At 45.0% G+C, this 576,716-nt stretch overlaps 1 protein-coding gene and 3 long non-coding RNA genes across 8 annotated transcripts; 2 read left to right on the forward strand and 2 right to left on the reverse strand.

Moving 5' to 3' along the window:
* Window positions 1-25,379: 25,379 nt before the first annotated feature.
* On the reverse strand, window positions 25,380-42,384 carry LOC311605295. The gene is made up of 3 exons (XR_014781885.1): window positions 42,335-42,384; window positions 37,726-37,784; window positions 25,380-25,572 (listed from the first exon to the last, which is right to left on the reverse strand). It is a non-coding gene; the product is annotated as an uncharacterized lncRNA (long non-coding RNA).
* Window positions 42,385-54,186: 11,802 nt separating this feature from the next.
* On the reverse strand, window positions 54,187-378,285 carry NTRK2 (neurotrophic receptor tyrosine kinase 2). 5 transcript variants are annotated; one of them, XM_084794542.1, is made up of 18 exons: window positions 378,009-378,285; window positions 375,933-376,478; window positions 347,577-347,651; window positions 347,394-347,465; window positions 343,267-343,335; window positions 339,637-339,791; window positions 325,469-325,605; window positions 324,401-324,533; window positions 323,201-323,506; window positions 310,906-310,941; window positions 308,172-308,269; window positions 305,981-306,080; window positions 200,333-200,521; window positions 136,957-137,087; window positions 121,628-121,800; window positions 115,227-115,461; window positions 61,327-61,485; window positions 54,187-59,843 (listed from the first exon to the last, which is right to left on the reverse strand). In XM_084794542.1, exons 2-18 carry the CDS (start codon window positions 376,142-376,144, stop codon window positions 59,658-59,660), a joined length of 2,466 nt encoding a protein of 821 aa, XP_084650668.1. In that variant the 5' UTR covers window positions 376,145-376,478; window positions 378,009-378,285; the 3' UTR covers window positions 54,187-59,657. The 5 variants fall into 5 exon arrangements, with proteins under 5 accessions (XP_084650668.1, XP_084650669.1, XP_084650667.1 ...); XM_084794543.1 differs by lacking the exon at window positions 378,009-378,285 and adding an exon at window positions 377,377-377,934; XM_084794541.1 differs by lacking the exon at window positions 378,009-378,285 and adding an exon at window positions 376,870-377,181.
* LOC311604580 lies at window positions 181,381-185,087 on the forward strand. The gene is made up of 3 exons (XR_014781567.1): window positions 181,381-182,024; window positions 182,546-182,740; window positions 185,017-185,087. It is a non-coding gene; the product is annotated as an uncharacterized lncRNA (long non-coding RNA).
* A 126,314-nt stretch (window positions 378,286-504,599) lies between the features above and the next one.
* LOC311605664 lies at window positions 504,600-554,043 on the forward strand. The gene is made up of 3 exons (XR_014782055.1): window positions 504,600-504,714; window positions 539,084-539,192; window positions 553,228-554,043. It is a non-coding gene; the product is annotated as an uncharacterized lncRNA (long non-coding RNA).
* Window positions 554,044-576,716: the final 22,673 nt, after the last annotated feature.

Here is a 576,716-nt window from a genome sequence, read left to right on the forward strand (position 1 = left end):
AGATGTTTGCAAGCAAACAATAGTAAAATTTGTTTTTAGCTGACATTTGTCACACGACACACTAAAGAGGGATTCTTTCAGAGGAAGCAATAAAGAATAGAAAAAGAAAATATACATAAATATTAACTAAACAAGACAAAGCATATTGTATGAAATTGCCAAGGAATAAATAAACACATTATATAAGAAAGACAAGGTAGCAGTCCTCATGTGATATAGTTATAGTCAAGGGTACAATGATCACATTTTAAAAGAATAGGAAGTAATTTTTAGGTAGACAAAATTATTTTACATCACTAGGTGAAAACTAGTATCTCAGAAAAAAATAATTAATGTAATTTATGTCTCATCTATAGGATGACAATTTAAACAAAAAGAAAATATAAGCATCCCTAACAGCTTTAGAGGAAAAATGCTTTTTAATCCAAGAGAAGTAAAAGGAATCATGAAATAACAACAGAGGAACAAATTTTAAGAATAAATTAGAAGCTATAAACTCCAATATACTCACAATTAAAACAAGTGAAAATGTACTAAGTAAAAGTCTCAGGTTATCAGATGGAATAAAACTAAAAAAGCATTCATATTCTGCCCAAATGCGAAAATGCATGAGATGATATTTGAGCACGTGTTCAGTCACCAATTGGAAAATAAACACTGAGCCCCACTAACCTCAGATCAAGTGGGATCGAGTCCAGAAACATTCCCTCAGTGTAAAGCCCATTACTTCCTAGGGATAGACATGCCCATCGTCTTGGGAGGGGGGCATCCCAGGGCTGTAAGTGTGTAAGTTTGAGCAGGAAGGCATCTGTGTGTAAAGGAAAGTGGAACCACTTTAACAGAGACAGACAGTTGGAGAACTGGCGACCACACAACAGAAAACCCCACCAGTGTGCTACCAGGACACAGCCACTGTGCAAAGAAATCTGGGCAAGAAACAGCAGGGTACATTTCGTTCTCAAGTTGAGTAGGATTTTCACCAAAGTTTCCATGAAAAGAATAAATATACAAAGTCCTAAAATGTGCGACTGGAAGCTTCCAGTACAAAGAGGTGGGAAAAGGGGTAATGAAGAAACTAAAGGGAGGAAGTGATGAGATAAGAAATCAATGACTTGGGCTGTGACAATAAAGATATAACATAAGCAATGAAGAAACCAGGGGAGCCCAAGATGGGTCTCAGAACAGATGACAAAGACCCACAACCCACTAGTGACATGATGAAAGAAAAAAAACGAAATTGCGTTAACACAAATAAAATGGCACTGGTATATGTGCTACAGAAATTAAAATGCTCCCACGAGCACACTAATGACAATTTCACTCCAAGAAATGAGAGGATTTGGCTGCAGTGGACAAATTCCTTAAAAATCACAACTTGCCAGATCTGGACCCAAGAAGTAGAAAAATCTAAATAAATTTTATTTCTTAGACAAATTGAACACTTCCTTTTCAGAAAAACAACTTTGGGTCCAGATGTCTTCACTGGTGAATCTCCCCAAGCGTTTAAGGACGAAATGATGTGGGCCTCACAATGCGGAAAGATGGAGCACGCCCAAGCTGGTTCTCGGAGGAGGATGGCTGCATTCTGGTGCCAGAACCTGGCAAGAATACTGTGAGAAAGAGTATTACACGCCAATTTCTCTCACGCACATTGTATAAGAATCCTGAAACACTTGCAAACCAATTGATGCATAATGTTCAGAAAGTCGGGGCAATTCACCACATTAGCAGAAGTGGAAGGAGTTACAACATTTATTTGTTGAAAAGAATAAAGCAGAACGTCGAGCAGCCATCATGAAAAATTCCTCCTAGCGAGCTAGAAATGGAGGAGTGTTTCTTAGTCTGAAAGGGGCTTCCTTGGAATCTTACAGTAAATACCACATTTAACAGTAAAATATGAAAAACTTCCCCTCTGGGACTATTATTCAGTGGAAACTGCATAATGGGTAGGAAAATTAAGTAAAGGCCTTAAAGGGTCAGAAAATTAAAAAAATACCCTCATTACTTGAAGAGATGAATGTGTACAAAAAAAAAAGCTCAAAAGAATTTTCAAGCAATTAAAATTGACAATAGAATTTAGTGATGTGTCTAACAAGTATGATGGTTTAAAATTTATTTTATTTCAATACCAGAAATAAGTAGAATATTAAACTATAGCATCTGGGTACATTTAAAATTAATACTTGTATTTTGTGAAACAAAATAAAAAACGAGATAAAAATTATAAAAGCTAATATTAGATGCATTTCAAGGTGGTACCAAGGTCTTCAATGATGCAGGGACACCATGTCACACAGCGCCAATTCACTGTTGGACATCAGCCGCCCTCTTGATGCTAAACAACCCTGAGAGGGCCATTCACAGTAGTGAGGGAAGCAAACTGACAGGCAAAGAAAGGCAACCTGTCAAGCTCCCCAAGAGCTAACCCTGTCCCCTCCAAAGACAAAGATGGGAACATTTTATCATTTTTATGTCTTTTTAATTTTGTTTTTAAGTCTTGACATTCCTTAACATGTGCGTATGTGTCCCTAAGTGAATGCGAGTACTCGGGGGATATGTTAAAATGCCTTTTAAGTGGGTCTGAGGACCTAAAGTGTCCATTTACCTTCTGAATACCCATTTAGATAGCATTTTGAGGTCTGTTAAATGCTTTATAAATCCTTAAAATGTTATTTGCTTATATAAAACAACATCCACTCACAGAGATAGCTTCATTGGGTTATAAAATTTGACATCAAACACAGAAATACTACTAACATTTCTTTTCAAAATAAGCCTTAAATTATTTATTTTATTTACTTTAATAGCCATGGGTTAAAGAAATTAGGGGTACCTAAAAATGCTTTATGTTAAGATGCCTCTGAGGATGTATATTATAAATACATTGTGGGCTAATTTATATGCATTAAAAATATTCTTAATACATAAATGTTAAATGTGAGATATTTTTATATAGGTTATAATATATATCATATATATAAACATACATGTGTATGATAGACAGATTTGTCAAATAAATTTCTGTTGCATAGAAGACAAGCTTCCCCTGCATACAATAAAAATAACTACATTATTAGATGATATATAATTATAACTAATATCATACTTTAAGATGAATTTTAACATAGTTACAGCATTAAAGAGTAAAAACCATTGTCTGCTAAATGTGAGCTCCTTTTAAAGTCTTATCTTGTTCAATTTAAACTAAAAGGAAATAAGTTATTTAAAAACCAAGCTATTGGTTCCTACTCAACCTCATCAACAATCATGTTAGATTCTGTGTCTTTAAGATTAAGGGTCTTTTTTTTTTTTACAAGATGTGCAAAGATAAAGATGAGCAGAGATTGAGAGAATGTTCAACCAATGTCTGGCCCAACCTGAGACCCTCCCCATGGGAGAGAGCCAACCCCTGACACTACTAAGGGTACTCTGCTATGCTTAGAGATGGAAGCCTAGCATTGGCTGTCCTCTGAGAGGCTCTACCCAGCAGCATATAAAAACAGATGCTAAGACTCACAGCGAAACATTGGATAGAAAGCAGGGAGCCTTGTGGAAGAGTCGGGCTGGGGAAGGATAGAAGGACCTGGAGGTAACGGGAGCTCCACAAGATCAACAGAGCCAACTAACCAGACCCCAGAGGGGCTTGCAGAGACTGAAGCACCAACCAAGGACCATGCATCGACTAGACCTTGGCCCTCTACACAGATGTAGCCAATGGGCAGCTTAGTCTTCATGTGGGTCCCCTAGTAAGGGGAGCAGGGGCTGTCTCTGATATGGACTTTGTTGCCTCCTTTTTGATCACTTCTTCCTAGCTGGGCTACCTTGCTTGGCCACAGAGGAAGAGGATGTACTCGGTCCTGATGCTACCTGATGTACTGGGGTGGGTTGGAGGGGGTTCCTTTCTTCTGAGTAGTAGAGGAGGGAGTAGAGGGGGAAGAGGGAGGGAGAGTAGGCCTGGGAGGAGAGGATGGAGGGGGGACTACGATCAGGATGTAAAGTGAATTAAAGAAGATTAAGGGTCTATTACTTGATGTGAAAAGTCATAGCTTTAAAAACAAGAATTTTTTGTTTTTTTTTTGTTTTTGTTTTTTTGTTTGTTTGGTTTTTTTTTCCTCCTTTATTAATTTATTCTTGTTACATCTCAATGGTTACCCCATCCCTTGCATCCTCCCATTCTTCCCTCCCTCCCATTTTGCCCTTATTCCCCTCCCCTATGACTGTTCCTGAGGGGGATTACCTCCCCCTGTATATGTTCATAGGGTATCAAGTCTCTTCTAAAAACAAGAATTTTCAATTAAGTGTTTCTGATGCTACTGAATGTGATCCAACCAACAGTCTAATATAAAAATAACAAATGATATAAACATTGTTTACATTGGATTATTGGTTGTCTTGTTAGTGTTTTGTTTTTGTTTTTGTTTTGCCGTGAGAGACATCATGGCCATAGCAACTCTTATAAAGGAAACATGTATTCGAGGCTGGCTTACAGTTCCAAATCTTAGTCCATTGTTATCATGGTGGGAAGCATGGCAACACAGAGTCAGACGTGGTGTTGGAGAGCTAGTTGAGAGTTCTACATCTGGATGTGCAAGCAGAAGGCGGGGGGGGGGCGGGGGGGAGAGGTCAGGCGGGGGACTGGACTCTGGACTTGGCTTCAGTATCTGAAACACCAGTGTCCACCCCCAGTGACTCACCTCCTCCAACAAGGCCACACCTCCTAGCCCTTGTCTAATAGAGCCACTCTTTAGGTACCAAGCATTCACATTGATGAGCCTATGGTTTGTATGTGGGGGGAGGCATTTCATTCAAAGCACCACACTAGTAAATGGTCATATTAATGAAAACTTTCAAAGTAGCCCAACTACTTTTAGGAATTTATACAAAATTAAAAATAATAAATACATTATATATTACATATATATAGATTTGCATAATATACACATAACATCTTGACTATTTCTTCAAAAAACTGAAAACAAAACACCTTAGTGGTATTATAAACTAAAAAGTATGTGTATGTGTATATTATATATTTGGTTAATTATTACCTCAGCTCTGATTCTTTCAGTAATTAAAAAAAATCCCCATTGCTTATAAAAGTAAATGACCCTGAGGACATGCTGGGTCCTGGTCCAGGATGCGAGCTCCCCTTGTGGATGATTACCTTGGCTAGGGAGCTGGTCCTCTGTGCCCTGCCATTCTTAAAATACGAAGATTGAGACAGTGACTTAATTCCCTGCTTTTATTTTTCCTGAAGCAAAGAACATGCTTTTAAAAACAAAGAATGCATGCTTTTTCATAATAATTTCATAAGTTTCTACTAAGTATGTCAGGCTTTTAATTAAGGACTGAGTCTTAAATTGCATTTATGTAATAACCTACCTCTGTGGAGTTTTATCTAACCACTATGTGACAGGCAAAATTTGAAGGAGGATTTGTTCTTCAATGCTGGCCTTCTGGGTGTCAACAGTCACATTTGGAGACCTATGCTTATGTGGGCATGGGGTCAGAAGACAAATGTCCTGGGCACAGGAGAAAAGATGCATCAGCCACCATCACGGCCAAGCAAACACAGAGAGACCACATATGAAGCGTGTGGTTGCAGTGCACCGAGGAAATGGCGGCCTTTGTAATAAATAATGCTGTGTCAACTGAACATCCACATGGAAAAACATGATTCCTGACTTCTCTTTCACCCCAGACACAAAAATCGATTCCAGATGAAACCGAACAGTGAGGCAGTGCAGCTTTGGAATTGCCTTTCTGAGTACAGCCAAGCAGAAGCAGCGGCCACAGTGGAAAAACGGAGCACAGAGCAACACAAGCTCTTCTCCGTGAAAGAAGCTGTTAAGGAAGTGAAAGGGCCAACCACAGAGTGCAAGCACATGGAGTGATGAGAGATTCATGCGTATGAAACCTGGATTTTATATATTTAATCCACTGTATGTGTTTTTACACGTACATGTAACCTTTTGTAATTTATGACATTAATCGGTAAAAATATCAACAGAAGGAAGGGTAAATGTTTTAACAGACGCACAGGAAGACTGCCAAGTGGGGAACAGATACATGGAAGGTGTGTAACTTGGTCATCAGGGAATCAAAAACACACTGCCTTCTTCCGCAGAGTTCAGAGTGGTTAAGGACCACAGCATCAGGCAAGGACTGTTGGGAGCAGTTGTCATCTCTCACTGTTGGGTAAACAAGTGAGAAAACTGGACTCTTGTGCTGAGTGTAAACACATACAGACATGGGGTGAGTGCAGTCACGTGCCGCACATCAGACATGTGTCCTGAAAATGCGTCACTAGGCTCGTCTGTCATAGCAGCAACATAATCCTTCCAGGCTACAGAGTGGCACCACACATGACAGCAATGAGTCCCGAGAATTTGTATTTCTAACCATGGGAGGGGTACCAGTGAAAAAGTGCTTGCTGACAGTCCTCCTCAGCATCATTTTATTCTCAGAGGCTTAGGCTGCCGTGGCCACAGTCCCACGTTTAGGATTAAGACCAATAGAAGTCACTGCACACATAACTTATACAAGGATGTTCACAGATACACAACAGTACCTCAGTATTGGAACCACCCAGCTGTCTATCAGAAAGATTGGCTGACCTGGTTAGGAAGTGAAGAAAAACTGGCAAGAACCTTACGATTAGGATTCCCAGGAGTCTGAGAGTCAGGAGGGAGACCAGATGTCTCTTCATGACAGTTACTGTCAACCAGGCATATTGTCCTGTACCACGTCGACTGACAACATTCCATGCCTACATGAAAGCACAGAACAGGACTGGATAAGGCTGAGGAAAATACTGAGATGACTGGATTTCTCCAGAATAACTTAAATTAGACCTTTCTTTAAAAAAAAAAACAAAACCCAACAACGTTTGCTCTTAATCTTCACAGAAAGTGTTAACATAGTGTTTCGCTCAAACTAAGGCACCAGCCAAGGACAATAGAGGCGGTAAACCTTAAACCCCTACCCAGATCTAGCCAATGGACGGAACACTCTCCACAGTAGAGTGGAGAGTGGGATATTACTTTCTCACATACTCTGGTGCCTCACCTTTGACCATGTCCCCTGGAGGGGGAGACCTGATGGCACTCAGAGGAAGGACAGCAGGTTACCAAGAGGAGACTTGATACCCTATGAACATATAGAGGGGGAGGTAATCCCCCTCAGGAACAGTCATAGGGGAGGGGAATAAGGGGAAAATGGGAGGGAGGGAAGAACGGGAGGATACAAGGGAGGGGATAACCATTGAGATGTAACAAGAATAAATTAATAAAAACAAAAAACAAAAAAACAAAAAAAATGTACCTTTGTAAGCATGTGTAAGTGGAGGTAGCAAGGACTGATTGTGCGTAGTCACCACTGGAGCCCTTCCTCTTGCTTAAAGGAACCTCCATTCCCCTTAATTAGGAACTTGCAGTTCTGCCCATCCTGCTTTCAGCTGCAGGAATCTGGCTACTTTAGATGCCTCATGGTTTTACTGGCATGCATTTTCTGGGTCATATGTCCGTTCTATTCTTAAGCCTTTAAGGAACTACCATACTATGCCCTGTAGTGGCTGCAGCGTGTCATATGGAACATTCTAGGTTAAGCTTTTAAGTGAACAACAACAACAAAAAAAACCTTAAGACAGAAGATAGTTGTAGGGAAACAAGGGAAAAATCAAAGGTATTTTGCACACCTGTGTTTGTCAGCTGAAAACTCGTGTACCTGCTGCAGTAGCTGGGATCATGGATTTTGCTTTCTACCTCCTAAAGTTTGTTTTCAGTGTTCCACCTCTTGTTGTTTTTTTTTTCCATTCTGCAAAATGCTTAAAAATGTGATTTTAAAATTTTTGCCTCCTGTGTCTAAGCAGGGTAAAAACAAGCCTTCCTTTACTTTATGAGCCAAGAGACCATAGGTATGCACCAAGCTTTTGAGTCGTCCCATGCTCCTTGGCATTATGAGGGCCGGGGGCGGGGGGGAGTGTTGCAGCTGCCTGCTCTCTCTTTCTCTCTGTCTCTCTCTGTGTCTCTGTCTCTGTCTCTGTCTCTGTCTCTCAGCTTTCTGTTTCAGTCACTTTTCTTGCTGCAGGTGAAACAATACCTGATCAGAAGTGGCTTATGGAAGGAAGGGCTTGTTTTGGCTTTAGGTTTGAGGAGGCTGTCGTGGCAGGGAAGAGCAGATTGGCAGGAGCAGGCGGCAGCTGGTCACATTGCATCTACCTCCAGGACACAGAGTGACAGCTGTTCACACTCGCCTCACTTTCTTCTTCTTATTCAGTCCAGAACCCTGGAGACCCAGAGAATGGTATCACCCACACTTAGGGGGACATTCCCAACTTGATGGGCCTATTTTGGAAAGTCCCCTTCAGAAGCTTCTAGAGGCCTGTCTTCTGGGTGCTGATGTGTCTGTGGTGGGAGCCCTTATGGGTACATTAACATCTGATGTGAGTTCTCACTTTTAAAGTATTGGATCAGTTCCTGTGAGGGTAGGTTGTGAGAAAGCAAACATAATCACCGCATAGCATGGAACAGTACTAAAATTCAGTGAAAAAACAAACATCCCCCCCCTCAAACCCTCAAGTAAGAGGAAATACCCAGGCTCATGTCTCTGAGTACAATTAGAAAATTGCATTCCTGCGTTGAAGACTTGCATGGTACATGAACTGTTACTGTAGCCTGAAAATTTCGTTTTATAGACAAGAAAGCTGGTATTACATTATCTGAATTGCCACAGAATTAAACTAGACCCAAGTCTGTATGGCAGGATGGTGGCTGCAGGGCCACATGCCCCACCACAGCCACAGCCACACTGTGGTTTCCACGGCAGCCACGAAGGACACAGCTCATTTCCTTCTGTGGATTTGCCCTGAATTCAGAGTTTCTGGGAGCCTGCTGTGTTCTGCATTGGCCCACATGCAGGCCAGGTGAAATAAATTAGCCCATAGAGTTTTCTGTCATCTCTCCCTATAGGCAACAGACTCATCCATCAGACTTGGGAGTCTAATTCTGAAATCATTTTTTCCCCAATCTGCTGCCACCGCCAGATTGTTCATTTGAAAAAAAAAATGATGTTCTTTCCAGCTGCCTGTTTATGATTATCAGATGGCCCTTCTATGAAATTCCGCGTGTGCACATGGCTTTCCTCCACAAGCTTCCAAGGAAGTAGGCCAAGCAGAGATGGCTGTCCTAGGGATAGACATTCCGTGACCATGCAAACAGGGACGGGCTCCTCAGACCTGAGGATAGGACTGGTCATGTGACCCAACACTAGTCAGCAAGGGGGAAACAAGGGGACATTGAGGAAGGCCTGGGCCTACTACTACAGGTGTCTGTGGTACTCTGCCTTAGGCAAGTTACAAATTGATGCCACCGCCCAGAAGATAACTAGATTCAGCCTGTGGGTGCAGCAGGGAGGGGACAAGTGACATTTGTTTAAACGTAGATTTCACTACTTACGGCAATTTTAGATACAAAACAACCCTTTTTCCAACTCACAGAGAGATACGTCTGCCTCTACCTCTTGGGTGCTGGGCTTAAAGATATATGCCACCAGGCCTGCCCAATAGAAATTTTAAGAGGGAATTTAGCACCCCAATTCTGAGTTGATGTTCTTTTTTCATACCAGAAAGGTAGAAGCAGGAGAGATGTGTCCCAGGCCACTGTCAACTGGGCAGTGACATTTTCCTACTTGCTCGTACCCCACACCGTGACAGGATCTAGGGAGACAGTCACCCTGGTGTCCCTTTACTCTGCACGCAGTGCGAAGTGGGGATTGGCAGAACTGTAGTCTGTGGGTCAGTTCTGCACTGGGCCCTGGAGAATGAAGAATGGTTTTCACATTTTTAAAGGGAAGTTTGAAGTTGCACTCCTATAATCCAACATTCATGAGACAGAGGCAGAGGCAGAGGCAGAGGCAGAGGCAGAGGCAGAGGCAGAGGCAGAGGCAGAGGCAGAGGCAGAGGCAGAGGCAGAGGCAGAGGCAGAGGCAGAGGCAGAGGCAGAAGAATAGCAAGTTTAAGGCCAGCCAAAGTTTACACAAGTAAGACACCCTCTAAGCAAAACAAAAACAAAAAGAAGCCAACAAACAAAGCCCCTCAAACACTCACATACACCAAATCCAAACCTCATCACAACTAAAATCTAATGGACATCACATGTGGCTTATGCATTCAGTTCCTTTAAAAAGAACTTTCTGGCCTAGTGTGGAGGACCAGGCTGTCTGGGTGACTCTGAGGGCCGTTACAGCAGGCATGCCATTGAATGTCTGTCCTCTTATGGGACTGACTTGCTGGCTCCCAGCATTGGCTTCCTCAAGACACTGAGAGGACCAGACGTCTGTCTCTCGAGTTGCCTTTGAGCCCATGGGAGTCTGCTCTACAGCATGGCCCTTGTGGAAACTAAGACTATTTTAGTATGCAAGATGGGTCTTAAAAATACACCATGGACTCAGGGGACGGTTTTTCCTTTAAGAAAAATCATTTCTAAAATGTGAAGTACCAAGTTGGCACACATGATTTTTAAAGAAGAAATAACACAATTGAAGGAGTCTTCTTTACTCTGGGGCGTCAGTTCAACAGACCAACTATGAGGCATATCCACCATGGCACCCCTGCCTGTGTGTACCTTACACTTGTCATAAGTGGGAGGCAATTACCCTGTACCCTTGGTTTTTACTTTCTTAATTTTATTAACTTTATACTAGGTTGAGATCTTTTCATATCAAAAATTAAAAGCCTAGGCTCTTTTTTAATAGCAACAACGTAATTAGTGGAGTGAATGGAACATATTCGAATCAATTATTCCCTACTGTTTGTCTATTAAAATAGTGCACATTCCCAAGACACAGCCTTTCCCACAAGTAAATGCAATGGATAGGACATGTGGTTGTAGATTGCTGAGAAAAGTGCAGCATGGATTCCTAGTAACGACAAAGGACAATCCCTCCCAGAATCCCGTGCTAGCCCACTCACGTTCCTCCCAGCTTCTGCCTTTGCACTAACCCTCACCACAACCCATTTTGTAGGTGGAAATAGCATGGTGTTGTTGTTTCAGTTACAGTTAAAATTGTCAATGAAACCAAGCGCCTTTCATATCTTCCTGGCTATTGAGGGGCCGTTTGGCTTAGTGATTAAATAGTGTTGCCTTCTGAAGACTGAGTCCTGTGGCTCAGGCCCTAGGTCTACAGCTCACTGGCTCCACTATTTGAGGCAACAATATATGTGACTTCTTTAAGGATCAGCCTCCATGTCGATAAGAGGGAAGATGATAATTAATAGCTCCCCTATAAGGCTGTTGGGAGGGCGAGGAACACAAAGCTCTTAAATTAGAAAACTGTGAAATACCTAGGAATTATCTCTTATACCTATTTTTTACAGGATTTTCAAATTTACACTTTTGTTCATTGAGGTTTTGAATTTCTCTATTTAGCATCTCTCCTACCTCCCCCATACACTCTAGAACACAGGGTCTGTAAGATGGATTTACAAGCTTTATTTGGCCATTGTGCTCCAGACCAAGGACTGGAAAGGAGGCCAATGCGTGATGGAAAGATTCCAATCTCTTGAGGGAATTCATAAACCATTGTATTATTTTATGTCTGGATAATTAGTTCCTTTGAGTGTCCATATATGTTGAAACTATTTTTCCACGATGTCTTATTTCTTTGATTTTGTTTCTTTAAAATCTATTAATAATACTATTAACTAGCAGCTAAGAGCATTGGCTGTTCTTCCAGAGTCCTGGGTTAAATTCTCAGCACCCACATGGAGGCTCATAACTATCTGTTAACTCCAGTTTCAGGAGTTTTCATCTTCTGGCCTTGAAGGACTAGGCACACATAGCACACAGACATACATACATGCAAGACATCTACACACATACAATACTTTAAATTTAAAACTCATTTGTACTTGGTTTATTGAAAATAGATTTTTTGTGACAATAATATAATATTTTTATGTCTTATTTCCCCCTCCCCTTTCTTTATCTTTCCTTTTCCCTGTGTACTGAACCGAGGGCCTGCGCATGCTGGTCAAGCACTGTGCCACTGACCTATTTTCTTTTCTTTTTCTTCTGACTCCGGGTCTCACCCGGTGGACAAGGCTACACTTGACTTGGCTGTAGGCTCCAGGGAGACAGGCTCTGAACTTATGATTATTTCTCTTGCTAGACCTGGTTGCTGAGGTTACAGTCTCTGCCACTGGGTGTGGCTTGCTGTGGGTCTGAGGACATTTAAGGTGTCCATCCATTGCATGCTGGTTGGCCCGTGGCTTTGTAGGACAAGTGCTCTGAGCTTTAGTTCATAATCCGCAAGAAGAATGGGCTCTCAGACTTTGATATCATAACCTTTACAAGCTGTTTTTGAGGGAGAATTTTCTATGATGGGATGGATGTGGCTACTCTGGAACCCGTGGTATATATGGGTAAAGCAGAACCAAATGTTTAGAGAGAGAAGTTGGAAATTCAAGGCATGAATATTACTTTCTTCACATGAATTCTAGGACTGGCTTAAGGAGATTATCTAATTAGGACATCTTGCTTTTAAGATAGGCACACTTCTTCTTTGATACAGCTATGCAAATCATGAGCTTCCTTGTCCCCTGAAAATGCAGTGAGGGGGCGGGACCCCAGGCGTACCAAGAGTTCCTAGAAATCTATAGTTACCTTCTTTTCCCTGACTCTTTGACTTTGTATTGTTGAACATTTCTTTGACTTTCAAGGACTTCAGTGGAAAATGGTCTCAAGAGAGCCCAGCTGGCCTGGACCTCACCATATAGTCCAAGCCGAACTAGAGCTTTGGGGTGTTCCCCTGTTTCAGTGCTATAGGCATGAGTCAGAGGCCAGGGGGAACACAGTGAGATGTCTAGTCTTCTGTCATAGAGTGCAGAGCTCAACAGCAACACAGAGGGCTGTGGAAACCAAGACGGTCAGGAAAGAGAACACTCTCAAGTGTGGACGTGGTCCAGAGAGCTGGAAAATGTAGTGCTGTCGTGCTTGGCAGGGGGAGCAGTGAGATGTGGAGGCCATTTACACAATATCCACCTTTCCCCACACAGAGAGCCTGTGCTTTGAGTCTGCTCTGTCTCTTACATGAGAGGAATCTCCATGGTTTTTAGCCAAGTGGAGATATATATATATATATATATATATATATATATATATATATATATATATATATATATACATATATATATATATATGTGTGTGTGTGTGTATGTATATATATATATATATATATATATATATATGTATGCAAATTGTATGTGTGGTTTTTGGTTTTTTGGGGGGCGAGTAGGGTTTCTCTGTGTAGTCCTGGCTGTCCTGGAACTCTCTCTGTAGGCCAGGCTGGCCTGAACTCACCTCCATTTACTTCTCCAGTGCTGGGACAAGGGTGTGACCACCACCACTGGGCTTATCAGTTAATCCTGATGCTTCCCTCTCCAGGCCCTAGTCTCCTGCCATGACAGTCTCCCAAGCAGTAGGATTACAGCTGTGTGCACTCCCAGCTTCACTTTTCTTAAACCCCCTCTCCTGAATTGGCCTAAGATCTTCCAGTCTTTCTCTGTTACGACAACAAGCACCCTGTTTTCTCTCTGTTGGAACTTCCCAGCAAGAGCAAGGGAGGGTCACCTTAGTCCCCGTATAAAATTCCAACAGTGACAAGCATAGACTCTCCCCAGCTTGTCATACTCCTAGCATGTATTAATGGGTCTCAGGTAGCCCCCCACTTGTACACACTTCTAGCCTTGCTTCTTGTATTACTTTTCTGCTGCCGTGATAAAAAAAAAAAAAAGACATCATGGAAACTTCAGGAAGAAAGCATTTACTTTGGCTGACATTTATTTCCAAAGGAAGGTCAGTCCATAAGGGGGGGGTCAGGAGGTACAGTAGGAAGATCTTGACACTGAGGACTCACATCTCAAACTAAGAGAGTAAAGCAGAGAAAGCAAGTGGAAATGGCGCCAGTCTTTAAACTTCACCTCTCCCGAAGGTTTCCTCCAACAAGGCAACGTCATGTAAATCCCCAGACAGTACCAAGGCATCAAGTGCTCAAATACACATGTCCACGGGGGATGTCGCAGTTGGAGTCACCAGTTCTCTACTGTAAAGCAACTTTGCCAACACCACAGACAAGTGTACAGCAATAGCTGATGCTCTTTAGTGCGTGAGGGATCGTGCTGCTTGCCGGTCGTGAACAGATTAGATAAGAGGGCACCAGACTAGAATGGCCAGTGAGGCTGGCGGGCCCCTAAATGACTGGAGTCCCAATATCGGGTCTAGCTTAGCAGATGAAAGGTCAGGCAGAGAGGGACCGCCTCACAGCCCAGTTTGCACCAGAGGAGTCCACCTGGAATTGTAATGTCCTAAAGGATGGGCAGAGACTATAACATAGCATCCAGCATCTGGCCACTCCCAGCAACTGCATCTTAGATGCTCAGCCAACGGACACATGGATACCCAGACTGGGAGGATATCAATGCTTTGTGCCAGCAGGGTGTAGATATCACCACTGAGCGTGAATGTTGCCTATGAGACAGGTGACTGTGTTCTCTTTTCACCATTATGATAAAAATACTTGAGAAAAACCAACGTGTGGAGAGAAAGGTTGTCTTTGGCTTGAGGCTTCGTGGATTCTAGCCTAGGATCAGACCGCCCACTGCTTTAACTTCTGGCAGAGGTGCTAGGTGCCAATGGCGAGGAACACATGGAAAAGTCAACTGTGTTCGCCTTATGGCTGGCAAACCTAAGACAAAGAGCCAGGCTGTCACGATCCTCAGGAAGGGCTACCACAGATTGAAGCAGGCTCAGCAACTCCCAGCCCATGGACTAGTCCTGCTTCTACTCAGCATAAATGAAGTTACACTGGCCCACATGACACTGGAACACACCCCCCACCCTGCACACATCACCTCTCCTGCCTGGAGCTGCTATAGCAGAGTAGAGTCACAGCAACAGAGACCGTGTGACAACAGAGACCATCGACCCATCCATTGGCAAAAGTTTGTCCACCCAAGCCTTAGCCTAGAACAATAGATTTCTGAGAACAGGTTTTTGTCTGCTTTGTTCAGATGATATTCTCAGCAACCACGACAGTCCCTGGCAGGCGGCAAGGATCTGAACATTGTTATTAATGAGTGGATGAAATGAATGAATGAATGAATTCCGGAATATTAAGAATCTGCTTTTTTTTTTTTTCAGGTTCTTTCCAGGAACAAACAAACAGACAGGATTGATCACGGAGACTGGAATTGGGTCTCTCAGAGTTTTACAGAGAGTTAAATTCACAGAGAACATGGGAGAACCTGAGGTTGTCTGGTGGGCAGAGTGGGGCTGCACACATCCTGACTGCTTTATCTGAAAAAAAAAAAAAAACCAAACCCAAAAACAGTGGGTCTCTATTTCGAGAAACGAAGTCTAATTTTAAATGTGCAGAATTAGCAAAGTACCCTGATAGCTTTCACTAGTGAATTCCACTGGTTAATCACACTTAGATTCTTAGCACTTCTATCCCCAGAGCCCACCATGCCGACTTGCTCAGTGGATGCAGAGTCTCACCAACCAATGCCAGTCTTTAAAAAGAGAAGATGAACTGAATTTGCTGTGGTTTCTTTGTTGCAGGGGCGAAAGGACAAGAGCTTCAGCAGGCCGTCCTCTGGACGTGCTCAGGTTTCTGCTAAGTTTTCAGACCTGGCCCCTGGGAGGAGGTCGGTGTTAAGTGACATTCCTTCTGCCTTCACCAGAGTTTCTAAGATAAGGAATAAAACGTTTCATCTGCAGGCTTATGGGTGCATGGATGCTCTGAGAATTAGACAAGCCTAGCAATGTGCTGCTGAGGGCCAGCTCAGTCAGAAGCATGCACTCTGGGAATCTTGATAGATAGGCATGCATGGGAAGGCCAGCGAGCCCCTGGCCCCCTCCCCTAGAGTACTTCCTTCTCAGGGAAGAAGAGACGTTGTCTTATGATTCACAGATCTTCAAAGCCTGAAGGTAGCCACCTCTTGCCGTAAGTTAGGGAGAATGCTGAGCAGAGCAGAGCAGAGCCACTGCTGAGACTGAAGAACAGATACTGATGTGTCACCTTTCTGGACCCTGAGAGACTGGAATCTTGGCTCCCTAGTGTCACGGAAGGCCTGTCCTCCTAGGTCACACCTGCAACTTCTCATTGTGTATTCCAGTGGTGGGATCCTAGCATTTGAACCCCCATTACAGTGCTAGTCTCAAACACCAGCCCCCCCCCCAACTCAAGCTCACTCCCAAAGCATCTACATTTAGATACTGTCGTCTTGGACATGAGTCATCAGTGTGTGAATCCTGATGGACAAACGCATTCAACTCACAGCATCTCTCCTTCCTCATTATTATTAATAACCGGCACACACGCCTTCCCAGATTGTCTGGTTGCTTGGAAACACCCTTTCTGATTGGCACTTTCAGGGGTTTTAAAGGAAGGTTCTGATGTTGGCAGCAATCAGGTGGCCACCAGCCCCATGTGGCCACCATTATGTCCTCAGTTTGCCCCACTCACAGAATCAAGTGAAGTAGGAGATAGACACCATAGTTACCTGAAGCCAGTGTGATCTGGGGGGAGAGTGGGAAGGGAGAGAGAGACAGTGTGTGAACTGGGGGGAGAGAGTGTGAACTGGGGGGAGAGAGTGTGAACTAGGGGAAGAGAGTGTGAACTGAGGGAAGAGAGTGTGATCTGGGGGGAGACAGTGTGATGTGGGGGGAGAGAGTGTGAACTGTGGGAAAAGAGCAAAGAAGTGGAACGAGGTCAGCAACCCAACCCTCTGCATCTTGATATGGTTTGTTCCCAAGGCATCAAAGTTTTTGGCCATTCTGTAAGTGACATGAAACTGAGCAGCATCTGTTAGGAATGTGCCCCGAATCCTCAGCAATCGAAGAGGCCCAGAGAGGCAGTATGGCCTTCTGCTCTTCAGTGAGCTTTTCTGTCTCCTGCTTCAGGGGGCCTTCCTGTTATACATTTGTACACACACTGTATGTATACACTTTGGCTATTCCATGTCTATGCACCCTAAGCTTTTACATGGGTGGGTGACGCACTGCTCTAAGGCTCTTAACCATACCACTGAAAGAAAAGCAGGGTCTGAGGGCTCCACCAGTACATGCAAAAGCAGTTGAATATGGCAAGGGGTAACTTACAGAGACCGTTAACTCGGAAACCTGCTGTGTCACTGAAGAGCCTACCTCAACACTGGTGATGACTCAGGAAAGCGGCATCTCTGGAAATCTCTGCACAGCAGGCAAGCAGCTCAACTGTCTGAAAAACCTCTTCTCCCTGCGTCTCAGCTGCATTCTCCACTCCCAGTAGCTAGTCACTCCATTTTCTACTTCTGAGGAGGGGCCTTAGAGACTCCTCCACGTTTCTGTGACCTTTTATCTCCCTATCCAATCTATGAGCCTCTCCCTCCCTCCTGGAAGGGACCATACAACATCAAATTAATGCTCAAGTCATCTGTTGTAGTGTGTGGACAGGGGCATTTGGGAAACAATAAGGATAAGCTGAGGGCACGTGGTAGACATGCAAGCCAATAACTCACACACACACACACAAAGCAGAAACAAATCTTTAAAAATACGATTTTGTACGACATGAAATGTCCAGTGATTTGCAGAGTTTGGAAACAAGGAAGGGGATTGCTTTTGACAAACTACATTGTCTGTTTACATCACGGTCTTTGGAAATCTCGTGCATTATGCAATGGTAAAATCTCACTCAGAACATGAGATAGCATCCCCCGCCCCCATGGTGACACCGGTGGCTTTATAAGGAAGGGTAGAGAAACCAGAGCTAAACACACATGCCCTGTCTTACTGCACATGCCTCTACCACTAGGACGAGGCAAGTGGCCTTTACTGCCTCCATGGACTTCCTCTAAGATTGTAAGCCAGAGGCTACTGCAAAAAAGTTGGCTTTTAATGCACAGACTGAGGGCTTTCCCCTGGCATTTAGTCCTCTGATTTAACTTTAGGTGTGTGTGTGCCTTGGATAACATCTGAACTCTGGTGCACACTGAGCCAACTGTTGTTAGGAACAGTGTTGGTACACTTAAATAATGATGCTGGGCACTCTGTTTTCAAAAGGGTCAAGTATTGCAATGAGTGAGATTTGGCCATTTAATAATGCATAGGACTTTCAAATATGATGATGTAAGCAGACAATGGCATTTGTCAACTTAAAAATTTATCAACTAATCAAATAGTTTCCTTCCTTGTCTCCAAACTTTACAAATCACTGGACATCTCAGATGGAGCAAATTCATTGTTTTTTAAAGGATGTGTTTATTTTTTATTTTATGTATATGAATTGTTTGCCTGCATGTGTGTATGTATGCCACATGTGTGCCTAGTGTCTACAGAGGCCAGAGAGGCCACTGGGTCTGGAGTTGGAGTTATAACCATTCTGAGCCAACCACTTGGGTGCTGTGAACTTACCCTAGATCTTGTGTAAAAGCAGCCAGTTCCATTAACTACTGGGCCATCTCTCCAGCCCACAAAACCATTGTTTAAAAGCAGTTCTGCTTCCCAGTGAGTAAACCAGGGTGGAGGAGGCAGGTGGCCTGGGTCTTGTGAAGACTCGTGCAGAAATCTGGTTTTGCTTGCTACCTCACTTAATGAGTTTTCTTTTATTACTTTAAAATTTTTTTTCATAGAATATATTTTGGTAACATTCTTTCCCCTCCCTAAACTCATCCCAGTCCATCCCCACCTCCCTTCCCTCCCAACTTTGTGTTCTTTGTAGCTCTCATAAAATTACTGGCATCTCGTCTCAAGGACTTTGCCACTGCCAGCTCCTTGAGTGTCCTCTTACTTGCTTTCTGCTGTCTTCAGGGAAGACTTCCAGGGGATGAAACTGCATCTCCACTTCCTAGACTTTGCACATGGAAAGTCAGAGCTGCTGATCCCACGTATGTTATTGATGAAATAAGTAGTATTCCTTGCAAGCTTTGCCAAAAGGAAATTAAAGACTGACAGTCTATTAGGTCAGGAGTGAGGATGGCAGGGGGTGTCGTATGTTAGCACAGACAAGAATTATAGTTTATCAACAATCTGTTGGAAATCTGATTAATGGTATTTGATAGTGAGTAGCAGATAGCAGCTGATTAAATGTGTGTTTTTAAATGACCCCAGAAGCTCTCAAGACGATCAGACTTATAGGGCGTGTTTTGGTGAAATTTCTGGATTTTAAACACACACACACACACACACACACACACACACACACGCACAAATAAATATATAATAAGATATATTTTTAAATTCAGATGACAGATATTCTGGTCACTCTTTGTTTTGCTAAACTAGGATTCAAAATAATGGGACATATTGATTTCCAGATTGTCGGCATGTCATCTGATCAGTGAGGAGTTAAAAGAGGAAGGAGGGTATAGCTTGTCTCTGCTACTTTGTGGGCTCTTCTATTTCCTACCCTTTATCTTCCTGGTTTCACCCCATCACTAGATAGGAGAAAAAGAGAGATGGGGGGAGGAGAGCCCTGAATCTAATCTTGTTTCTTTTTTGAGTACAACTACTAACAACTTCCCCCACCCCAGAGAACTGCTAATGAGAGAGAGAGAGAGAGAGGGAGGGAGGGAGGGAGAGAGAGAGAGAGAGAGAGAGAGAGAGAGAGAGAGAGAGAGAGAGAGAGAGACCCTGAATCTAATTTCTTTCTTTTTGTTTCTTATTTGAGCACAACTACTAACAAACTGCAACCAACTCCACTGAATGACTAACAACCACCAACTCCACTTATCAGGGCTCTAGCATTTTTGTGCCCTCTGAAAAGTTCCCAGAATTCCAAACATCACATAATTGCAAAACAACAACAACAACAAAACTATCTGCAGCTGACACAAACCATGCCTCTGCTGGAGTACAAAACAAATCATAGTCAGCTATGGATAGCCTAATGTAACCCAATATCCCCCTATCTGGGATTAAAATGAAAATATATTCTTGTAATATTTCTGTATTTTTTAAAAAAGAAATTGAAATTCCAGAATTCTCTCTACAAGAGAGTTATCTGGCTTGGCATGCAGATTTCTACCTTCTATGTCCTCCTTGTAACTTCCTCTATCTCTTTCCTGTTTCTTATTACCAAAGTGAACCTAGAATTATTTTTGACAGTCACTGGCACATACTGAAGCCTTGCTTCAGGTTTTATAGATGACAGGACTCTTCAAAATGGTGGGCGTTTGCATGTAGACCTGAGATATGAATGTGTGTGTTCCTTATTGGTTCCTAATAGTTGTTAATATATATATATATATATATATATATATATATATATGTGTGTGTGTGTGTGTGTGTGTGTGTGTGTGTGTGTGTGTGTGTTTCTCATCGCTTCTCTCTTAACGGGGCTATCACACAAATAATTGAGGCTCCTTTATATTATTTTAACAAGCTTCACAGCATAAGATCTGAGTAGTTATTACACTATTATTAATTCACCCTCTAAGCTAATTTGGTTCCCTCCCAATGTACATCCCAGAGATACTTGCCCTGTAGCTTTCCTGCTCTGGCCTTCTCTCCTGGTGTCCCCTGGACAACATGCCATCCCCTGTGTGCCTTAGCCTTTGGGTACCATTATCATCTGGCATCAAAGACATGGACCAACAATACGGCCATCCACAAAGGAATTCTGGAGAAAATTAGCTTTTAGAAAACGATACATTAGGCAACCTGAAGGGACCAGAGGCCACCAAAGCTGTTGTTCATGTTGTCTGTTTCCTGTAGTGGTCTTTTCTGGGAACACCCCTGCAGCTGGGTCTGGAGCCCCTGTCCTGTCCGAGGCTGAGCTCAAGTCCGACGTTCTCCTTTTCATCTCCTCCGACTCACCCCGTGGTACCTATTTCTAGTGATGAAACTGGAAATCAAGCTTTAAGCTTTAAAAACCCGGTTCTTCTGGCGTAACCCAATCCGGCCTGAGTGTCTACCTTCTAAACACTGCTTTACCGATCCATACTGCTTTCATCTTTTTGGTCTTTCTTGCTATGAAGAGTCTGAAAGAGCTGGCAGGCCTTGGGCGTGCCCCTGCGTCTCTCCTGGCCACGCCCACTCTCTTCCCCTTGCTGCCAAGTGCCCCCCCCCCCCCCCCCCCCCCCCCCCCCCCCCGCCTCTGCGCTTCAGTGTTCTGATATTGTCAGGCTGTCCTGTACTCCGAGGCCTTTCCACTTGCTAGAACTCTGCTGAGGACACACTTTCTTCGTCCCCTCCTCTGGGCGACTTGCCCAGCACCTCCGGATGGTCAGACTTCGTGTTGCCACTTACCACCACAGCACAGTTTTCTATCAAATCGGTCAACAACACACTCGGAATGGTACTGGATCTTACTGTTTGATTGTGTGTGTTGTGTGCATGTGTGCAAGTACACACCCACGTGTGCATCTGTGGAGGCCAGGGGTCAGTGTCAAGTCTGTCTCTCTCTGGCACTGTTCACCTGTGTTTATTGTTGTTGTGGTTTGGTTTTTAGATGGGGTCTTTCAATGAAATTGTTGCTGTCTGAGTGCCTAGACTGCCTGTGGGGTGAACTTCTCTGGGAGCCTGGTTTCTCCAGTTCGCAGTGCTGGGATTATATGCACGGGCTGCTATGCAAGACTGTTCACATGCATGCTGGGATCTGAACTCCAACTCTCACGTTTGCGCAGCAAGCACTTTATGTAAACAGATCTGTAAAATACAGGTTTTTTTTTTCACTTTTTCCTTCTAATATTTTTGTAAGCTCGTGGTACCTGCCTGGGAGGTCAAAGTGACAACTTCCAAGCCAGAGTGAAAGTGTTCTTCCTGCCCTCTACCCTTTGTGTCCCATCAGGCAGTTCGGCAATAGACAACAAAGTACCCTAAACAAAGTACCCTAAACAATTGTTTCAAACTGTTTAGTTGTGGGGGAACGGGGCCTCAAACTTCTCCTGATAGACAACACAACAGGAAGCCTAAGCCTCAGGGAGCAAGGGCCAGGCCACAACAGGTAAGGAAGACAGCAGCTTGGAGGAGGTGGGGCTGATTAGGTCATGTGACTGAGCAGCCCTGTTGCGGGTGGTCTCAGGTAAGTGTGAGAAAGGGCAGTTACTGAGAGAAGAGTGTAGGAGTTTTCACTGCAGTGACATTGAGGGGTTCCTTGCACCCAGGCCACTTTTTGTCTCCTGTGGGAGGAGAGTTTTAGGGCATGCATTTCCGTGAGACTGTGCCTCTAGGAGGGAGGGCAGGAGAAAGCCCTGGCCAAGCTCAGCTCTTCTGGGGCTAATCTATTCGCTGTGTTTTAGTACCGGCTTGCCGCCTTGCATGCCCATACCCGCAAGCAATCTGGGACAGTGTTTGCTCTGCATGAAGCAGCCGCCACATGAGGAAAGTTGGGTGTTCTCGGCTCTTCTGGAAAACGGTGGAACTGAGGCTTGTTAGTAATTCTTAGCTCCAGCTAACCTCAGAAGGATCTTGGATTCCGGATCTGACCAGCATTTAAAAGGGGGTGTTTGTCTTTGGCTGAGTCAAGGGGGGGGGGCGGGGGCGTGTTCTATTGCCCAGCATCCCAGGGCTCCTTCCCTTTCTGATTCCTGCTATGGCTTCCGCTGCCTGGCCCCTTGGACTGTGACCAAGTCACCCATGGACAGAATCATTTTCCGCTAGTAAACCTGCTTTGCTATTGTGTAAGGCTTTCCAGTTACAACACGACATCCCCTGCATTATCACCACAAAAACAATGACCTCAAAGTGTATTCTGAGACACCCTGTGACAGGAGAGTGAGCCAAGACCGTAGGAACCTGTAATAGTCTTATGGGAGAGGCTATCTTCTGGTGCCTGGGGCAGCAAGTCCTGGCTTCAGATTCAGATTTCTCAGCACATGTATCGAGATGGTTTGGGTAGCTCAACAAAATAAAGGGCTCCCTGCAGCTATGGGCCTGCCTCACATCCTCCATGATCTCATAAAGAGTCAGCCTAGCCTCGTCCTGTTGGGCTTCACTGACTAAATGGTATGTGACTACCCGTCCTCACTGTAAATCCACGTCTCTCTCTCTAGCTTACATCGCCAGAACAAACATGGAAACCCCATTCTGTGTGTCTGGGTCTTTCTGCAGATTACTCTTTTATTTATTAAGCTCACTGGTTGAGATGTGTACGCAGACAGGCAAGGAACCCGAGAGTTGTGTTTTAAAATCTCAGTCGTGAAGGCTGGATGGATGGCTCAGTGGCTAAGAATGCGGCTGCTCTTGTGGCCCTTGCAGGGGACCTGAGTTCAGTTCCTAGAAACGACAGAGTAGCTGACCACCATCCAAAACTCAGTTCCAGGGGATCTGATGCCTTCTTCTGACCTTAGCAGGTACTAGGTATACATGTGGTGCCACACATATACATACATGAGAGCCACTCTGTCTCCGTTACTTTTCTGTTGCTGTGCTAAGGCACCATGACCAAGGCAAGTTGTAAAAGAAAGCATTGAGTTGGGCTGACAGTTTAAGAGGGCAAGTCCATGATGGGGGAGCCCAGGCGTGGCAGCAGGAGCAGCTGAGAGCCCACATCCTGACACACAAATAGGTAACAGGAAAAGCCCTCACCCAGTGACACACTTCCTTCCACAAGGCCACATCTCATAGTCCCTCCCAAACAGTTCCACCAACCGGAGATCAAATATTCAAATATATGAGCCCATGGCGGGGGGGGGGGCATTCGCATTGAGACCATCGTACACTCATACACACAAAATACAAAGAATAAGCCTAAGGAAACAGCTACATTTCAGCCACCTGTAGCATTTCTTTGAAAACCATCGGGGCTGCTCTCTGCCTGTGTCTTGAACCTGTTCCTGTCTGATGAGAGACCTCATTGCAATCTTCACAGCTAAATGCATCCAGGCCCTGGGCGCTCAGGAAAAGTAGGATTTCAGAGTCTGTCCATGAGAACAGCGCCTGCCCACCGCACAGGGCTGCTGCCTGACTTCTTTTCTCTCTTCCCAGCTTTCCCAGATGCCTGGGATAATCTAAGCTCCCCCAGGAGCTGACAGGGAAAATGGAGGCTTTTGGTGGAGAGGTGTAAGGAATTGGAGTCCTGTTGCCAGCTTCCCAGTATAAGTGTGAGCATATGTAAAATACTCTAATGAAGTTCCATCCATTTTAATTTTTCTTTTGCTTTTATTTTCCCCTATCTACTTTCCAACACCTTCCCTATATCACCCCACTTCCAATCCTTGCATCTTTTTCTCCCCTTTTCCAAAGACAGAAAGAACCACAGGGGTGGGGTAGGGAGTGGGGAGAGAAATGGAAAAGTTTGTAATGTAAACATAATGGCCCTTATTGGTACCCATAGTCCTCGAGGTGGGAACAGGCCCCAGCCTTCCAAACGAGTCCTTCGTTTAACTTGGTTAGTCATAAACTGACTTTTCTGAACTCCTGAGGGAACTAATACTTCATGTTAGCTTTCTTTTATCATAAAACCTCATCAGATTTGCACAGTAATTGGGAAGAACAAACAAACAAGCAAAGCCCCAGTATGAGATAAAGGGTCTTTATAGACGCGTCTATGGAGAACTGGTGTGCTGAGCAAGTGAGAGCTTAAACAAGGGGCACATTGGACCTACTCTGAGAAACAAATATTGAAATAACCGTGGTATGTGAACAGTCCATGTGCCTGCACACTACTTCCCAAACATCTGACATTCATCGAGGAAGCTCAAAGCCAGCCGTATCTTGAATTGCGTATACGGCTTCATGAATGCTCTCTTGCGCTCTCTCTCTCTCTCTCTCTCTCTCTCTCTCTCTCTCTCTCTCTCTCTCTCACTTAAACAGACAGATATAGACATATACATGCTCAAGAATGGATAGGTTAGCAAGTGTACAAGAAAAAGGGGCTTCTTTTTGACATAACCATACATGTGTCTTATGGTGCTCTGACACAGTCATCCCCTGGACCACCTGGGGATGTGGTTGTCCTGTGGTTGTCCTGATTGCAGAGACTGCTTAGAAGAACACACGTTACAGTTTTTTCATTCCTTCATGAGTCAAGGGGTGGGGTGGGCGTGAGAAGTTTGGAGTCTTCCGACTTCCATGTCTTTTTTTTTTTTTTTTTTTTTTTTTTTGGTTTTTTCGAGACAGGGTTTCTCTGTGTAGCCTTGGCCATCCTGGACTCACTTTGTAGACCAGGCTGGCCTCGAACTCACAGCGATCCGCCTGCCTCTGTCTCCCGAGTGCTGGGATTAAAGGCGTGCGCCACCACGCCCGGCTCCATGTCTTTTTGTTAAGCATACCTTCACTGTTGAATGGCTACAGGCACACCTGAACTTTCAAAAAAAAATTGATAAACAAGAAAAGCGTTACAAGAATGAAACCAACAGCCAGTTGCTTGGGTATCTTTGTATTTACAAGCGTGTCCATCTGCTTTTCTGCTTCTGCACACCCAGGAGCAGGTGTAGGTGTTCACTGTACAACAACAAAGAGCACTGGCCTCTGGCCTCCTCCTAGACTGCCTGCCAGGGTTGCCTTGCATGGGACGTGGAGGCAGCATTTCCTAGGGGTCCTCATGTAGAGTGAACGCTGAGAACTGCACACCAGCATGGCACTGAGACTTCTGTAAAAAAAAAAAATCCTGCTGTTCAGACATCGCAGAAACCCAGAACCGAGCAAATGCAGAGAGTGAGCGACTGGGGTGTGGAACATCAGCTGGTAGGTCCATAACCCAAGCCCTGCATCTAAGGGCAAGGGGAGGCAGAAGACAGTGTCTCCTACAAAGGACAAGGGGGTTGACTTGTGAGATCCTAACACTAGGGTTGGCTGAACAAGACCTGAGCAATACAGTACCAGTCAACATGCCGGTGTAGATGGGAAAATTTCATAAGGTCTTGCCCTTCGAAAAGAGCTTCAGATAATCAGTGTTGCAGAGAGAGAGAGAGAGAGAGAGAGAGAGAGAGAGAGAGAGAGAGAGAGAGAGAGAGAGAGAGAGAGAGAGAATATGAATCAAACTTCTCTTCCAGGGACAAGGAGGCCTGACAGGTTATCCAATCTCAGAGCGTCACACTGAAACATGTGTACAAAAGAGGGACACTAAATCAGCTCAGTAGGTTTCGTTTGTTTGTTTTCTGTGTGTGACAGTAATTCTCACAGAAGAGGAGGTCATGCACTTGAGAGGGCATGAGAAGGACATGGGAGGAAGCTGTAGGGGGCAGAAGGGACAGACAAGAATGATGAAAATACAGTCTCATGTACGCAAATCTCAAAAAATAAAAATAAAAAAGACATGCTGCTGTGGAAGCCAATACAAGAGAAGCTAAGAATAGGTTCTGTGGCCTTATATAGCTTGCTCTTCACTCACGGTTGGGTTGACAGACACATCTTTTGGGCCTGCAACTGGCAAAATGCTTCCAGAATGTCTTAACTCAGGGCAGTTTCTAATGCCCGTCGAGAACATTTATTAAGCAGATAGAGAGTGCAGAAAGGTCTCGATCCTCACATTTCTGTCTTAACATTCACTGCAGGACACAGGCAACATGGGGATGGTGAGGGCAGGCACAGAGGTCTGTGGGAAGCTGGGGTCGGTTTGCATGGAGCTCCAAGGAATCTTCCTGAAGCATACAAATCTGAAGCACACATTTAAGAGTCCAGAGTTGTTACATCTTGATGTTTTCATTCCACGTGTTTGGCAGCTCAACTGAGGATCGTGCTACAAAAAATGATCCCAGTACCCAACGAGCTGCTGTCTGGAAACATCTGTAAGTCTTACCAAGATGCTTTGGGAATAAAGGGGAATAGAGACGGGCTCTCGAAAGGCTGAGTTGGGATGACATATCCCATGGCTGACAAGAGATGCCCCTTGGAGACAAATCAGCAAATGGGGGTCTTGGAGGCTTAGTGACTATGAGATAGGCTCCTTATCATCATCATGGTGTACCGTCATTGCTTGTCACCCGTGTATCCCAAGGACAAAAGACGTGGGCATGCTGACCAGCATCTAGAGAAACAGTGCACTGGGCGTTCACAGACCCTTCCCATCACAAACATCTGCAGGGGATTTCCAGTGTGAACAGAACCGGAAAGATGCTGTTTGCTCTGTCATTACTCACCCTCGAGCACGCCCCTCACACAGCATTGCACAGAGCAACAGTTGCCTTCCAGTTTGTGGTGGAGGAGCAGACAAGGCAGCACAGTCAGGCTCAGGTGGGCTGTGGTACAGGCCAAGCAGGCCGAGCATGTCAGGAAGGCTTTGCTGGGGTAGAGTGGCCATCAGAAGCATGCTCCAGGACAGCCACATGCACGCAAGGCTTAGTAAGAATCCCACTCTCTCTATCCCAGGGACACCATGCGGTCCCCAGACAGGGCTTGATCTCTTACATTTGTCAGTTAGCTGTGTTCTTGGTGACGTAAGGAAACCCTGAGTAATGTGCTGCCTGAGAACATATGTGCATTTCCTCTGAGCAGACGCTCTAGACATTAACTTGTACAGACAAGGAAAGAATTTGTCACCAGCCATGCTCAACAAATATTTATGAAGGAAACTGGGTCTCCATCCCCTTTGTCGGGTCCCGGCCGGCTGGAAAAATCGAATCAGGGTTCACCTGAAAGAGGGAGTGGGGATTGAAAGTAGGATACAGAGACATGAGAAATAATGAATCAAGTCAGGAAATTTCTGATCAAGATTCACTTTAATGCTGACTAGTAGGAACATATATAGAGCAAAGTAAATAGGATCTATTCTAATCTCACTGACCCTAGCCCCCAACAAGAATACAATAGCCTAGATCGCTCCTTGTAGAACTTCCTAGTTCTCTGTAAGAACTTTCTTGATCCTCTGGGTGGTTCCAAGTTGGGACTTCCCTACTTCTTTCAAAGGTAAATAATCCAAGGATAGCCTAGACCGCAAGACCTCGGGAGGCAAAGGTCAGCAACTTGAAGGTCACGGTATACAGCCTAAGCACAGGACTTCTAACATGGCAGAATTTGGCATGGCTTCTTCCCATACCCCTTTTCCTTCCCTCTCTTCCTCTATCTTTCTTCTCTATTTAACTGATTGGTCTTTGGACTTTTTCTCATTGGTGATGGACTGTTTGCATCACGCTTTGTGTTTTCTGCCAGTAAAGGCCAGGCCAATGTTTACTGCTTATATTGAACCTTCTCTTTCATGTTTAAAAAACATGTGGGATAAAATTAGTGCGTCCAGAAGACTGAAGAATTGTTCAGTGGCTCGTTCCCTTACTTAGCTCCTTTGAAGAAAAAACTTGGTGCTAACAGGGGAGTGTCTAAGACATCGGCTGATGTTGCCTCTCCTGAGAGTTCAGATGCTCTCACATCTGGAGAGAAACCAGAGCATGCCTGAGCAAGCCATAGGTCTGAAACATAGAGTTAAGGACAAATTGATATGATCCAGGTGGTTCTGAGATGCTTAGTGCAAGGCTTGTAAAAGAGAGGGGATAGAGAAACTAAGACAGCCGGCTGGAGAGACAGCTTACTGGTTGCCCTCTGCTTTTGCAGAAGACCTAAGTTTGGTCCCCATCACTCATGCAGGTTGCTCCTGTAACTCTAGCTCCATGGTTTCTGGCTCTCCATGGACATGTGTGCATGTGTTCCCCTGCACATGCATTTACTCACACCGACAGATAAACATACAAATAAAATAAGTTTGAGGCACACTTGGGCTACAAAGAAGGCCTTTTCTCAAAGGAAATCGAAAAGAAATAGTCAAACTCATGCAATCAAAGAGTGTTGGTGTGCCTGAAAAAAATGAGTCTGCATCCAGGAATCAGAAGCTCCTCCAGCCCCATGCCTATTCTATCCAGCCGCCTGTGGATGCCAATGGGCCTCGCTTGAGCAACAGTGGGCCACCCATTAACCCTTACCCTTCCTCTCATGAGGATGTAAAATGTGTTTAGGGGAAGGAAGACACATCTGCTTAGCCTAGTGCAAGCCCATAGCACCAATATCATGGGTTCCCAGCTTAACAGATTGGCAGGTATGCATTTCACCTGGGCTGAGAAATAAGCAACTTATGCTTCATTGTGTACAGTCACCAGAGGCTTTCAAAAGTGAGGTAGTACTTAATGCCTTGGGAGCAATGCTAGGGACTTATAAGAAGATCCAATAAATATCCGCCCTCCCCAAGATATTTGCTTCAGAAAGATTGCAATAGAAATGTATCTCTGCTAGATATCATCCTGTGAAAAGTCCAACCTAGGCACTGATCCATGAGAATACTTGTGAAAGGAGGAAATTGGAGAGAGATAAAGGCTTTCCTGAGATCAATTCCAAACAATGTGGGGATTTTTAACAGGAGTGGGAGGAGGCATAGAGACATATGAAGTGAGGTGTGCCAGGGCCTCGGGGCTGAGTTCTCTCTGTGATTAGGGGAGACAACAAGGGTGTGGTGCTGGGCCAAAGAGCACCTTGGCCTGAGGTGCTGTGGCATGCCACTGCCATGTCAGCAACCGCTACAGATTCTTGGACCTGAAAGAGAACGGGTATGGTCCTTAAAATGGAGCATAGGGTTGAGTCACCAAGGCCTCTCAAAACCTTTTCCATCTCAAGCAGCCAAGTTAGTCTCTCTTCGTGGTAAACATCAGATAGGCAAGCATGCTTCTGAGATGATGATCCAAAGAGCGCAAAACAACTCAGAGCGTGTGCAAGGAAGAGTAGGCATTACTGAACGACGGCTGCCATCTGAGAGAAAGCCAGCTGAGCAGCCGGTCCTCACTGAAGCTGAGTGGAAGGCATTACTTCAGAGGACAGGACGAAAATCCACTGAGAGCATGCCTGAACACCAAGATAAGATTCTTCACGTCACGCCTTTTTAAGATGCCATCTTCATCTTATTCCATACATAAAATGACACACATAAGTTCTTATGTATCTATGAATGTGTTGTGATAATGGTGTATCTGTGGAATCCTGCACTTCTAACTATGGCTTCTGCTATCTTGTGAGTTTTAAGAAAATAAATCTTACAAAACTCAAGCTGTTGTGCTGTTAGTTAGGGTCACTACTGCTTGGGACCAAAAGCAGCTTGGGGAGAAAAAGGGTTATTTGGCTTACACTTCCACATCATTGTACATCACTGAAGGAAGTCAGGGCAGGAACTCACTCAGGGCAGGAACCTGGAGGCAGGAGCTGAGGCAGAGGCCATGGAGGAGGCTGCTTACTGGCTTGCTTAGCCTGCTTTCTGATAGCACCCAGGACCACCAGCCCAGAGGTGGTCCCACCTACCATGGCCTGAGACCTCCCACAGCAATCACTATTTAAGAAAATGTCCCCACTGGCTGCCTACAGCCTGATCTTATTGAAGTATTTTCTCAATTGAGGTCCCTCTAATGAGTCTAGCTTGTGTCAAGTTGACATAAAACTAGCCAAGACAGCTGACCCCTTGTTAACTTGACACACAAATACATCACCATTAACCCACAACCTTTCTTTTTTTTTTGCTCGTCCCCCAAATCACACAGTAATAAGAAAAAAAAAAAAGCAAAAAACAAAACTGAGCCAAAACATGTGGCCTGATAGTGCAGCCCAGATGTGCCATCTGTGGTCTTTGTTTTAGAGGGACTGAAAGTGGGAATGTGAATGAGTCACCATGGCATTTTCCAGAATGTTCCACAATCTTGCTAAGGCAGAAATATCATAGCCTTTGCGTGGATAGTTCAGATAAATACTCAGAGCACCCTGCCCTAGATCTTTCTGAATGAACCTACCATGGGCATAGATTCCTGCTGGCTCTGAACATTTCTGATAGCTCTATCATCCCCGTGTTTAGGTTCCTGTAGGTAACACAAGAGTAGAAACTCAACAAATGTGATTGGAAAGAACACTAGGACTTGAGTTTTGATCTTAGCCATTCTGAAGGGTGTAAGATGGAGTCTCAGAGCTGTTTTGATTTGCATTTTGCCAATGACTGAGGACCTTGAGCATTTCTTTAAGTGCTTCTCAGCCATTAGAGATTTCTCTGCTGAGAATTCTCTGTTTAACTCTGTACCTCTGGATCATTTGGTTTGGTGGTGGCTAAATTCTTGAGTTCTTTATATATTTTGGATATTAGCCATCTGCCTGTTGTAGGGTTGGTGAAGATCTTCTTCCAGTCTGCAGGTTTCTGTTTTCTTCTATTGACAGTGTCCTTTGCCTTACGGAAGCTTTTAAGTTTTACAAGTTACCATTTATTAATTGTTGGTCTTAGTGCCTGAGCTGTTGGTGTTCTGTTCAGGAAGTTGTCTCCTGCACCAATGAGTTCAAGGCTGATCCCCATTTTCTCTTCTAATAGATTTAGTACACCGGATGTTATGTTGAGGTGTTTGATCCATTTTGATGAGTTTTGTGCAGGGTGATAAATATGGATGTATTTGCAGTTTTCTGAATACATACATCCAGTTAGACCAGCACCATTTGTTTAAGATGCTTTCTTTTTTTTCTATTGTATGGATTTGAATTCTTAGTCAAAAATCAGGTGTCCGTAGGTATGTTGGCTTATTTCTGTGTCTTTAATTCCATTCCATTGATCAACGCATCTGTTTTTATGCCAATACCATGTGGTTTGTATTACTATTATTCTGTAGTACAGCATAAAATCAGGGATGGTGATTCCTCCAGAAGTTGTTGTTGTTGGTTTTTTGTTTTTTACAGAATATTTTTAGCTGTGCTGGCAAGGATGTGGAACATGGTGGGGGGCACTTCTCCATTGCTGGTGGGAGTGTAAACTTGTACAGCCACTTTGGAAATCAATCTGGCAGTTTCTCAGAAAATTTGGAATATTTCTACCTCAAGAACCAGCTGTACCACTCCTGGACATATACCCAAAAGATGCTCTACCATACAAGGATACTTGTTCATCTATGTTCATAGCAGATTTATTCATAATAGCCAGACACTAGAAACAAGCCAGATGTCCCTCAACTGAAGAATGGATAGAGAAAATGTGGTACATTTACACAGTGGAATACTACTCAGCTATTGAAAACAAAGACATTATGCAATTTTCAGGCAAATGGATAGAACTAGAAAAGATCATCCTGTGAGAAGTAATCCAGACCCATAAATACACATATGGTATGTACTCACTTATAATTGGATATTAGTCATAAAGTACAGAATAACCATGCTACAACTCATGACCTATCTCTGACTCTGTTGCCTGCCTTTGGATCCCTTTCCTCTAGCTGGGCTACTTTGTCTAACCTCAATGGGAGAAGATGCTCTTAGTCCTCTTTGGTGCTTGAGGTGCCAGGGTGAGTTGGTACCCATTAGGGAGCTCCTCTTCTCTGAGAAAAAGAAGAAGGGGGTGGAGGAAGGCCCGTAAGGGCAGGGCTGCAAGGAGAGGAGGGAGAGGGGCAGGGATCAGGCTGTAAAGTGACTAAATAATAGAATTTTACAGAAAAAAAGAGAAAGAGTGAGGAAGCCCTGGGAATTCAGGGCTCCAAGCTGAGATGAATCTTTCATACTTGACTGTGTACTCTGAGACAAATTACTTCACTACTTTGAGCCTTGGGAAGTGTAAGTTCAGAACAGAGAGGAGGAAAGGTTTTGAGGTTTCCTTTAAATCTTAGTTGAGAAAAAGGAGCCTTAGGATAATATTTAATAATACCCTTCATTCCTGGGGCATACAAGTAGGGAAGTTTGTCTAACACCATTATTCCCACCACCTTTCTGAGACACCAAGCATCATTTCTGTTCCTCTCTGTCACTTGTACACCCTCTACACTGTCTCTATTTCCACCTTTCCCCCTCAGAAGTAAGCTGTGTTTTGAGTGTAGTGTTCATTCCTCTCTGGGTTTCTTTATATTTCAATTACGTACATTTGAACCCCAGAGAAATATGTTATACTTTTGGATGATGCTGCGAGTTGAGTGAGAAGTGTCCCCCATGGGCCCTGCCATTTGGATTCTTGGTCCCTGATTGGTGGAGCTGTTTCATGGGGATTTTAGAACACAGAACCTTGCTGGAGGAAGTACATCACAGGAGTAGAGAGTCTTCAGGGTCCATAGCTTCACCTCAGGTCTAGTTCTGTCTCTTAGCTTCCTGTGTGTGGTTGGGATGTGATCTCTCAAGTACCTGCTCCAGCTGCAATGACTCTCCATTATTACAACCCCCCTCTCTGGACCCATCAGCCCAAAGAAATCTTCTTTCTAAGTTGCCTTGGTTATGGTGTTTATCACAGCAGCAGAGAGAAACAAATGATATACACATGAAATTATACACACACACACACACACACACACACACACACACACACACTGCATCCCCCGTGCATACATATACACACACCACACACATATACACATATACATCTACCTATACATACTTGTGCATACACACACACACCATACCACACACATGCACACACACCACACATACATACACATATACCACACATATATATACACACACACCACATACACATACACACAGAGATACACACAGATGCACACAGATATACACACAATTACACAAATACACTCACATATAATGAAAATTCTGGTCTATGTATATTCTTTTCAAATGATAGTTTTGCACAAAATCATTTACAAGACAATCATTTATATTGTTCAATACTTTTATAAAAGAAAACATTAACACATGGAAATTCTCTAGTTACTAACCTTTTATGTTGTTTTCTGTTGTTGTTGTTTTTTGTTTGTTTGTTTGTTTTAGTATGAGATAAACACTTTTGTACATGTGAGGTGCTACAGTTGGACCTGAAATGTTCCTGAAAGGCTTAAGTGTTTGAAGTCTGGTCTCTACCCTACTGTGAGGTGGTGCAATATTTGAAAGGTGGCTTAATTAGAGATTTCAGGGTATTAGGGGTATGTTCTGGAAGAGGATTTTGAGACTCTAGTCTTTGTCTTTTTCTCTCTTTCAGTTCCTGGCCATGAAATGAAGGGCTTTGCTCTGCCACACTCTGCCACCATAATGCCTTGACTCACCTTAGGCCCCAAAACAATGATACCAAGCCATCACGAACTAAAACCACATCTTTATAAGTTTACTTTTCTTGGCTATGGAAAACAATAACAGAAAGCTATTGGAAGAAGGTCCAACTGTGTTTTCAAATGCTTAGTTCAGTGCTGTGAGATCTGGTTATTGCCTTGCCATGGGCATTGCTATGAATGTTGAACTATCTCCTGTAACCATGTGATGACAAGGAATGTTCCCCAATTATCCCTGATAGACTCAAAAAAGATGCTGGAGCCCATTGCTAGGTAGAAGAGAGGGAGGCAGAGTTTTAGGTTCCTGGGCTTGGCTTTGGGAGATTAAGAGGAGAGAAGGAGAAAGCAGCAGAGCAGAGGAGGGGAGAAAGCCAGGGAGAGAGAGAGAAAGAGAGAGAGAGAGAGAGAGAGAGAGAGAGAGAGAGAGAGAGAGAGAGAGAGAGAGAGAGAGAGAAGTCGTAAGGCAAGATTGCAGTGAGCACATGACTGAAAGGACAGACTGATGGAGCAGAAGCTACCCCTGGAGGCATCAGATTGGCAAGTGATTGGGTTTTATGTGGGTTTTAAATGTACTAGGATTAGAGTAGCTCTGAATCTGCCCAGCATAGTGCTTACAGCTTAATAGTAAGCCATGGTCTTTCTGTGTCAGTCATTGGTGAACCAGCTGGTTAAAGAAAACTGTTGCTGTAATAATTTACTGCATTATTTAGTGAAGAAAGAATAATTCATCTTTCTACAACAGAAAGCTGACTAATAAAATAACTTGACATATAAAGTACATCCTTGGAAATGTGCACATTTAAGTGGAATTTATGAATCTCAAGGTACACATGTGTTCAACTTCTTCACAAAATTTCTACCCCCATTGTTCTCCAAAGTGTTTATGCCCATTTATATTTCCACCAAAATGGTATGAAATATATGAAATAAAAAGCAAAGACCTTGCTAAGACTTTTTCTGAGTATGAGCATGTTCTAGGAAAATAGGCCTTTCTATAGGGTGACTCTGATGGGAAATGAAAAATGATTAATTTGATTAGTTTGTTCCAAAGATACATTTGGACCCATACTATGCCCTGAACAGTGGAAAGGAGCAAGGACCAAACAATGTGTCACTCTCACTCATTAAAAAAAGTATCTGAAGCCAAATCTATTCAATGCAAAAAGGATAGCATCTTCAACAAATGATGCTGGTCTAACTGGATGCCTACATGTAGAAAAATGCAATTAGACCCATATTTGTCACCATGCACAAAACTCAAATCAAAGTGGATTAAAGACCTCAACATAAAACTAGAGACATTAAATAGATTAGAGAAAAAAGTGGTGAAGAGCCTGGAACACATTGGCACTGGAGACAACTTCCTGAACAGCCCAGGCCTTATGGTCAACTATTAACAAATGGGACCTCATGAGGCTGAGAAGCTTCTGTAAGGCAGGGTACACTGTCAGCAGAACAAAGTGACAGTCTACAGATTGGGAAAAAGATCTTCACAAACCCTACATCTGACAAAGGTCTAATTTCCAAAATATATATAGAACTTAAGAAATTAAACACCACCAAACCAAATAACCCAATTAAGAAATGGGGCTCACAACCAAACATTGAATTCTTAACAGAGGAATATCGAATGGCTGAGAAACACTTAAAGAAATGCTCAATGTCCTTAGTCATCAGAGAAATGCAAATCAAAATGACACTGAGATTCCATCTTACACTCATCAGAATGGCTAAGATCAAAAATTCAAGTGACACCACACGTGTGGAGAAAAAGGAACACTCCTTCATTGCTAGTGGGAATGCAAACTGGTACAACTACTTTGGAAATTTATCTGGCTCTATCTCAGAAAACTGAGAATAGGGCTTCCTCAAGACCCAGCTATTCCACTCCTTGGAATATACCCAGAAGATGCTCCAGCACACAACAAGGACATATGCTCAACCAAGTTCATAGCAGCCTTATTCATAATAGCCAGAACATGGAAACAGCTAAGTATCCCTCAGTAGAAGAATGGATAAAGAAACTGTGGTACACTTACACTATGGAATACTACTCAGCTATTAAAAACAAGGAATTCCTGAAATTCGTGGACAAATGGATTGAACTAGAAATGATCATAATGAGTGAGTTAACCCAGAAGCAGAAAGAGTCAAATGGTATATACTCACTTATATCTGGACATTAGCCCAAGGGGCATGTCCCATGAAAGTCTTCACTTACCAGGAAAGTGGGACAGAGGGAAGACATCCTATTGGGACTTTAGGTGAGAGAAGCATGGGAGAATGGGGAAATAGAAGGATCCAGAGGGTTCTAGAAACCTACAAGAAGAGCATTATGGCGGGCGGATCTGGGCTCAGGGGTCCTGCTCAAACTATGACACCAGCCAAGGACAATACGTGCAGTAAACTTCGAACCCCTACCCAGATCTAGCCAATGAACAGGACATTCTCCACAGTTGAGTGGAGAGTGGGGACTGACTTTCACATGAACTCTGGTGCCCCATATTTGACCACATCCCCTAGATGGGGAGGCTTGGTGGCACTCAGAGAAAGAATAGCAGGCTACCATAAAGAGGCTTGATATTCTATGAGCATATATGGGGGAGGAGGTCCCCCCTCAGTCACAGTCATAGGGGAGGGGAGTAAGGGGAAAGTGGGAGGGAGGGAGGAATGGGAGGATACAAGGGATGGGCTAACAATTTAGATGTAATATGAATAAATTAACAAAATATTTTTAAAAAGTATCTGAGCCTCAATGAAGTGTGTCCTTTGGGCAGGAAATTAACCTCCCCTTATTCTTGCTAAATTACTACAATAATTTGAAACAGACGCTACAATCCCATTTTACAAATGAGGAAATTAAGGTTCAGAAAGTATATATCAATGAGAGTCCGGTGGAAGCAGATACGATGGCACATGTCCTGCCCTCCTTGCTTAGACCACCTCCTCTGACTCAGATCACCTCTGCACGGGCAGGAGCTGCCGTGTGATGGAAGCAAACTGGAACGTAGGGTGACTTTAAAATGAATAGCTGCATGGCTAACCTTCAGATGAGAAATGGAGACACCCCCCCCCACTCCCGCTAAAGAGGAAGTTGTTTCTCACTGCTTTCCTATCTGGAAAGATTCGAAGACTCTTGGAGGGAGTCCTCATGGCTACTCCCCCACTCTATTTCTGTGTTCAGGTGACTTGTGATTTATTATGGGCTGCAGGAGGCTATTTCGTCTGTGAGAGACACTGCGCACTTCTACCCCTGAGCTATGTAGCTGTGCAGGTGCTGCCTCACAGTGGGTTCTGAAGAACTGGAATCTCGAGTGTTCTCTCCATCACAACATCTTGAACGTATTTTCTCCTTGACAGCTCCATATTCTAATCCCAAAAGGAAGTTTTTAGTACTTGGGATATGCAATATGTCTTTGTCCTCTCAGCAAGGTGTACAATTAATTCCTTATGTTCACAAGTAAAAATGGTGGAGCAGCAGACAGTATCACTGGGATTCCCCAGAACTTCCAGGAACCCAATAAGCCTGTTTATATTTTCATTTGCAAAAACAATCATTGCACACTCCTGCCTGTAAAAGAATGAGTGAATACATGGAGTTTCCTTCTATTGTTTGTGCCAAGTGAGTGTAAGTAAAGTCATCAAGTCATCTGGTCAACCTTCTGTAGTCATTTGCTATATCTATAAGTAAACTATAATAAAGAGATAGCCACAGAAATAAGGATCTAGGGACAAGTTTAAGGGTTAAAAATTGTAATTCATTAAAAGAAAACTAAATAGGGAAAGGAAATTCAGCATCCCACCACCCTCCCACCCCACAGTCCACCTACCTGTGTGGCTGTCATCTGCAATGCTGCTGACTTCATATGGTGACAGGTATTTCTCATGCCTGCACATGCCAGGGAGAAGAGACAAAGATGGAGGCAGGTTCTTCAGGTTTGCCTTTTCAGAAAGTGTACCTCTACCTCTTAGAGGCCAAGTAATTTCCTCAGAGCTTAATGGTGGATAAGCAGCTGGAATCCAAGACGCAGGGCTGTACTGTGCTGAGTCCCTGCTTCTACAACTCTCCTGTTATGGACTCCTAAGCTGATTCTTGAGGTCAACCCTGATTTTTTGTAAGCTTTTTAAAAATAATAATCAATTTCCCCAGCTGCCCAGATATTTTCAATGCCAAATAGGAAGTGAACATTTTTCTTAGACCTTACTTTGTTTAATGAAAGAAGATGGAAGTTAATTAATGACTCTGATGTACACGGTCATGTGTTGGTTTTCAAGGGTCTCTTTACTGAAAGAATCCCTCCCCCTACCTTCCAGGAACATGGTGGGGAAAATCTCAGCAGCACCTTTGAGTGGTCTCTTATGATGCCAGTTGCTTGGACAACTCACTTCTTTGGCTGGCACACTATGATAAGCACTTGTGGATACATTATATTGGTATAAAATTAGTGGCAGCGTAAGAGCTTGGCTACGTCAAAGTGTCTGTGGGGCATAGCGAACCTATTGGGCTACTGTGCTCTCCCTTTTGTCTGTATTACTTCTTCACTTTCTCTTTCTCAGATGTTTGCCTAAGACACGCCCCAAGAATTGTCCTTCATGCTAATCTCTATCACAGTCGCTACCAAGAAAAGCAGGCGCTATCCTAAATAGCTCCATCATCAATGTGACACAGCTCGGAGCCCCTGAGAAAGGAATTGGCCTGTGGGATGCCTGTGGGAGAGTGTCTTATTGTTAATTGATGTAAGAAGGATTAGCCCACTCTGGGCGGCACCATTCCTAGGGCAGGGAGTCTTGGAGTGGATGAGAAAGCTGGCTAAACCCAAGCCTGTGAGCCACACACAAGCAGCATTCCTTTATTGATTATGCTGAGCTCCCATCCTGACTTTTTTTTTAGTGATGGACTGTGACCTGGAAGTGAAAACCAAATAAGTCTTTCCCTCCTCTAAGTTGCTTTTGGCTGAGATTAAACTAGAAGAGGTGCTGAGAGGGAGCCTGAGCTCAGTCACACACTCTCTTTCTTGTTCATAATAAAGGTCATAACTAGTGATAGCAGGTGCTTGTGTAACTCTTGGCACAAGGCAACTAGAAAACAGTTTAACATTTCATGGATGATGAATTCGGGCGGCATTACCTGGTAATGCTTATGGGGATTCTTACAAATGTGATTAAAAAAAAATGAACCATAAGATTATGTATCTCATTGGCTATTGATAAGCTAAGGCTCTGGGAAAAGATAAGAAGAAGCCAAGAAAGCATCGACCTCTAACTGAATGCTTAGTGTGTGAATGAAAGCACTTTCTTACTGCTTTACAGAGAGATCCTGTGTCCTGGTGGTGTGATGTGGTCGGGAGATGAGACGCATACCAGTTCCACACTGTAAGCCTTAGCCGCAAGTTTCCTCTCAAAGAGATAGAAGAAACGGTAGGAGGGCAGGGCTTCAGACAGCAGGGGAGTGAGCCTGAGTGGGCGCAGGAGGAACAGGCCTTTACCTGAAGCGAGTCAGAAGACACAGGTAACAGCCCAAGGCACGCCCATGGGGCAAGACAACTGGGAAAGCCACAAGACTTGTATTTCAATGATGCGATTAAAGTATCAAAGATGAATCTAAAGAGTGATACCCCATCACAAGTCAGAATCTATCGGTTTTCGAAACAAATCACCACGGACCAAGCCTATACTCAGAGGTAGAGATTATTCTACGAAAGTGAAGATACGAGCCACCCTGGGGACCCATCAGTGTTTTTGGGGGGACATTTCATATCGAACCAAGTTCAGGTTATTTCACTCATGTACTCAGTTCTCAACATCATCAGGAGATAGGAACTACCGTGGTGTGAATGAGGCAACGTCAACATAAATGATAACACAGTTGCTATGCCACCTTGATTGACCATGAGGTATTTATAACTCTCTCTCCAACAAGCCCATAAAACTCAGCAACTTTATTATCTATGTTTTATAATGGAATGAGTTATCAGCTGCTCTTGGCAATGTAAAATCATAAATAATTTCAATTCGAAGCATATTTCTGTGATGCAACTGTTAATGGAATTCTTAAGAGTACGTTGTAGGCTGTGACAACATCAAGATCCACTTCTGACAAATTATTTTGAAATACAAATTTCTGTACATCTAGAGTAAGTTTCTAAATCATTTTCTGAAAAAAATTTAACTCTTTACATAAAGCATTTTTTGTTTGTCTTCACTTAATTTTAAGCATAAATTTACAAATGGCATTTTAATGCTTCCTCTGACACTTGCTGCAATTTTGGGAGTTTATACAAGAAACTAAAATGACTTCCTAGCTTGTGTATAATTCAAAATGACTGCTTTGTATTCTGTTGCTACATTTTCAATGACAAGAAGATATTCATTTAAAAGCTTCTTTTCTTGTTAATAATTGGCTTATTAGAAGGTTCATGTAAAATATTAATTTTTCTTCTGAATCTAATGATATCATTTAATAAGCTTACTTCCATTTCAGCATATATATGCACATATATAATATAATATACATTAATTCCCCTAGTCTTTTGAAATCTGAGAACCAGAGATTATAAATCCTTTAAAATTTCTAATAACTTTCCTATATGCTTTGCTCATGATTTAATGATGTACTATCTATTAGGCGTAGCACTCTCCTGACCTGACTCTCACCATAGCTAACATTTGTGCTGAAGATAAACAGATAGATTCTAGTGACTGTCTTTAAGTTTGCTTCCTACCAAGCATGGCTTCCATGATGACTGTTATGCTTCCTCTGTTTTGGCTCAGGCCACCCTGTCAGGGTCAGTAGGGGACAGGGTCCCTGCCTGCATCACCTGTGCTTGTGTTTACCTGACATCCAGGGGGAACTCCTTAGCACTCATGGTGCCCACTGCCTGCTGTGTGAGAACCGAGATCCACCTTGTCATCTCCTCTGTTCTCGGTTATCCTGCATCAACTCACTGGACATATATCCACACAGGCAGAGATACAACATAGCAAAATCAAGAATTTCAAGACCATACCAATAAAGCTGTAGGTCCTACACACAGGACCCCTTCTGCACTGGTATGTCATGATGCCCATGGGAAAGGGAGTTTTGGTGGGCAGTGTGCACTACTTGCTTTCACATTGTCAGCTACAGACAGGGCAGGGACAGCAGGGGAGTGTTTCTTTTCAGCAGCTCCCCGCCGACAAATCTGACCATGATGCTATCTGATGGGGGAGTGTGTGTATACAGTGCAGCTTTTGTGCCATGCATCAGGACCAACAGTCGATTTAGAAGAACTAAGGGGCCACCCTGACTCACTTTGGGTGAGAGTGGAGTCTGTGAGACTAAAGAGAGCAAAGGACTGTTTACAAGAGCTGCAGTCGGATGCGCACAGTGACTACACATGTGTGCTAGATCTGAGCAATCAGGTAAATGGAGGACGGCTTAGTGAGAACTTTCAGGAAAGTAAAGGAAAGAAGGAGAAGAATAGGAAGCATTCCAAGTGGAACAGATTGAAGTTGGAGACATCAGTCTTAACTCATGTTTGGCTTAATATAGAAACAGATGGATATATACAACGATATTTATAAGTGTGTGTATGTGTGCATGCGTGTGTGTGTGTGTGTGTGTGTGTGTGTGTGCGTGCGCATGAGCATTCCTGATCTGTCAAGTGAGAGAACCTAAGCCACCAATGCATTCATACGTCGTAACCTTGAAGTTGTTTTTTTTAATGCCGTTCTTCCATAAAAGGAATCCACCTGTAATCCCAGCACTCTGGGAGGCAGAGGCAGGCGGATTGCTGTGAGTTCAAAGCCAACCTGATCTACAGAGCAAGCCTAGGACAGCCAAGGCTCCACAGAGAAACCCTGCCTCAAGAAACAAAACAAAAACACTCAAACAAAACAGCAATGACAACAGGAAAAAGAATCAAGCCTTCTTAGAGAAATGAGTAGTCTTAGAACTAAGACAGGAAGTGGAAAAGCTAGGCCAGGACATCTGTGGAGAGTGGAATACAGAATGTTCTTTAACAAATGAACAAAACATCACAGCCTGGAGAGAGACATGATGACAGGTGTGAGCCAGGATCGCTGTGACAGAGAAAATGCTCCTCCCACCACTGGGGAAACATCATCGCCTGTCTTTTAGGTATGCTCTCTCTTTGCTCATATTTAGCTAGTACCTCACATCAAACCCCACTGTAGGGCAGGTTGTAAGAAAGAACACTTCAGAACAGTTCTCTGGAGATCTGTGGCTTTACCACATTAACTTTCTCTAGCAAATCCACCCAGGATCTTGGCCTCTTAATCACACAGCAACTCGAGTTCCCCTCGGATGTAAACACTTCGTTTCTGGGTTGTCGAATTGTTTTCCTTTAATTAAACCAAGGGGGGAGGGGTCGTTATTTTCAGCTCTGCACAAATTACTGCTCAGTAGAAACTGAATAATGTATTGTAAGTAGTACTTACTCTATTTATTAGACAGTCTATTGATGTGTGTTGGCCTTGTTCTATTTCAGAGGCACTGTCATGGTAACTGGTCTCCTGACAAAGGCCTGTGTCAGAGCAGAACTTGAACATATGGAACTTTAGATAACTGACAAATTAAAGAGCTAACCTCACATACAATTTAAGGGACCTGCTCTATGTTAGATTAAATTTATCCATGAAATTGCAAAGCCCTGAGAGGCAGCTCCCGGGATTAGCTGCGCATAGCTAGCTGGTCCTCATCAAAGCTGTAGAGAGAGGCCCTCCGTGACCTCCCTGCTCCTGGTCCACACCTGTGGCTCTGCTTTTTGTGTCATTTTGGCCTTTGGGTCAAGATCACAGAACAAGTTGCTGTTCAGCTTCCAGAGAGCCAGAGTGGCTCTGCATGACTGACTTCCAGTATACAGATAGGACCTCATCCCAGCTCTGCCCAAAACCTAGCTGAGAGGCATTTCTGGACTGGAGTTCTTTCTCTCAGTGGAAGACTGGGTGCTCTTGAGTACCTTGAGCTCTAACCTTGGCTCCCTTGAATCTGCGGCCACAGAGGAAGCAGAGAATGGAACAACTCACAGCCTCCTCTGCAGAGCTAATGGACCTGAATGGACCCTACAGAAAGCTCCCACGATGTGTTGATGTTGTGTAGTTAAGTCTATAAGGACCCAGAGCCAGAGAAGGAGCCAACAAGAGCAAAACCATCTTTCCTGAGATTTCCTTTGTGTTTTACTTTTTAAAATCCTCATTGCTTTCACTTAGTTACCCAGCTTTGAAGAGTAATTATTGAGCACAGAATTGACCAGGGTCCCCTCTGCCATCCTCGTCTCTTCCCCCACCCTCTGTTCTTGAAATCTCTTAGCCTGTCCACCCTGGCTTAGCTTCATTCCCCCATTCTCAGGAGGGTGAAGGAGCTCAAATGTCATGGATGGATTGGGCTCCACTATATTTTCTGCCTTTCAGGGATGGATTAAAAACTGTCCTCACTTCCCAGGCCATTTGTACCCATTGCTTAAATCTTCCTCCAACTCGACGCAGATTGTTTGTCAACTCTCGGGAGCTTCTTCCTGTGACTGACTGGTAAGGACTGTCTGGCTAAGGTCCATGTTAGAAACCATGGGACCCAGACAGAGGACTGATGGGGAAGGCTGACAGGATGGTAATTTGTAAGGTTCTGGTCCAAGAAAGAGAAAACCAGGAAACAGAAGTCAGAAAGAGTACATAGGGGATGCCCCTGTTTATCATTGAAATGGCCTTTTTTTGTTTAGTGGGAGTGCAATCTGGAGATTAACAAGGAATCCCAGCCCCTGTCCTTAGCCACACATTTTCACGCCCACATTTAAGGGGTTTCTATAAACTCAGGGCAGTCTTGGTGCCTCTTCTGATTTCCTCTTTGGTCCAGCAGCAGAGCACATCGTCCCACCTGGTAGCCCTTGGCATGCCCATGGCATTTTAATCCTCGCCATAGCCACTTGCTCCCTTTCACTTCCGCACCCAGGACCAGTGGGGCTGGGGCCCCTGCGAATGTAACAGCAGCCATAGATTCTGGATTTCAGCAGATACAGCCTTCTTTAGTTCTGTCACCCCTTATGGCAGTCAAACATCTCTCCCTAATCCAACTTCTATATCCATCCCCCAAATTGTGCCTCTACCACCCGCCTTTCTACTCCACAGCCTTCTGTTTTGGGATCTTAAATAATTCCAGTCAGTCAGCCCATCATGCCAGCTCTCACTTTCTTCCCTCATTTAATCAGTTCTTACGTGAGGCTGTCAAATATTTCTTCTCGCCAATGACGCATTTGCCGGGGCATGGGGTGGGCTGAAGATTTTGGAGGCATGGGGACAGCAGGTGTGGAGCTGTATGTGCTACAGAGAGTATTTAGAACCAATGGCAGACCAAGTCATCCCACACCTGACCCTAGAAGGTAGGGTTCCTGACTTGGAAATAATAAAAACGAAAGAAAGGAATGCTTGAATGTTCACATCTGGGCTGTGGATACATTTTGTCAAGAGAGAACAGGGTGGAGGGAGTGGGATGTGGTCTGACAGTTTCTAATACAAGACTGGAGGAAGATCAGGACAGGGGTTCTGTATTTTTAGGGGTGACAGAACACTTCCGGCCTTTGGAGGCTTGATATGTTAATTATAGGACCTGTGGATGTCAGCAGAAATCTTTTAAAAGAATAACTTGAATGCCTAAATTCCCCAAAGACTACAGAGACCGTTTTAGAAATGGCAGTCAAAGACAACAAAAGTGAAATGCGCAAATGCCTTCTACGCACAGTGGTGCTGGGCAACCAGCTCCTGGTGCTGCCTCCCTCTCAATGCTGTTGCTAGGAAACCAAAGGGCTACACTTCCATCATCTCCATACTTGCTAGGAGATTGAGTAATTGGTGTCTGGATGTGAGTGTACTGTTCCAAAAATATCTCTTTAAAAAGACATGAGAGGGATGCAGAGCCAGTGGGTAGGATGACGGAGGGTAGGGTAGCCTGTGTCCCTGAAAGGGCAGAGGGTGTCTGATGACCACACCTGAAGGCTAAGGAGGAGGTGGGGGTCCACTCTAGGGGTAGAAGTGGGAAGTTGCTTACAGCTTTCCTAGATTTGCTATCTGCCGTGTTATTTAGAACTGATTTCTTGAGTGCAACCTAGAAATATGTGGGAACAACTGAAATTCTAGAGGGAGGACACCGTGGATTGTAATTTTACCCTTACTATTTAAAACAGTAAGGCGAAGAGAAATTTGAAATTTTATTCTATAGATTTTAAGGTATAAATCCATACCCATATTAGTGCTTAATTACATGTGTGAACCCTTTTGTGTGGGAGAAGGAATAAACTATAAAATAGTAGTACATTCCTGTGCGCTCTCTCTCTCTCTCTCTCTCTCTCTCTCTCTCTCTCTCTCTCTCTCTCTTTCTCTCTCTCTCTCAGTAAAAGTGGTTGCTTCATCTGCCGGGACCCAGTAAGATATGCTATTGGGGCTACCAGCTGTAAGAAGTTATCTGGAGTGAGGAAATTGGAGGGTGAATCTGAACCTGCTTCTAGCAGCTGCTTATTTCTTCCTGACCCAGACACATGGTCAGTGTCCCTCCTAGTCATGTCTCAGTTTCCTCATGTGCAACACGACAACGCTTGGCTAGAACTCCAGGTCACACTCCCAATTTTCATATTTTGGGTTTGATGACTAGTCTACCTTTCCCCATAGCCAAGGGGGCAACGCAGTGTCACTTCTTTGTGAGTATATCCACTTTCCTCTCTTAATAAGAAAAAAAATTCAGTCTGTGGCTACATTTTACCTGTTTTCAACTATCCATCCCAGGAATGCCTGCTGGGAGCCTTGAAGAATAGATTGGGAAATGAAGAAAGTAACTCTGGAATTGTATTATTTTTCTTGCTTTTCACACTTGTCATAAATATATATATATATATATAATACGTCCAGAAATCAAACTTGAATCATCGCCCTTTCCTTCTGGATGAAGGGGGCCTGTGAAAGCATTTGGGACTTGTGAACCCTGTACCCCAATGTCACACACGAAAACTGCTAATCTGACGCCTTTCCCACTGGCCACATGCTTTTGTGGTCTAGAAATCCATCAAGAATCCTGAAGCTTACTGCCTGGCTCCAGATCTGCACTGCAAGGTTACGACCTTATACGCCAAGCAGGGAAAGAGCGGGGCAGGCAGCCAGGAGCCCTCCTGAGACACTCAGAAGGAAAACGCCACAATACATGGAAATGCACTTTACGGGAACGTGGCGAGTTCGCACAGAACGTACTGCATCTTTCCACTGTGTGCCTGAGAAAGCTATTCATTTATTCAGCAAGTATTTTTTTTTTTTGAGGCACTGCTGCTGCCAGCTCCTCATTAGGTATTCATGCCCCTCATTAGTTATTCATTCATTCTCCTCATTAGGTATTCAGTCACATGGCCAAGACACATGGTCAGTGTCCCTCCTCATTCATCCTATGCGCACAGTTCCAAGGAACAATGCCACTTATTCCCACACAGAACCACAGGCTCGAAGCTTCCCTCCTCTAAATGCTCTGCATTCTCAGAGGTTAAATCTTTACCCACTGTGAAGAATCCTCTCAAATCACTCCCACGAGTGTGTCTGTCTTATTTTGTTCTTGAACACCCCCAGTGACACAAGCCTCAGACACTTTATTTCCTGTGATAATGAATGCCGGTGTCTAATCATCGTGCAAGCAGATGTTCCTTAGGAAAAACAAATAAAAAATAAAGCTATCTTTGGGTTGGCAAACGCCCCACCTTCACCCTTGGCTGACTAGGCAAATAAGCAAGGCGTTCACCTTCTCCTCCCATCACTCCCCTTGGAGATGCTGAGGCCAGCTATCCCACAGAACACCCACGTTCCCTTATTTTACTTATTTTTCACAGTATGAAAGGAAATTTTCAGATGGACTTCAGAGGGTGGGGGAAGGTAAAATGGCTGTACAAAACTATTTGCTATGCTGACACACTAGTGTGTAAGAGGACGCACACTTCACTATTAACCTTTCTGGTCCTTTAAAAAGTTACTTTCCCTTGGTGCTTAAAAAGAGGCTAAAGCTTTGAGAACAGGTGAGGAAAACTAGCTGGATAACTGAAGAGCAGTCTGGGGGCTGCGGGTTGGGCATTGACCGCTCTCGCGGAGCCACAGGACCTGTTCCTTTTCTTCCCTTTCTTCTGAGTATTTGGCAAGTATTCTGGAGTGTTCAGTAGCGGCCTGGATGTGGGGGGAACAGTACAAGAGAGCCATAAAGAAGTGCCAAGTAGTGGTGAATAAGAGTTATTCTGTGCACTCCCAGGAGGTCTGAGACCATGGGCAACAGTTGGAGGAGGCAGCTGTTGCTACAGCACCAGGAAGTCCTCGCTAAAGACACTGCAAAATGCAAATGGACTGGCAGGTGGAGGGGAGAGCTGTTCAAATAAATGTCCTCTAGTTAGAGCTTGATCCCACTGCAGGGATGACCTCAGGATCGTCCTCCTCCACGTAGCAAACCTATAAACACTTCACAGTGGTGTCACAGACCCCAAAGACTCCTTCTGGTCCACATTCACCTTCTACGTTATTGCCAGCCCAGAGTCAGAAAGGCCACTATTCGTCTCATAAAACAGTTAGGTCCCCAAACTAAGGAAGCATTTAATAACTTTATTAAATACTTTTAAAAAGTCATTTATAGAAAAGCTCCTCTCCAAGACATCATCTCAAAGATGCCAAGGAACTATTTGCATCTGGACAACAATTTTCTCATTTCTATTTGTTATGGAGGGAGGGGGCCCTACAAGAAATGTTTAATATTTTATATCCGGATGCAGTAATTTCTTTTAAAAGAGGAGCAATGGTTGTATCTCAATTGATTTAAAAACTAAAACTTACAATTGTCATTCATAAACTTTTGGATGGATTCACTGGGGTCTCCACGCTGAGCCAGAAAGGGAAATGACTCCATTGACATGAGGTCATCTGAAGTCATCGATGGGGTCTTGCTTCATGGCTTCCAAGTGTTGATTAGTACACTTGAATCTGAATGGGGAACCAGTGTCGGTAACATAGCTGAGAAGTGGGGACTCTAACTTAACAGGAAGACCATCCTGGCCTGCACCCTGTTTCTGAAACACCATCACAGCCCTTCCCTGGTTTGCAAGGTTGATACTTCAAGCTCTTAGCATTCAACCAGCCATCCACTAGCATGAAAGTGTGAGTCAGGAGGCATCCTAAACACAGGATTAAAGTCACCGGAGTGTCTGCTCAACCCTACATGAAGATTAAAGACAATTAATTGCTGCCGAAACACACACACACACACACACACACAACGCTAAATGGTCTTGAGGGCTGTTGTTGTTGTTGTTGTGGTGATGGTGGTGGTGGTGTGTGTGTGCGTGCACGTGTGTGTATGTATCACAATAATAATTAAAGAAGAAGACGTTATGATTCCGAGAGGGAATGGGGGTGCAAGGAAGAATTGAAGCAAGGAGAGAGAGGGATATAAATGATATAAATTCAGTATTCATGTGTGAAATTCTCAAAAGTAAAAGAAAAATAAATAAAAAGAAAGTATTGCAAAAATTTAAAGTTGAAAAATCATATGAAACAGAAGACTGGTCAGTGAAGCTGAGTGTTGAAATCACCTACTGCCATTATACCTGGGGCTTTCTGTTCCTGTGTCCACTGCTGTGTTTGTGTTATAACACTTTATGTGCTAACATTTGCTATATGTATGCTTAGCTGCACTTGTTTTCTCCTTTAATTAGCTTGATATGTTGACTTCTTGTCTTTAATTTTTGATCAGTCAGCTTCTGTGCTTGTAAAGTTTATTTCTGGTAGACAACAAGTATTTGTATCTTGTTTTTAATCTTACCAGTAGGTCTGTGTTTTTTATTTTTTAAGATTTATTTCTTTTTATTTATGTGTGTATACATGTGTCTCCGTGTTTATATTCCATCTGTGTGTTGGTGCACAAGGAGGCATTTCTGGAAGAAATAAACTAGAAAAATCCTTGAGTGCTAAATGTATTAACGTGTGGAAGTGGACATGGTGAGGACAGTTCTGAAAGTTTTCAGAGTGATACTTTCTTAACTCATAGACCATGGCAGAAAATAGTCATTTTAATATATTTTGTTCATTTGTTGAGATAGGTATCCTTATGTAGCTCAGGATAGCCTCAAGTTGATGATACTTCCTCTCAGCTCCACAAACTCTGGGATTACAAGCATATACCTCACTTGGCTTTAACTTTATTATAAATTAAACATAAAGTCCCTCTGAAGAGGAAAATGAGAATAACAGAACTCAAGGTCTATTTTCTTAAATTCTTCTATAAAATTGAGGGGAAGCATACAACTTATAAGTTTACACTAAGAAAGCCAATATTTAAATAACAGAATTTCCAGAAAATAAATCAACAAAATGCCTTAAAAAATCTCCAAACTTAACAACAGCAACAACAACAAATGTTAACAAATGGAAAGAGCTAATTGAATGTACCCTCACAATAAATAAATACTGTGAAACTATGTCATAGCCATAAAACTTTAGACTATTAAGGGTGAAGAGAAAGAAACTTCCAGAAAGGAAGGAATGAAGGAAGGGAAAGAAAGAGAAACAAAAAGAGAAAGGGAAATAAGGAAGTGATCACCCGAGACTGTACTTCACTGGAGTAGCTACACTGGAGTCTCAAAGTCAATCCAATTGTTCCTTAAAAAATTCCAAGGGAATTCCAAACTAGTATTGGATATTCAGTCAAATTGCCAAGTAAGTTTGAGGATTATTATTAAAATATTATACAGGCAAGAAAAATAATTACAGTTTACTATGTACTCCAGATAAGAATATGATTTTCTTTGTCCAAAATAATGTAAAAAGATGACTAAGGGTCTAGCTGCATCTTCTAGCAGATAATTCATTGAATTAAAGGGAAAGGGCTGGAAATGGATTCTCGAGTTTTGGTATATGATCGGGTATATTCCTGACCATAAGGAACCTGATAGTCACTGTCTCTAATTTCCCTGAAAGAAGTCAACTTTAGGAGAATGACAGTAGGGCTTCTGATTGTGGCCAAAGCTCCAGTGGCTTGTGATGGACACTTAGCTAAAGGCCCTTCTGGTATTCCTTTGCTTCAGTGATGCTCAGGACGTTGGTTACTAAGGGAGAGGAGGTACCACAACAACTCTTACAGTTGAGTTTTCTCCATTAGACTTGGAATCAGGTGGAACCTGGCTGAAACAAAATAAACAAAGTGGCATTTTGTGTGCTGGGGTAAACAACCACGGGCTCAGATCAGCAACAAATAAAGGCTATCATTGTCTTTATGGAGGTTGCCATGTTCCCTGCTTAATTGTCTTTTTAAAAGTCAGCATGTAGACCCCTCTGGGCCCTGATCCGCCCTCCACGATGTTCTTCTAGTAGGTTTCTAGGACCCTCTGGATCCTTCTATTTCTCCATCTCCTACATTTCTCTTACCTAGAGTCCCAGTAGGATGTCTTCATATCTATCCCAATCTCCTGGTAAGTAAAGACTTTCGTGGGACATGCCTTTTGGGCTAGTGCCCAATTATAAGTGAGTATATACCATGTGAGTCTTTCTGCTTCTGGGTTAATTCACTCTATATGATCATTTCTAGTCCCATCCATTTGTCCACAAATTTCGGGATTTCCTTGTTTTTAATAGCTGAGTAGCATTCGATAGTGTAAATGTACCACAGTTTCTTTATCCATTCTTCAACTGAGGGACATTTTGGCTGTTTCCAGGTTCTGGCTATCATGAATAGGGCTGCTATGAACATGGTTGAGCATATATCCTTGTTGTGTGGAGAAGCATTTTCTGGGTATATTCCAAGGAGTGGAATAGCTGGGTCTTAAGGAAGCCCTATTCCCAGTTTTCTGAGAAAGCATCACCATTACACTAACCAAGCACAATACAAGTAGTAAACATCGAACCCCTATTCAGACCTAGCCAATGGACAGGACATTCTCCACAGCTATGTGCACAGCTGGGACTGACTCTGATATGAACTCTGGTGCCCCATATTTGTCCACCTCCCCTTGGTGGGGAGGCCTGGTGGCACTCAAAGAAAGAATAAGCAGGTTACCAAGATGAGACATGTTAGCCTATGACCGTATAGTGGAGAAGGAGGTCCCCCTCAGTCATAGACCTAGGGGAGGGGAATAGGGTGAAAGAGGGAGGGAGGGAGGAACAGAAGGATACAAGTGATGGGATAACAATTGAGTTGTAATCTGAATAAGCTAATTAAATAAAAAAAGAAAATAAAAAGAAAAAAGTCGGCATGTAAGTGTGACCTATATACATATGTTAAACCTGGCCTATTCCCTAGCAGAGAGCAACATAAAAAAACTGTGTAAGAAATGATGGTAGGGTTTAAGTGGTGTTTAATTTCTAAAAAAATCAATATGAGGAGGTCTGTTAATTAGTGTAAAGGTCATTAGGTTGTTTTACTTTGTTTTCCCTTGTTCTAGAGAGTCATGCCTGACTCTGACGATCAGAGATAGAGCTTCTGTATGGACATTATTATTTTCACTTGGGGGAGGCAGAAGATTGGGACAAGACCAACTGTCTAATGCTCAGACTGCAGCTCTCAGTGGTGAGAGCTCCCTGGGCTTTGTTATCTCCTGGTGTGAGTGGAGTCAGGGCTGGTCCTGCAAACAGCACATCATCACTTCCTGTTTTGACTCTGCATTCTATACAAGGTCAAGGAGGGAAAGTTCCTGGTCGACATAGGGGGCATAGTCTGCATAGCAAATCACGGTCGTTTGAAGTAATTTTCTCCGAACTGTGTTTTCACTATGAACCTCCACCTATAGATAGGGGAGACGAGTGATAACCTTGGACCATGCACAGTTCTAGCCACAGGAAAGAGCCAACTAGAGATCTTGCAGAAAAAGCTGTCTCACACCCCATTCTAATATCACCCTGTCTTTTGCTCCAGAACTCCATGCTAGAGAGTTCCCTTTACCTGTAAAGTTATCCTTTGCCAAACTGATGGGTGACCAATGACAGACACAGGTCTTAGGAAAGCACAACTTCCCAAAATTCCTCTCGTCTCCTTGAACCCTACCTGACCCTTGGCTCTGTCTGCCAATATGCCCATTCCTACACACTTAGGGCCTTAAAAATATTTCTCTCCAGGCTTTGAGGGCCCAGGATCCCATACCGTGAGCTCTGAGTTAACACTGTGGCTTCTGACCCTAGCTGAAAAGCCTTCCTTATCCCAGCCAGCCACTACATTTCTGTCTACTGCCTGGAGCTGTGAGACTCTGGAGTCAGTATAGGACATAATTCAGTACAGTACAGTACAGTACAGTAAGACATAATTCATGGGTTCAGTTTCTTACAACTTACCTTCTTGGCCAGTTTTAAATTCTTGGTGCTGGAGATTCCCGTGTCTATAGGCTGACACCTTAGCCCCTAGGACGGGTAGAAGCACGTGCCAGCTGGGTGTTGAAGACTCGGTTTCTGTCCCATGATGCTAATGGGGTAGTGTAACTTTTAGGAGGTATGGTGAGGTGTAAGCACACCCTGGGTGTGGGGTGTGCTCTGGAAGGAGATATTAAGACCTAGGTGGCTTCCTCTTCCTCTTTGTCCTCCCCTTCCTCCTCCTCCTCCTCTTCCTCCCTCTCTTCTTCTTTTCTTTTCTCTGTCTGTCCCCCCTTTTTCTTCCTTTTTCCTCTTTAGCTACCATGAGGCAAACAGAACTTGTTTGCCATGCTCTCCTGTCACCACCGGCTCAGAGCAGCACAGCCATAGGACCACAGACTGAAACTGTGAGCCAAAGCAAACCTTCCCTCGTGTGGTGATTATCTCAGATACATTGTCACAACAACAGAAAGCTTGTTGACATATCCACAACAGCCTGGACAAATCTTAAATGCAGTTTCATATATGCTTATGAAAGTAGAACCCAGCAAAGAAGACACATGAAAAAAAAAAAAAGATATACTTCACTAGGGAAGTAGAAATTGGTGTGATGTGGCCAGTGAGCATCAGAAGCAACCAGTCTGGAACGGTAAGGAACAGGTTCTCCCAGGAACCTTTGCAGGTAGCACATCTTTGCCAACCCCTTTCACCTGCAGACTTCTGGCGCCTAACACTTCAAGTAAATAAACTTTTGTCATCTTAAAGTAGCTTGTTTGCTTTGGTTTGTCACAGTAGCCATGAGAAAGGATGACATAGACCTAATACTCTGTACATGGTGACCGTTCTTTCAAATAGGTAACTTATGCTAAGAACCAGTGTGCTGATTTACTGTAACTAAGAGTATTTCAGCAGTGATGTCCATGCTGAAGAAGTTAGGTGTCTTAGGGGTGCAGGAAAGGGTATTTGGGAGAAGAAAGGCTTGATGGGATTAACATACAAGCGAGTCAAGGTTCTAGGACACATGACTTCAGGTTTTAGGTTTTCATAGGTATCATTGTAATTGCAGCAAGGATAGAAATAGGAAATGTGGTACAGTGTAGTTAGGACTTCCATGCCGAATTATGGCCGATCAAGGTATCAGTGACTACATTTTCTTACTTAATCCACGTTCCTTGGGTGAGATACATAATCCTGTTTGAAAGTTTGATCCGTATGCAGCTCTGAACTTCACAAGTCTTTACTCAGTTTTAATTCAGCAGTATTTCGTTAACCTACAGAAACTAGCGTCCTCTGGCTGAGGGGGAGGATGCAATAGACGACGTTTAAGGGTGTTCAGTGTCAGGTACCCACAGCTAAACTCCTTCTTCTGGAACCTATGGCAGGCGAGCCATTCGCATGCCTCCTAGAGTGCCAGGAGAAGAGGCCAGACACTGAAAAGGGTGACTGTGAAGCCCTAGGGAACACTTCCACTTCTGGTCACCCAGTTTCCCAGGGACACCCCAACTTTAGGTTGCGACAACACACAGAAGATTGTTTGCACCTATTCTTTAGGCTTATATAGATTTATCTTCTCTTTCTGTTCAGTTCAGTGTAGTTGCCGCTAGCCTACCACGACTGTTTAAGTGTAAATAAATTGAAATTAAATAAGTTCTGTTTTCTGTTCTAGCCACAGTTGAAGACCTGTTAGCCACATGTGGCTGCAGAATCCCGTGCTGCACAGTGGAGATGGAAATGTTATACGATGTCAGGGTGTGAAGTAATAGGCAGCAGCTTTCTGGGTATATACGGTATAAGTGAAAAGTTCAGATCTCCCTCTCAGAGGCCACTTGCACTCGCTGCCTTCATGCAATCAATGAACACTGCAGGCAACCCGTGTCTTTATCTGAAGATGCACACATTTTTAAAAAGTGTGCCATGCCTTGCAGATATTCTATATAACTTTAAAAAGTAAACATTGTCACTCCTAGCCCCTCCTGTGGAGGACGTTATTTATTGTAAGACATCGTTTTTATTAAATACACCGTAGTACAAGAGACATTCCATGTCAGGTTGAGAGAAGCTGGTCACATGATTTACAAACAAACTTTTTTTTTTTAACACTGTATTCAGGTGTCACTTTGAAATCAGCCAAGATGCAGTGAGTCTCAGTAAAGCACTGGACCTCAAAACAGATTGCAAAAACAAGTAAGAACCAGTAAGAATCGTCACAGAGACATCACATTAAAAGGGAAATAAACCAACTGAAAAGATAGAGTTCTGAATACCAGGTCACCGTTGAAGGGGAAATACATCCGCAGAGAGACGTTGAAATGAATGTGTGTATGGCCCGGGTATATACAAACATCTGTCGGATGCTTAAGCAAATGTACGCATCCACATCTCTAGGCAGATGTATAAGGAACCTGGGGAGAAATATTTCACCATAATATGTTCATTCCTTAAGGGAGTACATATTTAAAATTCACATTTAATTCAAATACCTTGTATTGAAAATATTTCCAGCTGTTGTGTACATTTTAAGCAACAGTAAGCTATACGAGCTATAAGATAGAGACTTCACCACCAAATTTTGTTTCTCCGTCTTCCATGTTCTTTCCTTCTTGCTCAAACATATAGCTATGAGGAACTTATGATACTTCGCCTAGCATAGTGAACATTCCATCAGTCTCCAGTCGGGATCGTTTTTGCTAACTCTCAGACCAAAGAAATAAAATAAACATGGACCTGGCCCAGAACGCGTAGGCTACAAAATGGCATCCCCATCTTTCCCATCTCATCTCCTGAGACGCACGGCGAGATGGCAGCATAGTTGCTTGGAGGTGGTTGTGAGATTCACAGTGTTTTACTTGCAACACATTTACATGTATGTAAAATTTTTTTTTTTGCTTCATGTTTGTGATGAATGGACAAAAATAAACACACAAATAAACAAAGGCAAAGAGAAAGAAGAGCAGGCTGCAACAGCTAACAATAGTCGAGACCCTTGGACTTTAGCAGCAGTGGTTGAGTCCCTGGCAACAGGAAACTACGCCTTCCTGCACTACTACTGTTTTAGCTATGACCCCTCCCACCCAGCTCTTTACAATGACACTTGTAACTCACGTGCGAACTGTCACGACCTGAGTCTCCACATTCCAGCTATACGCCGTGAAGAACTGGCTTTGACTGCAAACGTGGACATCTGGGGATTTGGGTCATTAGCCGTTCTTCTCATGGGATTTCCTTCAACCATGATACAGGGCCAAACTGAAGGTTAAGTTTGGAAATAGAAGCCCTCTGATGGGGGGAAGGGATGGGGAAGCAGAGCCATGAGGGTACCTGGGTCAGCGCTGCCATTTTAGAAATTAGACATGACTTAATGCCGGGTATTGCTGGCAGTCCCATTTGCAAAAGGAGAGGCTTAAGAAAAGTCTGCCCTTGACCAGGGACCCCACTGCCTAGTCCTTGAGAAGGCCATCACTCCACACCATGGCTCCGGCTTGGCATGTGGATGAGGAGGAGTGACTTCAAGCTGCCCGTCTCCTCATGGATTTGGATGTTTTGTCATCAGCCTTCAAGACACTTGCCTCCCAACAACAGTGCAGCTTGCATCTAGATGCTTAGTCTGAGCCCAATACAAATGTGCAAATAAAAACTCAAATTCTCCCTCCCAGGACTGGTACATAAGGAGGCCATTTGTCTACAGTTTTCCTTTGCCAAGAGCCAAAGAACAGACTCAATGTAGAGGATGGCTTTCAGTCAGTTGTTTCAGGGAAAATGTGACTTTCAGCACATCTTCCAATCCAAGAACTGCACAGAGTTGAAAGTGTGGCGCAGTCCTTATCCACATAGGGAATGGAAATACAAGCTGCCACACAACATTGGAAAGTTTTGGTTATTTAGCAAATTTTAAGCAAATTATTCATATTGCACCCTACTTATAATTTTTCTATTACCATGTGCCTATATGTTTATACATAAACACACAAACACACTACATTTGTGCATTTGTATATGTATAAATCAAGTGTTTATAACATATATTATATATATATATAAGTACATGAAAACACCACAAGCGGAGCTGATGTGAGCGTGAGTTCCTATAGAACTCTTGATAGCAGTGTTAGAAGCGTTTACTAAATGGGGTTGATGGTGACATCGGCACGGGAGTCAGCAGAAGCCAGGAGCAGAGGCACATGATGTAACATCTCATCTGCTTGCACTGCATGCTTCCTGTGGTTCCAGCCTCCCATCTGGCCTCACAGACATGCTACCATGGTTTCTTTCCCGGATGTCATGCTTGGATGTTTGCATGTCTAGTGGGTAGATGTAGGCGAAGCCCATGTTTGCCCTCTGAGCTTCTGAATCTCTGTACACACACACACACACACACACACACACACACACACACACACACACACAAAATATGAATAATTTGCCAACACATGCAAAAAAGTGCTCAGAATCCATCAAGCAGTTAAGAACTGGAATGGAGGTCAGGCTGGGTTCAGGGTCGAGAGCTTGGTTTGCTAACGCCATTTTTGTCCTATTTGGAGAGGGGTACATTTTAGAACAAGAGTGTTTCTTTTCTAAAAATTAGCATACTGCAAGAAAGGGGATGACGATATCTTAAGATGCCCTTGGCTCATCCAACTACTATAAAAGCAATCAAATGCTCTTTAGTGCTCTGAAATCGGCACATATTCTTGAGACAGCAGAGGGACTAATAAGAATAAGAATAATTAATAACAACAATAATAGGTATAAATAACTATAAAAATTTGCACTTGCATAGACACTTTCATTTTAAGACCTCCAGGGACTTGTCAAAAATTATAAGGAATTTTCCTCTCTCTCTCTCTCTCTCTCTCTCTCTCTCTCTCTCTCTCTCTCTCTCTCTCTCTCTCTCTTTCTCTCTCTGCTTTTTTTCCTGCTGAGGGAAACACAAAATTGGAATGGAATGCTCCCATGTTTTCATTATAGACCTTTGATATAAACCTGTGCAGCCTCTTTTACCTCAGCCTCCTATAGCACCATCTCTTTTGCTCTCTGCTAAGCAACTTGCATCTTTTTCTCCCAGGGCAACTGGTCAGACTCGGTTAACAGACCTCTGCAAGTTCCTAGGTCATGGCTGATGGAATCTGGAAAAGCATGCCCAGACCTGCCCTTGCTTCACTGCCACCTCGCAGCTCCACAGTGTTTTGACAGTACCATGGGTCCTTTAATGACATATACTAGACTGTATATATCACAGAGATATGGCTTTCATTATATTATTATAGGGATTCTGGAGGGGTTTGTTTTAATGAACAGAAAAAAAAGGATAAATACCTCCTATTTCTCATGAGCCACTGCAACAGAAAGTACCAGAGCATCTGCCTCAGGCAGCTCCTGACTGGAGTGGACCCCACTGGATGGCCTCCTGTTCTGTTAATTGACACAGAGTTTTTTAAAATTTATGTATTTATTTATTTTTATTTTGAGAGCCGGCTTTCAAAGTTTGTACTAGAAAACACAGTGCTCCAGAAATTAATGGGCATGAATGAAGCCTACCCAGAGCTCTTGCACCTTCAGAAGTAAATACCAAATGAAATGCTCTAAGGTGAATTACGTCATCCCTTTCAATCCGGCTCAAGTTATAAAGATGTCAAGTTTATCAAACTTCCCCTCACGGAGGGGACAGAGAAACGGAAACACTGTTTGCCCTCAGTCTACCTGACCACCCAAAGAACTGTAAATTTCTACATAAATCTACCCTCTCTTTTAGTAAAACCAACGACCATGCCCAGATGCACATCTCCAGGCTCAGGCTGGGCACCACCTCCCATTAGCCATACAGTGTCAATTTTTATTTTCTGCTTTAACTTTTTAATGGAGTACAGATAACAAAACAGCATACTGACAGTGAGTTACATTGGACAAAACCACCCTCCCAAACAGCCCAAAGCAGGAGACTTGACCTGCGCACGCACACACACTGAGGGTGAGCTCAGGGGGTGTCCCAAGAGAGCACTCCTTTCTCTCCGGGATGAAGTGTGTCTGTCCTGTTGTCCAGCGGGTTTGAGGTGGGTGAAAACCTCCAGCCGTCAGCACACCTGTCCCATAAACCCATTGCCAACTGTAGAATGCTTTAGGCTGCTGTCTGGTTACTTTCCCTAAGCCACATGAGTTAGACCTTTCCTGGAGCTACGCTGCCTACTGGCCACCATAGCTGGAACAGTAGTTTCTGCACATAGGTATTAGTTGACGAAGACCATGCACAATTTTGTTCGCACAGTTAAAAGACAGGTGAGAGTGGAGGGTTGGGGCTGGAGGGAATTGCTGTAGAGAAAGTTCAGGATAAGAGAAATTTGCCTCCAAATGGAGAATGTCTCCTGTCTTTAGCAAGGACTCAGATTTTTTCCAACTGACCCTGGAATAATATCTGAGTGAGAGTCTACTCCTTTTTGATTGAACTTGACAAAAGCTTGGTAGATAACACTGGAGGAAACACATCACCCCTACTACCATGCCCGACCACAGTGTCTGTGTGATGTGCTGTCTGGGTCCCATGGAAGCCATCTTTTCTTTCCGTTGCAGGCCAGTATCTGTGACTGACTGGAAGCTCTGTCCATGATGCAGAGTTCAACGTCCTCCTTCCTCCTCAGAACGGTCCTCAGGGGATTGAGCCAAACATGTTTCTCCCAGTCAAGGGTTTCTGGGTTTTCCTAAGCAGGGCTGACCCCAGCTGACCCCATTGCTTGTCTCTGGTTCGCTCATGCTGCGGTTTAATGTAGTACTTCTTTCTCTCTCTGGTTTTTATTTCCCACAGATAAAGTGTTCCCAGATTGTACACAGCTTTTCCTTCTCACACTCAGGCTAAAGCCATCAGAAAACAATAAGAATAGCAATAAATAAATAAATAAATAAATAAATAAATAAATAGAAGTGAATCCATGGAAACGCCCCATGTCTGTACATCGGAAGTGACGATTTAAGTCAGATGTTTGATTTCCCTTTTTTTCATCCACACCAAAGGCAGGAATACAACAAGGCATTGTTAGTTGTGGTGGGCAAACTGGAGTGTCTGCTGATATAACAAATTACGTTTGTTAAGGCCTTTGTCTATGTACAGTTAACAGGAATACAGAAGCCAGATTGATCAAGGAGGAGGCTGAGGACTGTGAAGCTGGGAAGACCAAAAAAAAAAAAAAAAAAAAAAAAGGAGAAAAGGCAAAAGAAAGAAACAAACCAGAGAAGATGGAAAGAGAGAAAGAGACAATGCCAAAAGCGAGTTAATACTGTCTGTGGATGGAGAAGTGCGCACTGCTCCCCCCTGCCCTCCGAAAGCTGCTCCTTGTCCTGTCAGAGCGACAGACAGCAAGGTTGCGACATCAGCGGCAGTTAGGAGGTTCATCGTGTCGGCCAGTCTGAGGAATGCATTGGGAGGGACGATCTGGGGAGAAGGGTCCTAGCCTAGGATGTCCAGGTAGACCGGAGATGCCTTGGCCAAGTTCTGCAGGAGGGTATGAATGCCTTTGATGTTCTTTCTCATGTGTGGCTCCCGCTGCCAGCATCCCAACATTAGCTCGTACACCTCCTGGGGGCAAGTGCGAGGCCGCTGCAGGACTCGGCCCTGGGTGATGCATTCTATCACCTGGAGAGGAGACCAGAGGCAGGGTTAGCAGGAGAAGCGAAGCGCCAAGCATGTAGAAATGTCAGTGCAGGAAGAGCAAGGAAGGGCCTCTCCTTTCTTTAACTTCTTAAAAAGTCAAGCCAAATCACTGTGCTTATTTCTGGAAAGCAGCATGCAAACTTGGGTTTATACATGTACAGTGTGCTCCGATTGGCTCAGGACAATTGGCATGTGTGTCCATGTGCCTGCATGGTCACTCTAGCACACCACTTTCCTCTGAACCCCCACGCCAATCTTCCCCCCAAGGATTTCCAGTGAGAGAGACTGGGGGGAATTCTTAGGACCTGCTATGTAGCCCAGGTTGGCCTTGAACTCAGGGTCCTCTTGCCTCAGCCTCAAAGGAAGCTCTTTCACAGGTTTCTCACAAGGAAGAGAGCCACCATGACGTCACAAAACTGGTAAAGGCACAGTTTATTCAAAAAGCGTTATCTAAATTCCACGCAGAAAGTCTTATGTGTTTCGGGTTATACTATCTGGGGATGGAACCTGAATTAGCTTTGTGTAAGGTTCTGACTGACAGGGACCCCCTTGCAGCAGAACTCATTAGGTTCCCTGATATCAGAGCTGAATTAAAAGACAGTCATGGATGTGAGAGACACGGGAGTCGTCTGACTGAGGTGCAGCACCTCAGCACAGACACGCTGCTGGCTCCCTGCACCCATGGGTTCCTGCTTGCACCCAAACAACAGCCGATTGAAAATGTATGGGGAAACGGCAACCATACCAAGCCCATGCAGACTTCTTTCTTGTCATTACTCCCTACATACACTGCACGATCGCTATTCGCAATGTATTTGTGTGAACTGTCACTGTAGGCAAGGCTGGAGACAACCCACAGCAAAGGAGACACCCAGGTCACTTGCAAAAACTACATTATTCTGTATTAGGAATTTGAGTGTTCTATATTTTGGTCTCTAGGGGCATTCTTGGTACCAGTTCCCATGGATTTCAACAGGTAACTATTTGCAAAGGATTTAGGATAGACAAACAAATGCATCAAATGTTCTAACAAAATCTGAAAAGGGGAAGTGCATTGTAGCTTCCCAGGAACAGTGCATGGACCCTTTCCAGACCAAGGGGCACGGGTGGCTAAAGCCCTTCCCAGAGCGAGGGCTAAGGCTGCTCCTAATATGTTGGATTAGGTGTAAAAAACTATTCCTCAACTCTGTCATTAGAGGATGCAAGGTTGGGTCAGCCAACAGCAGCGCCTCTTTTCCCCCAAAAAATCAGTAAAGCGAGGCTGTGAGATTCTGAGACACAGCAGGCTCTCTGGGAAAAGCTGCCGACTCAAGCAAAGCCACATATAGCTTATATATTCTATATATCCTGGTTTCCAGCTCAGGAGCCCTCAGACCATGGCTGCATCTTAAATTTCAGCTCTGGTGGTGGTGGCGGCAGTGGCGGTAGGGGCGGCAGGCAGGATCTCCCCACAACCTTTGCATACCTCGTTGTTTGACAGCTGATACCAGGGCTGCTTGCCATAGGTGAAGATCTCCCACAACACCACTCCCAGGCTCCAGACGTCACTCTCAGTGGTGAATTTCCTGTACATGATGCTCTCTGGTGGCATCCAGCGGATGGGCAACATGGTGTGGCCACCGACCTGGCGGAGAGGGCATGAACAAGGAGCATCAGTCATCCGGCACAAGTGCGGAAAGTTGCTGTTGGAGAGATGATTTTTTTCCAGGAGCATATGTTTTCTCCATCACCTCAGGTAATGGAGTCAGAGGGCAGCGGAGAGAAGAGGGCCACCTTGGATTTACAAAAGCACTCGTGTACTTTCTGTCGGGAGGACTGACCCGTCTATTAAGAAACATGATCATTTTGACCAAGATAACAAGCAAAGTGCTCTGCATCCCTGCCTAGTGAGTAGCACCCAAGACGGAAGGTACTGTTCCCATTTTATTGACAACCAGCCAAAGGGCATGAGCTACGCTTTGGACTCAGAGCTTTAGATGCTCCTCTATGCTCGAGTGATGCCACCTAGATTATTAACAGCAACAATTCAATGCATTTTTAAAAGAAAAATACCCAGTTTAGTGAAAACACAAGCCTTGGCAGCATCAGGAGACAGCATTGGTGTAGTCATGGAGACTAAATTGACACAGTAGACTTGTGTGTGGTTTTCTACGTCATGAAGGGAAAAAAAATGTCATTTCAGGTTGTCTGGTTTTCAAAACATGATCTGATTCCTGTGCAGTAGGCGTGTGGCATAAGGCTCTCATTTTTCATCCTGGCAATGCTCTGGCACTACCAAGGCCATAGGACACACTGGCACCCTACAGCCTGAAGACGCCTGGGAAGAGATTTCTGGGATTGGACACACCTTGACCTCCCTCTTGCTCCAGGCTGGCTCTTCCCTGTTCCATGGTACCTTGGCCCCACAAATACCCATCCAGTTAAACCTTCCTCTCCATTCTCAGAACACTGACAAAGAGAATCTGCTAAAGTATAGGGAGGGCCTAACATTTTCCATTGCTCACATGGACTTGTGGCCAAGGGTAAAGGATGCCCCAGGCAAAGGATACCACGCAAAGCGAAGATGGCTCCATGGATAGCAGAGGCTGGCTCTGACTGTACCCAAGTCAGGTATACATCCCCTCTGGCCATTTTCCAGAAAGGTGTGAGAAAACTGGCACATGCATTTCCCAGAACTTCCCCACATCCTGTGGCAGTGCTGTCTCCTTGATGCTCCCCGAGGGAGCACTGGGAAAACTCTCCACAGTTTACAGCCATCTTCCCCTCCACCACCTGCTTTCATGAATTTACACAGTGCTTCACTGACCTGCAGACAATGAGATTGCATTGCCAGTTAGCATTTGCCCAAGGTAACACCTTGAACATGGGACAGACAAGTCTAAGGTCTTGCTGTCCCCACTGACTCTCTTTATCCACACAGGACACATTCACTGCGGACCTACTAAGCTCCTAAATACAGTACAGCTCTAGGATGGCTCACACACACACACACACACACACACACACACACACACACACACACACACACACACACACACACACAAAGCACAACCATTCCAGTCCTTATTCTTGCCTTATCTATTGCAACTTTTCAAAGCATTCCTATCCCATAGTTTATTCTGGCAAGTGGCAAGAGTACAGCTGGTTCCATTGCGTGTCTTGTCCTTGTTACTCCTTCTTACAAAACCCAAATCTCCAGGGGTTAAAGCGAGATTTACACTGTCTCCTAAGAGTACAAGCTGCCTCCGGGTTCTTGGGCCACACATTATCAGCCTGAAGCTTGGCCCTTCTTGGAGGCTCAAATTGTAGAGCATATTCAAGCATGTTCAAATGAGAATAATTTAACTTTTCTAGTTTATTAAAGCAATGAGTATATATTTGTGGAATAGACAACTTCTAGAACCAGATGCCTGTAAACTTTGGGGTGTACTATCCTCTGAAGACGCCAAGCTTTCCTTTCTGCTTGAGTATCCAAGCAGTGTGCTGTGTTCCCCACCAATCTGTGATCAGAGACTCTGGACTCTAAATGCACTCTTGACGATTTCCAACATAGATAATATTGACCAGTAGTGACACTGGTCTGTGCCCTGGGTGAATTGTGGCTAAGGATGAGTACGCCCCCAAGCATACATTTGTCTAATCCCTTTACAATCTCAATGCCTAAGTGCTCCTGAGGCATTGGCTCTTTGCTGATGTGTTGTTGGTCTCTTCCTTGAATAAGGCATCAGGCATTCTGTATCCATTGCGGGAGGAATCAACACACGGGATCCCCATATGCTTCAGCAGGCGGTGAGCTCACAGCTACATTGATTACAGCCCCAAGTGGACCAGAGACTGTTTCGATTTGCTAGTGGCCAAAGGAAAAAAAAAAGCTCTTGTTTCCTGACACTCGTGTCTTGATTTACACATTTTCCCATCAGGTCATTTATTTTCTGCTTGAGATCTCTGGGACAGATTTTTTTTTCTCTCTTTTTTTTTTCTTTATTTCTTTCCAGGATTTCTTTGGGGGATTTCACATATGTTTTGTAAAGAATGCTTTCTTTCTTCTCTTTTCAAATGTATGAGTGATGGGATAATCTAGCAAGAGTTCATCAGGATTCGCAAGTTTAGGCCCATTTAGAACAAATCTACACAGCCCTTTGTGGCTATTTCCTCAGGATTTTCAGGCTTGCCATAAGAATAGACCCATTAAAGGAACAGTCACAGTGGTAGCAAATTACTGTCACACTTTTGTTATAGACACTCTATGGCTTTCAGGCCATATAGAACTACACTCTACTCGCAACAGAGTACAAGGAGACGTTTGTTCTGTGCTGTACTGCTTGGCAACCATCCCTCACATCCTCACTTAAATATTTGTGAGATTGAATGCAATTCCCAAGTATGACCCTGGGAGTTTTTGCCCCTGCTTGCCCTCTGGCCAGTGGTGCTGGGGGATGCTCCAAGAGCCAGGTTGGGGCAAGCTGAGTCTTCACTTTGGCAGGATGATGGAACAAATGGGGACATGGAAATCCATCTAGCAGCAGGGCTCACTGAGGCCTGTGATTTAGAAACCATTTCTAGTTCCTGGTGTGTCACGAACAACCATCCTGGGCTGGTTCCTGGTGTTCTGCTTGGCTAAATACATAGGGTTAGGGTGTCCCGGGGCTATGCCCAGTGTAACATGCTAAGGTTCTGTGACTCCACACCACTGCTTTGCATTGCTAATCATGTATTCCTAGGGAGTATGTCATCCCCCCTCTCACTTCTCCAGTGTGTCTGACAGCTAATCTCTGGAGAAGACACCGGCTTGCTTGCTCACAGCCACATACAATCTGATCTGACTTTCTCCTCATGGGTTTCTCAATGGTCCAACATATGTTCTATGTACAGCCAGAAAGCTGAGTCATGGATCCTCCCCTGGGGAAAACCCAGTCATGCTTCTTGCAAGGTTGGATCTCCCTGCAATCCAGGTTCCTTTAAAGGCAGGTCTGTGCTCCATGGCTTTGAGGAAGCCCCCTTTGCCTGGCTCCTTGGCTGTTGGATGCCCTTGTGATGCTATGAGAACACATCAGATGGTGCCATCTGCTAAGGCAGTACCTTCCCGGGGGAAGCACAGTGAATACCGTTGGACTGTGTCTAGCTGATGGGGTTGGTGGTGAGCAAAGGGTGTTTTGGTTTTTTTGTTTGTTTGGTTTTTTTGCAAGTGGTGCTGCTTTTGCAGAAACCTTCACAGTATGCTGTTTAAGAGGATTGGTATTTGCCACTCTCTGCCCCACCTACAGTGCCTTCTCTTTAAATGAGACCAAACAGACCCTTACAGTAGATGCAGGAAAAGTCTCTTTTATTTGTTGCTTGATACAAAGAAGAAGAAAAAGGAGGAGGGGGAGGAAGTGGAGTGGTTGGGTTGGAGAGATTGCTCAGTGGTTAAGAACTCATACTGCTCTTGCATGAGACATAAGTCAGTTCTCAGCACCCACGTTGCTGCCTGTGACCCAGATCCAGAGGCACTGATGTCTCTGACCTCTGGGGGGACAACCGCACTCATGTGTATGTGCACATAGGCATGCATGTGTGATCACATACACACGCAATTAAAACAAATCTTTTAAAAAAGAATTAATTAATGAGATTCTTAACTTGTTAAAATAAAACCAGAACCACAGGTCAGCAGGTAGGGGCTCTCTAAGAAATCCTGTTCCTCAGAGCAATGACCTCAGAGTGTGGGGCTGCTCTTGTCTCAGAGTTGGGAGCACTACACCAGAAAGGAGGCCTAGGGGGAATTTCTTGGTTCAAAATTGTGGGAGTGCTGATCTTAACCTGGTCACTGGGTCCTCACTTCTTCTAAGGCTGGAAAAAAAGGAGAGAGACTACAGAAGGCAGTGAAACCGTGAATAATAGAGAACTTACTATTAAGGCTGCTAATCTCTTCAGCATGGCTAAACCAACCACGTTAATGAGAACAATGTCTGAGGCCCGAGTACTAAATAAAATAGAGCAAGCCGAGAACATGGGTTCCATTCTTAAAACACACCAAGAAAAGCATGGTACCTCATGATTTTGATAGTGATTTACATGGAATATCTGATCAAAATAAAAATTACAGCTATGTTTTGGACCTTGAAAAAGTATTTCAAGAAAAGAAACTCTGGAAAAATAATGAAAGTAAAGCTCTTTTGAATAAGAATAAATTATTTTCACCACTTTAAAATCACAATGGCATATCCAATAACTACAACTAGTTTTTAAACATATTTATTTTTCCCTTATGTATATTGGATGCTTTGCTTCCACGTATGACTGTGTACTGTGTGCATGAAGTACCTGTGGAAGCCAGGAGAGGGTGGCAGACCCCCTAAGACAGGATTTACAGATGGTTGTGAGCTGCCTTGTGGGTGCTGGGATCCATACTCAAGACCTCTACAAGAGCAACAAATGTACCTGGCAGTTGGGCCATCTCTCCAGCCTCCATAACTTACTTTTTACCTAAACAATTTGTAGTATATATATATAGTCTGCAGTCATTGGGTTGTAAATTATAAGAAGGTCTGTGTGGCTAAACAATTTCTTTCTCTCCATTTGGAAACTAAGATTTGATGAAATTAAAGAAGTTTCTGGTAAAGTAGAAATATAAACTGCTGACCAAAAGCCCTGAAGACTACTCCATGTCTCTTCTTCATTTTGATAACCCAGGCTCCTTTTCAGTCTTTGCTTGCTTTGTGTACACACACACACACACACACACACACACACACACACACACACACACACACAAAGCATCTTTACCCGTGACAGTAGTTAGTGAGGAATGCACAGCCCGTTTCCCAGAGACACTGGGAAAGAGAGGAAGTGACGCCATTGCCTGTTCCCTTCGCTTCTGTTGGCTTCTCCCACAGTGCAGCGCCACCCCCTCTGTTCATATGTGCCCTTTCCTCTCTTCTCTGCGGCCACTATTCTCAGGAACGTGCTAGCTGTCAGCCAGTCCAGGGCTGATTTCGATCCCTGGCATCTCTCCTAAGATCTCTCTGGTGTGAACCCAGCTCAACTAACCAGGATTGTACTGCGTCTCCCCCAGCTTGGCCCATCTTTCCTGACATTCTCAGCCCTACAATCCAGTTCCCTGATAGACTGTTCTGTGTTTAATGGAGGCTCACAGGGAGGCAAGTTCAGACCAAAGCCAATGCTGAGCTTTGCTCTGGAACCACAGCTGTGTGGAGACAAGCTGTGCTGACCTGGGACCTTCTAAACTTGACCAACAAAGACCAATGATGCCTGGGGGGCCACTTTCAGCTCGTGGTATTTATTCAGCGAGTGAGTGATAACTTGTTTGGAAGCCAGACATTTGACTGCCTCATAAACAAGCTGGCCAAAGGGCAAACTCCATTAAGAGATGATTGCCTGCCAAAGGCTTTTGGTTGCATTAAATATTGAAGGGGCTCCTGGACCTCCAGATCATGGCTGCGCATGATTGCTCTGCTCCGGCAATCTCCCCCGATCTGTTCCTTAAAAATTCATGAAAGCTGTAAACTTTAAGCAACAGCTGGGCCCCATTTGCTCACCATGGATGGCATCTGTAGTAGAAGGTTGAACACAGGAGAGCGAAGCAACGATGACAAGGTCTTCCCCTGAGAAAGAGCCTGAGAGGAACCCTGTGGTTGGACTGTGGGCTGTGACCACATCCAGGAGCATGGGGGTCTGACACGAAGCATGATCTGGGGCTCCCACGGGGCTGGCATTGAACGGAGGAATACTAGCTGCCAGGAGAGAAACTCAGCCCTTGAAGTGAAGCTGCCCTGGGCATCCAGGAGAAGTTGTGGTGCCAGTGTGGCCACCCTACCATCTCCTGTACACCTAAGACCGATTATGGCCAATCCTAAAACCATTGCTATGTAAATTCTCTAACTATCCATGCTTGCTTCTTCACGGTTCCAGAAACAATCTGTTCATAGTGTAGCGGCTTCAAGGCCAAATTCCGTTGTTGGATTAGTCGAAGAGAGGATGTCTTCAGCCTTCTTGCTAACAGTAGTGCTTTACAAACGCCTTCTCACAACTAAGTCATCTCTGTCCTGTCAGAATGAGGCAGGTTGGCGCATGGGTTGAAAGCCAGCACAAGCTGTCGCTGCTGTCCTCTGACACTCAAGTGCTGATGAGGCACATTCAATACGACTCCCACGAAAGATTTGTACAGACGGCAAACTGAGTCTAGCAGTGTCTCCTCACCAGTGCTTCCCCTCAGAGTGCACTCCGGTCCAGAGGAACCTAGCAACTCTGAGAACCAGAACTGGACAATTATGACTCGGCATCTAAATCTGTGGCCTCTCATAAGGTTATCACGGCCCAAGCGGAGGCCTGGGCTGCTGAGCCTTCTGACCCAGCTGATCTTGCTGACTCCGCTGACCCTGCTGACCTTGCTGACCCTGCTGCCATTTCAGATTGAGATCAGATCATTCCCAGTGCAGATGCTAGGCCAGGCTCTGTCCCAAGTTCCTTCATGGAAGCTCATGGAGAGTGGGAAGACCCTGGGATGTCCTAATGAGATAGGAAAAAGGCCCAATAGCTGCTTGGGCATCACATTACCTCAGATAGCCCATGTTCTAGGGCTGACCAGTGTGCTGTGGGCTCTGCTCTGTATATGGTCTACAGAACCCAAAATTCTTGGTCTGAGTCAATGCTGCGCTCTTGTTTTGCACTTTGTTTTGATGAGAAGCAGTATGCCTTCCTCTGCCAGGGTGTACAGCTAGAGTTACGAGGATGGCAAGGGATCACTTTTGGATGTGGAAACAAGAATTCTTCATTTTATGAAAAATGAAATCAAGGGCTGGAAAGATGGCTCTGTGGTTAGGAGAACTTGCTGCTCTTCCATAGGACCCAGCACCTACACTGAGGCTCACAACCATGGGTAACTCCAGTTCTAGGGGATCTGATGTCCCTTTCTGGCCTCTGTGGTCACTGCACACATGTGCACTCAGCATACATTTGAGCAAACATTCTTACACACACAATAAAATCTTTTTAAAGAAAGATAAAGTGAAATAAATTGGCAACAATGTGCTTTCTCCTTCTGGTGCTCTTCCTCCCTAACAATTCAATAAGCTCTGATGGGAAGCTTCCCAAGCACTTAAGTGGAAAGGTGCCCAGCTCCTGACCTGGCTGTTTGTGGTGACTGCTCTGTTCATGTATCACACAGCAAAAGGATGATATATGCCCCCTACAGTATACACTGCCATAAGATGCTATATGCCCTACAGTATACACTCTATTAAGAAGCTATATATGTCACTATAATATACACAGGCACAAGATGCTATATATGTTGCTACAGTATACACACCCACAAGATGCTATATATATGCCCTTACAGTATACACTGCCATAAGATGCTATATATATGCCCTTACAGTATACACACCCACAAGATGCTATATATATGCCCTTACAGTATACACACCCACAAGATGCTATATATATGCCCTTACAGTATACACTGCCATAAGATACTATATATGCCCTACAGGAAACATTTCATTAAGCTTCATATTTAAATGTTCAATGTTACTAAACTTTTTGCTTCATGAGCACCATGGTTTCCAACCCAAATGACCAAATGATATTTAGCACAGCCCCCTTTCATGGTGACAAGCCACAGGGATGGACATGGTGCTAAGGAAGGTAGCAAAGCTGCAGAGAAGCACACCTGTGGCATTCTCTATATTAAAGTTACTGCATTGTGCTGGTTAGGTGACAAATTTCAATGTGAAATGTAGCTGTGGAAATAATCCAGATAGGGTGACATCTTAGTTAGGCCATCTATTGCCGTGACAAAACACCATGACCAAAAGCATCTCAGGGGGAGAATTGATTATTTTATCTTTTAGTTTGTAGCTCATCATCCATGGAGGTCAAGGTGGGCACTCCAGGCAGAATCCTGAAACATCAGCTCAAGAGGCCATGGCAGAATGTTGCTTCCTGGTTTGCTCCGTGTAGCATGCTCAGCCTGCTTTCTTATAGAACCAGGACCACCGGCCTGCCCAGGGCAGGGGGGCATCACCCATAGTAATCTGAGCCCTTCCTATCAAACATTAAGAAACGCCACTCAGGCTTGCCCACAGATCAATTTTATGGAGTCATTCTCTCAATTGAGGTTCTCCTCTCTCAGTGACAAAACTTTATCATCACAGATGGCATTCTAGGTAACTACAGGGCAAGAGATAGCAATGACTGTTAACAGAATGGAAATAGAAAGAAGAAGGAGAAAGCGGAAGGCTTTTCCACGTGAGATGCACTCCTCAGGGTAACAGACAAGTTTACTGTGATAAACACATCACAGGCAGTGAGTGCAGAAACTGCCACCATTAACCCAAGCGTTAGCTAATGCTGAAGAGCCAACCAGAATCTACCTTCTGTCAGGAAACCACTAGCCCCAATAAAATGGAATACCCTTTCCTTTTAGCCAGGGAAGTCCAATTTGATGTGGAGGCCGAGCCATGACCACATGAGCCCAACTGTAACAGGGGAGCTGTCTCCAGGGAACTCCGATGTCAATGTGGCTTGGCTGTGGTCCTCCCATGCTACATCCATACATAGAATGCATAGAGATAATGGTGCTCAGTACAAGAGCTCATGATGATCATGAGAACTAAGTTTATAACTCAGCCACTAAATGCCTGATGTGTGTGGTGTGTGTGTGGTGTGTGTGTGTGTGTGTGTGTGTGTGTGTGTGTGTATGTGTGTGTGTGTGTGTGTGTGTGTGTGTGTGTGTGATGCTCTGTGCTGAAGACATGAGCTACATCTAAAACGCACTTTTCTGTATCTCTCTAGATGTACCCAAAGATCAAGTATATCGGTAAAAGGACATATGTTACAAACCCAGATTTTTCTATGCCTGAAAACAGGCCTCAGCTTCTGGCAAATAGTTTTTCTGTCCATAGCAGCACCTAGACACTTTCTATGGAAAAGCTATGTGGCATAGCCCTCCACTCACCAGGGTGACCCACTACTGGGGAAGAAAAACAAGGAGGAGAAAGCTTATGTGTGGTGTGGGATTTTAAAACCCTTATATTTTATTTTTTAACACTTTGTGTAATCATTGCATTAAACTTCATAGTACATCATGAAAAACAGTGTTTCGTCCTTAGGTCCCAATTAAAACTGATGCTTGAGATGTGGGTGCCATATTTATCCTTTGTCTTTCTGATAGACTATCTGTGCCCAGACTCTCATGACTCTTTCTGCAGAAACACTCACCAGAAGAGAGCAGGCAGGTGCTGTGGTCCTCAGAACGATTTCCTGTCCTGCGGCAGCCACTGGCTAGGTACTGTAACTTGGATCTTAAATGACTGGCAAAGGCCTGTATGTCCCAAGCTTGGTCTTCAACCTGGGATGCTCCTGGGAGGCAGTGGCCTAAAGGAGCCTTTAGGAGGTGGGGCATAGTGGAAGAAAGGTCACTAGGTGTGTGCCTTAATCTACCATAAGGTAATCAGGTTATCTTTACCATGTTTTCCCACCATGATGTACCAGCATACCACAGACTCCAAGCCTTGGGACCAAGGGACCATGGACCAAAGCCTCTAAATGGTTATTATGAGCCAAAATCAAACCCTTCCTCATTCTAAGCTGTCTACCTCATGTGTCTGCATATGAGAGGAAAATACAATTAACCCACAAGGTGAATTACTTGAGGTCTTGCGGTATGTTCACTGCGTTTAGAAAGGAACAACCCTGTAAGCCCACATCAAGCTGTAACTCCCTGCTAGGGGGCGCTCTAAATGGGGGTTAGTTCCCTTGGAGTATTGGTCAGGACCAAGGCAAGGGACTCACCTAGGGAACAGCTTTGGCATAAACAGCAAACTCTCAACACCTAAACTGGAAAAGTTCACACACACACACACACACACACACACACACACACACACACACACTACACTATAAAGTATTAATTGAGGTTGAACATCAACATTTATGAAATAGCTAATATTCTGTATAATCTTTTAAATAATTTGCATACAAAACAAAATTTCCATGTATGGAATTTTCCATTTGGCATGTCATGTCATCACTTAAAAGTTTTGGATTTCCCACAAGCCAAAAATTCCAGCATGAAGGGAGGAGATGGAAATGAAGTCTGTCTCTAGCTGAGGAGCAACTGGCAACTGACAGCTGCTGGGAGAGCCAGTTTCTTTAAGAGTGTGGTCCTCAGTAGGTCCGATGCACTTGCAATGAATGGCCATATACCTAAGAGGAGATGGGCAGCTCAAATTAGGCTTGGTGGGTCTAATACTGAGAGAGACAGAGTGAGAGCAAGTGAGAGGGAGCAAGTGAGTGAGAGAAAGACACACACACATACATACACCACACACACACACACACACACACACACACACACACACACACACAGAGAGAGAGAGAGAGAGAGAGAGACAGAGAGACAGAGACAGAGACACAGAGAGACAGAGAGATAGAGATCGAGACACACAGAGAGCACACAATTTGTATGTAGTATGTAGGGATGGATCTGGGAGGATGACTAAAACATATTGTATGAAATTCTCAAAGAACTAATAAAAAATTAGGAAGAAGGTTTTTATCTTAGATTAGGATGTCCAACCAGTATGCATACAAAGCTTGCAGCATCTGGGTAGTATTTAAGGCAAACTACTTAATATTAAGGAATTTCCAACGAACACCGAGTCTGTGATCTAGTGGACTCACCATGAACAAAGGAGAGGAACCAACACATGGAAACCCAAAATGGCAGCCATTATCAAAAAACCAAGAGGGCAAGGGAAGACAGATGTTTTTTTTATTTCACTAGCTTTCCCTTTCACTCTTTCATTTCTGCCTCTCTGCATTCCATTCCTAAATCCACCACATCACGTGACTAGCTATGCAAGCCAGGGAAAGCCATCATCTGCACATCTGAGCCCTTCTCTGGCCCAGCACTGTCTACAGTCGTATCACTATCCCACACCCATAGCTTGTGCTTTCCTTGGGGAGACATGGCGAGCTCTGGGAGGCAAGGAAGGTTGACTATATGGCTACCCTCTCTCCCACCCCTGAAAAGAAGAAGGGCTGTAGGGGAAGCCTGTTGCTGTGGAGCCCCCTTCCCCCATTAGCACATGGGTATCTCCTGCTGCCCAGAGGGTTCAGATGCAGCTCTGCTCCTCTCCAGCACTGGGTCATGTTACCATTAGTCCTACCATGCTCCCTGCCATTCCAACAGTGCACTAAACCTCTGAATTGTGAGCTAGCCCCAGGGAAATGCTGCCCTTCTAAGAGTTGTCCCAGTCCTGGCATCTGTTCACAAGAATAAAACCCCAAGGAAGACAGTATCGTTTCATTTCTCAGAACTCAGTCTCCTATAAGGCTTTCTTCTGTGAGTTGTGCCGATGCTGCTCCAGATTGGGAGGCTCTCCCTGCACCTCGCCTCCTCTTTCCTGGTTATTTCATCCCAATACCCCGCCAGGCATGTGATCATAGCTCTATCGAGGCTGTCATCTCACCTCCAATACATTCTGAGCTGACTTTGGAGAAGAAACTCGCCCTTTCTGCATCTGATGGGAAGCAAGAACAGCTGGGTGCTGGGGTCCTTGGAGACCAGCTGGTGCCTTTCCAAGTGCCCCCTCATTCCCTGTTCTTATTTCTTCCTCATTTCCTCTGACCACTTTGCCTTAGCTTCCCCCTCCCAAGGTCTCCACGCTCTGCCGTCGTCATACATTGCCTCTGCTGAGTCTTCTATTTAGATCACTGGCATTTAGGATGCTATATTTGCTTGTTAGAGTCTACTTGAATCCATTTACAAAAATAACTTTCATGAAACATATAAAGGTCTTTCAGCACAAGTAGCTCATCTCTGAACATAGACTCAGGGATATAGTTCTTTCCGGCCCTAAATTTGTCTTTGAAGGTGGAGACAAGAACACTCTCAGAATATCAGGCTTGACAGATGCAGCAAGCCACGGCAAATCACCCCAGAACTGTGGGTCAAAGCACTGGTGATCCTCGATTTAAAATCTAAAAACATGCAGCAGTTGAGTAATCTTTTTCCTTTTTCATTGGAGATCTGTCCCCTGTTTATCCAAAGATTAAACTGCACACACACACACACACACACACACACACACACACACACACACACACACTTTGGATTTCTGTGTCTTTCTCTCTTCTTCATACCGTTAAAAACTGGCTCACTGGGACTAACCCCTTGCTCAAGTGGAAACCCTAGAAGCTATCACTACATTTTTATTTTAATTATTTAGTTTATAGATGTTTTGCCGCCATGTATATTTCAGTGCAGCACATGTGTGCCCTGGGCCTTCAGAGGTCAGAAGGGGGCATTACATGCCCTGTATGTGGAATTGTGAGATACCATGTGGGGTCTGAGAATCAAACTCAAGTCTCTTGGAAGAGCAACTAGCTCTCTTAACTTCTGAGCCAACTTTCTAGCTACATTATTATTTTTTGTCCAAAAATAATATTATATATCCAGAGACCAAGAGCACAAGGAGAGAGTTGGATAAAAATCATCAGAACATCCTTAGAACGGCCCAGCTACAGGGCAGCCTGGAGAGAGCTGACAGCCCTTGCTAACCTTCAGATGTAACAGCCAAAAGCCAGGCTCCTAGAGTGACTGATCTCCAAGGGAGTCTTTGCCATGGCCAGCCAGACCATCATCTTAGATATAAGTCCAAGTTCAGCTTAAACTCCTTTCCTCCTGGCCTGGCCTGGTCTTGACAGTGTCCTGTGAAGATAGCCCAGCCCTACCTCAGAAACTGTTCCTGGACATCTGGTCCAAGCAAGAGGGTCAGATTTTTGGTGATTCTGCTGTCCCGGGAAGAATGGCTTGTTGACTGGCACCCCTCTCAGCTCTCAGAACTCAGGATTATGGAAGAATTTTGACATGAATAGCATCGTGCCCTTCCTGCTTAACCATGCAGATGAAGGCAGCTGTGGCATCCAGTGGGTCCTACAGCTCCAAAGTCTTCTACTAAAGCTCAGGGCCCTTTTAATTAGTTCTCTAGATTTAGATGTTGGCGCCTTGGCCTGGTTGGGGTGGGTGTGAGAAGAGCCTCATGTATCTAAGCTTAGAAATGAGTACAGCACCGGCCTGCTGAGTCACACTCCCATCCTTACAATAGTACACACAGCCCCTGCCATCACCTGGAATCCTATACTCTTATTTTTGGGGGTGTTCTTGGGAAGGAGGAAGAAGAGAAATGGAGCCAGCCATTGGTCTTTTGTAGAAATATTCCTGAAGAGAGGTGATTCATGTCTCATTCTTTCTAATCCCCAATACAAACCTGAAACCACACAAGGGACTCCAAGAAAATCCCTTAAAACGCCAGAAGTGTCCTCTGAAAGGGGTGTCTGGAGGGACCTCACACAGCTGAGCTGTCCCAGTTCCCCAGGGAACACAAGACCAAGGAGATAAGAGTGAAGATGAGAAGAGAGGCGTTGCATTAGAGAGTAAACAAAAAGGGTGTGAGAACAGAAGGCGGTGGGGAACAGGGAGAAAAGCAGTGTCCCACAGTCAGACACGGCTGGACTCTCTGGTGCGTCTGCTAACGGACTCTCTTCTTTCTGTGGCTGTTTCAAGGATGGCGAGCCCATAGTTGGCCACACGAAGAGTCACGTGGGGCCTGTGCATGCTCAGTGCAACAGGCTTGGAGGGTGGTACTCGCACAGCAGAACAGATTAAGGAAGGGTATGAGCTAAACTGGGGGTGATTAAGTAATAATGGATTGGAAAGTGAGGGTGGGGCCAGGAGGCACAGGCTGAAGGGAGCATGACAGAGCCCTCACACCTAAGCATCCCCCTCCTCCGTCTTTCCCCGTGCATAATTTCAGACTGTCTCCAAAACCATTCACCTGTGTGATCTTCTCTAGGCCCTGGTGCATGGGCCAGGGGCATATGCACACACAGGTCCCCGAGCATACTTCATACCTCTCACTGGGTGGCCTGGAACCTTCCTTGGCCTTTTAAATGTCTTCTTCTTTTTTAAAAAATATTTATTTATTATTATGTAAACAGTGTTCTGCCTGCATGCATACCTGTAGGCCAGAAGAAGGAATCAGATCACATTATAGATGGCTGTGAGCCACCATGTTGTTGCTGGGAATTGAACTCAGGACCTTTGGAAGAGCAGGCAGCTCTCTTAACCACTGAGCCATATCTCCTCGTCTTCAAAGTCAACTGAACCGCACCAGTTTGACTTAGAAATTCAGTGACCTCGTCCTCAAACAGTGGAATCATTAAGCAGCAGGAGGCATGAACATGGGCATAAATTATTACTGACTGTCCCCAGCAAACACTGTCATCTCGGATCAAGTATTCCATATTTCTTCCCAGAGTAGGGCTGTGAGGAAGAGTGGAGCACGTGGGTACCAGATGGTGCACAGAGTACCAGCCTTCAAGCCAAGTTGAGGTAGGGCTCCATGCTGACCACCCCGCTCCACTTTATGCCTGCTTTCACTCTTGGTCACCTGCTCTGGGGGTGCCTGGTCTGTGTGAGGAACCCCAGTTCATACTTCAACGCTCACAGCTCTGTAGCATCTCCTCAGAACCCCTCTTGTGGTCCCGGGAATCCATTGCACTCTTACAAGACCACTCGAGTCCTGGGATACCAGACCTGAGTTTAAACAATGTTCAGTGCCTGGGTCCCTACTGCTCTTGGCAGAATTTCAATGGAACTATTTTAACTTCTTGACATCTCAGCCTGGACTAGAGTTAGCTTTAAGCCCACTTCAACCCAGTGCTAACCCCCTTGGCACTGTCTGTACAGGATGGACAAGCACAGATCCAAGGTTAAAAGGCCAGTGGTTTTCAAACTTTACACCTAGCCTATGTGGCTGCCATGCCCTGTCTGTGACCCCTACAGCAGCCAATCAGATTGTGATAGTGCTTGACCCTCCATTGGCTTTCCATGAGTCCTCCATGGGTAGGTTGACTCACTAGGTTGTCCTACTGCTACCCTGAACATGAACAGACCCACGTGACTCTTCATGTTGCCAACTATGGGATCACCATCTTTGAAATAGCTACAGAAAGAAGAGAGTCGGTCAACAGAAGCACCAGAGAATCCAGCCATGTCTCACTGTGGGACACTGTTGTGACATATGACAAACAATGGCAGCAGCTTGTTTTTTCTCCCTATCTCCCTCTGATCTGTTCTCACACTCTTTTTGTTTAATCTTTAATGCAATGCCGTGGTATGGTCATACCGTTAAAGGGCTCTGGCACTCTGGCTCCACCTTGCAAAATGGGCTCATGGCACCAGCCTGTCCATCTCCTGGGATTCACACAGCATGCATAGACTCTGAGGTTCAACATGCGGTAAGCTTTCTTCAGTCATATGCTGTAAGAAGACAGGCACAGCAGGGAACTTTTGATGGGAAAGCTAAAAAGGATGTGCCAAGAACACTTGTGCCCCAGACACCAGTGCCAAGAACACTTGTGCCCCAGACACCAGTGCCCTGGACACCTGTGCCCTGGACACCTGTGCCCTGGACACTTGTTCCCTGTCTGGAATTCACTGTTTCCCAGGAAAGACTTGAATCTTGCTTTCCCACATCCCTCTCATGAAAGACCTTCAGCTTTGCTTTTTAAAAGACTCATTTTTGGTTGTTGTATGTGTGGTGTTTTGCCTGAATGCATGTCTGTGTCCCACACATGTACAGTGCCTGCAGAGACCAGCAGAAGGTGTCAGAATCTCTGGTGGAGTTACTGATGGCTGTGACCTGCCAGGTAGGTGCTGGGAACTGAACCCTTCTGCTCTGCTAGAGTGGTGGATGCTCAGCCGCTGTGGTGTCTTCCTAGCTGCAGCCTTGATCTTGTAAGCTTGCCTATGGGAGACAATGATGGCAGTCCTGCACTGCTCAGAGCGACACCTCCCAGGCTGAGCAAGCACATTCAGAGGGCGTCATCGCTGGCAGTAACAAGAAGAGGCTTATAGCCTTAGGAATGGAGTTTCCTGAGTTAATATTTCATGCTAAATCTATTCCCTCTTTTGACATCTTTATGACCTGTGTACATCAGTCTCATATGTTCGTAATAATGTTCAAATTGAAAGGGTATGATGATCACTTCACAGTTAAAAACAGTGCTCTTTGTTAAGTCAATTTAAGCATCTTGTTACATTTGGGGCTTGTGGCCAATCAGATATATATTTCTTTTAAAGTTCTCTCTTCCTTACTTTTCCAGGATTGTTCTACTTGGAAAGACTAGAAAGAATCTCTTGGCTTTAACTGAGGATCTCAAGGGTTCTTTCCATATGTTTCTTGTCCTCTGTTAAAGACTGATTACCTTTGGACAAGTGGGTGTGAGACAGTGAGTTTAAAACTTGGAGTCTGGAATTATTATCCTCAATTTGAGCCTTGCCTGGAGTTTCTGTTTCATTGTCTAGACGAACGTGGTATGTCTGAGAGCTCGAATTGTGGCCAACATGTGTTCTGGGCCACACACTGGCTTCTTATAGGCATTTGAGTTCATTCTTATAGCAAGCCCGCAAGCTAAATACACTAATAGCTATTACTCAGATTAAGAAACTGGGACTTGAAGGTGGTGAGAGAGATGGGGAGGAGGGAAAGATGCTTCCCTCCCTTCCCTCTCCACTCATAGCAGGTGGCAAAGCTGACACCCAGCTCATGAGAGTGGGAGAACTGGCCATATCCCCCACTGGCTGCAAAACTTGGGAGAGCAGGTCCTGAACCTCACCTGAGTTGACTCTTGTTGCGGGAGATGCTGGTAAGCCAACCCAAGGGTGTCAGAGTGGGAGAGCCTGGCCCAGGGCTTTGAATTGGCCCACCCTAACAACACCTACCACAATCGATGAACAGCTGGAGTGCATGGAGAACCCAGTCCTACAGATCCAAAACTACAGGATCTCCATGACACAGGCCAGTACCTGGATATCGGGAAGGAGTCCCAGGGAGGTTCCAGTAATGATAGAGCAGCAGAAGCCAGGGGCCCCATACCAGACCAACACGTCACTGCAATGAGCAATTGCAAACAAAGAAATGGGGACAGAAGGGTATACTGTGGGACACACTGTGATACACTACAGCTTCCACACGAGATTTTTTTTTCTTTGTTGGAGGCAGGGAGGTTTCAAGGGTGGAAGGGCGGGTACAAGGGGAGGAGGAACCAAGTAGGATTGGGATACATGATGCGAAATTCACAAAGAACCAAGAAAGAGTTGGAAAGAAAGGGATAAATAAAGAAGGAGGGAAGGGATGGATGGATGGATGGATGGATGGATGGATGAAGGGAGGCAGGAAAACAGGAAGACACTGTGACTTGGGGAGGATCTCTGGCTTGACCCATGGGGGCAGAACCCGCTGAGCAGCCCCTTAGCCCCAGGTCAGAATTCACCCCAATTTGCAAGAATTATCATAATTCTTTAGATCCCATTCAGGGACTACCAAAGCCATGTGCTGGATGTTAGGTAGGGTCAGATCACACACAGTCCGGTAGTCTTGTAGTCTGCTCATCAGGAAAACAAAGCAAGGGATGGAGAGGACTCTCCTGGTTTTACTGACACCCTTCCTGTTCAGAGGTGCGTATGTCTCTAGCCATCTTTCCTGGGGTGCTGTCTTGGACAGACAGTGCTCTCTGAAGTGCACCTTGACAGGAGACCCAGCCTTGTAGAACTTAAATTCAGGAAAGGATCTAGAGAATCATACTGCTTTTTTTTTTCAGAAGCTTTTCAGTCTCTAACAACTCACATGAAGCATTTGCTTCACTCTGCTGTTTCGCCTCAGCAAGGACAAAGTCACATCTCTGACACAAGGCTGTACCATCTCTGTCACTCGGGGTCCTACACACTGAAGCATGCCATGTGCCCTGCAAAGGGGTTCTCTGCAGACCCATCCTTACTGTGCATTACTGGTTTGCCTGGGTCTAATTTAGGCCCCAGCACACACTGGGTCGAGACTCTTTCCTTCCACTCTTTCCTTCTCCTCAGTGTTCAGCAGATTTTGTTCACTCAACAAATGTTAAATGCCAGTAGCCAGTGATAACTAACACCTCCCTCTAAATAAAGCTCTGCTTTGAGACAGCATATACATGGCCATTCTGACTTCATCTTTTATTTAGGGAACAGGGAGGGGGAGCCATACCCCAGCACAGATTCTGTCAGCAGTAGTTGAGTTTCAAAGCCTGAAACTGGGTCACGGTAACAGGATGCAGAAACAGAATGCTAAAGAGCTGTACAGCACTGCAGCAATTGCGATGGTGAGAAAAGGGAGAGTGTTTCCGGAAATTTCCAGAACCTATGACCACTGGGCCCACTTGGGCTGCTCAGGCTGAGAGCTGGGCTCTATTGGGATACCCCCAGCCCCCACTCTATGAAGGTGGTACTTCCTTCCTGTGGGACTCAGAGGTGAAATCAGAGGCAACAGAGCAAGGTTTGAGTGCTCACTCCTTCACTTACTGTGTGCACATACATTCGGTCTAGTCTTGCTATATATAAGGAAGTAATGGCAAACATCGCCCTCACCTTAGAGCTGTGTGTGGAGAGATAACTGTCTTACAAATGCCATTTCACAAACGTATTTTGCTAGTTACAGAATTCTTCTGAAATCATTAGAACAGCACTGGATAGGAGAGACACCCATAAGCACAGGCAAGATGAACTGACGAGAAGGGTGAGTTCAAGTCTGCCAAGCACAGTCCAACCTCCAGACCCCAAGCCAGAAGGAGAGAATCAAGCCTTGAAAGTTGCCTGTCACAGCATGCACATACATCATATACACACACCAACAACAGATACGATAAAAACTAAAAGAAATGGGAGAGACGTTAGACAACTGAACAGGCACCAGCCAACAAAGCATGGGTAGGGTTGGTCCCTGGAGGTGCCAGTCATTGTGGGGATAACACATTAGTAGTCGAAGGAAGTGGATCCATAACATTAGTAATTACCAGCATGTGGAGAGATATTTTAATTCTTACAGACAACATTTTAGATGTAGTGGAATGATCTGTTCTGGGAGGGAAGATTGGCTAAAGGATTGGGGTTGGGGGTGATAGTCAAACAACGAAGAATAAGTAAGGATTAATTAAGTAAAAAGAGGAGGAAAATCATTCCAGGCTGACCGCAGCATGTGCAAAGGCCCTGTGGCAGGTGGCAGGTGGCAGGTGGGAGGTGGCAGTGCATTGGAGATGTTTATGGAGTACAACTAAGTTTGTGAGAAGTAACTGGAGATAGAACTGGGCTTGATGACCAGAACAAGGACAGTTTTTCATGCCATTTTCATTTCTCTTTTTTTTTTTCAAGTAATGTGGGGTCTCTTAAGATTTTTTAGCTAGAAGCAACTACATTTTAGAAAGAACATTTTGGTTACTGTGTGTGGGGGGGAGACTGCAACGGGATGGGCTGAAAGCTGCTGCCACCATCTTGGGACTCAGAGAGGGAACTGGTGGGGAGTTGGAAGAGGGTTTGCTATTTGTTGATCTGGGAGATGCGGGGGTCATTCACTGAGTTAGGAAACACTCAAGAAACCTGGGGTGCATGCTGTTGGAAGCCAAGAAAGGCTCTTGAAGGAGACAGTGATCTTGTTGAGAGGGAGGGAGGGGATCTTTGCACTGTCTCAGATGAAACTTGGGCATCTAAGAGAAGCCTGGTCCAAAGGTGGACATCTCTGTGTCACCTTTGTAGCAGTGGTCACTAGACTGTGGACTGTGGATGTGAGAGTCGCAAGGGGAACAGTGGGATTAGGTGGGGCTTGGAGGAAACTAAGGTTGTGAGTAGGTTTGATGAACATAAGCAAAGTAAGAAAGTGTCAAATGAGAGCCAGATTAAAATACTCAGTGGCCTGATCTCCAGAGATCTCAGTGGGAGCTGGGTGAGAACCACTGTGCGATTTTTCTTTAATTTTTACTTTAAACAAATTATAGCTGCACAGGCAATTGCAGTAGGATCCAGAGAGGCCCTGCGTTCCCTCCAGATTAAGGTGACAACATGTTAACCTACACATGATCATTGCAGGCTTTGCTCCAATAACCAAGTGACAGTCACTCTGGTGGAGCCATAGAGCCTGAAGTCCAGTCAGTGCAGGTCTGGCACAGGGTAGATGCAAGAGGGGCTGTGGAGACAGTAAACGTTTACTGCGCTCTGCTCTGAGCCAGGCACTGGGCAGGGTGGTGCCATGGGAAAGGCCTTCACCTCTACAAGAGAGAGGGAATCTGAGAATAAATAAGCTGAAATCTCTGGAAACAGCAGCATCAAAGAGGCCAGAGGAGGCTGGGGACTGGGGACCCCAGCAGCATGGTCACCACTGACATCCAATTAACCCCAGTAGCAGGAAAGGCACACTCCTGTAGTAACAGCAGCATACGGAGACCCTCTCTCAGGGCAGATTTGGGGGGCGTTTGTCACCCCAGTGCGATCGATATATATATATAATCTACTGCACCAGAGCACAAAACGCATGGCAGTTTCAGTTCCATTCTCAAGAATTCCTTTCCCCACTCAACTTTAGAAGCTCTCATCACACTGCAGGGAGGGGCTTTGGGTGAGACAGTCCTAGCATGCCCATCTCATAGATGGAGCTGCTGACTCCAGGGTCTCTGGGCTCGAGTTCTGATATTCCCTGCTGCCTCGGCTGTCCTGCTTACTGAATTGGCCTGGATCCCCAGATGCAGTCTTCATTGGGGTCATGGAAATCCACCTCATCAGTGCCTGGGAAGTTTGGTCAGTTTCTTCTTTCCAAGTACCAGGCACCCAACCATATACCGGGACATGATGCATTTTTGTCATTTGCTGAAGTTGGTAGATGATAAATAATGCTAAAAATAATTACCTATGTGAGACCCTGAAGGACGCATCTCGCTGCTGCTTCATGTCCCAATTCCTCACCACTGGGGTTATTTGGTGAGGTTTTGTTTTCAAGATGGGGAACAGCAAAGGACAGGCGCTCAGTGTGTGGTGAGAGGCGGCACAGGAGCTAGAACCTGGCTGTGCTGGGCTGTGATAGGCCTCCTGAAGAGAGATACATCCAGACAGGTGCACTGCACAGAGTGCTGCCCTGGGCTCTGGCGGGTCTCACTGGCAGGGATGTGAGGAACACAGCTGCTCTCCAGTGAGGGAATCTGTGAGGGGCTCTGGTGCTGCATGCTAATTGGCAGACTTTAATGACTTTTCATCTTCCCTCTTCCCCCTCCTCCTGAACAATCCCCTCATTCTGGCTCTGGGCAGAGGAGGCCCGCTGCCATGGCAACCAAGCCTTCCAAAGCCAGGAAAACTCACCATAGAGATGCAGGGAGGAAATTTTCACTGTTGAATTTCCAAAAGGACTGAAAGGGATGGGGGAAAATAAAAGAGCCGGTCTTGGGAGTGATGTGATTGAAAACAACGCTTTTGTGGCTGAAGACACAGATGTATAATGAAATATGCAAGGATTCATAAGCCTACATATGTGGGATGTGGCAGGAGGCCTGGGGCCTTTCATCCACGTGTGTGCAGGTCCACAGCACTGTGCCCAGAGGGACCCAGCACAAAATACTGAACATGTCTGTGATGATGTCCTCTTATTAAGATTTGACCTATGTACTTAAGAACAATGACAGAGACTGAGTATGCCTTGAGAAAAATGTTAACTTGGTCACCAAGGCCATCTGATTACTGTGGCTGCAGTACTCAAAAATCACATGTGAGACAGTGGTGCCTCCTTTGAAGGGGTGGGGTGTGTAAATCCAGTGCACACAATGTGTGCGATTCCCTGCTGCACAGCTTCACTGCTGCCCTGCTGCTCTGCTGCCCTGCTGGCCTGCTTCACTGCTGCACTGGTTCACTGCTGCTCTGCTGCTCTGTTGCACTGCTGCACTGCTGCACTGCTGCTCTGCTGCACTGCTCGGTGGAGAGGGCAGGACTCATCCAGTTGTGCTTGTTGGCTAGTCTGATGAAGTCAACCTGCCACAGTGCAACTCAGGAAGTTTTGATGCTGCCATGAGAAAGATGCCAACAGTACTCAGGGTACTTGTAACAGGGCACAGCTGTAATAGACAGTGGGGGTCTGCTGATCCCCTCTAATTCCAGGGAGTCCCACGGTATTCTCCTCCACCTACACTTCAGTTCATTTCTCTCCTTCAGACCCTTTCTCTCCCTATTTCTAAAGGAGTCTGAGCTTTTGTGCCATGAGCTCATGGCATCTTTTCTGAACTGCCTGGTGTTAAGTAGCTGGTGCTCAGAATGTCAAAGGGGTGTTTGGTTCTTAAAACCAAAGCAAACACACACACATGCACACACACACAAATGCTCTCTTTGGGACCAGTGAGGGAGTCTGTAAAGGCAGGCCACAATGCCCCTGACAGTCCTCTTCACTCAGAGCCGTGGACATCCACCACAGGCCTTTATCTGCCCTTGACAGCTCCCAAAAACAAGCCAGAGCTGGCAGATCCCTTACACCCCAAGTCAGGGAACTCTAAGAGCCAGAGAGTGCTTGGAGGAAGGACCCAAGCACACAAAACAGAAGCAATTGGTTTTCAGAGGGTGCAGGCCATGCAGATAAAAGCCTCACTTGTTCCTATTGAATAAGAAACAAAACAATGTCACGGTCACCTTTTCCTCCCTGGTGTCATTTTTCACACAAAGCTTGGTGACATGCTTGACTCCCAAAGCCTGGCTCACCATGTGACATCTACCGATGCTTCCATTTGCTGCTTTTCAACAGTAGCCATTGAAGAGGCCTGGCTACAGGCAGCGTACAGCTCAGCAGTTGCCTTGCCTTCGCTTAGGAGCCATTGGAGATAATGGCCCTCCTTACATTTGCACATGACTTCCTGATGCCAGTGCACTTTGTTGCATCCAGTCTTGGGACCAGCCTGACAGCTTGTGGATACGGTTGTTACCTAAGCCTTGGCAAATGGCAGAAACTCAAGCCACACCACCCGGTCGCCATTAACAATAACTGTAACTAGCACAATCTCGATACAAGGGCCCAAGATGGCCTGGGCTTGGGGAACTGCTCAAGAGATAAAAGACCATACCCTTCAAAGAAGGTGCTTTGATCACATGTGAAATCTAGATTTTTTTTTAAGTGCATGAGTGTAGAAGGAAGACAGTGAGGATGAAGGTCAGAGAAGGGCAAGTGATGGGGACTAGTTATGATTAGTGCACTTTATGAACATGTCCAGAAAAGTCACAATGAAACCAATTATTTTATATGATTAATATATATTAATTTAAAACCCCCAAAGAATAAAAGTAACAAATAAATAAACATATATAATGACAAAAAAGAAAAAAACTGAAAGTTGAGGCAACTTATACAAATGGGGGGGGGAAGTCTTTGGTTTCAAAGAAGTCTGTAGAAAAGAAGACATTTTAAAAACTGATGGCTTAAAGAGGCAGAAACCAACAACGTGACAAAGAGTTAAGAGTCTAATACCCGAGCTGCTCTTTTAAAAACTAAGAAAATTAGAGCACATGCGTTCTGCTCTGGCTAGAAGGCTCCGAAACTCACAAGCTGGAAACTTATTCCTCAGCACAGCGGCTAAGGGCAGAATCTTTAAGGGGGATTGCATGGCAAGGATTTAACCCTCATAAACCCATCTGTGCTGCTGCCATTATGTTTGTGGGGGGTGGGGAAGGTTCTTGACCCTCTGTTTTCCCAGTTCCTCACCCAGCCTCTTGCTAAGACCTTTGGCCATGGTTTGATGCAGCAAGAAAAGCCCTGGTCAGGTGTTGATATGGGACTCAGGGCAGAGCTGTGAGAATCAGGCTTCTTCTCTTTGTAGATAACTCAGTCGAGGCTGTTGTAATTATAACACAAACCAGCTGAAGCCGTAGGCCAAAGCTCTTCGTGACTGACCAGGGAGCTAAGATATGGTCTGTGCCAATCAACCAGTCTTGCAAAAAATGTAACCAACCACAGCTTTAGATAGTTTACTACTGACTATTACTTATATAACTCATTTAATTGAGAAGACCGCTTGCCGAGATTGCATTTTCCATGTAAAATTATTTTGAGGTATCCTTTCATGTGTGTTATGGGAATACTGAAGATGGAAAATATTACAGTCGATCCAAGTACAACATTCTATAAGCATTAAACAGGCATTTACAAAGATAAGGAAGAACGAATGAAGAACAAATGGCAAGGATTTTGAGATTGTAACAAATTGGGGACTACAAATACAATTTTGAGAAGTGTTATTAAGCATTTAGTCTCTCAACCACACTCTATGAAACCAAGAGGGGCTGAGTGGGCGGGTCCAGTGAGGGGAGGGGCTGAGTGGGCGGGTCCAGCGAGGGGAGAGGCTGAGTGGGCGGGTCCAGTGAGGGGAGGGGCTGAGTGGGCGGGTTGGCTGTGGAAATTTCAGTCTTACTACACTGGTTTTGCTGTGATTTCCCTGAGGTTACTTTAGTGATTTATGCTGGTTTGGTGCTGTAAAGCCAGGAAGCCTTGATTGAGTCACCTGTGTTCTGATAGAATTTGCATTTAGAACATGATGTCACGCCTATTCTGGCTCCCTCAGCACCACGATTCTCTGCAGTATAATAATTTCTAAATCCAGTGTCCCAGTTTATATCACAGTTATTTGTCATCTTATGCCAGTCAGCCAACTTCTCCCAGCCATCTCAGCCCTGTGGGATTTGGGGCTGTGTCAGAAAAGATGCCTCCAGGGCCAACTCTACCTGCTGTGCTGGGCATCTGTGGACATTACTAAATGCTTGCTTTCCAATCCTTTGCCTGGAATGGTCATGTTTAACAGTTTCCTTGGCTATTGAAACATTGTATTTTTAAGGGAAGTTCTTTAAGTTTCCTTTGAACAATTCAAAAGAGCTTCAGGAAGTCCCTGAAACTTATCAGAATCCCTAGGCCCCTCCTTACCAAAGTCAGCTCTCAAAGTCGAGGGGTCCCCTTCAGGCAAAGGAGGCTGAGCTGCAAAGACTCTCAGGCCAGACCAGCTGCCTGAAAGAAGCAGACACCAGCAGAGCTGTCTGGAGGAGGTTTAGACTGGAGTCACCTGGAAAGGACACTCTCCACCCTGTTGAGCCGCCTTCAGACTGTGCAGTGTGCTCAAGGTTTCCCATGCTGGAGTGGGCCTTGACCACACAACTGTCTATGAGTCATTTCTGCTCCTGTAAGTAACCACTCACCAGTGGTCCTGTAAGTAACCCCAATAAAACTCATTGGTTCACCAAGTTGGATTTGGGTGGAATCCAGTCGTATTTCTCTGCTTTGGTCTGTCATGGGTTCACTATTTGAAGAGTGTGTGTGTGTGTGTGTGTGTGTGTGTGTGTGTGTGTGTGTGTGTGTGTGTTGTATCTCCCAGGGAAAAGTCCACACAGCACATGGGAGGAGGCCAGCATCACCCTCGTGATAACTCCTCTTCCCACATTAAGAGCACCCCTTCCTTCAGGACTTTGGATGACCCTCTAGGCATGCACATAGCTGCAGAATTATTTTCTCTAAATCCACCTCCAATGGATCAAAACCCCAATTCAAAATTGTGTGCGATTTCCCTTGTGCAGGACTACCAAAACTTGATGAGAATTGATCAAATCTTTAGGAGTGAGTCTTGTAGATGGCAAGGAGGGGGCGTGGAGCCTATCAAGCTTATAGATTAAGATCCAAGGTGAGCCTGATTTACACCTTTATTCTTCTTCCCCTAATACCCCAGACTTTACATGACTCTGCCTTAACTACTTAGATAAACATTTATGACTTCACACCTTCTAGATTTCTGTGAATGAAGCCCTTGGCTTTGCTCACACTGTTTTGGCTTCTGTGCTCCACCCACCTGCTCTGCCTCTGCATGCTTCTCTCAGTCTTGTCAGTTCCCAAATATCCTGGAAGACACATCAAGCTTCTGTGTCACACGGCACAAAAAGTCCCAACTTTTGAGATCATGTGGCAGCCATATTGGCTTCTAGTTTATGTGTCCCTGGCAAGCCCTAGAGGATGAATAAGCCCTGACTGGATGATGGGTGATAAATAAAGTGACAACCACTTTAAGAAAGTGATTATAACATTTCAGAGTTTCAGTTAGCAATTCACGACTTTGAAGTATATGCATATACACACATGTAAACACCCAACGGCATTAACATTAACGAACAGCATTAATTATATGTAGGTCAGCATTTTAAAGAATAGACAACAAAAGTTCAAGGATTTCATTGGTAAGATTCTTTCTGTGAGAATAAATTTGAATTTTGTATCATGTGCTTTGTCAATATGAGTTAGCATACTAAGTTGACCAATCATGAAGAAACTGTTTCAGGAGGATGCTGGATGTTGACCATCCATGTGGACCATCCGCTAACTGGTGTGTCTACTCAGAAAAGAAACCATTTCACTTGGGGTGACTGGGTCCTCATCTTAATGCTTCACTGCTCTTTGATTTCTCAAATGTGGATGTGGAGCTTTGCAAGGTTTCTATGAGCTTAGGAGGAACATCTAAGAAGGGGCAGAGAGAGGAAAGAAAGGAGTTTAGGTAACAGAAGCAAGCATTGCTTTTCTGCTTTCGTTGAGGGCTGCATTTTCCTACCTTGGAAAGGTAAGTGGGGTTCCTTGCATCTGTATTTATAATGCTGTCTTGGGACCCCTGTGTCACCTGTATGTAGCAAGATCATTTCTTCATCCATTCAAAGCCCCCAGTGAACTTAAGCCCAGTGCTCAGCATAAAACTGAAATAATACCCTTTTAGTGGCTTATTAATTAAACGAATAAGAGCATCCATTTGAGTCTTAATCACTCACTTTTTCAGATATAAAGATATCAAATAAATAATTACCATTTACAAGATAGAGAGAGCATGATTCTCCTCCACCAATCTCATCAGAAGCAGACCACACTAGTGGGGTTCTAGTTCATGCAGAAAATGGCCTGTGACCCAACCCCCACCCTTTGAATGTTGGTCGGCTTTGATATAAAGGGTACTTTTGCCTGTTTATTTAGGTATTGTAAGGGGCCCCCAAGCAGGTACAAGGCCATTCTTCTGCTCCCCTCTTCCTCTCTGTAGAATGCTTCTGCCCGCCTTTTCCAACGACACATCAAATGACCACTCAAGATCCAAGTGAGCACCATCTGCCCATGGGGGAGATGCCTGGGATGTTCTGAGATTATAATGTGACACAAAGTTCCAGCCACAAGAGAAGCAATTTCTCTAGAAATCTCTTGTGGCGCAGTGAAATGAGAGCTTCGGAACTGCGGTTTGTATTAGGTTGGAAGGTTTTTCTCAACAGATTGTCACCCCTGGCTTTCAAGTGCTTGCCAGATAGTGACTATGGTTTAACCTGCTCAGGTCTCCCAGGCCGCGCCATTTTCATGCGGTGAACTGGCTCTAGAGAGCACAGAGGGTGCGCCTGTGCACTCAGAGCTCCAGCTGCAAAGAAAGGACCTGCTCCTTAGAAATTCAGGGTCCTGGAGCCCAGCACCTCCAAGTCTTTCTTGCTTTAGTCCATATGCTCTCCCGCTTCCTTCTCTGTCCTGCTCTGCCCTTTCTGGCCTTATCATTGGTCCCTACAACTGCAGAAGGAAACCATGGGAAACTCTTGCCTTTACTGCTTAGTAGTTAAAGGTGCTTCTTGGCAGTGTGTCTAATTGCTCTTACACTGAGCATTGGTGTCTACTGAACTAATGGAAATTGCCGTTGCCAATATGGATGCTGGCCATGGCAGCACTGCCATGTAAATCAATCTCAAGTCAGGGTTAGCTGATTCAAGAAGGGTAGAGGTTGATCTTCAGAAAGACACCACAACCAAGCTTTTTATGTCAACCTAGGACACAAGGGTGACTCACAAGTTAGTATCCCCTTTAGTAACCCTTTGGCCAATAGCCATTAACCCTTTTGGAAGGAGGACAGTCAAGACATCAGGCTGTACTATGAAACTGATGCCTTGAAGCTCATGCTGAACACATTCTCTCCCTCGGCAGTACAGCCCAAAGCTGCAGTCCTGGGCTAGATTTTGAAAGTTGTGCTTGCTGTAAAGTGCTCTGAGAGCTTTTTGTCCTCAGCAAAAGCTTAGTAAATGTCATGTCAACCACATTCGCCTGCTGATCATACCTTCCTCAAGCAGGGAAGTAAATTGCCAGACCTCAGAAAGGGCAATTTTAGTCAGTTTCCATTACGGAAAAGGGCCACGTAAATAATGTCAAAGGATTGGTTAATGTCTGAGCACTGCTCTAGCTCTGATTTCCCTAAATAAACATAATATGTTAACAAAAGAATTCATCACTTCTGCAAACGCCCTTCAAAGGATAGAACTGTGGTTCATTCTTTGTCTTTCTGTCTCTCTTCTGTCTCTCTCTATCTCTCTTGGTCTCTGTCTCTCTGTGTGTCTGTCTATCTGTCTGGTGTGTGTGTGTGTGTGTGTGTGTGTGTGTGTGTCCATCCTTCTGTCCCTCCCTCCCTCCATCCCTTCTTCTCCCCTCTCAAGAAGACACAGTCTTGTCTTAGTAACTTAGCCAAAGACACTTCTGTAGTGGGAAGGCATCATTGTCCTCAGATGTAATTGCAACAACTTACTCTTTACTGTTTGATATACTACCACTGTTTGAAAATTTGTAATGTTCTTTCATCTTATCTCCTGCTGAAGATACAGAAGGAATTAAAAAACAAACAAAGTCAATAAAGAAGCTTAGGACTTTTCTTTTGATAATGTGAAAAGCTTATAGCAAAGACCAGTCAAGCATTAACTCCCAGGAGCAACTCTTTCTAGCTTATAGCAGGCACTCCTTCATAAATGATGAACAACTCTTCAAAATCTGAGAAAATCTTGTAAATATATTGGTCACAGACAGGAGAGGCTCCCAGATTGCTATCCCAAGAGCAAGAACAGTGGCTTTGAGGCCACCAGAATTATCTTGTTTTCTGTAAACTCTAAGGTAGCCCACAAACTTACTAAATCAGAAAGTGTTGGGGTGGAGCCCAGCAGTCTGTTTTAGAGAAGCTGCCAAGCAACTCTGTATGTAAAATTTGACAACCACTGCCCTAGAACACTCAAGGATGCTTGATGTTTCACTTCATCCTCACAACAACCCACAACAGGCAATGGTACAGTTACAGTGTGTGTGTGTGTGTGTGTGTGTGTGTGTGTGTGTGTGTGTGTGTGGTGTACGGGGTACCTAGGGCTTCTTGTATGCAGCCCTACAATTTCAGAGGTGATGAGACCAAGGCCCTGGAAAGAAGAGGCAACATTGCGAGGATAATGTGGTCAGTTTAAGAAACTGAAACCCAACGCTGTGTTGGCCGAGTCTAGAGATCTGATTCCCAAGCCTCTCAACAAATGTGAGTACCAGAAATGATTTCTTTTCAGAAGGGCTGACCTAGGCTTTCTACCCAAGTAAAGCTTCTTTCTCTGTGCAATGGACCTTTCCATGAGAGACGGCAGCTGCCCCAACCCTCTCATCCTGTACTTTAGAGGGTGCTAATGTAGCCAGGGTGCACACCCTTCTGAGAGTGGAAATCTGAGCTTCTGGGGCGTTCATCTGAACAGCGAGTTTCGTGGACTCAGGCCTTGTGGCAGAGGCACTGTTTACTCCAATTGAGTGACACTTGTTCCGTAAGGGATCCTAGAGCAGCTGACCTCAATCTGCAGAAGTAGAGGGGACTCAAGGATTCAGCGAGCTGTTTATAGTCAAAGAAACAAGAGTTAAAGTGATTGTGAAGCCTTGGGTGCCAGAAAAGCTCAAGACAAAAGTGCCAGCAGCTGTCTTTCCAGATCTTTGTCCTCCAGATCTCTGCGGGCTGCCAAGTGCTGCGGATCGGCCTGGGACCAGCAGTAGCCTCGGTGGAAGCTGCAGCCTACTTCCCTGGAGGCTGCTTCCTCCAGTCTTACCTTGGGATTATTGAATATTCAGGTTACCAAGGGAACAGAACTGATATGAACTCAAGAGTGCAATTTGGTGTCAGATGCTATTAAGGGATACCTTGGTGCAACTATTGAAAACTGGGAGTGGGGACATGTAAGGAGGCGCTTCCTCATTCAGCTCACACACCTGCAAAAGGGGCTTGGTGCATGAAGCATCTTTCCTCACTCCCCTGTCGCCTCACAAAACAGAAGACTATGGAGGAAGAAGGGGGAATGAAACAAACCCCATGCCACCATCCACTTTGATCATGACTCCATCTTATTCACACACCTTCTTCTGGACCGAGGATTGACCCAGGTTATAGCATATCTGTGAAATAATGTCTAATCCCAAGCAGTAGCTGCTTCTTTTTAAAGGAAATGCCCCCACAAAGGTCAGAGGCATGACTGTAACTGCACATATGTATGTTGGATGAGGTGTGCCCCACATTTGGCTTGCTCATTCCACACTGGTTTATAGGTAGTAAATGACAGCGGGTCAGCAAGCCTGGATTAAGATCTTGCTACGGAGAGGATAAAGTAGACCTCAGGCAAATCTTTACCATTGCAGTGATGGACTTAGCAAGATGAAGAGAGCAGCCCTGGGTTGCCCTGGGTTCCAGATACCTCCAGATACAATCAGATACTTGCAGAGGCCACAAGAAAGCTAGGGGAGGGTCTGGGCCCGGGAGTCTGGAGATGTGGGTGCAGCCACAGCTCCTGAGCATGTGTGTATATGCGCAGTCATCAGGAGCACTGGTCATTTAGAGCTGAGGTCGCCGAGAGGGCTGTCTGTTCAACTCTGCTTTGCTAATCCAGAGTCGTTAAGAGTCACCCAAATAGCAGGCCCTGAACCTCTGTGGATGTGGCAACACACAGGTTTCATAAATTCAACCTGGATGAAAGGCCAGCAACTCAGTTCTCCTCCCAAATCTCTCTCGCTGGTGCAGCCTTGAGCCATTCTTCTGGGAGTGTACAATACACAGTTCCATCCAGCAAGATGGAAAACGAGAGGCCATGTAAGTATTAAGAGGCTGTACACAATTTACTTTTTCATTAAGCAGAATGCACTCCACTTAAACTCAGCCAATCAAGTAGGCTAATAATTTGTCTTTCAACAAAATTAGCCACTTTCTTGGGTAAGCTATTTTAGTTATTTTCTGCACAGACTTAACTTTAGAATAATTAATAAACACTCAGAAACTATCACTATAAGTAATTCAAAGCATAGTCATTTCAAGTAATTTCTCCCTTGAACTCCTTTCATCTTGTAGATATAGTGACCAATATAAAATGTTATTTATTAGAATAATTCTTCACTTAAGGGGAGAAAAGACATGAAATTATCATTTTTCTCAACTATTTTAAGAAAATGAAAAAACTATCAGGTACCAGTTACTATAAAATTTGAACTGTAGGTTATAGAAACTATATTTTGCTCTGAAAATAAAATGGGAGATGACAGTTAGGAAAATCATTTCCCTAATTATGTGTACATATATGAACAAAAACCTACCCTCTATAAATCTATCTCCATATAGTCTAAGCATTATTGACTTATAAAAAATTCTAACGTCAATAGTTAGGTAGGTACATTCCTACAGTCTCAGCCCTTAGGGGTCTAAGGCAGGATCATGAGTTCAAGGCCAGCCTGGGATACTTACTGCAACTTTGACTCAAAAGAATAAAGGAAAAAAAAAAGATAGTAAAAACACATAAAAGAAAGTGTGACTAAAAGGGCAAAGTCTAGGTGCCAAGACTGAGATGTGGTGTTTTCACCCTTTATTCCTGTCAGGCCCTTTCAGATGTGCTCACATGGCCATGAAGGCATCTCTGCACAGCTGTGAGCAGCCGGCATGGGTGACTGGAGTGATCATTTTGGACTGTGTGCCCATAAGTCCTGCTCTCACCAACCAGCTTCATCTATTTCTTACTTCGAGGTTCACACTCAGTGTTTGAACCCGGATGCATCATTCTGAACTCACTATCCAAGCCCCACCTGGGACACCTCAAGCAGAGACCTCTGCCCTAGGCTGGGATAATGGTTGAGTCCCACTCATGGAAAAGCCTTGAAGCTGGGCAAAGAATAAGAGCTCTACACCAACCCCTGCCCCACCTCCACTGCCATCTAGACATCTAATGACAAAGAACATTCAGACCAGTGATGTGCTACTTCACCAGGTGGGATGAGGATATTTGTTATTAAAATAAAATGATGATTCATTGTACTGAGGGAAAAGTTATCAGGCAGGGCCAGGCACAAAACCTGAGTGATGGTTGTGAGTGTGATGATAGGGACAGAGTGTGTGTGCATGTGCCGTGCATGTGCAAAGGCAAAGCAGTAAGCCTTTGATACTCACCAGTTGTGCATTTGAAGATTTTTTTTTCCTACTTCATAAAACTGCCTTGTAACCTTCAAATCAATAGTCACCATCCTTTTCCAGGCATTCACAGCCGTTCACAGGACAATTAAAGTTTGGATTGCCTGCCGCATGCATTCTACTGAAGCTCAGAGACGCCCAGAAACAGTGAGGCTCTTCTCTGCTTTCCACTGTAAGTGTTCCTTTCAAGAACTACTTAGCACCATCCACTCTGTATTATTTCAGATCCTATTAGTGACTTTGCTGTTTTATATGGTCTCCAGGGAGAAGTACTAGTTCCTAAGGCCAAGAAGGCTGGGGTAGACCTTATGGAGAAAGTATGTGCATCAAATCTACTTTGTTCTGATGTGATCTGTGCTCTGCCTGTTGGCCCTGAGTTCAGTGTTCATGATCTGCAACCCAGAGGTGGTCCTTGTGTTAGGTCATAGCAAACTCGTTATCTGTAAATACATAATGCATTCAACGTCCCCAACCTTCATGACAGCCTAGTACAGTAATGTGGGTAATTTCTTCCAGTGGGCACATGGCTGATTGAGAAACGACAGCTCTCTGCCAATGCCCAGCATCCTATGAGGACTGGACTTGGTATCTCCAGCCTGGGAAAAGACCCAGTTCAAAATGTGAAATGATACGGTTTCTACTAAGTGAATATTCCTTTTGCACCAACCACTGTAAAGTTGAAAAATTATGTTCAGCTATCATAAATTAAAGACAAGCTTATATTAAATAAAAAGCTTTTAAACAGAAGGACCACAAATTTGTTACACTTGGAGATTAGTTGACAAAAACGTGGAGACCAGGGTTGACAGTTTAGACTGCACTTAACCCAGATGGAATTTCAGATTTGCTACCTCCATTTTCAGTGACTGTGTGGAACTCAGGTGCTGTGAATAACAAGAGCCCTTTGTTTATGCATATGCATGTGCCAGCGTTCACATGTGCCTGTATTTACATCAATAGTTACACATACACTTATGAGAAAATAACTCGTACAAATACACAGATCTGCAATCACATGGGTTTAGGGATGATTTAATTTCCCTCTTTGAGTCTCAGAGTGTTTTTACAAGATTACTTTTACCATGAAAACATTTAAGGTGGACAAAAGCCAAGGCAACCTCGTGGGTTGATAACAGTCCTCTGGATACGCGTAGAGTGTTTTGGAAACCACTGGCTTTAATTCTTCTTTTTACAAAGCTTGGCCAGCATGCGTCCTTCATGGCTATTCCCTAGACAAGTCAACTGACATCTCAATGTTTTAGTTGGATCTAAGAAGAAGTTAGGATAACATCAGGCCTTGCACAAATGTGTCAATTAAAATGCTGCAATCAGTTTTCCAGAGAGATGGTCTCCTTAGGCTCCTGCAACTGCAGCCTTTCAGAGTATTGACTTTGAGCTGAGTTATATTCAGATCAGATTCATATCTGAAGCTGTAACTCCCTGTGTGACCGCATGGCCGATGGCCCATCTAAAGACTATGGATGGATGAGGTCATAGGGTAGAACTCGATCCAATACAGCTCTTTCCAAAAGAGATGACAGTATGTAGTCTGTGTGGGGACACAATAAAGTGGCCATCATCAGTAAGTCATGAAGATAACCCTCAACTGTATTGGCAACCTGATCTTGACCCTCCAGACTGCGACAAGGGACACTTCTGCAGTTTAAGCCACCCAGCTCATGGTATTTTGTTATGGCAATCTGAGCTAATACAATTGGTTCAGTCAATTTATCCCCTGGCTGCCTACTTGTACCTGTCCTTGTACCATCCTCAGACCAAGGAGGAAGAGGGTCCTGCTCCTTGTACCTTTCCTTAAACCCTGCTACACCCTAGCAGGAATCTTTTATCCAAATGTGTTTCTATCACACAACTTCATTGCACTACCTGTCTACTAAGCCACTGACAGGATACAACAAAAATGAGACTTGTTTTTTTTAAAGAGCATTTTAAAAGCCTGATAATGCAAGACCTTGTTGCACTCACAGAAACATAGATTGCCAAGACTCAGAACGGACCAGTTATGATGTCACCCTCTCACGGTCATCGTCCTAACAAGTGGAATTAGAATGGCTGTCACATTGCTGGCTTCATTTGGCTCTGTTGACACCATGGCCACTTCAGTAAGGTGAAATCCCTTTCTGTCTGCTCAGGACAAAACCTATCAATATTATGTTTTCTTTCCGTACTCCAAGGAGCTGGCCTCTGCCATGTCTGATTCGACTTTATTTTTGTCGTGTCTTTTCTCCCATCTTGATTCCATTCGCTGAAAAGTCTTCATTGGGGTCAGGGAAAAATGGGCAAGGTGTGTGTGTGTGTGTGTGTGTGTGTGTGTGTGTGTGTGTGTGTGTGCTTGTTTAGAAATAATGGGTTGCCTAGCAACCCATCTTCATTATTCCAAGGACAAGAGCCAATTTGCATTTTGGGAAAGAAGAAGGAGAGAAGCTTCACTCCTTCCCAGCGCTGGGCTGGGAGGATTTAGTTGACCACTCCTCAGTGGTGCCTGCCTTCCTCTGAGAACTGCCCCTGGGTGGCCAGTCTTTGCACGCAGCCCTCTGCATGCTTCCTTGGGAGGGGCGCCCTCTTTCAAGGTGCTCTCAAAGTGCCTGGAGCAGTGACTGGCTCCTGGCACTGCCAAGATGCAGCCCCAAGCAGCTGGAGGACTGAGTTCAGGACATCCTGGTCTCATTCAAAGGAGTGTTTCTTTCCCACACTGTTCTCTCCCTTTGTAGTGTTCTTTCCTGGACATGTGCCACACCCCGGCCATGTCCAGGCCCGCTTCCCTTAACCCCCAAGCTCCTGGTGGGTTCTCAAGCCTGCTTTGGGAAAGCCCAAGCCAGTAGGCACATGACAAAGGCAAAAGACGGAACCTCTACTTTGGTATTCATAGCTGGCTTACAAAACATGGAGGCCAGAGGAAGAGAGGGTGTTTTCTAAGTCTAGTGGGACACTCAAGGGGGGGATGATGTGTGGGAAAATCACCACCACCCCAAACCACCAAACTCTGCCCTCAAACACCTTCCCTTCCATCCCTCAGTTTCCATGCTGCTGTGATAGAGGGTCGACACTTTAAGTAAGAGTTGTGGAAAGTAGAAAGATTATATGTAGCCCGAATGCTTCTAAGTGGTTAAAAAAAGGGGGGGTGCGGGGGGGAAAGGGAAGAAGAGAAAGAGGATGATGTGGTGGAGCAGGAAGAGAAGGAGAAGAGAAGTAAGAGGAGAAAAGGAGAAGGGAGAGGTAATTCTTGAGCTTTCAGTGGACAGGAGATTGAATGTAAATTACAGCCGCTAAGACAGAGCACACCAGCACTGTTTAGCTAACTTTGAACACTGCCAAGGAACAAGAAGACACGCACCCTCTGGTCTATGGTTTAGTAGACAGCAGTGTCACAATGGAGGACCTGCTGAGCGTCGGCAACTCCGATCTGCATGTGACAGCAGAAGTGGCTGTCGTTAGAGAGGGGTGGTTGAGACACCTTGTCATGCCTTTGTTGAGTTCTATCCTTCCATGTATGTGCATGGGCACCTAAAATAAAGTAATCCCCGAACGCCTGGCTAATGACTAAATACGTTTCTTTGGCTGATGCGGGGATGTGTTCTGATAGGAAAAGATGGAAGATAAGAAACACCGTGTAACATCCTCTTACGTGTGTGGCTGGAGACAAAGTGAATCTGGAAGAGAAACTCGGAATCATGCGTGGGGCTTGCTCATGCACAGGAGGCAAAGACCTGAGGGGCTAGCACTGTTAGTGAGCAAGACTCTGCCTTCTGCTGGGCACACTTCGCAGCTTCCCCTCCTCTCTCTTCTCTTTCTCCCGCCCCCCCCCCGAACCCCGTCCTTCCCTCCCTCCCCCTCTCTACCAGCTTTGTAAAATTTCTAAATTCTCTAAGAATTGATCTCAAGTCTTTTCTGTGAAGAGAAGAGGTTGTGTGTTTGTGTTGTGTGTGTGTGTGTGTGTGTGTGTGTGTGTGTGTGTTTGCATTGAATTAGTGGAACCAAGATTAGCTTGGAATTGTAGATCCAAATGTATCAATTGCACAAACACTGTGTGCGTTTTGTCAATAAGGTCTCTTGAAATGGAGTCCCAGAGAGGCCCCTGGTTTCCCAGGTCAGCTGGGTGGCACTTAGTGCTTAGAAATCATGATGTACCACACTTGGTGTTTGCATTACCACAGGAGGTTGACCTTATTGAGGATGGGAAGGCTGGGCTTGTTAGCAAGCCCACTTTGGTTTTTTATTTGAAATGGTTTTTTTGGGTGGGGGCTGTTTGGAAATGATGAGCCTGGAATGCAACATCAGGGTTGACACAGACCACCTGTCTCAATTCCTTCAGTGTTGCTGGGACAAGCTGCATGGTAGGAGATGGTCAATGCTAGGAGATTGTTTTGGTTAACAGTCACATTTCAAAGGGTCTTAGTCTATCTTGGCAAGGAAGGCATAGAGCACCACTTATGGTGGTGGCTGCTCGTGTGCACACACCAGTCGGCAAAGGCCATAGATGAATCCAGAGGCCTTTACCGAGTGATCGGTTTTGCCATCAAAAGAGCATCCTAAGCTCGGGACTGAGCACTCAGAATGCTTATCCCTGCATGGGACACTTCAGAGCCACCTGGAACAGGGGCACATGCCCATATCTTTCTTGTGTGTTTCTGAAGGAGAATGTGAGGTCTTTCAGTTAGGAGTGAGCAACAAAGAAAGACCACCATGGTCAAATGCAATTTAGGATGAAGGATGCCTCTATGGTTAAGTCGGAGAGTTTTGCTATGAGCTTGGAGACTAGAGCATCGTCACCTGGTGAAAGGCTGAAACAAGTGTTACCTTGACTACCATTTGCTCATTTCCTATAGTCCTTGCACTTCAGGATTCATAGCCACTTGCAGCTCAAAGCAGTCAAAACTAGGGCATTCTCTTCTCTGGGATGCGGACAGAGCACTGGGCGTGGTCCTTGAACTACTTAAGCACTCAGGTCATAAACTAGTGAGATGCCAACACTGTTTAGAGCAGCCCAGGCGGCTGGAGGCCCCGAGGGAGTTTGGTAAGTCTGAAAGAAGCATGAGGAATGTGCAGCCATGGCTCCGTGCAGAGCAAGTTGGGACCACAAAATCTATCCAACGTCCCTGTTCCCAAAAGAGCAGCAGCTGGTATCACTGTTCTGTTTGTGCTGACATAAGTTTAAAGAAATGAGAATATGGCAGATAATTTTAATGATCAGAATGAAACTCACAGAACTGTGTGGCTACGAGAGTTTAAAAATCTAAGTCACAAATGATGCCCTCAATTAAAGAAAATAAAAAGCACATCGTAACAATGTAAGCTTGTTTTAAATATTCACATTGGTAGTAGTTATACATTATGAAATGAGATCAGGAAAATGTAGTAAGGTCTTCCTGTGTTGGCATTATATATTGCACATCCTGGTCTGGTGGTTTTCATTGTATGGTTTCCTTGATATTAATGGCTGCAGAACACACACAAGCAGATGTCCCTGGGGCTACCTGCTTACAGCAGCGATCACTGGGTCTCTTCACAGTCTCTAGGCTCCTGGGACATAGTCCATGGAGCATGGACCCCTTTCTACACCAGCCTATGCCACTTAGTGATAGGGCTCCTCCATCCCTGAGTCAGCCCACGGAGCTCTCACTCCCAGGCAATTCCTCTTTCTTTTGTGTGGAATCTGCCAGGCAGGGGAAGACGGCGCTACAACTGCAGTTCAGCACACTGGAATCGCAGCCCTCCCTGTGGCAGAAGTCAGCCTTTGTGTTCCCCTGCAGACTTTCCTTGTACGCAGCACCCCTGTTCTCCTCAGCCCTCTCGCCTCTGCCTGGTTCCAACCTTGCTGGTCACACTCCTTGGAGTATTTACTTGCTTGTTAAAGACACTTTTGAAACTGCAAAAAGGCTTAAAATTCTCCTTAAATTTAACATATTCTCAAGTGGATTCCTGGTCTCCTCCCAGCCCAGCCCAGGACCAGGCTACAGAATGTACACCACTGCCTTCATAGAGGGTAAGATCTAGTTCATGCTTTTGAAGTCCTCATCTGCTTTCTCCTTTCCATATCCAGCCTGCCCTCCAGGGCCTGCAGCTTTGCCATCCCAAACAGCTCTGCTCTGTCTCTACTACTGCCACAGCATGAGTCTCCAGTCCTTTCCAAAGTGCTAAGGACCTGAGCCCCGTTCTTTATTACCAAAAATCTAGCATATTCTACTACATGTGGTAGTACATGTGGCTTATCCTGTGACAGCTTCTTTTTGTGATGTGTGTTTCATACTCAGACAAATTGTTATGACTCACAGTAGCTGACAAAAGTAAGCACGTGATGATAGTTCAAGGCCGACCTCAAAGAGCAAGAACGTGAAGTGTGTTTTCAGTTGAGCTGGTGAGATGGCTCAGCAGTTAAGAGCAGCAGTTGCTCTTGCAGAGGACCAGGGTTCAGTTTCCAGCACGCAGGTGGTTGCTCACAGCTGTTCCAGGGCATCTGATGCCCTCTTCTGGCTTCCACAGGCACTACATACATGCGGCGCACATACATGCATGCACACAAACACATATGCACTTAAATAAAAAGAAATATATCTTAAAAATCGTTTTTTGAAATGTGTGTTTGTAGTGGTGGTGGCTGCGGTTGCCAGGAAGGCCATGCTGTAAGAAGCAAGAAGCAGCAGGCAGTTTAGTTCTTTAACGTTGCTGAAAACCTCCCTCATAGCACTGTAGCCAGAGAGAACAAACCAATATTACATAAGAGTAGGTGCAAAGCCATGGTGGGGTGCTAGAGCATAGACACTGGGGACGCATAGGGAAGCTAAATATGGTTAGCCAAGAACGCTTCTGGAATCTTCGGAAAGGACCGAAGTCAGTGCTCCTACTCCTGAGAGCCCACCCTCCAATGGGAGCAGTTTAGCTGAAGAGAGCTACATTCTAACCCTGAGGCTGGAGCCCAGTTCCAGGTCCCCTGCTGCTCACCAATGACAGAGTCCTGAGAAAGTGCACACATTCACACGTTGTATTTCCCATGGTGCCCTCACGACAGCATGAGGCAGTGGGCTTAACAGACTTTAGCAAGGTGGGAAGTAAGGGTCAGGAAAGTTGATCCAATGAGTCAAAGCCACATCATGCTGTGTATACACAGCAGAGGGGTGCAGAGCCCGGGTCTTTGGGTGATGGCTCCTGTATAGGATTTAAAAATGACCCAAGTCACCTTGCTATGACCTTGAAGGGCAGAGCTGAGAATATAGGAAGTAACCCTTTTCGGGTGTGGGGTCACCTCAACAGGTGCCAGGACACCTTGCAGGCGGAGGCGACTTCCTCTCTCTGAATATTATTTCCTTCATCTGCATCATCAAATCATGAGTGGAGGAGGGGGCTACACATCTGTAATTCCAGCCCTCAGATGCTGAGGCAAGAGACTGAAGAACCTGAAGGCCAGCTTGGCTACATGGCAAGACTCTCTCAAAATTCAAAACCACCAAAACAAAAAACAGGTGGTTGAGATGGCTCCCTTTCAAGCTGAGATATTAAAGTGGAATGGGAGCTCTTCCTTCCAAGATCCAGAATCAGCTCTGAGACACTAAAAAGAGTCTTCCCGGGGCACAACTGTTTATTACAATGAAGTCAACTGAGTTTTCCAGAGAGAGCCTGCTTACACGCTGGAAGAGAGCTGTGAAGAATTTAGGCATCCGCTGAAGGAGGTCAAAGGACACCCGCTGGCAGCAGGCTTAGCTGGCTGGGGTTTCTCCTTACCCTTCCACACAGGGCATCCATCCCTCAAAATCCATTCAAAACAGGAAGGTTCCGGGGCTGTGTGCAAAGGCGCGCAGGAGGCCCCATCCTCCGCAGCAGCACCCGGCGGCTGTATCCCGTCACCAGCAACATGTGAATGAACCAAATTATCTCCAGAGCTCAGGGCGTGGGCCACATAGCCAGGCTCCACCGTCAAAGGATCCAGCCAGCGTCATGTTCTCCGCCCCCTTATGAGAAGGCTGGTGCTGTCGTAGGGTGCTGAGGGAGGCAGCCAGCCTGGAAGTGCCGTGTAAGGAAGAAACTGTTCCGTTTCGGTGTTCGGCTTCTAAAATAGCTGCTAATAAAAAGCCTTCGTACTGTGACACTTCAATACAGACACCCACAAGGATACCTTGACAGGCTGTTTCACTCCTCACAAGCCTTTTCTTGCGCAAGGCCCCACCAGTCACCCACACAGACAAACCCTGCAGAGACAGAGACGGCCAGCAGGGGTCTGCCTAGACCGCTGGGCAGGGAGCTCAGGCCCTGCTGCTTTCTCTCTATTGGAAGCATCTGCATCCTTTTCAACCCACAGTTAAAGGTGTGTCTCACTACACTCAGGATGTCTAGGACAATGCCTACCTAGACAATGAGCCAAGCACACTATGACAGGGGTGTGTGGTGGCGGTGGCGGCGGCGGTGGCGGCGGCGGTGGTGGTGGGGTTCAAGTGATATTCATTCACAAACTGATCACAAATAGATTAGGGGTTTACTGAAAATCAGCACTGTTCAAAAAAGAAAATCTGATAGACGGCAGGGTGTGGTTGAATGGTACTGACTAAAATCCAAAGACCTTTCTCATTAGAAGCCCCAAAACCGAGTGATGACTGTAATGCCATCTCTGCCAGGAAAATAACAGATCACATTTGAGAGAATGTTTAACAGCACGTAGCCTTTCCCCGCCCATGTGGTACTGGTTGGTGCATGCTAGGCTACTGCTCCACAAAGCTATAGCCCTAGTGTTTTGTTTTGTTTTTTTAATTCTTATTTTGAGGCAGGTTCTCATTAAGTTGTGTGGCTAGAGCTGACCTCCCCGGGGTAGCCCAGGCAGGCCTTGACCTTCCAATCCTCCCACTTTGGTTTTCCAAGTAGCAGAGATTAGAAGCCTGTGACGCAGGGCCTGGCTTCCCTGGCCAACTTCTGAAGCCTGATAATTAATTGCACAGTTACTATTTAAGTCAAGGTTCAGGAGGAGTTTTTCAAAAGAAACAAAGAAACAAATTGCCAGGTATTTCATGAGTGGTCAAGGTTGAAAGTTTATCTGTGGGAAGGACCAGGTAAGGTGTGTGTGTGTGTGTGTGTGTGTGTGTGTGTGTGCGCGCGCGCGCGCGCGAGTGCATACATGGGTGCATGTGTGTCTGTCTGTCTGTCCCTCTTCATGTTCTCATCCATGTGGCGGCCAGGGGTCAATTTTAAGTGTTGTGCTTCAAGCACACAGCCCACTCTTTGCTGTTGCTGTTTGGCTGGCGAGGGCTCTCTGGCTTCCCAGTCCGTGCTTTATGTCCAGCTCTCTCTTCTTTTTTTTCTTTAAACGTGGAATCTGGGGATCAGAGTCCACTCCTCATACCTATCTGACAAGCCCTTCAACAACTGTGCTGTCCCTCGGCTTCTAATAAATATTTTATTGGAGCCCAATGTACTCATGCCTTTGTCTAAAAAGGGAAAAACTCCTCAGTCTGTCTATACATGCCTCTGCTAAGCTGTGCTCACCGAAGGATCGCCCGCGTGTAGAGCTACTGTCACACGGCACAGGGTAAATTCTGGCGTTTCAATGTTGTCACCTGTATCCAGCGCTAGGATTGGCTGTTGTGATTGTCTCTGGTGATTTCATAGCTTCTGACAGGTGGACAGATAGAGCAAGGGTGGCTTTGAAATTACCACTAGAGGACCAGTGTTTACAAGCCTTGGGAGAACAGCAGGGCCGACTCATCAAACGGCGGGACTCCACAGCTTCCAGCCAGTGTGTGTGTGCAGTGGGCAGCATCCATGGCCAGTGCGCATGTGCAGTGGGCAGCATCCGTGACTTGAAAGGATATGGAACGCTGTCTTCTGAAAGCTCCGTTTAGTGTGACCAGCAAGAAGCTGGTACATACATGACACTGTGCAAGACACTTGGGGAGCCTGACATCAGAAAATGTGTGCTGCACACACATAGCCTTTGGAATGAAGTCTGGGTCACCGCTCCAGCCATAGGAAACTGTCTTTAAGATTCCTAACAACCCTGCCTGAGTGCTTCCTCCCTTCACAGTGCAGGTCAAGCCCAATCTGTTTCCCTGTAGAATTTTATGGATCTCCTCCCTCCCCTCCCCAAATTCAACTTTCACTCTACAGTATGCATTTCATTGATTAGTATCAGTCGGAACTTTCATGTGTTTTCTCCCAAGGAGATTTTCTTTAGGGTACAGAACATGTCTTGAAGAAGCACGGTTACCAAGTGTCTAGGAAATACTATCTCAAATTAATCCAGCCAGCCATCTGCCCAAAGGTTCCCAGGCCTAAGCATAGAGCAGAAACCGAGAGACTGTGAGAGACTCAGGGAGTACTAGCGATATTTCTGCCCACACAGTTTCCCAAAGCCTCCTTGAACCAGTTCACATTTAACCCTGAGAAATTTCTCAGAGTAACAAAGAAGCAGAGATAATTCCCCCTGTTCACTACTTGCTGGAGATGGAGACAATCTCTCCTACTTAAGTAATAAGCCTGTGTAGGCAGAAAAAAAACTTTAATTGTGAAAGTATTATGTAAATGCAAGTTATTTAATTAAAAAGGAGGGGGAAAGCCTTCACAGGAAGTGGCTGTTTTAAGAAAAGATGAGAGAACTTGTTTCTCTTTACTGCGGATTGTAAGTAGCTCACTGAGGAGCCTTGAGATGACGCATCCATCATAGAGAGGTGGTGACTAGCCTTCTGCTTCGAGGAAAGGTGAAGTAAGAGAGAGGAGCCCTCCTCACCCAAAGCAACCAAAATATAAACCGTTTCCAGGGGACTCGATAAATATGCTGATGGCTGGTGCTCTTGGGAGATTAGCAGACACAGGGAGCCAAGCCAAGCAACTGCTCGGGTCCACTTCATTGAAAGTTCCACGCCTTGGTTAATCTTGACCATCAACTTGATTGTACTGGGGGCTGCCAAGGAGAACGGTGGAGCAGGACTGTGGGTGTGCCTGTGGGGACTTAGATGAGAGACTAGCTAAGGCCAGAAGGTCGGCTCTGAATGTGAGCCGTATCTTTCTGAAGGCTTGAGTCTTGGGGTCCTCGATGAAATAAAGGGGAGGGAAGGAAAACCAGACTATTTCCCCCCCCCCACCTCTCTCTCTGTCTCTTTGCTTCTCTCTGTCTCTCTGTCTTTCTCTCACTCCCACTCTTTCCTTGCATTGATTTCTGTCATGCTGTGCGCCGGTGTGTCACGAGCTCCCCACCAAGATGGCCTGAAGTCTCTGAAGCACGGAGCTGCACAAGAAAACACAACCCATAACTGGAGAAGGATTGCCACATGACCGGAGGCCACGGCACCAGGTGCTCACGGTGGGGGTGGGGGGGGGAACACAAGGAGAAGCGCTGGCTCCCATGAGGCAGGGTGGAGACTCCACGTCTCCCAGAGCCTGCGGTAGGCCCTAAAGCTTCCAATGTTCTAGCCTTGCCCAGGAAATTTCAAAAAATCAACACATTAAAATATAAAACTCATCCCCATGAAATGTAGCTGCGTTCCTGAACAAAGGTCAGAAATATTTATGGAAACACAAGACCACTGAGCATTCAGTGAGGAAAAGTCACGATGGCTGGCCTCCCATCTAAAATGAGGAAGAGACAGAGCTCACGTTGAGTCTCAGGAGGAAACACCCAAAATACTCACTCTGCCTCTGTCTCCTATCATAAGATGCTAGAGATGTGGGTGAGACAAGAGAGGCTCCTGTTGAACTCTTAGAAAGGCAGCTAGGAAGGATGCGAGAGTGATGGGGACAAAAATCAGACCCTGCAGGAGAGTCTACGGAGAAGGCAGACGCAGCAGCAGAAACCTTCCGAAGCAGAGCGAGCAGGCAAAGCCAGGTACAAGTGGTGCTCAGTTCATCATGGCGCCAGGGAGGAGCACCAGAAGTGTCTGACCAGACACAGACTCAAGCGGATGAGAACCTTAAGGCTTAAAATCCAAGAAGTCAGGGATGAAGGACCAGGAGGCACATCACTGTCAAACTGTCCGAGGCTGGGGGAATTCTAGACTTCAGAGGAAAAGCTTCTGCAAGAAGAACCAAAGACTCCCAGGACTTCTGTCTTAACCTATGGGGCTACTAACTACTTGGAAGTATTTCTCCCTCAAACATTTCCAAGGCGAGAACTCCTGGCAAAGAAGGAAACAGGGGCTATCGAAGATCATAAGGTCAGGTGACAGTTTTCTTACATCACAGTCACTCATTTTTGCCCCCCCCCCTTTCCTCAATTTCAGATCCCAATTTTTGTTTGTTTGTTTGTTTGTTTGTTTGTTTTGCAAGTGAGCTGAACCCTTCATTTTAACCTGCCTCTGGACAACAGGATGTCAAATAAAAATCTTAAAGTGAGGTGTTTGGGGGAAGATTATTTCTGGAGGTCACAGGTTTATGCCTTCTTATAAGGCCCCCAACTTCCTCCTCAGGCCTCACCTTTGATGTTTGCAGTCACAGTAGCCAACTAGAGGCAAGGAGGCAGGGAGGCAGGGAGGCAGGGAGGCAGGGAGGCAGGGAGGCAGCCCCCTACCTGCTTTGCCACCAGTATAAACAAACTGATGTCTTTGGTCAAATAAATTTATTTTGTTTGTTTGGTGGGTTTTTGTTGTTGTTGTTGTGTGTGTTTTTTTTTTTTTTTTTTTTTTTTTTTTGGTTTTTCAAGGCAGGGTTTCTCTCTGTAGCCTTGGCTATCCTGGATTCACTTTGTAGACCAGACTGGCCTCAAACTCACAGTGATCTGCCTGCCTCTGCCTCCTGAGTGCTGGGATTAAAGGCCTGAACCACCCCTGATCACAAGGTTAGAAACTGGAGATGTGAACCTTTGTCTTAAGGTTGTAATACTGATGTTCCTTCCTTTACAGCCTCGCTGGCTCTTGCTGTTAGCTCATACTAGTATGGACTAGGTGATGTTATGTAGATCACCACACAGAGGGCTGAGGCCTCATTGCTTCAGACATGGAGTGCAGGAATAGAAAACACCTCCCAGGACTCATCAGAGACCTCCGACCTGTCCAAGAACCTGGGAGAAACCTACTGTACCTGCATCTCTCCTACCTAGGAGCATGCTTCATATTGGAACACAGTATCTCTGGGAGGCGTTCCTTCCATATGGAAAATGACCTGTGACCATTGATCTTGCTCACTGAAGCTAACTATTTGTCAGCTCATAGACAAAATTTAAGAGATGTTATCAGGCAGAACAAGGAGCTAGAGGTGGGGACGTCGGCCTTTGCTGGGAGGCTGTTTTCATAAACGCAAGGATGTAGTGAGAATTTTGGTTTCTTAAAAAAAAAAAGTTATGTTATGTGAACATGTTTTTGTTTTGATCCTAGGTGTGGGATATAAGGATGCTTCAGTTTGTCCACAGCCACTAACTATGATTGTGTTGTGCCTTGGGAGGGGCATAATTTTTGCCAGCTCCAAATAGTTTAACTCTGGAGAGAATATAAGTAGGAGAGCCCTGAGAGGACCTGTGGTGGCTGCTGCTCCCACTGCTGCCTGGTCCCTGCTGATGCATTTGCTATTGCTGGTTTGTTGTTTGGAGGTGTTCTGACAACAAAGATTGGACTTCCCCCAAGGAACTCAATACCCCTGATTAGTAGGAAGTAATCTAAAGAGGTCTGCACCCCCTTTTCCCTTCTAACCTTTTTTTCTCTCCTACCTAGTGTTGGTGGGGGGCAGTTGAAAGGGATTGTGGTGGAAAGATGGTAGATATAAGAACCTAATAAAGGAGACAAAAAAAAGTACACCCACACAAGGATATATCAGAATATATCTCCTGGTGTAGACACTCCCATTGGTCTTTTTGAGCTCAAAAGATGAGTGTAAAGCTATAGGTATGACCAACAGACACTTACGGAATTTGGTAGCAGCCCAAATACCATTAGGGGCATGGCAAAGGAATCTATGCTCCTTGGCTACACCCACGATGCCTACCCTGTCATCTTTCCTTATATTGTATTGCATGTCTCCTTCATCCTTTTCCTGCTTGAAGCCTTCTAGACAATAGAACTACTGGGGACTTATATCTTAAATCCCAGGTTGAAGGCTTCTCTGTGAACTCCACTCTGATTTTCCAAATCTCCTTCCCTGGGGTCCCCAGGGCACATGTCCAGTGCGGAACTTGTCTCATTGGGATGGGATATCCAAGAAGAGCCCATGTATCTTCTCCCTGGGCTCCTGTTGCAGTCATTGTACTGCGTAATACTTGTTTCTTAAATGTGTGTTGAACAAATAATGATTATTGAATAAACAAATGAGTGGATGGATGAATGAACGAGAGGACTCTTGTTCTTACCCCCACTAAAGTTCAAAATTGTAAGTAAAAGGTTCTCAGGAAAGCTTAGATTCAAACTAAACCAACTTAAGAAACTTGAAATAATTTATGCAAATCTCCTTTAATACAGAATTAGCCTGAACTCAGTGTTCTGATCTCTCTCTCTGGCAGACAGTTCCTCCGAACTATGTGCTAAGTGTTGAGAGAACAGAGTGAAGATGATTTCAAAGAATAGACAATATCTTATTTTTTTCTGAAGCCACTTTAAGAAAAAGAGCCAACCAGAAGGATCTATAATTGTTCATGTGAGAGTCAGGAGTCATTGTGTAAGTCTTTTATAGTGGCAAAGAAAATAGGGAGGTGACACATACACACGAGAGCTGATGGCACAAAGGACATCTTGCTCTCAGGGAGGTATTGAGTTTTCCCTTGAAATGAACATTGGGCTTGGTTCCAAGTGTTCTGGATGTATGTCTATACAGGAAGTCATTCTATGACGGAGCTCCCTGGAAGCAGTCTGAGAAGGGGCATCTCACATCCCCAGTTTCACCTCCCGAGGTCAGCAGTCTTGGCATCCAAGCCACCCAAATCTGAGCCAGGCAAACACAAACCCAACTCACTGACAGAGTTAAAGTGACACGGTCCTCCCAATGTTTATCTTCTTCGACAATGGGACCCCGCACTGAGCCAGTCTGTACACACAGCCAGAGGCAGAAGACCTGCTCTCTGCCCCTTCATATTAGGAGAGAGAAGTATATAGGAATTAATGTTGGTGGTGCCAGGTACTCTGGGTTGTAGTACCTATTTGTATGAACCAATGAGGGAATCACAGATTTGCAAGCAACTGCCCTGTTTGTGGAAAGCAAGAGAGGAGGAAAATTTACCTCTTGAGCTGCCTCTCTCAGAGAGGGAATAGTGTTCGTGCACCACACAATAAGAAACTAAGAACATCTTAAGAATGAATTTATCAACCTACCTACCTATTCTTCTATCTAAAAATGTTTGCCTTAGGTAAGAATATTCCTCAAACCCTTTTTTTAAGGAACCAAGGTATAATAGCTAACCAAGTTTTAAAAACATTTGAAGACTTTATTTTATGTGTATTTTTCCTGTGTGTATGTATATGTATTGTATGCATGCCTGGTGCCTACAGAGGCCAGGATAAGGCAACGAATCTCCTGAAACAGGAGTTAGGATTGAGCATTTCCACACTGGAGGGAACCACACCAGGATCCGCTGCAAGAGGAGCAACTACTCTTAACCTTAACCACTAGCCACTTCTCCAGCCCATCTTGATTAGGTTTTTCATCTGCTTGTTCATTTCTTAAGTTATCTAGGCTCTTCCTCCATGCTGTGTCAGGTCTAGTTCATTAGCCTTTTCACTCCATCATGGGCAAATAAGGTGGAAAGACCCCAAACTGGTTCACTGGTTGGCTGTACGCTGGATGGCCACTTGCTGTATCAGCTGGGGTTTTTAGCACAGCATATTGCCCCCTTCTATTAGACAGTGGACTGCTGCTGAGCATCCAGTAGTGATTTCTTAGTTTGTTGTTGATAACAGCTTGACATGTGGGGTTCTGAACAAGGCCTTGTTTAGATAATTTACACCCATTTACCTCCTTAAGTCTGGTCCAAGAATAGTGGTATTTACAATGAACTGATCAGTTACCACTTTAAATGCCCACCACAAATCAACTCACTTATTCTTCCCTTTATTTTCTCACTATTAAGTAGAGCTGGATTAAAGAACAGGATTTCTCGTCACTTCTACATAAAGCTTAAAGCCCAAGGCAGAACACTCTTTAAAAGCTACGATCTCAGATGTTTGGGCCTCTCAAGTTACCAGCAGATTATGTTAATTTTACACTCAAGTTAGACCCAAACATAGAAAACTACCAAAGTGCAAATTAAAAAAAAAAAAAAAGAATTCAATGAATTCACAGTGGCAGAGTAATGACCAAGCAGGGTGATGTCCTAGCACAACGTGACACAAATCTGCTTCTCAACATCCCTGAATGTCGGGCTTTGCCAGTGGAGAGGAGGAACAAAAAAAGCAAAATAGAAGGCTGGTGCAGAGAGGCTGCTAATTAGAACAATCTAGAAAACAAAAATGCTAGAGTAATTTTGGGCCCGCCATGCAGGGCTAGTTTAGATGCAAACTCGGTGTTCTGATTTCTCTCTTCATTGGGAGGGTGTAATTAACTCAGCTGCAACCGGCTTAAGGCTCGGGCTTCCTGGTGCTGCCAGCTCCCTCGTGACCAGGAACAGCTGCCACCAGCTACTCCCATCAGCACAGATCTAGGGCCACCTCATAAAGCTGTGCACTGGCCACCCTACAAGGCCATGACCTGGCCACCCTACACGGCTGTGTCCTGGCCACCCAACAATTATCTGCACTTCCATCCTATAATGCTGTACATTGGCCACCCCACATAGGCATGCACTAGCCACCCCAAAATGCTGTGCACTCCCACCCCACAACTCCACAAGGCTGCGCACCGGTCACTGTGAGCAGAAGATTTGGGCACTTAATAGGGTTAGATCTTTTTCAAAGATGAGTGATCTGTTACTTCCCAAGCTAGTCAGTCTATTCCCAGGTTTTCCATTTTTTCCCATGGAAGATAACCCAGGTATGGCAGTTTAAGTGAGAAATGCCCCCTATAGGCTCATGAATTTGAACATTCCAGTTGGTGGCTCTGTCTGGGGGAGGATATGGGACTTTTAGGATGGGGGATATTGAGGAAAGAATTACGTCACTGGGGCCAGGCTATGAGACTTCGCAGCCCCCCCCACTTCCGGTTTGCTCTCTCTGCTTCCTGTGTGTGCAGGTAAGATATGGTCATTCATCTTCCAGCTCCGGCTACCATTCTTGCTGCCAGGAACCATGAGGCAACATAAGCTCTTCCTCTTCTAAATGGATTTTGGTCATTGTATTTTATCACAGCAACAGAAAAGTAACTAGCACAGTAGGGTTACCCAGCCTTCTCCCTGGCTATTATGGCCGAAAGGGTTTCTGACATTGGTGAGGACTCAAATGAGGTATGGGCTGTTACAGCAGATAGGAAGAAAATGATGAGAAAACACCTGTGGGAGATTCTGGGGAAAGAGAAACATCAGCCAGAGGCAGTGGCAGGGCATCCTGGGGGACACCAGGAGACACTGATGGTGGGACAAAGCTGAAGCTTATAAACGGGTGCACTCTGTGTGGAGGTAAGGGCATGTGGTGCCTCAGGAGGATGTGCTCTGGCGTCCACCTGAAAAAACCAAGTGGTGATTCTTCTTTACCCATTCGGCAGACTCAACAGGCGTTATATGCATTACTATTTTGATAAGCAAAAAAATATTCCCCAAGCCAGTTTTTTGGTGATGCTTTCATGAAGCCAAAAGGTGAGCTAACATTTTGAAACATTAGAAAGGGCTAAATGCAACACCTAACTCACTTCCCAAGCTTCCTCACCCCCGCCCCCATCCTGTCTTCCATTGTTACTTACCTCTTTCTCCTGCCTGCTCATTTCTACCTATGGCAATGGGAAGCTAGTGCCTCTTCCCTGTTTTGTGTGAGTCAAACAACAGTCCTACAACAGTCCAATATTTGCAACTACAGTTGAGTAGTAGCCACGAGTAAGGGGGATGGAGTTAGTGACGTTTTATAGATATATTATTATTTTTAAATGTGTGTGTGTGTGTGTGTATGTCACATGCCTGTAGATGACCTTGACAGCAAGAGAAGGCTTAGATCCCCTGTTGTTGGAGTTACAGGTGGTTGTGAGCTGTCAGATCAAACCTGGGTCTACTACAAGAGCTGTAAGTGCTCTTAGCCACTGAGCCACACCCACAGCCTCCAATCTTCTGAAACATAGTCATAACCGGGAACATTTAATACATGAAGAACTGGGAATAACAAGTTCCTCTAGTCAACATGGCAGGAAGTACTTTTTAATAGGTTTATCATTACTTTTAAGTATATGTGCATGTGTGTGCACCTGTGTGAGATCATGTACAACACACGCATGTAGGTGCCCTTGAAGGCAGAAGAATGAATTTCCCTAGCATTGGGTCTGATGTCCCAAGTGGAGGGTTTTCTTAGCAAATGACAGTAAAAGATGGTGGGCCACAAATGCCACTGTTTAAATAATTCATACATGTTCAAGATTAATTTATATATGTCATGGCAGCTACTATTTTATTATTTTTTCAAGTTTTCTTTTATTAAAAGTTCACAAGGCTTTTGGATTTCAAGTCTACTTATAATGTTGCATCTTAAACCACTACATAATTCTTAAGCTATACCCTCCACATCTCACACTGTGCACACAGCAGCAGTCACCCTTTGATAGTTTAGCCCTCAAGCCCTTGGAAACCCAATCCTCTTGTCCCTAGATTTTCTCTTTTTAGACATTCCTGGTAAACACAGTAACATCATACTGGCCTTTTGTGCCTGGCTTCCTTCTATTAATATCATTTTTTTCTTAAAATTTTAAGCCTTATTTTGTTTAGTTTATGTGTATGAATGTTTTGTCCGTATGTATGTATATGTGTGTGTGTGCATGTGTATGTGCATGTATGTGTGCATGCGCGCATGTGTGTGTGTGTGTGTGTGTGTGTGTGTGTGTGTGTGTGGTGCCTGCAGACGTCAGAAGAAGACATCATATCCCCTCGAGCTGGAGTTATAGTTTGGTGTGAGACACTGGGTGTGTGCTGAGAACCAAACCCAGGTCCTGAGCAAGAGCAGCAAGTGCTATTAATCACTGCCTCATCTATCTCATCAGACCCTTAATATGATGTTTTAAAATGTTATCTGTGTTGTGCCACAGCTGGATCTTGTTCCTTTTTATTGCTGAATAACGTTCTGCTGACTCACCACGTTGTTTTTTATTCATTTAACAGTCGATTGATACGTAAGTTGTTTGTTCTCTTTAGACATTATAAATAACTCTCCTAGCAGCTTGTGCATAAACAGAACTTCAGTTCTTTCTGGTGTGTTCCCAGGAGTAGAGTTGCTGGGTTATATTGTGGCTTTATGTTGAAATGTTAAACAATTGCTAAGCTGGATTCCAAAGCACCTGCACAGTTTTGTTTTCCCATGAGCAATGGATGAGAATTTTAATTTCACCACATCCTTGCCAGCACACACTACTGTCTGTCCATCTTTATTACAGCATCCCGGTGGTGTGAGGTGACATCTAATTGTCTTTTTCCTTTGCAGTCCCCTAATGACTGCGATGCTCAACATCTCTCTGTGCGCTTCTCGACCCTTTCATATCATCTTTCTAACAACATCTGTTCAAATATTTTGCTTAGTTTTGAACTGAGTGGCTGATCCTTTTACTATTGAGATTTTCAATATCTGTTCTCTGAATTATCTTCCTAGAGATGCTGCTGAGAAGGCTGGTTTTCACCTACTTCAGTCCTGGCACCGGGATGAAATACACCCTTATTATTTGCATAATAATTAAATCAAAACATTTATTGACTTCTTTCTTTGTTCTAAGTCCTTTACAACCTTTATTTAAAAAAAAAAGTTGTTGCTTAGACCATGTGTCTCTTCTTCACAAACTTATGAAGACCAGCAAAGCCTCATCTCAGAGAGGCACCCACTTGTTTTTCTGAAACTGGGAGATACTCGTTCCCACCTTGGAAATAAACTTAATAAAGCAGAAATGTCTACAAAATACCATCTGTATGTCGCATGCCTGGAAAAGCCAACTAGTTACAGACTTGAGGCCAGTGCTCCCTCCAAGGTCTGCTTTAGAACCTGAGATGAAGACTTCTCATGTCTCCTGCAAACACCAAGAGACCCCAACCTGACTTCTGTTCACTCTCCACACACTAGATGTGAGCAGTGTGCATGAACACCATGAAGGAAAACCCACCACAAAACAGCTGCCTGAAGAGCATGGAGCAAGGTGTAGGTTCATTTCTTTAAACCAAGGGTAGCACAGGTGGCAGCAGGAAAGAACATCAGATATGAACTGAGAACGCTCATCGGCAACACAAATAATCGTGAGCTGCGCAAAGGCCAAGAGTGACGCTGCCCCCACCAGCCCTACCCTGCTCAGGAAGGGGCAGGCGACACAAACCACAAACGAATGAAGATTTCGAGGCCATGCTAAAAAGCTCTTGTCCACCGTGACCTCTGGGTATCCAGAAATGTCGCCATTCATCACGTCCAAGTTCCAAGACCTCCTGGCATACTCGGAGTGTGCCAGCCACAAGTAGCCAGGGGACGTGAAGCACTGTGGGTAAGCCTGCCCTGTTGTGACGGAACTTTTCTAGAACAGGCTAGCAGAGCCCCTCCCACTGCACCCATGTGAACGAATGCCCTGCTACTCTCATCCAGTGTGCTTCTGTGAGGGAGCTGCCAAGGTTCTCCAGGACGATGATTTGTATAAACAAATTCATACATGTTCAATCCTCAACCTGTCTACCTATCATTTCCTGGCATCAAACGGAAGTTCCCGGTTAAATCCTTGATCCTTGTGCCCTCAAGCAACACCTGGGAAAGCTGGTGCATTTTCTCCTGGCGGTGTGACACAGCAGTCTGAAAAAAAGGTTTGCCCTAACGCGTATATGCGGGTCATATACATGCCATAGGTCATGACTGTGCCCCAAGCAGCACTTTAAAGACATGACAGAAAATGGGACCAATGGGGTGGGTTTTAATCCAGTCTGGCTGGTGTCTGAATTGGAAGAGGAGATTTAGAAGTGAGCTCTCCCATTAAAGCTCAATCCTGTAAAACTAAGTAAAAGTAAAGATAGTGGAGGGCACGGAAAGATGACAGCCACCTGAGTTCTGATGAGGAAGCCTGGGAGGAAGTCACACCCACTCCACCATGATCTAGGACTCCAGTACATGGAGTCAACTTCCATGAACCCGTGATAACTTTCACGCACAAGCCCACGCATATGAATACGCGGGGCTTCCCCGACTAAGAGGGGCTCCTTGGTGGGACACTACTCACCCTATAGTAGTCTGTGCTGTACACGTCCCGGGACATGCCGAAGTCCCCAATTTTCACCAGCAGGTTCTCTCCCACCAGGCAGTTCCGGGTGGCCAGGTCACGGTGCACAAAGTGCTGGGACGCCAGGTAGACCATGCCCGCCGCAATTTGTTGCGCGATGTGCAGCATCTGCGACTGTGTCAGCTCAGTAGGCGGGTTCCCCTCTGCCATCAGCACCGCGTCGGGCCCATGTGCCCTGTGGGAGAACACAAGGGGCTGGAGCCTCAGCTGGAAGACAGGAGGGGCCCTTAGTCTCCTCCACTCAGCTGCCGGTGCTAGAGGACACTGGCTGACTTGAGTGAAGAAGAGGCCAAGATTTTCCATTCCACCCACGGCTTTATCTCCACAGCCAAGAGAGCACCCGGTAGCTTCATGCCTCTGGAGTGGAATCCCAGGGCTGAAGTGGGCTGGAATGGTGAGCCCCTGCACCAACACATCAACAGGCTTGTGTTTCAGGGAATTCGGAACTCTTTTAACATCAGACATCGCCCCAAACTCTGAGAAGCATATCCTGACTGAGATGAAGGAAAAGCGCTTCGCCGAGGTTGGCTCCGCTAGCGATATACGGGGTCCTAACATTGCTGGGGTCCCATCCCTCCTCCAAGCAGTGCCTCGGCCATTCATCTCCACAAGCCTACAGCAATGACGTCAGTGATCCTTGTGTCCTGATAGGGCGCTACAAGAAGTAATGAAAAGTATGCCCTTAAGCTCTGTGTGGCTTGGGCAAAGCGTCCAGCCACCCCAAGGGAGAGTAAGAAGGAAGGGGTCTCCGTCTAGAACTTGGAAACACTTGCAACAAAGATGGAGAGAGTTTTCCATACATTTTAAAGCGGTGCCTTCATCTGTGGGTTCCAGAACTGCATATGAGTGTTTGAAAGTGAGAAAGCCGGGATTAGCCAACATTTTTAGCCTGGATCATGCCTTGCATGAGCTGTTCCAGCCTCGTAACCCTTTCTCCATCTAGGCGGCAGCCTGCGGGGACTCTGACTTTCTTAGCATTTCTAAAACATGCTGTCACCAAGCCTTTCACTCCTGCTCTCTCTGGGAGCAAGCACTGGCAGAGGTGTGGGGCGTGTCCCAGTCCACCACTATCTAGCACGCTGATCTGGGGAAGTCTTTGAACCCCACTAATCTGCAATTTCCTCATTAGTCAGAGGCACAAGGGGGATATTATTGCCATTCGCTCCCCCTCTGCCTCTGAATGACTAGATTTACCCATTCCCTGGGGGAGGAACTTCAGGTATCATAGCAGACAAGTCTTACACACATTTCACCTCTCCTCAAAGCCCAGGCCCTTTTGTGACACCCAGGAACAGCCCTGGAAAGGTACCCGGATGTTACAAGACAAAACACAGCACAGAAGCCAAAGCTCCTTGGACCATCAGAAATGTATCTGAACCCAGTCCTGACACAAGAGAATTATATAACCTTCTGGTCTGTTTCCTTATTCTATAAACCAGCTCCTAGGAGCACCGTCCTACAAGCACTGGCAGAAGGTAGACTTGAGACTGCTTCTCATGTTTGGGGAGTTGTTTTTTGTAGCGTGAGTGGAGGGGAGCTTTGAAAAGAAAACTGGGTCTAAAATGGAGCTATCGAGAGGTGAGGGAAATAGTATCATTCCTTTTCTTGACGATGCCAAAGTTCCTTCCCTCCTCACAGAAGACTGACTCCTCCTCACAGAGAGCTCGGCCTCAGGAAAAGGACCCAGAAATACACAAAACCTAACAGGGACTATAAAAGGCTGAGAGAAACTTCAGGTGTTCAAGGAATGGATAAAGGAAGGCAATGCCAGCCACAGCCTGTGCAGCTACAGAAAACTGGCCTCCTGCATCTGCAGGAAGACTCGCTTCCAGGGTGAAGGAAGTGTCCAAACCTCTCCTGAAAAAATGCACCTTTGCAAACTTCCTGCACCAGCCTTGTAAGTCACAAGCAAAAGAAAGCTGGTGGCCCTGACACCAAATCTCTTCCCAGCCCGGTGCATGGGGGAGGCTCTTGCACTCTTAAATAGCCATTTTCCTGCCTGCTTCTGAGAACACAAGGGGGCTTTTTCCTGACAGAAGCCCCAGCACATTTTCTTGGAGTGGATGCCCCTTAATAAAGGGAGGACAGGTGAGTCAGTCTCCTGGAGCCCAGGTCCTCCTGCAGCTCTTGAAAATAGACTCCTGAGTTCAATTCCCAGCAACCACATGGTGGCTCATAATCATCTATGATGAAATCTGGTGCCTTCTTCTGGTGTGCAGGCATACATGCAGGCAGAACACTGTAATAAATAAATAAATCTTAAAAGGAAAGAAAGAAAGAAAAGAAAAGAAAGGAAAAGAAAAGAAAGACACACGTTGTTTCTTCCAGGAGGAGCTCCCTAAAGAGTGGCAACCCCTTCCCAGTGCTCTGGTTCACAGCATCTCCTGATCTGCTGGTCTCCACACGGCTTGCAGCCGGCAGCCCGCCACCCTGAGCTGGCTCTGTGATTCACACCTCTCTCCTCATGACAGGCTTACATGTGCAGTGATAGGGATAAGACCTGGGGCTTGTACAGACAAGGCAAGCACCTTACGATTGAGTTACATTCCAGCCTCCTTCTGACTTTTTAAATTAAAGCGAATTTGTCTGTTAAATTTACTATAAAAATGGACTGGCATATAATAGTTCTATACATGTCTGGGATATAGTGTGGTAGTTGGTGCACATGTATAATGTATAAGATAAGATTAGACCAAAGTAACTGACATACACATTGCATAGGTATTTATCTTTCCTTGCATTAATAGCACATCTCAGCTATAGCTGCAGCTATTTTAAAATGTGTAATTAATTGTTGCCAACCATTGTTACCCAACGCTTGTCAGTAAGACTTGTCCATCTCATATGGTGGCTCCCCTGTTCATCCTTAGACCATAGCCTCTGAGGGTGTTATCAGCCACTTTCTCAGGAAGAGAAGAGGGAGGGTCCAGAGGGCACAGGTTAGAGTATCTGCTGTATGACTTGGCTTCTTTAACTCTGGCACAAGAGTGGTTATAATAATAGTGAGTTTATTTATCTTCAAACTTAAAAAGTTTTTTGGTTTTCATAAATTAACACATCTATAGGCTTAGAAATTCTGAATAAGTGTTATCTGTTACAACTTGAAGATTACTCATCTTTCTCCGCACTACAAGGGAACATTGGAGAGATTCTAGAGGGAAAAATTGTGAAACTCTTGAAATGAAATTTTTTCCTTCTCATTTTCCACTTCACCTAATGAAAGGCCCGGCTGCTCTGTGCTTGGTATATGCTATTTTACATTAATAAAAAGGTTACAGACATAAGGCATCTGGCCTTATCAGGCACTGCCAAGATGCTTGGGGATCTGTCATGGCGGCCGCGGGCCAGGTCTCCTCCCAGGAAGAGGACAGCCTGTACTTGCAATGCATCACTGCACCTGAGTCTGCTCTTTGGCAACCACACTGTTCCAGTGTTTAGTAGACTCTGGAATCAAGCTGGCTGAGTTTCTAAGCTCTCCACACCCCGTGTAGGATGCCAAGGGAGGGCTTCAGAAGGCAATGGGGAAGCTAGGGTGTGGCTGACAGAATTAGAAAATCAAAGGATAAGGAGCAACACACACAGTCATGTACACACACACACACACACACACACACACACACACACACATACATTCACACCCACCCAAACTTGAATACACACACTTATACATACACACTTACACTCAAGCACACATGCATACACATATTCACTGTGCTCATATCCACACACAGCCACACCCACACATTCTCACATTTACATACACACATTCATGCACATAATCATACACTAATAAAAACATACACACATACACTCCCACACACCCTCATATTCACACACAGAGCACACATGCACTAACACACAGCCACACACATGTACTTACTCTTACATACACCCACTCACACCCATAATACACACACACACACACACACACACACACACAGGTACACTCATTCATAGAACATACACATTCACACACATACACTCAGTCACACCCATACACACACATACACACACATACACATGAGTCTAAACATGCAGATGTGGATAACTGCATCCAGACAACTGCATGTGGGTTTATTTTGTTACAGTGCGTAGGAAGGGCCACTTTTGGATTGGAGAGGAAGGATGACAGCATTTTTCATAGGAACAACAGGCCTCAAAGCAAGTATTTTTTTCCTCTTTTTAGTTTATCTCTGACAATACAAAGTATAGAATCCACCATTAGCCCCTGTCTTTGACCAATGAAAACTTTGCTAACACATGATAGTGGGTTAGGATTGTCATTTACTACCTCGCATTTCCCATGCACCCTGATCTCACCTGGCACCCCTCCTACACATGTGACTGTGGGGAAAGCAGAAGTCCATGCCGGGCAGGAACTGGACGGTATGTGCAACAAAGACAGTGGCCACGGGAATGGTCTGGCCACCTGCAGAGCCAGTTCTGACAACAGAGGAGCACTGTCCCCCTGAGCCACTCCTACTGTGACATACTGACCACTAAGCCTGCAGTGGGAACCTTCCAGTGAAGCTATCTGGGGCTGACTTCCGTCTGAGGCTCTGGGGAGCAGCCTGGGCCATGAGAGAAGGTCACAAGACTCTGTGTGACCACTACTCAAAAGGTGACACTCACTGAGATGTGGGGTCCCTGAACCAAAATAAAGAGGAAAACATGGCAGAAATACTGGGTTGTGGGAACCAAAGCTACTGACAACATCCCCTCTTAACGCGTTTTTGGGATGTGTGTTATGTTGCCCAATCAGGCAGGGGAAATGAGGCCAGGAAGAGAAGTAATCAGTGTGGTGTTCTCGCCTTTTGTTTCTCCCAAGTTATAATTCTCTATTAAAATACATGGAACGTGCAGGCTAATATTCCAAATGTGCCAGCTGATGTTTAAAGAAAGGAACGCATAGAAAGAACTGTAAGGGGCTTGGGTCCTGGGCTGGGCAGGCTGAAGACCCACTCGGGAACCACACGCCCCTGGTGCGAGAGGGAGGAGACCCCATGTTCTCCTGTCAATGCTGGGACACGTGTTGCTTCACCCTGATGACCTTACACGTAGGATCCATTTCTATCCCCATCTCTGCCTGGTGAGAATGAAGATGTTGTCCATATCACGTGATATCTACAAGACTCATTATCTGCTTCTCTCTAGGCAGTCACAGGATGGGCACATCCACCAGGGTGACAAACAGCCTAAAGTCATGCTATGAAACTCATTTCTTCTTGTGACCCTGTTACTGACTGAGTTGGTCACCAGCAGAATTTTTCTGTTTGCCCGTTGTACCTGCCATGCAAACCCATGCTAGCTCATTATAAACTCAATCCCCCCCACCCCCGCCTCTCTCTCTCTCTGTCTCTGTCTCTGTCTCTGTCTCTGTCTCTGTCTCTGTCTCTCTCTCTCTCTCTCTCTCTCTCTCTCTCTCTCTGTCACACACACACACACACACACACACACACACACACACACACACACACATGCACACTTCATAGCTGAGTACCTGTTTCATGCCTCTGCGAGGTGAAACCCTGCTACCAAGGCATCTCCTCAAAAGCCACTCTTAATCCCTTGTGTTGTGTACTTAATAACACACTTACAGAACAGACCTGCCTTTCCTGGTGGCTCATGCTTACTCTGAGGTGCCTCTCACTCTGTCTCCTCCATCCACTGTCTAATCCACGTGGCATTGGCACCCTGTTTCTCTTCTAGGGACTCTGCTGACACCCACACTGCACAAGGGGACATTGTTAGCAATAGCCACATTCAAAAGTCCTCACTGGTTCCATCCAATGTTGTCCAATCCTTTTCCCTTAAACTCTTTGGTCTTTGGGCTCTGTGCAACCGGTTCTAGATCCAAGAGCTCTTGAAGTCCGGTCAGCTCCACACTGTACTTTGGGAGCCTCAACTCCTTGAAGCTGTTTCCTGTTTCTCCTCTTCCCTGCCTCCTGCCACTATCAGGCATCCCAGATGCTTCATTCTGACCCCACTACACCATCCATGGCGTTGCCTTGGAACCTTAGCTCTTCCTGTTTCTGTAGCCTTGGGTAATGCCTGTCTTTTGTCCCCTTGGCACACTTTTCCACATAAGACCCTCTCACATAGCATTACATGTAGTGAATGCTCAATGGATGCAGGATGGTTGGCTCTTTAGCTACACTTCAGGCAGTGCGATCAGGCAGGGAAAAAGAAAAAAATTTGTCCTTCCCTCCCCTGTTGTGTGTGGGTGCAGCTATCACCAACGATCCCTCCACAGAAAGGCCTGGGCTTCCCTCCCTCCCTCATTTGTTTCGCGGAGAGGTGACATCCCACCCTCTCCTCAGGCCCAGGTTGGCTCCACTCACCTCAGGAATTTGTTGAGGTCCCCGTGTTTCATATACTCAAACACCATGATGAGCGGGTCGCCCTCCACACAGACACCATAGAACTTGACAATGTGTTCGTGCTGCAGGTTCGTCAGCAGCTCGGCTTCACGGTGAAAGTCCTTACGGGCATTGTCGCTGGCGTCCTTCAGGGTCTGTTAGAGCGGGGACATCAAAGAGGAGGCATTCCACCAGTGAGACCCAGGAATTCTACAAGGGATGACCATGCGTCTACTTTGTTACACAAAATGTCAGGAAACGTCCTGATTACTGAGGAAGCAGTGCCTGTGTTTGTGAGGCTGCATCCTCATGGGCGTGCAAAGGTCTGTAGCGTTCTCGGCACTCTTCTAGATGCTTCTTGTTGAGTTTCCAGGGGAGCTTATCTTACGGGTGGGTTTCAAGCTTCTTACCCCTGTCACTTCATGGTGCCTACTGAGATTTTTTATGGTGCTATGCACACCTCACTCTACTCAGGTAACCCTTAAAAAAGGTTAAAAAATTTTTTTTCATCTATGTAAGATGTATGTGCATGGGGTGATAAGTGTGTGTGTCTATGTGTGTGTTTCTGTCTGTGTGTGTTCCTGTGTGTTCCTGTGTGTGTGTGTGTGTGTGTGTGTGTGTGTGTGTGTGTGTGTGTGTAGGTACCCACAGAGGCTAGAGGTGCTGGACCCTGTGGAGCCAAAGTTACAGGTATGTCTGTGTCCATGTCCGTGTGTCTGTGTGTATGTGTGTCTCTATGTGTGTGTGTGTGTGTCTGTGCATGTGTAGGTACTCAAAGAGGCTAGAGGTGCTGGACTCTGTGGACCCAGAATTACAGTTATGTCTGTGTCCATATGTATGTCTGTGTGTGTGTGTATGTATGCATGTATGTATGTGTGCATCTGTGTGTGTGTGTGTAGGTACTCACAGAAGCTAGAGGTGCTGGACCCTGTGGAGCCAGAGTTACAGTTATGTCTGTGTCCATGTGTATGTCTCTATGTGTGTGTGTGTGTGTGTGTGTGTATGTGCCCACAGAGGCTATAGGTGCTGGACCTTGTGTAGCCGGAGTTATAGGTGTGGAGCCAGAGTTACAGTTATGTCTGTGTTCATGTGTATGTCTCTATGTGTGTGTGTGTGTATGTGTGTGTGTGTGTGTGTGTGTGTGTGTGTGTGTGTGTGTGTGTATGTGTGTGTGTGTGTGCCCACAGAGGCTATAGGTGCTGGACCTTGTGTAGCCGGAGTTATAGGTAGTTGTTAGGTACCTGATGTGGCTGCTGGGACCTGAACTTGCATCCTCTGCAAGGGCACTTCACCATCTTAACCACTGAGCTGTCTCTCCATCCTCTATTTATATGACTCTTTAAATAATAAAACCCAAAGAGATCTCACAGAAGGAAGAGCACAGTGAAGCTTGGTAGACTCAAACTCCCGCTGCAACCAGGATTATGTTTTCAGTCTCGTGTGATGTGGGATCCTGCTGTTAAGGTAACAGTCTGGTGTTTCTGGATAGCATCTGAGCTCTGTATAAGATGACAGACTCCCCCTTCTCAGCTAGGTTACCTCTCTGCCTGATCTGTGAAACCCCAGGACCTCTAAGGAGGGTCCCATAGCCCCCAGAGAGATTACACACCAAACTCTTTGCTGATAAGAAACTAGTTCAGCAAGCACCTAGGGATTCCTGGAAACACTCACCCTAAGCTAACGAGATGCCTTTGTTTTCAACCAATGACCTTTAACTGTATCTGGAGGATTCTCCCCCCATCCATAGGATAATTAAGTGCTGCTTTCCCTCCTATGATAGGGCTGTCTTGCTACAGCTAGATTAAGTATCCCTGGCACCTCTAGTCCCAGTGAATCACATCATTCACCCTCGAAACCCCTCCCACTGCCCAAAGTTTATAATGTCCCTGATTCATGAAGTAAATGCTTGCTTGCTCTCTCACTCTACCTCCACCATGACCGCCTGCCACTCATCATTTATTCTGGGGAAGGAAGGGCCCCCTGAAGAATTGCTTCTGAACACCCCCAATGTGGCTGCCCAGCCACTGAGAGCTTCTGGACCCTCCCTCGCTCCCTCCCTGATTGGCTGTCAGTCAGAAAGCCTCCTGCCTGGCCACCATGAGCTTCCACTGTTCACTGGCATGCAGAAATGCCTGGACAGCTATTGACCTGCATCCATCAGGACCTGCCTTCCTATTGGGTTCGGACTTTCGTCCACACCCCTGCCATTAACAGAACAGCTGAACTGAAGGGCTGTTAACACTGAGGTATCATCACAGGCTTTTGGAATGTTCCATTGCCATCAGGTACCAGCAGTCTCATTTTTTTAAAGATAACTATAACGCCCAGTGGGGAACTCATTTCTATCTCCCCCAGTAAGACTGGGAGCCTTGCCTAACACACGGGCCTCACCCTGAGCACTCTCATCATCCTAAGAGAAACCACTGATCCTGGGGCTTCCTTTGTTCCCACCGGAAGCTAACGGTGCCTGGACCAGTCTTCGGGAGAAACACACATGTCTGCTTCTTCCCAGCAGCCCAGCGGCCAGTACGGTACCCTAAAGCTTTCTCCAGCCTATTCCCCACACACTGAGAAACGTCCTGTCCCTTCCTCTGCAAAATGGCCAGTCATAGAACCAAGATGCAGGTGCTCAAAAACACACCAGCAGGGCTTCCCTGAGTAGAGCTGAGACGCGCAGAGCCTCAGGAAGCTCAACATCATGAAGACGTGGCAGAGCCACCTGACAGTTGTGGGGCCCTGCAGTGAGAAGCGCAGAGCCTGTAGGATAGGCTCCATGGTGTCCCAGCCACGCTCCTTTTAGTCAGTGTCATATATGTATACCCTGTGTTGTCAAATACTGTCATTAAGCCAAGGCTGTGGCAGAATCAAAGGGCTACCGAGCTGGCCTTGGTAGCACGTACAGTTAGGCAAGCACAGAAGACAAGTATGGAGAATTACAAGTTCAAGGCTAGTGTGCATCACAGCTTGCCTGGCACACATGACACCGTGGCCTTGACTCCCAGAATCTAAGAGAAAAAGTGAACACTGACCCTAATCTCAACCCTAATCTTCATTATGAACAAGCATGTAGAAATGACACCTGTATAACTAGCTATAAATCTAGCACGCTGGGTGAACCAGCCTCCCCGTGTCCCTTGGCACTGCTCCCCTGAGGCGTACAGTTCCAGTCCGGCCGTGTGTAATGTCTGCAGCTTTTCAGATAACAATGGATCCTGGCACCCCGCCCCTGCACAGATCTTCCCCGGTGCCTGCAACGCTATCTTGGGTGTGGCGACTGGCCTAGGAAGTTGAACAATGCTCTGCCCCAGCGGTGTCCACATTCTGATGCCCAGAATTTATGAATGCTACTATCTATAGTATAGGGGATTCTGCCGATGACTAAAGCAAGGATCTCCATATGTGAGAATGAGCCTGGGTTGCCCAGCTCCAAACCAAAGCCCTTGTAAGATAGAAAGACAGGAAGACAAAATGTCATAGACTGTGCTACCAGAGAGACTTCGAAGATGGAAGAAAAGACCATGTACGGCTTAAAAATCTGTGGGGGTAGGAGGAACACAAACTACTTCTGACTTAGAACTCCATAGAGGAACCAGTTCCATCCACATCTTTGGGTGAGAAAAACTCATTTCAGACCATTAACTGCCCAAACGGTGGAGAGATAATTTGTATGTTTTAAGGCACCGAGCGACAGCAGTCATAGGAAGCTGACACACCTCCCTGACACTAACAGTCCTTCACCTCTGATTACTTCTCTCTGCTGTCACTTCTCAATAGAAGCCTCATTTAGCTACACGGGTAACCTGTAGGGTGCTGAGTGGAGCCCCCGAGTCAGTTAGTCAGCTGCTGGATGCGAGGAGCTCTAGAGCACAGCGTCACAGTGAGCCCCTCGCTCTTGAAGCAAGGGTGCTGCTGCGCATCACTGAGTCCATCACAGGCTGAGTTTTCAATATGCTGCTTACATTCAAGGGCCACAGTTCACATGAGGGAGCACCATGGAGGGGAAGGCGGGCTCCTCAGGTCTTCTCAAGGAAGCAGCTGCAGAGGGAGGCAGGGCTGCCAGCTGCCATGTCCGCAGAGCTGGCCGCTTCCCTAACTATAGCTCTTTCCCAGCACTTAATGTTCTCTACCGAGCTATGACCTGACTCAAGGAGAAGGAAATCACAGGTGTCGCTTCCATTAGGCCAGAGGCAGTGGCTTCTTAGGGGAAATTGTGAAGTGGCCCTTCACTGTCCCCAGAGGCACCACGGGCTGTGCCTGGAAATGGGAGCCGATTTGGACCGTGGCGTGCTCAGAGAGCCCAGAAATCTCTGATGGTCATTGCCATGGAAACAGCACACTTCTTCACATAATAACCAAATGAACAGTGGCAGACAACTAGGGTGTGGGTCTCTGCTTCCTTGAATCAGGAGAAACTGAGCTTGCCGCATCCCCTCTGCCTCCCAGAGTCAGTCTACCTGAGTCCAGACTAAATGACTTTGTCTTTCTGTCACACAAGCAGGTGTCATCACTGCCAGGTCCTTTCCTTGATCACAAAGAGAATACGCCGACCCTCGCATTCTCTGCCTCCACCTTACATTTGTGTTTGGGGTATCCTGTCTGTCCACCCTACACCTCTGACAGTGGGTGTGCCCCGTTCCCACCATTTATCACTGGCTGCTTAACAGTGTAAAGCAACCAGGGAGCCCTGAGTTCCAAGATCTGCCCTAAGTAGAGGTTACGGAGTGTGGAACACAAGAGAAAGGCAAGTAGACATCGGGAAAGGTGCCACGTTGGCTCAAATAAGGACTTGAAGGGAAGAGCCAAGAGGAACAGGCAGGTGATAAAACTTGCTTTTCACTAGGGCTGCATGATGTACTCAGCCACATATCTGCCCTCCTTCTAACAGTGCCCTAGTGGTGACCAAGTGGCCAGAACTGAGAATCCCAGGTTCAAATCCTAGCCACCACCCTGATCCCCTCTGAATCCTGTTGTATTCTCCTGTGGAGGAAGGGTAACACCATCTACTCTTTAGCGGTGCTGGGAGGACAGTGAGGGAGCTTGGGTTGCTCCCTCGGACCTTTTGTCTAAAAGGACATTGCTGTGACTTGAATCTGAAATCAGGTCTCCTGTGTTCAGTGTTCTTATACAGGGGTCCACAAAAGGTGAAAGCTGCATGGATGGGGTATTGGTACACACTCAGGGAGGAGAATAGCACTAGTCCTAGGGAGGTCATCTAAACGGCTAAGTGCCAGGAAACATCAGGCTGTGTGTGGCCATATAGTGCTTGGCCCTTAAGCTCTTCCCAAGGCCTTATATTTTTATTCAGAGACTGCTAGGGTTTACGGGGAAGGTTATGTCTAAAGCCTTGTGTTCATGACATGCCTAAAAAGGAGGATGATCTTTTTAGGTCTTTGTCATAGGGCATAGACAAACCCTACAGAAAAGCTTTCTGAGCAAGCTCTAATTGTGTCCTATTGACTCAAGAAGGACAGAAGACACAGAGAAATGCAGAGAGAGACAAAGAAATAGAGATTCACAGGGGAGGAGAGAAAGGAAGGAAGGAGAAGAAAGAAAGAAAGAGGGGGAAAGGGAGGAAAGGAGAGAGAAGAGAGGAGGAGAGGAGAGGCGAGGGGAGGGGAGGGGAGGAGAGAAGAGGGCAAGAAGGACAGAATCTTCTTTGGGAAAGAAGCAACCTGAAGACTTTAATAAGTACCCCACACCTCCATGCTCCTACTGGGGACTCTTATTGCGATGCCAGAAACTTCAGTCACATTTTTGGAATCAAAAGCAATTTTACTATTCATGGGCCAAACGCATCCTGCAAACCTGGCATCCCCCCTGTGTGCCCATCCATTTTTGCATGGTGGGCCCTTTTTAAAAATTATGATTCAATTCTATTTTAAGAGATTTTGGAAAATGTGTTGGTAACAACTTGGGCAAAATCCTGAATTTGGCACTAAAAGGATAGAATTTTTGTAAGGACAAAATCAGGGCCAGACAGCAATCAGAAGCTAGAAAATTCTGCCCTGTCCCTGTTTATAAATATCATCTCTGTTTCGGTACCATATCTGATTGTCATTTTACTCAATTACAGGAGGCTTGGCTGGTAGCAGAGCTTCTGTCAACAAGAGTCCAGGAGAGGGGGCCGGCTCAGCCTTTGGGGTTCTCTCTACTTCACCCTCATTCTTTCAGTCATGCGTTCCTATCCCCTTGCTCTTGTCTGCCTTGCTCTTGTCTGCCTTGCAGTGTTGCTTCTTCTTCTTGGTGTTTTTGTTTTGTTTTGCTTGGGGGGGTTGTTTGTTTGTTTTGTTTTGTTTATTTTTTGTTTTTTGTTTTTTTGTGGTTTTTTGGGTACACTAAGGCTGGGGTCATCTCTGTCTGACTCCAGCAAGAGGCTTCATTCAGGGCTGAGGCAAGACTCTACCTGACGTGTATACAGATTAGAGCCGAGAGAGTGGCACAGCAGGCAAAGTATTTTCACACAGAAACGTGAAGCCAGTGAAGTGAAATACAAGTGAAGGGTAAAGGAGGAGACGAAAACTCATTTTAAATGACGAAGCAAAAACCTTTAAACCAATGAGAAGTTAGTTAGAGAGTAGGCAGGCCTATCTGAGACATGGGTACCACAGTATGCCTCGCCAGACTAAATGATGGTGTACTTCAAGGTATAGGTGGCTTAAGAAAAAACAAGATAAAACAGACCCTTTAACAACACAGATCACAAATTCTTCTCAGACTTGAGAGATCACAGAAAACAGCATGTTTTTGGGAAAGACAGGATATGGGAGAGACTATTATTCTCAGTGCCCCGTTACAATGCTTGAAACACAGGAGAGATAAGGCCATGCCCACGATGAACAAGCAGAGGTCATGGGATGTTCGGTTAATGTGCTAAAGGTCCTTGGGTCAAGATCTATTGTTAACAGAAAGCCTTCGCTCTCCCAGTGTCTTCTAGCCCAGCCTTATCTAAAACAGCAGACAATAGCATCATGCCACTAATTGCCACTTTAAATGATGTGATTCCAAATTGTGATGTGCTTTAGTTGAAAACAAACACAGAATTTTGGAAACTTGACACAAATAAAATCTGAAAGATCTTGTTGATATTTCATCTTAATATGCTGATATGATGTTATATGTTGAATTAATAAACTATACTAATATAATAAGATTAATCTTTTTATTTTTACTTTTCTAATGTGTGTGTTTGTGTGTGTGTAAATTCAAGTTATGACACAGATTTATTTGTGGCTCATATTATCCTGCTAGAATTGTACTGGTTTACAAAGCCACGTCTGCAGCCTATTGAGAGGTTACCCAATGTCTTGGGAACATAAGAAGGTATTTATGAGGTGTAAAGTTGAAATGAAATTAAGGCAGACACCTTTCTTGTAGGGTTGTCGCAGCTAACAGCAAATCAAACGTTCAAGTCTTGGCCATGATTTAAAATGAACACACACACACACACACACACACACACACACACACACACAAACAAAACAAAACAAAATAAACCAAAAACAAACAAAAAAGCAAAACAGGTCTTCTCTAAAAAGAAGGGTAAAGGAAGCTTCCATCAAATTCACATGCAGGGACCCATAGAGATGTATATTTTAATGAACTCAGAGAAATAAAGAGCTCATACAAATAAAATCTTAGCAATATCAGAGAGTAGCAGGTAGGTCTCAGACATTTGTAGGAATAAGAAGCCAAATAATTATACAAGGGTGATAACGTTCACTATAAAATGTACTCCCTGTACTAAAAGCCAACACATACGTCAACCCTATTGACTATCTGTAACTGGCCTCTGTCTGAACTAATGTGTCAAGTGGCAGCCTCAAACACAAGAGTCATGGCCAGCTTGTTGATTGTTGCTGCCATTACCTTCAGAGCGACACTGTAACTGCAGCTCTGACATGACAAACAGGCATAGAGTAGCTTTCAACTCACATACTTTAAAAGACTTAGTAATCTGGGGGATAAAATTGGTGTTTGCCTGGCACATCAAGTTGCATAATAGGAAATGTTGACCTATGAAGACAGGAAAGCAAGCTTAGGGACAGTCATAGGAAAGAAACAAGCATCAATTGGAAGATAAAATCAAACGTTGAGTGCAGTATGGTCAACTCAATGTGTGTACAGGCTCTGAGAACACTAGTGTGTCACTGTTGAGTCAGGTCCCCAGACATGAAGGAGCCAGTGGCTCAGCATGGACCCTGGATTGCCTGTGAGTTAGTCTGCTATGTAGTGGTAAATTAAAAGGACACTTGCCTATTTCAATTAATACATCCAAAAGATACAGCAAGGTGAAGTGAATCTTCAAGCTGTATTTGATGCTGGAAGTGTACTCTTTAGTAAAAGATACCTGGAACCCTTCTCTCTCTCTCTCTCTCTCTCTCTCTCTCTCTCTCTCTCTCTCTCTCTCTCTCTCTCTCCCCCTCCCTCCCTCCCTCCCACCCCTCTCTCATGCATGCATGTGTGTGTGAAGTTGGAATTTAATGTTCTTTATGCCACGGCCCAAGTTTGATTCCCAATTAAAATGAAGTGTCCTGTTTTGATTTTTAATGTCACTGAGAATATACGAATAAACTAGAGATCACTCAGAAAACAGCAACAGGACAAAACTAGGTCTAATCAATGGGTTAGAAATGGAAGTTTCTGGGAAATGCATCTTAGTGGATCTATCGAGCAACTGGAGGAGCACAGAAGGGCTCTTACAATGAAACCCTGCTCTGTATCTTATGACTGCATAGGATCATATATGTATACACATACTCTCTCTCTCTCTCTCTCTCTCTCTCTCTCTCTCTCTCTCTCTCTCTCTCTCTTGAAAGTGCAATAGAGGACTACTGAGTAATGTCTGGACAACAAAGATGATCAAGCTTTCAGTGTCATTAAAAGTAATGTGGTTTCTGTTGCAAGAGTCTAGTGAAGGACAGGCAAACAGTGTTCTCTCCAGCCTGAGTCCTGTTAAAACACAGGCGATCGTTAAGGAAACATTGACAAATGTCCTTAAATGCAATAGTTCATCAATTTCTACCTTGTGGCGACAAGGATTTCACATGTCCGTGTAAATGGAATGGGTAGAAAAGGACTCCAGGGAGAGAGAGGGGAGGACGGGAGTCAGGGTGCGCAGGATGGTGAGGTGACTGTGGCAAGGAGGGAGGCAGAGAAGGAGGGAGGTCCTGGAATTGAGTTTGCTAGGGCAGAAAATGGTGTCTATGGACTCTCTGTGTTCTCTCACTTATGAACCTTTCTATGGCTTCAGGATGGAAGCGAATAGCCTTAGTCTCTCTCTTTCTCCAATTATTTATACATATTCAGAGACAGGTAACCCTAGCTGCTTCCTTTCCTGAAAGTGACATTCTTGGTACCCACGGCCACCTTAGATGACTGAACTGTAGGTAGGTGCTGTGGCATCTGTAGATGACTGACTGGGACAACTGACCCCATATTACTCTTCCCAAGAAATCCTAGAGGCAACGTACACAGTTGGTGTGTTTCTATCAGTCGAACATCAATGAGCAACTGAGACAAGCAAACTCAGTGTGTCACTAGAAGCCGAGAGGGGTCATGGTGTCTCCTCCTGACAAGCTAAAGAAAGATAGTCACAAGGGCTTCCCTGGATCCTGAGCAAGCTCAGGGATCCCAAATGGCCCAGTCACAGTAAAGAATGACTTTCACTTCCTGTTTGAGATGACCATCTTTTGTGTTTTGCCCAGCAGAGCTTTTATCTTTTTAAGACTGTAGTCCAGTATCTCTGATATTTTCACAGCTAAATGCATTTTCTCATGTTCAGTCTATGTGCACTGTAAGGCTGGCTTCATGGCCCACTTCCATAGATGAGTGTGACTTGTCCCTTCATTATGACATAACTCAAGGCAAGCCAATAAAAAGATCAGTCTTCGCTACAGCATTGAAGAGAACCTGACTGAAAAATGAAATCAGTGTTAAAGAAAGCAAGCCAAGAGAGGAGATGGAGGCATGATGAGGTGCCAATTGACTTTCTGAAGCCAGCAGTGCCTAAAGCCAGGTTAATGACAGCGGCAAGGCTTTCTAGCTGTGTGGCCTTCTTAAGTCAGTCTGACTTGGGTTCAGCGATCCTTGCTCTCTTTTCAGGAAAGTCAGTTGTGAGGTATAAGGTTTGCGCTCATTTCCCTGAATGCAAAACTCTCTTGGGAATCCAATTTTTCTACCCTTATGATTTCTTGATATTAAACTCTTATTTGTATAGATAAGAAAGTGCTTCCCGTCCTTGCATACAAAAATCTACTCCTCTGTGCTTGCTTAGAAGTGGTAGTACCTTGAGTTTTCTCAGTTGGCTTGCCAGAATGCACATGAAATTTAATGAAAATGTGGTCACAATGAACACAGAGGTGGGCTTGAGTCCTAGTCTGATATTAAATGACCTCAGGCAAGCTGTCTGACTTTGGGTGGGTTGCTAAATCTCTGGACTTCTGGGTTTTTCCTTGTTAGTTTGTTTTTCTTTTCTTTTTAATTATTTTACTTAGATTTGCTTGTTTTTATTTTATGTGTGCAGTGCCTTGGAGCCCAGACCAGGGTGTTGTATCCCCTGAGACTGGAGTTACAGATGATTGTGAGATGCCGTGTAGGTGCTGGGGTTGGAGGTCAGGGCCGCTGTTCTTAAGCGCTGAGCCACTTTTCAAGTCCTCTGGTTTCTGGTTTATTTTTAAATGTTAACTAAAAAACATTAATAACTGTGATATATATCTATGTAACCATTCACTCCTCCCTTTTCTTTCATGTGGAGACAGGGTCTCATGCATCCCACTTGGTTTCCAAATCCCTGGGCAGCTGAAGGTGACCTTCAGTGCTGGGTCTTTTTGTTGCGCCCATCTGTCAAGTGCTGGCACTGTAAGTGTGAGCCACCATGCCTAGCTTGTTCAACAATTTCTAAAACAGTTTCTCAGTATAGTAGAGCATTAATACTACATATCATCTTTATAGTTTCTTTTAGCTGTGACTATCCGTGTTTCCGTGAAGCCGCTTTGTTGTCAACACTAGTGCATCAGATGTCTATTATTTCCATTGTCTGTGCCGGTCCCCTCACCGACTACCATCTCCTCATTCATTCAATAAGCATTTCTCTTTTGTATCAGACTACCTATTAGGCAATGTGCTAAAAGTCACGACTCCCCCTGCCCCCAGGGAGTATGACTGACATCCTAAAAGAGGTCACGATGTGCAATGTCACTCATTAAGTAAACATACTAATACATAATTTAAAAACCTTGACGGTGCTGTACGGACCAATTAAAGATGCCTTGACAGCCTCTAGAGTCTGATCTGGTTGGGGGACAGGAAAAGAATACCCTTCAAAAGAGACAACTAGACCTGAAACATATCAGCCGATGTCGCCTGCGCTGAGAGGCTGGGTGAGGACTAGACACTGTGGCAGGTATTGTGCTGCGCGTGGGTGACAAGATAGTTTGTAAGTTAGCTCTTGGGGGGAGAAAACCACCATTATATCCTCTGTGGGAAAGAAGGAATTCAGAAACTTTAAAAATGAAAAAAACTTAAATCTGCTCTCAGCAAACCGTCTGTTGAATCCAGCCAGTACACCTCTGGCTCTGCTAAGACTTCAGCTGTGCCCTGTCTTGGACTCTTAGCACATTGAGAGAGTCGCCTGACTGCCTGGGTCTCAGATTTCTCATCCATAAAACACGAGGCTGGGGTTTTATTCCTATGGTTTTAGAAGTCTCTCTCATAGTCAGCATTCCTTGTTTCTAGAAATAAACCGGAGTTAGTCAGGGAGGGACATAGCTCCTACAGAACCGGCTTGCGGCGTTATTTGAAAATCCAACAATCAGCTTGCATTCATAGTACAAAAAAAATGTTGTAGGAAGGGTAGTTATTGAAATGCATGTTGGATGGAGCCAAAAATAGCTAAGGCATCGACAGTTAATGCAGGGAAAGTGCGATAGAGCGTTCCCTTGGCAACTGAGTAACTCAAACGTAAAGTACCTGGGTTTGATCAAAGACTGATGTCTTCACTTCTCTCCTTGCTATGGGATTTTTTTTCTTTTTAATTTAGTGTAAAGGAATAAATGGTTGACAAATCCAATTCACTGAAAAAAAAAGAAGGTCATCCAAAAAAAAATCAAGAAAAGGGCAATTCAGCTGAATCCAAATATACAGATCCTCCAGCGGTATATCAGCCTGTGTGTCCTTGAAGACACACACATGGCCTGGAACACTGGATCCTTCAACCCACTAAATTATCTGAGAGCATCAACACCAGAATTCACCTGAATCTGACATCTGCCAATCTGCACAGAACGCTTTGGATTTCAAACCAGAGTCAGCTCTTTCCAGAAAAGGAGAAAGGACAATGTCTGCAGTTTCTTAGCAAGCATAGTCAATGCTGCAGGGGTTGCTAGGCAACCGCAGAAAGGCTGTCAAACATCCCTGGGTGCATCCAATGGAGTAGGAACAACCCAAGCTACTCCAGAGAGGTGAGAGACTATGCAGTCCTGGCAGATGTGTTCAGTTTAGCATTGCTTAAAAACTGAAATGCAAAACATAAATCATTTTGCTATGGTCAGAGTGGAATGCTGGACGTTTTACTCCAAGATTAGATTGGTCCTGGATACCTTCTTCCAAAGCCCTGCAAGTGAGCCTGCCCAGGCTGCAGAGAGGCTGTGTGCAAAGTCTGTTACAGTTATTCTGACCTGACTCACCCTGGAGCTCACGAAGGTACAATCTCTGAACTCCAGAGAGCTGACATGGTCCCTGGCTGAAGCTGGATCTGGAGTGAGTAAACCTGTGATTTAACAAACATTCATTCTCAAGGTCGTTGCTAGGTAACACCTTAATCCTCAAGGTCATTGCTTGGTAATGCCTTAGGCCTGTGGTCCATGAGGTAAGAGTGAAATTTAAATCTACAGTTTCTTTGTTCTTCTTATTTGAGATGACAATTTCATTTTAAATCCAAGAAAATCAGCAGAGAGAAGTCAGGATTTGACAAAGGGTCAAATATCCCCCACACACATAGACACACATGAGAAGCAGCACTGTTTAATGAGCAAACATTTATTTCAGATTATTAATTTGCAGAAATATACTTGGCAAAACCAGAAGGGACACGAGGAATGAATGTTAGGTCCGAGTCAAAGAATTTGAGCTCTAATTGGGGCTTAATCAAGAGGAGAGTCTGACTGACAGTGCTAAAGAGAGAGAGAAAGACCCACAGCAAAGTATGCTGTGAACAGAGAAGCAGAAAGATAAATGGTGTTCTAATGCCCGGCCGAGACTGGGCAGGGGTGGGCCAAGACCTCAGTAAGCATCATTACTGTCCACTCATCCCTCACTGTTGGTAGACTAGGCCAGCCACTTTTAGTGCTTGCTCAAAGTGGATCTGAATGTACAAGCTGCAAATATCCTGAATTTAGCCATACAGTACCTGTTCCATAAGGGCAGTGTAAGAGTACAGAAAAGCCAGCACAGGGCAGGGATCAGAGGCTACAGCTACTGAAAACATTGTTGGCTGCCCACATATCTGGCCAAGGCTTCTTCGCCATTTCCATACAGTCATCTGGAACACCCTGGTCGTCCAGGATTTTCATATACTTATGGAGTCACATGCACACACCAGTGTGAAGTGAACTCAGAGGCTGAAGCCTTGACTAATTAGGCTTTCTGACTGGCTTCCAAATAGTGTGTAAGATGTGCACCCAACATGGATCTTGGTCTTCATTTTGTTGGACTGATACAAATGGTCTGACTAGGTGTAGACATCCCTGTGATTTTTTTTCCAGCTTGAACAGATGTTCATATGTAAAATTGCAAAAGTGGCAACACCAGAGATAAAGAAGACTGAAGAAAAAGCATAAACTAGAGATAAGACACTGCCAAATGTCCTGAATGTGATGCTCTGGGAAAAAAAATAGGGAAACTTCATCAACAGATGGAAGAAAAGAAGTAAGAACAAGAGTGGGAATTGATCCCTCCAGTGGGGATTGGTCCTAGCTGCAGCAGCATCTAACCTGGCCTCGGGGCTCTTTAGGAGAAGCCTGTTCTCCCTCTTCTCTCTCAAGCTCCCGTCCCTTCCCCTGTGTTGGAGAGGTAATGTGTATTTGACAGCTGATAGTTCCTAGACCCATTGGTCCTTTAGTCATTGGAACCTATAGCTCGAAAGGGTTTTCCGGGAGCTTATGAGGATCCTGTCACTGTGCACAGGGCTTTTTAAATTTTCAGATTATGAAGGGAAAAAATATGCAGTTTTTAAAAAATCTGGAATAACTTTTTAAAAACTGACTGTTTTTTTTTTTAGAATGAGTGACTTTAAGAATAGTTTTATTCTCTTAGCTATTCATGTGTATATACTATAATAAACCTGGTCTTACAGTAGAATACACACTGGACTTCTTAAAGGAATAAAATGTTGCCTTGGTTATGATGCCTAGATAAATATGATTCATGCAAATGGTCCCTGTTTAGCAGAAACATAATTCTACAACAACGATAACTCAACCATCTAATCTAAGAGGTTAAATTTTATTATATTAGCCACATCCACATTCATTTGCTACTTAACTCATTTTACAATTGTATGACCTTTTAAATGTTTGATATCCATTTATCAAAATACCTTGGCAAGTTTTCAAAAAAATTATAATGCATGTTTCAAAGATCTACCCAAGTTCATCCTGGTAATTTTCTTAAGCGCTACAAAGCTCAGTAGCAAATTATTCCTTGTTGTTGTTTATCTTGTTGGAGAACAGGACTCATTTTAGTTGGAGGGAACATGACTATGCTGAAGAACGTTCAGGTCTTTTATTTTGTAGAAACCCTACATTCACTGTGATGGTGAGATCTATGGTCGACGTCATCCAACTCTCGGTGAGGCCATATCTATGTTGTAAAACTATCCTGTGGATTCAGAAAGTCTAGAAGGGACAGTTTGGATGGGACAGAGAAAAACTCAGTGCATCGAAATCAACATCTCTTCCTTCTAGAATCTAGCAAATGCAACACGCCCCAGGGAGTGGAGTCACCAGGTGCCAGACTCTGAAGAGAGAAGCTCGCACTGTAGCTTAGCTCACTGAATTCTGTTCGTTCCCATTGGCCTGGATCTAAAATTTGGTTAGTGTAACTTTAAAGGATAGCCCGGAGCTTGTCGTGGCCTGCAAATTAGAGGATTGTCGGAGAGAAGCACTTCTGACGGACAGTTAAGTGTGCCCTCAATGTCCTTCTGACACTCGTTTAGGCAGAAGAATCTAAACATGTGCCCCCCTGAAGACACAAGGTACCTCCTGGATTGGACCAGCCCCCCACAAACAAGGAGATATGCTAGAATGCTCTCTTACCTTCACGGCCACCAGGATCTTGTCCTGCTCTGGACAGAGGTTATAGCACTCTGCTAGGAAAACTTTCCCGAAGGCTCCTTCACCGAGCTCCCTCTTCAGAACGATGTTGTGTCTCTTGATGTGCTGAACAACTGCAAAGCAAAGTCGCCGGTCACTCAAGAGAGTCCATAAGATTTACCACATAGTTTGATAGGGCCATTCCCATCCTCTGCCATTTTACAGTGCTCTGTGGAGGAACTGCACTGTGTGCTGCATACGGTGGGCTCATATACATATATACATACATACGCATACAATTGCACATACACATATGTATACATACACAACTCCTTTGTAGATGCAGCAGCTTTTCATAAAATTTGAGTGGTGATCAAAGCGTTAAAGGATATGATGGGAATTACCCTCCCTGATAATTCATGTAGCTTTGATCTCCATGAGCCTTGGGGATCCCTGAGCAACACTGTTTATGAATAAAAAGCATGTTGACATCCTATGCTCTAGTATGCTGGACTCCAGAGGTGGGGACTGCTCTGAAGAGTCAAAGGTGATTCCTACCACCCACAGACTACCCAGTTTAAATCTGGGATTTAACTCCCTGGCCGCCACATACTCATTGGGAGCTAAGTTGCGACTTAATTCACTTCGCATTCCAATAAAATCCAGGCAAGAGTTTAACTTGTTTTTGGTTTTCTGTGGGTACTTTTTCTTTTTTGGCATTTAATTACGCATGAATATTTCTTTTTTCCAAACTGGAAAGGTAGTTTAAGCCATGGTTGATTTCATCATCTTTAAAACTACAGGTAAGAACAGTTTTCCCACATTGAAACTGGAAGCAGAAGATAGATCTTTTATTTATGAAATTGGGCTGTTGGCATTTTTTGACTCATTGGTGATTTGGGCCATAGATTATCTGAAAACGTCCTTGGCCACCATATTACCATCAAACATAGTAAAATTCTCCTTTCTGCCTCAGGTCACCAATTTTGTGATGGTACTTCTGGCAGGGCCTGAGGATAGTCTACCTACTAAGTTGATGTTGGATAAATACGACTGAAAGCTCTTATTTCACAGGTTTGATGGTACTCTGTAAGCTAACTGAAGCAATCCTACCAAGCACATAAGCAACAAAGCAGCCCTGTTCTCTGAAAATTCAGGAACTGCGAAAACAAACCAAAAATCACAACAAAACCACAGCCTGAAGTTTCCACACAATAGAGCTAGTAAGAAATTATTACAATCTTCCTCCATGAAAACACCAGGGAATACTGTGATTTGCTTCAGTTTCTGTTTCTCTTGGACAAGCCATGAAGCCCCGCCCATCACGCCTGTCACACAACAGTGCTTTCAAACCCTTCAAGTTCCCATGCAATCTTGGATCAGTCTCTGCAACTGCACAAGCCCCCAAAGCAGGCCGGCTTTGTAGCCTTCTGAGGGAAGGGCCACACCCAGCCCTGACCTCTCCCTCACATCTTTGTTACCCTTCTCCTGCCCAAGCCCCAGCTGTTCTGACACTTCTCTTAGGGATTCTCCAGCCTGTACCCTCCCTGCCCTGTATTCTCCCATCACCCAGCCAAACACCCACCTCACATTTTCTCTCTCAGTCTCTTGGGTTTCCTGCCGCCTTCCTTCTCAGAGCTCAGGTAACAGAGAGTCCCAGGGACTTACCTGAACTCCACACACACCTGTTGTCAGCTCTTTGGGTTTGGGGAGTGAAGAGGCAACAGGCATAAGGGGACCTGGCTTGCCTGTTGGCAAGACTCTAATCTGAATGTTCCTGGGAGAGAGATCTCCTCAGAGAGGGAAGTGCTTCACCTGGGTTCCATTCTCCTTTCACCCTATTCTCTTAAAGGGCACCATAATCATTTGGTGTACTTCCTTTAAAATATCCGAGGGGGGCTAGCCCAAGGACTCCACAGTGAAGAAGAAAGTCTCGCCTGATTTCTTCCTCTAAATCAGTTACCCCAAGCTTTAAACTTTGGAAATGAACAAAATCTTTGCAAATTCAAGATTAAAAATTAAATTAGGATCAGCGAGATGCCCTCAGAGGCTAACAACAAGCCGCACAAGCTGAATCAAGCCCTGCACGCCACACGATGGAAGGAGAGACCTAGCTTCCTCAATGTTGATCCCTGACCTATGCACAGACACACACACACACACACACACACACACACACACACACACACACACACACACAGAGAGAGAGAGAGAGAGAGAGAGAGAGAGAGAAGTAAATAAATAAATAAATGTAAAAATATAAATGATTAGGATTCTCAGCTCTACATAAATTGCTTCCTCTGTTTGAAGAAATACTCAAGACAACAGCTGGCTTTGCAAAAGTTTTATGGAAAAAAGTTTTCTTTGAAATGTATCCTATTACTGGGCCTCCACTCTCCTGCCCCCAAGGAGAAATCATTGAGGGAATTATCCAGACTGGAAATGTGGTGTCCTTGGTCATTTGCCTCATAAGCAGAAGAAAGGAGCTGGTTGTCAGCATTATGTTCCAGTCATATGATCATCAATGAAAATAATGCAATTGGGCCACAAAGTGATTGTCCCACCTTGAGTTGTCGCTTGCCTCAGAACATTTAAACTCAATTCTTGCTATAGATTTCCCTCCAGAAGTAAAAATATTATACACATACAAAGGCAATAAAGTATCAGTTCATGTCCATATCCATTATTACTGAATCTAAAACTAATAAAGATATAAATAACTATAGCTCTGTCCACTTAAGGTCTCAAGGAGGAAATGTGTCTTTCCATTTCCAGGATAATGACATTTCACAGAAGCCTTGGCCCCATGGGCACAGCCTGCCCAGCACAAGGACCTTAAAGTGAGCACTATTGAGTGCCCTGCTTAAGCCAAGGACTGAGTGATTTACCAACCTTCCTTCCGTCCCCTCTCTTTCTCTGTCCCTGTCTGTCTGTCTGTCTGTCTGTCTGTCTGTCTGTCTGTCTCTCTCTGTCTCTCTGTCTGTCTGTCTGTCTGTCTGTTTCTCACCCTCTCTCTCCCTCCCTCCCTCCCTCCCTCCCCCCCCCTCTCTCTCTCGTGTTTATAATTTTGAGGAGGAAGATGCCAAACAGGAGTGGGGGCTTGTATTAGGGCACTTATCCCTCCTATTTCTGCAGTCCTAGGTGCCGGTCTGCCCAGCAGTGGCATTTGTAGACTCCTTTGTGACAAGAGGCAGACTTTACCACCGTCAAAACCACCCCCTACTGACACTGAAGTAAACTAGACATCTCACTGCGACTACTCTCTCTACTCCACATACTTTAGACCTCCGTTCTGATCATCTATAAGTCTGAACGTCTCAAAATGAACAATTTTATTTTTTTAGAAAATTGCCAAAACGCACAAAACATGAAAGTGAAAAATATAATATACAGTCATATGAATGACCATAATTATGCTATCTCAGTGTGTGGCAGAATATGGAATCAGGCTAATGCACACAATTTTTGGAAGTTTGTGTGAAGCATGACAACGGTGTTTTAGATTTTCATCTGCATATTTATTCTGGTACAAATTGGTACTAAATTGAAAGTAAATATCTAAGGTCACAGACACAAAGCACCTAGACAACAAAAGACTAAATATTCGCACATTATTCTATTGCTGAAACAGGACATGTACCAATACTGAGCCATCCTCAAGGAGTTTTTAACAAAACTAAAAACCCCAATGAGCATTACCATCAATTAATTTTCATAAGCCGCAGTTAGGTCAAAAGCCACATCTATTTTACAGATGACGTCACAATTAATTGTGGTCATCAAGAATGCACTTGCTCATGCTTTTCCAAGCACAGCTCCCACTGAAAAGAGGGAAGGGGCGCCCACCACATGCTGACTACTATGATGGGCCAGGTGATGTATGGAGACCCAGGAGGGTCATCTTCAGGACAGTCTGTGAGGGCATTCTTACTCTACTTCCACATTAAACAAAAAGAAAGAGCCCTGACAAGCTAAGAAACTCATCCAAGATCCAAGTTAAGAGCCGGGAGGTTTGAACTCGTTTCACCAGGACCCTTACTGTCTTCAATCTTCCCATTAAGAACAACCTTGAAAGAAATAGCACGAGCTTTGAGTTGCCTTCTTGCAGAACCACAGGCCTCTTTTTGTCAATTTAACTCAGCAGGCTGTTATTAAACACCTACTAGAGGTGCCTGACATTTCCCTAGCATCAAGGAAAGGGGTGGGTATATTTTATTGCTTACAAAATACCCATAATACATAACACAAAATTCACCCTTGTCTCCGAGGAGCCCACAGGCCATGTGTATGCATGGCTATGGTGCCATCCACTTATATCTTTGCTTTGTTCACAAAAATACTTTATGTGTTGAATTAGGCCTGAGGAAAGACAAAACTCAGGGAGCAAACACTGTAAGGTGAAACAGGATCAAAAGCTAAGACCGGGTGCTAAACAAAATGAAGCCTGACATTTCTGAGGGCCCACGTGGCGAGTCAGCTGAAGGCAAAACTTGACTCCAACTTTCATGGCTGAAGAAGACCAAAGACCAGCATAATTATAAACGTTTAGGCTTGATAAAGTAATAAGCATGGACACTCCTTCTTGTGAAGTAAAATTCTTATGACAGTCAGTTTTCAAAGGAATAAGCCAAGGTGATTTTATAAGGGATTATCCGATGGCCGAAGCCCCTGACTTTGTCTGCAGGGTAAGTAGTGCAGTTCCCCTAAGAAGAGCCCTCATGCAAGAGATCAATGGAGAAAAATGAACATTTGGATATGGAAAGAAGCTCAATGGTTAGGGGCACTTACTTCCCTTTCAGAGGACCCTGGTTCAAATCCCAGCTCTCACATGGCAGCTCACAACCATCTTTAATACCAGTTCCTATAAATCTAACACCCTTTTTTGGCCTTCTCAGGCATGTACGTGGTGAACATACATACATACATATATACATGAAAAACACTCATATATTTTTTAAAAAATAAAAAAATTAAATAAAGTAAATATACAACACAAAAGTCACCCTTGGCCTGAGCTTTGTGCAGGGAATCCACATGACCTCAACAGTATAGTCAATTAAGCACGAGCCTGTGGGTACACACAAGAAAGCTTTAGGCACGAAGTTGACAAATGGTTGTGATTTCCCTGAACCCACTGATGAGCTTAGATCACACTGCGGGATCAAATTCTTACATAAATAAGTAAGAACATGAGCATGTGGAAATAAGCAAGTTACTGAGAAGAGAAAATAGTGGTAGAAACAGCATGCAAGTGGAGGAAGGAAGAGGATGGTAGGAAGGAGGAAGAGGCAAGCCTGGGTGTGTTGAAGAAGTCATGACTGCTCATGCCGCCCCTCAAGAAGCAGCAGGTGCTACGGTACAAGAGGAGAGTAGACAGGGGCGTGGAGCACCCAAATAGCTCCCAAAGCCTCGGACGGACTCACACTAAGAAACAAGAACTTGACGATAAATGACTTCATTGTGCTGTGCCTTCATTTCCTCTTCAAATGATTGATTTGGGGCTAAGTGGCATCTTGGGATTTCTCCAGGACATGCATTCAACAATCAATCTATGATTTATGATTATCTATCAATCCATCAGTAATATATCTAGCATGTATCTATCTGTCTATCTATCTATCTATCTATCTATCTATCTATCTATCTATCTTACACACACACACACACACACACACACACACACACGTCATCTATCCATCTACCTACCTACCTATCCATCCATCCATCCACCATTTCACTATGCCTCCATCATCTCAGGCCTGTGGAGCTAAAGCAAGCCTTTGAACATAGGGAAGAAGCAATGTGCACACCATTAACAAGCTATTGTGGAGGCAGGGGAGCTCACTAGGGAGCTCTGCAGAGCTCACTACCCTGAGGTTGGGGAAAGGCTGAGGTGGCTCTATTACCTATCGTTCCTTGCTAGGTCCTTTGTCCTTCATGGGCACAGAGCTCAGCTGTGTGGGCCGTCATCGACTCTGTTCTCCACCCATCCCAAAGGGAGCAGAGGATGTCACCAAGAATTAATTCTCAAAGAATGTGATGAAAGACAAAGACAGAGGAGACCCAAGTGTATTCATCAGAAGTAGGAGATGGGCTATGGGTAATGCACAGCAGAGAAGAAGGCAGACAAGCCAAGATGGAGTAGTGAAGACGGAGATGTGCAGACTGCTCTATGAGGGTTTGGGGTAGCAGAGGGCAGGATCAGAGGCAGACAGATCAATCCAGAGGTGTCATGGTGATGCCAGGGGTGGGAGCCAGGAGGGATCTTAAGGTTTAAGGTGTGTGCAAGAAGGGTGAGAAATTAAGTGGACACCAAAACAAAAAGAAAAGATAAAAGGACAGAAGAGAAGGGATGAAACAGTTGTGGAAGATAACGGGCGCTTCCCAGAACAGGTGCAGGGAGTATGGGAGAGAAGCTTACTGAAAATAGAGGTTTTTGAGTGAACCACCCTCTGAGGGATTCTGCCTTGAGTTCCACTACATAAGGAGCAGGCATGGAGGAGTGAACAGAAAGTCAGGGCTCCCAAAGCTCATTAAACACAAGCCACCTCAATTCCTTGAGCCAAACATTACATCAGGTGCAGTAAAAGGCAACACAGACTCTTGAAATGGTTTAACCTTCCAGAGAGGGCATCTGGCATCTGGCTGGATGCAACACTCACCACCAGCCGCAAAGCACCTTTCATCCCAGACCCAATGCCAGCATGCTGGAGGAGGGCAGAGTGGCAGCGGTGGAGGGGGCTGCATTTCATGGAACCGGAGCATCCCAGCAGGTGAAGTAATGGAGTCATTTGAAGTTAAATGCAGTTTCTTGGCAGAAATAGGCAAGGGTGGGGGAGAGCCCCAGAAGTCTTTCAAGCTGTTAGACTGAAAGGAACACCACACTTCAAAATACACAGACGGTACATCCTTCGCTTTGACATCACCGAACAGCCAAAATTATATCTGTTCCACACACTGGCATGTGGCAGAATTGGATTGATTTGCCCTGACAGCTCTCCCTGCTGGGACAATACTTGTCAGTCAGCCCCGGCAATGTTTGTATTTTCAAAAATCATTATGCAGAGTGATCGTACAGAATGCTGGCAGGTAGGCCAGACAGTCTTCTCTGCATAGCCCTCCGACTCTGTATCCTGGAACTCTGAAGTGCTTCCTGCTCTCAAGGCTCCCAAACCTTCTGTGACACCCTGCTCACTGCTTCCTCCTAGGCTGCACACACCAGCCTCCATTTGTGACTTTGCACTGCCGTCTGTTTTGCTTCTAGCTCCCTCCACTCCCGTGCCTCCGAAAGCTTTCTGATTAGCTTTTGCGAAAGAGTGGTCCTTTGCCAAAGTACCTACAGGAGGATTATGGGGAATGTTTTAACTCTACCACATGATCAGTTGAGAGCAACCCAGTGAACAGTGTACTGCGATGCAAATATTCTAGCATCTTCTCCGTGTGCACACACTGCAGTGAAGGTAAGGAGCTAAGCAAGCTGTACTCCCTGTCACACACCTCACATTTCAGAATGTGGTGGGTGGAGGAGGGACAGCAAAATGCTGTGTAACTGGGTGTTCAGGAAAGACTTCGTGGGTTCCCAGAGCTGACTTTGAGCCATCAGATTGGAACCCTCATGATGAAAGGCCTAACCACAGTAGAAAGGGACAAACACTTCGCTTAAAAACAGAGAAACCATGGGATTCCCCAGGCCTTTCCTATGCTGTTCTCTCTCACCGTTGGCTCTGCAACAACTTCACAAGAAGGTAGCTAAACGGTGCTCATACCCAGTGACACATGGCCAATTTCTGAAATATGGATGGTCACTGATATTCAGATGTATCCTGGGTGTCTCCTAGCTCAGTATGGCCAGTTTTCTGTTCAGTTAACACGTGAAGCAGCAGAGTTGATTAACAGCTCTTTAACATGCTTACGTGATGACTTGGGTTTGAAGATGTCACATCCTTGAAAGAGTTTGACAAAACTTCCAGAATCTTTCAACCCAACATCCTTCCTGGGTCCTGCCATTCACCATTTAAGCATCTGTGTAAACAGGACAGTGGTCAAAGCTGTGGAAGATTAAAGAGCAAGGAAGAGGAAAGGGCTTGAGTAGCATTTGATGTTCACCAACAGTGTGCTGGGCACTGTAATAAACAATGTCATTTACATTATCACGTTTAAACCTCCTGAGTAACCTGGGGAGAAACTCCCGTCTCCATTTGTAGTACACCATTGGTAGTAAAGGGATGGGGAAGACTGTCAGTTAACTTGGCTGAGGCCACACCTGGAAAGTGAGCAAAGATGCTAGGTTTGGCTTCAAAGTCCAAGCAAACACGTTCTGCCTCTCACAGACTATAATTCTTTTCTTCAGTGAATACACTTTAATTGGGAAATGACTAGAACACAAATAACAGGTATAAAAGACAAAGCGTGTCATGACAGATGTAAAAAAAAAAAAAATACAGGGTTAAGAGTTTTCGGAGGCTTGAAAAAAGGCCTTTCAGTACATGGTTGAGGGTGAGCGGATGCATCAGCCGGGTACTCTATTGTAAGCTGTGCAGGATTGAAGTATTTGTCAAAAAGAAGTGCACTGTTGGCTGTAACAAATTATGACATTTCCAGAATGCCAGGACGGGGCTGACTTGATCACATGCTGGACTTTTCATGTGCAGAGCTGAAAACTATTTAGGTCAAAACAAATGAAATTTCCATCCACGCAGGCCAAAGCAGACAGATATTCGTTATTTGATCTTCCTCAGCTGAATCTATCACAATGTCTTCTTTTCTAAATGGAACTTCTGAATTTAAAGTAATATGTGCTCACAGCAACAAATTAAACCAAAGGGCCTGGGTGAAAACCACTAGAGACTTCCACACGTTTCCCTGATTTTGATCTCACTGACCTGGCAACCACCGAAAACCAATTTGATTATTGTTTCCTGGGGGGGGGGGTCTTCTCCTTGGCTCTAATTGGTCTTCTTGTGCTTGGCTTTCATCTCCCAGTGCAAGGCGCTCCCTACTTCCCTTCCGCACACCCCTGAGTCTGCTCACACTCTTCTTGCCTCCTCCCCACACCGGAGAGCTGTGCTGCTTTTAGTTCTTGCAATGACTTTCCCACTCTCTATTCTGACCAGGCCTGAGGTGCTTCTGTATATGACGGAGATGTCATCGTCTCTATGTTCACTTCATCCCAACAGCTGCCATTTCCTTGTTTCACCTTTACTGTATCTTTGCCAGAATTGTCACAACGGTATCCTAATTATAATATGATACAACAGTGTCCCACGATTCTAAAAGGCAAACTTTTACCCTCTCCCTTGACTTTCTCTTTCAAGATCCCAGTGTCAGGTGATCTCAAGTCCTACTTAAACTTGAGAATTAAAAGTTGGATGATTTAACAATCATAAAAACAAACAAACAGAAAGTAGGATGATTGATGTAGCTTTTTGTGCTCTGACGTCAGTTATGGAGCCTCTGTGACCCGAATTGAGTCATTGCATGTGGATAGGCCTTGCTTTAGAATGGGCAAATTTACACAACTAAACTAAAGACTAAAGAGAATGATCTTCCGAGGCTCTGAGGTGCATTAAGCATGCATCACTTAGAACAATCTGAGAGAGGGAAGCCATTTCCCCCCAAGAATAAATATTGTCTGTGGTTAAACCCCTCCAGTTATACTCACTGCTGTCAATCCAGTCGCTCCATGTCCCACCAAGCCTGACAAGCCCATGTGGACCTCCAGATTCTGAGCTGAGCACATTCCATGCACATAGTGCCTTGTTTCAAGAAGTGAGGAGATCCACTTGCCTCGACAGCATGGCAGGGTCACAAATAAACAGTCACACTCTGCTAATCAACCCGAACCTCCTTGTCTTCACCCTGTTTCTAAGTTAGTGCTGATGGAAGCTTCCATAGAAGGTGGAATGCTCTCTGAGTTCAGACAGGCTCCGGGCCTGAAGGCCTTAATCAGTCCACTCATTCAGTAAGTAAAGACAGAAAGGCACCAAAGGTTCCGAAGCTAAGAGGTCTCAAGATGCAACTGGCCGCCTTTAATCTGAACCGTTTTCATTGTACTCTGATCCTTCTCACTAGGAAGAAACATTTAGTAAGCAAACACAGTGATGCACAACTTAGATGTGTGAAAGTGAAAGAGAGTGAGCGAGAAAATGGCTCTATGAACTCAGTGGAACATTCTAGAGTCTATTCTGAGGAGGAAAAGCACCTTGCCTCTGCAGGCGGCATAGTTATTCCTGTGGTCCCTTGCCCATTCACACCATCTACCTCATTTTTAAAAGATTTATTTATTTTTATTTTAATGTATATGGATGCTTTGCTTATATGTACATTTATGTACAACATTTGTGCAGTGTCCACAGGGGCAGGGAGAAGGGATCAGATCCCCTAGAACTGGAGTGACAGACAGTGACTAGACACCATGTGGGTGCTGGGAGTCAAACCTCTGTCTCCTACAAGAGTAGCAAGTGCTCTTACCCACTGAACCATCTCCCCACATATCCTCTATCATGATGAAGTGCAAAGCTCTGAGTGTAAACTGCTGTGAGAAATCCTGAGTGATAAAGGCACTTTCTCTCATTTTATTGTTGACAATTTCATATTTAAATACGGTGTTTTGATAAAGCCCCTTTACCTATATCCTCTCTTTTAACTCCTCCCTTAGCCTGATACTGCCATTCTTTTCCACATACATGCTTGGTTGCTATTTCTTTAAAACACTTGGCAGTGCCAGTGTGTGTGCGGGAACAGGGACACTGAGTCCACTTGGCACTGCCAGTGTGTGTGCGGGCACAGGGACACTGAGTCCACTTGGCACTGCCAGTGTGTGTGCGGGCACAGGGACACTGAGTCCACTTGGCACTGCCAGTGTGTGTGCGGACACAGGGACACTGAGTCCACTTGGCACTGCCAGTGTGTGTGCGGGCACAGGGACACTGAGTCCACTTGGCACTGCCAGTGTATGTGCAGGCACAGGGACACTGAGTCTACTTGACACTGCCAGTGTATGTGCAGGCACAGGGACACTGAGTCTACTTGACAGTCCCAGTGTGTGTAGGCACAGGGACACTGAGTCCACTTGGCACTGCCAGTGTGCACATGGGCACAGGGACACTCAGACCACTTGGCAGTGCCAGTGTGTGTGCAGGCACAGGGACACTGAGTCCACTTGACAGTCCCAGTGTGTGTGGGCACAGGGACTGAGTCCACTTGGCACTGCCAGTATGCACATGGGCACAGGACACTGAGACCACTTGGCAGTGCCAGTGCATGTAACAGGCACAGGAACAGCCACTGTTTCTGAGCCAGTATGGTACCCAGGTGCTTTCTTGTGTCTCTCACGATAAGTGCTATTGTCCTCTGGAAAGCCTCAGAGCTATGCAGTCAGCTTCACAAATTCCACTCAGAAGGATGAAGATTAAAAAGTAAAGTGAACAGCTAAGACAGAAAGGTCTCAGCACACAGGTTCAGCAAAGAGCATAAGTCTATCCACAGGGCTCTGGGTACTTGTTGGGGATTCTGTAGAGAGTCAAACCAACTACCTCCTACTAGTTCCTTAGTTTGTGACAGAAACTCTGTCCTCCTGTGAGCATTCTTCTGAAGGGAGCAGTTCAGCCCGGAGATTAAGATTCTGACCTTTCATTTTAGTGTGAATTTAGGACTGAGGTGGCTTAAAGCATTGAAATTCTATCAACTAGGGTGAACAGAGGAAGGATTGAGGGAACTCACTCAACAGCAAGCTACTGTTGAAGTGTTCCGGACGGCTGAAGCAGAAATCATTAGCTGAAGGCTGTGGCTCCACAGTCTCAGTGCTGCACCTCGGAAGACAGTGGGCTTCACCCTGGTGAGGCAAGCATGTGTGTTCGCCCCCGAGTCAAAACTGGGAGTGAGCCCGAGGCGGGCGTCTGTTCCAGGGGGTGAGACTCCTCTGCAGATTTCAAAGCACGCTGCCACAGGGTTCCCGTGCTGCTGTGTGAAACATGGGTGAGGAATGTCACGTTCCGATGGTCTGGGAGGAGAGTGAGATGGAGACACACTGACTCGCCAGTGTTGTGGATCCTGAAGCGGCTGTGTGTATGGTGGGGCCAGCCAGAACAGCGGTGTGGAAAGGAAGAGTATGGGAAGAGGTTAAACAAAGGAGGAATGGCAGACAGGGCTCTGCACCTCCCCATCTTCAGTCTAGCAGGGGACCAAACAGCGCATCATTTATCCCAGTCACACAGTGGGCCTCAACCCTGCTGGGGTCCTACACAAAAAAGCATTTTCTGACACGGGCTCCCACCCAGAAGTTTGTCGGCCAACCAATTGTACAGTCTTCTGCCACAAATGACCTTTTAGCTGCTAATTGACTGACATGTTACTGACCCTGTATGATTGTAAATTAGCTAGTGTTCTACTCCTTGACAGCAAGGTTCACCCCCCCACTTCTAAAGGAAGGTTGCTGAGAAGCAGCCTGTCATATTATGCTGGCAGTAGCCTCATGTATCCTGTGCCCAGCTTGGCTGTTGACCACATTAGGAGGCTACACTGTGGGAGGATGCCTTCCTCAGAGTATGTTCCTGTCATTACTGCGACACCATGTGCTCCTAAGGTGTGCCTCCAGTAGGGTTGTGCATGTGAGGCAACAGAAAGGGGGGGTAAGAACCATGGGGGGGCATCCTTAGGGCAGGCCCCAGGCCCAGGTGGTGATAGGAAAGTGAAGAATGAACAAGATGGAAACCTCAGGCCATTCATAACCATCAGCTGACCGCAGGGCTCTCGGTACTGTACTTTTGTGTTTGCCCCCTCTGATTTCTTTCCTGCCCCTGAAACTCTGCAAGCTCATGGGGTGCTAGAGAGAACAAACCGTATTCTAAATAAAAAGCACTCAGAACAATGAGATGTTCCATAAGTGTTATATGGCATGACCACTGCTATTGAGCAATTTGGCACTCAAGATTCTACAGTGCCTTATGGATACATTTTATTGGTTCCATTTAATGTTAAATATCACAGACAAGCCACAATAATAACAGGGCCTTCTGTTCTTGGAGCACTTCAAAGCTCATAAAGAACTCTCCCATGCTATTTTATTTGAACAGTAAAACAACTCTGTGAAGCACGCTGTGAAAAATCTCCAGAGCTCCACTTTACAGCTGAGGAAATGGAGGTTTAAAGAGGTCACGGGCTCATCTCTACCACCATAGCTCGACCTCCAGCCTGGCTGGAGAGTTCAGTGTTCAATGTCCTTTACATGAAAGTGGCATGGTAGATAATTCTGGAGATCAAGATCAGGATCGCAAAACAATCAAAACATTCTTTCTGGAGACAAAACATTGAGCTCCTGGTGCGGGGATCACACCAAGTGTGTGCCTCCTGGAGGGATGTCAACTCAAGGAAGAAATCACCTATCCGGATGGTAAGTGCTAAAAAGATTCTGTGAATAAAAAAGCACCTTGGCTGGGGTGTGATAGCACTAATTTTAAGAGGTGGAAGTCCCTATGTGGTGGGGCAAAGTATGGCAAAGTGTGTGGTCACACAGCTGAGAAAGAACAGATTCCAGGGAGAGCCACATCCGCATTAGCAGTAATGATTGCATCACACAGGTAAATGAGAGCTATCAAAGGCTTGTGCGTGACCAGGGGGAGTTTGCGTTGGTAGCAACGAGCACGAGGTGTTTAATGAAAGCAATGACAGGCAGGGTAAGTAGCAGAGACATGGCTGCATTAGCAAGAGCATAGTTACAATGTTCTAGATTACCATGGTAGCAAGGAAGACACGGGGGCTCTATAAATCCTGCGAGCCATATTAATCAATAATAGCCTGAGCAAAATAATGACTGGTTCAGCCATGATATGTCACATAACGTCCAGAAACAAATCACTTTTTTACAACAATTTCCTTTCCACCACGCTGCCAAATGGGACGACGCAGAGTTATCAAAGAGTTTGTTACATTTCACATAAGTTTAATATCAAAGATCCTTATTTCGTCCCTTCATTTTCTGTCTAAGAAGACGTCTCAGAAGTAAAAGCATGGTAAGCCATGTTTGCATAAATACCTGTGCAAGTAATTATGAACTGTGACAAAGTAATCCCTGTCCCAGAAGTCAGAGGTTATCATGCAGCGCCCTTCTCTGGAGCCATGCCAGCTTCTTGAGGTGCCGGCCGGGCGGTGGAGGAGGGTGCCACGGTCGGAGTGGACTCTGGCCTATGTCAGTGTGTGTGGAAGAGAGCCTTGGAAGGTAGCATTCCCTGAAATGATGAGGGTGGACTCCCGTGATAGCATTAGTAATGTTAGTTTTTAAATGGGAAAGAGATCAAAACTGGCCACACTCTGTCTGGAGAGCAGGGGAACTCCTGAGTGAAGATGTGCTGTTGCCATGGGCATGGCCCTGTCAAGAACTCCAATGCCTCAGCCCCAGGGGGGAAGGGCAAAGCTTTCCCCAGGTGCAGCTCAGAGGGATAGCAAAGGCTTCTTCTAATTCAAGTGCAGATGTTGACAATGTGTGCAAAGATGTCCTCCATAGCCTTCTCCCCCTGGATGTTCATGACCTGAAGACTGTTCCCCTACAGAGATGGCTGCCACAGACATTAGTAAAGCCTGCCTCCTGTTTAGCTGTGTTCATAATCTGCCTCCTGTTCTCTGCATGTGATAACCCACTTCCATGTTCACCTGTATGCAAACACCCTATTTTCCTGTTCAATCATATATAATAAGCACCCTGCATCTCTGGGGTGCTGTGGCATCTCCATCTGAGAGCCCAGCACACCATCCCAGCTTTTCTGTGCATGTGTCTGTTATGTCTTCAGTCCCTCACAGCCCCTCTCTTGGTCGATCCCTGAAAAAATACAAGGACGTGAATTGCCCTTGCCAGGTGGTATTGCAGCAAGAGGCCCTCAGTAGGTGAAAAGGCGTAGGTGCTAATACGTGCTGCACAGCCTCTGTAGCCATGGTTCTTGATGCTGCCTTTCCAGTCCCCATTGTTTGCCACTGTCCCAAAGCAAAAGGCTAATCCCTGAGCTAGTCACTGCCTTTAGCATGACCAGTGGGCTTGTCATGATCATACCAGGACTGTTTCTATACCTTCAGTTTTTGTAATTTGTTTTAACTTGGGATTTTAATTAAGGCCCACTTCCCCTCCCCCCTTTTAATTTCAACAGCTGAGCTGTACTTTCAACTGGCTCTTTGGCATGTGGGCATCACACCCACCCACAACCACAACTACATCCCCCCCCCACACACACCCTACCCACCTCACTTGACTTTGGCATGTGGGCATCACACACACATACAGACACACACAGATACACAGATACACACACAGACATACACAGACACACAGACAGATACACACACACACCACCCCCACCTAACTTGACTTTGGCATGTGGGCATCACACACACACACACACACACACACACACACACACACACACTTCACTTGACTTTGGCATTTGGGCATCACTCACACACAGACAGACAGACAGACAGACAGACAGACAGACACACACACACACACACACACACACACACACACACACATACACACCACCCCCACCTGACTTGACTTTGGCATGTGGGCATCACACACAGACCAGACACCTCACACATAGTACTAATAGCTGCTTGCCAGTCGGTGAAGTCCTATCACCCTGTGACAGGGATGTGTGAAACCACTGCATGGCAGGAAGTGGCCAGAGGCATGCACCACGCAATGAATGCAGCCAGGATTCTCCCTCCCAGGGTCTACTATTTAGTTGGCTCATAAAACAGAGGTGAGGGCAAACTTCACTGGGTGCAGAACCCTGTTGATGAAAAGCCCTGCCTGTTGATTACCATCGAATGTGATAACATCCGCATGGGACTGTCACTCATGGATTTATCTGCTGTCATCAAAGTCTGATAGAAAACCTTCCTCACAATCCCAGAATCAGAACTCCCTAGGCAAAGACACCAGAACCAGAGACGTTGGGAGCCATGAGGACTGTGGATAAGATGGGTCCTTGTCATAGTGTCCCCAGGGCATCACACATCTCCCTTAGCCACTCTGTTATGGTGCTCCATGCCAGGTGACTTGCTCTGGAGCCAAGAAGCTGCCTACCACATTGGCTTTGCCACTGCCCGTGTGTAGAACCGTCACTCCATCCGAATGACATCTATCCAAGACACGGGCAACTCAGAAATGGTGAGGAAGCCAAGTCCTTGAACACTTGATGAAATTTCTTAGGGATTTAGGGTCTAAGGAAAGAAATTCTGAACCAGGGATGCCGATTCGGGACCAAATGCATGTGTATGATTCCTAAAGATGTCTGCTGACCCACATGACGTCATCGCCCTAATACTTCTATGGCAAACCAAGCAGAGCAAACAGCGGCTGTGAGCATTTAAGTAAGAAATGTTCCATGCCTGTCTGAAGAGCCATTGTCCATTGATGGCTGTGGAGGGAGGGAGCCTCAGTTTTCTTCATGGCTTCTGTGCCTGAGAGGCTGGCTATGCTCCTTTAGATGGTTCTACACCCATGCGCACATAGCTAGTACTGTGAGGACTCAGTGGGTTTCAGAAAAGAGCATAGGGGTGGGGAAGGAGAAGTGATGAGGAAATAGGGAGGAACTGGATGGAGGAGAATGGGCACGGATTTGATCAAACATGTCATACGCATGCGTGGAATCATTAAACATACAAAAGTTAATGAAAAATAAGTAACAAAGAAAAAGAATGTGAAGGTGGAAGAAAAACTACAGGACCCTGAGGTAGCTGCTGATTGGGAGGTAATTAGCTGGACCAGGAGAAGGGAGAGTGACGGACTCCACACATACAGGAGCTGGCAGCCCTAACTAATTAGCAACAATTAATTTTATGGTAGGAGCAAGAACACATGTATCATGTTCTATAAACGCTTAATAGATGTCACCATAAATCACTCCCATCTCTCCCCTGAAACTCAACTTGCAAGCAGGATGACTCTAAATCTTCCAGAATTAACAAAATAGATGAGCTAGGACTTGATTTTCGTTATTAAATGAACACCCTCCAGCCCCTTCACCACTTGACCAGTCACTAAAGTCGGCTGTTGTATCTCAGGTCAGCCACATTCACAGTCTGAATCTAGTGTCCTGTGTATCTGGAATGAGCTCCTAGCCTGAGCCATACACCGTCCATCAACTGGTAGAACATCTTGGCATTGAGTGATTGGGGGATTGATTAGTGATGTCTGCTGGGCACTGGGGTGTTCCTTTCTGTTGATCTGTTTTCTTCAGTTCCTTGGGCAGCATCTTAGTTCTCTTCTGAGACGAACCCACATGAAGCTTAGCCATGCCCTGCTGGCCTGGCCTCATCTTGAAATAATTTTACCTTCTCTCGTACTTCCCAGGCTTTCAGCAGGCTGCTACATTTGTGAGATCAGAGTTAACTGTAACTAGGGTTAGCTGTGCCCTCAGTCCTTCCCTTTGCTACTGCCCAGCAGTTAGACCAGCACTTATAATAAAGATAGACATGACCAGGTCACTGACTGCAGACTAAGAGATTTCTAATGATACACACGGCCTACTAACTTCCTAAGGTCAGTTGCTGATGCTGCTTACTCTTTGCCTCCTTCCATTCACCTATGGGCTGTCAATCCTGCTGTTGCAAATCCACTCACCTCCTGCATCACCATATATGTCCTGCTTAGCAGAACATGTCTCCACTGATTTGGGATAAACATGATGCCAATTAAAAAGTAAGGAAAACAGCTCTGGTTCCAGGTGATCAGAGAAATCCAAGGAGGAAGCCCAATGGCAGGAGGCTCATCTATGGTCCCTGGCAGTCAGAGAAGGGCAAGGTAGAAAGCAGGGCTTCTATAGTCCCAGAGAGTAACAAGTATGTCCCATCCTCACAGTGGCCATAGTTACAAGGCAAGGAGCCTAGACTCCGTATGCACCCTCTTCCCTCCTGGGATAACAATGGAGGAAGCCAAGTGGAGGCTCATCCTTTTTGCCATCACCTCAAGGCAATGAGACCACCTGCTCTTCCCTACACTACATTGTTAAGGAAGCTATTGAGAGAGAAATAATAGGGCATCCCTATCCCTCCCAATAAGGGGCCCACTGGGGACCCACGACTGCTATGTAAATCCACTCAATGAAGAGTGTTCAGTGAAAATAAGACTGGAGAGAGCTTGGGTGTCCACCCAACCTGGCAGATCCCTGATGCTGCTACCTTCTTTCCAGATGACCCCAGAAGGAGCTGGGGTGAAGTCAAGGAAACATTGAGCCTCATTCAAAAGACCCAAATGCCCAGTTCTCATGCAATGAAAACCCAGAATAATCTCAAACTAAATTGTAAAAAAGCTAGCAGATATCCAACCAGAATGGCAGCTGTGTCAGAGTGGTGTGACAAGGGTCTGAAGGCAGACAGAATGAGCCAGCAAAAAGCTGCAAATGCACAGAAAGAAGTGGGGACAGGGAAGTCGCAGCCAACAGGGGAAATCAAAAGTAGAGCCAGGTTCAAGTTTTAGAAATAAAAAGTACAGTCATAAAATTTAAAACTGATAAATAGATAGGGCTAAAGTATTGGGGGCAGGGATAAAATAAGATTAAAAAATACCCAATCTGAATAATAAAAAGAAACCATACTGTAATGAAACTTGGAGAACTATTGTATTCTTACAAAATATTTAACAATAATAGCAATGTGCCCCTCAGGCAGGAGGCAGGGGAAGAGAAAGGTCAATGGCTGGAAAAGTGGCTAAAGGAAGAACTGTTAAGATTTCATTTATCAGACAAAGCATGAAAATCTGAGGTGTAAACTCCAAGAAAGAGGAACCCAACATAATGATCAAACTTCTGAATACAGACACACACACAAAAGCTAAAAATCAGGAAATGGTTGGTGGTTAAAAGTGCTCACCATGCAGGTGTGAGGACCTATGTTTGAACATGCAAATTCATGTAAAAGCCGGACACATAGCATGAACATCCATATGCCAGCACAGCATGAACAACATCTGTTTGCCAGGGCAGCATGAACAACATCTGTGTGTCAGTGCAGCATGAACAACATCTGTGCTGCCAGTGCAGCATGAACAACATCTGTGTGCCAGCGCAACATGAACAACATCTGTATGCCAGGCACTCTTGCAGGAAGACGGGCAGCAGAGTCAGGAGATTCCCTGGAATCTTATGGACTAGTTAGTCTGCTTTCCACAGTGGCAAACAATAGAGGAAGACCCTATTCCAAACAAGGTGAGAGGTAAGAACCAACACTAAAGGTTATCCTCTGACTTCCACATGGACACACACACACACACACACACACACACACACACACACACACACACACACACCTAAAGAATGATGAGAGAGAAATACTTTAGTAATAAAAGAAAAGCTATGTAAATGATACCATCTTTCTCATAAGAAACCATGGGGACCAGAATAGGGCAACACAATCTCATTTGTGTGATGAAAGTAAAGAACTATTCTGCTTGGCTTATTTTTATGCCTATGAACATTTGCCTGTACATATGCACATGCAACATGTGTGTGCAACATCCATGGAGGCCAAAAAATGGTATTGGATCCCATGGAACTGGAGCCATGCGGGTGCTGAGAACCAAGCCCAGGTCTTCTGTGAGAGCAAGCAGCTCCTAACTGCTGAGCCATCCCTGCAGCTCCAGAGACGTGCTCCCATCCCATAGGAGTGCCCCTCAGAAACAAGGCAAGAAGGGAATAGCAACAACACATTTTTCTTCTTAAGTTTTCTGGCTCTGTTGGCAGCTGAAGCAAGAAGTATACATTGTTGGCTGGGGTTTTAAATGTATGTAGAATAAATATTTAAGACAATTACAGTATAACTGGGAAAAAGAAAACAAATGAAGTAACATTTCTATATTTTATTTAAGCCAGGAAGATGCTAAAGCTAGCATACAGTGATGCTGTGTCTATATTAGACACCCAAAGCAGCCAATTGAAAAAATATGGATAATTCCCATAAATTTTTTAAATGTTTTATAAACCCAGAAGAAAAAAACTAAGGAAAGAGGAACAACCACAAACAGAAAACAAAGGCAAAATGGCAGGCTAACACACCAACAGCTAGGCTAAATAGAATGATCTCAACACAATGCGTAAAAGATGGAAATTGACATGTGGCATGCTAGCTACAAACTCACTTCATACATGGCAATAAATTGGAAAGAAAGGAGTGGAAGATGTACCACAGACACGATAATCAGACAGCAAACAAAGATAATTAACAGAGAGGGAGAGGGATATTAAAAGTGATAAGCGAGTAAATTCACCAAAAGACATAACAAAGCTGAATGATTGCCAATAAAAGAGCTGGCCGTGAGTAAGGGAAACGGTGGTGATGGGAAACACAGGCCCAGTTAAGTCTGAAGCCTTCCATGCCTGCCTTTCAGTGGTTGAGTAAGAAGTCAAAAAAGGCATCACCCAAGGATCATGCATGAACTGGACCTAGGCCCCCTACAAAGACGTAGGCAATGAACAGCTCAGCTTCGTGTGGGTCCTCTAGTGACGGGAGCAGGGCCTGTCTCTGACATGGACTCTGTTGCCAGGTGTTTGATCCCTTCCCCCTGGTGGGGCTGCCTTACCAGGCCACAGGGAAAGAGGACAGGCTCAGTCCTGTACGATTTGATGAGCTGGAGTGGATTGGAAGTGGAGCGCCTCCTCCACTTTTTTTTGAGAAATAGGGAAGGGGGAGAAGGAGGGAGGGAGGGGCTGGGAGGTGAGGAGGGATGGACTATGACCAGGATGTAAAGTAAATAAATTAATCAATTTTTAAAAAAAGATATAGAAGAAATTGAAAATGTGACTGTATTATAAGGATTTACAGAGACGTGAGTAACACTTACCAGGGTACTGCCCTCACCATCACAGCACACAGTCTCCCTATGCGCTCACGGAACACAAAGGTGATACCCTGAACCATCACACAAGGGACAGCAAATCTACATAAACTAAAAGTTCATAGAGTGTGTTCTCTGGCCACAATGAAAATAGAAATCACAACAGAATGACAAGAGGAAAAGTCTTTAAATGTATGGGAATTAGAAGACTATTTGAAATAGCCCGTGGGTCAGAAGAGGAGGCATTCCTAATGCCAAGCTCACCCCTAGCCAAGGAGCTTGGCAATCAGCAGCTGCTGAGGAGAATCAGAGAGGACGGCTGTGTGCCCGCGGATGCCCTGCATTCACCCACAGCCCGGCAGCAGTCAGTGGACTCTGAGTCTTAAAAACACTGCATGATGATGTTGGGAGAATTAAGGTCAAAGAGGGTATAGAAGGACTTGGAAAGAAGAGAGAGGTGGGGATTGATCAAAATACACTGCATTCATGTATAAACCTTTTAAACACTAATTTTTAGAAACGAAAGACAGAAACACTAAAAATACATTATAGCGAATGAAAATGAAAGCATGACAATTTGTGAGGCACAGAAACAGCAATAATAAGAAAACTGACAACAGTAAACTGCCAGATTGAGAAGAAAGCCTCTCCTGCACTTCTCAATCTGTCTAGCTCCTATTCAGATGGGTGAGGGCCCGCTGGACCTCAGATACTGGACCCCCACCTTTCCCTGATCATCCAGCTCCTAGTGCTGGCTAGTAAGGGGTCGCTGGCTTCTTACTGACTCCCCAACACACTTCCATAGCTTTCCTAGTTTCTGATGCAGATAGATAAGCAACAGCCAGACCATCACCCCAGGCCCACACTGCAAACAACTAACCTCAAATGTACAAATGTCAATGCAAAAACAGAAACAGCATGAAAACCCAAGACAGCGTGTTTCCTCCAAAGATTACTAATACCATAGAAGCAGAAATGACCTGGAAGAATGTCAAGATAAAGGATCCAAAGTGATTATAATCATGTGCAAACAACTCAAAAAAGACAAATAGAAAAAACAGAGATCCAAGTGAAATATGGAGGTCAATAGTAGATATAAAAATTGAGTTCAAACTTAAATGATGTTGAAAATGAAAAACTCAATAAGCAAAAAAAAAAAAAAAAAGCCTCAATGAAAAGCTTCACAAATAGAAGGAATAAAATGGAAAACAGAAGAGAGGGTCAGGCCTGGAAGACAAAGTATAGGAAATAGATTACTCAGTAAAGGTCATTGAGAAATGTATTTAAATTCATGAAGGGAATATGAGAGAGCTTTAGGACATTCCCCCAAAAGACCCAGCTTTCAAAATGTCAAAATGTGAGCATAGAAGATGATCATACTACAGGCACAAAACATATCTTCAATAAAATCATAAAAAATTCCAACAGCAAAAGAAAGAAATGTTTATCCAGGTACAAAAGGCACACAAAGTTCTGCATAGAAATGACCAAATAAAAGTAAACTCGTTGTGGCATAGCATAGTTAAAATGTTAAAATTATAGAATAAAGAAAGGTTTAGAATGTTGCAAGAGAAAAAGACCAAGTTACTTCAAAAGGTGGCCCCATCAAAATAATGCCTGTTTGACAGAGTCTCTCTCTTTTTTTTTTTTTTTTTTTTTTTTTTTTTTTTTTTGGTTTTTCGAGACAGGGTCTCTCTGTGTTAGCCTTAGCTGTCCTGAACTCATTTTGTAGACCAGGCTGACCTCGAACTCACAATGATCCACCTGCCTCTGCCTCCCGAGTGCTAGGACTAAAGGCGTGCGCCACCACGCCCGGCTCTTAAAGCCAAATGTCCTGGAAAAATGTATTCCAAGTTCTATAAAAGCATAACTATGAGCTGAGCTTATTATGACCAGGAAAACTATCCATTAAGACTGAAGCTGAAATGAAAACTTTTCATAATACAACCCAACTGAAAGAACTTATGCCCACTAAGATATTCCTACAGAGGATACTGAAAGAAATGCTTCAGTCTGAAGAGGAAAACATACCCAAGCAATCACTAGGAGGAAAGAAAGGAATACCAGAATAATTGACCAAAAGATGTCAAAGAAAACATCACAAAACAAATAAAATGAAAGGAATTAATACTCATTGTGCCATAATAACTCTTAATATTAATGGCATCAATTTCCCAATAAAATAATGCAAACTAGCAGGCTGGATAAGAAAAACAGGATCCTTTATTTTGCTGCTTCTAAGAAACACACGTTACTGTCAGTGATAGATGCCACCTTAGAGTAAAAAGAATGGAAAAAGATATTCCAATCAAAGGCTCTTTTAAAAAAGTAGATGGACCTGGGCAGTGTGGCACATGCCTTTAATCCCAGTACTCATGAGGCAGAGGCAGGAAGATCTCTGAGTTCAAGCCCAGCCTGGTCTACAGAGTGAGTTCCAGGACAACCAAGGCTGCACAGAGAAACCCTGTCTCCAAAAACATTAATTAATTAAAGCAGATGTATCTATTTTATTATCTGGCAAAATAGACATTAAACCAGAATTAGACAGAGGAGATAAGGAAGATTATCAAAGATTAACCTATGCTTTTAAACACATACACAACAATGTAGGGACACCCAATTATACAAAACAACTAGACATTAAACAACAGATTAACCCACTAAAGCAATAGTGGAGACTTTGATCCCCTACTGTCACCAACAGTCATGTCATCTAGACAAAAGCTAAACCAAAAAAGACACTGGAAGCAAATGATGTGTAAACCAAATGGACCTAACGTGACTATAAAACATTTCACCAAAATACTAACGAATATAGATTCTTCTCTGCATCCCATACAGCCTTCTCCAAAATTGATGTCATTTTAGGACATAAAGTGACTCTAAGCTATTAATTGAAATAACAATGCATTCTATTGGATCACAGAGAAATAATTAAAAGCAAAAGATATTAAAATCAATAGAAACTGTAGACATTACAAACACTGATGAAAACCAGGCAAGCATTTCCAGGAAAGTCAGGAAGAAGACAGAGTATTCACTATCTCCACTCCTGCTCCGTACAAGGTTTAAAGTCTTAGCTAGGAAAAAACATAAGAAAAGGAGGTAATGGAGATACAAACAGAAAAAGGAAGAAGTCAAAGTTTCTTTATTTGCAGATGATATGATTCTATGCATTAAAGACCTTAAAGATCCCACCAGAAAATTGTAGCTGATAAACACAATCAGCAAAGTAAAAGCATATAAAATTACACAAATAAATCAGAAGTTTATTATATTACAACAACAAATATATTGAAAAAGAAATCAGTAAAACAATCTCATTCACATTTGCTTCAAAAAAATATTGGAATAAATTTAATAACAACAACAACAAAAAAAAAAAACAAAAGAAAGAAAGAAAGAAAGAAAAAGAAACAAAGAAAGAAACTTGTTCAACGAAAACTATAAGAAACTAAAGAAAGAAGTTGAAAAAGATAGAAAGGCCTGCCATGCTCATGGACTGGTAGGATTATTACTGTGAAAATGTTTGTCTTATCAAATGTAATCTACATATTCAATGTAATTCTTACCAAAATTCTAATGCAACAGAATTAAAAAAATAATCACTCCAAAAGTATGAAACCACAAAAGATCCAGTATAGAAAAAATGATCCAGAATCATAAAAACATTGTGAAAGGTTACCATCTCTTATTTGAAGTTATACTGCAGAGCAGTAGTAATAAAAAAAAAAAGCATGGTACTGGTGTCAAAAGAGATACATTAGTAGGTCAATAGAATAGAACTGAAGATTCTAATATCACTCAACATTCTGCAGCCACCAGAATTTTTATAAGGGTTTCAATAATACACATTGGGGAAAAGACAGCATCTTCAACAAATGGTGCTGGTTAGACTGAATGTAGAAAAATGAAGCTCACCCTGCCCAAAACTCAACAGGACCTCAACAGAGACTCAATAGCCTGAATAGAGAAGAAAGTAGAGATTGCTTTTCAACTCATTGTCACAGAAAATAACTCTCTGAAATGGACCCTAGTAGTTCGGATATTAGTACCAACAATTAGTAAATTGAACCTCATGAAACTAAAATCTTTAATACACCAAAGGATACTATCATCCAAGTGATAGAACAGCCTACAGAAAGGGAAAAAAATTATCATCTATATGTCTGATAGAAGGGTTGGTGTATAGAACACGCAAAGAATTTTGAAACTAAACCCCACCTAAACAAGCAAACTGATTTTTTTTTAATGGGGCAGGGAATTAAACAGACAGTTCTCAAAACATAAACTACAAATGCCTGAGAAAAAAATTTTAAGATGTTCAATATCCTCAGCCATTATGGAAATGCAAATTAAAACAGCTATAATATTCCATGCTACCATAGTCAGAATGGCTAAGACTAAGAAAACAAGTGGCAACGAAGTTGGTGTGGGTGTGGAGAAGGGAAATATTTGTTCACTGCTGGTGGGAGTAAAAATGGGTGCAGCCACTGTGGAAATCAGGACAGAAGTCCCTCCCTCATAAAGCTACAACTAGCTCTACCACGGGGACACTCTATAGCACTCCTGGGCACACCCTCATAGAGCTCTGCATCTACTGCAGAAATACCTGCTCCTCCGTGTTCACTGCCACTCTGCCTACAATATGCCCCACATAGAAACAGCCTATGTGTCTGTCAACTGAAGAATGAATGATGAATGATACACACACACACACACACAGTGGAAAATGACTCATCTGTAGAGAAAATGATGTTATGAAATTATCAGGCAAATGAATGAGTGCCGTCATTCTGCACAAGGTAAGCCAGACCCAGAAAAACAAACACTACGTGCTCTCTCTCTCTCATATACAAATGCCACATTTCAATCTTTGCACAGGTGTGTTTAAACTGGTGTACCTGCAGAAATAAGGAAACTAGTAAGGGTCCACTGGAGGATGTCTAAGGAGGGGGCTAGAACCCAGGTGGAATAAAGAGGAAAGGGGGAGTAATGGGAGAAGGGTTAAATGGGATGGTCAGTGGAAGGGTCCAGTGGAGGAAGGAGTTGGGGTGCAGAATGTGGACAAGTAACACTAAAAGCTTTTCAAAATTCCACATGAAACCTACCACTGTAGAAGCATCCTGAAATGTAGACCCGAATGTAGACCGGACACAGACATAGATGAAAAGAAACTAAATGGGGTTACCCTATAAAGGGGGAACAATTATCCCCCAATACCATACACTATCAAATGAGAAGCCCAGAACTTCTTTTCAAGTTGGTGGTCAGTGGGTTACCATAGGCTCCCAAATATTGTAGGCAATTAAGAACTTAACAGTAAGACCCTATCACTGAAGATGCCACATACTTGAGCCATAGGACTTTGAGAAGTCAAGCTGATGTTGACCTGGAAACTTCATTTCTACTGGCTAGTTTCCATGGTGTCGGGAGGTGCTACGCATGCTACTGGGGGGTGGGGGTCGGGGGTGGAAATCAACAGTGTTAGCAAATTGTAAACTCTGCTAGCTAGAGTAACAAGTGGCCTTGCAAGGAATGCCCAATGCTGTAACCGTGGCACCATGCTATGGGAATAACCAAGTACTTTCCAGTTAAATTTAAAACCAATTTAGTCGGGTATGGTGGTCGCGCATGCCTTTAGTCCCAGCACTTGGGAGGCAGAGGCAGGGAGATCACTGTGAGTTCAAGGCCAGCCAAGTTTACAAAGGAGTCTAGGACAGCCAAGGCTACACAGTGAAACCCTGTCTCGAAAAATCAATCAATCAATCAATCAATCAATCAATCAAACCTATTCCACACTATAGAACTCATATCTGGTACTGCTAATTGAATCAAAAACTCATGGCTGGATAGGTCATAGGCTCTAGAGGGAGAACCTAGCATTATTAGTGGGCTAACTACATCTCATAATAAACTCCTCCTTAAGTCCTTATCTTTGTCCGTTTAGACCATTACATCTGTCAACTCCCAGCAGAAAAGCTTCTGCGTGTTGTAGATGGCAGTTAATGCAAACAGTCACAGAACAGAGAAGGAGAAGCTGGGGCGTGCTCAGCTCTAAGTGGGACATCTGTGGCATGTTCCTCCCCTGAAAGAAGAGGGGCAGGAAGATTGTAAGAGTCCGCGGTAAGGGATGCCTGCCAGGGAAACAGTATTTGCTGGACGTGACAAGGCCTTGGACCTATGAACTTACAGTGTCTGTGAGAGAGGCTCCTACAGTTCCACCTCCAGCTGAGGAGCTGGCTGTGACCAGCAGCCACTGGTGATGGGAGGGTGGGTTTTCTTCAGAGATGCTGCTCCCAAGAGGCGGCCTGTGTGTGCTTCAGTAGGTGGCTCGTCGCATCCAGGAAACACTAAATAAGGAAGTGAGGAAGGGATGGTGGTGATGGGGGGGGGGTGGTAAAGGAGAAATTTGGGGGAGCGGGTGGACTTGGTCAAAATGCATTGTACATATGTATGACAATCTTAGGCAACAAGCAAGAGGAGCTCCGCCTCCTACCTCAAGAAGTGAGAAGACGAGCCAAGGAAAGAGGAGTTGTCAAGGAGAACAGAAATCACGAAAACCGAAAACGAAGTTCCTTGAAAGAAAATCAAGGTGGATAAGTTCCTAGGGAGATGGAAGGCAAATTATGTGTGCTAGGAAGGAAATTCAAGATGGCAGGAGGGTGATCAGGGCTACTTGGCAGTTCTACACCCGGACCCCACCATGTCTGTGATAAGCACACACTCCTGCATATGACACAACTAATGTAAACTGGACACTATGAATGGCTCTATGAGGAATTAGTAACTAACAACCCCAAAGAAAATCTTGGCTTGCGGGTGCTTTGGCTGGAAAGTTCTACTAAATATCTTAATATTTAATACAATTCCATGTGCGATCTAGCACATTTCTTCAGTCAGTCACAATCTTCAGCATTCAAATCCCGCCCAAGCGTTTCCAGTTTGTATACACACAAACTCCACTTCGGAGAACTGTAAGATGGTGTTGTGTTTTTACTTTGGGTGTTGCTATGTGTTAGCTTAAGGCCACACCACATACTTCATTTTTGTTTGGAGGCCTTCAGCTTTGTTGGACGCACTTACTTCAGGAATTTTTTGATAGATTTTTTCAGAAGTTCGTGTGTAGATGTTTGGAGCCAATTTGACTCAAGACATTTTTATTTCTCCCTTTTCTATCTATATGGTGGTTGTTTCCATGTACTGTAAATGCGAAGAGGATTGCTTGGTGCATAGTCTTAGAGGAAACCACTAAGTGCAATGCTAACACAGGCTGGCTACATGGCGCCCCTTCAAGCTCAGGACATGGCTCCCAGTAACTAGTTTTGCATTTTCTTGAGAGTTCTAACTTGTTAGGCGCTGACAACAGTTAAATGTTTTGTCTGCAATAGTTGACAAGTTTAGGTGAATTTTATTATTTAGCCTTTAAACCCAATGGTGGCATTTGATAGAGTTTTGAATATTGAACTAGTCTTACATCTCTGAAGTAAATCTCACACGGTCATAGTGTTTCTGTAGACTGGTAGATGTTTTTGCTTATGGCTTGTAAAGGGATTTGCAGGTATATTCAGAGGGGTGTTTGTCGTTTTCTCTTTTTCACTGTCTTTATCAGGTTATGGCTTCTTTCCCTAAAGATACGATTGGTACAACCTCATGGGTGGTCTCATTTGCAGGGAAGTCTTTGTAAGTTCAATTCAAGCGAGATAAGGTCATTCCGGATTATAGTTGTCATTAACTCTAATGTTGAGTATCTTTATAAAACACAGAAAGAGAAGAAGAAGAAGAAGAAGAAGAAGAAGAAGAAGAAGAAGAAGAAGAAGAAGAAGAAGAAGAAAAAGAGAGAGAGAGAGAGAGAGAGAGAGAGAGAGAGAGAGAGAGAGAGAGAGAGAGAGAGCACGTGAAATGAAGAGACCTTGGCCTGCTGGTCAGTAGGATAAGAAGCGCCAGGAGCAGCAGCAGCTGGAGGAAGAGAGAGGATTCGCCATGGAGCCACGGGAAGAAAAGTGTCCTGGCGAACTTGGTTTCTGACTCTTGGCTTCTGAAACTGCGGGATGAGACACTGACTCTGTCTCAAGGGCCCAGGTTCATAGTAACTTACTATAGAAGTCCCAGGACAATAGTGATGTAGGGCTTTCAACCAATGGCACCGGGACAATCGGATACACATGCACCAAGACTTAAACTGTGCCCCACATGTCCTATCTTATGCATAAAAGTAAAAAACTAACTTATATCTTAAACAAGAGGAATAAATACAGAACTTCAGTAGGAAACACTTATGGAGATAATCTTCGTGGCCTCAGTCAGACGAGATACAGAAGTTCTGGTCACCAAGTATAATACATAAGAGGGGAAAACAACTAACTGGACTTCGCCATCACTAAAAAGTCTTTATTCTACAAAACTAATATGTCAAGGGAGTGAAAAGACAACGTGTGTCCTGGTACACCGGGAGGAATGTGCGTAAGCCGTGCCTAACAAAGGGCTAGTACACAGAATACATGAAGAACGCTCTAAGGCAGAGCTTGCAAACCACAGTGCAGCTGAAATGGACAACAGGCAGAATTGGATTCAAGAACAAGCTCTGAGAACCACCGTGGTACATGGCCGCTGTAAGTGTTAGATCTACAGCCACTGGGGAAAGGGTCCAGGAAGTTTCTTAGTCCGACGGCAAAGAGCCAAGCACACCCAGCTCCCATAACCCCTCCCCCCGATAATGAGTGAAACTTACACACCCACAGTGCGCACAAATATACAGATGATCTTGATCCAGAACACTTCTGTGATTGTAAATCTTCACTGTCACCTCAGCTTGATATTGAATCACCGTGCAAATATATACACTTCCCGGTGTGTCTATGAGGGAGTTTCCAGAAAGGTTTATCTGAGATGAGAAGAGCCACCCTGCGTGGGCAGCACTCTGCTGCAGGGTTCTGTGGTTCTAAGCCAGGTAAAAAGAAGGGAGGGGGAAGCTAGCAGTCACCTTGCGCTATTTCCTGCCTGTAGATGCAATGTGACGAGCTGGCTCACACTCCTGACTTTCCTGCCATGATATATTGAACCTTTCAACTGTGAGCCAAATAGCCCCTTTCTTCTGTAGGTGGCCTTTGTCAGGTATTTTCTCAGAACAACAGGAAAAGTATCTAACTTGGGTCCCCAAAGAAGAAATGGCCTTAACTGTTCTCAGTAGCTGAAAAATTAAACAAGCTTTGATAGCTGCATTTTTGTGTGCTGCTGCTCCGTATACATAGGAAGAAACCATTGATGTACAACTCAGGTGGAAAATCCACCAAGTGAACCTTTCAAGTGTTAAGCTATATCCTGCATAGACTCTTTATAAATAGCATTCTTGAATAGCAAAGCTGAGGAAGTAGAGGAGAGATTAGTAGCTCCTAAGGGACTATGGGCCGACTCAGGGAGCCTGGGGAGGGAAGCGAGTGAGGCAGTGAACAGGAACCACTCTGTACCTCGGTGTCTTGGTGTGAATATTCTGGGTGTGATATTGTACTGTAGACACATAAGATGTTGCCAAGGAGAGAATACGGGTGAAAGGCCAGGGCATCCTGCAGTGTTATTTCTTGCAACAACATGGATGTCTATAATTTTTTTCAAGTAAAAACATAACTTTAAGAACACACTTATTTTCCCAACACTAGAGACTGAGGCAGAGGGATCATAAGTCAGCAAAGACTTTATTTTAGCAAAATAAAACATAAATTACAAGTGATGTGAGTGCGCTACCAGAAATATCTGAATTAATGACAAACATTATTTGTTTGTAAGGAGTGCCATGCCACAGAACGCTGCCAGTCATCATTGACAATTATGGATTTGGTCCCACCTGCATCGTAAGTGAGCTCCCCCAGGGTCTGGCTGGTGCATTATTTATCTATAAATTTCCCACAGTGCCTAGCAAGCACCCTGCTATGTAATGAGTGTTGCATGAATGTTTGTTGACTTAATGTTTTATCAGCAATACATGGGTATGTGTGTCATATGCTGTTAAAACACTGCTTGCCGCAAACGAGGAAAACATTAAAGAAATGAGTCATCGAATGAATTAATGCCATTCTTTAAAAAGCAATTAAATCCCTTTGTTTTGAAACTAGTCTTCAGTGTGTTTGGTTTTTCCCCCCTCTCCCTCTCGGTTACTTTGTGGTGGGAAGGGGAGGAGGAGAAGGAGAAGGAGGAGGAGGAGGAGGAGGAGGAGGAGGAGGAGGAGGAGGACTCCTTCTATTTCAGCCACTGCAGGAGTCGTTTCTCCGACGTGGCCTCATTCCAAAGCCCTTGGCCTTAGTTTTACTGTTCACAGAGCTACTGGTTCATCTAGTACTGCTTGAGACTGCATCAAGGGCAGCGGAAGGAGGTAGCCATGCTGTCCACATACTCCCTAAACAGTGAAAGGGACTCTTTTATTTGAAGGTGCTTGCCCTTCAAATAAATGGGGCCCTCTGCTTACTTCTCGTTCCTGGTGGCCAGCGATAAAATAACTGCGGCTTTCTGTGCTCTGGTCTCTTAAAAGCGCACTTGTTCCCTCAGCAGCGGTGAAAGCAGCTTAGCATCTTCCTGAGGGGAAGGCATCTGAGGACCTCTCCGGGGTGCAACCCCCACTGGGGCCACTCAAGCCACAGAGAAGGAAGGACCAGAGTGTGTGGGTGACCTCTACCAGAAACTCTGGGGACTTGGGAGAGGTAATCTTTGCAGAAGGCTCAGACGTGTCGTGCCGGAAGCCGAGCAGTAAGTGGGCAGCATGGGATGAAACTCAGGCCACAGCTGTCTCACACATCTATGTGTTAGGAAAATTAGAAGGGGAAAGCAAATACTGTTCTTAGAAAAAACTGAGCCATTTCTTCGAAGACACCCAGGCATCCCAATCCTTTATTGTATTGGCAGCAATATTTAGCCACTAACCTAAGAAGGACCCAAGGAAGCTTCTAGGATTACTGTCAGGTAACTACAAAACCACACGCACTGTCTTCTTTCTTTCTTTTTCTTTCTTTTTTTTTCTTTTTCTTTCTTTTTTTCTTTTTTCAATACAGGGTCTCTCTGTTCTAGCCTTTGCTGTCCTGGACTCACTTTGTAGACCAGGCTGGCCCCAAACTCACAGCGATCCTCCTGCCTCTGCCTCCCAAGTGCTGGCATCAAAGGCGTGCGCCACTACACTCGGCTTTTTTCTATTTCAAGTTTTGAAAGAGAAGCAAACCAACCTCCTATCCTTCATTGCCACAGCTGATGTCTAGGAATCAAAGAATTAGACTTCCGGCCAAACTCGAAGTACAATCCCGCAGGCAGCATCTTTCCCAGTTCACCCTCTGAAAGTATCCCATTGCTTTGAAAGAGCTACGGAGCCCATCAAAAGAAACACATGCTTCCTGGTGAGGACCCTTGAACTGGATTCACAGGCCTCAGCTTTCATGCAGTAGCCTGGCTGCATCTTTGCATCGGAACCTGAGGAGACTTACCCTCCATGAACAAAGCTTTATGTGTCAAGGGACACCTATGTTAGTATTCATGGAAGGTAAGATTAATTGGGGGGAGAGTTTTGTTTCAATACAACAAACACTGAGGCCATATTTACTCTGCCATAAATACTCTTAACTTCATTTTAGTTCATACACATGCTTTGATTTCCACAAATGCATAGTTTGTCACTGTGTTACATAATTGGTCAAAGTTTTCTAATTTAACATTTTAAACAGTTTTTTTATATCTTCTCTCTCTCTCTCTCTCTCTCTCTCTCTCTCTCTCTCTCTCTCTCTCTCTCGCCCTCTCCCTCTCTCTTTCTGTGCATGTGTCTGTCTGTCTCTGTGTATGTATATCGCTGTATCTGTGTGTGTGTGTGTCTATCTCTCTCTCATACACACACACACACACACACACACACACACACACACACACACACACAGTCTTGCCACCTGAGGATGGTGTTCCCCTCTTGGCATCCCCATCACCACCTGCTTTTGTCCCTTTCAGGAGACCTTTCTGACACAATGTCCTCCTCCAATTCCCTCTTGCATTTTACATTCTGGAATTTACATAAACTGCAAATCTGCCTCATAGATCCAGATCCATGTATGAGAGAAATATCTCCCATACTCTCAAACACGATCTTGAAATTTGGTATTTGTTATAACTTGCATGGAATAGGCACAAAAATTCAAACACCTTTCCCAAGAAGCAACCTCCACTTCTCCCCAGCCTGGTGTCTGTCTACATGCATGCAGTGGAGAGAAAGGAGTGAAAGGAAAGGACAGGAGGAGAGAGGTGAGGAAGAAATGAAGAGAAGAGAGATAAGAGGCAACAGAGAGCATGGGGAGAGAGGAAGGAAGGAAGGAAGGAACTGCTCGTCTTCTATGGCCTCCTGTCTCAGATGAAACTTCAACACACTTAGGTGAAGGATGCCATCCACTTTAACTGAGAGCCAGTGGACACGTCCACCCAGGGTGATTGTGACATGGGAACCAGAAGCAAGGCCATGGATGAAGCTCTGGGGAATGCTCCATTCCCAAGGCTCCTTCTTTGAGTGTCGCCTTGTAGCCACACCAGCCCTGCATGCCAGCTGCCTCCAAGCAAAGCGTTTTTTCCTAGAGGCTTTGCTGACATCTCATTGGTCACCGCTGTCCAATCAACTTTCTGCAGAGACTTTTTTGTAGCCACTTCAAAGGAGAAACTGAAATTTTAGTTTTATTGGATTTTAACCACTTTAAATTAGAAAATTTCATGTAAAGATTTTTTCAGCTGCCCAGATGGCAAAGTTGAAAATTCCTTCTCCCAAAGTTCCATATTAACTAAAAACATTTTTAAACTTAATTATTCAACCTGTTATTAACATCTCCTTTGAGGAAACACTGCCTCCCTTTGCAGTTTTATTTTGGGCCATTTGTGCACAGCTTATGCACAGTGCAGAAACACAGCTGATCCTTGCCACTGGTGCTTCCCCCAATAGTTTTCTGATCTGTTGCTTTCTCATGCTGCCCTTAAGAAAGGAGGAAAAAAGCTTTCTGCTCAAATTGATGGATGTTTTCAACTGTTGAAAGTTTTTCCATTGAGACTCAGAAGAAAGACTCTTCATCAAGTCAATAAACAATGTGTCTAAGTTGGTGTCTGCTCAGCTAATCCTTGTCACCTCAGAGGCATGTAGGGGCTTCTCTGCCCACTGGGGGACTAAAAAGAGGGCTGTTGCTAATGCAATTATGGAAAAGGTGGCAACTTACATCTAGATTCATAAATGCCAATATTTCTGAGGAGTGTGGATGAGCTCCCCAAAGCCTCTGCAGAAGGGCAGACCAGCTTCAGCTGTGATGTCACCATCTCCGAGTGGTCTTCTTTATTATCCTCAGCCCCCTAACCATCTCCGAAGCATCTTTCAGCCTCACACCTACCACGCTCCAAGCACAGCTCCGTGCGCCACCAGACACAGACTCATAAACTCACTGAAAACTTTCTAAGGTCCTTTGCTCTACAATTTTCTTGAGCTTGATGTCTAGGTTTTTAAGTGTGTGCTTTGTCCATGACAATGTTGAGTCATCGAGACAAAAGGTCCGATGTTCCTGTGGTGGAGAGTGAACACAGATAGAACCACCCAGGGGAAGGCAGAAGGGATCCCGTCTCCTGCTACTTGTGACTCGTGTGGCCCTGGGCCAGCATAACACTCTGACGCGGTGGCTTATCTGCGGTGGGAAGAGGTGGGTTGCTTGATTTCTAAGGTCCTGAGCAGAACTGAGATTCTAGCTGTTTTCTAGGCTCTGGGGGACCACAGCTTTCTTTCTCATCACTGATGGAGCAGGTCTGATTTGCAATGGGAACAAGTGTGTCCCTCGCTCTTCTAGGCAAAGATGGACCACGGCATGTTTCTTTCGTGTGAGATGTCTTCAAAGTAAGTGGCTGGGCATGGTAAAAGATGAAATTCTGTTGTTTGTGGAAAAATAGAACTAGAGGTTTTCCTTTCCGGTGAAGTATCCCAGACTGGGAAAGACAGAGGTCAGGTTTTATCTCTTTCATGGAAGCTAGAGAAAAATGTGAAGCCAAAAGGAAATACTAGGGTGAAGGGAATGGGTTAAGAAGAGGATAAGAAGCTGAAGGAAACCACAGCACATATGAACTCACAATTATGACAGTGTGCCCAAGACCCCCTGCAAGCAGGATGGAATCCAGCATGGAGGCCGGGAGGTAGGCACAAGTCCACCCACAACTGGGAAGCTATTGGCAGCTGACAGTGGCTGGGAGAGGGAGGGTCAGTTTTCATTAAGGATGTGACCCCAGGTAGGTCCACCACACCAGTGGATGGCATATGGACATATGGACAAGCATATGGATAGGACAAAATGGACTGAGTGGATTTAAAAGATAAAACAAACAAAAGGACACAAAGTTGGTGGGTAGGGAAGGGGTGGGGCTGAGAAAAGTTGGGGAAGGAAGTAAGTATGACTAAAACACAATATTTGAAATTATCAAAGAATTGATGAAGACACGCTTACCAAGTAAAAGAAGGGGTGTGGTTAACGGCTTACATACCAGACTGTCATAGAGACATGTCTCTCTTGTATAGTGAGTATGTCGTAATTTTTAAGGGACTTTCCCCCACAGACCAAGGAATTGAGCATCTGGAGAGCTGAGCTCCACACCCCAGAGAGCTGGGCTCCTGGCTTTTCTGGCATGTCTGCTTCGCTAGGCTGCTGGCTCACCTCCAAACACATTCTTTTCTTAGCTTTTATCTCTCTCCTTCATTCTTCCTTTTCTTCTCTCCTTTGTTCCCCCTCTCCCCTCTATCCCTCTAATATTAGCAGCAGGAATAAAAATTCACTCTTACATCTCAAGCAGAGTGCTATGGTGTGACACTGGAAAAACTCCGCCTGCTGCAAGAACTCCAATACGTTCATATATGTCAGCTAGACAGTACCCATTGGCCTTCAAAGATGTAGCAACCAAGATAGGAACATGAGCCAGGACAAGGAGCTCGGCTGGTTGGGAGGCAGGCGTTCTCCAGACTTGACAGACAGACAGAAAACTAAGAGAGTTATCTTCTTGGAAAATGACAAGGTTGTTCAAAGGCCTGTTGACTCTCAAGGCACAAACTTAAAACCATCACTGCCAAGTCTAAGGTCTCGAATGTGCCCAGTTAGATAACTGCAGTTCATTCAGTCTGCGTTTTATCCTAAAACACACGGTTTCATCGGGGAGTTATTGTACTGTAGAACTTTCTGGTGAGACTCAGCTCCTCTCTGCCCCTAATGAAAACATATTTAGTGTTTGCCAGTGTGTGAGAAAAGTGGAACTATGAACAATCATTTCTGAAAATCATCGCTGCCATCCATTTATCAACCAAAGTTTGGAGCTCAAGTTAATCAAGAAGAGAACACTGATTTTCGCCAGGCTTTGTGCCACTGGATTCAAGTGTTTTGCTTAAAGCAAGTCCTTTAGAGGAAACAAACAAAACGCTCCACACAACAAAACCAGTAACAAAAACACCTTCCGTCACCAACATCTAAACACCGTGTACTGGCTGAGGTCTGGCCCTACTCATTGTAAGAACAAATTTGCTTTTCCAGACAGAAAGGTCTACCTTACGAGTGTGGTGTGGCCAGCTGTTGGCAGGCAGGTAGCATCATTGCCTGGAAAGCCACCAACATCCAGCGCAATGGAGACATGCTTATGAAAACTGGGATGGCAGCTTGGACTGGTCTACCACACAGAAGGGAGGGAGGAAGATAGAAAAGGAGGTGGGAGGAGGGAGAGCGCTGTGGGCAGAGAGCAGAGCCCCACCTTCCTGGGGCTTCCATTCCTTCAAGCTGTGGGGACAGAGGGCACTGAGTGAATAGTTAACATGCAGGATGCACACTCTCACCCTCTTGAGCATCCCACAACACTTAAAGTAACCACACAGCTTCATTAAGAGGTGCATCTGCCTGCGTATCCAAATTGGCCGGTATCTGAAGGAGGAGGAGGAGGAAGAAGAGGAGGAGGAAGGAAAATATGTGATTTGTTTCCTAAAGATCTCACCTGAACAAAATAATTGAAGTACATGCTCAGGAAGAGGAGAGAGAGAGGAGAGGGGAGGGATACGGATGGGGGGGGAGGATGCAGGGAGGGGTCTGGTAAAGGGATGGGAGAGAGGTTCAAATGAGGGCAACCCACTAACCATCCTAGAAAAACATTACCTAGAAACTAAGATTTCATTAAAGGTCTCAGACAGATTTTGTCATTGGGTAACAGTTTCTCCAACACCTTCCACCTACTACCCAAAACCATCCACTGCAGCCTTCTACCATAGCAGCGAGTCAGGAGAAAGGAGCAAGCCCTGGGAAGGCAGGCCGGGAGAGCCTTCTCCTTCCCCTGCGGAAGTCTCCAAAGATGGAGGCGTTTCATAATCCTGACTATCACTGAACACCATCAGAGATCCAAGAAGCTTCCCTCACTAACATTTAAAGAGACAATGAGCATCAGTTTAAAAGGCATAAACTTTAACCACAGAGGGGCCCAGGCTTTGTGACTTCACGTTTTTTTTTTTTCTTGTGTTTTCAGGCAACTGTGGAGAAAACTCCCTGCCCCCTACCCACTCAGGAAAGACTGCAGGAGGGGAGGAGAGCTGCTTAGGGGCCCCCAATCCTCGCAGGGAAAAGCAATTTGTAAAGTCAGCTACTCTAAGACAAATCATGATAACAGACCCAGGAGCCCCCAGATCTCCTTCCAGGAGTTTTTCCGGGCAGCTCCCCAGAGGCAGCCGGGGCAGTTTCTACCCAAACAGCTGCTTTAAAGTTAGGGTCCTTCACAAAACAGGCCAAGAAGAGCATAAAATCCTAGCCTCCTGTCCTTTGGTTTGCTTCATTGTCAATGTCCCACGTGTGGCGTCTTCTGTAGGTTATTGTTTCCATTGGTTAAGATTCAAACCTCTGCCCCCACCATAACTTGGATAAGCTAAAATCATAGACATCTATATTTTCCTGTGCTTTTTATCCCAGCAGATCCAAATGCTTATGTGCTGTCACCTCTGATGCCTGTCCCATTTCCCTCCCTGCCCCCATCTGTTAAGTGCTGTCTGGAGCCAATTAGAGGAAAAGCCCTATGAATTGCATCCCTGGTTCTGTGTGGCATTTTTGAAATTGTCACAGATAATATTATAGAGGATTGATCGTTATCTGCTATTTTGAAATACATATGGCCATTTATTAATTTGATGCCTGCCACCCTTATGTTTAAGTAAAATTTGAGATTTAGTTTCACAGGGAAATTGATATAGACGAACTGTTGTTTGAATGGTCACTTTACATGACTTCGACATTTCCACATGTGAGATTCTTAGCCCTGGTTCTCGGCCAGCCTTGAATCTGAACATGCAGGCTGGATATTTCTGGGGAGACTGGGGAGGGTTGAACAGGGAATCTGCCCATTATTGACTGAATAGAGTCTAACTGGGCCATGTAATGAGACAGAGCAGAAAACCGGGGAAGCTGAAATGCAATAAACTAAGGGAGTGTTCAGCCTCGGCCCAGCAGAGCAGCTGCTGTCCCACTAACATGCAACACTCAGGAGAGTGAGCTGCTGGTGGGGGGGGGGGCTGAGCATGACTGCCCCGGTCTGGTTACCCAAACTGTGTCCCAGCAAATGAAGCACCTAAAATGTGAAACCAAGTCGGCTCACTGCTGGAGCGCGTTCAAGGCTGTGGCTCCAGCGCGCTGTGCCTGCTTTCCCTGGCGCTGTGCCTGCTTTCCCTGATCTCTTCTTCCGTGCAGTCTGGGCTGGGGACCCTTTGATGGTGGAGAGGGACCGACCACTGCCTGTGCTCGGGCAGGTCTGGCTCTGGGGACACTTTTACTTATCTGGATCCCACCAAGCTGCCGGGACTCAGCACTGTCACTGCGCAGTGCAACCACATGATGATGTCTCAGCACAGGGCTTGGTTTGAGAGTCCTCCTGGGGTACGTCTCTAGTTTACCCTCCTTTCCTTCCTTGAGTGTAAAGCACCTGTCTTGGAAAATGACAGCAAAATGTCCTGTTTTTTTCCTGTTGTCCATGGAGGTTTGTAGATTTCGGAAAAGGGCAATTAAAACTCCTATGTGTTGGAGTCAGGATGGCAGCATCTGCCTGGTTGGCTGGGAGTATTCCACCCTGCCCCTGCTTTGTGCTTGCCATTGTCCCCTCCAAGTCACACACTTCTTTGAAAGGAACGATTCCATCCTTTGTCTCAAGGAACAATCAGAATCTAATCACTAATACAGAGTCCGACTGGACTTGCAGACACAAAGACAGGCTTGCCAGTAAACGCCGTATCTGTATCTGTGGTGTCTGCACAGGCGTGCCGCCCTGGCCAGCTGTGTCATGCGCTGATCTGCACGTCCACAGTCATATTGTCAGTGAGAAGCAGGACAGTGGGTTGGACGCAGCGCTGATTAACTTCCAAACTGCTGAGCAGTCAGGGGGCGGCTGCCGCAGCAACCGCTCTTGTGCAGGAATTCACACAAAGAAGCATTCTGGGCTTTGATTTGTAAAAACACATTAAAGAAAGTCAGTTGTCACACCCAATATATCACACGCACTGCAGGGTTCCATGCATATGATGCTGCCGAGCTGGCACCGTGCCTCTACAGCTTAAAAAGCTTAGAGCCCTGGCTGTCTTTCCTGCAGGGTGAGTGGAGAGATTGAGGGGATAGCCACAAAAGAGACCTCTTTGGAGGGAGAGGGGGTGCTCCAGGCCTTGATGGGGTTTGTTTGAGTTGTACAGGAAAATACCCTGCCCAAAGTTCATAGAATTGTCTGCTTAAGGCTGATGTGTTTCCTTGCATGTAAATAAATCTAATCTCCACAAAGAAAAAGGAGGAGGAAATGTGGAGGGGGGATGGGGGGTGGAGAGGAGAGAGGGAAAGGGAAGGAGAGGGGGAGAGAGAGACAGAGAGACAGAGAGACACAGAGAGAGAGAACAAAAGGGCACGAAGAAGATGGAGAAGGAAAAGATGAAAAGAAGAAAAGGAGAGAAAATAGAGGGAAAAAGATGAAGGAAAGGAAAAAAGGGGGGAGGAAAGAAGGGGGAAGGGGGGAAGAGGAAGGGAGGAAGAAAGGACAACATTTGTTAAACTCTCTAGCCATCTTCGACTCATTTGGAAATGCTTCTAGAAGCAGCTAGGCTAGGGACCTAGAGGCAGTGCTTAACAATAGAGTCCAGGCAAGTGTGCAGATGCTCACAGCTCAGTCCAGGTTTCAGAACCTCTAGTTTTTCCACATTCAAAATGTTGGGTTATTAAGTGTGAAGAGCAGAAAACTCCATCCCGTCTTAGAAATTGAGCTTCAGAGTTGATGTTAACTTGGAGTTCACGCCTGGTAGAACCTCATGCTGTTAAGTGGAAGCTGTCAGAAGCAAGTGATGGCTGAGGACTCCTCTCTGCCTACCCTGGGTCTCTCCCACAGAACCAACCTGCCCCACAGCAGAGCTCAGTGAACTTCAAGCAAGAGAACTGTCCTGTGGATAATTTGCAGACTTTGACCTGAAACAAGGGGCAAATACATTCAGATACATGATTTGTTTTCTGGCTGCTGCACGATTTCAAAGCAGTCTTGACTTCTTAGGGTGGAAACCTCCTCCACCATCCGGGAAATGAACCAGACTGGGTTACAGACCGTCTCTTCTGCTCCCAGCTGATAGCCATCTCCTAGCATGATGGCCAAAGCGTGCCTCTTTAAAAATAGGTTTAATGTGGCACACGGGAGTAAAGATTTATTTATTTTTATTTTTGAATATGACATATTGTCTGGACCAAACAAATTAAGTTACAACCTTGGACATCTTAAGAAAATAGTGTCCTTTTATGTTTCTGCTAATTTATAATGTCCAATCCTGTAGTCTAATGGATGGAAACACAGACAGGAACATCAATAAAAATAGCTTTGGGATTCAGTCACCGGTATATACTGAGTGAGATAAATGCATAGGCTGGCTAACACTCAAAGCTGTGTGTGACTCCCCTCCTGGCTAGCTCAGCCCTGGACTCCCACGATACAATCTGAGAGCTGAGAGAAGAACATTCTGGAACTTGCTTCCCAAGTGACGCTCGTGACAGAGTTCATTTTATTTTATTGTTGGAAGGAGTGAATATGGTTTTATATTAAAATAAAACAGATGTATTCTGAGAAAACGTACAAAACCTCCGTACTACAATCGCCTATCACTTGTGTGACAGCCCATAAACCAGGCATCCTTGCTCTCATTCCCTTGTGTGATCTTATCACTTGAGAGCCACCGTGAGTCTTCCATGATGTTTATGTGGAGAAGATCCCATGGAGGAGATCAAGGCCCTTGACTATCACAGCTGAATTCTGAGCCAACCACCCTCAGACACAGGAGAACACTGTAAGCTTCCCTAGTGCCCAGACAGGTAGGATCCATGTGGAGCTTCCAGGCCAATCCACAGCAACATGGGAAATAATAAATCATCCCTTGGGGTGGCTTGCTATGCATAGTTAGGTGTGCATGGCATATGTTAATATACGTTAATAAATTCAGTGATTTCAGGAACATTGAACAGTAGAGGCAGCATCTTGGGGCTATCCTCTGACCTCTGTCTTACTCTGAGTATTTCACTGACAAAGAAGAAGCACCTGCCGGGGAACATAATTCAAAAGAACCATCCTTGTGAATGTATTTCCAGTTTGTTATATGATCAAGAGGAATTTGGTGTTGGCTGTATCTTTTAATCACGTCTATCGGTACTAAGGGATTGCTAGTGGGACCATATGAAAAGATTATGGAAACTAGACTTTTATTTATATCTGACATTTATATCTGCCTCATTGCAAGCATAGGCACAGGCACTGAGATGGTTAATACCCATTGACAACTCAGCTGGTTTACAATCACACAGGGACTGCATCTCCAGGATCATTTGTGAGTGTTTTTTCAGACAAGATTAGCAAAGGAGGGACGAATCATCTTGAATGTGGGTAGCATGTTGGTTTGGGGGACAAAAGAAAAGCAGATGAGTCCAGAGCACCAAGTTCACAGAGGTGTGGGTAGGCTTGCTTACATACTGTCACTAACGGCTTGAGTCACCATCCTGCCTGCCCGACCTTGATGAGATGTATCCCCTTTTACTGTGAGCCAAGACAAATCCTCCCTGAAGATGCATCTTGTAATGAGTTTGACCACAGTGACATGGACAGACAGCAGCACAAATGCAGGGTGATTAGCACAGCAGCAGGCTACCAGAAAAGCCCCGAGAGCAACCATTAGTCAAAGTAGAATCTGAGAGTGACTGAGGCTATACAATTCACCTAGTTCCACATGGGAGTAGAATTTGGGGACCAAGATCAAAACCCTTGTCATCCAAGGACCCTATCTCGCTTCCAGCAAGGATGGCACATAACAGTTTTCCCTTATGGCTGAATCCTGTTTGCTGTCATTCCAATATGGTCAACCTTCACTCCATGCTAAAATTTAATCCCCATTGTAAGCGGATGGAACTTAATCTGATCATGTGTAGCCATGAAATCAGGATTAGATAGCCATCTGATACCCCATGACAGAATCCTGGTAGTGTGATGATAAAGAATAAGACCAACCAGCAAACACACATACAAGGATCTCTTGCTGTTGACCCACAGCATCACCTTAGGTTTGTGAGAGTCCCTGAACTACAGGCTAAATAAATCTTTCTCTATAACTCCCTGAGTCTACTGTACTGTGTTATGGGCAATTTAAAAATGGACTAAGGGCCAGATCTGGCAGTGTATACATTTCATCGCAGCATTTGGGAGGCAGGGGCAGGTGAGTCTCTGTGAGTTACAGGTCCTCTTGGTTTACACAGTGAGTTTCAGGCCAGCAGAGACTACACTATGAGATCCTGTCTTTTTAAAAAGGAAACCGTCTACTATGGGCTGGAGATATGGCTGAGTAGATAAGAGCATGTGCTACCCTTTCTGAAGTCCTGATGTCAGATCCCAGTACCTCAGCCAGGCAGCTCACAACCACCAGTTACCATGGCCCCGAACAGATTCAGCACCTGTGGCCTCTGTGCTCATGCGCACACACACACGCAGACACAATTAAAATGATAAAAGTAAATACTTTAAAACTGACTAATATTCTGCTGGCTAAGAAAATCGTGCTACTGTATAGATTGTCAATAACATATGGAAGCTATATCCAGGTTTACAAAAGGACTTTTGAGTTCTGCTAAGAGCATCAAGGGCATTTGAGAAGCATAGAAGGCAGGATATTTTGTTGGCTTGTTTGTTTTCTTACAGAAACGGGGAGAAACACAGAACCTTAGACATGCTAGCAAAGCGTGCTGTGTCCAGCAGGACATCCGCTACAGCCTGAGAGGTTTTTTGTTGTCTTTTACTTTGCTTTTAGCAAATGTTTTGCCTGCATGTGTGCGTGTGGCACAACATGTGTGCAGTTCCCATGGAGGCCCAAACAGGGCATCAGATTGTCTGGGGCTGGAGTTATAGACAGTTGTGAACCGTGGGAACAGAAACTGGGTCCTCTGCAGGAGCAGAAAGTGCTCTTAACTGCTCAGCTATCTCTCCGGCAACCTAAAAGGTTTTGCAACTGTTACACAAAAACCAGAGAAGTCATTGCTGGAGCTGGAACATGGTTTACAGCTCAGTGGTAGGGGGTAAGGTTACAGGTTCTACCATCCAACACTGTAAACAAGAAACAAAAAAGCAACCAACCGAACAGCAGCAGCAACAACAACAACAACAATGACAACATGGTGCATTAACGCTGAGCACGATGGTGCGTGGGGATTGCTCATCAGTGAGGTGGTCAGCCAAAGGGTGAAGGGATCAAACACAAAGAAAGTTCTATAGCCTGTGAGCTGTCCCAGTACAGACTCGGCTCCTCTGCTGTTATGGCCTAAGAGGCCCATGGAGGGTAAGGTCAGCTTCGCAGTGTGTGCATTCACCTCCTTGAGTTTCCAAGATTTTGGTGCCCAGAGCACCCGGCTGCCAGGCAGAGAGCTTCTGATGTGAAGCTGGAGCACTTGGGTCTGAGTCCTTTTCTACTTGTTTGTGGGTCTGTTACATGAACTTTGCATGTGTCACATTTTCATGAGAAATTACTGAAAGGTAAAATGTGGCTGAGATAGTGTGTGTGTGTAAATAGCATGTTTAAGCCTGAAAATAGATGATAAATGTCACATTGGGAGTAAGAGCCTTTCTCTGACTTCCTCTACAAGTTACAGTCTGTTGGCTGTGTCTCTAACACACAAGCCATGACCAACAGGTTTTTTTTGCACATTCTTGATCCTATTGGATGTTTGTGGTATTTATGACTTGAAAAGCAGTGAGGCTGCCTTGTGCCCTTCAATGTTCTCTGTGCCTTGTCAAGAAGCTGCCTATCTTTAAAGCAAACAAACAAACAAACAATGTTTTGTTACTCCTTCTAGCATTTACTTACATTTTAATCAAATAAGATAGAAAACAAGCCCAGGTGTCCCCTTTGTCCCTCTAATATTAAGAAAATAAACTGAACCCACTCTGACACTAACAGAGAAGTTTTCTTTTAAGGGGGAAAAAAGTCAACCCAGCTCTTCCAGGGTCCCACATTTTAAGAACATGTTTCTGCTAAGGCCTGAGGGAGAAAGCAGACACCATAATGACCAGACGGAGTGCAGTTTGGCTTGATCATGAGCTGATGGCATTGCTGAGGTGAACTCTCTAACAGACGGGCCCTTTTAAGAGGGAATTAGGTAAAGGACAGTATGAATAAAATGTTGGCACCATGCCCTCTCCTCTGTCTCTGTTCCCTTCCTATCTTCCACGAGAGGGCCCAGTTCAGCTCGATCATGCACTTCCAGCCATTGGCTCTGCCTCCCCTCAAGCTTAGGTTTAGCAGAGCCACATGACCACAGGCTGAAACATGTAGAAAAATGAGCTTTTCTTCCTTTGATATTGGTCATCTCAGGTGTGTTGCCCTTCTGGGAGAAAGCTGCAGAGAGCAGAATAGCGGAGTTGGAAGGCCTGGGAGGGAGGCCAAAACTGCACTGATGGTCAAGGCAGCCAACAGCGTCTGGGCTTCTCCCTGGGCTTGACCTGACTGCTGCAAGGAGTCAGCATGGCTTCCACTCAGGTTTCAGCAAGACCTTAGCTTCATGTGTTTGGTCGTGAAACCTTCTCGGAATCTGTATGTAGCCTTAGGCCCTAAGGGCTCCACTCACTGTCACGAACGCTGCTAGGATATTAGTGTTCTCAATCCCTTGCATTCTGCAGGAAGACCCTTCCTCCGGGGGCTGCTTAAGCTCTTGCTGTTTTCTTGGAGGTGAGTAAGTCTCAAGGCCTCGGGCCAGACTCACATCACCAAGGGAGGGTCCTGGCTGATGAGAGATAACCTTGTTACCTCCTCAAATGCCTTGACCCCGCCAACTGACCTACACTAAGTGCCTAGCTTGAGGGGATGAGAGGACGGAGGCAATATTCTACAGTTGGTTTTGAAATGCCAACTTAGGCCTTTGCAAAATTCCTTGAGCTCCCTGAATGATAACCCTTGAAATAAAATACAGAAAGTGCCACAAACCACCGGTTTGTCTTTTTGATGATTCTTTGTTTGGCTCTGTTTCTGAGCCATGTATTTCCACCCAAGCAAAGCTTATTCCTGGGAGTGGAGTTCAAGCCCACGCTGAATCTTACCTTTTGTTCCAACCCCGCTCTTGTTTTACCTTCTGTGTGTTTCAGTAGGAACCGATAGCTATTGCTTTTCATTAAAACCAGTCAGGAAAACTCAGTCACCAGGTTTCACTGATTCATCGGCCTAATTATAGCCATTTACTGCTCCTTTCATAGGGAGGATTCGAATTCCATCTCTCGAAGACACACACTACCAGAGATACATCTGCTTCCTGTCTCCTTTTTTTATCTTATTCAGTGAAAAGTACTCAGTGGTCCAGGAAGTACAAACTAAGCAAAATCTAGAAAGAGGAGCTCTTATTGAGCTAGTGAGAAGAGGTCGAGCCAAAGGAGAAAACCCTTCAGAGCAAGGTAACAGGAGATGGTGGGGTGAAAGGATGGAAAAAGATCTTATCACTCAAAATATCTAGAGAAAGCACTTGGCACGCATGCCTTAGAGACAGCCCTTGTGTGCTATCGGCAGTGACAGAGCAAAAATAAACAAACTTAAGAATAGAATGTGAACTCATTGTCAAGGTAGGATGGCCAAAGGAGTTTGAGGCACCAGGTCAGAGCGGTGACATCAAGCCTGTCAAGGGGTCTCAGGTTGGGATGATGATTAATAGGTAGATTTAATGCCCCAGGCCAAGCAGTGTCTGGGTAGCAATTACAGTCTCCAAACCAACAAACTTTGGGCACGAGGCAGGCATGTCACTTGCTTCCTGAATTATGGAACCAAATTCCCCTGAGTTCATGATCTAACCTAACTCTGCCTCTCAGCTGAACCTTTGCTCTCAAAGGAAAGCAGAGGAACGTAGCTCCTCACTCACCAACAGCCACCATAGTTGCTTTTCTCTGAAACAAATTCTTCACGCAGGAGCGACGGTTTTCACAGGGAGTCCCTTGCTATGGTCACTGGTCTCTATGGGAACATAGTCTATCTGAGAGCTGACGTCTTATATTTAAGGCATGTGGGTTGGGTTTTTTTGTTTTGTTTTGTTTTTGTTTTTTGAGTTCTCTGAAGCTCTTTCTACTCTTGGGTGTGCCATGGGAGCCTTGACAAGGAAGCACATAGTTATTTAAGGCCGCCGAGGTTGCAAAATTAGTCTTGAACAGCTATGTCAGTAAGTCTCCCAGGAGAGCAAGCATCCCTCCTGACATTCCCTGGCTCGAATGTTTCCTACACTAAACTGCTTCTAGTCCCACTCCAGGGCTTTCTTCCTTGCTTCACAAGATGGAAGAAAGGGGAATCTCTTCTGTCACGCTTGAAGGTCATTCCACACACGCTCGATTTGCCTCGAGATGATGAACATCAGATGTGGTTCACAGTTCAAGCGTTTTTCGTGCAAAGATCCATGGCTTCTGAAATCATCGTGATGCTGGCAAACTTTGTTCCAGTGGTTAGCAGCCATGTCTCAAGATCTGGAAACACGTTAGCCACGTGTTCCCAAGTCTTTACTAGGTGAAGCATTTGAACCCAGTTTTAAGGGACTATCAGGAAATCACTTTCTGATCTTTGGGCTTGCCAAGTAGCAAGTAATTAAATATGATAAATTTCAATCATAAGGTACAGGATGAAGTTGACAGAAAAGGGTGCAGTGACTATCTCTACTCAAAAGAGCCATAAAGTGCTTGTGCACCTACCTAAGACCCTCCGGGCCAGGCAATGCATTGTTTCTCCCTACAGCTCTGGGTGGACTTAAGAATAAAGAGATAGACTTTTCCATTCAGTCCTCTGTTCTTGAAAATATCCAGCTCTTAACTTATATTCTCTATCTTTAGCTGTGGTGGCTTTTGGATCACATTTGGAAAACAAGCATGGATTCCAAGAAACACAAATAATAGAACGGTTGCAAAATACCTTGACTGTAATAGTAGATGTTGAATAAAGGAAGTGCCTAAGATCATTTCCTGGCTTGGTGTATGGTGTGATCAGTGTTCAGGGTCTGTGATAAGTCGTGCCTAATAAATTGCTTGCGCCCTCTAAGCACTATGAGAAAGCCATGCTTATAGTAACTATGAAAAGCTGTTCTTCCCCCTGGCTGCAGAGTAAGATAATGAACTGTACAAGTGGCTGCAGAGATGCAGACTCAACTTTTCACAAGACTCACAAACACAGCCATATATTATTCTGGTGGAGACAGAGCCTTCGTCTAGACAAAATGCAAAAAATCTCATGTTCAGTAAATGTGTATAATTAGGAAAATATGAAGAAAGCTAATCATTAGTCTTGCATGCATGCCTGCATCTTAAATCATTTTTTTTAAAACTTTAGTTGGAAGTTGGAGCTCACTCCCCCGTGCTCAAATTTCACTTCTTCAATATTCAAAAAGATCACTGGCATTTCTGCAACGAAGATCGAGAATATCCACAGAGTGACATGCCAGGCTGGTAATTGATAAGAACAGGTCTTATTATACAAATAAGCAGGCACTGTCTGGGGACAAAATTGAAAGGACTCTGATGGTTTTATTAATTTATTTGATTTACTTCTGGCTTCTCTTACCCAATCTTATTTATGTCAAAGTAAGTTGAACCAGAATTCATTATGTAGTGAAATGTAATTTGAACACTTTTTATTGGTACACAGTGATTCAATCATTTCTGTCCATAAGCCCCATTATCTCCTCTTGTATTATTTCTCACAGATCAAATCACAGTAGAGGAAATTTCCAAAGAAACTGAAGAATTTGTGGGGAAGGAGGAAAGACGGTGTTGGTAACTTTTTTTTCTTAATAATTAATTTTATTAATTTTTTTCCAAGATATATATTATTTTATTAATTTGTTCTTGTTACATCTCAATGGTTATCCCATCCCTTGTATCCTCCCATTCTTCCCTCCCTCCCATTTTCCCCTTATTCCCCTCCCCTTATGACAGTTCTTGAGGGGGATTTCCTCCCCCTGTATATGCTCATAGGGTATCAAGTCTCTTCTTGGTAACCTGCTGTCCTTCCTCTGAGTGCCACCAGGTCTCCCCCTCCAGGGAAAATGATCAAATATGAGGCACCAGAGTACGTGAGAAAGTCATATCCAACTTTCCACTCTACTGTGGAGAATGTTCTGACCATTGGCTAGATCTGGGTAGGGGTTTCAAGTTTACAGCCTGTATTGTCCTTGGCTGGTGCCTTAGTTTGAGCGGGACCCCTGGGCCCAAATCTGCCTATCATAATATTCTACTTGTAGGTTTCTAGGACCCTCTGGATCCTTCTACTTTTTGTACTGTGAGGAGGTCACACCACATTCTGGTCATTTGCTGTCACCCACTACTGCATTTCTCCTGTGGGAAATCAACTGTGTTACGGAACTTGACTTTTCTTTCTTTCTTATTGTTTTTAATGTGCCTGCAAGTGTTGATTGTCACAGTGAGCCTTGCCTGACCACCTGAGCATCTCTGCCTTTTGTCCAGGATGTGCACATTACACGTTCTCCTTCTCCCTTCGAAGACTGGTTTAGAAGTGGCTGCACTGTAGTGACTTCACAGTGTTACATGGGAGAATCTTGTCTGTTACTTTGGCTCCTTTTCTTGAATCAGTTCTATGGTTGGTGCATAGAGGGCCTCGAGCTTGTAAACGGATCAAATCCCCAAAGCCCTTTTTCAGGCTGAGTGCTGAGACGTGAGAGAGGCGTACTTCATGGAAATGCTACAGCTGTGCCTAGAGTGACAACTGTCTCCCACACCCTGTTCCTACACATCGCACCCTCCTGATCCTATTTCCTATGTGATGATCATCACCAGTGAAATGTATCACATTTGGAAACCTGAATAAGAATGCAGACCAAAGAATACACCAAAATATCAGCAAAAGAGAAATTAGTCCAGTTAAAACACATCTCCTAACAGAGGAGCTTACTCATCCCAGGGAGCCTTCCACCTGTTGCACCCAGCGTCATGGGCTCCCACCTTCTACAGTACCCATGGCCTGCAACAGACATCTCAATCTCTGAAAAACATCTGGGTCACCAGGGGATTTGCAACAATATGGATAATTAATAAACATGGGTTCGAGTGCAAGGACTTGATTCTTGAAAGAATCTTCAGGACTGCATGCCCTCTGTCTGTCTGTCTGTCTGTCTCTGTCTCTGTCTCTGTCTCTCTGTCTCTGTCTCTCTCTCTCTCTCTCTCTCTCTCTCTCTCACACACACACACACACACCTTTTTCTAAAATTACTCTATAGTTATTCTTCACATCCTTATTCATTTGAGTTTCATTCTAAAATCATCTATGTTCCTCCTGCTGTGCCTGGGTGCCCTCCAGATGAGAGTCACACATGGACCATCAATACAAAGCCTCTGAGAGAAGTCGATCTCTCTTACGCAAAACATATTGAAACCCAATTCACAGAGCTAGAAAGGAGAACTGCCAAAATGCCAATGGCTTGGGGGACATAACAGAAAGAGTAGGGAAACATAGCTTCAAACTCAGCTGTGAAGAGGCATGACCGCAGCAGCAATTAGTATGCAATTCCACAGGGAAGGTGGTCTAGCCTCTGCTGCTGTTGCTGGAATCATAGGCTACCCATGCCTGAAGACCAGGGAAGTAGAGGCAGCTCCTCCACCTCCAACACTGCGGCAAAATGAAAAGCATGCGTGGGCCACCTATGCGTCGCTCACCTGCTTACTAGGTGCTATTCTAGGAGCGGAAGTTGTCAAAGCCCTTGTCTGCTCATTGAACAGCCTGTGACTGTGGACTTACAGAGCTGTCGCTAAATGTTTATTTTATTCTACAGTTTCAATATGGACCAGTGAGTCCTGCCACTGAATTACTGATAAGACAGAACTTCCTGACTGTACAGCTGTCATCCAGCAGATGCGTGACTCCACACACTGAGCCTCATCTGAGCTTCCATCCTCAGAGGCTCCTGTCCCCTCCCCATCCTGCCGTTTTGTTGTTAAACGTCCCGCAGTCTTATTAGTCAGAGATATCTTTGTTCCATCTCACTAGGAACATTTTCCGTCCTGGCAAGTGTATCAGGGTCCAGACAAACACACGGCCCCACCCACCCATCAGGGTCTCTCTTTGGAATCTTTCAGCCCTTTTCCTCTGAAGCCTCATTTTAAGTAGTCTGTGCCAGCCGCTCTCTGCTCTCTGGCTGCACCTCCACAACCTCAGAGGCAGCACCAAGTGTGTAGTGTCATGCTGTAGACGCACAGGGTCCAAGGGACTGGGATTCTCCAATAAACAGATCTCTATTGCATTTGTCCTTGTCTCCGGGAGCTTTGAGCTGAAATTGAGTAATTCAGATCCCAGTGCTGGCACTGCGGAAGTTATCAGCATAAATAAGAGAGTACACTCTGGGTCGGAAAAGAATCTTCCATTTTGGTTAACCTTGACAGCATGATGCAGCTGCACTTTGCAAGCCCAGAAGCCACTTGGGAGATGATAGGTTTTGGAGGAAGCATGTTGCTCTAACTATCCAAAGACAAAGGCAAAGTAGAAGTCACATGCAGGGGTCTGTACATGCATGCATATGTCAAGGTAGAGGTGCTCAGACTACTAACCCCTCACTGTCCCCTGCCTTTATGGAGTCCCTAGTGGCATTTATCAATGCCAACTCATGTTTTTACAGAGACTCCCTAAAGATTTACAAAATAGTGTATGCCTTTCAGTGAGCCAGCTGGGGATGGGAGAGGATGAGACGCAGAGGGCCCGCGACCCACTGGCCCACCTCCCCAGACACTTGGAAGCCATTCTGTCCACAAAGCAGGGCTGAGAAGGCCTAGCTCCTCCCTTCCCTTGGCTGCCTGGAGAGGTCCAGTCTAAACAGGTGTCGTGGCTCTTAGGCCATTGTGGCATTGCCCAGGGAAAATCCATGGCCCAGTGCAACTCAAAATGTCCTGCAAACACACGATTCTGGAAAGATGGATCTCAAGCTGACCTAGGAAATGGGGCATCATTGTTACAAAGGACTAAAGTCACTTGGGAAAGTTTTTCCTATTTTTTTTTTTTCAGAAGAAAAACAATGGCAAAAATTTCAGAATGGGTTTTATACAAAAAAATAAAAAATAAAAAGAATGGGAAGATCACATGATTTTAATTGGCAGAAAGCAGAACTAAGGACTCGCTATTTGTGGTACTTTAGGACTTCTGGTATAGACACTAGTGCAGCGGTTCTCAACCTGTGGGTCATGACCTTTTACGGGCTGAATGACCTTCTCATAGGGGTCACCTGAAGTCATCAGAAAACACAGATATTTACATTATGATTCAGAAGAGTAGTAAAATCATAGCTATAAAATAGTAAGAGAAATATTTTATGGCTAGGGATTACCACGACGTGAGGACTTGTATTAAAAGGTCACAGCATCAGGAAGGTTGAGAACTGCTGTTCTGGTGAGAGAGAAAGCATCATTGCTTGGCAGGAAAACTGTGCCCGCTGTTTCACAACAGGGTCCTCAGACCTGACTACTGAGGGCCTTGTCCTCCAGTGTCAAGTTGATTACCTGCCAAGGAGGCAACCATCCCTCAGCCTTCCTATTTGGAGGTGAGTATTGTCCAGTGTGTCTCTACAAACTCACATGAACGGGCAGCATCAATGCCGCAGTTCCTCAGGCAGGATTAGAAACTTCTAGGGCTCAGTTTTACACAGGATGAGCAAAGCCAGAAAGAGTTTGACTTCTGGAGTCTTGGGAAGCTCTCCTGCATATGTGGGACATCTCTTGAGACCTTTCCCCTAACCTTTTGAACTTCAATTTTCTCATCTGTTGTATGGGTGGAAAGACCTGTCCTGAGGTACCAAGTGATTATTTTTTTAAATGTGAAAATATTGCCTATTGAGCCTGGGAAAGGAAAGGCAGGGTACACATTAGATGCAGGTGGTTTAAAAGTAGTAAATACACACATTAGGAAAGAGCTTATAGGCAGAAGGGGGAGCCAGGGTGAATATAAGATAACCTAAAATTCAACATTGTATCTTTTAACCTGGCACGTGTAACACTGGATGTCAGTCTCCAAATGTGTGGAAACAAGACAAGGTCCTGAGTGCTTAGAGAATCCCCCGTCCTGATCTTTTTCATTGATTTGTCTCCAATTTTAGTGGGACGCTTCTCTAACCTACGTTCCCAGTTTTTATCCTTTACAAAAAGCTTGCTCTCTCTGTCTCCATCTCTGTCTGCCTCTCTGTCTGTCTGTCTGTCTCTATCTCTCTGTCTCTCTGTGTCTCTGTCTCTATGTCTCTGTCTCTCTCTGTGTCTTTGTCTCTATGTCTCTGTCTCTGTCTCTGTGTCTCTGTCTCTCTCTGTCTCTGTCTCTATGTCTCTTTCTGTCTGTCTGTCTGTCTGTCTGTCTCTCCCCCCCCCTCTCCTCCCCTCCTGTCGCTGTGGAAGGTCACATTGTTTAAACACAGTGAGATAAGTCCACAGGTCCGCAGACACTGCAATAAACATTGGAAGATGGGTCCTGCTGCAGATGCCAACCCCGGCTGAGCAAAGGCACATCAGGGAATCTACTCCAAGGGCTGACCAAAGGAAGTGGGGTGAGTGGGGAAGAACAATTGGACCAAGAGCACAGGAAGGGAGAGAAGGCTGGGGGACAATCAGCTGAGCAGCTTGTGTATACAAAACGGGCCTTTGCAGAATACAGAGGTTTACATAAGACCCAGGCCACGGGAGGCACTGAGATTCCAACATACAAGATGCAAGAAGGCCAACGCTTCTCCAGTCACTGAAGTGAGTGGCTGCTCCACACAGTACTAACACGTGCAAGTGAGTGCAAATGTCCAGAATGAAAATAACCAGACGTGACCAGGAAGATGGGATCTGCCCCTGATCCTATAGAAATCTCCCTCCTGGCCCCAGCCCCATGGATGCCTCAGTTAAGATTCTGATATTTGTAGCCCAGATTTTTTTTCTCTCTCGTCTCATCTTTTAAATATGACCTGGAGATATAATTTCTTGAGCGTAGAGATTCTTGGCAACCTCTAAACTTCAAGCTTCGGGTGGTAGTTTCCTCACCCCCCTCCCCCACCCCCTCCCCTGACCGCCAGGGCTGGTCTTATCTAAAGGGAGGCAGGAAACTGCAAAAAATATAGAGGGATTATGTAGGACAACTCTGTCACCAATAGGGACAACACTTTTAGGGGATTTTATGTGGGGTGTTTTCAGGAATCCCAAGACTGAATTTCTCAAGCCTATGTAAGAAAGGTGACGCAACCAGACACTGAACACGACATCTGACACACTTGTCTTTATTAGTGTATAGGTTTGGCTCTGTGAGATCAACAACATTACAAACCCCAGTAGAACAGTTCTCATTTGCATAAACATGGCAAGATGGGAAAACATTCCAAGTCCCACTGATCACGCACACATACATATGGACCAGCAATGGAGTTTCTCAACCGAGTAAGATAGTACATGTTGCTTTTTGAGTGTACTCTCTTGCATGAACTATGAGAGTTGAAATAAAGTCAAGGAACATTCAGCCATGCCATTGTCCCACCCACACCCCGCCCATACCCCATCTCACCAGAACCTGTGCAGTCTCAGAGGCCAGACCTACAAAGCAGCCGGAGATGCTAAGGAAGCACAGGCTTCTTGCCTACACTGAGGAGACAGTGTTGCCCAGATTCAGTCCAGTGAGCGAGAGTGTTTCCTGAAGGAACATGCACCCACCTGACCCACTCAAAATCCTTTCTCTCCAAATGTGGACACTGAACACAGAAACCAAGCCCGTTCCACACCCCAAAGCTCCTCCTCATGGTAGGGTGAAACTGCTGCAAAGCCCTCCTGTGGGACGGTGTGGGTTTTGTCACTGGGAATAAAATCGGCTCACTCTAGGATGTTATCGTGAATGACAATTCCAGTTTATTAACTACTAGAGCCAAAAGGAGTTAAGATCCACACTGACAAAAACTTGGGGAGGGAGTATAGATAGCAGAGTACACACAAACACAGAGAAGGAAAATTCAGGAAGTTGGGGGATAATCTTATTCCCCTTCCCACTTGGCCACTGCCTCCCTTCCCAAAGTTCAGAGTTCAGAATGCTAAGACTTAGGTAGCCATTGCCAACATCATCATAACATGATATCTTCCTGTTTCAAAACCAGGACCTATCTGTGAAGGTGCTGAGAAACAGAAGGCCTTACAAGTAAGGCAAGGCCACACCTACTCACAGTTGTTTCTACAGACACAAGGTAATAGCATGGATGGAGTTAGGGGCCGGGAAGAAATAAAACCAAAGCCTCGTGGACCCTAAGGCAGGACAAGGAGGGAGGACGAAGGACATTTGTGTTCATGGAAGCAAATTCAGGGAGGAGAAATGTAAATCCTGTCGGCTCAGCTGAGCAGGGCCCTGGGGAGAAAGCAAGACACTCTGTTCTGCCCCCGGACACACCCCTGCTTTCCTTGCAAGTAGACTGGAGGCCAAACCATTCTAACAGCAAAGCATTGTGGTAAGGGTGAGAAACCAGAAAGGAAAGAATAAACTGACCTGGAAATCTATCACTCTATATGAACCTCTGTAGACACGTCTTATAATCTCCTCTCATTAAAAACAAATCCCTAATTTGAGGACTTGCTGTTTTGCTAAAGTTGCAGAGCATAGGGCTCTGTCCTGGGACATTGGAAATACAGGGGGACTCAGTTGAAAAGCCACCATCATCTAATAATGATTGTTTCAACGCATAGAACAAGTCAGGGGCATGGCCAAGTAAGGATGCTAAGAGCAACAGAAGAACACCTATATTGACATGTACCCATGGCAGCAGCTGGCAACCCAGGAACAAGGCTTAGGTCATAGGCTTCTCCTAGGATCCTGCCTCTCCCCCACTTCTAAACCACACAGATCCAGCCTCTTATACATGATGAGAACATGGATGTTCTGAACTTAGGTCGTTATGAAAGTCTCAATAGCATAACACCTTTGTGTGCCTCACTTCTGACCACAGCTCTCGCTGCTGGAACCCCAACCTGGGAGCAGACTCCCAAAGAATTGTAAGAGAAAACCTTGAGTGATGAAAAATCTGGAAATCTGAACAGCCAGCTCCATTAAATGTAGGGAACCCACAATGACCAGCTTACTGGAGGTCCTTTCTCAACCTGGGGATCCCGAAGGGGAAGAGAAAAATCCCCAGATACTGGAATGTAACCAGCCTGGCCGTTTAAAGTTCTGTAGGCTTGGCCTCATGAAGGGGCCAGCCAGCTACCTGGAGAATTAGATGGAGAATAGGGACACCATGGTGTCCAGTGAGCCTCAGCCAAGGAACAAACAGCCCTGGGCGTCCATTTCGTCTTGTTGTTGACCCTCAATGTGGGCTCTTGATCTGCCTCGTCAGGACAGAAGAACCCCTTGTTTAGAGAGATTTCCCAGCCCACAACCAAAAGCCCACATCTTCTGTGCTGCTCATCATTGGGAGAGCAACCTTCCCTGAACTGTAGGACCCCTCCCCACCGGATATGCCAGCCACGCGCACTTCCCTGTTCTGTCAACCCATCTGTATTATACCCAGGTGCTTCTTCCGAACTTGCCAGCCAACCCACTCTATGCATGCATTAACAGTGTCCACTGTGAATAAAGGTGTCGGCACATCCCATAGTGACAGGGCAGTCACAAGCCCAGGCATCCTCGTGCTTAGGCACCTCAGTGGTTACTTCTGATAGGATTACAGGTGACTGAAAATGTCACCTTTGCTCCTTGTGTCTTTCAAGCTTTTTTACTGTATCAGTTCTACTATATTTTTAATTTTTTAATTCATATTATCTTGTTTTAGGGCACTTCAGGGCAATTTGGGTGATTAAGTCATAATTATATCTTACTAGGAACAAAAATCAGGTTTTTATCAACTATGGTGACCAAGTCACTCTGGCTTGCCTGGGACTCTCCTGATTTAAAATTGAACTTGTCACACTGAAGGAAGTGCAGCAGCCCTGAGCTGCCAGGATAGGTAGTCACCCTGACACTTAGATTCCTTTTCACTTTCTTATATATACTATCTTCTAATCATTTCTTCCACGTGGGAAGCCAAGCGCTTACAGCCAACAAAACGTGGAGCATTTCTCCAGCTGTAGCTGTAGCTTCAGAGAACAGATCACACTGAGCACCATGCTAGGCCGTGCCCGGGCCTCAGGAAAGACTAAACCCATGGGTAAAACTGCCTCTGTGTTCATGGTGGTCTGAGTACAAAGAAGTCCTTGTCTTCCCACGCTTTTCCCTCCTGTGGGACATTGCAAAGTCTGTTCACCTGTTTAGGAAAGAAGTTACAACGGCCAAAAGGAAACCAAAGCATTCAGCAAAAGCACGGCTGTGACTTGGCTGAGCACAAAGGCTGACAGTTTGTCTCCCCAGGAAGTGAGGTGGGTACCAAGAGGACATGATCCCAAAAGCAGCCCAGCATGGTGAGCAACCTCTTAAGCTTGAAGAATCAGTAAGGCAGAGGCAACTGTGTTTTACAGCGAGGAAACCTAGGCTTCAAAGACAGCTCATAGAGCGCTGAGCCTCATAACCTCCAACTGCGTCACTATCTACTTAAGGAATACTCAACTGCCCAGAGATTCTGGGTAACAGGTGCTCCTTAGCAACAAGAAGCAGGCTGCTGGTTGGTGTTTGTGTTTTTGTGTTTTCATGGCTGGTTCTAGCCCATGATTTGCTGGCACGTGCAAGAAATGCAGCTCAACTGGAATCATGTTGCAGATGCAGATGCTCCAGCCAGGCTTGGTCTTGGTAAACCAGGTGCATCAGTAGCCTAACTGTCAGGATACCCCAGAGCATCACTCACCAGTGATTTGGACATTTCAGACTGACAGTGCTGATGTGTTCAGGTGCCAATGGGTTTATCTTGGCAGGCTGCTGCTGTTGGGGTAAAAGCAGAACCTTGCAACCTAAAATCCATAATTGTTGTTGGTTTTGTTTCTCAGATACCAAGTATAGGGTTGGGGTGTTTTCAGCAGGAGGCCTAAGTATCCTCAAATAGGTGTTCTCCTTTCCTCCCTCCCTCCCCCCCCCCCTCTCTCTCTCTAATTTTTTTTTTTACAGCAGTACCACCCAGTGGGAAAAAGCCAAGAACACGATTAGACTTAGTTGGAAATGTGCTTGAAGGTGCTCCGCTAAGAAGACTTCATCTACTGCAGTTTGTGATACAGTTCACACTTGAGATACAATTATGCAGCATGTATCCGTTTCCTTTCCTCTAGGGGATGCAAGGTGCTTTTTAAAGCATTATTTGATAGCTTCTTACTATCTCCTTTGGAGTTGAGAGTGAATATAATAAACGAATTGTTGTACTTAGTGATGGCGGTCCATGGCACCGAGAAGGAGAGAGAATTGTATCGGGACCTACTGAATGCAACAGTGTTGCCATGGCGCCTCCTCCCCACCAGGATGAGTTGTCAGCCCAAGATATCATGAACAAAGCAACCTCTAAGCATCCTAAAATACTTATTCTTTAATCTACCCTAGCCTTGTGATGAGCAGGAGAGACTTAGCTTCTGCTTAAAGTGCAGGCCAGGGCCTTCCAGAACACAAGGCCAGTTTCCAAAGCAGCTCTTGTCTGGCCAATTAAATACTTAGAAGAAAATGTTGTTTTTAAAAGAAAAAAGGGGGGAAAAGATAAGCAAGAACTCGGAATCGATAGTCTCTACCTCCTGTATCCTAGTCCTGACCACTGAGGCGACCTCAGTCACGTGACTGCACTGAAGTCTGACACGGCCCTGCACAGCTCCCAGATCCACCATTCTCTGTGTCATGAGCTTCTGGAGTCCTGAATAGAATTCAGAACTTTTTGCTCATGTGGACTCAAAGCAGTTTTTCAAATGTGTTGAAAATCTCTGTAGTTTTGTGAAAGCTCCCTCTTGCCTTTGTAGGCAGTAGAATGACAAAGTGGACATAGCAGTTAAGAGGGATAAGGACATGGACTCTCTGTGACATTTCCAACTCCTGTTCAAATGTCCACTCTCTTCAGAAGTCCCTCTGTGCTCTGCACCATTGCTGGCCGGTGAGCCTGTGGTTATCTATGCAATAAGCGCATGGTCAGTGGGAAAGCACACAACTATACCTGAAGGAGCATGGGACGCACACTGTAGGAAGGCGTAAGTGTCCATTTTGTTGAAAATAAAATCAATTTTCAAAATAAATTGGAAAAAATAAGACCTTCAAAGCTTTTGCTATGCATCTGCCTCTGGGAGTGGCTCACCCTAAGTGTGCAGAGAGGGCAGGCCCTTTAAGACAAACAGATGAGGGTGTGTATTAAAAACAACCATAGTAGGACCCTAGAAAAGTTACAAGGCTGCTATGAAGGAAAACATGACTTTAGGAATAATGACAGTAAGTCTATGGATAAAATGCATCCCCACCCATCAATTCAAGACACGATTTGGGAGTTTTGCTGGTTAATATGCTTTGTTTTTGTTTTTCATCTCAGGAGAGCTTCCATGGCACCCTATCAAAATCGCTCTCAACACGCAAGGCAAGGAGAAGATAACACAGCTGCCCTTGGGCCAAGTTTGTAAATCCTACTGGTCAACCACCATATGCTATAAGACACTGTGGTTTTTCAAACTAGTTGAATAAAGACCAACGCCAGACTTGATGTTGCTGAGCTCCTCAGCTCCATCTTGCCATCCTGATTGTTCGAGGAGATGGCCTATTAAGTGACACAGCACTTTGAGGGGTTAGTCATTAGAGCACTCTGCTTTGTCCTGGGAAGGCAACTTCTTGCTTGGCTAGTTATGGAAGCTAAGGAGTGACTTCAAGATGCTGTCTGGCCAGAATTTGCAGATAACCATAGAACTCTTCTCCTCCAGCAGGCCTGGATTTAGCCTCCTTTGGTTCCTGCGATGACGCAGGAGCCTCCAAATACCAAATTATTATCAGGCGGTCTTGGGGGAACCTCTGGGCCCTGCAATAAAGTAGACAGACTTTCTATTGGAAAGTGCTCAGGAGCAATTCAGCCCTGTTCACATTGCTCTAAAAATCTTGCAAAACATCTCTGGATGTGGTAAATGAAAATTTCTGCACAGCTTCTGATAGTGCAAAAGTTAGCCAAAGGGCAAGATTGTTCATTACTCCTCACTGAGGCAATTGTATGCATTATTTAAAGAGCCCTAACCTAATGGTGGCGTTTGCTTGTTGTTGTTTTAAGCAAAGCTATGCAAGCAAGGGCAGCCATATCACTTTGGTCAAGCCATCTCCAAGCATTGCCTACTGAATGAGGTGCTCTTAAGGTTCCACTCAGAGAGGCACTAGCAGTCCCTAAGCCTGATACACACTCTTACTTGACCCACTTAGCATTTGAAATCTTGAGCCATTCAAATAAAAAAATAATCGCCCACTTTCTTTAGGAAATTTGGAGCATTTGACCATACCAGACCCATGCCCCAATATGGTCTTTATTATTTCATAATGCTCTTCCATGATAGCCTGTTCTTCCTATTGACTTGCCAGATTCCTAAAAGTGGGATGTAAAACCTTTCTGTAACACAGCCTATCTCAGCACTCATCATGGCTCGTCGTGCTGCATTCGATCATGTGATGATCCAACGGGGCCTCTCTGGTGAGTCTCACTGTAGTCAGGGAGCAAGCCATCATCATTTCTACCAAGCCTCTATCTCCTACATCATAAAAGTACTACATCTAATAAAAATTAGTTAAGATTTTGAAATCCATTGTCTAGAATGTACTCTCACATTTCAGTGAAAGGAAACTGAGTTCACTCTTGGTGACATAAGATGTGCAATCTAAACTCAACATCTTTGAACTTAACACACAGTCTCAGGAAAGGTCAGTAGGCATAGTAGCATGTGGTCCAAGCTGGTGATAGATTCAGATGGTGGTGGTGATACTTGTTCCAGTGATATTTGCTTTAACAGCATGAGGCAAATGCTAAGCTTTCTTCAAAGCCTTTGTAATAAATTTTGTCACCACCTATGCATCTTTTAAGAAAGGTCCTCCTTGAGGTGTTATTAGAATTTGGTTCATTTAGGATATTTAATAAAAAAATCTCTCAGAATATCATGGACCTAAAGCAAAGTATACCACTGCATGTCCAGTCTCTGTGCATGAGCTTTGAAATTGCTTAATTGGGCCTTTGTGATGTTTCAGTCAAAGAAATTTTCATGAATCTTATTTTTCTAGAATTGTTTAAATCTAGTTAAATGGCCTAATACTTTGTTAAAAAGCATATCCAATAAAAACAGCATATACACAAGTTTGGTAAGAAAAAAAAGACTGTGAAGGATTTTGGTTATAGATCCATTGGTAACTAATACTTCAGCAATAGATATCCATATCTGGGCAGCATCTAGTTGACATCAAAACCCACTATGTCCTGTGCTAGGACATTGTTAGCAGATGAAATTGCTGCTTCCCAGAGCTGAGGTCTAACTTGAACAGGGCTGCAGAGACACACAGTCAAATGTGACCACACTCAGAGCACAGGGCAACACAGACCTAAGCAAAGTGGAATGAAGCTTGCCATTTGCATGAGGATGCAGGAGGCAAAGAAGAGTAAGTTCTTCCTCATTCCCACTTCTTTGATAAAGTATCAGTGGAAGATATCTGATTTAAAAAAAATAACTGTTTTCAAAAATCATCAGAGATAATGTCTGGGAGAAAAAGCAGCTTCAGGTTCTGTAAGGTAAGACATGTCTGAGAATGCTAAGCCTGGGACGGTGTTCGGGTGGAAGGAGGCTCACTGAGGCATTGTAAGGAAGGAATAGCCGGAGACACTTGGAGCCTTACAACCAGAGGCTGGAAGCTGAGGAGAAGCTGTTCCTTCCAAGTGTAGGTGACACATCATAGCTGAGCCACAAGACCAAAAAGCCTCCAGAAATAACCAAAATATTTTCTGAAATCTCTGCAGATTCTAGATTGAAGAGATGACTTTTGCAAACTTCCTTTTAGGACTCTGAGGGAAGACTCTCAGTGGGGTCACGGACTCTGCAGACATCCACCTACTTCTTCTACATAAGGGAAATTTTCTTTTTAAATTTTATTTCTTTTATTTTTCAGGATATAACATAAATTACCACTTACCCTTTCTTTTCTTCCCTATAAACCCTCCCAGATTCATGGCCTCTTTTTTCATTAATTGTGTTATATATATGCATTTTATATATATGTGTGTATATATATAATCTAGATGATGATAGATAATAGGCAGATAGATAGATAATAGACAGACAGACAGATAGATAATAGATGATGATGATAGACAGATATAGATAGATGGATGATAGATGACAGATAGATAGATAGATAGATAGATAGATAGATAGATAGATGAATGACAGTATGTTTTCAGGGCTGATCATTTGGTATTGTATAATCAATTTGTGTGCTTTTCCTTGGGGAAGACTAGTTCTCCCACACTCAGCATGCCTTTGTTGAGTAAGGTTGAGGTCTTTGTGCTTTCTTCCATCCACATTAATGGTTTTGCTCATTTGTTCTTATTGTACATGTTGGACCAATGGTCTCTGTTTGTGACCCAGCCTTACTTCTCTCCTCCATTGAAAAGGAAAGTAAACTTTGTATTAACTTTAGTCAACCTTGGCTCTCCAGCCTTGGGCTGCTGAAAGTTCACCACACAGCCTAGTCTTGATGAAGACCATGGTGTCAAGATAAGAGATTCCTGAGGACAACAATGGGAAAGAGCACAGCTTCTCTTACCTTGTTATTTCTTCACATGTGACTGTCACTGGAGATGTCTACCATACAGACATTTCAAAGATCCTTAGGTGCTCTCTGCCACACAGAGTGCCTAATTCTAAGCAATATTTCCTCTTATCTTGGTTATACCACAGTTGTTAACTGTGTTAATTAATAACACCATGACTTTGAGCAAAACTTAATGTTCAAGGAGTTTACTAATCTTTAGGCATCCTTTTATATTTATCATGTCGTATAACAAATTCAGCTAATTTGTTGGGGCCCGGGCTCACACATCACAAACTTATAATAATGCTAATTCTAAAACTTAGTTCCAACTCCAATCTTAAACATACCTCTAGATAAATGTAAATGAATAGAAAGATGTGACAAATGTTTCTTATCTACAGAGAGATCCCATTGCTAAGCCCTCTCATCCAATGAGTTTTCAGCAAACAATCAGTCTCCAAAATTAACATTATAATTGTCCTCCTTAGCCTCCAAGGCAGCTCAGGAGAGCAGCACCTAAGGTGGGATATAGTAATGTAGCTAGACAGGGGATGGCTGCCTCATCGGTGCCAGGGAGTCCCTGGATTCAGGGCCACCTGATGTCCCAGCGCCCAAGGCCTCCTATTCATGTATAAGAGAAGGCCTGTATTCCAATGGAGAAAGCGTGCACCTGAGTTCATTACGCCTTGAATTTTCTGCTGCTCTTAACGTCTTGCCCCATGTTTTCTATCTGGTGAGTGGCCCAGAAGATAGGGAAAGGGGCCCACGCTTGCCAGTAAAGGCTCATGGAGTAACCGAATTATTAAAAGCCAAAGTCATCCTCCTTCTTATGCTCACACTAGTTGAGGTAACTGTTGTAACATCGCAAGGCCTCATGCTAGAAGTTAGGATAAGAAAAGAAAGCAGAACTACCAAAAAATCAATACCACCTGTAAAAAAAACAAAAAACAAAAAACCCAGAGCCATCCTGACTGCCTAGAGTGCATGATTTAATTGCTCTCAATAAGCCAGACTTAAGTTCTGTCAATTGCCTGTCAACTGTAAATGATGTATGTGCATTCTAAGGACACTTCTGCTTTTTGTCTCCGTCCTTGTCCAGATAAGCATGCTTGATTACAACTTCATGTTGACAAATGATTGTGGAAAATGGGTTCCAAGAGAAGTCCATATCTGCCCACAGTTCCCAGCCCAGCAGGAGACAAACCCTGAGAATTCCCTAAGTGACAAATGAAAGAATCTAGCCTACAGGCCAAAAGAGTACAAGAATCCTCAAATCTTCCACCTCCCTCAGCCCCTGGCCAGCCTTGTCAGAGGCTCTGATAAACATAATCAGCTATGCAGCAAATGGGTCAATAAGTATAAACAGCTGTACTTACATGTGTCTGGCTTGAGCTGACTGTTGGTGATGCCAAAATACTGGGGGTTTTCAATAACAGGAATCTTGGTCATTCCAATAATGACAGCATCAGGACCGCCCTCTGATGAAGATGGAGTGTTACTCCCGTTGGAGATGTGGTGGAGGGGGCTGGCAGAGTCATCGTCATTGCTGATGACCGAAGCTGGGCCTGGAGTTGGAAGAAGCATAAGCATTCTGTAACGCAACGTCAACTGAACTTTAATTCAAGTACACCCCAAATGTGTCACTTCACTGGTTTTTGGTCTGTTCAGAGTATTGCATTTATTACTACAATCTAGTTTAAGACAGTTCCCTTGCCCCACTTAGTACTTATTTCCCATTTCCCCGAATCCTAGTCCCAGACATCCACAAATTTACTTTCCCACTCTGAGTTAACAAATCTCATCATTCCACATAAGTCAGCCAATGTAATTTGTGCCTTACACTTGGCATTGTGCTTTAAGGTTAACTTCCATTGCATGTGTCCATGTTTCCTTCCCACTGTATAATGATCCTAAGTTGCACAGGCATGGCATGCACTCCTTATCTGCCCCTCTGCCCATCGAAGGGCATGGACTCATTTTTGTGGGGATACACAATTCCACCGCTTTTGTGTAAGATTGGTAACTCCTAGGAGAGGCCTGCGCTTAACATTTTCGGAGTCTACCAAACTGTTTTAACGAAGTGGTCGCACGGTGCTGCATTAGTCAACTACCAACAACATATGAGCGTTCCAATATTTTCATATTCATTTTCTGTAACCGTATGTGCAGCTCCCAGGACCCCTGGGTTCTCTGCACACCTTCAGAGCACTCTGTCACTGAAGTCCTGGCACAAACCCAGGTCACTTGCTTCTCTGGGGACTGAAAGGGATGTGCAAATTTGGAGATCAGAGTTTCCTGTCTTCACACTTTCACTCACCTTCTTAGTGCCTCACATCTGCTCACAGTTGGGTCTGGACTACTCTAGAGAATACCCAGATGTCATTTTATGGGACTGGAGTGCGATTAGGCATATGAAAATGCATTACCAACTTAACTGGATAGAGTGCATGACATTATTGAGATTCCTTTATATTATAGCAATGGCTACAGTATTTTCCATACAAGAGTTAATTTTCAATCCAATGCCTCAGAATACATGCCCCTAGATTCACTGCACTACATTTTGCCCAACCAATATATCTACTGACTACTCAAGGCAACCAGAGTAGGTTTACAGAGATAAAAATGTATGAGGCGACTTCAGACTATTGAATACCACATGGATAGGCCCTTCACACATGGGAAGCCAAGTCTTTTAGACATAGATCACACATGCCTGTGAAATGTACAGAATGCACACACTGTCCCTAGAGAAGGTGGGAAGGAAAGATCAAGGGTAAAGCAAGGCAGAGCGGAAGGGCAGAATCAGACACCCAGGCAAGACACATAGTTGCTGAGGAAGAGAAGTCTGTGCTGCACTCCTGCCAAGGGCACGTGTGTTTCCAACCCCCACCCTAGCATGCTTCAGTACCTCTGTGCATTCTCCACTTCCTCCTCGTTCTTAATTACTTCCATGTAAAGCAATTACAAAAACAAAAGTTGTCTTTTCAAAGTCTGATACAGTCTGAATCCCTATTCAATATAATGATAATCCACCCGCCAAACTCCAAGATTAATTCCCCCCCACCCCCACCCCCCATGGGGATTAGTGTAGTTTGTGCTGATAACAGTTGGACATTCCCCAGCTAGCTGTGTCTTAAACAAAGTATGCAGGGGGGTGGGGGGGTGGAACCTACTGCTATTACCGGTAATTTTTAAAGCAATCTCTCAAGGAGAGTACATTTAAGTCGTGTTTAATAAGACACTCTGGCTTGATTCTGCAAACATGTCCTTGCACAGCCAACTTAGAAGCCACGCAACACCCAAAGCCAAGGCAAGCTTGCCGGTTATGCTCATCTTGTGCCTTGCTCATTTGTGTGCACAAACAGTGGAAACGCTGCCAAGAATAGCTGTGAGGACAAGTCCTTACTAATATCCTCAGCCATCTCTAGTCTGTGATCTTTCTGACAAGCACCTAGCCAGTGATGGAAATGGAGATGTGTTATGCCTGAATTTCTGTACTCTGTCAGGAAAGTTTGCCCGCCCCTGGTTCCCTTGCTAGGTCCCCAGAGCAGCTGTTTCCTTCTGTAGAGCTACCAGCTACCAAAGCTTGCTACCCTCAGAACCCACCCCCCCCCCCATGGAGGTGCAGTCACATAGTTCTCAAAAGATTCTAGGCTCCAACTTGACCCCAAGAGATGGAGAAGTTGTCATCTTCAAACACTCCATGTGTTGTGACAAAACTCCTCCTGGTGCCTCAGGAGTAATCAGAAACACCTTGACTTTGGCTGTTCTCAGGCCCCAGTTAGGCTGTGCGACTCACAGAAGTGCTGTGCTTTGAATAGAAGACAATGGAGATTTCTCTAAGAACCCAGCTCTGGCTCGCCTGCTAGCTACACCCTGGAGCCCTTTACAGTGACCCCTGTTTGTATCAGAACAAAGAATCCACCCTCTCCTCCATGCCCCTCAAAGCACACTCCTTGTACCCCCACCCACTAGCTAAGAGCCAGCCCCTCATGTAACTCCGTGCAATGGGAACAGAGCCGAGGACATGGTGACCATGCACACAGAAGAGTCTGGATTCCAGCCTGGCACTGCTGAGGGAGCAAGACAATTTTTCAAAAGCCTTCTTCACTTTACAGAAAGTCACCGTTAACAAATGGAGCATCACAAACCTCGACAAATTCATCAGAGGAATATTAATTCAACTGCTGTTCCCTTCATTAGTGATGCCCCAAAGCCTGGAAGATTGATATAGCTGGCAAGGTTGTGGGAATTACTACCATTTTTCTATGAACATCTTAATATAATGGAACACAGAGCACAGCAAGGTTGGGAGGGGAAAGAAGCTCCCGATGGGGACAATGAGTGTCTATATAATTTGACAGCAGCCTGTCTGCGCATTTTATGATTTGTGTCTTTGTGTGTCTGTGCACGTAGTTGAGCAGACATCACAAAAAAAAAGGAGACAGAAGTGAGAGGCACATCACAGTGTGTTATAAGAAGCTCGTATGAGAACTTGAAAACTGAGTATAACATTAATACAAAGCTTTCAAGGAGTGTACACAGTTACTGAATTTGGGGTAGTTAGTTCTGATTACAAGGCTGATAAACAGGAGGCAGAATACATGGAAACATGTTAGCTCATTTTTATTTCAATATAAAAAATTTTTAAAAAAAAAAATAAGTACAGAGAGACCACTTTCTCTCATTAGAGCTACATGATAACATATCTTATATATTTGATTCTGTAGATGTTTCTAACTCTAGCTGAACATATTTTCCAGTGATTAAAATGGCCATCTGGGAAATGTTTCCTTCTCAATATCAACAATGCCTTCAGAGGAGGGAGGGAGGCATCTCTGCTCTTAAGCAACTGAAATGTCTTGCCTGTGCCCTCTGTTTTCTGTTGGCTGACGCTTTGGCCACTGCTACCCGGTCTCTAGACGGAGTAAGTGCCCTGCCCGTAAGTTCATCTTCCACAGAGACCAACCCAGCCTACATCTCTAGTCACCTACCTTGTATGGTCTTTACATTCCAGGCCACTGCCCAGTTGTCCTATCACCCTAAGGCTAGATGCCAGAGAACTCCAGAGAGCATGAAAGTCCAGAGCCTGTGGAGTTACTGCAATCAGCCAGTGCCAGAACTGCCTCCTCTGTCTCCTTGGTTCCTCCCCATGAAAACAGTAAGAAAGGCTTCTGCCCTATTTCCATGATCCGTCTACCTCCTGTATGACCATGCGGTGGGGGAGGGGGTGCAGGAGGCCATGAGGGGGCACAGGAGGCTCTTTCCTTGTGCAGCCACATGCCATGGCATGACATGTTTCCTCCTAGAAACTCTAGGTCATAAGCTCTTCGTTGTGGTCCTGTCTCCTAAAATGCCAGCCTCGGCACACTTGAGGAGTACAACAAACACCTCTCGTGGGCCACGCCTGGGACATTCAAAAGAATGTTCTATGCTGCCACTGAGGGAAAAACACACTTTTGAGTGTCCCTAAGGGCAGGCACCTTTTTGTACTCAAAGGTGTCTTGAGAGTGTTGAGGTAGTACAGCGGTTTGCTGTTTAGGGGAGGGACATACCATCTTCTGGTGCTGTAGAGAGAGAATGGCTCACCTTGCTCTGCACACATATCTCTGTAACCTAGGGAACCCTGTGGACCACACTAGAAGGGGAAAACTCTTTGATGTCTCTGGCTTTTCTGAAATGTGCCCTTTGGGAGCTTCCTAGAGCCCTTGGTCTCCGGAGCTTGGCAATCCAACTTGGTCCTGTGTCTACTTTCCTTCCAGTTGGTGACAGGTTTTGCATTAGAATCTCAGAGGCTGGTGAAGGAGGACTTTTCCCCCTCTGGGATTTTTCTGGATGCTCTGTCTCAGCCTGAGCTCAGTTCCCTGGTCATTTGTTGATCACCGGGGCGGACGCTGCTAGAGAATATTTGACTGTACAATGGCCCAAGTCAAGGTCAAAAGATAAAGGAAAGAGGCTTCCTTGTGTAGTTGGGCTAAGCAGATGCAAGACGGACACTACTCAGGCATTTTACCTACAGCCAGCCTTGCTACCGACAGGAGCAGCAACCAAGGTCAAATGGGATGGTCAAGTTTCAGAAATCCACACGAGCAATCAGAAGCTGTCTCTCCATACTTTCCACCCACTTTCTGTTCTTTGTCTTTGTACCCACAGAAAACTCGCAGCAGAGTAGAAGTCCTGCCGGATCACACCTGATCTGCGTCCCAGTCAGGAGCAACGCCATCTGCATTCCCTCCGCGAGCTACATGTCTGCTTTTCAATTGTCTGCCTTTGGTTTGAATGCAAGAAACAGAATGCAATCAAGCACAAATCACAGCGTCTGGATGTGGAAGTCTGTTTCCGAGGGGGGGGGGGGGAAGAAATCATCATAAATGAACAGCTAATTTACCGCTTCAGACTTCTATTGCACCACAGCCAACGGAACAAAGTTAAGAGCCAAACAAAGTCCAAGCTTGCTGGTCAGCCAACTGTGCAATGGGGCCCTGATGTAGTTCTAGTCTGTGTCTTTGACCTTCAAAACTCATCGGTGCCTAGAACAGAGACAGCAGCTGACACGCCCATCAGATTAAAACCAGTCAGTTTCATGTGTGCAAACCTATGTACTACATGGTTTTCAAAAAGTAATGCCTTTCCTAGAGGAAAACACGCTAAGTATTTTGCTTCAACAAATCAAAAACTGTGAGGATAAGTCAAAGACGGATGGCTAGAGAGAGAACCTGAGTGAGGAGCTGCCATGTCGAGCGACATGAGCTGGGGAAGCCCACAGCAGCATGACTGCTTACCCACACCTTGTCTTGGCTTTACTTTCCCCCAATTCCAAACCCTGAGACATCTGAAAAACCCACAACAGAACATAAAATAAACGTCGAACGAGGAGTGGAAACTGCAGACCATCAGCTGCCTTTAGTGATAGCACTCATCAGCACGCCCCAAAAAAAAATTAAAAAAAAATAAAAATCATGCCAGACTGAGACTTCCTCCCAGACATCTAAAGCTGGGCTTCAGAATTCTGTGCAAACCTTGTCTTTTATCTGGAGAACACAGAGGTTCAAATCAGATAAGAAGAGGCAGTAACCTGTTTCCCAAAGACATGGTCCAAACCCCGGGGTTAACAGCTCTGAGCTGCTGCTCTTCTTTCTCACTTTCTTCCTTCTCCCTAAGTGGAGAAATACTTCTGAATCATCTAGCAGGCCAGCCTTGCAGGTGAAGACACACAGTTGACAAATGCACCACGGCTTTGCAGCAATTTGGGAAAATAATACGAGGAAACAGATCTCATCAGGAGCTGAGAAAAGCAATGCAATAAAAAGCCAACACAAAATTCCTGGGTAGGAGGAGCTGATCCTTGGGCTGGGGTATCGTAATGCTATATGCCTTAGTGTTTGAAGCATTTTCTGTAGAGCAGAAAAAATCTACGGTTGTGAGTGAGGCCAGTAAAGGGGAGGCGTCTACATGGAAGTCATACGCTTCCTTGCTTTGGCCTCTGTACTGATCATCATCGTCAGTTAAGGTCCCAAATAGGTTGGAGAACTAAGTCAAATGAAACAGTGCAAGTGAAATCTCCCTCCACCCCCCAAGAATCTTCAGGAAGTTACTGCCCTGACTGTTTCAGGCTCCAGCTTAGGCTTTGTTTTCTCAGTATCCTCCTTGCTGGGCTTGCACCCTAAGCTGACAGTTATTTATTCAGCTAGATATCCAGCTAGCTAGTTAGTGTTACCAAGATGCAGGAAAGTAAATCCTAGGGCCTTAAGCAAGTACTGAGCTAAGGCCTTGGCACAAAGCCAACTTTTCATAATGGTTGTTCTTCTTCATCTGAATACTTCCTCCCAGTTTTTAGAAACCTGAATGAAAGCTTGGCCTCAATGCAAAGCCAAATAAATATCTTTTGCACATGACACAGTGAGCTTCACTCATTAGAGTGAGTCTGGCCCAACAGTGTCTTGCTTATGGAGTTACTATGCCCAATGCTACTAAGATGGTTCCTCTTCCTACTGGTCACTTTTGACATGTTCTATGTATTTGCTTCTTTGACATTTCTGAGGATCAAATCCTGGGCTTCACACACGCTAGACAAATGTTCTACCACCAAGCTACTCCCTTTGCCCCTCGATATTTGTTTGACTATTTTTATTAAAAATGAGATAATAGATTGTATTTTCCAAGACTTTCCTTTTTCATTTGAGTAATTTTCCAGTTCCCTTTCTTTCTTTTTTCTTGTTTTTTTCCTCCCACAGAGAGCCCACTAAAGGTCAACATTTATCTTTCTCTGACTCTACATTTCCAATTATTTCTATCCACTAATTTACAATAAACCTGGCAGCATTAAACATCTTATACGTCTGAGGCACTCATCTCCTTCCCACACATCCGTGCTATAGGGTAAATCCTGTTAATAGACTTGCTACTGATCAGAAGAACTGAGTAAGAATGGCTTTGAGCTGCATCGAATTTCACTTTTACCAACAATGCGTGTAGTGAGGCATCTACAGTTGAGCTTCAGCCCTCCGTGAAGCGAGTGGGGAGCCACTTCCTACTTCTACTCTGCCCTTCATGAGGCTCCACCTTACTGAGCAGAGACTCCGCAATCTGTCTCCCTTTATCTGCACCCCTGAAATCATTACCACAGTGCTTCTCGCATGATGTTGCATTGCATGTGTGCATCAAAGAACACTGGCAATAAGAAAAGTGTAGGAATGCCTCTTGTGCCGCCCCTATGATAGCTCTGGTGCCCCTTGCTCTTCATCCATATGTTTTCTGGATTACAAATCACCCTGAAGTTGCTCAGAGAAGCCAATAGTGCCAGACAGGAAATGGCTGTGAGAACCAGGTTTCCTTCTGGCTTTTTAAATTGCCTTCCCTATATCCAGGGTTGCCAAAATTCACCAAATTCTGGAACGTTGTAATTAATTGAGTTTTCTATAGAGTCAAAGAGTATTAGTCAAATACTCGATGGGAAGAACAGAAGAGGAAATAGGAGGACTCAGCAGTTGGCAGAGGTCAAAGAGACATCAGGAGAAGAGATGGAGCAAGAAAAGCTACAAAGTGCAAGTATCTTTGGGATGTTTGCTGGAAAGGAACCAAGTTAGTTTAGAGGGTTAGGAGACCTGCGGCAGGGTAGACTCCAGAGAGGATGTGGGGGTGTTTTTAGCTAGCCTCCTAGCAGCTGGGGACATGAGACTGAGGAAGCCACCTTCTAGCCAGCAGGGCCCATAATGGTTGGAGGGGAGCACCAATCCACCTACAAAGCCTTTGAACCAAAATTTACCCTGCCTATAAGATGTGCACAGATAAAGATATGGTAGTCAGAGGGAATGACAAACCAATGCCTGGCCTAGCCGGAGACCCTCCCCATGAGAAAGAGCCAACCCCTGACACCATTACTCTGCTTACAGAAAGGAGCTTAACCTAGCTGCTCTTTGAGAGGCCCCATCCAGAAGCTGATTGAATCAGATGCTGAGACTCACAGCCAAGCATTGGGCAGAGCTTGGGGAGTCCTGTGGAAGAGTCAGGGGAAGGTTAGAAGGGCCTGGAGAGGACAAGAACGTTGCAACAAGACCAACAGAGTCAACCAACATAGGTCCATGGGGACTTACAGAGGTGGAAGCACCAACCAAAGAGCACACATGGACTGGACCTAGACACTCTACACATATGTAATTCAACGGGCAGCTTGACCTCCATGTGAGTCCCCTAGTAAGTTGAATGGGTGCTGTCTATGACATGGACTCTGTTACCTGCTTTCAATCACTTTGCCCTAACTGGGCTGCCTTGCCTGGCCTCCGAGGATGAGGAAGAGCTCAGTCCTGATTTGACTTGAAGAGAAGGGGAGGGGTATAGGGGAAGACGGTGGGACGGAGGGACCAGGAGAAGATGAGGGAAGAGGCTATGTTTAGGATGTAAAGTGAACATATAAATTAAAATACAAAAAAGAATAGAGTAGTAACTGCTCAGTTGTTGTGTTGTGAAGCTTATTATTAAACAAATATAAATGAGTCTCGGTTATTTGTGTGATAGCCAGGTTAAGAGAAAAATTGAGAAACAAACACAGTTTTATAGGGGACTGTGAATGTACCATCTATGCTCTATAGAGCACTGCACTGCCAACAGATTTGGACATTAGACTTGAAACAAGACAAAATTGTCAGCAATCTCAGGCCAGGAAGACACAGGATCGGTTCATCTCAGACAGGTTGTCTTGGCTGCAGGATGAAGTCAGAATTATGGGAGAGGAAGGCGAAGAGCAAGAGACTGGCCTAGAGGTTTAAAGAGAAATGATGGTTGAATAAACCATGGTGTGGGGCAGTGAAGAGGTGATGGGCAGAGTGAGGGAACCAGTGGTCGACTATAAGTTGAGGGGGCCCTGAGGAGGGAATCACAAAGCTTCCAGCTGAAGACAATGCGGTGTGTGATGGTGCTGTCCACACGGTCCTGAAGAAACTTAGAACAGAAACAACTTTACTGCTCTCAATGGAAGCTTCTTAGGCACAAATCCCAGATAAGGCATTTCAGACAAAACTCCCTACTTTGGTGTTTGGGAAGAAATGAGAGGGGACTTCTTTAGTTTGGATTTTAATGTCTCAAAGACCTATTATGTGTTCATAGTGTTCCTGTGCATCCATAGGGTCCCTGTGTGTCCAAAGGCGTGCCCCCCAGAGTAGGACTACTGAGAGCTGGCAAAACCATTAAGAGACCAAGCCTAACACTAGAACTTTAGGTCATTTGTGAGCACATCCTTAGAGGATTTGTGAGACCCAGGGTGAACAGTTTTGCTCAGCCACACACTCTTGATGAGCTGTGCTGCGCAAAGTCCACCCACGAGCCATGGAGGACCGAACCGTAGAGAGGTGACAGGACAATGCCACAGGCATCAGCTATGAGTCACAGCCAACCTATTCTAAACTGACCGCTCTACGACTTTGTTATGGAGACGGAAAGCTGACTAACACAGACATGCCAGGATGGCAGGACGGTCTGAGGCTCAGCACGGTCAAGTGCCCATGTTCTGGGCCCTTAGGGAACCAGAGAAGGGAAGTGGGGTCTGGACAGAACTTAGTCACTGATCTTTTTTATTTTTTTCCACAAACACAAATAAGGATATCCAAGGAGGCTAACTCTCTGGGTGAGCTTATTCCTGACTTGCCCTTTAGAAAGGGCACTGTCACAACGAAGAAGACAACATAAACTTTGGGGCCTCTGAGGCCAGAGAAGTGCAAGAGCTTCAGAGGGATGAAGTGGCTGCCACTCTCCCGGAAGCTCTGGCCATCTAACACTCCCTTCTGATGGACGGAAGCAGTCATCTCATCACAGAAGAAAACAACGTTCTCCTTGGTGGCTCACCCTTGGGCATTGGGGTTTAATGAGACATTTTACTCACAGCAAAGCGAAGAGGTCCCTCACAGGTAAATGTAGGTGCAATCAGAATAAAGACCCAGTTTTTTTTTTTTGATTCCATTATGAAATTAACCTGCTAAACCTTAATGATTTTGAAAAAAAAGCTGACCAGAAATGGGGAAGGTAACATAAATTCCCAGCAACTCCCAGACAAGACTGAAGTAAAATAAATAGCAGGAAATATTGGGTTTTTTAAAAACATCTCTCCAAGGAAGCAGGATTTAGTGAGTTGAAAAGGAAGTACTCATAACCAAAGTGAGAGTCCGAGAGAGGAGCCAGAAATGGGCAAATGGAAGAAACTTGATTGTCCCTGAAGATCCCGGCCACGCAAACCCTCTGCATCAGCTTTCCAAGGGTCTCTGACCTCAAGACACCCCAGTTCTCAGATTGCCTTTTATATTTCAGAAAAATCACACTTGTATGTGAAGAGAAAAATCACTACTTTCCAGAACTTCTAATTCTGCAGAAACTACAATTTGCAAATGTTGTTATCTCCCCATCACCCTACATCCCCTAGAATAACAGACCCACCACCGTAGGAAGGGGGGCAGATGAAGGCTCTACTCTGTAGCAAAAATGTCCCTCACCTCTGCTTCCCGAGGTTGTGTCTGCTCCCAGAGGGCACCTGAAGGAGACAGCTCCAGGCTGCTTTGCCACAGGGGGATGGTGCTGTGTACAGTGCAGGCACATCACGGTGCATGAGCTGACTACTTCCAAACACGGGACTACTGGCCACTGGTGTGGAGGAGAGGGGAGCTCAAGGGCACCCAGTTGACAGTTTTCCTTTCTGGCTGACCTACAATCGACTAACTAAAAGCTGACTTCAAATTAATTCCAGTTCCACCATTCTCGGCACCAAGTTTCACTCCAGTTCCACCTTCTAGACATAAGCATCCTACATGTGGCAGAAGGCTTGCGCTGAGCTGAACTGATTGAGCATCTCAGCTTGAAGAGCACTTCCTCCTCAGTGGCCTTCACTTGGTCTATCTCTTCCCTTTCCTCTGGTTTTACTTATTCCCACTGTTCTCTAAGAAAAACATCATTCAACAGTTCCTAGGGTTGAAGATGTGTCTCGGTGGTTAAGAGCGCTGGCTGCTCTTCCAGAGGACCCAGGTTCAGTTCCCAGCTCCTACATGGCAGCTCACAAACTTCTATAACTCCAACGTCAGGGCATCTGACACCATCTTCTGGTCTCCACAGGCACTTTGTGCACATGGTGCACATACATACATGTAGACAAAACATACATACACATAAAATACCTTTTTAAAGTTTCTCTGTGGAAAAAAAAGTATTATTTATGGCCAAACCCCTTGAGATCAACATTTTCCCCTTATGCCTGCTCCTTAGACTATGTCTCTCAGCTACCCTTGCAGTTAATTGCAACGATGTAAATCAATTTCTAGCCAGTGGAAGGCCTGGTCACCTGAAGTCCCCACACTTCCCACCTGTCCCATTTGGCCTTCAACCTGGCCAGAATGCAGAACACGCAGGATGACTAGGTACTTATGACTTGTAGACCACTTTGGGCTTTTCCAAGGAAGAGCTACATGTGAGTATGAACAGAAGAGAAAACAGCTCAGAGCTTTCCAGGAGGAAATCACACACACCAAACACACACACACACACACACACACACACACACACACACACACACACACACACCACATACACACACACACACCACACACACATACCTTTATCCATGTGCAAGAGTAAAACCATTGTGTTTGATCCATTTCAACTCTGAGTCTCATTCACAACACTAGGTGCTGACCCTAACTGACGCACATAGCTAAAGAAATGAACATACATGAATAGAGCTTTTACTGACTCCATACCTCCTTGATTGTTCCCCAAGTACCAAAATCTCACATTCAACATCCTGTGTCTGCTCATGACCACACTGTTATGGTGCTGAAGCGCATCGTTTTCAGCATGTTTCAAGTGACTTCTCACTCCGACATGCTAAGAACCATTAACACACACAAAAGTGCCAGTAAGACCAGAAATAACTAGGCCGGTCTTCCGTGCTTGTGTCTGATTTAAATCCCTCCTCTGCTGGCAGCAGGCCTGAGTGCTGGGAACTGCCCAGCTCCTTTTTGGGGACTTCTGATCACCCTCCCTGCTTCCCTCTGCAGCCTCTTTCCCACAGCACTTCTGGAATAATCATTTTCAAGTACAAATTGATTATCGCAACCCTTCAACAGCTTCTTATAGCTTTATAAGCTTCTGGCTGTCGCTCCAGGGCCATGTGATTTGCCTACTTGCCTCTTCTTTCCAAATCCCTAGGAAAGAACCAACAGGGGCTGCTCTGTGCTTGCTGCCCCCTATTCTCCTCCATTTGTTTTCTCCAACTGTCAGGTCAAATACCACACATGGCCTCTTCGCCTTGGCCTCTCCAAGCCCCACTCTGCTCACTCTCCAGGGTCTTCTCCTCATTTGGAGACTTGGATGACGACGTGGCATCTACCTCAGAGTCACCTGGGTCTCAGAGTACAGAAGCTGGCACTCTCCCTCCACCTGTTGTCTGCAATGGCCTAGGGATTTCTGGCAGAGAGAAAGTCGCTATGCGGAGAGTCATGGGTGATTGCAGCAAGACACTGTGGGAGCTACAGATCCAGGCCACCATGCTTCAAAACGTGACATTCGAAGTGCTCCAAAGTCAGCATCACTGTGCACACAGGCCTCACAGGGGGAAAAACTGTACATATGATGCCATGGTCAGGCTAAATAATAGCCCAAATTCAGGCACGCCAAAAACAATGGATAAAATTACCTTCAGGCTCTGTGTATACAATGTATGTGACAGATAAATAAGTTCTGTGTTTGGAATTAGGCTCTGTCTCCAAGATGCCTCTAAGCAGTTAAGCATGTTGGAAGGAGATGTTCAAGTTCTACAGGGACGGTGACAAGTAAGAGACCGACTGGAACACCAAGAGTCACTGCTATGGGGAGCCTGCCTGTGTAGCTTACCACTGTCCCCAGAGCTGGCGGTTCTCTTGAAATTGATGAGAGCAATCCTTTTTTTTTTAAAAACACAACAGTATCAAATATAAAAAATACAAGGGAAATGAGCATGTATAAATTATAAACCCACTATGCTTTACCAATTCAATAGCTCCTTGATTCACTGTGGGCCCGAGTAGACTCCACTAAACACAGTAGAGCTTGCCATCAGAGTCTGTAGGTCCCGTGCCTGAGGATCAACCAATCACCAGCTGAAGATATGTATACATACGCATATTTGTGTATATATGTCTGTATCAGTTATCTATATTAATATACCTATATGTTCTAAATATATCTTAGTCATTATTTCCTAAATACTATAGTATGACAACATTTATACAGAACCTACATTACATTAGACACTATGGATAATCTAGAGAGATGATTAAAGTATTCGGAGGGTTGTGCTCAGGTCAGGTACAATTACCATGCTCTTTTGCATAAAAGAGACATAAATTTTAAGGACCCTGGTATCCATGTGGTCCTGAGCTGGCCTCCATGGGTGCTGAGGAGTCCCACTGTTTAAAGCAGGAATACACAGGAGCCTGCACTCCAGGCAGTGATATGAAATAAAGAGACTGCCTAGATGCCAGGGAGGATTGGCTTTCTCCAGACACCGTAAAGGTGACCAGCATGATCTTGAGTGAGCCTCAGCCCCTGTCCTAGGATGGCTTTTCCTCCATAGAGAAAAACATTGCGAAATGAAGTCTACCAATTTCCAGTGTCCTATAACATCAGGGACACACACTAAGAACACTGACAGGTGGCTTTTCTTTTCCTGAGCCTGGTGTCTGGGAAATGTGAGCTGACATGAAACTTAAAGAAAAGCACCCAGTCAGCTGGCCTAGATTTTCCCCGGAACAATAACCCTTGTATTCTTGTAGGTCATTTTTTTCATCTTAAAAATAGAGCCCTAGCCAGGCGTGGCGGCACACACCTTTAATCCTGGCACTCAGGGAGGCAGTAGCAGGTGGATTTCTATGAGTTCCAGTCCAGCCTGGTCTACAAATCAAGTCCAGGACAGCCAGGGCTAAAACAGAGAAATCAATCCTGTCTCAAAAAACAGAAACAAAAAACCAGACAAACAAACGAAAGAGTAGAGCCTTGCTCTGCAGAAGCAATCTTCAAAATCGAGCTTATTAATACTTGCTATTTGACAGGCACTTAGTAGAGATTAGATACTGCTTTAATTAGGGGAACTTCATCAGCACTTATTGCCACGTTTAAAAAAAAAAAGTTGAAACCAAAGCCTAGGAGCTCATAGATTTAAGGTCCAGAAGTCTCAAGTGGGAAGAGATGAAATCAGTCTTGTCTGAAGCACAGCAAGGCATCCCAATCCTATATTTTATACAACTAATTTTGAAGAAAGATGGCCGGCAGCTATTTTCTCTTTCATTTTGAACACATGGACTATTTCAGAAAAAAAAAATTTAGCAGGCCTCACCTCTTCATCGCTCATGATGAAGTTATACAAAGTGCTGGGTTTTTCAAGTCAACTGCAAATTCCAGGGCTCCTTAACAAAGGCCACAGTCTTCCGCGGTTAGTGAAAGGTGGGACCTCAGCTCTGTTTCCTTATTCTCCAGGCTTGGGCTTGGAGCAAGACAGGGTCAGCCCTCGCCTAAATAATAGGCTTTGACAGACATGAGAGAGTGAAATCAAAGCTTTGCCTCTCTCCTCTATCACCCCATTGAGAGCTCAGAGCGTTCTGAAAACATTTTCTCAGCTGCCACAAGCTCTCCTAGGGAAGGCAGGTGACGTCTGTCGGCACACACACATTTTCCTGCTGACCCCATCTTAATGCTGGCTTCACACACGCTCCAATTCCCTTCCCTTCAAAGCAGCGCTGGTGAGTAATTCAGAGCAAAGTCTTCACAAAGGACTAGCTTTACAAGTGATGCTAGTGGTCCTCAAAGAGAATGGCAAGCCCATGGTGCCTGGCAAACAGTTTATGACAAATTCCCTTGGGACTTGGTTTCCATGGAGAACCCAAACAGTGACTCAGACCTGGAGGACTTGTTCAGGCCGGTCCATTGTGCCCTGTCACTGAGCGAGACCCAAAGGAAGGAAGGTCCTCGCACAGTGCTCCTCACAGCACTGCTTGCTGCTTTATGGTCTTGCTGTATCATCTACGCCATGTTGATACTTGTGATTTTATTATTGAGATTGTACATACAGCATAGAAATTTGTTTTCAGTTCTTCTGGATGACCATGCGCTGCAGCTAATACAGGCCGCCTCCTGGGGAGCTTTCTGTGGTGTGTGGGATTTCACAGGAGAAGGCTGTGCTCAGTGAGGTATCCAGCCGTTACAAGACATATTGCTTGTTGAGTCTAGCCAAGGTCAGGAAATGTGTGAGACTGACAGAACAGCCAAGAAGGAATGTTATTGCTCTATACTCTTTATGTATTTGGAAGTCCCCACTGTGAAACCGAACAAATAGAAATACATGCCCTGATAAGGCAAAGTGTTGAATAAAACAGTAAAAAAATTTTAAAAAAACCTATCATTTAAAACAAAATGCCAACTAAACAGGCTAGCTATCCTGCTAGATCGCTTGAGGAGGCTACACAGGGTGGGTGAAAGAAGGCCAGACCCATGAGAGGAGATTCATTTTCTGCTTTGCTCTTCCCCATTAGATAGCCAAGGTGTTCTTTAAGGTTCATGGATTTCCTGAAAAATTGTCAAAATTTTTGGGTTCAGGTCAGGAAGTCTCAGAATGGGGTGCTTTTGCCTCCAGAGGAAAACCATCAGTATCTGGAGACATTTCGGTTGTCCCAGGATGGACTGAAGAGGGGGGCAGATGTTTTGAACAGCCAGTGGTTTGAAGGCAGAAATGCTGCCAAATCACCACAATGCCTAGAGAAATCCCCGTGGTACAGAGCCTGAGATCACAATGCCTGGAACAGACCCACAAGCTGAGAACCCGAGATCCAAAATGCACTGAACAGTCCACACAGGGCAGAGCTAAAACTTTAGGATGGTAATGATAACCGTGCTGAGAAGCCAGACCTAGGTTAGAGTGTAGAAAGGTTGGAACTTATTCTAAATAATGTGGGATCTATTAAAAACAAAGCTCAGACTGCCCTGCAAAGGCATGCCAATGTCTTCCTCTCCTAGTTTATCTGACACTCCTGACCATGCCCTTTAAGATACAAAGTCATCATTGTTGCCATCATCATCATCATCATCATCATCATCACCACCACCACCACCATTACCATCAGCATCTTGGGACTAAGTCATAGATTCACCATTTCTTCATGAACACGCTGCAGTTGCTTAGGCTGTCTCTGAACCTTCCCTCTGCCTCCAGTAGAACTACCCCGTGGCTTGTGAGTGGATGTGTTCATGACACCAAAGAGGAAGAGGAGAATGAGGTCCCATACCGTCGAAGACTCTCAAAATCGCCCCCTGGCCACACAATTTGACGCCAGCGTGTCAGCTGTGACTTCTGCTAAAGCATCCCAGATTCTAGTCTGCACTCTCCAAATAAACATGCCATGACTCTTCCTATTGATTATTGATCTGCTCAAAACCTGCCCATTGACTGCCTGATAGGTGCCAAACAGTACGTAAATGTACAGAGAATCGAACAACCACATCGCCGCTCTGTCTGGTAAATTTGGTGTCTTTATTCTTGAAATGTGACCTTCAGGCTCTGTCTTTGATCATTAAGTTCTACTCTTTCAGACAAAAGCACCTGAAAATTTACTTCCATAAATAGCTAATTAAAAGAAAAGAAACGATGTTTGAACTCCTAGCAGCACCTCACAGTATTGAGTGAAAAGCCAAATTCAGCAAGAGTGGTCCACGGTTGGATTAGCTCCCCAACTGCCCACCTCTCTTCTCTGCAGAGACCAGGACTCCCTCACCTCCCAACCCTGCTGTTCAGCTCTGCTTACACAAAGTGGGCAGACATGGCACAAGGTCAGACAGAAATGTAAACACTCAGCAGGGTGGTTCACTTCCTCTTGCCCCTGCCAGGGTGAACCACAACAGACAGAAGTAGCACGAGCTTCTGGTTCTAGAGGCAGCACCGTGAACACAGCCCTTCTGCCGATGTGCATGGTACAGGAGGAGGAGAAATGACCTTTCATGCTTTAAAAGCTATGGCTTCTTCAATAGTGAAGCTCCAAGTAAATCATCTTAAAATCACTCATATCTGTAGAAATGGAGGGATTTTTATAGTAACCAACCATTTTTAATTGGTTTTGAGGCCAGCTTCCCAAAATGGAATCCATTTTTTATACTATCAATGAGGCTAAGAACCTTGAGGCTAGAGCACCCATGGACCCAAGGAGAAAACCTACTACAAATATTCTGCTAAATTAACATAGCAATGAGACATATTTTCTTGTTGACATATTACTATATCCATAGGTGTCTTAGAGATGTCTATATCTATGGATTATTATATCCATATAGTAACATTCCCCTAATGAAATATTATTACTATATCCATAGATCAGTGTGCATCATTCAACATGCATCAGGGAAGCTTCTTCAGAGACTTAGAGCTGGCCAACATGCAGAGTGAGGGACTTTGGAATGCTCAGCACCACCTGGACTGCCTATGCCACTCCCCCTCTTCAAGTCTCAGGGATCCAAGCAGAAGAGATAAAAGACTGTCAGAGCCAGAGGTGACTTCAAATTTTCCAGACACAGCGTGCACAAGGCTTACACAAGCCAAGCCAGACAAAATCCCAGCATGGAGAAGGGGCTACCTAAGGGGCTACTGGCGTTTGACTGCTGCTGGTAGAAGCAAAGTCAATCTTCTTCAATGGTGTGACTCCTGGTGCGCACTACCACACTCCAAGACAGTCCTCATGCCCAAAATCAGCCACCCAATACAAACTGGACTTGGTGGGGGAAAGGGAGAAAAGTGGGGAGGCATGGAGAGGGAGTGTGTGTGCATTGATTTGGGGAGATGGAGATAGAGACAGAGACAGAGACAGAGACAGAGACACAGATAGAGACAGAGACACAGATAGAGACAGAGACACAGATAGAGACAGAGACACAGATAGAGATGGAACTGGGAGGAATTAGGAGAGGGGTAAATAGGATCAAAATATATTGTATGAGATTCTCAAAAAACCCACATTATTTTAAAAACTCATACTAGAAAGCGAATATTGTAGACCATCCATGCCATGCAGCGAGAGACCATGCCTTTCTCTGATGTGTTGGCCATTTTCTCCTGAGCTTTTCTTCTGATCTGGTCTTGGAAGCAATACAATAGAATCTATTAACTGTATATCTTATTATTTGGGGACAATCTGATGAGCTTTAAGTCAGAGATGGCTTGGATGCAAAAAGTGGGTAACTGAACTGTCCCCTAACACTGCAGTTTACAGTGTCCAGGGTCTGACTCCAGCTCAGGTCTTTGGCTTTCTTGAAAAATCTCTCAACTTTTCATTAGCTCGCTACCAAAATCAGTGTTCTAAGAAGGCTATTGCCAGGTGATTTTCAATAGTAGACCCCAAACCAAATGTCATTCTCAGTGGGACTTTCTGGTCCTCCAGTTCATATCATTAAGTAGATGCAGTATGACGGATACATGGATGCATGTTCCTCAGTGTCTGTTAGAAGCTACTTAAACACATTTATTCTCAGAGGGAAACCACTGGTCTAAAATCTTACCCAAATAGGATTAATTAGAAATGCTAGGATTACATCTTTGTTGGATATCATGGAATGCACTCTTTTTGCATGCATAAAATCATGTTGAAAGTGTCACCTCTAAGATGACTATATTTGGAGATAAAGGATCACTGGAGTTACTACTAGTTCAATAGGGTTGGGGGCCCTTATATGAGAAAACACCAGACCACCTTGGCTGGCAAATTAAAACTCCACAACACGGAAGCTTAGGAGGAAGCCAGCGCTGCTCAAGCGTCCAGAATGGTACAAGTCCATCTTGTCCAGGAGGCATGGGAGCAAGCTGCAGAGGTGACCACCAGGTACGGACACTGTGATTTCACATCCTCAGTGCAAACATGAAGCAAGCTCTGCACAGGAAGTGGGGTGAGGCTGTAAACATGGACCCTCACTCGTGCTGACGTACTTCCTCCAGCAGCTCTGCCTCCCAGAGGTCCTCTAGTCTCTGCTAACAGCGCCTCCAACTGTGGACCAAGTCTTCATCTATCTGAGCCTGTGGGGGACATTTTCTCATTCAAACCACACCAGAAGCCACGGAGAACAGGCCACATGAGGACACAGCAAGAAGGTGGCCCTCTGCAAGCCAAGTTGAAGACTGAAGTGGCAAGTGCTTTGGTGCAGCGGAAGGTAGTCTCCAGAGTCACAGGAGAGCAAACATCTGGCATTTAGCTGCCTGTGCATCTCCCTTCTGTTAGGGCAGCCTGAACAGAGTGCTTTTTAGTTTTGGTTTTGTTTTTCTTGTTTTGAGACAGATATCACAGAACCCAGACTGTCTTCAGATTCACCATGTAGCCCAGGAAGACTGTCTTAGTTAGGGTTCTATTGCTGTGAAGAGATGCCACGACCATGACAACTCTTATAAAGGAGAGCATTTCACTGGGGCTGGCCTATAGCTCAGAGGTTCAGTCCATTGTCATCATGGTAGGAAGCATGGTGGCACACAGACAGACACAGTGTTGGAGAAGGAGCTGACCCTGTACATCTGGATAGACAGGCAGCAGGAAGAGACACTGGGCTTGGCTTGAGCATCTGAAACCTCAAAACCCATCCTCCAGTGACACACTTCCTCCAACAAGGCCACACCTCCTCCAACAAGGCCACACCTACTCCAACAAGGCCACGCTTAATAAAATAATAGTGCCATACCTTGGTGACCAAGCATTCAAATCTTTGAGTCCATGGAGCCCACTCTTATTCAAATCACCACGATAACCTTGAATCCCTTCTGTCTCCACCTCCAAGTACTGGGAATACAGTTGTGAGCCGACTTGCACCGCTTATCCAGGGCTGCCAACTGACCCAGAGCTTCATCCATGTCAGGGAAGCACTCTAGCCACCAAGCTGCATCCCAGCCCTGCTGTTGTGATCGCCACCCTACGGACTACTTCCTCCTCAGTAGCTAATGACTTTCATCTGCTTACTGCCCACAAACAGCCAGTATGATTCAGGGTAGAACAAATGGCTCCAGCAGAAATAATAGATCAGCTTCATCCCATCTCCGCCCACAGGGTTGACAAATGGGCCTATGAGTAAAGTTGACCTGACATAAACACAGCCTTGGAATTGTGAAGTGCGCACTTCTGGGCATGGACACATGAAGGTAGGACACAGGAAGTAGATGTGAGTCCTCAGGTTTGTCTCCATGTTGAGGCAATCAATGAAAAGGAGCCAAAAGACATACCCTGGCCTCGGGGCTTTGGCCTTGGATCAAGTCAAGTCTAAAGCTTGATATTTCCTCCTTGACAATATATTTATGTGAAGCAATAAATCCTCATTATTGTTAAAACCAATTGTAACTGCAAGATGTCAAACTAATAGAGAGGCAATGCAATAGCTATCTTACTTTCAGAGAATTACTTCTGCACCCCCTGAGGCCGAAGTAAATGGGTGCCATATTCTGGAGTTCCTCCGTGGACCCACACATTATTAGCACTAGTGCTGGCCTGGACTGTTACAGAGACATAAATGTCCTGTATTTCAAGAGCACAGAGTTTTCAACAACTCTGAGTCCTCTGGAGACGGAAGGACAGCCTATTTTAGTAATTTCCATGGGGATGAATAGGCATATACTCCAGCTATTCAAATATTTAACTAGCTCTTTTGTTGTTGTTGTTTTGAATCCCAACAAGCTGCAGCTGCCTGTTTTGTGTGTGCTGTGCCTTTAAGGGACTTGCTGATTCAGTAGGATCCCATGAATGCATTAATTAGCCTCCTCTCATTTTTCCCAGCCCGGGCCTATGAAGGAATGAGTGCTGGCACCTCCGGATTGCTGGGAACCATGTGAGTGTTGAGGTTACGCGATAACTGGAGGCTCAGAACTGCCTGCCTTTTGATGGGCAGTTCCGTGCTGGCAGCAGCTTGGACTGTACACACAGGCTAGGGCTTGTGTGGCTGCGTGATTAATTTATTGGCTATCACCACTGGCAGGCAAATGAAACCAAAGGACTGGAATAAAGTGAAAGAGGGGGAGAGAGGCCACTAATCAGCTAGGTACATGAGTTAGAAGAGGGAAGGGAGCCAGAGAGAAGACAGTGTGATAGAAGGGTGGAACATGATTTATCATCTTTAATATATACCATCTAAGCGCAATCTTCCGAAGTGCTGCAGGCCCGTGTGTTATGAGGACTTTGGCAGTAAACACTTCTTCCTCAAAACACTAAAGTGAGGGGTGCTTCTGGGTGAAATAAAGAATCATGACAAATGAACTGACTTCAAAGGAAAATAAAAGTGTTTGGCTTGAAATTAAATTCCCACTTGCTTCTTTTTAAATGACTTAGAAATACAGCTTTTGCTGGAAAAAAAAAAGGTTGCTCTTCACCCATCAGATGGAGAGGAAGAAGAGCTAAAAATTTTTCAGACCATTTTTGAAATTATAAAAATATAGGAAAATGCCCTTTCAGGTAAGAAAAGGCTGTGCCTTTTAAGTAACCATTCAGTAGGAATCCTTGAGCCTTGTCAGCTTGTGTCTCTGAAGTGAGACGCCAGTAACTTTAGTGCTAGAAGGGGTAAAGTCAGCCATTAAGCTGGGAGTTGTATAGAATAAGATGCTCTTTCTTCTCTTAGTATTTAATCTTCTTGCAACTTTTTTTTTCAGTCCAAGAAATTGCAAATATCATTTTTAGGAACGTTTCTCTTTCAGTGTCACATCCTTTCCTGTTTTGTCAGGTGTGGTGCCATCTAACTGCAGCCATGTTCTTCAGTGCCTGCTCAGTAATCCAGATGTTTACAGCAAATGGGCAAAGGGAGAGAGGGATCCAAAGCTTAGCTAGCTTTAGACAACACACTGAGATAAAGAGTCAGGGGTCAGGGGTTAGAGGTCAGGGGTCGGGGGAAGGTCATTTTCTTCCCTCCTTCATTTCTCCTCTGCAAGGCTTCTCTGATTTATGACACCTGTGGGAGAAATCTACAGTATGCTCATTAACAGAAACTGCCTGCCATGGTTATTTTTGACTGACAATTTGATTGCATTAAAAAATAGGTAGAGAATTAGTGATGGTTCAGATTATATCCTGAGACCTCTAATCTAATCAGTGGATTCACCCCTTGACAGGTTCTTGATTTGGTAGCACTACTGGGACATGGCAGAGGATTGGAGGTGGGGGTCTAGCTCAGAGCAAGGTCACAGAGGCATCTCCTCAGACAGGGTTGACATCTTGCCCTGACCTTTTATGTGTCTCTATTCTCTGTCTCTCTGTTTCCCATGTTCCCAGAAGGGAAGAAAGTCCCTCTACAAGGCTCCTGCTGCCATGATGTTCTGTTCACAAACGGGCCTACATGAGCAAGGACGGACCCTCCAACACATACCTGAGCCAAGTTAAATCCCTTCTCCCTTAAGATCTTTCTTTTAGGCATTTTGATCACAGTAACCTAGATGTGACCAACACAGAGAACTTAATTTTAATCTAAGCTGGCTCACTTCTGCTGTGGCGCAAGCCACTGCTCTGATGAGGCCTTCCAGATCTCACATTTGCTGCCAGGACCTAGTCTATCTTTTCCCTGTCTCCCCTCCCTGTATGTAGTCCATCTTTCTTGAAGATGGGGAAAAACAGACTTTCTGGAATGCTGCTGAGACATAGCCCATTTATAGGCATGTGGACCAATGGCCTCTCATCACAGCCTTAGATCTTAACCAGCTCGCATCTTCCCTTTTCCCTGGTCCGTGTCCTAGCAACTGAAGCTGTGGATGGCAAATCCTCCCATGATGCTGTGGCCTACCTCTGTGTCTTGTCAATGCATCCTAGTTCTCTCTCTCTCTCATCTTTTATTCTCTGGAGTCACCTTCAGAAGGTGTATCCCGATCCCTTCAGATAAGGATGCTTCTCTTCTTTTCTTATAGGAAAACTCATGACAGATCTCAGTTTTAACCACATTTACAACAGTCTGTTCACATACCTATGTCCCTGACGAGATATTTCATGACAAGAAGCCTCTGGCATTTATTTTATCCCTCTGCATAGGAAAAAAAAAACCACCCCTCTTTCCTGAGATAGCCCTGCCCAGTGCTGCTGCCCTGCAGCCTCAGCTGGCGCACCCAAAAGCTGTTCATTTCAGGTGAAGCAAGGTCGCACGTAAAGCACCACTGGAGACACACTCCAGGGAGATCTAGCATCCCACCTTCAACACTCTCTAGGGAGAACGCTACCAGCTCTGACAAAGAGAATGTGATACACCATCATAACCATAAGGCCATGCAATGCTCAGTTGAGCAGCTGGCCCAACTTTCAGTCAGGCCCTGAGAGGAAAGGGCAACACACACTACCTCGCCTCTAAGGGGCAGGAACCGAAGCTCCCAGAGACCCAGAATAAAGCCACCCAGCTATTTTCTGGTATGTTCCCAATTGTCTACCTCCTCTCAAAGTCAGCTTTAAAAACTGCGGGTTTCAGTGCCTAAGGGTTTCTTCGTCTGGAAGAGCTGCATGCCTTGCAGCCAGACCAACAGTCAGTCAGTTGCTGGGCCTAAGAACTGCCATGGCACAGAAGACTGGCTGTGAGTGGAAACATGGATTACGAGGCATTCCAGTCACCAAATTGGTTTTCTAAAAACAAATTTCTGGAAAAAGGCTAGGCAGTTCTGCCCAGCGTGTCTATGTCTTTGCCTAGGGGATGTGGCATACCTCATATAGAAAGAGCTAGGCATACAGTTTTCACCTTCGATGGAATGCTTCTCCCCACATAGCTCATGCTGCAACCTGTATTCAACACCGGGCAGTCATTGTTTAATTCGTTTACCTAATACATAATCAATACTACAGCAAGCTCCTTTAAGATGGGTAGAGAAAACGGCTAGCATTCCCCATCCATCAGTGAAGCTTACATTTTGTGGGAGAGACAGGCAACTGACGACATGGTAGTGACAAACCAGCATTTCTTGGGGGTTGTACACAGGCTTCAAAGATAAGCAAGGTAAGAGGGACAGGGATGTAAGTGAGACAGAGCAAGTATTATAAAGGGAAGTGTACGGCCGGGAAAGTCTTCCTGGAGAAAGCTGTGTTGGAACAACCTCCTAAAAGAAATGAAGAAAACATTCTAGAAAGAAGACACTACAGATACAGAGGATGCTGGGACAGTGTGGGACAGAATGTGTATAGGGTGAGCTCCACAGTGTGGAACAATCTGGAAACAAAGCCAAGGAAGTCTAGACTAGGTGAGCAACTCTCGTGGTGACACAGAACAACTGGGGCTAGCAGACTTTTGAGGTAATAGACGAGGGGGCAGGTGTGAAGGTTGTGAGCGTCCATTGTGGGATGAGTCAGGGTCATGTCTCATGGCTCTAATGTGGCCACGCTGAAGGTAAGGTGCTCACTGAACATGCTTGGAACCATTTTATGCCCAAATCTGAAGTCCAGAAATGAAGTCCCTGCTGCAGACCAGAGGTGGGCCCAGATAGCCAGCCTGGATATGGCTTCAGAGCCAAGTGACTTGATAGTATGCCTCCAAGAAGGAGTACAGCTTGGGAGCACAGGGGGTCAGCCACCAAGGTCAAGCAAAGAAGAATAGAACCATCTAGAAGCAAAATAAAGAAGGTGTGTGAAACAAACAAACAACACAGCTCCTGGAAGTGGAGTTAATGATGCTTGTGAGGCTCCATATGGCTGGGACTCCAACCACTGTTCCTCTGCATGAGCAAAGCTGAGTCGGTGTTCCCTGCAAGCCAAGGAGAGAAGGGCAGAGATTGAACTTCTGACTTAGGAGGATCCCGGTGACTTGGAGTAAAATCTTGGTTTGGATGAATTTGAGGAAGGGAGGTGGGTGAAGGGGAGAGAGGACAACATCTGTTTCCAGGAGAGGCCTATAGAGGCAAAGCGAGCTAAACAAAGGAGGGATGTTTTCAGGCCAGCAGTTTGTGTTTTTAGATGGGAGAATATAAGTGTGCACCGATTTAGTAATGGATGAGAAACATCCTGTAGAGAAACAATTTCATGTTTCAAATGAAAGGTAAGGCAACGGTGTACAACAGGAGGCAGAATTCAGTGCCCAAGGGACAGGACTGTGCTGGAAGGTAGGGTTGTGGCTACCTGTATATGTGGCAGAGCTTGGGTGATGGGGATTAGGTGGTGGGGATTAGGTGGTGGAGCTTGGGTGGTGGAGCCTGGGTGATGGGGTTTGGGTGGTGGGGCTTGGGTGGTAGGGTTTGGGTGGTGGGGTTTGGGTGGTAGGGTTTGGGTGGTGGGGCTTGGGTGGTAGGGTTTGGGTGGTAGGGTTTGGGTGGTAGGGTTTGGGTGGTAGGGCTTGGGTGGTAGGGTTTGGGTGGTGGGGCTTGGGTGGTAGGGTTTGGGTGGTAGGGTTTGGGTGGTAGGGTTTGGGTGGTGGGGCTTGGGTGGTAGGGTTTGGGTGGTAGGGTTTGGGTGGTAGGGTTTGGGTGGTGGGGCTTGGGTGATGGGGATTAGGTGGTGGGGATTAGGTGGTGGAGCTTGGGTGGTGGAGCCTGGGTGGTAGGGTTTGGGTGGTGGGGCTTGGGTGGTAGGGTTTGGGTGGTGGGGTTTGGGTGGTAGGGTTTGGGTGGTAGGGCTTGGGTGGTAGGGTTTGGGTGGTAGGGCTTGGGTGGTAGGGCTTGGGTGGTAGGGCTTGGGTGGTAGGGTTTGGGTGGTAGGGTTTGGGTGGTAGGGCTTGGGTGGTAGGGCTTGGGTGGTAGGGCTTGGGTGGTAGGGCTTGGGTGGTAGGGCTTGGGTGGTAGGGCTTGGGTGGTAGGGCTTGGGTGGTAGGGCTTGGGTGGTAGGGCTTGGGTGGTAGGGTTTGGGTGGTAGGGCTTGGGTGGTAGGGCTTGGGTGGTAGGGCTTGGGTGGTAGGGCTTGGGTGGTAGGGTTTGGGTGGTAGGGTTTGGGTGGTGGGGTTTGGGTGGTAGGGTTTGGGTGGTAGGGTTTGGGTGGTAGGGCTTGGGTGGTAGGGCTTGGGTGGTAGGGCTTGGGTGGTGGGGTTTGGGTGGTGGGGCTTGGGTGGTAGGGTTTGGGTGGTAGGGCTTGGGTGGTGGGGCTTGGGTGGTGGGGTTTGGGTGGTAGGGTTTGGGTGGTGGGGCTTGGGTGGTGGGGCTTGGGTGGTGGGGCTGATGGAGCTTCTCTTTAGACAACTCTGGTTTTCCTACAGGGAATGATGGTAGCCAGTGCAGACAAACACAAAGCTAGAATAATGGAAGACAAGAATGAGGAGATTGGAAAGACACACATGACGGGAGCTGAGCATGAATGTCCTCTGAGAGGCTCCACCAAGCAACTGAAGGAAATAGATGCTGAAACTTATAGCCAAACACTGAGTGGAGTGAAGAGAGCCTTGTGGAAGAGTGGGAGGAAGACTGGAAGGACCTGGAGGGGACAGGAGCTCCACAAGGAGACCAACAGAGCCGACTAACCAGAGCCCAGAGGGACTTGTGGAAACTGAAGCACCAACCAAGGACCATGCATGGACTGGACCTCGGCCCCCCACACATATGTACCCAATGGGCATCTTGGTCTTCATGTGGGTCCCCTAGTAAGGGAGCAGGGCTGTCTCTGACATGGACTCTGTTACCTGCTTTTCAATCACTTCCCCCTGGCAGAGCTGCCTTGCCAGGCCACAAGAGAAGAGGATGTGTTCAGTCTTGATGCAACACGTTGTGCTGTGGTAGGTTAATAGGGGGATCCCCTTTTCTGAAGGGAAGGGGAGGGGGAGGGAGAAGAGGGAAGGAAGATGGGACGAGGAGGAGAGGAGCGAGGGGGCTACAGTTGGGATATAAAGTGACTAACTAAATAAATACATTTTTAAACAAAAGTTTAAACAAAAGCACATGTCAGTATGTGCAACCTAGAGAGTCAGAGGACTCTTGACACCAAATTTGCACAGGGCTTGCATACATAAAGACACTCAAACCCACGAAGAAGTGGGTGACAACATGACCTGTGTACCTCTGAGAAGCCAGACCGTGAGTCTTTCCTAATCGGCAAGCATGTGTTTTTTTTATTTCAAAATCTTTAAGAAGGACTAAAGGTAGCAGACAGAAGGAAGAGGGGAAGGGGAGTGTTGGGAGAAGGGGAGAGATGCTGGGTATGTGGGCTTCAGATGAGAGTCCTGAGACGCCAAGCCGTGCTGAGTGAAAGAACATTTGACCTGGCAGAGGTCTGTGGAGGCCAGCGTTTGAGTCTCCGATTTTGAATCTCACTTTGGCCCAGGCCACAAACATCTAGCAAGCCACAGTCATGGGCTAAGCTGTGTGGACCGTGGGGCTCCAATACTGGGCCACTTAAAAGCTGAGATGGGCTCTCATCTGCGGCCTCCCTCATTTTAGGTTTTCAGGAGTGTTTTGACGCCTCTGTTGAGAAGTGATGAGACAAACAGATGAGAAGTGCCTCACAGCTTCACACACAAAAGTTCTCCGGCAAAGACACCCATTAACTTGACCACCAAACCACAAATGGACAGTGATGAATAATACATAGCATCATTCCAATTCGCTCCGAATGTGTGTTAATTACTACACTCATAAGGAGGTGAGGTCATTTATTTTTCAAAGGATTAATGAAAAGGGGTTTCTGCTTGTCACCAAAGGTGTTTGTGAACCTCTGTGCTCTCCTCCTTCTCTAGACCTTACCCACGTCTTAGCAGAAGACATTAGGAGTTGTTTCTCGAGTAAATAGGACATTCATTTTACTGTAACTGTGCACTAACAGTAAAAGATATTTTTTTCTTTTCTTTTCTTTTCTTTTCTTTTTTTCTTTTCTTTTCTTTTCTTTTCTTTTTATTTTATTTTATTTTATTTTATTTTATTTTGGAGACAGGGTGTATTGAAGGCCAGGCTTGCTTACAACTCTCGCTGTTGCCGAGGACAACAAGGAACTTTTGGTCTTCCTACTTCCTACTCTTGAAAAAAACAATGCAAATTTATAAGAGAAAACATGCTACACGAGGAGAAAAGTATATATATATATATCACTCGCTTGTCCTCTTTTCACTTAATATGCAACAAAATATTCTTACATAAAATATGTGCTTGCTTTACATAGAAAAATAAAAAATGACTATGATCTTATGATCCATAGTCACTAATATTCTGATTATATGATTTTCACTGTGCAGAACCTTTGGAATCAGGGTATGCGGTGGCTAAATGCTGAATCCAGTTGTCTGTTATACAGGATTTAACTATTACAGTGCGAGAATGATCTTTGTTCTTTGTGATTTTTAGCATCAACTAATCACTCTGCTTTTACTGGGTATCAGGGATCTTGATTTTGTGCTTTGTGAGAGTGATGGCATTATATAGGCGGCTTCCTGTCTGGCCACTTTCCTATCTAAAGCCTCCCTTTCCTTCTGACAGGTGAGGAAGCCTCGCTGCTGAGCATCAGTGTAGACATTCAAGGAAGGAGTGCTAGCTCAGGCACAGTTTCTAAGCCCATGTCCTGTGTGAGCAAATGGCCCCCAGGCAGAGAGGATCACTCTTATGTATATGTGACACACAGAAAATCGGCCCCATGTGTGATCCATGCAGTGGCAGAACCAGGGTGTAGAACCCAGGGAGCCCAACATCACAGCTGGGCAGTGACTATAACAACCAACACCCAGATACCCAGAAGCAGCCCTGAATAGGTCTAGCAAGTTATTTCAGAAATTTTATTTGCCTCTAAAAGACTAACATGAGAAAGAGCATCCCAAACCATTCCAAGGGCTTTGGGAAAAACAGCATGGCTCTATACGACATAAGATAAACTAGATTATTCTAAAAAGTCCTAACCCTGTGCTCTGGTGTCATCTAAGAGTAATAAACGAGTTGTCTCAATTAGAACACAGGTCCCCTGAGGCCCCTCTGTTCACCACTTTATGCTCCCAGCTACTCACAGGCTCCAAGCACCTGTGGGCTCTTGACAATCACTGCATTGAAGGTAACTTAATCCCAGATCGCCTCTGTGCTCCTTGACCCAGGGCAGCTCAATTCCCCATAGGGCTACTCCTTTCAGATAAACACATCAGCATGTGTAATCATTTTCTAATAACCTGGGTCATGAGTGTGGACAGGGCAAACCGTAGCAAAGGCCGGTCCAGCCTGGACTTGCCTTTCAGTACATCTGGAGGTAATTTTTCAGGTCCATATTTGAATTTTAAAAGTAACCTTGCTATTAATAAAATGTCCAAAAATGCGTGAGCACACTTGAACAGTTTTATTTCCACCATAAGGCTAACTCAAGACGGTTTGGCAAAGAACAGACCTATGGCATCTGCTCAAGCAACAAGGAACTCCACTTTCCCAGGCGCTGTTCAAAGGAAGCTGGAGATGCCTGGGAGGTGGCCCTGAGTCCAGCCTGTCTTATCCTGCAAGCACAAGAGCCTCCTGATGATCTTGGAGCTGTTTCAGACTGCCAATTGTTTTGTATATTACATTAAATTCGGAATTGGTGGCGTTACAGAGAGATGGAGCGACTGCCTCAAGCAAGCTGTGTGTGGCGATGAAGAGCGATGCCGTACAAGGCTTACATAGCCCTTATTTTGAAGGTGTTCCCACACACGTGATTTCAGAATAACTGCCCATCGCCTCGCTTCTCTGGGTCAGCCTTACCCTGCCGTGACCTACATGGCTACCTGCAGCAATAACTTAAAAATCCAACTGCTCAGTTTTACAATATGATCGTCACAAAACGATGGGAGAGGTGGCTTTGATTTTCTGCCAGTCCAATAGGCCATCTTTGGACTTTTGTGGGTGTTTGTCCTTGTCTCTATCTGAATCTCACAGCAACAGATTTGAGGAAAACCATTGCAGGGTATTGGTACCTCAGAGCCACACCCTCTTTCCATGTGGAAAAAATCCCTTTGTCCAAGAGTTAGCAGTGACTGCCTGCCACTGGGGTGGTTTGACGAGAAGAGTGGTGCTGAGTGCACGCAGTCTCACAGCACAACGCCAGCACACACAGGCACTGGAAACATCTCCCAGAATGCTGCTAATGATGTGGGCTGAGTGAGGAACTGTGCCTTGAACATGGCCGGGGGCTCAATAATCACATATCATGAATGGTATGAATGGCACTTCAAAAAATAACTGCATTTGTTTTTATGATGTGCTTTAATTCACTCATTATTTATTTGCTTGCTTTGTCGTGTGGGCACCATGCTCAGGCACCAGTGTAGAGGTCAAAGGGTAACTTTCAGAAATCAGACTTTCTCCTTCCTCCTTCCTCCTTCCTCCATGTGGGCTCTGGGCACTGGGCTCAGGTCCTCAGTGTTGATGGTAAGCACTTTTACCCTCTGAACTATCTCACAAGATGCCCCAAAACTATATGTGAATTGCCTGGCTTTGAGTTGCAAGAAGTCTCTGTTGGGGGCACATAAGGAGGTTGTCTCCCCTAAACCAGTGGAAGGAAGGAGCACACAGCCATTGCAGCTTTCTGTATTACGGAATGCCAGTTACCAAAAAACAAGACAGAGACCACGCACACACTTAGGGATTTAAAAAATGCTTGTGCAAAAAAAAAAAAAAAAAAAAACAACCAGTGATTCCAGCATGTTTTGCCTTGCTATGGCTTCATACTACATACAGCTACATACTAAAATTTCAGTAGTACAGAATGAAACATAGATCTTCTGTTCTTTAGCAAAAGAATTTTAAAACTTTGTCAATAAGGCATTAAGCGAGGCGTCACCTTGTCCCATGAAGGCGGCTGTGGGTACAGGCAGCAATGGTGTCCTGTGCAGTCACACTTGTCTCGCTCACTGCCTGACACTGAGGGGTTTTCTGAGTCTCAGAAGGCTCAGCATGTGGGCAGAGCTGATAGTCCAAGCCAGTGAGGATGAATTCTGTGAGTGAAGGAAGTTCCTCCGCTTAGAAACAGGAAGTGGCAGACAGCCCAAAGGGTTCCTAGAAGCTCCAGGCTATGTGCTGGCACTGCTCAGGAGTCAGCTTCACCAGCAGGGCTGGGGCTAGGGCAGGTTCCAGGGTCCTGTGAGCCTGGAGCCTTGGTAGCAGCCTTATAGTCAGAAGCCTGCTGTGTCAAATTTACGCTGGCTTGACTTAACTTCCTGTGCTGGTAAGAAAAACTGTAGTACCCAGTGGAACATTAATTTCAGCAAACAACTAACTTTAGATAAATATTTTCCAACTATTAGATGAGACATAATTATGCCAAATATGATTATTTCTTTATCTGAAATTTAGATTTAGACGTATCTGTTTCATAAACCTAGAAACCTTATTAAGGGCTGTGCTTCTGTAGTTTGCACTGTGCTGTGTGGAAATGGCAGCTTTTCCCAATTTGGAGAAAACCTGTAGAGAGGGGTCAGAAGAAAGCCACAGGCATAAGAGGCCACAGTGAATATTGTGGCATGCCCATGCTGAAGGTGTTCAGGTAAACTGAGTGTGTGGACACCCGTGTTCTTCCTCACCCAGGCCTCGTCTGGCATTTTCCAGTCCTTACTGCCCTCTGGCACCACCTGGGAAACTTCTAGAACACTCACATCACACCACACCACATCACACCACACGGATCTGTCTTGCCCACACCACAAGAAACTCTGGATTGGTATGCCTGAGACAGGTACACTTTTAAAAGCTCTCAAATAATAACTGAGGGATCAATGAATTCCCTTATTTATCAAGAGAACCTACTATAAAGCCATATGTGTGCCTGTGTGGGCTTGTGTATATGCATGTGAGTACGCTTGTGTATGCTGTATGTGTATGTGCTTGTATGTATGTGTATATGCACATATATTATAATATATAATATAATATATATTATGTGTGCATGTGTGTGCCCTAAGTACATGAATATGACTGTATTGGATTTCTAGGCATTCACATTATTATCTATAGTTTTCCTTCATTCTTTTCTCCTTCCCCCTCCTCCCCTTCTTCCTTTCCTCTTTCATTTTTTCCCTATTTTCTTACACAGAGCACTGAAAGCACTAGTCTAGTTTTAGCAAATGCCACTTACTCTCAAGCCTGCCTGTAAAGCACTATCGAGTAAGATATTTACAAAGGGCCCTGATGACAAGATCCCACCTCACATATTCCCACACACTTTGTTTGAGGTGAGCTCCAGGAATAGCACTCTTTAAAACCTCTCCAGAGAGCTCTGGTGGCCACTGCACAAAAGGCGGGGCCTCAGACTTCAGTTTGCAACAGAATTGTGCGGGAATCTATAAATGTGCAGGCTCCTGACCCCCCAACCCATCACCTCATGAGGCCCCAAATATGAACCTGTGACTAAGGATTCTACAACACCAAGGGCATTTTTTTTAGAGGAAGGCAGATAACGCTGTAGGTCCCACCCAGCTCAAAGCAGTGCTTTTCTAGAGCCCAAAGAAGATGATGGCGTCTACACACATGCCATGCACTGCCCTGTGGCTGGGAAACCTAGGTGGCCGCATAGAATGGGCAGGCAGTTCTACTGCTGAGCCAAATGCCCAACTCAAGCCGGCTTTTATTGGAGAAGCAAATATGGAGGAGCACACATGGCAGTGGGCAAAAAGGACAAATGAGATCCCCTTCTATTTCTGGAGCTGGTGGCCCCGAGCAATCGTTTGAAAGTTTCTAGCTCAGCTAGTGGTGGTGTGGTACCTGCCAGAGCTCAGCAACATTACCATGCGCAGAGCACATATATAAGAACAAGGCTTTGCCATGAGACAGTGGCAGATGTTGATGGCTTCTCCCTGGCACTTTTCCCAGGTTACCTCAGCTTAACTTTTACACATTTTATCCAGCACAAGTGACAGCTTCCCCAGGAACGCATTTCTTGATCTCCATAGCAAGAATAGCTCTCCGCTCATGGCAATCCACTCGGTGTCTGCTCAGGGGTGCTCCCCACCTCTCTGGACCTGTCTAAAATGCCTGTCTTCATCCTGTGGGCAACAAATGCTTGCACACTCAACTCCCTCATGGTGTTAATACAGCATGTCAAGGCTCCAGCTTATTAAGAATCAGTGGGCATCTTTCAGACCAGTCACATGAGGAAACGAGAGTCTTAAGTTCACTGGACGCCATTTTCTGAACCTTAAATCATCTTTTCACTTCAAAAATAACCAGGATTTCTAGAAACTACCTTAGAAGTCTGTCTTACTGTCCTGTGGGGACCTGGGACTGTCGTAAGAGCTCATGCACCACTTGCCCGCGCTGACTATACATTCTTTCTGCCATCCATCAAGCCTAGGCCCCAAAATGTCTTCCTTTGTAGTATCAGGATGCTTCCCCCCAAGAATTCTGTATCCTGCCACTGAGACATCAACTTGAGCTCTGGTGTGACACTTACTGGCTTTAAGACCACAGATAAGTATAACACTCCTTTTCTTACATCACAGGGATGACACTGTGTGCCCTACAGGGCTTTTGTGAGAAACTGTCATATGCAGAGCCCTGGAGTGCAGCCTGGTGTGAGGTGGGTGCCCTTCTCACACAGCCTTCAACATGCCATACCCTGGCAGAAGAGACACCTTGTTCTGTCATAGTCAGTGGTGAACCCACAGAGATATACATAGACAGATGATTACACACAGAGACATACAGGGACATACATACCCAGGGACACACATAGACAGACACATGCACACACATATATAGACAAAGATACATAGACATACACACATTCTCTCTCTGTGTGTCTCTGTGTCTCTGTGTCTCTCTCTGTCTCTGTCTCTCTGTCTCTCTCTCTTTCTCTCTCTCACATATACACACACACACAGAGAGAGAGAGACAGAGAGAGAGAGAGACAGAGAGAGAGGGAGACAGAGAGACAGAGACAGAGAGAGAGACAAAGAGAGAACTAGACTTGTCTACAAAACAGGCCCTAATCACTGGAGATGCGGACTTGAGGATGCAGCAACACAGTGGCGTTCTGAGTTCTGAGTTAGGTGTTCTTGTACTCCTCGGCCTGACAGTAAATTGGCCAGGGTTTCTGGGAAGGCAATGAATAATATGTTACAAGGGTCTTAAAATATTAACACCTCATGACCTAGAAATGTTATCTTTAGAAATCAATCCAACGGGAAACAGCCCAGGAATATGGACAGGGATTTATGCACAAAAATGTCCATTAAGGTGCTAGCTTTAACAGTGAAATCTGACGATGATTAAACACATCACAGTTTGTTTACAGGATAGAATATTGTGGAGCATGAATGCTTTATTTATTTATAAGAAATGTTAATTCCATAAGGAAGTCCTTAGGGACACTTTTTTGATATGTGAAGAATAAAGTGTTTATGTGAAATATTATTTCAAGCATGTAGCAGCTACAGGCAAAAGGAAGTGTTAGAGAAACAAGAGATGTTTCTGTAATGACAGAATCATAGGGAAATTTTACTCCTTTCCTGACAATTTATATATTTTTTTAAAACAACACAGAAAAAGTATAATTTTAACAATTTCTGAAAGTATTAAATTCAAAATATACACATCAGAATTAGTTACCATTGGAGCTGTTGCCCTGTGAAATACTGAAGAAAGACCCAGGTTACATTGCTCTGCCTGTCACAGGGGATGAGTGTTCTTTCTCAGTGGTCTGTCTGTCTTGAAACAGCCTTTCTGACAGACTCAGAACAGTTCAAAGAAAGATGCAAACAAATCACACATACACACACTCATACACACTTTCACACACATCACACAGACATTCACATACTCATACACTCACACACAATACTCACACGCATGCATATATGCACACACATACTCTTATACACAATGACCACACATAATTTCACACATGCATTCACACTACACATGAATACACTCACCCACATACATACTTTCACACAGTCTCACACAATCATCCACACACTATAATACATACCTGCACACACATACACACACAAAACACACACACACACACACAAGATTCTCGCACATACTTGTACACATGCATACGCATGTATGCAAACACCTACAGTCTTACATACTTTCATGCACTCACTCACACACTCATTTACAGAGAGAGAGAGACAGAGAGACAGAGGGGGGGGGAGAGAACGCTAAAAACCATGACAAGATGACTATCAGAAGGAGCCCCACTTGATGACTGCTCCTGAGTGCTGCTTTGAGAAGTGTCCCCCTCATACTTCTAGCCAGAAGCTCAAAGGCTTGTGAAGACTCAGCAAAGCTCTGTCCCACTTTGAATGGGATGAACGATGCAGAACATCACAGATTCGGGGCAACTGAACACAATGTGTGGAAGTGACCAAGGATGGGGGAATTCTAATAAAGCCTCTGCCTTAGGTGCATGAAAAGCAACATGGGGGAAGTCGGGGAAGGTGTGAAAGCAGCACTGAGCATGCCCAACCTGCTCTGGCTGTCAGACAGAGAGGATTCCACTTTCAGCTCACCTTGTCAAGGTGTGAGGGCCCACTGCAGGGCAGAATGGATGCTCCTCAGCCACCCACATTCTGGAGAGCTGGAGCTCTGCCCCGGTGTGAGGCACAGCTGTGTGTTGGACTCCTGTGTGTGCACGTGGCTTTCTGCCCTGGGTGTGCTTGTGTGGAGGCCAGAGACGGATGTTGGGTATCTTTTGCTGTAGATATCTATTTATCTGGTTTCTTTTTTAAATAGAGTCTAGGGCTGAACCTGGAACTTGCTGATGCCATTTGGATGGATGGCCAGATTCCCTGGAGCCTGCTGTCTCCCGCTCCCAGTACTGGGGTTACAGACTTACACCACTGAGACCAGTTTCTAATGTCTGTGCTTGCTTGTGCAGCAAGCATTTTACCTACTGAGCCTGTCCCAGATGTTTGGAGAGGCACATTCCCAGGAATTCTCCCTCCCTCCCTCCCTGCCCCCCCTCATACACACACACACATACACACACACTCACACCACCACCACCCTCTCTCTCTTACACACACACACACACACACACACACACACAAACACACACACACACTCACACCACCACCCTCTCTCTCTTCCTCTTACACACACACACATACACACACACACACACACACACACACACACACACACACTACTGCCACCACCACCATTGACAGATGAGAAACAAAACACTGTCAAATCTTGTAAGGGGAAAAGACCCTTGCTATCTCCTGAGGAAAGTCAGCAACAATTCAGGAGTCCCCAGACAAAAGAAAAATATGGGGTTTAGTAAAGAATAGTAAGTGATCCCATCTATCAAATACAAAATGTGAGTGCTATAAATCCTTGTGCGGCCCCAAAAGGCGGCCAGTAGACCTACCATCTATCTTGAATGTCAGGAAAGAGCGCATGAGACTGAGGCATGGCCCATCACAGCTTCCTCTCACACATGGTCTGATGGCCCGATGGCTATCCTGCGTGTACACCGATGGGGCATTACCTCCCTTGAGGCCAACAAAACGGACATGATCGAGTCAGAGCCTGAGAAGACCTGGACAGGCGAAATCACTGGCTTGGCTGTTTCATTTAGAGAAGCAAAGCCACTCTAAACTGCAGCCTCCCTAAGGGCAAAAACACTCCCAGAAAACCAAGGAGGGAGCCTGACGTTAAATGTGCTTTGTTTTACCTCATTTAAAAAAAAAAATCAAGCAGAACATAAAACCCTTCCCATGACCTCCTGGCATTTAAAACCAGAACAGTTTACATAAAAATATGGATTTTAAGTTCTACTTCTCTTTAGAAAGAAAAAGACAATTTTTGTAGGGGCCACATTCCATCAGCAAAATACAGCCAGCCCCTCCAGCCCCTAACCTGCAGGGTTAGTCCCTGAAGTCCTTGCTTTAATTCAGGTCTCTGACATTGTGATTGACAGGTCACATTGTGACAGGTCATGAGGTGACAGGTCACATGGCTTGCAGGCATCTGCATCCTGCCTCTGCTCTAGACTATATTTGTACCAGTTAAAACAAACAAGTGAGAAGGTTTTTTTTTTTTCATTTGAAAATTTTTAAGAAATAAAATAATATTCAACTGTATATGGAAGATGCCTTTTTGGTATTAATGAGTCCATTTGAGTTCTTTTAGGAATAGATTAAAAGGTTCATCTATAGGTAATCTGAAAGGTAAGAGGTTCAGCAGCAGCCTGGTTCTCCCCAAAGACAAGCAGAATTAGAGAGAAGCAGCATATTTATGGAAATTCAAAATTTTCCTTGTCATGAGAATAAATCCAAAAAGATAAATTTTTAGCTTCAACATAAAATGAAGTTATAGTTCTTTGACAAATGATATTCTTTGTTGTCATGACAACGGGAGCCTGCTAGAGGTGTGCATCGAGAAGCCTGCCCATAAATCAGATGTTTTAGGAAGGGGCTATAGCAAACATTTCTAGACTGTTCCCCAGATATAGTGCCAAAAATGTAATTATAGACATTTGTATCAGTCTACCGTATAGCGTGACAGCTCCAATTTCACAAAATGTTAATTAAAAAATCCATTATATCTATGCTCCTTGGAGAGAAATTAATATCACACCTAAGGTTGGAAGTCAACGCAGCTCAGTGGCTGTGAAAATTGGGCCGGTGGAGTCAGAAAACAGTGCAAATCTGTAAGCGCTGCTGGGATGAGGGTGGGGTAGACCCTGCTATCCAGAGAAGAAAGGCTGGGGGTCTCATGATGCTTAGCAGTATCTGGAGCTCAAAAAACGTGGAGAAGTAATCAAAGATGTTAAGGTCAGGGTTGGAGTTGGAGAGGAAAAGCTGGAAGGCCAAAGTTAGTGCATCAAGCCCAGAGAGAAACTATCAGTGGCTTCCAATGAGGTCAGGGAAAAAAAAAAAAAGATAATTAGCTTAAAACTCAGACATCAGAAAACTATTTCTGAAGGCCAAGGCCATGGCATTCCACTCCAAGGCCACAGCTACAGGCCTGTAGCTTTCTTTTCCAAATGTGAGTTTGTCGGACAACACTTGAAAAGAAAAAAAATCACATTTCACATAGAACCCGGCTGCTTCTCTTTGAAAAGCAGGTGATGTCAGAAGGAGTCGCTTGTATTCCAGACACCTGGAGCTGGAACTGAGGTCTGAAAACGAAGCTCCGTGAAGACAGGGCCCAGCACCTCAATCAAAGCACGAAGAGGAGGCGGGATGCATGGCAGGATCAATGAAGGAGCCATGGCCACCTGTCTATTCTGCCACCTGGCTGCTCACTGAAGCCATTTTCTCAGTTGCTTTGTGATGCCCTGTGGTGTGGGGCACATATGTTGCCTCTCAATGTGAATTTCCACAGAATCCGCTCTGGTGGCCACAAGTGTAAGCCACTGAAGAGAGTGGAAGTTCTCTCACATTCTTTAAAGACTGTTAAGTATAGTCCCCCCAGACTGAAGCTCCTTACCCTCATTATTCGCACTAGAGGTGTGATGCTGTATAAAATAATTTTTCAAAGGCCCTGGAGTACCCAGAATGACAGAGAGGCTTCAGATCTGATGGTCTCCGCCACGTGAACACACTCAGGTGCTGCGTGTTGACAGTGGTCTCTAGAAAGATGCTTCCAGGGCTTTATCCTCGGGACTCGTGATGCTGGTCTATTCAGAAGGCAGCTATTCTAAATCTGTCCCTAGGCCCAGTGACAAGCCACTCCGAAAGAAAGAGAGAAGTATACAGAGTCCCTGAGAAGATGACATGAGGAGGGAGCCAGAGAGTGTGGTGGCGTGTCTATAAGCCAAGGGATGCCAACAATTGCCAGCAGTGACCAGAAACCCAGGGACTCCTAGACTTCAGAAGAAGCCAACACCTCAATGTCAGTTTCTGGCCTCCAGGGTGGATAAATTTTTCTAACCAGCATCACCAGGATTGTGGCCATGTGTTACTATGACCCCGGGGAGACTGATTTGAACATATTCCTACCCGTGTGTCAGAGAGGGTCCCCCTAAAATATTGCTTAATTGTTCTTTAGGCAGGTTCTTAAAACTCGTCATTACTGTGACCTCTTGCTGAAGAAATGCCTTACTTCTAAGACATGATAAACCCAGTTGAGGAGACATGATCTCTGTGCCTCTGGGAGCTGGAGTCCAGGGATGCTCAGCTGGCGGGCAGTGGTGCATCTTTTGCCTTCTTTCCTGACCTCGGGTGGACTTCCTCCTGGGACATTAGTTAGGAGGTAGAAGGTAAAACTTAAAGACTCAAGAGTTTTAAACTTGGAAGGTGCTTGCATGCTGGGGAACACTATGCAAGACGTAGATATTGCTAGCCTCCAGAGCCAGATGGCCTCACCTCCCAGCAGCAGGAGGTCAGCACTGGGGCACACAGCACCGGGGAAATGCTGCTTGCATCACAGATAGGACATTCTGGACTCGGAGAAAAGCAGTTGAGAATGGGGACTTACAGAGAGCTTTCTCGGGAGTCTGTACAGGCCTGTCTGGAATGGTAATGGTCCTAAGGCCTCTATTGGGCTCCCCCCCCCCCGGCTCCCCTCAAGATCCAGGGTGCCCTCTCTTCTTGATCTCCTAAAGGCAGGGGGTGAAAGTCTGGGGCTAACATGCTAATAATTAAGGTCCAGGATCATCTGAGCTCTGTGTGTTCATCTCATTAAAAGGCTGATGGTTCGGTTGACGGATTGCTCGCCCAAAGCCTTGCGTCCTGTCACTAGCAGTGCTTAATAAACAAGCATTAAGAGGCAGAAGCAGAAAGATCAGAAGTTCAAGGTTACCCCCCAGCTACACAGCATACTGGAGATTAGCCTGGGCTACGTGAGATCCTTTCTTTAAAAAAAAAAAAAAGACGCCAGAGAAGACACCAGCAAGCACTGGTTACAGATTCAGACACCATGGCCTATTATTGCCCTAGGGACTTTGGAAAGTCATGAATTTCTGGGCTTGGCTCTATTTCGTCCCTCAGTTCTACTACTGCTGTGTTCTGTGGCCTGCCCATGGCCAGGTCACACGTGTGCCTTCTCTGCCCCAGAGTCATACAGCTGGCATCTGCTTATTGCAACCCCCTCCCCCCAGGCACTGTCAGGTGGGTACATGGCCAGGAAGACTCTCTCTCTAGCTAAGGAAACCTTGAGAGGCATCTTATACTCTGGGGTCTCCCAGATCATCAGATCAAAGCCACCTCCACAGGCTGTCTGACATCACACCCATTTCTCTGCCCTGGTTCCCTTTCCCAGGCACGCTCTACTAAAGTACTGGGATGTGACTTCCCACCTCAACATCAGCATTCAAGAAGTCTGACGTGAGACACTCATCTATCGGCTCATGCTGTGGGGAAGGCACCAGGCCTAGAGAGCACAGGCCGACTGTCCAGCAAGGTCACAACAACCACGACTTGGTGTAAAGATGGCTTTGTTTAGCTGCTGGGGATTTTGCTAAATGCAGTGGGCCCTGCCAACATTTAGAAACTGGGAAGACTCACACCAAATCCCAGATCGCCCTGCAGCTTGAAAACCCTAACTTATTTCTCCCAAGCCTGTATTCGTATACTGAAAATAGGGCTGGAGCTGGAACGGCTCTGCCCTGGGCACTGAACCAGCTTTTACCAGTCTTCTACATATGCTCAGGGCCCCTCCAAGTCTCTCAAGTCCCTTGCCTCTACCGCCATCACTCTAGCACATAGAAAGCACTCGGTCCAGCTTACAGACTCTGAACAAGGCATCATTTCTGTTTAAAACCATACACTGGAGGGAGGGCTGCTGCAGAGCAGGGCAGGGTTAAGGTCTCAGAAGATGTCTAGGTCTACTCCTGTCCGTCTCGCTCACCTGCCCGGCAAGATATTGACATGCATCTCCGTAGACACTCTCCCGACTGAATATGAATCAATAGGAAGGGTGGCTGCGATGGGAAATGTGTTTGAAAGAAAATCACTTGTGGTTTTAGCAAGGTGGTAAAACAAGCAGGTCTCCATGTGTTATCCATTTCAGGTTATCATAAATAAGAGGTGGCAACAGCTCGAGGCTGACAGGTTAAACAGTTCATATAGTGACTTTTCCAAACCATGTGTGTGGTACAGGACGTCTTTGGCTGATGCTATTGTAACCACTGAACTTGACAGTGGGTCACCGAAGGAAGCAGGGATTCCAGGGTGCACTGGGACCACAGGTCTAACCTGGAAGATGCGGGTGCTGTCAGGACACGAGAGCTGTAGACGGACAGCTCAGCTCAGGGGAGCTCAGATAAGTCAGCATCGTCAACACCTTTAGGGGTGTCCCTCTGAGTGGCTGTACTCCCTGTCAGTCCCTTTTCTACAGAACCTAAGCTTTCCCCAGGCTGCTTCCATGCCAGTGATAGGAATAAGATCAAAGGGCATCCTGGCAAACAAGGAAGTCTGGAGGTGGCTCATTTGGGGACCTCCCTGGAGGCCATAGTGAATGGCCTGCCACCAGCCTAACCTCTTACCCTCTCTCACGCTCTGGGTGGCTTTCCCAGTTTGTAGTCTGGGCCTCTCGCAGATTTCCTTGGCTTCCCATATCCCCCGCCCTCACCTCAAGTTTCTCCTGGTGAAAATCTAAACGGATCCGACTGTATCTTGGTGTCAGCCTCAGAGAAGACACATTTTGCCCTTGGACAGAGCTCATGATCAGGCCAGGTGCAGTGGTTCACACCTGTACTCCCAGCACATTTGAGGGGAGGCCGGTGGATTGCTGTGAGCTGCAAGCTATCCTGGGCTTCAAAGTGAGACAGAAAAAAAAAAAGCAAAAAGCAATGTCTATTGTGTATGCTTGGCAAATCCATCTGCTCCACCCCATCCTGGAGGCCCCTACTTCAACATGCTTACTAGACACAATGCAAAGAAGGCCACTCTCCTAAAGAGAACAAGTAGGTAAGTGGGCTTCACAGGAGTAGGGATGGGATTAAGGGAAAAAGAAAGAGGAAAAGGAGAGTGAGGAGCAAAGGGAGAAGAAGACAGTCCCTTAATTGTTCCTACAGAAGAGTGGACTGGGGAGCTGCCATCGCCTGTTCATGATGTTGGGAAGCTCTCTGACAGATTCTGTGCCTTCTGTCCTCAAACCAGCAGGTAGGAGGGTGGCAGGTAGTCCCTGGAGAACTTCCAGTCAAGAAGTGCTTTGTGACCACAGTGAGGGCCGTAGAGCTGTCATCACCTCTGGCTTAACCCTCAACAATTCCAGTTTTTCATTTTGTCAGGGGACACAAAAAGGAAAGAGGCCTTCCGGTATGAAATAATCTCATACCAAGACACATAAGAATACAGAGATGAGCCCCCACCCCCACCCTCTCTCGTTAACATTAAAAGGAAGTCTTCAGGCTGGTTATTTCATGATTCACATCAAGATAGAAAAGGGAGACGAGATCAGCAGCAGCATTTATAAGCCCTGGGAAGTGGAAGCTTCCAAGCGGCCATAAATAAGAACAGGAATATCTGCCAAGTCAGAGGGCTTGCCAAATTTGAAATCCACTCAATCTTTACATTTTGGAATCCAGACCAGAACACCAACCTTGTGGGATTTATAATAACTTCTTCTCAGCAAAATTTCTTGCTATTTATAAGAAAGTAAAAACAAAAAGTAAAAAAAAAAAAAAAAATAGAAAGAAAAGAAAAAGAAAAAAACATGACATGGAAAGATTTTTATTTTAATTTTATTTTTTAGCCATCTGGGAGCATTCTGGGTAGTGAGCGCTGTGGAGACAACTAGGTGGAATGGTTTAGGCACTGTTTTCAAACCCAATTTAGTCAAACAATACTAGTATGCAAGAGTAGTGTGTGTGTGTGTGTGTGTGTGTGTGTGTGTGTGTGTGTGTGTGTGTGAACTACTGTGCTCTCACTGGAAATTAATTTCTCTCTCTTTTTCTTTCTCATACACAGACAACTACCCTCATGATTCCATTCAGCCAATTTAAAAAAAAATTAGTGCATAAAAATTAAAGAAAAGATGAAGAAGTGTATTTGGGGTGTGAGTGCTGGATAGAAAGAGTGAGAGATAAGTAGAGTAAATCGGTTCCTAAGAAAATAAAAGTGTGGGGAGAGGAAGTAAGGTTTAAAAAAAAAGTGGAGGTACTTTACATAGAGTTAAAATGAATTCTAGACAGCAAAGGCCAAGCAGAGGTCTCAGGTCCCTGAAAGCAGAGCAGAGCAGGCCTTCACACAGAGACAGTCTAACCTGGGCCCTAGCAAGTTCCTTAGCTTCATGAGTGTTCTCTGCTCGTGTGTAAATTATGGAAACAAAAGCAGTGGATTATAAACATCACACAGACTGTCACCCATGAGGACAAGGGTGGCACCTGCTTGCTGCACTTTGGCATCACCCAGAGCCTTGCCCCGTGCCTCACGTTCACCGGGCACAGCAAAATACCCTGGATCTTGAGTAAACCTGACGTAACCACCAAGTGAAGAACTCGGCACGTGCTATAATTACCGTTCTGTTGAGGCGCACTCTCCCACCCTTGCTGCTTAAATCAAAAGATATAGGCGCAGGGTGAAGAGGTGTGAATGAGTTAAAGGGGACAGGGGACAAGGACGGGGGCACTGAGAATGACAGTGGGGGTCCTCGGCAGGCCTCTCCCCCAGGAGCTCCTGGTAGAGTGGGTCTTCCACACACAGAACATGCCGGCCATGTCCAGCCACCCTTCTCTACTAAGACCTGCTGATGTGCCCTCCGGTCAGTCTCTGGGAGGGCTGGTGTGGAATTAGAGGTGTGCAATCACGTGCCTGGACAGGCGATGGCAGGTTGATGAAACTCCCCCAAATCAAGGACCCAGACACCAGTACAAAAAGAAACACCTGTCTGGAGAGTCTGTCTTGAAGCCTGAAGCATCTTAGGAGGTTGTCTTGTGGTCTCCACCTGAAGGGAGAATGGTGTTTAGCCCCTAAAACCAGGGTGCTGCCTGCAGCTGCCCAGCCTTACCTGAGGACAAATTCTATTCTCCACAGCAAATAGCATAGCAGACATTTTTATTCAACAGTGATTCAGAACTGATTACAGTCTGATGAGGATTATTAAAACAAGATAAAAGGGTGGAAAATAAACACAAGAGATGTTTCTTCTTCCCTCCTTGGAAACATAATAAAAATATCAGGAGGAGGGAAAAAAAACCTTACTTCTCATTAGTTTGTGGTTGGGCAGAGATTTTAATGCAGTAAACATAGGCTCTGAGATCTTGTGGCGTGTGAGATGGACTTGACCAAACGACTGGAAAATTAGCATATGCCCTTGGCAGTCTTTCCCCATCCCTGGCTGCCAGGATGTGTGTGTGTGTGTGTGTGTGTGTGTGTGTGTGTGTGTGTGTGTGTGTGTGTGTGTGTGTGTGTGTGGCAGTTCCCCATGTGACTGCACCCTGGGAGACTGCTCTGCCTCTCAGCTCAGCAGAGGCTAAGAGCAGCAGCTTAGGCATTTTGTGCCACTTTGTTCTGCTGTCTAGATCCTGTCCATGGAGGTAGCTGGACACATCTTTAATATCCGTCTCACCACACTGCAGCCCCACTGGGGTGATTTCTTGGGATTACCTGGTAGAGAGTGAAAACAACTCTAGGCAGGTGAGAAGGGCTGAACACCAAGAGCAAGAGCGATGGACAAATGTGCTCAATGACATTGGTTGAAAGCAGCAAATCCACCATTGGTTACAATGCACAATGGAACACGTTCTGGAGTCTCACGAGGTGATTGGCTCCAAAAGCTCTTGACGCAGCCTGCTTCATAAGGTACAATCTAAACGCAAGTGTTGGTTTTACCACCAGGCCACACACTCACGTGCCAAGATCTGCAAGGGGGGTCTTTGATGACACAAACACCTGATGACTTCTGGAGACTGGGAGCAGACACTTTCTCAGGGACTAGTTAACCTGACGATTCACCTTGGTCACAAATAATCTCTGCTCAATTTCTGGGGCCAGAAGGAGTGAGCAATTTAAACTATGGAAACTGTACTGTTTGAATAAGCTCTGTAGAGCTGTTAGGAGACCTGGAAAGCATGTGGAATGCTGCTTGGCACATATTTGCAAAACCAATACTCCTTAACGCTCATCACCACTCTTTAAATCCAAAGTAGCCCCACTTTTGATGATAAGGTAAAATTACCCCCAAGTTAAACACTGCTCAGACAATACCAATAATCCCTTCCGGGTGACCAGAAGGTAGTGATGGGCTCAAATAAGTCTAAGAGGCAGTCGTGTAAGTCTTTTTCTTTGGCCTATGGCCAAAGGGGAAAATGAAGAAGGAAGGTCTGATGAGACTATCATGGAGACAAAGGGACACATATCTGCTCACGTCTCTCCAGCCACTGCCATCCTTATATCCTCCTTCCTATGCCGTACAAGCTGCTCTGAGCACAAGTCACTTAGCATATAAGCTGACAGGATACTGAGCGCCATCTTCCTGCGGTCAACATCCAAAGTCTTCTCTAAAGGATATAAGAGTTTCTTTGGGAAAAAAAACAAAAAACAAAACAAAACAAACAAACAAACAAAAACCACAAAACTCCCTTATGTACTGTGTACCGAATACCTTTTAACCAATGAAAATAATTCTAACAAGAGAATCACAAACCACGCCTCCTGGGTGTGCAGTTCTTACTGACAGGAGCTTCCAAAGCTGTTCCCAAGCAAAGACTTGCTCTAAAGCCCGCAGTGGATGAGTCTGCCCACCAGACGACACTTCTTACTCCTGCCCCCCCCCCACAAGACCTTCAGCCCTGACTACCACGAATGACATGGGGGTGATGATATGTGTCTGGGGACAGGAATGGGGGCATGATCTACAGAGAACACAGGACACACGGAAGATGAATTGTAAAACTTTATTGGCTTGTTAAAGAAATGGATGAATTCAGCAAGTACATTTATAATCTAGCCACATTGTTAAAACAGCACTTAAAAGTAAAATCTTTTTTTAAAAAAAATGAGATGCATTGTTTACAGGAAATGTGAAAAAGGAGACTTGAAAAACCAGAATATTATAGGGGAAAAAAAACAGGCATGGAAGTGAGTCACAGGCTGCCTCTGGATTCCAGCAAACGCATTTGAACCTGTTAGGGATGAAACTCGGGGGCCATGGTTTTCTTGGGCATCTCTTGTTTGTAAGTTAGTTCATGGATGCATTGGCTAAAATTAAGTTGGTTTGAAAATTCTGGTTCTTTGTTTCTTATACACCCCACACCTTCCCCTCCCCCTCCCACCCTGCAGAAAACTAAGACTCCAAACACCAACAGTGGTTGTAGGGGGAGTTGGGAGTTGCTTCAATATCACTGGCAATCCTGAACTATGAGTCCAGATTAAACACAGAGGCAATGATCTTGTGTCCAGAAAACCATAACAAGGAAATGCTTAGCTACACTGGGAAGCTGCCTCTGTAGCAAAAATCACCATATACCTTTCTGGACTGGGAATTCTGTCAACCTAATTTAAGCCTGGCAGTACTCACCCCAAAGCAATTTAAATTCATCAGAGACCTCAGCTGTCCCGGGTGCCCTTAGGTAAACTGGACAGATGGCCAAGTATTGAGGGTATGTGGAGGAAGGGCAGAGGGCTCTGTACCAGAGTCCTAGGAGATCACAGGATCTCAGGAGCTCTGTCATCCTAAAGCAGAAGGGCTGGGTCAGCCCACACAGCCAGAGGCAGCCCCCCTCCTGAGCTCCGGTGTTGTACGGAATCACTCCCCTTCACCAGAGCCCTCCCCAGGAACCCTAGAGTCTAGACCAAACAAGATGAAGTGAGTTTCAATTAGAAGGAGATCAGGACAAAGGGAGGAATTCTAGACAGCGCAAATGAAAGCGAGTGGAGGTGTGAATCACCCCTCACAGAGACAGGAGTCAGCACAGGACTGAGAGACTAGCTTGCAAGAGAGAGAAAAAAAAAGTTAAGTGTGTTATAATTATGCAAAGCAGCCAGTAAAACCAGAAACCATTCTCAGTTTGTCTTGGGGGTCAGATGAGGAAGTTGAGGAGAGGGTAGCAGGAGCAAGCACGGGCCCTCTGTCCTGTTCTCTCTCACACCCAGCATGTCCTGAAACTGCCTGACAGGCACTTGCGCTATCAGTTACTCTGCATAAGTGTGGTCTCTGAGAACAGGCTTCAAGAACCTAGCTCTTCTGAGGACCCAGAAGGGTAAGGAGCTCACAGAAGAATGCGCTGTTTTTCTTTGCCGTGGGGAGGGCTGTAACTGAGGTGGAGGTTGGGGGGCAGTGGAGAGGGAGAACTCCTGAATTGGTTCTCTCTAAGGCATACTGGGGTTCATATCCTCTGTTGAGAGACATCCCTCTTCAGCCTTAGGACTGTTTGTGCGTTGGCTGTTGTCACACCTTGAATTGATACCTTGTTTTGTCAGAAGATGTTTCTTACTCTATCTCAGCTGCCTAAGAGGGCCTCAGAGACACTCCCCCACCCCCCACCCCCCACCCCACCACCATGTTGGGTCAACAGACTAAGGTACCATATCTCTTTGAGTCGATGTGTCCGTTTTCTAGTTACCAAGGGCCATATCCATCCACTAAGGACACCATGAAGATGGAGTGGGGCGTGGGAACACTCATCTCACTCGGTTCTCTTGAGAGCTCAGAAGACTTGGGGCCTAAACAGAATGGATTTGCATCAGATAAGGCAAGAGGAAGCACTCTCTAGGACCTAGGATGCCTCTGCGCTTGGAGAATGAGGAGAAGACATTGTTGTAAGAACAGCCCAGCAAGGTGACATGGCCTGAGGTCCCAGCTAGGTGCCAGTCACAGAGTGACAGACAGGTGGGCAGCTTTGGGCCGCCAAAGTTCATGTCACAACTTGCTTAATGCAGCTGTCAGTGGAAGGCAGGGAGAAAGTGAGTTTACAGGGAAAGACAGACAGATACAGTGAGGAACAGTGACTCTGTCTAAGACAGAAGGAACAAACTGGCAGCCCACAGGCAGGCTTTGTTGGCCTACATAATGTTTTAAAAATAACTGAGCCACCTTTTTAAAAATAGGGATGTTTCACATAAAAATCCAGGTTTCACATCTTCCTTACAGAATAAGAAGATTTGGAGACTTGGATTCTTGTTCCGTGGGACACGGTTGGCTGGGTGACAGCTGCTCCTAGGGTAGGCAGGTGCTAGCTCACCTGGACCACTGTGAGTATGTAGGAGACTTGCCTGGCACTGCAGTGTCCAATTCCTGTCAGAGAGCCACAGACCTAATTCCAGCAAAAAATAGCCCCTCTCCCTTCCTAATGCTGTAAAAATAAAACACACACCATTGTGAATCCTCAAAGACCAGGTTTCTTCAGGGGGACCAAAGAAAGCCAAGGATAAAAGGAAAAGTATAGAAAAGAAAATCTGTGCTACTGATGGCAGTCTTCGAGGTTAAAAAAAGAAAAAAGCAAAGAACACGGGAGCCATATGAAACAATTTTCTAGCTGCTGCTTTTGTGTCCCTGGAAGATGCAGGTATCTTCCAGATATTAAATCACCTTATCTGTCCATTTCTTTATATCTTAAAACAGAACAACAAAAAATTACTCTGCATTTCTCTAGTTGTTAACTGAAATTATTGCTTTCTTTTTTTTTTTCTTTCTGATCTGAGAAACTTATAAAATAATCTTTAAATAATCCATTATCCTTTTATGGCTTCATGAAATAACATAAAAGCTTAAAGACTTTTTTTTTTTTTTGGTGCCAAATAGCTGCTATTTAAGTGTTTGCTACACTGAGCCCCTGCCTGGCTGGCAGTTTGAGTTTCATTTTTCCTTTCAGGGGTCAAGATTTCTGCTATTAGCTGGCCTCTTGGTAAATCAACACCTTTGGGAAAGACAGAAATCTCAGCAGTGACAGGAGCTGTCACTTAGCAGCAGCACACTGGGCGGTGGGAGTGCCCAGGACACAGAGCCCTTTGTGCTGAGACCCACTATGCACCTGGAAACAAAGCCTTTGGGGTCTGTGGAAGCCACTGGCCCTCTTGGGCACAGGCATGGATGGCCAAGGCAACCCCTGTAACCCACAGACTCACAAAAGGCCTAAGTTTAGCAATACCATAGTGGCTCAGGATAAAACACCCACAGGATTCACCTTATCAAGTGGGGTCTAAATGGGTTCTGTTTTATTAAGTTCAATGCCGTGCTAACAGAGGATTCAAAATAGTTTCCAAACATGCTAGGATTGTTAAAAGAAAAACCTATAAATTGTTAAAGATAAGCTACCTTTAAAAAAAAAAAAAGGAACGTTAATAAGTTTCCACTCTAGCCATGCCCTATATGTAGACACGTAATAAAGCTGAGTGAGGTTTTAAGATGAAATGTCTCAGCCTGGCTATGAAGGGGACCTAAAAAGAAAGAAATGTGGAGGGGATGGGGAAAGCTACCGCCTGGTGCAGATGGGACAGAGCCCACAAAGGCCACAGCGATGACAAAATCAATGAAGGAGGGGTGTGTAGGTCAGAATAAAGTGGGGCAGCAGCGATTGGTAGCTGGAAGGCTGTCTTCTCAGCACTGAGAAAGGACACTATAAAGCGCGATTCATTAGCAGCCCGCCACCTCTCCGCTGCCAGGGTCAGGACAAGCTTTCCTGGCCTTGGAAGCACAGCAGTAGGGCAGCGTGCTCCAGGGAGACTGTCCTTAGTGCTCTCCTGCCCAGGGCAGGCCAGCATTCTGCTTGCAGGCCTATTCACACTAGAAAAACTGCAGTTCTGTAAAGCAGGTAGCATGAGGCGTGAGGCCCTCTCACTAGGCAAACCTCTAAAAGGCAGGTGGTTCGCAGAGGGCGATGAAAAGGGTCAAGATTATTATTCCCTATATGCATGGATTTCACCATTAGTTATTCTCAGACTGTGGTTAATCTGAGCCAGCATGCTTGGCCGCGTAGTCCCTGCTGCGGCTTCATTCTTCCAGCCGGTGGTCTCTAAAGCAACCATTAGCGTTATGTGTTCTAACACCTAAGCTAGAAGTTTGGATCTTTGCTGCCAGCAAAACAAAGAATCTTTTAATGACACCACAAAGTCCCCAAAGCAGTGGTGCATGTGCCCTTAACACTTTTAGTCATTAAGGTTGTAATGGAAATAAATCACAGAAGTCAGTAAGGATTAGAGAACAGAAAATGTTGCTGAAATACGTGTTACACATGGATTAGTCTTTTAGTGTGCACTTCAACCTAGTTATGATTTTAGATGATAGATAGATAGATAGATAGATAGATAGATAGATAGATACACTGATGATAGCTTGTAGATAGAAGATAGATATATGATAGAAAAATAGATGAGAGAGAGAGATGACAGATGAGAAGCAGATAATAGATGAGAGATGAGAGATAGATACGTAGTATTTTAAATTTGCAAATCACCTTTAATAAACAGAAGCAATTAATGTCAGCACATTTCCAGTATAGTCAAACAGCACACTTTTCAGAAGAGAGACATAATCCAGTGAGATTTCACTTCGATTCTATATTTGAACTATTATTGTAAGAACAGAAGATGGATCTAAGTGCGTTCTTCTGCTGCTTCTTAGCTGCCTGAGACCTGCCTGTGCCTTGGAGTTCCCCCATCCCAGCTCACAACAAGCAGGCTGCAGACATCCTCCGAGAATACCCATTTCCACCAGACACCCCAAGATAAGCGGCACTTCCTGGGATAAGCAACAGCATTGCCAAGAGTCCAGCTTACAGGGCATCAAGCAACAAGCACCACAGCCCCTTCCTTTGTCTTTTCCTTTATTTCAGCTACCCATCCAGTGGGATCTTATGAAACAAAACAAAACCTAAAAGAAACACAAAATGAAACAGAAGTCATGCTCAAAAGAAAAATCAACAGACATTCACATGCAAACATAGTCACTTTTAAAAGAACATATTGAATCAAAATAAAACACAGCATGGAATATGCTTTCAAATACAGGGCAATACATAACAACAACGCAAACTGGGGTAATATTGGCATCGCGTTATTGAGCGACTTAGTTTTAAACTCAAAATCAATTTATCTGATACATAAAATGTGAGAAAGCAACATGAAAGATTTCTGTGCACAGATCTGCCCGCAATTCTATCAGACATTAGCAGATTAATGTGAAGAGGAGAAATCTGAACACAGTATAAACAATCCTTGGCAAATTGACAAATATTTTCTTATGAGGGCAATTGGATTAAGTAACATCTCTATTCAACCCTCTATTTTCTTTACTTTCTTGGTTTCATGAAACTATTTCAATGTTAACTAACTCATTACTCAATAACAGAGCCAAAACTTACAGGGCTTTAAATCATAAAATGTTGGGCAACACAACAATCTCAATATTTTACTCAGGAATTCTAATACCACCTAAATGTAAGTATGCATCATACTATAAGTAATGATATACATATAAACGTAATGTTCATTACATGACCTAACGTATAGCATTGGAGCATGCAAAACATTGCATATATAATGGAAAACATTATATATGAATATATGACATAGAAAAGCCATAGCTATAGGTATATATTATATATGCCATATCATTATTAGCTAATAAAGAACAATTATTGAACACAGATGGAAATGCCAACCCTATAATAGATGATACAAACTAAGGAATGTTGAGTTCCTTGACTTCAGACACCTCATTTCCCTCTACAGCGGGAGAAAGAATGTGAACAGTATTTAACAGCTAGTGTTCGCCATACCAGCTTCTCTCCTAAACACTGTGATCAAGTTATCCTGTTGAATTTACCAATATGGCCAATAAGACAGGTTCTGCTATCATGGCCTCTTTACTGACGAGGAAACTGAGGCCTCAAGAGTTAAGCAATTTGCCCAAGGTCCTATAGCATCCTGTAGTACAGCTCCTGCCCAGCCCAGGAATTCTGAAATCCACACCACCATGTAAGAAAGCAACAACAGTGCAGAGTCTCTCTGAACATGGTGGTTGGAAGCCAGCAACAACTTGGAGAGTTCTAAGAAACTCTGTGTGTCATTTGCATGAATTCTCATTAGAGTCCTGAGTGGTAAAGTAGATGACACATCACTAGAGGCCCTCAAGACGTTTTCAAGATCATCCCTGGAAGAATCCTCAAAGCCCAACCTTCCACACACTCCATCTTCCTCCAGCAAATGTCTGGTCTGCCAAGTGTGGGTGTAAGATGCTTCCAGAGCAGCAATTACCACCATGGTGTGTAGCATTATTTAAAACAACGCTGAAGACTCTACAGAGCCTAACTTCTACAGCATCCATTGCTCGTGCCCTTCCAGTGGGGAAAGAACTGGGCCCCGACATCAAGCACCATACATGGGTTTATTCACGGGCAACCCTGAAGTGAGGGGGTGGTGTGGGATGATAGACCTCCTTTCTACCAGTCTCATCTTATTTCTACTGGTTTTGCCTCCAGGCAAACACTAATGAAGCTCAGTTAAGAGTAAACTATGGCTCAGAGCATGAGCTGGCCAAATTGGCAACCAAGCTCCTTGGTTACTCCTGCAAGTCTGGAAGAGGGCAGGTCTTGAATTCCTTCCCACCATAGGATTAATGTAAGGATGTCAGGCTTGCCAATAAAAACATGGGAGACTGGAGGATGTGAATAGAAGGTTTATTCCCAAATAAAAGAAGGTTGTTGACTTAAGTTACTCATTCTCCCAAACATTCAGTGCGGAGGACATTCGCTATTATACGTCAGGTCAGACTACCAGTGTAGCCCTTCCTCTTTGTGGGTTGATAACACAGAAACTCAAGAGTGAGCTGACACCAGAGGGCTTGCTGAAGGAGCCAAGATGCCTGTCATCTTCCTGGCCAACCGTCTTCAGGCTCCTGGATCCTAACCATTAGGAGTTGGGAGTGATTCCTCTAGATACCATCTCTACCCACTGGCAATTGCTCAGACCTCGGCCACCTTTGCCCCTTTCTACTCAACCTGAAGTGCCCTCTGTAGTCTCTGCTTGCCTTTTGGGATGTTCTTCACACACACACACACACACACACACACACACACACACACACACACACGGAATTTAACTCCACCCTCCACGAAATAAAAATAAGTGAAATGAACACCAAGCTGCTATAGTATCGAGCCATGAGTAGGATCTCAAACCCTGACTTCCATCTGCCTACACCTCTAAAAATGTGGGTCAGTCGTCAGTCTCCCTTTTTCTCCTGCTCTACTGATGGACTAGAGAGATTCTACCCAATTACAGACTTGGTTTCATATATAGATCTTCATAGGAAATGGGCCTTGTCTTCTAAGGGCTGACAGTAAATAAGAGGTCCAGTGCACCTCACAGGATCTCCTGACTTCTACTCTAGCATGTTAAAAAAAAAAACTGAAGAAAGGAACTTCAAGATGATATGAAACAATAGATGATTATTTTCTTCCAGCAAGGGGAAAAGTTTTTAGACCACAACAAATGGCTGAACATCTTGTGAGTTTAGCAGCCAAACGAGCTGTCTAGCTTGTGAGCCCGAAATATAGATATTTTGACAATGTGACATTCTGAAGCATTTTGCAGTACTCCCGTGGGGCATGGTGGTGATGGTGAAATTAGCCCCTTCACCAAAAACAACTTAGGGAAACTTTGTCAGCACCATACACTAGCGGCGCTAAGCAGGACGAGAGGAAGGTGGCTCCCATCTCAGAAGGGAGAAAGGAAGAGCTGATGGACCCGAGCATCCAACCTCTGCTGTTTGCCAACTTAAGAATCTTCACCTTGGCCTCATCCAAAGGGGCTTGGAAGGGCAGGGAAGCACTCTGCGTTTCTGCCATGGGGCTTACAACCCACTTTGATGTACTCCTAGTCAAGCATGCTCCTCCTATCACTCAGAAGCAATCAGCCATGAAGTGGCAAGGATCTGCAGTACATTCAAATCAACTGCAATTTATTCTGGTGGCGGGGAGTTGGGGGGGACAAAGAAGAAAAGTGCTGAGTCCAGAGGAAGCAGAGGGAGTGGAGGAAAGCTCCAGCTGCCACCTCGAAAAGCAAATCCTATCATAGTTGTCATGTGGGGAGTTTAAGCAGAAGACCCTCAACTTGGGCATCTGTGAATGCGGTGACACTTGGGTGACCGTGTGCTTGGAGGCTCCCAGGGAGTGCATACTTGCACTAAATGGAAAAAAGGAATGCTTCCTGCACATTTAGGAAAATGTTTACTAAGTAAAGCCAAACAGCAAGTTCTCGAGTGTTTATATTAGAGCATAGAAAACTGGGGCTCTGAAGCTGTCTGTCACAGTCAGCCCTGAGGTGGGTACCAGCCTGTGCACTTACACCTGGGCTTCGACATCAGTTATTCAAGTCTGGCGCATGTGGTGCATGGTATCCATGGGTTACAGTGGCAACTATTTCCCGTCTGCCTTCCCCACTTTTTACAGGTAACACGGTGGGAGCAAGTGTCCATTACCACCTAAGAGGGGAGAACTGAAAACCAAACACGAGCATCTCTAGATCATTGGATAGTCTTTTACAACGGTACTAAGAACTTTCTGTGTGTGTGTGTGTGTTAGGGCCCTGCGTCTTCCCTGAGCTCAGCCCAGAAGGTGCTTAAACATCACTCAAAACCATGTTTGTGTCCTAATAATGGTGGGCTTTGCTCATATACCAAGTCTTCCTCAGACTTCCTTCCATCTCGCTATTTCCAGCTTCAGTTGGCTTCATAGTCTGTAGAGAAGCCCCTCCCAGCTCTCCCAGCTCTTAACTCTGTGGCCTGCGCCCCTGTCTATGTGGCTTTTTGCACCTCTGAAGCCTCATATTTGTTTTGTTGTGATTGACCACATGCTAGGCTGCCTCTCACAGGAGGGCAGGGAGGGAAGAGCTACACATCTCCTGTGTCCAGCACTGCATCACACAAGTGCCTGCCAGAGGACACACGGGGATTGAGCACAGTACTGTGTGAACTGCATGGCCAAGGAGGCAGTGCACCCACTGCATGGCTGAGAAGGCAGCAGCACTAATCACAATTGCATATCTGAGCAGGGAACAATGGCTGTGGTGTATTGGGCATTCTATGTTTGTCCTGGTTGCATCTGAAACAAAATTCTTCCATGGTCAGAAGATATTGAAGCCTCAGAGCTGGACTCATGGACACCCAGTGGGCATCTCCTTTTAAACTCCCAGGGAAAACATGCTGGCTTTGGTCTATTCTAATCCCCACAGTGACCAACATGACTATGTGTAGGAGTGGGACAGAAGAAAAAACTGCTGTCCACTTCCCAGTTGGAAAAAAAAAAAACTAGCGAGTCATGTCAGAAGGTTCTCAGCAGGAAAGCAGCCTGCTTTAAGTGTGCAAAATAAAGCTCATTCAGCTCATAACTAGCTGAAAATTAAAGTAAGAAACAGAAAGTTCTTGGCAAAGTGAGCTTGCATGAGGAAAGCCAGATTGGTTGCACAACTCAAATCCAGTGATTCTAAAGAGGTTGTGGCCTCCTGACAAGTGTCCAAGCATGTGGCAAAGTTCACATAGGGTGGACAACACAGATAGAGACAGATACTGTCACTTGGAGTCACTGACTCACCCCTAAACACCTTAAGTGAACAGAAAAGAAAAAGAAAAGATAGGTGCTCAAAATGTCCCATGATGGCCAAACAAAGATGCCCAAGTTGGTGCAGCCTTTTGTCGTGTGTGGGTGGCCTTCTCAATGTCAGTAAGTATTTACAAATGTCCCTCTACATCCCAAGGCATTGGTTTCCAGACACCCATGGAGACAAATACCCTCTGGCACTCCGGCCCTTTGCATAAAGTAGCATATTACCTGCATATAACCTACGCCCACCATCCTGTATGCTTTAAATCATCTCCAGATAGCTGACAATACCAAGGTAACATAATGGCATATGAGTAGTAACCTGGATGTATTTTTTAGAGAACAATAACAGAAAAAAACCATCTGTGTTCTGTGCCAATTCATCCTTCTCCCCCAAAACACTCTTGGTCCACAAGTATAAAACACAAGGGTACAGGGATCAACTGTTGGTACTTGCTGCCCTCACCAAGGCTTTCGTGGCTACACTGAATTTTACCAAAATACTCCAGCTAGTGGTTTACTATAAAATGCGAAGCTGCATGGGAGAGAAATGATTCCAATCCTTACACCCACTAAGAATGTAACTGCACAAAATCTATTCAGATCCTTACATGAGCATCCAGTTGTTTGGCTCTGACAACTTGTGTCTGCAGTTACAGACCTCGGGCCACGGTGGATTTGGGGATGAAATTCCAGAATAGCAAATAACACTACGCAGTGTACAAAATTAGAAAGTGACAGGGAAAACCAGTGCCTGTCTGAGGATGATACTACCTGTTGTGGTGGAGACAAAACTCAGGAGATGGAGGTTGAAAGGTAAAGGAGGAAGGAGAGGAAGCAGAAGTAAGTGGTCATCACTGGTCTCCTGCAAGCCAAGTAAAATGTGAGCACTTGTCTTAAACAGAGGAACCAGAAGGCTCCAAAATGGGAATATAAGCCCAGGTCTGGGCTCAAACCGATGTCAAGAACAGAATAAATAAATGTGAGATTGCCACGATATGCAGTAGTTCAGGGTCCAAAGACCTGCAGTCCTGTGAGTATTGTTCTCTTGCTAAGAAGGTGACAATCAGGGATGCTACAGCCCAGCCATCACAGCACTGCTGGTTTCATCTGACCCAGGAAAGGTCACACACACTTCCTCGAGCACATCCTAGCTTGGATAGCATAAAATAGCTTATACATCCAACCTCTACGTAAACTAGCTAAGTGGAAAGGACGGCAAAACCTTAGTTGAGCGCCCACAATGCCAGAGCGCAAAGCAAAGACAGGAATGTTCTGTCCCGCACACTGACTACAAGTAGAAGGTTACCCAGATCCACCGCAGGAAAGCAGGCAGAGCAGACCTTCCTCCTGCTCAGGGCTGTCTTGAAAGCAAAGTTTGATGTCACCCTGTGACCTGGAACTGACGAAATGACACTGTAAACCCTTGCTCTGAGGTCTGAGCTGCGCTGCCCCAGGCTGACAATGGTGTCGGTTCCCATACACGTTGATGATGTATGGAGGCCCCTTGCTTCTTGTGTTCAGCCCTCACAAGCAAAGACACTAAACACCTGCTTCCCAGGTCCCAGACCAGTGCAAGGCAACTGATCTGTTCCCTTTGTTGTTGGGCACTGGTTGGGGACATGGAGGGACAAGAACATCAAAGATGTCATCTTTATTAGAGAAGTTGATCTGCCTAAGCCCAGAGACAGAAGATGATGTAGAAAATGGGAGGTCCTTCAGCCAAGCACAATGTTTGTCTCTGGTGCCCTCCCCAGAGCAGATGCTGGCAGGGTAGCCATCATCTTAGCTGTCACCCAGCCCAAAAAAGAGCTGAGATGTGCCTTAGGATCTGAAGAAGGTGACCATCCTGTGCTTGCTTTATCAGTCTACCAGGATTTAATGGCTCTCTGTGAGAAGAAATTGAAAACCCCAGGTGACCCTGGAGAGGCATTGGCAGCCTCAACGCCCCCCCCCCATGGCTGTCCATCATCTGGCAAGGCTTGGGAGGACAGAACCCTGCCCTCATCATCAGTCTGGACTATCCACTCTCTTGTACCAGCAAGAATGAGCTTTGTGCTCTGAAGGTGTTTGTCTCAAGAGGAACCCACAGGATTCTGACTAGTCACTAGGCACAGCCCATTTGCAGAGCAGGCAGCCGGTTGCCAAACCCTCATTAAAGACCACCAGTGGGGAACTCCGAGTGCAATGTGAACTCAGAGCCACAGCTTTCAGTCAGGCTGAGGGAGCCGTAGAGATCTTGGCTTGGTCTAAATCAAGCTACTGCTCCAGAAGTCTCTTCTGCCAGGGACAATTTCTCAAAGCGTTCATTTGGAAGGAGCCCACGGTGCCGTACCATGCCACCACAGGCTTCCTGGCACCCAGCAGCATTGCACAGCACTAGATGCTGTCAGCATCAGCATCTTCACAAGGCAGCAGCCCCTTCTGAAAGACAGATGAGTCTCTACTCTGCCTCTCCTTTGTGCTAGAACACAGTGTCTCTTCTTAGTCTTGGGCACCATTCTTATGTGGAGAAAACTCGTTATTAAGGAACACACATTACACTACACCCAGATACCCACAATTACACACATACATATATAGGCATATATGCAGATATATACACATTCAGACATACACATACATACACACATGCATATACATATACACATATGTACATAAATACACTAATAGATACATACAGACACATAAACACATATGTGTACATACAAACACAAATATACACATACAAACCTACATACACACAAGCATACATGTACACATGCACACATACATATAAACACATGTGTGCACATACAAACACATATGCATGCACAAACATATACACCCAGAACTTGTCTTATTATTGCATGTGTGTATGACATATGTGAGCATGCATGTAGCACACACAGCACATATGTGGAGTCAGTTCTGTCCTTCTCCCCACCATGGGTTCTGGAGTTGAACTCAGGTTGCCAGACTTGCATGGAAGCATATTAAGAGCCTCTTGCCAGGTCCTGTGGACCTTAGTGGCTGCAACTAATATGAAAACTGATATGAGAGCCGAGACTGCTAATGTACATGCTCCTATGTGGGGGGAAGCTAGTGCTATGATTGCTCATATCCAAAAGGAGACAAAGGCTTATACATTTTAAATTCCCCTATTTTTTTTTCAGTTGCTGGGGGAAGGAGAATTGGTTTTCTTTCTGGGCATGGTCACCTATGCTCTACCTGTGAGGATATGGTCATCACAGACTGGACTAGGTGGGTTATGAAAAGAAGGGGAAAGCAGCTGGGAAGTTGGAGAGGGAGCAGAGGCGAAGGTGGGTCTAGGAGGAGTTGTGTGAGTGTGATGGGAACATAGTGGATACATGTGTGAAATTCTCAAAAGATTAATAAAAATATCAATGAAAACAACTAGAGCCATGCATGGTGGCCCATAGCATTTGGGAAGCAGAGGCAGGTGGCTCTCTGCGAGTTCAAGACCAGCCAGTGCTACATGGTGAGACTCTCTCAAACAGGGAGAGATGTTTCAGCTATGAAGAGCACTGGTTTCTCTTGCAAGGACCCAGGTTCAATCCCCAGTACTCACATAGCACCTCACAACCATTTATAACTACAGTTCCCAGGGACCTAATACCCTCTTCTGGCCTCCAAGGGAACCAAGCACAGACATACATGCAAGCAAAACACCCAGACATAAAATAAAAATAGATCTAAAGAAAGAAAGGGGGGCTTAGTGAGAGATCTGTTCCACACAGAAAGACAAACTGCTAGCCCATAAGTCATGGATGATGCTGACCTGTTACTTTCAGCTACTGAGAACTCAGCCATAAATGTGAACACTTTAAACTGCTCCGACTGTTTTTAAAGCCTACACTGTAGGAATAAGCCTTCACAAATGCTTGGCTCTTTCCTGGCCAGGAGAATGAGGCATCTTTCCCTTTTATTTTTCTTCCTGGGTTTCCCACACCTCTGTTTCTCTTGTTGTCTTTCTGTGTGTCTCTGTCTCCCAGCCTTGTACATATGGCTTCTCTCATCACCTCCTCTGTGTTCTCCCATGGCTTAGAACTGGGAAACATCACAACTGGGTGGGAGTCATGGCCTAGATTTGGATGTTTTTTTTCCTTAAAGATCATCTTTAATTTCTACTTTACTTATGGTATATTGTTCTCCCTCAATTCATTTTGCTGTGTTTTTTCTTTTACTCTATTTTGAGAATTAGAGACAAAGAATACCACAGTTAAGCTTTGAACAGGCGTGAAGGTACATTATTTGTCAAAATAAGATTAAAGGGGGCAAAGCACAAAAAGTCTAATGACCTGTAAAGTTCTGGTTTCTTTTTTTTTTTTTAAACTTCTTACTGATTCTTTGTGAGTTTCACATCACACACCCCAATCTCACTCATCTCCCCCTCCCTTTGTATCTGCCTTTGAAACCCCCCCCCAAAGAAAATAAAAGTAAACAAAATAAAACAAAAAAAGCATAAAAAGCATCTTGTAGACTCTGTAGTATGTCACAGTGTGTCCCACAGTACATACTTATGTTCATACATCTTGCAAATGTTCATTATAGTGAGTCATTGGTCTGGTTTGAGACCTCTGGCTTCTGCTACACCATCAATACTGGATCCTCACTGGGACTCACCTAGGATCTTCTGTTGTTGCTCTGTCATACAGATCCTGAAACTTTGGATTTGCAGGTCTGGCCCTAATAGATCATAGATGAGGTAGATGTTGGAGTGGGTCAACTCAAAGGCCTGGATCAGGGCCTGAGGGGGTAGCTGAGTTGGTCAGCCCACCAGCTCCCCAACACCTACACGATCAGGGTGAGCTCTCCAGCACTGCCCCTGCTAGCTCACCCAATACTCCTGCTGTCATGCCTTCAAGGATGGCTCACCCACACCCATGCCTCCCAAGCCAGCTCTACTGTGCTTCCCGGGTGAGGTTCAAGGCCTGCTCTCTCTAGTGTTTCCACAGCCAGTGAGGGGTAGGGCCAGCTCTCCAGAGTGCCACAGCCAGTGAGGGGTAGGGCCAGCTCTCCAGAGTGCCACAGCCAGTGAGGGGGTAGGGCCAGCTCTGCACATGCCTTAGACATTAATATTAACACTGTCCCAAGTGACAGCCCAGACCAGAGATGTCCACATGGTCTTTAGTGGTCAACACAACTCTCTACTGCTGCATGGCCACAGACCCAAACATGGTCCTCAGTGGGAGCATAGGCTGAGATTTCACCATGGCCTCAAGTGGTAGGGCTGGTCATTTACAGCAGGCTATTCCTCTAAACCCTCAGGTCTCCAGTTCCACTTCTCTTTATAACACTTAAACTGTTCAGTTCCTCGTTCTCTTCTGTCTCTCCACCACATATGTGGACATTGTAGTGACTCTTGCAGTGGGTGGGCCACATGACATGGCAGCAGGTGGACCTCAAGTTCCGGTTGCCATGCATCATGAGCTTATTCACTCATGTTCATGGGAGGAGAACCTTGCTGGACTTCTGTGAAGGAAGGCTGGTTCTCTCACTTTACAGATGAAATTGTAAGATCTCTGGGGGACTGTGTTCATACTTTGCTTGATTTAATTGCATGTTCCTATCATTAATCAACACAGCAATAAACCATACCCCCACAAGATGGCAGGTAGAATACCCATCTGTCCAAAAATAATTCAGCTAATCATTTTTGAGTCAATTATTTTTCTTGAGAGTCTTTCCTAAAACAAATACCTCTATTAGCCCACCAAGGAGCAACAGTTTAGAGAGCTAAGGGGACCTGGACATGGATGAACCTGTGCTTACTTCCTGGGTTTCCTACTTAAAACCCAGTGTGTTCCCAGGTTAAACATGGAAAGGAACTCCAACCCTGCCCATGGCCTAACAGCTCAAATACTACCAATGACCTTCCCGACAGTACTTTAAATCATAGGTCTAAATACACTTATTGATGTGAATGACGAAGGAAAATGCCACCAAAGAGAATTTCTTTCTAATTCTGAGCTTGCCCTCCTGGAAAATGGAAGTCCAAGCCGAGAGTAAGAGTTCCTGGGGCATCATAGGTGCCGTACAGAGCCTCTGCTGGCTAGTGTTGGGATGGCATGACTCTCCTTGCCTTGGCCTGGGTCAGCAGGATGGTGTTCTGTGCCAGATGCAAGCTGTTGCCTTCAGTATCACTCTGCATTCAAATGCTGACAAGGGTGACAGATCTTGCACTTACAGAGGAAAGTGTTTATGACTATTCTGTGACTTTTGTCCTAATTCTACACAGAGAAACAATTTCTCAAGGGATTTACTGTTGTTAAAGGGATCTGCTGTTGCTAAAGGGATCTACTGTTGTCATTAAAGGGATCTACTGTTGTCGTTAAAGGGATCTACTGTTGTTGTTAAAGGGATTTACTGTTGTTATTAAAGGGATCCACTGTTGTTAAAGGGATCTACTGTTGTTGTTAAAGGGATCTACTATTGTTAAAGGGATCCACTGTTGTTGTTAAAGGGATCTACTGTTGTTAAAGAGATTTACTGTTGCTGTTAAAGGGATCTACTGTTCTGTAGTTGAAAAAATAGCTAGGTTATAATCGTGAAACTAAATAGATTTTCTACTTCCATTTACCCTGGATACCAGACTAGCTGCTTAAAGGCAAGGAGAGAGCCCAGGACACCTCCTCTCTCCCACACTACACCAATGCACTTGTCTACCAGGTCCTCAAAAACAACTCTAGGAACCCAACCCTGACTACATTTGCCAGCTGACTGTACCCAGCTCACAGCCACCAAGCCCCTTCGGAGGCTTCAGCAAATTTCTTGAAGGGGAAGGTAGATATTGTACTTTATAAGCTTCATTAACAAAAAATAAATTAATTGGAGACTTGTATGGCAATGAACATGATGGTAAAGCTGTCTGTTGCTATGTTTTCCAGGGGACATTAGGACCTGAGAAGAGGCTAATGTGCCCTATAAGTCCAGTTCCACCTCACCTCTTCACCCCTGGCTGCACTGTAGGCGTCTTGTTCTTGTAACACAGCACGGAACATCAACTCCTCTATGAATGGGCCTCACAGCAAGAAGCTACAGAGTCTAAATGCCTTGTCACGCTGGACTCATGAAATTTACAAAACTCAAGATGAAAAGCCACTGTTCTAGCCCTCCGCGCCACAGCCCCCGGCTGGCAGGCTGAGGCAGCAGATGACTGTCTAAATCCAGAGCTTTGTTTCCCTGAATGCAATGACAGAAACTCACCTAGAGCTAAAGTAGCCATCTGCTGTGTCATTTGTTTGCTTGTTTGTTTTTTTAATTCTCGGAATTTAAAAGTGGTATTGGCAGAGAAGGGCAATTATACACAAATGACCCACTTTTCCAACTTGCAGAGACAGAACTATAATCCGACAAAATGTTTTCATCTGACTTCTGAGAGGAGCCTGAGAACACGGGACTTCTGGAATGATCTTGATGTCATGGAGTAGGATTTTGGTAAATGAAAGAAGCTTTGTTTTGATCTTTAAAAGCTCTAAGTTTCTAAGAGTGAGAGCCCAGGCTTGCCTCCCTTTTCAAGATAGACACAGACTACAGTGCAAACGCGTGGGCAAGCCTGGCCCACTGTGGGCAAGAAGCGCTGTGCTGAGAGCAGGGGCTTTGTTTGTTTTCAATTCACCCCTAACGTCTGTGTGTTGAAACTTAAATCTCCAAATCCACATGCTGGTGGGGCTTCTGGGAACAACGGAAATTAAGTGAGGCTGTGGGGGTAGTGTACCAACAGTGAAATGGCCTTGGTGGCTTTGTAAGAAGAGAAACTGGCTCCAGCCAGCACACATGCTCTGCCTCGCCATGCCATGCCCTGTGCTGTGTTTCAGTGCAGTAGAGAAGGCATGGCAGAACAGAGCTAGTGCTGCTGTGCTCTCGACTTCCCAGTCTCCAGATCACGTATTCTCAGGCAGCTTCCGCAGCCTCCAGGTTCAGTAACTGCACAAACTCAAGGGAAGTGCCTCAGTTTCCTCATCTAGAGTTAATGATAGTGGTCCACTTAGGGCCACTGTGAAGATGAAAGGAGTTACCCTTGGGGGAGGGTAAATACGGTATGAGTAATCAATATGAGCCATTTTCGTGTCTACAGATTCTTGTTTTTAGCCCCTGAATGGCTGATGTTTAATGTTTGTCAAGACTGGAAGTGACTAATGATAAAGGGATGTATTTGACACTTTGGCCACAAGCATACCAACTAGAAAAGACAACTTGACACTGAGATCCTTTCATTTTGTTCCTAAGATTTACTTATTTTAATTTTATTTCATGCATATGAGTGTTTTGTCTGCGTGTGCATGTGTGTGTGTGTGTGTGTGTGTGTGCACGTGCACGTGTGTACATGTGTGCTACATATGCATGCAGTGCCCAGAGAGGTCAGGCAAGGCTGAAAAAAAAGCCCCAGAATGAGTTACAGTCAGTTGTGAGCCACCACGTCAGTGCTGGGAATGGAACCAAACCTGGGTCTTCTACAAAAGCAGTGAGTACTCTTCCCTGCTGAGCCATCTCTCCAGCCTCCCAGACTAAGATCTTGAGTGAAAAAGTCATGAAGTCTGAGCACTTTTGTCTTGAAAACAGACCATTTTCTCCAGCCAGTTTAAAAGATGACTTCCAGATGGCTTGAGCAACTTGTTCAAGGGCACAGGGCCCCCGAAGCTTAGACTTGGCCCGGCCATTCTGTTGACAAACCCACTCCTGGAGAAAAAGTCAGTGTGGTAAAAGGACATTTCTCACAGGGAGCTGAGCAGGGAACAGAGGTGGGGCCTGTCACTTTCACATGAAAATCAATGTTCTTGACAAAATGTGTCAACTAATCTCTAGGGTCATGGGCTTTGGGAGTGGGCCTCTGGGCTGTTACGAGGCATAAAGATTTAAATGAGTACTCCCCCACCCCCACCCCCGCCACCCTGTGGCCTCATGTGTCCAAATGCTTCCCCCTAAGTTAGTGGTGCCACTTGCAAGGATCAAGGACCCATGGGCCCTGGAGGAGATGGAGTCATGCTGGAAGAAACATGTCACTGGAGGCAGCCTTTGAGAGTTTCTAACCTCATACCATTTCCAGTGTACTTTCTCTGCCTCATGATTTCAACTGAAGGTAATGAACGGCCCTCCAACTTCTGGCTCTAGCTGCCTGTTTCCATCCCCACACTGCTCCCAGCCATTATGAGAGCCTCCGTTGGAACCTTAAGCCATGACAAACATTCTCCTGTCACATGTTGCTCTTAGTCATGGCGTTTTATCACAGTGATGGTCGTCATGAGAGCAGTGTCTTCATGAACGGGATTGACTCCTTATCCAAGTGGCCTATGGGTGTCTGTTTGCTCCTCTCACCATGTGAAGATGTCTGTCAACCAAGAAATAGAGCTTCCAGTCACCTAAACTAGGGCCACCGTGAGCTTACATTTCTCAGCTTCTAGACCCATGAGAAAAAAAAAGTCTCTACTGGGAACACACCTTGCAGCCTGTGCTGTTTATTTATAGCTGCTTGAATTTTCTAAGACAGTGCAGCCCAGGAGTTCCAAACCCACCACAGATGAATTACTTACATATTTTACTTTACTTCTGACAATGCTTAAATGTTCTGTTATGCATTGAACAACTCGGCCACTATTATGGAATCACCCATACTGACTACAAAGGGGTTAGTAAATATCTTTGTAAAAGGACAATGGGTGGTTCCACAGGCCAGCGCTCCCTGCCGTCACAGCATCGATGCTGACACAGAGAGCATGTATGGAATGTACTGGTGTGTTGTAATAAACTTACATTCATGAAGAATACACAAAAAGCTGGAGTATGCCTGTGGACTAGTTCGCTGACCTTTGAGGCATGAGTGCGCATGCTCCGTGGCTTTCTTTTCCTTCTTTCTGCCTCCTCCCGATCTAAGCATTTACAGTGCTTGAATATACTTATCAGACCATGATCAATGTGTGGTAGAATCTAATCTATTCTGTACTAGAAAGAAAACCCAAGGTGAACTTATAAAACAATGTTATGAAATATGTTTAAAGAAATACAGTTTTTATTGCTTTCATATACATAAAGGAATCAAAATTAAGTCAATAAAACATCTCTAGTATGTTTTGGCAAGTAGGGGGTAATTCAGTCTTACCCAAAAGAAAAGGAATTGTGTGATTCATCACCTGCATTATGAAGTTTCTTCTAAAGTGATTAAAAAGTCTGTCTCTTAGATGGTGAAATATGGTTACCATCACCTCATCATATTTTCACCATTAATTGACTTGAAAATTCCTTTGTTCACAGACAATACCCAAATAGTCCACTGGGATAATTACATGCTAAATTAATGACCCGAATCAACAAATTTCAAAATTTTCAGGCAGACTGAAAGCATTGCAGTCCTGTGACTGCATAGGTGAATAACGTTCACTGAAGTGGCCACACCATGCTCCTTACTGTAGGTTGCTTACTCAAAATCCACTCACAATCCTTTTTCCTTTGCTTTCCTCCGTACCTCGTCCCCAGGGGAAAAAAACAACAGTCTGGTTTCCCAGCATCCTTTGAGGCTGGTCATTGGCATGTAGTTAGAAGCCTAGGGGTTCCTGTGTCTCACATTGATGGGGGAGCCTCCTTTCCTTCCTTTCTGATGGTCCCGTAGACTTTAGGTCCCGAGGAAGGCAGCCTTTTGGGGGCCACTGGGTGGCTAACATGAGCAGGAGACCTACTCACTAAGCAAGAAGAAGAGAAAGGTGGAAAGAGGCAGAGCCCTTTCCTCGTTGAAGCAAATAAGCCACTCTTATCTCTACTTAGTTGTAATGTAGAAAAACAAAACAAAACATCAGGATAAAAGGTTGGTTTTGTTTCTTAATGTAGCTGATGCAAGCCTCAGTGAGGATTCATGTTGAAAGATGGACAGTAAGGGAGGAGGGGCTACAAACCAAAACACCCAAGATAATACTAAGGAAAGGTAATCAGCCTTTAAATAACATTCTATTCCGGTGCCATTTCAGTGACACCTGTAACTCTACACTGTTTCATGTTATAATAATATTGGCTTAGATAAAGAGGTAAAAATTTCCTAAAGAAAACTGTGTTTGTGGCCCAAGAGAACCCCAGGGAAAGGCACAGAAGAGCCAGGAGCTGGAGGTGCTTTTTTTTTTTTTTCCAAGAAGATAGAAAACTTTGGGACCAAATTGACAAGCACTGAGTAAAGACTCCAAGGAGGGAGCTGGGACCCACAGTGAGGAGGAAGAAGTGCCAGGCAGTCCCTCATGGCACTCAAGGATACTGTTGACTGCTCCCCAGAAAGACCTCTAAAACTCAGCAGATCCCCATCTGTCCTCTCCCAAAGTCAGTGACAGGAGCACTGTTGTGACCAGCGCATCACTGGGCAACTGTGCATTTCCTAAGAGTCCAGACCAGCAAGAACACCCATAAGCATTCATGTGATCAAGTCAGGTGCAGAACAGCCTAATGACCTCAGCAGTGGAGGCTCTCAGGGCAGAGAGGCCACACCAGGGCCCAGCCAGGCAGAGAAGAGCCATGTCTCAGCAATGCTGGGGGGGGAGGACACTGCCAAGGCAGCTCCCACCCCACCCTTTGGGGTGGGCAGAGACCTGAACTCTCCTGCTCTTTCAAGTCTAGTACTGATGGAGTTTACCCAGAACTCTCTGCCTTCTGCAGCGGGCAGAGGTGTACTTTTAAGAGAACTTTATTGTAAAGGGAGAAAATAAAAACTAAGGGTGGATGTTTCCAAATCCAGGACTGAGCGGAATATGGGCGCTCCCTCAGTTTGGTCGTGTGACCGTTCCCCTGACTGCACACATTCTGTTACGGAGACTCTTATCTCCTCCTCAAATACCAGCAGACAGGGCCAGGGCCATAAAGGCGAACTTCCTGTCCATAAAGGCGAACTTCCTGTGCCTTGCATCAAGATGCAGATAGGGTCCAGCCTGCTGATTGTTAGGTTTGAGCCTTTCCACGGATCTTCAAAGTCCATTAATATGCAGAATCTTCCTTCCTTTGAGCACATTCCCCTCCACCATAATGATAAATGTCTGCACATATGGTGGTGTAGGGGTCGGGTATAAAAGGAAAAGTGACATCTCTGTACGCCCCCCAACTATATTCTACCTCGGGCAAGGTGCTTCTGGTACATGATCTTCTTTAAAGTCTGTTTCCCCCACGTTAGAGATGAAAAGGCAGCTGAGAAGAAGAATAAATCCCTAGTCTCGAGCAGACAAGGTCAAGTCAGCCACGTGACATGAGGGGCTACTTTGCTATGCTGTGCTGTCAGTTAATCTGCACTGTCCCCTCACTTCTCCTCCAACTCCTCCTCCCACTCATGCCACATGCAGTTTGTTATCTATTGCACCGACTCTTTCAGCTCCTGACAGACATAATTATTGCTATCCAAGATGCCCCCAAGTCTTCCTGAAAATCGTGCATCCCTGAGCAGAGGAGGAATGTGCCCAGACCCAGCGTGGAGTTCTCTGCACCTTCTGAAGCCCTTCTGTCATGTGCAGGTGTCAGTGCACACAGCTTTGCCGTCAACCACAACCAGTCAGTCCAATGGTTGTCACTGACAGCTCACACGCAAATGGACATGGCTCTGCTTTCATGAAACCTTATTTACTAAAGAAGACGTGGCTCACAGGTGTTAGCACGCTGACCCAGTACTATAGCTATTTCTGTGAGCCACAAGACAATATGAACCGCCTCTCTTTCTGAATCAGAAGCAACTGTATATGACTCGTTTTTATCATTAAAATGTCTCATTCTGTGTAGGGTTAGTTTTCATGAAGGCTCTACTAAAATCTTTTCCAGAAACAAATTCAAAACAGTATTCCTAAATCGTAAAGATCACTCAGCGGTTAAAATCAGGAGTTGCTCTTGTAGAGGACTAGACTTTGGCCCCCAGTGCCCATTGTTGGTGGCTTACAGGTACCTGAAATCCCACCTCAGGGAATTTGAGGCCTCTGGCTTTGGGGGGCACTTGAACTCACATGCATATACACACATGTACACATACCTAAAATAAAATTAATCTTTAAAAACTGTTGTATGAATTTTTGAATTAGAGAAGTAAATTTCTAGAGCAGATAAACAGGCATAAAGCAAAAGCTGGTGGGGCTTGTGTGCACACACATGCACACATGCTTGCATCTGTACATGCACAAATGCATAACACACACACACACACACACACACACACACACACACACACACACACACCACATTTTGGGGGAGGATTGGCCATACACTGCATCCCAACTTTACTCCATGAACAACACCTCCCTCAGTTAGTAGAGCTGGCACAATAAAACTTTCCTGGTGACTCACACTGCAATTAAGGTCACGCCTACAGCAATCAATAAAACCCTCCACTTACATGTTTTATGGATAGTGTGACACCCACTTCCAATCCAAGTGATTTGGGGGATACTGTTTTCACTTAGACCAAACTGTCACAGACACCTCTGCTCTCGATACAGTAATTTCTATTCATTTCTTTTTTGTTTAGAAAACAGTAAGGGAATGTGATGCTCAAAATCCTATAGTTCAAGAAAGCAAATGGAAGTAGGGAAAGGGTCTCCCTGTAATCTATTCCTATATTCAGACACACTTAGACATATATGCACAGAGACATGCACCATCAGACACTTAGACAGCACACACACACACACACACCCCACATTCTTTTTTTTTATCTCATTATGTATTATATGTATACAGCCTTGACCAAGTGGGACCCTGAATGCCACTGCTGATGGGGGTGATAATATTAATAGTGGCAGTAGTGGCCACTGGTTTGCAGAGCATTCATACATAGCACCGTGGAAAACACTTTATAGTCGACATGCCAAATCATCGAAGCATTTCTGAAATTTGGGGGAGTTGTGCTTTATTTTCCAGAGACATCTTGGTCACCAGAGACATTTGGGTCTAAAGCTACATCATTCTGGTTTTCAACACTGGCTCTCTGGGCCTTGTATAAAGCTTGATGTCATTTGTAAGTGGTGATAATTGTATTTTCCTTGAGACTGTGTTGAAAGGACCAAGTGAGATCATATCTGCAAAGCTCTCAGAAAGATGTGTCAGCACACATATTCGACTGAATCACTCAACCTAGGAAAATGGGAATTCCATATGGCCCCGACTCTTAAGTGCTCAGAGAGTGGTGTGTGTTGTTCCTATTGCCTGGTGTCCTTGTTGCCCAAGGACAAGAGTAGTCAAAGAAAGGACTTGAAACTGAAGATGGTTGATACTAAAGGCCAAAGCTTCTTGCACTGACTTACAGAAATTCCATGATCTTTTTAAAATCTTTTAAAAATGGCTCTTTATAAACTGAAATTAAAACCAGGAAGTCAATAGCATTGGTTCTTCTTGTCTTATTACCAGCATTTTATGAACAAAGAAAAGTCCATTTTATTGCCATCTCAGTAGTAAAGTACCAAACTTGTATGAAGCATATTAAGCAAATGCCAGTAGAATAAAAAATGTAACTTGTCTTTCTTCCTCCATGTCTTAAGGGTCATGATTTACTGAAAATTGGGACCTGCCTCATCAAGAAGGCATAATTAACTCTAGTCACTACATACCACAGTGGAATTGCTGAAGAAGGCTAATTCAGCAACAGTAAATGAAGGAGTAATCATATTTCCTCTTTTGCATCCCAAGGTAGGAACTAGGGGGTAAAAATATCTTTTCTTCCCAGGCTAGGGATAAAGATACTCCCCCTCAAAGCCTGTCTGTTCCCCCAACAAGCCTGAAAGAAATGTCTTCTCATCTGAAACTAAGACAGGCTTTGTGCTGTCTTTTTCCTAGTGGCTACAGATGTTGAATGAGTCTAGACAATTTTCAAGCTTGAGTTGAATTTTAGTCGATGTCTTTCAAATCAGAGCTCTCTTGATGAAAAGCTTTCCCCTCTACATTGTGAGAGTCTGGTCTCCAAGGTGCAGTTTCTTAAGCCTGTAACATCCAGTCAGAAAGAATTTCTGTACTTACTTTTTCTTTAAGGAAATAGCAAATATTCCATGTAGCTTATATGAAGTAGATCCCATAGTCAGGAAACCATCTGAGGTTGAGGTAGCCAGACACACCTGAGATCCCAGCACTTGATGAGTTGAAATGGGAAGGTTCTGAGTTCTTGGACAGGCTGGGGTATGTAGCATGTTCCAGACACCAGGGATACGTAACAAGCCCTTGTCTTAATACAAGACTGGCCAACCAACCAACCAACCCTTGAAAGTATGTGCCTGGCACTTTGGCTGGAACTCTATACAGTCTCTGGAACTCCTCAGAGTTCTGTCCGAGTCTGGCCACATCCAAGAGGACTATCTGCAACTGTTGCCAAACATCTGTTATCAATTTGGGGTTCTGTCAGCCTTTGCCTCTGCATGGAGCCAAGACTTGCTTTATAATGTTGCAGAGATAACAGTCAGTTATTTCAGCTTTTTTTTTTTTTTAGTCTGATTGAGATGCAAGAATGTAAGGAAATGTGAGGGCACAGGCAGTTAAAACACTCCCAAAGCCCACAGGGCCCTTCTGGTCAAAGTCCTCAAATAACAAGATGATCAAAACAAACACGCCCTACAGTGGGATGAGCGGGTCACAGGACAGGTCCTCTTTCATCTGCTGGCCACCTCTGAATTTGTATTAAGTAATCACCAAAGCTCTTTTCAAGGGAGAATGCGACATCCCTTTGGGTCAATGCAGAGGTGACAGCTCACATCTCTGACATTAGTAAGTAAAAGTCTTCACTTTGGCCAACACATACAATGGCAACTCACAAAATACCAACCAGGGCACTTAGACAAGTCCAGGAGGTCAGTGCCACATTTGAAAAGAAAAAGCCAGTGAACCAGGACACAGCAGTCACTGATGAGGGAAAACACTGCTTAACGTTTTTCAAAATCCACCTTACAACCCGGGTTCATTTTTGTACTAATAACCTCCTTATCAGAGCAGATTGACAACCCCAAAGCTGGCATGCTCCCCCAGATTCTCTGCTAAAGTAAACTCAGACACTTTGCTGTAGATTTCCTTCCAGATCCTCAACTGAGCTTCCTCCTTCCACCTCTCTGTCAGGGCACAGGCAGGGCACAGGGCACAGGGCACAGCAACCCTTTATCTCCTGCACTGAGACAAACCCCACTGTACCATGGCAGGGCATGGTTTCCAAAGCTCTGAAAAAGACCAGCTGACATAGCACATGCCACGAGTGACCTTGAGAGCATTGATCAAACGTCCTCTGCCCGTTTCAGAGGTAGGGAAATTAAATAGTCTGCTAAATCATTAATGGATTCACTTTATGTTCCTCTCTATGAAACACCCATCCCCGAATCCAAGCTGGAAATCTCTTCCCTCAACTTGGTGGGAAACAACAAAGTGTCTCTTGTCAAAAAGAAAAAAGGCTCGTTTTTTTTTCTCTTGCTACTACTTAGAACATCCAAAGAAAATTCACCCACAATCAACTGAATAATTGCCTTGGAAAGATATACACATTTTTCCTACCTAGGGAGGGTTGATAAATCTGTCTTTAAAATATATTGAAAAGTTAATGACAAAGAAAAAGCTTTAGTGACAACTTCATTTTTTAAATTAAAAGTTGGTTTGACTTTATCTTTCTCACAGAAAGTTTCTGAGTTTTGAAAACTGTGTTTTGAGACTGTGTTTGGACCTAGAATCAGTCTACTACTGGTGAGAGAAAGAAGAATTCAAAACCATCCCATCCTAAGTTACCTTCTGTATCAACAAAACCTTGGCACTTAGGATGAGACCAGAAAACCTGGAGCCCATTTAAATGGAAATACAACAAGAAGGCACCTTGTTAAGTGCACAAAATTGCTTTACTCCAAGGCAGGGATAAATGTTGGTTATTTTAACGTTTCTTTTTCTTTTTAATCTGTTTGAGGTGCAAGAGGAAATGTGAGGGCCCCTGGACAGTTAAGAAACTACCAAAGCTCACAGAGCTCTTCTGGTCAAAGTCCTCAAAAAACAAGGTGATCAAAACAAACAGGCTTTCAGTACTAGGACGGGTCCTATGTTGCCTGGGAGGGCAGAGTCCTAGCTAAACACTGCCCTCATCTTTAAACATTTTAGATCACTCTGGCTAGCCTACAGAGGGGAGAGAGAGAAGATAGAAATGGTGTAAGAAAGCTTAGGGTTAAAGATGGGCTCGGATGACAGCCTCTGTGGCTGGATGACAAAAACAAGTCCAAGACTGAGCAAAGAGAAGGACAAGAGGGAAGGGCGGTGAGGAGCAGGCAGTGTCAGAAGCCCAGCCCTCTAGGACTTGAATCAGTCACTAAACTCAGATTGACCTCAGTAAGTCTATGGGTTGCTTTTCCCCCCAAGGAAGTTGCAGTCAGTGGCACCATCACTTTCTGTCCAAGTGTAGCAGCCAGATCTGTTCCTTTGCTATATCTAGCCCAATGTATCTCTACTTACATTATTCTTGCTGCCTGGGAGATGCCGCCTAGGTTAGGAGGAGCAGATGGTACCCAATCTCATCAAAGCCTAGAGCTGACCATGTCTCCTCCTCTCTGACACTATCTCTGGGCCGTCTGGGTACTCCAACCTCCCTCCCACTCTGTCATCGGTGGATCCTCCGTGTGCTGGTTTGAATACGAACGGCCCCCATAGATTCATATATGCTTAGGGAGTGGCGTAGATTAGGACTGTGGCCCTGCTGGAGGAAGAGTGTCACTGCTTGGTGTGCTCTGAGCTTTCAAAAGCCCAAGCCAGGCCCAGTGGCTCTCTCTTCCTGCTGCCTGCGGATCCCAACGTAGAGCACTTAGCGTCATGTCTGCCTGCGTGCTGGCATGCTGACAGCGGACTAGACCTCTGAAACCATAAGCCAGACCCAATTAAATTCTTCCCTTTATGAGAGTCACTGCCACAGAGTCTAGTCACAGAGATAGGAGACAGACCAAGACACTCCTCATTCTTCCTGGGCTGTCGTAAGACATTCCTCCTGCAAACACCCCACCTTCCCAGCCTGCTCAACCTCAAGTGCACAAACAGAAAACTCCAATCCCTTGATACTGCCTAGGAGGTGGTGCCTTGAACTCCTTCCCATGGAGCCAGCCACAAGGTACCTCTGAAGTCCTTGGAAGAGAGAGTGATGACAGAACATGTCACCTTGCTCCTTAATGTTTGCTTTCAGCAAATACATGAGAACTTTTGGAAGGCATCCTACTTCTCTCTGCAGCCCTAGCACCCAGAACAGACATTGAACCCGGTCTCTGAAAAATGACAGACTCCAACAAATCTGGCCTGGGTCTGCCAAATCTGGTTTTAAGTGTAATCTTCACTATACTCCCATTTTCTCCTATTTTTGAAAATTACATTTTCTTTTTACTACCTGATCTATTATTACCAGTCTCTATAAGTTACTTATTTTAGATCCTCAAGATACATGGTAATTATGATGTAATAATCATGATAATTAAAATACATTTGTTAAGTGTTATTCTAAAACCATGCATATAATAATAGCAGCTAATAATAAATGGCAGTACCCATATGCCAAGTTCCCATCTGAGTATTTTGTACTTAATAATTCACTGAATCCTCAGTCCAGAGGTAAGAAAAATGAAAATAGAGAGAAGAAAAAGATAGCCAAAGTTACAAAGTTGGTAGGTGCTCCACAGTGACCATTCAAACTCAAGATGTCTGGCTGCACAGTTGACATCTTTGCAGGAAGCTAGATTATCCAGACTCTCTGCCTGGGACATGGCTGTGCTGGCCAGTTTATCTCAACTTGACATAAGCTAGTCATCATCGGAGAGGAGGGAGCCTCAGCTGAGAAAATGCTTCCACAAGATCTGGTTATAGGCAAGCCTGAAGGACATTTTCTTAATCAGTTATTGATGGGAGAGGGCCCAGCCCATTGTGGGTGGGACCATTCCTGGGCTGGTGGTCCTGGGTTCTATAAGAAAGCAAGTTAAGCAAGACATGAGGAGCAAGCCAGTAAGCAGCACCCCTCCATGGCCTTTACATCAGCTCCAGGTCCCTGCCCTGCTCAAGTCCCTGCCCTGACTTTCTCCAATGATGAGCAGCAATAGAAAAGTATAATCCACACAAGCCTAACCTTTCCTTCCCAAGCTGCTTTGCTGATGGAGTTCTATCACAGCAATAGTCCTCCTAACTAGGACAGTGGCCCAGCATCATAGGGACTTACAGCTACTGTTTTCTTTCACTCTCCACACAGTTCTACAGACCATGATCATCACCATTTACCACAGGTAAATGGTAATTCATGAGGTGGGTTTGAGAGCTGAAACCTCAGTGCTTACCCCAACTCCTTAGTGTGACAAGATGGACTCACTCAGAGCTGAGGGAGATGAACTCATCTACCTAGTCTGCAGACAGTGTGAGAACGTTCTGTCATCACCCCGTTCTTCAAAGCCTGAGGAGCAGCTCATACCCTCCGTGTTGTACAGGTAAACAAAGAGCCACTGACTAATTCAGTCCATAACCCACATCTCCTGTCCGAAGTCTCTTAAGCTGACTTCATTCAGTTGTAGGTGACATATTCAATATGCACTCTTTGGGGTATCCCTAGAAGCTTCCAGAGATCCAACCAGTGTGGAAATGTTAGTGCTTCCAGGCCAATGAAAGGCCAGTTAAAAGAATATGTGGATAGTGGCTTCCCTCGTGATTTTTAAAGAACACCAGTCCATAACTCCCAAGCTAGAGCTGCCTCTCCATCTATATTTTCTTTCTTTCTCTCTTTCTTTCTTTTGTTTGTTTGTTTGTTTTTTGGCTTGTTTGTTGGTTGGTTTGGTTTGGTTTGGTTTATTTTTTCAAGAAAGGTTTTCTGTGTGTAGCCTTCACTGTCCTGGATTTGCTTTGTAAACCAGACTGGCCTTGAACTCACCGAGATCCACCTGCCTCTGCCTCCCTGAGTGCTGGGATTACAGGTGTGCACCACTGCACCAGACATACATCTCGTTTCTAAAAGCAAGCAACAGTGTTTGTGATCTTCTGCATCTGTGTGGACCCTCAGAGATAGAAGACCATACTCTGAATATTTACAACATAACAAAACTTCTTCACATAGTCCCTTGTTTCAGTGTGACATAATATCTCTTTTTTCCATAAAGTTTTTCTTTATTCTTTTAAATACTAAGCTAGGATTAAAAGATTCATTTGCAAAGATCTGCTTTTTAATTCTATTTTTGGAAAAATTAAACAGTAAAAACACAATACAAAATGAAAAACAGAAGTGGAGACAGGTGAGCCAACATACGAAGAAAAAAAGAAAAGAATAAAAGAAAAGAAAGGAGAAAGGAAGGAAGGACATACAAATCCTGAAAATGTATGGAGAGGCCAACCTTGAGTTCATGTCAGCAGCATTACTTGCCACCTATACAGAGTGGCCCCAGGCAACATAATTCATATGTTGGAAATTTCATCCACAAAATCATATGCTACTTGTGTGAGGAGGTTGGACGCTTAGCAGGTGTTTAGAGGAGGTCATAGAGAAGAGTTGGCATGTGCCCTCCCTGATGCAAGTAGAAGGCAGTCACAATGTGGGCCCCTCATTCTCAACTCTATAAGCCAAACACAGCAAACTGTTGTTGCTCACTGTTTACCAGCCGAGGATACCATGTTCAGCAGCAACAATGGCCGGAGCTATCACCTAACTGGCAAGGTTGTTAAGGACATTCAGTGAACTAATCAATGTAAAGTATTTAGACAATTGAATGTAACAAAACCAAACCACAAACAATGTGCATTTTTTTGTTGTTGTTTTGTTTGCTTTTCAAGGTGGGGTTTCTCTGTGTATCCTTGGCTGTCCTGGACTCGCTTTTGTAGACCAGGCTGGCCTCAAACTCACAGAGATCTGCCTGCCTCTGCCTCCCGAGTTCTGGGATTAAAGGCGTGCACCACCACTGCCCAGCAATAATAACTTTTTAAGAGCTTGGTGAGTGACTGGGAACTCTGAAATGGGAGCCCTAGAAGAGACAGGGTTGGTAGGGCCCAAGACGGCAAGGGGCTGGTGTCAACAGCGAACACAGGCATGTGTGACACTGGAGACTTCCAGGTGAGTTTCTAAAGGGCTTCTAAGCTCTGTTCACAGCAGCAGTGTGTAACTCGCAGTGTGTGGTGCCTGGAGAGGAGCTGTGGTGGCGTGGTGGCGCCTGTGTGCGAGTCACTGGCTCGCCTGGGAATGAAGGGAACCGCGGGTCATCCTCTGTCTGCTTTGACTGGCTCCTCCTGGCCCCCTCCAAATTGATAATCTGAGAACAGCTCATCCAATGAGCCAAGCCTCCAAGAATATTCTTTGAATATGGTTTAAGTTATTAAAGAATGAGTTTTAAAAAAACTCATTAAGGCACAACATACAATTTTTAAAATATACGCTATAAATACTAGTGTTAGCAAGGACTTCTCACACTAGAAGATTCTACAGGCCAGGATTTTGGAAGCTTCATCTGAAAGCAAATCCAGTGTGGATTGTTTAACTAGCCACAAGTAGTCCTTCTCTTAGAACCACCATACACCATTTCTTCTGGAAAGTGGTCTGTGCTGTCCCATCGGCAACACAAGACCACAGTGTGACAAGGGCTCCTGATACCACAGGCTCACAGCCACACTTCTCTCCCCATGTACCCATAACACAGTCCTGCACAACACCGAGCCAATCTTTAAAGCCACTCATTAGATTCAGAAACCAGGTCTCGGTTTTCCAGCCAGCATGGATGAGGCAGTCTGCTCGACCAGCACGATGGTGCCCTCCCCAGCCCCACCCCCAGAATAAATGCTAATTTTGGGTCTAACTGCTCCTGTTGTGCAGGTGGGGGAAGGGTGGCAGAGGAGGACAATCCTTTACAGAACTTCTGTGATGTGATTTGCATTTTCAAATTGCCACTAACATCATCTGTTTATAGGTCTCAGGGGAAATACAAAGAGAGGATTAAGGAGTGGCTTCTTTCATGAGCTGCATGAACCTGAAGTAGGATTTAGGGCTGTCTGTATTCCTCCAGCCTCCTAGAGAAAACGGCCTCTACTGTGCAAATGGGCTCTGCAAAAATCATTGTCATAAACAAGCAGTTATGAGAGAAACTAAGTGGTGAAGGAGAACACAGACATTACAGGTCAAATTTACTCACAAGGGGCTTACCTTTCCTTACAGATCTAAAGCGCAATAACTCAGACGCAGTGTTTTCCAGGACTCGGATTCATATTGCATAGCAGACACTTTAGCATATGTGGACACCAATTAGTGGATGAACATTAAGTTATTAAACATATTCTGCCCTGTCCCTTGAGGAAATGACATGGAAAGGAACAGAATCCTTCAATGGCGTCTTGCGTATGGATACCATTCGAGAAATATCTGTTGGTGTGGGGTGTACAATGTACAGTTGCAGGTAAGCATGCAGAATGTGTACACCTCAGGGCACACATGCACACACACACCTCACTAGGTCTCTCACACTCTCTCTCTTTCATTATAAGACTATCTATGCACACATCTTTAAAGAATAATTATCAAACTTTAAGCATGTCTCATGCATTCTCACATGCCACTCCTGCAATCCTGTGGAGAAGGAAGACATGTTGCAGCAAAGAGGTGGAAACCCCATGAAAGAGAGAAACCATCTCCTGGGCTCCAATGACCAGGGCAAAGTCTGAACCCAGGTCTGCCTGCCTCAGCCTCAGCCTTTCCACCAGAACCTATCACTTCCTTTGACAATGATATTTGCTCATAATATTTTAAGAATTCATTTGATTTCTACACTTGGAACACATTTTTAAACATCACCGTTAGGGGTTGGCTGGCACGATGACATTGTGTTTGTTGGACTTGGCCAAGCTTGCTCTGATGCCCACCCAGCCGCCCACCCTGCTCTCCAGTATAGCGTCCTGTCTGCAACTGTAAGTTAGTTCTGCGAATGCACTTACTGTGGATGCTCCCCTCCCTGCCCCAGGAGGGAGGCCTTAGGAATCAATTCTCATCCATACCTTCACCAGGGACTCTGACTGGCCCCAGCTCTTCTGACCTGCATCTTCATCTTGTGTTCTAGTCAGAGCAAACTTTGCAGTAATGTGTGAATGTCACAGGCTTTCTCCTAGTTCATGATTTGCTGCATGAAATTCCTACTGAAATCTTTCCTTCTTCTTCTTCTTTGTCCTTCCCTTCCCCCAACACTCACACCACCAGCTCCAGAGCCCCCTGTGTGTCCATCTCTTAGGATGCTTTTGCAAACTGTATCTAAAGTGCTCTTCTGCCTGTGTGTTTCCCCCACTAAAGTACATTGCCCTGGGACATGAGGTGATCTAACTCAATGCCTAATACAGAAGTATGTTTGCAAATGAACAGATGTATACAGAAAAGATGACAGTAAATAACCAACATATGAGGGTGACACTGGGATTTATTTAGGGCTAAGTTGACTAAATAATGTGACCATCTTATTAAAAATCCCAAAACACATCACACTGAAGAATACTATGAAGAACGGGAAGTCAGTCCCTAGTCATCCAAAAATGCCCTGGTCTCGAATGCTCAGCTGGGAGAAGGAATGGCGTCGGAAGCACGTGATGGCATAGGAGTCTACCTGCCTGTAGAGGAGGTGTGTGGGGAGAGGCCTGGCTTTCTCCTCCTGGACCAGCAGCCTGGGGAAACTTGAGGTGTCTCCTTTGCTCTCTCAAGTATGGCCTACATCCTCACACCTGAGGGTGTCCAGTTCATACAGCCCACCCTCCTCAGGTAGGACTTAAGCTTACAGTCTGCATACGCAGAAGCATCACCATTGGAGCAAGGCAGAGCTCACACTTGCCATCATCTGGAATTTCAGGACGGCCGGACAGTTCATGGGTGACTTTGGTCTGAATTGTTCAAACCCCAGAGTGCAAATCTTTAGAAGTGCCCTTGGAAATGTGTCATTCAGTGACATGACATCAGTGCCCCTCACACAGCTTAACGCGTCTAAAGAGGGAAAGGAGTTTCGGCCTTTTGTGTACGCAGAACATCAGTTTCTGATGTGGATGGCCCCTAGGTAGGTTTTTGTATCCAAAGGATCCAAGTGGGAAAATGTAGAAGAGAAAAGAAGCCACTGCCTTCCTGTTACAGCTACAGTCTCGGAAGAGCCAGGGCTGACAGCACAGAGGGGAGAGCCACCAAGCATGCCCGCAGGTCTGCCTGTCTCTGTCTGCTCCTGGTGCAGCAGCCGTGGCCCCACACAGAGTTGTTTTGTCTTTTCTCTGCTTCTTTGTAAATGGCTTTTTTATGAAATCTAGATTCTAGCTATGTTTGAAGCTTCCCACAAGACTGAGAGCCCAGCCAGCCCACACCCTCAGCTTGAGCAGCATTCCCTACTGAATAGAAGATGAACTGGCTGGCAGTTACTGAGACAAACGACCTGACATTGTCATTTGGAGAGGCTTAAACCCCAGACTCTGCTCCTCCCTCCCTCCCACCCACGGACTTGTTTCTTTCTGGGAGGCTGGCCATCTTATAAGCCTTTAAACACTTCTCTCCAATTCAACCATTTAGTCTTAAAACACCCTCCAAGGCATTATCCGGAAAGCCCTCCATTAAAGAATCATTACCAAAGGCCTGCTACGAATGAGTTTACCAGATAAGAAATCCCCAGGTTAACAGCAGCGATGTTGGGAAGATTGTCACAGTAAGAGTTAGTTAGCTCCTCGCTGATTGTCACCACTCACTGTTGGCTTCTATTTACTGCATTTAAATGAAGGATAGGTGGAACAGTAGACTCTAAGCTTCACCCATTAGATACCTACGTTGTCCTGTCATCATATAATTAATTGTACCTAATCTATTTCTTCAAATTGCCATTGTCCTCCCAGATAAACTTTGTTATTGTTTCCAACAAGGTGCATTCAGTTCATTAAACACAATGCTTTTAATGCTCTGTTAAATTCACTATACTAAAATATATTTTTTATTTATTAATCTAGAATTTTTTTTATCTTACTTGGTATCTCTATGCTCAGAAAGGCATGATACACTAGGTAATGTGGGTACAACCCACATCTTCTAGAAGCATCAACAAAACGAGCTTTAAGATGCACCCTGCTCTGATTAGGGATGGCTGAGTGGGAGGCCACGAGTTAGAACTGGTCTTATTGCCGAGGTCTGCCCCAGCTGCAAAGTGTAAGGCACCCACAAAGCAGGGATTTTCCAGATCTTACTGTTGCATTAATTTTAGTAACCAACTTGTGAGCTCAGCCGCAGGGGCCCATCAGTAGGTGACTAAATAAAGAAGATGGAGGGTACACACACAATGAAGTTTTATCCAGTCACAAAGAATAAAATTATGACACTTGTAAGAAAAAGGATAGAACTAGAGATCATGCTATCACAGATATCATGTTACACGTTTCGTCCCACTTGTGGGCCCTAACTTTTATATAGATATAGCACACACACACACACACACACACACACACACACACACACGTACACACACATACACAGGCACACACACAGGTACATACACACATGCACACACACACAATTATACAGGCATACATACACAGGCACACACATGCACACACACATACATGCACACACATGCACATACACACACACATACACACATGCACGTGTGCTTGCATGTGCACACACACATATGTACACACCAATGTGTGTGACACTCCTGAGATCAGTAGGCAGGCCCGAAGCGGGAAGCAGAGCAGCAGGAAGAGGGTGAGCAGCCGCAGCAAGCATGGGAGGGGAGTGGTCAGAGTGCAGAGCACGTTTGCAAGAAATCTTCCTCAGGAAGGTTGACATTGTGTGCAGTGAATGAATGCACAGCAGTAAAAATAAACAAATACAATTGAAAAGTGGGGGTCATTCCTCCTAAAGAGGCTTGCTGCTAGAAGATGGTGTTGACTTTCCTCCCTGTGCCTCGGTTTCTCTGCACATGTAAAGGGGGACCCCGGAAGCAACATCAAGGCTGAACTTCTTTGAAACGCCATAGTGAAAAGGTGATGACAATACAGTATCCTGTGCAAAGACTCTGCATGTCCACTGTTACACTGTGACTCCCGAAAGTCTTCTATTAAATAAAAAGCCACACAAAGTCTTTTATTAAAAATAACACTGGCAACCCCCCCAAAAACCCCAAAAACCCAAATACCCACAAATGCGAACTTACAAAAGGACCAGAATTAGAACCACACTTTTGTTTGTTTTTTACTTTCCCAAAATGTCTCACAGTTTGCAATGGTCATGAAATTACCACTAACTCTGTTCTTGTCCTACAAAATAAGAGGGAAAAAAAATCCCAAGGGTGCCCGTGCCAGTGTCTGTGTACAGCCTTCCCTTACACTGTGTCTTGAACAGGAGTCAACAGACCAGCAAGGACTGTTGTCCTGCGCCAAACTCCAGTGGCAGGCAAGGAGCTATCTTTTCTTTGTGTGTGGTTCACACTTTAGTATGAAAGAAGATAAGAAGTGGCCTCCCAAACACAGAGGCAAAGTGGCAGCAGAGAGCTGGAGTCCTCCCACCCAGTCCTGCCTGTCCACCCCTCACTGTAGGAGCACCCACATTATTTTGGAGATCCCCTCAACTGAAAGAGGAAGAGCTTAATTAGCCAAAACTCCCATCTCTGAAATCTGTTGCAAAATATTCAAGTGTCCACCGGTAGGTTGCTATGTCATTAGATATTTTGTTTATTTGTTCTTTTAATGCAATGCCAGCAAGTTTCCTTTTTCCTTTTTTCTATAAAGGACCAAGGGATAAATTATTCTGATTTTGCCTGCTGTGAGGTCTCTGTCATGGTAACACCCATTATATAGCAAAAGCTATCAGAGATAATCCATTAATGAATATGTGGATTTCATTCTAATAAAGCTTTATTCACAAAAACAGATACCAGGGCAGATTTAGTTTGAAAGCTACAACTTAACTATTGTGAAGGAACAAGCACAAACCACTTCTTTTCCTCCTAGAGCATTGGCACTCTGACAAGTAATTTTGCCCAGAGGGCCCATAATAATGGCAAACATGATAACCATAAGTAGATTTTTAAAGTTAAAAAAAATCCACACAGAGTCCTATCTGGGATGCTGGATTTTCAAATCCCCAACCAACCACGATGCTCCACGCACCCACTGGTGCTGTGGGCTGTTAATGCCAGTGGTCAGAGGTCTCCTGGCTTCACTTTGGCTCTCTCAGTGTTTTCTCAGTGGCAGGTGCAAACACAGAAGGAGGCTGCCCCAGGGAGGAAGTCCAATATGGCAGCCACATCACAGATCCCAGGCAACTGAGCAAAGTGCTTCAAATGTGTACATATTTTCCAACCAAACAAAGTGTCCCACCTCCCAGCACATGAGTGTGGGGAGAAATAATCTCATGGACTCCTAATGAAGCCTGTAGCACATCCTCCGTTATTACTCCCTCTGACAGCGGGATGCACAGTGACATAGGGACCACAAAGCAAGGCACAGCACCCTCATCCTGGAGTACTACCCCTCGGACCAAATCTGAGGATTCTTGAATCTTGTTGGCTTCAGTGAACCTAGACAGAATCTGGGGACAGACAATGCAAGGCCCCTTTTAGAGCTGCACTTCTACTTTTGCCTTTACCATAAAAGGGAAGACGGAACTAAAGGTCTGGGGACATCTGACATCTATAACATAGCGCATGAACTGTCTTTACAACCCAGCCAGCCTTGGCCCAAACAGCAAGTCTATGTATGCCAGCCCACTGCTTGTAAATGCATTTGCTTCATGCAGAAGACCAAGTCCCCTTGGAAGTGAGTGTGTTATAAAAAGAAGAGAGAGAAAGAAGAAAAAAAAAGTTTTAATGGACATTCCAAATCAATATCACTGGGCTTCCAAAGGAGTTGACATGGAACCTTCTAAATGTGTGTCTATGCTGGGCACATTTTATTATTATTACTTGTTAATGTTTCCAATTCTTGTCTATGTGCCCAGAGACCTTGGCAAGATGAACATTTTATAATCTGATAAATAAGTCATTGAAGCCTCCTGGTTAGTGGTTCTCGGTGTGAAGTCAAATCTGTCCTCGGTAGCCACTCAAGGAAGGGCCGGCTCCCTAACTCTAAGGGCCAGGAAAAGCCTCTCTCTGGAGTGGGCCAAGCACACCCAACTAGGAGACAGTGAGGAGTGAGTCAGTCCACTGCTGTGAACTCCACACAATAGGCACAGAAATGCCAGAAAACAGACATTTCCCTGATGCCAGAGAAGGCCTCCGCTGTAAAGTTGTGTAGCTCAGACAGTAGGGAATACTTTATACCCAGTGACCTTCACCAAACTCCAGTGCCCAGCCTCAGGACTCACCCTCACTCACCCAGTGCTGTTTCCGCCCACTGCGGTAGAACACTCTAGACCTCAAAGTAAGACATCATCTGCTTTGGTAGCCAAACTGGCTCAAGAGAACTCTGGGTGTCTCCTGAGCTCTCCAGGGAAGTTTCACACACACAGCACAAACCACAGCATGCCCTTTGCACCTGAACTATGGTTCACAGATTCCACAGATGGCTGAGCCACGCACCGTTCACCATCAGAACATTCCGCAGAGGGGAAGCGGCCTGAACTGTGCCTCATGCATTTATGTAGGGAGAAAAGGGAGTCCAGTTGCTAATGCCCACAGTAGAAACAAATTCTTTCCTAAAGAAGCCAGATCACATTGTTGAACTGAAAACGTCACTGAGGCAGCACCCTGACTTTGGGTACATCTAGCTATAAGTTGCCGAAGACAAGCAAACACATGCTGCTTTAAAAGACACTGGGAAAGGAGTCTCTGTATGCAAACCTTTGGCACAAACTGCCTTATGCCTTGCTAGGGTTGCCACAGAACAGCTTCTCAAATTTTCAGAGCATTTTAGACCTGCCTATCTTCATATTGATAGCTTAAACCCACCCACGGTGGGGACACTGACAACACAGAAGTCAGACATTGTTACAAACCAGGACTGTGGCTACTTGCCACCTCTGAGCTCTGACCGTAAGGGGCAACGTACTACTATCACATGATCTATAAAATGACCTCTCCAGTTTCCTTTGGGGCAAGCAATATTATTGTTTAACAGCCTAAAAGCAGTCTAGAAGTCAAAGCAGATGCTCACTCTAGAATATTTCTGGGAGGTGTGGCTTCTATTTGGATATACAGAGTAAAGGTCAATTCCCTGCTTTGCATAGCAAGCCCTCAACAGGAACGTACTGTATTAGAAAGTCATATTAGCCTCAGCTTCCCCAATTTACCTTCCTGTTGCTACTTGCCAATTTACATGCCTCTCCAGAGCTCTTTTTTTCTTTTTTTCATTTTACATGGATAAGTGCTTCGTCTGCATGCATGTCTGTGCAACACATGCGTGTAGTACCCATGGAGACCCGAAGAGGGTATCAGATTCCCTGAATTGAAGTTACAGATGGCTGGGAAATACTATATGGTAGGAGGAACTGATCCTGGGTCCTCTGGGAGAGCAGCTAGTGTTCTAACCACTGAGCCATCTCCCCAGTCTTCTCTCTTACTGTGTCGTATCTCTCAAACACTAGGATAGAAACAGATTTTGTACTTGAATGGTCTGACAAACACCAGGAAGAGTCTCAGGTGGCCCCGCTATTCTTGGCATATGGTCCTACTCACTCTTTCACATAACCAACCCCTCTCTCCACGTTAGCTGCTGAGACAAAAAGTCCAAGCTAGAAGCTGTTTTTCTCCTTGGTTTTCTCTGCTAAAGATCATCTTTAGTACAAGATTAGGAAATGCATTTTCCATGGACCCCAAAGTAAAGTAATTTGTGCTAAGAGCTAAAAACAAAGATGTGCTGATATCTGTTACTGGGAGACAATTTTGCATGGGTCCCTAGCATGCATGCATGTGTGTGAAGAGAGACAGCATCACACTTTGCTCTGTGTTCTTTTCAAGAGAAAGATTCAGAGGCCACGGCATCTCTAAAACACAGGGTTCTTGTCACCCATTTGAAAAGACTGGGAGTCTCTCACCTCCACACTTTCCTGTACCTCAGCCCAGAGCAGGCAGGTGCTCATCTGGACCTGTCCACCTGACTCACACAACCTTCAGCAGAGAGGCGGGGGGGGGGGGGGGGGGGGAACAGACACCAGGACACTGACCCCACTGCGTGCTGTGGAGTATTTGCCAACTCTACCAGGAACCTCACATCTTCTGCTATGGAGAATGCCAGCTGCCTTTCTAGCCTGAGAGTACAGCAACGTCTTGGACCTTTTATGCTTCTTGGCACTTGGTACTCATCAAGCTTTTTAAAAACAAGCTACGTCATATTTACACTGATATATGGTTGCCCATGGTCTATCTGCCTATCACGTGTCTGTACTTATCTCCCTGCCCATGTACCTAGCTGGGACCATTCATAAGCTTCAGAGATGGTCTATGGCTCCACTGGGTAGTGGCTCATAAGACATGCCATGGTCATTCCATTGTAAGTCACTGCGATGAACACTTAGACCTGTTGTCCTCTATTTAACACGTAAACAGACATGGACAGAATGGTATCCAGCCCTGATGATCCTTCTATACCCTAGAACAAGGTTTTCCGATGTTAAAGCATGTATAATTCATCTGAAAAGCAGTAAAATCAGACTAGTGTCCAGGTCTGGAACAAGACTAGCCCCAGGTTCTGCATCTCTGACAAGTTTTCAAGTGATGTCAATGACACTGGTCCGAGGATCTCACTTAGAGAGCATGGGCCTAACAAGTAATATAAACGTTACGCATTATTAATGTGATAATACTTGCATAAACTCAAAACATAATTAGAAAATATCTATAACTATCTGGGAATTCCAATAAATTAGACAATATCTTGATTTTTAAAAAACACTAAAATTTTCATACGTGTGTGATTGTTACATAATTATGCAGATGCTCATGGATTTCTAACTGGGCTATATCCCACTGAAGTGGCCCACCATAAACTGAAAATTGTCTAAAGGGGAAATGTGTACTCAGCATAGGCTACTGAGCCCTGACACTGAGCCTCACGGCGTGCGGACAAGAAGTAGCTCCCCTCTCGGCTGTGGCTGGCTCAGGCCTCTCGCTCTGCCACTGCCCAAGACTGAGACAGAGGATTGTACTGCACACTGAGAGCCACGTAAAAGACTTAAATTTAAAATTCCAGCTAGGAGGTCTACTAAATATATGCCACTTTGTATCATCACTAGGCAAAAAGGCAACAAGTTGAACCAGCAGAGACTGTCCCCAAAAAGAGAACAGCAGTGTTTGCTGTCACTTTCCTTTCCCTCTAGTTTAAACAGGAGCCAGGATCCCAACAAGAGGGCAGGATGCCCAGGTGATACCTAGAAGTTATGAGCTGCAGTCAGTAACAAACAGGGCTTAGTAAGCGCTCATGGGTTAGCACAGAAGTAGAAGTAAATGCTAAGGGATCGATTCTGGAAAAACAAATTCTTCTAGTGTAAGGACTGGAACCATCGACCCCACTCTGAGCAGCAAGGGCCAGCTGCAAGGGCCAGCTGCAAGGGCAAGCTGCAAGTGCCTCCCAAGCCATTCTCAGCCCTTACCTCTGGCTGCAGAGCTTGGCCGCCTACCCAGCAGCCTCCTGTGAGGGTCATTTTCAGGACAGTCATCGGCCCAAAGAAGTCAGTCTTTCCACCCTCGATTTTGCATTTGGGGAACATTTGTGTGCCAAGTTGAAAATCACAGGGGAGAGAAAGCTTGGCAATAAATGTGGAAAATGCCCTCTAGGGTTTCGTGGGGACACGGAGCAACGTCCCTGCTGATCTTTCTCCCACTGGGCTTTTTCTCCTTCGTTTTTACTTTCTTGTGGTGTTTTCTGTTTTTGTTTGTCAATTTGTTTGTTTTTTGAAACAAGCTTTCACTATGTATCCATGGTGGGCCTGGAACTTGTTATGCAGAGCAGGCTGGGCTCAGACATCCGCCTGCCTCTGCCCCTAATGTGTTGGGATTAAAGGTATATGCGCCACCATGCCCGGCTTCTTATTGACTTGCTTACTTCTCTATTCATTTTCTCTCTAGCAAAAAGGCGACAGGAAGACAAAGTGGCTTCGATGTCCCACACAGGACTCCCACACATGGGACATCCACACAGGCTGTTTACTCTGAAATGACTTCTCTGTTCAAGTTCAGAGGCTTCATTCTCAAATCTTTAACATCTACCCATTTTTACTTTTAAAAATCGAGTTTAGGCGCATTCTCTCCTAGATGGTGTCTGCCTTCCCATCTCCAGACCTTCAGCCAGAACCTTCTTTTCTCACTTATGGAATCTCTTGTTCCAAGGTTCATCAGTATTTTTTCTGCCCAACCGGAGGTGGGTGAGAGATTGGGGTGGGGAAGGGGGATAAAAATCACATTTACCCCTAGAAAACCCACATTCTTCTTTTCTGACTCACAATTTGTCTGGTTCAGAGGACATTTATTGGGGGTTAGCTCTGTGCTTTGCATAATGCCACTAGCTGGGGACAGAGATAAAGAGCCGCTGACCCCAGCAGCTTAAAGCTCCCGGTAGGATTCATAGGCAAAGTCTTCTAGGCTAAGCATTTTTTCCAGATGATTACTCACAGCAGTGCAAAGCTCCTATAAGGGAACTCTCTCCCTCCTGTGGGGATCAGAAAGGACTATTGGAGAAAAGACCCTAAGCATCACTCTGAAAAGATGAGTAGGAAACTGATGAGAAAGGGGCATGGAGGGAAGATAGGATAAGCACCGCCCAGCGTCCAGAGAGGCACAGCAGCACACAGTCTACAAAAAGTGCCAACAGAGGGCTCTGGGCCAGTTTATGGCTTCCTGATTGCTTGGTACCTGTGCCCACCATGAATAGTTGAATGAGACCAGTAAGAGGCTAATAGAAGTCTATCTGGATGCTATCAGCCCTGATCTTCTCTAAAGATAACTCAGGTGGGGATCAAAATCAGTGTTAAAAAGACACTGCAGTCCACTCCAGAAAATCATTCCTAAACAGTGTTGTGGTGGGCTATAGGCACAGGACAAAGCATGGCCTCCCATTAGAGGACAGACAAGAAACGGTCGCCCACTGCATGCCCCGGAAGCACTCTGACCTACTGAATTCTTCTCAACAAATTTGTTTCTACAAAAATCCCCAAATTCTGTCAAAAAGTAGGCAAAGATCTCTCTGTATACCATTTAATATTATTGACTCCGAACACTTGGTCACAACTTTCAATCGCTCTCCCTAAGGGAAATTAAGTTTCCTATTTTATCTTTTGAAGAAGAGATATACCTCCTCTGATTTTAGCAAGTCCTGAACTTTTGATAGTTTTAAAAATAGACACTTTTAAACCCCAAGAAGTCTGTAAGAGCTATAACGTTAAAGCCAGCAAGATGATGCCTTCAGCTGTGGTTCTGCCAATGGCCTCTCCTGTGACTCAGGTAAGCTGGCAAGCACTGAGCCCCACCTAATGTACCCTTCAAACACAGAATGATTAGAAAAAGCAGAAAACCTCACTCAGGCCTCTGGCACACGGAAACCTATCACTGGATACCTCTGATCTGGACCTCGCATCTTTAATTAATATGGATGTGTTGTGTGGCCATACATCTTGTAGGGTACCCATGGAAGTCAGAGGACAATTTTGAATGCCAACGCCTTTGCCCTTCACCCTGTTTGAGAACAGCATTCTCTCTTCACTGCAGTGTGTGCCAGGCTGGGAGCACCCAGGGTTTTCTGTCTCTGCCTTTCATCTTCCACAGGGGAGCAGGGGCTGCAGACTCCCTCAGGACTCCGTTCAGCTTTCACATGCGTCCTAGGATCTGAGTCCAGGTTGTCAGGCTTGGGCAGTAAGCACCGCATCAGCTAACTTTTAGATCCCCTATTTACACACACACACAGCCCCAAATTACCAAACGGGAAATAAAAAAGTTTCAAAGCAGTTGATAAACGTGTCCACCATGTTTACACAGAGCTCCAGTATTGTCTTGGGTCATACATCCCTCTGCAGCAGACTCAAAAGAGTATTCATGGAAGTGGTCTGCTAAGGAGGGGCTCCCAGGACGGTGGATGAGTCACTGCAAAAGGAGGAAGCCAAACAAGGCTGAAGTTGAAAGGGAAGCCTCAACCCTAGCCAGATGCTGCCGGATGCTCTGGGTTAAATTACCACCACGCTGAAGACATGCAAACTATACAAGAGTTTGACCAAGCTCAAGCAAGCAGAGTGGCACACACTCCTGCTCCTATTACCAAAGACTAGTGAGGGAGCTGACAGAAGGGAGTGGAGGTGGCTAAAGACCGCCACTGTCACATCTGTGTGCAGGGGAGGAGCATGGAGAAACAGTTCCTTTAGTCTTTCAAAGAAAGAAGGACAAAGCTGGCCCTTGAGAGAAAATGTAGGCCAGGTGGTGGTAGTGCACGCCTTTAATCCCAGCACTAGGGAGGCAGAGGCAGGTGGGTCGCTGTGAGTTTGAGGCCAGCCTGGTCTACAAAGTGAGTCCAGGACAGTCAGGGCTACACGGAGAAACTTTGTCTCAAAAAATCAAGGAAAAAGAAAAAAGAAAAGAAAAGAAAAGAAAAAGAAAAAAGAAAGAGAGAAAATACGTACAGAAGGCAGGGTGAACACACAAAACCAGTGCAGAGAGTATGAGAGTATCCAGGGAGCAAACTGACAGTTGCAACAGGAATCAAGAAAAATGTCACAAAAATATAACTGGTGAATCCTTGCTTTGAGCCATTGGAGCTCATTTATCACTAACTGGCATATATTTAACTATAAATCATTTCATTTCTCTCTTTGGTGGTTTATAAAAAAAAGTAAGTCCGAAGTCAGTATTTCCTAGGAACATAAAATTGACTTTTAAAAGCTTGCCTTCAGGTGTCAAAAAAAGAAGCCTTTCAACCTATCACAGCTGTGGCTCACTGCAGAGGAGGCTGCACTCTTCACTAACAAGCTCTCAGACTGCAGAGACTGAAAGCTTGGCCACCTCCTCAATATTAAAGGAAGCTGGCAACAGTGACTCCATGATGCTGTTACATATGCGTATTTATACAGCTAACCATGCTGCTCAGAGATTCTCAGATGTCACAGCTGTAACATCTACACATCTGGCTAACACAGATCTGCAAAACAGGGACATAAGAGTCTGTTTCCCTCAAATAAACTTTTACAGTGAAATGCATGCCATTAAATATACATATATAAGTGCGCATGCACATATGTATCTTAATAGATCTACACAGTTGTATGCAGAAGGGAAATGCTGCCTTTGTGGGCACAACATGGCTCTCACTGCCATGGAGACAGTGGACTGAGTAGTAGACTTGGTCATGATGCCAGCTGGAGACTAACCTAATACTCCCTATAAATGGCAAAAGAGATATGAAATATAAGGATGACTTCTAAGTGACACTGACATGAATTTATTAGGCTCGTGAATATTTCCAAGTGCCGCTCTTAAACTTCCTCAATGACATTGGTAATTTGACAAGTTATAACTTGAGGTAATTATGTCAACGTGTCTGGAAGACAAGAAACGGACAGAACAGGATACAAGGTTCTCTGGTTGGCCAAACTCTAACTGGGCTCCCATCAACTCTTCCAATTGGGACTTCCCTTTAGACCTCTATGTGTATTTTATGTGCATTGTCCATGCTTATTGGGAATCCTGCTAAGTTGGTTTTTCTCAGACCTTCTATTTTCCATATCTTATCACCCTCACCCCCCCCCATATCTAGAGAGGTTCCTTTGCATCTCTATTCACCCAGATGATTTCTGCTTACCTTGACCTGTCTACAGTAGGAACCCTGATAGCTTGGTGTACCTGAGACTCCACCTAGCTCAGTCCTTCCCCTTAGTAAATTGACTCCCATCCTGTTTCTGCCAATACTGTTTGGCATTGTGTACAACTATATACTAGGGTCTCTTTCTTCTGTTGCAGCAGTCCTGCAATTATTACACAGCTCTTGTTTTCTTTGACATTTAAAACATTGTGCAAATTAACATAATGCACAATTTTTGAGGGGCCCAGTAAAGAGAACACTGATAGTTAATAAGCACCTCACATCTCTGTACACTATTAATGAAAGATTTGTAAGCACCCCAGTGTCACCACCAGCTTTGTTACAGGAACATGACCCACGCTCCCCCATAATGCCCTATGTGCCCCTCTCACAGAAGATGGCTTGAAAGGCTTTAGTTGACATTATTAAGTAAATGAATGGTGAGCACCATGGTGGTCCACTACAGGGTAAGGGAGCTTGCGTGGTGGATGAGATTATGATGTGAATAGAGGAAGAGATGGGCTTTAGCTTAAGAATGACTGATTCTCTTCCTCAAGCAAATTCTCAAGAATCACTAAATGTGACAAAACACGTACAATAAGCTAATATAATCCAGCAGCACACATTTACTCAGACTTGGTTAATTCTACTTGAATTCTGGAAATTTGGACTGTCATTATAACTCACTGCTGCATTCTCACAAATTGTCTATAATTGAAAAACCTTTGGGATCAATAAGAAATTCCTATGTTGGATAAGATGATACCAAATAGGGGACAAATGTTGCTTGTTTTCGAGCTCATCGAAAGGGTTATCTAAATTGATTTTATTATGTAAATATGTAAAAGATCTATTTCAAATATGGTGGGGTGGCTGATATTTTGCTGGTACTATCTGAGTTAGGTATTTTTTTTTCTTTTAATTTGCTCATCCATAGGCATATAAGATGGGAAAACATACTAAATACACATTACTGGACAGTTTATAAGGAGGGAAATGTACATAATAGAAATGAAGGCCGTGTGATGAGATGCCTCCCTGACCCTCACCACCAACAGGGAGCCTAGAAAGGTGAACTTGGATGAAGACAACAAAGTACCAGGCCAGAAGAATGAGTAGACAAACCAAACAGCATGTTCTTCTTTGGAAGGGATGGCCTCAAAACATGGCAGCCTTATAACTTTAGTTTTTAGCCCTGTTGCTTACCCAAAAGAAACATCAGTAAAGTCCCAGACGTCTATCTGATGTTTAGCAATCACAATTAGAAAACAGAATTCTTATTTTGTCTTGGCATGGTTTAAAAGGACATCATTTGAAATAGTGATGCTTTTTCCCAACAGCAACTGGAGTCTTAAAAAGAGAATTCAACTTAAAACGAGAAATGATATTAGCCACAATCTCTACAATTCTATGTAATGTCCCAAATTTTAGGGTAAACAAGGGTGTATGGAAGGACTCAGACCAAGGATGAGGACTGTGAGACCAAGTCAAGACATAATTCAGGGCCTGGGTGTTAATCTTTTCTTCTGTCAAGTGCATGGCCATGCGATATACACAGCAGTCTTAGCATCTTATATGTGTATGATGTCGAGGGGATGCAGGTGACTAACACCCTCCAAACTATCCTTCCTAAGAGGTGTATGGGGAATGGGAAGAATCTGGACCATACTCCTGAAACAAAGATGAAGTTGACATTGGGTATAATTTTATCCATAGTATTGCATCACGAACTCCTCTCATCACTGCTCTACAGAGATGCATCCCCCCCCCCTCTGTCATTCCCCACACCTATCATTCATTATCAGAAATACACTTGATATGTTAGTGTATCTGTGCTGTCCATGTGTGAGCTCTTGCCTCATGCCTTCACAATGTTTGGCTCACCCAAATGCCTTGTGCCATTACCCTTCACCAAGAGAAAATGCCTCAGAAAGGCTGAGTCAATATGGAAAAAAGCCTCAAAAAGATAGAAATAAATCTACCTCATGACCCCGCTCTGCCACTCTCAGGCATGTGTACTCAAAGGACTCTATTTCCTACTAAGAGATACCTGGTCATCTGTGTTCACAGCTGCTCTATTCATAATAGCCATGGGATGGAAATTGCCTAGATATCTAACAGCTAATGAATGGATAATGAAAATGCAGTACATTTTACACAATGGAATCTTACTCTGCAGTTAAAAAATAAAATTACAAAATTCACAGATAAATGGATGGATCTGGAGACAATCATTCTAAGTGAGCTAATTCAGGCCCAGAAAGGCAAACACAGCCTGTTTTCTCTCAGTTGTAGATGGTAATGTTGAGTCTTTAGCTGTTTCATTTGGAATGCCCACAGAGGTCAGGAAGATAGAGGGAAGCAATTCTCAGGGAAAGGAAATAGAACACATGGGTAAATGTAAATAAAGGAATGGAAAGGGTTGAATGGGGTGGGAGACAGGACAACAAATTAATAGAGAGACAACTAATAACAAGGCCTTTTGAAGAGATAGAAGGAAACCTACCTACTTCTGTAGAAGCCTTCTAAAATGTATTCATAAAGAAAAGGTTTACATGGAGATGCCCTACAAGGAAACAGTGCACAGGCTAATGAATACGAAGCCCACTGCCAGGAATACATTTCCCTTTTGGAGATGTTGGCCAGTATGTCCCACAGACCCTCAAATCATTATAGTCTATTGCCAGTGCTATTGGCTTCCTTCTAGTACTTGGGTGCTAAGACCCTATTATCAACAGCACATTTTTGAGTCATAAGATATGGACAAATCAAGCTGGTACTGACCTGGAATCTTCATCCCTACTAGGTAGCTTTCCTAGTCCATGAACTTGCTATATGTATTACCCAAGGAGAAAAGCAATCACCTGTTGGCTCAGTTTATTAACAATTAAACTTTATTATACAACCCAACTAGCATATACGAGAAGGAAAAAAAGGTTAAAGGGACAGAAGATTAAAACCTCCTGGAATCCGTTCGGCAGGACGGGTCCTTAGGTGTCTCAGTCCCACGAGCTGGTCCGGTCCCTTCCTCTCTCTCTGCGCCTTCTCCTTCTCTCCTTCTACCTCTTGTTTTTCTCTCCCCCACCTTCTCAGTCATATGCAAAGGGCGGTCCCTTCTCCCTTCGAGGGTCAATTAGGAAAACAATAGCCACGGTGGGGTTCCTAGGTAGGCTTCCTGAATTCCAAGCCCAGGAAGGCTCCAAACAGTCTCTCACAAGGTATTCATGGTATGCCCCAAGGGTAAAGCCCGCCAAGACTGCTTCCACCTGCGACAAAGCTTAATCTATCCCACAATCACCAGTCTTACCAACTGCTTAGAACCCTGTGGTCTTCAATGACTAGCCTGGAAAGACATGCCCACTGATGCAGCAGTGGCATGAAGATTATGGGAGTAACCATCCAGTTTCTGGCTGGATTTAAAGCCCTTCCACAAGAAGAAACTCACACCTGGGACCATGATCAGGACCAAGAACCTGTGGCTAGATGGGTCATGGGCCCCCAAAAGGAACCTACTGCTATCAGTACGCTAACACGCACACATATTTCTAAAACCTCTGTACGTCATATGAAAAATATTTTTAGCCATATAGTAAATCTAAAGTGCCAACGGCTTACTTCAGACAACACAACAAAACCAGGCTGGGAGTAAGGAAGCAGCCCAGCTATTAAGCTGGTTCCCAGAGTTCATGGTGTTCCAGGAAGGGATGGTTAAGGTAGAGCTATCTTATTTAGCTCTCAGGCTGGGGTGACAAAGGAGCCGCTCTCAAGACACCTACCACACATGAATCAATAGTAACCCAAGTCATTGCTCAAGTCATCTAATAAGAAGTGATTTGTGTTGGTAATTTAGACTCACTATATCCCCATGGTGACCTCAGGTTAGAAGCTATACACATGCATGCTATTTCAGATGAAATAACAAGAGATTGTTGGTCCACCGCGGAAGAAAAATACTCAAAAGAATCTCAGAAAAGAGGCCTGTCTGGCATACTTTTTGAGGGAGTGTGTGATTATACTAAGTGATTTTGTCATAGAATAGCATTAATTCATATAAGACGGGTCTCTTAGATGATTTTTTAAGTCCTGCATTGCTATTTGTGGACTTGCCACACTTTAAAAAAAAACAACAAACAAACAAACCAACAAACCAGAGGATCCGGGAAGCAAGGGGAGAGCAGGTTCAGTTGGGTAGCTGACTCTGAGGTTTTTCCAGGAGTGCAAGAGCTGACAAGCCTCACCAGGCACTGTTTCACGCCCCACATCCCCTCCATCTGCTCCCACCCTGAACTCACAGGGGCTCAGATGACTCTGCCTTCAGTTCAGGATATTAATAACTTCAGAGTTTAAAGGAAATTCCTCTCCTCTTTTCTCCTTTCCCTCAATTTTCTTCTCTCTCTTTCTCCCTCTCCCTCTCTCTTCTTTCTCTCTCACCCTCTCTCCTTCTTTCCCTCCCTTCTCTCAGAACACCAATGCTAGCAGATGATGTCAAAGGAAGCTGATGCGTTCCTACTCTCACTGATGCCTTGATCAGGGCAGAGGTTTTCCTCCATGTTGCTCTGTCCAAGGCTAAGCTTCCCCCACAGGAAATGCAGCATCTTGACCTATGGTTATCATATGGGTGGCAATCTGTTACATAAGGAATTTAATTTCTCCAGAATACCTCTTTAGCAGGCTGTAAATACATCAAATTTAAAGTCAGTTTTTTTTATGTAAAAGAATTCATTCTAGCAATTGTGCTTTCCCTCCGCACAAAGCGAATCTCATTAGCTTCCAAGAGCCTGTGTTTCTAGATCTAAGCTAAGCTAATGAATGCTGGGGCCTCCCACACTGGAATCCTTGCCCTGCAGTAAATACTCCTCCCAGAAGACACTGTTAAAGCTGCTGCACCAAGCCAAACAATACAACAGGTTCCTTGTAAAACCCAGAACAATTCAAACAAATGAGTTGTTGAAAGGGCAATAAAATTAGGAATTAAAATAATTTGTACATAGCATCTTTTAAAAGCAGAGGGCTCAAAATAAGCATATGTTCCAGCAAATACTGCATAGTGGCACGCTGGCATGACAGTGTTTTCTATAAGCCACACCAATGAGCTTTAATATAGTCACATACACTGTGCACATATATAGCATGTTTCTGCAATCCAGACTCAGTATTAATTCAGAGTGCTCTCTCTCTCTCTCTCTCTCTCTCTCTCTCTCTCTCTCTCTCTCTCTCTCTCTCTGTGTGTCTCTCTTTCTCACCAGAACATAAAAATGAAAAACATAATTGCCTCTACAGAATTACCCTAAAGAACTAGGCTCTAAAACAAAGAGATGATTTTGTTTTTATGATCATCCACATGATGGGTTCTTTCCTTTATGTCATCAAAATAGAAATAAAATTTAGAGACAAAGACTAGTGCCTAAAACAGCAGCAGCAGGTGGGAAATGCAGACAGGAAGCCATGGCTATCTGGTCTCTGTCTCCGATACACGGTTCCTATTGACACGTGGTCAAACGTAGGAGGTAACAATGTATGAATTCAAAGGAGGCACAGCATTTAGCCAGGCTGGTTTCCCAAGTACCACGGGACAATTGTGCTGACTCATGGTAAAAGTTAGTCCCACAGTTATTCTGTATTGTTGCCCCGAATAAAGATAAAACTGAAGCATATGTTAGAATTTAAGCACAGTTCTATCTTCCTTCTTCATGAATTCTCAGAAGCCTGTCCACCAAGATTACACTCAGGAAAGAGGGTGGGGAGGGAGATCAGGATGCACGGAAGAGCACTGCAGGACAGGAGGATAAAGAGTAAAAGATAAAAGCCACACAGAGGGGAGAAGAAAGCCAGAGGGCTTCCCGATTTTCTAAGTCCCCTACCGAGTATGGCCTGGCCTGTGTGAAAAGGTGACAGTAAGCATGCCACTAGGTTTAAAAAAAAAAGCCAATGAGAATTGTTCTTAACTTTTAAGTACATCAAATTTCTTCTTTAAAAAAAAAATCATCTACCCTTAAATGAAAATAGTGGTGTGGGGAGTTCCTACATAATATCACATGAGCTTTCTGTGTTACAAGTCAACAGAGCCTTTCATGGGATTCCAAGGAGGCTCATGGATAGCTCAGGCAAGGCGGGCAATGACATTAGACCTGAGGGTTTTTTTTCCTGGCAACATAGAGGAGCCTGAATGATGCTATATTGAGTACAAGAAGGCAGCCTGCATAGACAAACACCATATGTTCTCCACTGCCAGGAACTCAACTTACTAGTTGAGAAGTGTGGGTACCAAAGGTAGGGGCTAGGGGGAGGCAGAGAAAAGACAGTGGAGAGTGCAGAGTGCCACTGCTAAGGAGAAATGGTCCCAACTCTCTTGTAGTGCAGTAGGGGTAAACTGGCTGACAACAGTTAGTGTAGACTCCAAAAATACCAAGCACAGAGGACTTTCCTATTTCTGGCACAGAGATATAAGTGCCTGAGGGGATGGCTACATTGATCTCATCATAGGACAATCTACTCATGGATTTTTTTTTTATTTCTAATTCTCTAGGAACTTTATAAAATGTATTTTGAAAAGATTGACACGCAGCTCCTCTCCCTCACTCTTCCCATGCCTTCCATGTCCTTCCCTGTAGTCCACTTTCTCTTTTTTTTTTTTTTATACGTCTAATAACCCATCGACACCAGTGTCAGTTGGTGTGAAGCAGCCACTGCAGCATGGTGAGATCAACAGAAGATGTATCCTTAGGGAAAACTGACTCTTCCTCCTACACAAGCCATCAGTTGTGTATTGATCAATCCACTCTAGCATGCCCATTGGTCAGTGTTCTAGCATGGTATAGGAAGGGGTTCAGGAGGCCCCTCATCTCTAACTAAGAAGCTATGAACAGTTGTACTTATGCATTTAAGTGTAACACCTCACTTAAATTATAAGTATTTATAATTAAATTCAAATAAAGAGGTAATTTCTCTTACATGGCTAATAGGAGAAAGACGGATTTCTCTGCTTCTGTTCTCTGTATGAGCTACTGTACCATGAGCTTTGTGTTCCATCTGCTTTTACAGTATGATGCACACAGCAAGCAATTGCTACTCTCATATAGATGCGTACAATGTTGGCATCAGTGTAAAAAAAAGAGCTGGAGATATGGCCCAGTGGATGAGAGCACTGGCTGCTCTGCAGAGGGCCTGGGTAAGTTCCTAGCACCTACATAGCCTCTCACAGCTGTCTGGAACCAAGGCTCTCTTCTGGCCTCCACAGGCTCTGCATACATGTAGGAGAGATACATGCATGAATAGGCAAATACTCATGTAATACACACACACACACACACACACACACACACACACACACATACTTTAAAGTATGGAGAGATTTGGAAAGTAAGCCAGCTTGTAAGCCTGGGATGGACTCACACCTCCAAACAACAGAAAAGAGGCCAATCATTTCTTCAGAAGTATGTTTCACTGTTAGTCAAATTCTCTGAACTAGCTGTGTATTTCTGAAATTATCAAGGATTGATTGGTGAGTACTGACAAATTATTTTCACCATTAAATGATTCCTGAGGTATAAGATGAGCTCATCTGCGGCTGTGGGGAAGACAGTCAAGAGTTTTCCTGTGAACTTGCTTCCTCTGCCCCTTTTGAGAGGCTTCCAATCCCCCTCCCAGGAAAAAGAACCACTCATCCCCACAGCGAGGTAACAAGCTCTTCAAAGTGCCACTTTGTTTTGTCAGTGACTTTCTGATTCTATAAAGTTAAAACAATATTTTGAAAATGTCACACTAAAATGTTCTCACGAGTCTTTATTCTGTATATTTCTGAACAAGACAAGAGTATTTCACACAAAATTAAGAGAGAGAGAGAGAGAGAGAGAGAGAGAGAGAGAGAGAGAGAGAGAGAGAGAGAAAGTAACTGCTAAAAGCCTAAAGCGCTAAGCCTAAGAGCATACAGGGTAAGTGAGAAGGTGCCATCTTCACGGCCCTGAGTAGGAAGGACTTCTGAAGATGGCTGGCTTAGACGGGAAAGATAAAAGATTTGTCTTTATCAAACGACAAACATTTCTGTTTACCAAAAATATTTTTGAAAAGTTAAAAGATGTTGATATGGTAGTCCCAGCACTTAGGAGACTACATCAGGGTTTACTGCAAGTTAGGGACCAGCCTGGACTACAGAGTGAGACACTATATCAAACAAACTAATGAAAAATTAAAAACAACAGACTAGAAAAAGCATGAATAATATACATAATCGATAAAAATACATAAAAGTACTGTGTACATATACATCGATGAGAGATATATCATTTCTTCTTATTCTTCATATGATAGTCTTATTATTTATAAAATATTAGTTTAATCTAAATTAATAAATACATAGAAGACCTATAATTTTCACTGGGCCGAGAATAATAAAAGTGGATCCTTGTGTGTTGTTGCTGGATGACTTTACAAGTAAAAGGCGTATTTAGGCATTTGCTCACATTTGAACTGTGTGCTTTTGCTCTCAACCACCCATTTCCATATACCTCTATGTTTATATATAAAATAATCTTCTGAAATTTTGAGTAAAAATTTAATGTCCAAATGTGTCAAGTAAATCACAACTCATTACCAATAATAAGAATATATAGCAACTATTAAAAGCTGGAAATGCTTGTGTTTCACAGATTAAACTCAATTCGTCTGCACAAGAGCCCTGTGAAGTGGGTTCATTGCCTGTTATAGCCTGGATCTGGAATGGTCCCTAAGGGCTTATGTGTGAGTGGATTTGTCTCGGTAAGTGCATCTAGGAGGTAGTGAGAACCTTGAGGGTAGAGCCATGGAAGAAACTGGGTTGGTTATTCAGGGTCTGCCCTCAAGCAGACAACTGGAACCCAGCACCTCCCCCTCCTTCTTTTCCTTATTCTTTCAAGTGCATAACTTTGCCCCGCCTGTGTTCCCACTGTGATGAACCACCACGGGCTAAAAGCAAGGGGACCCGCTGATCGATCATAGTCACAAACCTCCGGCATTGTGAGCCAGGCTGGGACCTCTTCTTTTCATAAGTCATCAGTATTTCATTAGAGTAATAGAAAGCTACTGTAGTGTTTCGCCATGGGCGGGGGGGGGGGTGGGGTGGTGGTGGTACTCCTTGAGAAGGATTAGCGGGAGTGGCCTTGCTGGAGGAAGAGTGTCTTTGGGAGTGGGCTTTGAGGTTTCAAAAGCCCAAGCCAGGCCCAGTCTCTCTCTCTCTCTCTCTCTCTCTCTCTCTCTCTCCCCAGGATGTAGCTCTCAGCTACTCCTCCAGCACCATGCCTGCCTGTTGCCCTGTTCTAAAGCCTCTGAAACTATAGGCAAGGCCTTTGTAAGATGCTTTCTTTTGTAAGTGTTTGCTTGGTCATGGGCCTCCTCACAGCAGAGAACACTGACTAAGACAGCCACCCACGCATGAGCCACTACAGAAATGACGCAAGGGGAGAGGAGACTCCGACTCAGAGCCGCAGAAAGTGGACAGAGACAGGGATGGGTACAGGACACTGGGCATCCCTGCTAAGTAAGATGCGGTGGCTGCCAAGTGCAGGCAGAAAGGCTACAAGAAAAATGGTGAGCTCGGGAAATGTGCAGAACACGGCTGGTGTTCTTACTTCCCTGTGGAATCTTAATAAGAAGCTACCTTCTGATTATCTACATAAAACTGAAGCTCCACACTTGATCATTTGCATAATGCATGCATCCTGTGAGATAGAGACAGTTATAACTGGGAGTGGAAACGATGGTGTGAGAGAAAGGGTGACGGGGAATTCCTATTTTTGACTTACATATTCCTAAGCCACATGAAAGTTTGGAAAACAAACTTTTGTTAGTGTGGTAACTTTTCTACACTGTAATTTTTTTTTTTTTTAAGTCGGAGATGCATGTGGAAAAAGTCTGCCTTTTCAGATGTTTCTGTGACCCTGTTTCTGGTTTTGCTCATGTTTTTCCTCTCTTAAAAGTTGATCCAAATGTGTGCTGAGCTCAAGCTGCTCAAGCTTCTGGAGTGCCCTGAGCTCAGAGGAAAGGGGAGACTGTCAGCGGCGTGAGCTTTGGCCCTTCTACCGTTTCTGAACATTTTAAATGAGTAGAATGTTTAGTGTTGAAAGACATTCTAGATCATTTTCAGAGAAGCAACTTGACTGTGGAGTGGAGAATCGTGGGCCTGTGCTCGTGGGCAGTGTGATTTTTATATGTCTTCACTGTAAATCTGGGAGGCTCTGAGGTCAGATGGATGCACGGAGGCTCGGGGCACACAGATGAAATCTCTGGGCCACTGAGGCCATGAGGGAAAAGCCGCCTTTTTCGTGCTCCTTCTTCTATGGTCTCTTGGGACCCCTGAGATATACCAATCTAGATTCCAAAGGTACCAAGGGAGAAAGACCACGTGTGTGCCTCTGTCAGGGAGAACACATAGCACACTGATAACCAGTCCAAGCCTGTGGCCCCTCCTGCAGCAGGGCTCTCAGCACAGAGCACCCTCTGAAGAATTGTCAACCCATCCGCCACTGGTTCTTCTACCCCCCCTCATGTGCACTTCTACATCCTGGAGCAGAGAGGCCAAGAAACCATGGGAGAGACAATTAGGACTTGGTCAGAACGCAAGTGCATACATTCATTGCACGTTCATCGTCCTGTGGTTGTTCCTGAGCAAAACACCACTTTGAAAGTTCTTGGAGAGCTGCGTTGTTGAACACTAATCAAAATAAACTGGAGGCCGACTCACAACCTGTGTTTTGTGTACTCATATTAAGTATGCACAGGAATAACCCTGCTCCCGTGGCCAAACATCTTACGCTAATAATAACTAGACATTAAACAACAACAACAATGACAACAACAGCAAGTGACTGGTCTGAAAGAAACCAGAGAAAATGGAGAAGAAACAACCCTCCCGCTCATGGTTACTGTGACAAGTGTAATCGCCTACCAGACATTACCAGAAAGACGATTAAAGTATGGTAAGCAAGCAACAGTGAAAAACAGTTTCTAGTTAACAGCAAAATTCGAGGCACCAGCTGACACCCCTGCCAGCTTCAGGTCCTAATGAAGATGCAAGCTTCAAAGCTACACTTTCAAAGGCAGAGAGGAGAGACGGAGGACTTCCATGCGCAAAGTCGAAAGGCAAAGTGTGTTTTTCAAACTTAGAAACAAATGTCCACAATAGAGAGGTGGAAAACCCCAGTACTCTGAGACAGGACTTGTCCAGATGACTTCTTGTCGGTGACCTTCAGTTACCTCCAGTAAGAGGCAATTAGAAATAGTGGTGCTTTTCCTCCATGGGTAACTAGGAAAAACCCCAGTTGGTACCTACCTGTGTGCACCTACTGCACTATCAGTAACCTGCTTCCACTGATTGACAGAGCAGAGAACCAATGAAACTCAGTCCTTTGGCTCCACCTCCAAGGACCACACTACAGCAGCTGACTACCTGGATTTCCCAATCACCACTTAGCTCCCTAGTTTCAGTGATGAGCTCATCTCCTAGGAAAGCAATAGCATAAAACAGTGTTTGGGTTCTCATAGGCTTGTCCTTTCCCTGCGTTCAGCTACGCTGTGGCGATCAGAGGTTTCTGGCTTGTATTATCCCAGGCTCCTCAAATCAACAGTATCAAACTGTTAGCAGAGTCTGAAAGTCTGGACCACAAACTGAAATAGTTGGGGTGCAAGATAAACCATGATCCCCTCTGAATTCATATATTAGGAGAATGGTAACCAGTGGGGTGGTGTTGAAAGGTGGTGTAGAGTGTTTACAGAAAGGGCAGAGTGGGCGATGGCTAGGCCATTGAGCTGCTGCCCTTGGAAGGAGTTAATATTGGCTTTGTAGAGTGACTTAGTTCATCTGAAAGATATAATAAAAGAGCAAGATTGCTCCACCCTGCCCTCTGGCTTCTTGACTAAGCGTATGATTTAATGCCTCTCCATTGTATACAGCCTTCCATGGTGTATGACAGAAGGCAAGGAAAGGCCTCACCTAAGGAGAGGTGGCAGTGGACAGTTTGGGCTCTCAGTGAACTGAACAGACCTTGTTTTATACACAGGTATTTCGTTAATTCTTAATAGCCCTGGAAAACTAATACAGCTGGGATGAGCACAGAGCCCGGAATGCCTAAAGGTGGGCTGGCAGGCATCCTGGCTTGCTCTATTCCTAAGACAAGGGAATACACTGGGGTTCAAACCTCACCAAAGAAGCTCATAAGGGTTTGGATTTCATTTGTAACAAACCATCAGCATTACTATTGTCCCTTTCTGAGGCCACAGTTCTCGCAAAGCCTATGCACTTTTCCTCCATAGCTCCTGTCATGACTGGCATATTGTCTGATTACTTCAGGAGTATAATGTTTGCACAGTCTCCCCGTTTCAGGCCATATGTTCTGAGCATGCTCCTCACTCTAATGGCATTGAAAGTGCATTAACTCATATTAATCTTTAAACACCACTTTTTGTTCACTTTTGTTTGCACTTGGTATACGAGCCCCATCTTAATTTCTAGGTTCCCAAAGACGGCCAACTCAGCATCTGACTTGTTAACAATGACCACAGGCAGGGGTCAATGGGTGCATCCCACACCACAGATGATTGATGCACTGCTGAAAACAAAAACAAAATAAAACCCCAGCTGCTCCAAGCAAGATCACAAGTCTTTAAGACAGCATTGCAAATGTACTTTATGTTTATGTTTAGGACTAACAGAGCAAAACACACCTATACTAGTTACTGCCTGGAAGAAGTCATTGGCTGCCATGGTCAAGGCTAAGCATGTCCTCCTCCTAGTCCATTAGGGAGACCGTTGGGTTATGCTCAGAAATGCAGGGGTTGGTGGTAATCCTCCTGTATCTATTTAGAATACTACTTGCTCTCAGTTCTGGAATTTTGATATGAAATAGAACCTTCTTGGAAACAAGCATCTACCCTTCCCCCCCCCCCCCATTGTTGCTCTACTGAGAAAACAGGTTGCCTTTTATGGGTACTTCTTCTGTCAGCGTGTCATTCCTGGGCAGCATTAAGAAGACTTCCTAGATTACACTCCCAGGAGTCCCAACATGACTCCTCATGACCTTCCATGAGGGCTTGAACATATCCTCTCTCAGAAGGATCCAGATGAAAACCCTCAAGTCAGACCCTTCACTAAAGGAGTCTCAGCCTCAAGGGCCAGCTACACTCCATGCAACCTGTGCTTGGGGACACGCAGTCAGAATGTGCCCAAGGAAATAAAGACCCTGGTGAAGGGGAGAAGCATAAATGCCATGGTGGGCACCCAGCTTGTGGAGAGCTAGTCCAGCATGGTGGCTGAGTTTGGTTTGCATGACAACCCCACATTGTCACACTAGGAGAGAGATGTGGCAGCCCAGACTCATGACAAGGGATGAGTGACTCTCACAGATTGGACAACAGTGGCATGGGCAGCCCCTGAAAAGTGCTCAGATGCCAACTTTCTGATCCACTCAGACCCAACAACATGAGAATTCCAGGGGAAGCCTTGCAATTCTTGTCTTCCTGTGGGTCTCTGGCAGCCACTTAGAGGAGCCACTTTTACAGTGACTCCAGTCACTCAAGACACTCCTTCCCCCACCTCTTAAGAGAGCGAAAGAACCTTTCTCCTAAGGAAGCCTCAAAGATCCACAGGCTCAGAGGTAGTCACAGCAAGACTGGAAGGGCTTGATTGTGTTTTATTTTGTGTTTGAATGGAGGGGAGAAAACAGTAGAAAAGGTCATCCGCCCCAGGCTAGTGAATGCTGGCCAGGATGCTGGCTGCTGTGGAAGCAGCCCATCCCAATCAGGCTCGGGCATTCCCACAGCCCACACAGGTGAAGACAGCCACAGGCCCAATCCTCCACACAGGACACCACCAAGCCTTCTTTACAGCTTTCTCTTCTGGGCACTTAGGGTGCCAAGCTGTCAGAGACCACATAACATACAATAATCTCACATAACAGTCAATACATTGGCTTAAACATCATAGCAAATGCCTCAAAGTTGCCAGAACTCCTCATTTTTATATGAAAGTGTCTCCTCACCACTGCCTCCGAACAATTTATTGGGCTCTGAAAAGTATCAGTTATCTGCTCATGACAATACAGGCTCTAAGCCCTCAGAATTTTGCCACCTAAATAAAAAGCCATCCATGCACAAAGCCTCAGTGTGCCACTACAGTGACTTTTCTTTTTTTGCTTCTGATGGTGTTGCTTAGTTTTCAGAAAATGGGGATACAGAAAAGCGCAGCAAAAGAAAGCAGGAGACAGAAGATTTAGGATCTCAGTGTGCAGCAGCAAGCAGCACATGTGCACATGACCATAGCGTCTGCCTGCTCCTGTGCCTTGCCTGCCTGTGACCACAACAGGAGTACACAAGCACTGTTCCGCACCCACACCACTAAGCTAGTCCATACTCAGGGAAGCAGTTCATGTTTCCTAGGCTAAGTGTGCTCATGAGAAAGTGGGCAGTGTTGAGTAATCATGAGTTTGTCCTGTCTTGATTTGTAGTATCATATCCTTGTTGCTATTTTTTCAGCCTTAAAAAAACCAATCATCATAAATCCAGCCACTTCCTCCTTCAGTGATAATTAGCATTAGTCATAAGCCAAAAATGAGTCCACTTCAGAAGCAAAATCAGTACGGCTCTGCTTACCTTTCATGCCAAACTTGGAATGTCTCGCCAGCTTCAGCAGCAGCAGCATCACCAGCAGACAGAAGCCCACCACAGACGCAATCACCACCACGGCATAGACCTGTGGAGAGAGAGCCAGGCTGTGACGACCTTGCAAATCCATCCCCTGTGCTGAGGAGGTAGTGATGACCCTGGTAGCTAACCTTTCCTGGACACTTGCTATTCACTCCTATAACACTGTAGACATATCAGGTCACTTTAACCTCCACAGCCCTGCGATGAGACAGGTAAGTCCTGCCTGTTGCGGTGCCTATTTTACAAAGGAGGAAGCGTGTTAAACTAATAAACAGACCTCTAACTGGCATCTCATAATAACCATATATATGGCTAATATCTATCTCATCTATCCATCCATCCAGAGACACAGGAGAGAGGAAGGTGGGGGAAGGGGGAATGGAAAAATGAATATTTTGATGCTAATGAAAATACAGTGGGGTGATTTTATTATTCTCATGACTTTGGTGCATGCTTAAAAGTTGCTCATGGTGAACACCTTTCTTTTCTTTTCTTTTCTTTTCTTTTCTTTTCTTTTCCTGAGACAGGGTTTCTCTGTGTAGCCTTGGTTGTCCTGGACTTGCTTTGTAGACCAGGCTGGCCTCGAACTCACAGTGATCCGTCTGGCTCTGCCTCCCGAGTACTGGGATTAAAGGCGGGCGCCACCACAGCTGGCTGAACACCCTTTTAAAGTTAGTGTCGTGGCTTGTAGAAACCAGGGGTGCCAGGAAGCAGAGCCATGCTTGGTCCTTTTTGCAAGTATGTACCAGTCCTGAACACAACTAGAGCAGACAACCCGAATGTGCACACTTTCCTGTGTGGATGATATAGGCCAGAAGGAGGCTCTTTTTTAATGGAATTAAAAGTATTTAAAACTACCTGAAACTTCAAACATCCTCTAGTGGTCTTAGAATATGCCCCCATAATGGGGAAAAAAGCAGTTGGTGAGAGGCCTGAAAGGGCCTGTTTTACTAAACCTGGGTCAGCCTGCGGCTGTGTTAGCAGAAAGGGAGGTGGATGGAGTCAGGGTTATAAGGACCCAGTGCTCACAGGACATGCTGTGTGAGAGGAAGACTCAACATGACGTTGGTGTTTGGCTAGAGCAGTTGCCAGACAGCTCCCACCATGGGACCTAGGAACAGTCACATCAATGGCTACAGAACAAGGCTAGTCTTCTGGGACTACCTCAGACCTTCAGGAGCAGCCTGGGCTCTCCAGGGAAGTGCCTGTATTGTGTTTCCTAGTCTTCAAACTCTTGCTCACACCCCAACGCCCTTCCTTCTCCTTTCCTTATGCCTAAGCCAATCACCCTGCACAGACCGTGCTACTGGATCCCGCTTCACCCCCAGAGGACCTCATAATGTCCTCTGGAGAAAACTGGATCTCTATGTTTGGCAGACATCCAAATTTTATTTATGAAGAAGAAGAGGAGGAGGAGGAGGAGGAGGAGGAGGAGGAGCTAGATGTGAAAGTGTGGACCTTGAATATGAGTTGATTTCCTGATTTCCCAGTAGTCCAGTTGTAAAGGACAGATATTTAAAACAGTAGTAACTATTAAAAGTGGTGCAGTATGGGGCTGGAGAGATGGCTCCACGTTTAAGAACACTTGCCACTCTTCCAGAAGACCAGCATTTTGTTCAAAGCACCCATATCAGGTGGCTTAACACCAGGGAATCTGGTACTCCTATCCAGCCCCTGCTGTCCCTGGCTTTTGACATTATACATTCACAGAGACACAGAAGTAAAGTAAACATGTGGTTCTAAAGCTGGCAGAAGATGACCTGCATTCAGTTCCCAGGACCCAGCTGGCCACTAACAACCTTCTGTAACTCCAGATCCATAGGATCTGAGGACCTGACACCCTCTCCTGGCCTCCTCGGGTACTGTACACACATGGTGCATAGCTACACATTCAGACAAAACACACATACACATAAAATAAAAACACATTAAGATTAAATATGTGGTTCACTAAGTCTGAGGTTACATGGCCCATGCATCACTGTTCTGAACCTTTCTTGTAGACCCTCTAATGTTCGATGGCTTGCTCACATCTGAAAAATTACTATGTCTTTAGAAAGCCGTGACAATTTATCTCCCTTATGAGCATCCAGAATGGTCAGAAACAACACAGGAAGTACCTGTTTTCCCCACTCACCGAAAGATGTTCCCGATTGGTTTGGTCAGCAACATCTGTGGAAGGGATTTCATTGCTTTTGTTCATGGTATCCCCCATGTCAGTTGCCACAGTCAAATCTTAAATTGGAGATAAGAGAAAGGAAAATAACATGAAGCCATCAATAGGCTGCTGACACACACACAGGGCCACAGTGAGACCCAGAACAAGGCAAAACAGACTTAGGAGTCCTAATCACTGCCATGACATCCTGGCCGTGCAGGGATGTGCCTGGCTGCTCCGTTCAGTGCAAGAAAGGACAGCACAGGACACAATGAGCTTGGCGTTCTGTTGCCATCTCCCCATCACTGACTTGGTGGTCACTCTAACCTGGCTTAAGAGTTCTCATTTGCTCTTAAGGAAACATCCCTTTATTGATGCCACCTTTAAAACAGACAAGAATGGAGCCCTGGATGTTTTTGTTGTTGTTGTTGTTTTAACGTCTTTGGAGGGCAGATGTGGCTATCCATTGTAAAGGTGAGAAAAGTCAGCGGGAAAGTGAAACAATGGAAACAATCAGAGCCACGCAATAGCCCAGACTCCAAGACAACACTGATTTCTGGGTAGGAGCATCTCTTTAGAGAGCAGGACAAGGGGTTAAGGTGTGACTCAAAAGGAGCATCACCTTGGAGCTTGGGTTCACAAAGGGATTTTCAAAAGCATTCAGACATATATTCCATCGTAAAGAGGCCAACAGTATAAGTATCCATTACAGATGTGTCTTTATTGCCACACATGTCAAAGTCAGGTACGAGGTTCTAGCTCCGTATTAGTCTACATGGATCAGGATGGAAATAGTCAGCTGATTTTCATGGGTAATCCAAGTATTTATTCTTAATATTGCAGATCACAGAAAATTCTTAGCAAGCTGGCTGCAGACAGCATTGCTTACAAATATCTGTGTTTCAGTTCTAAGTAGGAACAGGGCCCCTCATTTTCATCCAGCAAAAGCAGCTCCATTAACTCAGCCCCAGCCAAACTCTCTTTGGTAGGATCATCGTGCTGGCTTCAGGGCAAACAATTCAAATTACATTTTTATTAGCAGCATGTTCCTTTGAATGTAAGTGAAAAAAAATAACAGAAAAAGCACTTATTTTCTATGTTTGTTGTTGTATTCTTAATGCCAAAATTTGAATTTTTACAATGTTTGTTTGGAATATCTTAAAACTCACTGATTTCAAACATAAGCAGACATCATTTATTTACCATTTTTTTTCTTTGTAGGATAGCCAAGTAGCCATTCAAAATTTAGACCATTTTAAATGTCTCTTGTTTAAAACTATGACATCTTAGCCAAAAGGCCCAAAGTGGAATCTGAGGCCACTGGGAAGATGACATTTTTAAAGTTTTGAAGTTACTGAAAAGAAATTCAAAACAATTTTAAAATGCAAAAATCATTGCTCAAATCTCTTGCTGTGTGGTATGATCTGAAAGGCATTTTTTTCTTAAAGCCCCAGCAGGTTAAATAAAAATATATATTCAATCACCTGCATAAAAGCCAACCAAGCCACAGCATGGAGGAATGTGGGTTATCATGTAGACACAGGTAAAAGCAACATAATTCCCAGTTAAAATTAGCTGGAGTTAAATACACATAGAATAAGCAAGGATTGTCTATAGGAAAGATGTGTCTAATGGCAATATTCTTTGCAAAGTACACAATCAATATGATCTTTGTTGGTGACGGGCATGTTATAGAACTGAGCAAACAAGAACATCAGAAAAAAATGTGCATGCAAGGGAAAAGTTGAAGAAACTAAAGGGCTTTTTAAAAATATAACATTCCAGATAATCTAATTTTAATCATTTTCAATTTTAGTCCCAATCTGGAAACAAATCCTGTCACTTTTCTAAGTTTGTTGGCTTTATGATCACAGTGGTAGTTGAGGATCTGCTAACGAGATTTTACACCCATCAATGTGGCCTTGGCGGTCAGAGCTACGCCATCAATAATGTAGCCTTTGGGTCCCTCCTTTTCCGAGTCCCCAAAAGGACTTCACTTTATTTAGGTTTTAAGCTCCTCCACCCCAAGGGAAACTGGCCTGACCCCCACCCCCCAGGAATGGTTCTGGTAAGTCAAGGCTAAGCAATCTTGCTTCTCAGCAAGAAAGGTTGCTGAGCAACCTTGATCTGGGTTGCTCCCACCACAGCATCAACTCCCACTGCAAAGCAGCCCTAGTGAAGCTGGTCAGAGACAGAGGGTCTGGATGACATGGCCCAGTGGCTGCTTGAGCTGCCCCAGGGAGGCTACCACATTGGATGCTCCTGTCTGTAAGTGTGGCCTTCTGCACTGTACAAGAAACAGTTTCATATGTGTTTCCTGACTGGCCTGAAGGTGATCCACCTCCTTTCCTTAGATTGTCATGGCTTTTAAACAGGTAATTAGTTTCCAATTACAAAAACAAAATGTCTATGAGAACAGAATGGATTTACTACTTCCAAGGAGAGAGAGAGAGAGTGGGGGAAAGAGAGAGAGAGAGAGAGAGAGAGAGAGAGAGAGAGAGAGAGAGAGAGAGAGAGAGAGCTATTTGCAGCCACTGTAAATACCAAGGGAAAGGGGCCATCAATACTGGGTGATACTTGAGATGTTATTTTGGCTCATGTAGCACTTAAAAATGTGCATTTAACTCCATTTATAGGTCTTCTTTTGGCTTATTTATTTCATTATACACAAACATTTTGGGGGAAAAATGTAGAGAAGAAACATGATAGGTACCGTCATAGAGGTCTTCGGTGTAATTAGGGTTTATCTCTGAAAAGCAAAAGACATCAAACGATTTGTAAGTATGCATTTTAGAGTTAACAGCCACTTAGCTCTACCTAATCCAATATGTTAACTACGCCATGAAGTTTTATAACCAGGTAGGGCTGCCCCATGGGACAAGTACGTAAGAGCTAGGATCTGCTTACCCTACATAGTTACCCTACATAGTTACCCTACATAGAAAGCCATCTCCTTCTCCTTCTTCCAACTCCACCACTCAAAAACAAAAAAAAACCAAAACAAAACAAAAAAAAAGAAACAAAAAAAAGTGAGAAATCACATATATGTGTGGGGAAAAAAAAATCAGCGCATTTTGGCCATTTCTTCTTGTACTAGTTCCACTATACATCAGGCTGTGTTAACCATAGCTTAGATGTTTTTATTTCGAAGACAGTAATTTTTGTATCATTTTTTTCAATTCTCCAATGTTTAGGAGTTACTGATAGGCTATGCCTCCCACACCATTTACCAGCCTCGTGTAAAGCACCTTTTTTTCCTACCCCATCTTCAGGAAGAGTCCCAGGGCTTTTTTTTTTTTCTTGTCTTAACAACCCAGAAACATGAAATCCATGCTGGTGTCATTGGCTGGTATAAGATATAAATAAATTTTCTACCAAAAAAAAAAAAAAGTAATAGATTTGTTATTTGTGTGCCTGTGAGGTATTTCTATGAAATTAAAAAATATATATACTTAAAATATTCAAATTTAGTGTCAACAAGAATTGGCAAATAAAAGATCTGTATCTGGTCCCCGGGACACAGCTATCTGGGTCTATAGGCAAGTGTGCTTGGAAATACACTTTGTCCTATCAGTTAAGTGGTTGCAAAATTAATTCCCACAGAGCCTCCTTACACTTTTAGTCTCTGCCTGTCAGCAGCAAAACTTCTGGCCATAAAGCTTACTTGGTCTTCAGTTCACTTCTGAGTCCCAGCATCAAAACAAAACGAGATAAGTTAACTACCAGGCAGGTGTTCCCCAGTGAATAATAACCAAAGTTAGTATAAATGAATAAACAAGCAAATATGGCTCTGGTGCTCAAATTAGAATTGTAATAGACTTCAGTAAAAAGAATTTCTGTCTTCTAGAGAAAAAAACAATTAAATGGATCGCTGTGTGTTTCAACTCGGGGATGCTGCCTAAACCTGTCGTTGGGGGTCTAGGTAAACACCGCCACCTGAAAACATACATCAGACAGGCCGCACAGCCACCTATTTTGTGCTGATTCATATAAAATCAGTCATTCAAAAATTTCTATTGTACTTTGATGACTTTTAGCCCTGCTAATTGAATTTTGAAGTGACTTTGAAATATACTATCAAAGTATCCACCCATGGAATCAGAGCACGGTGTAGAGCGGCTGACTTGGGGGCTGCCCTGTGTATGGTCTGGGGACCACTTAGTGAATTAAGCAGGGAGAAGTCCCAGAATCGTACCTCCCGATGTCATATGCAAGACACTTACTGATCCTCTCAAGCCTTTTCCCTTCAGGAAGACCCCATAGTACATGCTGTCCTCCACAGTGATGGCCCTGACGCTCTGCCTGAGGGTAAGCTTCACAGCTCCAAGAGAGCAGGTTGCCTTCTGACCTGCCTATCCATCCGTTGTCTCCTATTTACGCTCTTTGCTGTGTTCTCACCCACCCCTTGACACACAGTCTAGTGTGCTAGGGCCTCAGCCCTCCAGGTTTCGCTGCTGCTGCCCTTGATGGCTTTTCCGCCCTGACCTGTAAACCCTTTCCCAAGCTCTGCTGGTCCTTGCTATATGTCTGCCAACTCAGCAGGGCTGCAGCAGCACTCTGAGCATACACCAGCCCAAGGCTCCAAAGTGAGATCACAGGAAGGACCAGACTCTCACTGGAGACTGGAGTCCTGCCTCAGAGGTCATGGCCTTGGACGAGATGAACCAAAACCATTCTATTCCTATGTGGGCATGAGAGCCTGAGGATTCCCATTTCAAACCCATATTAATCAGCCAAAGACTGTAAGATGTGATGTTTCACAGCCATCGGTTTGGTGTATAACTTTATATATGAGGAACTCAGTTGGTACTGGTACTAGGTACCATCCCAGATAACCAGGGATGAAGTACATTCCTCAAATAAAGGACTGTTAGTTTCAGAGCTGGAGAAGTCCCAAACACGTCCATATAGTTTACCCTCGACCAAGGTTTCTCCCTGGATCTGGGACTTCCTTGGAAATGCTGAAAAGGCTGTTGATCTTGTATGTTCTCAAGTGGACTCCACAAATGGGAGGGTTGGGGTTATAGCACCATTTGATTTTATACATAAAACTCCATTTTTTAAAAAGGTATAATTCTGAGTCATGTTAACTTGGACCAAAAATTTCAATGGCCGCATGACAACGAGTCACGTGATAAACCTCATGATAAAATGGAACACCACCAAACACCCCTCACACAAAGCCCCTAGGAAGATTCAAGAACGCAGAACCAATTCAACACAGCACATCACGGGGATAGGATCAGTAGGGCTTCGTCTAGGGCCATAAATAAGCAGATTAGACCCCAACCTAGAAGACAATTCACTTTTCTAGACCCAAGATCAGCCACAAAACATCAGGTTTGCTGAAACTTGTTGAAGAGCAGTATTTCTTCCCAACTTCCTTTTCCCAGATATAAGAGAAGAGCTGTCAGTGCTCTTCCACTGTCAGTCATAAAGTTCAGGTGGGATGATAGACGGGGCAGGGAGGCAGGCGCAGAAGCGACAGTCACTGCTGTTCCCTCCTAAGCACATGTGGACAGATCCAGTGAGCCACATTGCCCAGTACAAAAGTGCCTGCTAGCCTCCAGAGCCTCAGGCCAGGCACCTGAGGCACGTGGACTCAAGTTCAGGAAACACAAGGGCAGACAAAATAAAAACTGACATAACAAGTCCTCTTTACATTTCTGACAATGGCCAGGTTTTGAAAATAGTCCACTTTTTTTTTTTCCTCCTATGATATAGAGTCTCACCAAGTATCTCTGGCTGGCTTGCAACTTGTTAGGTATGTCAGGCTGGCCTTGAACTCACAGAAATCCACCTGCCTCTGCCTCCTGGGTGCTGGGATTAAAGGCACACACCCCCCCCCAAACCTAGGTATCCACGCTTTTTAAGTCTGTTTTCTAACTGGTCCATTTTACTGAAATCTGAATAACACTCATTACACATTCTAACATACCACAGGGGGGAAAGTTAGACACCGCTGTCACAGAAACTCAGCTCCAAGATGAATGCGAGGAAACAATCCCACCAGACAGAATGAGCAAAAGATGGACGAGGCGCAATCGACCCATGTCACAGCCTTTGCAGTGGGGTGGGGAAAAATGCATGTGTTTGTCTTTGAAGACACCCCTGCCCAGCCCATCAAGTAGGAGACAATCTGATTCCAGCAGCCCGTGTGCTTCAAGATCTAACATGGAAATGTGGAAACCGAGGCACTCTCTTCCACCACCTGGACTTCTGCACACAGAGCCACGGCTTCCACCCTTCCACAGCACTCCCGTGGCATGATGGCCACATACCAGCATCACAGGCATGGTAGACATCAGGCCCGGGACAAGCTTTCCCGATGTCCTGGCTGTGAGCTGTTTCCTAAAGAGAATCCACGGTTGCTTTGTTCTTGACTTGAGGGGCTGTTTTCAGGAGCTATAAGAAGAGACTGTAGATCCAGAGCAGCCTGACACTTCCAAAGGCTGTGTCAGGGTTGTATTAAGGCCACGGACAATCAACAGGTGGTGCCTGTGCCTCCAGAACACAGGGCTTAAGGCTCAAGGCTTGCAAACGGGAAAGATGAAATCACTGCTTTTCTTTCTGGACATTGCCAAGCTAAAACACTTACCAGCACCTCCTTTTCATGTAAAATAACCTAAAGTTCTTCTCCCCTCTTTCTTTGTCTAACCTTTTGCCCTTTGCTTTTTGGGTTGTTTTGTTCTGTTTTTGAGGCAGGGTCTCACCCAGGCTGGCCTCAAACTTTCAGTGATCCTCTGACCTCTGTCTCCCACCAGTAGAATTACAGGTAAACACTCTCAGCTCCATTTTAGCTTCCAGCAGCAACCACGCCTCATGAGCAAATTTTTGAGCTTCTGGAAATCTGCCTGAATAACGGCCAGATTCTACAGTTCAGTAGAAACATAGTCAGAGGGTAAGCAAAAAGAAAAAGGAAAAAAAAAACCAAACAAACAAGAAAAGCAAAGGTTATATGTAAACAGCCATCTTGTGTTCTGCTGCCAAAATAAAAACAATGGCAGGGGCCAGGAAAATATGCCTCTTTCCTTCTTCTGTGTACATGTCTATGCACCTCATCCTCGGTGCCTGTGGAGGTCAGAGGAGGGTGTCAGAGCCCATGGAGCTGGTGTTGCAGTGGCTGTGAGCCACACTTTGAGTGCTGAGAACTAGACTGTGCAAAAGCATCAAGTGTTTTTACCTGCTGGGCCAACTCTCTAGCCCCTCCAATACTCTTACTCTCTTTGTAGACCAGGCTGGCCTCGAACTCACAGCAATCTGCCTGTCTCGGCCTCCTGAGTGCTAGGATTAAAAAGATGCGCCGCCACGCCCAGCCCCTCCAATACTCCTTGAACAAGTCTTTCCCTTCAGTTTTATTTTGCACACTCTGTGATCTTTAAAAACATTCTAAAGAACCCCTTGTGATAGGAAGAGCAAAACACACATTCTTTTCTAGTGGGCAGTCCTTGCTTTGGATCAGTACTGCTCTCTGACACGTGGCAGCCAGCCACTGGTGGTTAGACTGTTCCTCTCTTCAGAGGAGGCTGCACCAAGAGCTGGACAGCGTGAGAGCTTCAGTCCGTTCCCAGGCACCCGTTTTCTGAGAGCACTGAGTCTCTTCTTTCCTGTAGGAACAGAGTCTTCCCTAGGGTGGAGGAGGGCAACGGCATAGCTATGGAAAGCCTTGCGAGCCTCTGAGGTGTAATCGATGAACCTCGACACTATTGCCCATGCGAGGAGCTGCAAGGATGGATCCTAGTTATCATGACAATCATATGCTTGTACCAAAACCATATTCTCCTTTGTTTCTTATGGCAGAAAGGTACATGGGGCTGTGCTTTTAGGTGCAGGACAAGAAGTGGATCTTGAAGAGTGGTCTAAGGAGATGGTGGGGGCTTGGCATTCTACTCTTGTTCGGAACTTTACTAGAAATTTATTCAGTGTGTTCCTTGACTTGAACATACCATACCTAGGTCTGCTGCTTTGGGGCCTTCTGAGTGCAGGAGAGAGAGAGAGAGAGAGAGAGAGAGAGAGAGAGAGAGAGAGAGAGAGAGAGAGAGAGAGAGAAAGTGTGTGTGTGTGTGTGTGTGTGTGTGTGTGTGTGTGTGTGTGTGTGTGCCAGCTCACCCCACATCATGAATCTTTTGACAAAACAGCGCTGGAAGAAACAGTGGGAAAACACTTCCAATATTTATAGTTTGTCCCTGACACGCATTTTGCATAGGAGACAACTGCTTCTGAAATAGGGAGCGGAAGTCACTCACTCCCACTGCTGTGTGAATGAGCGTTCTGGAGCTGAGACATCCTTCCTGAATGAGTGGGCCAGTGAGACGCTCTCTGTGCTGCCTAGAGAATTGCAAGTGTCAAAGCGAGAGTGTGACCCTCTAGCGCTCTGCAAAGTCGGCTCCACTGGATTGCTCGTATAATGCCGTGGATGAGACATTTGCCCCCAATCCCTGTGCTCACGTTCAAGAAACATCTGGCCTTCAGAGTTCTTGGAATTTGTGCTATTTAATCAGAAGCTACTCACCACAGGTCCAAATGGCTTCCTTGTGGCAAAAAAAAAAGAAAGAAAGAAAGAAAGAAAAAAAAAAGAAAGAAAGTCCTTTCTCTGCTATTAGTTTTGATCCGAGAAGCCTGTGCTCTCTCTATCTCTTCTGTCTCTGTGCACATTTGCTGGCTCAGGTAGAGATTTGTCCATATGTAGGATTGAATTCCAATGACAGGCACATAGGGGATCAAGGTCATCTGAGACAAGCCTTTATTTTGGGCCTGTAAGCTAAATAGGATACAGCAGAGCCACTGGGAACTCCTTGGCTAACCCCATGCTGAAGATACGTGTGTCTGTGACCATAGCCTCCACTTCCCTTCCCTTTCTAAAGGCCTCATAACCATACACTGAAGTCATGTACTTGTTGCTAAGCCCACAAAGAGGGCACCTCTGAACACCATCTATTCTGCATTTTAATCATTATTACGATTTGCTGTCCTTGAAGAATCAGTGGAGTTTTCCGGAAAGAAGTTTGAATCGTCCCTCCAGTACATCCTTATGAAGGATCCTCACTACTCAAGGAGTGTTTCATGAACCAGCAATGGCATGAGCTCACTGTCATGCAGAATCATGGGCCCCTTTCTGTACCCCTTAACTCATACCTGCAGTTTAGCAGGGTCCCCAAAGGTTTAGTGCATAGAAAGCTTGGAAAATCCTGGTTTACACGTGGCAAAGTTTTATTTGAGTCAGAAGCAGGTATCATACACAACAGCTTTTCAATAAATTAACAAAGCAGCAGCCAGCTAACGAAATACTGATGGCAAAGCATCCCTGGCCACAGCTGCAAAAGATGTTGTAAGAGTGTGAAGTTGATTCTGCTTACAGTGACATATACCTATGTCCCACTCCGAAAGGGAATAGAGAAAGAGAACTATCTCGGACCTTTAAAGATGCTCATGCTCACCCACTCTCTCTAAGAAATAAATGCTGGCTACACATTCTCCTTAAAGGGTGGATCTAGAAAGATTAGACAGTGAGGTGGCAGAGCCCCGCTGAGCCCAAGCTTCTGGATAAGGGGTGGGGATGGGAATTTAATGTACCATAAAAGCATTTGAGGACAGAGAGTTTTCCCCCTAATTGTGCCAACAGAGGTGAGAACCTTCATCTGCTCAGTGCTTGGCTGAAAGGGTACAAGCGCCTCCCCGTTTGACTATTGCTACAGCAGCAACCCTCTCAGAAACGCTGGGCTCCATCACTGCCTTCTCAGAGGCTACTAAAGCCCTTCTCCCTTTTAGACTGAGAGAAAGTCACATGTGTGTGTAAAACAAATCACCCCAAGCTCTGGCTTGGATCTGGGCTTAGAAACAGATGAGAAACCCCAACTCGAGTCCCCTCCGTGCCAAAGCACCCTCTATGCACAGCACAAGCTAAGCTTAAGATTCCAAATTCAGATGTCAGGCCTGAAGAAACCTTCTAGAAGGAGATCAGGAATGGGACTTTGTCGCATGTTAAAGTAAAATCACACAGGTGCCACCAACCCCACTAAATGTTCTCTCCATTCAGTGGCTTTCATGAAGGTGGTCAAGAGGTCCCTTTGTTCTCCATACCTATACTATGTGTCTTCAGTTGGTACTGCCTAGCACTGGGCTGGGGATGCTCCTGGGATGTGGGCAATCAGCCCTTAAAAGAAGCTGGGGCAAGAGCCAATGGCCAGCTACTTCCTCTTCTTGTCAAGTCTTGTGGCTTGAGCTTTCCTTTAGTGAGAAGCATGGCTGAATCCTATGCAACTGCAGCCACCACATTCTGAAGAAGCCCTATCTGCACTGGCTCCTCAGACCTCCAGAACGAGCTGGCGTGCTGCTCAAACTCACCCAGATTCTAGTGCAAGGTGAAAGGAAAACAGTCCTCTGGCCTTGATAACCAGCATCAAAGTGAGTGTGAGGCACTCAGGGTCTGAACTCACAAAAGAAGTAGCTCCACAGGGAAGGGTAAGGTAGGAATTGCCCGAAGTTCTTCAGGAAGTGTCGTGAGCTGTTCCCATGCAACGGTCTCGAGTATTTCCCTCAGACCACATGGTGCCAGCAGGGAATAGTTTAAGTCTCTGTGGGGAATCTCTCACCATAGGACACATGGAGATACAGAAGGACCCCCAATAACATGGCACTCCTTGTGGAGAAGGGAGTTGGCTTGTTAGCTAAAGTAGAGGTGTGTTTGCTCCTGTCATAAGGACTATAGGAAAAAAAAAATACTTCGCAAGAACACACAAAGGCTTCCAGGGAAGAAAGTCCAGGGGTACCATGGAATATCCCCAAGTCTGGAGTGCACCAAGCCAGCATCCGACATCTTTCCTCCTTGTCTGCATCACTCCCCTCACCCAGGGAGCAGATGAGAGATGGCTAAGGCATCAGCAAACTCCAGGTCTTGTCTACAGCTGAGCTTGGACAAAGAAGAGGGAAATAGTCACGAGATCAAACCCAGTCTTAGTTTCTATCTCTGATGTGATAAACTATTTTTAATTTATGTTTGTTTTATGTGTATGGGTGTCTCACCTGTATGTATGTCTACCATGTGCATGCTCTATGCTCACAAAGGCCAGAAGGGGGCATTAGTTTCCCCCTGGAGCTGGAGTTACTAACAGTTATGAGCCACCATGTGCCTTCTGGTATACGCGAGTGCTGAGACATTTCTTCAGACCATGACAAACCATTTATTAATTAGGGTTTCTTTCTGTGGCCCCAAATAACTGAAAGACCATCTTTTATTCACTCATGAGCAGAGAGTGCTTCCATAGCTCAGCGCTCCCCTGCAGGGCTGACATTCACCCCTGGGTACTGTCTGAATATCTTAAAAAGGAAAATGCCAAAGGCTGACTTGAGAACCACTAAATCAGAACGGCTAGGGTCAAGCCCCAGGAGCACACACCAAACTGAAGTAGGGCAAAAATACTGCTTGGAAGCCCCCAGTGCACAGCCAGACCACCGTGCTGGAAGTCAAGGAAAACTGCTCCCAGAAGCTGATTTTACAGGGACAATAAAACCCAAAGATAAAATTAGCATGATCTACACAAGCTGTGCTCCTTGGTGCACTAGACAGGCAAACACTGTGGCTCTCTCTCTTTCACTCAGCAGCTGGAAGCTGCATCTTCCACTTTTAACGCAGGCCAAAACATCCCGAGGTGGGTTCAGTTCTTTAAAGGCAAGATCCAAAATGGCAGAGTGCAATGCCCGGGACCTGGGGAGAGTTCCTTCTCACTTTCATGAACTAGCCCAGATTTTCAGTAGCTAACATCTGTGGAAGGCACTGGGTTTTGTGGACACCTAAGGATCAGACGGCGGCTGTCACTCCACACATCACCCCAGGTAGATCCCTGTAGTCTGGTGCCACAGTCCACAGACATTTTACAAAGAGCTTGCTTTGTTGCATCTCTCCAGTGTCAACCTCACACCCTCAGACTTTACACATGGCACCTTGGCCCTGAGCGACATAGCTGTTCCTCTTGCCTCCCCCCTACCCCTCTTCCAGCAAAACACAGTGTCTGACACCAGGCAATGATTTCACCTGTCCAGAGCTCAGACTATGCCCAGGCTGGCTGGCTAATTCAAACTTAGAAAATCTTTGGTGTAGAGAATTTTTTTTTAATATTTTGACTTCTTTCAGTATTCTTCATTCTCTGTCTAAAACATATCCCTAAGCAGAGCAAAGATCCCCTAGAAAGCTAAGCTGAATAAGGGACACACCCCTAAGGGACACCAGGACCACCATGCTCACGCCTCTGGCTTTGTATGGAAAAGCAACTGACATCACAATGAATGGGCTGCTCACTCATGACATTGCAATGAATGGGGGCTGCTCACTGATGACATCACAGTGAACAGGAGCTGCTCACTGATGATATCACAATGAACAGGGATGCTCACTCATGACATCACAATGAATGGCAGTTGCCCACTCATGACATCACAATGAATGCGCTGCTCACTCATGCTGTGACTTGGACTTTCTTCCCACCCTTTCTTTAGAATCATCAAAGACACCACCAGTGGAATTAGATTAATTCTCATCACAAAGATCTGTGAGAGCCAGCCAGCCCTCACTGTTCATGCATGATGACAGCAGAATGGCTGAAGGAATAAAAAGCCGGGCTTGACCTCCTGTTGTCCTTCGTGTGGAAGGCACCACCAGGGACATGACCCCCACACTTCTTCTTATTTTCTATTTGTTTCTTTTACTTTAATTTTAAGAGAAAGAAATCAATTTCAAGAACAGCTGTTATCTGAGTTCTATGACTGTGAATTCCATAAATACCCACCAAGACTCCATCCCACATCCAAGTGAGACCAATCTCTTAATGGGTCACATTAGTTTATGGCCCACTAGGGTCATCAATATCTACTGTCACCCAAGACCAAGTCTCCATAATTTTCTCTCTCATTTATTACCCCTTGATGGCTGGCCTTTGAATAAACAGTTAAAGACAAAAATAAATCAGTCTCTCCTCGAAGCAGACATTAATAGTGTGTTTGCCTTTTCATTTTTTTATGGTGTGTATGCATGCCCACCCATGTGCACGTGTGAGGAGGCCAGAAGAGGACTCCAGGGTCTTATTCCATCACTGTCCACCTTATTTTTTTTTAGACAAGGCCCTTCACTGAGTGTGAAGCTCACTTTGTAGTTAGGCAGCTTGGCCAACAAGCTCCCAGAATCCACCTGCCTCTGCTCACCAGCACTGGGGTTGCAAGCACAAGGGGCCACCCAGCTCCTACATGGATCCTGGGTATCTGGGCCCATGCCTTCCCACTTTCACAGGAAGTACACTGACCTTCCTGAGCCATCTTTGCTGCCCCATATTTTTATTTTAAATATATAATAAAGATAAGTAAATAGCAAGAGGAACAAGGAGGAGGGAGAACAACTTTACAACATTTAGCTTAATTTAGGGTCCAGGCACCTGTTGTCAAGCCTGGTGACTAAAGTTCCATCCCCAGGCCCCAAGCGGTGGAAAGAAAGAACTGACTCCTATGAGGTATCCTCTGATATCCACACTCATGAATACGCACACACAAGACACACACAGAAACACAGACACACACATACACACTCACACTGACACACACATACACCCACAGACAGAAACACAGACATAGACACACACAGAGACATATACACACTCACAAAGAGACACACACATATATACACAGAGACCCATACACACACACACACACACACACAGAGACACATACTCTCTCACACACACACAGATACACACAGAGACACATACACACTCACAGACACACATGCACACACACAGAGACACAACAGGCACACACAATCACACATAATCACACACACAATCACATACGCAAATATAATAAAATTTTAGTTGAATTTTTACTTTTAAAAATAAAATAATTGTTCTTTCTTAATATTTGAGAGCTCCCCTCCTTCAAGTTATGATAAAACCAGAAAACAAAACTAATGACAGACACATTAAAACTGAGGCCAAGTGGATGAGAGAAGTTCAATTCAGACAAATATTAGCACCACAGAGAAACATTCAAAGGAAAACACATCAAAATCCTGAGTAAAACTGGCCCTTTGGTGTGTGCATTTCAGAGGACACAGACCTGCTTCTTAGAGCTTTCAAACTCTGGGCCTGAATCACGTTTTCACCCAAAAGAACTTCAAAAGGCTGCCGGTGGCAAAATCCAAATAAGGCCTCAAGTTCAGCGAATTGTAACACACCAATGCCCTGCTCTTCACATGACAGATGGATCACAGTAACAGAAGGCACCAACACTGGGAAGCCTGGGCAGAGGTCTCCACAAAGTCTCTGTACTGTCTACAACTTTTCTATAAATCTAAAATTACTCACAAATAAAAATTTTCCTGAGGAACAAACAAAAAGCCGCTGTCCAAAATTGGAGTCTCTGGCTTCGTTCTGAAGCTGTGGCTCCCACAGAGACGTAGGAAGGAGCACGCCCGCCCAGAGATTTACTGCCGCAAACACAGCCACGCATCCAAACTCTCGATTGGGAGGAAGATTTAATGGGACTGACTGCAACAACCAGGGGTGTCTGGGTGTTGCTTCCAGACACCGCTTGTTTTATGTACTCCTGTAGGACTGCTTTCGGTAAATCAAACTGGCATAACTCAAATCACATTTTGAACACACTCTGAAGGCCTGTATGTTTTATCAGACGTTTAGAAAATGCCAAGGAAATAGGAGGGGCGTACATAAAGAGAATGATCGCACTGGTTTTTGTTGTTGTTGTTGTTGTTGTTGTTGTTGTTGTATCACTTTTCACACTTGTTCATTCCCTGTCTTCTGTACACATACGTCCCCTTCCTTGACACAGCTGGTGAAGAGGCAGCAGCTGGGCAAGGTCCACATCCCTAGCTGTCTACACTCCGCACTTGCCTTGAGGAGCAGATCTCCCAGGCTAGTGACACTAAAGCCGGACCTGGCGGCTGGCAAACGCAGTAGCTACCGGGTCGCTCTCCCCTTTCCCCGGGGTGCAAAGGCTCCAGTACTCACCATCATCCACTCCAGGGCGGCCCATGAAGTGAGCAGAAATCTGCCTCTGGTCCTTCCCGTACTCGTTCTTGGCCATTAGCGTGTAGTCTCCGTTATTCATGTGAGTGGGGTTATCCAGCTGGAGGCAGCCATGGTACTCCGTGTGGTTGGTAACGTGTATTTTGGTACAGATGTACTTGGATTCGTTCAGTATCGCCCCGTTATAGAACCACTGAAGCGAGGGCTTGGGGTTGCCTCTCACAGTGAACGGAATGCACCAGTGGTGGTCTGAGGTTGGAGATTCCAGAAACGTGATAGTTGGTGCAACTAAATTAAAAGAGCAAGAATAGAGAGAGAGAGTGAGTTAATAGGACCAGGAGGCTCAGAATTCTCCCCGTTGCGATCTGTGTCAAAAAGGGGGCTTTTATTTGACCATCATTTCAGCCTAAGAAAACCCACAATCAGTAACTCTGGATTAATAATTTATATCATCTGAGTGGCCTAAGCCCGCCCAGGAGCTCGAGAGAGCAACCCACTGGGCTTCACCCTCCTATAGCACAGGGAAACTGATGGTAGGTAGGGTCCTTTCAGTGGCTACTTGGTCTGTGTCTAAACCCCCCACCACACATGGTAACATTATGTGGATTCATCATAAGAAATGACAAGAGACAGTTTTGTCATTAGCAATGCTTCTTAAATAATTAAAATAACTGTAGGAATCGCTAAACTTTAAAATGACTCTGGAAACGTTTCCTGACACTCTGATCCCACGGAGCACCGACTAACTGAATCAGACAAGTCAGCATAGTGATGTTACTGTGGCTGCTGATTGACTAACATGGCGTATGAGCTCCTGGACGCTGCTGAGCAGCAAATGCATCTGTAGATGTGCTGAATTCCAGTGTGGCTCAATTTTGCTAGCTTCTAAATGTCCATATGTTAATGCTTGAAATGTCTGAGGTCTGATTTAAGCTTGGAAAGACAGCCTGGTGATTCTCCGACTTTAGGCTTTCGGGAGTGACGCACCAGCAAGTGGTCTCTTTAACCAGACTCCTCAGAACAAGAACCAGGGGCTGACACATTTCTTAGTGAAGCACTCACAAAACCATGAAATGTACTCTTGTGTCACAAACTTAAGCAGCCCTTAGACTACCCCAGTGACAAAGGCCAAGCCCCCACGGGACCCACCCACGGGGAACACATGCTGCTCTGAGCACGTACAATGCACAGTGAGGTTCACAGAATCTTGATCTTCTCCTACGAGGTTTTCTGCCACACAAGAGATTTGCTTTCCACTGTCATCGGATGAAATGTTCGTTATCCTTAAAGAGCCCTGCGTGTGTCTCGTTTCATTCTACAAATGAATTTACAGACAAAGAACATCAGGGTTTGTTCCTAAAACGGAGTATACACAGGCGCGCGCGCGCACACACACACACACACACACACACACACACACACACACTTTCCTGCAGGCTCCATACTCAAGTAATGGAAAGTTATTCTCTGGTTCTGGGTTCAATTGCTCAATGTCTGAAATTGACTTAATTCCTGAATTTTTGTCCACCTTCCTCCAAAGGCAAAGATTACAAGGATTGCCACTTCCTTGCTCAGAATGACACAGAACGAATTATTAATCTAAAGACTCTCCTCCAATGTGTTGTGTACAGGTAACTAAAATCTAACCTTTGAATTTGTTTTGTCTAATCAAGGATAAATAGAAACTAAATGTCACCAAAATGCATTATATGTGTGGGTGCGCAAAGTATCGCATGCTTTTGATGGTTAACGAAGATCAAGGACTTGACAGCATAGCATCTTCTGGGAATGGAATTTCAATGAAGAACTGTCTAGGTTAGGTTAGTCTGTGGGAGACTTTCTTAACCAGGTTAACTAGTGGGATTATTTACCCTAACTGTGGTGACACATCATGGTGTCACTGTAAAAAAAAAAAAAAAGTAGGTGTGTTTTACTTATCTTGATTCTGAGCTGATAAAAAGGAATGAGTTGGCACATGCATGCACTAATTCGCCTGCTCGTGACTCTGACCTTACTATGGCCAGCTCCTTCAAGCTCCTGAGGCTGTAAATTCCCAGTTATAAGGGACTGTGATCTGGAACAGGGCACTTAATGAGCCCTTCTCCTTTAAGTTGCTTTTGTCTGGGGGGGGAGGGGTGTGGCCCTTTATCACAGCAGCAAAAAAGGGATTCAAGAAAGTGCTCATCAGTATGCTTAATACAGTGTCCTCACTGTGTCACACTACAAGACAGAAACAAAGGCAAGCCTCACCATATGTTTGGAAACCAAATTCCCAACGTCCCAGTACAGCGTGGGGAGTGGGTCACCAGCAACACTGCAAGAAAGCGTCATGGACTTTCCTTCCTCCACAGTGAGATTAGGAGCAGCCAGACGTGCAGTCGGCAGACCTACAAGAGAGAAAAGCACACAGAAACGTATATGGTTACCTGGTTACCGTCGGAATCAAATGGTGAAACCTACATTTTTCCAGAAGCCCAATGCTGCCATAATTCAGTTAAGTGTAGACACTCCATCAGGCTCTAGAGGTTAATCACACTGACTAGAAAACTAGTTTGGAAGTAATTCTCCAGGATGAAATTCATACCATGTTAGAATGCACCAAAGTTGAGTTAGAGCTAATTACTATGAATTAAACTGACCATTCTAATTAATGAGAAGTTATATGAATCCTCATCGTAATGAAAAATTCTTTTAAATAAAAAGGAAAACCTTAAGGATGTATTTGTTGCCATGAGGAAATTGTGAACATTACACCCATATCTTAGCATTATGGTGGTGTGGCTTTTGTACCATATATTTCAAGAGCTAGGCAGTTTTTATTTTAATTTGTGTCTTCAGGCATCGGCTTCAAACTGCCAGGAACCACAGTCCCTTTTACCTAAAGCAGGGCTTGGAGAATTAACCAATTGATCTTGCCAATCAAAGCAGCCCCACCCACATCGCAGGACTGTGATGCGCCATTGCCTAAGAAACAGCTGGACCGACACATCTGACCCACAAACCCTTTGCTATTAACCAACCCTCACTGGCTAGGCCACTGTTCTTTAGTATTGAAGTCAGACTGGATAATATGTACACACAGTGCATCTCATAGTGTTCCAACCGCTGGGAGAAGACACCCCAAATGAAATCCAGCTTCCAGGACTTTCTGAGACCTGCTTGGAATGGCCCTTCCCATGAGCATCCAACAGAGAGGAATGTTACAACTTTTGTGTGGTTTCAAAGAGGCCCATCCTATCCCACATTTCAAGAGCCAACAAAGCAGACAACAATAGTTAGAAAAAGCACAGTAAACAAAAGCAGGCTTGGCACTTAAACCTCATTCATATGAACTGTGTGAATTAGGAAGTGGGTCAAGGCAGAACACCATTAAAGTTAATGATGTGGTCTGGGTAACTTCTTAAAAGTACGTGTTTTATTTGTTTTTAGCCCAATATGTAGTCACATCATTTAAAGAATCTATAATCATATAAAACTTGTTGCTAAGCCGGGAGTGGTGGCACACGCCTATAATCCCAGCACTCAAGGAGGCAGAGGCAGGTGAATCTCTGTAAGTTAGAGGCTAGCCTGGCTTACAAAGTGAGTCCAGAACAGCCAAATCCACAGAGAGAAACTCTGTCTCAGGAAAACAAACAAACAAATTTACTGCTAAAAAATAACCAATACCCTATGAAGTATAGTCCAAGATCAGCCGGGTAACGTTGAGCCTTAACACAGACCTTTAATCTAAGAACTTTCTGTTTATTGCAAACAGGTGATTAAGGTGTGGTTCAGCTAGCCTTATACACACCTTTAATCCAAGAGCTATCTGTACACAGGATTTAAGAAAATTAACCCTAGGTCAAGAGGTGGAGCAAGAAACCAGCTGACAGAAATTAATGAGTAGTAAGGACTTTGAGTTGAGGGGTATCTAAGACCTGGTGTAGACTTCTTTGGCGCTTTTTGCTCTTGGGCTTTACTCGTGGGATTTTGGCTCTTTGGCTCTTAGCTCTCTAGCTCTTGAGCTCCTCAGCTCCTTAGCCTGGCTTTTGGGGCCTTGACCTAGCAAGCCTTTGGCCTTGGGTTTTTTGGACCTTTTCTCCTGGGCTGTCAGCTGAGCTAGTGAGCCTCTTGGGCCTTCTCCATTGCCATGTGAGCTGAGTAGAAGTTCAGCTGGCTGCTTTCTCTGCCTCTCTGAACTAGCAGGTTTTCACTCCAGCATCTGGCTCCTGAGTCTTTATTGGTAAAATAGAACCATCAGGGATTTTCAATGAAAATAACAACTCCCTGTCTGTCCACCAGCCTTCCCCACCTGCCCAGCTCCATTTTTGCATTTTTCCACATGTCATGAAGATGCATTATCTAATGAGAACATAAATTTCATCAAGATATGCAAACTTTACTGATAATTGGACCATCTAAACCCATTGAATCTAGCCAGTTATCTTTAAATCATTTTTAAAAAGAGAAAATACCAATTACTCAGCCCAGTGGAGAGATTATTGGACATTTTCCCCCAATGCCCTGCTTAGATGAGAGGAAAGACTAGAAATAATTTTTAAAAATCAATATGTAAATTTATCAGGTCAGGTTTTCTACGCATATTATAGCCTCAAGTCTACCCAGATCTTCTCAGAGTCTTTGTTTTATTCTCTTTATAGAATGAGTATCCAATTTTCTCCCAAGGAAAGAGGGTCACATCACCTGGACCACATAGAAGAAAAACAACAACAACAAAACCAAAACCATGTTGAATGTGATATACAGCAGGCTTTTAGCATTGTATGTTATGGGGTCACCTACACTCATGCACAAGTCACAATTTCCCTTAGTTTTCCCCATGGACCACTCGACAACCTACATTCTGAGACACTATGACAGTTACTACAAATGCCTTTGCTTTCTCAGCTTTTAGTGTTATACTGGCTCCCATTTTCCTTCTATTTACAGATTTATTTACTGATTCTGGGGTGACCTTGGGAGCCAAAGTTGTTCTAATGATGTGACCTCTCCTCATCCCATCCCCCATAGCCCATAGCCCCATCCTAATCATGCAGCTTAAAGACATCCCTTTGGGTACTTTGGCCACAATGTTTTGGGATGTGTGCTTCCCTTCATAAGTGCATCTGTTATTTTAGACATTCTGAGCAAAGATATGTTGAAAATGGGCTTCAGTAGGAAATGATACATCAGAATCTTAATTATTATCATAAAGTCTGGCTTAGTCTTTCTTTTCAAACTTCAGTTTAGATGACTAACATCCCTGAGGGTGTTTGTTTGTTTACAGTAGGAGTGATAGTAACAATTTCTGGGTGCTCATTAAAAATAGACAGTCTCATCTTGTGTACCATGGGATTCTTACAACCAGCCTTGAAGATAAAAACTGCACTTGTTTAATTAATGAAGTCTGTAAGTATTATGAAAGTCAAATACTTTCAAAGTTTCCCAAGTCAGTGTAGACCTGGGATTTGATCCCAACATATAGGGCCTTCACCACTACAGTATACCCCCCCCACCCCATACCAGAGTTGCACGCGTTCATCTTTGTACAGACCATACATACAACATCATATCCATGATATGAGACTTTGGTTCATTTGGAAAGTGTTCTGTGCCTATTTTGTGAAGGAAGAATGAGTCTCCTTATCATAAATTAATCATTTCGCCTTGTCACAGGACCTTCCAGAGGACCCTGTGCAGAACTGGCTAAGCTTAGATCTGTGAAATGCAGTCCCCTGCAAATGAGTAAGCCCCTGCCTCCCTAACGGGGATCTACAGCATTGATCCACTGGCCAAGATCCAATAATGGAAAAAAAAACCCCACAAACAAACCAACAATCTGAACTTGAAATATCACTTGAGTCTTAATTAGCACAATAAAAATGAATTGGGAAACAGAGTTTGCCAAGACAGGATAAACCACTCGCCAGGCACTACTTCCTGGCTTCATAAGATTTGAAATTGGCACAAGTACACAGCAAAGCCCAGCAATGCCTCCAAAATCTACAGGCATTACTACAATGGACCTGAGGGCAAACACTAGCCATCTCCCTTCTGCAAGGAGAGCTCAGGGGAGAAGAGACACAGCCAGCATCCCCAGCAGACAAGCTGTGCCTGAGTTTGTTCAGGAAAGAAGTGCTCATCTGTAGGCCTTATCAGCCAGACAGCTCGCTTTCTTTGGCCAACAGCTGCCCAGTTCTTAGTGCACAGGTGACCCACAAGGGACTTTGTCCAATACGCAGCTTCTTTCTCAGGTGCTATAGGGTGAGCCCAGAAGGTTTGTGTTTCTAACAAACTTCTCATCCCACAGACCACAGCTTGAGTAGAAGGGGTTTAGACAGTGGGTGTTGGACAATTGCTCACTAGGCTTTTGTTTTTACAAACACTATTCTTAAGCCCAACTTACTTAAGCGTGAGTAATTATGTCTTCTTCCAAAAATGTCTACAAAGTGTGTTCCCGGGGAATTTAGTTCTTTAAGATGCTTCAGTGGGTGTGATAGGGATGGGGCAAGAGGTAGAGACAAACGCAAGATTAAAAGTAACAAAGGAGAAAGGGAAAGAGAGCTAAAGAAAACTGGATGTCTGTATCTATTACCATATGATAGCCCTCAGAGGTCTTTCTATGAAAAACAACAAAACATGCAACCACCATGGCTCCTATACCCTCTCATAAGACTTAAGTACAAGACTGTTTGAACTGTAATCCTGTTACTTTCTTTGAAGCTATTTGACACAATATAAAATATTTAAATCCAGTGTGATAGGGATGGGGCAAGAGGTAGAGACAAACGCAAGATTAAAAGTAACAAAGGAGAAAGGGAAAGAGAGCTAAAGAAAACTGGATGTCTGTATCTATTACCATATGATAGCCCTCAGAGGTCTTTCTATGAAAAACAACAAAACATGCAACCACCATGGCTCCTATACCCTCTCATAAGACTTAAGTACAAGACTGTTTGAACTGTAATCCTGTTACTTTCTTTGAAGCTATTTGACACAATATAAAATATTTAAATCCAGCTTAAGATATTTAAATCCAGATGCTAAGTACTTTTAAAGATACTATTCATTTTGATGCCAGTAAATAAGATCAATAGCTGACATCACTAGATTCCTAATCTGTGCTAGACTCCCTCTTAACTGCCTCCATGTATTCCCTCATTAGTCATCCCAAATACCCAAGAATACATTAGTATCTGTATTTCCCAGTAAAGAAATGGAAGCTTAGGAGTATTAACTAGTCAGGTGCTGTGCTCATCCTAGTCTGACCTACATCTCTGCCCATGGCTTTCATCAGAGCATGATGGCCAGGTGCCTCCTTAGCTGGAAACTTCCAGCCTCTGCTCTAGCCCAGAATGGGCACATGACTCTGAAGACCTAAAGAGAAGGGCTAGGGTCCTCAGCCACTGGCCTAAAATACGTAGGCTGTACCTTTCTGATAAATGAGAAAATGAAGTCTCTGCTCACCTGGGATTGTTAACTAGAAAGATCGCAGTCCTATTTTACTTGCCACTGGTCACTGAGAAGTCAGTGTGTGTTTTGTCAATTTGTTTAGTAATTCTGAGCTCTTTTATTTGATGTTGGGTTATCACTTATGTGTATAAAACTACTCCAGTAAGCTATGATTTTGTCCACATTTGATTTTTTTCCTTTCTCCCTTTAAAAATAATTTTTATTAATTTGTTTTATTTTGTGTTTATGAGTGTTTTGCCTGAGTGTATATGTATGTGCACATGAGCATGCCATGCCCATGGATGCCAGAAGAGAGCATCAGATCCCCTGTAGATGGTATACACCTCATGTGTGAGCCAGGAATCAAACTTGGGACCCCTGGAAGAGCAGCCTGTGCTCTTAGCCACCCACCAAGTCATTTTTCCAGCTGCCCTCCCCTTCTCTCTTCTCTCTGTGGGTAAAAATTTCTACTTTGGAAAAGTAATAGCTGTCTAGACTTCCCTCTATTTTGGGGATATACTTTGCAGCTCAATACCCAATGACAACCACACACACACACACACACACACACACACACACATATGTGCACACATACACATAGACACACATATGTGCACACATACACATAGACACACATAACACACACAAACACACACATACACATACACACATATACACGAATACACACACATATACACACACATACACATACTATGTAAGAAAAATAGAGTCAGCAGAATAGGATAGATCTGCTTAGATGTAACTGCTTACAGCATGCTGAAAACAAATTACAGAGAACGTAAAAGCATCTTCCTAAGCTCAAGCTGGATGTTACACATCTAAGCTTTTGTGAGTCGTGGTAGAGAGCTGGCAATTGCCAGGAAACTTAGAAGCGGCCATTTCCGCAGCTTCGTTTGACATTCTCAAAAAGATGAATAAACCCAACAACCCATTGTGGACTCTGCTTTATTCCTCAAGAATAAAAACTAGTCTCCAATAAAGTGAATGCAGACAAAACAAGACACAGAAGCACCTTCGGGAAAACAGAAACAAACAGTCTTAGGATGCCACGTTCATCTCGCTGCCACACTGAACATCAGAGTCTCATGCCTTTCCATCTCTGAGTGATGACCAAGTGGCTTTTCGGGTTTGAAGAGAACAAAGGCAGGTGTGGCCTGTTGTGCACTAAGCAGGAACCTGTGCTACTACAGACTGGAGCTGAGCTAATCATGTCAATCAACCATTGTCTCCCTGCACATGTGACCTGTGCTGACCTCCTGTGCTTCCAGGAGCCCTTGCACTAAGTTTGGGGTAACTGAAAATGGAAATCATCATTACAAATAACGAAGAGGCCAAAGGCAGGTGCGACTGCAGCCCTGGGGTCTGCTAAGGGTGTTTTATATACTACTAACCCTGTCCCTCTTGCAGCAAGCAAGCCTGCGGTTTACACTTGCTACAGCGCCCTCACTCTCACAGTACCTGGTTGCTAGTGAACTCATCTGAGGTTTTGATTTGACCCAGAGCAATGCACCTTTCCTAACTTCACCATTTACCTAGAACGGGCCATTGCCAATTGCTATGAACACTTTTTGATGAAGCCTCTTCCCAGCCGGATAATATTAAGTCATAATTGTATTATTTAAAAACTGAAGTATAAATCTGAGTTAGCCGGGAAAAAAAGTGTTGAAAAGTTTCCACTGAAAAAGGCCAACAGGATGGTTGCCCCACCCCCATAAAAGATGAATCCACACAACCCATCAATGTTACCCTCTTCTGGCAATATGATCCGTTTCAGTCCTTCAGAACCTAGATCATTGCACCCCTTATCCGGTCAATGTGGAAATCGCATGAGTATGTCTGTCACCTTGCAATTGGTCATTTTTCCAGAGCTTAAAGGGGTCCTGCTGAAAACAGACCACAATCAATGTGTGCCACAGTGCATGCTCATTCACTGCAGGATGGGACCATCAGAAAAAAGAAAAAAAGAAAAAAAAGAAAACCTGCTGGGCATTGTAGTAATGGTGCTAAACTCCTAGCCTGCTCCTTGGCTTGACTAAAGGAAGAAACAAGAGCCTCATCATTGTGATGAGGGCAGACATGTCACTGGAAACTTCAGGTACCACTAGGATTGAGCCTAGGGCCCTGAATATGAGGTTGAAGATGTTAACTGCCGCACTAGACAGTCCCCACCCACCCAGTACAGCACAGAAAAGTAAAATATCAACCTCTCATAAGAGGGTCCCTCTTGAACATCACAAACATCCCATTATAGAACAAGGTGATTCAGGACTGCCAAGGTAGTTCAGTAGGTTAAGGTATTTGCCTGATGAGTTCAGTTCAAATTCTAGATCCCTTCTGGCAGAAGAACTGATCCCCCAAAACTGTCCTCCAATGCCCAATCACATGCCATGCTATGGAAGGTACTTGTGTAACTTGGACACCCAGAGTGGAGACATGAGCTGACACTGGGTAAGGTTTACAGACACACAGGAGCAATGGAAACTGGGGTAGGGCCTAGATCTGAACTAGGATTAGATCTACAGGCATGCAGGGAATTCTACAACACAGTGATGGAAGCTGGGGACACAGGGAGGAAGCCTAATGTGTCCTCAAGCAAAGCCCACAGGAATAGGGAGTCCCACAACTCCCACAAGAAGCTACACATCCACACAGGGGGTCAAAGTTGACCCAGGACAGTACCTGACACTCAGGGGAAACTAAAGATACAGTCACTGGCCCTAATTACCAATCCCACACACACACACACAAAACTGATACCTCAACTCTACCATGCCTCAGTCCTCTCCTGAAAGTGGTGAATACATCCACCGAAAGAAAGCGATGACTTAAATGTTAAGGAGATAAGAAAGAAATGGCCAGAAAACTAATTCTTTATCTGCAAGCCCTAGTATAGAAACACACACAAAACAACAAATCCATTGAAAGAAATACCAACCATAGTACAGGAGGCATTGAAAAGAGATAAGATCACAAATTTATAGTGAAAACACTAAACATATGTAACAAAGAAAGTATATTGAAAACTGCAAGATACAAATACCCGGTCACAGAAACACCCAGGCTCACAGGAGCAGTAGACACTCAACAGAAACCTTAAAAGGCAGGCAGGTTTAGCATGAAATAGCTCAAGCTCTGAAAGCCAATGATTGCTAATTAATAGACCCAGCAAAACTATCTCTCACAATTGAAGGAGAAAAAAAAAACTTTCCATGATAAAAACAAACTAAAGGAATTCATGATTTCTTAGCCAGCCCTAGGGAAGACAGATTATAAACTTCTCTGGGCTGAAGAGAAAGGTAAATGTGTTCAACAAGCTATAAGAAAGAACAAACCACATGAATAGCAGTTACACAGAGGAAAAATACATAACCCCAAACAGCACAATATAAAAAAAAAGTCAGGGTTTAATGCACACCTTTCAATAACTGTAAATATCAATTGTGTCAGTTGCCCCAGTCAAAAGTAATAGTTCAGAAGACTTGACTGAAAAGGCATCCATCTCTTTTTTGCTTCCAAGAAGTGTATGTCTTCCTCTAAGACGAGTCAACTTTAGAGTGAAAGGTTGGGAAAGGAATTGCAAGGAAGTGGAATGAAGAAACAAGCAACTGTCACTGTTTCTAATACATGACAAAAATAAACTCAAATTAAAACCAGAAGTGACCAAAGACGGTCACTTCATACTGATTAGGGGACAATTGACACTCTGACACAGTGCACTTGATGTCGTAAGACAAATGCTACTAGATGTAATGACAGATGACTTCCCTACAGTAAGATTGGAGGACCTCATTACCCTGCTGTTAATGAAGCAGGTCATCCCTTAACAGATGCTTTTTAGGAAGACAACAGTACCATGACATCAAAATGAGGTAAACATATAACAATAACAAAAGAAAAATTTTCCTTATGATCATATGTGCAAAAATTATCAGTATGTACACATCAAAATGATCATTCACCATAATCAAGTCAGCTTCCTTCCAGTGGCACAGGATGGCACATTCACAAATCACTAAAATAAATACAATCTAGAAACAGACTCAAATACAGAAATCTCAGGATCATCTCCATACACAAAAGTGGCTTTTGACAAAATCCAACATAGACTTACAACAACAGCTGTGAAGAATTGAGGAATAGAAAAACAAATCCCAACATATTAAAGGCTGTGTGCAACAAACCTATAACCAATTTTATACACCAAATGGGGAAAACACAAAGTTTTTCACTAACATGATGAGAGTATTCACTCTCTCCATTCTTATTTAATATAGTGCTTGAAGTATTAGCTGAAGCTGTAAGACAAGGTAAGAAAGGAGATCCTAATAAGAAAGCCGGAAGCTGAACCATGCCTATTTTTGGATAATGTAATACATGAGACCCTAGAGACTTCATCAGAAAACTCTTAGAGCTGATAAATATTTTTAGTATAGTGGCAGGATTAAAAAAATGTTCAACCTCAACTGGCATGGGAGCGCAGGCCTTTAATCCCAGCACTCAGGGAAGCAGAGGCAGGTGGATCGCTGTGAGTTTGAGGCCAGCCTGGTCTACAAAGTGAGTACAGAACAGCCAAGGCTACACAGAGAAACCCTGTTTCAAAAAAAAAAAACCCCGAAAAACAAAACAACAAATTTCAACCTCGCTAGATTGACGAGTACAAATTAAAAACACTCTTCTACCTTGCCCCAGCCAGAATCATAGACATTAAAAAACAAAAAATGTGACAAATACTGGTGAGGGTATGACTGAAACGGAACCCTCATGCACTGCTGGAATGGGGTGCCAACCACTGTAGAAGTGACTATGCAGGCCTCTTCAGAAAACGAAGAGTTAGAACATGTGACCACGCTCAACCACTCCTAGGTATTTACGCAAGGACTTTAAGCAACACATCACAGAGACACCTGCGCATCCATGTTCACTGCAGCTCTAGTCACAACAGCTAAGTCCAGAGAGGCAACCCAGGCGCCCACCAACAGGGGATGAGCAAAGAAGCCTGGCAATGCTTTACAGCCGCACAGGAGACTGAAGTTCCGTCATCTGCAGCGAAATTGAGGCAACTGACCAATGATCATGTTTGGGGGAATCAAGGCAGTCTCGAAAAGACAAACAGCTCATGTTTTCTCTCATTTGCAGGTCCTGGATTTTGTATAGATACATAAAATCGTGTCCGTGACATAAATACAGAAGCGAAACTGCTTAAGGAAACAGAGAGCACTAATGACGGGAGTGACAGCACTCAGAGTGCACCATATAACTGAGTGGATGTCCTTAGGCACCCAGGGGTATTTACAACAAATATGCATCAATGAAAACCTTAAAATATATTTTTAAACTTTTAAAAACTCCATTGAGCATTGTTACCATGTCCCTAACTCTTTCCCTATGGCTTCCACATGTGTGCATCTTAGTGTTTCATCTGCCAGGCTTCTGACACTACAATTTAGAAAACATATTTAGTGTATCCTTGCTGCTAGTCACACAGGAATGCCTACGGTGGCATGGAAGGAAATAGTTACAGATTTTAAAGTAAAAACCCATAGATTGTTGCTTTTTTAATGCATTGGTGAATCACCTCTCAATCAACCTTTATAAAAAAATTTCAAATGACATTTTATTTATCACCAAATGCTGCTGCTGTTGTTACAGATCTAGGAAATAATTCCATTTGTATTTTTTTTTATAATTGTGAGCTTTTTTTTCCCCTAATAAGTAGCAATATGTGAATCTAACACAACTGTCAGTTGTTGTTTGTAAACATTTTCTTTTGGGCAGAAAAAAATAAAAAGAAAATTTGAGGTGACAAAACGCTGAGGAGCTGGTCAGGAGATATAGGGAAATATAAGTATTTCTCTTGTCTTTTTATGTTATAAACTCTAGATACTTGCAGAAAGCATATGTTGAAATATATATAATAAATGTTTTGGGCTTGAATCAAAAAGTGTACTTTATAACTTTCAAAAAGTTTTCTTTAAAAAGACACTACAGATGCAAATCAAAGAAAGGGGGAAAAGCTACAGAAAATTAAGGAAATCATAGGAAGACCTCTATCTACCTGTAGACTCAATTTTCTTAACCAATATATTTTATTACAACTTATTCACCGAGCATGCATCACTTATAACCCCACTAACCAAAACAATAGTAAAAGAGGATTAACTGACACAATAACAAAACCTTAAGGATATCAGTTCCGAGGAACGAGACTCCTGGTGTAATCAGCAGGATTTCTTCTGCTGGAACCTGGAGTAACCAGAACCCAGAACCTCAGCAGGCGCCAGAGACCCGAAGCTTTACCTCAAGCGGTTCTCTCTAGGAGCATCTCAAAGTGGAGCGATGAACAGCCAAAATTATCCCAAGTCTCTAATCGCCCTGCCCCCAGTTCTGGGCTCATTTATATATCTCCTCCCAGAGTCTATTCACAAGATCTTTTCAGATGGCAACAATCAAGCTCCCACACAAGGTGATTGGTCTTCTAATAGATTAACCTCACCTGTTCTCTCACAAGACCACTCAGATCCTGCACTTGGGATCCTAAAAAAACAGGTTTATTTCTCCTTCATCTACCAAAGCATAAAACAGTTCAATATATACCGAAGAATACTTTCAGTGATTGGAAAAGGGCCAGGCAGCACTTTTAAGAGAAGATGAACTAAGAAGTTTGCTGATAACAAGGTATAAAACGTGCTAGGGTAGCAAGTTATGAATGCAGCTGACTTCTAAGGCACACCACTCATAAGACAAAAGTTCAACCCTCTATGATGTCTTCTAGATGACCAGGGAGAGCCTGCTGTGGGAACACTATAATAGTAACATGTTAAGAGCACTGGCTGCTCTTCCAGAGGTTTGGGCTCAGTTCCCAACCAACACCCAGAGGGCAGCTCACAACAATCTGTGATTCCAGGTCCAGGGTGGGGTCAGACACCCTCTTTTGGCCTCTGTAGGCACTGCATGCATGTGGTACACATACATACACTCAGGCAAATACATATAGAAATAAAAATAACTAATTAAAAATAAATAAAATAAAGTCTTTCTTTAAAGTGGAAAATAGGCCAAATAGCTATCAACGTGGAATACTTAGTGTAATGAAGATACATTTGACCACAAATATTATGCAATAGTTAGAGAGAATATAGTGGATCTGTCACTACTGACCTAAAATGATTATAAATACTAAAAATTTGCTTTTCTAGAGTACAGAAAAATATTTTAATGACAAAATTGTGATGTCACCTGTGTAATTGCAAATAAATAAAATACTTTGAAAAACACAAATGAGTAAGTAAAGTACAAAATAATTTCTGAGCAAAAAAGTGACAAACACTTAGTATGCAAATTCACCTGACACAGCCTTACAACAAGCACTGTTGATGCTCAGGTGGGTTACCGATGTGACAATTTAGTCCTAGTGACTCAATCAAATCTCAACTCCCCTGGCAAGGGGTAGGGTGATGTTAGATTATTACTCTCATACAGGAAATGTGTAGAAGAAGAAAAGAAAATTTAAAATATCAAAGATAAGACAAAGCAAACATGAATGTCTGTTCACTTAGAACATCCACACCTCAATGGTCAAACATACCACCATGAGCCACTTCTGAACCATGTCAAGACCATGTGGCCACATTTTAAGATTGATGAAAATAGAGTTGGTGTTGGGCACGGGCAAAGTAGACACCCATTCAGAGGCAGCTCTTGGGACAGGGTCTGTGTCGGATGTTCTCTTCTGTGTTTCCTGGGTCAGAAGGCCCAAAACAGCTGTGGGGATCTGAGTGCAAGCCAAACGGCCAAGTGACTCAACAGTGACTCTCCTGTCCCTCTAGGCAGCTTCTCTCAGCAGTTGTAATATGCACCCACGCAGAAAACCGCCAACTCTTATCAGCTGGGAACACACACATATTAAGCATTGTTTGGTGTGGTAGTTTCGTTGCTTGTTTGTTTGTTTGTTTGCTATAATGTAGGCTGGCAAATAAGTTCAAGGGAAGCTGGCAAGAGAGTAAAGTGAAATTCCCTCACAATGAGAACAGAAGGCTGTGACAGAAAAGTCTGCGTACCAGGTGAGGAACGTCTTCTAAAGTCCTTCAGAGTAAGGAGCAAGCAATCTTTTTATTATCATTATTGAGTCCTCATTAAGAGTAGGCAGCAAGTGGGACTTCAAATAGGGGTTCCAAACAGCTAATACACAATCCTATAGACACGGATATGGTGCTACATGGTTTCCTGATTTGTCAGCAGCCACCAAGAAAGAGCGAAGAGAATCCTTTGTGAACTTGTCAACTGTTTGACTGACTCAAATTTTGATGAAGGAGCAACCCCCCCAATGTGTTATTGTAGAGCTAAGTCACAGGACTGTAACCCCCCAATGTGTTATTGTAGAGCTAAGTCACAGGACTGTAACCGCCTAACCATGGCCCTGCTGTTCTTCCTTGGGGGACATTAGCTCTCACTGGGAGCTGGGTTTTGTCCTAAGCTGTCCTTTTAAAACTCTTCATATGGAAATGTTGGGAAGGATGGGAGGGGACAGGAGAGCCTGAACCCAGACAATCAGGTGGGAGTGCAGTTAACCGCAGCACGCAGCACAGGAAACACAGGCATGGGGCAGCAAGGCAAGGCCAAGGGTGGGCAGGGTTGGACTGTTTACCTCAGCTGCTAGGGCTCTCTCAGCACCGAGGGCTTTCTCTGCATGGCCTACATGTCAATCAAGTGTGTGTGTGACTGGGGAAGGGCTGCTGCTGTTCTTTAATGTTGGCCATTGAGAAGCAAAGTTCTACTCAGAAAGAAGGTTCACTAGAGGTACCACCAGCCGGCCTCTCCGCCGTGTATACAAACATCTGATTCACCAGAACCATTCTTAACACACACTGTGAAGTCTGGGTAGTGGTGTTCTTCCCAGACTCAACACCGTACCAAGGCAATCAGAATAATTAATACCAATTAGAACTCATCGATTAAAAGTAAATTACCACAGTTGGGGATCTGCAGGTTTGCCAGGGGCGTGTTCTTGCTGCTCTCATTGAGGCAGTACAAGTCCTGCGTGCCGGGGCTGGATTTGGTCTCTTGGAGAGTCTTGAGCCACATAATGTCACAGGAACACGTGAATGGATTGCCCACCAGGATCCTGCGTGGAACAGAAACGCAACACGATCAGGCTCCCAGTTAAGGTGGAGTGTCACTAGACTGCGAATGACTACAACGGCAGGAGGAATATTCCCTAGCTGCCAACCTTCGAAAGTCACACCCGCTCCCATGGCGTGACAGTCCTTATTATTTGCTCCATTATCTAATAACTAGTGTGCTGCTGCTATGTGCAAGCAGAACTTTACAGGCTAAAGATGGCACAGAGATGCAAAACTTTGCAGAACACGCAGGGAAACAGACACGAACAAACACAGCTAGGATGGAGCATCTCGCAACAAGAAGTGCTGTTCTATACTTCAGTGAAAATGCCAGTGCCATTTTTTTTTTGGTTTGTTTGTTTGTTTGTTTGTTTGTTTGTTTTGAGACAGGGTTTCTCTGGGTAGCCTTGGCTTTCCTGGGCTTGCTTTGTAGACCAGGCTGACCTCGAACTCACAGAGATCTGCCTGCCTCTGCCTTTTGAGCTAAAGGCGTGCGCCGCCACTCCCAGCCACCTATTTCCGACAAGGCTAGAGACTTAAGAGTTGTCGCTTTAGTCAGGGAGCACAATCATGATGTCTCTATTTAAAATGAGATTGGCGCTAGGAATGCGGGTGGGGAGTAAGATCTAGGAGGCCATCTCTTGTGCCGGGGGGGGGGGGGGGGGGGGGGGAGAGAGAGAGAGAGAGAGAAGACATATGCATGCATGTCCTCAAGCCAGGGTGAGACAGTGGGCTCCGAAGGCTGAGCTGGACAGTCTGAGGCAGGAGAGTGTGCAGAAAGACACACCACCAGCCAGACCTCAGCCATGCTGTCTGGACTCTCGTGTGCTACAGTGGGTGAAGGAGGAAGTGCTTGAGAAGGAAAACAAAAACCACAGGGGGGAAAATCTTTAAGGCTTATTTATAATGCTCAGTGGCCTATTTAAGATGAATTCCATTTATGATAATGATCCTTTAAATGAGGCCATTTTCAATCGTTACGTAGAGTCTGCCTAGACCTAACCACAATACTTAAGATTTCCTGAGGACAGGACCTGGCTTTGCAGCATCGTTTACTCCTGTGGTTTTCTGATTGCGTTCTAAGAATCTCAGGGATCCCTAGAGACTTTTCTGTTTTTCTCATGGCGGGAAATGTGGTCATGGTAGACTGGTTTAATTTGTATCTGCTCGCTGGTCTCCGAGTAGTATCCCGCCAATATCAAAATAGGACGAGATGCTATGAGACATGCAGTGTGAGGCCGAAAAGGCCCATCATTGGCTCAAACTCAAGTCACCCGAGTTATTTCCTAGAGTTCTGAGCACACAAATAGCTGAAGTCTTTCTAAAATGAGGCTATAATTAAATAAGGCCATTTTGGAGAAAATGGAAAGGGTGCTTCAATTACCGAGCCGAGGTGTTCAGGTGGCCGCACAGCACTGGTACAGAGGCGGCCCCTCCCCCTTTCACATGATGGTTGCACTGACTCCTTTAGGCACCAGCCTCTCCCACTACAGGATGGAATCCTAGACACAAACTTCTCCCCTTCATTCTGACGGGTAACCCCCACACGGTGAACACCTGTTGAATGAGTTGCTGGACAAACGCTGCTAGTAGAATTTTGAAACATGAACTGGATGGCAGAACTCTAATTTTACCCCATCCGGGAAACTGTATGCAGTGTCACCCAGCATCTTTATGCGGAACACTTTGCTCTGAATCACATACCGGCCTTTGAGGTGTCACGTCTCATCGTCCTATGTTACAAATGCCGAAAGCACGTGTCCTAACTCTCGTGTGGAAGCTAGCTAAACTGACCTCATAGAAGCCGTACAATGGTAGTTACTAGAAGCCGGAAAGGGTGGTGGGAAGGTGAAGGAGACAGTCTGGCCACTGGGTACAAAGTCAGTTAGACAAAGGCAGTCACAGCATTTTGCAATGTAGTAGGTTTACTATGTTAACCAGTAATTTGCATTTCAAAATAGGTAAAAGAAAATATTTTGAGATTTTTAATATTTGAGATGATGATGGATATGTATAACATGCACACACACACACATACACACACACACACACACACACACACACACACACACATATATATATATATATATATATATATATATAAAATCAACTATACTGTACCCAAAGTTACTGGTACAAATTTAAAGTAACTTAAGGAAGTAAACACTAGTGCTTCGACTCCCTGAAGTCAGTCTATTCCAAATAATTGCCAGTTGTCAAGACTTCCATCATGTAACCCCTTCCTGCGTGTACATTTGTGACCTTTCCACGAGGAGGGTGCATAGGGCGTGCCTGAACATAGGAAAGGACCCTCTTTACAAAGATGGCATGTGTGTCCTGAGCACCTAGCCCAATGGGCCCTCCTTCTTCTGATGTTAATTTGGGGACCATGCCATCACTCTCCCCACCCCCAGACTCTTGTCTAGTCTGTCTAGACAAAAGCCCTACCCTACCACCCACTGCTGCCCACCCCACACCCCACGTACACACACACTATCCTGCCAGCTTTGCTGGGCGTGGCTATTTCTGGCAAGATGCTTCTCTATTGATTTTAGCAAAATGTCCTCATCTTTCTCCAAGCCCCATGTGAGTTGTTTCAGGCTGTCTCTGTGGATGTGACAAAGACCTCCCCACTTGGGGCAGCCAGCACTCAGATGTAACTGGTGCACATGCTCACAGGCCGCCTTCTGACATGTCAGCCTTGGAGGCTGGGTCCCCATACTCCTGACTTTCCCAGAGAAGAAAATAAATATGGAGAATAGATTTTTTTTTTAAGTGCCACGTTTAAGCCGATGCTTCTTTCTGATCTCCAGAGCTCTGCGCTTCAAGCCCCACAAGGCTTGGGGTCCCCTCAAGCACCTCACCACAGCAACGGCAGCCTTTCATGTTTGCCTTGCGGTGATTACACCAAAAACTGAGCACCCTCAGGTGGTGACTATTAGCCATCGCCTTCCTATCATTTTACAGCAGAGGAAATTGGGACATAAGGGTAAGTAAGCATCAAGCACAGTGGTAGGCCTAAAAGACCAGCTCGCGGAGATGGTGGGTGTAGAAACAACCCCTCTACCAGAGTTGGCTCCACCCAAGCCTACACTGGGCCGATGACAAAGCTGGAAGGGTGTTAGTTAACAACTGTAATTTCCTCTTTGATGAATGTGCTTTATTTTAGGGCTTGGATAAAACAAGAGCCAGATGAGATGAAATATAAAGCTACTTTAACACAAAACTCCCTGCTGGTTTTTTTTCTCTTTCCCCTCTATTAGAAAATAAATTATTTATGTAAAAACAACATTCAACTGATCATAATGACATATAATTGAGATTTTAATCACCCAACTGGGGCAAAACCAGAGGATTCATTTTTCAAGAATTTTGATGCAACACACACTTGCAATGGTACTCATTAAAAAAAAAAATACTTAATGATCCTTTCTTTTGAAAATGTCCTCGCAAATGCCAGACAGAATCATTACTTACAGCTCAGACAAGTCAAGGTGACGGAAGTGCTTCCTCGACAAACTCGTTAGCTGGTTTCGTGTGAAATTACTGAAAGAAATCAGATACATTGGATGTGAATGTAAAGGCGACGGATTAAGAATGACGTGCTCAAACAGAGTTTTTCTTTTCAAAACATAATCTTCTTGGTTTGGGGTACACATGTTACTTGGACCCAATTGTGTTTTGTGCCTGAGAAGATAACACCCTGGGGTCCCTGCCTGCTTATGGTTCCTACGTACTATGAAAGAAGAGTGCACACTTCTTGGAGTCTATTTTTAATATCTTGGTTTCACCCAAATGCTTATGTTTCATATATTGATCAAAAGTCCAGTTCTCTGCCTAGTGGTGATTTTGACACTTAGATCATTTAATTGGGGGAATATGTGATTAAAAATACCTCATTATCAGCTCATGAGAGAGAAAAAGAGAGGCTCTAAGACTGAGAAGCATCTTGAACATTTTGGGGCACATGACAAGTAGAAGCAGGAGTAGACAGTTTAAACTGACTCTCCGGGAAAAGGACACACCTGCTGGCAGTTGGGACCATTTACACGTGCATGAAGAAAACAGGGTGAAAACTGGGGAACAGACGAATGGAAAGATGCTCTATCCATGGGGGTGGGAGTGGGGCAACCCTATGGATCCCCTGGTGTGTTCCAAATGCACACTTTCTGTCAGGTAGATGGGCATTTGATCTGTACCACCATCTATGGGATGGGGAACTCCCAGCCACCATCCTGGCAGCTGAGTTTGTTTACCTCTTAAAGTTCTTGAGCCCCTGGATGCGTATTTTTGACAAGTAACAAAAGTGTAAAACAAATAGCCGCTTCCACAAAAAAGAGCCAAGACTCCCAGGACAGCTGGGGGGAGCGGGAGCTAAGAGTCTAATGGGGACAGTAACCCAGGCCCTGCCCTGTACCTGAGGCCAGTATGCTGTGTCAGCCCAATGACAACCAGCCATCTTCACAGAGGAGATAAAAGCCCAGGAGCTGAGCCATGAGCTAACAGCATCAACTAGTGAATAGAGAAAAACGTGGCTTCTCACAACTCCAGAATGGCTGTGTTCATCCAGTGGAACTCCTTCAGGGAGACTTCCACCCACCTGGACGCCGACTGACAGGAGGATGCCCTCATGCCTCACAAGCTTGTATCTTCTCCATTCACTCTAGTGCAATGTGCTCACCCACAGGAAATGGTATTCCCACGTGAAAATAATAATCCACCGGCAAGCCGTAAGACATGCCCACGTGAGTCTTCCCTTTAGGAACTAAGAAAGCTTTCCGTAGAGCACATCACGCCGGAAGCCTCTGCCTGTCTTGAAAGCTCAGCTATGTTCCCATTCATCACAAATCCCAATCTTTCTGAAAAAAGAAAAAAATCTTCTCTTCTTCCCCCAAGATAAATAAAAACAGAAAGAGGAAAGGGAGGCAGGGAGGGAGGGAGGGAGGGAGGGAGGAGAGGAAGAGAAGGAGCAGCCCCCCCAGTCAGCTCTGCTGCCCTCCCTGGAGGCAGCTGCCCTGTTGGGTTGCCAGCAGCACAGTGCAGCGCGAGGTTAAGGCCAAAGGACGAGATGAGTTGTATGAAGCATACTTAGGAATGGGGCCAAAAGCCAAAAAGGAGGAAGAAGGGAGGGAAAAAAAATCAACAATCCTCTTACTGTTTGATTGTACAACTTTGCTAAGAGCCTAATTAGCACCTCGGCAAAGCCCCTGGAAAACACAGATGCTGGCTTTTCTCACAGTCCCTAGGGTTTTAGGGGCTGGGCCGCAATTAAAGGCACCCAGACATACACTCAGAGACCAGCTCTGGACGGTCACTGTGTGAGGCTAACATGAACCAGGCAAACTGAGGCAGAGGTGAGCCGGGGTTCCTGTCTAAGGTTCCCTAAAGCCTGAGGCAAAGTAGACCCATTTCCCCCACATTTCTGTGTAGGTAAATGGGGCTAAGAGGAATCTCCATACCCCTTAGGGCTGCAGAGAGGCAGCTTTTAGCACAGGTTTCTTCATTTGCCATGTGCACCTCACTGTGTTTATAACCGAGGTCAGTGCGATTTGTGTTCAAGAAATCCAGGCAAAACAAGCTGATTCCCAGGGTCCTCCATCCTAAGTAGAGTCTGGGACAGAAGGCAGGGGTTACAGCTGACTCTTCCTCCATCCCTACCTTCCTCCAAGGCAGGTTACTGGAAGAGCCTCTTTCTTCATGTGGCTGCATGATGCTCACGGGCATCTCCCCATCCTTCACAACTGTCTAAATGCTTGCCCGATTTCATTGTGTCCTACTGCTTGACAACAGCTACACACATCAATAGGGTTTTTGAAGTGTGAATAAATTATCAGCTCCTGATTATGGTCTGCTAAGGAAACTACTTAGAATATCTATGCCCCTTAAGTGAGGCAGGAACATGACTTTATGTAAGCTGGATATGGAAGCTACTGCACCATTAAAATTATTCTATTACATAGCAACACACACAACCACACAAAGGCTATCAATAAAATTAGTTAGCCATGGCCCACTGTTCATACAACGGGAACATCAGTCCCCCCAGGAATCAGACAGCACACAAGGCCACTGCTGAGCAATTTGGGTCTAGGGCCATCTGTAATGAAAATTCAAAAACTTAACTATTGAGGTCATTAATTACTTCTAAGAGATTGCAGTGGGACTTCTCCCGCTCTCCTGCTATCATGGCTGTGACACCAAGGGCTACACACACATCAAGTTTGCCCCAGAAAAGCGACCCAGACAGGCTGTCAAGAAGTGCTTTGAGAAAATGTGTTTTTAAAATGTGCCCAGAGTTTTATCCTGTTTTTTTTTTTTCGGAATGCTTTATATCTTAGAAAGCAGCTTCATTATTCCTGTCACATATAAAATATGAACTCCCGATAATGACTTTATGAAATGAAGGTCTTTAGTAATATCAACACAGCTCCGCAGAGCATCAGGGCTGCTCTAAGACAATGAGTTCTTTAATAACTGGCATGGAAATCAGGCCGGCAACTGTTTCCCCAGGGAGGGGGAAGGGACAGATGTTTCAGGATGATAGTGATGGCATAGTCTATCTCCTTTACTCCTGTCTTAAGAGCTTGGTGAGGAGCTAGCCACCCTCAGACTGGATTTTTGCCTGTGAACTGAGAATGTAGGTATCATTCTATGTGAGTGAAGCGTCTATGTGAGACCCTGCAGGTAAGCAGCGAACTACAAAATGCTGAAGTGATCGTTGCAAAGAGAATTTGGTCAACAAGAAGCAGGCAAAAGCCCTTCAGCAGCAAATTCCTACCGGGACCTCCTCACAATGTGAGGGAATTTGAATTTGGGGCAGGGCCATAGGCATTTGTGTGTATGTGTGTGTGTGTGTGTGTGTGTGTGTGTGTGTGTGTGTGTGTGTGTGTGTGTGCGTCTTTTGGGGTTATCTGCTTAGCAGGACATCTCAGGAGGGCTCTAATTTATTGATGTAACTGGTATCATTGAGGGGGCTTTGCAGAAAACCACGGACATCTCTTATTTGCTGCATTCCCTCCAATTGACTTCAGTCAACAAAATGCTAACATGACTTGAGGGAAAAGAAGTGCCTACTAGAAAGAGTGATCTGAACCTTTAGCACGTACAAGGGTTGCTTTCTATCCTCTGTCTTTATTAACCCATGGCACACACTGTTGAGAAAATGAAGGCTCAAATGGTCCTATCATAAGGAAAGAAAGCAATAGTAATTTTTATTTCCTTAAACCATCCAAGGCCAAGTCAGCATCTTGATTTGTTAGCTTGATGTCTTCCAGGGAGTGTGTCTTGATTCCAAAGAAAAGAATCAAGAACTCTGTACAAGGACATCGTTTTCACATCAGAGTCTTTGCCGTTGGCCCAGTGCTTTGTCCAAGATGGAAATGGCCCAGAAATTCATGAAAGGGAATAAACAGGCTGTTCTGAGTACCCCTCCGAAGCCATTCAGAAATCAAACAGAATCAAAGCTAATGTTCCTAAGCCATTCCCACAACTATACTAACTTTTAAGACGGAGATTTAGAGTTGGCAAAGGAAGAAACTAATCAAGAGTGAGAAAATACTGAATAAATTGGGTCCTGGGAAGCGAACAGCTCACTCTCTACTCACACGTGCTGCAGGTTGCTGTTCTTCAGAAATGCTTTGTAAGCCACAAATTTTAATCCGGAATCCACAATTGTCCTACAAAAAAACACAGGATGGCATTCATGTTAAAACTAAGCAGCCAATTGCCTACCTGCGGACATCAGTACACAAGTCTCCGAGGTAGCGAGCTAAGTGGTCAGTACTCACAGGTTCTTCAGCCCCACGTAAGCTTCCACGTCATCTTCATTGATTATTTCTAACCTTCTCTGATTTGCAATGAAACTGTAACAGAGCAGAAAGGAAATACGGGTGACTCTGTGTAGGTGGCAACATGGAATGGTGGTTAGCTTCCACACAACCTTACCAAGGGGGCGGAGAACCCCTTCTGAGTACCCGAGCTAAACCATTCTTCTGTTATCATCAGTTCTCTGAACATTTAGTAAGATTTACTTTGATCATACTAAACCCCCACTTCCACAGCTATCCCTAGGCTAGCCCCCACGTCTTTCTTGACAATGAAGACAACAGTGAAACCAACCAGATTTCACCATCCATGGCCAGTTCAGCAGATGCCTCATCGTTTTTTTTTTTTTTTCCCTTTCCTGCCTAAAAAATTCAGTTTTCCTCTCCTTTTAAAGGCACCACCACTGAATGGAGATGAAAATGTCCTGAAAGTACAGCTACTACTACTCAAGTGTGTGGCACACCTATGGTGACAGCCCGGGGAAATGTGAGAAAGGTCACAGGCTTCTACAGAATCCATGAGACATAGTCACTGCCTCCTTTTATCTTCTAAAACATGAAGTACATTTCTTCCCCCCCCCCCCACCCTTTCTTGTTCTTTTCTTGGCCAGCATTCTCTCTTTCTGCCTTTGTTAACAACAATTCCAAATTTTCCTTTGATGAACCACATTCCACAAGCCCCAGGTGGCCATAGTTTCCTAAGGAGGAAACTATCTCTCCTGCCCAACTCCCAAGGCTTCTTAATATAGGAGTTAAGGAAGGGCTCTGGCTAGTGACAGAGAACAATATTCCCTTGGCCATTATGATTGGCTGAGAGAAGTACATGTGACCTCAGCAAGACCAGTGAAAGGGCACAACTATGAATCCTGGGGGAGAGGGCTTGGGTCCGTTCAGGGCTTCCCACGGGGTGCATTTCCTGCCACAAGAAAGAGGTCATCCAAGAATGAAGTCAACATGAAGGGGAGCGCTAACAGGCGTAAAGAAGAACAGCACCCTGAAATGACTTCTTGGGCTTTTAGATACAGCCATCTCTGAAGCTAGATATTACCAACTGAGCTTGATCTGGAGTTCTGCCATGTGCAATCAATAAAGCCTCCAACAGCACAAACATGTAGCTATTAAAATTACCATCCTGAAGTTTTTGTACTCTGCTTTGTATGACTGCTGTTTAAAACCAATCTCTAAGACCTTATGTCACAATCATTTTGGAAAGAGAACAGTTTTTTAAATTCTTAATATGCACCACAACGTATAGGTCAGCTAGATGATGTTCAGATGATAGGTGACTAATGGGTGAAGGAGAGAGGGATGGATGGATGGATGGATGTGGGAGTGGATGATGATGAATTGGTGGATGGATGGTATGATGAATGGATAAGGTATGTATTTATGTATGTATGTATGTATCATGGCTGGACATGTATGTATGTACATATGGATAGATGGTGGATGGATGAGGGAAAGATAGACAGGCAATATCTGCAGTTACAAATGTACTACAAGAGTCATGATTGGGTCAATTCTCCTTTGTCCTTTTTAAAGCACATTAAGATGTGCAACACTTTCATTACTACACTAAAGCCAAACATATAGCTCTTCTGTTAAAAATTAGTTAAAATGTAAATAAATTTCTCCAACATCTTTGGATCTCTACACAATAAGAAAAAAAAATGACAGGAAGTATGGTTGAAACTTGGACAAATTAGGGCTGAGAAAGTGGCTCAGTGGGTAAACAGCTTGCCGTGCAGGCATGAGAAACACATGAAAGTTGGGAGTAGGCACCTGTAACCCTAATTCTAGGGCTATGGAGACAAGCAAACCCATGGGCTCCTTGGCCAGCCACGGCAAGCTCCAGGTTCACTGAGAGACACTGTTTGAAAAAGTAAGATAGAAATCAATAGAAGTCATCCACAGTTGAGCTTTGGCCTTCACACAAGCATACAGAGGTAAGAATGCCTTCACAATATGTACAGAGAGCCCACTTATGCACACACACACAGAGAGAGAGAGAGAGAGAGAGAGAGAGAGAGAGAGAGAGAGAGAGAGAGAGAGAGAGAGAGATTCATAAAAAGAAGGAAAGGAAAATAGAATCAGCGCACACTAAAATTGAAATTAAATGGCTGACTATCTAAGCTACACCAAAACCAAAATTATTTTAAAAGGAGCCACACAAACACTTCATCAAAAACTCAGCCCCTGAAACAGAAGGTCAGCAAATTCTCAAACTCTTGGCTTTTTAAGGGAGCCAGTCTTTCACATCATGAGAAGGAAGCACGTGGAGTTGCTAATGGACATGCTTCCCCCCTCCTACCAGCCATAGAAGAAGGAAATACTTAAGAGTTGAACTGAATGCTCAATTTTTGACATCAAGTTTTTATGAAATGTTTCAAAATCATCACAATTTGGAGACACTTTTCCAAGAATTTCATTGCGCTAACATTTTCAGTAAGACCACAGTGACCTCATTCTTTTCAGTGAGCTTACACTAAGACCTGGATTCCAGAGTGCTAAGTATTTTTAGCATTTATTTTTATGCCACAGCAGCAGGAAAGGAAGAACCGGTGGCGGAGGCTTGTTTGGATTCACCATCAGGCATCTGTTAAGCCCACCTCGCTTGCACCGAGTTAGCACAGAGCCTGCCTCTCATCCTTCGAACCGCTGCATTTCTCAGGGATCATTGCTGCTTCTCCCTGAGAAGACCAAGCACTTATACACTGGGTGGGTTTTTTAAGCAGCATCTTTGGCAAAAAAAAAATATATATATTTATTGTTGCTTCAAACTTTCTTTTAGTTGCTTGTGCCATTTTAAATGTTTCTTTCATTTTAAGCCAATACATAAATTATGCATGACCTAGTTGTGTTCAATAACTATGATCGAACAGTGAGTTAGCAGATAGAGGAAAGCAAAGCAAGAACTGAGGTGCCATTGAGGTGAAAAATTAAGGTTAAGGAAGCATCAGCTTGGCAGTGTGTGTGGCAGTGACTCCTTCAGTCCCTGGAGTTGACAGAAGCAGGTTGAGTGCTGTAAGTCTGAGGCCAGTCTGGTCTACATAGTGAGTTCCAGAACAGCCAGTACTATGTAGTGAGACTCTGTCTCACCCCAAAAAACCAAACAAACAAAAACAAAGCTTCAAAACAAAAAACATTAACTTGTTAGAAGAGTCAGATCTTTATTTTTAAGTTCCTTGGTTGCAAATACTCAAGAAAACAAGAGGATAAGTTATATATATATAGACACACACTATTCATGCAGGTGTGAGCAGCACTATGCGGCATGAGCAGCGCTATGCACAGCAAAGTATGGTTATTCTTGGATCTAAGATCAGATCCATTTTTCTGAAAGCCACTCAAAGGCCATACAAAATTATTAAAATGGTGTGTGTGTGAAGAAAGGAATGCTGGATACATGGTTCTCCTGGTCAAAGAGACTGTGTGCTGAGAGGCCAAGAGCTCCCCCAGATGCTGAGCTTGCCCCTGCTGGTTATCCTCAGTAGAGAAGTCTACAGCCTAGCTCCTAGCTCTAAATTAGTCCTGACATCTGCCCCTAAGAAATTCTGCTTAGGCCTGGGCACGGCTCAGCAGTCCAGAGCGCTGGGACTCAGGCTCAGTTCCTACCACCCAAATGATGGTCTACAACTGTCTGCAACTCCAGTTCCAGAGCATCTCGGTCCCTCTTCTGGTCTCCATGGACACTGCATGCACATGATACACAGAAATACATGCAGGCAAAATGCTCACACACCTAAAATAAAAATAAATACATCTTCAAGAAAAGAAAAGAAAAAGGAAGGAAGGAAAGAAAAGAAGGAAGAAAGAAAAGAAAAGAAAAATGGAATTCTGCTTAGTTACCACCATGAGAGTAATCAGGAGTAAAAGGAAAGCCAGTAAAGCTGGCAGATAGTCCACAGAGAAAACCTGAGTGGCCAGGAAGCTGCTCGCCCCTTTGGCTTCTGAAATGCTGCCACTGCGTTGACAAGGAGTATATGAGGTGGGGACTTCTCTCCCACTGTGGAGAAGAGCATGGCCTGGAGCAGGCACTCAGAAAAACACGGTGCCAATATAAACTGGCACCATTTGAGGCCCAGCAGTTCTACTTGTAGGTAATTCACTCAAGAGAAATTCTCACACAGATGCACAGGAGCAACCGATGCAGGAATTCTCACGTGGGCTTGTTAGTGCCTCCCTGCGATTCCAGCACTCAAGAGGGGCAGCTACTCTGAATTATATAGGGAGACTTTGTACAAAGAAAAAAAGATGAAATTCTAAGACAATCAAGACAATATTCTAAGATAATCTAAGACAATATTCATTATAATAGAATCAAAAGCCAGAAAGCATGCACCCATAAAGATATCAGGAACTTTAAAAAGTAAAACTACTGAATACATAATTAAACTGAATCAAGTATGCATACATATGTGCATGCATACAGAAAGCAATCTCCAAGCAAAGTTTTTAAAGCATCAAAAGTATGTACTGATATATACATATGAAACAATTTACTTAAAAGCATAAAAATACACAAAACCACAAAATGGTACCATTAGATTTAGCAGTATGCATGCAACATGTAGCTGACTGCAATGAAAGTTACCTTGGGAAGAAAGAAAGGGCCTAGGGTAAAGAAACAAACTGTTAAGTGGTTTATCTGGTTGAATTAAAAATCTAGTTCTTTGTATACAGAGAAAGCATTTGGAAGAGAAGAGACAAATTGATCGATTCTTTTTTTCCCCTCCTTGAGACAGGGTTTCTCTGTGTCGCCTTGGCTGTCGTAGACTTGCTTTGTAGACCAGGCTGGCCTTGAACTCACAGCACTTAGGTTGTCTCTGCCTCCTGGGGTGCTGGAATTAAAGGTGTATGCCACCATGCCCTGCCAGGCACAGCATCAAATCTGAATCCCTGTGAGCAGAGGAAGTTAGCCTGTGATGCTCTTGTGAATGTTTTTCACTTTATGAAGAGGAATGCAAAGGAGAGAGGGGAGGAGGGAAGAGGAAGGAGGAAGGAGCGTAGGGAGGGACTGAAACAACAAGAGAAGGAGGAAGGAAGGAAAAGAAATGGGGGTAGAGAAGAGAAGTAGAGATGCCAGGCAGCGCAGCAAGGTGACTACAGAAAGCATGGCCCCAGGGCTTCTCCAGGCCTCAGTACATGGATGGACGCGACTGTGGTCAGGTTCCTAGGTCTGCAGATGATCTCTTGCCAGCCAGAGCCCCAGAACTTGCCGGCAGAAACTGAAGGCTAATGAATTGCAGTACCGACTGCTGGTTTACACCTAGCTGTGGAAGTTCTGGAATTCAGTCATCTCCTAAGACCGCCCCCCAGCAAATCTCCTCAGAGACCTTTCCCTATGGCTCCTGGGAAGTGCTGCCTCCAGAGCCCTGAGGGCTCTGCTTCAAAGCAGTCTCCAAGAAGGCCTTCACTCCCAAGGAAGCGGTGGAAAAGGCCAAGAATTTGGCAGAGGTCCGTGAGAGCTTTCACCATGACAACCCCTGGCTCCTCTGACCCAGCCTAGGATTCTAGAAAGCTCTGGACCCAGGGCTTTCTGGCCCAAGGCTTCCTTATAGCTTTGCATCACAGGACTCAGCAGGAGGCCAGCAGACCAGTAGAAACCTAGGATTCTTCCTGCTGTCTTGCAGATGGTGACATTGTCCTTTTAGGTGGCTTCTAATCGCTATGAAAAGATTGGGCTATCCAATGGTTAAAACTTGATACTCCACTCCTTAGGAATCTTCTGGAGAAGATGGCAGCTCAGTTGTGGGGGATTAGATAGGGCACTAGAAAATAGAATTGTTGGGTCAAGAAGCATCCTGTTTGTCACACATATGGCCATTCCCTGGCACAGAGTAAGCATCCATGAAATGTCTGTTCTCAAATATAGACAGACAAATGTCCTCTACCTGGAAAGCTAGGCACACGTTCATGCCGGTGATGAAGGTTAACAACTTTAGTCAAGGTGAAATCAAGGAAACTAAGAGACCAGAGGAAGGGAGAGAAAATGTATTCAATTTGAAAGTGAATTTAGGGGCTGAAGAGCAGCCGAGCAGTTAACAGTGCCACTGTCTCTGCAGAGGACCTGGGTCTGGTTTCAAGCACCTGCATAAATATAACCATCTGAAACTTCAGTTTCAGGGGATCTGAGGCCCTCTTCTGATCTCTGTAGGCACCTGGCACTACATACACAGTGCACGTATATACATCCAAGCAAACGCTCAGACATAAAATAAGTTAATTTCATTTTAAAAGTTTTAAAGTGAAATTGGATTACTAACATGCAACACATGCACTCAAGCCAACTCTGCGAGCATTTTTCATGACAAGAGGTGAATAGTTACTGGCCAGAGAATATACAGTCTGAGAATCTGAGACTTGAAATGCCGCTCTCCTGAGAGAGGACAGAGGGCACTGTCCAGAGGACACTGGTGGACAAGCCTTACTACCACAGAGAAGTGTTCAAGCAGGGATACAAGCACCTGCCTCGGGCAGAGTCAAGGAAGAGATTACAGAATACCCTGGGAACGCACATGTGCCCATATGTACATATGAGTGACTGGCAGTTTAGTTGCAGAAAATACATTGGTATCAAGCCTTGGAAGCTGACAGACAACTTAGATACAAGCCAAGACTATGGTGTCACCTTGCACTGTCACCAGTGCTCTCCAGTTTCAACTTGACATTTAAGACCTTTACTAAGACATTTTCCTAAGGGTAAAGATTTCCTCTCTGTGAGCTTAACAACAACAAAAAAAAAAGTGAATTTTTGAGAAATAAAGGAAGTAATATTCAGGAAACTTCATAGGAATGGCTTTGAATTAAAGGCTTCCTGGAAAGGAGCATCCTCATATTTTAAATGATTTCACATTTGCTTTTCAGTCTACCACATAAATCCCACTAGGAAATTTTCCCAAGTACAATGAATGGCCTGCATGCAGCTTTTTTAAAAATAAATATTAGCTTAAAAATAGTATAACTCAAAGGTACTAATTTCTGATACCTCAGACACCTGCGGCCCCACCTCCAAATAGGTAGATGACCGATCAGTGTTTCTCAACCTGTGATTTGCAACCCCTAAGACCAACCTGCATATCAGATATCGACACCATGATTCATAACAGCAGCAAAATTATGGCTATGAAGTAGCAACAGAAATAACCTTATGGTTCGGGGTCACCACAACATGAGAACTTGTATTAAAGAATTGCAGCATCAGGAAGGTTGAGAAGTGCTATGGTGGATGGAAAGATTCAGCTCGCGGGCAGGCCCAATCAGAGCTATGAGGGTGGTGTCATTGTGTAACTGGATGAAAATGTCAAAGACAATTTAAAGGAAAATCTCAATGAATGAAGAAAAAAAGAGAATGCCCCTGCGTCTTGGGTCCAATGCCAGAAAACTTTGTTTTTCTCAGCAAGAAAGTTGAGGCCGAGTTTTCAAAGTCTGCCCAGAAGCATGTGTGAGGGTGATGTGACAGGTCAGTACAGGATGCAGGACTGGGCTCTCTTACTGCGGCTTCTGCACTCGAGAGGATGCCACACAGCTATGGCAACGAATGTTAAAAATATCAAATAAGCTCGCTAGAAAATCCTAATTCCGCTGGCCAACTGCCACAGACTGTTTGAATGTCAGCATTTCCAGTCTGCGCAGAAGTGCCCCCAAACACTCTTTCATGGACGGCTTACTGGCTAGGCATAGAGCTGCCTGGAGATTGCCTAGTGGCATCAAATACTACCAGGGTATTGGTTATTGTTTCCATTTTTCCAGAGAAGAAAACTGAGCCTCAGCCATGCCAGGTGGTTTCCTCCAAGGTCATCTAGTTGCTGAAGATCTGAACCTGGTTTCGCAGCCTCTGAAGTCACAGCCACGATGCCAAATCACTAGGATTTTTGTCCTCCTTTGCTTTATTTTGCCATGATAAACCACCATGACCGAAAGCAACTTATAGAGGAAAGAGTTTGTTTCCCCCTCACGGTTTATAGTCCACCATGAAGGGAAGTCAGAGCAGGAAGTCGAGGCAGGAACCTAGAGACAGGAGCTGATGCAGAGGCTATGGAGGAGTGTTCCTAACTAACTTGCTCCCTACGGATTTGCTCAGCCTGCTTTCTTTTGCAACCCAGGACCAGCAGCCCAAGGCTGGCACAGTCTACACTGAGCCCAGCACTACTACTTCAGTCATTAGTCAAGAAAGTGCCCACATGCCTACCTACAGGCTGATCTGATGGAGCATTTTCTCAGCTGAAGTCCCCTCTTCCTAGATGACCTTAACTTATATCAAGTTGAGAAAACACCTAACCAGTACACCTATAGATTGTAAATCCAGTTCCTTCAACAACCATTTCTATAATGTCTGCATAATGGGCCTTCACACTTAATCATGGCCTAAAAGCAATGAAGACCGAGGGCATTTTTCAGGGGAGTCTCACACCGTATCTATATAAATCTATAATAGGTAATAAGAAATTATCCTTAGTTCCTCACACAGTGTGAACATCTGAGCACTGCAGCTTCCAAGAACAGCTCCCAGGCCCTGGAACATAGGATTGGAGGTGCCTGGAGAACAGGGAGTGGTCCAGTGTACGAGTAAAGCATTGTGTGCTGGCTCCAGCTCACACTAGCTGCGCAACCTGGGGAAAGGGCCCACATTCCAGTTTCCTTGTCGGGAAAATGACAGTAACCACTTCATGCTGTGGAGAGAACAAGAAAACTGCCTCCTGCATGAAGCCTATTACCATGAGCACTCACTGAGGCTGGCGACCCGACCCAGTCAGTGACAACCTGGTGAGCTTAATGGCTACACATCTCCAGTGCTCACGTGTGTGGAAGAGGAAGAGGCACTCGATAATCATTAGGTCCTCTTCAGTGTGCCAGCTCTGAGAAAAGTTCCCCTGAGTAATTATTGACAAACAGGTACCCTCTGCATTTTCCTCTGAGAGTCTGGATAGCCTAGTTACTGCCTCTTTCTGCCAACATGAGTTTTCCAATAAGGAGCAGCACCATTCCCTCGTCAGAAACCTTAGTTGAATGGGTAGTGTAAGGTCTACATAAAACACATCAGAGTCCACTGATTTAGCTGAATTATTACATTGTCTCCCACAGAGATTTAAGACTAAACAATAGCCAACAAGTGATGTGCAAATCCTACAAATGGGCCACACCACTGCAGCAAGCCTCGTGTGGTGGGTCTGCATTGATTTCTATTGCTGTGATCAAACACTGACCGAAAGCAACTTAGGAGAGGAAAGGGTTAATGTCAGCTTGCAGGTCACAGTCAGGTCCATCATTTAAGGACTTCAGGGGCAGGAACTGAAGCAGGAACCGTGGAGGAAGGCTGCTGCTTGCCAGCCTTACTCATTGGCTCACTCTTGGCTAACTTTCCCGTACATCTCAGGACCACCTCTGTAGGGGATGGCGCTGCCCACAGTGGGCTGGACCCTCTTGATTCACTTAACAGTCAAAACAATCCTGCACAGATGTGCCTACAGGATAATGTAATCTAGGCAATTCCTCACCCGAGGCTTTCCACCCAGATGGCTCTAGACTAGGGTGCCATGGATCACCCCGATATGCGCAATACAGGGTGTTTTCTTTCTCTTTTTTTTTCTTTTAATGTTTTATTTACAACTAACATTTTTTAAATTAGAAACTTACATACTTTAAAATCTGAATCTCCTTTGTCTCTCAGACGTACACTAAAATAAAGTAAAATTAAACAAAATGGAAATCCAGAGGATGACAGGAGCCACCACAGCATTCCGGCCTGGATCACGTGGGTGATCAGCTGCACCTGCCTCCAACCAGGGATCTGAGTGTGTTTCAGCTGGTAACATCTTGACTGGGGTGGCTATTCCTTCGCTGCCTCCTAAGAAGGTTTTCTGATGGTGATTTTATTCTTGCTTTTAATCTCCGCTGAGACACTTATGCCCCAATACACTCTTCCCTAAAATGGCACCAAAAGTAAACACCTCACCTTAAAAACCACAAAACACTTCCTGTTGTGATATGGCTCTGAAATCTGCCCAAAGGCCAAGTCCAAAAGGTGAGTTTGCCAGCTTGTATGCCTGTTGGGGAGGTGTGGCCTAGTTAGAGAAAACCAGCCTCAATATACATCACAGGCATCTCTGCTCCACAAACCCTCTCACATTCTCCACCACCATGTCCTGCCCTACTAGTAGTCAAGCACCACAGAAAAAAAAAGTAATAATAATCATTTGCCCCGTTATAACGTCATTGGGTCAGGTATTGCCTCCCAGCAGCAGGAAGTTGGTCAACACACTTTCACTTCTTCCAGAACGTCTAAGAAACTTCCTTTGCCGTTAAAAAAAAAAAAACAGAAACGGACAGAGGCGTAGCTAAACATAATTTAGTTCTTCATGTGATGGCGGATGAATCCCAGAAGGAGAAAACAATTAGATTGCGATGATTCTTCAGGTTCCAAGGCACAAACTTGACATCATTGGGCCTTTGTCTCTGCCAAGCCGCACTAGCCCGCCACAGCCAATGGAAAGATGGCCTCATCAGGTAGCATGACACAGCTTTGAGCCATGAAAACACAAGGACAAAAACGATTGTAACACTGAATGGTTATCAAAAAAAAGTTACTTTGGTTTCTATTTAAGCCAGCATGTTTATCTAGGACAAGTGGTTCAGTGGGAAATTATGTGAGCTCTTGTTCGGTGGTTTGGGGTACAGGTCACAGCTAATTTGTCCTGGCAGGTGCACAGCCCTCTCAGATTGGAAGCACCACAGGAGCCTGAAAGAGTTTTCCTGTGGCTGGAAAAGCTGCCTGGTCACAGCTGCTCATGAGGGCTCCTAAGCCAAAACCATGTCTGCTGCCCTGGGAGCACAACTCTGGTGCGCCACCATTGGTCCAAATTCTGGGGATGTCACATCGCTGCTTCCCAGCATGCCTGGATTCTCCTGCTGGTTCCTTTGTAGCTCATCTTCATGTGCAGGCAGGGTGGCTTCCACCTGGGTGAGCACGCAGCCTGGGCTGCTCAGTCTCTGTAAAAAGATGTCAGCCCGCACCATCTGCTTGTCTGGTTTGCAAGGAGAATGGCTCTGGCCTTATCCAACCGCCGAGATGAAGCTTCCTAAGTCTAACAAGAAGAGACAACCTCCAAGTACCACGGCAGAGCCCAGCTCACTGAAGAACAGGTGGTGATGGGAGTCTGAGGTTACAGCCGTGCACGGGCCCCCTGGAGAGTAAACCCTGTGGCCACTTTAGGTGGCCTCTGCAGACCCAGTGTCACTCCCATGTCACCCCCAGCTTTCTCCAGAAAAAAAAATGAACTTGTCCTCTGGATTCTTGCAAAATCTGTGCATCTTATCATTCATTGCCGCTGCAAAGAAATTCCGTCCCACACAGGGTGTCGGGCAAAGCCGCACTCCTGTGGGATTAGGAGGCCGTCTCCTTTCCTAAGAATGAAATTTTCTTTCCACTGCCAGGAAGCTGGGGACAAATGCTGGACGCAGTCATTGTAACTAATCCAAGCATCCGGGGTAGATGGTGTCTTTCTCTCTCTCTCTCTCTTTCTCTCTCTCTCCTTTAATCCCTTATTTCCTCTCATTTTTGCCCTATTAACTTTATTATATAAAATTGATAGATGTTCAAACTGGTGAAAAATTGACATGCCTCTAATACTTTTTTTGTAAAAAGCATGCGACCATAACATTTAACTGCCTGATCTTTATAGTACACCAGAAGTGGCAACAGCATGCCTTTAATCCCAGCACTTGGGAGGCAGAGGCAGTGGCTCACTGTGAGTTCAAGCCAGTCTGGTCTACTAGGGAGTTCCAGTGAAACCTTGTCTCAATTTTTTTTTTCTTAAAACGTTGGTCGTATGCACAAATTATATTTTTAAATGTATTCTTCCCTGTGTTCAGGTAAGCAGTGTGCTATTGATGATTCCTGAGACAATGCCGGTGAAGAGCCTGGGCTGAAGAAACCTGGCAGGTGCCCCAGCTGACACGAATCACAGCGGGACGGCTCTGAAAGCCGTGGGCCTCTGGGCCAGACAAGTCACTGCACACAGATCCTGGGAACTGATGTCTCTGCTCCAGCTTCAGGAGAGTTCAGCATGGCGGAGGGAAAGTGGGCAGCGGGCAAACATGAAGAAAGGAGAAGGGCGCAAATGTTGAGCCTGTAGGCTCTCTGTGAGGGTCTGTTTCCACTTGGCACAGGCTTCTGAGCAGCAGATGAGATGGTGGGAGCAAAGGAGGGCAACAGTGAGCATGGCACCCCCATTTTTCTCTCCCCTACCCACCATTTCTGTAGAAGGCACAAGGCCACTCCCTTTGAAGTCAAGTTCCAAGCCTGCCGGTGGGAGCGATCCCAACTGCAAGAGGCTGCTGTGTGTAACCATGATAGAGAGAGAAGCTACCGTGCGGAAAGGGGCTGTGATTACAGCTTTTAAATGGGTCTACTAAAAAGTCTTTTATTCGCAGAACATAATTCGTTTAAAAACCACATGCTAGCTGGATCACTCATAGCGGAAAGCAGAAGGGTTTTTGCCAAGAGACAGGGGAACAGGTATGGGGTCTGGCTTGTTTGGTGTGTGCGTGTCCAGGACTGCATACCCCTGCAAAGACCTCTAAAAATAAATACTGATGGTATAGCCCATGGATGCACAAAACGCCAGTCAACCAAACATTTAAAATGCTCGGAATGCACATATTTTATAGAAGCCTTGTAACTGAAAACTAACAATAGGGGGAAACTGGAGTACGAACCGCTTCCCTCCAGATTCCAGAAGGACAGTGAAAAACCTACTAAAGAAAATGGATGAGGCCCACTGGGCACACAACAACTGTAGAAGAATGTGGCCTGAATATCAGTGGTTACGTCTGCCTCATGCCTGCTCGGCGCGCAGACGGTCAATATCCCGACCAGCCAAGCGCAGCAGGTGAGATGAGAGCGCTGGGCAAGCCAGCCCAGAGGCGTTCCACCATGCAAAGATGGGATAGACACCACGCCTTCGCATCTGTGCTCTCAGCCACAGCACCTGTTCAATGCCAAGGTCAAGGGGAATCATTTTGCTTTCTTACAGTTCTTCCTCGGCTTCACAGAACCTCCCACGACATACAGTTGAGGCTAGACACTCAAAACCTAAAGGGTAAACTGAGTCAAGCGTTTTACGCCCACAGCCTCCTACAAGAAAGGTTCTACTGTGGCTCCTTTTCCAGATGAGAGAGCAGAGCCATGAGAAGGAAAGCTCTGGTTCAACATGGCGGAGGCTGATTGATCCACTTCCTGTAGTACCTAGCAACACCTCCTTCCTTACAGCAATGACCACACCCAGAGAATATGGGGATGAATTTGACCATCTGCTCTCACATGCCCCCTGAACCAGTTAGTTTTCGATTAAAAAGCAAAAAACCTTCACCTCGGTCAGAATGGCTATCATCAAGAAATCTGACAACCAATGTTGAAGAGGATGTGGAGAAAGTGGAGCCTTATTCACTGCTGGCAGGGTGCAAATTAATACACTCTATATGAAGTCACTTTCCTTAAAAAGTTAAAAATAAAATTTCCACATGACCCAGGTATTCCCCTCCTGGGCATATACCCAGAGAGTGCCATATCCTACCAGAGGCATCTGTAGATCTGTGCTAACTGTTGCTTTATCTATGATATATATAAATGGAACCAACCTAGATGTCCATCAACAGAAGAATGGATAATGAAGACCTGGCATATGTATAAAACGGGATATTATTCAGCTCTAAAGAAAAATCAAAATATATAATTTGTAAAAGACTAGATAGACTTAGAATGTATAATATCAACTGAGGCCGCCTGATCTCAAAAAGAAAAATAAACACTTTCTCCCTCAGATGAGGCTCCTAGCCTATGACGTACGTCTGCATGCTCCCTATGACGTACGTCTGCATGCCCGTGTGGTATAGTCCAACATTTAGAAAAGAGAGTAAGAAAGGGCACATGGGTGACAACAGAGGATGGAATGCAGCAAAGGACACGGGAGTTGGGGAAGAGGGTAGAAAGGGAATCACTTTTCTGGTTTTTAACTCCACCATGTCTTTTCTCTTTAGTGGTGAGTTAGTGCACAAAACTGTATTTGACAGTAAATGTGTAAAGGTTTAAGTGAAGGACCATAACTTCTGAATGGCCATTCCAACTGTCCAGAAGGCCACTGAGAGGTAGAGGGTTTGGAATTATTATTATTATTATTATTATTATTATTATTATTATTATTATTAAAGAAAAATAATGAGAAAGGGGACTTTTCATAAAGAGTTTTCACGTATCAGGGTTCTCTTAAGATATAATTTAGGGGGAGAAGTGGAGGAGGAGAAGCAACTCCACCCCACACTGTCTGTGCTGGGTGCGTGGCTCACCATGTGTCACACCCTTGCAGAGAAAGGTGAGGCTTTGTTATGAAGGAATCTGGATAGCATGGGAAGCCTCTGCTTGCATGTGTTCAGGACATAGACCCCATAACGACGCCATTCCAGAACATTCTCCCAGCTCAAAACCACAGTGACACCCATTAGACTAGCTTGTCTACAGGCCCTCAGCTTTGGGTAGTGGCCTCAGTATGCTCTGCCAGGCTCCTCCACCTGAAGTGAAGACATGTCCAAAGGACACCAGGCCTACCCAAGTGTCACACACTCACTTCTTGGCCAGGGGGCCAGAGTCTCGGAAACCCCTACTAAAAACATCAGATCTTCCACTGGGGCCTATAGAGGTCTGTTCTTAGTCTAACCTCCCCGCCGTGTGCACATCTCTAGCTACGACAGCGTGGGAAAAGGCTTTTCTGTGGTTGCATACTGGAAAATCAGGTGTGATGTCGGATTGTTGGCACACTGTGTGTAAGGTCCCATGGTTGTTAGGAGATAGAAAGAGTGGTCTAAAGGAAGCTGAAGTGGTCTATATTAGATATATTGGAACTGATCTGTCTCATTACTACAGAAAAATACCCAGAGAAGACATACTTAAATTACATTTATTACTAAATAAGGAGTGAATGCCTTAGCTAATACATACATACATACATACATACATACATACATACATACATACATATCCCGATATATCCATAGGAACAAGGCAACTCAGTCATGAGACTGTCCATCACTCTTGGAACTAGAAACGTACAAATATAAAAGGAAATAAAGGGAAATTACTGGCTCTATGACCTCCAAGTAGGCTGAATCAGCAGTAAGCCCAGCACCAAGCCACCAGGGGAGAGTTTCATTTGTCTGTTTATTTTTGCTTTGTTTTTCTGGAAAGAGATAAAATCCTTAAAAGAATAAATAGGACAGCTAAAAAGTTAAATTCCAGAAGGTTCCCCAGACTCACCAAGAAACCCGTGACTCTACCAAAGTAAGACTTTTCTTATCAGAGGTCAGGATTATAGTCATTCCATAGTGATGCCTAGTCTTGTTGAAATTCTCAATTTCAAAGCCCACAGGGAAGCTGAACATATATAAATATATATTTATGTGTAAATATATAGAGAATTATATAAACATAAACAAATGGATGTTATTTAACTCTCAGAGGAATTATCTGTTTGGATCTTTCAACACCATCTGTTCACCTATAGATCCCTCCACTCTATTTCAAAAAGCTTTCCAATCTTATATGTCAGTTATTTTGTGATCAGCTCTGCAAACAGCTATACACATTTCTCAGCTGCAAAACAGTGGTGATTGCTATTGATGCAAATGAAGCCCATGCAATGTCCACAGCAGCAGCCTGATGCCTCTTGGCTGCAAAGGCGCAAATGTGTGCACCATCAGGTAGTGCGTTAAACTGTCCCCAGCAGTGTGTATTCCTGCTCCTAACATTTGCAGTTCTTTGAGAAAAGTGAACAGCCTCGGCCATCTGTACTACAAGGAGTATAAATCACATCCGAAATCTCACTCCAGCATTGCCTTACATGGGAAGTACCCTAAGTGCAGCTTCTGGGAAAGCTGCAATTGATCCATGAGGCTGTCCACTATTGGCTTCTCACAACACAGAGCGCACAAAGCTCTTCATCACTGCACTCATTTGTTCACTGGAGGTCAGATGTCCTGGGGTGACTCTGCTTCCCTGGGTTCTCCTCTGCCGCTTCTGCATCTTCCTGCACTCATGGGACCTCATCCTCCCACCTCACCCCTGCTTCTGCATCTCTCTGCATCCATGGGCCCTCATCCTCCCACCTCACCCCTGCTTCTGCATCTCTCTGCATCCATGGGCCCTCATCCTCCCACCTCACCCCTGCTTCTGCATCTTTCTGCACTCATGGGACCTCATCCTCCCACCTCACCCCTGCTTCTGCATCTTCCTGCACTCATGGGCCCTCATCCTCCCACCTCACCCCTGCTTCTGCATCTTTCTGCATTCATGGGACCTCATCCTCCCATCTCACCCCTGCTTCTGCATCTTTCTGCACTCATGGGACCTCATCCTCCCACCTCACCCCTGCTTCTGCATTTTTCTGCACTCATGGGACCTCATCCTCCCACCTCACCCCTGCTTCTGCATTTTTCTGCACTCATGGGACCTCATCCTCCCACCTCACCCCTGCTTCTGCAGCTCTCTGCATCCACGGGCCCTCATCCTCCCATCTCACTCTGTCTTTTTCTTTTGGCCTCACCAAGCCTCGGCCTTTTCCCCTCCTCTACAATAATCGATTTCTTTATGTATACAAACTAGTATTGTGTGTTTTAATTCTGTGAAGGTTATTTGCATAAACAATTACTAGGGGCTTTAGAAAAGTCACATTTAGAGATTTACATATTGATGGCCAAGGAACTAACTCAGGTGCTCTTAGAATTCTAAATTAAGATAGATAGATAGATAGATAGATAGATAGATAGATAGATAGATAGATGATAGACAGACAGATAGGTGGCAGATAGATAGATGATAGATGATGGATAGACAGACAGACAGATGAGAGAGAGGATAGATTATAAATAAATACATAAATAATAAATAAGTGATATAGATGATAAATAGATGATTAGACAGATAGGTAGATGATAGATAGATAGATAGATAGATAGATAGATAGATAGATAGATTATAAATAGATGTTAGCTGATCAAGAGATAGATAGATGATAGATAGATGAGATAGATAGATAGATAGATAGATTATAGCAGATTCATAAGTACATTTCTTCATGTGGGTCCAATGTGTTGAGAAAGAGCTGAAACAATACCTGAGCTCATATAGCGTATATGCTAACGGGATATACAGTAGGTACACGGTGTGCACTGGGGATGAACATGACCCTCATGCGACTGTGACATATTGTGGTCCTGTGAGAGCAGGGAGGGCATGGCCTAGATAGTAAAGGAGACCGGGAGACTTCAAAGATAAGGAAGGATCAACTAAGAGTGGAAGGCAGAGAGACAGCTCCAGGCCATGGGGCAGCCATTAGGCACTGAGAGTACGTGAGGAGAAAACTTGGTGCTGAAATATCAGAGTGCCCATATCTCTGCACTAATGTACTAAAGGGTTGACAAGGCAAATAGCAAGGCCAGAAGGATGGCACTGAGTCAAGAACACAAAGCTCCTAGGGCCTGTGAAGAAGATGTGTGCAAGGTGAGAGATAGTGATCAGGTTTCTTTATTCTATGTGTATATAACCGGTTTTCCAGGCACTATTTGTAGAATAAACTTACTTATCATATGCTAATGATCCAGACACCACACCAGAACCCCCATTACACCACTACAGAAGTCTTCCCACACATCATCATGGCTTGGGATGTGCACACCCATTGCAAAGTCCACGCTCATGACATCAGACTCAAAGGCCCCAGTAGTAGATTTGATGTCCTGTTGTCCACTGAGCCTTTCCTCACATCATGTGAGAGAACATGTTGGAGAGTGAGCTGCCCAGAATACCTAAGGGCCTGTGGGGCAGGGGGTCTCTCACACCATCACTGTGGTTTCAAGCTGGGAGACGACTCTAGGACAGGATAGGTAAGGTGTGTTATCTTGAATAGCTGTGTCAACTTGACACAAGCTAGAAACACTTGGAAGAAAGGAAACTCAGTTGAGAAAATGCCCTCCCAGATTGGCCAGGGGGCATTTTCTTGATTGATATTGATGGAGGAGGGCCCAGATCATTATGGGTAGTGCCACCGTGGGCTGGTGCTCCTGGGTGCTATAAGAAAGCAGGCCGAGAAAGCCAGGAGGAGCAATCACGTCAGAAGCATTCTTCCACGGTCTCCGCTTCAGTTCCTGACTCCAGGTTCCTGCCCTGGCATCCCTCAGTGAAGGACTGTGATGTGGAAATGTAAGCTGAACTTAACCCTTTCCTCGTCAAGTTGCTTTTGTTATGGTGTTTATCACAGCAATAGAAACCTTAACTAAGACAGGTGTATTTCTTGAGAGTATCCAGTATGGCCCCCAGGCTGTTCAGACAGCTTTGAGGAAAACAGAGTGGTGTGCATAAGCTCAGATAGAATCACAGCTTAAACACATTAGGTGAAAACAACCCAGATTCAGTACAGTGGGTATAAACAGACGTATCTGTGCCTGTGCTATGGGCACAGGCAGGACTATTTCCGGAAGGAGAAACAGACTGAACGGAATGAGTAGTTAGTTGTGTTGGAAAGAGACCGAGGGACCGGAAGATTGCAGCATCGGTTAGAAGAGAAACAACTTCTCAGGAGATGCTTGTTCATACTGCTACATTGTTTATAATGTTCAGTATTACTTTTTAAAAAGTTAATCACCAATAAAATCACATTTTTAAAAATTTAATGCATTTCATAGAAAAATATGTAAAAATCGCCCTAGTAAATTCAAAGGTCTCTTGGGATTTTGCAGGAATGAATGTGTCAAACAGAATACAGTCCTGGCCAATGGGAGCTGGAGAGAAGGGAGCGGTATCTTCCAGCGCATCCAGGCCTGGCCACGCCCTCATGGAGATTGAACCTCCCTCCAAGCTAAGCCTGATGCTGCCAAAAGTCTTAACTTAGCATTAAATGCGCTGGGCTCCAAATTCACTAAGCAAGCTTCAGCCATCTTTTGGTCTTCACTAGAGATCTCTTGTGTAGAAAAAGATTCTTATGCTGAGCTCTGTGTTCTATGCCATGCAACAATTATGTGGACTCTTTATATCGCAATATAATGGCAACCAGAAAGATGGGGCAGTGGGGAGAGGGAAAGAAACCATCGTCTTTGGGTATGAGAGCCCCAGAGTGATTATTATCAATCAGTGTCATGACTAAGCAGCGTGCTGAAAAGGCCAGTAGCACCTCCATGACCGTTCTGGCCATAGGGCTACATATGCCTTGGATAGGTAAGGAGCTGGCCGTGTCAACTAGGAGGCTACCACAGTGTTTTAAGGAAAAGAGGATGGTGATCGAAATTTAATTGTTTTTAATCAAGACCTTACTTGACATTTTCCCCCTTCAAGCTGCAAGCTCCCAAAGAAGAGGCAAGGTCAGCCTTTCTCATTATATTCCAAGTATTTAGCACAGTACCCCACACAGACAAAACCCCATTTAAAGAAAGGAGGGATGGATGAGGAGAAAGAGTTTGATGAGCAGAAAGTTAAGATTTGATTGTGCTGATGTGACATCGTCCATGATCATTGTCACAAAAGATAAACCAAAGAGACAGGTGAGTTTGGAGCCCACTGGAGCCTCATCCGCAGAAGTTGGCCAGACATGTTTCCAAATGTTGTCAGTAAACATATAGCAGTGAGTTTTGATTGGACGTCAACACTTGAGCTAGCTTGTTATGCGCCTAAAGTGCAGGTAGATGGTATGAGTTCAGAATGTTATCCCCCAGCCCCAGGAGGGGTCTCGACTCTCTCAGAGGGGATCCACAGAAAGGACACTGTCCAGCGCAGCAGAGAACAGGTGACTTCCAGAAATTCTGCTACTCAACCACCCATAGCATCTGCTTAGCATCCGGTGCATTCTCACGACAGCCATGCAGAGTGGAACTAGAAGTCTCTCTCTCTCTCTCTCTCTCTCTCTCTCTCTCTCTCTCTCTCTCTCTCTCTCTCTCTCTGTCTCTCCCTCTGTGTGTGTCTCTCTCTCTGTGTCTCTCTCTCTGTGTCTCTCTGTTTCTCTTTCTTACTTCCTTTTTCCCTCTCTCTATTCTCCATCCTCCCTTCTCTGTCTGTCTGTCTGTCTGTGTCTGTGACCTAGGAACATGAGGAGGGAATGGAAAATACCACAGAAATAAAAAAGAAACCTAAAAAGGCACAAAGGAAAGACTCAAAGCACCCAGGTGTGCCCGTCACTTTGAACTACTATAAAGAAAATATGTGAAAATAAGTCATTTCTGACAACAGAAGTTTATTGTTCATAGTTTTGACTGCTGGCAAGAGCAAGAGCAAGGTCCCAGCAGATGCGGTGTCTAATGGGCCTATTTATCACGGGTGGCATCGTCTATGTATGTCTTCACATTGTAAGAAGAACAACTGAGCTATCAAAAGTCCCTTTTTAAAGGGCACCCACTCTATTCATGAGGGGTGCCTCCTCCTGACACCACTGCTTTGGGGGTTAGCTGTCAATATGTGGATCTGGGATGGGGGCACGAACATTCAAGTCATAGAGTAAAAAACACAAACAAAACATCTGAGGAGCAAAGCTGTCCACAGCATCCTAGAGGAGAGCCTAGGGCAGATTTGAAAGGGAACTGGATCCCACCAAACAGAGTAATGTTGGCTTCTTGGCTTGCTTGGGGTTTTCTGTTCAGGCATCTGGTGGTGTGGGTGAGTGGGTGGGTGGTTAGTTTGGCAATTTGTTGGTGGGTTGGGTGGTTGGATGGATGGGTGAGTAGCTCTCTGGTTGGTTTTATAGTGCTGGCAGTTGAGCCCAGATCCTTGAACGTGGTAGGTATGCCTTCCACCGCTGAGCCACTTCCGCAACCCAGTCTGTTTGTTTTGGAGAGAGGTGCCTGATTTTGTTTTATTTTTATTTTTAAATCATACCCTGCCAGGGAATTTAAAGGTCACCATGTCAGGTTCTCTTGCTCACACATAACAAATGAGTAAGGCAACTTCAGCGGAGAAAAATGGCCTGTACACAGTGAGCAGAAGTCGCATTTGACTGCAGATACCTCTCTCACCTCACAGTAAGAGGTTCTGGGATCCATGAGGTAAAGGCAACCCCTGTGACAAGCCTTGAGGCTAGCTGGCATTTATTTATTTATTTATTTACTTACTTACTTACTTACTTACTTACTTATTTGTCTGTCTATTTACTTACTTATTTTATACATGTGTGCACATGTTATGTGTGCACATGCATGTGTGTTAAGTTCAAAGGAGAACTTGCAGGAGACAGTCCTGTCCTATCATGTAGGTCCTGGGGGGGTCAAACTCAGGTCCTCAGACTTGGAGGCAAGTCACCTTAACAGCTGAGCCATTTTCTCTCTCGTCCTTTTTGAAAAAAAAAAATTATTTTTCCTGGCCTTGTCTTTTTAAAGTTGTATCATCTTTCACACGTCATTTGAAAACTCAAATCCCAGCATCTTTTGATTCAGAGAAACTTCCGTTTGTGCTGAAAGCTGATAGGAGACCCAGAAGACAGACTTAGCTCTGAGATGTCCCATCAGGTCCTGGGCAAGCAAGCAGCACAATGCTTGAAATGAAATTTTAAAAGGAACTTAAGACACCTAGCCTTCCACTTCCACGAGAGCTTTATAAATAACCGTCGTTCAAGCTGGAGGGCCACATAGAGGGGCCACAGGGCTCTGGGTACACAGGTATGCGTGGAAACTGCAGGGGAGACTAAGGTGCTAAAGATTAATTGGTCTTTATTTGAACTAGAAAAGGAAGTCTAAATGGAGTGTAATTAATAGTTCTATTCCCTATGAGAAGATTAAAAATTACTAAAGTCACCCAAAGCATGCATCTCTTAAGAGTACAACAGACTGCAAAGGAACTGAACAAAAGTGGGACAGGTGGGAGGGGAAAGAACTGGATGAAACATCAGTCTGCCCCTCCCCCACCGAGGTGCTTCATCTCAAAACCAAATCCAGGCAACTACAGTTGAGGAGACTGAGGCCTAGGAGAGTCCCTGGGGCTCCATTCCTAACTATGCCCTCCTTGACCAGAAGGCTGGGCAGACAGTTGGGCTGTCCCTCCTGGGCTGTCAAGTCCTCACCTACTTCAGGGTGAGGCTTTACATCTAAGTAAGCAGGCACCCAAAGTGCCCATGGTCTGTCTCAGGCAACTGTTTTCTCACGGGGAAGTCTCGAACTCTCAAACCATGACAACAACACAGGGTGGTTGCTAAGTGGACCCTGCGGTTTGACCACTGGCTCAGATGCTGAGCTGTGTCTAGTGCCTTAGAGCACTGGGAAAGAGGGCAGAAGAGAAGGCAAGGAAGGATAGTAAGTAGTCTCTGGCCATGTCTTTCATGGGCGCTAGCAGAATTTATACAGTGGGCTGTGGGCCCAAATATGACAAAGACTTCTCTCTGTCCTGCATTCTGTGGTCGCCTTCCAGTAGCATCAGGGCCACCACACTGGCCCATTTGCCTTTCCTCATCTGTGCCAAGCCATGACAATTTTTCTTTGTAGCTCAACTTTGTGTAAGGGCTGTGGAGTGAAGAGGACTGTATATGCACATATGTTTTTTTTTTAACCTATGTTCAACACAAAAAGGCATGTCTTCCTGTGTGAAGGTAAAGTCATTGCTTTGGAATCCTCGGTGGTCCAGGCCTCTGTAACTACACTGTCTCACAGATACTGTGCTTGCAGAGCTAGCCACGCCAAGCTTGCCTTCCTGTTGCTGAAACTTCTTCGGAGTGGCCTGGAGCTGGACTTCAGTCTGAAGACAAAAAGCAGAGGAGAGGCTCCCAATAGATAGGGACACCTCTTGGATGCAAGGAGACAGAACTTCTCGTTTCTGCAAGATCTCAAAGATTTTGCAAAGAGGGAAATGGAGGCTCTAGGGTCCTTTCTCCTTCTATGCTCTTGATTCGGAGCCTTTCTGAACGCGGGCCTTGTCACCCCCTTTCGTGAACTAGCACTGCCATGCTAACAGCCTGGCTAGCAGCCCATGTTTTAAAAGACATTGTGTGGGCCGCTGAGAGCAAAGGGTTTCAGAGATGCACTGCTGACCCTGAGCACCATGCTTGCTCTTCTCTCCCAGTACTGGCACAAAGACTATTACCCGCACCCTCATCTGCAAAGCCAGGAGAAAGTGGTCTGAGCAACAAAACCAAGGTTCTCCACTTGCACGGAGAACAGAGTCCTTGAAACCAGGTGACCGGGTGACCAGATGCTGACGTCTCAGACAAGCTCCCTAAACTCACAGCTCCCCGCTTCCACTGCAGACTGGTTTTGAGAAACTTGAAGACAGAACTCAGTGTCTGCATGCAGTTTTTCTTTTGGAGAGCTGTGATAATATTCCTGTACTCACCTCCAGATCAATATTTATGATTTCCCAATCTCTGGACGCTCCAGAGAGGGAGGTGAGTGGCGAGGGGAACACTGGTGGTGTGAGATCTTTACCTTTTTAATGGAGATCGACCAGCAGACAAATGCAGGGATAAAACTGCCAGGCTGCTTCAGAGTTCAGACCTCTGCCATTTGGGACGGCAAGAGGAGATTTGTATTTTAAAATGGCTTGACTAAGTAGATCATGAAAAATGACCAGGCAGCAGCTATCCTCTCTCTCTCTCTCTCTCTCTCTCTCTCTCTCTCTCTCTCTCTCTCTCTGTCTCTGTTTCTCTCTGTCTCTGTCTCTCTCTGTCTCTGTCTCTCTCTGTCTCTGTCTCTCTCTGTCTCTCTCTCTCTCCCTCTCTCTCTCTCTCTGTCTCTGTCTCTGTCTCTCTCTCTCTCTCACTCTCTCTCTCTCTCTCTCTGTGTCTCTCTCTCTCTTCTCTCTCTCTCTGTCTCTGTCTCTGTCTCTCTCTCTCTCTCTCTCTGTGTCTCTCTCTCTCTTCTCTCTCTCTCTCTCTCTCTCTCTCTCTCTCTCTCTCTCTCTCTCTCTCCACCCCCCACATACACAAATGCACAAACACACCAAAAAAAAAATATTCTGCCATCCATAAATAATCTCTCTCCTGAAACCCTGTACTGATTTATAGTGATCAAGAGGCACTACATACTAACACTGTTCAAAAGGCTGGCAGACACAATGCCATATTCTACCTCATGGCTTTGAACCTACAAGAAATGCTCTAGAGACACAGAAGAGCCAACTTAGCCTGAAGACGATGCCAGTGTACGCTACTCAATACTGGCCTGATAATGATTCTTTTCCTAATGGATATGCGAAACGTTCAAACCTGGAAAACTGACTTGCTACTTAACACACACAAACACACACACACACACACACACACACACACACACACACACACAAAAGTAACAGGACAAGGAGATATTCAATTTCCCTTCCCCAGCTAAGCAAAAACTTTAGGTTTTGTACTCTAATGGCCTAGATATAGTCAGAGATCGTATGGGCTGTCCCTGAGGGGGAAAAGGCCTTACCCTTCAACTGCTCTGCCAACTCTTTGTCTTAGCCAGAATCTTTACCAGGGAATATTGAAAGACACAACAAAAGGTTTATGGGATAGAAACAGTGAGTGACCTTAAACAGACCTACACTCAGCACCAGGGAGCTATGAGCACATGGCTTCAACCTCCCGCTGCTTGCTTGTAACAGCATACAACCCAGCTCCTCTCTTAACTCTAAGCACTCTGAATTCCCATAAGGAAGTATCACTTTTCAGAGAAGAAGAAAATCAAACACATTTTCCTGTACATTCAGTGATGGGAGGTGGGAGAGAGTAGGGTCAGAAGGGTCACGAGGCTTTTTCATAGTTTTACCCCGTGCAATAAAATGAGATGGAAGGTCCGGAAGTAGAAAGGCTCCAGAAGGCAAAGCTGAGCTGAGCTCTGTTCACACCTCCACTGGTTTCACCTCCAGTTTGCAAATTGTATTAGATAATGAACAACATTGCATTTAGTAATAAGCCTAGTGTGACTTGCGCAACCACACTCCAGATAAAACGTATAGCGCTTAAATGCAGGCAACCAAAAGTTCTAGAACCATCAGTGAGGAGCCTCTGAGTGAATATCATACTGGTGCCCTTGGCTGAATCTTTGTGAGTGCCAGGATGTTTCTAAACACAATTAATTGCAACAGCAAAGCTTATTGAGGTGCCAGGGCCAAAATCGATGTATTAATGGCACAGCATTACAGCACTTAACCAGGCAACAATAAAATGCACACAGATGCTCTGGCAGCAGGCACTGTGGGTTCCATTTATGTTGTGATAAGAGGAATAAATATTAGACTTAGTTCCAAGCATTGCCCCCAATTCAGAGAATATCATGCAAGAAGTTCAGGAAAAGGATCCCTATTGGCCTTCATGAGCACATGCAATAATAATAGAGTGCAAGAGATCCACAGTACAGCTTGCCGAATGCCACAGACATGAACACTGGGGACACTTACCATGGGAAACTTGTTTTAATCATAGGCTAAGACAGTACACTCATCTTAACCTTGCCCTTTGCCTACCACTTGGGTAAGACTTAACAATACACCTTGGCACTTGACACTATGAGGTCTTAAATGGCCATAATCCCAGTCACATTATATGTGATAACAGCACTGTCTTAGAACTTAATTTGGCACTGCTGTGGCATTAACCACTTACAAACATCAGTGAGTGTCACCTCGAAATGTGATGCTGAGCTTACACTTGTGACACCACACGGAGAAGGACAGATCAGCTTAAGCCATACGTAAGTATATGACAGATGCTGGTGACACTGGGATTTCTAATAAAATAGAATAGGTTCAAACAATGACTCTGACAACATTTGTATAAACATAGTACACTACCTGTTAGCTAGTCTATGTTTATACTTTCAAAATATTCTAACATTTCTCCCTAAACCCTAAGGGACACACGCCATAGTTAAAAATACAGATACTAAAAGATACATTGTCTTTCAATGTAAATAGTGAGCTGTTGTTTTAGCTAGTTCTAAGGGCAGATTACAGGCAAAAAGTTACCCTTGTAACTTCAGAGGTACACCAATAAGCTAAATTGTTACCCCAGAATATGTTAGGGATAGCACTGGACCAAATAATAAAGTTTTCAAAGTGTGTAATTCTGTTCCAACTTCAGCTCATATTCACAGACCAAGTTGTTCAAATATTATCACGTAGGAAAAGGATCACAGATGGTGTCATATAAGGCTGAGACTGAAACTAACACGACTATTGATATTATTTGAGTTCAAAACCATTGGTTCTTTCCAAGGAAGCACTGCAATACAATCCACAGATACTAAGGCGATGAGCTTGAGCACTACCGAGGGCCTACGTAGGCCAAAATACCTTCTTCCAGACCTCGCCTCTCCTCAGCCTGATGGACATGCCCAGCCCACTCCTGCATCCAGAACATTCAGGAACTGAACAAACAGTTCTCACTTCCCTCAATACCAATGGCTTTCCAAATCAGAGGAAGAGAAATAAAACGAGAGTAGGAACTAAGGCATCACAATAAGATGAATGACTGTGGCTTTAGTAAGAAAATAATAAATAAATAAATAAATAGGAAGCTGCCTTCACATAGAAAAGAAGTAACAACATCTGCAAAAAAACAAAAACAAACAAACAAAAAAAAAAAAAACCAGAGTGCTCTGTCAAAACTGTTGGCTTCCAGCAGAAAGCTCTGGAACGTCAGAAGCGAGCTTTCAATTTAAAGATGCTTGCTTTTCTGCAGCTGCTCTTAAAATGTTAAACGAAAACAACTGGAGTGACAGTCAAGCACTGTGTCTCACTTCTCTCTTCACTCGGTGTCTACTGTAGATTTTTCTTTTAAGCTGCATTATCTAGCTGTGTCAATGCACCTTCCCAGTCTCCAAGGCCCAGAAAGAATCTGAGTTCCCCAGCGCCCCTCCATCATCACTTCGAAAGGCCTGGGTTCTGAGACCGTTTGGGCAAACCCAGCCCCGGGCAGGCACATACACACCCTACCCTCCCACTGGGCTGCTGGGCTGCTTGTCAAAGACTGGGAACCTGGCACCCGGGACTCAGAGTTCACACAGGATTGGCTCAGCTATGCCTGGCCTGCATGCTCCACTCTGCTCAGCTGTCATTTCCTTCCACCCGGGTCCTATAGCATAGCCATCAGCAACAGAACAGCAAGATTAGAAGGGACTCTTACTTACATTTAAAAACCAAAACAGGTTATCTTGATGCCTTTGGCATTGGCAGACGCGTTGGCAGAAAACACTGTTGTACATTTGGGGGGAGGGGGGTGCATGCGCACTCGCCAACCGGAAGGCCACAGCCCAAGCCCTACTTTCAAGGCTGCCTTTCTCAGTCTCAAACACTGTGAAAATCACTCAGGAAACTTAGCTTTATAATCCTTTACACAGATGAATAAAACCTCGTGTTTCTGAGACAAAAAATGGCAAGACTGCTGGGAAAGGAAAACAGCTGTACCTTCAACACAGGTGACCTAGGAATCTAGAGAAAGGACTGTTGAGTCCCTGCTTGGCAGTATATTTGTCACAGACATCCAACAGAGAGAAAAGAAATACATTTCTCTGCTCCTCCACCAAGCTGAGGTTTCTAGGGTCATGATGGTCCAAGGCTAAAGCTACCCGCCATCAGTGTACACACAGCTTTGCCATCCAGCCTAGTCCTGGGGAATTAGTCAATGGGCAATTAAGATTTATAATCCAAATGGTCTCAAATCATATCTCTGAGAAGTCAGGTCCAAATTAAATCAGCCCAGGCTTTTAGGCTTCCCATGATCACATTTTCTCTCTTGAGCGAGTGCTTTTCGACACTCAGAACTTCTCCTCTTACAGAGCATCCTTGTGGCATCTCTGGCTGCAATCTCCCAAGCAAACCCCGATAGATGAAAGGGGAAACCAGTCAACTCCAAACCTCAGGAGAAGACGCTAAGGGAGAGGTCCTCACTGCCTTCAAACCGTTTCTGAAAGGTTTTAACCTCCTTTCTGGTGAATATTACAGGAACTTCTCACACAAAACACACACTGTATTTTACCAAGCCAGAAAAAGAAAAAGAAAAAAGAAAGAAAGATAAAAGTCTCAATATAATTATTATATACAGAAAGCCTAAAAAACACCCATCAGAACTTTGAAGTAAAAATGCGCTTGGAATTCCTTCCCAGGATCACAGTGTACATGCGCGTATGATTATATTTCTTTCTATATAGAATCTTAGAGTGTCACCCTTCACCTGCTGGCAGCCTTAAGCCAGCCAAACTCACAGTGACAGATAGTCCATCTCTCTGGTCTCTGACCTCTCACCATGTTTGGGACATTATCTACATCCAGGGAATATATCTGCCTGAGTCCTGAAGTGGAGGACAGGAGAAAAAGTACAAGGAACTCACATTTCGGTGATGTTCTCCGGGTCGACACTGTTAGGTTCCAATCTCGGAAATGCCATGATGCCAGGAGAAGGCTCGGTACACCAAATCCTAGAGGCACTGCATTTGCAGGACATGGGGCAGGCGAGAGAGGCTCTCCAGAAGCCCACGATCAGCAAACATAAGCCCCAGAGCCGCGCCATGGCGGGTCCATGCCACCTCGGCCAGGGCGACATCCTTTGCTGCCAGTGCCAGTCAGTCAGAGTGTCCCTATGCTGAGCCAGGCGTCCCCCGCTGGAGGGGGGAGGCCTTCCCTGAGCCCTCTTGCTGCTTGGTGCTGGTGGCCTCCCGCGGAGTGGAGCGTACCAGAGGCCGAGCCTGTCCGTGCTGTGGCTGAGCAGGTTGGCGCGGGCCAAACGGTTCACAGTGGCTGGGACATCGCGGGCCGCTGCTCCGAGCCACAAGGAGGCTGCATGATCCTACAAGCCAGGCGCCACTCGGTGGATCTCACCGGACTCTTTGGGTTGCAGAATCGCTAAGCCGGCACGGATATCAGTGCGCACCTCAGGGCTGAGGACAAACAGACATGGATGAGACTAAGCTTAGATCCTACACACCACCAAGTGGGACACAGTCCCTCCGAGCTCTCCTAATCCCCACCAAACCCCAGCCTGGTGAATGGATGTCTAAGTGCCCAGATCCCGCCCCGAATCAACTTGCCCCTCAGTGGCCCCCCAGTGTGGCCGCCTTCCCTCCAAGCCCGAGGCCGAGGCAGGAGAGGTCCGGAAAGGGTCTTTGAGACCAGGTTCCATGGCACAGACCAAGCCAAGGACCCTGTAAAGAGGACTCAGAGGCTGCGGCAGCGATGGGGCCCCAATGATGCTGCAGAATCCTCCCTGGCCGCTGGGCGCGGGGGTTGCGGGGCGGGAAGGAGGCAGGCAGGTGGTGGGGCACATCCCACCTGGGGAGCAACTGCGGCAGGGGGACAGGGCCGGCCAAGGCCACCGAGGACTGTCCTGTCCGTGCGGCTCCCTGGCCTCCTGTACCAAGTGCAAGGAGCAGAGCGCAGCAGCAGCAGCAGCAGCAGCAGCAGCAGCAGCAACAGCAGCAGCAGCAGCGACTGGGCTCTAACCCGCTGCTGCCGCCGCCTCTGCTACTGCTGGCGAAGTGACGTGAGGGCTGACGCAGAGCAGGGGCAGAAACTCCAGAAAATTAGTATGAAATCCAAAAACACACACGCTCACACACACGCACACACGCATAGCATAGCACCCTCCAGACAAAAGCAAGGCGGAGGGGAGGGAATCTGGGGGCGAGCGGGGAGGAGGAGGCTTAGTGCCAGCGGCCAGGCGCAGACAGCAGCATGTGGGAGTTCACACTCGCGCGCACGCACACACCTTGGCGGGGTAGCTGTGCGGGTGTGCATGTGTGCGCGTGTGCGTGTATGTGCCCCTTTAGACCCAGGTACCTCTGAAATGCAGCGTTGCGCCGCGGGATGCTTCCTTGGTCCCTAATTCTTACATCTCTTCCACACCGCAGTAGAGGCTAGCTCCCCCTTTTTGAAATGGAAGCCGGGCTTGGGTAGACTGAAAAAATGCGCTGTTCTTATTGTAGGAATCCTCCGTTTCCCTCTCCCTCCCTGCTGCGTTCTCCTTTCCCACCGTGCTCAAAAGGGAAAGCAAGCTATTCCCAAAATACAGAGAAGCAAGCTACACCCACTACAAAAATAAATATATAATGCTGTGCGTTGGTAACCAAGGACCGTTGCCCGGTTCCGGACCACCTATTTAGAGGTGGATGGTTCCATGAGGTTTCTGCCAAGAGAGCGGAGCCTGCAGACTCAAGTGTAGCTCTGATGGGTCTTTCTCCTGCCGTTTGCGCCATAAGGAGAGCCCTGCGTGGGGAAGGGAGCACGCCGACAGCGCAGTGGGTTCCCTAAAAGCTCCGCAGGGACCCTGGCCTGTGAGGTGGATGCCTCCGCGTCATCTTCTCTTATTCTTTAACCTAGCAGGATACAGCCATTCGAAGATCACAGCTTCACTCCCCCACGACACCCACCGCACTCGGGGCACCCTAGCCCGGTCCCCTGCCCTGCCGTACCTTGCGCGTGTTCGTGTGCGCGCGCGCATGTGCGCGAACGTGTACCCTGCACCCGCGCTGCCCGAGGCTGGATGTGCTTCCAGCTATGGAGAGGCCGGGCTCCGGCAGCGCCCTGGAGTCTCACTGGGGACGCGCGTGGCGATTCCGGAGGGTCGAGTGACAAACCGTAACTGCTGTACCGGTGCAGTTAAATGATAGCTGGGAGCCATTCGCAAGCTTGGTCTGAGCCTTTTCTCACCATTTGCAGCTCCGACAGCCCGCATATCCGCAGTCATTTAAAAGGGAATCTAGTAGCTGCGCCGCAGTGTCAGACACTTGTGAGGGCTCTGGTGCCCCCGCGCGGGGAGAAGGAGCCCAGCACACTCCCGTACATCGGGCCAAAGCCACCTTCGCACCAGAAACTGCGCTGTGGGCGCGGTCCAGCTCCAGATGCGCACAACCTTAAACGTTGCTGCCCAGATAGTGCGCTTTTAACTGACACGAGCTCCTTCTTCAGAAGTCTCCACGCACCACAGGACTATGTGCTGGAGTTCAAGACATAAGAATGGTCAGGCATCTGCCCGCAAAGGCCAGAAAAGTTAGGCTAAATATTTGAGTCCCCGCACAGCCTTAAACATCACTAAAAACTGAAATGCATCTAACAGAGTTCTCACATAAATGCCACTCATTGACTTCAGAAATATAACCCTCATGTACTCCAACACCTGACCAAGGCCTGGAACAAAAGCCAGCAGGTGAACGTATCCCCTTCACTGAGCCCTGATACACTTGGGGGAGTTGGACCACCAAGTTTCAGGTCACTCCTCAGTTCCGCCTGTGACCTTTGCTGCTGTGGCAAGGCACAGATCTTAAGGGCAAAATGCCTTTGTCCAAGAGACACAGTGAAACCTCACCTTGTGCTGTAAGTGTCCTTTTAGGAAAAACGTATGACATATATTATATGTGAATATATATATATATATATATATATATATATATATATATATATATATAGAGAGAGAGAGAGAGAGAGAGAGAGAGAGAGAGAGAGAGAGATGTGTATGTGTGTGGGCTAGCAAACCAAGGATCTCAGAGGACAACTTGTGCAACTTGTGGAAGCTGGTCCTCTCCTTAGAGCACGTGTGTCCTTGGCACCAAGTTTGTTTACTCACTGAGCATCCATCTTCCTATCACCAGGGTCCTTTAGTGGAGAAGCCCCTAGGACCGCTGGTGGGAGGGAGGAGCAATCATCCCCCTGTCTCAGGCCTACACTCTATTTTCCCCTCCTCAGAAAACGCTCATTTCTGTGCTAGCGGCTGCAGTATTGATGCGGCACCCAGGACTGGTGGCAGCTTTTATGTGGTTTACAGGCAGGAAGGGTCTAATGAATGTTGGAACGCTTGCAGACTTTGTAGAATGCTATGTGCTACTGTTACATTGGGAGTGTAAGCCCAGCCTACCTAAAATAGAGTGGGCAGCCCACTTCCTGCCACATATTCCTCCTGTCACTGTCTCTGTCGATAGTACTTTGTCCTTTAAACCGATTGTTTATGAAAACTATATAGAGGCAAGAATTATTATCAATTGCATGTAGTGATCTAGCTCCAGATCACAGTGGGCATGTTTAAATATGTGTTTAATGGCAAATAAAATAAGCTCAATTTGAAACACGCCTCAGCTAACCTCTAACATGGCCAACCATCTGTGGAAGCCTTCCAGGACACTTGTCCTGCCGCCCTTTGCTCTGAGTTCCGACAGTCCTTTGCAAAACCTACTCTCTCCTCCTCTAGTCACCCAATACACCCTTCACTGGGCCAGCGAGGGCCTCTCCTTCATTCACACCGTGGACAACAGCGGCACACATGGATAACTGCCAACGCTCTTAGCTTACGAACATGATGATCTATATCAATTTTGAGACCAGAAAGATGTTATACAGAGACCATTCCAGGGACCCCCAGATGTTGCGGATGTAAACACTTTTTTGTTTTGATCCCTAGTGTGGGAAGTGAAACAGACTTGTGGTGAGGGTGTGTGATGTTTGTCCACTGGAAGCGGATTTGTGTGAGGCCACGTGACGTTTGTCCACTAGAAGAGGAACTGCCTCTTGCAGGGCCATGGTCTTTGCCAACTGATAAACATCCTAGTGCAAACTCTGAGAAGAGATATACACATATGAGCCCCAAACCAGAGGCTTGGCTTTTTGATTTTTGCATCGCTTGGCTGGTCACCACTCTGCTTTGAGATGCTCCTAAAGAGAAACACTCCAGAGGCTCACTTCAGGGTCCCGGGTCCCCGCTGCTACCGCTGCAGCCGCTCTTGTTGAATTGCTGCTTTGCTGCTTGACAGGTCTGCTGGAATCCTGGTGACAAGGAGTAGAATCAGCCCAAGGAACTGAGTGGAAGGAGGGCGACTTCTGTCCCTGTTAACCTCTTTTCTCTCCTTTCTAGGGTAGGTAGGTTTGGAGGGAGCATTAAAGAACCCCAAAGAAAAGTAGGTTTGTAAAAGTTCTAAGCCTACCCCGCCCCCGACTTTGGCTTTGAGGATACGAGAAGCATTTTTGGTGGATCGTGTGAAGTGTAGATGATGTCCCTGACATCCCTTCAATGCAGACACAGATTGAGGTAGACCCCGCCTGCACTGAACCACGGCGTAGTACCACAGCTTCTCTCAAGGCACTCTGATCATCAACCAGGGCAGGAAATGCCAGGTGCATGACAACCCAGTGCACATACTCACAAATGGTGTGCCTTCCTCAAAGTTTCACATACACACAATCTCCTTATCCTCAATACATGGAAATTTGCATTTAAAATAAAAATACATTTTATTCTTTTGTCATTTTGTTTTGTAATGCTTATAATAGTCTACTAAATTGATTCTAACACAAAATACTAGGTTGTTAAATGTCACAAAACACTACCAACTTTTGCTTCTGACCGAGGATCAATCTCCCAACCAAACAACTAACAATACATATAAAACAACCATTTCTTATGAAAGAAAGGGTATGGCAGAGTCTAAGGCACCACCACCTCATTGTACGCGCGCGCGCGCGCACACGCACACACACACACACACACACACACACACACACACACACACACACACACTTTTCCACAAGGAAAATTCTAGGCCTAGATAACTTCATGAGTGAATTCTACAAAACATGGCAAATAACACCAAAACTTCACACATTCTTCTAGAAAATGAATAGGTAGGGACGTGTTCCAGTACATTCTATTAAATAAGCATGGCCATAATATTCAAATCACAGTGGTTGTGCTAACTACCATTCTAACCAACACACGCTAAGACTCCTTCCCCTCTTCCCCCTCTTCCTCGCCCCTCCCTTCCTCTTCCCCTCCTCCTCCTCCCCCTCCCCCTCCTCCTCTTCTTCCTCCTCCTCCTTCTCTGTTGGTGCTGTTTGGCTTGTTTGCAGTGCTGTGGATTGAGTCCAGAGCTTTGTACATACTAGTTGAGTATTCTACCAACTGAACTACATTTCCAGCCCTGTACTCTCTCTTGAGTAGTATTTTATTCTGATATTTTCCCATTTTTAAAATTGATCTATTGGGCGGTTTGTTTTTGGTTTTTTGTTTTGTTTTGTTTTGTTTTGTTTTTGAGGTTCTGTTCAGTTACTTATACACACCAAATATTAACCATTTCTTGGGTAAAATTTTACACAGGCTTTCCAATTCTACCATTTATTTCTTAATTGTTTTTTTTTCCAGAAAACAGTTGTCTTGCAGGAAATTTTTAACTTGATTAATCCTTTTTTCCTTTTCCAACCTATGATTGCATTTCCCCCGTTGGGCCCTCCATGTGGCACAGGTAACTGCTTCTTTAATGTGGGAGGCAATCCACGCCTGGTTTTGTAAACACAGTCAAAAGCAATGGTTAAGGGGGCCACAGGCCCTGGAGGAAAATCTGCTGAGGTTGTTTTGCTAAGCGATCATGTTGTCAAAGTCCCTTCTAAATAGTTACGTCAGAGCCCATAGATTATGCTGCTTCCTGCCCTGATCAGAGAAGCTTCTTACTGCGGTGGGCAGTGGTTAGTGCGAAGAGCTGTTTAGAGGCTGAGAACAGGAGACCGTAAGTGCTCAGAAGCAGATGGGAAATCGCACACATCTCACCACCAAAGATCAGAGAACATGGCCGAAGAGGTGGTGGAAAGAATGTAAAAAGAGGGTGAGGGAGGAGTGCTGTGAAATGCTGTCCTCTGAGCATTGGATGGCCATCGCACTTATGAACTCACAGCAGCTGTGGAGAGGGATGTGACTCCAGCACCCGGAATACAGACATGCCCTTAGCATGGACCTTTAACCCCAAACAATGAAGGTAAAGTGAGTTTGTAGAAGGAGGTACCAATGTTTTGAAAGTGATGTCTAATTGAGGGGAAGACAAAGTGAGAAATCAGAAAAAGATTTGACAGAATGAGTCAGAGATAGGATCTGCCCAATTCTCACCAGAAGAGACAGGAAAAAGTGGACTTAGGAGAGCATTGCAGAGAAAAGGAAGTGGGGAGTCAGTTTTACAGAGACAGGTTGAAGAGAGAACAAGCTAGACACAGGAGAAGACAGACCAAGCTAGAGAATGAGAAGGAGCCAGAAGATTAAAACAGACTGTAGAGTTAGTTTGAGGCCAAGCAGAGCAATTCAGTTAGAAGGTTCAGTCAGCTTGGAGAAGAGTTTGAGCCAGAACTGAACTGGCTGAGTTGACCCACCAGCCAAGCAGATTTCAGAAAGAACTAGAAAGGGTGAGCTTATTCAGCAGCAAGTCTCAGAGAACATTCTAGGCCTAGAGTAGATTATACGGAGGCTAGACACTTCCAGTATTAGGCCCAGGTTAGCAGAAGGAGGCAGTTAGTCTCCTGGACAACAATTAAGCGGGGAGAACAGAAGTTACTCTTACACAGCTGTGGTGGTTACCTACAAGAGCTGCACAAAATCAAGCCACTTAAAAATCCCAGCGTGGAGGGGGAAGAGGCCCCTGAGAGTTCGCCAAAGAGGAGGAGATGCTGGCAGCTGATAACTATTGTGGGGAAGAAAAGAAACTTTACTTTGGGGATGTAGATACTGGTTAGGCTCCCCTGAATCCCAGTGGGTGATCCTGTGCCCACCAGCATACAGACAGCACTAACTAGACTCAACAAGTTAGATAGATAAGTGAACAAATAAATTTAAAATGGAGAGATGAAATTGGGGAAGAGAATGTGATGGGGCCCCTAGAGGGCGAGTCGGATGGATGTGATTGGCGTATATTATATACAGGTGTAAAAATCTCCAAAGAATTAAAAAAATATCTAAATACCAGTTCCTTTAAAAGATTTGCTTCAGTGCCGTTTAAGCATTTGGTACACTGGATTAGCTTGGAAAGGAATCCCTTCTTTGCCGTCTAGATTTGGGAAGCCCAGCCATGAGCCACTGTAGCAAATGCTGTCCACTTTCCTTCCTCGTTAGAGGGAACACAGCTCTGAGACAGGAAAAGTGGAGCCGACCAGTGGGAGGAGGCATAAGCAAAAAAAAAAAAGGTACAGAAGCTTAGATGTTGCAGGATATTGATCCCATTGTGAGCCCTGAGATTGTGAGCTATAAAAATCTGGGTTTGGGTGTGGCTCAGCACCATCACACAACTTGAATCCAAGAGCTTTCTGTACATAGGATTTAATAAAATTAACCCTAGGTCAAGAGGCAGAACAAGGAACCAGATGACAAGGATTAAACAGAAAGGAGGGACTTTGAGTTGAAGAGTATTTAAGACAGCATGAAGAAGAAGAAAGAGGTTTGGGCTTTTTCCTCCTGGCCACTCAGGTGAACTAACAAGCGTCTGGCCTTGGGTTTTTTACTTTTGGCTTTTGGGGCTTTGAGCTTTTGGATTTTAGCTTTCTCCATTGGGACATGAGCTGAATAGGAAAGTCAGCTGGGTGCTTTCTCTGCCTCTCTGACCTAGCAGGTTTTCACCCCAGCATCTGGCTCCTAAGTCTTCATTGGTAAAATTGAACAATTTGGGATTTTCTTTCTTTCTTACTTTCTTTCTTTTGTTCTTTCTTTCTTTCTTTCTTTTTTAATAGCAACACTTAGATTCACTTCAGAAGCCAAGTGTGCTCCTTTCTGGAGACTGAGACCCCTTCCCTTCCCTTCCCTTCCCTTCCCTTCCCTTCCCTTCCCTTCCCTTCCCTTCTCCTTTTCTTTTCTTTCTTCCTCCAAGTGGTACCATCCATGCTTCCTGGTGCCATGCACAAACCCAGTATCAACCATTACCATCTCTGCAACCATTTAAACATGTTGTGCATCTCTTACACAGTCTCCTTTAACTTAAGATGCAAAGTTCACATTAGTCACAGGGTCTCTGTAATTTCTGATAAAAAGACCCTCTGGCTGGCTGGAGGAGGACACAGATGAAGGTACGCAGCAGCTATGTTGTTTCTGTTAATCTCTCACAATCTGTCCCGAGCCCTGGATTAACCCTGATACAGTCTTTTTCTGTTGCTCTGTGGCTCTTTTTTTTTTTTTCTTCTTATTTTTTATTTTTATAACTTTAATGTATTCTGGACTTCAATCTTTTGGAACAGTATGCTGCTCTGTCGTATTTAAAACGTGGCTGTATATTCCACTCTCTAGACTGCTTCATACCAAACTCCACAGGGTCCTTAAACAGTGCTTCTTCCCTGCAGAGCTCTTTCACGACTGTGTGCTCAGAGTTCTACACTGTAGAAGTTGCTTCTTTCTCAAATCAAGATCCTCTTTTTGCCTCACCCAATAACAAGATTTAATCTCTTTTCTAAAAAAAAAAAAAAATTAAACTTTTTCCAAAACCTATCAGATACATCAGTCTTCCCAGAAGTTCTTGTTTTAATAGTGTATTCCCAGTACCACAGCAAGATCAACTTTGTGTATCCCACAGTCCCATCAACCTGCCCCTGGCCTCCCTCCCAAGTGCCAGAGAACTCTCTCTATCTCAGAGGCATTTCTTTGGGACTAGAAACATCCTAGAAGAAAAAAAAAATAATGAGTGAGGGGACAGAATCTTGTTTACATATTTTTCTTTCTGAACACTGAAACGTATTCACGCTGTACTTGGCTTTGATTAAGTAAACTGTCTTGCCCTGGCTTCCATATTGTCTCTTTCAGAGTGGAGATTTCGAGAGGTGCTGGATGCTTAATTAGCAAGTTCTTCCTCCTCCATAGTGGGTTAAAATCAAGCTGCTTCTGTAGAAAGAACAGAGTAAGAAAGTCAAATAAATAGGAAGTGGTTTTTTTTTTCCTTGTCAGAGTGCAGAATGGACTTATAGACCAGAAAGGAACACTGTCCGTGACGTTATCTATATTTCTGGGTATTTTATCCAACTCGTCTGTCACTTGCTAAGGGGTTGATAAATCCAGGAAGATAAAGAGAAGAAATATAAGGTCCTTTCAAGGAAGTGACATAGAAGTTATGCAGGTCACTTCAATGTCCACTTCACTGGTAAGAACACGTCGAGTGCCACGTCTACACTTCCAAGTAGCTGAGGTGAGTATCATTATTAAGCGGGTGTGGCGGAGCATTCTAGGTAATTGATCAGATTCTATTTATCAAGACAAATGAAAGGGACAGCAGTTAGTTAATCAATAGTATCTCCCAAGCTTTCTAGCTAGAGCATCAAGAAATAATCCATGGTTCCTCCAAACTGAATCATGTTTAGGTTAAACTGACACCTAATGAGAATCCAGGGCTGGGAAAGGTACAAAGGCTAATCACCCACAGCACTCAACTGTAAATTCATCCTTTGACATGGGAGTTTTTAGTGACTACCCATATTCCATGCACAATATATAGAATATTGTGGATAGCTACACTGCCTTAATTTTTAACGCTGAGTGCCCCTAGGTCTTGGTCATTTTTCTGTAAAGAAAAATCTATGACTGTTTTGTTTTGTTGTTTTGTTTCATTCTGGAGACTTGGTCTTTTTTTTCTCTGTTAGAAGTGGAGCATGCACTTTAGCGTTTTCGTCATGCCATAGGAACCATCACTGGACATGGCTTCAGAGCTACCCCCACTTCTGGATAAGTCCTCTCCATACCCTCACCCACTAGGGCCATGATTGTGACTGTTAAGTCTGAGTACTGTGAAGACTTCCTCAGTCAGTGTAAATGAAAACCTATCTGCGTGACTCCTAAAGGCAAGTCATTAGAACAAACGCATGCCTGCTTTACACACCAGAATGTTCATCTTCTGTTGGAATCTTGAATGACCTGTAGGATGTCCCCACTGCCCTGAGGCCACCGTGCCGAGGCCACATCAATTAACAGCCCCAGATAAACCAACCTCCTAGAAAGACATCTGTACCTCACACCATGCATATGAACAGAGTCTGAGGGGGGGGTCTCCAGACAATCCCATCCATCACTCTAAGACCACTGAGTGACTCATGGATGCTACCTCTACCTTCCTGAATCCACAACTCCTGACATAGGGAGTTAGAGACCGTGGCTGCTATCCTTGGCTCCTGTGTTCTGTAGCACTTCTGTGCCCTCGATGGATAGCCAAAACAATGAGGATCAAATGTGTCGACTCTTAGACTGGGTGACTTGCAAGAAATATATAGAGACATTGCTTCCTTGTTTGCAGTGGCTCAGAAACCTTCTCCATGTTTCTCTCTGCAGATCCTTATCTGTATTGCATAAGAAAGTCATCTCTGTCCACTCAAAAGACAACTTCTGGGACAATTCAGACAACAGTGCCTTCTTAAAACTTGTAAAGGAATAGATTGTATAGTCTTAGAGGTTTCTAAAGGTGATCCAAGATACCTTTCAACCATCTAGAAGCCAAGGCAGAGGTCATCAGCATCAACATCAGCTCCCATGTCCTGACTTCCAGATACTCTTTCTGATTATTAAGTAAAGGTAGAGATTCTTAAGAAAAAAAATTTTTTAAGGTGAAACACACCTTTAATCCCAGCACTCGAGGCAGAAGCAGGTGAATCATTGTGAGTTTGAGGCCAGCCTGGTCTACAAATCAAGTCCAGGATAGCCAAGGATACAGAGTGAAACCCTGGAAGTGGAGGGGAGGGGAGGGGAAGGGGGAGGAGAGAAGAGGGACTTGCAGAGAAGCATCTCAAGGTCTGATGGTCAGATTTTCATTTCTCCTCAGGTCAACTGGCAGACACTTCTAAATAATGAATGTATAAATATGAATATCGCACAATTTCTATCTTCTAAGAACTTGACTTCCTGTGGGAATACATGTTGAAAAGTAGATCATTTCAATTTGTATGTTTCAACGCTGAAAATATATACAGGTCTCCATCAGAGATCAGGTGAGGGTCCATGAAGACAGTAGACCGCGAGCTGAATCTTGGAGCAATGACCAAGATGGCACGGAAGACCGCAAAGAGTATGGCCTGTGGGAGGAGGCAGGTGAGGCTCCAGGGGTAGCCTCACCTACACTTTTCCCTATCCTCTCCCCCGAATTAGATCCAGCTCTGTGTGCTAGACTCTGAGAAGACATGGCAGCTGCTTTCTTGATAGTTCCTTCTACCCTGATTTGAGCTACCTACCCTATGCATGGTCTCTTCTTGGCAACGCAGCAGCCAGCCTGCCTGATGCTTGGTGATTCTTGCCAGGGCGAGCATCTGATGGGCCTGGAGGCTCTTCTACCTATTTGCATATGTGGGCCCTATTTGCATATGTGGGCCTTATTTGCATATGTGGGTCCTATTTACATATGTGGGTATCTTTTCTCTTCCTTTCTGTCTTAAAGTCCCTCCCTTTTGGCCTTAAGTGACCTTAGTGTTCTGTCCTAAATCTGGTAACTGAAAAACCTTATAGAGACAAAGCCCAAAACAGAAGTGCAATTGTGAACTCAAACCAGCAAAGATAAAACAGAAAACATGTTGTTCTGTAGCATCAAGCCCATCTCGATGAAATTCAGTTGGTTTTTAGTCTAATTTATTTCTGCTTCTTAAGGCACTTTCATGGTCAATTAACTGATTTCATGTCTTAAGATAAAAATACCCATGTTATATCTAGAAAACCCCAGAGATTCTGAAAAGTCCTTTGTAGATCAGCAACTCCACCTTTTACCTTCCCCCATTACTCTCCAAAACTTCTGTAAACTTCCCCAGCACCTGGAAGACATCTGTGTGTGGGAGAAGCTTCTCATGGATTAAGGAGAATGTCCTGGAGACAAAATAAGTGCCCCCCCACCTCCCATTTCCTCTGAGATCAATAGATGGTTTTAATCTGTTTCCAAAAAATAATTCAACTTCTGAGAAAAAAAAAATACTAATTCTAGATTTTTAACATTCCAGAATAGTCCTGGCAATCTTCAAAGGCAGCTATCAGATCCTCAAAACACAACTCACAAATCCAGTTATTTTTAATTTAAACCTGAAAAAATAGTGCCACTTAGAACTCTTTGGTGGTGGTGGTGGTGGTGGTGGTAGTGGCAGTGGTGGTGGTGGGATGGTGGTGGTGGTGGGGTGGGGTGGTCGTGGTGGTGGTAGTGGTAGTGGTGGTGGTGGTGGGATGATGGTGGTGGTGTGGTGGTGGTGGTCGTGGTGGTGGTAGTGGTAGTGGTGGTATCCTATTGCCATCCCCAGAAATCGAACAACCTGAAGGATTTTACAGCTTCTGCCATTGGTTCCAATTTTCTAGTCTCCTTTGAATTATTTGTTCTTTAAAGAATTGAATAAATAATGTCCAAAGACAAGGAGCATAGAACCGAGCATGATGCAGTCTTACTTTATGAATTGTTTTTCTGTATCTGCAGCTTCAACTTTACAAGCTAGGGGGAGGGGGATGCCATTACCACACTCTGATTCATGGGCTCCCAGGCGACTAATTAGATACTGTCTTGGCCTGTATGGGAAGTGAAGAGCCAATCGAGGGAGGCACAACAGCTCTTCAGCGGGACTTGAAATGGCCTCTCTGTCTTAGTTAGGGTTTCCATGGCTGTGATGGAGCACTGTGACCATAGGCAGCTTGTGGAGAAAGCCCATCTTCCGAGGAAGTCAAGGCAGCAAGTCAAGTCATCATCTTCTAAGCTCCTAAGAAACAGCCCACTGATCTCTGAGCACTCGGTGGATTTTCCAGGCCACAGTTCATATGTCACCATGATCCTCTTCAAATACACATGGTCAGATCTGTCGCAGCAGTACCTCTTGACCTGGTACCAAGATCTCTGTTAGCCTCATTGCTGTTGCTGTGACAAAATGCCGTGACCAAGACAACTTATAAAAGAAAGAGTTTAGTTGAGCTTATGGTTCCAGAGGGTTAGAGTCTGTGATGGCCAAGCAAACGCATTGTGATAGGCTTACCTCTTGACCTCTAACCACGAGGGGGCAGAGAACACACTGGGAATAATAGGGTATTTTGAAACCTCAAGGGCTGCTCCCAGAGACACACCTCCTCCAACAAGGCCACGCCTCCTAATCCTTCCCAAACAGTTCTACCAACTGGGGACCAAGAATTCAAACATGTGATACCCATTCAGACCACCACATACTCCTTTTCACTATGAAAGAAGAACCAGCTGACAAAGCCACTGCTCTGCCTAGCTACAACCATGAGCAGAGGTAGCAAGGCACACAGTTGCCTTCCCCGGAAGCAGCAGCCTGCCGTTCCCACTTCTGTGTTTTCACATAACATAGGCCTGACTGTACCTCCATGTACTGGGCCTACACTGAGTAGAGAGCACCACAGAGCTATCTGCTACCTTAGCCTTTCTTCATCCTTCTTTACTTTCTGAGATAGTGGCTTCCTTTACGAAGAAGGCAGCGATCCAGTGTGGTCAGTTTTCTGGGGAATTCTTCTACTTAATGTCTGTGAATAAGATGCCACCTACATACTTGCTAGTTTGTCATAAATCTCTCTGTAAAGACACCTGCTCCCTCCCCCATTCCAGCTCTCCTAAGAGCACCATAAACAGGTGATTAGAGCCTGTCCTGAGACTCCTCCTTAAGAGCCTGGTCCATTTCTTTCTGCCTCCCTTCACAGGTGACAACGCCCCTTGATCTTACAGAACTCTGTTCTAGGTCTAAGCCCAAAGGCAGGCACGAAACTCAAGCCCATGTGTTCAGAACAGGCCTCCATGTGAGCAGAGCCAAACTTTAAAAACAAAGCAGAAGAGGACACGAAACACTTGCATTCGTTTTTAATCCCTTCCCTCGTCACTCTTCCTGATTACTGTTTATTTTTCAGTATTTCCCAGCAACACACGTGGGTTTGTTTCTGATCTGTTTCCTGTCACTTGTCTGCAGACAGCCTAAGTGAGGGAAACAGAGGGAAGGCTGCCATCTTGTGTGGTTATCATGGCTGCCATCATTTCTCTTAGCCTCGGTCTAGTCCGGAAGTTTGAGGGAGGGAGGTCTTAGGCTCCCAGTCTGCTCAGAATATGTTTATTAGCTTTATTGTGTTCTTATTTGTAACATGTACATGTTTGTACATATTTTGAGGTATAGCATAGTTCAGTACATGTATACCCTGGACAAAGGCCATATGGGCTAATTAGCATGCTTGTCCCCTGGGGCAATGACCTCTTCTCTATGCTAAGCACTGGAGTGACTTGAATGAGAATGTCCCCACAGGCTCTTGTATTTGAACACTTGGTCCTCACTTGATGGCACTATTTGGGAAAATGATGGAGTGGAGCCTTCCGGAGGAAGTACATCACTGGGGTGGGCTTAGGGTGTTGTTACCCCACTTCCTGTTCTTCTCTGCTCTGTGCTGTATTTAAAGACATGAGCTCTCAGGCTGGAGAGATGGCTCAGTGATTAAGAGCACTGTCTGTTCTTCCAAAGGTCCTGAGTTCAATTCCTAGCAACCACAGGGTGGCTCACAACCATCTATAATGAGATCTGGTGCCCTCTTCTGGTCTGCATGCAGAACACTGTATACATAATAAATAAATAAATAAATAAATAAATAAATAAATCTTAAAAAAAAAAAGAGCTCTCAGCCTCCTGCTCCTGCCCCTCTGCCTGCCCCTTGCTGTGTGCCTCCCTGACATGACTGACTCTTACCCTCTGGAACCATAGTAAAATAAGCCATTCCTTCTTTAAGCTACTTTGGATCAGGGTGTTTCATCACAGCAAGAGAAAAGCAATACAGCATTCACACTGTTTTCTTACCCATGTGAATTATAGTTACCTTACTGTATAGAGCACTATAAGTGGTTTCTTCTAACTACATGTAAATTAGTACAGCCGTTCTGGAAAACAATATGGAAGTTCCCCAAAAAAATGAAAACAGAACTACCATATGATCCAGCATTCCACTGCTGAGGATATATCCAAGGAAAATGAAGCCATTACATAAAATATTTTTAAAAAAACAATGTATGGGACAATTATACCACAGGCTGTATGTGGTCTGTGGCTGCTTACTTAAGCCCCTCCCCCCTTAAGCCATTACAAAACCTTACTAATATGTAGAACGCAAACAGAGGCCACAGGTATACCCTGCCTTGTCTCCCTGTCCTTCATTCAAGGAAGTTTGAAAACATGAAGAATATCATGGGATATTTGACTAAATATTCATTTTTTTCCTAAAAATGTACATATCATTGGGCATTGACAAGGAAAAGAAATAAAAGGCTCAATCAAATACACTCTGCATAAAGACTTACTGGAAACTGATTGTGGAAGCAGGGTGTGGTGCACAGGCCTGTAATCCCAGCACGTGGGACGTTTAGACAGGAGGGCAAGTGCTCATCCTGGTCTATCTGAGATTCTGTCTCAAGACAAACCAGACAAAGATGTATATGTAAAAGGATAAGCTATTGGGATCTTAAATATAGACCAAGGACTAGAGAGATGGTTCCACAGTTCAGAGCATTTACTGCTCTCGTAGGGGGACCCGGGTCAGTTAGTTCCCAGCACCTGCTTGGCAGCTCCAGTTGGTCTGTAACTCCAGGGCAACAACTGCCCTCTTCTGGCCTGAGCAGATGACTTCCGGTACACACACACATTCATATAGCCTTACACACATACACGTAAATGAAAATTTGAAAACACAGAAAAAGTCTTGACATTTACAAAGTATAGTTCATAAGAAAAAGTTGACATGCCATATATACTCCACCTACCTTAAAACATTTTTCTGTGGAAATCCTGTTAAAAGGATAAAAACAAGAGTGGATGTGTTTTCATACCACACAGTCAACTAGGGAACTTATGTGTAGACATAATTATATACGAAGTCCTCAATGCTCAACCATTTAAAAAAAAAACAGTTAAAAAATGGGCTTGAATTGGAATACTTATTTAACTGAAGAAGGAAAAACATCCAAGACCCCCTCCGTCCCCCTCACACACATCACACATAGACAGACACACATACACACACACACATACACACACACACACACACATGCTCATCTTTTTGAACACTTGGTCCCCAACTGGCGGCGCTGTTTGGGGGAGGTTGTGAACCTTTAGGAGGCGTTTAGGAGGCCTGACCCTGCTGGAGGAAGTACCTCCAGCTTTGAGAGCTTTGAGGGCCTTGATGGGTTATAGCCTTGATGAGTGGGGTGGCTAGGGTGCAGAGGAGCTAGGAGGGACTAGCCTGAGTATGTCTTTGGTGCTTGTTCACTTTTGCATCTTAATGTGAACACCAGCCCGGCGAAGCCATGCGGGTGATGGACTGACACTCGGTACTGCATGTACAGAGGGCACACAAAGAGCTGTGGAACCTAGGTGAGGTCTGTGGACCGTGCCTGTGTGGGTCCCTTGGTTGACACTGTTCTGTGATCACAGTGTTATTGGCTTTGGAGTTAAGGACGCAGGGAAATTCTCTATACATTTCTTTGCAACGATCTCTGAGTCTATAGTTTCAAAATTAGAAATTCTTTACCGTTTAGCGTTTTGTTGGCCATTATTATAAGAAGTCATTTACATTTCACCTAGCAAGAGAACGCAAAATACAGTGCGGTGTGGCGCCAAGCTAGGTCATCTCTTCCCCTTCAAATTAGATTGCACTCAAACAATTTTATGTGATAACTCTCACAGTTGCTGACTAATCCAGTGGCCTCCAAAGAAACAAAACCAAACATTCCAGAAACGCAGGGGCTTCGTCATTCTGTAAAGTCCCATATTTTCTGAAGTGCCCCCCCCTCCAGTGTTAAGTAAACTGAGTCACCTGCCTTAAAAAACAAAACAAAACAAAAAACCACAGCTGCTCCAAGCACTCCCCTAATTCCAATAAACTCATTTCTTTTCTCTTCCTGTAAATTCAAAGCTGGCATTCTTGACTCTCACTGTGACTCAAGGACTGAGTCCTCTGTCTGTCCCACTCCACCTTCAATGCAAGTTTACCCTGTACTAGCCTAGCTGAACAGAATGCTTTCTCACCCACCCCTGAGGGGATTTAGCTGAACAGATTTGGCGCCTTGGTAACTTTTCCCAGCTTAGTCGGGCATCACAGGCTTGAGATGGCTGGTGTGTGGGATGACGTGGAGAGTTCTGTGTGTAAACTCCATGTTCAGGCCCTACGAAGAATGCAACTTCTTTAACACGCAGAAAGATCTTGAAATCTGCCTCCGGTTGGAAACTGCTCACCCAGCAGTTGCTGTATCACTCAGTGTCGGTTATTTTTCTTGCTATGTATTTTCCTGATAATTATTCATTGCAAGTAACAGCTCTTCGTTTTACGTTATTCAGGCCTAAACTCTTCTGAAAGCACTTCTGAAAGACTGATTCGCCAATAAAGCCGACCAATGGTAACGCCTTCCTTCCCATCAGTCCTCTAACGCAGCGCAGCGTGCAGCATACCGGAACTTACGGGATGCAGGATTCTCTGACTGCGCTTCCCAGCAAACAGAAACCTACCAGCGATAGCAAGCAAGAAACTCAGCAGAGCTCTGGGCGAGCAGACACAGCTGCGTCTTTTTCTTGGCTCTGCCCTCTGCTCACCCGCTGTAGCACAGGGGGGCCATAAAAGTCTTAGTCATCCTGCCCAGACTAGGAAGAAGATCCTCAAAACATTCATCAGCTCCTTTCTGAAAACATGTTGCTAAAAACAAAGCGATTTACTTCCGTCCAAAGTTGCGTCTAAGTACCGTGCCAAATTGCTTTTCCCAGACCACCCCATAAAATCCTCTTTTTATACCAACAGTGCTTTTCATAAATGGTCTCATCTGCCCCCGCGAGGGCTTTCTAGAACTCTCCCCTGCGCATGGGGTCTGCGAGTGTGTCCAGTTGTCTGAGAGAGAGAGAGCTCTTCTCCAAGCTACTTGGAGATAATACGAGCTATTTCCTCACACCCATCCTCTCAGACTTCAGATATGCTCTTGAAGAGCCAAAGTAACTGCTGTTGCCTCTCTTGGTGAAGAACAGCAAATGCTGAGCTCTTGCCAGAGGTCTAGTCACAAAATCAGCAGCTAAATTATCTCCACTCTCCAATGCCTCCGTCACCGAAACTCAATGCCCACGTGCAAGTGCGCCCCACTGTAATGTCTAGCCAGGAGTCCTCTCATTTATATAGGCCAGGTTCTGCATTCATTTTAATGGGCTTCCACCAATGAATATAGTGAGATTATAATATACTAGCAGCACAAGAATCTTCTCTTTGTCTCTATCATCTCTCCTGTTTATTCGTGAATATGATCCAGGTGAGGCAGTTTGCTTCTATTGCATCTGCAGTTGGTATTTACATTTTGGTAATTAATGCAGAGTTTCCTGGCCCAGATGCCTACACTCAAGTACCAGCCTTGTCGCCTTTGTCATCCTCATTACTTCTTTAGTGTTTTCCCACAGCAGCTCCAGGCTTCAGAGATGCTGAGCAAAATGTCAAGAAAACGATCCCAGTGCACACTAATAAGCTTTTATCTTATTTCCTGGATTACAGGATATTTTGTTTTAATAGCCATAATTGTTTTCTTTAGATGAATAATCTGATATTTCCTTTTAAAATAGATGAATCACACAATTGTCATGTTAATTTTTAAAGGGGCTCAGAAGTCAAGGACTACAGAGGGAACAATAAAGCACCTGCAGTCTGAAAGATGAAACAAGCTTTTAGATGATTTCAGGAGTGTAGGGGGTACATGTGTGTAGGGGGTGCATGTGTGTAGGGGATGCATTGTATGGGATGTATTGTGTAGGGCATACATGTATGTAGGGATGCATGTGTGTAGGGGTGCATTGTATAGGGGGTGTAATGTATAGGGAGGACATGTGTGTATAGGGGTGCATTGTGTGCAGAACCTATAGAGAGTGGAAGAGGGAGATTCCAGAAGTAGGTGCTGAGAACCGAACCCAGATGCTCAGAGAGGACAGTACACACTCTTGACCACTGAGCCATCTCTCCTGGCCCCTTTATGCTATTTTGCTATAAGCACGTATTGTGTAATGTTAAATCAGAATGGGCACACGTGTCTCGTCAGATGCTTATCGTTTGTTCTGGTAAACAAGCAATCGAAATCCTCCTGGATCTCTGGAAATGCACAGCACATGATCAGCATTTACAGTCGCAGCTCACACCTTGCTCTCCCTTTCTAACTGTGACCAGGAAGCTACTGACTGAGTGTTTGGCATTACCCTTTCACCTGCCTCTCCTGGCCTCTGGTGGCCATCATTCTTATCTCAATAACTTTTTGATGCTGGCGTAGGATTTGAACCCAGAACCTTGTGCTTGCTAAATGAGCACAACCCACTGAATTACTTCCACCGTCCTTCTCAACTTTCTTGAGATAAACTCCTTTAGCTGCCTGTGGTATTGGTGTTCTGTGCATCCTTTGTCACATTTGCAGGATGTCCTCTGGCTCCATCCATGCTGCTGCAATTGACAGAACTGCATGTATTTTTTTAAATAGCTGAATAATATTCTATTGTGTCTACATACCACATTTTATGTATTGATTCATTATTGAGCATTCAGCTACTGACAAATTTAGATTTTTAATAGCTTACCGAAAGCTCAATAAATAAAGGCCTCATCTAGAACTCATTTAGATTCCTTAAGTCTTTATGTCTCTGTCTTGAAGCTCCATTGATCACACACAGTAGAACCAGAAGACCTTCAATGCTCCAGACTGCAGTTTCCCACAGAACTACATGAAGTGTGATTCTCTCACGCTCACCTCCAGCACCTCAGCTCCCACACAAGCAAAACTGAATTAACCTCCCCACAGCACTGACTTTCTGCTCAGTTGTATGTCCATCCTATCAAGATACCTTTTGCTTAGACTTCCATGTCATCTGTCCCCACTATATCTAAAGAGCTCTTGGGTCAAGTATTTACTTCAACACACAACACACAACACACAACTACAACAACCCCCAAAGAAGTCACTTACTTACTTGCCTCTTGCATCCATTCTAATGGCTTGCTGGCTCTGCTCTTACATGAGGCACAGCCATCTAAAACTCTTTCTTGGGGAGATGGCTCGGCAGTTAAGAGCTCTGGCTGTCCTTCCAGAGGTCCCATTTCAGTTCCCAGCACCCACGTGGCAGCTCACAACTGAAACTCCAGCTCTTGGGCCTCCAAGGGCACCAGGGACACATATGGTATACATACATACTAACAAAATACTCATACAAACAAACAAACAAATAAATAACATTTTTAAAGCCTTTCTTGATTTCTCATGCCCAGGCCCAAACCAAAGCTGCCCAGGGCTTGCCAAGGCCAGTGTTAACATCTACCTAACGCAATGTCCAGTCTGCTTCTGTACACTCTCCGCTAACTCCAGCCAAATACACATCGAACTTCCCAGGTGGCCTGTGGTCTCTCCTCCCAGCTTTGCTCCCTCCCACCTAGGCCACCTGCTGTTCCCTTTTCTTTTTCTTCATTTGTCTTTCCATCTGATTCCAGACATCAAACATGGGTGTTTGGAGGCTCAGCTCAGTGGAGCTGCAATGTTCCCGTGCAGATTGATTCTGTTTTGATTCACTCTTTATCTTGTCTGTGCCGCTTTGTAGTGGTTGCTGTTGCTGTAATCTATCCTCCGTTGCCTTAGATTCTCTCAAATATCTTTACCACTAGGTCTTAAACCTCCGATTTCTCCTCCTCTTTGATGACCTCCCCAGCCCCTTCCACCATGTTCTTTTAGAATACACTCTCTCTTACCTGGCAAGTCCGGCCTCCGCTAGACCACTTCCTCAGACAAGCCTTTCTTAACTCTTCAAGGAGTTGCTCTTATGCAGCGCAGCTGCCAGCTCTAATTCTCAGCTTAAATATACACATGTGGAGTGTGCTCACCCGTAACTCATCCATTCCCTCCACCTTTTCTATATCCAAGTTCAGCTTGGGTGATATGTGGTACTCAGAACTGTTGTGACTTTTACTAGAAGATAAATTTCCCCCAAAACTTGGTTTTACCTTCAATTGGCCTAATAATCAGATGTGGGATACCTGAAAATATTCATCATAGTAAAAGGAATCAGCAACTTGAGTTCTCAAATCTGAGAGAGAATAAACAGACTGTGTTGTATCCATACAATGCTAAAATAAACCTGAGAATTCTCTCTTAACTAAAAGTTAGAATATATATATACACACATATATGTACATATGTATATTAGAGAAAGCAATGTTATATAAAGCAAATTAAACATATAATTTTCCAAAAAGAAAAATTAAATATCCCAAAATGTAACCAGTAACTCCCAGGTGGCAGAAAAGTATCTCTTCTCTAATTAGCTCCTGCCCCGACCTTCTGTAATCAGTTGCTTTCTAATTGTTTAAAAACAAACATATTTTAAACTGTCATTCCTAGCCTAGGCTTTTTGTTGTTGTTGTTCATTCAAATTTTTGCCTTTCAGGTTTTCATTTATATCATAATTTTGTGTTCCAGGTTGTTTAGAAATACTTGCCTTGCTAATTAACTCTATCCTTCCATTGCTATCAAAGTTGTCTGAACTTCAGGGCTATAAGCTGACTCAGCATCATTCAAATGAAGGCAAAACCTTTCTGCCAGAAAAAAAGGGGGAGGGGGGAGGACATTCATTAAGGAGCGGGACATGAGGCCGGCAATCTGCAGCTACCAGCCCGTCACCTGGAAGGACTAACTCCAGATGGCAGTGGCTGTCACTCTTTATTCAATGCAATATTCTTTGTTTTTATTATCATTTAGGAGAGAGAAAAAAAAAAAAAAACTCGGGTTTTCCCCGCTCTCCACCGCTGCGATTCTGACCCATTTTCCTCTTTCTCCTCTTCTCTCTTCCAAAAATAGACTCCAAAGCACTCAGCGTCTCGCAGAGTCAAGCACGAGGCTGAAAAGTCCACTCTGGTTCACCAGACATGTGAGCCCTCATGGCGTGTTCTGATTTTCTCTGGGGAACATTTCCTTCTTGAGATGCAAATTGGATGCTTAGAGCACCAGTCCAAGACATTTTCATCGCCAGCCTCACATTGTAGTGATTAGTTCTGTAATTAGAGAATTATTGTCAGCAAAGTGAATCTCTTTGCTTCTCCTTTCATGTTCTCTTCTCCTTCTCCTCTCCCTCCCCTTCCTCCTCTTCCCTCTTCCCCTCCTCTTCCTCCTCTTCCCTCTTCCCCTCCCCTTCCTCCTCTTCCCTCTTCCCCTCCTCTTCCCTCTTCCCCTCCTCTTCCCTCTTCCCCTCCTCTTCCCTCTTCCCCTCCTCTTCCCTCTTCCCTTCTTCTTCCTCCTCTTCCCTCTTCCTTCTTCTTCCTCCTAGTCCTTCTCTCTTTTCTCCCTTCCCCTTTCCTCCTCTTCCTTTTTCTTTCTTTGCCCCTTCTCTCTTCATCTTGCCATGTATGTTACTCTTTGGAGTCATGTGCTGTCTGGATGAGAAGTGTCCCCATAGGCTCATGTGTTTGAATACTTTGCCCCCAGTTGGCAGAACTGTTTGGACAGAGTTAGGAGGCGCGGCTTTTTTGTTGGAGGTGTATCACCAGGGGTGAGTTTGAAGGTTTCAGAAGCCCAGATCATTCCTCGTGTGCTGTTTGCCTTCTGTTTGTGGATCAAGGCGTGAGCTCTCAGCTGCTGCTCCAGCCCCCCGTGGCCATGCCTTGGTTTTGTCATCATAGACTCTAACCCTCTGGGGCCATAGGCTCAATTATACTCTTAGTTCTAGAGTCTTATCACAGCGTTAGAAAAGTAACACGGAGGGGTCATCTAGGTGCATCAGTCTTCTTTGAGCATAAAGATGATGGCCCATGGCTGGAGGGCTTCGGAGGACCCCGGCTTCACGGATGGTTCTTACCTAATGCTGCTGTGTGCCCAGAACTTCTTTTCCTTTGCTTGTGCTGTCTGCCTCAATTTCTAGTGAGCACACTTACTGGATTAAAGAGAGACTTAACCCTGTCACTTATACATATGGACTCCAAACCCAAGCACTTCCTGTTGCTGACTGGGCAGTTTATGGAAGGCGACTTGATCATTTGGTGCCATCACTTCCTTGTTTATAAAGTGGATTTGAACACCAATTTCCTCAAGGGGCTATTTGGAGGAGGAAATATGAATTAATGCAAAGTTGTTTAAGGATTTTAGTATTTTCCATTCATATTTTTAAGAACTTCTCAAAAAGCATTTGGAGATATTTACAACAGTAAACTGATATAGATAAATGATTGGGAGGTAGGTAGATTATAGATAGTGATAGATAAATGATAAATGTTATATATATATATATATATATATATATATATATATGTATATATATATATGTCATAGGTAAATAGATGATAGATGGTAGCTAGCTAGATAAACAGGTAGATAGACGATAGATAGATAGATAGATAGATAGATAGATAGATAGATAGATAATAGATAGAAGATAGCTGATAGATAAATGATAAATGTTCAATAGATGACAGATAGATAGATAGATAGATAGATAGAAGGATGAATAGTAGGAAGATAGATAATAGATGGTAGAGATATAGACAGACAGGTATCTGTAGCAGTATACACATATCTGGGCTAATATAAGTTACTTTATTCCCTGTAACTTGCACACACAAAGCCAGTTCCTAACAAACTATTTTTATCATAAAGCTGAAGGAAAGACAAAGTGTTGAAAAACTGTTGGTTAAAAAACAGAAGAAATAATATGAAAATAAAAATCAATGGTTTAGAGAATGTTGAGAAATTCTGCCATCTTTGTTGTAAGCAAAGGCCTGAGCTGGTCTATCCAGAGAGCTAGACAGGAACAGTACCAGAGAGACAAAGACAGGCTCAGCTCAGATCCCTATTCGAGAAAAGTTTCTCCCTGAAGTCTGGAGGGTTCTGGGGAACAGAGAGCCTCCGTGTGTTAGCACACAAATGTCTTCCCAGCTTTCCTAACCACAGGTCCTGTTCTATGGGGTGGTCCCCAGACAAGGACAGGGCAAGGGCCCAGAGTTCAATGGGCTCATTGGTTCCAGTTCGGCCCAGTGGGCTTCTCCCATCCAGCCCTGCTTCCTTCTCACTCTGTAAACTTTCCATCATCACCCGCTCCCAGCCCTGTCTTAGCCCTGTCTCCCTGAGAACCAAGTCCAGGATGGAGTCCTACATCCAAACTTCACCAGACCTGTATTAGCCATTCAAGTTCATGCAGAAAACTCCTCAAAAGAAGTTGCTAGCGTTTCATCTTACAAACATCTGAAGTTTGCTTTGATTGTGCCATGGGCATATCTGTGGTCTGTGCAACTTCCTGTTGACGCCCATGGGCAGGGCTGCTGCTGGGATGTGGCTGTGGCCCCATATAATCCCAGAGGTTATGCCTGTTCTGGGGCAGAGGGTCATGCTGATGTCCGAGGTCTACACTGCCGCTGGAGACCATGCTGAGATCTGGGGCACATGCTGTTGCCAGAAACCACATGAAAGTTTATGATCTGTGCTCCCGCTGACTATAAAGGACAAGGAAGTTGCTTTTTGTTTTATTTTTTTGTTTTGTTGTTGTTGGTTTTTTTGTTGTTGTTGTTTGTTTGTTTGTTTTTTTGAGACAAGGTTTCTCTGTGTAGCTTTGGCTGTCCTGGACTCGCTTCGTAGACTAGGCTGGCCTCGAACTCACAGAGATCCACCTGCCTCTGCCTCTCAAGTGCTTGAATTAAGTGTGAGAGCCACCAGGCCCAGCAAGGAAGCTATTTTTGCAATGTAGACTCACAGTGCAGGGCCAGAGTGAGCCCAGTCAGATCTCTACTGTTCAATTCATGGTGTTGAAATCCCAGCATCAGCCCTTAAACCCACTGAAGGATTTGAGATGGAACAGTACTCAAGGGAAGAATGAAAGGACCAGACCTTGCTAAAGGACATGGCTAGAGCCGTGTAGCCTCCACAGGCACAGGCCAATCCCAGTCAAAGGCACATAGCCACAGTTAGGATTCCCCTAGAGGCCTTTAAAAGAGCCTGCAAGCTCCTCCTCGGGGTGGCCGCCATTTTGTATGGATGCAGGCTGTTTCTGCAGAGCCAACGCTCTTTGTTTTTAAGTACTATTTGAGTCTGGGGTCTCCTTCAGCGCTTTTCAGACCTTTACAACAGTTAAGAAAGAGAGACATAGAAGGCTTCTTTTTTCTTTTTTGGTTTTTCAAGACAGGGTTTCTCTGTGTAACAGCTCTGGCTGTCCTGGAACTCGCTCTGAAGACCAGTCAGTCTGGCCTCAAACTCACAGAGATCCGCCTGCCTCTGTATCCCAAGTGCTGGGATTAAAAGTGTGTGCCCACACCACCTACACAGAAGGCTTTGGTGACAACACCTACCCCCACCCCGCTCTACCCCTGAAAAAGTAACAGCCTAGACAGGAAGCGGTCAAAGAGAACTCTTAAAAATTGTAATAGGGATGCTGAAGTGTAGCTCCCCACAACTGATGGCCTATGGTGGGGTGAGGGTGGGGAAGGACTCGGTTTCCTTTAAGGGGCTGGGCACTGGGAATTTGACTATGCTCCAGTAAATATATGAGTGACACAAATTGGACTTTTTTTTTTCCTTCTCATCTTGTTTGTTTGTTTGTTTGTTTGGAGGGGGAATCATAAGGGTGAAGGGGCAGACCTGGAGGGCAGGGGAGTGAGTGTGATTGGGGTGTAGATATGAAATTCACAAATAATCAATAACAATGCTATGTTGGGGAAAAGTCATCTGACAAGAAAGAGAGAGACAGAGACAGAGACAGAGACAGGGGAAGGAAGGAAGGAAGGAAGGAAGGAAGGAAGGAAGGAAGGAAGGAAGGAAGGAAGGAAGGAAGGAACTGGCCTGGAGAGATGACTCAGAGGCTAAGAGCACTCACTGATCTTCCAGGTCTGATGCCCTCTTCTGGCCTCCTCAGGCACTGCACGCATGTGTTCACAGACATAGGTGCAGGCAAAACAGCCATATGCACAGAATAAATTAAAATAATTTTTTAAAGACAGCAGTTGTTTTGTTTATAGGAACCCTACACAGAGAAGGTAAATCCTATAATCCTTAGTTTGTCAAGCAGGAGCCACTCCCACAGCCTCCCCCCCCCCCCATACGTGTGTGCTGACGCCTCTGGCTACTATGGTTTTAGAAAACAGAATCAAAACACAGCCTTATGAAATTTGTAACCTGCTGCATGTGGCATATTGTTATCTGTGCCCATAAATATAGACACACCTCAACTGATTATCAGCTATAGAGTTTTTATATAACTGGTGCTTAATCTACTTAGACATTTCAGCACAGGTAGATGTCTGTACAGCACAGATGGCATGCTGCTTGGTTTGGGTTTACCACTGAAACCCTTGTGTTTCATTTTAGCTTGCTTGAACCCTCAGTCTTATTCACTTGGAAAAAGAATATAAAATGTTTTTTTCTTTGTTTGTTTGTTTGTTTTATTTTTTGAGACAGGGTTTCTCTGTGCAGCCTTGGCTGTCTTCAACTCACTTTGTAGACCAGGCTGGCCTCAAACTCAGAGATTCTCCTGCCTCTGGCTCCTGAGTGCTAGGATTAAAGGCGTGCACCACCATGCCCAGGGCCTAAAGTGGATTTCTGTGATGGAGCATATTTGTCTCCATAGGCAAGAAGAACTTGCCAGTGACTTCCTGCTGCCTCACTAGTTCTCAACCTGTGGGCCATGTACCCTTTGGGAGCCAAATGACCCTTTCATGGGGTCATATATCAGATGTGTTGTATATCAGATATTTATATTACAATTAACAACAGTAGCAAATTACAACTATGAAGTAGCAACAAAGTACTGGGGGATCACCACAACATGAGGAACCATATTAAAGGGTCACAGCATTAGGAGGGTTGAGAATAACTGTGCTACCTGGAGCTCCGTCCTTAGTGGCAATGACACGCTGTGTCATTCTCTTTCCCACACTGACTTGTGATCCTCCATACAGACCAATCTGGTGACTAGGACAGGGGCCCAACAGCTCAGTACAGACAGACTGTCAGACAACAACGGCTCATAGGAGAGGAGCCCACCACCAGCCTATAGATCTTGAAGTCTCATTTTCGTAAAGGGCTCCTAGGAAAACAGATAGCCTATGCTGTGGCCATATTTTAGTTTCTATAGAAGACACACCTTTAAATACAGCCCAACCCCTTTTTCTAGAAAAGCAGGTTCTTGTCATCTTGAAGAACTTCTTTTAGACAGAACATTTAGACTTTGAGGAAGGAAAACAGTGGCGCCTGGGAAGGACATTAAAGCTACCAGCTCAATCAATGCAGGCTTCGTCATCCGTTGTGTTTGTTTGGACAGTGGACCAAACGATTTTTTTTCCAATGTGACATCTTCCTGTCAGACATTTCCCAGGTATTAGAAGCCACTTAAGAGCGTCTGTGCAATTTTCTGTCAGGGCTGCTTGAGCAGACTCATCCTTGGATGGCAAATGTCATGTGTGCTTGTCAGGTTAGAGTCTACACGACCCTCTGGGAGACTGCAGGAAAGATCTCAGGTGAGCATAGAGCAGGAAAGATCTAGGACACGTACCAGCCAATGGGGCAGGAAGGTGACAGAATTCGCTTATCAGAGACTCACGGATTGCTTCATTTTCTTTTAACAGATCCTTGAAAATAATGACACTTAAAAGTCTACTTTTCTAAAAGTCAAACAAATAAAAATTAAAATGTATGTTTAGGGTTTCTTTTTCTTTTCTAATTGACTCAGAAAAACAGTTACTCTGTTTCTAAAACTTTCCATTTTTATGTCTAGACACTGCAAGGCTCCTTTTCTCCTCCTAGTCTGTGAGCTTCCTTCTAGAATAGTACTAAGCCATACCCAAGGTGAACCAGTTTCAGCCAGTCTTCCAGTGAGGCTGGCAGTCCTTGTCATCAACCTGATGACGTAACGCCCGATGAGGGAATGCCTATGACGGAATGCCTAAGAAGAAGGTCAAGAGGCATAGATAGGGGTGCTACGTTTCAAGTATCATCAAGTGTCATTTTCAGTGTGGCAGTGCCAGTCTGTTGTTCAGGAACCCACAGGAAGTGCTACCATTGGACATAGGCAATTACTCTATAGGCACAGAATGATTTACATGCTGGAGGAGGAAGTGTCTCAGTTGGAACTTTATGGAAAGCCTCCTCAGTGCCATGGTCATGGCGAGTTTTTAACTACAGATCACACTCTGGCTCAGAAACGTCAACCAGGATTCTACAGAGAAACAGAAGCAGGAGGAGATGTGCGAAAGGGTACAGATGCTGGGTCCTGAGGTGAAGAGTCTGCCCAGGCAAGTCGAAAACCTGTATGACAGATGAACAGGCCAGAAACTGAGCCAGGAGTCAAGCCAAGGGTGGGTCTCACCCTTTCTTAGGGAAATCTTGGGGTTTGTCCTTAAGCCTCTTGAGCTGATTGGATGAGGCCCACACACACACAAAGGCATTTTCATTTTAATTCAGCTCAACTGACTGTAAATATTAACCAGGGCTAAATGCCTTTGGGAGAATACCTGGATTACTGTCTGAAGAGAACACTCAGAAGTAACCATGGCCAGGCTTCCCAGGCTTTCCTTCATGCTCCCCATCTGTTGAGTTGGAAACAAAGAAAGAATTCACTCTATCACCATGTCATTGATAGGACAAATACACTAATAATTAGACTTTTAAAGAACCTGGGAGACTCTCGTGCAGGAGTACCCTAAGGCCTGGCTTTCCCTTATAAGGTTTTGGTGTTATATAAACTAAGGCATTACAAATACTGAACCTGAAAAACTCCTCCCTTTTTTTTTTTTAACATATTTTTTTTTCTTCTGAGCTCATTGTTCTACTTTCTACTACCCCTGGTCCAGCCCTCCTTCCAGGATGCCGGCCTGGCCATCAGAACATTGCATCCCACTGTCCATTATGCTGGGTTCAAAAAAACGAATGAATTTCAGAGTACTGAAGCCCCATCTCAGAATCCTCATGGGCCCAGCTAAGAAGGACTGTCTCTTTTATATGACAACATGGCTGACAGAAAGGATCCTGGACTTGTTAGTAACTGCTGGGTGCAGCAAGATGGACCTGTCTGGGGGACAGCTGAACCCAAGACGCACTAGACTGGAGCCAGAGTTAAAGGGGCATAGTGCAGCTGTTCCTGTTACATGGCTATGTAACTAGCATTTCATTCTCTAGGTCTAAATCAGCTTGAGTGATGTCAGTAATGTTTCTGACTATATTAGGTACCAGCTGTGTATCTCAGTGGTGCACGCCTTTAATCCCAGCACTTGGGAGGTAGAGGCAGGCGGGTCACTGTGAGTTCAAGGCCAGCCTGGTCAACAAAATGAGTCTAGGACAAACAGTGCTACACAGAGAAACCCTGTCGCCAAAAGCCAAAACACGAACAAACAAACAAGCAAACAAAAGATGTGCTTTCAGTGAGATTGTTCTAGAAGCAACTGAAAACAGCATATCCTCTGCCTCAGCCTCAGGCTTTTCTGGTCAGCACCAGATGTCCCCCGTGTACGTGGGACCACGTCATGGTGGCATCCCAGTTCATGCCACTCTCCTCCTGAGCAGTGACACAGGACGCTTGGGCTTGGGTGCATGAGCATGCACACAACACAGGAGGCCTTGAGCCCCACAGAGGCCTCATCTCTCTGGCAGGCGCTCCTTCAGGAGAGGCCACATGAAAAGGAGCCTATTTCCACATATCACACGACTCTGTGCTATCAGGACAAGCGAAGAAGAAGCCTAAGAGGAACAAGGAAGTAGGGGAAAGGTAGAAGAAAGCAGAAAGGTTGTGTTAAGTCCCTGCCCGGGGCCAAGGATGGTAAAGTGTCTACCACATTGGCTCTCGCCAAGTTGCATGAAGACCTATGCAGTGTTTCTATTAAGTGATTACCATCTTCATTTTAATCAGGGAGAAAACAACTCTCTAGAAATAAATCCACTTTTGCAGAGTGATTTAATACTTAGAGTGCCGGTTCACAGGGGGGCCAATTGTCTGACTCTCTTGCCTCTGTGTGTCCCTCGTCTTTGAAAATCTCACACAGGAGATGCAAGCAAAGGAGGGCTGGCTACCAGCTCCCTCCCGTCTCCGAAGGGGACCCCACTGCCTTTGCCTGCCAAGGAGGGAGCTCAAAAGGGGGAGTTCACAAATCTGGGCTGGCTAAGGGCTCGGCTCAGACATCAGCTTCCTGCAAAAGGAACGCAACACACAAACTTCGCAGAAAAGGGAGCTGCCGGAGTGAGTCCCTTGGCATTGAAGTCGCCTCATAGAACCGTAGAGACACTTTAGGTACTAGCAAATGTTTATTGGATAGAGAAACAAACAATAAAATAAATAATAACAGATAAGCTTGACTATTTATAGTAAGGGTAATGGGAGATAAATGGGATTAATCGCCTGGTTTGTCTTCTAGCAATAAATGTCCCCTCCAAATTCTGCCCTGGATGGTGTTTGTGCCGGAGCCTGGGCGAAGGCTTGCTGGAAGATTGCCTGGAACAATACGGAATATGCATGATCCACATTCCACCGCTGGTCTTCAAATCAGAAGAAAGGATGTGGAAGGCTTTTAAAGCCCCTGGGGGAGTACTATGAGTGGGCGTGGAAGGAAGCGCCGAGCAAAGATCAAGGTCAAATGTACTCTCCTGCCGTTCTAGTGGTGACATCTAGAGCCTTGTTAAAATAAAGGTTTCGCTTGCCCAGTTCTGAGGAGTGTGTTTCAGAACGGAGTTCCAGAAGAGTACACTGCAAAATAGGCCAGCCCAGGAGCTTACTGACCGGCTCCCCTCCCTACGGCTAAGGCAAGTCCACAGGCGTTTCGCGGGCCCGCCCGCTTTGTCTCCAGAAGGCTAAGCACTGAGACTTTTCATCAAAGGCATGCGCTCTTTCCTACCCAACTTCACTTTGGGGAAATGATTACGTCACACAAATACACACCCACCCACTCCCTTTGTGGGGAATCGGTTCAAAGGACATGTGACAATCCAAGCCAATCAGACGGAACCTTGCTGCAAGTCTTTACTTTCTACTTGTTTTTGGATCTGAAGAGTTGGGTGGCTTGAGCTTGTTATGCTTAAATCAAACCCGAGAACCAAGCTAATAGAAGACCAAGGTTTAGTCAAAAAGTAGGGAACCAGAGCCTCAGCCGAGCTCACTCGTTTGGCTGAGGCTCATCCCTGAGACTTAGCACGCCTTTGAGCAAATGGCTTCCTCTTCTCTACTTAAACCAACTGAACTTGAGGTTTTAGTCACGGGTAATTCAGAGTCCCAACAAATACAGGCCTTTTACATATTCTTTTCACTCAGTGTTCTTAAAGAGTAAGGCGGAGGTCAGTTCCCAGCACCTATGTCAGGAGGCGCAGCAGTACCTAAACTCCAGATCTGATGCCCTCTTCCGGCCTCTGTTGGCACTGCACCCACATGTGTAAATAAAAACAAGTCTTTTTTTTTTTTTAAGAGAATATAGAAATATTTTAATATCATTAACTATTCAAAGTCTGTGTGTTGTCAAGAACTGGTAACAATAATGATATATCCTGGGCTGGAGAGATGGCTCAGAGGTTAAGAGCACTGTCTATCCTTCCAAAGGTCCTGAGTTCAATTCCCAGCAACCACATAGCGGCTCACAGCCATCTGTAAAGAGATCTGGTGCCCTCTGCTGGTATGCAGGCACACATGGAGGCAGAGTACTATATCAACAATAAATAAAATCTTTTAAAAAATAAGAATAATGGTATATCCTAAACCTGAGAATGTGATAACTTCATGTGTAGATTTCTTCAGTGTCCTTGCATGTATGTGTGTGTGTGTGTGCATGTGTGTTTTCAGTGTCAACAGAGGTATGGGATAATCCAACAGAGACTAGATTGTAGAATCACAATTGTCTGCCTCAAATCTCAGCCCAGCCTTGTACCTTTTAACCTTAGCAAATTAGTTTATGCCATAGTTTCTTTACCTGAAAACTGAATGAAGATAATGCTGCATTGCCTCATGGGACTGTTGAATTCTGGGATAATGTATGTGAGGTGCTTGGAGAGTGTCTACCACGGAGGATTGCTTCAGTTGTTCTTAGCATGTATATCAGCCAAACGCACCCAAAATCATACAAATGTAATTACTTTTATGCTATCTTTTTATGTTCTCTTAAGATACATAATGAAGGGGTTGGGGAGATGGCTCATTGGCAAAGAACCTGCTGCTTTCTAGGGGGTCCTGAGTTGGGGGTCCTACTCATCTATAACCCCAGCTCCAGGGACTCTAACCCTCTCCCGGCCTCTGTAAGCTAAGCACTGCACGTACATGCACCCCATGTCCATGCACCCCCAAATCACATAAGCAAAATTACAAATGAAATAAATATTTTTAAACAGAGACATCAAGGCATACAGCTGCCAACCCCTCCTCACCCAAGCACTGAATCCTTCAGTGCTGAATCCTTCAGTGCTCATTTTTAGAATATTCTCTGGCAACCCCTTTCATGTCTGAAGTATATTTGGTCATATCTGCCTCCAACCCACCCTCCTGCCCGTCTTCCGACAGCCTCCCCAGATGTCCCTCTTGCTCCTTCCTGACTTCTCCTTGTTCTTTTTAACTCACTGAGTCTAATCAGTGGTGCCTGCTGGTGATCTTGGGCCAGTGAAGTGATCATAGCTGCAGTGCGTTTGTGAGTGCAGCGTCCATGCTATTTCCAGAACACAGCACTTCACAGCACTCCTTCCATCGCTCTGGCTCTTGCCTCTCCTTACACTGTACGTCCCCACTGAACTTGGGGTGGAGATGGAATGTGGTATAAATGTAGTCACTTCCATCAAGCCCACTGCAGAAAGCGTTTTCTCTGGCCACGATTGGAAGAAGCAGCAATCTAACTTAGTATGCTAACAGCATAGCCTTCGTGCACCACACAGACATATAGCCGAGCAAAAGCTCCCCAAGCCCCAAGCCAAAACCATTTCAAGACCCTTGTCCCATGTGTCAGGGTGGAGAAGATGTCCCAGGGGAAAAGAATTTGTGGCACACAGACAAAGACTCAAGTTCAAACCTCCAGAGCCAGCATAAAGGCAAGCACAGCACTGTGAGTCTAACCAAAGCGCTTCTGTGTGAGAAGGGAGGCTGAGGAATCCCCACAAGCTCGGGGCTAAGCTAGCCTGATCCTCGCAGCCTGGACAGTGAAGAGACCTTATCTCAGACCAGGTGGAAAATAAAGACTAAAGCAGCAGGTTGTTCTCTCACTTGCCACGGTATGCCCCGCAAGTACACGTGAATACACACAAAACACAAATACACAGGGGGGGGACACTTTTCCAAGTGCAGACTCTAGGCAGAAGCTATTTCCAGACCACATCAGTGATGCCCCTGCACCCGTGGGTAGGAGTGGCTGTATCCTGGCACAGGGAGCGATGACAGCGACCGTTGCTGTCAGCCTGAATAACTGAGAGCCCTCCAGTAACTGCCATCCTGCTGCCTTGTGACATTGTCCTGTCCCACACATCTGTGAACTTTCATTCATAGAGATTCCTTTGGTTTCTGCACAGACACACTGAGCAGCTGGAGAGTCCAACACATATTCCTGCTTGTTTTTTTTTAGTGGAGATTGTTGGGGGGTGGCTCAATCTGCAAGCTGGCCTGGTGAACTATGGTACGCCCCCCTCTTTCTCTCTCCTTACTTACAACTCAAAACTGACTTTAACGTGATAAAAGAAAGATAATATAAGAACCCTTTTCTTGGACTATCACCTCATCTCTATGATAGTAACACTAATACATTTGCTACTATCGCTGCGCTGTCCTCACATTACCCTTTCCATCTGGAAATCAGGGAGGAAGCATCTTCAGGACCTAAGTTTCTGCAACTTACTCAAGCTTTCAGCCTGAGATTTACTGTAGAAAACCTGATGGGTTTGCTTCTAAGCTGATTGCAGGTGGGCAGGGCCCAACTATTTCTACCCACTCTGTGTCCCTCTTGAATGAAATATGACACTAGTGAGATGGCTCAGTCCCTAAAGGCTCATGTCACCACAGATGATTGGAGCGTGGTCCTCAGGATCCACATGAAAAACAGTGAAAACCAACTCCTGCAAGGTCTAACCGCATTCATGCCATGGGATGATCTCTTCCCCCTTCCCCCAACCCTCTCTCTCTCTCTCTCTCTCTCTCTCTCTCTCTCTCTCTCTCTCTGTGTGTGTGTGTGTGTGTGTGTATGTGTGTGTGTGTGTGTGTGTGTGTGTGTGTGTGTGTGTGTGTATGTGAGAGAGAGAGAGAGAGAGAAAGAGAGAGAGGGAGGGAGGGGGAGAGAGAGAGGGAGGGAGAGAGAGAGGGAGGGGGAGAGAGAGGGGGTAGAAAGAGAGAGAGAGAGGGAGAGAGGGAGAGAGAGGGGGGGGAGAGGGAGAGAGAAAGGGAGGGGGAGAGAGAGGGGGGAGGGGGAGAGAGAGAGAGAGAGAGAGATGCAATAAGTAGATATTCATTTCTACCACTTACAGAACATGAACTATTCCTTATCAGTAGTTTATGTCCTGGGGGCTTCCTGTGCATGAAAAAACAAAACAAAACAAAACAAAACAAAACTGAGATAGACTGTATTTTTGCCTCTTTAAGGACAACTAGAAAAATCTCTCGACAAATATTTATTGATAAATTATTGGTTTTCTTAAGTACCGTCACTAATTATAGTATTAAAATGCGTGGGAGGGTGGAAGAGAAGAAGAAAGAGGAGGAGGAGGGAAGCCAGTGGGCAACCAGAGCTTGAAGCAGACGGCCCCTGAGTGTGTTCTTGGGAACTCAAGGCCACCACAGAGAAAATGCAGACAGGCCCCTCCCCTAAACTGTATGTATTCCCAATCCCTCCGGGCAGCCACTCTGTGTGGCTAACTGCTGTGTGTATCCAGGCAGCAGGGAGCAGGTGGCAATCCACACAGACTAGTTAATAGCCACTAACAGCACTTAGACCCCCCACTAAACCAATGCCGGTCCAGCTACACATGAGCCCCAGGATCAGGGGAGCCTTCCCAGGCATGGGAGCCACATGAGCACCAGCACTATCACCACCACCAATGCTGAGGCTTCCTGCCTTACAACAGAAGTAAAGCCACATCCTGTCCGACCCTATGTGCTACACACGGTGCCGTCCAGAATGGCAGATGAAAATGTTACTGAGACCTGAAGCTGTCAAGAAGCCTAGGGTGCAGGATGTAGAGGATTCTATGATGGACCCTAAGGGGGCAATGAGCTGGGGCCTGTGGAGTAAGCAGTGTGACTAACAGGACAGTGCGAACTGTGGTTTGTTTGCAAGTGGGGCCTTTCCACTCTTTTTCAATTAATACCTAATGCTGTTGGCTTCATTATGGCACTTTGACATGCACGTGTCACTCTACTTCCTTTTCATTGGCTCCTCTCTGCTGACCCCTGCCATGCTCCCTGGCTTCCTCCCGGCTGGTTCCTCCTATTCCCCCAGGTCGCCTCCACATCTGCTTTCCTGACCTGTGTACCCATTACCCTCTCTTCCTCAACACCTTTGATCCTTCCTCCCCTCTCATGTATGATTCTTTTCCTAGTTTCATGACCTAAACACACACAGAAACACACACACACACACACACACACACACACACACACACACACACACACACCATGCATGCACTTTTAAATCTGTTTCACGTATAAGAGGAAGCAATAGTTGTTTGTTTTAAGTTTTCCTCTTCATGGGCTGAGCTGATAATCAAGAGAGTCTATCATAAGGAGGACTTGTGACCACACAGTTTTGTGACCTAGCTCACCAACTGGTACAAAAAAGGAAACAAACCTGTATTTTTAAAGCAGTGGCCTCCTGCATCCGACCTGATAGTTATCAGCAACAGTTCTCATCTTGTGCCTTCTTAATTTCTATCATTATTACAGGTGAGTGGAAAGCTCCTGTGTTCCAGGACATTGCATCCTCCCCTGTTCTTCCTCCATCTTACCCTGTCAGCAGCATTCTGCACAGCTGTACAAATGCTTGGGGAGGCTAAAGACTTGGTTTTTTTTTTTTTTTTGCTTGTTTTTGTTTTTCAGAAGCAAAAGAGCCATGGATCAAAAATAGATCCATGATTGGAATTAAAAAATCGGCCTTTATTAGTAATATGCACATTTTATTGACCGCTTTAGAATTCATTTCCTTTGTTGTAAAGAGACTAACAGAACCAAGCAGATGTCCAGGCCACTCCACAGCTGTCTAATTTACAATGTGACACGACGTTTATGAAATCGGCCACAAACTCTGTGACATCTAAAGGGCTCCGAAGGAGATCCACACGTTTGGCTCTAGTCAGGGTCTGTGCTGTTGCCTGCTTTACAATGGGAAGTTGCTGTGAGGTCTCTGAGGGCTGAGAGGAAGCCCAAGGAAAGGGCAGAGAAACAAATCTGTGTTCTCTCCCTTGACGGGACCATTGAAAGGGTCAAGAGGAGAAGCAGAAAGGGACCCCCGAGCAGAAAGAACAGGAGGACGTTCATCACACTAACACCTTACGTTCAGATTGCTTCCTACCTCCTGTCCCAGCCCCCATCCCAGTACGGGCAGGGTTCATGAGCCATTCCCAGTGCTGTGCAGAACACCTGTGTGGGGAGTCACAGAAGACATAGCTCTATTCTTCCCACATCCTTCCTTCTCCTCTTGTGTTGACAATTAAAAATACAGTCTCCATGGGTGAAAAGCAGGTGCTTAGGAGATTGACTGTGGAGAATGGAGCCCCTTGTCACTGGGTCAAGAAGCCCATCCCACACGTAAAGGCTCAGTACAAAGAGAGTCCCAGCATCCACTGTGTTCTGATGCTGAGAAGCAAGGCCATTGTATTAGGGGGAAAAATCTCTTTAAAAGTTAATTAAAACAAACAAACAAACAAAATAATTAACCTTGAGGTTTGCTAAATACCCTTCTGATGAAATAAAAGGACCCAGGTATCCCTAAGCATCACAACATATTTTGAATAAAGAAAAAAATAAATGGACAATGATTAAAAGAGAAGCAGCTAGGAAGTGACAGGAAATCAAGCACTGGACAGGGTGGTTGAGATACGAACATCTTATACCAGAGCAACAGATTTAACTGCAGAAACTCACAAGTGAACACTGATGTGGTGAAGGAGACAGCATACATTATTCAACAGAGAACTATTATCTGAAATATGTGCATCCTCAAAGTTATAAGGGGCCCATATTTCAATAGCTAAATGAGCAAAAGCCTTAAAGATATAATTTTCAGAATCACAAATGTCAACAAACAGATGGTAAAATATCAATAAAAAGATGGTGAACTTTATTAATAATAAAAATGCATACGAGCAGCCATATATATATTTTGCCCATCCACTTGGCAAAAAGATAGGAATATTAACGATTTTCAATATTGAAGGCTCTTTGAAGAAACAACACTGTAGAGTCTTCTGTGAGTCGGGAGGGGCCCCAGTGAGATCTGTGCTGTCATAACTTTAAATGCACTTACGCTTCAGCAGTCACATTGCTACCAACCCACGTGACTAAAATACCTGTTTCCTGAGTGTGAAAAATGTGCTTTTTGGCAGCATTGTAATAATGAAAGCTAGAAAAAAATTCCAAGTGTCCACGAAATTAGGGGGTGGGTAAGCAGTACTTAGTTGATAGAGGAACATGTGACAACTTGTACACTATTTGTAAAGAAGTCACTATTTATATGCTGATGTGCTAAAGTATCCAAGTGAGAGAACAAATCACATATTAAAGAAAGAAGAAAATGGATAAGGTTGTTAAATTAAACTTTGGGAGAGGACCGGACCGGACAGTAGCCCTTCAAAGTGTGCGCTTCCCTCTGCTACGCAATGGTGATAGTAAGCTACCCATTTGAACATTTCCTTTTAACCATTTTCACATATTCTTCACTACAAGGGATTTTAGAAAGTAGAAGCCGATGGAGCAGAAGAGAGAATCCACTTGACATCGATGTTGAGAGAGGCGGGACGGCGTGGCAGTCATCACATGCTCCATTACCTACCTACCACACTCTACTCAGGACAGTCGCCCTCCGTATCGTCATGGGGCTATGCCTCCAGGCCCTCTGTGGAAACTGGGAGCTACACATGATGACAATAGTATTATTTTTTTCCCTACTTCAAATGTATCTATTGTCCCAGCTGCTTGTGATAGGGTTCTTTTAGCTTACAGGTCACAGTCCACCATGGAGGAAGTCAGGACAGGAACTCAAGGCAGGAGGAACCTGGAGGCAGGTGCCGAAGCAGAGGCCATGGAAGAGTGCTTTTTACTGCCTTGTTCCCCATGGCTTCCTCAGCCTGCTTCCCTATAGCACCCAGGACCACCTGCCCAGGGTGGCATGGCCCACAGTGATCTGGGTGTTCCCACAGTAGTCAGCAATCTAGAAAATGCCTTACCTACAGGCCTTCCTATAGCCAAACTGACAGACAGTTTCATGATGAAGATTTTACCTTCCCAAATATGTCTACTGAACTGCAACTGAAATACCTATGATAACTTTTAATTTACAAATTAGGCAGAGATATTAACGACAATGATCAATTGTATAACAACTGTAACAATATGCTGTAATAAGAATTATGTAAATGTCATTTTTTTCAAAATATCTTACTGTACTGCACTCATCATTATTTCCATAATGTGAAATGATACAAAGCCTGTATGATGACAAGAAGGTAAAGGCCAGAAGCATGGTGGTACAGCCTTTGGCTACTACTGATCTTCTTCTTTATTTAAGCCTTAAAAATCTATTCTGAGTGTTTTGATGAAATAGCACACTGTCTATCTTCCTCCTACACAGGTTAGAAAATCCCCCTTTCCCACCATCTTTCAGCCATTGTGTTCACTATTACATCATGGAGTCACAGTGTGTATGCTTAGGTAGCCTTTTAAAAACTCACAATGTGATTGATAACTTTCTGAAAATCTCTACATGATATTTTAGACTGTAACTGACAATAAGTAATTAAAGCCACTAACAAGAGGTTTACTATTTGTATTACTCTGGGTTCACTAGAGTAGCAGAGCTTATAGAATGAAATCACACACACACACACACACACACACACACACACACACACACACACACACGACTTCACTGGAGTGACTGACAGGCTGTAGTCCAGCTAATCCAGCAATGGCTGCCTATGTACAGCCATCACAAGGACCCGCTGATGGGGTCCTTAGCCCCTTGATCCTCAACATCCTCATCTGTAAAGCAGGATGAGCAGTGTCCCAGAAGTATTATTAACTATTGTCGTTGTCATTTTTTAGGGTATACTCCCTCCCTTGGGACTAATCATGATAATTATACTGATTACAGATAGTAGTTGCATATAAGTTATAAATTTGGATTCTTATATCAGTATCCTGTATGGACATATGGACAATGTGTGGGATAATCAATCACATTGCAAAGAAGAAAACAAATGTTAACACTGAGCCCATAAAAGTAACAGTTTTTAAAACTGCAAAAAAATAGCCCAAAAGTAATTAAACCGAAAGACTAACTAATTAATAAATGGAAAGACAGAAGCACACTTACATAAGCTAATTCAGGCTGAGTTAGCTCGAGGGTCTAAGCGTATTATATGACCACAGTGGCCTACGCCAAAAGCACCAACAAACCAAAGGACAGGAACGGGTCCTAGAGTGAGAAGGACCAAGGAATTCATACTGCTTCTCTCACTAATTAGCAGATAGAGAATTAAATCTCTAAGCCTGATACCAATTCTCTCCGGGGAAAAGAGATGGGGTTAGGGGCAGGGCAGTTGGGAGAAGGGGAGATAAATACTTAATATTGAAATCTTTTATAGGATTTAAATTTTGTGTGCAATGTGCCTACACACACACACACACACACACACACACACACACACACACACACACACACATTCCTATAGAGCTTCTGTCTACCAGCTAGTCTTGTCTACTTTTTCATTTGCTCCTGTTCCTAGGCTCAGGCTCCCTGTCCATCAGTATCTCCATCCACTGCAGCTTCAGGGGAATCCCAGGAAGACAGAACGTAGCACCCTGATGGGGCTGTGAATTCTCCCTGGAGCAGTGCAGCTTTGCCGATCATCATCCAGTGATGAACATATCTCACCTGCTTCTGCTGCAAGTTGTAGTCTAGCCAACAGCTCGTGAAGTCTGTGCTCTCACCTTGTTGACTGCAGTGGCGTCCAGTCATGGCTGTTGATGACAGCCTGAAGCGGAGCCGACTGCACCAGTGTCTTGCTGCATCAGGCTAGGGTCTACGAATGACATATTACCTGACAACCTCTCTCCTCAACACAGGTTCACAGTAATACTGAACGGAAGCAGTACTTTAAGAAACCCATCATGGGGCTGGTGAGATGGCTCGGAGGTTAAGAGTACTGTCTGATCTTCCAAAGGTCTTGAGTTCAATTCCCAGCAACCACATGGTGGCTCAGAACCATCTATAATGAGATCTGGCGCCCCCTTCTGGTGTGTAGTTGTACATGCCGACAGAACCCTGTATACATGATAAATAAACAAATTTTTAAAAAAGAAAGAAAGAAAGGAAGGAAAAAAGAAAGAAAGAAAGAAAGAAAGAAAGAAAGAAAGAAAGAAACCCATCACTAGCCAGACGTGGTGGCACATGCCTCTAAGTCCAGCACTTGGGAGGCAGAGGCAGGTGGATTGCTGTGAGTTCAAGGCCAGCCTGGTCTACAAAGTGAGTCTAGGACCCTGTCTTAAAAACCAAAAAAAAAGAAAGAAAGAAAGAAAGAAAGAAAGAAAGAAAGAAAGAAAGAAAGAAAGAAAGAAAAAGAAAGAAAAGAAAAAAGAAGAAGAAGAAAGAAACTCATCACTAATGATCTGTGAAAATATCATGGACTGCATGTGCTGACAAGACCACGGGTCAAAGTCAGTCAAAGTGAAGGGTCATGGGTGCTGGTAATGTCAGTGGGGTTTGTCACCAATATGTTTGTGGCTGTTGCTATTCAAGAACAGAACCCAGGGCCTTGCACATGCAAGGCAAACACACTACCAGTCATGTATACCCCAGACCCTTCTTATATTTGTTTTGAGATAGGGTCTCATTAGGTTGTCTAGGCCATCTCTGAATTTGTTATGGCATCCAGGCAGGCCTCAAGTTTGCAAAATTCTTGCCTCAGCATCCAGAGTGGTTTAAATTACAATGACATTTTTTTTAAAGACAGGGTCATACTATGTAACCCTGGCTGGCCTTGAACTCACTATGCAAACCAAACTGGCCTCAAACTCACATGGATCCACTGGTCGCTGCCTCCCTGATGAGATTAAAGGAGCTTGCCATGCACAGCAAACCTACGTGTGTGTGTGTGTGTGTGTGTGTGTGTGTAGCCTTGGCTGTCCTGGACTCACTTTGTAGACCAGGCTGGCCTCAAACTCACAGTGATCCACCTGCCTCTGCATCCCGAGTGCTGTGATTAAAGGTGTGGTGAGCCACCATGCCCAGATTAAATCTACATTCTTAATTAATGAAAACGCTGTATTTCCGTTGGAGGTTAGCGAAAATAAGTGTTAACATTCCAGATCATGGATGCCCAGCACTCCATACAGCTCAGGGTGAGAGGTCTCTGACATCCTCTGAGTGTGTTCACAATTCTGAGTCCCGTTTGTGATAAATTGCTTGGATCTCAGTGGGCTTGAGACACAGACACATCCTGGAAGCTGTTGTACGCCAGAGATGAGGATTCCGTAACATCTGAAAGTCTTATTGAACTTACAAAACAAGAATTTTTAAAAAAAGATTACCTGAGATATGTGTGCATATATTTGTGTGTGTGTCTACATGTGTCTATGTGTATTTGTGTATGTGTCTGTGTGTGTCTGTGTGTGTGTAGTGTGTGCCTATGTGTGTTTGTGCATGTGTCTGTGTGTGTGTGTAGTGTGTGTGTCTGTATATATGTTTATGTGTTTGTGTATGTGTCTGTGTGTTTGTGGGTGTAGTGTGTGTTTGTGTGTGTGTCTCTCTGTGTGTAGTGTGTGTGTAGTCTGTATGTGTGGTATGTGTGTCTGTGTGTCTGTGTGTGCCCTATGTGTGTCTCTGTGTGTATAGTGTGTCTATGTCTGTATGTGTGTGTCTATGTCTGTGGGAGTATCTGTGTGTAGCCCATGTGTGTAGTATGTGTGCCTATGTGTGTATCTATGTATGTCTCCGTGTGTGTGTGAGTGTGTAGTATGTGTGTCTGTGTGTGCGTGTGTAGTATGTGTGTGTGTTTCTCATAGGATTTACTTATTTATGTGGGGTAGAAAGTATGAATATACTTATGAAGGTCAGGGGACCATTAAGGGAGCCAGTTCTCTCCTTCTACTTTGTGGGTCTCATGGATGGATTTGAGTTGTCAGGCAGGGCAACCAGTGCCTTGACTCACCAAGATATCTTGCTAGACTTCATAGGTTTGAAAATTAGGATTTTTCTTTATTCATTTTAGTTCTCCCGGGCTTCTGGGAGATGATTGGGGAAATCATAAATTAAAGATTTCAATGAAAAATTTTCCTTGAGCTGAACGGTTGCTTTGTGCCATGCATACGAACACAACAATTAAGGACAGCCTGTGCATGCTGTAAAGTTTGTCTATTTTGAAATCATTCCCATAAAGAAGTGGGGTTCAGGTCACCACATCCCGATTCAAGGTAGACTGATGGCTACTTTGAGCAACAGCCACACACCGTGACTTCAAATACAAGTAATGAGAGATTATGACAGACTTCTGTCTGTTTGTCAAAACCCTTGCCCTCAGAATACTGGGCCACCAGGATTTCAACATTTTCTGACTATCCTAAGACTACGACACTATGAGGAGAGCCAAGCCATATAAGGCAGCCATTAGACCACCCCAGGCAACAAACGGCCCAGCCATCAAGTCTCCACATAGATGAGGCAGGAGAGTACCACAGACTCCATCCTCTGGGTATCTGTTGTGATTAAACCTCCAAGCCGAATGCCTAGTGCTTTGGAGTGGAGACAACACATCCTTGCTACGCTAGCCCAGCTTTTAGACCTCTAGAAAACATCAGCATTTGTGGGTAGGTGTTTGTTGCATGCCGTGAATTTCTGCCAGAGCCTGTTACCAAAACAAAGAAAACAAAAATAAAGCCTAGTGTGAAATCAGAAGAAGCTGGAAGAGACACAAAAGTAACCAAGATGCAGGCAGACACACCAACCGGAAGTCCAGGACCCTTTACATCATCAAAATGTTCCAAAGTGGTGTACTGACCACAGCTCAGGGGACACAAATCCAAGGGCCTGGAAGAACTTTCTAAGTAATGTGAGTGAAGGCATTCAAGTAAGGAAAACTGTAAGTAAACCCTGACCTAAAAGCAAGATAGCGTACCCAAGATGGCCAGCTGTCTGCTGACATCCGTTTTTTTTTTTTTTAAAGATTTATTTATTTATTATTATGTGTACAGTGCTCTGCCTGCGTGTACACCTGCAGGCCAGAAGAGGGCACCAGGTCTCATTATAGATGGTTGTGAGCCACCATGTGGTTGCTGGGAATTGAACTCAGGACCTCTGGAAGAGCAGGCAGTGCTCTTAACTGCTGAGCCACCTCTCCAGCTCCTGACATCCATTTTTTTCTCCTTCATACACAGCCAGTACTAGCGAATGGTTGACTGGAAATCTTTTCTGTCTCCTTCAAAACTAAGTGGGGCCATTAACTAGATGTGCCAACTGCATAACAGCAGACATGATGTGTGTTATTTCTGAGCCACGTCAATTACAGTGCTGACCTTTGCCCCCACTTCCCCATCCATCAGTTACATATGAAGATGCAAAGCTCAAGTGCCTCAGCCGTGAGGCAGAATGAGGCCCGGTTCTGAATGACTGTGGAGGAAAGCTGTCACTCACCACAGGTCCCCACACTGGACTGTCACACAGGCAGATACTGAGTCACCTGAATGTCAGAGTTGATTACGGTGACTAGTATTTTCCCTAATCACTGCACCAATGACTCATAGCAACTCACACTTGACTTGATGTCAACAGAGGGCTAACATTAGTCCATACTCTGGGAATCTCAGATGCAGCAACGGTTCAGCACACCTACATGGCAGCTCACAACCATCTACAGCTCCAATTCTAACGCCCTCTTCTGGCCTCTTCCAGGCATTACACATAAAATATGTGTACCCATACACATAAAAATAAATTAATAAAAATAATTAAAGACTATGGAAATCTAAACACATCGGTCCCAGATCACTGCCATATAAGGTTTTCTATGTAAGATGAAATAGGAAATTATATATTTTATTGGCCTTCTTATTTTAATGGGTGGTTTCTTTTTTTTTTTTAAAGTTCCTGTGGCTACAGATAGAGCACCTTCAAGCCTGCTTAGCTCTGCTACACCTTCCATACTCCATATCAAGATTGGCAGGCCCTCTTTATAATCTCTTTCTAATGGTAGAGAATAAGATGCTGTGGTCTAAATCGTTGAGTTCTCCTCCCCCACACCCAGTTCATCTGCTGAGGCCTAATGACCAGTTGAATATTACTGAAAGGTAGAAGCATTAGGAGATAATTTGGCCATGGTCTCCACCCCCCTTTAGGGATCAGCACCTTTATACAGGAGGCTAGAGAGATTCCTAGACAATAGGAGGAGGACTATGAAGCAGGGAGTCCTAGCTAGACATCGACTCTGTTGGTCCCTTAGTCTTGGTTCCCCTAGCCCCATAACTTTGCGAAGTAGATTTGTGCCTTCTATGCACCACCCAGTCTGAAGCATCTGCTTATGTGCCACACAAAAGCTAAGATACAGAGGCCACATCCACTCCAAATGTCAATCATCATTCCAGGCGTTCATCTCGTGCCACATCTTCATCCAGGCACAGGTCAGAGCAGTCACCTCACTCTTCACCTTCCATTTGCTAGTCCTCAGGATGCTCCCATCCCCCACCCCAACCTAACATGCAAGGCCCACCTGCCGCTTTGCGTCCATGGATCTCCCAAGTCCGCTTTGCTCACCACCCGTGTGCCACGTGTAACTGAGGGGGTCTCTGTCACTGCCGCTCAAGAGCAGCCCTACCAATATCTAGGCAGCTGGTGTGGCCATGCGAGAACCATAGTGATGTATGGGCACTGAAATTTGAATTTCAAATATTATATGAATATTATTTTTCCTTTGATTATTTTCAACAGTTTAAACATGTAAAGCCATTGTCCTTTTATATGTGTGTTTACCTGCATTCTTGTATTCTACCATGTGCAGGCCTCACGCCCTCAGAGGCCAGAAGAGGGCATCAGATCTTTTGGAACTGGAGGTACCGAAAACTGAGAACAATCATCTGAGTCCTGGGAACCCAACCCAGGCCCTCTACAAGAACAGCCAGTGCTCTTAACAACTGGGTCATCTTTCCAGACCTTGGTTATTTTTTTTTTAATGTCTTATTTGTAACCCAAACAAAATCATTTGGTTTCTCAGAGTTGCCCCATGTACTAGACTATGAATCAATGCCTGGTCATGTGACCTAACTCTAATTGTGACCAGTGAGAATTTTAGGAATGCTTTCTGGCAGAGCTTTCTGGGTAATTCGTTCCAGCTTAAGAGTAGCTCTGTGAGGACATTCTCTCTTCTAATGCTGTCCTTGTACGATGCCACCTTGGCCATGAGAGGCAAGCGTTGTTGCCTAGGATGGTGTGGGGGGAGGGTATAAGAGCAAAGATGTTTGGGCCTTGTTATCATTGTTAGATGACCAGAAACCACTTGACTCCAGACCACTTGGTAGTGATGGCGGCAGCGGCGGCAGTGGCGATGGCAGTGGTAGTGGCAGTGGTAATGGTGGTGGTAGTGGTGGTAGTAGTGGCGGTGGCAGTGGTAATGGTGGCAGTAGTGGTAGTGGCAGTGGCAGTAGTGGCAGTGGCAGTAGTGGTGGTGGCGGTGGTGGTGGTGGTGAAATTTCCTCATCATTTATATTACATGTAGCCTAGCATTTTGCAGGAGTACCAGTAAGGGGGACTTGCAGACACAGACTGCCCTGACATAGGTGGTTAAAGGAGTGCCTGGCATGAGAGGAATTTTAAAACAACAACCAAAACAACTAGACCCACGCCTGTTCTTTATTATCACTGCAGAAGCTATTTCAAACCACCACAGTGATAAAAATATCTGCCCGTGGCTGGGCCATCCATTTCCATCATGTCTCCGAGCCCATCAGAGTCAACTCTATAAATACTTTGGTAGATGTTGAACAACCCCCACAGGAAACTCATATTCCACAGTGAGTGGTGATATCATTAATTCTACACTGGCTTGAAAAACAACATCATGCTCTTCAAACATTCTTAGCTATAAACCTTGTCCTAACCACCGCGGACTCTTGAGATCCCCACCTGTAGCAGTCACTACGGTAGTGACTCACATAGCTTCCCATTGCTACTGAAGACCTCAACAGTTTGTCAGTCCGATCTGGAGAATGGATGCACTCACTAAAGTAAAACAGAAAAGAAACAAAGTTAAATGTAAGGTACCCATATGAACCGACTTTCACAGTGGCCATACCTCAAAATAAGAAAATCCAAACGTGGGAAAAAGAGTGCCCAGGAGTCACATGTAGTGTGGTAGCGCATGGGCACCTGGAAGGAAGCACAGTTTCTTCACGGTGTACTTATCTGCCACCAGCTCTGCTCTGGGTAGTCAGGGTGGTGACTCAGCATGTCTTAGAGCCACTTTATAAAAACTGCACATTCAAGTACCACGTGGTGTAAGTGTCAGGCATGGATTTCTAGCAACGTTCTTTCTCATCCACAATCACTAAAACAACACAGATGCTGCCCCAAGTAATACAGACATTGACAATCAAACAGGTATACACACATATGCACACATCCATGTTCAGCTATGTGCCTGCTAATTACAGGGATACACTGTGGTGATTAAAACAAATAACCCATCATTGTGCAAACATACAGACTGGTACCTACGCAAAGAAAGATGAGATAAACTTGGGTGGCCACTATTACACGCACAGCTCACCACTGATATCCCAGTTTTCTTCTTTTGTATTACAGCTCATTTTTAATTTTTTTAAAATTAAAGTCAAATGGGTTGTTGTAAATTATGCACTGTTCTGTTGCATATATAGAAACCTACAAACATATGTGCACACACTGAGGCCAGAGTAGACATGAAAACACTGTCTCATGTTCATATACAGGAAGATGCACACATGCACAAGGCACACAAAAACATACATACATACATACATACATACATACATACATACATATTTTTGTGAACATTATCTTTCTTAAAATCGATAGTAATAGAGGCCCAAAAGTCAGACCATGTTGGTTTGAAACTTGGCTCTAGCTCTCTTGAGCTATGTGGACTTTGACAAGCTGTTGACTCCTTGAACCTTAGACCTTGAACCTTGAACCTTGGTTGCCTAATTTAAAGTGATGGTAGCAGAAGTGCCTCTCTGACAGACATGTTGTAGGGAGCAAGGGCTATGGTGCCTATAGCCAGCTCAGTTCCCATCATTGGAGAGCTCAAATGGTTTTTCACCTCTCACTCAACTCTTCCTCCCTATCTTCGTTCCCTTCGGCTTTCATTCACTGCCAGGTAACCACCTCTGATGATTTGGAGTGAGACCTGAGAAACACTCTTGATTTACCTGGATCATAAGGTCAAGAGAGCCAAAGAGCTATGTGTGGCCCCACCTACCAGGAGCAAGCAACAGTGTTAGCCTGCAAGTGGGAACCGGCTTCCTCTCTACTCCTCCCGACAGGCTGCCCTGCCTCCTCTCTGCTCCTCCCACAGGCTACCCCGCCTCCTCTCTGCTCCTCCCACAGGCTACCCCGCCTCCTCTTTGCTCCTCCCACAGGCTGCCCGCCTCCTCTCTGCTCCTCCCACAAGCTGCCCCGCCTCCTTCCTGCTCAGACACCCAACCCACAGGATGGCAGCTGAATGGGCTGGGCAGTCTGCAGTGCATTACTGTCATGCATAGGCCTCCACACGAATTCCACTGATCTGCACCTCCATGAGCCAGGGAGAGAGGGTCCTGTTTTGGAAGCTGTAGCTAGCCCAAGAAGAACGACTGAAAATCCAAGCTTGAAGTCAGCCACGCCACGGCAGTGCATCAGCAAGAGGGGGCGTGTGGGACCTCTTACCCTGAGGCCTTGTGTTCCAGAGAAAGATGTGAAGCGATCTAGAAGGCATGTCTCCAACTCAAGCAGTGAAAGGACTGAGGCCAGAGAAATAGATTAACGCTAGAGGATGGGAAGTGATAATAAGAAAAGAGAGCCGGGACTTGTGTATAGCAAGGCCTTAAAGCCAGCCTAGGGTGGACTTACATCCATCTTCAAGGATCCGCTCTTTCTCTTCCCCCACCTCTCTGTCTCATATGTCGGATAGATGCATATTTATTTTGTGTGTTTGTGTGCATGCATGTTTCTTCCTGCTCATGTAGGTGCACAGGTGTTTGTACATGCATTTTTAGCTATATGTTTGTGCTTAGGTGTCTGTATGCTTGTATATATACAACAGGGCCCTAGACTGTGGAAGACAAGTCCTTTCTTTCCCTTCCTCTCTCCCCCTCCCTCCTTGCTACCTCAGAGCACATTTAGAAAGTTGCTATATTTTCCCATTACTTCATAAACTAAAATTAAAAATGGGTTAAATAATGGCTCAGCAACCTGCAAGCCACATGCAGCCAAGGATTCCTAGGAATACAGAGCAACACAAAACGATAGATTTACCTACAGCATCTTCAGTGCGTGTGTGCGTGCTTGTGCACTGTAACTTGATGGAGTGCTTCTCCAGTGTGACTTCTGTAGATAACAACCCCGTGTCTCAGGGTAAAAAGACTGGAAACACCTATGAACTGAGGAAAAACATCTGTACCTTAAACAGATGCCTGCAATAACCAGGCTGCTGCAATTTTGCCTTTTTCAGAGAGCTGTTCCGTCTAAAGTTTTTCTCCTTGTAAATTTTGTTTAAAAGAGACAAAGACCAGATAAATCAGTGACAAACAAACAACTAAAGCCAATAATCAAAAATAGAAGTGAGAGAGACAGACAGATGCCATGACAATCCTCTCTTGGGCCTCCTAAGGGGCAATTAGGGGGATTTTCATTTGAAGCAGCCTTGGTACTTTCTATTTATCTGAGACTCTCTGTCCTTCCTGGGGTTTACGACCATTTCAAAACGTTTAATGAACGTGGATAAAAGGTGACTGAAACCCTACAGCAAAGTAGCTCCAAATGGAGATAATGGCTCTGGGTTCATGAGCTGAACCTGAACCCTCCCAGGAGAAGAGATGGGAAAGCTGGAGACAGAGATTAGCACACAGGGAGCTCTAGAGGCCTCCAAGAAAAGCGGCCTATGGTCCTCTTTATCTGAAGCAGTAAGTGTAGGGGACCTCCCAGAAAAGATGGCTGCCAGTACATGTTTGCTTCCTACTAGGACTGTCCCTCCGAGCTCAGATTCATCTGTCCCATGAGCACCACTGGTATTTCCTCATGGCTGAAGTGTGTCTGAGCAGACCACAAGTGACAGCCACATCCTCAGAACTAGGAATCGCCTTCATCTATCTGTCCACAGCCACAGCCAAACCTTGCTGTGTATCTCAATTGGGGGAGGCTTATTCAAGAGTGCCAAGATTGCCTCACCCAGGCTAGAGACAGTTGGGAGAGAGGGCCGACCGGCGGTTCCCTTGCAGAACATTTTCCTGTTAATAACTATGGCACCAGCCAAGGACAATACAGGCAGTAAACTTCGAACCCCTAGATCTAGCCTGTCCAGGACAGGACATTCTCCACAGTTGAGTGGAGAGTGGGGACTGACTTTCACATGAACTCTGGTGCCTCATATTTGACCATGTCCCCTGGAAGGGGAGGCCTGGTGGCACTCAGAAAAAGGATAGCAGGTTACCAAGAAGAGACTTGATGCCCTATGAGCATATACAGGGGGAGGAGGTCCCCCTCAGTCACAGACATAGGGGAGGGGAGTAAGGGCAAATGGGGGGGGGAGGATACAAGGGATAGGATAACAATTTAGATGTAATATGAATAAATTAATAAAATATTTTTAAAAAATAAAAGTAAGTAAAGAGGTAAGGGGTCGGGACCCACTGATTGAGAGTCTCTTATTTAAACAGTCTGCCTCACTAGAAAAATAAAATTTCACTAGATGATTGCTATGAAAAAACAAAAACAAAAACAAAACAAAAGAACTTAGGTACGGGCGAGACAGCAAGGAAGTTTGTTCTCACGTGTAAGACTAGGGTAGCCATCAGAGACATGTAAGAGAAAGAGCTCAGAGCTGCCGCCACAAAGGTAAGAGCACTGAAGACTGCACTTCAGGAGTCAAATGATGAGCTTGCTGTGGGGACATGAGTCTGCCTTTCCAAGCCCTGACTCCAGCCAGAGCAGCTCAAGAAGATTGCAGCACTTAAATGCAGTTCAGTGCCCTCCCTGTGTGGGAGGCTGCAACAGAAAGGAGCCCTGGGAGGAGCCAGAGGTCTCTGGCAGGTGTGGCACTCACAGCCAATCAGCAGCATTGTTCCCCTCTGTCACAGATGCTGAAGCTTCCTCTGGATGGGTGTGAGGTCCTTCACAGGAAGCCATCTATTTACACACAAATGCTCACCCCCACCCCTCCATTCATACTGTGTTATCTTTTCTCATTCTCCTAAATGACCACCTTCTGCCTCATGCAAGAGTTGTTCAAGGTTCTAAGTTCTTTGCTATACAAAGCTCTAGCATGGTATTTTCCACATGGGCCATCCACAAATATTTGCAGAATGTTCTGGATTGGAAAGATTATTCATGGCAGCTACAAGACATGACATACACTAATATGCACTAATGGGAAAGGGACAACAAAGACAGGCAACCAGTCTGGTTCAGCCACACGGCCCCCTCCCATCCACAGCACAGCCGCATAAGGAAAGCACTGGCCAGAGAATCATGCACATAGCACCAAAACTCAAAGGGGGACTTTCACCTGGCTCAGAATCTCACCTGTGAGCTCAGCAGCCTGGCATAAACAGCCTACTCAAGAAACTACTGCAGATGCCGCCTCCTAGGACAACCAGGACGCACTCTCGAAGGCATTTCTGGACATGACTATGGGTGAAAAGGATGGTTGTGATCTAATTCAAATTTACCGTCTAGCCTGTTGTCTCTATGGTCTTGAGTGACACTTTTAATATAAAAGGGAGGAAAGAGAGAGAAAAGGAGGAGATCGGACAAAGCTCAGCTGAGGATTTCTCACAGCCACAACTTCAGGTCTGGGGCCCATTGTCCAGCGGGCAGCAAGGAGATGCCTCACATTTTATGTGGGCTTTTAAGACAGCTTTAATGCATCACCTAAACTGACTCCTCTGAAGAGCAGATGGATCCAAAAAGCCAGGCACTCTATTCTATTCTGAACAGGCTCCTGAGAGGCCAGGAGAAGCCCACCTTGATGTCTCCCTGGGCTGGGCCTTCAGGGACCATGGGAGCAAAGGAACTGAGGCTGGAGCAGAGCCACCAGGCAAGTGGGACAGACTTCCTGAGGGTGGAGGAGAGGGGACAGAGGAGCAGAGTTTCCAGCGTCTCAAAACTTTGTCTACTTTCACATAATATTTTCCCCTTCGTTTAAACACCCATTTCTTTTCAAAGGAAGCCTAATTTAAACAGTGTGTTATTGTAATTAAATAAAGAACTCAGTGATACAAACACCAACATTCTTGTCTGAAATTAAATCTTTCCTGGCTCTTAGGCCTGCCAGGGAATTTAAAAAAAATAAAATCTTCAGGGGTTTTGAGCTTTCACAAAGCTGGAAGAACTAATCAGGACTATCTATGTGGTCTGGATGCATCACAGCAGTCCATGTGGGCCGGATGCGCATCTCTCCGCAGCCATGCTGACTGCACGGTTACATCAGGTAGGGACATTTCTGAGAAGGTCTCGTCGGCTCCTCATTCACAGGGAGTGAGCAGCGCGTGCCTCACATTTACCGAAGATGGCATCATGCTGGTCTGGAAATCCCACAAGCAGTAAATGCCACGTGGAAATTTTTCTGGGCACCTCAGTTACATTTGCCCACTGCTGCTGATGCGCCATCCCAGCCACTGACAACCCAAAGGATTGACTGAGAGGTTTTCTTCCAGAAAGATAAGAAGTTTCAAACAGAAACACAGTGCAGACTGAGAATACTTGGAGCAATCTGAAGAATAATGCACATCTCCACAGCAAAGAGCCATATAACTCCTGAGAAAGGACAGACACACTGCCTTCCGTGCAGCAGGACATGCCTGCGTGTTTTCTGGATTATGGCAATAACTGAGTAAATACCGAGGCATTTGCTATAGGCTCAAAAGGGCAAAGAATCCGCACTTGTGTCTGTTCTCAATTATGTGTAAGAGTCTAATGGGTCTACCACAGACAGAGCCACCACCCAAATTCTGACAACTGGGAGGCAGAGGAGACTCAGACGGAAAAAGAAAGGAGCCAAGGCAGCAAAGGGCTGCAGTGATAAGCATGGTCCCACTTCCTCTACCTGGTGGCTGATGTCCTCCCGCCCACGTAAGGCTGTGTCATTGCTGACTCCAACACATGCTACACCATCACTTTACTTCAGCTCAGTGCTGAAGATCTAAGCTATTGAGAAATACCACTCACAAGACAAAGGCCTGTACAATCACTCCTCGTTCTTCAGAGGACTGCTCATGCCCTGCCGGCTCTGGAGCGTCAGGAAGAACACGACAACACGGTGCCTCTTACCTGTGGCACTAACACCGTTGCCCCAGGGAGATACTCCAAGGCCATGAGCCAGGCACCCATACAAAAGAAGCCCTCTGTCAAGAATAACATGTGGAGGTCAGACGAGGGCAGACAGAGTGAGTGGCTCAGAAGAAAACAAATTGATAAAGTCTGGATGCCAAGTACCAAAACATGGCTTCTGTCAACATACTCAGCTGCAAAGCAACGACCATAGCAACAGTCACGACAGGAACAGGGGCAAGTATCAGTAACAGTTATGAAGCATCTACTACGTTATGTCACTTACAACACATCTTAACACAGATACAGCTACACCCCCCCTTGGCAGTTGAGAAAAAAAAATCAGTGTAAAGGGGATTGAGTAAATTGCCCAAGGTCACCTTGCTATTGAGCCGAGGATCCAAGAGTCAAACTCAGACAGTTTGGCTCCACAGTCAGCAAGCCAGCAGGCCTTTTAGGATATACGGCCCCACAACAGCCTGTGTCTTTGCATCATTCACAGGCTAATTTGAGGCTCAGAAATTACCCTACACAGAGTAGCAGGATTACCTTCAAAGAAGGCAGCTGTCCATCTTGAATGTGGAATTGCCTGCAATCTTAAGCACGGAAGACCCAGAACTCTGAATCCCAACAATGCTGAGGACCACAAACCCAGGACATTTCTTTCCCAGGCATGTTGGCAGAGGGTTCCCTGTGTTCCTTCCTGGGCCTTACGTAATAGGATGTAACCCCTTTCTTACATTCATGACACTGGGCAGTTTTAGTCTTAGAGTAATCACTAACTAGCAATGCTTTCATTGGAAAGCCAAATGGGAGAGTATTTTCAGCCATTAATTTGAAAGTAAGAGAAAGTTGGGCATGAAAGAGAAACCATGCCATGAAATGGTTTCTCGTTAGAAAGGTATTCCCAGGTATTGTAAGTGTTCACACTTTGAACACCCAATCTGAACAAATGACGTTTTCCAAGCAGAGTGATTAGAGGGGTCTTCTCACCACTGGAGCCTATTGCTTTCCCTGTGGGCAGGCCTAGGAACTATCTGACCAACGCAAGGTTGACATATTCCTCTAAGTAAATTACCAGGAAATGTCATCCAAGTGTGTTACACCTGTTTATTTCACACACTCAATAACTTATTTATATCCAACAGTCCAAAATGGGTAGTGTCAGAGTCTTGACATACAGATAGCCGACGTGAAATGTGGCTTCATGCGGCTTACATTCCAATGACCAAACACAGACATTAACTAGGGCAAGATTGCAGAGTGCAGTTAACAGCATGGAGAAGTAGATAGCCTGGATCATAGATGTGAACAGGACAAAAAGCTATCTCCAACGGGGAGCTGGGGGTAGCTTTTCTAAGGGTGGGAAAGCTAGAGAGGAGATACCAGAGATGGCAAAGAACAGAAATCAAAGGCTGGAAGTCAGTAAGCGAGGGGCGGAATGGCATGAGATTTAATGAAGTTACCATAGTTAGGGTCTGGAATGTCTCCCAGAGGTCCATGTATTGAAGTCTCTTTCTCTTGCTTGGTGCTACTGAGACTGAGAATCTGTGCCACTGGGGAGACTGCTGGTGGTCTCTTTGCCTTTGGGCATGTTCCCTTAAAATGGGGAATGGAGTTGTGTAGCCATTTCCCCCGAATTCAAACAGGACAGAGAGGCTCATTAAGATTCAGGAAGTAAAAAATTCAAGTCTCAGGAAGCCCCTGAAACCTAGAGGACTATTGAGGCTCTCCAGCAGCTAAGGAAAGGAACAGGCCACCCAGGTAGTCCAGCTGCCTGGATGTTATACAGAGCGCTCCAGGGATGCAGTTTTCAGGAGTCAGCACTTAAGTTGGGACAGGTTCTCAGTGATGCAACCACTTTGGACTAGTCCATGTTCCTGTAAGTAACTATAGTGGCTTGAACAAAATGTGCCCCATTGGTTCGTCTATTTGAACACTTGGTCCCCAGTTGGTGGTCCCAGTTGGGGAGGTTACAGAACCCTTAGGGGATGCAACCTCGTTGGAGGAAGCTCATCACTGAGGATGGGCCCAGAGAGTTTTTAACCTTGACCCACTTCCAGTTTGCTCAGTCTGCTTTCTGTGGGTGGTTGAAGATGGGCTCTTTCAGCTTCTTGCTCTCATTGCTTGCTGTTATACCTTCCCACAGTGATACACTTCACCCTCTGGAACCTTAATGAGCTAAAATAATCAGGGGAAAGGTACCTGCAAGGAGCAACTCTAAAGGCAGGAAAAATATCAGATCAAGAAAGACATTGATCCGTAAAGATGGGAACCTGACTGTGAAAACGGGCTGAGAGGCTCGTGAGGGGACTCAGAAGTGTCTGTCAAATTTTTGTTTGTGTTCTTCCAGACAGGGTTTCTCTGTGTCACCTTGGCTGCTCTGGGACTCACTGTGTAGATAAGCCTGGCCTTTAACTCAGAGATCTGCCTGCCTCTGCCTCCTGAGTGCCGGGATTATGGGCGTGCACCACCATCACCTGCTGCATCTGTTGAATTTTTTAGCACAAAATCTTGGTAACTCTGGCCAGAATAATTCCAGTGAAAGCAATGAAGAGAAACAAAAGCAATGGGCCTGGAAAGAATGAATGGAAGGTGACGTAAACTTGAAATAGAGGTTGTAGATAAACACTTTGATTCACATAGCAAAGTACCATAAACTACCTTAGGTGGGTTTACACACAACAGAAATGGATTTAATTGACAGTGGACCTTTGCAATACACACTGCCATGTAAAATCCTGTTGTCCTTTATCGTGTTTTTGCTGCCAGGTTTTGGAAGCACTTGCACTCGTGTATGTGCACGTGTGTTGGGAGATATTTCCAGCTGCATGACTCCAACTTGGAGGAAAGACCTACCATTCACTCTAGAAGGCCGTAAGGCAGAGGTCATAGTGCGGAAACTAGGGCACCATCTGTTCTCAGGCTAGCTGCAGCCTTCCCCCAGGGCTTTGACTCTGGAGAAAGTGTAGAGAAGCAATGGAAACTTGACCAGATGTCCCTGTTGGAGGTCCAAGACCCAGTGTTTAGAGCCATTGTCAGTCCAAAGGAAGCATTGTCTCCACAAACAATGGGGCTGTCCTCCTACCATGCTGTCCCCAGGGCATGGCTTTTTCTCTGACTCTATGCATCTGGGTCTCTACCTCTTCTCACTTTCTCAACCTGTTGTCTGGATTTTATATGAAGAGTTTGCTTAGGCATACCCTCTTTGTCCTCACTCAGGCATCCAGTGTCAGCTCCTATATGTACTGAGGAGAATTTTCTAGAATCCACCCCTTAGCCTATGTCAGAGGTGGCATTTAGAAGAGCATTGGAACCTGCTGTCTTCTGGTGCATAAGAGCAGCTGAGTGAGTCAGGCGCTACCGAGATTGAATGTGCCTTAATTGCCTTGTTCTGGGCGTGTTACCACAATTTACTCCTAGGTATAGCTACTGCAGACCCAGACAGCACAGAAAGGCATTCATCCTAAATCTTACTTCTGGATCATTTAATACCTAATTCCTTTATAACAATTCACCTCCACTTCCCCCAGTTTAATCAGGGTCCTTTGCCCATCCCATCCCACAATCACTTCCTACTGGCTTTCTCTGTCATTGAAAACAATGTGTCCTGTCTATCTTTGCACTGAAACAATATCATCTTGTGTTTGTTCATGTGAATCACACAACACTTAGAGAAGTAGATAATTTTGCAAAACATACATTCAACCAAAAAATATGAACTTAATTTTTTTTGTTTGTTTGTTTGTTTTGTTTTTCAAGACAGGGTTTCTCTGTGTAGCCTTGACTGTCCTGGACTTGCTTTTGTAGACCAGGCTGGCCTTGAACTCACAGTGATCTGCCTGCCTCTGCCTCCCAAGTGCTGGGATTAAAGGCATGCACCACCACCACCCTGTCTATGAACTTGATTTTTAAAATTATGAAATTCAAAAGAAAATATGCCTGATAAATTTTTGTCAGGAGCAAAACTCAAGTTCAAATGGATTACTTAAGAAGAAAAGGAAAGCCAGACACGCCTTTAATCCCAGCACTTGGGAGGCAGAGTCAGCCGGATCTCTGTGAGTTCGAGGCCAGACTGGTCTACAAAATGAATCCAGGATAGCCAAGGCTACACAGAGAAACCCTATCTCAAGAAGAAGAAGAAGAAGAAGAAGAAGAAGAAGAAGAAGAAGAAGAAGAAGAAGAAGAAGAAGAAGAAGAAGAAGAAGAAGGAGAAGAAATGAGAACCTACCAGTGTTAACAGTAAGAAATACAAGCATACCGACAATTTAAAATTGTTCCCACAGGTGGTGTATCTTTACTCACATCTTCTGATTAGTGAGAACAGCTTCGGGTATATACAGCTTTTCCTTAATACAACAGGCATGAAGATAAGCATTTCTTCTCAGTGTGGCTGACATATGGACCTCTGTTTAAAATAAGCAATCAGCTGAACGTGGTGGCACACGCTTGTAATCCCAGCACTCGGGAGGCAGAGGCAGGAGGATCTCTGTGAGTTCAAGGCTAACCTGGTCTACAAAGTAAGTCCAGGACAGCCAAGGCTACACAGAGAAACCCTGTCTCAAAAACGCAAAAACAAAATAAGCAAACAAACAAAAACCGAGACTAAAATAAGCAATCACCAAGTTTGATAAGTCCCATAATGTCAACCTTATCATATAGGCCCAGAATTTCCCTTGTTAAATGGAATGATCCCATCTCCATGGTAACTGAGAAAAACTTTAATTTATGAGCAATGCACTGTCATCAATAGTCATTAGTAACTTAACCCATACTCTTTAAGAAAACATAGCCAGGCAGTGGTAGCACATGCCTGTAATCCCAGCACTCGAGAGTCAGAGGCAGGTAGATCTCCATGAGTTTGAGGCCAGCCTGTACTACAGAGTGAGTTCCAGGACAGCCAGAGCTGTTATATAGAGAAGCTTTGTCTCAAAAAAACCAAACCAAACCAAAAAATAAAAAAATAAAAAAGCTAGGGGTTCACATATAAAGGATCAATAGTCAGGAAGTAGATGTGGGAGTCTGACTTGGAGCCTCCTCCCTTTCCACTACACACTGGGATCCAATACACACAAGGCTATAGCACCTGAGGTCACAGAGGAAGACCAGATAAAATGGGGCTTCACAAAGGACAGCCAGAGCCACCCTCATCAGAAAAAGACCAGAAAGTAACCAGATGGCATGCAAACCCTTCAGTGTCACACCAGCTGAGGCATGGTGAGAAAGAGCAAATCTCAGCAAGGCTCTCACTGAACTCATGTGGAAGGAATGGGATCCATCGTCTCTCACAGGAACAATGGACACTCAAGGCCAACAATAATACTTTTGTCATCAAAATTATGCTCCGCTACACACGTCTTGACAGTTATGAAACTCACACTCATTGTAAAGTACCAGGTCATCTGAGTGCAGGTCATCAGAACTGGCCTCTGTGGTCAACTGGTTTCCCCAGGTGTTCCAGTGTGCTTCTTGTCACTGTGGGAACACTGACCAAAATCAACTTGCAGATTGCAGTTCATCAGCAGAAGCCGAGGCAGGAGGCTGAAGCCCAAACACTAGTGTGCTACTCTCTGGCTTGCTTTCTTATATAACCCATGCCCACCTGTCCAGAGATGGCTCTGCCCATAGTGTCATTATTATACATTTTACATATGTATCCATGTATGTGTGTGTGTGTATCCTAAATCAATTATTAATTGAGAGAATGCCCCCACAGACATATCCACAGGCCAATCTGTTGGAGGCAGTTCCTCAACTGAAATGACTCAAGTTTTGTCAAGGTAACCAGCACACCATCGCTCCAGAGATTGCTGAACCATAAAAAAAAGAAGCGAAGAAAGTGATGAGACCAAGGGGCACCTGGAAAAGTTAGGCGACATCTAAGTCAGAGGTGAGGAGTTGAAGGAATCAGGAAGGCAACAGAATCCTCTGTCTTCTCCAAAGTCCCAGCATGAACAGACTTCCTGGCTCACCGCTTATGTAAGCCACAGGAAGCACTGGCAGGGCAGAGCGAGCAGCCATAGACAACAAGAAGGAAGATGCACACACGCGATGTGCAAAGAGCACCGGATGCCGACTCTGCTTGAGCACGCTGAGAACAAAGCATCTCCATGCATAGTTGTGTGAGAACTGCCCTCGGTGAAGATGGTGATGACACTAGCGCCCACTCTCCTTGATGGGATAACATCATTGTCACCTTGAAGGAAAAGTCTGATATTCTGTTCATTTCTGGCCAAGCTCCCTTGGAAATACATAGTCTACTTCCCTCATTCCCTCTACAGTATCTACTAGGTATGTCTTCCATTCCTTCTGGTCCAGTTATTCCATATTCTAGCTCTCCTGTACCCAAGGAGATGACAAGCCACGCTGAGCCAGCACTTACCATGTATTTTTTGGTCTCCGAGTGAGAAGCACTGTAGAAGGGAAGATTGCATTTAGAGCTGTCATCATCCCTTGCGTGACAATCAGTGCAAACCATTTGCCTCGCCTCCTCATTTGCAAAGATTCGAACTGATCTAATCCACTCCCAGGCCCTTCCCTGGGAGCACCAAAGGAGGGGTGTGTTTGCCCTTTCTTTGGCAGTGCCAGAAAATACCAAATGCTCCATAAATCTTGGTAAAAGGTTACATAATCACATGTTCAGAAACCTGTAGTGAGGGAGGACCTAGCTTCTAAAGCCATTTTGAAGTCAATCCCAGGGCCATCTCTTCTGTTGCTTCCAATCCACCTAAACTAAAATGGTATCAAAAACCTGTAAAGTGAGACTGTTGAGATGGCATAGAGGTTTGGAGGACTTGCTACCCTGTAGATGGCCCATGTTGGGTTCCCAGCACCCACAGGATCACTCATCATCATCTGTAACACCTACCGCAGGGCTCTAATGTCCTCTTCTGGCCTCCACAGGCTTCTGCATGTGCATGGTGTACATAAAATCAGGTAAGCAAATGTGTGTGTGTGTGTGTGTGTGTGTGTGTGTGTGTGTGTGTAGTGTGTCTGGTGTGTGGTGTGTGTGTGTGTTGTGTGTGTATATGTATGTCTGGTATGTGTGGTGTGTGTATGTGTGTGTGTGGTGTGTGGGGTGTACATGTGTATATGTATGTCTGGTGTGTGTGTGTGGTGTGTGGGGTGTATATGTGTGTATGTATGTCTGGTGTGTGTGTGTGGTGTGTGTATGTGTATGTATGTGTGTGTATATGTGTGTGTATGGTGTGGTATGTGTGGTGTGTGTGTGGTATGTGTGTGTGTATGTGTGTGTGTGTGTATGTGTACACATCAGACGACTTTAATGCAAGCAAACCAGAATACAGAGGCAGGTGGGGTACATCTCTGAATTTGAGGCCAGTCTGATCTACAGTGTGAGCTCCAGGCCAACAGAGCTTCATAGTGAGACACTGTCAGTCTGTCTGTCTGTCTGACTCTCTCTCTCTCTCTCTCTCTCTCTCTCTCTCTCTCTCTCTCTCTCTCTCTCTCTCTCTCTCTCACACACACACACACACACACACACACACACAGGAACAACAAATAATAGATTTTCTTTAACTGGAAGTTTTTCCTATTTATCTGACTTGGGGGAAAAAACCTAAATAGTCAAGGGGAAAGTACAAACAAATGGGACTGATACCATGAGAAAATAAAAAAGGGCAAGTCTATCACAGCATTACACTTAGTGAGTGCTATATGTCCACTTATAAACATATGCCCTTGTCAATCAACAGTCTCCTTGTGGTTGCAGTAACAGAAACTTAATTAGATAGGGAGTGTAGAAGGAAAGAGATTGGCCTGGTAGAGTCCAGGGAAAGGTGCAACCCAGGAAAGGCACAGGCAGCCAGCTTCCAGGACAGAGGGCTCCTAGCATGCACCTTTGCCACTTCCTTCCTTCTGCTGAGCTTCTACAATCAGCCCCAAGGATCATAGCCATAAGCCACCACACTCGGAGAGACTGGCTGCAAAGGGACCCTAAGTACAAATGACTTAGGAGAGGCCTGCTTGGCCAAGTTTGTATAAGATGCCCATCCAGGACCACCAAGTATGGCAGACAGTAGATAATGCAGTATGTTGGTGGTTCTCTTGGACACTGTCTGGAGCAGCTTCTGGCTAAGTATGAAAGAGGAGGGGCCAAGGGAGAGTAAGTTGCTGTGTATACAATCCCAAAAGCAAACAGTTAATGATAGGATGGAGAAAGGCATTAAAAGCAGGCCACAGAATGGCTGCATAGCTACAAAGAATTAGAGGCACTGCATCCTGATACTCAGATAATCACAGATGGGTAAGAAAATGCCCATGGCTCTTGTGTTCTTGCCTCTGTAAAACTGCTGCAAATGCTACCCGGAATATAGCAAGACTCCAGACTCCAAACCTACATCTTTGGTCACCAGCCCTAGTAGTATGCCAGGGAAACCTTTGCCCGGCCTTCCTCAGATGTCTGGATACACAGAGATTGCGCTTGTGCCCATGAAGAAGCCCACCTGACAGCTGCCATGCTCCTTAGAGTGAGGCAGCCCTGAGGGAAGGAGATGGTTAGTAAGGGAGAGAGGAAACCACAAGTGCAGAGACGCAGTCAGGAAGCACATGAGAGCACTGAGGCCTAGCATGGAAAACAGAGGTAGCAGCTACTCCTGGCCCAGGTGTTCTAAAGCTTTCCTTTGGCCCTGAAACTCCCAAACATTCTTAGCACCTCAAGAGCCCAGTCCTCACACATGCTAAGCTGATTTGAGGTGGGGACAAAGGGGAAAGCCCTATTGTTTGCTTCATGCCCTGTGTGTAACACTGCAGTCCGTCTCTCTCTCTCTCTCTCTCTCTCTCTCTCTCTCTCTCTCTCTCTCTCTCTCTCTCTCTCTCTCTCTCTCATTCTTGCTCTGATCCTTATAATACAAGTTAACCTAGACAGGTGGGAAGATGAATAAATTAATAGGTGCCACTGCAATGAGAGACAAATGGGAAACAGCCTTTTCAATCTTCTAAGGTGTAGTGAAATCTGCCGACAACCTTGCCTCCACTAACACTGTCTGATTGTATTTCACGATCACCACTGGGCTATGAATAATAAAAACTATGGTAACAGGGAGAAACATTTCTGAGGCTTTTACACAAAACCTCCATGACTTTAGCACCATGAGATGAAGCATGAAAAGCGTGGGTCCCACGGTGATTAACCAGATTTTATAGGCAATGTTTCAAACAAGCACCAGGCTGTGTGTCTTCAGCTATTGTTGTTATGATTTCATTAGGTTCTCTGATAAATAATGCAGGCTCTAATGATGCATTTCCTCTTTAAAAAAAAAAAAACCACAATGGAAACTCCATTTCATAAGGCAAAGAAGAACAATGGCTTTGGTTTAATTTTTATTACTTTTAAATTAATCTGTAAGGAATGCCAACTTGAAAGGGGAGAATAAAAAAAAAAAAAGGAAAAGGTTTACCTGTTTAAAAGGTGCACTCATGCCTGAGTGAGTAGGAAGAGATATAGGTCAATAGCCAGCGTGGAAGCCCCACCTTCCTCCACTGAGCCCTTTGCAGATCACAGGAGGAAAGTGGTCCTGCCAAATTAAAACTCTCCATAACAATAAAACCTGATTTAATGCAGTCATTATTTTTCCATTAAATCTGAATATCATCTAATGCATGGATGTTATTTTAAACCTACTACACTAATGCAAACCCAGCATTCCTTATAAATCAGACCTAAATGTTCCATCAGTTGTCATTACTGTTATTGACAATCACGGAACCTCATCCCCAAGGGCCCCGCCCCCTCAACCCCTGCCTCCAGACGTGGGAGGAAGGAACAGAGAAGCATTTAATCTCCAGTGGAGAGATGCTTTCTGGAGTTCAGGGACTGAGTCAGTAACACCCTAGAGCTCTCTGCTTAATTTGGTTCAGCACATAACCCTTGCTTTACCAGGCCACATGAGTCTGGGAACAATTTGAACTTGCTTTGGAAACACCAGGCAAATAGAAACTTTTTTAAAGGGTTTAAACTAGAGGAAATCCGACACTGGGGATTGAGGCCACTGGGAAGGATGTCTATGGAAGAGCTGAGAGGCTAAGCAGGAGACGGCACAAGCCAAAGACCAGTAACCAAAAGCAGCTCTGTAACCATAGGCAGTTTTTACCTCCCCTTGGCTGGAGGGACAGAGAAAATAAGAGTATGTGGTGCTAGGAACCATCGGCAAATGCTGCTGAGGGAATGTTGGAAGTGCATCAGGCACTCATGAACTCAGAGAAGACTTGAACAATGATGAAACTGCTGTTCAGCTGGGCAGGGCGACATACACCTTTAATACCAGCACTCAGAAGGCAGAGGCAGGCAGATCTCTGAGTTTGAGGCAAGCATGGTCTACAGAGCAAGTTCCAAGATAGCCAGGGCTACACAGAGAGACCCTGTCAAAAATAAAAATGCTGTTTAAACCAGGAAGCAGAAGCCTTACATGCCTGTTCTTTTCCTATTTTCTACCCACCAATCTATTAGCCAAATACATAAGAAGCCAACTCATATGAGAGTCTGAGAAGTGTAGAGACATTTGTCCCTGAGACAAGAGCAGAGAGAAGAAAGAAGAGTGTAACAGGTTCTTATTTGAGTGCCTGCCTGGACTGGCTTCAAACTCCACCACACACCTTCTGCTAAGGACCACACAGTTTGGTGAGAAGTTCCTCAGTCAGTGTTAATCTGTTGGATCCCACATAGTCTGTGGGGCGCTGAGCATCACGGTTGCTCCCCAGTGTTTAATCTTCCCTTTGGGGAGAAAGAATCGGTTCTAGGAGGTATTGTTCCAGGCCAGGGTCTGGTGTTAGAACCAGTTGTGTCTTCCAAGTGCCCCTTACCTGATTTGGGGGTAGGTACACTGGGCAGTACAGGTGCGTCATCAGCCTGATTGGAAGATTGAACCCAGGAGGGTTCGACCTGTCTTATGTAGGATTTTGTCCTCAAAGTTAGGAACTAAAAGCCATAGACAAAGCTACTGTGATCCCAGGACTGACGGTGGAGATGAATTTGGCTACCAACCAGAGGACAAGAGTCAGCTGAAGAAGAAAGAAAAATAATCAAAGAAGCCAAACCTCAGCCCAAGCCTTGAAAGCAAACAGCCCCATCCACCACCCTGGACTTGCTACCTGGTGGAGTAAACAGATTGCCTTACGGTTTGTTTTGATGTATATGAGTGCTTTATTTGCACATACACCTGCAGGCCAGAAGAGGGCATCAGATCCCAGTAAAGATGGTTGTGAGCCACCATGTGGTTGCTGGGAATTGAATTCACAACCCCTGGAAGAGCAGACAGTGTGCTCAACCTTTGAGCTATCTCTCCAGCTCCCCTTTATGGCTTTAAACCACTCACTCAAGCTCTCTGTGGCTAGCTACTAGAAGTCTAACTGACACAGGGTAGTTGGTTCTTCAAAGGATCACACACAGCAGTTATTTATTTACCTTTTACTTAGATATTACCATTGCTTTCTTACACAGTTATTGAGAACTTTATGGCATGTCTCCCAGGAGCTAAGATGAGATCATCTTATAGGATGGCACTATCTCATATCTGGCTCTAAATATTTCTCACCCAATCTATGGATAAATTTGGAAAGAATGACATTTTACAATGTTAAGTCCTAAAGGCCATTTAAAAAGAAAAATCTGACCCTTGACTTAAAAGTTTATCTCCAGTAAAGATGTCCACCCTTCTCCATGGAGGCATTGCATGCATTCTGACTGGCTGACTCTTTTTTTTTTTTTTTTATGTTTTTAAAATTTATTATAATTTATTCAGATTATACCCCTATTGTTATCCCTCATTTGTATCTTCCCATTCCCACCCTCTCTCCCTCTTTCACCCTATTCCCCTCCCCTAGACCTCAGGCAGAAGGGGACCTCCTCCTCCCACCATATGACCACAGCTATCAGGTCTCATCTGAATAGCCTGATTCCCCTTCCTCTGTGTGCCTGCAGGGCCTTCCTGCCAAGAGGAAGTAATCAAATAGAGGGCACCAGAGTTTATGTTAGAGGCAGTCCATGTTCTCCTCCCTTCCGTGGAGAATGAGCTATCTTGGCTAGATCTGAAGAGGGGGTCTAGGTTCACTGCATACCTTGTCCTTGGTTGGGGCAACAGTTTGTGCAGAGCCCCCTAGATGCAGATCCACCTGCCTTGATGGTCTCCTTTTGGGCTTCCTGAACCCTGTGGGTCCTTTCATTCCCTCATTCTTCCATACCACTCTCAGTGCTCCACCCAGAGTCCAACAGTGAGTCCCAGCATCTGTCCTGATCCACCGCTGGGTGGAGACCCTCAGAGGACATCTGAGTTGGGCTGATGTCCACTTGTAAGTGAGCATACACCATGCATGTCTTTCTGGATCTGAGTTACCTCATTCGGGATGATCGTGTCTAGTTCCATCCATTTGGACAGGCTGACTCTTACTGATTTGGTATGTGTTGATGGTATATTTCAAAGCTGCTTAACTTCTGTGTATACCACTCACATAGAATAGCAGTTAATGCTGGCTATATATCCATCAGTCTCACTAACATGGCATATTGGGTCTAGAAATAGATTTATAGCTTTCTTTGAATTTTCTAGGTACAGTCCTGCAACTTGGAGCTTCTCGTGATACATTATATATTCTTTATATTATATGAACAAGAGTGGGGGCTATTTATTTGAGCAAGGAAACTCTCCAGCTCTTTCATCATGGGGGACTATCTCACACACACACGCGCGCGCGCACACACACACACATGCACACACACGTGCACACACACGCACACGCACGCACACACACCCACACACACACACACCCACGCACACACACACACGCACACACACACACACGCACACACACACGCACACACACACACACACACGCGCGCGCGCGCGCGCACAGCAACCATTAACTGCCTATGTCTCCTCATCCTCATACTGCCACCACACCATGGTTAACAGGCCCAGTCTTGTGAAGGTCTTCTTTAGGCAGCCACTGCAGCTCCAAGTTTATGTGTAACAGCCACGTCACCTGCAGGAAACAGCACTACATAGCAGCCTTTCCCATATTTTGGCTCCAAATAATTTTTCCATGAGACTTGGAAAGAATGGTATAAATGTCCTGTTTGTGGAAGAGCACGCAACAGTCGCTTACCCCAGCACTTCCTTGTCTAGTTGTCTCTGCATTAACCATCACCCACTTCAGACAGTGCTCATCTGGCCAATGCTGAAGCCAGAAGCTGTTTATGAATATAAATATTAATATTAGGCTACTGTGATGACTCAGTAGGGGAAGATGCTGGCTCTGCAAACCTGGTGACCTGAGCTCAATTCCTGGGGCCCATGGTAAGGTGGAAAGAAAGAACCAACTCCACAGAATTGTCCTCTCCCTTCTGCATGTGCACGGTGACATGCATTACACACGCACAACACACGCGCGCATACACACAACAATAATACAGAGCACTTAAAAAGTATTTAGGATGCAGTTTGACATCATATGTATTTGCAAAACTACAACAGTAAATTCTCCTCTAGGGACCATGAGCTTCCCAGTCACAGCCTATTGGCAAGGTTTACTCCTGTGGTGTGGGCCGAAAATCCAATCAGAAAATGGTGAGTTGTCCCCATAACAGTCATGCCACTAACACCCCAGTGGGCACATCTCACCTGCCAGGTTGGTATTATAGAATGCAGCATTTGCAGCTGAGCCAGTCTGCTGACGACTTTTCTCTCCCGGAGCCTGCATAGCACATTCTGGGATGTGAAGCTGTTTCACAGGGAGAAGACTTGCAGCTCGTTTCAAGCTTGGTTTCTCTACATCTTACAATCTAAATATATAACTACAACTTTAATTTGTCTAAAGCATACTTCTTTCCTTGTACCTTCAAAACACAGTTTGTTGTGTGTATGCTAGGTGATGGGGTGGTCACTGGATTTAGATTCAACATTTTAAAATGTCACTTTAGAAATGTAAGTTTAATTATCTTTCTTGGGTAGTTTATTCACCTTTTCTTTCCATTTTTTAAAAAGTAGTGTCTGATATCCTGAAGTTTCTGTATGTTGACTCAGGTATAGTGATTTTCTTTCTTTATCCTATTTGGGGTTTTTCGGGCTCCCTAAAATTAGGGATTAGTGTTCAGCAAATCTTGAAAGCTTATTCCATATGTGACTTTGAGTGCTGTGCCTCCTCACACCCTCTCTACATGCCTCTGAAATCCCACTGAACTTGCATTAAACCTTATTTCATGTTTGCCTCCCTTCATCTTTGCTGTAATATACAGAATTTTCTGACTGTCTTGGCTCAGCTCAGGTATTTTCTTTTCTACCATGTCTTGTGTGGTATTAAACCATCTGATGCCTTTGGAACATTTATTGTGTTGTTGCTTTGTTTTTCCATGAGAATTGGTGAAGTGCCACCCCAACCCCTACAGAGACCTCCTTCCAGACTATTTACTCTTCCCACTGTGCTGTACATAATAAAAGCATTGAGGCTCTGCACTCTTTGCAGTGGGTGACACAGCTCTGCCTGAGTGCACACAGCCTGTCCTATCCCAGCTTTTCCAAACTTGCATCAGTGTGCCTGCCCTTTCTTCCTTCTCTTGTCACCCCAGTCAAGTTTCTAGGACCAAACAATGATGGATACACCACTTTCTGCTAGCCATATTTACAGTGTGTGTGTGTGTGTGTGTGTGTGTGTGTGTGTGTGTGTGTATACAGACAGACATGTGTGTATGCCAGGTGCAATGCCTGCCACATAATAATCACATAATTAATAGTCTGGTGGAAGTCCTTTATATATATGTAGTGTGTGTGTATCTGTGTCTGCGTATGTATAAGTGTATGCATGTATATATGTATGTATGTATGTGTGTGTGTGTATATGTATGTATGTATGTGTGATATAGATAACCAACTTCATCTCTAGGACAGCAGGAAACTTATCTTTGACCCTTTCTCCATTTGCTTCTCTTTCCTGGGGATCACATCAAGAGCTTAAAATTTCACACCACAAAAAAGTATTAAATGGATGGTACTTGCATCTGTCTGCCTAGTTACTGCCCAGAAAGCTAGCACATCTGTCCACGTGGCTACTCTGGTACTCCTGTACCCAGCTTGGGTGTAGGAACTGAGTATATCACATGCTCTCTAACAATGCCTATCTTGAAGCCTTGGCAGAAAAGCAAGCCTGGATCATGGATCACCAGGATTCCTGGCCCACGATTGTGCAGAATCTCTGGGTTATTCTGCCATTCTTCTTTTCTATTTCTTCTTCTTCTCCTCCTCCTCCTCCTCCTCCTCCTCCTCCTCCTCCTCGTGCTCCTGCTCCTCCTGCTCCTCCTGCTCCTCTAAAGAAGACCCTCCACACTTCCAAGGGTTTAGGCACTTAGAATATAGGCCAAGAAACGGAGGAACAAATCTCAGGACTCGAAGATACAATTGTAGAACTTGAAGCAACCATCAAAGACAATGCTAAATCTGAAAAATGTCTGATACAAAACATCCAAGAAATTGAGGACACCATGAAAAGATGAAACCTGAGGATAATAGGCATTAAGGAAAGAGAAGACACCCAACTCCAAGGCCCAGAAAATATCTTCAGCAAAATCATAGAAGAAAATTTCCCCAATTTAAGGAAGGAGATGTATATAAAAATACAACAGGCCTACAAAACACCAAATAGAATAGACCAGAAAAGAAAATCTTCCCACAACATAATAATCAAAACACAAAATATACAGAACAAAGAAAAAATTATTAAAAGTGGCAAGGGAAAAGGGCCAAGTAACATATAATGACAAACCTATCAAAATTATATCTGACTTCTCAACAGAGACCATAAAAGCCAGAAGGGCCTGGACAGAGGTCCTGCAAACCCTAAGAGACCACACATGCCAGGCCAGACTACTATACCCAGCCAAACTATCAATAATCATTGATAGAAAAAGCAAAATTCAAACAGTACCTATCCACAAATACAGCTTTACGGAAGTTACTAGAAGGAAACCTCCAACCCAAAGTGACAAGCTACAACCAAAATTACATGGTAAATAGATAACTACACCATCGCAAAAACATAACCACACAAACACTCTACTGCAACCAACATCAAAATGAATGGACTTAGCAGTCATTAGTCATTAATATCCCTCAACATCAATGGTCTCAATTCTCCAATAAAAAGGCACAGACTAAGTGAACAAATGCAAAAAAAGACCCAACATTCTTCTGCATTCAAGAAACATATCTCAGCCATAAGAATAGGTATTACCACAGTGTAAAAGGCTGGAAAAAGGTATTCCAAGCAAACAGACACAAGAAGTAAGCTGATATAGCCATTTGAATATCTAATAAAATAGACTTCCAAACAAAATTAATCAAAAGAGATGAAGATGGTTAATTCATACTCATCAAAAGTAAAGTCAACCAAGATGACATCACAATTCTAAACATCTACACTCCCAATACAAGGGCACCCACATTTGTAAAAGAACTATTAACAAAGCTTAAACCACACATCGATCCCTACACATTAATAGTAGTAGACTTCAACACCCCCACTTTTACCAAAGGATAGGTCAGCAAAACAGAAACTAAACTGAGAAATAATGACACTAAACAATGTCATGAGTCAAATGGATCTAACAGATATCTACAGAACTTTTCACCCAAACACAAAGGATTATACCTTCTCAGCACTCCATGGAAACTTCTCCAAAATTGATCATATAGTAGATCACAAAGCAAGCTTGAACAGATTCATGTAGATTGAAATAATACCCTATATCCTATCAGATCACCATGGTCTAAAGCTGGACTTCAACAACATCAGGAATAACAAAAAGCCTACACACACATGGAAACTAAACAACTCTCTACTTAATGACAACTGGGTCATGGAAGAAATAAAGACTTCCTGAAATTCAACAAAAATGAAAGAACAACATACCCAAAATTGTGGGACACATTTTGAAAACAGTGCTAAGAGGAAAATTCATAGCACTAAGGGCCTTTATAAAGAAACTGGAAACATCCCATATAAGCAACTTAATGACACATCTGGAAGTCCTAGGGAAAAAAAGAAGCAGAAAACCCAAGAGAAGTAGACGTCTGGAAATAATCAAACTCAAGGCTGGAATCAATAAATTAGAAACAATGACAGCAATTCATGGAATCAACAAAACCAGGAGCTGATTCTTTGAAAAAATCAACAAAATAGACAAACTGTTAGCCAAACTAACTAAAAGACAGAGAGACACTATCCAAGTTAACAAAATCAGAAATGAAAAGGGAGACATAACAACAGGCACTGAAAAAATACAAAAAATCATAAGGTCCTACTTCAAATGCATATATGCCACAAAATTTGAAAATCTAAGGGAAATGGACAATTTTCCTAATTGATTCCACTTGCCAAAATTGAATCAAAATCAGATAAACAAATTAAATAGTCCTATTTCTCTTACAGAAATAGAAGCAGTCATTAATAGTCTCCCCCCGCCCAAAAAAAAGCCCAGGGCCAGATGGTTTCTGCGCAGAATTCTACCAGACCTTCAAAGAGGAGCTAATACCGATACTCTTCAAGCTACTCCAAAAGATAGAAGTGGATAGAACATTACCAAATTCATTCTATGAGGCCATAGTCATGTTGATACTTAAACCTCACAAAGTCCCAACAAAGAGAATTTCAGATCAACTTCTCTTATGAATATTGATGCAAAAATACTCAATATAATACTCACAAACCGAATTTGAGAACATATTAAAGATATCATTCACCATGACCAGGTAGGCTTCATTCCAGGCACATAGGGATGGTTTAATATATAGAAATTCATCAATGTAATCCACCATATAAACAAATTGAAAGACAAAAACCACATGATCATCTCCTTAGATGCAGAAAAAGCATTTGACACAATCCAATATCCATTCATGTTTAAAGTTTTGGAGAGATCAGGGATACAAGGCACATACCTAAACATAATAAATGCTATATACAGCAAACCAGTAGCCAACATCAAATTAAATGAAGAGATACTCAAAGAAATTCCTCTAAACTCAGGGACCAGGCAAGGCTGCCCACATTCTCCATATCTCTTCAATATAGTTCTTAAAGTTCTAGCCAGAGCAATAAGACAACAAAAGGAGATCAAGGGGATCCAAATGGGAAAGGAGGAAGTCAAATTATCCCTATTTGCAGATGATATTATAATGTATATAAGTGACCCCCAAGATTCTACCAGAGAACTCCTACAGCTAATAAACACCTTCAGTAAAATGGCTGGATACAAAATTAACTCAAAAAAGTCAGTAGCCTTCCTATATACAAATGACAATCATGCAAAGGAAGAAATTAGGGAAACTACACCCTTCAAGATAGCCACAACCAACATAAAATATCTAGGATTAACTCTAACCAAGCAAGTGAAAGACTTGTTTGAAAAAAAAACCTTCAAATCTCTGAAGAAGGAGATTGAAGATGACATGAGAAGATGGAAAGATCTCCCTTGTTCATGGATCAAGAGAATTAACATAGTAAAAATGGACATTTTACCAAATCAATTTACAGATTCAATGCAATCCCTATCAAAATATCTACACAATTTTTAAAAGATATTGAAAGATCAATTCTCAACTTCATATGGAAAAACAAAAAACCCTAGCTAAAACAATCCTGTAAAATAAAAGATCCTCCAGAGGAATCTCCATACCAGATCTCAAACTGTACTATAGAGCAACAGTAATTAAAACAACATGGTACTGGCACAGCAATAGGCTGGTTGATCAAAAAAATCAAACTGAAGACCCAGAAATGAGTCCACACACATATGGTCACTTGATTTTTGACAAAGAAGCCAAATCTATTCAATGCAAAAAGGATAGCATCTTCAACAAATGGTGCTGGTCTAGCTAGATGTCTACATGTAGAAAAATGGAATTAGACCCATATTTATCACCATGAACAAAACTCAAGTCCAAGTGGATTAAAGACCTCCACATAAAACCAGAGACACTAAATTGGATAGAAGAAAAAGTGGGGAAGAGCCTGGAATGCATTGGCTCAGAAGACAACTTCCTGAACAGAACACCAACAGCCCAGGCCTTAAGGTCAACAATTAATAAATGGAACCTCATGAGTTTGAGAAGCTTCTGTAAGGCAGAAGACACAGTTAACAGAACAAAGCAAAAGCCTACAGACTGAGAAAAGATCTTCACCAACCCTACATCTGACAAAGGTCTAACATCCAAAAATACATAAAGAATTCAAGAATTTAAATACCACAAAACCAAATAACCCAATTAAGGAATGGGGCTCAGAATTAAACAGAGAATTCTCAACAGAGGAATATCGAATGGCTGAGAAACACTTAAAGAAATTCTCAGCATCTTTAGTCATCAGAGAAATGCAAATCAAAATGACTCTGAGATTTCCATCTTACACCCATCAGAATGGCTAAGATCATTAACTCAAGTGACAGCACATGCTGGTGAGGATGTGGAGAAAGAGGCACACTCCTTCATTGCTGGTGAGAATGCAAACTTGTACAACCACTTTGGAAATCTAGCTGATGCTTTCTCAGAAAACTGGGAATAGGGCTTCCTCAAGACCCAGCTATTCCTCTCCTTGGAATATATCCAGAAGATGCTCACCACACAACAAGGGCATATGCTCAACCATGTTCATAGCAGCCTTATTCATAATAGCCAGAATCTGGAAACAACCAAAATGTCCCTCAGTTGAAGAATGGATAAAGAAACTGTAGTACATTTGCACTATGGAATACTACTCAGCTATTAAAAACAAGGAATTCCCAAAACTTGTGGACAAATTGATGGAACTAGAAAGGATCATACTGAGTGAGTTAACCCAGAATCAGAGAGACTCACATGGTATATACTCACTTATAAATGGACACTAGCCCAAGAGGCATGTCCTATGAAAGTCTTCACTTAGCAGGAGACTGGAATAGATGTGAGGACATCCTATTGGGACTCTAGGTGAGAGAAGTATGGGAGAATGGGGAAATAGAAGGATCCAGAGGGTCCTAGAAACCTACAAGAAGAACATCATGATGGGAAGATCTGGACCCGGAGGGTCTGCTCAAACTACTGTACCAACCAAAGGCACTACATGAAGTAAACATTGAACCCCTACTCAGATCTAGCCAATGGACAGGACATTCTCCACAGTTGTATGAAGAGCAGAGACTGAGTCTGACATGAACTCTGGTGCCCCATATTTGACCACTTCCCTTTAATGGGGAGGCCTGGTGGCACTCAGAAAAAGGATAAGCAGGTGTCGTGAAACTACCTCAGTTGTACTATTGTAATGTGATATCGCCACTGATATGTGAGTGAGTGTGGCCATGTCCCAATGAACTCATAGAAAGAGAGCATTCCTTCCACTTACCCACAGCCTGTGATACCCACTGCTCCACTCTTCTCATTATGAATTAGTATGTTCTAAAACTTACTTAAGGGATTATAGCAAATAAATATTTTTTCAAATGGCTCTTTTCCATGATACTGTATGTATTATTAATTTTTATACTTGTTGCTACGTAAAAATTTGTAGATACATTAAAATTATTATGGAAACTGAAAAATGATTAAAAAAGAAAGAATACAGGCCAAATAACAATGTTGACATCATCTGCCTTCAGCTCCAGTGGGACTGTCTCTGAAGGAACGCCATGTAGGCTACCAACCTGCTTGGATGGAGAGATAGAAAACAGAAACCACACTAACACACAGCTGAAGGTTTAGCCAGGTCACATTGGGGTTGGCTGTGTTAATTCATTGGCTGATTAACTTAGAAAAGGGAGGTAACAAAGATGGGGTTAGTCAAGGGGTAGGGTTGGGGGTGCAGGTATGGAGAGTAGCCAACAGAACAGCAGTCATCACTCCCAAGAATCTTGGTCCTCAGCAGATCAGATCCTCTCCCTGAACAGAGGAGGAGGAGGGGCAGCAAAAGGAAGGGGGTCTGCTAGTCACACCAGGAGCACCATTTTCAGTCACCACTTTAAAGTCTTTCCTTCTGAGGCCCTCTACAAAGCTGCTTCTGACTTTGTGTACACTCCACCTCTGTGAGACGTTGTTGAAGTCCACTTGGCATTCCTAGAGGATCGCTGAAGGCAGATACCTGACTATCATCCCATGAGAGGGACCCTCCTTCCCTAACGTTCTACAGAAGTAGCCCTTGAATGGGTCACTCAGTCCTGGGGTAGGTGATGGGTCTCAAGAGAGGACCAGGCTTTAGACTTCTAGGAACCAGTCCTGACTAGCCGGTTCAGACTCTGCCTTTAGAGGAAGCTAGGCTCTCAGTCATCTGTGCAACATGCCCCTTCTACAAAGATGCTAACTAGCCATACCCAAAAGGTGAGCACCCAAAAGGCAGAGCAGAGGATGGGAGGTGATGTAGCCATAGGAAGCCAAAGCAAGAAAATGGGACAATGGACACCAGAGCTATCTCAAGGATGGAGCCCTGCAGGAGCTCATCTGGGCCATGTCCAAGAGCAGGAATGTGCTGCTCACAGGATGGGGCAGTGGCAGAGGCCCGGATGCAGGTGGATGGGAGGGTCGCTGCTCAGCTCAGACTCTAACAGCTCTGCTCAGCAACGCAAATGCTGACACAAGGTCACTCTATGACCTCAGCCTCTCTCAAAGTGGGGCAGCGGGGGAGGTGCAGAGTGCTTAGGCAGCTGAAGGGAACTGGATTCCAGCATATGCTGAGGTGTGAGAGGTGAGGCTGCTGGGAAAGAGCAGGGTGGACAAGTCAGTGGGTCACAGCAGGGGAGAGGGCAAAGACTGGGAGAGAGGAGCAGGTTTGCAGGCCTGCAGAGTGCTCGGTGCTGCACTGACAACTTGAAGCATGGGTTTCCCAGACTAGGCTAAAAGTGAGCCCATCAGGAGAAAGAAGCTGCACCCAACCCGCTCTCTTCCCGTCAGGAACTCTCCTGCTGAGGAAAGGTTTGTGTGACCAGGGGGTAAAACGTACTCACCCACAAGTCCTGACATCCACACACAGCAACTGAGCCTCACCTTCTTCTCTTGCCCCACTTGCTTGTCAGTAGGAGCTGGAAATGGTACAGAAAGAAGAGGGCACACCCTTTTCTTTATTGCTTCTAGGACCTATCAGCAAGCTCTTCTGGCACACACTCACTGACACCTTGGTCAGTTCTGCTAAGTATTACAGTTGCGTGGGCTCGCTGGTGTCACTGGGCATCACCGCTTCCATCACACTCTGCCTGTACTTCCGTGTGAGAAGCAGCCTTTCACTAGACCTTCCCCGCAGCCCCACACTCATTTTCACTGTCTCTGTGGAGTACTGATATTACCACAGCCTGTGGTGCTTGAATTAAAGGGGCAACAGTCCTTTGTTTATTTTCCATTCAATTAGAGGTAGGCAAATCTTATAGTGTCCAATATTGACAAGATGCTCTGACTTATAATGTGATTTTGTCCTAATAAACTCAATGTAAATTAACAACATCCTATTTCACAAAAGTGCATCTAAGGGGCAGGGCCGAAGGCTCAGATGGTAAAGGGTTTGCAGTGTAAGCATAAGGGCCCCAGTTTGAATCCCCAGTGCCCACAAACCCACACACACTTATAATCCCAGCCTTGGGAGGTAGAGACCTAAGGGTATCTGCAGCTTGCAGAACATCCAGGCTCACCAAGCAGCTCTAAGTCCAGTGAGAAACACTGTCTCAATAAAAGAAGGTGGAGAGCGATTGAGGAAGACGCCCGATGCTAACCTCTAGCCTCCACATACTCATGTACACACATGTATGTACAACAACATGTGTAATTGACACATGAATACATATTGAGAAACAGACTTGGGCAGATTCCCTTCAGTATGACACAGTATCTGAGACACCTGGCTTTCAAGGAAGAGATGTTGTGATGCTGGTTTGGGCTGGTGGTTTCAGAGGGGGTCAGTTCTTGGCAACATGGCAGTGTTGGTTTCGGTAGAATGTCATGGCTGAAGTGTGTGGCAGAGGAAAACCATCACTTCATGTGAGCCAGGAAGCTGAGGGAGACGGAGCCAGTGCTGTTGCTATGTGTTGCTGTCAGCTGAGATCCAAGGCACTAACATCTGAGTGTTAGCAGGCGGGACAAGGGACTGGTCCATGACAGCACGTGTCAATTATCGTGCACCATGTGTGAACCTGAATCTCACCTCTTATGCATCCAGTTTATCCCTTTCAAGTTATTCCCACAGCTGGAATGTCTCACAACGATGTAAACAAAGCAAATGCAAGTCACATCTACCTCACACGTACTTGGAAGCCCAGCACATGGAAATGGTACTTTGGGAACTCTGTCCTGCTGTTGTTGTTACACAAAAACAACATAGCTTGAATCCTAAATACTACACCTAAGATGAACCTCCAAGCAATTTGGAGAAGCATTGCCAATACTATTCCATTGAGAGGGTTTTGCAGCAGACAGGTGGACTTAGCATTAGAAGAAGGGCATCCCTAAAGCATTAGTGGTACCATGTACTCGTAAGTGAAACTCGTTTTAGCATTGATTTCCATTATGTCAGAGACAGTCTCCCCAACTTCTGCTCTAATCACTTAGTTGCAATGGCTGTGCAGACAAGGAGCGAGAAGAGTTTCCAACAGGCCAGTTGCCTACCTCATGTAGACAGTCTAACAGATGAGCTCCAAGCTGTAGCACTCCTGTGAGACAACACAAGACCCACTCCAACACACACAACCTTCAGCTCCTGGACTGTGCAATGTGGACAGAAGCATGCCAACCCAAGGATGTTTGCTTCAAGCGACATGCAAGGGATGGGACTGGCTCAAAAAGTACCAAAAGGCACATAGGGCACCTGGCTGAGGGACAAGGCTCATCCAATTAGGAAGGCAGGAGGGTTCAACGGAACCCCCAGAGTTTAGCATAGACTAGATTGAAGTCAGATGCAGGTTTTCACTCTGGCCTGGTACTCGTGATCAAATAATTCCAGTTCATTTTAGAGTCTGCTCTTTAGTTTGTCAGGTGATAAGTTCTGGCCATACCCCACGACAGGGTGACAGACCATTCTGAAAAGGGTTGGAGAATGCATGATCAGTCTCTAGCACAGCTGTTCTATCTATGTGAAACAATCACAGGCTATATGTAAATGAGTGGGTGGCCAGGAGTGAATCTCTTTCTTAATAAAATTTTATTGGCAAATCAAGAAACAGGCTGGCAGTGACCTCAGGGCCACAGTCTGGCAGGTTTGCTGAATGCATGGCCTGGGTGATGTACTGGTCCTGGACTTGCTTATCCCTTTGAATCACAGGGAACTGACTCATGCAAATTACATTTCCAATCCTCTTTGGAGGTCACGGGAACAGTCCATGCAGCCTGCCATCCTGATAGGCTCATTAGAAGACCAAAAGTAGAGTTAGCCAATGAGAGGCCATGGTGGGAGGGACGTTAGAGGTCAAGGAGCTCCATGCAGCCTGCCATGCTGATTGGTTCAGTCCCTCTGCCCACAGCCTGCTGGGCACCCCTCCCATTGTTGGACAGAAGTAGTTGAGATGTTGGCCCCCGGCACCCTCTGCTGGCTTCGCTCCTTCCCCACAGTGTCCCTCTAACTGCTGCCCCCCCCCACGCACTTCCCTTACATGCCCCCCCCTCCACTTCCCTTACATCTGCTGAGCTGAGAAGCTTGAGCTCACTTGTCTTCCAAACTGACCTGAAAGAGTTAGTTCTCCATAAATAGCCGCCGGTCTTGACTGATTCCTCTTAACACGCTGGGTATATTTAATTCCGTGAGAGGATGTTTCTGCGTTGCATCTGCAAATTGGTTATTATACATTGCCTACAAGGAGAAATGTAGACGCCTGGCCATTAAGTGAACAAAGTACACAATAAGCTCCTACGGTGTGCCGGGCACTATTCTAAGCTCTGGGAGCACCAAGATTGCTGTACAAGGAGGTAGTTGATGACTTTATTCGCCATCATTCCAACCCTTTCACATTACACACAAGTGAAGAAGGCCCCACCAACAATCCTAGGTAATATGTATTGGAAATGTTATCTGTGCCAGGCTCTCATCTAAGCATTTCAAATATTAATAATTTAACTTACTTAACTCACGTAACAGCCCAGTGAAGTAGGCAGCAGCATTGTCTCATCTTAAAATGAATCCCTGATGTCCTGAGATGAAAGAATGTGTCCAGAAACCTCAGCAGCAAGTGGTGGAGCTGAGATTAGAACAGAGGCCGTCAGGGCTGCACCCCAAGTACCTCCCTCCCAGAACAGCACACAGAGTGGTCAAGGCCATGACAAGAACTGCGCTCTCCAGGTCTAATTATATATTCCAACCATTAGTGACTTGGCAGAATAACTGAGATGACAGCTGTAGAAGAAATAACAAAAAGTCATTATTTGTCTCTTTATGGCTTTCGTGGACTCCACAGAAGAATGCAAATGCCAATGTGGAACCTGCTGCACCAGCCATTAAAAACATTTGCAAACAGTCTAAAAACTGACAAGACACCAGGAAATCCATACAAATCAGACTTTAGTGGTGGGTAATGATCTAGTTAGGGCTTTTAGAAACTATTTAAGCTGATAATGTTTTCTTTGAATAAAAGCTTTGGGGGCATTCTCCTGGCATATATAGCAGTTGAAGGAAGAGTGGCTCTCCTTTCTACCACTGGGCAGAATATTCTAGAAGCCTCCTCTTTGTGCCCCATCTCCAATTATTAGAAGCTCCTTGAGACGTATCCCACAGAGGCCTGTTTTAAAGCTATCCTGCTAATTCATTCTAGGCTCTCTGAACGGCTGAGAGACAATGAGATCAAGCCAAGGTCATTCAGGGAGTTATGGCAGAGTCGTAGGTGCGGGTAGCTGCGGGTTTCTCTTTGTGCCATCCCCTCACAACACTGACAGAGCTCTGGGGGGGGGGTGGCAGGGGGAGGGCTTCGGCAACATCGTGGAGCATCCTTGTCCTCATACCTTAGCAGTGTGAGCTAAGTGGAAAGAAAGCTGCTCTCTAATCAGCCTGGGGGCAACATTTGAAACTGCCCAACAAGAAGCGGTTTCTCAGGACATCAAAGGCTCAGACTGCTGTGAGTGGTGAAGCTGGTTGGCGATGCAAATCTGTCCCCAGGCTTGCTGCTCACCATCCCTTCATGGCGCAGCAGCAGGGTTCCAATTGCGTCTGAGCCCAGAGTCAGAGTGTGCTCACGGGCTTCCACACTGCGGTGGCTTTATGCAGTACGCGCTTCTCCTAATGTAACCAGCAAACTCCAGCTGCCATTTAACAGCATGAGGTTTCCAGATCTCAGCGCGGGGAAAGGAAAGCCCTGGAAAGCCCTACCTCTGAGGCAGCACTCTGGGCCTACGAAGCCAAAGACATAGAGACAGATGCCTGCTTACTAAGCAGGAGGAGTTGTGGGTATAGCAGCCTGTGGTGGTTGGGGTTCATTAGCCTTGCTAGGTGATGGCTGTTATCTGGAGTGGCGTGTTTCAGGTCAACGCCCAGGGAACATCATACAAGTAAAGACCTCAAACCACCCTGTATTTCACATCTGCAGATGGAGGCCAGTCCCTCAGATGTCCTTGTCTCCTAAGTAAACTATTACCCTGACTTACACTCTGCAGAGAGCAGGGTGAGGCCTGTTCATCTGCTTCCTACTTTTTCTCTCTAAATGGCTCATTTTTCTTTGCAATCCAGCCCCAATAGAATCTCAGAAGTTGCTCTTGGCTTATCATCAAGGCAAGTCTTACAAAGACACAAGGTTCTGACAGTTTTCCTTTGACGGATTAGACAGTCAGTATTTTGTTCTGGCTCTTAACAGCTTCTCAGCCGAGCCTTCTTCGTTCCAATGCTCATCTGACTCTAAGATGACAGGGCAGGTTAGATGCAGCCCATGTGCCCCAGGTTGCCTTTCCAGAGACCCTGAGGACCCAATGTCTGTGAGGTGATTGGCTTGCTTTGTTGTTGTTGTTGTTTGTTTGTTTGTTTTTCCTTCCAGTGAGCTCTTTTTCAAATTCCAGGAAATTGGTGAAGTTCATATTTGTAAAGAAAAAAAAGTCAACGTCCCTAATTGTAATCTGTACTGCTGGGGTATTATCCCATGGGATTGGGCCTGGTCAGACTCAGCCATGGAACCAACATCACCTCTTTTCCTGTGTTTCTAACGTCTCCACTTCCTTTTGTCAGAGGCCTTTTTAAAGTCATAAAAGTAATGTTGAACTATGCCCAAGCTAGGACACCCAAGGCTCTACCCACCTGACTTTAGACACGTGGAGCTCAGTATTTCTCTCTTTAAATGATGCAAGCTATACCTCGCCATACATGTCTGTCATCCCAGCACTGGAGAACTGAGGCAGGGGGCTCATGAGATCAAGGCCAACAGGAGCTACATAGCAAGGTCAAGGCTGCCTTATACTATAAACTACATAGTGAGACACTGCCTCAAATAACAACAACAACAACAACAATAATAGCTAGTGGTGTTAGAATTTGGGTAAAACTTTTCTATTCTACTCTAATTCCATACTGTGTTTACTATGATATAAATAAAACTTGTTCCTCTTAATCACCTCTCTGTACAGCACTCTAGTTTTATCAGTCATTTACACAGTAGTATGCAGTAGACTAGTCTATTGTGTTTTGAGATATCTCATGTGGGTTTTGCGTGTGTGGTGGGGGTGTGAGGGATGTGTGTGTGTGAGGGATGTGTGTGTGTGTGTGTGTGTGTGTGTGTATGTGTTCATTTTGGTTCACGTGTGTTCAGGGGCCTGTGGAAGCTAGAAGTAAACCCAGGTGCCATTCCTCAGTTGTCCTCCACCCTGTTTTGTTGTTGTTGTTGTTGTTTGTTTGGTCAGATCTCTCTCTGGCCTGGAGTTCACCAAGAAGGCTGTGCTATCTGGCTAGCAAGTCCCATGGACCTGGCATCCTCCACCTCTCCAGACCTGAGATTGAACACATGCCCTACACCCATTTCATGTGTGCTCTGGGGACCAAACTCAGGTCTTCAAGCTTACATAGCAAGCACTTTGCCAGCTGAGCATCTCCCAAGCCCTGTTTTGAGTTTCATATGGAAACAACGCTGTATTTTCTAAGTTATTAAATAAAAGGCAGAAGAGCGATGACGCAGATGGAAGCTGTGGAGAACGGCGCTGCTCTATGTTGTAGCCACCCGTGGCTACTGAGCACTTATAGAACTGATCAAAAATAGGACAAGCCAGAAGAAAATTTACACAAGGTTTGAAGAACATACATGCTGATAGGTGCCATGGGTAGTCATGTGTCCTTCTGCCAGAGGTAAGGGGAATGACCCCTTTTGGTATGTGGAAACTGGTTTCACAGTTTCCCGAGGAACGGTAGCTTTTATCTGGCTGCCAGAAATCCTCTTATAGTGCAGGTCAAGCTCATTTCTGGATATCTGGACTGCCTGTTGGGGTTTGGGGGACCCAACGCCCACCTGTCAATCAAGGCGAAGAGGACATCACTTTTCAACACCCTTTGTAAATGGCCACCCACACTCTCACAACTCTATTCCTTACACTTTCTCTTCTTCCACCATGACTTCTCAGGCCATGGCACCATTTCTATGGCACTGTGGCCCTGTGCCATCACCCGATCCATTCTCACATCACAAGTGCTGCAGAGCTTTGGCTGGGTGTGGCACATGGGAGCACAGACCATCTGCATCATATCTCAACACCATTTACTCATCATGGAATAAAAGGATTTTACGTCTTAGAATAAAGAAAACGGTGCCCACTGTCTTGCGTGTTAAAAAGATTACATATATGTATCATAATCTGGAAAGTTTTAGGGGACACATTCAAGCCATAGTATCCATCTACTTCACATGAAGCTCACCAAATGGACTCACTGAGCTTCTGCACTTGCTTTCAAGTAAGTAAAAAGAAGCTGCTGTTGGGGGTTGGTATAATGCTCTGTGTATTCAGATGCTGAATGCCGGTTATAGTCTGGATGTGGGCATTGTGGATCAATGCTGTGTAAACTTTGCTCCCCAATTATCTAGTTGGTTAATGAAGTTGCTGAGAGCCTATAGCTGGGTGAGAGAGAACAGGCAGAACTTCTGCTTCCAGTCAAGGGGTTTCAGGTAGAAACTTCCAGTCAAGTAGAGGAGAAGAAAGAAGATGTAGAGAAAGGATGCGGCCATGAGCACAGACCTGATGGAGCAGGAACAGCCCAGGCAGGACTGATATGGCAGGTAACTCAAAGCATGTGATTGGGAAGTAGCCAGACGAGCATAAGGGATAGAACAGATCTTTGCCCAGTTATAGGGCCTAAAGCTTATTAATAAACCTTTTAAGTGTCTGTCTCATTTGGGAGCTAGAGTGGGTGAATAAAAAAGGCCCACAAATTAACCTTAGTTTTTCAACGTGGCACTGGGATTGGTAGCTTGTTCATTATTCTTGCCAAAAAGCCCACCGCCCCCCCCCCCCCTCAGAAGTCCTTCTTTCTCTACCACTCAGTATAGGTGTGGAGACTGGGACACAAATGAGTTTGAGCATTTACACCATGGTCTTTGGTCTCATTTGGCATCTTAAATCTATCATTCTAAAATGCCTGACCTGAAGTCTTCAGTCATTACCACGGGTACCCACTGGTTCTCTCTTGTACATGTTCCCTCTTCAAATTATTTTTTAAAAGCCGGAGATTGGAGAGAAGCATTTCTGACCAGCACGATGTGTAGTTCTAGGCTGCGGACTCTCAGCTCATTTCCCTCACCTTTCTATCAATCCTGCTTAGATTTGAATACCTCAATCCATGAGGCTAAGGCTCCCACCAGCAGCCGCACAGCCGGCCATGTAAAGTTGATGAAGGGTGGATCTTAGACTAAACACAAACTCTGCCGTTTCCTGGCCTCTCGGAGCCTGTATGTCCCCAGCTACTATGACACTGGTAAGTGACCTCAGGGCAGACAAATGTGAAGTTAATCATGGTAAGTTCGCTTTTGTCTTGAATCTATTCAGGTTTTGTTGTTTTGCTGTCAGTTTTTGGTTTTTTTTTTTTTTCTTTTGTTGTTGTTGTTTTGAAAGAGGGTCTCACATGGCCCAGGATAGCCGTGAGCTCTCATTTCTCCTGTCTTAGCTTCCCAAAGCTAGGGTCACCATGCCTGGTTTATGCAGGTCACTAATGAATGAGTAACTTCTCTCGTGGGTGCTTAAGAGTAACTTTCCTTGATTCTCATAGCTTGTGAGAAAGGGTCACTTTTTATGTCTTCTGAGAATATTCTTTTCCTCAAAATCCTTTCTTAAGGCATTTGCTTTCACCTTATTGTTGATAACTATTTGAAAACCTTCTTCTGTGTCTATAAAAAAGAAGGAGAAGGCCCGAGGCAAGGAGAATAGGAACACTTCATATCACTCCTTGGAACTTCCATCCAGTGACATAGTTAAGAGTGTAAAGAGTAGACTCTCAGAAGGATCTGAAGTCAGTCCTCAGTCCCATTGCCAGGTGACCGCCAAGCATCTGTAATTCCAGCTCCATGAATCCAATGCCTGTGTGGGCACCTGCACTCTCATGCACACATGTGCGCGCACACACACAAATGCACATAACCAATTGTTAAATTAAGGTGATTTCAAGTAATAAATAATCATTAGTATTTATTATTTATTACTTTGGGTTTCTATAAGCCACAGAAGAAACCTCATATTCATATGACACTAGCCTGGATTTACACTTCTCTCTGGGGCTTGCTGTTACCCACAAGCTCTTTGTGGGTTTTCTGTGGCCATTTGTTTAAGTGTGGCTATCTGCAGATACAAAAGGATTTCCGGGTAAACCATAAAGGGCTGTTAAAGGCGCAGAGTGGATACAGGGCTTGGCATCTTGTGGGGGACAGGAAATGTGCTACAAAGCTGCTTGGTGGAGTCCAGAATCCCTCTTGTCTTTTCTGAAGCTTCTGTCTAGGTGTTCCTGTCGTAATAGGAAAATCATGGTTATGTTTGGCTTATTCCAAGATTCAATGAACATATCTGTGGCAGAAAAAGGTGTACACAAAGAACCTACATAGGCAAGCCCTGTCCTTTGCGTGGGCACCAGAAGTCCTATAACTGTGTAGTTAGTTCAAAAGAGGATGGGACAAAAAGTACTAACTGGTCACACAACCCATCCCACTGACAGTGGCTGCCTCAGGAGGAGACACTCCTGCATGGTGGGAGGCCTTGCTGGTCCTGGATGAGGCTTTTAAACAGCATTCACACACCTGGCTACAGAGTTTCATCAGACGCTCAATCAGGAGCTTTAAAAAGTCAAAACTACAATAGAAAGCAAAATGTCCCTGCAGTCCAGAAGAATAAGGGCAGAAAAGCAGAGCCCAGGGACTTCTTGTTGGTGCCAGTGACTTACTGTACAGTGGAGAAAAGAGTTATGGCTGCTATTGTTTGCAGGGCATTAACACGGGAGTTATGAAGCCTGGAACTGGCACCAAAGGGCTCATTGTTAGAAAGCTACAAAAGACCAGTGTCCATTCCTGCAGTTGGTAGAGAAAGCCCAGTGGGAGCCATGTCTTACCCTTTGGTTCTCTCATCCTGGTACAACTCTCTGACTTCTCCATGTTGGTCAAGGAGAAAGGCAAACTCACCTGGTGGAACCTCTGTCCTCTGTGGCCCAAGGAGGCTTCCTGTGCTGACCTGCATGTCAGGAGGAGCTTTTCTAGAACCGGTCTCTTCCTAGCCTGGCTTTGCTCATCTAAGCCAGTTTGTGTTACATAAGGAGAAACAGACAGTGGGATTCCCTTGAGCCACATCCACATGCACCTTTGTGCATGCACACACACAGACATCCCTGTACCTGCACACATTTACACAAACAGTGGCCTTGGCCTCAAATTCTGAGGTAGAGAACATTTTCTAGCCCCATTAGTATATGAGGAAAAGTATTTTTATTGGAAAAAAAACCATTTTGTACTTCACATGATGATGTGTAATAGCAGATACTTTTGGAAACTCCCTAATACAGAGCAGCACATTTGAAATGGTGGAAAAAGGAAAGATTACAGGAAAACAAACAGCTGCATTCGATGCTAGGAAAATAACATTCCCAGCAATGGGTCACTAGGGGAAGCTGCTGCTTTGGCTGGGGACAAACAAGGTCTCTTTGGTGTGCCTTGAGAAGACATGATCAGATCTTAATTCTAAATCTGGAAATTGTAATAAGAACTTGGTTTTTTTTTTAAGGCACAGCCAAAGAAAAGGAAGTGAGTCTGAGCCAGCCCCCCAGAAGATGGGCTGTAAGACTGCAGCCATAACTCAGGCAGTAGGAGGGGCAGGGATAAGTGAAAAGCTGATCTCCATGGGTCAGCCTCCAAAACTGCAAACAACATCATTCTGGGGGAAGTGCCCCAGACAAATCTGACAAGCTTTCTCTCACTTGTGGATGTCGGCTTTGAACCTTTAGATAACAAGCACTTTGTTGGGAATACCCAAAGAAGTCGGGAAACTAGCAAAAGGAGAGGAGGCCTTCAAAGGGAAGGTAGATTGGACAGGGTTCTAATGGAACAGCAAGGGTTAAGTGGTGTGGGTGTGGGAAAGCAGGGCAGAAGAGGGAATTCAGGCAAGAGCAAAGGTCATATGGAAGCCTACTGCTGTAGAAACTTACACACACACACACACACACACACACACACACACACACACACAGTGTATGGGTGCATATGTATACACACATAGGAGTACACACACACACAGAACATTACAGGCTGTTGCCAATGCTCTTGATCACGCTCTAGAACATGGGAGTAAGACTACTACTGTCCAAGACGACACTTATTGGTTCAAACGCCTTAGCGATAACAGTGTTCTGATTATATATGGCTGTTGCCACCAAATAAATAAATACAACCTAAAAAATAATACAAGCAGCAATGAGGTCGGCCCTCTGCCTGCCTTCCAGCATCACCAAGAGCATTCTGCCTAAGAGGCTCCCCTGGGCCATGTGTGAGCCTGTGCCTTGGGGCTCCATCTTCCCATTTATGGACTGATCTCTGCTGGAGACTCGGAGTGGCCTCCTCGAATTGCAGAAGGCTACACAACAGTCAAGATGACAATCCTCTTTTCCCCTCAATTGGGCTGTCAGGTTTGAAACAGCTAATGTTCCCTTCTGAAGAGCGGGGAGGCACATTGGACACTCGACTCGATGCTGAAGTTGGGTCGGTGAGCCACTTGAGTTTTATGGGTGTGTCGCATGCTGAGCTCTTTGCAGCTGGGCTAGGGGAGCTCAGGGAAGCAAGGCAGCTAGCACTTGGGAGTAAATACTCCGATGTGCGTGGCCCCTTAGATATAAACTTGAGGCTAAGGAAAGGCTAGTGAATGAGTGATTGTACCTTAATATGAAGTTCACTATGTCTTACTTTAACACATTACCAGTGTCTACAAATAAACACTGCCAGACACAAACATCCCAAAGTTTAACATCCACCTACTTTTAAGTATCATTGTGTCTTCCTAAAACTCAAAGGAAAATGCTGTGAATCAGAAATAGGGATTTCAAGGTCAGTGGCTCCTGTGCCTCTCCGGGCTTTCCAGATAAAAATCTCTTACTCCGTGTGTTCTGATATCTTGCTCACCATGTGACTACAGCTCAATGACCTTCAGATGCAATATCTATCGTTGCCGTCACTTTCATCTTTACCTGAGTGAAACTGAATCGATGCTCTTCATCCAGCAATTCCAATTAAGACACTGGCAAGCTCTGCTGAACCTGCAAGCTTTGGATTTATATTGAATTAATGAAAGCCGAAAGGACCTCCCACATCACCGCCTCACACAATGCATCTGTGCCAAGAGGAAAACGCAATTACAATGTTGCAGGGACCTTGTAGGTTGGTCAGCTGAAGCAAGGTGATAACCATGAATCGATCATGTGAATGTATCCATAAACATCTTAGGAGCTATTATAGAATTTGCCACATTCAGATTAATTACCTAGAGGCCATTTGGTGCCAGTGATTGGTAAAAAGGACATGCATTCCAAGTAGGTTATTTTTGCACCCATAATTTAAGTTGGCTTTTAGGTAGCATCAAAGATGCTTCACATCAGCAAGCTATTGTTTAAGTAAAACCTGAGCCGTGGTATAACATTCATTTCCATATAGATAATTTAAGAAAAATTTGTATTTACACATTTAATCTTTTTACTATTGAGATTGTTCATCTCTAAAATATAGACTTTACATTAAAGTTATTTACCTTTTTCTAATTTATTATGTATATAAAAATTCAGATTACATGATATGTAAATAATTATATATTGAGGCACATGTGTACATTTATATGAACATATATAGGTGTCTCTTATGTTTTTAATTTTTAAATTCAAATATACATATTAGATTTCATTGCAACACTTTCAAGCAAAATTTGTTTTGTTCATTTTTATCCTCTTCTCTTCTCCCTCACCTCCCTGCCTTTCCATGCACTCTACTTCCCCCTGCATCTTCCTGGATACCTCACTTTCCTCTCACATGGTCTCTTCTCCAGTTTCACAGCCTAGACACGCACTCACCTTCACTTGCAAACATGAACACATGAGCTCGATCCACCCATGAGAAAGAAGATCCTCTGCTTTCCTGTCCTGTCTTCTGAGTCCAAGTTACCTCAATTTTAATTGTTTCCAGCTACGTTCTTTTTCCTGCAGATATCATGGTTTCACTTTTGTTTACCATCGAATACAATTCCACTGTGTCTGCCACATTTCCATCACCCATTGATCTGCTGACGAGCATCTAGACCGATACATCGTTATTGTGACAAGAAACACAGGCTTGTGAGCAGTGTAGGTAGAAGATGAAGTCCTTCAGGGAGATGCGCAGGAGTGGTAAGGTGGGGTCCTATGACAGCTCTGGTTTGACTTGGAGGGGACCTTCATTCTGATTTCTATAATAGCTGTAGTAGTTTCTCACCTCAGCTGCGGGGGATACGGCTCTTTTCTCCATCCACCCTCACCAGCACTTGCTCTTGTTGCTTCGTAATGACCACCTTTCTGTCAAGGGTGGATCTGAATCTCAAAGTAGTTATAATTTTCACTTAAGGATTTTGAACACCTTTAAAAAGCACTTATTGTTCATTTTGCTTTTTCTTTTGGAAAATTTCTGCTCATCTCATTAGTCCATTTCTTGATTGGGAGTTCGAGAAGGTATTTGGTGTTCAATTTTTGAAGTTATATATATGTGTAGGTATGTGTGTGTGTGTGTGTGTGTGTGTGTGTGTGTGTGTGTGTGTAGGTATGTGTGTATATGTATTTATACATACATACATATATATATATATATATATATATATATATATATATATATATATATATATACACACACACACACACACAATATATGATGTTAGATATTAACCCCCTACCTAAGTATGCCTGGCAAAGATTTCCCCCATCCTGCCTATCATCTCCTTTGTTGTGTAGAAGCTTTTAAATGTCATGTACATTTAATTACTAGAATCAAAACTGCATTTCATTTTGTGTGAAATTTGTATGAACAATGTAGGTAGACAAAGCAATATTTGCACCCACGCTCTAAGATAGTTCCTGCCTACAGTGTTAGACATGGTAGCTACTATGTCTGTAGTCTGGCTATTAGCGCTATAGGCTGCCTTGCTGGGTTTAACTCCGAGAGAAAAAGTTGTATACTAGAAGGGAGCCGTGTATCTGAATACTCCAGCTCAAAGACTTTATTATCATTTTTTTCAACAACAACAACAATTAACTTTTTATTTATAATAGTACTGAGAATATGGTTCTATTTACTATTCTCCCTTAATCCAACAAGAAAAATTAGGGGTAACCCCCACCCTAAGCTACATCTTGCTGCTGAATACTAGAACTTGCTGTGGAAGACAGGGCCAGAATCAAAGGAAACAATTATTACAAATACTGAAAGGTTCTATGACTAAAAAGACAGAAATGAACCCCAAAGATTCAAACAACTATTAAATATTGAGGGCAGGAGGAATGGAGAGATGGCTCAGTGGTTAAGTGCACTGGTTGCTCTTCCGAAGGAACCTGGTTCAGTTCCCAGCACTTACATGACAGTTCACAAGCATCTGTAAGTCCAGTTTCAGGGCATCTGATGCCCTCTTTTGGCTCTGCAGGCACCAAATATGCATGTGGTACACATACATGCAGACATAAGCACATAAAATAAAAATAAATAAAACTTTTTTTAATTAGGCAGGAGGATTGACTTTACAGATCAGATAGTGTGTGTGTATATGTATGTATATGTGTGTGTGTAAGAGTGTTATGTGTATATGGTATATATGTATGTATATGTGTGCATGTATGTGTGTGTATGTGTATATGTGTGTGAGAGTATGTATTATGTGTGTGTGTATGTGTGTGAGAGTGTGTATGTATGTATGTGTGTGTGTGGTAGTATGTGAGTATATGTGTGTATGTTTGTATTGACACAGGTCTGGAGGTCAGACACATGTATGTGCACATGCTAGGCAAGTTCTCTACCATTAAGCTACACCCTCAGTCTCCAGATTTAGTAATTTTGAAAGTGTTTTGTTGATAAAAAAATAGACCAAAGAAATTAGAAACAAATTAAAAGCATATATAAACTTGATATAAAATAAACTGATAAATCATGTCACTAGAGAAAGGAGAGAATATTTAATATATAATACTAAGAAGAGTGCTTATCCACATGAAAAGATGAAATCTTACTTTACAGTAGTCTAAATTAAATAATTAAAAGTATATTTAAAAACAACTTATGCATTTTTGAGTTTGTAGAAGACCCCTGGTTTCAGTGTTGACTGACAAAAGGCCTGAGTGCCATCACTCCCATCTTTATAACAAGAAAAAAATCTAGGCAAATTAAACATGGCTTTTCTTGGGCTCATTATAGAACTGAGGTGGTAGGAAAAGCCCCCTGAAATCTGAAGAGCCTGGTGAAGGGACAGCATCTCAGTCGAGAGCAGCCAAACTATCAAAGTCACATTCTGGGGTCACTTAAAGGCCAACTCTGGCAGACTGCAGAGCGAGCACGATGAAGAATGACAGAATGCTATGGGTCTCGGCTATCACAGTTTCACCTCCAGAAACTGGCCCAGTTTCCTCTGGGGAAGAAGTGAAGGAACCAGTGTTGGGTGGAAGGAGAAGCTTCCAGGCGCTCGGAGTGAGTCACACTTCCTCAGCAAGGGTGAGACCCACCAGACCCTTCCTAGCTGTTGTTCTGACTTCCCCAGGGAGAGGCTGCATCACTCAGGGCTCTCTAGGGGAACAGAACCGATGGGGTGAGTTCATATTAAAGAGGATCCATGAGTCTGGGCGTGGCGGCACACACATTGGATCCCAGCACTTATAAGGCAGAACTAATGACTATGAGTTTGAAGCTGGTTTGGTCTGCGAAGTCCAGCCCTCTCATGGTTTTCTAACAATATCTAACAGTATCTGCAAGAGGTCAATACTCAGTGGTTCAGAGCTAACTCTCAGACTCATAATATTCTCTCACAGGGTTTTATGTATATGATATGAAAAAGTCCATAACATATTTGGTCAACCCTAGGTGAAATTAAGTGTATATGCATATGTTTCTGCACCTGTAGATATGTGTACGCAAACATGTCTGCACCTATATGTATTTGTGTGCATATGTGTCTACACCTATATGTATTTGTGTGACTATGTATCTGAACCTATATGTGTGCACATAAGTATACATGTGTGTTTATGTATGTGCATTGTGTGCATGTGTGTATGCATGTGTGTGTGCACATATATGTGTGTGTTATGTACATGTCTGATGTTTTGAATGAGAATGTTCATGTAGCCTCAGAGGTTTGAATATTCGGTCCCCCAGGTGGTGACACTGTTGAGGGAGGTTTAAGAGGTGTGGCCTCATGGAGGAAGTATGGGGGCAGCCTTCATTCTGTTTTATTTTACACTGAATATTTCAAAAATCGTAACTTGGAAAACTATTGACTATGAGTCGGATGTTTATCTCAACACATGTGTTCTGTGATGTGTGCTCTATGGGATCATGGGAAACCTTTGCCTTCTCTCAACTCTGAAAACTGAATACTGTGACTGAGAACGGATTTGCCTTTGTTTAGAAGCAACTTACATCCATGTATTTTTAGTATCATTTAGTCTGGAACATTGATTGCAACACAGGAGGAAAAATCCTTCCCTCTGGAGTGCTCACTTACGCTGAGGCATTGTTGAAAACAGAGTAGAAGGGAGAGAAGAAGGAAAATTGCTAGAATATTCCAAATAAAACTGTACGCTCATGAATATATTTAATTAAATGCATGTGTACCAAGCTCTAACATCTTTTAAGTAAAAAGCAAGAACTTGCTAGATAAAGACAGAAAAGAAATAATTTCACATTTACTCTCTCCCTGTCTTAAATAGAAATGTAGCAGTTGGTGCGGTCAGAGCTGGCTCCCCATCTACCACCTTGCTAACTAACAAACACAGAGCCCCATAGCACATGCACTTAAGGTTCAGGACAAGACCGTGGCCTTCTCAAAGGAGAAGAATGGTACAAATTTTCTCATCCCATCACAGCTATGAAAATGACAGCGCTCAAACAGCCATGACGCCCAGTGTGTCATGTGAGAGGGAACATAAAGCCAAAGGCATGAAGTGTGAGAGTGCAACACTTGATTGACAGAATAGAACTTTGTGGCAAATAGTAGCGGGAGGTAGAAACCATGGCAGTGCCCATGAGAGAGACAGGAAACATGCAAACACCTACAGCAATGCCTCTGAAAACCATGCAGAACTTTCTAAGCAGAATTAGGTATCACTGTCAAAAGAACGCCCCTGGAGTAGGAAACACTGGTCACTGAAGGTTGAGTACAGACTAAGCGTTCCAGCAGCCCTGGACAGGCGCTCTCCTGCAGTCAGGCTGTGTGCGAGCAGTTCAGGTCCTCAACATAAAACTACAAGTGTGTGGCCACTACTTACTTATTAGATTTCTTAAAATTGACTATTATTTGAACTCTGAAAATCTAGTTTCAAAATTATCACTCATAATTGAAACAATAATATCGATATCCTATTTTAAGTGACACTCATTCAAATGTAATCCAGGAACGTGGAAATGAATGTGTGCCTTCCCAGGTCCGTGGTTAGTGACGTCAATGCAACAGTTAAATTAAATCAGTCTTGCTGGAAATATTTACACTATAGAAATTGGCAATAACTAAAATGCAAGGTTTTACCTCCGGCGATTTGATTGTCCAGGATACTTATGATCACAACCCCAGTGATGCCGTCGGTGCTCTGCAGCTCTCCTAACAGAGCTTCTGCATGGATTCACATTTAGGATGCAACATAAAGGAAGGATGCTGTGTGAAAAGATCTTAGGCCCCCTCCAGAGTCCTGCTAGAGAGGCATAGGACGCGCCACCCCAGCAGAGCCCACGCGCAGGCAAACCTGGCTGTCGCTGGGCACAGGAACAGGAGAACTGCTGTGAGAATGCTTAACAACTAGCTGTTCTAGCAGGAACTCTCGCGGTGCCACTGGTAAGTTCTAACAACACACTAATTGTAGTTTATAGACGCCCGATGGTAACCCACAATTATTTGCTTAGTAAGGTTATTAGTGAGCAGAGTCACTGGGGGGGTGGGGGGCGTGGAGATTCAGGATGACAGCTTCACAAAGGCATCTGAGAGTGGGGAGGTGGGGGGCAGGAGCTTAAATGGGCCTGCCTTCTGCTTGCCAGCTGCAGGCACCTGACCTTCAAACTTTACAGAAGTCATTGTGTGCTGATACAAGGGGAGGAGCTCTTGATTACAGGCAGCACTTAAGGAGTGTGGGATTGGGAGTCATTCAAACGTAGTCATAGGAGCATAGGATTATGCCATCCAGGGATGCTTGTCATCATCTTAGTTTGCATAAGCACATCCTACTGTTTATACCATGACGACATTACCCAATGACTTAGAATGTAGCCCTCCTGCTCAGCAACACATGGCCATGTAAGAACACAGAGGGGAGCAAAGCATTTGCACTCCTTAAAAAAAGGAGGTTCTTCCTAAGATTCACAGAGAATACTAAAACACAGTCTAAAGAATTCTATCCAGGACAGCGCCCTAACATCAAGCCTTGACATACTTCTGCCACTCCAAATTCTTAACAATGACCAGTTATTGTTTTGGTTAGTTTGTTGCTGTTGTTGTTGCTTTGTTGAAATTACAGCCATATATTACAACACAAGGTAGATATCACCAGGCAGGAATGGAGGAGGAATCCAAGTAGTGTGCAGAAGGGGGGCTCTGGGAAAGAGGTGAGCAAGCAGTACAGGCAGAAGGGAATGGGAGGTGACGACAAAAAAGGTGAGCTGAGGGAGTCCACAGCCACAGATGCATGAGGAGAGGCACAGTGTAAACAGCACAGGCAAACCCACACAGAAGGAAAGAGGTGACCATCGCTGAGCTCCTGCAGGGCCTCACATCAAGCAAGGCGGTGGGACTGTCACCTGTTGGAACGCCGCATGTCATGCAGGTATACAAAATGCTAAGGGCCAGCCACAGGGGAAGAGAAATGTAACGTTCTGGCTGGCACCCTTGCATGGGAGTAAACCACAAGCATAGAGCACGTATCTGGTCAGCTATCAGAAGGCTTGGGCAGAGAAAATGGGCACAAAGTAAGAGGATGTAATACAGCCCGGGGGAAGTGTGACCTCAGCAATGCACAGACGTCCTGGTGATCAACTGTCCAAGTTTGCCTTCTGTTGCTGTGATAAGATATTAACCAAAGCAATTTGGGGAGGAGAGTTTTTTTTTTAAATTCATGTTACAGGTTACAGCCCAGCATCAAGGGAAGTGAGGAAGAAAACTAAGGCAGAAACTTGAAGCAGAAACAGTAGAACGGGCCTCCTAGCTGGCGAGCTCTCGTTTGCTCTTACTGGGCCACACTCGGCTACCTTTCTTATACAGCCAGGCCCAGCTGCCTCGGAATGGAATTGCACACAATATGCTGGGCCCTCCTGCTTCAACTAGTAATGAAGAAATGCCCACGGACACGCCACAGACCTATGCAACGGAGGCAGCTCCCCAATTGAGAGCCCACTTTCCAAATGTGTTAGGTTGACAACCAACACTGGCCGGCTTTCCAGTCAAGAGAACACTGTTCAGTTCTATAAAAATCCCCTCCAAAGCTCAGGGGCTATCTTAGAAGTAGAAGGAAGAAGGTAAGAGCTGGAGGAAGTGGAGGTGGAGGTGTGAAACTCTGACCACTAGGCACAATATGGCTGTCGCACTCTTGAAATCATAGCAGCACCTGGAAATGATCTGTCAGCATCCTGCCGTAGAGGGAGGAGCAGCTCCCAGGGACCACCCCTCCATGAGAATGTTTGTGCTCTTAATGGCTGGTGGGAGAAGAGACTGGTTATCAGAGGTATAGAAGTCTCTAACAGGTGAGGGGTCATGTTCCTGCAGGCTCTCCTGCAACCAATGCACTGAGCCACAAGAAGAGAGCAGACATGAAAGTCGAGTGACTGCTTCGGAAAGTCGAGTGGCTATGTGGGGCGTATGTGTTTACACTTATTCTGTCCTCTTGTTAATATGCAGCAACCTGCTTTAATCTCCTGCGATTTTGATTTGAAGTCTATTTTATCAGCCAAATCAGAATAGCCACAACGGCTCACTTTAATTTCCATCCACTTGATTGTTTGCTTTCAGTTTTTGACTTAAAGGATGAGGGTGGCTTTACTGATGATGTGTGTTTCTAGGAGACAACAGGTAATACATTTTTCTTTTTTAAACCCAGTCAGCTAGTCTGTCTGTCTTTACTGGTGAGTTGAGGCCATTTAAATTTAAGGTTAGCATAGAGAAATATACCTACTATTATTCTGGGTTTGGGTTTGTTGTTGTTGTTGTTGTTGTTTGGTTGGTTTGGTTTGGTTGGTTTTGGTTTTGTTTTGTTTTGTTTTGTTTTTGGTTGGTTGGTTGGTTGGTTGGTTGGTTGGGCTACTGTTCATTCTTTACATTTTCCCCATTACTATTTGAGGTTTGCTTACTTCTGTGATAGAGATAGTTGGTTCCTTCCCAACACACCTTTGTTCGTCGGTCTCTTTCATGGCTTTATCCTTCCCTCTGCTCCTATAAACCGAGACCTTTCTCCCTCTGTGAATAGCCTCAATGATTTTTTTGGATTTTAGCATTGTTGATGTGAACTTTGATGTTAGTCTGACATTTTTGCCTTTGTAGGTAACTTGGTATTTTTTATTACAACATTTTAAATTTCTTTTTTTTTGACAGTCTCATATGTGTATCCAATGTATTTTGACCATATTTGCTCTCCAGTCTTCAGAACCACACCCTTCCTACTACTATATATATTTTAATAACATTTATATATGTGCTGCTACTCAGGTGGAACATGCATAAAGCACATGCCTTCAATCCCAGCAGGCCGATCTCTGTGAGTTTGAGGCCATTCTGATCTACATAGTGAGTTCTAGGACTACACAGAACTACACAGAGAAACCCTGTCTTAAAAAAAAAAAAAAACCAGATATACATACATACAGCATACATATGCATGTGCATGAGTGTGTGCATGCATGTGTATGTGTGTGTCTAGGTATGTGTGCTGCTTGTACGCTTGTGAGTATGGGGCCATGCCCTTGAAGAAAACTGGCTTCCCCTTCCCAAAAAGCCATCAACTGTCAATCGCTCCTCAACTAGTACAGGTTCATGAGTCCCGCTTCATACAAGCTCCATTGTTGATTGGCTTGACCTTGGGTGGGTCTTGTGCAGGCAACCACAGGGGCTGTGAGCTCAAGAGTACACTGATCCTGTCATGTCCAGAAGATACTGTTTACCTCAAATCCCCCGTAATTTCTGGTTTTGACAATCTCTCTGCTGACTCTTCCATGATTTTTCCCTGAGCCTTGCAGGGATAAGGTACAATATGGACACCTCATTTGTGGCTAAGGACTGCACTGACACATACTCCCTGCATTTTGACCAGTTGTGAGTCTCCGCATTTACCACCATCCACCACACAAAGTAACTTCCCTGGTGATGCCTGAGAGCTAATCTGTAGGTTTAGAACAACATAAAATTTAGAGAGAAGGTTGATACTACTTCCACTTAGCAAAAATAATAGTAGTAAGTTATTCTCTAGGTAACATGAGCTCCAAAGTTGTGGGTTCTTGAGCCAGATTTACAGTGCCAGATATGCATTTCCTCCCATTAGGAAGCAGTTACAACTTCCATAACATCTGTGCCACTATTGCACTCATGGGCACAACTTCCCATACAGTTGCTACTATAGCTCACAGGGTTCACAGCTAGGTAAGACTGTGGGTGATCATTTTCTCCCAGAAGCCTGCAGAGCAACTTCCAGTGCTGTGATAGCTAGCCAGCAGGGAGGAGGATTCCCAGTCAGTACCAACTTGATTGTTCCGTGTCCTGTGACCACGGTATGTGGGGGGGGGGGTCTTTAGCAGGAGGGTCTACCATCAGAGTCTGTACTAGCATGTGTTTCCTCTGGCAAAAACCAAGCCCCTCCCCACACACAAAGTGGTTCGACTTCTAAGCGGATAGACATCAACTGTTCTCTCACAAGTCAGTTCCCCATCCTACACTTGGGATCAAAACATGTTTACACTGATTACATATTCTGCAATTGTGATCAAAACAAAAACATGTTTATATCCACTACAGGTTTCCTTGGTCATTGTGTCTCTCCACGGCAATAGAACAGTTATTAAGACACATTCTACTGGGGAATCATGCATCTACTTTTCTGTGCTTCTCAGGTATCTCTGCACTTCGTTTTTTGTCTTTGTGTTCTGCTGCTGTGAAAAGACACCATGACCAAGGCGACTCTTTAAAGAAAAAAATATTTAATTGGGCTTGCTTACCATTTCAGAGCCCTTGTCCGTTATTATCATGGCAGGAAGTGTTTCGGCATGTAGGCAGATACCAGAGCTGTAGCTGAGAACTGCATCCTGAGCTCTGTGTATGTGATGGAGAGAGAGAGGGGGGGGGAGAGAAGGGGGAGAGGGAGAGGGAGAGGGAAAGGGAGGGAGAGGGAGAGGGAGAGAGGGAGGGAGGGAGGGAGGGAGGGAGGGAGGGAGGGAGGGAGAGAGAGACTGGATCTGGGATAGCCTTTTGAAACCTCAAAGCCCACCCCTAGTGACACACTTCTGTCCACAAGGCCACACCTCCTAATTCCTCTAATCCTTTCAAATAGCAACAATCCCGTGTGACTAAAGCATTCAAATATATGTGCTTATGGGGATCATTCTTATTCAAACCATCACCTTTCTTCATTAATTATAAAAGTTCTTCTTCTCTTTCTGTTTTGGAATAGAAGCCATGTTTTTCCTTCTTCCATCTTTCTTCCTCACTGGTTCACATGGAGGCAGATTCTAGCCCACAACTTACCCAGAATACCTAAGACATATGCTTTTAAATTCCGACTTCAACACATGCCTGCTGAGCAGTCCTAGGCAACTCACTTAACCTCTCTGAGATTTGTTTTCTTGACATATTATCTTTATTATTCTTCTATTCCTGTGATAAAACACCACGACCAAGACAATTTACAAACTAAAGTGTTTAATTTGGCTTACAGTTTCAGAAGGTTAGAGTCTATTATAGTGGACCAAAAGAACAGCTAAAAACTCACGTCTTCATCCATACATGCCTATGAAAAATAGAGAGACATTAGGAATAGCACTGGTCTTTTGAAACCTCAAAGCCTGCCCCCAGTGACACATTTCTTCCAACTGGCCATATTTCCTAATCCTTCCCACACAGTTCCTCCAACTGGAGCCCAAGTAGTTACACATATGAGCCCATGGGAGGGGTCATTCTCATTCAAAGCACTACATGTCATAGGACTTCACATCAGAAAAGTGCCATGCAGAGAACACAGGGAAACCAACTAGATGCACATGATACGGTGCTCATTGGAAACTCAAATACTACTTTCAGTCCTTCAATATACCATGTGTCCAACAAATATTCCTGGAACCAATAAATGAATACCAAGTAGAGGTGAGTAGACATTGCTTTACAAATGGGATGTAGAAAGGAATCATATTACCCAACAAGGCTTTCTTTTAAACACCAGCCAGAAAAAAAAAATATAGCCCATTCAATGTTTTTAATTATCTTCTGATTCAGAAATAAAAGATTTTGTTCTGGGTTATGGAAAACATGATGCCACATCCTGTTTTTCCCTCTCACATTAATTGCTATAAAAGGTTTCAATCATGGTGCCACTTTGTCCAAATAAGGCTTTCTTGCATGGAAGAGGCTTGGAAAGCAAGGCCTGGTATCCTACAACCTGCAACAGAGAGAGGAGCAAATGGCAGGGCCTGCTTCTAGAGGAGACTTCACAGAATTTGGTGAATCATAAGCTATCTAGCTACCAAAGAGAACCTCCTGGCAGGGAGGACTGCCGCACCATCACATCAGGCAGGAGTCTGTGTGAGTTCCCTCCAAATGTGGTATTCCAGACATCCTGACATAAGAGAAGCTTTGCACCCAGACTTGCTGGGGTCAGCTTGCTAACCCAATTGGCAATGAGGCATTTGAAGTGATGCAGTACGGACAGCCTCTTCACTCTCTCCCTCACCAGTCGCTACTTTTGGAATATGTGCCAGCTGATTAGCTTCGTTTCTATGTGCTTGAGAAAGGGGGTCTTTTCTCTCTGCTTTTTTCTCTAGATCCAATTAGTTTTTAATTTAATTGCCATATGACATGATCTTCTTGAGGCTAAAACCAAGACCCTGATCAAGTAAGAACACTTTCCAAGATCTTATAGATATCTGGCACTGATGACAAGCCCAATAAGAACAAAACAGACAGCTTAGAAATTTCACTTTCTTACTGGGAAAACAGCATAAGCACATATGCTAGGAAAAGTAGTTAAATACATTCTCACCTGCAGTATCAGACATCTAGGTCCCTATAATCCCAATGAAGGTAGCACACACACACACACACACACACACACACACACACACACACACACACACACTACATTTAATATACTCCACATATTATTGTATTTGATAATGCATTTCCATATATATGGAATGTATTTAAATGTATAAAATTCACAGTGTGACAATAGCCTCTAATGTTGAAATCAAATGCAAAATAGAAAAGAAAATACTGAAGTAGGTAAATATACAAAACTAAACATCTATGTGATTAGAAAAATCATACATAAAAGTAAATAACAAATCAAATAGTTGTAATATCTACGAGGTAGTTCATTTTTAAAGCATAAAAGGTGCTTCTGGGGCTGGTAAATGACTCTGTGGGGAAAGTGCTTGCGGTGTAAACAACAGGATCTGAGTTTGGATCCCAACACTCAGGCATGGTGGCCCGAGCCTGTGGTGGTAGCACTGGGCAGTTTGATTCTGGGATGGCTTTTACTTTGCCCTGACTTCTTCAATGACCACTGTTCATTAAAGAATGTATAGTTCAGTCTGTGCATATGTGTTCAGTTTCTGAGGTTACATTTGTGGTTGGTCTACAGTTTCATTCAGCTTATGTCAGTTTTTTGTATTAGCTAAATAATTTGCTGTGGCTTTTAACATGGTCAACTGTCTAGAAGGCCTTGTACTACTACAAAGTTTACTTGCTCTCTGTTGTGGGTTTCTGTCTGCAAAATCCTGCTGATCTGTGGCTTAATTTATCTCTAAAGTTTCTTTGCTGGATTTTATTTTGCCAGGCCAATCCAGCTATGAGAGTTGCATTCTAAAGTCACTCACCATTATTGTGTGAGGACCGGTGTCTCCTTCAAAGACAGTGCTTGCTTTATGGAATTTGGAGACCCAAGATTAGTAGGTAAAAATTTATAATATTTACATCTTCTTGATAATTTCTTCTGACTGTTTTTGATTTGAAGTATACATTATCAGATATGAGAATCTGTAGGCCAACTCACTATGCCAACTTATGAGTCTCAGTTTTGAAATATTTTTTTGTTATGGGAGCTTCTCAGAGACAACAGAAAGTTGTATCTTGCTTCGTAATTCAATATGTTTGTCGGCATGTGCCCTGCTTTGCTGTCTGTTGCTGCGATAAACACTAACCAAAATCAGCTTAGAAGAGAAAGAGTTTCTTTGGGTAACAGGTCACAGTCCATCACAAGGAGAATCCAGGCAGGAACCTGAAGGCAAGAACTGAAGCAGAGACCACGGAGGAATGCTGCTTACTGGCTTGCTCCTCATGGCTTGCTCAGCTGCCTTTCCTACACAGTCCAGTCCCACTTGCCTAAGAGTGGTACCACCCAAAGTGGGCTGGTCCCTCCTACATCAATCAGTAATCAAGAAAATGCCCCCATACATGCCTACACACCATTCTGGTAGAGGCAGTCCTTCAGTTGAGATTCACAGAATATCTAGGCCTGAGCCAAGCTGCCAGAAACTAGCAACTATAGCATCTTTAAACTGATGGGGTAAATTCATTTGCATCAAGTTTATTACTCACAAGGGCTTACTATCAACTAGTTATTGTGTCCTTTTTTTGTGTGTGTGTGTGTGTGTCATCTATTGGTAATGATTTCTCCTTCTCCTTCTTCTTCTTCTTCTTCCTCCTCCTCCTCCTCCTCCTTCTCCTCTTCATTTTTTTACTTGGCTGCTTGGTTGACTGATTAATCAATTAAAGAATCAATGATTTTTTCATTTCCAAAATTCCTGCTTGGTTATTTTTCAGTGCCTCAATTTATTTGGCCAAATTATTTCCTCCATGTTTTTTTACATTTGTTTTCCTCCAAGGTACTAGTTATTTCACTCACTTCAGTAACTTTCACGTCTAAACTCTAACTGGTTCGCTTGTCTGGATCTACCATCTGGGTTCCTTGGGATCTGTTGTGCTCAACCAAGATGCTGCACGATGCTCCGTGTTCCACTACACTCTCCCTGGGGTCCTGAGCCCTTGGTGAACCAGATCATGGCGGTTGGGGAGTAAGCTTGTAGATCTGACTGTTTCAGATTCCCAGACCTCTCTTCTAGAGCCGTGTCTGCAGTTTGTTCTCCTCCCTCCATCAGGCAGAGTTCAGCTCTGGTCACTTTCAGCCTCTGCCCAGTCCTATGCTCTGCGCAGTGATGGAGATGAGGGCTTGGAGCGGGGGTGTTACAGATCTCTCAGCTCCGTGGTTGCATGACGCTCTCCTGTGCTGTGCCCATGGCTTGCTCTTCTCCCTGGGCAGGCAGAGCTTAGCATCCATCACATTCCTTCCTTTCCCTTGTACCTTCCATCCTCTCTAGATTGCTTGTGATGCATTGCTTAGACAGTGCACGTACTATGGAAGTAATTATACTACATTTTTTTTTTCAGGAAGAATGACAAGGGGAAAAGTGTATGTGAAGCTCATGTGCCCGGTAAAGATGCTCTTATTTGTTTGTTTTTGTTTTTTTCAGTCTCTGTTGAATCTGAAGTGCAGAACCCAAGGGCATGGAGGCTGATGGAGTGTTCTGTAGTACTTTGCTGCCAAGGATGGGTACATAGTACCCTCACTTAGGCGTTTAGAGTAGTACCTGGCTCAAGAGTTGCAACTGGCTGGCTGTTATCACAAAGCCTGGTGGCTCAGAGTTCTTGCTTCCTCTAGCAAACATTACAGTAAGGCTACCTAAGGTAATGCCACTTCTCAATTTATAATTACTGCAGGAAACCCAAAGCCCAAACACTATGCAGGTCCCAAGGCAGAAGAGACCCTGCATCCATCTGCCTCCCTAAACACACCCCCTACTTGCTAGTAGGTAAGAAGGCAAAGGTATATTATAGCAGCAGACTTGTCAGGTCAACAGAAATGAAAATATGCGTGAGCAATGGCTTCTAGTAAAAACTTAGCCCCATGCTCATGTCTGCTTTTTCTTTGCCCCAGCCTTCGATCTTGTAGGACTTACTTCTGAATGAATAGGCAGAAATGTGTCTTTCCAAAAGTATAATAACAAAGTACGTCTGAGAAAAAAGCCTTTTCTTAAACAAAGGCAGCCCGCACGCACATGCTGTCAGAAGTTCCATGAGAGCCCTCTTCTTCCTTCACCCTTCCCAGTTGATCCACCCTCACCAGGGGGCACCTTCTCATATGCCCGTAAGGTCATTTTTTAAAAAAATATTAACTCCCAATCCTTTTCATGTTGTGGCTTAGATTTAAAAAGCTGATGTTGGTTCCTGTTTCATGTTTTTAATGAATTACTACCATTGACTGGCTGGTGTGGTGGAAACCCTAGCTTACCTCACTTGAACTGGTACCCAGCATCTTTCATGATGGCCTCGTTCACTCTACAGGGCTCACAGTTTCTGAAACAAAAAATCGACATGTGGTTTGACAATCGGGGGTCTATTTATAGGGACAGAATAGTGAGCAAACCAGAAAATCCAGGCCATATGCATGCCATTAACTATATATAATGAATGATGTGTATGAATAATGTATGGCCACGTGGGCTGGCCAAGGTACATGACAGCCTTCCAGGGTTTGGCTAATCGAGTCACTATGCTGCCTGTGGTCTCCTTACAATGGCTTATTTAACTGGTGTCATCTCTTTATTAAATCACTTAATCCGTAAAAGGGATAGATAGTTTTACATTTTGTCTTCTCTAAGAGAACTGTAAGATTGTTTTAAATAGTTTAATTCAGCTAAGAAACAAGGTTTCACATGCACACGTGCACCATTTATTTAATAAATATGATTAGAATAATATTTCATTAACTTACTGATTTCTAGTGGATAAACTTATGGTGTTCTTCTGATATATTTTGAAATTTTTAAAGTATTTGAATGAAAAAATATGCCTGTATACATTCTGACCCATTTTTCTGAACAGAAGCTCACAATGGCAACAAAAGCATGTAAACCTTGCCTAGATATGAACTAGGGGGCACGGCCAAGGGACTCAGTGAGTTAATATTTGTAGTGAACTTTAAACATGTACATGTTGTGCAAACACAATTAGCAGTGTTGGGTTTTAGGTGGAGGGTTAGCTTCTTTTCAAAAGTCATCCAAGAATTCGTCAAAAGTTTTAGCTTAAGTTTTTATATGAAAAATGTCTCTATTTCTCAATGAAAAGTTAATCATGGTAGTTTAAACTCAAATCTATTTTAATTACTTATTTAGGTGTTTGGTTGGCTGGGGTTTTCCCTAAAACTCCACAGGCGGTGGCTGAGATGCAAATCTTTGCCTCAGCACACCCTGCTGTTCCCTCCTATTGCAGCTACTATTACCTGTCAAGACACAGCAACTATCCATACATGTGCATAAATGCAGGCTTGGAGCAAATGCGCCACAGACAGGGAAACTTGACTGCATCCACATCCTAAATAAACCTGGTGACTGCAGCATGAACAGGCTCTCAGTGTATGGAACTAGTCCTCCATTCTCCCAGACAGTCAGAATAAAGTGAGAGCAACATCCTGAGAAAACAAAGTCAGTTCTAGAGCACTGAGGAGGATGGGCAGCAGGACCCACCACAGAGGTAAGGGTCTCAGCCTGTGCCTGCCCAGGGAAAGGGGGAAGGGGGGCAGGGATTGAGCCTGCCTGATAAAACAGTCAGGTGTGGCTTCTAGAAAAATCTATTTCATGAGATCTTAAAAAGTTTTCATAGGGGAGATGGAGAAACGGCTCAGAGGTTAACAGAACTTGCTACTCTTCCAAAAGACCGGGATTCAGTCCCCCGCACCCACATCTGGTGGCTCATAACCATGTGTAAATCGAGGTCCAGGGAAACCAACGCCCTTTCCTGCCTCCTAGGACACCTGCATGCATGCACATGGTGCCACATACACCCGCATGCATACACATACACATAAAATAAAATTTACATCTTTTAAAAGGGTTTTCATGAGGAATGGTTTTAAAGAAAGGGCAAGTAGGACCACAGAAGTGCACAAAAGGTGCATTGTGTTACAAGATGTGCCATTAACTTCTTTTGTGAATTTTATTTGTGTGACTGAGTGTATGGTGGAGTGAGGGGTACATACTGCAGTAGTGCCCCCATGTCCATGGATTCACTCTACGCAGTGGTGCCCTGTGTCCATGGACTCACTCTATGCAGTGGTGCCCTGTGTCCATGGATTCACTCTATGCAGTGGTGCCCCCGTGTCCACAGATTCACTCTATGAATTGGTGCCCCCACGTCCACGGATTCACTCTATCCAGTGGTGCCCCGTGTTCACCCTATGCAGTGGTGCCCCTGTGTCCACGGTTTCACTTTCTGTGGTTTCACTTACATGTAGTCAACTGTTTTCAGACTAAATTATTAAATGGAAAAATCCATACTTTGAGAGAGAGCAATCATGTAAATCTAGCTTCCATATAGTATTTCTCAGAATCATTCTGCATTGCTGCTAGCATTTTATTAACCCTTTAATGTACCTAATTTAGAAGCTAAACTTTATAATATGACCATATGTGAAAACAAACACATCTAGTTAGACTGAGTCCGGTCCATGATTGGAAACATGAGTGCCATTTGACCACTGCCAGAGGCTGAGGCACAAGGAAAACAACACTGATATTCTAGATCGCATTTAGAATAGGAATTGGGGTTCTTTTCTCATCTCTACCCAGAACGCCATGCACTTGGGCAACCTGAGATGTGTGCTCCAGGATGGGAGGTGACTTCCGGAGGCAGCCTGCAACAATGTGCAGTGGAAGCTCGGTGGCAGCTGGACAGAAAGACTCAGAAAGGGTAACTCAAGTGAGCCAGCAACCGTGTTCCAGGAGGAAAGGAGAGAACTGTCAGAAGTTCTGTCTACAAACGAAGATCTGCTTCACCCAGCAGAGCAACGGCCAGAGGCAAGTGGTCACTGCAAGCCCCAGTGTCAAAAAACTAAGACAGCACAACCTGATCATCAGGTCAGACACACAAAGAGAAAAAGTCAACAGGCATGTGAAGACGCTATGCACACAGTATGGACCACTTCGTTCCATGTAGTTGTTCTTAAGGTAAAACACACATTCGCATGCAAGTACATGACACTGTTGGAGAATTATTCCAACTTAAAAAGAAGGCAAAGGGGCAAAATGGTGAGCAAACGGAGCTATTCAAGGGGAAATTATGTAAGTTTAAAGCCAGTTTGGGCTGCCTTCCCCCCAAACCTCCTGAGGCCTTCTAAAAATAACCCTTGCCAGGGCTGGAGAGATGGCTCGGCAGTTGAGGACACTTGTAGCTCCTGCCCAGGTTCAGTTCCCAGCAACCACATGGTGGCTCACTGCCTCCTGCACCTTCTAATCTAAACCTGACATCATCTTCTGAGCTCTGCAGGCACCAGGCATACACACGGTGTACATATAAACATGCAGGCGAAACGCTCGTACATATAAACGAAATTTTGGGGGGAAAAAAACTATTTTCTTTAAAGACAAAGAAAATGTCAGCCCAAGCACCTACAACTTTGATGGAAATGCACATGAGTTGGCTCCCTTCACAACAGCCACAGAGGGCTAGAAGCAAAAGACAGCTGTAGTGTGAGCAGCCACAGTGAGCCACTTTGAACAATGGAGGCAGAGCCAAGAATAAAAGGAACTAGTAAAGAGAACAGGTTGCTTGTGCCTCCCCATTCCTTCCCATTAACCCCCACACCACCAGCAAAAAAATAAAAGTACAAAACCCAGTAAGAATGCAAAACCTCTAACAAATATGTTGAAAGGAAAGAATATAAGCAATTTCTGTGGCAAATTCACAACTGCTCTCATTTTATATGACTCCACAGCTTTCTTGCATGATCATGCTTGCCAATAAATAAACAAAAACAAGTGAAAAAAAAATTTTCCTCTCAAGAGTGACTGAGGCATCTTTATGTCACCTTCCCAGATGAAACTTCCTGTGCAGACATTTTCTATCTGGAGCTCTTCCCTGAGTCATCTTACAGTTATTCACTTCCATGGGGCTTGGGACTCTGTGGAAGGGAGTGTTTGGTAATCAGCCCCTTTAGAGTCCAAGGAGCAACTGCAGTATCAAATTCAGTCCCCTCCATCAGACGTTGTCTCTACAGTGAGAAAGACAGGATGCCATTGCTCCCAGACAATGAATTAAGCCAATGAAATCGGTCACTTGGAGCCAGGGGTCATCCCTGCCTCCTACTGAAAGTTCTTGTAGCCAGAGCTCACTGGCCCCTACAACTCCAAATCATATGCCTTCTCCTACCTCCCTGTGTCCGTGTGTGTGTGTGTGTGTGTGTGTGTGTGTGTGTGTGTGTGTCCTTTTTTTCTCCTACTTCTGTGTGTCTGCTTTCTCCTACTTGCGTGTGTCCTCTTTCTCCTAAGCATTTGAATTCTCCTGATCTGTGCACTTTGGTTGATAAAAGTTGTGCAAATCAGCCAGGATGTGAAAACAGAGGCTTAAAGGAAGATGAAAGGCTGGAGAGGTGACTCAGTGGTAAGAGCTCAGTCTGTTCTTGCAGAAGTCCCCAGTTCAATCCTCTGCACCTACGTAATGGCCATCCCATCAGTAGATAACTCCAATTCCAGGGGATATGATGCCCTCTTCTGGCTTCTAAAATCACTGCACACACGTGGTGCACAGATACATGTACAGACAAACACACAAAATAATAAAACAAGCATTTTAAAAAGAAAATATTACATGATAGGGTCTGAAAGCCAAGAGATACTAGCAAGACTTCTTGTATTTGGCCAAAACAAGGTTTTGGGTTTTTCAAATGCAAAAGCTAAATCATAAAATCCTGAAAGCATATGTGCATTTTAAAAGCAGTGATGCTCAGAACTAAATCAAAACAGGAAAATGGCCCTGATGTTCAATGGCATATGAGATTAGTACCATTAATAACACCTGGGAGGGGCCCAGGAAGGAGTCACAAAGACAGCAATAGAGGCTCTGGGCCCCTGAGAGAGCCATTGTCATGGAAAAGAATTTCCATGTCATTCTAGGTAAGAAAACATGATGGTGGGGAATTCTATTCCATATGATCTTGATTTATTGAAACCCTGTCAGGCAATTCCACCTATAAAAAGCCATGCTCCAAACACAGGTTCCCTGACCCCAACCTCACCCTCTCTACTCTGCTCGAGGATGAGTCCTTTCTTCATCGATGAGAGTCAAGAAGTGAATGCATAGGTTTTCCAGGGTGGATGGGCAGCGCTAGGCTTCTGCTGGGCCCTGTTGATGGGAGTAATAAGGAAGTTCTCAGGATGTCCATCATGACCAGGGGAAGAACACATGCGGCTGAGCAGAAGCAAGGCTGGTTAGTTTATCGGCAATATGGAAAGTTTAAGGAAACTTTGGTCTACCAAGAGCCGTTGTCTGCCATTTGTTCATCCATTGGCCTTTGTTCAGTCCTGCAGAGAGGTGAGAGGGTTTCCATGGTGATTTTGTTCCTTAAGCGGAATTGGAAATAATTATTTTGGATGCCTATGGACCACTTTTGCCTCAAGAACATCACAAGACTGATACCTTTCTGTTGCTATGATAAAAAATAGTTTTACCAAGAGCAACTTGGAAAGGAAATGGTTTATCTGGATCACATGTCCCAATCTGATCGCAGTCCCTCCCTTCTCTCCATCCAGTCCCACCCTCCCACCCTCTTCCCACATTTCCCCTTCCCCTTCTCCTCAGAAAAGGGAAGCTACCCACACTGTACAAGCCCACTCCAGCACATCAAGTTGCATCAGGACTAAGAGCAACCTCTTCTACTGTCAGGCAAGGCAGCCCCCACTAGGGGCTAGTGATCCAAAAGCTGGCAACTGAGTCCATGCCAGATACGACCCTTGCTTCACTTGCTAGGGGACCCACATGAAGACCAAACTGTCCACAAATTATGTGTCGGGGGCCTAGGTCTAGTCCACGCATGCTCTTTGGTTAGTGCTCAATCTCTGTAAGCCCCTAAGGACCTAGGTGAGTTGACTATGTTGGTTTTCCTGAGGACCTTCTATCCTGGGACCTTCTATCCTCCCTCTGAACTCTTCTACAAGACTCCCCAAACTCTGCCTAATGTTTGGGTGTGGGTCTAAGCATCTGCTTCAATCTGATGCAGGGTGGAGCCTCTCAGAAGACAACTCTACTAGGCTGCTGTCGGCAAGCATAGCAGAGTATCATTAATACTGCCAGGGATTGGCTCTCTCCTATGGGGTGGGTCTCAGGTTGGGCCAGTCATTGGTTGGTCTTTCCCTCAAACTTAGCTCCATCTTTATCCCTGCATGTCTTATAAGCAGGGCAAATTTTGGGTTGAAGGCTTTGTGGGTGGGTTGGTGTTCCTCTCCCTCCACAGGAAGTCCTGCCTGGCTGGGAGGTGGCCTCTTCAGTCCCCACGTCCTCCACAGCTAAGAGTCTCAGCTAGAGTCATCGCCCATATCTGCCTACACAGTCAAAGATCTGCAGCTTGTCTCAGAGATGCTCTCCTCCCTCAGCTTCCCTTTTCTCTCCTAGCCCTCTAGACTCCCTTCAACCCCATCCTTGCTCCACCCACATCTGATCCCCACACTCTTCCCCCTCCCCACACCCTCCATCACTCAGTTCCCTGTCTTCATCCACTTCAGATCTCTATTCTATTTCCCCTATACAACTCTGAGCTACTTGCCCAGGGGCAGCAGTGTACTGGGCCCGCCCACATCAATCATTAACCAAGAAAATGTCCCACAGACTTGCCAACAGGCCAACCTGATGGGGCATTTTCTCTATTAAGGTATGTCTTCCCAAATGACCCTAGCTTGTGTCATGTTGATGAGAGAGAGAGAGAGAGAGAGAGAGAGAGAGAGAGAGAGAGAGAACAACTGAATTTTCCTTCATCTCCCAGTTTAAACGTTACACCTACAAGAGTTCTTCCTTGACTACCAATTTAACATAGCACCCAGCTACCATGTTTGAATGTGGTGTTCATTCGTCAAGATCTGAAATTGGCTGTCTTTGTTACTCGCTAGATTGTCAGCCTACAACTCCCATTAAACACATTGACTCTTTCCACTGCTTCAGGGAGTCACGATTTTTTCCACGCAGGGGACTACAAGCTCCTACACCAGTTAAGTTACGAGGACTTGTTTTGATCCCATGAAAGGTGACCAAAAACCTCACCTCTCCAGGAGGAAGACCTGGGAAATAGTGTGTAACATCCCACACAAAGAGGAAGACTTGGAAATTGGTGTGCGGTGCTCCACAAAGAGCAGGTAATTTCAGAAGTACTTTTCATCATGGCGTCTCCAATCATTGTGGGTTATTGGCTGCTGCACACAGTGAGCAGAGCTCACAGCTGCCCCTCACTGGCCTTGTAACATGAATGAGAAATGAACGTTTGTTGTGTTAAGCCAATCTGATTGGAGGGAGTTTGTTGCTGCAGCATACTCTAGCTGCCCTGCCTATATTAGGTATTGGCTGTGGCTATAATAAATACTAGAAACTAAATGGCTTCAAATATCACTGGAGGCCAGAAATTTGAAATAAGTCATTTGGTGTCTAGGTTGAGGTATTTGTATGTAGGGTTGGGATTCTTCTTACTGGAGAGAATGGCTTCGTCGCCTTAGCAGGCTGTAAACTTCTGCTGCACTCTTTAGCTCTTGGCCTTTCCCTGGCACCCAAGCACATCATCCCAGCTTCTACTTTCACCGAGCCCACAGACAGAGCTCAGGACAGGTTCTGCAATACAGAGCCTGTAATCACACCCACTTTTTTTTTTCCCTAAGGAAAGTAGCATTCACAAGCTGTGGGAATTAAGACAGATACATTCTATAATGCTATCTGTAACAAACTATACCATATCATAAAAGTCCTCTTCTATAGCTTTGCACCAAGTAGACCCTCGTCAAATTCCAGCTTCCTTCCTCCCTCTTTACCCTATGGCTTCCCAGACCTTCACATTGGAAGAACATGCTAGATTAATCCATACTATGCATTCATTTCTCTTGCCATCGAGGTCTTCAGCACATGGTCTAGGTCAAGGAAATATGAATGACTCCATGTACAGCAAAGTCCTTTGCTTGATACCAGACTTATAGCTGTCACTACGTAGGGGTAGCTTTCTTGTTTGTAATATCAGATAGGTAAATTATGTACTAGGGGCCATTCTTGCTGCTAAGGGAGGAAATAATAGCAAATTAAATCATTTTATATCTTTATTGGCTTATTTTGAAAATCTAGAATTAGACATAGGCAGCAGACTGGGAAAAAATGGATGAAAATGCTCAACTTGCTGCACGGCCCAGGGAACAGTCATGGGAATGAAACAGGAAGTGATATACAGAAAGTGGAAGCAAGTTTCAAGCAGCTAGATCAGTGTCTGGTTTTCTTACCTGAACTTTATTTGGACAGTTGGCTGTCTGTGGGAAACAGAGGACTACTACTGTAACTAGCCAAGGCTCCTCGGCTACTTGTTAAGTCACAGCTCATGACAAGAACTCTTCCCAGGCAGACTCAATACACTTTAACACAGCTCTAAATGCTTAAAGCTGTTCCAGGGGCTTTGTTCCCTTCAACAAGTATGTAACAGCCCCTCCCCTGTGAGCCCTGGGAGAGAGATCTGGGGTACCAATGGCTCTGAAGAGTCTTTCTGCTTTCTAGGGTGGTGAAGAGAGGTAGAAAGGATGCTGTGTGTGGTTCCTGCAGATATGCTATTGAATGCAGAAGGCCTTAGCCCTGTGTCTGATGAGTATACAGGTGAAGAGACGGACGCAGAGTGTTTGTGGAGGATTGGGGGAGGGGCGGATATATGCAATTCCCCTTGAGTCTTTCAGAAAGATTCAAAACCTTTCTGAACATTACCATTTTAAAATGTAATTTTAGTGGGAGATGAGGAATGACACAGTTAATTACATTTAGATTAGTTGTCATTGCTGCATAAGCTGGCTAACTTGAAATCAGTACCAACAGGGGGCAAGGTGAGCCCTGCTGGTCTAGAAAGTCTAAGTGTGTTAAGTAGTAAAAGGCAATGTTCCTCAGCCTCACCTGTACTTTAGAATCCATTGGGAATTCTTTGAGCACAATGGGGACTGGGCTGCACCCCTAAGATTCTGACTCAGTGGGTCTTGGATGAGACTGTCCAAGTGGCCTAAGCGTAGTCAAGATTAACAACCATTGAACTAGGAAAAAATGTTTTGATCAAAGTTGACGGTAGGCTGTAAGCCGAGTTCCTTGATTTCAAAGCTCTGGTTCTCTTCAGGGTCAGCATTTAAACCAATCTACAGCAGATGGGAATCCAGCAGAGTCCATGCAAAAGGCTGTTTATCCACCGAAACTGTTCCCTGTGGGGTTTCAAGTAGCCAGCTCAAAGCTGTGCGTTGAAATCGCAGTTTCACTTAGAATAATCATGTATACTACATGTGACTTCTCAGAATATGACTCTGGAGATGTTGGTGCTTTAAAAATAGCTGCCAGATGCCTTCCTTTAATGTGCAGCACATAAAAAGAAAAGTGGCTTACTTCTGCCAATCACCCCCGCATCTGAATTGAAGACAATTTCACTACCCCAGTACTGGATTAAATAGAATCTGTCTGTCCAGCTGGCAAGCCTAAAAGGCCAGTTGAGTAAGTAACTCAACATCCCTAACCAAAAAAAAACAAAAAACAAAAAACCAGTCAGAGAGAACATGGTTAACACTTACTAACGACCAAATTCAACCCCTTTATCATGTAGACCATCACAGTGCAGGCCCGCTCCTAGCCTCTCCTAATTAGATAGTGTTGGGAAATTTTATACACACTAGAAATGCAAAACATCTTGGACGCCCACCCCCAATCTACTAAGCTATATGCCATGTACAGACGTTGTCAGGTGGTTGGAAGGGATGAATAACTACAAAATAGTAAAGGAGACAATGCTTGACAAGATTGGGCTTTGATGGGGTGTTAGAGGGGACAGTGAAGCTAAAGGTGACCCCTGGGGTGCCTGAGTAGCAATCACCAAGACCTCTCTGGAGGAGAAGCGGCCTCCCCCATTCCTTTTCTGCAGCTCCCTATTGTGTCCATCCCTTATGTATACTGTTCACTGGAGCTCTATGTCTGGGCTGTGGTCCTTTCTGTTTTAACACCTGACTCGGTGTCTTCATCCCCTGGGAATATTCACGGGATGCTCAAGGATCCAAAGGTGTATTGAACCCCATTTATCATCCTTCTCTCAGAACCCTCCCCCCATAATTTGCTTAATCTCCCAGTTGGTAGAATAGATGTGTTGTCTACCTGTTGGCTAGAGAGAGAGAGAGATGGAAGCCAGGAGTTAGCCTTGCATTTAACCCCACATGCCATCTTGCTAACTCCTAATTTTTTTCACTTCATTGTCTCTCCAACATCACCCACCTCTGCTTTTCGGTGATTCCGTTACTTCCCACACTCAAGGCAATTTCCTCCCTGTTTTCCCTGGCTCTGTCCTCGTTTATTCACCTCGCTCTCCTGCTGATGCTCTCTTCTAAGCTACAGTTGTGCGCTGCGTGTTGATGGGGCGTGTTCTGAGACAGTGTCATTCATCAGATGGGTATGCATTCCCAAGCTGAGATGGGTCAGTCTCTCCATGCAGACTCCTGATGCAGTCATACACACAAGATGCTTCAAACCGCAGCTGGGTGGCACAGCATCCTGTTTTTAGTAGGAGGAAGGCACTCTCACACGTGATGAAGTGTGGCACAGCTGTGTGCTGCATACTGCACAGAACTGTACGAGCTACACTTCCGCACAACGGCAAGCACACTAGGATTGTTTCCACAACCATCACCACAGGCAAAGGTTAGTGGTATACCAAGAAGCTGAGATGTTGTCACCAGCTCAGAAGTTCTCAGCTCCATTAAAAATCTTTCTTTAAATCACATTTATTTGTTGGGGATTTTGGTAGGGGTGCCTGCCAGAGTTCTCGTGGAGGTCAGAGGACAGCTTGCAGCAGTCTCTTCTCTCCTTCCACCATGCAGATCTCAGGAATTGAACTCAGCTCGCCTTTACCTGTGAGCCATCTTACTGGCCCAGCATTAAAAGCTCAGAGGACCAATGGAGTCCGTGTGCTCATCGCAGAAGCTTCAGTATGAGTGCACGACTGTGTACCCAAAGAGAGATCTCTGGTTGTGACAGTCACCCACCGAATACTATGAGTGATTCTTCCCTTGTCACTGCAGACCACGGCCGCACCCTGCTTGGCTTTCCAGTCTCATCTCCTGCTGCTTACTCAACATATCTTGCATTCTTGTCCTCTGTTAACTTTGTGTCTCTTGGGACAGATGTGAGCCAGGGCCCTGCACTGCGTTCGGTTCAATGAGAGGGGAATTTGTCTGTAAACTTTGCTTCATTTCCGGGTCTCTCATACTAAAAGGATAAAATGGTTCATCAGTGGAGGTTTGAGTGCCTTTTCGTGTGCTCTCAATGCCCAGGCAATGTAGAGAATGTGAGAGATAAAGCGGCTTTAGATCTGAGGGCCCAGAAGACAGCTTCAACGTAATATTCCCTAAACTACTGCCGCTCTCTCTTGCGACCCAGAGTAGAAAGGACCATCAGTGCTGTACTGGGAGAGCCATTCATCCATATGGCGCTAAGCGCTAATGCTAAAGAGTTCAGAAATAGCTGTTGTTACCCGAGCGCCTGCTGGCTCATTCATTGCTCTTTGTGCTGCAGCAGGTGACTTCCCCTGGGCCTGACATGGCCACAGCCATCATGGAACAGAGGCTGCAGTTGCGACCTGCAGAGGGTAACCTTGGCTCCGTAGTCATGGCAATGAAATAAGCAGAACAGTTCAGGAGAGACCAGGGTTGTGGTCACATTAGCAAGGACTATCGATACATCCCATTACGAAGAGAGGGGAGAGTCATGGGATACTAACCAGAGGTCCTAGCCTTCTACCTGCTCCTTAGCTACACGCAGTCTTGGGGGAGGGGAGGGAAGTGTGTGAGTTAGAAGGCTCACTGAGGGCAGACTTTAACGTATGCATATGCTTTAACCATAACCACATACTTTAATCGTGTACTTTCATGAGGCTGCCATGTCACCCAAGGTGAAATGGTGCTGCTCAGTGGGTTCACCTTCTCCTGAGACCACCATCACAATCCTGTAAGTAAGCCCAGCCGACCCATTGGCTCAGCGATCTCAACTAAGGTGGGATCATTTCTTTGGTCTGTCATCCATGCATTTTCTGTGGCTAGTGTTGTCCATGTCACCCCCCAAAAAATAATGGAATGCTCCAGTCCCAGGTAAGGGATAAAGGCCATATCCATTTGATTTATAACCACTGCAAGCTATTGTAGAGCCCACGGGGTCAATAAACATTATGAATCTACCTCACAATTCCTGAAACATGTGGGACCCAAGCAAATGTGTATTTGAGAAAGTAAATGAATGAAGCAAATAGCTAGGAAGCGGAGTGCTGGTGTCCAAGCCCAGGGTGGTGCTCTCAGCTTCTGATACAGTCCCGTAGAGGGGTGCACTGAGCCCATGAGAAGCCAGCCAACCTCCTCTCTGTCCAACTTCTGTGTCCTTTCTAGGTGTAGTTTGGACAGAAAGGGCAAGGAAATTTTTGGCCAGTCTCACAATAGTGGAAAAAGCATATTTTATGAAGCATTATAAACATATAGCAACCACAGGATAATTAGTGGTTCCTACCGTGCACTGGGTCCAGTTTTTGTCTCCCTATGGGGGCTGAGCGCACCGTTTTAAGGTGGAGAGAACAGAGGGTGAAGTACCCTGACTTCACTTCGCTTCGTGTCCGCCGTTCTGTCTGTACAAGTGGGAATGCAAATGATTCTTATGCAGCTTCGAGAGGGGTTATCAGCTCACACAGATCTACACATGTCAGGGAGATTTACTCCGAACACCCCCTTGCGGGGGAAATTACATTAACTAAATGAGGTGATTCAAGTCCAGGTTCAGAGATAGCCTATTAAACAGAATCTATTACACTGTCAAAGACACTAAATCGTCTCATCCAACATGCTAACTGTGAGAAGTTAACACTGGTGGGGGACTCAGGCATCTTCTACACTCATCACCCTAAAGGCAAGGCTGCAAAATTTGTTTAAGCCATTAGCTACTTAGCGCTAATCGCTTCGAATGCTTTATTCTGGTGGTCATAAATTGGCTAAATTACAAACCCACAATTAAAAATAACTATCCATGCAGTAACAAAGCAGGTGCAGAGGTCTTAAGAAAGGGACAGCCCAGCTCAGTAATCTGTCCGCCAATGGAGAGAGATTGTGTGAAGAGTGGCAACCCCAAGCTTCATGTCTTGTCATGTCACACTGTTGCACAAACATCGGAGGCAGGCCCGTGACCAGAGCAAAGGGAAAGCACCAGCTCATGTCTAAACCTATGTCCATCTAAACTTGGATCACTAAATGCCTTAGAAATTGTTTATTATTAAAGTTGACGCTTTACTTATTTAATCACATATTAATGTTAATATCTTATTAAAGTTAAAGGCAATGGTGAGTCCTTCACTTGTTTTCTAAGTCACTCATTTATAAAACTTTTCTGTAAACCTCGGATCTTAAAAAGACCTTGTGTCTGTGTCAATAAGTAGTATGTTTGTCACAGTCATATATATACATATATATTTCTCTTATATATTTATCTAAATATAGTTAGAATTTGGGATAATACATTCTATTTTAAGGGCTTCCTCTTAACATTTGGAATTCCATGAAATCTTATTGAACAGTGAAATTTTTAATTCCTAGTCAAACTTTTATTTAAAATACACATATTCCCTAAATATCACCTAAAATAGCTTTCTTACAAATGTGTCCTGTACACCCCTTTTTCCCAGTTTCAGTTCCTTTTCACCCACACTTTGTGTTATGTTGACAATGTCAGCCCATTGAGTCAAAAACATAGCATACATTTCTCACAATGATCTTAAAAGATCTCAGTAGGCAAGTACCTAATTTAGTTAGAATAAACGTTATTTTTTAATTTTTATAGAGGATTTTTTATTGAAAAATAAAATCATTCATATTACATCTCATTTGCTATCCCATCCCATGTATCCTCCCATTCCTCCTTCCCTCCCGCTTTCACCCCATTCCCCTTCCCTATGACTGTGACTAATGGGAACCTCCTCCCCCTGAATATGATGCTAGGGTATCAAGTGTCTTCTTGGTAGTCTGCTATCCTTCCTCCGAGTGCCATCGGGCCTCACCATCAAGGGGTGCATATATGTGCATATATGTGCGTGTGTGCGTGCATGCATGTTCAGAAGAAGGTGAGGGATCTTTGGGAACTAGAGATACAGATGATGTGAAGCAACACGTGGGTTCGAGGAATCGAACTGTGGTCCTCTGAAAGAGCAACACATACTCTTAACCAGTGAGCCATCTCTTCAGCCCCATGTATTTTTTTAAAATTTATTTATTTATTTATTTATTTATTGTGTATACAAAGTTGTATCTACATGTACATCTGCATGCCAGAAGAGGGCATCAGATTTCATTATAGATGGTTATGAGCCACCTTGTGGTTGCTGGGAATTGAATTCAGGACCTTTGGAAGAGCAGCCAGTGCTCTTAACCTCTGAGCCATCTCTCCGGCCCCCATGTACTTTTAAAAAAATTATGTATTTACTAATTGTTTGAGAATTTCATACAATGTATTTTATCAGATCATCCTCTCTACCTCCCTACCCACCCAACCTCATGCTCTTTCTGTCTCCTTCCCTCTCACTTTTTAAAGCCAACTGAGTTCAGTTAGTGCTGTCCCTCCCCACTCCTGAGCTGTTATCCACCCTGCGTGCACAGTGGGACTGACTAAGAACTGAGGCCCAGACTGGGACTGTCCATGGTAGGGTTAACTGACACATTTCATAAAAATGCAAGTAGCTAAATCCAGTCCTAAAGAGTCTCTCTTCACTGGTGTCAAGTAAGCCCAAGTATTAAAACTCCTCCAGTAAGTCCAGTTTGAAAGCAGGACTGAGGGGACTGCCTTAGACCAGTGTCTGTCAGTATTTTGTTCCAATTTACAGTCAAAGCAATCTCTTTTAGGCATTGTACTAGCATGCGTCCATGCGATTTATTAGAATGGTTTACAGGCTGCGGTCCTGCTAGTCCAACAATGGCTGTCTATAACCAGAGGTTCAAGACTCCAGTAGCTGCTCAGTCCATGAGGCTGGATGGCCCAGCTGGTCTTCAGTTGACACAGAACCTGAAGACCAGGCTCTAAAGCCAGTGGAGGAGTGGACTTGCCAGAGAGAGCAAGAACAAGCAGGCAAAGGGCGAGCGCTTCCTCTTCCTCGTCCCCTGTATAGGCTGCAGCAGAAGGCGTGGCCCAGATTCCAGGTGGGTCTTCTGACCTCAAATAATTTAATCAAGAAAAATCCCTCACAGATGTGCTCAGTAGCTCAGAGTTTTAGCTAATTCCAGATGTAGTCCCGTTGACAAACAGGAACAACCATCATAGGAATATTTTTCCCTTAATCCCCCATGTTAGTGGAATATCAATATGTACTTTTTAAATATGTGTTATGCACATATCTGTGACTTAAACTTAAAAAAAAAAACATTTTTGCTGTACAAGAACCAATTTCTCCCCTTAAGTGTGCCATCATCACTTGGAGGACTTGTCTGCTAGATCCTATCTAGTGACCTGGTTCTGCCCAAAGCACCCACACAAATCCCTTCCTGTGTACAAGGTCTCAGAACAGAGCCAGGCTACAGAAATGCCACAGGGTAGTGATCACAGCCACATAACAGTGGCCCTTGCAAAATAGCTGCACAGCCTGCAGCCCCTTTGTGCCTTCTACCAACCTCATTGTCTGTAACCTCAAGGGGTAGCGTTTGCTCTGCTCCATCCAAACAAGAGCTCTGTGGCGTTCGCCAGCATCTCCCTCCGTGTTTTTAGAAGCGAGAATCTCCTTTGTACAGATGTACCGTCCTGGAAACTAATGGGTCCCAACACAACTTAAACACTCCCTGGGATGTTTTCCTGCAAGCCCTGATTGCTGGTGCTTGCTCCAGTTACATTGTAACTGTGTGACTTGCACAGGGCTATGGACCACAGCTGCTGTTTGCATGAGAGAGGAAATGAGACTCTACAATTCAGAGGTAAAGACCTGCTACAGGGATGGCAGATGAAACTTGTGATGACAAGATGGGGGAAGAAATTAATGGTGCTGGGCACCTTTGTGCCAGGTGGTATATAAGCATTTTGTTTCACCTGCCACACCCTAGGAAGGGATAATACTCTCCTCACTCAGACACGAACGAAACCTGAAACTGCCTGTGCAATGAGCAGGGGAATCTGTATTTAAATCTTTGTCTGTCCATATGTCCACCTCAGATCCCATTCTGCATTAAAATCCTTGTCTGTCTGCCCCAGATTCTGTGTTCTTTCAGTTTTTCCCTGATCTCCTCACTGCCATTCGGATCCAAGCCTAGTGAAATGGCTTTGGTCAAAGTTAAGAGGCCGAAGTGTATATTGAAAATCTCCGGACATGGTAGCACACGCCTTTAATCTCAGCATTGGAGAGACAGAGGCAGGCGGATCGCTTGAGTTCGAGGCCAGCCTGGTCTACAAAGTGAATCTAGGACATACCAGGATACATAGAGAAACCCTGTCTTGAAAAAAAAAAAAAAAAAGAAAGAAAGAAAGAAAGAAAGAAAGAGAAAAAGAAAATTACCAAGACCCATATGAAATCTAGAAATGTCACAAAGTGAACCTGGTGTGGTAGCACATGATTGTCCTGCTAGAATTTGGGAGGCAGAGACTGGGGAATCAGGAATTCTAGGCCAATCTAGAGCACACAGTGAAGCAGCCTCAAAACAGACCAAAATAAATACATTTATCATCTATAAAAAGCAATGAGAAGCAGCAAAAGGGGAAGACAAAGGGGGGAGGGGAGAAGGAGGGGAACAGGGAGAGGAGGGGGAGGGGAGAAGGAGGGGGACAGGGAGAGGAGAGGGCTGGTCCCCATCAAGGGGGACCTAAGTCACCTTAAGAAACGAGCATCAGAGCCTGTGTGGGAGAGGCGAGGGACAGTGATGGTGGTAAGAATTCGAGGATGCCGGAAGAGGGGGAAATTAATAACCCCAGAGGAAGAGCCATCGCAAGCCCCCAGTCCTCCACTCCATCCCCGTGCGACTTTCAGGAAATGAGGGAGGAAAGAGAAGAGATCAAGTCAGCCCAGGAATCCTGAAAATGGAATCTCCTCAGAGGAAAAGGAGGTCAACGTTCCCCTTCCACCCACAGACCAATGTCTCACCTTCCGGAAAAGCCTGTCTCCTCTCTTGGGCCAAAACTCACTGTGTCGTAAATCCCGCAGAATGAGGGAAGCCGCGGTCTCTCACAGGCATGCACGCGAGGACCACACAGTCGCAGGTGCGAGGGGCACACGGAGAACCATAAGCCATGTCCCCTGTGGAGGGGAGACTCTGTCTTCCTCATTAAACTGCACAAACTGAATCCCATCAAGACCACAGATCAACCCTGTGAATTACAGACTGGCTGACAGGCCAGAGCAGGGAGCGTTTCCCTGGAGAATCTCAGCACACCACACTAGTTTTCAAAGCAGCATATTGGTGGGAAAAGGGGGTACCACTCCTGGGTAATCCGCTGGACATCGAGAACCCTGTGCTTGCATCTCTGTGCTATGTCAAAGTTTGCTAGATGCTAGGTCACAGGTGGCATCAATTCCACCTTGCCTCTGTATGTGTGTGTGTCTGTGTGTCTGTGTGTGTGTCTGTGTTTTGTCCATGTGTGCATGTGTGCGTGTGTGTCTGTATGTGTGTCTGTGTGTATGTCTGTGTGTATGTTTGTGTGTATGTCTATGTGTCTGTGTGTGTGTCTGTGTGTCTGTGCATATGTCTGTGTGTCTGTGTGTGTGTGTGTGTCTGTGTCTGTGTATCTGTGTGTGTGTCTGTGTCTGTGTGTCTGTGTGTGTGTGTCTGTGTCTGTTTATCTGTGTGTGTGTCTGTGTCTGTGTGTCTGTGTATGTGTGTCTGTGTGTGTGTCTGTGCGTGTGTGTGTGTGTCTGTGTGTGTGTGTCTGTGTGTCTGTGTCTGTGTCTGTGTCTGTGTCTGTGTATCTGTGTGTGTGTCTGTGTCTGTGTGTCTGTGTGTGTGTGTCTGTGTGTGTGTCTGTGCGTGTGTGTGTGTCTGTGTGTGTGTCTGTGTGTGTGTCTGTGTGTCTGTGTGTGTGTGTACATGCACACGCACACACAAGCATGTAAAGACATGAAGACTAAGGATTGATATCTATTGTCTTCCTCTATTGGTCTCCACATGACTTCCCAATACACAGTTTTAAGAATTTCATACACGACACAATATATTTTGATCACATCTACCCTCCTTCCTTCCCCTTTCCCCACTTTAACTTCCCCTAAGTCATCCCTTTACCAATTTTATCTCTTCATATACATACATATATATGTATGTATATATATCCCACTGAGTCTAACCACAGCTGCTCCTGTGCTTGTGGGCATCCTAATCAGTGGCCATAAACTCCCCTAAAATGATTCTCCCTCCTCCAAATTCTGTCAACTATCAATAGCTCCTCAGACTTTCTTCCCAGTCCGTGCTGGAATTTTGGCAGGTTTGCCCTTGTGTGGGTCTTGTGCGGATATCCACAGCTGCTGCTGAGTTCCTGAGTGCAATGACCGCGTCATGTTCATAGGACAGCGTTTCACAGCACCCCTCCCCACCTTGCAGCTTTTATGCTATCTCCACGCTAAAGTGATCCCTGAGCCTCAGTAGGATGGGGAAACTTGACATAGATTTCCCATTTAGAGATGATTGATCAAAGAGCCATCTTTCTGTCATCACTTGGCCAGTTAGGAGTCTGCATTGACCACAGACCACTGCAAAAGGAAGCTTTTCTGACCAGGGTTGAGAGTAACCCAAGTCTGTGAGTATAAACATGATGTTTGGAAGGCAGATTGACAACATAGTCATTTAGCAAAAAAAACAAAAACAAAAACAAAAACCTATAGGTTTACCCCCAGGACCTTTGACCTCCCTGACCACGGGCTTCTGAGTAGGTTTACAGCACCAGAAGTGAATTCTATCCTGTGGATCAGGCCTCAAATCCAATCACAAAAATCACTGGTTACTCCATAACGGTTGCGCCATTATTGTACCACAGGCATCAAGTAAGAACGTTGATGCCTTGTCTCCCCCGCAGCCTGCATAGTACCTTCCAGCACTATGAAAACTAGCCAGCATGGGGGAAGTTTCTCAGTCAGCTTGAGACTTATTTTTCTATATCCTGAAGCAAAGTCTGTGGTAGAGCCATGGCTATAGCCTGTGCTGTTTTAGAGACCTCCGTGGACTCCCTGACATAACTGGTTAGGAGGAGTTCCATCCTCGGCAGGGAGATTTTTGCTTCATAACCCATGTCTTCTGGGAGCAGCATTGTCCACACTGTGCAAGGTGACCCCATTCAAACTTCTTCTTTAAAATTATATTTTGTAGTTAGCTTACAAAGTAGTGGGTCTACCTTGGCCTTTTCTGTACATACCTAGTTTCAAGTCAGTCAATCCACTCCTTACCCATTCCTCAACTCTATCTCTCTATCCTCAGCTTCACTGAAACTTCTAGCTCCCAGTAGTCTCAATATTCTCTCATCTTTTTTCATATCACATAGGTATATTTTTAACTGGGTGGGAAAATGGTCAGCTTTTTCACACACGCTTCACTTTGGTTAACTCACCCACTACTGTCACATTTATTCCATCCCCCACACTCCCTGTTTAAACCTTTTCGCTCCTTGTATTTTCCCTTCCTACTTTGATTTTTACCTATGTTATATCCTCCCTTCCTTAAATGAACCCTTTATGGTGCTTTCCTAACTCCTAATCCCACATGTACCCCAAAATTAAACAGACAAAACAAAAGATTCAAAGCTGGGAGCCACATATGAGAGAGAACATGCACCATTTGTCTTTTGGGGTCTGGGTAACCTCACTCAGTATAATTGTTTCCAGTTTTACTCACTTATCTACAAATTTCAGGATTTCATTTTTCCTTACAGGTGAATAAAATGTCATTGTGCATATGTTCCACATTGCCGTTATCCATTAACCAGTTGTGGCCATCACAACATCAGTGGTGGTTCGGGTAAGAATGTTCCCCCATAGATTCAACTATTTGAATACTTGGTCCCCAGTAGTTGGAACTGTTTGGGAAGGATTAGGAGGTGTGGCCTTGTTGGAAGGTGTAGGCCCCTGTGTCTGTCACAGGGGAGGTGGGGGGAGGGGCTCTGTGGTCTCAAAAGACTCAAATGATTCCCAATGTTGGGAGAGGAGATTTCAAGATAGCCTAATATTGACTCTGTTGTGTGGTTATTAGTAACTGCTCCTATTTAGGTCTACAGTGAGGGTGAGCAGGTGGGGCAAAAAGAAATACAAATCTTACAGGTTAAGGAGAAAAATATGAGAAGGAAATTTAATGTTGGAGCCAAGTCCTGTGCTGAAAGAGATGAGGAGATGGAGGAAGGAACTGATCTGAAAAGGAATAACGGAAATGGTGCCCTCAGGACACAACCCCACCCAGCTAAGCCCCCAACTTGTGAAAGAAAAGGCCCCGGGGAACTTTGTACCCCTAAAAAGCAACAACAAAGGAAAGATACTGCAAACCAAACTCGACTCAAGATGCCAAGCTGTCTTCCAAACAGGCAGGAGAACTTAACAGAGTCATCCACATGGTTCAGGCCTAACACTCGTGAAGACACACGAGTAAGTAAAGAGGTTGTGGGATCTTCCTCTGAGGTTAAGGAAAGCTGCTGAGGCCAGGCCATGTATGGCAGGAAAGGCCCTGCAAAGAGGCCCTGAGAAGAGGCCCAGATGCCCCAAAAAGCCATTGCATAAAGTTGTGAAAGTGAAACCTGGACTGTGCTGAAGACTCAGGACTGCTGGGATGATGGAGCCATGTTGATGCACACCAAGCAGACAGTATATGCAACATGCAGACAGGGAGTGGAAGGAGCAAAGAGAGGGAAGTATGCCGCATCCAACAAGCCTGCAAGGGCAGAGTCTTCTAAGCCCTTTCACATTGGATGTAGAGCCAGAGGATTTGGCGTTTTCCCTGCTTAGTTTCGGTTTTGCGCTGGTCCAGTGCGCCTCACTATCTGCCTTTCCTCCTTTTAGAATGGTACTGTGCATTCTGTGCCACTGTAGACTGTGAGTATGTGGTGTGGGGAACAGCCAAGAGACTGCCTTTTCTGAAAAGACTCTGAATTTTGGGCTTTTAAACTGTATTGAGATGGTGAAATACTAGGGGCGCCATTGAAGCCTGATTAAATGCATTTTGCATTATGATATGGTTGTGAGCTTACGGGGACAGGGGGTGTGATGTGACAATTTGAATGAGAACGGCCCCCATAGGCTCCTGTATTTGGATACTTGGTTTCCCAGTTACTGAAGCTATTTTGGAAGAGTTAGGAGGTGTGGCCTTGTTGGAGAAGGTGTGTCACTGGGAGCAGGCTTTGCGGCTTTTAAAAGACTTTGTAATTCCCAGTTCTCGCCCTCTTAAGATATGAGCTCTCAGCTCATCCTTCACTCCTCCATCACAGACTCTGACCCTTTGGAACCATAAGCCAAACGTGGTTTTCTTGTGTGAGCTGCCTTGGTCGTGGTGTTTTGTCACAACAGGAGAAAGTAACTAAGATGGATATCTAAGCTGATTCCGCTTCTTAGCTGTTACAGGACAGGGTGTCTCACTGAACCTGAAACTCAGCAATTCAATTCAGCAAGACCACCTAACCAGCAGCTCCAGAGATGCCTCCCCTGTGCTGAGCTGAGCGTCCAGGGGTCCGCTACCACTCCTGGAGTTTTAAGTGGGTGCCGGGGATTCAAACTCGGGCCCTTATGTTTATACTGCAAGACTTTACCAAGTGAGTCATAACCCTAGTCCTCCATGTTAGTCTCTAACTTTTAAACCACACAGTACTGTTTATATGAATGTGTGTGTGTGTGTGTGTGTGTGTGTGTGTGTGTGTGTGTGTGTTACAGAATAGCCACAGAAGGGTTCAAGAGGCCACAGGATTTGAGGCCCCCATACTGAAGACAGAAGCAAAGGGCAAAGGGCTGACATAGATGGCAGAAAAAGTCTTTGTTGAGGAGGAGATGAGCGATTCTACCAACCAGTAGGTGTGGAGTTTCCAGGGCATAGAGCTGTGAAATGCAGAGCCAAGCATCAGTTTGCAGTGAGCTGTAAGCCACAAACAGGAGACACTGCACTTGGAAGTGTGAGCCATGTGGTGGCTTTCCTAGATGAGGCTCCTGACAAGTGGCAGATAAGGAGTTAGCGTGCTGCCATTTATTGGTCCTACAACATTTGTCCCCTGATGAGGAAGTGCCAACTAATGTGTTTGATAAGCCTGCTGGCTCTGGTAGGAATTTACGTAGTTGTGTGTATATTTATTTATTGGCACAAATAAATCATGAAGTGTGTTTTGTGCTGTGTGAGTGGACAGTGGCAGTTTATCTATAAAGTCTGGGTGTAGAGGGTTAGAGAGGTGACTCAGTGGCCTGTACAGCTCTTGCAGAAGACTCAGTGTTGCTCTCAGCCCCCACATCACATTATCACATATCCACCTGTACCTCCAGATCTAGGAGATCTGATGCTATACTCACATGCACATGCATACATATACACACACACTTAAAAATAAAAGATGTTAGTGCATACATTCACACTGATGTATCTCAGGTCAGAACTTGCTTTATAAGGTTGATTCTGTCTAGTCCATGCACAGCCTGAAAGATGCTCTCTATATGGCACACAGTAACCCGGAGCTGGCACAGTGGGCTCTTCTCAGCCTCCACATCATTTGTTGGTCCATTCGAAGTGGGAAACCCCCAAGAACCTACAAGGTGCCTCATCTGGAGGCACAGTGTGTCTTATCAGGCTGAGGAGCTGAGAGTTCAAGGCCTGCAGAAGAGCCAGTCACAGCAGGAATAAGGAAATGACCTCCAAAGAACTCGCTTGTACTATAGGAAGGTTTGTTTAAATGTCTTAGATCTCTTCAGTGGACTCACCTTAGGTTTAACTCCAATTCCTCTCACAGGGTTGGGTGTCTGGAGAACTCAGGTACCAGTGCGTAGATGAGAGAAGAAACTATCCTTGACTACAGGAGCACCCCCACTTACTTTCCACACAAAATACTCATCAAAATATCAAGTCGAAGTTGGCAGGGAGTCCTGACCCTAGCAGAAGAAACACCACTTGGTGTTTTTCCCAAGAGCAGTTGGAAGGACTCCTCCACCCTGACATCACCAGGTTTGTGTTCCCAACAATCCTGGAGGAGAAATGGCTTAGGTGCTCGCTGAGTATTTACTGAGCACAGTTACCCTTGATGGACAGGCTAACTCCAGCAGCAAAGCTTTTGACACACAGACTGCGATGCAGTAAGTCCCAATCCTGAGAAACTGCTCAGTGGGACAATTACGTCTGTAACAAAGACCGAGACCAGCTATATATGAGTATATCAAAGTGGTAAAAAAAAAAGTGTATAAATTTAGGAGGGAAGAGGAAAGGATGGGAGGAAGAATGGGAGGGAAGATGTAGAAAGAGGAAAAGGGGGAAGAAAGCAAAGGAGGGGAAGGAGGGATAGAAGGGAGTGAACCAATTTAAAAGACCCCCATACTCTTCTTTGTGTGAGGCAGCAGACACTTCACACTTTCACCACTCCATAAACACACAGACTAGTGCCCAGCAGTGAGACTCGCTTTATCTGGTCTGTCTCCCTCCACCATGAAAAGTTTGCTGAACTGAAAGCATAAGGTATAAGGTACAGATTGCTGGCAAACTCTGTAAGAGCTTGCCATAGACGCAAGTAGTGCTCACTGAATGCTGGTTGTTGTTGTTGTTGTTGTTGTTGTTGTTGTTGTCGTCGTCGTCTTGGCAGCATTGCAAACAAACTAGACATGAGCACCAATAAAGCCAGGCTGGCTGCAGGAAGGGCCTACGGCAACTCGGCGGGGACAAGGGTCCAGTGGGAGACAGTTTTTCCTTGGGTTCTGTTTTACACGTCCTGTTATGTGAACTATGTGAGATTGTTGTCCATCTAAAAGCAAAGTGACAGCGTGCATAGAAAGAATGTAAGGCTTTTCTTCCACTGCAGCAGCAGAGGCTCAGGTGTTCTCACATCAGCTGAGGAAGGGAGACCCAGCAGGCACGCCTCTCTCCTTCCACCCCTCCACTCACCTTCCTCCCTTCTCCCCATCAAGCCAAAGTTGTTCTTAAGTTCCAGAGTCATACTAACTTTTTTTCAGGATTTAGACCAGTGGTTCTCAACCTGTGGGTCATGACCCCTTTGGCAAACCTTTATCTCCAAAAATAGTTACATTACGATTCATGATAACAGCAGCAAAATTACAGTTATGAAGCAGCAACAAAAAATAGTCGTACAGGTAGGGGTCACCACAATGTGAGGAACTGTATTAAATGGTCACAGCATTAGGGAATGCTGAGAGCCACTGATGTGGACTAACAGGAAGATGCTTTCAGTACAAACATTTGTCACTGGCATTGTCTAGAGTCATCCACACACGGTGAGGATGAGGATGCAAAGCAAGCCAGCACTTAGCTTGGTTTTCGGTTCCCTATTGATACCACCTACACACAGTGAAGATTGTATACACACACACACACACACACACACACACACACACACACACACACACACACAAACCAGGCAGAGTAGGCAGCTCCCAGTCCCAGCCTCAGTGCGTTGAAAGCAGAGGTTGGTATGAATAAAATAAAAGTAAATTTTAAAATCACCTGCTTAAAAAGTTACCTCTGTGGTTCCTGTCTTGTGGTTCAGGACCATTGCCCTGGGGTTGATTAGAAGGGTCTAAAATGTTTTTTGCTGGAACAGGAAACAAGCACAACAGTGTTGCCAGGGGAAAGCCGCCTGGCTAGCCACAGGTGCACAGTTTATCATGGCACAAGTAAGTCTAGAAGCTGGGCTTTCCACAACTTCGTGGCGAACTCCAGTTCTACGGTGAGATGAACGCCGAGGGATGGCATGGAGAGTGTGTTCATTTACAGAAGAAAAGGGACACTCTCATCACAAAAAGACAGGGGCCCTACAAGCTTCTTTCCTTGTTGCATACATTTACTGCCTTCTCTGATATTTGGTAAATTTGTCCTTTGTGGGTGGACATCTTCCTGGTAGAGGGAGAGTCCAGTGAAGCCAAGGTAAAGCCACATGACCAGGGAGCACACATGAGATGTTGATCAAGCTCTGCGCAGGCTGAGATGCTTGTATGTAAATGGCCCTGGGCCTGGAGCCACTAAGATCACTGCCTATCCTTGGGAAGGACCAGATGGCAGCTCATAACTGCCTGTAACTCCACCGTCTCCTGCCCTCCACAGGATCCTACACGCATGTGCTGCACATAAACTCATGCAGGCTCACATACATACACACACATAAGTAAAAAAAAATAATAATAATAAATAAAATCCTTAAAGGAAAATGTCATCAAAGGCATTTTTAATAGAGCAGGGGGTGGGTGGCCAGGTGATGCTTCCCAGCATCAGTAGTGAGCTGGGCAGGTGTGGTGGCATGGGACTGTCCCTGAGCACCACAACCCCATGAGATGTGCTCCAGACAGCATAGCACCTGACCATGTCCCTCCTGTCCAGGGCCCAACAGGAAATGTCACTCCTGCTTCATTTAAAGGGCTGGTAGGTTGGCGGTGTTTTGTTGTGTCATTGGCAACATCCTATGAAGCCATATGAGTACCTAGAAGTTTGTGTGGGACATAGGAGGCAGGAGGATGACACTGAGGGACACTTTCTATGAGACAGGATGAGAACTGTTCACGAGGGCACCTTTGCATGACGTCACCCTCCCCAGCTGAATCTCCTACCCCAGGCAGTGATGCACAGGCACTGACAGTTCCCTCACTTAGCCTCACCTATGCCATAATAAACATGATCTTCCTCGCTCTATACTGACTTTAATCTGGACACTTCAGTGATGAGGAGCCATGCCTGTGGGCTGATCACTCCTGTTTAATTTTATGTAGGAAGTCTAATTTACTTCTACTTAATTCCATAACCATTTTTCTAGGCTCCCATGGGGTAATGCCTCCTACTTAATTTTATTTAATTTCTAAGTTATTTCTGTTTAATTAACCCATTTTGTGTCTCAGTTGCCTGTGGGCCTCTCACTGGCACTCTCATGGGCCATCCAGAGCTGATGTCAGCTTAAGGATCTTCATTTTTCCAATGTTTCTTGATATAAGGCAGGGTGGGATAAACAAACGAGCAGTTTTTAAAGCAGCTGAATTCAAACGCCAAAAAGGCTGTTGTTTTATTTTTAAACAGTGGGGCCAAATGACAGAGTAAATGTCAGGCCTGAACACACTGAGTAAAAATTACTCCCCAACTTAAAGACACTGTGGTACACACCTAAGCATTACCAGAGGCGTGCTTTCAGAGGGAAAAAGGCACATGCCTGCCTGTGAGCAGCTGTAACTGTTAGGTGACCTTCAGGCCAAGACAGATGCATATAAAGTGGTTCCTTAAGCCAAGTGCAGCACCCACACCTGAGATCCAAGCACTCGGAAAGGCAGATCTCAAAGTGAGTCCAGACATCCAAGGCTACACAGAGAAACCCTGTCTCAAAACAACAAACAACAAGTGGCAACTTAGAGTCAAAACACCTAAAATTTTATGTAAGTAGACTTTTAACTTTTTATTTTATATGCACTACTGTTTTGTCTGCATGCGTGTATGCACTTCACATGTGTGCATTGCCTACAGAGGCCAGGAGAGGGTGCCAGATACCCTGGTAGTGGAGTTACAGAAGAAAGATTAAGAGCCACCATATAGATGTAGTGAACTAAACCTAGGTCCTCTGTAAGAGCATCAACGGTTCTTAACGGCTGGAGTCTCTCCAGACCCATAACCAGGTTCTTCCAGGCCCTCCGTGCCTAGATAGATTTAAGTCGTTCTGCTACCTCATGAGAAGGTATTGCCATTCGAGGTAAGGGTTGCTGGCGTACATCGTCAGCTGGTGCAAGCTGCGCTCCGCCACTGCCTCTCCCTTTGCTGTGTCATTTCTCCTTGTTCTGTTCAGTTTCACGGGATGAGATAAAGTTCCAACAAGTTCACGGATTCGAGAGACAGGAACCTGGGCTGTAACTTGCAAGCCGGAGGCCTCAGCCACCTGCTTTTCTGTGTTTATAACCCAAGCCCTAGAGGAACATGAGGTTGTCCAGGCTGGCCCAGCCAGTGACATGAGGACACAAGGTGACAGGCGGTAGAGGAACCAGGAAAAGGGGTGCTCCCAGGGAACATGGCTGTAGCAGAAACTGTGTTTCTCTTATACAGCAGAGAATTCTCGCACATTGGACCAAGAGACAAAAACCACCCTCTGATGTAAACTGCAGCTGCTCCAGAGCCGGAGTCTGGCCCTTCGCTTAAAAATTTCATTTCATCTGAACTAACCTTTCCTTCTAAGGGTCAATCCAATTACCCAGGATAAATACCAGTGCCTCCAACACGGCTCCATCAATCTCAGGGGAGGCATCTGAGCGGGGAGGCCGAACAGAGAAGCGGACTCCCAGGGGCTGTTGACGCTTGTGCTCTCGCTTCCGCAGTTCTGCCCCGGCTAGAAGACTCCTTCACATACTATTATGATCAGACTCCTAATTAGCCCGTCAAGCCATTTTCACCTCTCCAATGGCAACTGTTTACAAATATTAACGACGCTGGGGGTGCTGCTTGGTTTTGTCTTAGCTCTAGCTTGCTCCACTACAGGCTTCCCAGAGAAGGATAAATGTAATAAATTTGATGTTCCAAGCTGGCATGATCCAGGCTCACAGTCTGCCTTATAAACTAAAGTCTCCTAAAACTCTAAAATACACAGAGAGAGAGGGAGAGGGAAGAGACAGTGAGACAGAGGGGGGGGGGAGGGAGGGAGGGAGGGAGAAAACACAGAGTACAAAATTGTTTGGCAATCAAAAACTGACTTTCCTATTTATCCCACTTAGTTTCAATGTCACTTTGTTTCACTGCTAAAATATTAATGCTTTTGAGAAGGAGCGCTGCCCCGGGCCCACTGGGAGTATTACTGTTCGAAGCGCATCTGGCCTCACGTCCTTTAGGTGAGGAGCTGTGACTTGTTTTCGCAGACAAAGGGAGGCAAGGCCTTGGTGCAGAGCAGCAAACCTGAGGCTGAACCCCTCTCTACACGCAAGGACTTCTCTGTAAGTGTGTGGACTCCACCCCGTGGCAAGGGGCTAAGAATATCTTCCTCATGAGAGGCAAGAAAAGGGGGCATGTTGAAGGAAATGGGTCAATTACATTATCTTCCCTGATGAGGGCTGGGGAGAGGGTGCAGTATGCAAGAGCACTTGCTATGCAAACAAGAGGATCTGAGTTCAAATCCCCAAGCACCCACTAAAGACAGTGGGCAGAAGAAGATGCCTGATGCCTTCCTGATTGTGCATGCAAACACACACACATACACACACACACACACACACATCAAAAAGAAAGAAAGAACCCTTCCCTAATAGCTAGTGTATATACAGGACATCTTTCTTCACCTTCTAACATCTCTGATTTCCACAGAAAACATAATATTATATAATGACTAAGACATAGACGACACAGAGGGGGGGACCCTCACTTCCAATAGAGGAGCACAGAAAAGCCGAGACTCAGAAACGCCCGTTGCTTCCGCTGAGGCAGATGCTCAGCTAGATCTCTCTGTGAGTCCCTCCATACCTTCTCCCGGGTTGATTTCCTTTTTGTGGCCAGTTAAACAGTTCTGGCGATTGGTGCAATTACCTGGACAGATAAGCAATATATATTGGTCCTGTTGTCCTGGTAAGTGATTGGTCATAAACAATGTCACCATTGACATATGGCCTCAGAGACCCCACATTTTGCCTTTGCTGTCTGCATCCCTTCTGGGATGGATGCATAGGCTCCTTCACGGCACAGCCCCACTACAACAGCCAGCAAGCACTGTGCTTGTACATGAGTTCAGGTTTAATGAAATTTGCCTAAACTTATACAAAAAGAAGTTGATTCATAAGGAACTTGGACTTCTATTTTAACAATATCTTTATAAACTTAAGTACTAAAAACAAGCCTTTATGCTTTGAGTCCTTACAGGTATAAAACATGATCGCTCCTTTCTATTTCTTTTCTTTTCTTTTCTTTTCTTTCCTTTCCTTTCCTTTTATTTTATTTTTCTTTTAAAGCGAGGTAGTGTCTGCAGTCTCCAGAAGATGCTAGGATCTGCTCTTCATGGCTTTCACGAACACAGAACAGAGCAACCACAGCACACGTGATGCCTCTTTTCCAATTCCATTTCATATTTTCTAACTGTCTCTCCACTCATTCCTTTACCGGTCACCCGCCCAACCATGTGTGAGACCCCTTTCTCTGCCAAACACTCGACCAACATAGAGATGGATACAAAGGTGGGTGAGGCACAGCCACTGTCGGGTGAGCAGGCAAGGTTTCTACTAACAGTCATGCCTACCAGAAGAATGCTTTCTTATAATACTAAAGCTCACCAGTGAGGAGCAATCCCCACTCTTAGAGAGGGTAAGATTCACTCCCTAGAGCAACTCTGCTGGGAAAGCCAAGGGGAGTGTGGGTCGGAAGGCTTGGAAGGATGGGGCGGAACAGGAACATTATCAATTCTGCATAGCAACAGCATAAGGAATCCAAACGACAGGACTCTGAGCTCTGGGTGGAGAGAAACGCTGGCAACTGATGGCAGTGGCTGATGGCTGTCTTAGAAAGGTGACTTTCAAGAAATGAAATCATGACATGATTTCTTAGGGGCAGCGGCCTTCAGCAAAGGCTTGAAAGGTTGTGTTTACAATAGCAGTGAAGGTCTAATAAAAGAAAACACCTTCTGGTCACAAGAATAGACTTACCATTCCTATTGGATGTGGTCAATCACCTACCCAAGAGGGCCATGCCATAGGAAAACAGACCCAGGCTGGGGAAGCTGGCCTCCCTGTACACCATACTAAAAAAGTAACTGGAGTAATTATTCCTTAGTGATGAGTACTTTTCCTTCACACCACCACACATACACCACACACACACACACACACACACACACACACACACACACACACACACACACACACCCCGGTCCCTAAAGCCACTGTGACGGCTATTCTTGATTGTCAAATTAATATGAAATTAATTAAAACCCAAGCAACTGGAGAGCACACCAGTGAGGGATTTTTTTTTTCTTAATTAAATCATCTGAAGTGGGAAGACCCACTTTTGATCTGGATCTCTTGAGGTCGGAAGACCCACCTTGAAACTGGGCCACGCCTTCTGCTGCAGCCTACACACAGGATGAGGAAGAAGAAGCGTTCACCCTTTGACTGCTTGTTCTTGCTCTCCCTGACAAGTCTACTCCTCCGCTGGCTTTAGAGCCTGGTCTTCGGGTTTTGTGTCTACTGAAGACCAGCTAGGCCATCCAGTCTCATGGACTGAGCAGTTACTGCATTCCTGGACCTTCCATTGGTAGATGTTGGATTAGCCAAACCACAGCCTGTAAGCCACCCTAATAAATCATATATGTGTTGTATATATATATATCATATATATATGATTTGGCTGCTCGGCTTTCTGGGGCTCATGGGAAAGCACAACTTTTCTTTTTTCTCTCTCCTTTGGAGGAGGCCAGAAACCCTCAGTGTTTTTCCTGGTGATTTGAACTTCCCTATGCTTTCTCTAAAGCTGTGTTTCTCAACCTGTGGGGTGCTGCCCCTTCAGTATACCTCTGTTTCCCAAAATATTTACATTACAATTCATAACCATAGTAAAATTACAGTTATAAAGTAGCAACAAAAATAATGTTATGGTTGGGGGATCGCCACAACATGAGGAACTGTATTAAAGGGTCACAGCAGAGGAAGACTGAGAAGCACTGTTCCAAAGCCCCCACCCCCAACCCCAGCAGGGGGCATGCTTCTCTGCCTTGTGTCTAGCTTCCACTCTGACTTAAATAGCCTGGGTTTTCTTCATTCTCATCCCATTTTCCTCCTCTGGGCAGCTACTGAGATTTACAGCCTGTTTGTCCCTGCTGGGGGAGGGGTGTCTTTTAAACACAAATAAAATTGTCCTTAAGCTTCATTTGAGCCCAATCTTAAATTATGTTATTAATGAGACTAGGATCCCCAAGGAGGGACCTTGATGTTCCCTGTGTCAGGTTTTGTGTCACATAAGAAGGAACCTAAGCTGTAGCATCTTTCTTTCTAAGTAGCACTGAGGTGAGGACAGAGCTCAGTCCGTACAGTGCTTGCCTAAAATGCAAGAGGCTCTGCGTTTGAGCTGCATCACTGTGTAAATGAAAAAATAAATAAATAAATATAAATAAATAAAGGCATGGCAGTACTTGCTTTTAATCTCAGCACTGGGGAAATGGAAGCAGACGAATTACAAGTTTAAGGTCATCCACGGCTACACAGCACCTAGACCAGTCAAGTATACATTTGAACCTACCTCAAAAATAATAATAATAAACTGTAAAAAAATATTAAGAAATGGCTACTTTATAGGTGCATGTAATTTGCACATGGGAAGGATTTTAGAACTCGACTAGGTGGTATAGATGTAGGGTGAACTGAGGTTGGAGGTTGTATTAGTCAGGGCTCTCTAGAGTAACAAAATTTATAGAATGAATCTATAAGTTAGTATATATGTGTGTGTGTGTGTATATATATATATATATATATATATATATATATATATATATCCAGTAATTGTTCGATCTACAAAGCTGGATGTCTCAGCCAGTCTTTGCTGTCTGCTGGAATCCTGAGGAGTGGGCTCTGATGCCAGGGAAGGAGTGAATTTGCTAGAAGGGCAAGGAGAAGCATGCAAAGAGGGAAATCTCCCTTCCTCCACACTCTTTTTAAGGCTTCCAGCAGAAGGCTAGATGAAAGGTGTGTCTTCCCACCTCAACGATCCAGAGTAAAAACATTCCAACATTAAATTAAGCAAAACTCCCAGATGTAACCAAGTTGACAACAGAGAACAGCCGGTCACAGAGATTGTCTGACAAAAGCAACTTAATGGAGAAAGGTTTGTTCTGGCTCAGAGTTCAAGGTGTGTTTCACCCTGTGGGGGGTGGGGGATGGGGGGAGTGCAGGCTTCGGAAGTTTAAAGCTTCTGGTCACGTTGCACTGTTGAGTAGGAACTGGGGGAAAGAATGGGTTGTTTGTGTTCAGCTCCCTTTCTTCACTCGCACAGCAGGATTCAGCCAGGGAATGACACCACCCACCATCTCCTCAAAACCAAGACAGTTCTCCACAGGCACACCCAGAGGCCTGTCCCTGGATGGTCCTACACTCTGTCAGGCTGACAAGTACACCAACCACCACCACAGAGACAGAGCAGTGTGCATTCAAAGAGAGGCGCAAGAGGCTCTCAGCCAAGACTCATCGTAACACAACTCCACATAGCAAAAAAGAGCTGTCATCTCTCAACCATCATCCCTGCTCTGCTCCACTCCCTCCTGAAACACACAGGCAAATGCACACATGCATGCTCGCACACACATGCACACACACACACACACACACACACACACACACACACACACACACACAAACTTCCCTAATTCCCAACCACAGAGAATTGTGTTGAGAGCCACATGGCCGATTGTGGGATTATTGATTCTCTTCACCAGACTTTTCATTACTGCCCACATTGTGGCCCTAATGGATTCCTCCGTCTAGCTTTCTTTTCTGTGAAATTTGTCACACACAGAAAATAAACAACAACAACTTGTTTTCTTTTTGATATTCATGAAACACAGCTAGAGCTCATTGGAGCTGGTCTGCCATGGTTTCAGGATTTCTCACTCATGGGCATTTCAAAATGAGCCCAGATGCAGACGTCCATTATAATAACGACGCTCTCTGTAGAAGAGATGGGGAGCCTATGTTCCACCTGTGTTGGTGTAAGAGACACAGAAGACACCTTCAGAAGAAGCTGGTGTGATGAGTGTGTGGACCACAGTGAGAAAGGCTAGACTCTAGGGATGCACCCCCAGCCTTGTCTGGGGCATTTACAGACCTCCTCTTCTATTCTGTTCTAAAGGCATGGTTTGGGGGTTGGGCTTTTTTTTTTTTTTTTTTTAAGCTTCGGGTTTAAATTCGCTCACACACGTGCTCAGCACACATGGACCCACAAGAATGGATTCAGCAATTCTTAATTAGGCCTCATTATGTAAAATGTGTATGTGTATAAACGTGTGTTTATATTCATATATACATTATGGCTGACATCCTGAAATAGACCCATAATAGCACACTATTTCTTGTAGAGGGAACATCTGAACCACCCTCATTTGTAAAGTGGTTTTCCTCCTGTTTGAAGGATAGGCAACGTATGGAGGGAACAGTGAGAGGCCTTTTCCCAAGAGAGAAATTGAACTTGAATCATAACTGATCTTGATAAAAAAAAAATATATATACAACAAATCATCGTGGAAACCAAGCCCAACCATGACACCGGTGTGAACCCCACATGGTTAGATGAAAAGGGTCAGCCCTGAACACTGAGAGATGAGTAGTCCCACACACAGCTGCAGGGTGCACCTTAACCAGTGCCTCGGTTTACCCTTTGACCCCTGAAACCCCACGCCTGCCCACCTGAGCCCCTTTCTCCTCAGCTCAGCCCCACACCCTCCCAAGACCTGCTGATAGTCTGACTCTTCCCACAGAGAGAGAAAACATGCTGAGCCTCCTGAAACAGGCTTATTTATCAGTCTTTTGTTTGTGTTTGTAAATGTGTCTGTTCTGCTTTTGAGAAAAACCTACTGAGGTTTTCAAAACTTCTCTGTGGGAGACAGGTGGGAAATTAAAACCTCACCCAAGGAGGAAGTTTCTTCAACGCCCCTTTTAAAGTCACCGAACGCAAATCACCTTCAGGTGGGATTAAATAGTTAACTCATTGCGTGTTTTGATTGATCGTTGTGGGGAGGAAAAAACCCCTCAGTACTCTAATTCTGATGTTCTTCTATCTGGATTGCCTTTGTGTCACTTGGTTTCAAAAAAGATTTAAATGAGTCCCTAGTTTGAAATACGCCTGCCACAGCTCTTAGGAGCATGTTTTGGGACCATATGGATTCTAATGTATTCAGTACTGTGCCGAGGAGCTGGCAGGCTTCCGTTCAAGATCTCAGGCCTTTGCATCAGTGAGAACAAGGCTTTAGGTCTCAGCTCTGTCCCTCAGTAGCTGTGTGGCTGTCTAAGCGGTGACTCCTTTGTGTGATCTGTTCCCACAGTGAACTGTGTGATTCAGGGTGACTGCCATCCCTGACAGGGCAAATACTAATTAAGTAAATTGTGGCTTTTATTGGGGACAGGGGACTTGTCATATAGAAAGCAGCCCTAACACCTCAGTGGCCTGACACCACTGGGCATGGTTCTCTCTCGTGCCCTAGGTACAGCTTGGGTTACTACAGGAGTTCTGGCCTGTGCAAACCACCACCCCCACCCCCCCACCCCCCCCACCCCCCCACCCCCCCGATGCAGGCGGCTGCTGCTGCTGCCACCGTCTACAGCACCAGTGCTTACCACTGCAGGCAGAAGGTATCTTGGGAGATAACACACTAGGTCAGAAGTTCCTCCATGTGGAAGTCCTTTAGGTCACATGTCATTGGCCAAGTCCAATGCCGTTCTCACGCGTGTCCTCTAGAGAGAAGAGGGCTGGATGTGGCTCAGGGGTAGAGCACTTGACTATTGCACACAAGGTCCTGGGGCTGACCTGGCTCAGGGTAGGAAGATAAAAGGAAGTAGAAGACCAACCTCCATGCCCAGGAAAAAGATTTTTCTCCCGCTCAGGGTGCTGTTATTCCCCTCTTCTGATGGTGTGTCTCCTTTGCTGCATAGAAACATCAAGTTCACACAATCACAGTTGTCAGTTCTTGGTGTTCTTTCCTGTGCTGCTAGAGCCCTTTCCAGAAGCCTCTGCTGTGCCAGTAGCTAGAAATGCCTTCCTCTGGCCTGCGGGACCTGATACATCTGGGGTCTGTTTCTGTGGCAGTACCGCGTTGGTTTGGGCACTATAGCTCTGTAGTATAGTTTGTGATCAACTGTCATGATGCCTTTAACACTATTCATTGTACTTAGGATTGCTTTGGCCATGGGCGGCGGCGGGGGGGGGGGGCAGTCTTTTATGCTTCCATATAAAATTTAGGGTTATTTTTCCTAATTTTATGAAAATGTCATTGGAGTTTTGGCAGGAATTGTGTTGGGTCTGCGGCTCCCTCTTGGCTGTTTTCACAGTGTTAATTCTGCCAACTCATGTCTGTATTCTACTGCCTCCTTCAGGCTATTTCTTCAGTGTTTCTCTTTGGGGGGGTGGATTGGTTGTTGACCAATCAAAAAAAAAAAACTCGCCAGATTTATTTCTGGCAAAGTTTACTATTGGTGTATAAAAAAGCCACTAGCCCAGCTTTGGTTCATTGTCCCCTGAGAAGTTGACAAAACATCAACAAAATACCAGTCAATCCTCACCCAACATCAGGAGGAATTATTACAAAGAGACTGTGCTAGGTTTGAGCTAATATTTGTGCTCTGTGATGTGGATTTTACACACACACACACACACACACACACACACACACACACACACACATACACATACACACACACACACACACACACACACACGTACACAAAGAGGGGGTGGAGAGAGAGATTAAAAGGCCCTCGCAGCTCATATAAGGAACTGTCCTTTTCGCCATCTCCTATCATGTGGCAACTGTGCTGTGATCTCTCAATCATGCTATTCCAGATTTGTACTTCAAGAAAATAAATCCTAATTTCGGTGACACGTGTGATCTATCAAACCCCTCTGTCACCTGGCCTGTCAGGTACACTACAGCCCAAGCTCACTCACTCTGTCTAAACAAGCCCTTCCTCGAAACAACTGCAATACAACAACAACAAAACTTCACGTCTCCTTATCCAACGAAGCGTGTCTATTTTAAACAGGCTCTCAGTCTGTATTAATAATGAAGGCTTCCTCTGGCTTTATGGCCTGAAAAGCTCCTGTTAATAGCAGTTACCAATTTCCAGCCTCCCTCTCTGGTAGACCAACCATAAAGGCCTGTGTGCGGCTGTCTGATTTATCGTTTCTATTGGATATTGTCAATTACTCGCAAGCTCTACAGATGCTAGCATTACATATGTGGAACACCAGGCTGAATAATAGATGGCTGGTGTTAAGAAAGATAATATTTAAGGTCCCACTGGTGCAAGGTAGGATACAACCTTCAGATGAAAGTCTTCCTTTTAATGAGCACCAAAGGCCCAACCACATTAAGCTTGTGAACTCAAGAAGCATAAATCAGACGATCACAAATGATGAACAAAAAATGGGGGTATAAAGTTTGAGAGGAACCCAATTAGTCAGTCAAAAAGGCAAAAGCAATCAGATGCATTAGCAGCACAACATATGACACAGCACCAACCTACATATTAAGAAGTCTTTGTGCTCATCAGAAAACCCCATCAGCACAAGGTGATGTATACAGAAGGAGAGATAGTCAGAAGAAACTGGTCCCTGATGCCAAAAACAAGTTAATTCTTTAACTGGGAGAGGTAGAGAGAGAAGGCGAGATAGGACAACAAGGAATTCTATAAATCATTCATGATTTAACACAGAGAGAAAGGTTCCCAGGGAATCCAACTTCAACAAATGGCTCAGACCATGAGTTGGGCCACATCTTCATTCCCTCAATGCCAGGAAATAACATTGTCTGTATAAAAATATGCCCTAAGGACTGAGAAGTCTATGCTGTCTCTATAACCAGCCAGGCTCCTTGAAATTCTCAAAACCTACAGGATTTTTTTCCCCAAGTACATAACGGCATCGGTTCTTGTCAAATACACAGTCAAACCTCGTGGGCTCACCCATGAGGCCGTCTTGGGTGATGCAGACACCAGCCCAGGTAGAAGGTTACAAACTGTGTTTTCCAAGGCAGTCCTTATTCTGACACCATGCCCTTCCCAAGGATTAGCATAGAAATTCTATTTCTTTCATAGATACAAGATATTTTTATCATGTCTTTCCCTCCCCCACCCCCAGTGTGTTTCTTGTTCTTGTTTTTTGATGTGCTGGTTTTCTTTTTAAAGAGATTTTTTTTTTAAGATACAAAACTGTAAAATGATCACTTACAGTCTGAGATAACCTAGCTTTACTAACCACACATGCCCAGGTAGGCTAGCTGCAAGCCCTCCTGGTGTGGGTGGCATACAATGCACAGTTCTGAGCCTCCTGAAGAATGGACTGAGTGAATGGGTGTCTCTGTGCTTGCACATCAAGACAGCGTGTGCTCATCCGCAGCACGTGGTGGCCTCTGCCTGGTTTCAGACCCAGTGAGGATTCGTCCTAGGCTCTGAGCCCCTGGCCCCTTCAATTCCTTAACTTAAGTTTCTAATCTCCATCAGCCGCACACAGGCAGCACCTGTTTTCACTTTCTCAGTACTCAGCTCTTCCTGTAGTCTTACAGCAGGGGTGGGAGGGGTACCCTGCCCCTTCCCAGGCTTGATCCCCAACGCTTTGTCGGGGGGCCTCACGTTGCAGGGGATTTTCCACTGAGCTTCTGACATACTGTGGAGCCAGTGCTATGTGAGCCGGGGTGGGTGGGAGACTCCACACTCAGAGCTGCTGTGTGAAGGAAGAGCTGAATAGTTTAGGAAGTTGAGAATAATCAATGAAAAATTGTTCAACAGAATGACAAGGGGCTGGAGTGATGGCTCACTCTCGTTAGCAATTGCTGGTCTTTCAGAGGACCCGGGTTCAATTCCCAGCACTGACATCAGGGGGCTCACTACTGTCTATAGCTCCAGTTCCAGGGGATCCAGCCCTTTCTTCAGGGCTCTGTGGACACTGCATGCACATGCAGCACATACAAACACATGCACATAAATAAAAATAAAATAAAATAACTTTAAAGCGGAGTGATGAAAAAAGCAAGCCCGGGTCTTTCTGCATTCAGGCCACTGCTGGATTAGAAGGGTGACCTTTTGGCCCTAGAATTCACCTCCTTTGTTTCTTGACTTTCAAAAAAAAAAAATCGTATGCTCAAATACACTCAAAAAAAACATAGGTTTTCCACATCTTGCCCATTTTCTCAAATGTTGGATTTTTAAAAATAACAAAGATATATTTTTGAAAGAAACATCTTTCACATGAGTGTACATTTAGAAGTCCCAAATGATTGTAGACACATATATCCCAGTCTCCTCCCCCTCTCTCTCTCCTCTCTCTCCCCCAACTCTGTGGATGACACCCTCTGAGCAGGCTCTGTGCAGAGTCAATGGGTCAAAAGTCCTTCCTGCTGGGAGTAGAGGCCAACAAGCCAGAAACCCGTGAGAACCCAGCCTTTGACCTCCAAAGCGTCAAAGAGAGAACTCCAGATGTCACAAACTTCTGAAATATTTATTTTCTTATTAACATTTCTCCTGTCTCTGGACAAGCCTAATCTAAATGGTACAGATGTTGAAAGACAGACACCTTTTATTTCATTTTAAGGTATTTCTGTTGCGTCCTGGGGATTCACATTTGCAGCACTCACATGGTCCGGGTTCTGCAGCCAGCTCTGAGCCCTTCTGTTATAATTTGCTTTTCTGTTGCTATAATAAAACGCTGACCAACAGCAAGCGGGGGAGGGGAGGGTTTGTTTCAGCCTGTGGGTTACATCCATCACTGAGGGAAACCAGGCAAGAACCTGGGGTCCAGAGCTAAAGCAGAGACCATGGAGTGCTGCTTACTGGCTTGCACAGATATCTTTCTTTTTTTGTCTCAACTTGTATATAGGTGTTATGACTGCATTCATGCCTCATGCCCACAGAGGCCAGAAGAAGACATTTGACACCCTGGAACAGAAATTACAGATGGTTGTGAACTGCCTTGTTGGGGGAATTGAACCTATGCCCTCTGGGTGAGCAGCCAGTGCTCTTAACCACTAAACCATCTCTCCAGCCCCTCGACTATCTTTCTGGAACATCCTAGGTCTATATGTCCAAGGAAGGCACCACCCACAGAGAGCTGAGCTTTCCTATACCAATTAGCAATCACATACGCACAAAAAAATGCCTTATAGACATGCCTATAGACCAATCCGATGAAGGTAATTCCTCAATTGAGAGTCTCTTTTCCCAGGTGTATCTAGGTTTTCGTCAAGTTGACAAAAACTAACTTTGATATTTCATTGCATATCAGTTTTGACACACAAATACATCAATTAAAACAATAACCCTCCCTCTCTTGTTTGTCTCCACAATATTAATATCACAATATTAAGCTCAGTACAACTTTTAAAAGTTCCATAGTCTTTACAAATTTTTTTAGTGTTTTAAAAAACTCAATGTATTTTTTTTTTTAATCCAAGGCCTCTTAACTATGTGCTTCTATAAAATCCAAAGCAAGTTATACATTTTCTTACTCTATCAGGGAAGAGCCGGGCCACTGTTACAATCATTTCAAAGTAAAACTCAAATCCAATAGTGTAAAGATCTCACCATCCAAAATCTGGTACTTACACACGATCTTCTGGATTCCAGGAGTCATAGGTAGTCCTGCTTTGGCCCTGCCATCCTTAACACACACAGGCTGGCTCTCTCCACATTTGCTGTTGCGGCCGTGACAGACATCCCACAGGCCTAGCATCTCCAGTATCTTGGGATCTCTACTGCCACTGAGATATTCCTTCTCCAGTAGCCTCTCCTGCCTTCTTCAGGGACTCTGGCCCTGCCACATGGCGCCAAGACTCTGCTTTCCTCCATGACTAACTTCAGTCCTATGGTCTCCTTTACAGCGGAGAATATGCCTCCACTATTGGCCTCCACTATGCCCCCAGAGTGCCAAGTCTCAGCTGTTCCCCATAGCCTCTCCAACGCCTTCAAAACCAGTATCACGTGGGAGCTCCCCTTCGTTAACTTACGTTCTACTCATGGATTAAGATGCAGCCTTGGCCCCTCTGGACCACAGCTTCTGAGTGCTGACTCTGAAGGAACTCTCCCCAAAAGATTTCAACTCCATGTTGCTGGCTGCTGATTAAGACTTTTCTCTTTTCGGCTCCAGCTGACCAGCATCAACAGTCCAAGCAAAGCAAACGGTTTCACTTCCATGGATTCCAGATGTGAAGCAATACGTGAGCTACCCTCTGGAGCTTTTGCCTCCCTGTGAGCCTTCTTTCTTCACAAGCCGGACCTCCACCTGAATTCCCCTCAGCACTCTTGGCTTCCAAGTTCCCACAGAGAAGCCCGTTTGGCTGCTTCGAAGTCAAAGTTCCAAACGCTTCCACGGTCCCCCCAAAACAATGCAGTCAGGTCTGTCACAGCAACTCCCCACGGTTCTTTTACAATTTCTGTTCTAGTTTGCTTTGAACCAACTGGAGAGGGGAAAGAATTTATTTGGCTTATTTCATTCATCACAGTCTTTCACAGGGGAAAGTCAGGTCAAGAACGCAAGCGGGAGCCTGGAGACAGGAAGTAAAGCAGAGACTAGGGAAGGTCACCGCTCGCTCACCGGCTTGCTTCCTCCAGTTTGTTCAGCTACCTTGGCTTTGTTTAAGATTTATTCTTATTATTTTAACTATGTGTATGGGAAGGGGTGTATGTACATGAATGCAGGAGCCCACAGAGGTAAGAGGTGTCAGATCTCCCTGGAGCTGGAGTTAAAGGCAGTTGTGAGCTGCCTGGTATAGGTGCTGGAAACCAAACTCAGGTCCTCAGGAAGAGCAATATGTGCCCCTAACCACTGAGCCACCTCTCCAGCCCCACCAGCTACTTTTTTATATACAACCCAGCACCACCTGCCTAGCACTGGCACTACCCACAGTGTGCTAGGCCCTCCTCCTACACCAATTAGTCTTAGCTTGGGTTTTATTGCTGTGAATAGACACCATGACCATCGCAACTCTTACAAAGGAAAACATTTATTGAGGCTGGCTTTCAGTTCAGAGGCTTAGTTCATTATCATCATGGGAGAAGCATGGCAGCACACAGGCAGACATGGTGCTGGAGAAGGAGCTGAGAGTTCTACATCTTGACCCGCAGGCAGCAGAAAGGGACTGTGTACAGCACTGGGCAGAGCTTGAGCACTGGGGACTTCAAAGGCCAACCCCACAGTGACACACTTCCTCCAATAAGGCCACACCTACTCCAACAAGGCCACACCTAATAGTGCCACTCCCTGTGGGCTAAGTATGCAAGCCACATGAGTCTCTGGGGCCATTTCTATTCAAACCACCACAGACACACCAGCAAGCCAGTTAGTTCCTTGGTTGAGATTTCCTCCTCCACGTGTACAAATGCACATACACATAGCCATATATATGTAGGTTTGTGTCAAGTTGAAAGAAACTATGATGCCTTTGCTCTCTTTTCATATACCCTAGAAATAAAAAGCTTCAGGGTGGTACCTAGCCATGGCACTGGCTCTGTATGGCTCCCAATATGTAAGAGGTCCATTGCTCACACGCTTTGATTCTGTTTTGTTTTTAAAGAATACTAGTGGAAAGTAGTTTTTTTGGCTTTTTGTTTGTTTTGTTTTGTTTTTTAGTTTTTTTGAGCCAGGGTTTCTCTGTGTGTATCCCTGGCTGTCCTGAAACTCTCTTTGTGGACCAGGCTGGCCTTGAACTCACAAAGATCCACCTGCCTCTACCTCCTGAGTGCTGGGATTAAAGGTGTGCACCTCCACCACCCAGATGGGAAGTAGATTTTTAAGACTAATCCTTGAGGGTTTTCTGTCTCCCAAAAGTTTCCGAGATGTTTTAACAAACCATTATTAATATCTTCTCAATGGGGTTCCTGGTGATCTGCAACTCATTGTCAGTTAAAATCATTTGTTTCCTGTAAGTAAACATCGTTCTCAGTTCACTTAAAACTAGATCAGGGGCTGGAGAGATGGCTCGGTAATTAAGGGCACCGCTGCCCTCACAGAGAACCTGACTTTGACTTTCAGCACCCAGATCTGGCGGCTCACAACTGTGTTTCCAGTTCTCGGAGAATCTGACACATCTGGCCTCCAAGGGCACCTGTGCTCATGTGCAAACACCCACACATAGATGCACTCACCCCTGCACATAATTTAAAATAGTAATTTAAAAAAACCCCTAAAATCAGCATTTAAATCTAGGACAGGAGTCCCTGGTAACGATAATTATGGATGTATACTGGAACAGGGTGACTTTTTGGTTGAGCGTAATCCTGAGAGAGGGCTCAGGAAGGAATGCACATGAGACGTTGCACACAAGGTGTGCATTTTATGCATATGCTTTCGTTCATGCAAAGGAAAAAATACCTTTTCTACCAAGACAGACCGTGACTGGGAGGATAAAAACAGATTCTAAGACCAGAAAAGTGAAAACAGATTCTGGGTTGTTCCAGTACTTTGTGAAAATTGGGAGGAACTTACATTCCGAATGCAAAATAAGTTATGCCCAGAGCAAACTAGTGGCTCCTCTGTAAGAGCAAAAAGCTAGAAATGATCTAACTGTGAGGGGCCGTGCAAACCAGCGTGGCACATTTATCCACACTTATCCTACAAAGCGTTCTCAGCTGTTAGATTGCCAGGGAACGGGGACAATTGAGAGACATTCCACATGTTCAGCTAGGGACACAGTCAACAATATCTTAAGCTTTAAAAAATGGGACGCATGATAACAGGCAATGCATGTTATTCTCTGCAGACAGGAGCTTGGAGTCTGTGGGCTACACTGGAAAGAGAGAGTCCCCAGAGTCTGGATTTGGGGAGTGAGGAAGGCAAATGTTTTATTTCCATCTTTGGTCTTTCATACCTTTTGAATTGTGTGTCATGTGTGCATAATGCATATTACCAAAAACATATTAAAATAATCATATAGAACATAATGCATAGACAAGTGGCTCATACCCTTAACCCTGAATGAGGAATCTGGCCTGGTGCCACTCATGCAATTCTCATTAACTTATTGAACAAAAAGTAATAGCTTATACGGAGTTTAACAACGCATCCCCCAAATGAATCATTCAACATTTTCCATTTAAATGATATGTTTTCAAAGAATGGAAGTCATTTTGACCGAAATGAACCAGCCATATTATAGAGAGTTTCTAAAGCTGATGGAAAATTTGTAGAAGGAACTTCTATTTCCTCTCCTGGCTCAGTTGTTGTCTTGGAGGCTCACTGCCTCCTTCTGCTAACCTAGGCCTAGTCCTGGAAGCTTCTAGACTCCATACACTCTAACCTAGGCCTAGAATATTTTCAGCCTCTGAAATTTAACTACCTAATAAACTCATCCTTTCTTGTTCTTTCTGAGCTCTGGGCTGGCTAGTTCAACTCAGCTGTTCTGGCTCAAACTCTTCTCCCAGCTGATTTATTTAATCTGCCTTCTCTCTCCACCCAGAATTGTCCTGCTCGGCCTCAAACTAACTCAACAATCTGCTCTAATCTTCTGGCTTCTTCATTTTCTGGCCTGTTCTGTCTTCACCTGAATTCTCTCTCAGCAACCCATCTCTCTATTACTGTCCCAGTAAAAACTGCCTCCTCTCTGTAAAACTGCCTCTTAAGTAGCTGCCCTTTCCTCTCTCTTCTCATGAGAATTGGCCATATCCTATTCTGTCAAATCTTCTCTGATTCATCACCTTTTCTGCCACTCAATTAGGCGTCACTTTGAAACATGGGTGCTTCCTTCTACAAAGTAACTTTACCTTCATTTGGGATTAAAGGCATGTACCACCACTCCTGTACCTAAGCTTTTCTTTACCTGATATTTGTTCTATACCAGGCTGGCCTTGAACTCAGATCTGTTTGCCTCTGTCTCCTAGATTAAAAATGTATTTGTATTCCAGCCAGATGACACAGTCCTAGATCTTTGGATGTGATCTCTTGCCAGAACAGTCATGTTCTGAATTAACATTCTTCTACAAGAAATTCTAGAATCAGCATAGAACTCAAATACTTCCTACAGTGGAATAGTGTCCTCCACTGAACTTAACTGGAAATTTAAAAAATTACATATTTTCCATTATGTTATATTTTGACCAGGGAAGATAGGAAATAGCTGTCACCTACAAGCTTTTCCTTTATCTTGCATTAAGATAAATCTACAGATTCAAAAATGACTATGCTATTTTGTTCATATCAAAATGGAGAAAATAGCAATTTGGGGTGAAAATTAAGATAACAATGGGCACTAGGTTTGGGCCTAAGCTGTGAGGAGCCTGTCATGCCTAGCCCACTGTCGCCTCTCCCTGTCTCTGTCCCCACAGCTGCTCTAAGGAAATGGCAGGTCCCCGCTGAGAGAGGGACTATGAATCTGTGACTGTCTGACAGACTTCCCAGGAGCCCAGATTCCAGGAGAACAGCAGGGACTGGACGCTAATTCTCCCCCAAAAGAAGTTTACACACCTCAAGCCGCCAGACCTTGGGACATCAGGGGCCAGTGCTGGCATCCCCCGATAATTGGTACATTTTAACCAAATGTACCTCCTTTTCATTCATCACCAAGATTCTCTCCTCCCTCCCTGACAATGCAAGACTTCCCCCCCCCCCTCTCTCTCTCCTGCCACTCGTGGGGAATCAGAGACAGTCTGACTACAGACAGTACTGTAAATAACTCATCAATCAGGGACATACAATCTTCCCCTTGTACGCTCCCCCCAGAAGCGTACAAGAGGAGAGGAGAAGGGAGAGAGGACCAAGAGAGCAAAAACCAATTCCATGGCAGCAGGAGCTCTTTATGTGAGAAAAGAAGCCTGCAGCCCAAGCTGCAGATCAGAGTCCACTGGCTGTCACCTGTTTGCAAGTGGAGTAGCTCCAGAACAGGAGAAAGAGGGAGACAAAAAGGGGTTCCTTTTATGCCCACAGCTGGCCACTGCCAGGGGTAACCAGTGAGTTCGTCAAAGAATGCCAGATAATAAACAGCTCTCTGGGCTAGCCATCCCATCCCTGGGGGGTCTACAAGTCAAGGGGGTAAGAATCTAGAAAATCAAGTTTCCTTAGTTCCAGGAACCAAGTTGCCTTAGATTCTTGTGTTGTTGTTGTTGTTGTTGGGGTTTTTTGTTGTTGTTGTTGTTTTGTTTTGTTTTGTTTTTTAGTTGACATTGTTCAGCCAAAATGGGCCTTTACAAATGGTGTGACCATGACTGAGACCTTGAGATCTACAAGAAATCCTTCCTTCTGCCTTACTGGCCTGCCTGACCTCTCCTCAGGGTACCACGTGTCTGTCTGTCTGTCTGTCTGTCTGTCTGTCTGTCTGTCTGTCCACAGCACTGGTATCTCTGGGATGTACAGGATGCTGCTATTCAGGGTCTGGGAAGAGAGGAAACGCTGACACATTAGCAGCACCGTAAGTAAAGCCTGGTTGTGTTTCTCTGCTCTGTCCCTGCAGGGACGGAGAGGCATGCCTTGGTTGCATAATCACTGATTATGAACTCAGCTGTATTCGCGGCTGTTCTAGGTGTTAATTCTCGTCAGTCTTCTCACGTCTCTCAAACAAGTTCACGTCCTCATTAGACAGTCTCAGGGCTCTCCTAAGAAACTCGGTTTTCCTCCCAGCCAAATTGCTGGTTTGTCCAGTGTCCCACTTAGGGAGCAGGGACAATTCCCAACAGTCTGCAAGCATCTTCCTTACCCCCACTCCCAAACGCACGTGTGTTGCTGTGGGCCAGTCTGCTCCCTGCAGGAGGACACTATATTGGGTCCCTTTGAAAAGAATTAAATCAGGGGTCATTTGAATTTTAAAAAACTGCTTCCCTTCATATAAAAACCAGGTTTAAAATGGATGAGAGTTCCCATGCAAATCCTCAGGAAAAGATGGGCTTTTTCATAAGGAAAACTGACTGTTGTAGAGAATTCACTGTGCTCTCAGAATCTCTTCCAGGGAGCCCTTCCAAAACAGCAGAATCTTGCTCCTGTATCTCACAGTTGCACCATCTGACAGGGATATAGATGCCGTTTCCAGGGACAGAGTGGAGGTAAAGAAGAAGGTGTTTGCTTCAAGCATATTTTTTAACCGTGACCAGCTCTTTATCGTTCATATTGATAGTGGTCAGGGGCAGAGACTCTAAAGAGAGGCATTTTCAGGTCACCTTTCATAGACCAGCCAGGATCAATGAGATAATCCGGTATTGGGGGCTTTAAATTTTATTTCTATTCACCGGTCAAGGTGGTGCACACCTTTAATCCCAGCACTCGGGAGGCAGAGGCAGGAGGATCTCAGAATTCAAGGCCAGCCTCCTGTGGTCTACAAAGCGAGTCCAGGACAGCCAGGGCTACACAGAGAAACCCTGTCTTGAAAACAAAAACAAAAAAACAAAAAACAAAAAATTTATTTCTATTCCACTACATTTCTTTAGTGAGTGAATGTTCATGTAGGCTTATTGATTTTCCTGGGAGATTCCTGTTCTATAAAGATCTGGTCAAAGTATTGTTTCTAGTTATCCTTCCTTGATTATTTTTCTATTATCATTGTGTTTGTTTGTTTGTTTGTTTGTTTGTGTACTTGCTTGCTTGTTTGGGAGGGTCACACACATGTCACAGCCTGCGTGTGGAGGTCAGAGGTCAGCTGGTGCCAGTCAGTTCCCTCCTTCACCACATGGAGGCTGAGGATTGACCTCAGATGACCAGGCTGGGGGGCAGGCACCTTCACCCACTGAACCATCTCCTCAGCACTTACTTCTCTATTCCATCTTTAGCTTTTCTGTGTTCTTAAAACTGACCTCAGGGGTAATTTTAACATAATTTTTAAGTGCTTAAGGCTTATAAGTAGTCAACCCTTCACAATATCAATGCCCTCAACAGAGAAGCATCCTTTGAGGAAAGGGTTGTCTGGGCATTCTGCTTCACAAGGCCCTTCCTTTGCTCAGGCCTGTCAGTGTTGTTTTTACTTTGTCCCCTGGTGCTCAGGACTGAACCCGAGGCCTTGCTCAGCAAGCGCTTCTCTGGGCCCTCCTTAACAAGTTACTATTTTAGAACTGAGAATCAGTGACTGTCGAGTGCTCAGTTCTAAGTGAGACATCTATACCAACACTCACCCGAGGCTCAGGGAACATGCGTGAGAGAGGCCGGGCAGGACGGACAGGGGTGCTGTGAAATGCTGTGGTCTTCTAAGTATGCTGCCAACTTGCAGGAGCTGTGGCTATCTGTATAGGATCAAACTGGTCAACATTTCAGGATGGGTGGGAGAGTCGCCCATGAGGCCCAGCTGGAGAGTGATTGGCAGTTCATGCCTGCTGGAGAAAGAAGAGTCCATTGAGTTCTGGTATGGCCACTGGTACTTTGTCCATGCCCTAGTAAATGGCCCCACATCCTTGCACATGGGCCAGAACTAACTGGAATTGATAGGTTAAAAAGAAAAAGGAGAACATGAAGGTGGGAGGGGGACATGTTGGGGAGACTTGGGGATGACAGAGGGAGGATGGATATGATCAATACATATTATATACATATATAAAATTATTTTTTTAAATAACACCCAGTGTGGAGCTGGTAAAGTGACCAGCTGAGAATGGTACTTTCTGCCCAAGCCTGGTGACCTGAGTTCAATGTCCAGAACCCATATAAAGGTGGAGGAGAACTGACCCCTCGGGTTGTTCCCTGACCTTCACACACATGCTGTGGCCTACACAGCCCTTCATACATCACATGCATGTGTACGACACACACACACACACCTTTTTTTTTTAAATACCAGCTATACCAGTTAGCTGTTGCTATAAGACTTACTACTCCAACGTCTTGCTGGCTGAAGGCATTCCCACAAAGGCCACTTAAAATGATACATTGTTTCTGGGATTATGTTGGTAAATTGGTTGGATGACCTGTGCTCATTCTGCTGTGTTTATCTGGGGCCACAAGCCAGGGGTGGCTTCGGATAGTTTTTTCTAACTTGCTTCTACATCTTACTCATATCCCCCCAGAAGTCTATCTAGGGCTATCTTCCATGGAATTAATTGTGTTCCTATGCAAAGTCTAGAAAGCCCGTCACATGTCCCAAGGTGAAGGTGGCTATACTTAATGATCTAGAAGTTTCATCTCAGGAGTTATGTCATGAAAGACTCAGAGAAAATCTACACATAGAACACGTCACGGAGTGCCACGGCAGCACAGAAATGTAGGCACACAGAGGCCTTTGTGCTCCACGCTAGGTGAACCTGGAATGTTAGGCACACAGGGTTCTTCCTTCAAGGGAAGGAACGCAAAATCTGCCTTCTGTCCAGAAGACTGGAGCTTTCTAGCCTCCCGAACTTTGCTCAGTCAGTGTGGCTGAAGACTTTCTGACACCAGACCCTCCTTAGGCCCCTCATATACATTTGTTTTTCTTGGTCAATCCATAGAGCGTGTCTTATGGAAGGTGCTGCATGTACTTTACAAAGGGTTTTGATGTAGTCACTTCTGACCTGCATTTAGTTTACTGTGTTCTTCAAGGGCGTTTAGGGTCCTATGCTCAACTGTGTACTCAGGAGTGGGTTAACCATCACAAGAATGGTTTAAAGACACCTAAACTCCCAAAGTTTGAACCAACACTGGCCACTGAATCTTGATTCACCAAACAGCTTCTTCTTCTTCTTCTTCTTCTTCTTCTTCTTCTTCTTCTTCTTCTTCTTCTTCTTCTTCTTCTTTTTCTTCCTCTTATAGCTCATCCAGACAACCTGGTCAGGAAAAGGACTCACCTTGGGAGTAGATGGAGGTCATGGCCTGGCCAGAGGGCTTGTCAGTACTCACAGTCCCTAAATGACACAGGACACTTGAGGTGCCTGTGGAGGTTGAGTTTCAGTAATCTAAATCCTAAAGAATAAATGAGCTAGGTCGGTGCTTACAATCTACGTGCAGGCAAGAGTAGCTTTTACATTTCCAAACCATTGCTGATTCAAGAATGTTATAATACTATACACACACACACACACACACACACACACACACACACACACACACACGAGAAATTTTTAAAGGCACAAATACAAAAAAAAAAAAAACACAAGATGCAACTATTTTCTCACTGGATGTAACAGATATAAAGCTATTCTGTAATTTTCAAAGTTTTGAATAGCCCCTCCTCCAAGAACTCACCAACTGGCATAGGTCTATGATGTACACTTAGGCAGTTGCACTGCTGCTGTGTTAGGCAGTTGCACTGCCACTGTGTTAGGCAGTTGCCAGGTTTCGTTTGCTAGTGTGAAGACAATCATTGCCATGTTTGATCATAGGCAGGAGTCCTGGGAGATGCATATTAAGAAAGTATTCTACCATGGAGCTACACCCACAGCTAGTAAGCTTGAGTGTCTCCTGCATTCTAAGCTCTGTGTTCAGACTGCATGGAATCTTCCCATGCTTTCACTGGCCAGCTCCATTTAAAGATATAAGGACCAAAGCCTGTGAAATCGTCTCTGGACTTGATGTCAGTGGCCACGGAGGGGCTTTCTTACACTGATATGTGAGTGTGGGGTGGGATAAACACTGACATAGTATAAATGCTTTCATCACTCTCCACACTCAGATAAGGATAAAGGTGCCTAGAACGACCTCCATGCTGCCTGTGTGTAAGTAGCCTTTGACTTTATCACATCTTTGCTGTAGGCATTTGCTCCTCCCTAAATGCAAGACCTGGAGCTTTGCCAGCATCACCACCAGACTGGCTCAACTCAGAAGGACAGCCGGCTCTCACTCCTCCCCGCCCCTCTTCCCCACAGATGCACATGATGCCTTGTGCCCTAGGGATACTAGAATTGATTCTGTAATCTTTGGACCAGGTGGGATCAGACACAAAGCCATACTGCCTGGGGTCCTCAGAGCTGAGGCAGACCCCTTATAGGCCCGTTCCATGTTTGCAAAGGTGTTGCGTTGTGGGCAGTTGTTTTAGTTTGTCTACTCAGATGAACTGGAGCAAGCTGATCTTCAGCAACCCACGCTACACTGTGTATAAACTCAAGGTCCAGGGTGCTGGGGAAACACACATTGCCCTCTGCCTCTGGCTTCCTCGGTCAGCACCATGGACAGCGTAGCATCCTTCTGGGCCCCCATTCCCTGGACCTTAGGCTCTGAAGAGGCTCAGCAACATTTTCCAGAACCAGAGCCTAGCATGCTCAGGAGATGAGGAAGGAGCAGCTGGGATCCTCCACCAGGGATTAGATGGGTGGAGATGGAAAAGAGAAGGGTGTTAAATATCCTCTCTGAAGCCTTTCCCAACCTTCCCCCACCAAGTGCACTGCCCCCTCCTCATCCTCAATGCTTTGCCATGTAGGTCTCATTGCAGAGGGCAGTTGCTATATTCTGAATGTGTATGCTGCCCCCCCCCAACACCGAATGCATATGCTGAAATGCAGTTAGCCTGTAAAGTCTCTAGGAGTCCATTAGGTCAAGACATCAAACCATCATGAATAGAATCCATATCCAAAGAGAACCTGGGATGAGGCTCTCTCACCTTTTCCATCAGTGAGGACACAGTCCGAAGACACTGTCTCCAGACAGACTGAAGCCCTGACAGACACAAAACCAGCTGATCCCTTGACTCTGGACATCTCACTGAAAGGTGAGAAATAGACTCTCCTGTTGCCTTTCAACTACCCCAGTTTCATATTTTGTTGGGGTAGTACACATCAACAAAACTGCATATTCACCATGAAAGTCACTTAAGACCAGTAACCTCTTACTCGCTTTTGCTTCCAAGACTATGCCTGGCCGCACAGGCAGGCTAACACCAAATGTTGCCAGCTGAGAGTCAGCAACAAATTTGTTCAAAACAAGTAAAGGTGCTATAGAAATCTAAAGCCCATTCTAAGACCTAAAAGTAGAAATCAAGGTTAAACAAAGCCTTTAAACTGCACATGTTGGAACAACAAAATGAGTTAAATCATGAAAAAGCAAATGGCATCGTCAGGACCAAGCAATCATCGAGAAGAGCCATGCCAGCAAGGCTAAACACAAGCAGTTTGTTTCCAAGATCCATGTCACCAGGACCCACACACATACAACACCTCCTCCAGTTAAAAACATCATTTTTTAAATCCTGGGCCCACAAGATGAAGTCTAGGCATAAGTGAAAAATCACAACATTGTTTATAACACTTAAACTTTAAGGAAAAAACTTATTTTCAGGTAAAGTTGGACATAGAGGCTGTGAAAAAAATGATATTTCCCAAAATCAAAGAGGTTTCCAGCAGGAACTTGCTATCATCCCCAACACTGTGACCCATGACAGCCACATGGATAAACCTGAGATCCACAATGAGAACAAAGAACCAGTTGTGGAAGCCCCAGCCCCATGGAGAGCTGCTCCCAGGACCACTCACTCCGCTCCTCATTGGGAAGAGGGAGGGAGCTCTCTCCTGTGGCTAGTGATCACCCATGGGAATGTCTTGCCTCACTTGCCTGTCTCTGCTCTGCTGGGCACTCCCACATGTGAGCCCCATGGCACCACTATCCCTGAGACTCTGCCACCAAGACAAAGCTAAGGGCTCTAGACAGGAAAACTAAGCCAAGCCAAGCAGGTATGCCTCTTGGAATTCTGGAGCAGTTATCCAAACTTTGTTGCTAGGATCCTGTCAGCAACTTAGTTTTCTGCTTCTGCCTATTTGAAGTGAGTCGTTATTAATCTCAACCAAACACAAGTTAACCAGTCAACAAGTCCAAGGGCGTTGGGGAGGGTCTGATGCATCTTGATGTTAATTACTCCTTGCTGTCTCTGTGATTTAATAAAAAGTCATCCCACCTGGGCAGGAAAAGGGAGATAGGTGGGGCTAGGAGAGAGAGGAATTCTGGGAAAAAGAAAGACCACCACGAGGAGAAGGAGAGAGACCTGAAGTGAAGAGAGGAAGGCCGCCGTGGGTTAGCCAGAGGAGAAGCATATGGCTGGCAACGTGGGTGGAGAATCCAGCCCAGATGAAGAACATGAGCAAGTATTTGGGATTATGGATGGGAGGTAGCTTGATAGAAGTTATTGGAAGCAGATGGCATGGGATTGAGGCAGGGATCCCATGCCTGTCCCACTATGGGAGGTAGTTTAGAGGATTGATATCTGCCCTGCCCCAGATTAACTAAGGCTATTTTAAAATATAACAAGTGTCTGTGTCTTAGTTGGTCACTAGCCAGGCCTACAGATAATATAAATAATACATGTAAATTAAAAACAATACAAGGGTATGTGCAAGAAGCTAAATGAAGGCCCACTGGACCCTGATTAGCCAGAGTGTGTCCTGATGTCTAGGGATTCTAATGCCTACAGTTTTCTTTTCCTGGTTGTTGTGCTGTTTTAAGACAGGATCTTACTATGTAGACCAGGCTGGTCTCGAACTCACAGAGATCCTCCTGACTTTGCTTCCTGGGTGCTGGGATTAAAGGTGCATGTCATGATGCCAGACTAAAACTGGAGTTTTTAAGAAAGACTTATTTCTTCATTCTAGAAGGCCTGATGAACCACTTTCCTCGAGTGCCTGTGTCTGTTAAAATGGAAATTTTTCTCAGATAAAGCTGAAGTACTCAAAATGGGCATGAGGTCCTTTTTAGCCTCAAATCATAGTGATACAGATGATCTTTAATTAGACACTGGACATGGTTTAGAAGGCTTTTCCTTTCCTCATTCTGGGTGGGCTCATCTGTCATAGTTAAGTACAGTCTGCCCCACACCTACCTCTAACTAAAGTGGAGGTATGGGGAGGGAAAGTCCTGCAGCAGGGAGCATCGCTCCGGACCCTGGTGCTGAGTTTTACAGACCTGAGGGAGAGCTGGCCCTAACAGACTGTCACAGTGTGACCTGGAATTTTTTTTTTTGTCTGTGCTGAGTGTCCTTCGGGTTCAATCCGCTTTGGGTTTTTGCTATCACTCTCCTTCCTGGATGCCGGTGTTTCGGTGGAACAGATTCCATTAGGTGCTTCCTTCGCGCACCTCGGTCTTATGATCTCTGAGTGGAAGCCGCCCTGACCTCTTTGAAAGTCAGATGAGCTCAGCCTTTCCTAGAGGCCCCAGCTGAAAGTGCGGGTCTCTTAGGTCAGCCATAGTCATCCTTTCCCCAAACTCCAAATGGCTTTGCCCCATTAAGCCATTAGTAGGCCAACTCGAGGTTGCGTTCCGAGCATCAGTAAGTGCAGTGAGCATGTGGAGTTAAGGATGGGAATTGATATTGATTCTTCCCACGGAGTTTTGTAAAACGTTCCTTAGGCTGCAGGGACCTAAGTACTGCTAAGCTAGTACTCACCAAATGCGCGCTCCCGCCAAACCCCTACTATCACCCCTTACGTGCTGACTCTGCACAGGGCTGCCTTGGATGCAGGTTATAAAGGGTGCTTTTACCAATTAGGAGAGGCGGAGACTCAGCAGGTGCGGCTTTCCAGGGCTCCGGTGGCCTCAGCCACTTTGAGAAGTGAGAAAACAACACGGCTTTGGACACGGATTCTTCCTCTGTGGTTGAGGGTTTCCTTTACAGATACATTCAGCTATGTATTTTTAAAAGTGATGTAAGGAAGGTAGACAACGCCTGCTAACCTGAGAGTGTGAGAAACCTTGAGAAACAGTATGCGGTTTTGAGATCATTGGTCGTAAAGTTCTTTTTAAGATATACTGAGTCATGTGGAGAAAAGAATCAGAACCAAGCTGTACTTTCAGTGGTCCTGTTTGCGGGGGGAAGGGCACTTGCTTCCAGCCCCGTGGTGTTATCAGGAGGTGGTGGACATAAAGGGAGGAAAAGATCACTGGAAGAATATCTTCAAAGGAGGTGGCGGGGCCTTGACCTCTGTCCCTGATTCCGGGTGCCATTGAGCACATGGCTTTCTCTGTTGAGTATTTCCGTGTGACATGCTGAACAGCCATAGGGTTCTAAAACAGCAGCAAGCCATGTACAAGAGCCTCTCAAACCACTGAGAATGTTTCTTCTTTGGGGAGGGGTGAGTAAGGAGATGGGGAACGGTTGGGATAAAGTCCTGCTATGTAGCCCAGGCTGCCCTGCTATGTAGCCCAGGCTGCCCGGAACTCTGTGTATCTCAGACAGCTTCGGGCTCCCAATCCTTCCTCTTCACCCTTGTAAATGCTAGGGTTTAAGTTAACCTCGTAGTTTGCGTTTTTTCATGTCGGGCTTATTCAGGCAGCACAGTGTTGGTGAGTTTCATTCGTGCTGTGAATATATCTGTTATTTGATCTCACCGAGATTTTACCACTTTCTTTTCCTGTTGTATGTGTGGGGGTTAGCATGAGCATGTGTGCACCATGTGCATGCAGGAGGGCATCAGACCCTCTGGGGCTGGAGTTCCATGCAATCGTGAGCATCCATCCAGGTCCTCTGCAAGACTAGCCAGTGCTCTTCATGGCAGAGACATGGCTCTAGCCCCACAATGTATTAATCCACTCACTGACAGATGTTTGGGCTGTGACTAATCTGGAGCTGTTATGTCAGTGGCCCCTTCCATGCCAATGACAGGCATTCACACTTCACTCGGCATTATTCCACAAAGGAATTTGCACAGTTAAACAACTTTTAAGCTAGAGAAACACAAAGAATTAAAATAAAGGCAAAAGTCAACGCCTTTGTGAATAAACCGGTACGCAGCCTTCTGGTTCCTCATAGCTGCAATAATTGGGTTTCAAGACAGAGAGTGAGCTTCCTGGAAGTCAACACAGAAAGGGAAACAGGGTGAACTATATGATAGCCAATCAGGAAGAGGAAGCCAAACCACAGTTGGCATATATGTTCCATGAAAATCCTTCAGTCACGTGCAGCTACACAGCAGGGGGCTATTGAAAGAGTGCAACATTCCTGGAGGCAGCATTGTGAGTAAAGCACTCAGTTCTAGATCATGATTTCACATGGTCCCCATAAGACTTGATTTCACGTGGTCCCATAGGTTAAACATCATCATATTAGTGGTGTGTGGGTGTGTGGGTGTGCGGGTGTGTGCACATTTGAGGCCAGGTCTTACTGTGTAGCTCTGGCTGGCCTGAAACTCATTACTTAGATCAGGCTGGCCTTGAACTCACAGATCCACCTGCCTCTGCCTCCTGAGTGCAAGGATTAAAGATGTATTTTAAAGAAGAAGAAAAGGTGTTACAGCATCATATTTTGTCTTTGCCCTACCTTGCTTTCTTACTGCTATGAAAAACACCATGACCAGAAGCAACTTGGAGAGGACAGGGTTATTTTGGGTTACATATCCCAAGACACAATCCTTCACTGAAGGCAGTCAGGGCAGGACCCTGGAGGCAGGAGCTGATGCAGAGGCCACGGAGGGGTGCTGCTTACTGGCTTGCTCCTCACAGCTTGCTCAGCCTGCTTTCTTATAGAACCCAGGACCACCAGCCTAGGGATTGCACCACCCACAATGGGCTGGGCCCTCCCCCATCAATCACTAATTAAGAAAATGCTCCCAGACTTGCTAGAAAGCCAAGTTGATGAAAGCAACTCTGCAATTGAGGTTCTCCCTTCCGGGATGACTCTCGCTTGTGTCAAGCTGACAAAAACCTACCCAACACAAACCCCTTAAGTCAAGTGTCAGAAAAGCACAGCCCACTGAGCAAACACAGGACCCTGCCTGTTCTCTAAAGATGAATGCTCAACTTCTGTTGATTTGACTTCGGTGACTTTCCTAGCTGATGGTGGTACAAAGGATGCCCACACGGCCTCCATTCTTCCTCCCGGTGCAGCAGACAGTTACCACCAGCAGCTGTCAGTGCTGTGCTGTGAAACGGGCCTGAGATGATGAATTTGCCCAGTGGCAGCTAATTAAGTGTCTGCGTGGTGGCTTGGGTTGAGTTGGTGTGGTTTGGTTGTTTGGTTTGGTTTGGTTTACTTTTCCTAAATATATTTCCATCCTTACACTATAATGTGACAGGTGAGACACAATCCAAGTACACTTCTGACTCACACTGCCTGCAGCTTGCACTGGGCTTCTTGGGCCACAGGCCATAGCATGTCAAGCAACTCCAGAGTCTTTATGGCCACATCCACGCCATCTGTGTATCTGTGTGTGCTGCCCCAGCTGCTTTCCTTTGTCAGAGTCCAGTGGCCACAACTAAGAGCTGCTATACACACACACAATCACACTTACACATGCACACTCACATGCTCACACACGTACACTTACACAACTAACTCACACTCATGCACACTCATATGCTCACACACTCACACTCACTCATACACACTCTCACATAGTAACTCTCACATACTCACACTGACTCACACACACTCATACACTCACACACTCACACACACACACACTGTTCACCATCCAACCCTTTACAGAAAAAGGAGTGCCAACTCCGCCCAAAACTAGTGACAGGATGGAATCACAGGTGCTGTTGACAGCCTTGTGTCACCTCCACCCTTCAGTGGGGATGGAGCCTGGGACTTGAGGCACTGGAATGAACTAAGGGTGAAAGGAGCCAGTGCAGTAGTTGAAGTCCCAAGTCAGTGTTTCTCATTCAATCAAGAGTGATGTTCCTATGGAGCTGAGCTACTGGGGTACCTTAGAGTCTGTAAGAAGATTGGGTCCCCTAACATCATTGAATTATTTCACCCCTTTGCTGGTTGGATTCAAGCTCTGCTGTGGAAAGACCTAAATCGCCTCCCATGAAAAACCTGGTGACCTAAGAGCAGTCCTGGGAGCCCATAGTCCAAGTCGGAAATTTCTCCTGAGCAAAATCAGGTCTGTGCAACAGCGACCAGACAGATCCAGCCTAATCCACTGGTGTCTCTTCCTCATGGAGATGGTGGGGTCTCCAGAGGAGGGAGATGCTGTGTGCCCTAGTCCTCTGACAGACAGCAACCTCTGGTCACATGTTCTTTATTTTATGTACATAAGTGAAGGCTGTCGGATCCCCTAGAACTCGAGTTAGGCAGTTGTGAGCTGCCATGTGGCACTAGAATTGAACCCATGTCCTCTTGAAGAGCAGCCAGTGCTCTTCACCACTGAACCATCTTTCCAGCCCCAGGAACTGATGTTTTTTTTATCTCACATTTTGTTGATCCAAAACCCAACGCTGTCTACCACACCCTGTACATTTTCTTATGCGGCCCTAGATTCTTACTGCCTTTTACTTTCATCTGTAAAGCCACCTTGTAAAACCTGAGCCATCATAAATGCCACCTATAAACAAAGTGGCCTGCATGGTTCCTAGGGACATTGTTACGTAATGTTGTGCTGCCATTTACAACCCAGAGAATGTCCCACAGTGTTTACTCCCAATGAGGGTAAAAATAAATGAGGGTCCACAGGGCATGATTCTTAGTAGTACTTAATTGCCCACGCCTGCCAGGATGCAGCCAGCCCCCCACCCCCAACCCTGCCCCACCCCCACCCCCAACCCTGCCCCACCCCCACCCCCAACCCTGCCCCACCCCCACCCCAAGGGCTTCTGCAAATGGAGGCTCATGGAGGCCACATCACTCTTGTAAAACTTTCCTGATTGGAGGTGTTTTATTATTCATATAATTTTAATAGCATCTCAGTGATTGTTGCAGGAGCCTGATACAACTTAAGTGAATTCTATGGACAGGAGAAGTAGCTCCTTTTAAATTTTTAACCAGAATAGAAGTTTACAAAAAACACACGGCTTAAGAAACAGCAGGACAGAAGTTGAGATAGTTTAGCCAGGCAGCCGAATTCTTACTGCCCTCGGGCACTGCGCCCCTAACAACCGCAAAACTAATTGCTCAGTGATTGTCTCCAGCCAGGGCTGTAATGTTCCCTAACTTACAGGCCAGTGTCAGGAAGCACTGTTGGAAGCATGGAGCAAGAAAAGATTCTGTTCTTCTTAGACAAGAAGCCAGTCAAAACCAGGTGCTGTGCTACACACCTTTAATCCCAGCATTCAGGAGATGGAAGTAGGTGGATCTCTGTGAGTTCGAGGCCAGCCTGGTCTACAAAATGAGCTAAGGACAGCTAAAGCTACAAAAAGAAACCCTGTCTGGTTTAAAAAAAAAAAAAGCCAAGCAAAAGGAACCAGAGAGGAAAACACTAACCAGGACTCATGAGGCCCACAGCTGTGTGCTACTGTGTAAATCTACTCAAGCCACGCTAGTGGGCAGGCTCAGTCAGAGGAGGCTGCCAGCATTCGAGGACAGGAAATGAGTTTTGTTAAATATACGAATAATGCTAACACATTCGTAACTGAACCATAAACTCTTCCCGGTGTCCCATCAGACGAGGTCTATCAGCAACATTCTACAGGATGATGAAGTGCTTGTCCCTGCTCACACAGTGGGAAGCTCAGAACTGAACCCTCCCAAACCCAGATGCTCAGGCTCTTTCAAATGCTCCCTGCTAGATTGCCTGGCTGTGGGAGAGTGGACATTCTGAAAAGAGCCCAGAGTAGGAGTAAGTTTTATTTCCTTCTTCTTCTTCCTCTTCCTCTTCCTCTTCCTCCTCCTCCTCTTTTTTTTTTTTTTTTTTTTTTTTTTTTGTGTGTGTGTGTGTGTGTGTGTGTGTGTGTGTGTGTAGGTTTCCCAGAAGGAATTCTGCCTTAAGACTACCATATCTGGGGCTTAGATCAGAAGCAACTCAGTGACCATTTGAAGCCATGCGCAGTAACAAATCTGTGCTGTGTTCCCTATTATGCATGTGTCCCTGAGATAAGGTTTAATTTAAAATTAGACACAATAAGAGTTTTTTAAACAAGCAAAAAAAAAAAAAAAAAACAGAAGAATCTGGAAATACATCCCATAATAGGGGGTCTTCCAGTCATCATGAGTTGGAGCTTGAAGTGGTACATCAGCCCTTTCCTCTCCTGTCTCCATCTCTTCCAGCCAAGAGATATGAGTCTGCCAAGACACAGACTTACCATGTGACACACAAACTTACCATGTGACACACAGACTTACTATATGACATATGGACTTACCATGTGACACACGGACTTACCACAGTCATGAGATCAATCATGGGATTCAACCTCAAAAAACAAAAGCCAACATAAGCCTTATCTCTTCACAGCTGAATGTCCCTCACTGTCAGTGACAGAAAGCAAATGTTTTCTTTCACTTTCCAGTTTCTCTCTGACACAGCCATGCAGTTGCCAGCTTTACCTCTATTGGATTTGGGGCTTTTTGTTTTTGTTTTTGTTTTATTTTGTTTTCTGGAAAATAAGTGTTACCTGAGCACAGTCCCTGTGTCACCATGACAAAGTGGAGATGACAGGAAGGGATTCCTGTCCTAGGTAGGAGGAAGAGGGACAATAAGAGATGCCATCAGAGTCACGGGCAATGTAAAAGTTAATTGTGCATAGAGCTTCCCATTTAATATTTCTGGCTCTGTGCCATGGGTAACTTCAACTGCAGAAAGCAAAGCCACGCAGAAAGGAGCACCACCACACAGAAAGGAGGACCAACATACAGAAGGGAGCACCACCACACAGAAAGGAGCATCACCACACAGAACTCCTGCTGTAACTTCTGCCTGTCAACCTGGCCTGGGATTGAGTTTGTGCTTAGAGAATCTCCACAGCTGCCCAGGCCAGGCCCAACACATCTACTTTTCTTTTTATTCTATCATAACTGATTGGTCCAGAGCAAGGACCCCTGGGTCACCCATCTTGAAAGAGGAACCTCAATGTATTAAATTTTATCTTTTAATATTTCAGAGGTGGGAGGTTTTTAAGTCCTGTCGTTGCTCTATGATAAATATTATCTCCTCTATATTCAAACTGACATAATTTAAACAAACTGCCTGGCTAGTTGACTGTTAGCCAACATTGGGTTTAGAATGGGTGACGATCCTCCATGGTGGAAATTTACACCACAGGGCACTGCACATGGGTTGGGAGAGGATTCCAAATTTAAAAACTCTAAATTCCTGGTCAAAAGTTAAAGTATATCCTACAAGAAAGAGAATGACCCACAAATTTCCAAGCATTTTTAAGAACACTCTTTTATTTCTAAATACTTGGATCTAAATACTTCAGTCCTCAGTTAAGAAGAGACATTTTCTTCTAAACTCTTGCCTGCTAATCAGAAACAAACAAACAACATACAATTTAGCTTATTCCCAGTAGAAGACTAACGATTATCAAGTCATTTGGCAGTGTGGTTATTGACCAGAAAATCAAACTAAGGAGACCTCAGCACCCACAATGCGTGCTGTCAGGACTAGACAGCCAGAACTATTATTGGAGGCCTTCGTGGGAAGGCCTGTCAGCCAGGAGAGGCTGCCTAACATATCCTTTGTAGAACTGGCCACACTCTGTCCTGACGCCCCACCAAGGAATACTGAAGGAAAATTGTTCTGCTCTCTCTGATCATTGAGAAGACCAAAATATCTCAGCAAAACATGGCAGCCGTGAAGGTCCCATCAGCTCTCAGTCACCTGAATAAAGGAGAACAAATACCCACTGTAGCCGTCTTTGGCTACTTTGTGGGTTCTTCTTTCTTCCATCCTTCTCCACTCTTTTTCTTCCACCCTTTCAACTCCCTAACACTAGATAAGAGAGCAAAAAGGATAAAGGGGAAAGGAAAAGATTCCTGAATAAAGTCAGGAGTCAGAAAGGGAGTGACGTTATTTTTAGACTACTTCCTGCTGATTAAGAGCCTCACGTTCCTTGAGTCAAGTTTGATCTTCACTGTCAGGAGATCGAATTTCTTCTTGTTGCTGTTTCTTCTTTGCACATGACCACTTAACAAACAGTAACCAAACGGCAACCATGACCAACCAACAACCCAACCAACCACTGACCAGTGACAGACCAACAACCCACACTGCCTCTCTGGGCCTTAGTATTTATATAATGTTAGGATTAATAATGATATAGCACGCAGCAGATATGAATATGGGGAGATTCATTTGTAGCAAGGGAGAGGAGCAAGAGGGAAGATGGAAGGATGCCCCAAGGGGACAGAGAGAGAGAAAGAGGCAGAGTAATAGTAAGAGAGGTAAGAGAGAGAAAGTAAGAGAGGGAAGGGTGGCAAGTTTGTCCTTTTATATCCCGGGCCCACACCTGGTGGCAGGCAGGCAATGGTGTCAGAGGTTGCCCAACAACCTAGAGGCAGCCTCTTAAATGCCAACATATACCCTCTGAAAATCCCCAGAGTTTCAAATGCCACACAATTGCAGAAACTATCTGCAGCTGACAAAATCACGCCCCCACCAGAGCACAAGGCAAATCATAGTCAGCTGCTGTGGACAATCTGAAGCATCCCTATATCCCGTACCTGGGATTAAAATGAAAACACATTCTTAAAATATTTCTATGGGCTTTTTTTTAAAAAAACCAAAATTCTAAAATTGCCATTACAACCCATGGCTGTGCATCTCCTGCCACCTCACAGGCATCTAAGACCCAAAATGCCCCCAGTTGAGACCTTGACCCTGAGGGTCATTGATGTGTAGAGCTTCTCCAACCCTTGCAGACCCACCTGTGATGTTCTCATCTTCTACCTGTTGTAGATGCTGTCAAAAAGGAGCCCCAAGTCCACTGAATGAAGAAGCAGCCTGTGTCTTTCAAGTGGAGTCTACTGTGTGTTATCAACTAGAGCCAGCTTAAAAGTTAAACCAGGTATACTAGTGCAGGTTTGCAATTCTACCACTCAGCCATTCACGGGCCAGAGGCAATAGACCACAACTTCAAGGCCAGCCTGAGCATCATGGAAACTGTCAGGCCAGTCTAGACTCTGAAAACAAACAAACAAACAAAAACTAAGAAAGGTCTTAGGGAAGGGATGAGGTGTGCCTCAGGAGCAGAGCAGTTGCTGATAATATTCGGAGCCCAAGATTTAATCCCCAGCACCCCGAAATAACAAAATACCAAAGAGTCTCTCGTGAGACTAAAGAAACCAATGTACAGAGATTTCCTCTACTCCTGTTCTTCAGAGCCCGGAGCTCTCAGCCACCCATGTAGAACGGTCTTTGGGTTGTTACTGTGGGTGGGATGTTTTCCTCTACTACACAACATGAACAAGGCAGGCTCTTCACCCTCACTGGGCTTCTGTCTGGTGGAGCCAACAGCAAAATGTAGTGTATTCAAATTTTTGCTTAATTGGGGAAGACAGTCCTGCAGAAACCCACAGGCAGATATGAATTTGAGAAGGAAATTTGGAATTCAGCCTGGGTGTTCTCCCCTTAAAAGTCAAAAGGCAGTTTAAAGCCAGGGGTCCTTGGAGTCAGAGGAGAACAGAAAAAAAGTTCCATAGACACTGGTGTGAGGGTCCAAGCCTGTGATCACATGAGAAGCGGAGACAAGTGGACACAGTGCCACGCCCACCTGAGCTATGTGAGTCCCAGCAGCACAGCAGCTTGCAGACTCAGAAGCCTGACCTGCAATCCTCATTTTTCTCTAGTCGGCTAGGGAATGCTTGAGGCGGGAAAAGAAACCACCACGGATGCTTAGAGGAAGATTGGCAGGGCTCCTTTGCCTCTGGGATTTGTGAATCTTAGAGACTGCGGTTGGAGGACTGGTTCTAATTTTTTAAAAAACAAAATTAAAAAAAAACTAAACAAAACAAAGAACCTCAAGAATACCTGGTCACATTTGGGAAAGTAATAACTTTCTAAAGCGACAGTGGGGTGCAAATGAAGGAATCACTGTCAATCTAGAGCTCCAAGGAGGGCAATGGAGCTGGCCTCTGCTTCTCTCCCGTTCTGCTGGTCTCCTTCCTGTTGTCTCTGCTTCAAACACCTTCTTAGGGTTCACACAAAGGCGCTCTCTCGCTGAGGAAGCCTTTCTGTCTCTCTTGGGCCCACTTTGCCCTTGACTCAGGCAGTTCAGTGGGCTTAGCTAATGCCCACAGACTGGGTGGCTGAAATAAAGAAATGTATCGCTCATATTTGGAGGCTGGGAAGTGGAGGCCACACATGGCCACAGCCTCTTCCCAGATCATGGCTGACTACCTCTCTGTCCTTGTTGGTAGGTAGGGAAAGCTCACTCCCTGCGATTTCTTTTACAGGATGTAAATTCCATTCATGAAGGTTTTACACTAATTAATTCCTTCCCCAGAAAGCCCCTGAAAGTTATGCTTGGGCCCTGGAATGTCCCCCAAAAAGCCCATCTATTGAAAGATTAGGTCATAATGTAACAGTGATGGGGGTGGGGCGTCAGTGATTGGGGGTGGGGCGTCAGTGATCAGGGGCGGGGCTTCAGAGATGGGGGTGGGACTTCAAGAGGTGAGTGGCTCCTGAGAGCTGTGACATCAGGAATGGAAACCTAACTCTGGTCCTCTGGGAGAGCAGAATGCACTCTTGGCTTCTGAGCTGTCTCTCCAGCCTGTATGAGCTTCTTTCTAACTCACAGGATGAACAGGAGTAGAACTGACAACACGTTTTGGAGAAGTGAGAAGTGGAGCAGTGAGTGTGGCTGAGAAGGATGAAGCCAACACCGGGCACTTAGAGCAGCCAGGAGGCAGCAAGGATTCCCCTTCCTTAGAAACCTGTGCTGAGGGCTCAAGGCCCAGAGCACTATGAACGTGAAGATGGGGAAATTGTTAAATATGAGTGCGGAGGCCTGGTGCCTAGATCCTCCCTTCATACTATTATCCCAGAGCACCGTCCTTTTCCTCCCTTGGCACTAGAAAGTCATTAATCCCAGCACTCGGGAGGCAGAGGCAGGCAGGTCTCTGAGTTCGAGACCAGCCTGGTCTACAAAGCGAGTCCAGGACAGTTAAGGCTACACAGAGAACCTCTATCTCAAAACAAAACAAAAACAAAAAGTCATTCTGCAGTTTTCAGACCAGAGACTCCAAAGCCAGAGAACCAGCCCCACAGCGGGCATGCGAAATGCTTTCTGGTGTACTCGGTATTTCTACCCCATATTTCATCAACTCCAGCCCCGGAGTCTAAAGTTCTCTCAATGCAGAGGTCAAATGCTTGAAAGGTCACCCTAGACCCAGATTTTAATCACCCTCCTAGCAACCCTCTATCAGGTAAATTACTAACAACGGGCTGCTGGCCGCTGCTGCCTCCCTCTGCTCTCCAGACACGCCCACTTCCTGATTTTGTTTCTCACCACTGAAACAAACTGACCACTTGCTTGCTCGATTTTTTCAAGGTATCTTGTTGGTACCCTATAGATGCCAGGCATTGTCTTTAGATATCACTAAAGACTGTATCACACAGAGAGAGGAGCTCTAGACTGTGTGAGCTTCACCACTAGGACAAGCACTGGAGAAACAGTTCCAAGGACAAATAATTATTTGTATCAAGGCTCCAGGTGTCTCAGCCCCGGACCAGTGGATCAGCTATATGGACCTGCAGTAAGGTAGAGCATCACAACAGGGCAAAGACACAGGATGTGCTACAGATTTCCTGGTCCTCCCCTTACTCTTCTAGGCCCTGTCCTACTGGGGGTTGCTGTTTTCTCTTATTGTCCTCTGGAATTTGCCTCATAGACACGCCCAGAAGTGTGCATTACCCACGTCTTAGGTGTTCCTAACACAGTCAGGATTAACAATCACACATTAATCCTGAATGGCACCATCCCATGAAGTGGGATCCTGGGTTGAATTTAAAACAAATCAAACAAACAAACAAACAAAAAAAGTCACCATGCTGAACACCAGTATTCTCTGCTTCTTCACAGTTCATACAGTGTAACCAGCTGCCCAGTGATGGACAGACAGTCCCCCATGATGGACAGACACACTGACTGTAGACACAGTATGACCAGCTAGCTGCCTGGTGTTCCCTGCACCATAATGGACCAACACACTGACTGTAGATACAGTGTGACCAGTTGCTCAGTCTCCCTCCCCCATGATGGACAGACACACTGACTATAGATACAGTGTGACCAGCTGCCTGGTGCTCCCTGCACCATGATGGACAGACACACTGACTGTAGATACAGTGTGACCAGCTGCCTGGTGCTCCCTGTACCATGATGGACAGACACACTGACTGTAGACACAGTGTGAGCAGCTGTGGCCTTAAGTTTTTGCCAACATGACATCCCTGCCCTAAGACTGTAGCCTCAAACTCTGAGCCAGAGTGTCCCTATATCCCTGGGCTGCAAAGATGCTCAGTGAGTAATTAAGGTACATGTTGCTCTCACAGAGGACCAAGGTTCAGTTCCTAGCATCAACATGGTGGCCCCAACAGTCTGAAACTCCTGTTCGCGGGATCTATCACCCTCTCTGGTCTCTATAAGCAGGAGGCACACACGTGGTACATGCACATAAAGTACATCTTCATTAAAACTATTTGTTAACTTTGCATGGTGCTTTATCCTGACAACAGGAAAAGTAATTAAAGACTGAAGATAAGGCTCAGCAATTCAGAGCCATTGCCTCTCTTTCAGAGCTCTGGAGTTTACAAATACAGGTACAAGCAAATACTGCTGTGAGCCAAGTACAATACAGCCCCGAGGCATCTGATGCCTCTTCTGGCCCTCACACACACACACACACACACACACACACACACACACACACATACAGCCTTCACTCACACACACACACACACACACACACACACACACACATACAGCCTTCACACACACACACACATACACACACACATACAGTCTTCACACACACACATACACACACACATACAGCCTTCACTCACACACACACACACACACATACTCACACACATACAGCCTTCACACACACACACACACATACACACACACATACACACACACACATACAATCTTCACTCACACACACACACACACACATACAGCCTTCACACACATACACACACAGACAGCCTTCACACACACACACACACACACACACACACATATACAGCCTTCACTCACACACACATACACACACACATACACACACACACATACAGCCTTCACACACACACACACACACATACAGCCTTCACACACATACACACACACACAGACAGCCTTCACACACACACACACACACACACACACACAAATAAATAAATAAAAATAAAGATTCTTATCATCTTTACATCCTGATTGCAGCTCCCGCTCCTATACACAAAGACAATAGCGTGTGTTCATTATTTTTAGGCTCAATAAGTAGGACAAGAAAAACAGTAAAAACAGAACGGGAGAGGCTTGCCATGACATGCACTGACCCTGAGCACCAATGTCCTGTCACTGCGGTGAAACTCTTAAGTATCTTACAAGGAGGAAGTGTCTGAGGTCTCAGCCCGCGTCACGTTTCCCCATCTTTTTGTTCTGTTTTGTTTTTTTTTTTTTTTTTTTTTTTTTCGAGACAGGGTCTCTCTGTTTCCCCATCTTTTTGTGCCTGTGTGTAGCAGAGCGTCATGGCAGATAGCATGGAGTAGAGAAAGTGCCTTGCCTTATAGAACCAGGCCCTCCAGGGCCACCAGTGGCTTAATGTCCTCCATATGGGCCGCATCACCCGCCTCACCATAGCACCACTAAGTAAAATCAAAGCCTGAAGCGCTGGGCCTTTGGTGACACAAGACCCCAGACACCAGACTTAGAGTCCTAGCATCTGGTGCTTGCCCCTGACTGAGCTTTAAGTCTTTTTGTCTCATCTTTCCTTGCTGTGTCCCCATTCCTCTGGGTTTTAAGTGGAATACTTATTTGGTACCATTATATGCTGGAAACGATAACTTCTCTTTTGTAACGGCTCACAGTGAGCAAGTGGTCTTGAATCGTAGCGCGGGGTGGAGGGGAATGGATTTGGGCCGTTTGAGCAGCGTCGGAACTGTTAGACTGCGGGAACCTTTGGAACCGACCTGAATGTATTTTGCATTATGCGGTTCCCACGAGCCAGAGGTGGACTGTGATGGTTTAAAGGTGATGTGTCATAGGGTACTACCTAGGTGTAGCTGCGCTTGCTGCTCATGCAAAGGAAAAAGTTCGGCTCCTCGTGTCCACATCAGGCAGCCCACAACTCCCTGCCGCTCCCGTTCCAGGGATCCAGTGCCCTCTTCTGGCCTTTGTGGGCACCTGCACCCATGTGGTACACAGGTATACAGGTATACAGATACCCTTTACACCTGGTGTACATTCAGGCACACGCACGCGCGCGCGCACACACACACACACACATACACACAAACATACACGTGCTGAGTTTAGCTAGGCACAGTGGCTCACACCTGTAAATTCCAAGGCTTGGAAGACTGAGACTGGAGGGTCTCCATAAGTTTGAGGCCAGCCTGGGCTATGTAGTAAGTACCTGGCGAGCGTACAGAGTGAGAGTCTGTCTTTTTTTTTTTTTTAAGTGACACACTGGTGCCGGTGGGTGGGATTTTGATGGTTGATATTCAACACCAACACTGATGGACTTTTAGAATCACCTAGGAGACACACTTCCGCATGTTTGCATGAGCGTATTTCCATAGAGGTTTAAACAGGGAAGGAAGGCCCACCCTAAAAGTGGACTGCGTGGACCAGAGAGAGGAGCCACTGGGAACTTCAGTGGCACCAGTTTGCCTCTCCTGACTAACTGCTGACCCAGTGACCTCTCCCTCCACCGGGCCGCCAGCTTGCACTTCCTTAGGGGGCTTTAGGTTTCTTGCTGTGACAAAACTGGAAACTGGTGGGTGTGTATTTTCACTTTCGTCACAGGAGGAAACCAACTGCCCCCATCCAAAATTGGAAACTAGAATTTTGAAAAGTAAAAGATATTCCAGCCTTTCCATCATCATCCGTGGCCTTCACTCCTAAGAAATATTTTAGGAACAACACCCCAAGTGGTGAAGAAATACAGTGTGAACCTCAGCAGACAGCACAGTCTCAATTCTGCTCCTCTTCTTCTGTTAAACTAAAGTAAGGCTGAGTTTAAGTTTATGTCTAAATACAGCTTTCAGTTTTATGAAAGCATCTTGTGCATGGCGTGGGTCAGTGGTGGAGCACTGGCCTACGACATACAAGGCCATAAATTCAATCCCCCAGGCTGCAACAGTAAACCAATTAATTAATCAACCAAAACACCTTCACACACATAAAATTATTTCCTTTTTTTTTCCTCCATCAATATATAAAAAAAAAAAAATGCAGAGAGCAAAACTGAACCTAAGGAGGGTGAGTTCAGAAGTTGGCAAGCTGTAACCTGCAGGTCAAATTTAGCCCTAAATAAAGTTTTATTACAACATCCTGTGACCACTTTCACATTGTCGCCAGTCTCTCTCTCTCTCTCTCTCTCTCTCTCTCTCTCTCTCTCTCTCTCTCTCTCTCTCTCTCTGGACTCCTCTCAGCAGCCACCCCACTCTTCCCCTCCCCACTGCACCCCAGTGTCTTTAGCCCTTTTTCTTAACCAGGGCCACACTATTTTTCAAAGCCCCCCATTTTGGTTAAACTATAACAACTTAAGTAACAATGACAATTTGGTTTCAAGAAGTAAATTTACTTCTTTCTCTAGATTCCCTGGCCCAGTGGGCACTGCTCCACGGCTCATTTCACTCAACATAAATGAATTATTAACCAGTTACATAGCATCCTAAGGCTGCAGAAACATGGGCCACAAGGCCCGCCATTCGCTACTACAAACAGGAGGACAATTAAGACTCGTGAATTAAGAGTTTTCATGATTCGAGATGTTTTCTCCCTTAAAATAATTAATAATCTTGATTTTATTCCTTCATTAAGTACATGTACTTATTTCAAGGACAGTAAATCTTCCCAAATCCAATAGTAATCACAATAAAAAGATTTCTAACAGAAACGTTCTGCTTCCTTTCTGATTAAAAAGCAATTTCATTTTTTAGTGAAAGGGAGAAAAATCTATACTGATGGTTTGCTTTTACTAGAAATGACCACCAGTCCTCGACCTATAGTGCAAGCCAGGGGCCCGCACTTAATATGCTTTCATACTGTCACAGGGACATCAGGGTCCCTCTTGAGGGCCTCAGTCTCATTAATAAAAGAATTTAAACACAGCCTCAGAAGGGAGCTCAGTGACAGCTTTGCTAGAGCTTGAAAGAACTCCAAAGCAGACACGCTGTAACCTCAGCAGCCACCTGGAAGATGGGCTAGGGCAGAGGAAAAGAGAAAGCCAGGCCATTAGGTATAGAGGCTGGACACGTGGCAGACAAGCGGGCACAAGGGAGAGAGCCACAGAGGAAGAGTGAAGCGCACCTGCTGGGAAAGTCATGCTTAGAAAAGACCAGAAGAGAGGGGAAATTGCGCTTCTCAGAGTAACTCGCAAGTGTGTACAGCATAGGAGGCTGCACGGAGGCAACTCTTTAGCCATCTGCAGCTGGGGTGGAGGTCCAGGGAAGGAAGAAGCACACGTCAGGGGTAATTATTCCTCCCATCTCTCTAGCATGGCTCAACATGAAGCCTCCTGCCTGAGGGCTGCTCCCCTGGCCAGGTGACTGACCTACCCCAGCAGGGTAGCTCAAAGTGTTAAAGCCTCCACCCAGGCCACAGAGAAGCTTCTCCCTAAAGGGCCTCCACAGAGCCCCCAGGTAAGGCAACTGCAGCAAAACCTCAGCAGGTTTCTTCCACAATCAGCATACTTAAGAGTTAAGGGTTTTGTTTTGTTTTGTTGTTTTTCAAGACAGGGTTTCTCTGTGTAGCCTTGGCTGTCCTAGACTTGCATTGTAGACCAGGCTGGCCTCGAACTCACAGAGATCCGCCTGCCTCTGCCCCCTCCCTCGACCCCCCGAATGCTGGGATTAAAGGCGTGCACCACCATTCCTGGCAAGAATTAAGTTTTAATGCAAACATGTTACTTGATTTTCTACCCATGGGACAAAGAATCATCTTCAAGGAGGAAGCGTTTGCTGTGGCTGTGGTTTCGGGGTTCTCAGTTGAAGACCAGCCAGATATGTTTATGCCTGAGGAGAAGCAGATGGTATCTTATGGCAGAAGATGCTCAACTCATGTGGCTAGGAGAGGTGAGGGAGGAGAGAGGACCCCAGACAAGATTCGGCCTCCAAGCACACCCCCCAGTGACCTACTCCCTCCAACTAGGCCCTGCCTCTGGAAGTTTCCAACATTATCACAATACTGCTATCAAGTTAAGAACCCATCAAGAGGGACTGGAGAGATGGCTCAGAGATTAAGAGCACTGTCTGTTCTTCCAAAGGTCTTGAGTTCAATTCCCAGCAACCACATGGTGGCTCACAACCCTCTATTGTGAGATCTGGTGCCCTCTTCTGGCATGTAGGCACATATGGGGGCAGAATACTGTATAAATAATAAATAAAATATTTTTTAAAACCCATCAAGACATAAATCCATGGTGCAGGTCAGAGACCTCAGGATACAACCGTCTCTCAGGGACTGGACCCACCAGCTGGGGACCAAGGCTCTACCGTGTGCGATTTGGAGAGGTGTTTCAGCCGGATTATAGCAGGTTAAGCACGACAGTGGCTCGCTGCCCAGGTTTCTGTATGAGAAAATTGCTTATAATGTATACCGTGAATCAAAGAGCTGAAAGATATTTCTCCTGAAGGTTTTTCAGGCTTTACTGCAGAGGCAGAGTTCTCCTACCTTCTTCAGATGTTCAGAGAAATCCAGACTATTTGCCCAATGCACATAGTATACTCTGAATCTGCCCGGTGCTTACCCTAGCCCCACAAAATGTCTTCTGAGAAAAGAAAGGGAAAGAGTTCTGGCAGGGGGGAGTGGAGGAGGGAGGGGAGGGGAGACTGGAGGGAGAGAAGAAGGAAGAAGAGAGGGACCCTGAACAGCACCCCCCAGTTAAGCTATAAAGTGCTGAGTCAGCCAGGGAAGCCAGTCTTCCTGAAGATACAGTTACTAGCCAAGGAAGACGAACCAGCATACTAAGAACAATTCAAAAACAACCAATTTAGCCAGGCGTGGTGGTGCACGCCTTTAATCCCAGCACTCAGGAGGCAGAGGTAGGCAGATCTCTGTGAGTTAGAGTCCAGACCAAACAAGGCCACACAGAGAAACACTGTCTCAGGAAAACAAAGCAAAACACACACACACACACACACACACACACACACACAAAAAAAAAAACCCAACTAGAGATTCTAGATGAGAAATCCAAACCCATCATTGAAGCCCAAGAATTGCATTCCATTAATCAGCAAAGACAAGCTGTAACACCCCATCAGCAAAAAGGGCCAATGGAAAAAGTCTTGAGCGTTTCAAATTACAAAGAAACCCTGCGTGTTTCACTTCATTCTTTATGTACCTACAGTTTTTGTTACATATTGGCATGCCATAAATATGCATAACCCTCAAAAACCCACGTACTGGAACCTGGAACCTGATCTAGTATGAAAATATTAGACAGCGCCCACTGGGGAGGAAACACATCACCACCGCGAACAGTTTTGCTGCTAAGCAGCCGCGTTAGTTATGTAACACACCATCATCATGTTGGCCCTTTCGAGTTTGTCGCTTTGGGCTGTGTGTCCTCTGTAGTCCCGGCTCGCTTCCTCACGCACAGGACGTAGTCCTTCCACTCACAGGGGGTCATTTAAAGCTTCTACTGCGGCCGCATCAGAACTCAGATCTCTACAGTGGGGTCTAAAACCACGTTCCCTTCCTAGGCCTCATAGATTCCTATCTTGTCTTTTATATTTTTTTAAAGATTTATGTATTTATTGTTATATATAAAGTGCTCTGCCTGCATGTACACCTGCAGGCCAGAAGAGGGCACCAGATCACATTATAGATGGTTGTGAGGCACCATGTGGTCACTGAGAATTGAAATCTCAGCCATCTTTCCAGTCTTCTTCTAAGCTTTTATATCTTTGTCAGTAGGTATGTCACTAAAGATATATCCCGGGCCCAAAGGAAACTCCCAGATTGCTGTGCTTTGACATGCTTCCCTTTATACGCTGAACCCACCCACAGCCTTAGCACCCGCAAGGCTGCTGCTTTCTCCCACCAGCAAGATCTCCACTAGAGCACTCTGATGGAGCTCCTCTTCCCCACTGGAGCACTCTGATGGAGTTCCTCTTCCCACTGGGAGTACTCTCGTGGAGCTCCTCTTCCTACTGGAACACTCTGATGGAGCTCCTCTTCCCCACTAGAGCACTCTGATGGAGCTCCTCTTCCCAGTGGGAGCACCCTGATAGAGCTCCTCTTCCATGCAGCTGGGAAATACTTAAAAGAAAAAGGATGTATGAACAGGCCTCACTCTGTGCTCTTCCCTCTCTCAAGAACCACAAGCAGCAGCATCTGCTGTGAAAAGCCTACAAAGAGTTGCCACATCATTTGCTGGGTCTTTCAGCTGCTCGTGGCAGAAGATTTAACTTGTTACCTTGTCTTGGCCAGAATGCGAGGCCTAATGTTTTAGTACTCGGTGATTTTCATTGGGTAGCAACAACACAAAACTCAAAGCCGACGCTATCACTCTGAAGTAAGCCCTCACCTCGGATGCAGCGCCCACGTTACTCCACTGGCTCTTGCTCTCCAGCTGTCACACAGCTCCCTGAAGCTCCCTTGGATAAACAAGCCAAGCATGTGACTGCTGGTGCCCCTTTCAGCGCGTGTATTCGGATGCTTCCACTCCCATTAGCTAATTGGATTAATGGGATGGACTACTTCAAGAATCAAATCAGCAGTTCCCTGGGAAGGGCAAGTTATTTTTGAAGCTCTCAGTTCATAAAAATCTCATTGACCTCCTCCTGCAATCTCTCCCCAGTGCCCTCTGGGAGAGGCCAGGATAGGAAAGGGGCTAAGTCTGGAGCAAGGTGGGTGGGCTGTGTGTGACAAATGGCCCCGTTTCTAAGCGAGGTCTGGTCACTTCGCAGCCCCTCTCATCTGTGAAGCAGCTAGAATGCCGCTGCCCTGCAAGACCGCTCAGGAGACCAGATGAAATAATACATATGTCTGGGGTGATGCACAGTTCTCCCCATAGCCCACTGATATTGAAGGATGCACGTTAGTCACTAATAGCTTCTGAGAAATGGCAACGCATACATTAAGGTTCAAATGTCTTCTGCGCCATGCTTTCTCTACTTTCCCTAGCTACTAACATCCATTCTACATAGACAGGGCCAGTTGGTGGCCACCCCTTAAAGAAACATGTGCTTGTCCCCTTTAGGAAGTATTCAGAGTTTCACTTTAGAACAACAACAACAACAAAAAAGAATCAAGCAGGAATAGTGATCAAGAAGAGGCTGGGGGCCAGCGAGATGGCGCCTCATGTAAAAGGTGGCTTGCCACACAAGCCCACTGACCTGAGTTCAGTCCCCAGAAACACATAAAGGTGAAGAGAATCAACTCTACAGTACTGTCCTCTGACCTCCACATACATGTCATGGCACATGTGTGTCCCATAATATCATATACATGCACACACACAGACACATGGGGTTCCCCCTCCCCCAAAGTGCTCACAGACCTCAAGAGCGGGAGACTCTGACGGGGATTCCTGAGTCACTGTTGGGGGCCAGCCCAGAGGAGAACATCTGAGAATGACTCAAGAGGACCACCAGAACCGCGCCCTCCCTCCCCCGTACTGAGTGAGGCCAGAAGAGAAGAAATATCTTCCTTTGACGGCCCTGGTTTGTAGATTAGCCTGTGGCCTGGCTTGAGATGCAAGGTAAAAGAATGGAAGACAATCTGTGTTCAGCAGTGCCCTCCAGTGGCGACCAGTGCAACTGCAGAGCTGCCAACAACATTTAAGGTGGAGGTTTTGTTTGTTTTGTTTTTTGGTGGTGGTGGTTTTTCCTTCCTGAAAATGAAAATTTGGAGTAATTCCAAAGATAATACTAAATTTTGGAGAAGGATTATATGGAGTGTAATTTTTTTTAGAAACTACCCTTTAGCCGAGCAGTGGTGGTGCATGCCTTTAATCCCAGCACTTGGGAGGCAGAGGCAGAGGCAGGTGGATCTCCATGAGTTCAAGGTCAGCCTGAACTACAAAGCAAGTTCCAGGACAGCCAGAGCTATTACACAGAGAAACCCTGTCTCAAAAAACAAACAAAAAACAAAACAAAAGCAAGAGAGAGAGAGAGAAAAGAAGAAGAAGAAGAAGAAGAAGAAGAAGAAGAAGAAGAAGAGGAAAAAAAGAAACCACCCTTTAAATTTAAAGTGTTCAAAAAGTTCACAGATATGTAAAGAAGGTGCAAACCCTAAGAAAACTCTAAAGGCTGTCTGACAGTCTTCTGAGAGGATGGAGATCAGGGTCCTGTGTTCAAGGTTGATGCAGACATATTACACACACGAGGCCCAGCACATATGCAACCAGCCAAATATTATTATGAATAAGTATGAGATGAATTCAGTAAGGACCAAGGCCTCTGTGAAAGGAGGCTTTACTTCTTCTCCAGCATGAGGCCCACTAAAACCTAAGCTATGAAGGATGGAACGTGTGTTTCTCCACTACCATGGAGCCAGCATCAAGAATGACACCTCGCACATACCACTTAAATGAACCCAGGGAGGCAGAAAAATGCCCATAAATGTGTCACACAGCTGTGCCCCCATATACAGTTATGTACCCTATAATCACATTTCAACCAAGACCTCCACAATATATATATATATATATATATATATATATATATATATATATATATATATATATATATATATATATATATATATAATGGAAATGCAGCCATGGGGCACTGCACCTTCTAACATAAAGCACCTTTGAACCTCATTCTTGAAGCAGTCTGCATGCACACTGCTAATGATTGGCTTGTTCCTGTTTGACCTTCAACCTAGACAGCATCTAAATGATGGCTCAGTGTTTGCGAACCCTCCCCTGCTACAGAGAAGAGACAGGGGGAAAGGCACCAACCCTATAAATCTGAGACACTGGCTGCTCCTGCAGAAGACCCAGATTTGGTTCCCAACACTGGTACAACCTCCTGTAACTTCAGCATTGTATCTGATGCCCTCTTCTGGCCTCCGTGGGTACTGCATGCACATGCAGGCAAAACACACATATAAAAATCTTTTTTTAAAAAAATAACAAATGTGCTACCATTCAGTTTTACATTTCTTTGGTATGAGTGTGTGCGTGCGTGTGTGCGTGTATGCCATGGCATATATATTGAGGCCAGGGGACATCAGTGGTCTTTTTTTTTTTTAAGATTTATTTATTTATTTATTTATTTATTTATTTATTTATTTATTACATTTGCATGTGTGCCTACTCACCAGAAGAGGGCATTAGATCTCACTGTAGATGGTTGTGAGCCACCATGTGGTTGCTGGGAATTGAACTCAGGACCTCTGGAAGAGCAGACAGTGCTCTTAACCTCTGAGCCATCTCTCCAGCCCCAACATCAGTGTTCTTATTCCATCATGTGTGTCTCAGGGATGAAATTCAGGACATCAGGTTTGGCTCATCAGCCCAATAACTCCATCTCTAGTATTCTGTTAAATTGTGTGCAGTGTCACCAAGCAGAGTTGGCCTGAGCACATTTAGGAAGGAAACAGGGCTATTCATTATGCCCCACCTACTGGAGCATTCCTGAGGAGCTTCCTGGTGCCATCTGCTACAACTGTGTGCCCAGAGACCTAGCAGCCCACAACATGGACAGAAAGTGAACTGAGCTGCAGAGACAGTCCCCGGAACTGTGTCCACAAGAGCCCCCTTCTGCTTTCTGCTGATGGAGGATCTTGGCCTAAGCCCCAAGCACCAGAGAGCTAATGAGCATCTAGTGTCAATCTGTAGCCTCCCTGGTGGGCAGAGCAGAGTGTGAGGAAATGGTATTTTTAACAACCATTGTCTTGTCTGTTTCAGGGGACAGTAATAAGTAACCTTCAGGCCACTCCAACTCAAGATCTATAAGAACTTCTATCCCTCGATCTCTAAGACTCGGTGTTTTAAAAAAAAAAAAGGAAAAGGAAAAAGAGAAGAGAAGAGAAAGGGAAAGCAACACTTGTTTCGTGCTGTGCTTAAGTTCCCAGCCCCACCAGGACATCCCTGCAGCTGAATGCGATGGGAGAGATCAGGAAGTGACATCAAAGTCCAGATGTAGAACAAAACATACAAAGGCATCTTTGAGATGTGCCTGGAGAAATGTGAGCATGAGCCGTAGTTGGACGGTGACAAGCCTCTATTCCAGCCTCTGCTGGGTACCGCAGTAGAATCTGAGGAGACCACGCACATCCATCTTTATCCTGCCCAGTACTGGGGAGACAGGAGCTGAGTGAGTGATCTCCAGGCCCCACAAGGTGGGGTGACCTTTACCTCAAATACTTGGGACCAAAAGATTCAAATTTTTTTCTGAGCTTAGAAAGTTTGCACATACATCATCCATACATGTCATGAGTGTCTTGGGACACTCAAGTGTGACCACAAAATTCATTAGATTTTATATGTACATATACACATCACCTAAAGATAGCTGTATACACTTTTTTCTTGAGACATGTTCTCTCTTCTCACTGTGTACCTCTGGCTGGTCTAGAATTCACAGAGATCCTCCTGTCTCTGCCTCCAGAGTGTTGGAATTAAAGGTGTGCACTGTCACTCCTGGCTAAGTGGCTGGCCTGACACTAGATAACCACACAACATTGTCATCAACAACTTCACACCTGAGAACCATGCAATCAAGTTACACTCAATCAATAAATAAAATCTCATTAACGTTTTAAGTAAGCTTATTACTTTGTGACTGTGATCATCAACGTCCTTGGGGTATTACCTGCCATCGACCAGGGCCTCGTTCCGATGGCTATGACCACCCTCCCAGCTCTCCACAGTGCAGGTCACTTGCTTGGGCTCTGGGGTCTCACACCCTTCCTGGGCATGCTCGCCCAGTCGATAGAATTTCGCTCTTTCCCTCCAGGCTCTTCACAGAGCGTTCAGGCCCCAGCAGCCCGTCGTCTCCCTCTGACTCTTAACTCTGCAATTAGGAAAGAAGACGAGGAGGAGCCTGAAGGTATCTGTTACAGCTGTTATTTTCCACTCAGGGTCCTATTTCGTTTCTTTGCCTAATATCCATAAGTCCCCAGAAGGTTTCATTATAATGGGGCCCTGTTATTTTGCAAAGTGAAACACTGCCACCAAGTGGTCTTTTCGAGTCATCACAGGCTGGGCTTCCCTTCCCCAGGCACCTGCTTCCTTCTGGGTGAGATAATTTGAAAGATCCCTTCTAGTTCCTAAAAAACGTTTTATTTATATCCACAGAAACATATTCACAAAGCTTGGGGGAATATCTCAATCAGTTAAGCGCTAGCCCTGTAAACATGAAGCCCTCAGTCCAGTCCTAAACCCTAAAGTCAGGTATGGTCCTGTAAATCCCATTAATGGGGAGGGAGAGGCAGGAAGCTCCCTGGGCTCAATAGCCAGCCAGACTGGCACGCTCTGCTCCAGCACAGCGAGAGACTCTATGGTGGATGGCTCCTGGGCAATGACACCCAAAGTTATTTATCCTCTCTGGCCTCCACACACAAGTGCGCACGCCATATTCACCTTCACATGCACAGAGAAAAGGGAGGGTGAGGGGAGGAAAGAGAGTGGGAGGGAGGGAGGGAGAGAGGAAGGGAGGGAGGGAGAGAGGGGGTAGAGAAGGGAGAAAGAGGCACAGAAAGGAAATAAAGGAGGGTGGTAAAGGCCTCATAGGTCCCACATGTGTCGATGCTTGTCTGCAGGGCTCTGAACGCTGCTGGGTGCTTAACTAAGGGCCTGTATCAGGTCCCTGCCCCCATGCCTTGCTCTCCCCAGCATGCTCTCGTGTTTCTAGTCCTAAAGGGCTCTGTTCCCAAGTGCCAAGGGTTCTGACTCACCTTAGCATCTACTATAAACCTGATTCAGCAGCAGCCAAGGTTGCTAAGTTCTGGAACACCCCCAAGGTCCTCTGGATGGGAAAAGCCCATTGAGTGAGACACATGGTTGTTTCTACCATTGGAGATCACACTGTGCCTTGCTGTGAGACCCCACTTGCTGTTTGCATAAACAACAGCATCTGTGGGCACCACCACACACAAGGCCAAACTGATAAATAACTCACTTAGAAGTAAAAAAAAAAAAGTCACTTACAAATTTACTGGAGCAAAAATAGAAGCATATGATCACCTGGGTATATAAAAATCATATTGCCAAGAACTTACAAAACAATGAGACAAAAAAACAAGTGCTGCACCCTCACCTGGACCCTGTCAGGAGGACACTGGGATGACCTGCCATCTAGTTGCTGTGTGTGTCAAAGACCCACAGGCAAAGAACTCCCAGCTACCCCAGAGGCTTCAGGCCTGCTCACTCCTCACTGTCACTGGTGATGTGACCTACTCACTTTGCCACCCATCATCTGAACCCGTCGTCCATGTATCCATCCTCATGTGCCCAATTCTGCCTTTGGTCTCTACAGCATCTTCAGTGGTCCTGTACCACAGTCCTGGAGTTCAGCTCTGACCCTGCAGTCTGACCTTGAAGGCAGAGCCTCTAATTCCTGCAGGCTGCCTCCCTCTGCATCTTTAGCAGCCTTCTGCCTGCTTCCACTCAGCCCCCTTGAAATTTGGTGTGTCCTCTTTAGCTCTTTGTTGCCATTCTGTAATTGGGTGGATAGATAGATAGATAGATAGATAGATAGATAGATAGATAGATAGACAGATAGATATAGATTGAATGTATGGATAAATAGGTAGATACAGACAGACACAGATATAAATAGATAAATTAATAGATGATGGATGGATGGATAGATAGGTAGCTAGCTAGCTAGATATTGATAGACATACAGATAGATATAAATAGATAAATTGACTAATAGATGATGGATGGATGGATAGATGATAGACAGATAGACAGACTGATTTACTGTGAAATGTATAATTTGTGACCTGAGAGTTAATCGTAGTGATTAAGATCAGAATAAGAGAATTTGTGTTTGCCTCAGCAGCTATCAAGGGAAACCAGGACAGCATGGCACACTTCAGCCAACAAAATGAACAGAGCTGTGAATTTATTGTTAGTCAATAAACTCTGACATCATGGAAAGATGCAAGCACATCCGCTTCTGACATAACACGCTCACAACACTTACCAAGTGAGAAATTCAAGCTGACCCACACTAAGATCGCCTTCAAATGGGGGAGGGGGGAAGTAGCACAATTTTGCAATGGCAGCCAAGAGAGCTAACAGGAGAAGTTCATGCGGACATCTTATTCTTGCAGCTGAACCCCACTACGAAGGGTCTTGTGGCTAGTGACTACACTGTACAGCCATAGCAAAGCAAACGCTAGCAGCACAGGGTGAGCATTGCACCTGAAACCTCTCTAACCTGTATTGACCACATGTGCTCTGCTGTGATTCTTTTATTAACCCATATAAGGTGTGTATGTTGTTACATGACTATGTCAGCAAGCTATCTGCATCAATCACACCTCTCCTACCCCAAAAGTAACTTGATATTATCAGAGAGAGCATCTAAGTTTTGGCTTCATGAGGAAGGCGGCTGGGCTTTCTGTAATTGGTGATAGTCAGGTCTAATTGGATACACTGCAGGTGTTAGTGCCTTGGTCAAATACGGACCAAGTTGAGTTCCTTCCAGGCATTGTTATTTTGTTTTCAATGATATGAACATAGATGTTTTCAGTGTTTGACTTTAATGATTCAGTCAAATAACTAAGTTATTTTTTTTATTATTATTATAAAATGAAAAGGCACCAGGAGGGATGTAGGATCAAGAAATTTGGGGGATGGCACTTGAGAGATGAATCCCTCACATGAGCCCTTTATACATATATACATACATACATACATACATACATACATACATACATACAAGCATGCATTCATATATACACGTCTCATATATTCATCTACATGCATACACCATGCATGCATATATACGTGCATCATACATATAACATACATACATATACATGCATACATATATCATACATACATACATACATATTATGTGTGCATATAAGATGGAGAAAACTGGGAACTAGAGAGATGGCTCAGTGGTTAAGAGCACTGCCTGCTCTTCCAAAGGACCCGGGTTCAATTCCCAGCACCTACATGGCAGCTCATAACTGTCTGTAACTCCAAGATCTGACACCCTCACACCAATGCACATAAATTAAAATTAAATAAAATATTTTTTAAAGGATGGGGGAAACTGAAGCCCAGGACAGCAGGATAGCTGGCCATTCATTTCTCTGTATGTCTGAAATCCTGGCTCAGAGCCTGACATCTCAGTTCCTGCTCTCACTCAGAGCTTTCTAAGCTTTGAAATTCCAGAGCATCGTCTATCTCTCTGAGTTTCAGTTTCCTCAGCAACAAAATGCTGAGGCTGGACAGAAGTATCTGTGATGCACAGATTTCCCAACAACCCCTCCCATGCACTCAACACTACATATTCACTGTGAATCAGACCCCACCAATTTGCAAATCAGAAACTAGCCACATCCTCCCAGCACAGACTTCCTCACCCACTGCATCTGTAACTCTTGTCCAGAGGGTTCCAGATGTCAAGCAATTTCCCCCACAGCTGGCCTGACCCCAGGCTACCTTCCCTGAGAACTACCTTTTGTGCCACCAAAAGCCTACCAAAGGCGAGAGGCAACCCACAGTCCTACCCAAGCATGATGCCTATGAGCCACATCAACAACCAGGATGACACAGTAACCCGAAAGGTGCTGTAGTGGCAGGCACGCCTTGGTGGTAACCAACAGTTCTCTGATTGTACTTAAGACCCACTCAACAAGAGAAGCACCATGCCTGGTACTGGAAACCTAGCCACTTAGTCAGTGTTAGGAAAATTATGGTTATTGGAGGAGAATCTACAGTCACTAATTTACTAAGCCAGCACAATCCCTAACAACAATCTACAAACATCTGTTCTTATATGCACAAATAAGTGTTCCCTTCACCACCCATCAAGGAAACTTCTTTTTGCAACAGAGACCATTATAGAAAAGCACAGCCAATCAAAATGCAGAATTGCGGAGCCCAGGCCCAATGGATGCATCCACAAAGCACCCCCCACACCTAAGGCACAGGGAACATTGCAGAAGAGGGAGTGGAGTTCATGTGAGATTGTGTCTCCCAGGAACATCAGCAGCTGTACCTGTAGAGTCTCACCAACATGGATGCCCAAACGTGAGCTAAGCAAGGGCACCAAGGAACATGCTAGAACAGATGGGAGAGCCCCAAAGGCCTCCGCCCTACACAAAGAAGCATAAGCAACTGAGTAAAGCCGGGAGCAGGAGGGTGGCTCCTCGGGGAAGAGCACACCAATTGCTGGCCCAGTGCCAACCGGTCAATGTGGAGAGCCACAGAGCCCTTTGTGGACTCCCGCCTCCACATGGCGCCCGGCATGCAGCCGGAGCCGCCTCGATTTAAACAACCCCTTATTTGAAAAAGGCCCGCTGCTCGCGAGCCTATCAGAGCGTGAGACATGTCTTGGTGTGATTGGCTGTTTGAGTGATATAAATGAGTGTGAGGAGAGTGGCTTGGGGGGGATTTTCACCGAAGAGAAGAAGAAAGGCCTGAATAAAGCTGCTTAGGAGAAGAACCGGTGGTCGCGTCTTTCTTGCCGGTCAAGCGAGGCGCGACAAGTGGTGGCCCGGGGGAACCAACTTCCCCACCGTTAAGTTCAGAACTCCAAGTGGTCAGGGATTGCCGGCGGGTAAGTTCCTGGTAAGTGGAGCTTACAACCCCTGGGGAAGGGGAAAGTCCTCGGGAGGGAGGCTATCCTTAGGTCTCCGGAAGGGAGCTAATCCTTAGGTCTCTGGGAGGGAGCTAATCCTTAGGTCTCCGGGAGGGAGCCAATAAGTGAAAATATGGGTGTGTCACAGTCTCATCCAGTTTTCGCCGCTCTTCAAGAGCTGTTAAAATCAAAGGGAATCAAATTAAAGAGTAAAACTTTGGAAACCTTTTTATCAGAATGTGATACCGTAGCCCCGTGGTTTGCTGTATCGGGTAAACTAGCCTCCTCGAGCTGGAACAAGTTAGGTAGAGATCTAGACTTCACCTGGGAACAAGGTGATCTGAAAAGAGGTATAAGACCTATATGGAGGCTGGTACGCAGTTGCTTGGAGGATACCAGATGCTCACAGGCTCTGGAAGTAGGGAAACGGGCCTTAGAGCAGCTCAAAGAAGAAAGGTCTTTGAGGTCAGAGAAAGGGGACACATCAAGCAACAGTTCAGACTTGGAAGAAGATATTGAGGAATTAACAGAAAAAATGGAGAGGTCCACCTTGTATCCAGACCTGACTCCATTTAAAAAGGGGAAGTTGCCAAAGGAGGAAGTGAAGACTAGAACTGGTGCGGAAGTTACCGCGCCTCATCCTTATTACATTCCTAATCCTGGGCCAGAGGCAACCGCAAGCGCTCGGTCTCTCTGCCCGCAAGTTTGGAGGGACGTTAGAGCTGGTGCCTTGGGTTTTCCAGTGTTCCAGGATGCTCAGGGACAGCGCTACCACGAGCCCCTAGAGTTCAAAATTGTGAAGTCCCTTGCCGAGTCGGTACGTGCCTCTGGCATTTCGGCTTCCTTCACAGTGGCGCAGGTTGAAGCGCTGAGCAGACACTGCATGATGCCCATGGATTGGGGTAGCCTTGCCAAGGCCTGCCTCACTCCTGGTCAATACCTTGATTTTAAGGCCTTTGTAATAGAATTTGCCGCTGAACAGGCCGCCGCTAACGCTGCCGCAGGAAATCCAGCCTGGGACAGGGACATGCTTCTAGGACAGGGCCGATTTGCAAATCAACAGACGGGGTATCCAATGCAAGTGTATGAGCAGATTAACCAAATTGCCATTAGGGCATGGAAGGCCTTACCCAATAAAGGGGAGGTAAGTGGGAACCTGACTAAGATCATGCAAGGTACCACAGAACCGTTTTCTGATTTCGTCGCCCGCATGGTTGAGGCAGCAGGGAGAATCTTCGGGGACCCAGATGTCGCCATGCCCCTGGTTAAGCAGCTAGTGTATGAGCAATGCACAAAGGAATGCCGTGCTGCCATCACTCCTTATAAGGGCAAAGGGATAGAAGTCTAGATGAAAGTTTGTCGAGAACTGGGCGGGCCTTTGACTAATACTGTACTGGCCACTGCAGTAGTACAGCTCTCGAGAGGAAGGAAGTCTGCTCCCCCTGGCACTTGTTTCAAGTGTGGCAAACATGGACATTTAAAAAGACAATGTCCTGGAGAGGAAGTGGACAGGGAGGGGGAGGAAACACTCAACCGAGACAACCAAGTTTGTGCCCCAAATGCAAAAAGGGGAACCACTGGGCAAATGAGTGTAGATCAGTGAAAGATATTAACGGTCAGCATTTGACACCTGGCTATGGTGGAGCTCGTCCAAAAAACGGGCAGCGGGGCCCACGTCCCCAGGGCCCGCAAATATATGGGGCCATGGACAATGGGAACCAGGAAAGCTGGGAGGAGGAGAGGTGGCCATCTCTCCGTCATCCCAAGAACCACGGAGAGCCACTTCGGGTTCCACAGGGTTGGACCTCCATTCCACCACCAGACTGGTGTTAACTCCCCAAATGGGTGTCCAATTAATACAGACTGACTTCAAAGGACCCCTGAAGCCTCAAACAGTGGGGCTCTTGATTGGGAGATCCTCCACTGCTCTCAGAGGGTTAATAGTACATCCAGGCATCATTGACCCCGATTATTATGGTACTGTTAAGATTATGGTTTCCTCGCCTCGTGGTATTGTGGCCATATCACCAGGCGATCGCATAGCACAATTGGTGATTCTCCCTAGTCTACATACTAATTTTCCATCAGCTAAACAAGAGAGAGGAAAGAAAGGTTTTGGGTCCAGTGGAGTTGATTTAACTTTCCTCTCTTTGCAATTGGATAAGAGACTGATTTTGGACCTGTTAGTGGAGGGTAAAAGAATTTCAGGGTTGCTAGATACTGAAGCCGACCGCAGTATTATTGCCAAAAAGGACTGGCCTACTGCTTGGCCCATTCAAATTTCTTCACAGATCTTGCAAGGACTGGGATATGCGAAAGCCCCTGACATGAGTTCCAGAATGCTAAAATGGCAGGATCAGGAGGGTCATGCTGGAGAAATTCAGCCCTATGTCCTTGACCTGCCGGTCACCCTATGGGGAAGAGATTTATTACAAGACTTGGGCTTTAGACTAACTAATGAATACTCGAAAGAATCACAGGGAATAATGAACCATATGGGTTATCATCCCAGTTTTGGCCTAGGAAAATATCTCCAGGGACGGCATTCTCCTATAGAGCCAAAACAAAAACAAGGGAAAGAGAGTTTGGGTTTTTCTTAGGGGCCGCTGGGGAGGGGACTCCCATTACATGGAAGACTGAGGACCCTGTATGGGTTCCCCAGTGGCCACTTTCCTCAGAGAAATTACAGGCAGCCACAACCCTTGTTCAGGAACAGCTTAGCTTAGGACATATTCAACCTTCTGTGTCACCCTGGAATACCCCCATTTTCATTATTAAAAAGAAGTCTGGAAAATGGAGGCTGTTGCATGATTTAAGAATTATTAATGAGCAAATGCAAGTGATGGGACCAATTCAGCGTGGACTCCCGCTACTTTCTACCCTGCCTCAGAATTGGCCCATAATTGTTATTGATATCGAAGACTGCTTTTTTTCCATTCCTTTAAATGAAAGGGATTGGGAACGTTTTGCTTTCACAGTTCCTTCTTGTAATCATGAAAAGCCAGACCAGAGATATGAATGGGTAGTGTTGCCACAAGGTATGGCTAATAGCCCTACAATGTGTCAGCTTTATGTAGGACAAGCTTTTGAGCCATTGAGGAAAAGATACCCCAAATTAAGATGTATCCACTATATGGATGACATCCTTCTGGCACACAATGATGAAACCCTTTTGCATACAGCTTTCTCCGAACTAGACCAATTGCTGCGACGAAGGGGATTGTCTATAGCCCCTGAGAAGGTACAACAAGACACCATAGTGAGTTATTTAGGAGCAAAGATTCTACCAAGACAAGTTTGCCCCCAAAAATTGCAGTTATGCCTGGATTGCCTACACACTTTAAATGATTTTCAGAAATTGTTAGGTGATATTAATTGGATTAGACCTTATTTAAAGATTCCAAATTATATCTTAAAGCCATTATTTGCAATTCTAGCGGGGGACAGTGATTTGAATTCCCCTCGACAATTAAATGAAGAAGCACGAAAGGCTTTAAATAAAGTTAATCAGGAATTGCAGAAAGCTTGCCTAAATAGAATAAAAGAAAGAATTCTCATTCAAATGTGCATTTTACAAACATCAGACCAACCTACAGGAATTCTATGGCAAGATGGGCCTTTTTTATGGATCCACCCAAAATGTTCTCCTGCAAAAACTATAGATCATTATCCCACAGCCATTGCAAAATTAGCCATGGAAGGCCTAAAACAGAGTTTACAATTCTTCGGTATGGTCCCTGAAAGAATTATTGTTCCTTATGATAGTCACCAACTTCAAGTTTTGTTTGCAACAGTTGATGAATGGGCTATTTTAAAAACTAGTTTTGATGGGTATTTTGACAATCATTATCCTAAACATCCATTGATGACCTTCTTTAAGGTACATCCAGTAGTGTTTCCAAAAATTACTCGATCCCAGCCCATTAGTGGAGCTGTTAATATCTTTACAGATGGATCAAAGACCGGTTGTGGGGTTTTCTTAGTTGAAGGTCAAAAACCAATCCTCATACAATTCCATCCTACATCACCTCAACGAATTGAGTTGCAAATTGTTTTAGAAGTTTTCAAAAGACATCCGGAACCCTTTAATTTAATCTCTGATTCTAATTATGTTGTGAATCTAGTAAAGACCCTGGAAGTAGCGGGGAATATCAGTGATAGGAGTCCCATTTTTGAAATAGTCAAAGAATTGCAGACAATAATCAAGGAGAGACATAAACCCTTTTTTGTACAGCACATTCGAGCTCATACAGGTCTTCCTGGTCCTCTGTCTACTGGTAATGATGTAGTTGATCAATGCACCTGCATGCAATTTGCCTTCATGGCCTCTAGCTTGGAGTTAGCAAAAGAATTTCATTCTAAGTTTCATGTTAATGCCCGGACCTTACAGGCTAAATTTCACATAACCCGAGCGGATGCTCGAGAAGTGGTGCTTCGGTGCCCACAATGTGTTATCCATCACCATCCTCCGTCCTACGGGGTGAATCCTCGTGGGCTTCGGCCGTTACAAGTTTGGCAAATGGATGTAACTCATTTTGCAGAATTTGGAAAATTAAAATATGTGCATGTATCAGTGGATACCTGCTCAGGTATCATTTTTGCTTCTCCCTTGACAGGGGAAAAGGCTTCCCATGTGATGACCCACTGCCTTGAGGCATGGGCTGCATGGGGGAAACCACAACAACTAAAAACAGACAACGGTCCTGCTTACACAGCAGCATCTTTTGCTTCCTTTTGTGAACATATGGAAGTGACATTAAAACATGGATTGCCATACAATCCTCAAGGACAGGGAATAATTGAACGCACTCACAGGACCTTAAAGGAATGCTTAATAAAACAAAAAGGGGGAATAGGCAATGGCCTCACCCCGAAAGAAAGAATAGCTTTAGCCCTGTTTACTTTAAATTTTTTAAATCTGGATATAGACGGACGATCCTCTGCTGATCACCATTCCTCCACTGTGCCTTGTGGACAAGGTTTGGTGAAATGGAAGGATGTCTTGACTGGTGTATGGCACGGCCCCGATCCAGTCCTGGCGTGGGCGAGAGGATCTGTTTGTGTTTTTCCCCCGGACAGCAACTGACCCGGTGTGGGTTCCAGAACATCTCGTCCGTAGGTGCCATCGAGATGATCTTCCTGTGGATCCTGTGGATGATAACCCTCCTCCTGCACATTCATAGTCGGGAACCCCAATGGGGGATACTGTCAGTTTTCCCGAAGCTGATGCGGATTCGACATGATGCGCAAGCTTTTCCCTGTTTATTTACCTCAAGTGCTAGATTAGAATTGCCCTTTGTACCCTTGGAAGAGCAAATTGGCCCCCTTTTTTGTTCATCCTATATAATGGTAGTTATGATGGTTCATGAAAATTATACCCGAGCCGCTAATCTGTCTAAGTTTTTATCAGATCAACTCCAGGGAAATTGGTCAGCCATTCTCAAGCAGACACTCAACCACTTGCGTGTCGCGATTGCAGCTGTTAATTCCACACGCGGGGACCTGTCCCTTGCCACGAGCTTCTCTTCATGGATGGCAGCAGCGATGAACCACCTGGAAGAGTGGGCGGGGATAGGATCCTTGGAGTTCTTGATGTTTGCAGTATGTGTGGTATGCTTTTGGTGTGTTTGTCGTTTGCATGTGTCTCAGATGCGTACTCAAGTTATGATGGCTCAGGCATTTGCAGCAGTTGAGGCGGGGCAATCTCCACAAGTGTGGTTGGCGGTCCTGAAGAATTGATCACCTCGTCAAGCTCAGGGTGCGAGGCAGAGCACTGCACAGGAGGTACATTGTTTGCAGTTAATGGCCTCCTGGGGAGCAAGTCTGATTGCATGTGGGTTGGTACCCCAGACCCCACCTCCAGAAAAAAAGGTACTGGACGGGTCCAGTGCTGAGCCAAGTGAACAGCTTTGGCTGAGCACTGTTGTACATCAGTGTCCATTCGACAGGATGGGTTCAGCACTCAATCTGGTGGAGAGCTTAGATTGTGGGCTGTTATACATCAGTGTCCTCCTGGAGATCAGACCTCTACTCTCACCTGTTGCGTCAGCGCTAATAAAACAAAAAGGAGGAACTGTGGAGAGTCACAGAGCCCTTTGTGGACCCCCACCTCCACATGGCGCCCGGCATGCAGCCAGAGCCGCCTAGATTTAAACAACCCCTTATTTGAAAAAGGCCCGCTGCTCGCGAGCCTATCAGAGCGTGAGACGTGTCTTGGCGTGATTGGCTGTTTGAGTGATATAAATGAGTGTGAGGGGAGTGGCTTGGGGGGGATTTTCACCAAAGAGAAGAAGAAAGGCCTGAATAAAGCTACTTAGGAGAAGAACCGGTGGTCCCGTCTTTCTTGCCGGTCAAGCGAGGTGCGACAGGTCAACCCTGAAAACATACATACAAGTCACAGGATATGGACTCAGCAGATTATATTTAGAAATATATATGTGCGTACAAATACATTTATCCATGCAATAACAATTGATGAAACAAAAGAGGCCATGAGGGGTATTTGGGAGCATTTAGAGGGAGAAAAGGGAAGGGAGAAGCATTGTAATTGAATTATAACTAAAAAAATGTTAAAAGAATACCAGGACTCCATGTCAGGATTTATAAGGCTTTATCATAGGAAGGAAAAAAAAAAAATACAGAGACAGACAGACAGACACACAGACACAAAGAGAAAGACACAGAGAGAGAGAGGGAGAGAGAGAGGGAGAGGGGCGGTCAGCAAACACTAAGCTGTATAGCAATGGGGCCTCACAGCACGACAGAACTTGACACCAAGCCCTGGCTGCGGGCATTTGCTAAAAGGTACCAACCTCTGCTCTATGAAAAAGGCACTTCTACCTGAAGCTGTGACTCCCAGGGCTGTCATCGCCCTTTCCAAACGTGCCCATTTAAAAGAACACTTTCTTCCAAAGTGTACAGAGACGCCAGCAAGGCTAGAGCTCTCGGGGCCCTCCCTCTCCCATTCCTGGGAGGTGTCCTGTGTCACCTTCCCTGTAGCCCCCTACAGAGCATGCTCTGTACTGCTCACGTGAGGTCTAGTCCCCATCTGGAAGCATAATTATTACCGGAAGGCCTTGGATCAGAACTCTACACTCCAGAGCATCCACTCCTCGCAATCACAAGCTCATGTCCCCATTAAGGAGAAGCTGTGCCTTGAGCCTGTGCAGTGTCCTTCGTGTTTCCATGGTGGGTGGACACCACTTCACCGTCTGTGGTTTGCAGAGCATCCCCCAGGCAGACTACCCAGCCCTCAGTCACGACAAAACCGCTGGCGATTTTCATCTCTGCGAGGTTAGTGTTTAACCAGAATCCATAAAACTGACTCACTGATGAGCTGACAGAAAGGCAAGCCTCAATATCGCCATGGTTCTGAGGGAAGATAGGAAGACAAGGAAGGCTGGGGCGTGTGAGAAGCTGGAATTCCAGCCCACGGTCAACTGCTTGGGGCCCTTCTCTCTTCCCAGTTGTAAACTTGCAATTTTCCAGGAATCTCACCAGCCCGTTTTAGGAAAAGGATGCATACTAAACTCCTTGAGCAACTTTAGTGGCATCTGGTTTTAGCCTGTGAGATTGTAATTCCATCCCAACCTTTATCAAGAAATAAAAAAAGAGGGAGAGGAGGAGCGGGGTCCCCAGAAAGCCTTGGAGCAATGAAACTCCAAAAGAGCCTCCAAAATCGTATCTACAGTCACCAAGAGAACATACCAAAGGTGGACTGTGATGCTCAATCTTCACACCTCCCTCCCCCTTCCCTCCCTTCCTCACCCTCCCTCCCTCCCTCTCCTCCCATTACTTAAGCCTATACTAAATATCTTCAACAAAATCTCAGTTCTGTCTCATAATCTGACTCCTGGACTTCTTTCCTGGTTTGAAGCCACAGATTCTGGTTTGGGCCTGAGTCAAAGTCCCTAAAAGGAAGTCCTCGGCTGCCAGAGGCAGCAGCATAGAGCTGTGTCTTTGTTCCCCAACCACTGACAGTGTCCCTGCACGGTGGCCAGCTAAAGTCTATGTCTAACTTGATGATGCTCCACACGTCCCAGAAGACAAACCAACCCTTCTCCTGCAGATGTTCTGAACCAGTGTTTTTGTGTCCCTGCCTGATCCCTCGTTATGGAAGTAATGACACCCTGACACCACGTTCATGGCTGTATGCTTGTAGAACCATGTTGCCAGTCCCACAGCGGGGAGCCTCACGGAGACCTTTAGTCTGCGGCAGAGTGGGCCAACAGTTCATACTGGAAACATTCCACCAGGAACAGATGACATCTTTGGTATTACTGTCCCCATGAAGGGACTTTGTGAGCCTCTTTCCCCCATCACCCTCTCACCCATGAAATGTCTACAGCAGGATACACTGCACTGTTTGTACACTGTGGCCCTGCACAGGCCACAAACGTTACTGTAATTAGTCTTTCTTCAAACATCCTTTCATGACTCCCTATATCCCCAACAGACTAATACACCCAAGGAGGGATTCTAAGCTGCAGCCTGCCTTTCATTTGACCTTGAGGAAGCTTCTCCCTAACAAAGGTTGTCATGGGGTACAGAAGGGGGTGATGTTGAGGATTGGGGTTCACTCATCCCAGTGTGTTTGGGAAAAGCATATCTTTGATCCCAGCACTTGGGAGGCAGAGACATAATGACCTATGAGTTCAAGGCCAGCCTGGTCTACACAGTGAGTTTCAGGCCAGCCTGGGCTATGAAGTGAGGCCTTATCTGGAAAAGAAAATGTGCTCCTCATCTAGATTACTGGCACCCTGGATCCCCAAGATGCAAAGAGCAGGCAGCCCTGGGCGATTCACCCAACTCTGTAGAGTCCATAACAACAGCATGACTATAGGGCCGTCATTCCTGGTACCCACCTGCTTGAGAATAGACAGGAATACTGGAAACGAGCCCAGGCTAGACCTGAAGGAGAAAGAAAGGATGTGGGCTGGGGTCTCTCCTCCTTTCCTCTCCATTCTGTTTTCAGAGCTGTGATGTCCCTTAATGTACGGAGTTTGGTAAAGAGAAGCCAGGCAGGAGTTTCAACCAGGCATTAAATAAATAGCTCAAAAACAAGATGAAAGCCAAAATTGCTCAGACAAGTTTGTGACTCAGTCAATGATTTGGCCTGGAAATCCCAAGAGTAAGCTAGTTGTCATGGTAACTGAAGGACATAAGGACTGAACTGGGGGGAGGGGGAGGGACATCTGCTTTCCTGCTCCATCCACTCCTGTAGCCAGGTGTCTGTCAAAGGCCTTAGAGCCAGGTGTGTTCTCTATGCAACCCCACTCAATGGTATGTATGTATGTATGTATGTATGTATGTATGTATGTATGTATGTATTTTATTTTTTGAGATAGGGTCTCACCAATGTAACTCTGGCTTGCCCAGAACTAGCAATATTTATATCAGAGTGGCTCTGCTCTCTGCCCTCTGCCCTCTGCCCTCTGCCCTCTGCCCTCTACCCTCTGCCCCTCTGCCCCTCTGCCCCTCTGCTAGGATCAAAAGCATATGCTACCACAATTCAATTAAAACAGATCACTTTAAGATAGGCCTCTTCCAGGCAGGTGCAATGGCGTACACCTGTAATCCTAGCACTCTGGGAGGCCAAAACGGGCAGATCTCTGTGAGTTCAAGGCCAGTCTGGTCTACAAAGTGAATCCGGGACAGCCAAGGCTACACAGAGAAACCCTGTCTTGAAAAACCAAAAAAGAAAAAAGAAAAGAAAGAAAGAAAAAAGAAAAGAAAAAACAAAAACAGGCCTGCCAGTCACCTGCTAACATTCCCACACCACTGAGTCAATTGAAATTGGAGCTCCCATAATAGAAGACTGTCCTTCCTAAGGATGACCAAAGACAATGTGTGAGTAACAGATGCCGAGGTCCTAAGAAGAGACACCGTCTCAGTCACCTGGTGCCCCTAGAGCCACAACTATTATAAAACAATGTTTTAAAGTGACTTGGGAAGGGAAGGAATTGTTTGGCTTACAGGTTAGCGTCTGCCATCAGGGAAGCCGAGGCAGGAGCCTGGAGGCGGGGACCGAGGCAGAGACCAGCATAGAACCCTGTGTACTCTGTGTACGCGCTTGTTCCTCATGGCCTCATGCTCTGCTCAGCCTGCTTTAAACTCAGGACCAGCTGCCCAGGTGTGTCCCAGTCACAGTGGGCTGGACCCTCCCACGTCAATCATCAATCAAGAAAATGGCCCTCTAGCCGGGTGGTGGTGGAGCACGCCTTTAATCCCAGCACACACTAGAGACCCCTCTGCGGCAGAGGCAAGTGGATCTCTGTGAGTTCGAGGCCAGCCTAGTCTACAGAGAGAGTTACAGGACAGCCGGGGCTGTTACACAGAGAAACTCTGTCTTGAAAACAAAATAAAACAAAACAAAACAAAACGCCCCTCAGATTTGCCTGCAGCCGGTCTGAAGGAGGCAGCTACCCAGCTGAAGTTCCCTCTGCCCAGGTGACTCTATTGGTGGAGTTGACAAACACTAGCCCGCACAGGAAGGAGTCACGGAGAGGGCGCTGAACCCTGGACACAGGAAAGAGGTTGGCCTGCTTTGCACATACAACATTCAGACAGAGGCACAAACTCCCTCCACCTCTCCCAGGGAAGCCAGGGCGGGCGTCCTGTGATTCATGGTCACAGGATGGGTGTTCGTGCACACTGGAGCGCACACACTCCCCCCTCCATGCCTGGGGAGATGACACCAACAGTACACCGTGATGTTCTCCCAATCTCCCAAGAAAGGACGTCACCTTCCGAGAATCATTTCATAACCTCTCTCTGAAGTGCACTGCGGATAGTATTCCTTTTTCCTGTGTTGAAGGACCACAGTGGGTCCCTTCACCTGGAAAGTTATTGACTTTTTTCTTTTCTTTCTTTTTTGTCCCCCACCCCCACCCCCACAACCCCATGCCTGGCTAGTTATTGATTTTTTTTATGTTTTTTGAGATTTTACTTATTTTTATTTTATGTATATGGGTGTTCACTTTAACGTATGTCTGTGCACCAGGTGTGTGCAGTGCCTAACAAGGCCAAATGATTGGTGTTGGATCCCCTGAAATTGAAGCTACAGGAAGTTGTGAGGTGCCCTGTGGATGCTGGGAATTGAACCAAGGCCCTCTGGAAGAGCAGTCAGGGCTCTTAATCACTGAGCCATCTCTCCAGCCCCGTTACTGAATTCTTACTCTTAAGAGTTTGCTAGTCTCAAACCAGGAGCTGTAGCGCACGCTGTAATCTCAGCACTCGGGGAGGCAGAGACAGGCAGATCTCTGTGAGTTCCAGACCAGCCTAGTCTACAAAGTGAGTCCAGGACAGCCAAGCTACACAGAGAAATCCTGCCTCAAAAAAATAAAAATTGCTAGTCCCTACAAATACCATAAGGGTACAAGCAACCATATCCGTTTTATAAATGGGGGGACTGAGATCAGGAAAGTGACTGGTGTAGCAGGGCTGTGGCTTCAGACCCAGCTGTGCCTGCATCCTAAGCTCAAACATCATGCACACTGCACCGGTGCCCTCCATCACTCCTGCATCCACAGATCTCCTGTGCCGTGGCTCCCCCAGACCAAGGGCAGGGCATTTCTTCTCCTCTCACAGCCCTCTAGGATTCCTCTCAAAATGGCATCCCTCCTGCCTCCACGTGCTTCCCCGTGGTTTTTCTCACCCTTTGCAGGCTCAAGGTACTTGAGCAGGTACAGGTAAAGTCACCTTCACCGTCAGATACGCAAGGAACCTCAGAGGAATTCTGTCATCAGCTCTCATAGTGGCTGCTAACAACGTGCTGGGCTCTGGTCAAAGCAAGCATTTGTCTCTCTGGATCAAGTACTGTACTGCGCTGGGTACCAGGAAAGATGGAGCAATGCGGTGATGAGGCAATGAGGAAGTGGCAAAGCCACTTAGTCCCTGTTCTCAAGTTACTGGGAATTCAAAACTGAGTTACCATTCAGCAACCGTACAATGGGTTTAAGTATAACTGTGATGAGCAACTCCTCAAGGCTGCCAGGGCCTGTGCCACTTTGTGTCTCCGCCATCCCCAACAAACATGCCAGGGAGACAGCGCCACACGCAGCCCAGTCTGAGCAACCTGACCCACTTAAGAAAGGAAAGCCTGAGAAGCCCATAGCCCCGAGGCACAAGTATGGACCAATTTCACACAAACAAGGAGGAAAATAAAAAAAAAATAAATGTAACTGAATCTTTAAGCCTTGATACAATTACATATTATTTGGGGAGCGGAGGCAGAATATCCGAGAGTTATGGTGATAACCCACAAAATGCACACTATGAAGATATTATATTTTAATACTTGCAGAAGCACAGCTGTTGAGAAAGAGAGGCACTCAGAAAGCAGTGAGAGGTGAAACCCTGAGGGCATGTGTGGGGGCCTCTCCAGCTCAGAGAGTGCCAAAGGACAAGACATCCCCATGTATGGGCTCGGGTTCCTCAAGGAGACATCATAAGATCAAAAAATAGGATCGTGGTAGTGTCTGAAGTCCGTATCTTTAAGAACTCCTCAGAAGCCTGATGGGATCACAGGCTGGTTCCTGGAGGGCTCCGAGCAAGAGCAAGATCGGGAGGCTGGGGAGCAGCCTAGCTCTGCCCAAAGGCGACAGTTTCGGATTCTCAGGCGATGTCTGGGAAGGGAGGAAACCCAGCTGTACCTCCGAGTCTCTCGGTGTAGAGAGCTGATAACCGGCTGTCTGCCACCTTTACAGCAAGTGTGCTCAGTTCTAACTTCCAGGTTAGAGAGGCTCCCATCAGGAGCCCCTGAGGGAGGGGCGCCCTTCCTCGGCCCAGGCTTGCCAGTCTGTCTCTGACTTGTCAGAACTGTGGGAGATCCCCTGGGAGACAAGTTCCTCTTCTGGTGGGCTCATCCAGGCGTGAGACCCCTGAGGAAATTCTAATTTCACGGAGCCGTGGCGGAAAGAAGAGGCCAGGTAGTTGTAAAACAGCTTCCTGCTTGCCAGAGTTGTTATGAGTTTATGTATCTTCTAAAATTCTTAAACTTAACACGTAAGCTTTGCTTCATCTTTAAACCTTGGTATAAATCACATCTTTTGAGGAACTCATAAGCACAGCCCTCTCTTGAGAATATTAGGTGTGTGCACTGTTCTCCCTTCCGACTCCGTCTAAACAATAAACTCACTAACTTTGTTTCACACTGGCTTGTCCTTACTTTTTTTTTTTTCCTGTGGTGTAGCCAAGGGCCTGGCTTTACCTGGTGAAGACGAGTTGCTAAAGAAAAGGGAACTGCTCAGGCTGCTGGTGCCAGTGTGGGCTGCCTCCCCACTGCGACTGACAAGCATAAGGCGGCTTTTCTTGGGCATTTATGAGGCCTGTGGAGAAGAAACTGGACATGGGAGTACTCTAGGGTTTTAGAGATTGTTTTTTTTAATCTACTGGTCCCAGTGTGTGTGTGTGTGTGTGTGTGTGTGTGTGTGTGTGTGTGTGTGTATGTGTGTGTGTATTACCCCAGATATCTAAAAATATGTACTTTTTTCCTACTTTGAATTTATGTTAAATATTGGATACGTGAGTGTGTTGTTTATTGCACTAGCACAGAAGCATATGCCAATCACACTCATTGAATGGTAGTAACAGCATTGTAGGTGTGAGGGGTGTTCGTAACAGTAAATGTGCAGAGCATGTCTGCAGAACAGGTAAACATGATTCCCGTACTCTCGGCCATGGGACAGACACTTTTCCTGGAGTATTATTGGGGCTAAAATATTAACGACTGACCCAATGGATGGATGGGTGAGCCATGAGAATGACCCAGCACTCAGTACACAAGATATACCTGGAGAGATTGCAGACCATGCAGAGGTTGCGGGTTTTTCGGTTGTTTTTGCTTATTGGTTTTCTAAGGCTGTTTCTTACATTATTTTTGTTGTTGTTGTTGTTGTTGTTTGGAATTTTGTTTTGTTTTAGTGAACTTTGGGTTTTTATTTTAAGACAGAGTCTCACTATGTAACCCTAAATGAGTTGAACTTGATACATAGACCAGGCTAGCTTCAAACTCATGCTAATATCCCTGCATCCAATCTCCCAAGTCGTGGGATTACAGATGTGTGAGTATCAGTTTTAAAAAACAATTTCATGCTGAGCAATGGTTCTGTGCATCTTTAATCCCAGGACAAAGGAGGCAGAGACTGGTGGATCTCCAGGGGTTCGAGGCCAGCCTGGTCTACAGAGTGAGTACCAGGACAGGCAAGGCTACACAGAGAAACCCTATATTCAAACAAACAAACAAAAACAAAAACATTTCATTCATGTATATATGTATTTTGATCACCTTCACCTCTCTCTTTCTTTAAATATTTTTTTAAATTTATTATGCCTGCGGGTACACTTACATGACAGAAGGCATCAGATCACATTATAGATGGTTATGAGCCACCATGTGGTTTCTGGGAGTTGAACTCAGGACGTCTGGAAGAGCAGTCAGTGCACTCAGTGCTCTTAACCTCTGAGCCATCTCCCCAGCTCTCTCTTCTCCCCGATCCCTCCAGGAAATCCTTATTCTATGTTTGTTTTTAAACCACTCACTGAGTTTAAGTAGAGCTGCTTGTGTTGGTGACTACAGTTGACAGGGTGGCACTTGACAACCCCTGGGACCCAACGCTGCCTCTGTGCCAGCGCTAGGGAAACAACCGGGTGCCTCTCCGGACCTTGCCCCTTCCCACCGCCTCCTCACACAGCTCTGGCTGGAGGGCCAAGTTCCTCACTTGCTCCACCTTCACCCACGATCATCACGAAGGAGCACAGAGAATATCAGAATTCAGGTCATTCCCAGAAAGGGCACCCCCAAATCCTCTAAGTGAAGTAAGCCCAGAATAGCTAAGATGCACCCCATTAGCAAATTTTCAAACCAGACATCCCCTTCAGAGGTAGAACACACTGGTTTGGGGTTTTGTCTTTTGCTTTATCCTGGTGCCGAATTCTCACATTCGTGTGGTTTTGTTTTTCTTCTAGTCCGTCCTGGGACAGAACAAACCTGCCAGGACGCAGACTGAGATGCCACGAGATCCTCTCAGATGGGTTCACACACCCAAGCAGTAGGGCTTCTGAGAGATCTCACAGGCGGAAGGCCGACCGTCTGGGAGCTGGAGAGCAAGTCCTTCCGCACAGCAGGCAGGAGGCAGGAACACAGAGACCGTCTGTGGGTGAAACTGATGAGCTCCAGGAACTGGGAAGATGCTTTCGTTTGACCACCTTCTCCCTGTGTGATTCAACAAGCATGCAGTGGCATGTTTTCCTGAAACTGCCGTTCTATCCATCAGCATGTTCATCCTTAAAGTTCAGTCAAATTTGAAGAGGATCACTGTTTGAGGGCCATCACTGAAGTCAGTTTGTCTCGGCAAGTGTTTGTAGACTAGAAAGGAGCTCACACTCATTAGTGCATGTGCCAGGGTTGGTTGGTTTGAGACAGGCTCTGATGTAGCCCGTTCCAGCCCCAAACTCTAGATGTGTATCGGAGAGTGACCTTGAACTCCTGACCTCTGCCTCTGTCTCCCAAGTGCTAAGGTCACAGGCACTAGGCAGCAAGTCTGGCTTGCCTTAGGGTTTCAGGTGTGTGATTTTTGTTCAGTGTGATCTTCAAGAGGAACAGCAGGGGCTGGAGCTAATCTTGGACAGCTTTCCCCTGTTCACACCGTTCTGACATACCCGCCTCCATCTTGGCTTCTGGGGACTGCATTTGCCCTAACATTGCTTCTCAACTTCTCAGCTTAGATGCCTCAGGAGGGCTTTAGCATTTCAAGACTCTCAAAGCCTTGCCCAGCCTACACAGCCACAACGCTCATATCTTTCGAGCCTCCTATCGCAGCGGACGGCAGCCATATTGTCTCCCTTGGTCTTTCTCCTTCTGTCTGTCTCCTATCTCTGTTACCATTTCCTGAGTCCATCATTCAGATTCCTGCCCTGGAAGTTAACTGTTGTTTCCATTTTTTAAAAAATTTTAATTAGCAACTACTTACTCTATGAAATGGCATTTTTCTGCATCATGGCCTTTGTTTATGCTAACCCTCCATTTACCCTCCTTGTCCGTTCTTCCCTGATGCTTCCCTTCTGTGGAGCTTTCTGTTGTCACCTTGATAGAATCTAAACCTTGTTGGGACAGGGTCTCTGAGTATTCCTTTGACGATTGAAGAAAAAGCAGTAGCTTCTGTATCTCCTGCCACGACGGACTGCTGCCTCAACTGTGAGCTAAAGTAAAGCTTTTCTCTCTTGTCTGGCTTTCATTCAAGCATTTTGTCACAGCAAAGGAAAAAGAGGCACTTTCCTTCCCATTTTGTAGTCTCACTTCCACTTTCATGTTTCATATTTACATATATAAATAGTCTTTGTATAAGAGGAAATGTGTGATTTGCATTTCAAGCCTGATTTAATTTGCTTATGTCAACACAAAAGCATAACTCTTAACTCAAAGTGAGTACATAGTTTATTCTGGAGTCAGATATGAGTCACTATGACCCGTGACCACAGAGTCATACCATCCCAGTGATCCACGGTAGTGGCAGTTTTGTTAAGTTTTTATAGTGACAGAACAGTTAAAATTATAAATCAGGGTTTGTTTGTTTTTTCAATATATTGATAGAAATATTAGGTGTGCAGGTTAAAGTAAAGCAGAAATCACATTAAAAGTTGGGCATGGTAGCCTGGTGGTGGTGGAGCACACCTTTAATCCCAGCACTCAGGAGGCAGAGGCAAGCAGATCAATGTGAGTTCAAGACCAACCTGGTCTACAAAGAGAGTCCATACCAACCAAGGCTACACAGAGAAACCCTGTCCCTTGTCTAGAAAAAAAAAAGTTGGGGACAGCAATGGAAGGACAAGAAGAAGAAGAGGAGGAAGGGACAGGAGGAACAGCTTGGTGCAGGGGCACACATTTTGGGGGGCGTAGGGTCAAGACAGAGTTTCTCTGTGTGATAGCCCTGGCTGTCCTGGAACTCTCTTTGTGGACCAGACTGGCCTCGAAATCACAGAGATCTGCCTGGCTCTGGCTCTGGCTCCCCGAGTGCTGGGGTTAAAGGCGTGCTCCATCATGCCTGGCAGGGGCATACTTCCTTAAATCCAGCCACGGCAAGATGGGAGGCAGAGACAAGTGGATCCCTGGAAGCCTGAACACCTGCTAGCCTGTCCTGTGCAGCAAAGTCCTGCGACAATGAAAGATTTTTGTCACAAACGCAAAGTGGAAGGAGCCTGAGGACCAGCATCAGAGGTTGTCCTCTGTGAGTGCAATGCACATGCGCACAAGCACACAGAATTACATCTAGACGGGGTGGTAGATGCCTTCAATCTCAGCACACACCACCTGGGAGGGTGAAGGCAGAAGGGCCCAGATACAACAGCAGGGTTGAAGCCAGTTTGGATTAGATTACATGTCAAAAAATAAAAAATAAAATCCTAATGAATTCCAATTTCCATAGAGCACAGGAGCCAACAACTGTCATCAGGCAGCTAGGGACACTGGCTCAGCCTCCTCTGCTGTCCGGCAGCACTCACTCCGGCAGAATCAACCCCTGTTCTTTTAGACTGCTTTGTAGCATGTTTTGCTTTCTGAATATGTACCTGAGTTCTCCAGGCCCTCTTATCGTTTCTGGCAGCTCTTGTTTGTGTCCTATTTTAGATG

Source organism: Acomys minous (assembly GCF_964271855.1).
Source record: "Acomys minous genome assembly, chromosome: 9".
Taxonomy (NCBI): domain Eukaryota; kingdom Metazoa; phylum Chordata; class Mammalia; order Rodentia; family Muridae; genus Acomys; species Acomys minous.

What these genes read in the sequence shown, in the direction of transcription:
- NTRK2 (XM_084794542.1), bottom strand. Translation starts at nt 376,144, where the DNA reads ATGTCGCCCTGGCCGAGGTGGCATGGACCCGCCATGGCGCGGCTCTGG. An exon ending in AACAGCAACCTGCAGCACGT is followed by an intron (nt 343,336 to 347,393) that starts GTGAGTAGAGAG and finishes GATTTCTTTCAG; the next exon opens with TAATTTCACACGAAACCAGC. An exon ending in GACCTCAACAAATTCCTGAG is followed by an intron (nt 115,462 to 121,627) that starts GTGAGTGGAGCC and finishes GTTCTCCCACAG; the next exon opens with GGCACATGGGCCCGACGCGG.